Genomic DNA, 497,473 nt, shown 5'->3' on the forward strand with positions numbered 1-497,473 from the left:
TATCATTAGGGTTAGCAGAATGCTAAATGAGAGAGAAAATGAGAAAATGGTTTGGGAGTTGCAGTCAGCAGAGGTTGTCTGGAAGTGAGATTTCAATTTTCAGTTTTAATATCTGTAAACAGTAGTATGCTAGCTAACATTTGCCTGAACCACTAGACTGTTTACAACACCATCAGCTGTTCCTGGTCGAACTGGTTCCTGGTTAGTTCGAAAGTGATATTCGCTGTGTCCCATTTCAGGGGCCACATCCCTCGGAGGACGTGGTCTAGCCATCGTAGACCGTGAAAACCGAACCAAAGTGAGACAGTCTGGCCTACAGAGGATTTCTGCTTTGTGTCACCAACTGTGCCCGCCTGTTCCAAGAAAAAGTGCCAAGGAAAGGAAAACCACTTTCCTCAGCTGCATTTGAAGGAGCCTTCAAAATTGGACAAGGATTTTAACTTCTAAATAATATGTTTGGTATTTATCAGGCCGGTCTAGGTGAGTCCATAGGACATAGGCTTTCCCAGACCAAATGTCTTCCCTGATCTTCACGAAGGGTGAACCAGGGCTAAACTGGCCCAAAACTTCTGGAGTCTGGGTCCGTCTTCAAGTATCCCGGTGCAGTTGACTTGCCCAGTTTTGATCAGACTCTTTCAGACATGGTTTAGCTGTGGATCTAAGACTGACATTGACCTCTACAGAGCAACACCACTTGCATGGCTAAAAGTGAGACATTAATACGTGTGCAAAGGTTTAGCCCTCAGGTCTGTCACAGTCGAGCAGAAAGAAATAAGCACTAACTAGACTGGCATCTGTATTGTACAGCCTGTCTAGCAGAACTTAAGACTATGATTATTTGTATAGTTTAATGACAGCAACAAGTTTTATTTTATTCATAGTAATTTATAGATATTGTTTAGCAGTTTTTATGAAACCCTGTGAGGACAGGTGAAAGGCGATAGAGCAGTAGAATAAAACCTCCTCTACATCAGCACTAGATGTTCAACTTTCTGAGCGCATAGTCTTCAGCCCACAGTGCACCGTCTGCTGATTTGGCTTTCTGTGGTAGCATAGCAACAGCTGCTGATCATGTGGTTCTCAGGACGGGTGTGCCAGCTCATCAAACACGCACACACAAATATACACAGCTGTCTTCCTAGGTTCCCCTATGGTGGCTGCCACAAACAGCATCATACACAGTAGCTGTGGGGCTAGGGTTATGGTTTTCACTGCATCACAGGTCCTCCATACAGTGGCAATATGTGAAAACAGCTGAATCCCTTGTTTGTATGAGTGTCACAAACTGGCTCAGTGAATGTGACAAAAAGGGAGTCCATGCAAAGTTAAACTAAAAGCAAACAAATTACTTGTTTGTGTTGTTTTTTAGTTACAATAATGGGGTGTGGAAATTAGTAAGTATATGCATGAAAGCAGTGCATGAATGAGTGGTATATGTGCTGGGAAGGGGTTGTATGTGCAAAAGCAAAGCCTAATGCCAAAACAAAGGATGTCAGCAGTTGGAAGGCAGGGAACAGGTAAGTACATGGGCCAGCTTTTATAGTCAAGAAGGCTTCAGGTGAGCTGCATCAGCTGACGACCCTCCCATGTCAACCAGTGGCCGACTAAGGTTGGACAGGACAACCTCCAAGGCAGTGGGAGCGGCGTCACAATGAGGAGGCCAGCAGTGCAGTGTGACTAAGTTATATTGATATTTTAATCACATGGTAACGATAATAACGGTGAGGGCTCCAGAGTCCAGAAGACGGTTTTACATCTTTGTTATCGAATAGCACCAAGTGGATGCTTGAGGGAATGTCACTGCTGACTTTGACTGTTTCTGCATGATTATTGAAGGTGGTTTTGAAGTGCAGCAGCTAAGAGTTGAATTTCATTTCTCTTTCACCACTTGATACTCACCACCATTACTGTTAAACATGAAGTTAAACTTTTAGGACAGTACAGAGGCTTCTCTTTGAAAGTTCCCAGCAGACATGCAGCCTTTGATCTCTGACAGTCATGCTCCAGCTGTTCTCCTCTTCCCATCCATATTGTCTGCCATATGTATGTTGAGTGCTATATCTTGCAAGTGTGTGATGTTTTCGTCCATCTCCTCATATAACCTCTCACCTAAACCCATAGTTTTTATTTTCTCATGTGTTTTATGAATCCTTACTCCTTTAACAAAAGTCACCCTGTAGCACTTTCCCTTTTCTCCTCCCTTGGTTAAACTACTGTGAATAAACATGGCTTTTATTCTCAGCATGTTTTGCTGAGTGTGCTTAATGTTGGTCATAGAGGGCAGTGCACCCTGCTGCAAAGAACAGCTCTCAAAGCTCACTTACTCCTGGCCTTTTCTCCGAGTCCTGCTCATGTGTTTTTATATTTGTTATTTCCCTCCCTCTTTCCTATCTTGATTTTTCCCCCCTACATGCTTTCTAACACCATGGCATCACTGCATCTTTCCCCTTCTCTTGCAGAGGTCTAGTAGTTGTGGAGTTTTGTGTGGCCTCCTTCCAAGCTTCATGTTTCCTATTGGTCCTAGATAGTTAACCTCGTCATTCTCGGCCCGACCTGTCACAATAACTGTATTTTCTTTTATTTTATTTTTCCTCTCCCTGTCTTCCCTCTCGCGGTGTCACATCAGCGATGTGGGTCAGTGGAAAGGAGGACAGACACATTAGCACTGTGAATTGGGTTAACCCAGATGATCCATCATGATTGGCTGAACTGAAACTCATCATCTAGACGCAGACCCTGAAATGTCCTCAGGTGCAGTCAAAGGAATCAAAGAACAATAAATCCTAGTAGCTCTGACATAAATTTGATTCAACAGTCAAATGCCATTAGAAAAACCCACTAAATTCTACTGAAGCTACCCACTTCTAGTGTCTCATCATAACAAAACAAATGCTAAATCACATTTTAACAGAAAAGCATTATTTTAGAGTGTTGTGTTCCTTCTCCAACTGGTTCTCTTATCCCATCTTTCCTGACACCAAACTCCCTGACACATTACTACATGTTTGATATCGTAGCCTTTTAATGAAATATTAGTAGACAGGACTGCTAATAATGCAGTAATTAGTCAGGGCCTTCTTCTGAAACTGCATGCAGGTGCAAATCCAAGCACACACTGATGTGGCTAACTAATTTTTGTGAGGTTGGAGGAACAGAGTGGAAGCAGTTGGGAGCCTGGGTGGGCTTCAGAAAGAGACAAGATCAAATGAGCTTCACTTGTCCCCATTAAGAGCAGCAGATATTTTCCAAATGGGTCAGGAACAGAGTCCAGGCCGACTTCTCCTCAGAGAAAACTGTTGTCTGGGAGGTAGGCTCCCAAAATATGTTCACAAGAGCAGATGACTTCACATTTTATTTATTTAATTAAGTGTAATTCTTGTGTCAGAAGAGGTAAAATATGATTTCCATGTGTAAAATATACCTTAAAAGTTACTTCAAAGGTCCCACTTTCCCTGTGTTTTATTTGAAGCGTTGATATCCATGAGAACAAATAACATCTCAATGTAGTTTTACATCTCCTCTCTCAGGCTTTTCTCTGGAGCTCTAGTAACAACAGATCAGTGAGCCAATCAGAAGAGAGCATCTCCTCTGATTGGCTGACTGTTTTTTGAGTGATCAAACAAGAACATAGCAAATTTCAGTTAAAAAAAACTTTCAGAGAAACCAAATCCTGCAAGATTGGATTGTGGGTCCAGGTGGGCTGGCCTTAGGGCATGGCTGAGGATGGTGACAGCTTTGTTGTGACATCACAAAGTTGCAGAAGTCCTGACAGCTCATTTTAAGGCTCAGTTTCTGAATACAGGCTGTGTGCATTTCTCTGTGGACTGACACTTTGATTGACTTTCACAGTATTAATATAGAACCTAGACCTGATTTATAATCAAAAAAGACATGGACATATCACTCCTACCTGCAGACAGGAAATGTATCTTATCTTACAACACTTCAATAAATGTGTTTATATTGTCCATGTTATTATTTATGAATATTTAGTTACTCTGTGCCTTCAGAAAAAACTCAACAAAGGATGTAAATTTTGACTGTGGACAATATGGCAACAGTTTGTTCTTGTGCTGTTTGAGATTGGGATTATAAGGACATTCACATTTTGCGACAGCAAGGCCCCTTTCATTGGCTGCTGGGCCATGAGCAGTATGTTAGTTCTAATTATATTTCCATATTCATGTATGTTCACTTCCAGTTTTTTAAGAACATTGACTCTATATGTTTATTTATGTTTCAATCTATCCATTTGTCATCATAGTTGTTTTTTTTCTTACCGCTGTTTCTGAAAGACATGACCTTGTTAGTCTGTCAGCGTAGGATGAGGGCCACCCACGAGCCACCTCACCTCCCTCCTTCTCCTCTCAGTCCTCAGACAGTCCTTCAGGTCAGGCCGCTGTAATTGGCCCATTGATTGGTGACAAGTCTGATGCAAACCGGCGCTCCACGGGCAGACAGGGAAGTGACAGGCGGTCGAGATGATGCATACTTACATCAACCTCTGGTTATAACAGCATAAACAGACACAGAGGGTGCTGGGTACAAGCACGACAGACATGGTGAGGGAAAGGAGGTGGGAAGGCAACAGAGAGGGGACAGACAGACGGGAACACGCTCACAAAAATGACAGTGACAAATGAAAAAGTTTAGACCTCAGGAGGAATACTTGTTCCTTTGGTTGGGTCATATTCAAAATACCAATGAACAAAAAAACAGAGCAAGTGTAAAATATTCAGTATAATGTTTTTTGTAATATACTTTACTGTTAAACCAAGGGCGTAGGTTTGGCGTCAACAATGGTAGGAACACAGCAACCCCTCAAATACAAAGAGGACTTTTTAATGCCGTCAACCAAATGGTTTATTTGAATATGATCTGTATTTACATTTAAATAAAAACTATATACAGTTACAGCTCAAAGATTAAAACAAAGTGAGGTTTAGGAAATTACTTATTAATGGAAAACAGAGAAAAAAACAAACAATATTTTTGCGTCCAAGTCGACATTTTTATATTCAGTTGTCCTACCAGTGTTTCATTTCCCCCTTAACTTCACAGTCAAAGATGGCTCCTCCTTGACCAGCAATAACAGTAAAATGCTGCTAATCCAGTGATGCATTAGTATGAACTATCTAATAATGTAAGACTGGTGATGTTGGGTAGCTAGCAGGAATTCATTTTAAATCACTGTGGCTGCTGGCTGGTTAGTTACCGCCTATTTTACTACCTACTACTAAAGTTTTGCTCATGCTTGAGGTCTGGATTGACATTGATAACTGAAGGTTGCCGGCACATTGATCCACTCTCTCTGTTGATTTATGGGCTTTTGGTTTGAGATTGATCAGACTTCTGAGCTGAGAGAATTCAAATGGGAATTCTCCCACTGTGTGTGTGAATCTAAAAAAAAAAAAAGAAAAGAACAAAAAAAACAAGACAACTAAAGGGATGGCTGGACAGCATCTTCAACTTTGGAAACTATTACCATTTCCCTAATTTTCCTCATTCTATGGCAAAGTTAGGCAAAACCATCAAAATCCCTAAATAGTACCAACTTATGTTGGTTATTATAGGTATTATACTATATGGTTATTACACAGTCTATGTCAATATTTAACAAAATATGACGATAACAATAAAATTCATGTTAATCTTAATTACTCTGTCGCCAGCTAAAGCGGCCTATTTCTAATATTTATTGATGAGTATATTGTTGGTTGCCATCAAATTTTGTGACAACATGCATATTAGCATGCAACCTGGTAATACTGCCATCAGCAGGCTCAGCAGGGCCTCTGCTCTACAAATAGTGCTCATGTTTGCAAGGCATTTGAAAAGTATCTATGGAAACTCTTTGAGAGTTTAGAGATCTTGCTTCTTCCCTTCTATTTTTTGATGCATCTGACATAACACAAAAAATACACAAAAGTTGAGACTTGAATTTGATGCTCATTTATGAGCTAATCACGTTTTCTTTTGGATCTTACTGTTATCTCAAGATTTCATTATTTCAGACAAAAAAGATCAGTGCGGGGAGAGAAACTGAAGTTTATGTGTAGATCTTGCTCTCAATATTTCTTTATTTTGATAAGTGAGACAAATCAAATTATTTCTGAGCCAATCCAGTTTTCTTTTGGTTCTTATTGTTGTTTCAAGACATGATTATTTAAGACAAAAAGAGGCAAGTGCAGTGAAAGAGAAAAAAGGAGCATTTTAAGATCTGAAACAGGATTTATAGGAGAAATCGACTGGACAAAAAATAAATCTTATTTGGAATTTTCCTTTGTCATACCATTTGAGTGACTTCTCACTCACACTTGGGGGGGGTGGGCTGACAATGTTTGGACAAAGCTTGTCACCAGATATCACTGTGGTGCTTCCATATTGAAGTGCACGCAGCATGTAGATTTGATAGAAGTCAAGAGACGTGCAAATCAGTGTGCAATCATCTTTAATCTCCCTCCTTTTTTTCCCCTCTATGACAGAGTAATGAAGTGAATTTCTGACAGCTGGAAACATAGTCACCTGCAGCTGATGAAGGAAGACCTGAGTACAAAAGGAATGTAAAGTTCAATGAAAGCACTTATAGCAGGTTTCCACGATCTGAGATGCATTTAGCAGACATTTATTACTCTTAAAGGGCGAGGTGCAGTGTTATAAATCACTCCGAGTATGACATTCAGCGTGAAGTGAAATATTTCTATCTTGGAGGAAGCGGTCTGTAGTAGAAATGAAAACGCTCCTGCATACACGTCACTTATTTTTCTAATGAGCATCAAAACAAAAGTAACAAACCATGTCTGCAGACTTATTTCTTAGGCACCAGAATCAGTGTCAGTTCACATTTGGGGGAGATTTAGAAGAACAACCAGTGATTGGATTTCTCTCAGGGGGGTACCTCAAAACCGTCAGGACAAATGTATTTAGTGTCTGAACACCTTTTATTTTCAAATGTATCTGCAATAAGTAATGAAATCTGAGAGGTAAAATAGGGTAGAAACCACACATGTTGTTTCATTAATCATCATTTATCACCTCATATATAGAGGTAAGAATTAAACACTGTGCTATCAGACTGTCTCATTTATTGTGCAGGAGTCCCAGAATTGTTCATCTTCTGTTATATCACTTTTGAAAGCTCTTCTTTTTTTTTTTTTATCAGTTAGACTGTAAATATATGAATAAGTTGCATTTATGTTTAAGCTTGACACCATGTTTTATTTTACATGCTGCACAGCTGTTCTCTAACTGTTGCTGTGTCCCAATTCGGGGGCCGCATCCTTCGGGGGAGACGGTTTAAGAAGACTTGTCCGCTTGTTGCTGTCGAAGACTGTGAAGACCGAAGTGAAATGAGGCAGTCCAGCCCACTGAGGATTCTCATTTCGTGTCACCAGCTGTGCCTGTCCTTACAAAAAAATAAAGTTCAGCAACAGTTCAACTCACGCTACGTAAAAAACGACAGCTCCAGTCACATAGCAACGTTGACAACACCATAACTTTTTTTTTTTTTTTACAAAAAACTCATTTATAAGGTCCCTTGGTTCTAACAGCCACTTGGTGTAATCCTCGGGCTTTCTGTCGGTGTTGTTTGTTGCCATATTATTTTTACCTTCACACAATGAATCTTGGGATAGGTTAAGCCTCCAATGATCCCCTCTTTGGAGCCTTCGTTAGGAAAAGAAGGTCACACTGCAAGGGGCCTTTGAAATGGGACAGCCTAGTAGCAAATGGTCTTCAAATGCAGCCTCTGACGGATGTGGCCCCTGAACTTTGACCCAGCTCGTGCCTGTCTGTAGGTAGTGGACAGTGGTGCTTTAGTTTTCTTTTCTTCAAACAGCTGCTGCTGCTGGAAACCAGGGAGGGAGATTTAGAGAAGATCCAGTGATAGGAATTCTCATGGAGGGTACCTGAAAGCCTTAAGGACATACTGTATTTAAAATCTGGACACCTTTTGTTTTCAAATGTACCTGTAATAAGTGGTGAAATCTGAAAGGTAAAATAGGTTAGGTAATTCTCTGTGGGATCGTTCCTACTACCGACACCTTTCACTTTGCATAGCCATATATGGATATGAAAATATATGTAGTAGAACAAGAATTCTCCACATTTCTTCTCAATATGATAGTGTGAAGTTTCTGACAGTGTTCAAAGGCGTTTAGAAAGAGAAGTCACGACACAAATCCACATTTTGGTGCTATCCATAAGAACCCTATGAACCACTAGTCATTCAGGTCGCTGCATCTAAGTGGGTTGTAAGTTTCCATGACACTAAACCATGTGAGTGTGAGTGTTTTATTAAAAGTCATGTGGGGTTAGACACTGAGGCTGGCAGCAAAGATGAAGACTTGACAGCGGGGGGACAGCAGGTGTGTGAGTCAGCCGATACATCTAAACCAAGATAATGCCACAAAGTCACGAAGTCGGGGGAGGAGGCAGGAGGACCACCTGAGCTAGAGACGGAGCCCACACAATAACAATGGGTAAGATAGTAAGAACTGTCATCTGGATATTTTGGACAACTGTCTTTGACAAACATTTGGAATAAAAGTTTCATCAACTTACTTTTGACATTTTCGAAGAGCAAATAGCCTAAAATCAGGGCTTAAACAAATTTTATCAGTGAATGTCGAAGAAAAAGAACAAACACTTTTACTGCACTTAATTTAACACTGACTGTATTTAAAGCAGTTACAGGTCCCATATTGTAGAAAGTGAGACTGCCTATACTGTGAAAACAGACAGCCAATCAGAAGGTTGATGGACGGAAAAAAATGAAAACCACAAATATATCTTCTATCAAAACTTAACATAAAACATAAGAAAAGTGTTAGATATGGACCTTTAACTTACCTGAACACAGCTGCAATGAACATGTATATTTCAGTAGCAATGTGGAAGATTTTCATTTCAATATGTCACATTTAAGTCACTATCTATCACTGAATGCGGTTAACACAATTATACTGAGCCTGTGGCCTGCTGAGGAAAGTTTGCAATATCTATATATTTACAGTATGATGACCTGGGTCTCTGTGGTGACATATTAACTTGTTGCTAATATAAACCAAACATTTCCGTACTACTGCAGCTTCATATTAAAAGCTTTTAAGTGGAAAAACAAGAGCTGCTTTTTATTATGATGTAGTCACAGGGAATGCAATGTGCTTGTCCATGTCCATTTTAGTTACTCAAAGATGCATCTACAAAACAAGACAACCGTCATTTCCTGACAGCGGATCAGTTTGTAATATTGCAGGGAGTAATGGAAGGAGAAGGAGCTGCCACAGTGAGCTGTTAGATGAAGATCTGCAGGTGACAGGCTGCATTCCCTTAGCTTTTCAGCCAGGTAACCAGCTCCTTTCTCTGTATCCTCCTGTTTGCAGTATGGCATGTAATTAGTCTCAATACTCACGCCCATAAAAGCCTTTTGTGTTCATGTGACACAAGCACACAGAACAGATCCATTAGCTGAAAATAAGTGGGAACCCACAGTGATGAAACCCATTGGTTTGTGAGCTGCTGTTTTGAAGCCTTGAGTTGGTAATTTGGCTGTCGCCATCATGGTTTTTTGAAAACCAGAAGGAACCGTATTTGGACGAGAATGTGGAGCTGAGGAGGAGTGAGGGGTGGATCTGACCTGCTCTGTACTCTATCCTGATTGTCAGGCAGGTCGCCGTGTGTGGTACAGTCTGTCAATCACATGGTAGCCCCACCCTAATGCATACCCTGCTTTATCGTCTATTTCCTTCTAAATAGGACCAGAATTAAACAAATGAATATCATGTTGTATTGAAGAAGACTTGTAACAAGTGATTGAGACCATAAACTCATTAGGAAAATGTTCACTGAGTGGGATGTATAGTAAAGTTTTTTGTGCCTATCACTTCATGGTCAGTATGGGCAGCTGGAACAATATTACACTGACCAATAACATTTTCAAAGTACAAATGTGTGTCTGTCCTTTAGTGGAGAACAGCTGAGCCTTTCTCTGTGCACTCTGTAACCTCTGCCCCTCTCTGCTCCGTCTGCTCTGCTGTGTCACTTGCTTTTCTTTTTCACACCTTTGTATTCGTGTCTCTCTCTCTCACAGAAACAGACAATTCTCAGCACATTGTCTCCTATAATTATAACTGAATTATCATCACAATCAAAGGCTCCATTATCACAGTTTCGACTTTGGCCTCTTAATTTATCCCCTTCTCTCTCTCTCTCTCTCTCTCTCTCTCTCTTTCTCCCTGTCGCCTTCCCTCTCTCACTCCCACTCTCTTCCAGCTATTATCAGCTGAGTGATGCTCAGTGGTGGGAAAGATGGATGGATAAAAAGACAGAAGAGGAGAGAGAGAAAGAGAGATCCCCCCTCCGCCCATGTCCTTGCCTGACAGATTGTGGCAGTAATGAATGTATGTGATTCCACAGCACTCGCCACTCCTGGCATTTTAATTGAATTTTTTATTTCTGCACTTCAAGAGGGCTGGGAGGGACAGGGACAAGGATGAGTCAGTGTGTGTGTGTGTGTGTGTGTGTGTGTGTGTGTGTGTGTGTGTGTGTCTTGGTGTGTGTGTTTGTGTTAGTGTGTTTGTGCGTGTGTGTGTGTGTGTGTGTGTGCATGTGTTTGCTTCTGTTAAATATAGCAAGTCTGAAATTTGTACAGAAGGAGTGGCAGATGAGTCAGTGTCCGTTTGTACTGTACACGAATCCCCTTCTGTGTTTTGTCCAATGAAGTCAACCTTTTCTAAATCCCTCCCCCAAACTCTGACTGTCCAGTCATAGCTCGCAACTGTAACTATGTCCTAACTAAGCCCTGGCAGATTTGTGCGGTGTTTGGATTTGTCCAGATGTTGAAGCTCTAATAAGAGCTAACACTAGCATGCCCTGCTAACTAACCTCCACACCGACCAGGTGTTACTTCTAAACCAGGAGCACATCATTGAGTAGTGTTAACTATATACATTTTAGAAAAAGAAAATGACATCCCCTGTGTTGAAGCCGATCCTTGAAGTTGTTAGAGTTTAGGCTTATGTTAGCAGCTGAAGCCAATGTTACCTGAGACAAATTCACATTTGCCAAACATGTTGTTTAGTTGTCATCTTAAAAGCCTTTAAAAGTTGAACTTCAATATTAGTAGACAAACTAAACAGGGTTAAAGTGAAGTAACAGTCTGATCTCACTTTTTTTCTTTATTTTCATGGTTTCTACAGGGATCAGAAGATGGTGATGACACTTCCATCCAACCTTAAAATTACATCTATAGACAACTAAACTGCACCAGCTGGATCATGTTTTAAGAGATATGATTATTAACAGCAAGCTATGACCAAGACTAACGTTTTAAACGAAGATGGTTTGATGTCTTTCAGTAATCTTAAATTCTGATCTCAGTGAAACCCCACTATTTGTTGTGTGCAGGGTCCATGTGCAGGCATACACAGGTATAGGTGTGTGTGTGTGTGTGTGTGTGTGTGTGTGTGTGTATTTGTTTTTTTCTGCATGTGTGTTTATGAAAAACAGGAACGTTAATAAAGCAATAAGACTGCAGCTGCTTGTGAAGCTTGAGGTTAATCTCTGACCAGTGGAGTAATTCCCACCTTTAATTTTCCACATCCCTGTCTTTGTTTATTAATGTTGGGAGAGTGGCTGCCCGGCCCCTCACTAATTTAATTGTATGTGTATGTGTATTGTTTGTGTGTGTGTTCAGATTCTTTACATATGGAAGGTGATAAACAATACTGTTTTTTTCTATGTTTCCTCCCAGCGTGCGCTGTAGGGGGTAAAAAAGTGGGACGTTTGCAGATGTTTGTTCCTTTTCACTGCTGTTTCTACCTTCATGTTCCTGTGTGTGCCGGCATGTGACTCAGCATTTCTGTATCACTTCATACATGCAGAATTACAAATGCATCTGTGATTGTGGTGTGTGAAGCTCTGAGAGTTTGACCATGTATACTGGTATCCCTTAGTGATGGAGGTGAAAATAAACATGCGTGTTGTGAACAGTGTGTTATTTGTTGTATATGCGAGATAGGGATTCCAGTCCCGCAAGGTGATAAATACAGTTAGAGACCCTGTCTGAGCAGCCTGGTGTTTATTGCTTATTTCCTGTAATACAAATAGCAGGGAGGAAGAGAAAAATGGTATGAGAGATGAATAATGAGAGAGCTAAAACCTAGAGAGACAGACAATGGAGGAAACAATGGAAAGATGGAGGGGAGCATAAGTATACAGGAAGGAGGTTCAGGTGGACAGATGATGAGTTATTTTTAGATAATGTGAGAAAAGCACAGTCAGCCTTCCCACCATTTTTCCCCTGCAACCAAGACAATGTTTTCCCAATAGATGTATCTGTTAAATTGTTCACAGCACACAATTATCGCTTTTGAAGTATCTTTCAAAACTTTTAAGCTGCTTTCATCGATATTTGACCAGGGACAAAATGTGAAAGGCAGCACTGTGGAGTTACGGTCCAAAACTTCAGCCTCAGTGCTCGTATCAGGCTCGTTTTCAATCAGCAGGCAGCTGGTTTTAGAGAAACAGCTGTAAAAAATCACTGTCCTCTACCTCCTCACCTGTCTGCAAAAAGCAGAAAGACACAGTTAGAGAGCACCAGCTAAAGAGCCAGATATTTCCCTCAGAAGCTGGTACAGACCAAAAACAGAGCTAAAAGAGAGGGAATACTGGAAAATGTTGTTCTGTAACAGCTGGATGATGTTTTCTGATGAATGTGGCATAACAGCTTATAATGCACAGCGAGAAAATGCATTGTGTTTTTTTGTGTTGCCCCTAAATAATCAAAAGCACAGTTTATGAAATAGAGAGAGAGCAGATTCGCCACAGTGTAATTTTTCACTAGATGATGTGGAGGGATGCAGAAGGGGGAGGGGGCAATGGAAAGTTGAAGGTTCTGGATGAGAAGTAAAAAGAGGAGAGGAATAAGAAAAGAAACAGCCTCAAACAACCTCAGAGGAGACTACGAGTGAGACATTAGTGTTTGCATGATTTTAAGTTTCCTGCCTATTTGGGGGTTCAGTGGATCAAAACTGCACCCTGGTGAAATTTCAATGGGTTGATTTGCAAACCCTGAAGCCTCTTGAATATTAAGCTAAATATTGCCAGAATATTAAATTGAACTGCATCTCCAAATGACCCCAGCTGGAAAATCAAACAACCTCAAACTACTGTGTTAAAAGTGTGTCGAGACCTATCATGCTCCCGCTGTGTGCACAGTGGAGGGTGTGTGTGTGTGTGTGTGTGTGTGTGTGTGTGTGTGAGTGAATGATTGTGCATGCTTATATACATGTTCATCACCTGCATCTGGGGAAGTGTTTGGGTGTGTGTTCATATGTCTGTCTGAGGATGCCCCACTGCCACTAAATACAATACAATACAAGACATACAATTATTATTCTTATTCTTATTATTATTATTTGCAGTCTCCATTTCACATTAGAAATGCCGCAGTCTGTTCCTAAGCATGATATGTATGTAGTATGGAGGCTGATTCTGCATTATCTTAATGCATCGCTACTGTGAATACAAATAACATGTGGAACAGGCCGACATGTGTTAATCACTAAATATCTTTACTTTTTTTGCAATACACCTGGGTAAGAATCTTTGTATGCCTGATAAAATCCTGGCATCTTCTGCATCACATCAGCCGAGCAAACATGTTTATTTTCTCTCTGTGAACAACGAGTTCACTAAAAGAGAGAATAAGTGAACAGAAAAGTTCCATCAGGGGAAATGATACAGACTGGGTAGTTGCAGTACATTTACATGATTTTAAACATGCCATCTCTTCATTTAGGTTCCAGTGTATTGATAAGGTGACTTAACTGGAGAGAGGTGGTAACATTGACGAAATTCTCAATAGAAGAGATATATACTGGATATTCAATTTGCATACACTATCCCCTAAAAGTCTGAATGATGAGGTCCCATGGCATTTTATGCTCTAAGAAATCTAGAAACCAATAGTTCATGAGTGACTTATGAAAGCTGCAAAGCCGAAGTTTTCATTCAATAGATTGTAATTTTTGTAAATAATCTTGTAAATAGCTGTGACTATTGAGATGTCTCACTTGTTTTTGGTATTTTAAAATATATATATATATATATGACAGAATATACAGAAATCACTTTCAGTGACTGAAAGACACTCTCACAGGAAGTTCATTGTCACACCTGGGCACACAAAAGAGGGTTGGAGCATCTATTTAAGATCATGGCTAAAAGAACTGTTTAACTTAATTCTGATGAAGGCTAGAGAGACAAAAATGTTATGATGACTAATAAATCTGAGCCAGAGCAGTGTGCACGATCTTCTTTCTTTCAAGACGATATTCTCCCATACACCTGCATCAGATCTCCGGATGTGCCAGTATCCTCACTGAGATAATTCTCTCTGTGAACTTAACCAGGGTGCGAATTATGGGGGGAACTAGATTAAGACTTGGACCTCCCAAAGGAAACAACAGTTCGGGAGTTGAAACATTTATTTATCTTACTTACCTGTAATTTTAGATATTACCATATATTTTCCAATTTAATGTAATACAACGACAAACACCCCTAAAGTGGACCATACCTTTACTTAACCTTGACATTAGCTGAACGTCCTGTCTGCCTGCCTCGCCTCCGTCAGTGGCTCGCCTCCTCAAGTCTCTGGTCACTGTGCACAAGCAAATTGAGACACTGTCAGTAAATGTGTGTAGCAGCTGCTAACTATCTAGCTTGTTTAATACACTTTACATTCTTACCTGAGTTTCTGAATGAGACTGTGTCAAGTATCTACAGATGGACGCTAATGGTAGCTACTTTCTAACTTAGAGTTTAGATCACTAATGTTAGCTAGCTCATAGTTCACCCTTTCATTTCCATTTTGTTGGCTTGTCATTTCATTGCCAATATAAAATGTCATATATTATCTAAACACTGATACTCAGACATGAGCAGTGAGACAGTTGAGGATTAGTTGCTGACTATATGCCGACCATATGAGCACATATGTGTGTTTAAATCTTTGCATGTGGTTATATGTGTAGTTGTAAGTGTGTGTGGATAAGAAACCAACTGCAGGAATAAAAGTCTAAACAGAGGCAAAACTCTAGCGCTGCACTCGACTGTAGCCATAGCAACATGGGTTAAGGTGAATCTCATTGTTGCGGCTGTAATGATTTGAATAGCTCAGAGGGTCCTGCCTGTGCTGTATGCATCAGGGAATTTGGGACATATTGATGTTTACACACAGTAATAGATCTCAGATTTCTATGTTGGCAGCAGGGGACCAGCAGGCTAAAGTGTTAAAGCAGGAATTTTAATGGAAAAGTTTGGCCCTCCACTGTAAAATCAATCTGTTTTTCAGCATGTGTTGAATCTGCTTACAAATGATGAAGCCTAAGAGACACTTTTATAATGTTTGGAGCTTGGCAGAAATGAAGCACTCGCTGTCCACAAAAAACTGTCAAGAAGCCAGCAATAATATAGTGGATTAAAATGAATGAATAATAATAATAATGAAACAATTAAAACCACAGCACACGTACACACACACACATACATGTGCACAGTGGTTTATAAATCAATGAGGTGGGATTTTACAGTTCTGGAAAATTATCAAGGTGACATCCTCACAGAGTGATTTTGATTGGCCACTGCCATTTGTGCTACAACAGTTCAGCCAGAGAAGACATTTAATGCCACAGCCCGCTGCATTTGTTCCCCCACTGTGGCAACATGCAGCCCTAGGTATGAAGCTGATCAATGTTTCATGGTTATATTCCTCAATTAAGATTTCTGGCCCTGGTTGATTGGTGACGCGAATGGCTACCATAGTAACAGTAAGGCGCAGTTCAATACCACAGCAAGCTACTTAATTGGAAATCCAGCATTACAGCAGCAGGTGTAAATGTTTCCAGTGCAGCCAAACAAAGTCAGGTTGTTTTCATAAAGAAGTGAGTGAATCTATAATAATCATAGCCTGTATCTGATATCATGCTGCACACAGAGTCATTTGTCAACCGTTTTGACTGAAAAATATCCATATTTTAGAGATAGACTGGTGTGAACTCGGGATGCCAGGAGAACCGATGCTTTGCTGGCGTTAGATGTTGAAGGTACTGGAGATGTGATTCTTCTGGGACTGACGAGGGCAGTATAATAACCCTACAAGCGTTATAATCTGACATTAAACACAAAGAGAAGAAGGAGAAAGGTACAGCTTATGGGATGGCGGCAGCAGGTATGGGTGCAGCACAGGTCCAGCAGGAGTTAAAGTTATAGACACTGAAAAGCCAGTATGCAAACGGTGCCACAGAGCATTTCAAATTAAGTGCGGAAAGGAGGAAACTTACCTAAGCAGCTCTGAGTGAGTTTTAGTTGTTAACATTATATTAACATGTCATAAACATGTTCATGTCCTGAAACGTTGCCGTTATTGTTTGCGAATTGGGACATCTGGCGCCTGTTGTAGCAAAGCTCCACGCACAACGGTCACAAAGGCTAACGTTAGCTTGTTGCTAACATAGCGACAGCTTCTAACGTGAGCTGGGTGCTCACATTAGCAGGCTACAGTCATCACTGTTCAGTCTGTCAGAGTGTAACACTGAGTCAGTTTAAAGAGGTGTGTGTGTGTGTGTGTTAGTACAGTGTGTGCAGCAACCCATGTTCTGTTTTTTTGCTATCGATTTTGTATCGAGAATCATGAAATTTCAATGGTACTAACATCCCTTGTGTGAACTGATGTTCACCTGGATTTGACATCACCAACCATTAAAAAAAAAAAGTATTTTCTGCTGCAAGTAAATACTGTTGGCTTAGAGTAAACAGTATCTTCTTGTGGTGAGGGCAGCTCAAATATACATCAAGTAACAGAGGTGAGTGAGAAATGTAAAGAAATAAACAAACAAGCTGCTGGTAACGTTTGCAGATCAGCCAGAGATGATCCAGCCTTCAACATAATTTCAGTGGCTTGTTTACTTTAAGAGCACACGAGCACATGTAACAACAGAGAGCAATCAAGAGCTGGATCATGAAAGAGAGGGGAGGAAAAAGAAAAGGGGAAGGGTAGGATCGAGAGTGACTTGGTATGAATCGATGATGGACACACCGCATCTCAGGCCCTCATCTTTTATTTAACCTGAGCTGCTGCCGAGAAAGACAGAACACAAAAAAGAGATAGTGGAGAGGGGAGAAGAGAATAGAGGAAAATGAGACAGAGCAAAAGAGAGGGAAGGAGGTATAAAGATTTTAAAAAGAGAGAAAGAAGGAAATGGGAGAGAAAGACAACAAAACAAGAGGTGGAGAGAGCAGAGGAGGAAGAGAAATGGGGACAGGAGAAGAGAAGAGAGAGCTATTGATGTGAGGCTCTGTGGCTGGAGTCATGCTATAAAACTGTCACTGCAGCCGTTTGATGAGCTCCCATATTTCACTTTTCTGCGGCTGCCATTCATCTGTTACACATCCCCCATCCTGTCTGTGTCCCTCCTGCCTCTCGAGAGTCTCTTCCAGGAATACGACAACTTGAATGCAAAGGTAATCACATTAAAATGCATTATACTGAATAAATTACATAAGAAGTAGTACATTAAAGGGCATACAAATGATAGAACCAAAAGAATTAGTGAAACGACAGTTCTGACACTCGGGGCCCTGTTTCCATGGCGGCGCACCAACGAGCACAAGCAGCGATCAGGCAGTTTGGTACTTTCCTGACCTTCAAATTCTCTTTGACCGTCTGTGTGATATCTTGATGCCAAGCACAGAGCGCTCGGTGCACAGGTGGGAGGTTCATTTAAATGTGGCAGCTTAAAGCGAGTTATTGATATTTTGTTGGACATCAGGTCTCATGCTTTAATAACATTACAGCAGAAAAGCATAAGTCCAGTGCTGCATGTTGTGGACTGAAGCGTTCACCACCCCACATCTCCCAGTGGTACCTCTACAACACAACGCCTCCTTAGCTGCAATGCCAATGTTGCTAGCAGTTAAATTGTTTCATTTCAGAGGCTCAAAGCTGGAAGCTGCATCTGCTCGCTGATATTTTGCCAAGTGAATATCTGTTTTTGTCAGGTCTGATATGAGATCAGTTCTGGAAGCAGTGGTCTCAGGGCTACTCCGTGCCCAAAAAGGTCAGCACAGCGCCGGTCAAAGTTCAACTCATTTGAACTTTTGGCACAGACTGCACAGAGCCGCTGCAGCACATCACACATGCAACAGTGGAGGAGGCGTGATAATTTGAATACACCAGCAGACTGAGAACAGGCCTCACAGTAACACATCTGTCTCTGAAGCAAAGCTACTCTGCAGCCGATTTACTGACTTTTATCAACAGGAGTAAACAAAATACTTGCAGACACAAACCGAGCAACATTTAAAATGAGAGTATTGTTGAGAATGGTCATCTGCACTCACCACAATGGGTTTTTTTTATGTAGAAAATCACAGCCTTGATAATATGAAAAATTTTGATCATGCCTAATGTTATTGTCATAGTTTTTAGGATGCAGGTGTTTGGAACACAAACCTTTTGCTAAAACATTGTAATGTGATAATCGGTCATGTGACCCATGTATGTTAAAAACTAGATGTTATCACACCTGTGAATACTCTTGTAATTCTACTGAGCAAAGCTGAAGAAGCCACTGGCAAAATGCATTGCTCACTATTGATAAAAGTCACAGTTGAGTCATCTCAGTGTGCGATCGTTAATTGTGATTTACCTGTGAAGAAACTATTTTAATTGAACAGTTTATGTCTAAATAAATAATAAAGTCATAATTGTTAACAGTTGCTGTGAAAATAAATAAAGTTATAATTGTGAACAAAGTTTGTACTTTAAAAATGTCCTTATTAAAAGTACCTTACAGTATGTTGTGAACATTTAAACATTAAATGTTTGTACACTGCTTCAATACTGTTGAAATTACTGCTTTTTTCAGCAGGTAGTTGCATTTTTATTCCTACAATGCATTAAGGTGCAAACGCTGCTGTGTCAAATCAATATCAATATCATGTGACCATTCATGACATGAGATACAGTAGAATTATGAATGAAATAGCATAGAATCACCACTGTGTCACTGTGCACCGGAGGTAGTTGTGCTTGTGCGATTAAAATAGGGCCTTAGGTCATTTAGCATCTTTAGCCAATCTTACCTGTAACCTTCTCACAAGATCTATGGCGGAAGGATAAGCTTCTTATCTGTTCTTTTCCCATTTGGCTTGTTGTTGTCCTCTGCACTCACCTCAATGGATTTTTGTTTTTGTGTAGAAAGTAGTTTTTTCTTCAGTATCTCGAACCTATCTACTCAATCAATATGGAGACAAAGCAAGCTGACGTTAAGAGAGACAAACACTGTGACAAATCATTCACCAGCCAGTGTTTTTGTGGTGTTAGATGTACACGCACCACATATTTTCATATGCGCTGCTGAAAATGACAGATAGTTGGTTGTTGGGTGTGTGTGGGAGGGAGGTGTAATAAGAGATCAGCAGTCTTTTTGTGTGTGAGGTCTGTAATTTCATCAATTAAAAATGCTGCCTGGGACATGGCATGCAAAACTAGAAATGGTCAAAAAAAGTTTCCCATCAACATGTCTTTTCTTACTGTTTTGGGAGAACTGTTGTTGTCTAACAGAGTACGACAAAGCAGTACCTATTGTGCCACGCAGACGATATGTGCAGTGAGTTTGAGCATGCGATTTAATATGTCAACGCCAGACGTTCTCCATTCTCACATGGAGGTGAGAGTGGAAAATCACATGCTGAAGAACAGAGTAGAATTTAAATGTGCTCACATATGATTTCTCACATCTACATCTTGTACCAGGCTATACACATTTTTATTTCTGCTATAAATTTGGACATTTTAACATGAGAGTCTATGGAAATTGATTCACTTTTTTATAGCAGGACTGTGCTTCAATTTTGAGCCGCAGAGGTTTCTCACTGGGTTAAAACTGAAGAAGCCTTTGAAATTAGATCTTGTATGAATCCACCTTCAACAACAAGACTTTGAAACTATTTAACACTTTAGTATCCACACATGTAATTTCTATATTTTTTTTTAAGTTTGATGAAGGTAAGGCGTCTTACAGTTATAGTTTTATCCCTGTTTTGGTCTCCACCAATGCCTGAGGGAAATATCTGCCCATTAAGAAACTAAATGCCCTGTGATGTTCAAAGTCTCTAACTTTGTCTGCCTGTTTGGTAGTGGGCAGGGAGTGGGCAGGGAATACATAGGGGATTTTTATAATTGCCTACTAATGAGAGTGAACGAAAGCAGCACACATTCTGTGGGCTGGAAAACCACAACGATGAGCTGAATATGCTAAAATGTTGTGTACAGCTGAGAAGAGCAGTCTGTGGGTTCATCACTATCAATGCCATCTGTCAGTCATTTCATCCATGGTTGAGATAAAAAATATGGATTAGAGCAGCTTTGAACTACAATAACATCCACCCTGTTTAAATATGTTTTCTGTACTCACTCTGTATAGGAAAGGAAAAATGAAAGGATGTTCTGCCTCAAAAAAACTGACAAAACCTTTCAGCACAGGAACCAAAGATGAACAAACTGACATTCTGCAGAAATTAAGAAGAGATATCACTTAAAAAATATCAAGGTGGAGGTCTGGTAAAAAAAATAAAAAATAAATAAAAATGGGGTAGCTCAAATGATCATTGTGGTTTCCACATTAGGGTCAATACAGTGAAAATAGAAAGGTAGATTTAAATATTTAGTACTTCTATTTTCTTATTATAAATGAAATAGGTTGAATAAATCATTCAAATATAATGCTCAATATTACATTCAATAGTCAATAGTCAAAAAAAAATTCCTTTCAAAAATTTGTTACTGTTTGTAAAAAATTTACTTTGTATTTGACATCTATCCAAATTGTGCATGGTTAGGCTTTGTTAGGCTTTGGGTAAAGTGCACTGGATTTCCCATCAGCAGCAGCAGAGAGCTGGTTTCCTCAAAATAGACCCTCTACAGTAAACCCTCTGCTCATTTACTTTCAAAGAGCCAGGCAGTGTAATGAGGCAGGGTAAGCTGGCATTATTGAAGTTCTTTCAATAGGGCTGGACTGCTGAACTGGAGAGAGAAAGTTCAACCTGCTCTAAAAAAAAGACACTCCCAAGGGAGAACTGCAAGCGTGGTTTACCTTCTTAATGATCTTTTTCTTTTTTTTTTTTAGGAGTGATGTGTTTTTTAGAGGCAGGGACTGCTAAGATAGTTTCTCTGGGTTCAGCCAAATGTGTTCTGACTAAGTCTTTAGCTGACAGCATGTTCTACAGCAGTGTTTACAAACCAGGGACTCTCATAATCAGGGCATATCGAGACAGTACATTAGCTCAACTAACTTGACAAAATAGAAATTATATGATTTCACTAAAACATGCATACATCCACATATTGAGTCAGCTGCAACAAATGAAAACTTGAGTGTGTGAAAACTGGACCACAAGAAAGCAGACAGATCTAAACAGTTGGCTTAAAGTAATGAATAAATGGTTGAACATTTTTTTAAAATGATAATAATTACAGTTCAACCTTTCAATATGTACATGTAATGGATAAATAGCTGTATGTATGAAATGTATGAAATCACTCCCTATCCACAGCATAGTGCACTACATTACTGTTATCCCTGTTTTATTTGACTGCATAAATGTATCCATTATATAGTGACCTCAAATTTCTACAATGGAACAAAAAAGTCGACATGTATGCTGCTCTCTGCTAACAATCCCACAATGCAATGCTCTGCATTTTATGAATGCAAAAATTTCTTTTGTGCATCTCTCAGTGCTAACGCGTAATGTTGATGATTGGTGAGCATCCAAACTCTTTAGTCACTGTTCACTTTTGAGTGTCCAGTACATCGGCAGTAATAAATTAGGGAATGGGTTTGACTGAGTTAAAAATAATTGATAAACAGTAGCCAAAAGTAATCAATGGATAGTTGAAATAGTTTGTTTAAATTAATGGAGAAACAGAAAACTAAACGTAAAAAAAGACTGATCTGATCTGAAATAATGAGATATGGTTAAAATACGAAGCTGATTGATTTCTAAAATGTCTAGCTTCTGTCACTGCAAATTGCAATATTATGAAATTGAACCAGGCGGCAAACTCCAAGGCCTAAAAATGAAGCCAACATGGAAGTGTCAAAAACTCCAGTTCCTCAAATGGTCACTTGAGGATGGCTTTAAAAGTGAGTCAATCACCATAGACTCCCATGTTAAAAAGCCCAACTTTACAGCAGAAATAAACAGCCAGTGTATGGTACCAGTGTATGCTTGCCACAAACCTGCATGCACCAAAGTCTCAGCTCCACACACGCCTCACCAGGCACTGCCGAGATGGCGACTTTGGAGCCCTCTCTGAGCTTCAGAGCTGTTTCTCGGAAACCTATAGGTGACATCAAAGATCATTTATTGTATGAAAATGGAACAAAAAAAGTACACTTTTATATTATTAATAATGGTAAACCATATCCTGTCTAAAGTCAATTTGATTTGAGTGAACACATTTGGACCATTAAAGCTTGGGTCGATGGAGGGCTACATTAGTTTACCTTAGGACTATGAGTCACTGATGTAAAACCATGCGACTGCGAGTGTAAAACAGGAATATGAGCATTAAAACATGTCTCTCATCCTCCTGTCAACCTTCAATTTTTTTTTTTTACACTTTGTGTTGGATTTGTTTCACTAAATGATGTATGAAGGCACTTCTTGGCAGCATATTCCCGCACATGAACAACATGTGATATAAAAACACTTTGTGTCCCATTTTGCTGCTTTAGCAGACAGGCTCCAAAATCATGAGCGGTAAGCAAGAGACTTGCCAGATATTTTTAACAATAGACTTGAGTTGAGAGCCAGCCTCCTAAAATAGGTCTTACACACCCCCCCACCCCTAACTCCTACCCTATCCCATTTGCTTCAAAGAGCCAGACAGCGTAATGAGGGTACTGAAATTTTTTCAATAGAGCTGGAGTGGTTGTCCTGTGAGAGAGAGTTCCACATGATGAAACAAATCCACCAAAATAAAAGGAGGCAGCAAACCTTAAGGGAAGACTACAACCATGGTTTTCCTCTCAGAGCATAGTGATCATTCTTATGGTTGATGCATTTGGATGTAATGAATATAAAAAACAGGAATTAGAGTCTTTGTGTTGGGATTTAATCAGACTATTAAAGTGTTGAATTGTCTCGCAGAGTGAAAAGTTGCCTACTGATTTTTGTAAAGGTAACAAATGGAAAAGAAGAGCCTGGCGAAATATTTTACAACAGTAACATACTTACATATATGTATATTAGACCCTTTCATTAGATGAGAGGTATGTCATTAAATGAAAATTAGGTTGATGTCAAAACTCAACATTGGCAAGTTGACATTGTGATGTGATTGGGTTTTGCTCACGACTTATATTAGTAGCAGTTGATAGTGTTGTCTTCAGACATTTGGAGATGTTGGATTTTGGTTACTTAACAAAACTTCAAACCAAGAAACGTCAGCTGTCATTAGTATTATACATCAAATTAACGTTGGCCTTAGACGTTGTCCTGACATTGACGTCACAACAACAAAATCTCAACACCTAAGGACGTTGGTGGCCGGCTGTAGGGCAAGGGATAATACTCGTCAAGTTATATGGTACGTAACTGTGATAAGTAATAAGTGGCTTAATTGTGCTCTCCTTGAGTATTTCCATTTTCTGTCGCTTTATACTTCTACTCCACTACCTTTGTTTGACAGCTTTAGTTATTAGTTACTCTGCAGATGAGGAATTTACACAATGGATAATATAACAAACTTTTTAAATATAACATATGGTTAAAGATAAACAAGTGGTTTCCAACCTTTTTGGTTTCTGACATCTTACAAAAAGCCATGTGTAGCCCAGGTCACATTTCAGATATATATGAGTTGTTAACAGCTCCATCAAATAGTGATAATCCCTCTAAACCTTTCACATGGCTCTTTTTCAAACCATCTGAAAAGAGATTTTCTTCTTTCCTCTCCCATTAATCTACGTTCAGATTTATCCGGTGTTCCTATATATAAAATTGGATATAAAGTAGTTCAAACTAGCTCCACCTGTCAGGATTGCTGAACAACAACACAGGTAAGGTGGGCCCAGATGCAGACACTCTGGCAGGCTGGTGCGGTGAAGGATATTTTAATGAAGAACACCAGGCTTACAGGAAGACAGGTTGAAAAAGTGTTATTCAGGCAAACACATAAATAAACAATTTAAATCCACAGGTTCATGAAGTTGTGCCTTTGACAGATGTCTTGATGTACCCTGTTTCTGAGAGCAAGCAGACTGCATAGACTCAACATAAGACGCACAAAGCATAAGAAACACGCTCTTTCCCTCATTCGTTCTCACATGCAAATAACAGGATGCCAACTTGAGAGGTGTTACATAAGAGGGGTACACTGAATTGTAATAGCTCACAAGGTAGAATAAGCTAATTAAAATTACGACTGAGATATTTGCATGAATGTGAGTTAAATTGGGTGTGAGAAACTGGATTAGAATAGCGAGCAATTTAACGAACAAGGCCCTGAAAACATTTATTCCCCTCATTTAAACTGATAAGCAGAGAAGTTCTTTAAAGTGAAAAACACATGAAAGGTTGAGCTACATGAAATGGAAATTCTGCCAAGGCACTCATCTTGAATTAGCATTTTGCTAGCTTTTATTATTCATCATAAAAACTGCACCAGAGTGGTTTCAGCCATGTCAGTACGGAGGAGCTCAGATTAAATGCAACAAATGATGAAATGTCACCTCTGCTATCAAAGGTAGCTATTCGGCTGTTAAAATGTATTTTATTCAGAGGAATCTTCCCCACCTCAGTGATTGCATTTGTATTTTACACTTCAAGCATCTATCTGACAGTTTAATTCAGAACAACTGGGTGCCCAGGCAATGAAATGTGATACAATATATGTGGATGGCTGGTTAAAATCTATAACATATTATATTTTGTTTGTTTAATCCATATAACGATCAAATCAAGGAGTTGGGTGATCAGGTGGGTTACCTTAAAGGTGCCAGTGACTAAACTGGATGAACTGTGACGGATAAAACAAACAACATAAACTATTTTCAAATAAAAATCAACACCGCTCTCCATTGTCATATTCCTTTGTTTTGTTGACTCGTCCATCCAACCTCCTTCTAATTTGCACTTTGTGGCTCTATATACATATATGAAGGCAGACCTTTTCCTTTGCTCATGTCATAATTTCTACGGCTGCTAGATGTCACCTAACAACAAAATGTAACTATGGGTCATAGTAACCCACTGCATAGTCGACCTATGGGCTTGTTTTTTATAGGAGGACAGTCTCGCCGTAATACTTCCTCAGAGGTGCAGGTTGGATCGTTGACATGCTTTGGAAAACCTCTTGCCTGACATCTTTTTGACATCTTAGTTGGGAGAACTGCGTCCAAAAAGTCCTCTACCTCTCTGGAACGGGCAGTCTAAGGCTAACACCCACGTCAATAAGTAATTGATCAGTTGTGAGAAAGTGAGAAGTGTCATTCTTTATTATGTCTATATTCACAATGTGTGAAAATATGCCCCGTTATTCACAAATGTAAATGATGGACATGTTTCACCCCTCTCTGTGACTGGCTGACATTTACTCTGTCCTCGAGTGTGGCCCCTCAGAACAAATATTAACACTTTCACTTTTAGACTTGGTTGCATGAAGTCCTCGTAAAGCAGCTGGCAGTACTTTCATTGGGCTGCGTATGCATCCATTGTGTTTTTACCTTTTCTTCTTCATCATCTTCTTCTAACTCTGCCATGGTAGTCTATTGCAGCCCCTAGAACTATATGGTCTAAAGTTTTAACATTTTGGCACACTGATTGGGAACACTCCCTGTGATGTTTTTCACCAAGTTTCATATCTGTGCCTCAAGCACTCTAGCATCACCAACAGGTATAGAGTTGTAGGTGCGTTGACATAGGTACCCTTGGATTCCTTGGCTCAAGGGATCAGTGCACCCTATGACATTTCCACTAAATTGGATTTAAAATTAAAGTCTTTTTTCACTACTCTTCAGACAAACTTTGTCCAATCTTCACTAAAATTGGCAGAGATGATCTTCAGACCAAGGTCCACAAAAGTTATTTCATGGGTTTTTGATTTGTGAAAGCATGCAACCATAACAGCCAGTTGAAATTGGCGGCAAAGGTGCTAAACAAGAGATCAAGTCATATCTTAGCCAGTTTTTCATCAACTAACCCGAAACTTGCTGTGAGTGCTTACAACCATGCCCTTGAGATAACGACATAATGCTTCCATAGCCGCTCAGGGCTGCTGGGCTGGGTGGCCCCCACATTGCTGCTTGCAGGTATAACGTGTGGACCTGAGGCACATGAGTATCAGAATGATTCAGACAACACATATGTAATTATGGACTGTATGACCGTCTGATTATTATTGCAGCACTGACTAAAATATCAGGTTTCAGTAATATAATCACTGAAACATTCATTCCCTGATTACTAACTGAGACTTCTGATGGAGGTGGAGACTGACAGATTGAGGCAGTATCAATCACCCCCCCACCCCCCCACCCCCGCTCCCACCCCACCCCCACCCTCTTCTATCACAAGCTGTAGCCGTGGTGGGATTTGATGTTTCTCACTTGCATTTCTCCCTCAAGTGTTCCAGAGCTGCAACTCACAAAGCGTGAAGGCTTTAATTAAAGATAGTAGATGTGACACTAACAAGTTGGCACTTTTACTGCTTTACTGTCTGACATCTGGAAACTCAGACGTGATGTCTGTATGTCTCAAACGTGCTGTGCCACTGCAGTTATCCATATTTGTATTAATTGCTTAAATGAACTAAATAGAGCAATAGTGGTAGTTAGTTTGGTCTAACAAAGCAGCGCCAATATTTCCAATATATTTCCATATTCGGCTGGAATAAAGGAGGACTTGTGCAGCCGGCTCATTAACAGTCACAGCTCATTAGGGCTGGTTTAATCAAGATTCAGAAACCACACTGGGCTCCTGACAAATGACCAATATTGCAGCAGCATAATGACAGCAAAAACAACGTGTCAGGTTTCCTTTAATGTGAAGCTGTAGTCCTGTTTATGAAGCTATGCTGTAGAACGCCATTGTATTGAGACCCCCCCCCCCCCCCCCCCCCCCCACCACCACCACCACCACCCAGCCTGTCAGCAGGTCAACATTTAAACATCATCCTGATAATGTGTCAGTGTTGAAGCCTGAAGCTGAGCAAACCACACGCGCTGGGGAAAAAGCACAGTGGGCGCAGCCGATGTTCCAGTTTTTAAATTAGCAGTAGAAGAATTCTTTTATTTATTCTTTTTCTCTCTCTCACGGCTCTCTGGAAGCGTACAGTAATTGTTGCTCTGTGTGACTTCCCTTCAGCACACAGCAAATACTTCCTACTGCAGAACACACTGAACAACACTGAAAGGATACAGGATTTCAGTTGGTGTGTTCCCCAGAGTGTACACACACAGGCCATAGGTATACATTTCCCATTAATTAGTTATTTACAGGCTTAGCACAATTAAAGCTGGGTTTGTAGTACTGCATTAAAGGGTTGCATTATCCCTATAGCAGCTTTGTATATAGGCCTAAACCTGAGCAGAGCCCAGGCGTCTGTTTGTGCTCAGTTCAGACCTGGATTCCTGCCTTTAGCTGTGCAAACTGGACGCTTCATTCAGTCCCCAAGGACAGAGGGTGTCTCCTGTGTAATTTGGATGAGGTTGAGAATAAAATGCAGTCTATATTTTACCCTCCTTTTTTTTTTTTTTTTTTTAAATCATCATCTTCCAATTAAGCCTTTGCAGAAAATGTTTACTGGGCATCTTCTCAGTATGGCAGATTCATTCAGCATTCATTCATTCATACACTGTAGCTGACGTGCGCCTCCTCGTCAAAAATGTCAATTCGTCAAATATTGTCCTACAAGTTTCTGATGGTGGTCACAATTATTGATAGTGAAGACAACATGAAGAAAGACTTCTCCTTTTCACGAACGTGTCTTTCCGAAAATCACCCTGCTAACATGGGAGACAGTTGAGAAAGGAGACGGAATCATTTCCTTTATCAGTGTCACATGGGTATTGCTACCTCCCCATCCCTTTAGGAGACTAGCAGCAGATCTGAGTCTGTTCACTCAAATGGGAGAAGTGAAGGTGATCACAGATTATCAACCCCATAGTCACCAAGTCATGAGAAAATTAACATTGTTCGGGACCTGTCTCTGTCTCAGCAGATCTGGTAACACCAGATAAAGAGAAGTTTACAGGGATTTATCTGTGATTTAATGTTAAGATCTAAATGTTTCTTTGCTTACTAATACTATTATTGTTATTATTATTTAAGTGTTTTTGCTGGGGAAAAAAGAGAATATTATTAGACTGGTAAAATCTTGTCAGATATTACACTAACATAAAAACAAGCAGTGCAAATTGGTACTGTATCTATGTTTTGAACAAGCAATCACAACCATGGCCACTTAGGAGACAGGAAGTGTAGGCCATTTTGTACTATTGGCACTGCTTGTAATGCGTCATCTTTGTTATAGAGCAGCTTTGCTCACACGCTCACAATGACCATGCTAACACACTGATGTTACTGTGTTTACTGTTTGAGTTTAGTGTGTTAGCATGCTAACATTTGCTCATTAGAACGTAAAGACAAAGAACAGCTGAGGCTGATGGGAATGTCATTAGCATGTAGAGATATTTCACAGGATAAGTGAAAACTTTGACCTGTTGGTGGCACTGGAGAAAATGTCAGGGGATCACCAAAGTCAGAGGGATTTAGTCTCTTGAGGACATGACCGTACAAGATGTCATGGCAATTTATCCAATAGCCGTTGAGATATTTCAGTCCAGAAAGTGGTGGACTCACTTACCAGTGCCAACTAAATGGCTGTGCTGCTAGCATAGCTAAAAAAAAAGTTGCCTTCATAGTCTAACCAAGATAGTAATGAGCATAGTAGCTGGTGGTTAGCAGGATTGTTACGAAAAACATCAATAAAAATGCAACTGGATAGTCCTAAGCTTGATTGCTGTGATGAAAACCACACTCTCCCTTCAGCAGTACAGCTTTGAGCTCAGGTGGATAACTTAAAGATCGCTGTAGACCTACTGTGCTTTCAGTAGGTTATGTCCTGACTGAAAGCAAAAGCATTTTCACTGAAATTAACTCGATGATCTGAAGCCAGTGAGAGCTGCAGGAGCAGGGAGCTAAAAATCTACAGAAAAAAACCTCCTGGCTCAGGGTGGTCTGTGTTAAACTGAGGCCAGTAATATTCATAGATGGTTCAGGGAACTGCAAAGCCAAATACAATACCACCAGGCTCAGCCTAACAAGGTCACACATACAGAGGCTGTAGCAAATACAAGCAAACATAAATCCCAGCAGGCAAAAAGAAAGGTCATCCTTGTTTTGAGAGAAAACAGGGAGTTTTCTGAATTTACAGTCAGCCACAAAAATCAAAAGGCCATGTCACGTTGCTATAGTTACAGAGCAAAGATCCCAAAGCTCCTGAGATGCGGAGGGCAGATTCTTCTCCTGGAGTTGGAACTTGAAGTTTTCTCTCTGTTTTATTGCGCACACTCAGCCCTGTGGGAGAACCACAGCTACCTTGGGATGGCAGTAGAGTCTCTGCTTCTTGGCGACAAAAGGCTCAGTGGTACAGCCTGGCTATTATATTATGTAAATTTCAGATGTGTCTGTCGGACCGCTGGTGATGATTAATTGCCGTCTAACCGCGAGTCACAGAGATGCACAGGTATGATGGGACAGGGACCTTTTTCTTTCTTTCTTTCACACATGAAGTGACGTTGATAAACAAATAGTACACACTTACACTACATATACACTCCTTATACACAAAAGTCACCTTGCTTCAAATGGTCCATAGCATTAACAAAAAACACTAATGATAATGCTTTGATCAGAATGAATTTGGGGTTTAAATATGTTCCATATAAACAAAAAATAAATTAATGTGAAATTAATGTTCTGTTCAGAGTCAAATTTATAGCCCTGGTTTTTGCCAATAATTAAAAGGGTAATTAATGATCAGAAACCATCCATCCATTAGCTAACCACTTATTATTTGAGGGTTGAAATATGTTATTAATAAGAATAAATATTATCGACAAATAGCTGCTATTTGTAACTCCACACATGTAAAAAGCCCCCCTCCACCCCTGGAAGCAAGAACACAAGACTGAAAGGGGCACAAAACATAACTTGTGGTCACCCACCCCCCCACTTATTAGCATCTGTCACATTACAGCTCTGCTCTGATGACACATTCTTGACAGCTGTGTTTATATTTTCTAATAGTTACAAGACCCGACACAGCTGAATTTGTTCTGATGTAATCTTCTGATCTCTCCCTGCAGGTTTGAGGCTCATCGTTGTGAAAATCTTACTCACAAGTGACACTTTTGTGAATGAAACTTGTCACAAACAGAGCAGAGCAGGAAGCCTTATGCATGTTTTACAGCTGTTGATTATGCGAACAAGTTGAAATGTACTTATTTATTTAAGTTCGTGCAGTTAGAGTTTGCTGAAAGCCAGTCTTCACCAGTGTTGCCAGCATTTGTTACAGAATTTGGCAACTTTTAAGACCTCTTTCAAAAAAGCACTGACAAATCTAACAGCTTTCTGGGGAGATGTTTACTCTTCTCTCTCTTGTTCAATCAAGTATTTATTATATAAAGAACAAAACACAAAATTAGACATGTCTGAAGAAACAAAACATATGCAAACCAGTGCATGATGATGGTATATCTTGTTTGTCTTATCCTGTTTGACGGAAGGTGCAAAAAGCAAAAGGTTAAAGTTCAAGGAAAACATTTAGGCCTCTAAATGTTGCTATATTAGAGACATACACATATACATGTCTCTACACCACAGGGAATGTTGTAATACACTCATCCATTTCTGAACTATTTCTAGATACTATCTTCTACTAGTTGCTTCTACTATCTAGAAGATACTAAGTATCTTCTAGATACTTTCAAGATAAAAAAAATAAAAAAAATTAAATGTGGCAACAATCAAAAAAATTCCAGTAATTAATTAAGTTTTGAGGAATTGTCTGGTTTTTTATTTTCTAGTAAGTGATATTTTGGGGTCTTGATGCTTTTATCTTTAACAGGAGTCCTCTGGTTAGACAGTCTTTCTGTATTACACTAGCCATTCATAGGGGATGTGGAGTCAGCAGAAAACTGAATGAGCCCTGAATGTGCTTCCAACAACCAATCACTGATCCCCATTGTTAGTCCGGGCAACTCCTTCTCCTGTGTTTTTATTTCAAATCTTTTGACTAAGTAAGATTAATTTTCATTCTAAATACACAGAGTTTAATAGAGAGTGTTGAGTTCAGTGTCTGGATCCTTTCTATTCATGACACTTCAGCTGAACAGACAATACTCAATGCACAAATTATATCTTGATACAAGACAATAGATTGATAACATTTTGATACATTACATTTGAGGCAGATTTAGATTCATATTGTTGAGATGGTTGCAGCTTGAAAAATAAAAATGAGTTAGAGTCAGTACAGTCCGGCTTCTTTTTTAAAGTAACTAATTTAATGTAATCATGCAACATCTAAGCATTTCTCAGACAGGCACATGGAAGAGAGGTTTAGAATAAGAATATGAAAATGTTCTTGCATGAAGCCCATGGTGTTGGTACATCAGTGAAGTGATTCATCATATTTCTAAACACGTCTGTAATCCGATGCTGCTGTTTACACTCAGATGTATCAATAGCAGCACAGAACTCCAGCCACTTCCCTCTGTGAGCAATATATATGTGTGTGTGTGTGTGTGTGTGTGTGTGTGTGTGTGTGTGTGTGTGTGTGTGTGTGTGTGAGATCCACGGTACAAGGCTCTGCCTGTGTTCCATGAGAGTAGAGCAACGTCTGCAGCTTTGTCTGAGAAATGACAAGAGGACAGATGCAGGCATATGTCATGTAGGCTGGGAGGCGACTCTCAGATGGAAACCCGGCAAGGTGCCCTGAGCAGTGGTTGGCTGCTCTCTGTGCACGTGTCTGCTGCACACAAACATGCACTCATACTCATTCAAATGTATGCATGTATACAAAAGTACACAGAAGCCAAAATTTCATGCTCACACACACTTGTAAGTGAGTCATCGGTTAAATTAAACATACAATAAATATGTATCAACACTTTATTGGAGACTTTGCGGATAACATTACCATAAAGATCAAGAAGTCTTTTATGTGTCCTTCTTCATCTCACAGTCTGTTCCTGGCCTTCTCATCATGTCCTGTTGTGGTTTTAAAAAACATGGATTTGAGCCACAGTGGATTTCAGTCACACTCGTGTTGTGTCTGTAGGAACAGCAATATGGTACAGATTGAAATATCTCAACAAACAGCTGATTGATTATGATATAATTTTGCACAGCTATTCATAGTTCCTAGAAGATGAATCCTACTAACTTTGGTGAACCACAATCATACAGTCAGAAGCTAATAACAGTCCCATCAGCCTCAGCTGTGCTTTGTGTTTTGTGCTAATTAGCAAATGTTAGCATGCTACCATGCTAAAGTAAGACGGTGGTCATGGTATGCATTACACCTGCTGAATATCACTCTCATTGTGTGCATGTTAGCATGCTGATATTAGCATTCAGATCAAAGCTGCTGTTGCGGCTGTATAGGTTTATCCACGGTGTCTACACAGAGTGAAAGCAGCATGTTAGTAGAGCAGCAGCAGCTTCAGTCCCCTGTCAGTGCCCGTCTTGCCTGTTCAGAAGCTGCGTCTCTTACTGGTGCTTGGGTCTGGTCTCCCGTGACTCCAGAGAAAATAAAATCTGGCTCCAGGCCCCTTTACTTTTTGCACTTGATTTAATTTTTTTGCCCATCAATCTTTGCCTAGAAACCCACAAGATAAAGTGGAACCCTTTTTTTTGCAAATTTATCTCAAAAGATTTCTGACATGTTTTAACTTTGTCACGTCAGTAAATGTAAACATAAAAACCAAAACAAAAAGAAGCTAAAAACCTCTGTAGAGCTGCAGAGTTGGCCATTAATTGTCTGTGGTTTCATGACTATGGATGACCGCCTTTTCACATTTAATGTAGTTATTCAATTCAGTGTTCGTGTAAAAACAATATTATGCCAGTTGTGTTGATAGTTCATACACATTCTCTAAATTTCTCTTTCCCTTTGTTTGGCAGATTTGTTCTCACCGATGGGAACAACTGAATGCACTTTCTCGCCAAGTTTAAATGATTGCTTACTTCCTTGGCAAATTATCCGTGTGCATTCAAGTGTGTGGCTTCCAAATTACTGACTGATGTTCACAGCCAACAAGCCCTGGTGTCATGGCTTGAATACAGACTGCCAACCAAAGGAGGGATTCACTCTGCACCGAATGTAAATGGAGGGCAATCACCTGCCTAATAGCCCTGCCGGTGCCCATCTCTGTTGTAATCTCATCTCTGTCTTAACACAGACATTCAGACAGGGGATTGAAGATAGAATATGACTGTAGTCGGTTTTTCAGCAGGTGTTTCCGAGGCATTGGCAGAGTTGTAGGAACAGTTGAAATAGCACAAACCTTTCAGTAAAACAGTAAATCCTACCAACCCGCCTCTAAGCCCATAGATAAGACAGCAACAAAAGGAACCAATCGTGTCAGCAGCAAAGAGGATTGATACAGTCAATATTAGGACTTTGGCTGCACCCGGCTGCTCTGCTGATACTTGTTTCAGTATGATAGAGCAGCTCTTAAGGGGGAAAAAAATCAAAACAAAGATATTTTGACTTTTTTTAAGAAACCTTGTAAGTGATGCATGTGGGTATGAGGCAGCACAATTAAATCTTGGACCAGAAATCAGTAGCCCATCCTAATATGGAGGGCAAAGCTGCATTCAGGTGTATCAGGATTTTATTCACAAGTGAGGTTAATAAGAAAATTGCTTTATGTATGGTAATTTATTTTGGTAGAATGCCATCGTAGAGGTAGGGAAGTGATAATCCTTCTGAGCTGTTACTTACGAGAGCTTGGGAACTTTCAATGAAGTGACATTAACACATAATGTGTGTACAGCTAAAAAAAAAGAAGGTGCCTGCTAAGCTGTTTAACTACATAATCAGCTCTTGTAGGGGCCAAGATTTGCAGTGAACTGTCTGAACCAGCAGCAATTGGACTGTACTTATATTGCACTTTTCTTGTTTTAAAGACCACTCAAAGCATATAACACCCATGCACACACATCACTAATGGAACAGCCATCAGGAGCAGCTTGAGGTTCAGTATCTTGCCCAAGGACACTTCAACAGGCAGGCTCGAGGAGCCGGGGGATGAATCCCCAACCCTCTGGTTAGTGGGCAAACCGAGGACTGTCAGAATCGAGACTGTCCTCCTGTAAGAGCGTAATTTGTAACCCATAGTTACATTTTGTTATCAAGTGACATCTAATGGTCTAATCTAATTAATTATGACAGAGGCAAGGGGAAAACTGCGGTGACGTAGTTTATAGTGCGAAGGATGGATGGGTCAACAAAACACAGGAATATGACACAGGAGAGCAGTGTTCGATTCCCAGGTGAAAGTTGCAATTTATGTTGTTTCTTTCATCCCTGACCGTTCGAGAAAGTTAACCATTTTGTTATTATTGTAACCCAACACTAGAGACTGTCTAATAATGAGGAAGAACTTACTTTAACCCAAATCACAATCAAACCACATGCCACAGTAGGGGTGCTATTTCAGACCTACAACCTATATGTTGTGACCTATATGCCCTCTGTAGGTTGGGGAACTTGTTTTCAGAATCAGCGCTGTCACTTACAACAGACAGTGAACGTGTCACCTTTCATAGTGAAGAAAGTGAGCAAACACAGTCAGTGACCACAAATCTTTTAACTGAACTGAACGAATGAATTTGAATAAAATGATTTTGATAACTTCCACCTCTAGTTGTTCCCATGAGGTCTTAAAACTGAACTGTTGCCTAAATCTCAGTGCATTTTTACATCCACTCTTCAGAGCTCTGAATATCATTCACAACAGCCTCTATACGCAGACATGAATAACTCTCAGTTGCAGGCCTTACCCATCACTGATCAATGTTCGGTTTTGGCTTATTGTGGATGTATCAGTATATCCCCTCTGCTTTGGCTCCAGTGGTAGAACAGGCTTCTGACTAAGAGCCCACCTGTTCAGGCTAGATCTAAGCCCTCTGTAGCATTTACTGTACTACTTGCACTGTAGTACTGAACATGCTTTTAATCATTTGTTCAAAAGGGATATGCTCCCACTTTTGGATGTCTAACTCTTCATGAATGTTATGTAATAGGACCAGTGTATGTGTGGGCAGATAACTAACTAAATCTGAGGTAATATGGAAACTGTGTCATTATTATGTAGTTCTTCTACCAGAGGTTAGTTTATGATGTTGGTCACAATTTAATAAGATAGTACCAAATAAATCTAAGGAATCAATTTTTGTATTATGTGTTTAAGTTGTTTTTCAAACTCCAGATATCAATATAGGTATTGGCCTCAGTCAGGCTGTACTGATCACACACACATATTCACGTGCAGATGGTTGATTTCTTCAGATAAGGCTAAAAAGACAATATTCGCCCTGATCTTTAAGACCAGAGGTCGTCCTGACCGCAAAGTGTCCAGACCACTGCGAGGACTCATACTGTCTTTCTTTCACTATCCTCCATGAAGGAGAGAAAGGTTCAGGTGCAACACAGCTCTGGATGCTCTGGCTGGCTTACTATACATATGGAGGCAAGTTCACAACTGCATTCACATTAAGATGGTCGATATGTATTTCCCACATTGACCAACGAAAAGAAATCACATTTCACATTGTTTCATATTCAGATCCAGTGCTGCAGAAAAAAACATCATCTTGGGTTTATTTCATTCCCGTGTAGACTGATCTAATGGAGTTATATTTGATTTATTGCTGCAGTCATTACGGTTTCATTTGTCTGAAGGCTCAGATTTATGCTTCTGTAGATCTTTGAACACATTTGCACTTAGGATAACTTCTTTTGGAATCCTGCTAATGTGTTATACTAAACAGCATTAGCTCTGCAATGAAAAACGGAATGGAGTCCAATATCTAACATATGCCACTAATAACAATAAGATGAGCATATCACAAGTCCTCCAACCTGGACAACCATATAGGTTGTTTGTTCCAACCTTCTGATACGACCCATAGGAGTGTCTGAGTTAGTGCCACCACAGTGACAGAGATATCATAGCTGTGTCCCAGTTCAGCGGCCGCATCCTTGTGCGTCACAGCGGCACGACTAGGCTGGACCCATTTCGAAGGCTCTTTCAAATGCCACTGAGAAATGCATCTGTCTTGCACCAGGCAGTGAAGGCTCCAACAGGGGGATCCTTCGTGGCCCAACTTGTTTTAAGATTCACTGCGCCAGTAGTAAAATTATATTACACTTTTTAAAATTCAAGTATTGGATTTCATCTCAATTTAACAGGTAACAGTTCAACTGTTAAAACCAAGGGCCTTGAAACCTCAAGTTTTTGTTAAAAAAAAAAAAAAAGAAAGTTATGTTGTCATGTTTGGTAGGTGACAGGAGCTGTGCTTTGAAACAAAACTGTAAGGACAGCCACAGCTAGCAAGTCCTGTGTAGGCCAGACTGTCTCATTTTGGTTTAGTCTTTGCAGCACAGACGGCTACCATGTCCTCCAAAGTTGTATTTTTTTGCATCTGAGCTGCACTCGTCATAGAGCTGTCAAGTGACATCACTGATGGCACAGTTCTGAGCCAGTATCTTTGACTATTTCCACATCAGCCCCACAGTAACAGCAATAGGAAATGATTGTATGCTCAGCAGCCATCTGCTTCCTGCTTTAGAGGGACCCTCTGCAACCCTGATGGACCTCAGCAGAATGTTAATTAGGAAGGAAGCAAATTGTTGCCCATGAAATGGCCACAGATGGGAGCTGCACAATCAAGTGGAAGTCCAGCTGATATAATTGATTGGAATAATTACTGTTTCTTTTTCCCTTAGATTGAGTGCTGTTTTGGATTGAAATGAAAATTTGTTGTATTTATAACCACCCTTCTTTGTTGTTGATCACATTCCACCTTTTTATTCCACGATAGAGGTGTTTCTAAAACAGTCATTTAGGGAACTGGACATGTGCTGTTTATTTATCCACAGTGTAGGGTAATTTTATGCAACATGCTTTATACTAACATATGCAAACCAGTGGCATAAAAACTGGCATAGTATTTCCCTGAGCAGACTCTTATAAACAAAATATTATATTTCTATTTCACTGCAATAGCACTTTTGAATGGAATTCAGGGAAGAATTGATGAATTTGTGCATTTAGATGTTGTGAAAGGCTGCTGCACCTGTTGCATCATGATTTCATAGAAGATTTCTTGCTTTCCTTTTTGACTGAAAAGTTTGTTAGTTTGAAGCTTCTTATTGAGACTTTGAAATAAAAACAAATGTTAAGCAAGGGCATGTGAAAGATGATGTTAAATAAGAACAGCACGTAAAACAATAAATGTTAAATGAGAGCAACGCGTTTTTCCTCATTCTTGAATGTAAACAGACTACGACAGTCAACACTGTCAATTTCATCTTGACAGCACCGTATGACATTATCTCAGCCAAACAATATGACAATTTTAAGTTAAGAAGAAACGTTATTTCATATTTCGGTAAACTGGCAGCACAGAGTGAGTGAATGCTGCCACTCCAGAAAACATTAAAGGAAAACATCATGCACAGCTCACGATAATCTGAAAAATACATATTGCTGTTGACAGGCACCGGGGGGTGGGATGTAATGCGACAGAGGAAAACCATTACAAACATACCTCAGCCACCTGGAGGTGGGAGTGCTGCTGCAGCGCCTGACGTGTCTCAGTGCAGAATCTCACTATGCAAAGCCCAACAACGACCCACAGCAAAATAAAGTTTAGAGAGGCAGAGCTTTACTATTTCAGCTTTAATTCTCAGCTTTGTGGAAATGCCTCAGTGCTGTGGTTGAAAACTGTAAAGAATCACAAGTAGCTGGATTGAATCTTCTGACTGTCAGGGAGATGCGGAGCTTCGGTCACGGACACAGCAGAGTGCTGCAGGGAAGCTGGCTGCTTTGGTTGAAGGCTGTTCTCTCACTGATCTGTTGACCAGTTTTTGTGCATTTGTCAGTGTGTTTCCAAAACAATACCGTGGAAAACAACCCAGAAACAAGATATCACAGAAACACTATCACCCAGCAAAAAAACAGCTTAGTCACGACTACAACTCTGCCTTGTTCTGACTAGATAAGACTGTAAGGTAAAAAAAAAATATTGCGTGTCACAGAATGATATGAATGATAGAGTGGATATAATAAAAAGAAGTGGATTGAATTGTACTCGCTGCATCATAAATAGAGATATGAAACAAAATAATAAACAACATGCCAAGAGCTGCCTGAACAGATATGAGGTAGCAGACTCAACTTCAAACTCAATTTTTTTCCCCAGACTTCCTCTCATCAGATATAATAAATCAAAATTGATTTTTGTGTGTAGGCTGATGGAACCTAATAATGTTTGGTGAAGCTGATGGTAAATTCATGGGCAGGTATATAAAGTAGAATTGGGGCCATTGGGAGGCAACATCTTGAAGCTAAAAGTGGCTCCTTTTTTGTTTGCCCACCCGCCTCCTTCTCCCCATTAGTGTTTTTTGTTCTTAATGTCTTGCTTGGTAAAATAAAGGTTAAATGAATAAATAAAAGAATTCAACTGATGATCGATTGATCACAACATTATGACCCATCTAGTGTTCAATAGGGTTTAATTGGTGGTAATTTGTAAGATGAGAGGAACAAGATACAGTGACTGTTACTGAGTTGGTCACATGGCACTCACGTGTCACTGTCTATGCAGCCAGTGGAGTTTCGCCTACAGGCAGGGACACACAGGAGGGCCGTACCTCTGATGATGATTCAGATTTGGTTGTGACAACAGATGGGATCGAGTTGGGTCAGTTGGTGTTCATAAAACACATAAGGGAGGTGTGGAGAAACTCTAGTTAAAAAAAAGTCAGGCCCTTCAGGCAGATGTTACCAAACGTGCAAAACTTACTGATGTGTTTGCTGTAGGACCTTTGTTAGGTTCCCGTGGCTGCGGGGGCGAGTGACGGGGGAGTAGCACTTACTGTATGCTAAACAGAAGCTAACAATGGGCTGGCTGCCGGGCTAAACGATATGTAATGAGACATGATGATGATTAGCATTTTGCTATGTTACTCTGGAGTCCAGTAACCCATTAAGATGCCCTGGCAGAATTTAGCAAACAGTGTTTCTAGGGAGTGGCACAGTTGGTATACATATTCAGGAGAGTATTAAGATGTGTAGTGTGATCGATTGCTGTGGGCCTGTCTGGGCCAAAATACCAATGCCATTTGTCCCAGTGCAACCCTGACATCACCTGGTTGTCGCTGAGGGAGACACACCTGTAAATAAACAGCTTTACCTTTAGTTTGTTTCATTTTTCAGCTCCAGGTCCCTCTGAAGGTTCTGCCAACATGTGATGGTCAGCGTTCTTGTGGATATTCTAGGTCGTCTACCTCCAGAACTTCAGTCGTTACGAAGCAGTGGCTCAGTGCGAATGTCTGGTGGATTTACTCGGTTTAAAGTTTATGTTCCTTCCTGACTAGTCAGGTTACAGCTCGTCTGCAGGTCTGTGCAAAGACTGAGCAGGTACAATGCGGATGTAAGGCCGAGCATCAGCTCTTTGTTTGGGTGAGAGTAGAATTCAAGGAATTTAAAGGTTTTACGGTTGGTGCTACAGTATTATGTCACCTTTCAGAGCCGGATATGACTGCAGGGTCTAAACATCCTAAATACAGACATTGCTACTTTAGATATGGTGACTCACAGATTAAGTAGTCATATAGTATACTTGATTCCACATCAAGCAGTTGAACAGACTGGGCTAAATATAACATGACCCTGATTATGAGGCGTACAAGTGAAATATGGTAAATCACACATGTGTGTGTGTATGTCGTCTATCACTCGCATAATGGCTCACTCTCCTGACAAGTTCCTTGAAGTGATAAAATTCTTTTCTCTGTGGGCTGGAATTTTCCAGCCTTTGCCTTTGTCTTCTGGGCTCCTCATGTGTGACAGCTGTAAAGCTCTACTCTCTGACAGATGATTAGTTCTTGTTCTGCAGGCGACATTGGGAGATGTTGTTGACTTGTTTTGACAAAACACTCTAAAGGGCTGACTACCTTTAAAAGACACACTGTTGTATAAATGGACTTGAGGAAACTTGCTAGCATAGCAACAAGCAACCAATAATCCAACACTGACCCTGCCCACTTAAAGAATATCTGATGTTGTGAAGGTATCTGTGAATTTACAGAAACTAGTCCTACACACAAATACATGATCTTATTATTTCAATACCACCAGTGCACTTTGGGGTTCAGTGTCTGGCTAAGACCTGCTGTGAGGGTTTGTGTGGGCTATATAGATGTAACATCAGCTGATCTCTCCTCACTTGGGGCTCACCCTCCTCATGGCACTGGCAGCCAACCCATCAACCTCTCAACCATCTCCAACCGGGCTGATTCTTGTGTCAGAACAGGCTACTAATTCAAATTACTCCACACTCTGCAGAAGCAGTAACATTGCTCAAAGCAGCAATCATAATGTAATCTTTGATTTAATGCAACTGTTCTTCCAGCAAAAGGACTTGTGACTCAGGCTGTTTGGCAAATATTGTCAGTGGTAAAAATTAACTCTGCCTTTTTGTACAGGCACTTTGGGCAAAATATATGGTAGATTAAGTAAGAAAATATTTGTTGCGTGAATGGAAATAATAAATCATAAACCATTGCATCAGTCCTTTCTGACATCAGTGAAAGCGATCCACACGCTAAGCAAGATGTGGCCCGGAGCCCTTCAATTAACTGAAATGGGCTGTGTGCATTTAATAATGTATTTAAACAGCCTCTTTTCCACCCTCAGCTACTGAGTGCAGGTCTTACTTCACGCTGATTTCTAATGTCACACTAACGCACTTACCCTGTGGGGAAAGCAAGATATTGTAAGAACATCTGTGAAGAGAGCAAGTGTTGATTTGCATGAGTCAGTGTCTGAGAAGAATGAGTAATAATGATGGTGCTAAAGATGATTAAAAGCAGCAGCAGTGGGAGAAAAGAGAAGGTAACAGTCTGTTGGTGATTCAGCTTGGACTCATTCAGACTTATCAGTCACAGTGGAGTAGAGATTCAGGGTTGTGGTATTTTTCATGCCTCCGCCCTCGGTGACAGCAAGGTCCAAGGGCATTACGTTTTCAGGTTGTTGCTCTGGAAGGACGTCCCATTTGTGTGAATGTGATATCCTGACCTCTTAAAACACAGTATTCGCCTCCTGAATGTGGTATCTCAAGACCACCTTGAGGGAATTTGTTTAGTTTTGGCACAAACATCCGGCTTCGATTTGGCTGCAACTCACAAATTCATACTTATGACACAACTTAACACAAATGCCAAAACAGGATAAAATGATGAAGGGAAGACATTTTATATCCAAATGGTCAAAGGTCAACTTCACAGTGATATCATAATGTTCTGCAAAAACACTTCTGGCCATTATTCAATGCTGTAACTCAGGCCAAGGTGATTGTGACCATTTTTCCTGCAACTTGGCTGGTTGGTGGAGGCACACAACCACAAGGTGGTTTTGAAGTGATTGTACAAAATGTTGTTGGTCCTGGAGATGCCAGTGACAAGAATGATGCCTATATTCATTTTATTTGTAATTATATTTGATGCTTCTTGTAAATCTACTTTTTATTTTTTTATTATGGTTTCTCTGATGTACCTCCTCTACCAGCTGCAGTATTTTTTGCAGCAAAATGTCGTTACCATTTGAAGTCACTTGATAAATGTGTCTCATTGTCGGTGAATAACTTTTACTTTTATATTCTAAGAATATTTTCTCAGGTGTGAGACTTGTGTGTTCCAGTCTGTGTGTGCCTGTACAGTAGATGTGTAGCAGCTCAGGATTAGAAAGCAGAAAATCTGCTGTTTTCTCCATGGTGTTTGTGCACCTCAGCACATGCTGAGTCATAATCATGTTGTATTTCATTCAAGATATCTAAGCACCATTTCAAAAGCAACAAAATCACCATCACTATATGTATCAGTGAGATTATCAGACAAGATATGTAGGTCTTTGTGTATGTGAGTGTATCTAGTCTGTAGGAATATGAACTTAATTATCATACTCTGGAACCAGCAATAAGGTACCGATGTGTGTGGGTTTGTTTGTGTGGTGACAGGTCTGACTATCTTTGTCCTGTAGGTGATTATTCTCTCTCTCTCTCTCTCTCTCTCTCTCTGTGTGTGTGTGTGTGTGTGTGTGTGTGTGTGTGTGTGTGTCAGCTACACTGTGTATGTGTGTGTGTGTGTGTGTGTTTGTGTCAGCTAGAGAACACTGAGGATCCAATCACCACTTCTAACAGTTGGCTTGTACAGCCTTGTATGTATCCTGTTGGCTTGTACCCTGCTTTAGGATCTGTTTCCTGTCATTGCACCCCACCTACTTGCAAAATACATCAGCAATACAATTCATTAATACAGCTGAGAGAGATCCAAGGTCTGATCGCTAATTTTATTGATTGTAACCGTCATTGATTTATTTGACTCATTGTAAGTTCCTACATTTTGATCTTTAACATTGTTAATTTTACCCTGTTTTAATTGATATAAGAGCACATCTTCTTCTTTTAATGGTATTTGATTTTAATTGTGTCTTTACCACAGCACCATTGAAAATGAGTGTTCTCCCTAAGCATCAACCTCCAGGACTGAAAAATGATGCCAATACAGAAAAAACTGTAGTTCCTTGAATGCCACTTGAGGCTGGCTCCAAAAGTGAGTCAACCCCCCACAGACTCCAATGTTAAAATCCCCAATTTTACAACAGAAATAAACATGTTTACAGCCTGCTACAAAAAGCACTTTTAGTCTCTATAGCGAATGTCTTCCTTCATGACAACTGTACGGGGGTGAATCTTTATATAACTCACCCGTTTAAGTATTACCAAGGCTTAAAGTTGCATGCATAATGGAGGGAGTAGCCACTTTAAGTGACGGGTAGGTGCTGTCACAGTTGGCTAGCGGCACAGTGTCTAGCCGCCAGCTGTCGGCTACGTGTCGCCTTCACTAATTTGAGTCACTGAATGTGCCGTGTCTGTGGTGTTGGTGCCTTTTGTAAGATTTGCGAATATCAGAAAAATAATTTGACTTGTTGTGTGGTTGATTGACTGTGAGGAAGTCTATGCTTCTGTATTTTTGAGGTGAATGAAATTCTTGTATTATTATAATTTATATGTTAGTACTTCTAGCTGGTATCAGTGTCTGTGGTCACCATACCTGGCTAGTTAGCATAACTCATTAACTGGCTAATTAGCCAGCAAGTGAATTATTTTTGAGCTAGATGCCCAGCTGTGCTAACGATGCTAACAGGAGCGTACGCTCGGCACAGCTGTTAAACAGGGCATGCACTGAAGCCTTGGCTCCACACATGCCCCACCTCTTTGCCCGTTTTTAGATTAGCTGGGAGTTAGGGGGAGTCACACACTGCCAAGATGGCGACAGTGGAGCAGCACACACTGAGTTTCAAAACCGCTCTTCAGAAACCTCTGTGTGATGTAACAGAGGCTACGTCCATCTTTATATACAGTCAATGGTTCTCCCTCAGTTTCAGAGGTTTTGAAAGAATGAATAGACGAATGAATGACAGGATTGAAATACTTCATCCAGCTCTAAGGATAAGGAGTAATGTTTTGGCGAACTGACTTCAGCCTCACTCTCATTACACACAAAAAGTCCAAATGTTGCAACTGTTTTTTTGGTTTTGTTTTCTTTCCCATTCTGCTTTTCTTTTTTTCTGAAACTGATTGGTAGCCATCAACAGGTGGTGTTTGTGTGTGTGTGTGTGTGTGTGTGTGTGTGTGTGTGTGTGTGTGTGTGTGTGTGTGTGGCAGCGAGCATTGTAGGAAGCCACAAATGAGATGCCTCTTCCGTGTGGAGAATATCAGTGTAGCCAGAACCGGTGAGAGAGTAAAGTGATAATCAATCACTGCGGCCCCCAGCTGGGCCCACCGGTGCTTCTGACAGGGAGCGTTAGCAGAGTGTAGGTGCACTGGATCACCTCCATAATCAGGGTGCAATGCATGTGATACATGAACAAGCATGTGTGTGTTTGTGTGTCTGTGTCTTAGAGGAAGCAAGTCACAAAGAAACACAATGGGAGTTTGTTTTGTGTTCTTATTCTTAAAATTCTCAATGAAATCACAAAGACGTGTGTGTGTGTGTGTGTGTGTGTGTGTGTGTGTGTGTGTGTGTGCGTGTATCTGTTTTGATGTGTGTGGGTGTGTGTGTGTGGGCAGGTGCCCAACAAACATGCGACAGCTGCCAGTGTGCAGAAGAGTCTGGTTTATTCAAAGCTGCCTCTCTGGAGTCGGACTGAATGTATTTGTGAGTCCTGGCTGAGCAGAGATGCTGATGCTCATGACCATGAATCATCCACAAAGCAGTTTTTATGGCTGTGTAATGAAAACTGTCGTCGTGTTCTATAACAACACCAATTTGGAATCCCGGCCAAAGTCTGAACACACTGTCAGGAGTTGTGCGTCCCCATGGGGCCTTGTCTGTTTGCATCAGCGCAAAATAAATGACACATTAAAAATGTTAAAGGTTGAAACAGCATTTTCTGTCTGTGTGTAATCATAGAGGTGGAACTTAAAGCTTCCATTTCTGTTTGGTATGTCATAAAAATGTAGTATTCTTTCAGACACAACCTCTTCATATACATTTAACCAAAACCACCATCTTTCACTAACCTTAACCAAATTGTTTTTTAAACCACAGACGGGACTCTGGATGTGAACTGCATCTGTAGCGTGACAGTTGTGCACTTTGTGCATCCTAAATTCACCCAAACAACCTCCTGGTGACTCCATGAATAAATGCAGTGCTTCATCCATTTAGAAAACATGTTGCCTCTGAACACAATGCAGCCAGAGATTACACTGCCACCAAAACGTAACTGAACTGAACATGAACGGAATTTCATGGTTGTCCTGTAATACATATTTTCACAAGTTTAGCAGCAACAACAAACAAAACTATATATATATATATATATATATATATATATATATATATAAATACTGTACATGTTTTTTGTTTTTGTTTTTGTTTTTAACCATGTACAGTATCTGGGGGGTTATTCCAGATAGCAGCTTTAGTGAAAACCTCATCAAGGTTTAATGAAAAGTTTCTTAACCCTGAGATGAAGGAAACTCTGGGTTTTCCATTCAAGAAACTTGTTTTGTTCAACAAATCCTATGTTCCTCGTGCACAACCAGAGCAAGATTTTGATGTATTTCCTTTGTCTCACACAAATAAATAAGATCTTATTTGGAGATCACTGAATTCTGACCTGTTTCTCCTAAACCCCTCCTCAGGAGAAATAAGGAGCAAAAGAAGAGATCAAGACCTGAGATACAATCCTGTCCAATTTGAGAATAACAGGAGAAACACAAGAAAAGCAGGAGATTGTATGCTGTGCTTACAGGCCTTCATTTGATAAGAATCATAATTTCAGATGTTGTGCAGGCTCATTTATGAGACAATCTTTAAGCTCTTACTGTTGTCTTAAGAGCTGATTATTTCAGACAAGTAAAGATCAGAGCAGTGAGAGAAAAACAAGACAATCTTAAGATCTTAGGAGTTGAGATAAAGAAATACAAAAAAATGGTCAAAATCTTATATTGATCTTAAATAGAGCTCAATTGTTAAATAGACAAGCGGAGAAGAGATCTTATCTTTGTATTTTCCTTTCCCCTGGGCATGTTTAACTCAGAGTGAACATACTCAGAACTGATTAAGCTAACTCAGATCAGCTGCTCTGGAACCCAGAGTTTAGGGTTCGAGTCTTCAGAGTAGTTTGTTAATAGACGCCTGAGTAAATCAAATAATCAAGGAGTTTTTCAGTCTCTTGTAACTGTTAGTATCATGATGGAAACAAATCATAGAAAGTTAGAATTGCATTGGGCCATATTATGCCATTTAAAAACTGGAGGTGGTATGTACAATGGGAGGAAGCCCAACTGAGTGTCTATGATTAAAAAGACTGCTGTTGACAAAAAACAAGCCACAACAGCTCACTAGAGTATATTTCATATTTTTTTAAAAAGCAGGTTGTGCATTTAGCATGAGGAGGTCCAGACGAAAATAAAATCTGTTTCAAGTATTTATGAAACAAATTTTTAGCAGTCCTTAACTTCAGCTCCTCAGATCCTGTCTATATTTCTGCAAAGTTGTCAACACCTGTTTAATATTCAGCTTTATTCTGCATTGAAGAACAGATCAGGTCAAAAACTCTCCAGTTACTGAGGATGAACATCGCTGGATGTCTGACTATTAAACCTAAACTAGTATCTGTTAAGATCCATCATGTCTGCACACTTGAGTCTACACTGCTGCACAAATTCTACCTTAACATGATCTTAGTTTTGGGCGAATTACCTCTAGTGTTTGTAAACCACAGAAATACCGATCCACTCCATTTATTCACTTATTTACTGCATGTGTAGAGAAGTGCAGCTACATCCGAGGTCAGTGGACAAAAATACAGACTCAAGCTGCTCAGTGACATTTACATTAAAGGGTTTAAGGTTAGAGAACCCCTGTAGTTCTGTGACCACAGTTGTAGTCCTCTAATATTCTCTACAGGCTTGAAACTCACTTGTCTGTGAATATGAATGCTCTAAAATTTCTTGACTTTTCTTTAACCTGCAAAGTCAGCAACTTGTGCAGCAGCAGGGGTGAGATTTGTGGGCCCCAACTGTGATCCTACTTTGCATCTGTAGTTGTATTTCACAGGGGATGGGATATGTTCCGTTTATTTGGACAAAAAAAAAAAAAAAAAAAAAAAAAAAAAAAGATCTATTGTTGTCCTTTAGTTCTGGTCCATGTCATCTTCACTCTAACCTTTCATAACCAAAGAGCTGTGAACATAAATTCATGTGGACTGACAGGTAACTTATTGATTGGTTTGGTGATGTCTGCCTGTATCATCATCATCATCATCATCATCATCATCATCATCAGCGCAACATGGAGCCATGAGGGAAAATTAAACTGTGGTGACTGACAGGAGGTCAGACTGCACTTTACTGAACCTGATGAGTTTATTGATCTTCTGTGGAGTCACCGTGTAACAGGTTAAAAATCCCATCGCTCACATGCTGACATACATATGTGTTACTATAGTTACCAAATAATCACTTTCTTGACAGCTGATAATCAGCAGTTTTTAATTCCTGATAATATCACATGAACTGTCTTGTGGTTGCTCAGCTTTGTCCACCTGAAAAGGAGCAACTCGGTCCAGCTGTTGATTCTGCACCGGAGGTTGACTGAGTGTCTTGTAGGTGTAATGGATGTTGATATGAACAATAAAAGCCATCAAAGCAATCATATCTGAGTGCTGTTCACCTGTTACAGTGCATATGCATCATTATGTGTCAGGCTGACTGGAATTGTCATGTGTGGGAGTGAAATTAAACAACAACTAGGAACGATTCTAAATGCAGACAGGCTCAGTCAAAGGGACATAAAACTGAACAGAGACAACAACGACATCAACAATATTATTAATGAATAACAGGAGAGCTGAGACAAATTCATGGGTGTGGACTTAAATGTATGATGTGTTGAAACTTAATGGCATACAATGAGCATAAAAATATAGAATCTACTCATTTGCATACAGAGTACTGTTTCTGGGCCATCTGTTGCTGTGAGTTTTGACAGGCTGTTTATTTACCATCAGCATGGGTGCGTGATTTGGAAATGGCATGAAGTTACCTGGCTTGAAACCAGAGCAGGTTTGGTTGCATATTAAACACAAAGAGTTGGATCCATGTAGGAAAAAAAAATTCACAAATCCATTATCCATGACATTTTCCTATGATCGTACTTTTTTACTCTACTCTGATTGCAAATGTTGCGTAACACTATGTAAAGAAACACAACGTAATGTTAAATTACAGTGGGACAAAACAACCGACAGCTTTTTCTTGTTGTTATAGACAATAATATATTTGCAATGCACCGCACCGCAACACATCACATTGCAACACATCACATTGCAACGCATCACATCACAACACAATGCATCACAACACAATGTAATGTATTGCAATGTAACGCAACATAACATAATATTAATTGGTGAAGCAAGACAAAGAAAGAAACAACACAATGTAATGTAACGCAATGTAACATGACAGTGAAGTGGGAAAAAAAAAACATCAAACAGCTTTTTCTTTTTGTTATAGACAATAATACATACACTCAGAGGGGAGAGAGAAATAGAGAGAGGGAAAAAAACTGCCTACTGAGGATGAGGAAGAAATATGGGTTCTGGGAGCAGCTCTGGTTGGGAGACAGGGTCTTGTCCCCTGCTGGTGAGCCTCCTCGTAAGAGTCTGGAGCATGACCACTTTAAGGGGCAGTCCTGTGTTACTGTACGATAATACAAAACCGACAAAATTAAACACGTCACATCTCCCCACTGCTGTGCACCTGTGTCACTCAATTACACCAAATCAGACAAACCACTTCCTCCATGCCGCTGTTTTGAGTATTTTAGGAGTCTAATGGCCACAATAACATAAGCCGCACAATGACTAACACTGTCCAGTGGGAGTCAGTCAGTTTGTTTGTTGACTGTGTCTTAATATAAAAATGATTCATGCTACATAATTAATATTTATTTCTTTAATCAATTTTAAGTGGAAACTTGATTTACTGACCTGAAGAGACTGTTTGTCTTCAGAGGCCTGACGCTCACAGACTCTGACATTAAAAAAAAACTCACTCTAAGATTGAGGTTTGACAATCATCATCATCATCATCATCATCATCATCATCATCATTTCAGTCAAACTGTAAACATTTCACTTCAGTTTCTCTCTGGACTCATACCCACTCACCCCTTCATACGCATATACACACACACACACACACACACACACACAAGTAGAGGATTGTATTGTAATGAAGATAATAACATGAAAAAATGGATGCATTATAAGAGAAAGCTTTTAAGTTTTGTTTTTTGGAATATATTTTCTCATAAGTACAGAAATGTTCTGGGGGAATTCAGCATAAATCTGTCCACTTTCCTACTGGGAGGGCCCAATTACTTGACTTCACTGAGCGATGACTCCGATCTGAGAGTCATCTCAACCGGTTGACCTTCAGATCGTGCCTTGAGTCTGCTTTTCAAAGAGTTCTACATTCCCCGGGGGCCCACTTTATATCAATATATTGACTCACATGAACCTTGGGAAGTCCCATTTGGTGCTCAAACAGAGCAGCTGGTCAGATGATTTGCAAGGAGTCAATAGACTAAGACCAATGCTGGTTGTGAAGAGCAGGATGGGTTTATGGAAAAAAATAGTATGACAGTGTAATGCAGTCACATATTCAGTGTGGTTCACAGCGGACAACCTTGTCTCCTGTGACCTTGTCCTAGTCAAAATGATCACCAAGTGGACAGGCTAGAGGTCAGGTGTCAACTAAGAAAAAGCTTCACTGTCAGTCTTGGTAAATTCCAAAATAGAAATAAAAAGTTTTCAAATAGAAAAGTTGAACTTGTTATTGCCTCAGACAGATAGAATGAAGCTGAAATTATTGCCATAGTGAAAACAATAAACAATATCAAACAATATCGATATTAGCCTGTCTAAGTAAAAGTATGAAAACATTTTACTTTGTTTGTGACTTGCCTGATGTTAACCAGTGCTATTATTTCCAATCTTGTGTGTTATCAAAATTATGGATATTCATCACCAGAAAAATTCAATGTTTTCCCCTACAAAATTGTTTTTGACTGACGTGCTGCAGCATGATCAAACTTTTAAACTGCTCTCTCCAGTTTTGGTCAAAATTTAATGGAAAACTTAAAATACATAGTTATCAACCCTGTCTTCTACATTTCTATACAACTAATCTGCAGACTGTGGATGTGACCCAGGGGCCATTTTGTAGAAACATCCTAACTTGCTATCTGAATTGTTTGGTAACCATGGTAATTAGGGTTAGGGCCTGATTCAGTTGGTTCCCAACTTGTGGGCCATGAAGGTTCTTTTAATGCTTTAAATGAAATGATCTTTAAAGACATAAAAAATGTTGAAAAACTTTGTTTTTTTCATATTAAAGCCTATCACTGTGATAAGTTAATGATAGCAAGTTTTATGTTGTTTCCGGCTGGACCACATTGTATTCTTGTTTGCTATCTCAGTTTAATTGCACTAAAAGATAACATCAATGGCTAAAACTGACAGGTAGGGGGTTAGCAACAGGGAGGATTAAAAGGAAAAAGAGTCAAGAGACAGATGGTGATTTCTCCCTCATCAAAAAAAAAGGAAATTTGGATAACAAAATGGATTGCTGGTTAGCAACAGGAAGAATTAGTTCGATGTTTTATCATCATTATTAAAATAAAAAGTGCTCTGAGAAAGTATTATTTGGCCTCCGTATTGGGGTTGGATTTGGGCAGCCAAGACGGGAGAAATGTACTACCCCAGCTTCCTAACTTCAAAAATCACAGATAAACTCTCCTAAACTTTTCCACCACATTAAATCCATCTCGCTGCTCTTTTATTACTTTTACACAACCAACAAAATGTCAACAGGCTGAACTTATTCATTGAGAGGCTCATTGCAGACCCTAACGACGTGTTGCGGTGCATGACATTGTTCATTATTTTGCAAATGGAGATTTTCCATTTGCAAAATAATGAAATGGAGTAAAGTGGCCACTTGTGGATTTCAATGATAAATCTAAAGGATTGCAAAAACACTACAGTGAGATAATATGAGAAAAGTCGTGTTGTTTTTTTTTTTTAGCTAACAAACATAAAGGTTGATAACTGATTTGTTGCTGTTGTACCAATTTAGGTGGAATCCTATCTAATACTCTTCCTGTCTCAACTTACCACCTAAGATACAGTGGTATGAAAAAGTTTAGGCACCCCTTTGAAGCTGCATAATAATTTACTATGTCTTCACAGAAAATGATCACATTGGCATGCCCTTCATTTTCTAATAAAAGCTGAGTACTGGGGTATTTTCCAGACTAAGATTTTTAGTGTAGCAATATTAAGTTGTATGAAATTAAATCAGATGTGAAAAATAGGCTGTGCAAAAATTTGGGCACCCTTGTCATTGTATTGATTTGAACACCTGTAACTACTTAGAACTGATTGGTTTGGTGAGATCATTAAGCCTTGAACTTCATAGCCAGGTGCATCAAATCATGAGAAAAGGTATTTAAGGTGGCCAATTGCAAGTTGTTCTTCTCTTTGACTCTCCTCTAAAGAGTGACAACATGGGGGCCTCAAAACAACTCTCAAATGACCTGAAAACAAAGATTGTTCAACATTATGGTTTAGGGGATGGCTGCAAAAAGCTATCTCAGAGATTTCAGCTGTCAGTTTCCACTGTGAGGAACATAGTGAGGAAATGGAAGACCACAGGCACGGTTCTTGTTAAGGCCAGAAGTGGCAGGCCAAGAAAAATATCGGAGAGGCAAAGGCGAAGGATGGTGAGAATGGTCAAAGACAACCCACAGACCACCTCCAAAGACCTACAACATCATCTTGCTGCAGATGGTGTCACCGTGCATCGTTCAACAATTCAGCGCACTTTGCACAGGGAGAAGCTGTATGGGAGAGTGATGCGGAAGAAGCCTTTTCTGCACACATGCCACATTCAGAGTCGCTTGAGGTATGCAAAGGCGCATTTGGACAAGCCAGCTTTATTTTGCAATAAGGTCCTGTGGACTGATGAAACAAAGATTGAGTTAGTTGGTCATAACCAGGGGTGTTATGCATGGCGGCGAAAGAACACAGCATTCCAAGAAAAACACTTGCTACCCACAGTAAAATTTGATGGAAGTTGCATCATGCTGTGGGGCTGTGTGGCCAGTGCCAGTACTGGGAATCTTGTTAAAGTTGAGGGTCACATGGATTCCACTCAATGTCAGCAGATTCTTGAGAATAATGTTCAAGAGTCAGTCACAAAGCTGACATTACGCCGGGGCTGGATATTTCAACAAGACAACGACCCAAAACACTACTCAAAATCTACTCAGGCATTCATGCAGAGGAACAAGTACAATGTTCTGGAATGGCCATCCCAGTCCCCAGACCTGAATATCATTGAAAATCTGTGGGACGATTTGAAGCGCGCTGTCCATGCTCGGCAACCATCAAACCTAAGTGAACTGGAGATGTTTTGTAAGGAGGAATGGTCCAAAATACCTTCATCCAGAATTAGAGGCTATAGGAAGCGTCTAGAGGCTGTTATTTTTGCAAAAGGAGGCTCGACTAAATATTGATGTGATTTTTCTGTTGGAGTGCCCAAATTTATACACCTGTCTAATTTTTGTTTTGATGCATATTGAACATTTTCTGTTAATCCAATAAACCTCATTTCACTTCATCCATACAACCTATGTTGGTTTAGTTGTATAGGGTTGTAATTGTATGTGCTCATACTTCTCGATCATGTCAGATATTAAGTGGCTAACTGTTGAGGGATCAGAGCAGTCAGACATGGCACATACAGGAACAACATATTTTGTCTTCTGTGAAAATAGAATAATGTTTTTGTCTCTTGACTAGTCTATATATCTACACACTACCACACGGCGGCTGCTGTGTAATTCCAGCTGTGATGCGGAGTGAGGGACACCTGTTTTCTGACCACTGAGAGTCCAAGTCACCAACATGTTTTGCAATAAAGCAGAAAGCTCATCTCAATATCCTGCAGCCTCCCATCTGTTCACTGTTCAGCAAAACATTTACTCTCTGTGTGTGTGTGTGTGTGTGTGTGTGTGTGTGTGTGGGTTAGGGTTAGGGTTTGTCCTGTAGCCAATCATGTAGTGTTATGGGTTATATCCTAAGTAAGAGAGGGAGGGAGAGAGAGGTTTGCTAAGTCAAAACAAACATGGAAGTCAGAAATGACCTGATCTTTTATTCATTTGAACAACTTGAAATATTTTTTTTTTTTTTTTTTTTTTTTTTTTTTTTTTTTTTTTTTTTTTTTTTGTATATTACAAAACACACAAGGAGATATTGTCATTAACTCTAATGTTTTTTTAATAATCAGTGGTTCAGGTTCTTGTAAAACTCTTTTCACCTTAAATGAATCAGAGTTTCTCAGATTCCATTACTGACAAGCTCAGAAACAGTTATTGAAATGATATTATGTTAAGTCTGATACAACTATATGCAAACCATTTAACTGTCACAACTTTGATTGATTTTATGTGGTAAGGTGAGAGATAAGGGTGTGGGTGCAGTGTATCTGACTTTCATGCAGGACGCTTGAGTTCTGTGTCCACTCATAGACCTGCAATTAACATTTGTATTTTCATAACTATGACCACAATCTTTCCCCAAATGCAACCATGCAACATACATGCAGATGTTTTGGAATGGCAGAAGTTGGAAAATGATGTAATAGGATGTTTTGAGAGAGACAGACAGACAGACCTGATCTTGGACCCAGAAGAATCTATCCTCTGCACCCCACCTGCCAACACCATGGCCACTGCCAGTTTAATCACATACATGCCAAACACCTGTGGACACAGGCTCAACAAGATCTGATTCCTCCCAGCAAAAAGAGGAGGTGCTCAAGGAACTACTTGGTGCCAGACCCCCCCCGGCCTGTTTGATGGCCATGTCTGGCCCATGTATTTGAAACACAAAACTTCCCTGGGCCAGCCAGGCCCAGGGAAGTTCAATCTTCAACACAGGGAACATTTAACAAATACAAAAATAAACATGTTTAACATTTTTTTTCAGAACTCTCTTTTTGGTCACGAAAAAGAGAAAAAAATTAAAAACAACAGTTTTTAGGAGTCACTGTTGTCTGAACCGGAGTCACTGGAGCTGCTTGTGGCAGAATCTGAAGAGCTGCTGCTGCCGATGTTTTGAGATGCAGCCTGACTGCTTTTTCTTTTGAAATATTTGTAATTTTTAATAGCTACTTCTTGCTCACATCTCACTTCAAATGTTGCCAGTGTTGTAGCTTATGTTTACATAGTTAATAACATTATTGTTCATTTGCCACTGTACCAGATTTTGGTTTCTGTTTGTTCCCAACTTTGACAGCAGTATTGCGTGTCATCACCGCAAAATGTGGAACTGTGACACCTTCTGTAGCAGGAACTACCAAAGAGGCAGTTTTGAGTATTTTGGCAGCTGTATGTCTGTGGACAGATGTTGTCTTTTGGATGGCATCACAACCTACATACAGCCACAAACAAAAGTCTGGGTAATCATGTAATAATGTGGTATTAACTAGTGAATGCTCATGGGTTGGAACGTGTTTTTTTTTTTTTTACTGCAGCTTTTCACATCCCTGCAGGGCTGAGATAGCTCCATTGTATTTCATGCTTTCAAAGAATATCCATTTTATATAAAACCGTTTATACCAAAAGAGATACTTCAGTCAAATGGTTCCATTAGCAATTTATAGAGCTGATGGATATTATTTTTTTTTCAGCAATTATTACTATTTTACCTGTTCAGCAATCCATATAGATTGCATTTATTTGCAAATTTCCATCTGGGAGGTTGCCATTTGTACCAGATATGTATCTTGTATGTGTTAAAAACACGAGGGACCTTCAGCAAAACTTTGAGTTTAATGTTCACAATATGACTTTACGTTTTGCGCAACTTCAAACGCAAACAAGGGACTTGCTTTGGTTTCAAAGGATGCCTCTTCGCAAAGACATCGCTGGTAAAACATTGTCTGCTTGGAAAAGCCTTTTTTTTTTTTTTTTTTTTTTTTTTTTTTTTTTTTGTCATCTTTTCATGTGGTTCTCAGTCATTGTGTGCCTGTTCAAAGTCTCAGAGAGATGTCTCCCTGTGGTAATGATTTTTCTGCAACAGAGGAAGGATTTACTGGATCATCTATCCAATGAAAACAGCCATCAAAAAGCAGCAGGCTGATCTCTTCTTGCTGTGCCATTAAAGTCCAACCTGCATGCCCGGCCCTCTGTCATTCATTCTCTTCCTGTCTCTCTTTTTGTTCCCTTTTTAAAGGCTCTTTGTTGTCTTCTTTTCACCTTTATTTTCCATCATTCTTCATCTCTATGGATCTGTATGTGTCTGTTTTTGTCTGTACACCCACAGTGTTACTCCTTCACACCATATCTGTCTCTTTTTATACCTTTTAACATTCAGTTTGCAATGTCTTACTGAAAAAAATGGAGAAAGCCATTGTCCTCCAAAAGTTGTCATCAAATTTTATACTACTTTGACTTTATATTGTTTGAAACTTCTTTTTTTTTTTTTTTTTTTTTGTTAAGACAAACGTGACAAAAGGAAGACAGTATATTGTCACTATAGGATATATATTTTAGTACATTATTCACAACTGATTTAAAGGAATGAATTAACAATCTCCTTTCACTAATCACTGAACAAGACAGGGAGAAATTTAATTACAATTTGTGTAATTGGAGAAAGACTAACTCCAGCCTGCAGCCTGTCTCCTGTTCAAACCACTGAGATTCTCCCATAAACAGCTAATTGGTTTTGGCATTAAACAGCTCTGTAAACGAAAGAAAGTCCCTCACTCCTTAAACAGGAAAACAATGTTGTAGTAGCTGAGTTGATGGGATGAAACAGGCTGTCACTTTATTTTACCAGGCCCTTTCCATACACGGGCATTTAAATGTGAGTTTAGGCAAGGAGTATGTTATTAGGTACACCTTTACAGTTTAATGCAACTCAATACACCTTTTCTACTGTAAGGCCTACTTTTATGGTGCCTATAATGTCACACAGGTGTTGATCCTACTCTGTTTTAGCACTGGGCTCATAGTGAGTGATGGTGTTGTACTGGACTACAGAAAAGTTTCATGAAGTCCCCCCTTGATGTAGTGTGTGTGTGTGTGTGTGTGTGTGTGTGTATATGTATAAAATAGCTGTGCCATAGATTGAAAAGTGAATGTTACATTTTTGGTAACATTGTCAGAAGTGTGTAAATTTGGTTACTGAGGTCACAGTTAAAGGTGGTGTTGTACCGGACTGTGTTCTATTGACAGTAGTTTCACTTCATTTCACATTCATGAGGGGGACTTCATGAAACTTTTCTGTAGTCCAGTACAACACCATCACTCACAACTTTTTATGTTGTCACCGGCCGGACCGCTGGATGATTTGCATTGTATACTTCTCAATCTAAATGCACACTAAAAGATTACATTCATGGCAAAAACTACCAAAATGGATAGCTGGTTAGCAACAGTAAGAATTCAAAGTCGATAGACAGATGATGAAAGTGACCTTCCCTAATCCAAAAAAAAAAAAAAGGTAAAAACTTAGCTTCCTGTGCTTTCAGTTCAGTCCTTAATGTTTATTATCATTAAAATAAAAACTACTCTGAGAATGAATTATATGGCCTTCGTATTGTCAAGGGGTCAAATATGGGCCACCAACATTTTTTGAGATTTTCGAGTGGGCCATGACTTAGAAAAGTTTGGGAGCCACTGCTGTAGAGGCGAACATAATAAAGTGGACACATCCCCATAGAGGAGAGGAATAAAAAGCGAGAGAGAAAAACATAAGTATTTCTAATATAATCATGACTGTATTCAGTCTTTTGAACCTGCGAGAGAAACTGCCAGTAGCTTTAGACTATTTTAATGTGCCACAGTCTAAACTGAAGGGAGCCATCATTAATACTGATAGTTACACCTGTGCTTTTCTTGTCATTCTGCTGTGAAATGCCTGAAGTGAACAAGTGAGCGACTGGAACATTAATCCAGAGTTTTTAGTGAGTACATTGTGTTTTCGATTGACAGGTACAAAGTACAGTTTACATTTCTCTGAAGCAACACTTCAGACAATGTGAAGTTTTGATTTGTCAAAGTGATTCTTTCTTTCTGCCTGAATTGCTGGTACCAGTTTAGATAATCTATTGTTGACACGTGAAACAAAAGGCAGCTTCAGTTCAAGGAAAACAGTGTTAGCATCAGTGGTTGCGTCAGCATTAGCATCAGTGTTAGCACCAGTTTTAGCCTCAGCTATCGAAAAAGCATTTCATCCACAGAAGGGCACTCACTGACGCAGTTTCCTGTCTGTAGGATTTATGAGATCCCTGTCACTTCCACTGCCCTCGCTCTTTCTGTGGACCTGTTGTTCACTCGCTCACTAATGCGTTCTGTTGCTCTCACTCTTCCTGTCTCAGGGATTTATGAGATTACCATCACTCTGCTTTCACTCTATTTCACCCACTTCTCTCTCACTTTTCTCATCGCGTTGCAGCCCAAAGATCAAATATTTTATCAGACACAGGACTGGTGGGAAACCTTGTAGGTCCGCAGCTGACAGTGGTGAATGGGGAAAATAATACGTGTGAACCATTGTTTTCCCCAGCCCCTCCCTGAGTCTCCCTCATCCTCCTATACTTCCCTGTTGCTTGGCCTCCTTCTCATTTTTCTCCTTCTCCATCTGTCTGCCTCCCACTCCTCTCACCACTCCTGACCTCGCCTGCTCTCAGGTAGGATCGGGTCCCTCAGGGACAAAGCCAAGTAGTCTCTTCCATTACAAGTCCAGGGCCTGACATGCTGAATATCATCACTTTGCCCTGCTTCTTTGTAACCTTCATCTCTCCCTGAGATGACTGTCTGTCTTTCCCCTCGCCTTCCCCCCAGGACTGGAAACATGTCTCTGATGAATGACACCATATTCATTTCTTCTTGTCCTTCTTTTTTTCTCATACAACAGTTAATCATTTTTCCCCTTCATCTACACAGTTTTGGGCTTTTTTTTTTTTCTTTTTTATTTGATTTTCTTGTTTTTTTTTTTCAGGTCATTTTTTAATTAGCAATTTAAAAAAAATAAATGGACAACTGATTTTGACTTTGATAGGTCTTCATCATGATTCAAATGATGTGGGATGAGATGAGAAAACACCTGAGTCTGACCCTTTTATCCCCATCCTCTAATAAATGATTTGATTACAAACCCTCAGTTTTTAATTAACTTCCATTACTGTTGTGCCTTATTAAAATGCTTTGCCACAGGACCGTCCACGTTCTGCTCTGTTATTGCACATTTGTGTTCAGAGAGTTTATCCTTTAGATGTCTTATTTTAAAAAATAAATAAATAAAATAAAATAAAATTTAAAAAAAATAAATAAATAAATAAAATAAAAACAAAGACGACAATCCACAGTGGTGTAAGTCAATTTTCAGAATAGCCTGACTGAAATGAATGTGTTCTGTATCATGTTATAAAAAGTACTTTTGAGGAAATGTGTCATATTTTTTTAAGTCTTAAAGGGATGGATCTGGTCATTGAAATGGGGTTGTGTTAGGTACTTATACGTAATCAGTGTATTACCTGCAGTTGATTCGATTGGAGCACTGACAGTTTGGACAGGCGTGCCAGCACAGAAGCTGAGCGATGGACAGCGCCATCGGCAAAAACATGAGGTGAATACATTTTATCTATAAGCGCTTTTTAAGATAGGAAACTTTACAAAGTACGCGAGCATCGAAGGAGCCTCAAGTGGGTTTATAGGGAAGGAGAAGATTGGATAGGTAAGGAGGCACCGTCAAACAGCCCTCTCCTCCATGAACCGTTGAACTACCACATTCCTACACATTAGCATACCTACACCACGCACTGTATTACACTGCATATCAAATAATACATACTCCTGCTCCTCTGTGTAAGCACCATAAGTTTGCTGTCTTCCATATTTGAGGAGTTAATCCCTCTTTCCTCCTGTTTGCTGACTGCAGGTTGAGATGTGCCCATTGAGCGCCACTGTCTTCTCTTCTACCTTTTTGTCCTTTTTTGCCATTTATCAAACTTACATTTGGAGCCAGTTGGCTGTGATAGAGAAGATCACCGAGGTTTTGACAGCGGTGAATGTGAAATCAGTCTGCCTCATCCGCATTTGCATCGTCTGTTTTAGTGACTCTGGAGCTTATTCCTCTCTCTTCCCCTCACTTCTGCCCTGCCAGAGGAGTAAGGGCAGCGATCTGGCAGGCACCTCGTTAGATACATATCCCTGACTCCACTCTGAAAATCTACAATACACAGACACAGAATCCCAGTTGGAGAAGTCATTGCAATTCATTGAGGCCTGAAATTAATTTCATATGTCTTTACAAGAGAATCCAGCGAGGCATAGAGAGAGAGAGAAGAAGGGGGTGAAGCTGAGAGAAACAAGAGGCAAGGAATTTACTGACATACACGCATTGGTAAGTGAGCATATTCATAATCATGATGATGATACTGCACTGTACTGTGTGTTAAAACAATATCCTCTTGATATAATAAACATGCCAGACCAGAACTGTGTAGAGGCAATAGAGTGACCTCTAGAGAGAGCAACACATATGCTATTTGGCTCCATCACATGAGTTGAACAGAACATAGAGCCCATGGGGACAACAGTGGGCTCTATAAGGGTTTAAGACACTGATCATGTAATTACAGTATCCCTGACCTTATGTGGTATGTCATCTCACATGTCTCTCTCTTCTTTCCTTTAAACTTTATACTGGCAAATAAAAATGGGGAAAAAATCCTTACTAAAGTTATCAAATAATGTCCATAATGACCAAGGTCAGGAGTTTACAGAGAACAGCCCTGTGAGGCTGTAGTTACTTAGGGTAAGTCAGCCAACTCTGAATGTAGCAGAATGGAAATGAGATGCCAGTAAGTCAGAAGACTGAGACCAGAGGCGACAGACGTGTCCTCCAACTGTGGAAAGTTTTCACAGCAGCAGCTAATTTATGTTGTCCTTCGTTGTCGAGGTGAACAGCAGAAATATAGAGTTCGTGGTACAAAGTGATCCACCTGGAATGTGTGTTTGCAGGCATTTGATTTGTCAATGCTGCAGCCCTGCCACATGATGTTGGGTCGAACGCTCACTCCATTCAACTGAATGTGGGGGCAATGTTTGAAGTCAGTGTGAACACAGCCTTCGGGTCTGTCCTCTGGGCAGTATATCAGGATGGATATCTTTCCGAAATGTACGAAAATTTCATGGCAATCCATCAAATAGTTCCTGAGACATTTGAGTCTGGACCAACCGACTGACAGACCAGCATTCCCATTCCCAGAGCTGAGGGAAACAGTAGAACTAGAGCCAAAACATGAGGAGGATCCTTACAAAGCCCAAAGAGCCTGCAATTAAGATAGTGGTTTTACATTATTACCATTAAACAAACTTTTATTGACTGAATTAATAGTTTGACTATATCTTGTATCTAAAAAAAAAAAAAAAAAAAAAAAACTCTTTTTTTCAGGGGCTTACAAGATGTCAATAGGTACATTAACAAATGTAAATCATTCCTGACACCAAACTTCACCTCAACATTCTTGGACAGGCGGACTAAATCTCTACAATACCACTGCACATGACAGCCTGTTATTCACTGTACAGCAGATATTCAGATTCTGGCACTGTATACTGTGTTTGCCTTCTGGCAAAAAACACAGCTGAAACTTTTGGAATTGGAAATGCAGCTGCTCTCCAGGACTGTGGATCACACATCCCTTCACTTCAAACTATCAGATTTACTGGTTGTGTGACAGTGTTTCCCTCTGAGCACTAATCAGTTGTGTAATTAAGTAACAAGACAGTAAATTATCAGCCAATCGAAAGAGTTAGGAGGTACTTCATGGGGACGGGGTTAAATGGGGAATAATGAGGAGAGAAGGAAAAATGATGAATGCACTTAAGACTTTTAATTTGTGTGGAAATTTAGTTTCCATTTTCAGCACTGATTTTACTCTTCATTATGAAGAGTTTGGTACAGTAATATCAGAGCACCTGTTTTCTAGCAAAAATCAGATAAGTTGTAGCAAGTGTATGTTCTGCCTCGATTAGTTTCAGTCGATTCTCAATTATCTTTGTTTTTTCCACTTACTCTTGTAGCGAGACAGATTGTAAACTCCTTTTTTCCTTGTTATTCTGCAGCATTTGCACTTTGATATGATATACAGCAGTGGTTCCCAACCAGCACGGATTTATTGAAAGTGGACAAATCATTCGCAAAAGAATGTTTTAAAATGTTTTGAACTGAAATGATCTTTTCAAACATTACAAATGTTTAAAAACTGCTTTCATTGTTTTTTTTCATATTAAGGCCTTTCACTGTGATAAGTCAATGATAGGAACTTTTATGTTTTTTTTATTTATAGGACAGTGGTGAGTTACAGAAAACAGGATAGAGAGTAGGGGAATGACATGCAACAAGGAGTCCGGGCAGTTGGGAGTCGAACGGGGGAACTTGGCTGCTCAGAGAATTTGCGCCCACATGGCCATCCAGCTCTCAGGTCCCACCCAGAAATGTACTATTTTTGCCACCTCAGTCTGATTGTGCACTACAAGACTACATCCAAGATGAGTATGAGAATGGATAGCTGGTTAGTAATTCTCTTACCTCCCCTGTCAAACAAAAACTGAGCTACTGATTTAAAGAAACAAACGTTAATGTATTTAAACATCTCAAGTGTCTCTACCTCATCCTTTTGTTAAAACTTAAACTGCTGAAATCAGCTGACTTACTCCAGCGTAGTTTTTCACTGAGAGCGGTCCTGTTTTTTCCCTGTTTCCTTTCTTTCCATCCAAACTTGTGAGACCAAATCTTCCTTTTTGAAATGTTTGTTCTTGGCAATCGCTGAATAGATCAGACAAAAAAAAGGAGAAATAAAAAAATTTGAGGGACAAAGTAGCCTTCAGCTGTTCGGACAGGAACCTGCGTATAAACACAAAAGAAAAGATTGAAAAGACGGCTGAATGACGAACACTGACACAGATCAGTGAAAGAACAGACAGAGAGAAGAGACAGAAATGTAAGAATGAGATTAGAGTGAAAGACACAAAGGTCAAGTACAGATTCTGCCAGTGGATTTAATGAATGATCATTGTAGTTTGAATGTCATTGATCCAGTGACTTTGATTTTGTGCAAATTTGTTAACTATTTGCCCACAGACACTGCTGTATACAATATTAATTAGCAACATTACATGCAGTCTAACAGATGGTATTTTCCCTCATACAGTGCTGAAATTACATTATGGAAACACATTTGCTGAAGTTTGAGTTTATTATTCCCAATCCCACAGGCTGTACAGTTCTCCTTTGAACTAAATCTCATCATGCTAGCACACGGATGTTTAGCAGGTTTAATGTTCACCATTGCACTTCAGCATATTATGATGCAAACATTTTCTAATTAGCAGTTAGCTCACAGCTGAGGGTGATGAGAATTTCAGCCCTGCAGGCATTTGACAAATTCATTTGGACACATTTAAATGTTGACCCGATGATGGAGCTATAGATTAAAATTCTGAGGGTCAACACAGTTCATTACGGTTCTTCCTGAGGGAGAACATTAACGTCTGAAGTACATTTCATCACAGTCTGTTCAATATCTGAACCTCATGGTGGCGTCAGAGGTAAAGTTAGAGGATCATCAGGGTCAGGAGGAGTCACTGTAAATGGCCAGAATGTCACAGCAGTCCATCCAATAGTTTTTGAGACATTTGTCTGGACCAAAGCTGCGGATTGATAGACTTATATGTCTATAAAGTCTATAAGTCTATAAGTTATATAAATATGTCTCTAAAATGACCTGGCCAGAGCCAAGAGTGTCCAGGTAAAATGTCCTCACTTCTGCTCGCCCTGGCTAAATTGAATGTAGCCGAATGGAAATGAAATGCCAGTAAGTCAGAAGACTGAGACCAGAGGTGCCAGAGGTGTCCTCCAACTGTGGAAAGTTTTCACAGCAGCAGCTAATTTCTGATGTCTTTCCTTGTCAAGGTGAACAGTAGAAATACAGAGTTCGTGGTACAAAGTGATCCACCTGGAATGTGTGTTTACAGGTATGTAATTTATCAATGCTGCAGCCCTGCCAGATGACTTCTGTTTGCCCTGGCTAAATTTGTTCTTTGAAGAAGTGAGACTAAAACAAGAGGAGAGAGACAAGAGGTCATAGAGTAAAAATCATTTGCTGCCCATGTGCCCACGTTCGCAGAAAGCTGAAGACAAATCATGACAGATGTTCTATTATTGACAGCAGCAGTTGTCTACAACTTGGACCTATTCTCCTTTAGTCACGTCAAAAACATTTGATAAATCATGATAAAGTCTTTGTTTCAAGTTTTGCTTTGCAAGAAACGTGAGTTCATCACCAAACGTCATTCCTTTAATCACTAACAGCTGTCTCCAGCAGTGGAAAGCAACACCAATGTTAACTCTTGTCTCCATCTCGTGTTTTCTTCCACTGAAGCCATCTTGTCACTTTCCGATAGCAACTCAATGTCGCCTCCAATCTGCCCCAAAGACGTAGCACTGCTGAGAGGGTGTATTATAACCTCTTGTCAACCTTTGACCTTCGCCCACCTTCTTTAATAAAGGCGTCGGTTTTCCACACAGCAGCATAAGAAGCTGGTTGTGTTGCTAGTAAATAAAAATAATTCACCATTGAAATTATGCTAAATAAAAAATGGCCGTTACCCTTTTTTGAAGAAGGATTTGTTTTGATTGATTAAGGTCAGCTGGAACCGCTGTGACAAACATTAGGCTATGTTTCCTGTGACTGCTTAACAATAAAAGCCTCCCTGTGTTTGTCCGGTTGAAGTGTGTTAAATGCTGTGCAGCAGTAGTGGGAAGTGTTGTGTTAGCATTAGCAGCAACTTAATCCAGCACTGATCCAGCTGTAAGAGAGTGAACGGGAAATATCACACAGGATCACAGGCTGCATCATTCCCTGCTAATCCCTCATATGTGTGACAGCAACTTGAAACCTGGAACAACAATGGCGGACCCACTAGTAATAAATATACTACTATATAGCCTATATATATATATATATATATATATATATATATATATATATATATATATATATATATATATATATATATATATATATATATATATATATATATATATATATATATATATATAATAATCAATTGAATAAGGCTGGTTGAAAAATAAATAAAAAATTTAAACCTTAATTAAGAAAAAAAAAGTCAAACAAGATGTATTTGCTTTGCAGATCTTCTGTTTAGAGAGCAGCTTGTCCCTGTGTTCATGCTGCAATTACAAAGCCATACATCAGATGTATAATCTAATCTGACAGTGGGATCTCACGTATATAATAACCATAATAATGATAATATTAATGCATTGTGCTCTTATTGAAAAGCTATGAAGCCTTAGTTAAAACTCTGCTCGGGGTCATACTGCCATTTGAGATATTGACTGAAACGCAGGATTAATCATCATTAACCTGATTGCATCAAAATGCAAACATGCTACAATATTCTCTCTCAGAACAAGTGCATGGTTTGTGTGTGTGTGTGTGTGTGTGTGTGTGTGTGTGTGTGTGTGTGTGTGTGTGAATTCCTTCATGTGTGTAAATTCACAGTATGAGCCCAGTTGCATGTTCGTGTTTGCTCCTGGATTCGCTGATGTCTTGTGTTCATATTGAGCTACTTTTTCATGCACGTTACATTTCCGACTGAATGGATGCATGTCTGCCTCTGACTTTGTGTACCTGTGTTCGTGCACTGTGCGGTACACTTGTGTCTGTGTGCATTTGTTCATGTGTGGGAAATATATACCTGAAGGTAAACAACAACAACAACAACAGTACATTAACCCACTGCATAAAAAGGTCCTCTGTTCCCTGGAGCTCAATCTGACGGACGTCATTTAAAACGACCCGCAGTCACACACCATTACTCCCCTCTTCCTCTCTCGCTCTCACAGCAGCCCTCACAGATGCAGAATGTCATTTGTTAAAATAACCACTGTACGTATTATAAAACCGTCGGTCAGTGTCACCAGGTGCAGCCTACCTCTGCCCGCCCCACACAAAGCAGCACAACCAAACATTCAGCCGCCGCGACTTTGTGACAGCTACATAAACCCTTCACTTACAGATCTCCTGACATCGCAGCATGGCTTTGCCTCGGCCGTCGACCTGGAGTTGGGAATCATATCAAGTGCAGCCATTTTCACTGTCCTGCTTTTTACAACATGTTCTGCTCAGTGCTGTGATTTACTGCTGCTCTCTTCTTTCTTCTGAATGTTGTGGACGACTAAAATCCTAAACTTCTGAGCAATTGCAGCATGAATTCTTTAGAGACAGTTTTAGAAAGAATAAGCTTCACTTGTCACCAGTGTGTTTATGAAAGATATGCATAGGTGTATCAGAAGAAAACAGTCTGGGCCTGAAGATGAGGACATTCTTAGATGTTCTCTCAATCTGTGGAACATTTTGTTCCAGAGCAATAGGGCTGGGCAATTAACTGAAAAAGTATCAAAACCCACATTTACAACCCCTCACTGACTCAGTCATGCTCATATCAGTTATCGCTTAAGACTTTCCGTAATGCATGCGTTCATGAACTGTTCCTTTTTTAAAAAATAAAATGAAAAATACTACCTTGCGTTCAGTCACGTGGCTCCACCCCATCCAACTCATGTTAGTTCCTGAGCCTCAGGCTACATCCTGGGAACACGCTAGTTGCGTGGCAGCTTTGGAACATCTTGGTTTTCATTTCAGTGCCTGTGTTAACAGGTTAGAGCGTAAACACTGCCTGTGTGACACACTTGATATATGGATTTAGCGTCTTGTCTATTTTTCCCGTGATGCGTGCGGCTCCCAGGAAGAATAGACAGAGAGAAGACTTGTTGACAGTTATATGAACATCATACCAGCAACATTACATAAAACTGACACCTTTCACTGTAGTTGTCAGTGCCTAGGCTGAATCTGAATAAGTCACAGATATGAAAAAAAAATAATAATAATAACAATTTAAGCAGCTGCATGTGGAGCATTGTAGTGACATTTTCTGTCAAAAATAAATTAGAAATCAATTCATAATTACAAGAAATCCAACATTTGAATGTCCTGCACTCCCTATGTAGAGAGGTAGGGTTGGCAGTAGCAGAGACACAGCAGACATGCACCTGCTGTGGACATATACATACATACATACATACATACATACATACATACATACATACATACACAGACACACACACACACACACACACACACAGACGTGAGAGTCACAGCAGTTCGGCGACACAGGCAGTGTGTTCCTGGTGTAATATGTTTCACTTTTAAAATGCATCACTTCTGCTATGTTTATGCGTGGTGTCCACACTGCTCCTGAGCTTTCCAGCCTCTCAGTTTAAGACTTTTGGAAACACTGCTGGCTCTGTTTTAGTTTGAGAACTCCACAGTTGCGTTTTTGTCTGTACAGGCGGAAACAGAGACTTTTGAAAATGATGACACACACATCTGCCTCGCCTCCTGATCGGGTCTTAACAGTCAGGACTATCAAACAGTGGTAAATGCAACCGGGGTAGTGACAAAGGCCGACACCAATAATTTGTTCTATCACTTGGAAAACAATCACACTGCTGAATATGAAGAGTACATGGCTCAAAAACTGAGACAGCCAGATATTGATCTGGAGTCACATCACCCAGCCAACAATGTCAACTCCTCCAGGTGCGTGCTGGAAGAATCGGTATCGGGGCTGATCTTTTTATGGATTGTGTCAATTAAAATCAACCCGATCGCGTGCTGAGCTTTCTCCACTCTGCTGCGTCTGGTCCACCTCAGCCCTGCTCGTTGCTCTACTACAGCTGGCTCTACAGTGCAGCACGTCACAGCACGTGGGAGTGAAAATTAGAGTGTGTGAATGTGAAACATGATTTGGGCACGGTGGTGACTGACTCCGAGTTCACTCAGCTTCTGTGTTTCTCTCTCTCTCTCTCTCTCTCTCTCTCTCTCTCTCTCTCTCTCTCTCTCTCTCTCTCTCTCTCTCTCTCTCTCTCTCTCTCTCTCTCTCTCTCTCTCTCTCTCTCTCTCTCTCTCTCTCTCTCTCTCTCTCTCTCTCTCTCTCTCTCTCTGATTTATTTACTTTTTTTATATCAAGATCCGAACTTTATGTCCTGAGAAACTGAGGCTCCGCTCTGTAACACCTCTGTTTCTGTCATTCAGCAGCTCCAACAGTGTGAGATGTCCTCTCTCTCTCTAGAACAACCATTAGCTGATCTCCTGTCAGTTTCAAGAGTCACATCATCCCTGTTACATACAGTATATCTGATCAATTCAATTCAATTCAATTTTATTTGTATAGCGCCAAATCATAATATACATTATCTCAAGGCACTTTACAGGGTAAGGTCAAGACCTTACTTTGTTACAGAGAAAAACCCAACAGTTCCCACAACGAGCAAGCGCTTGGCGACAGGGGGGAGGAAAAACTCCCTTTTAACAGGAAGAAACCTCCAACAGAACCGGGCTCAGGGTGGGCGGCCGTCTGCCTCGACCGGTTGGGTTTAGGAGAAGATAGAAAGAGGGGGAGGGGGAGGAGAGGGGAGAGAAGAGAGAGAGAGAGAGACCAGGAACAGCTGTGTAGGTAATGGTGTTATCAATAATAATGACAGGTAACAGTGGTTAATAGTAAAGATGAGTAGTGGTGGATCTGGATCCTGCTGCTCCCGAGGCAGAGATACCTGCAGAATGAGGACAGAGAGAGGGAGAGAGAGGAGAAGCACAAACTACGGGAGAGAAAAGGAAACAAAGTTAATGGCATGAAGTCATCGAGAGAGAGAGGGGGAGAGAGACAGAAATAGGGAGAGAGCGCCCAGTGAATCATGGGAATCCCCCAGCAGTCTAGCTCTATAGCAGCATAACTAAGGGATGGGTCAGGACATACCCGAGCCAGCCCTAACTATAAGCTTTACTAAACAAGACAGTTTTAAGCCTGATCTTAAAGGTAGAGAGGGTGTCTGCCTCCCGAACCCACACTGGGAGCTGGTTCCACAGGAGAGGAGCCTGATAGCTGAAAGCTCTGCCCCCCATTCTACTCTTACAAACTCTGGGAACCACAAGTTGACCTGCATTTAGAGAGCGAAGTGTCCTATTGGGAAAATAGGGAACTATAAGCTCTCCAAGGTACGATGGTGCCTGACCATTAATGGCTTTGTAGGTGAGGAGGAGGATTTTAAATTTGATTCTGGATTTTACAGGGAGCCAATGCAGAGAGGCTAACACAGGAGAGATGTGATCTCGTTTCCTAGTTCCTGTCAGTACTCGTGCTGCCGCATTCTGGATGAATTGGAGGCTTTTTACTGAATTTTTGGGACATCCTGACAATAAAGAGTTACAGTAGTCCAGTCTTGAGGTAACAAATGCATGAACTAGTTTTTCAGCATCCTTTAGACATAGAATGGGTCTGATTTTAGCAATATTGCGCAGGTGGAAGAAGGCTGTCCTAGAGACTTGCTTTATATGTGAAGTAAAGGACAAGTCCTGGTCAAAAATGACACCAAGGTTTCTGACTGTAGTACTGGAGGCCAAGGTGATGTCATCCAGAGTCAGTATATTATCACATAGTGTATCTCTGAGGTGTTTTGGGCCAATTACAATAACTTCAGTTTTGTCTGAATTTAAGAGTAAGGAATTACTGGTCATCCAGGTTTTTATGTCCTTAAGACAGACCTGAAGCTTGGCTACCTGGTTAGTTTCACCTGGCTTCATGGATAAGTACAGCTGGGTGTCATCTGCGTAACAATGAAAATTCATCTGGTGCCTCAGTAATTTATATAAATCAGCCACATGGTTTGGACTACAGCTTCTGTGTCAGACACATCTAATCAACATGCTTTATCTTCAGCTGCTATGTGGATAATTATTTTTACTATTTTTACTATTTCTACTATTTTCACTGTTTTTACTGTGAGCATCTTGGCTTCAAATCAGACTCATCCACGGATACTCTTTGTTAAAAACAAAAAAAAAAAAAAAAACCAACTCAGGATGGGGGCCAAAAAATTGTTGAGTTTTCAATGACCTCCTGACCTTTCTTCTCATGTAACATCAGGCCTTAATTTCCATTCGAATACAAGATTAATCTAATGCTGCGATTGTCGTGACATCTACTGAACTATGTTATGATGGCTGTGTTGAAGCAGCTGCACACATTAATCATGGCAGGAGGAGAGGTTTATCATAAATGACATGTTAAAGAGCTAAGGATGGACGCGTCATGATTTTAAAAGCTAATTAACCCATGACCCGTGAGATGCATGTGACGAGTGCGTCTCAGTGCATCGCGGTGTCACCGTGACAACATGATCTGGTGGGAGTGAAGGCATGATTAGGCCACAGGTTCAGGTTATTATGGGTATTAGTGTAAAACCACAGGTGACATTTGAACACTGATCTGGGGTCAGCTCTTTAAATCCCTCCTACATCGACAGGATTAAAGCCATTTAAACAGAATAAATGTGTTGTCTGCACCCAAGGGCATCTTCATGACTGATGCATGCATGATGCATGATGCACGCACACACACACACACACAGACACACACAGACACACGTGTTAGGTACACCTGTAAAATCCAGTCCAATCCAGTATAGTACATCTATTGTATATACAGCTCATGTGAAATGCAACGTGATTCAGTGTCACTAACCACGACCACTTCTCACAAAAATAAGATACTTCTAGTTCCTCTTCCCCTTGTTAAAGATTGTTTGCACAGCAATATTTAAGATGTGGCGCAAAGCTCCAGCACCAGGTAAAATCTATCTTCATGGAGGGCGTGGTCTTATTCATGTTACATCTTTAAATCAAGTAAACCTCGACTTGATAGTTGTTGATATGTTCCCTTGAATTCACCTTATACATAATTCTTATTGCTCTTTTCAACTGTATAAAGTGGATTTAAATTAGTTTCATGTGTGTTATCCTACATCTTCACACAACAACATTTTAAGTACCTTATAATCCAACATATACTTTGATTTGTGCAGAATTGCAATGTGTTGGACACTTAGGCCTCATATCAGATACATGAGGGTTCAAAGAGAGATTATAATATGAGTTTTGGTGAAAATTTGAAACCATATCTTAAATCTAATCATTTTAATTTCAGGGGGCGCCTCAATGGCTGACCTGGTTGAACACGTATCATAAGCCTTATTCCTAGTCATTCCTTCTGTCACTCCCTGACTTTCCTGTCTCTCTCTTACTGTCGCTTTTGCAATACAGGTAAAAAATGCCCTAAAATAATATGAATAATAATACTAAGATTTTTTTTTTTTTCCCTGAAGAATTCTTATGTGTGAATCGGTTTGATTCGTCAGCTTGAAGCAGTTATTCCTCCCATATGTGGCCACAGCGTTAAGTGCTCCCACGGCCTGTGGCTAAAGCTTCATATTATCAGTCTTACTTAGGACTTGAGAAAATATCTTCTACCTCAATTGATCATTCTTTGTGAACCCTTCAGTACCCCCCTGAGCTCTGAGTGAGTCAGCAATCATTAACCAAGGCGGCTAATCAGACCAAGAGAGCTGGAGTGCCTTAATAAATATGAGGCCTTGAAAACTTGAGTTACAGACAGGGGATGTCTGGTCTGGAGGAAGGTAAACAACACTGAAAGAAAGTCACAGGATCTGACTGTAACCTCTAAACTTTCTTATTCTCTATGCTGAACAGCCATATACGTTCACATAAAATTTACAATTTACAACATATGACAGCTTCCATCATTTATTCTGATTGGGGAATATGAAATATTAAAAGTGCAGTGTTGATTAAACTATAGATCACTTAAATTTAATCTATGATACTAAACTGGGAGGAATATTAAACATTGTTAGCCATCTAAAAACAAACACAAAAGGCTTGACACACACACACACACACACACACACACACACACACACACACACACACACACACACACACACACACACACACACACACACACACAAACGCGCCAAAGCAGCTTCTCCACATGAACTGCTACAGAAACTCACTGTATACCTATTCCTTATCTCAGCAAACCAAGAGTCACACAAACACTCCGTGACGCACCTGTCAGGTGATTATTAAGACTGACAGAAACCAGTGAATGTTCTTTTCAGAGAACCTTGTGCCTTTTCCACAAACACCAAGACATCCAGGAAATGAGGAGACACCAGTCGGCACATGATGCTGCCTTGTGTTAAATCTAGTCTTAACACAAGGCCCAGATGCAGAGCTCAGAGACAGGGAAGGCAAGTTTGAACCAAAGGGACTTTATTAAGCACTCGGTCGTGATGGGGGGCAGAGCAGGATGACGGTCAGCTGGTAGCCCAACCTCCTGCTCACCTGTCTCCACTCCTACATTTAAGCACATACCAGACAGGGACAAAGAGAGAGAGGGACAGGGTGGGGGAGAGTGGGCTGATGAGGGCATTAGTTCAGCAGGTCTAGAGTGTGTGATGATGTTTCATGTCCCCAACAACCTCTGTGTATGTATCATTTAGCAACTTGTTAGCAACCAGCCTTTTTTAAGACACGTAAAAGCTTACAGTTCATCCTGAGGGGAACATGAACCACATTTCATCACAATACATCCAAAGGTTGTTGAGATATTTCAGTAATAACTTAGATATATAGGATAGGTGTGGTATGCTGTATGGATGTAGTACACACTGTAAGTGTTTGATGTCAACAGCTCCCCTCCTGTTTCCCCTCATTGTCCCTCCGCCAACCTCTCCCCCATCTCTTGTCTGACACAGTGGAGTTGTAATTTAATGTCTTTGTGTCGGCATCTTCAGTAAACTGCTTAGTGGCGTCTAATTACCTCTGCGTGTTTGCCAACTGTGTCGGGGATTTTATTTTATTTATTTTTTTGTTTAATTCAAATAAGCCTTTACAAGTGAACCACTGGGATGTGACATGTAGTCTGGTCCATAATCCTGAAAGAATTGTTTACCTCAGAGAATAAGGGAAGTGATTGTCTTGCTAGAGCAGTAGAGCTCATTATTGGTGTGGTATTAAGAAGGAAGGGGGAGATGGTTGCTGAAAAGAGAAACCAAGGGAACATGAACCATCAGCTTGCCAATGAAAGCAATGAGGTTTCCATTGTGAGACGGAGAAGATAGGGAGGTTTGGTGAGAGAGAAGCTAAGGGAATAGAAAAGAAAGGAAGACATATTTTTGAAAGAAAAACACTGTGTAATTCAAGTCACTGTCAGGCCCTGCAATTAGGGCCAGCAGCTGAATGCTCCAAAAAATGTAGATAAAAAAGAGGAGAGAGAAAACAAACAAGAAATCCTTCCTGCCTGGGGTGTTCTTCATGCTAATTGGTCTTCACTACAGAAATCGATACAGAAACCACATTCACACTGGAAGAGTGACCTAAAACCTAAAAGACCCAAAGATCACAGCATCACTACACTATGAAATATGTTATATGTAATATAATGTACACTACATATAATTTGTATATTACTGTATTCTTATTATTTATCTATCTTAAATATCTGTTATTGCAGTTTCTTTGCAGCTTTCTTTTCTCTGCACTGCCACTTTGCTGCTGTAACACTGTGAATTTCCCCACTGTGGGACTCTTATCTTATCACTAAGATAAGAGTTTACAACCATGGTCATGACTCTTTGAGGCTGTTCTGTGATATTTATGTATAATTGCTGCTATCTTAGCCAAGTAGTAATGAACACAAGTTCACTTGAGGCTTATTGGTACATTTTTGATTTTACCTGTATTCAGCCATAAATTTGGTTCATATTAAAAGACAGTGAAAAAAGTTTGGCCTGACAATGGGGCTAGGTGAAAAGTCGGAGGATCACCAGAATCGCTAGGATTCATCCTCAGGGAAACGTGAATGAACCAACTTTCACTGCAATAGTTGTCGAGACATTTCAGTCTGGAACAATGAGGTGGATTTGACCAACAGATCCACAACCACAGAGATGTGTCTTAGGCCAGTGGTGCTTTCAACTGCATCCAATGGTGGATGGAAGTTAGGTCATGTGATAACAAGTTGTATATTTGGGTGGAGAGAGCGAGATAGATAGTTACCTTCTTTCTTGTTTATTATCATGTTGTAATAAACCTGTTCTAATCTGAGTTCCATTGTAATTATGTCCAGTGTGTGACAGCTGATACTGATACATTGACTTGTTAGGAAGCAGATCTGATACGAGGGATTGCAGGTTTGAATGGTGCCTGGATCTTTAAACGTCTCCTTTTGCATAAAATTTATTTCTGAAAAATTGAAAAAAAGCTGTGTGTGTGTGTGTGTGTGTGTGTGTGTGTGTGTGTGTGGGTCTGAGGGGTATAGAGAGCAACCACAGTTAGTAGGCTACCAATAAACTAGCATGTATCCTAGGGGTCAATTTTAGAAACACAATTACAATAAATTAAAGTTTCCTAATCTGCCAATTGCTGCTGTCAGTGTAATCTATCTCACCTACTCAGATAACACATAATGAAAGCTGTGAATGGTGATTAGCTTCCACTTCTTTCTCTTTCACTTACAATCACATTTCTTTCACTGTTAATTTGTTTCTGCAAGTTTTTTGAGTCACAAATTCATTTGACTTGTCAGCCTAAATCACAACATGGGTCTTATTTTCATTGTCTCTCTTTGTTCAGATAAATTCTGCTGATGATTGATGCACTGGCTGGAACTCTTTTTCCCTGTGTGAAGGAGATGAAAAAAATTATGTTTCTGATTCATTACCAAGGTAAAATTCTGTATATTTATAAGTCATACATTCTCTTAAGTAAAACTTAAGTTTACGTACCTGAATGATGCACAATAACTGTACCACTTGTCCTTATTGAGGAGCCAACACACGTAAGGTCTATCTCATACAGACATACATGTTAGCAGGGTGTGAATTATACAATACAGAGAGGTTAAGGTCAAGGTTAACTTTTGCTCCAGGGTAAAAGCAAACCCACTACAGTGCAGGTTCATTCTTCAGTGAAATAAAGTGTTACAGCCCTTACAGTTTCTTGCTTGTTATCTCCACTACATTCCCTGTAAAATGTAGTGGAAGTATAAAGTCACTTAAAATGGAAATACTCAAGTAAATGACAAGTTCCTCAAAATTTTACTTAAGTACACTACAGAGAAGAGTAAATGTAGGTTATTATGTTCCACCACTGCTGATACTATTACTATTACATGTGTGTCGTCAGCATGTGTTTTAATATTGTTCAGTTACCCGAGCAGGTCAAATTTCTGAGTGAAAACAAAGGAGGTGGCTATTATAAAAGCACAATCATAAAATAAATCACCATAGACAAATAAAAGACTGTTAAAATGGAATAAAACTATATAGTGATGTCAATACACATCTCTACAACCATTATTTCACTGCTGAGCACCAATGTTAAAATCTGACAATACATGACATTTTTTATTGGTTATGAAATGCCAACCCAAAACTGGCAAAGAAAGGGTGTGCTATGAGCTAGCAAACTTTAGTTGCCTAAACTGTAACTGAAGGCAAAAGCTGGAAACTAGCTAACATTAGCTAAAGTGTAACTTAAGGCCAAAGTTAGAAACTAGCCAACATTAGTTTTCACATCCATAGATATTTGACACAATCAAATTTCAATGGTAACAAAGTGAAGTTTATTTAACAAGCTAGATAGAGACTTGAAGACGTGAGCCAGGTGTGGGTGAGAGGTACGAGATGAAATGGTATGGTCCACTTTATGGGTGCCTGAAATCGTATTACAAGATTCCTCCACACATAAACATGTGAAATATATTGTAATATTTCGGTAAGAAGGATATATAAACGTCTCAACTCCCCTGAACTATTGATTTTATCTTATTATTATATTATATATATATATATGTCCTCAGACTCTCATGTGTAGGGTGGAGGAATATTAATGTGATCCTTAATTGATCCCCACAGGGCAAAGTTCTTGCCCAGCAGCAAACAGATCAGAGCACAAGGTCAGTCTCTGCACCCAGCAGTTGGCAGGGCTTTAGAGACACGTCCAAGGTCTTTACAGCAGAGCAGATGCTTGCTGGCACTGGGAAATGAACTTACTACCCCCCCCAGTTTAAAAGCAGACTCTGAATCCAACAGGCTTTTCCTTCCTTAGAGGACTGAGTTGTTCGAAAAGCTAATACAATACAGCACTGATGCACTGGGACAATTAGATAAGTTCTCATTGTTCTGTCATTTTACTAAAAACAAGATGATAGTTGTTACATGGAACCTCAGCATAAATGACACTGTTAAAAATATAATAAAAATGAATAAAAAATATCCATTATATCTTTAATAAAATCCAATCCTCAGTCCACATTGTGTCCTGACATGTATGTAAGTTGCTTGGTGGGTCATATGCAGGCAATTGCAAATTAGCCTATTTCACGTCATGCAGGCTCCCTGGGCCAACGTGCAGCCTTTCCACTTCACTTCCAGCCAGTCTGTGCGTGGCGTTGCCATGGCATCGGTCTGTAGGATGAAGGAATTCACCCACCCTTGGTGGTAGTCTGCCTGGAGGCTCCTCAGGATTCTCTCATGCGTCACTCCGAGCAAGCTGTGACTCTCCTCTCCTCTCTCCTCTGATTTCCTTTCTCACTCTCATTCACACATAGACATCTCAGACTTTGCAGGTTAGCATAAAATCGTCCGGTCCCCGTCAGCATTCTTTTCTCACATATCACAGCTTCTCTCCTTCCATTTATTCTTCCGCCACTGTTCATTCCCTCACCAAAGCTCTCACTTTCCCGCTGGCTTTTCCAGCTGTCCATCCTTCCATTCATCTCTTTCCAAATTTGATATCGCCTCCCTCTCCTCACAGCTCACACCTTGCATCAATCCGTTCAACCTTCCACCACCTGCCCCTTGTTCTTATTCCCCCTCAATCACACTTCTTCTCTGACCTGTTTTCTTTTTTCCTCTCTCTTTCTTTCTCTCTGCCCCTACACCTTATTCCATTATACCATTCGTGCTTCCACCTCTCCATCCTTTCTCCCAACCTACTCTTTCTCCCCCTCACTCACTATCTAAGCTCCCGCCTCCGGCCTCCTCTCATCACGGCTAACACACTGCTGAGGGTAGGAAGGGACTGTCACGCAGCCAAGAGCAAAGTAACAAGCTGCAGGAACACAGTAGTCTTACGGGGAGTAAGAAGGGCGTCATGGGAAAAGCAGTGTGAAAAGCACAGGCCATTCTCCACCTTCTCTCTAACTCCTTTTGGGCTTCACTCTTTTCTATTTCTTTCATGTTTTTCTTCATTTTTCTTAGTTAACCTCATCTTTTTGTGGGAGTCTCTTTAGCAGCAGTGTGTGCTGTTATCTCAACATGTTGCCATCCCACACACACACACACACACACAGACACAAACTCTTCGTCTAATGAAATCATGAAATTTTCATTCCTACAGTATACACTGCCTGGAGAGAAATAACAGTGTTGTTGAGTGTTTGTCATGCAGAAGAGGCTTTTGCAGTTGAGGTTCTTCTTCTTGAAGAAAGATGGTTGAATCGTTTACTCTGACAATGTTCCACAGAGCTTGTGGTCATGTCACAGGTCTTCAAACGACCTCATAAATGATCAGTGGGGCTGAGGTCAGGTGACTGTGAGGGGAAGTCCATGACAATAAGGACTCCTTTGTCTTCTCTTGCTATTGCAAAGCTTTGAGGTGTGTTTGGGTCATTATCCTGTTGCAGTGTGAATCCTCCTCCACAAAAATGGAAATAAGATAAAAACATGTTCATTACAATCATGATAATAAACAAGAAAGGTAACTGCCTCTCTCCACCAGCTCTACCCAAGATGTACAACAACCAGTTATCACTTGTCCTAATTTCAATCCACCATAAGATGCAGTTAACGGGTAGTGACATGGCTCCGTGGTTGTCGGTGCACCATGTTGTTCCAGACTTAAACTTAACTGTGTTGCCAGTTATTGCACCCCCACTTCAATATTCCTCTCCACCAAGTTTCACTAAGGGCCTGATACAACACGGTATCGTTCTCTCTCCTGCTCGTCTCCTGACATTCACCTTTCTGGTTCTGCCATAGATCTAAAACTTGAATTCATTAGTAAATATGACTTTTTTTCCCCAGTGATCCACTATGAAATGTTGGTATTTCTGAGCCCACCCCAAGTGTTCAGGCTTGTTTCCCCTCCTGAGTAGTAGGTTCAGAAACTGCTACTCTTCCTCTGAGACCCCTACAGGACAGCCTTCTTTTAGTAGTACGTTTGTTGATTTGAGACTTGTCTTTTTTATATAGTTAATTCTTTATCTGTGATGAAGTTGCTTTTCTATCCCCCAAGGGAACTAAGCCTGATGTATTGATCTTCTGAGGCTGTGGTCACTTTTGCTGTGTCTGATCGTGCTTTGGATACAACTGATCCAGTTTCTGCAAAGTGCTTTAGAGTTCTATGCACTGCCCCCTCAGAAACCTTTAGTCAAATATAATCTGATGCTGAGAAAGCCCCTAATCTGACACCTCCACTTAGTTCTGATGCCATTTTCCCACAATCACAATGCTGTTTATTAGTCAGTGACCTGCTGGAACTTGTTCGATTGGATGGAGAAAATGAAATTGTGGCCCAAGATATATACAAACCCAAGTGTGCAGAGACAAACAGAACTAATCCTACAGAAAACCTTTGTTTAGGTTTAGATGTCTGATAGACTGCAAGTCCATCTGCACATTGGTGGAGAATGAGGGGGTAATGTTTGTAACTTTTTCACAATTCAGAGACATCTTATAGTACAGGAGCAGTCAGCATTTAAATCATGTAAAATAAGTTAACTAGCAGCTTATCATACCAGAGATAAGGCTCATCATGTCAACCAAGATTTTTTAACTGGATTATGTTTGTGTCTGGTCTTTCTCTAAGTATCTGGTTACATTCCTAGAGTCTGAACATCTACAATTTTAGTCTGCTGGCCGTGACAGACCTTAACTTTGAATTGACTGTGATGACGCACAGGCACTGGGTTTGTGTGACAGATGCAGAAAATGGCCATCATGTAATACTGTACTGACAGCATAAACACCAGCGCTCCGATAAGGAATTATGTATTTTGGTATTGAAAGGCGTTCATGTCAAAGCTAAATATTTTCTTTCAAAGCTGATTTTTCTGGCCTTTATCATATAGTTGACAGAGGTTGACAGGAGATGATTTAGGGGTGGGGTCGGGTGGTGGGGTGGGGTGGAGGTGGTGTGCAAGAAACATAATCGGGCAGAATCAACCAGGGGGTGTTACACATGTTGTGCATGTTAGACGACTGGTTCGCCTGAACATGTGTACAGCTGCAGGCAGTAGAAACTGATCTGATGAAAATAAATAATGAAGTCAAGTAAAGTATTGAAGTGCCAGTTACAAAAAAGATAGCAGTAATAAGTAATAGTATCTGGAATCAAGCAGAAAAAACTTCAACAACCATATAGGTTGTATGTCCATACCCCCGGATATGACCACAGAAGCATTTCCTAAAAGGTTTATCTGACCCTCATCATGGTTACAATGATAAACAAGTAGAATGTACAGGCGGTGATGTACTGTATCTACAATAATAAACATGCGGTTAAGGTTGTAAGATGGTCATAGTTCAAATAAACAATAATCAATTTCACTCAGGAAACAAACGGCGGTCTCCTGTCTGTGACAGTCCTCTGTTTCATTGTCTTGATCACTGCAACCTTATGTTCAGCAAGCATTTTCAGCAAATTAGCAAATTAAACTAAATGCTGCCTTAACTTTACCAGCGTATTAAACCAGACCTGATACAGTTGTAGGAGAGTGAACAGAAAATAATGAGGCTGATATCACACTGAATTACAGGCTGCATCATTTCCTGTCAGTCCCCAGTGGGTGTGAAGGCAACTTGAATCCGGCATTGGAATGGTGGAGCCTGCAGCTAATAAAAGCTGCTAATATGGGAGCTAATTAGAGGATGTAAATACATTGAATGACTGGTGCTAAAAAGGTACCATACAACTCATAAATACTATCCAGAATGGGACTGATCATGAAATTCTGAAGGATGATCCTTTACATCTAACTCCTGGGCCACCAATGGGCCCATTTATTACATTAAACAAGAGGATATTGAGGATTTTGAACAATCAGGGTGCGCTTATCTTAAATAATTGCTTTTATCAGATTATGATCCAAATGTGGCCTTATTTCTTCTGTCAGATTCCACAGTAAAATGGCTACTGATCAGTTGCCTGCTGGTTAGAAAAGATTGGACCGTTTGCTTAAAGGTTAAAGTTTCAAACACCACCACAGTTGTAAGATAAATTGCCCTTGTCCTCGACTCAGATGCTAAACCCTACCTGCTCACTCATTGTCACTTACAGTCGCCCTGCTGAGGAGTGTCAGCTAAATGTCATGAATTAAATGTTCACACCTAACCCAATACCACCATGCTGGACCACCCTGTAGGTGTCTGGATATCTGACAGCGCACCATCAAGGATGTAAAGGTCATCACCTCACACACTTTAGCACCTCTCTGCTATTTTATTGTTTTCACCTTGTGAGTCTGTGTGTGTGCGTGTGTGTTACTATATTCATTGGGTCAAAGAACTGGGAGCCTAATATATTTATAGGGTCTATGGGTTGAGGGTTAAGACTTGGTTCGATTAGGCATTTAGTTGTGAATGTTAAGGTTATAGTAAGGGGCTAGCAAATTGTGGGGACCCAAAATACGTCAATGTTGGGTCCCCACAAAGAAAGCTGTACGAACATGTGTGTCTAAACAGGGTAAAATGTCAACTACCACAGAGGCAGTTTGGCTACTTTTGAGTGCCAGGTCTGTCTGTCTGAACCGATTTTAGAACCGTGATACCATCACAACCCGAAGGATACAGTCATGAAACTTGACTGGTGTGTAGTTGAGATTACAATGAAGGCAGAGTTTGAATATGGACCGAGCAATCATAAGTTGAACGGCAACATGTTGACAAGCATCACAGTTGGTGTGATCGCTTTGCTAGATGGTCTCTAGTTGCAGCTTTATGATAAATGATGACTGATGTATAAACATGGTAACAGTTTTTAGTGAGGTTCATGGAAGCTGTCAGTCATAATGCAGATTTGATACATGGTGCAGCACAGTTCCAGCTTTGGATGATAAAAACATTAGATTTTATTGTCTGAATAGTGAGTCTCTGGTGTTACCAGTGGTTGAGTCTAATTTGTTTCACTGTGAATAACAAGATGCTTTTACCTTCAGTCCTGGAGTGACACACATCTACGGTATGATTGAAACTTTGTCAACAGTACAGTCAAATCTCTGCAGTATATTGTTTTATCCAAAACATCAGAAATCCCATGATGCTGCAGGTGTTGGCTTACTGAGATTGTACTGCAGTGTGAGTCATGACAGCAAAGTTTGTTATGTGAATATCAGATGTAGAGATTGGTTTAGCAAGTAAGCGACATTGAAAGAATGTTGTGGATTGTGGATCATAATGTAGTAGCAGGTACAGTCGACTCCCAAAACGTAAATGAATAATTAATCAATCAATGCCAGAATGTCATCGGATGACAGTGTTGAAAGAAAAGAAATATTGTTTTATGTTGCCAAAAAATGTGATGTGACATTTTCTACCTACAGTTCGTCCAAATTAACGGCACAAAGATCACAACGTGACACATTTCCATTTAACTACGAGAGAATATGTGCCACAACATCTTGATGTCAGGGTCACTGGTCAGGAGTGAGAATAACGACTCAGTCTGAGCTGATGAGCAAAGTGGCATTCACTGTTCAGGACCCTTAAAAATATTCAGTTTCCCAAACAAGAAACAACAGAAACAATTATTTACTGTGACCATGGTATAAACTACAAGAACATCTTGTTGTGTTTATTTATTGGTTTATTTAACGGGGACCATGCACATTAATAAACATGGCTGTAAACCACTTTTCCTGTGTGGGCCCTGGACAGATGAAGTCACACTAAAAAGGATATGAGACCAAAATAAAAGAAAAAAACATATTTGAACAGTTTGTAATCACACGGAGAAATAATAAAAAGAGAAGAGAATACTGATGTAATTAAAAAAATAATTATACAGGACATAATTATAGATGCAACACAAATTCATGATATGTTCATGCAAAGCAATGAAATGGATTAATGAAACATGCGAAGGAGACTGAGATGGTACAAAGACAAAAGCTGCAGATGTAGTTCATAAAATACATGACATGTTGTTCATATTAGTGTAAGAATATGCTGTCAATTCTAAAGGAACCCTGTTTACATGTTGTCATTATGAATTCAGTATATCCATTTCACCCATATGAGTCATGTCAGTGTTTCATTCTGCCTTTTTCCCAAAATAATAGGGTTTTGCTGAATAAATCCTACAATCAGGAAATGAGTTAGCATTTTAGCACTTCTGGTTCTCTTGTCCTGAAGTCTATGGGTTTTTTCAATGGGTTTTTTGGTTAGATGCCTGAAATAAGGTCTGTGGTTAACACAAGCTCAAGATATTTTCACGTTTTATTCTACAACATAAAATATGTCAGTAAATAGCCCAGTAGGGATTTCTGGAAGCTTTTACGTCTCTTAAAAAAAGGCTGGTTGCTTAAAAGTGGCTAAATGAGACTACAGAGGACGTCGGGAATGTCATGACGCCGCACACAAAACCTGACCTACTCACCAGTCCACCTCACAGCCTCGTTGTGTTTATACTCACGTTCTTACAAAGCATTCCTAACTTTGTAAGCGGAAAAGCTTTTGTTGAAAAATGACTGTATAAGTTGGAAGTTTAGTGGTGGTGACGATAAAGTCATGCGACCGCAGAGTACTTTATTTATAGCCTAACATGAGCTTTTTACTCCTGGAGATTGTATTTAGACTTTAAATATCACAAAAGCGTTGATCATTTGTGAAGATTATCCTGCTGAAAAAAAATGTGTAAGTATCAAACCTTTGTTTGTCACAGAGTTAATTTTCTGCCGTAATCCAAATTCCAGGTTGGCCCATGAAAATACATCATCCCTTCTTTGCTTCATTACAAATTACAAAACACTGCACAACTCAGAGCCCACTTCTGACATGTAATAAATCCTAAATCACTGCGTTCATGGTTAGACTGGGCTCTCCACTTAAAGGTACATTCCCCCAGTTTCATGCAGACTGGTCCTCGGGCTGCGTCTCATGGGCTGTCCCTCTGCTCGCCTCTAATTTACTGCTTATCTGGTCTCAGTGCACCCTCAGATGCCTGTGAGCTGTCCCATGTCTGTTAGCTGGCTAACAGGTGCTACACGAGCAGTGGAGATAAGATGCATAGTGCCCTGGGGAGAGTCCTAATCAGCATGGCTGGCCTTGTGTATTTGTGTTCGTGTGTGTGTGTGTGTGTGTGTGTGTGTGTGTGTGTGTGTGTAACCCTCATTTGACCAACTGGCTGTAGGGTGTTTGTGTCTTCTGCTGGTGTCATTATAGTTGTATTTCTATGTGCTGTTGTGTGTGAATGTGTTCCCTGAACATGGCAGTGTAAGCAGGGTGTATCAGAGTGTCTGCCCAGCATTAGATGTATTTGGCTTCGGGTCAAAGCACCAGCTGAACTCAGTGGTTTCACTCGGTTTGTGTCGTTTACAGAGACGCAGTGTGGACAGTTGTCAGTAACATTGATTTATTACCCATAGTGCAGGCTGCCTGCTACACTGCATCCCTTTAACGGGATATCAGTTCATTGTTCCTCTTCTCTATTGGATTTCATGGCATTTCATTGTCACTACGTTCATTGGATCCACACATAAGAAATCAATAGAAGAACAAGAGTTGTTCACACTCACTCATTCTCAGCTATGCTGCTTTATTTTGGAAGCAGACTAAGTCTAGGAAGGATGATAGGACAATTAATGCTTACAACTTGTAGTACTGACAATTTACCAATTAATGAAAGCAATGCTGACATTTTTAAATTTGTTTTTCCTGCCTTCCAAGGTTTCATTGGCTTCAGTTAATTTCAGCACACTATTAAGATCAATTCACTGGGACTAGAAACTTGCTCAAGGTAGCTAATGCATCATAATGAAACCTACGTGTGCGCAGTTGTTTCATGGAAGTTAATGAATTGTAGAGTTTTGATGGTGTTAAAATGCCGACCTGGTTTGGGAATCCTTCCTGGTGGTGCATTCATGTGCTGAAGTTAAGGCCTGACAACAAACCTTCAACATTCAGATATCACTTTTTTTTTTTTTTTTTTGGTAATCAGTTGTATCGAATGGTCTGAAAATCATTTTTTCTGACTTCAGAGTGGAGAACAATTTCAGCACCATGACAGCACATAAACGCACCTTTACATGTGATGTGCTCCACCATTGGATGTGCTCTCTCATGAAGAGCCACATACTACTGAGTAAACCAGAAGTAGTGACTCTGCAAAATGGTGATGCTTTTGAGTTTTGTCAGACAGCGAATATCATGAGGAGGAAACGATTACACTTTCTGCTTTGGGAACGGGACATTTTGAAGCCTCTGCTGGCGGAGAGGGCAGTGATGCAGTGGCTGAACAACATGTCTGACAATTTCAGCGCTCTTGTGCAGGTCCACAGTACAGCTGATCAAGTTGTTCGTTCATCATAGATGAACTGTTCTGGTCAGAAACGTGATGTGCTTCACAGAGCACAGTCTGTCCAATCAGAAATACTCACAGGCAGGAATGTATACGTGACTGGATGAACCTCCTGCCCCCTCGTACAATACCTTTATGATGGAATAATGCAAGACAACCTTTCCCAAGATCTTTTGTCACAGAAAACAATTTATGAAATTTGATTAAACACATAACCACAAGACAAGGGCAGAATAGAAAAGAAATTCTCTTACAGCTAGTTCTGGACACAGAGTCTCAGGATGGAGGATTGAGAACACAACATAGTTTCTTCTTTAGTGGAGTAAATTTCGAACAAATGAGCCATAAATAAAACTATGTAGACCCAAAGAACATGGAGTGAACCCGCTTTGGCTGATAGGTAATCCAGCCATGATTGTAAACTGTACCTCCACCAGGGAAATGAGACACAGATCAAATACTTTTTACAAACTAAATCATAATTACTGTGAGTTATAAATGCAGACTTGTGTTATAATGGGTGACAGACTGAATTGCGGTGAGTGTATCGTCTGAACATTTTATTTTGAAAATTTAAACAATTCAGCAAAATGTTACCCAATTTGGTCTGCATATTTTTGGCACTATCTAGTTACGTGTATCTGGTTGATACCATTGTATATAAAGTTAATGAAAGATGTTATGAAGCGGAAAATTAGCTATGAACACCAAAACCTTTTTTTGTACCAGGCTGCAAACATGTTTATTTCTGCTGTAAAATTTGACATTTTAACAAGGGAGTCTCTGGGGATTGACTCATGTTTGGAGGCAGTCTCTAGTGGTCATTCAAGGGACTGCAGTTTTTGGCACTTCGGTGTTGGCTTCATTTCTCAGTCCCAACAGTTGCTGCTTGGTTGATAGATCCTTGAAACCATCCTTTAAAAAATGATCAGTGTGCAATGCAGGGCTGTTAAGCTGCATAAATAAAGACAGTAATACTTCAAAGGTTGTTTCAGCCTGTACGGTGGAAAAGTGACAGCAAAGAGAAGAACATATTAAATCCAACAGAGGCTGTGCATCACCAAACGCCGCTGCAAATGCAGTTTGAGGCAGTTTTGCCTCCCGGGCTCCTCAGCACCTAAATGTTCCCCTCAGGTTACAACAATAGTGCACTGATTAACTCTTGTGATCCTGCCGAAGACTATTTAAACTTTTTAAGTAAACAATTGGACGAAGTGCCAGATTTAAAGCCTGAAATAATGAGATAGAAAAATGTAACTTTGTCTTTATAAAACTTTATTCTAGGAGAGTATCACCCAAGGGTTCAATATGCAGAGCCAGTCGAGCTGGTACAAAGGCAACCCTGGTTGTTTGGGATAATTAGATATGCCATATTACCCCATTCTTCTTCAAAGAGATCATTTCATGAAAATTAAAAATGAAAACTCATTTATATGTGTCTATGTTTTCCAATGAAAGTTCCTCATCCTGTAGTTCCACCATAAGCACAAGACTCAAGCAGTGATTGCTGATTAGTGCTGTTGTTCTAAAATCCAGTGGTTTGTGCTTGTATACTGTATATGTGACAAATAAATCCCTGCAAAAAAAACTAAACAAAAAAAAACACTCCAAAGTGATACCAGTGGTCAAAATGTCCACAGGGTACCCTTAAAAAAAGAATCTGAACTCTTCCTTCACCGGTGATCAGTGCACATCCTCGTCGTGCCGCAGCTCCCAGTGGACCATAGTTAACTAATGTAACGTCTGTCTCATCGTCTCCTTCTGGAGAGAACTCTCATTCTAGCATGAAACTGTCATCATTGTCAGATTGTTTCTTCTTATTGACTCTTTGCTGCCTGTTCCTAGTTGTGTGCCTGATTAGCTTTGAAGGGAAGGGAAGGGAGGAGTTTGCCCCCTGGAGAAGCTCTTCTCTCCAGCTTCAGTACTGTTTAACTGAGACACCACCTTTAAAGCAGTGTCTTGAACAGTAAAAAAATCACAGAATAAATTAACTGTCGTGACTGACTGTAGTTCTCCTCTGCAAGGTGTGCACTGATACATACTGAATCTGTGGATATTTTTAGATAGATATGCAGTGAACCCCTCTGTCCAGAGGTGCACTACACACCTGTACACATCTGCATGTATGTCAAAGCAAATGTGTGTTTACTACCATGGACCTTTTGTGTTTGAGTGTGTTTTTGTGTTTACTGCCTCCAGGTAAACATCAAAACACACTTTAATGAGATTCTCCGAGCCCAAGCAGCTACAAGTCATCTGTGTTGCCGTACTGGAGCCTCCCTCTGGGAGACAGAAACCTGGGAGACCAGGATGGAGGAATCTCTGTGACAGCTTTGTACCACCAGCAAGTTTTCTCCCACTAGAGCCTGAGGGACGCAGCAGTAGGTTGGATGTAAGGTAACAGTGGTCAGGATTGGGAAGGCCACCAGCCTCCTGTCACTGCATTTATCCACACACACACACACACACACACACACACACACAACACTGCAGGAGGAAACCTCCCTCCTGCTGCGCTCTTCCTGAGCAGCAGGAGCATCACAAGAAGTCCAGGAATGCAAGTGGAGCAGTGTTCTCTGTGTCGAAATGGATAAAAACCAACAAACATCAGGCCTTCTAGAAATGAACGGGTGATGTTACAGGGACAACGTTCACATTTATAGTATAACCAGCCAAACTTGTGTCAAATCGGTGTGGTCAGATGAACACTTTTGTCTGAAAATGTGAAGAACAGCTTGGCTTTAACCAAGATCTCTGAGTGTGAATGTAAAGGTTATGTAGGTTCAGGATGTCATCACAAGACAAGCAACAGCATTTGTCATATTTTTCCAAATGCTTAAAATGACCCATTTTATGAGGACTCTGGTCTGTCAGGAACAAAGCAGGTAAAAGTATGGTGACATTGTTATTACTGCCATAAAACATTGTAGGGAGATAGGGATGGATTCATGGGTCAATAAAGTCGGTGAATTTAACACAGGAGCCAGCTGTTCATTTCAGTCAGTGCTGGATCTTTTCCCAAACACGTCCAGACAGGTTTTTATCAGCGCGGCTGTGTGGGTAATAATGTCATTTTGTTGGTCTGGTCTGCCACTTTGTCCTACACAGAAATATCTCAACAGCCACTCACCTGGGTGCACACATTCATGTTCCCCAGATGATGAATCCCACTGCCTGGTGATCCTCTGACTTTTCTTTTTCTCCCACCATGAGGTTCACATTTGTGGTTTTGAATGAAACATCTCAGTAACTATTGGCTGGACTGTGATGAAATACGGTTCAGATTCTCATGTTAATCCAGTCGCAGTTATCTATTCGCTGTTCCAAACTAGCTGCATATGAATATGAATTTCTAGGACACATGGTTGGTTTTTGAGCCATGCTATATATCGCTCATAGACCCATGACGTTTTGTACATTCATGGTCTCCAGATGATGAATCCACCTGACTCATAACCTTAGAGTTGAACTGAACTGATTCTCAGACTTTTCCTCTTGTGCCATTCTAGTGAAATATCTCAGCAACCGAAGATGAAATGTGGTTCAGACAGTCTTGTCTCCCTCAGGATGAATCGTAACTACTTTGGTGATGCTTGCTAATGAGGGCGATGACAATCTATTTTGTTCAGTTTGGAGAACTTGTTGAGTTTCAGCCTGATCCTGACAGACCTGCTAATTGCAAACAGTCCACCATGTACTGATTATCTGTAGCAGAAAGTGTTGGCTTGAAATCTCCAGTGACGACACTTGACCGAAACATTCCCTTTAAAACCCAGATCCAGTCGACTGCACGTTGCTGGCGTTTACCTTGCAGAGCACAGATGCTGTCAAAGCTAAATGTTAACAATGTGAGAGCCGTGCTCTAAACCTGTACCGAGCACAGTAGATAATATAAGCACTTTACCTCTGTCTGACGCAGAGCGCAGCCTTAGATTGAACTGTCAGTCCCAGAAATGAAATCACAAATCACTGGGTTAATTACATCACCTCTACAAGAGCTTTTCAAGTCAGTGTGCATTTAGTTGTGATCATTACCATCCTGAAAACTCATTACAAAGACTAATTTGGAGACATGAGTAAAATCTATACACAGACTTCTACAGGTTTTCCATTTTAACCATCCGTGCTCTTCAATACTTTTGTCAAGATATTTGTCCAGGGGTTGTCTATTACAGCCGATCATCAGAAGGATCACGTGGTCACAAATTTCCCATCTCTCTAGGTCTCTGAAGCGTTTCATACACAGAGTTCCAATGACATTTTTTATTAAACTGTAAAACAGAATGTTTCTTTTTTAGGTCTGGCCAAGGTTTTTTTTTTTTTGATGAGCACCATCTCCAGTGAAACACAGACGGATTGAGAATTAGAATGACTCGGCCCTGCTTTTGATTGCTGAGGTACAACACATGACGAGACTCAGACCATGTAATTACAGACCTGACCTTGGCATTTCTGATAGCCCGTAATATATTTCACAAGTATCATTCCACACCTGGATATTATTCACCCTGTGTGACTGCTATCGATGTGTGACGTTTAAAAAGCCTGTAAAGACGAGTGGCATCAGTGATTATAATTTCTTAAGTATTTCTAAGCTGAGAGGTTCCATGCTGGACCCTGGGAATATGCATCAGTGATTATAATCCATTTGCCTTTTACCTGTAACCTACAGCCTTCCCCAGTGAGTGGTGTTCAGTCAGGACTCCTCACATGACCTGAGTACAGGACCTGACAATTTGTCATCCTCGAACAGAGACGGCGGCTTTGATCTTCCCCTCATACTGTGCTGTACTGTACATGGCCTCCTGTTCCATGGGATGACACTTCACCGGCTAAAGAGGGCTGGAAGTGACACAGCTAAAAGTGAAATAGACAAATGGATTTGAAGAACTTTTTTTTATTTTTATTTTTTACCCTTAAGGAGTATTGAAATTAAAACACGTTGCACAACTCATAAATGTTAAGGATGGAGGTGAAATAATTAAGCTGAAAAAATGCAGAATTAATTTCCCTGAACTGAGAAATGGATTTTGAACTGTCTGACTCAGTGATGGGTTAAAATGACAGAGACTGGAAGTTATTACTATTTGGTACATATTGTAGTATTTTTGAAGAAAAGGATGATTGTAATGATATGTATGTGTTGTATCCATGGGGATGATATTGGTCACATGACAGATGTATGTCCTGATGAAGGCAAAGTAGTGCCCCCACAGCGGCAGGTCTACTTGGTTGTCATGGTTATAATAATAAATGCATGGACTGTACCAACAGTGGCATAATAACAAACGATTGTGGCCTGGTCAGGTTTAGGCACAAAAACTACTTGGTTAAGGTTGGGAAAAGATCATGGTCTAGGTTTAAATAAGTACTTCCTCAACATTAAGTAATTTCTGTCAATGTTTCATAACAATGTTATTAACTTTGTCGAGCGGTCATAGATAATAGAAACAATATAAACTGCTACTTTCTCATGGGAGTTGAACACAGCGCTCCTGTGTCATATTCCTGTGTTTTTGTTGATCAGGATGTTGACCCATCCATCCACCAATGTGGATGGATGGGTCAACATCCTGATGTGGACTTTGTCGCTCTGTAAACTACGTCACCGCACTTTTCCCTTTGCTCCTGTCATAATTACTATGACCACTAGATGTCACCTAACAATAAAATATAACTATGGGTCATTTAAACCTGCTGCACAGACGACCTGTGGCTCATTTTTTTACAGGTCAGTCTCATACAAACACACTATATCTTATTTAAGCATATATTTAGATGAAAACCAATCAGTATTAGTGTACTTTATAGATAGACAACTGTCACTATCAACAGAAAAACACCATTTCAAAAATAAAACTTCTCACTTTAGGTTCAAATTTTAATTTAGGTTTATTTAAGTTGACAGGTTACAAAAAGTACTTAGTTAAGGTTAAGGACCTTCCTCATCATGGTTACAATAATAACCAGCACTTTTTTACTTAAACATAGCTCAGTTTGGTTTCAGAAACATTTGCTGAGGGTGCATTTATTATTTGCTTTATTTTAAGTGCACATCAGTTTTCTGCACAATTTGCAAGTTTCTGAAAAATTTGCAAGTTAAAAAAAATACTCAGTACCCACTCAATACCCCATAATGACAGAGGAAAAACAGAAATTGACACATAATTCAGACACTTTGCATTTCTCTTGATCATCTTTGAGATATGTCTACACCTTGGTTGGACTCCACCTGTTGCAAGTTCAATTGATTGGACATTATTTGCAAAGGCACACAACTGTCTACAGTACATAAGGTCTCACAGCTAACAATGCGTATGAGAGCAAAAACCAAACCACGAGCTGGAAGCAACTGCCTACAGAGCTCAGGGACAGGACTGTGCTGAGGCTCAGATGAGGGGAAGGCTACAAAAATATACAGGAGGCTAAAAGAGCACAGTGGCCTCCATTATTCTAAAATGGAAAAAGTTTGGAACAACCAGGACTCCTCCTAAAGGACTCTGTGACTGATGAAACCAAGATTGAACTGTTTGGCCTTCTTAGCATGGTGGTGGCAGCATCAGGCAGTGGGGCTCTTTTTTAGTGGCAGGGACAGGATGAATGGTCAGGGTTGAGGGAAAGCTTAAAAGAGCATAGTACAGAGAAATCCCTTAATGAAAACCTCACCCAGAGCACTCAGGACCTCGGACTGGGCTGAAGGCTTAGTGACAACTCTGTGAATGTCCTAGAGTGACCCAGCCAGAGCCCTGACTTGGTCTCAATGGAATCTCTGGAGAGACTTGAAAATGACTGTCAACCGACGGTCCCACTCCAGCCTGACCTGAAAATCCCCAAATCCAGATGTGCAAAGCTTGTAGCGTCATACCCAAGCAGACTTAGAGCTGCAATCACTGCCAAAGGTCTGAATATTTAAATACATTTGTAAAAATGTCTCAAATTAAGTTTTGGCTTTGTCATTATTGGATATTAAGTTTAGACTGATGAGAGGGAAGTAAATTCAATTGATTTTAGTATGAGGCTGCAACATAACAAAATATGAAAAAAGGTGAAGGGGTCTGAACACTTTCTGAAAGCACTGTACTTTGATGTCATGTGAGTCTGACACCTAACCAGCAAATCCACTCTCTGATGTGTCTTTTACTGGTAACATGTTTGCACTTCACTCTGTTTCAGCCTTTTAGCACCTTGGTGCCTTGAGTCCACCTCACTGAGTCAAGTTCAATACTCGATGCTAATGTAAAAGTTGCCGTGGTTACAATACACAGCACGCACACACACACGCGCACACACACGCACCTTAAGATCAGTGTTTTTCCAGGATTTCCGGGAACATTATACAGTGTTTGATAAGAATTAAAGAAATAAAGAAGAAAAAAAAAACAACTCCCCCTCTCTGTTTCTCAGCTCACGTCTCCTCTCTCTCTTTACTTCTCACTTTGCACCTCCTCCTCCCCCAGCTTCACTGTCTCGGTGAGAATTGATACATAATGGCAGTGGTGGGACTGTGAAGTCAAAGCCTGCAAATAACAACACGTATATCGGCGGGGTTGCCATGGCGACGGACTCAGAGCCTACAAGGTGCGATGGGAGCTGCTGTAACAGTGCGGGTGTAATGTCAGTCGTCTTCCTCTGCATCTTTCCTCCGCTGAACATGCACACGAGTCCTTCCCTCCAAGAGGAGGTGGGAGTTTAATGACTGTGTTTTTTGAGGAAAGTAAACACAAATTTTTTTATTTATTTATTTTTTTTAATCACCATCCATGCTAAAGATTGCATTGCATTAATCATGTTATCTTGTTCAAAATATATCAAACAATAGATATATCAATATTGTCAGAGAGTGCATCTCATAATCAGGACTCTAGTGGTCAATAAAAAGCTGGACGAACCTTTCCTTCCCTCGGCCCCCGAAGATGGACCTTTTAGTCTGTGTCAGAAACAAATCTCGGCTCAGACACACACTCTCTATAGTCTTTGGAACGTTTGAGTTGTAGATGAAAAATAATTATTTCATTTCATAATGGCTGAAACTATCTGTCATTTTAACAACCTATGTTAGTCCCCTGTACCAAAAGCTCTGTCAGTCCCTTTGAAGGAGGTTTCCACAAACTACAGATGGGACCCTGGATGTGAACGTGATGTGACAGTGTACGTCCTCCATCCACACCAGCCATTAATAAATGTGCAGCTGTATTTATTTAAAAAAAGAAAAGAAAAAAGAAAAAAGAAACTTACAGTAAATTCGTTAGTTCAGACAGAGTTGTGAATCCGTCTCTTCTGTTCTCTTTCTTCATGTGCAGAGGGATCTGAGCTCAGCCTGAGCTTGCTAACAGGTGTGAAGTGTGGGTAAACAATGAGGAGGCACTGTGTACATGGTATTTCAGAATCCGATGGCTGGGTAAACAATGTTTGCATGCATTTAACCTCCATGTCCGCCACGCTCATATTTCAAGAAATGAGTAAAGGCCTCCTCAGCTGAAGTGGTGCTCAGAGACGGCCACACAAAGCACCTCACCTCTTCACCTTTCCCTGATGCAATAAGTCAAATAAACCACAGAGTCGCTGAACTTATCTTGTTCATTATTGCAGTGAAAATAAAAGCATGTCCACAATGATTTCATCCTTACTGAGTGATTATAGGAGGAGGATAGGATAGTTTTTTTCCTCAGCACTACCCAGCAGTTATGGCTTTGTCAGGAACTGATTAATGCTTCAAAACAGGCCATTTAAGGTGTGTAATTCAGCGAGGTCCAACTGGGCTCACTGGGTGATGTGATCATTAATTTGTATTACAGAGATTCTCAAATGCTGATAATTCCCGCAGTATTGTTTTTTGACAGTGAACTTGGAGGCCATCATAAATCACACTTTTCTCATACGAGGCAGAAACAAGATGTCCCGTCTAAAAGCAATTCATCATCTTAATAAATGTGTCACTGCTGTGCTTCTTTATATCCTCACTTTTCTTCTTCTCGCTGAACCCAAAGACGGAAGAGTTAATCTGGAGACGTGAGATTTAAAGCACGCAGATCGAAATGAACAAGTCAAATGAAAGCACTAAAAAAGTAACTTTCACACCGACTTTGTTCCTCAGGGAGAACACCAGGAACCATTTTATACTGGGAATATGAGCAGATTCTTAGAGGAACAGAGGAACTTTACACTATATCTACTTTTTTGAGTTAACGTGACAGTACATCTAATTTACTATTGATCGATTCTGGCCCCAGGAACAATCTTCATAGTAAGTTTTTTGTTTTTTTTCTGAGAAAATCCAGTTATTCTGTCCTCTAAAATATTTGACATGACCACCCCAAATAACGAGGCAACCACATGCCAACCTCTCCCAGATTATACAGAGATTAACTGTCAGGTGTAGATGAGGCAATTTCACAAAGGTAGTTTCGCCTGGTCTGCAGTATTAGGCCAGTCTTCATTTTACCATTAGATTCCAAGCAGTGGCTAGGAGGCAAGAAAAGTAGCACTTGCCCAGTTAAAGTGAAAAACAGACATCAGGTACAACGATACTGAAGTGGAAACAATATTTCTCCTTACATCTGATCTCTGAAAAGCTTTAGTACAAGATTATATAAAGGATCTGTTGCCTGTTTGCATTCACATGTGGTGGCAGCAGGGTATTGTCTCTGAAAGACAGCTTGACTTCAAGCCGTTGTTTCTCTTGTTCATCTCATTTTTGAGGGTGTGCCCGTTCCCCGTTGACAAAGACTGGAGCAAGTGAAGCTTAATTTGGAGGTTTGCAGATGTACATTGAGGGTAATTCTGGGATCATTCGCTTGTGATTAGCTACAGCCGAAGCGTGCTAGGCAAGCTGTCCTTGGCTCAGCTTTTATTGTTCTGAGATCAATAATGATATTGCAACCATCATTAACATGTGTAATTACCAAGGATACATCATCTAAATGAAAAAGCTACTTTCTGTGATGAGAGGGGAGCCGAACTATGGACGGGAACAAGTGAGCGAGGGAAATTATCAGTGATGATGTAGTCATACCTTTAACCAAAGACTAAATAACACTGTGAAAAATATATGGATTGACAAATAAAATTAGAAAACATTGTTAAATAAGTAATACGATGTTACAGCCCTAGTGCCTTGGTGTTGCTTCTCTCTCTCTCTCTCTCTACCCTGCTCCAGATGTCACCTCTCCTCAAGTGGCGTAGGTTAACTCCTTATCACCTTGAGCAGGAGGTGTAGGGGTTAAGATTGAAGATTGAGGCAGATTGTGTCTGTACTTTCCAAAATAATAAATGGATTAACAAATAAAATCAAGAATCTGTGTTATGTAGCCAAGACTCAACCAATTTTGGCCTAAATATTAAAGTAGAGGACAGACAGAAACCTGATTAACGACGGGCCTGAGGTTTAGAAGGAATAAATGACAGTAAGGCCACACCCACTCAGGTCAACGTGTCTCTGTGGCGCAATCGGTCAGCGCGTTCGGCTGTTAACCGAAAGGTTGGTGGTTCAAGCCCACCCAGGGATGTTTTACACTAAGCTTAACAAAGATACGTAATTCTGAGGAAAAACCTACTTTGTGTGATAAGATGGGAAAGGTTGAAGAAACTCAGAGCAACACTATGGATGAAAAAGCATGACTAGGAGACATTATCAGTGATGATGGAGTCAAGAGTAAATAGTCATACCTGTGAGTATAAGTGTAAACAAGACTTTTTTTTTTTTTTTTTTAATAAATAAAAAAAGGAAATGAATTAACGAATAATTCAGGAAGCAGCTTTATAGATCTAACATGCTAACACTCAACCAAGTTTGGTTTAAATATTAAAGTCGACAACATGCCTGAAGTTCAGAGGGAATAAATGACAGTAGAAGTAAGAAATGGGGATTGGTGGAGATTGAAGATCCAGGTCACACAAATTGTTGTGTCTCTGTGGCGCAATCGGTCAGCGCGTTCGGCTGTTAACCGAAAGGTTGGTGGTTCGAGCCCACCCAGGGATGTTTTACACTTAGCTCAACAAAGACACATGATCCACATGAAAATCCTAGTGTGCGTGGTCAGATGTGAAGGGTTGAAGAAACTCAGAGCAGGAGGAGATATTATCAGTGATGGTGTACTCACAAGTACAAAGTCATACAGTAAAAAAAATGTCTGTGCTTTCCAACAAATAAATGCATTAACAAATAAAATTAAAAAAACAGTCTTATGAGGCTAATACTCAGCTAATTTTGGTTTACATATTAAAGTAGAGGACAGGCAGAAACCTGACTAACAACACGCCTGAGGTTCAGTAGGAACTAATGACAGTCAAAGCAAGAAATGGGTGAGGGTGGAGATTGAAGATCCAGGCCACACCCCCTGAAATTAACATGTCTCTGTGGCGCAATTGGTCAGCGCATTCGGCTGTTAACTGAAAGGTTGGTGGTTCGAGCCCACCCAGGGACGTTTTACACTTAGCTCAACAAAGATACATAATCCACATGAAAATCTTACTTTGTGTGATCAGATGGAAGAACTGAACAGACAGAGCCTAAAACTATGGACCAAAAAGCATGACTAGAAGGCATTATCAGTGATAATGTAATCAAAAGGAAATAGTCATACCTTTGACAGGTTTAAATAAGACTGTTTTTTTTTTTTTGTTTTTGTTTTTTACAAGTAACAAAAAAATGAATTAACAAATAATTAAGGAAGCAGCTTTATATACCTAACATGCTAACACTCAACTAATTTTGGTTTAAATATTAGAGGACAGACAAAAACCTGAGTAACGACACGCCTGAGGTTCAGAAGAAATAAGTGACAGTAGAGAGTAAGAAATAGGGGTGGGTGGAGATTGAAGATCCAGGCCACACCCCTAAACGCAACATGTCTCTGTGGCGCAATCGGTCAGCGCGTTCGGCTGTTAACTGAAAGGTTGGTGGTTCAAGCCCACCCAGGGACGTTTTACACTTAGCTCAACAAAGATACATGATCCACATGAAACTCCTAGTGTGTGTGGTCAGATGTGAAGGGTTGAAGAAACTCAGAGGAGATATTATCAGTGATGGTGTACTCACAAGTACAAAGTCATACAGTCAACAACTCTAAAAAACACATTTTCTGTGCTTTCCAAAAAATAAATGGATTAACAAATAAAAAGAAAATCTGTCTAATGTAGCGAACACTCAGCTGATTTTGGTTTACATATTAGAGGCAGAAACCTGAGTAACGACACGCCTGTTGCTCAGAAGGAATAAATGACAGCAGAAGCAAGAAATGGGGGTGGGTGGAGATTGAAGATCCAGGCCACACCCCTTCAAATCAGCACGTCTCTGTGGCGCAATTGGTCAGCGCGTTCGGCTGTTAACCGAAAGGTTGGTGGTTCGAGCCCACCCAGGGACGTTTTAAGCTTCACAAAGATATGTAATCGTAAGGATGAAAAGCCAGCTTTGTGTCATCAGATGGAAGAATTGAAGAATCTGAGCACGAAACTATGGACAGAAAAGCATGACTAGATGATATTATCAGTGATGATTTAATCAAAAGCAAATAGCCATACCTTTGACAAGTTTCACTAAGACTGTTTTTTTTCTTTTTTCTTTTTACAAGTAACAAAACAAATTCATTAAATAATTCAGGAAGCAGCTTTATATACCTAACATACTAATACTCAACTAATTCTAGTTTAAATATTAGAGGACAGACAAAAACCTGATTAACAACATGCCTGCGGTTCAGAGGGAATAAATGACAGTAGAAGTAAGAAATGGGGGTGGGTGGAGATTGAAGATCCAGGCCACACCCCCTAAAATCAACATGTCTCTGTGGCGCAATCGGTCAGCGCGTTCGGCTGTTAACTGAAAGGTTGGTGGTTCGAGCCCACCCAGGGACGTTTTACACTTAGCTCAACAAAGATACATGATCCACATGAAACTCCTAGTGTGTGTGGTCAGATGTGAAGGGTTGAAGAAACTCAGAGCAGGAGGTGATATTATCAGTGATGGTGTACTCACAAGTACAAAGTCATACAGTAAACAAATCTAAAAAACACATTTTCACACTTACACTTTACACTTAGCTCAACAAAGATACATAACTCTGAGGAAAAACCTTCCTTGTGTGATGGGAGGGGAGCCAAACTACCGATGAGAACAAGCAAGCAAGGGAAATTATCAGTGATGATGTAGTCATACCTATAACCAAAGACTAAATAACACTGTTTCTGTGCTTTACGAAAAATATATGGATTGACAAATAACGTAATATAAGTAACACGATAAGTGTTACGGCCCTAGTTCCTTGGTGTTGATTCTCTCTCTCTCTCTCTCTCTCTCTCTCTCTCTACCCTGCTCCAGGTGTCGCCTCTCCTCAAGTCGAGATGGTTTCTGCACGCAGCTGCTCCCTATCACCTTGAGCAGGAGGTGTAGGGGTTAAGATTGAAGATTGAAGCAGATTGTGTCTGTACTTTCCAAAATAATAAATGGATTAACAAATAAAATCAAGAATCCTCAACCAATTTTGGCCTAAATATTAAAGTAGAGGACAGACAGAAACCTGATTAACGACGCGCCTGAGGTTTAGAAGGAATAAATGACAGTAAGGCCACACCAACTCAGGTCAACGTGTCTCTGTGGCGCAATCGGTCAGCGCGTTCGGCTGTTAACCGAAAGGTTGGTGGTTCAAGCCCACCCAGGGACGTTTTACACTAAGCTTAACAAAGATACATAATTCTGAGGAAAAACCTACTTTGTGTGATAAAATGGGTTGGGTTGAAGAAGCTCAGAGCAACACTATGGATGAAAAAGCATGACTAGGAGACATTATCAGTGATGATGGAGTCAAGTATAGTCATATTACATAAGTAATAGTCATACCTTTGACAAGCTTAAATAATGCTGTTTTTATTTTATTTTTTTAATAGATAAAAACAAAAATGAATTAACAAATAATTCAGGAAGCAGCTTTATTTACCTAACATGCTAACACTCAACTAGACGTAGACGTAAGTAATGGGGGTGGGTAGAGATTGAACATTGAGGCCACACCCCCTCAAAACCACATGTCTCCTGGGTGCAATCAGTCAGCGTGTTTGGCTGTTAACTGAAAGGTTGGTGGTTCAATCCCACCCAGGGACGTAGCTAAGACTCGGTTAGCCGAACCAATTTCGCTTTACATATTAAAGTAGAGGACAGGTGTAAACCCAATTAATGACAAGACTGAGGTGTAGAAGTTATATCTTATCTATCTATCTATCTATATATATATATATATATATATATATATATATATATATATATATATATATATATATATATATGTATGTATGTATATTATATTATATTATATTTTATCTGATGATGTGAGTGTTAGATTTAAGCCATTGTCACAGTTTACTTCCACTACTCTTACCAATACACTACTACTATTACTATTACAACCACTACTAATTACTAGTGTGAAGACCCTCTCTAGGCAGGCCTCTCCCTGCAGGAGCTTGAAGGGTGGAGTTTGGTCATCAGCAGGATTCAGCTCACCTGGTCTGCTGCACTATAAAAGGCAGTCAGTCAGTCTCTCTCTCTCCCCCATGGTTTTCACGCTGTTTGGTTTTGTTGTATTTTGGGTATCTTTAGGTTAGTTTACTTTTTAGTTGTGTACAATAAACTTATTTTTAGTTATAACTCATGTTTGGTTTTCCCTCCTATGTCCAACCTTGGTTGTGACAAATAAGCTACTAATTTACAGTATCATCCTTCTCGTGTTTGTGTCAAAATTCACACCGTCCCTACCACTCATTCACACCCCCTATATCCATATGTCCATGGATATAGGGAGGGTATGTCCAGTAGTTATGATACAGCCGTCAACTTGAGAGTGTGGTATGTTCATGGTAAAATAGGTTGTTAAGTTGCTTATTGAAGTTGTTCCAGTCTGAACACGATCACTGATTTGTTGATGTAACTCCTTAGTTCTAGGCCATACACTGTTTTTAGCAAACAGCCCTAACCCACACCCACTGAAAACTACTGTCCTCTGTTGTATTTTAATCTGTCTTGGGCCTCCGCCCAAACCCACTGTAACAGACTGGAGGTTAAGTGACTTCCTGAAGGTCAGCAAAAACCACTTGTTCAATTTCCTCTCCCAGACTCCTCCGGTCAGTCTCCAGATTCAGACCAGTATCTGTATAGTCACAAGTGCACCACCTTGAATCTGACAGCTGTCATTTCTTTTCATTGTAGCTTATCACCTGATTACTGACTATAACATGTTACGTGACAGGACTGCTGTCTTTAACAGGCTGACTCTCTCCCATTCACAACCAGGAAGAGGAGAATCACCTGGAGGTGTAACATTGAGAAGAATGGCATCTTCAAGAAAAGTTGTAGCTGACTTCTTCTTTACATAGTTTAATAGATTAAATTACCCAACAAGAATTAACATACCATATCGGTCCAGCTACAAGATTTTTTTTTTTTTTTTCTGGAAATTACATTTGCAGCAGTGGGGGTCATATTGTAACTGATAGGCATTTACATATTCACCACATCAGAGTACTGACACCTGCAGAGAAAGAGTGTTAGTCAGCTTTAAACATATTTGGATAGAACAATTCGACCTGCCGGAGTTTCTGTAAGATCATGTAACAAAGGAAGAATTCATTAGTGTCTCATTCATCAGCTGTTTCGCTGCCAGCTGACTAGGTCTTTCATAATCCTCCAGGTTTTACTGACACACTATTCGATGTGTAAATCCTGAATGGATGAAGGCTCACAACAATTGGACTGTCTGCACAACCCTCTGCAGCACTTTGTGGTTGAGGGCAGAGCAGTTCCCGTGACATGCAGTGATGCGTGCAGTAAGGATGATCTCCGTTGAGCCTCTTTAGAAGGCCCATGAGGTCTTGAGCCCCGTGCCAAGCATTTTTCACCGCTGCGCACATCCCAGGTGAGGTCCTATGTAGTGTGGACGCTGAGGAACATGTAGTTGCTGACTCTCTCTCTACTGTAGACCCACTTGGGAGAGAGATTCTTCTTCTGGCACCACTGTGTTAGGTTGTTGACCTCTCTCCTGTGGGACATCTTGTTGTGGTCGGGAATCAGGTGTATCGATGTCATGTCTTCCACAAACTTAATCACCAAGTTAGAGCTGTGCACAGCCATTTATTTGTGAGTATACAGGAAGTAGAGGACATAGCCCTTGGGGGACACCTGTGAAAAAGGGTTGAGAGGCTGAGGTGTTAGAGCCCATCTCACCACCTGGGTTCGCTCCAACAGGAAGTCCAGGAGAATTTTTGTTTTTTTACTACTATAGTACCCCCTAGAGGCAAAATTGCATGATACTCTACACTCTTTTTTTGAGTATGTAAACAACTGAAGTAAAGAGAAGCTGGTCACAAACTTTCAGACTTGCAGCTCTAATACTTTTTGAGAGATTCATCACGATTCACCATGTGTTGCTCATTCCCAATAGAAAACTATTTAAAACTGTTTAAAACAACTGTTACAGGTATCTGCACCAAACCTAATAGCACCTATCTCCTAAACCTACTCATCAGAGCACCAAAATACACACTCATTAAAATGGAATATAAGAGCAAAGACAAGTATAGTCCACAATTAGTATGTGCTAAGTAATAATTTTTGTCATCATTTCACAGGCCCTGACATTTCTAATATAGCCTACTATCATTATTATACTATTAGCAGATTTGTCGTGGGTTGTTTTGTCGTCAGTGTCACAAGTCTTGTAAGACCATAATGGTCTCTTTCCTATTCACATACCTGCAAGCCAAACAGTAATTTCTTGGTGCAGTGCAGAGACATTAAGGGAAATCACTCTGAAGGAAATAACAGTGACCTGTCCTGTTCTTTCTGCTGCTGCTTTTCTTCTCCCATGTACCAAACACTGCCAAATCTGCAACAGAAGCTATAATCAGCAGCGGCAGCCGTGGTATTCTAACTAGATGATTATCACTCTGTCATTCTAATATTGTATTTTAATGTTGGAACGAGTGCCCTGCAATTAAAGCCAAACCATGTAGGATTAATCCGAGTAAGTCAAATGAATTGTGTGAATAGCCGTGACATACCAACTCCTCTGATTGCTTCTTTCTAAGGGCTTATTTAATTTCTCATAACCTTGGCTTTCATATTTAACAGGGATTTGAAGCAGGAGAGAAGCACTGGATTACCAAATAAAAGGACAAAAGCACATCATGCAGGCATTTTTTTTTTCTATGATTTTTTTCAGAGTATCAGAATGGACCAAGGTGGTCTCTTATCACTGCAATTTCTAAAATTGACGATCCAAAGTTATTATTATTTATATTAATAACTAAAAAATAATTAATATTTATATTATTGAAATGATGAGCATTAAAGGAATAAACTGTAAGCACTGTGCAATATGAATGTTTCTCCACTGCACTTTCTGCACTCAGCCTGAACTTCTCCACTTTCTGCACTCCTTCTTGCCTGATTAAGTATCAGGATTATACAATAGTAGCAGCAAATCTCTCTTAAATTTGGGGCCTGTCCTGTCTAATGTTTTGTGTTGCTTTATCTCTCCTGTGGTGAAAGTTTCTCCCCTGCATCTTGCTGCACTCTGCCTGGACATCATCAGTTTCTGCACTCCTTCCTGCCTGATGAAGTATTTGGATTATTCTTTGAACTGACACTAAACATATCAAGTGTGCAGGAGAGGGAGAATATCTAAAAAACATCCATCTATGTAACATCAACTGACAATGACACAATCCAGTGACAATGCAGATTCCTGTATTATCCAGTTTTCCACATTTCTCAAACTTCCTGCAGATTTTGTGTGGGTTCTTTGTAAAAGAGCAAATTACATCTACAGAACAAATGGAATATTTTTTTTTTCTTTTTTCATTACCATCATTTAAAATTACATTTTAAAGAATAATGGCCCCACCCTGCTGACTACATGGAGGACTGCTCTTGCAACGTATTATTTGTTTGCTTTTGGTGTCTCCGTGGGTTAAAGTGGGCCGGAATGATCTGGAACCTTTGATTAGTGAGTAAATAAATCTGAGTGACTAGACAGAGAGTGAGACAGATGAGCAGATGAACACACACACACATACACACACACACACACAAACACACACACACACACACACACACACACACACACACACACACACACACACACACACACATACTTGTACTTCTGTCTTTGTGAGGACACTCACTGACATAATGCATTCCCTAGCCCCTTACCCTAACCTTAACCATCACAACTGAGTGCCTAACCCTAACCCTGACCCAAACCTTAACCTAAACCTAATTCTAACCATAACTCTAAAACCAAGTCTTAACCCTCAAAATGTGATTTTAAGGTGTCTCAAAAAGTGAGGAGCGGCCAAAATGTCCTCACTTTCCCAAAATGTCCTCACTCTGTTAGTAAAATACTTTTTTTGGTCCTTACTATGTAGCAAGTACGAGTACACACACACACACACACACACACACACAGGCAGGAAAGAAGCAGATCATTACACAAGGTGATGGTCCTTTTATGCCAATGTCATATTATTGGTCCACGTGGTACATTTTTTTGGGTGTACATGAGGTTGTGGTGTGGACATCTATGCACCCCCAAATAAGTCTGTGCAGTTACTATGCTACAAGGGTATCAACTGCACATGTGGTTGAAAACAAATATGAATGCTGAGTTTGAAGTGAGGCTGTGCGAGGAGGTCCACCGCCACCCTCACCTCTACGATTCATCTTTGAAAGAATAAGGAGAGCCACAGTACAGAGGAGCTGAGAGGATGCCTTTCTTTTCCAGGCTGCAGATATTGACATGCTCACAGAATCAGTTACTGCTCATATTTCCTTCTGTGTGAATTTAATCATACGTCAGAAAACTGCCAAGAGATATTAAAATAATGAACTTTTTCACAAAAGAAATCAAGGGATGTATTAATAGGAAAAAATGGCTTATGAATCAGGAGAAACTGCGGGTCTGAAGGCTGCACAAAAAGGACCTCAATCAGTAGTTGAGGACAGCATGGATACAGCATGAGGAGTGGAACAAGATTTGTTCAAATCTGACACAAAGAAATGTTGGGTCTCAATTCAAGCGACGTTTAATACAGACCACAAAAGGAAGCCCATCATGGCCCTCAATTAGACTGCAAGAACAAATGAACTGGATAAATTTTGTGTACAATTTGAAACTGATCATTTTGAGGATTTCTGCAAAGTTTTAGAGAAAGAAATATGTAATGGCTAGGATGACAGAATGGTAATAGATCCTTTTTTTCTGAGAACATTTGCCTGGCATCAACTCTTTCAGCTCTCTAAAGAAAAGAACACAATGCCAGAGCTTTGGGGGAAAAAATTCCATCATAATTCCAGTTCCAAAAAAGTCTTGTCCTCAGGAAAGTAATAGGACGGAGGCTTTAACAGGCAACATTGCGAAATCACTGGAGAGGATCATAACAGAGGAGCTACGCCGAGAGGTGGAGCCATCCTTAGATCAATACCAATTTGCCTAATAGAAGAAATTGCAGTACAAATGACAGCATCTCCACATTACTGCACCTTGTTGTGAAGCACTTAGAAAGTCCTGTTACATATGTGAGATTGCTCTTTATTGATTTCACTTCTGCCATTAATTCTATTCATATACACACCCTGCTCAGAAAATTAGTCCAGCTGAAGGCTAATCCTTTTTTGATTGAGTGTTTTTATAATTATTTTCTATCAAATAAGCTACAACAAGTGAAATCCCCCCCCCAGGCATGTGTTAGTTCACCATTCTTTTTTACTCTATAAACAAATAACTGTGCCCATTCCCAAACTAATCAATTCATAGTGAAATTCTCTGAAGACAATATTATCCTCAGTTGAGGTCCACAGTCCAGAACTGCGTGTGGTTATTTGTCCGATGAATTCCAAATATACTTTCATCAGATCTGATCCTGTTTTGTTTACAAAAAGGAAGCGAAGGGAGGAAATAAAAATGTAAAATCAGAATGCAAATGCAAGAAACATATGTTTGCATTGCGAAAGGAAGGTGATATGTCACAAAGTGCTGTCCCATTCCTGTTGGTACCATTTTGAGCCCTTGCAGCCTCTCGTACTCAATCACTTCCCAGGTGGCGTCAATTAAGTCAGAGGATTTAGGACTTTGGCTTTAGGGACTGGGCCTAAGATAACTGCAGGTTTTATCAGTTGCGTGTGTGCCTGTATATCTGTAAAGTGAGAGATGTGTTACTGTCAGGGTAATGTTCTGCCTATCTAATGTGTATTTAATGTGTTTTTGCTGTCATGTTTGTAATATCTGTTTAATGCAGCAGTTCCCTTAATCCAAGACAATTTAACTTACTGTGTAAACAAAACCACAAAATATGTGTCAAATAGTGTGTCAGGCAGATGTGAGGAAACTTTCATATTATTTCATTTTATTCATATTATGTCTCTGATAATTTTTCATTTCACTGGCTTTTTCAGCTCGTTTCTTGCTCTTTTTTCGACCAGCATTGATGCAGAGAGTGAGAGAGAGGGACAGGAAGTGATGTGTTTTCAGGTGTGTGATGATGTCCCATTAGTCAGTAAGCAGCGGCAGCAGCTCAGCACAGAGCTTCAGAGACCAGCACCATCTGGCTGCATGTCAGTGCCACACAATGGATGATGGAGCTCTGCTGCGCTGCTCACCTGCCTGCTTCCCGAACCCTCACAGCAAATACAGGACAGTGTCTTCACAGACGGTCACAGTCATGGATTTTACATGTGTGCAGACCATGTTGTTGGCATGGCCCAAGTAAAAATTAGATGCTTGATCTCTGCTGGGAATTCCCATTTTCTCACCTTTAAATTCCCTGCCACCTCTCTCTCTCTCTCTACACACACACACACACACACACACACACACACACACACACACACACACACACACTTACTGGAAAGAGGAAATGGTTGCTTGATACCATATCTGTAATTTCCGCCATGACTGCAGGGAGCCCTTGAGCAAGTGCAGTGAAGACTTTGTCTGATTAAACCATTTGCTCCACTGCAAAAGGCACATTCAACACTTTCGAATAAAATCAACCTGCACTGCCTACAAGAATCTCAAATTAATTTTTGATTTGTGCACCGGTTTCTTACTTGCACTGACTGCTTAAAGCCACTGATCAAACAAGATTTCACTCTGTGTTCTGCCCTTGAGCAAGGCAGTCCCCCTGCAGCCTGTTTCAGAGGTGCAATGCTGCGTTTCATTGCCCTCAACCAGTCCATGTTATGCATGCTGATCTCGCCGAAACCTTCCCAGATGAGCCGTTAAACCTTGAATACAGTTTAGCAGCAGTGCTCTGCTAATGCATTCTGTGTCATTATGAGAAAATGGAAGTCAGTAACAAAACCTTTCATATTTTTAATTATGCATTTGAAGTGTTTGTGCAGTGCACTCATACCCATGTGGATTCCATATTCTCTCCATCCTTTTAATGTTCTACAGAGATGATGTAATTTTTTTTCCTCTTCACATGTCATTGGTGCTTCATCTGTTTGGAGGAAGGCTGGCAGAGAGAAAATATGTTGTGTTACTGTGAATCCCTATTTATATGGCACAGTCGGCTACAAAGTGATATCACTTAATTAAAATCAAACTTATCTTCAATTTGATCTTCTTGTCTGAAAGGCATTTGGCAAACATTGATATAAATGCACCAGGATGCTCATCCCTTTGATATTTTGGTGCACAAAGTGTACACAACAACTCCATGGAACAAGAAGCAATAGTTGAGGTAAATGAGATAACACAAAGTAACACAAGTATTTTCCTAATAAGACTAAGAGTCTGCAGCCATGCCTTCTTAGTTCAGTGTGTTAGCAGCCTACATTGCCATCGTTAGAGCCAAGTTATAACTAGTGTTGGGGCAGTGCTGGTCTTTGTCTGCACACTGGAAGAAGTTGAACTACAGCAAAGCTATCATAAGGTTAAATCTAGTCAAGTTAAATAAAGCTGCTTAGAAAAAGTAGTTTTCAAACTACTTTGTAAAAAAAAAAAGACTTGTAAAAAAAAATCCCTTGACCTGGCTGCCCTCACAGCAGTTGGGATGAAAGGAAAAGGTGGTGAAGCTGGTCAAAGACAAAATTTTAAAAAATCATTCCTTTCCTTGTATGGCCCAAAAATGTCTGTAGTTTCAGTAGTTCAATTCAATTTTTATTTGTATAGCGCCAAATCATAAAATACATTATCTCAAGGTAACTACACAACAGGTGGCAAAAAGTAATTTAACAGTTTGAATCAATATGTACATATAAAATGTAGTTAAAGTCAAGATGTTACTGCAAAATGTAGTTAAACTATTAGTTTACTTGCATGATGTTCACTACCCCCCAATACTAGTTATGGCAATTTATTGTACACTACACACCTCTGGTCAGTTATAGCTCAGCATTCTGTCTCTCTCTCTCTCGCTCTACATTTGTTGATTCATTGTCTTCGTGGGAAGCAGTGATTGGCACAGTCATGAAAACATATGTGGCAGTGATGTGACTGGCTAAAAGGATAATCACCACTCACTCCCATTCCACCTGACCGCTATGGATGTAATGCACAGCCAATATGAATGAAAATAGTGGGTGCGATTGAATAGGCTGTCACGACCGTTGTGCTGGTCTTCAGATTTGTGTCAGCAGACAAAGTCAATTTACTGAATATAGGACTCTCTCGAACAGCCTCATCACATGAGCCACAGAAGATTTGCAAGAGCTTATATTTCCCCACAGAATCTCAGCATGAGAATGATATTGAAGCATTTCCCACTTCCAGTCAATATTTTAAGACGCATAACTCCCTCACCTTCTCTTCTGTTTCAGGGTATTACAGTAGAACTCACAATTTAACGCTCGTGAAATTAAGCATTTCTGTAGAAGAAATCAGTAGCTGGCATTTTGTTAAGCTGCATCAATATCTGATACACGAGATGGCCCAAATAACTGAAGGTTAACAATACAGGCTGCAGAGTTCATGCTGGAGTGATTTTTTTATTTTAAATCCTCTTTTAATCTTAGATGTGATGAATTTCTATCAAGTGAGTTTAGTGTTTCATAAATTTATCTGAGAAATGTGTTGCAGATTATTCACAGCCTTTTTTTTTTTTTTTTTTTTTTCTTTTAGCAACACTCTGAACTGACACAGTTACCCAGACTCTCCTACCACTGGCAACTAAACTTCTCAAGCAGGAAGTCAAATGTAAAAAAGTCATTCACATCATATACATATACATATACATATACATATACATATATAGGAAATGCAGTTTTTGGCACCTCCTTCATTCTTCAGCCCTGGAGGTTGCTGACTTGCTTGGAATGGATGCTCTACAGAGTCAGTATTTCAGATTTGTGAAAAACAGATTACAACAAGAAGGGTCAAACTAAAAAAGACTGACTTCAGCGTGGAGCAGGACTAACCCAAAAACAAATCCTGGCCCACATGTTCAGTTTGTCCATAAAATGACTACCGTCCAGACCTCGCTGCAACCACGAGTGAGTGATGCCTCCACATTTAAACTGATTTAATTCTGATGGTTATTTTGAGAGTTATCAAAATGAATATTATCGATTCAGAGTATTTGGTTAATAGTAATCACAATGTGCAATGCTACCTAAATATTTTTTTGCAAGAGCTATCAAAATGATAGAGTATGATGAAAACCACTTGAAAGCCCTCATCAGCTCACAGAATCTAATGAGTTACAGAAGTTACAGAAGTTTAATTTGTCCTTTACGCTTCAGTCTTTTCTGTTCCTGACTTTGCATCTGTACATTTCTTCCTCTAAAAATCTTCTCCCTCTCTACTCTGTGGCACAAACCATTTAAATACCCACTCATGTAACTCTAATGTGTGTAGACTTATTTCACGTTGTTAACCAATATTTTCTTCTTTAATTACTTTCATAAGTTAAGATAAGTGTTGGCTAAGTTCTTACACTGTTATTCTTAATAAAAATAACTCTACATAATAATTTAATGGCGATTTGACTTCATGTTCCAGCTGCACGGAAAATTGATTGCACTGAAAAAAAATATTTGGCATATCTGCAGCCCGATGGGACGCTAGATCAACAATCATGTGGGTCATTTATAGAAGGTGGTGACTAATGGCATATGTTGTTGGAGGACTTGATGATATAAAGAGGTTAGAGAAGAAAACAATCCAGCACCTGCATTCTTCTTTCATTTACAAGTGAACACATTAAATTGTGAGGGAGACCACGGTACGACTGACATTGTGTGAGGAAGGCAAAGCAGAAAAAAATACATGCGACCACCTTTACAGAAAATGCATTTCTATCTTTTATTCATATCAACACTTATCTTGGACATGCAGTCTTAATATGTGCCACAGAAGACAGCACCACGCCCAAATGTGCAGATTAATAAATGAGGTGTAACTACTCATCTCATCTAATAAAAAATAAACACCACTTACAAGAAGCTGGCTGCAGTGGATATCTGTGGAATTAAAACCCCCTGAGGAGCATGTATTGCTAATTACTGCAGAGGCTTAGGGATTTCACATGGACATGTAACATAAACTCCTTAGTATTGTACACATGACTTGACATCTCAAATCAGCCCCTCGTCATTAAAAACTGTGGATTATGAGGGATTATACACAGTCTAGGCATTTCACGCACAAGGTGTTGTACCTTATCAGGGTCTCAGAATGCCACAGTTTGCTCCACACAGATCTAAGCACCGCGGAGGAGCATGCAGACTAGAACCTTAAAGTGTGACTGAGCTGCTGCATAAGAAACTTACAACCCAGTAAGAACTGGTCCCTAAATCCCAGTAGAATTCATGCATTGCCAATTAACCTATTTCAACTTCTTACTTATAGGTCACCCAAAAATAGTAAAGTCTGTCATGGATCTGTTTAATGATAACAACACAATCATATCTTAACTCTTTTACATTTTCTGTCACAAGTAACAGCTGAACAGCTAAACTATGAACCGATCTGTCTGTTCCATGGCTTAAGCTTTTCTTTATCATTTTCAGTTACGTGAGCCCTGTGGCGAGGGTTGGTCCATCATCTGACATTTTGTCTAGCAGCACCACAAGGCTGATATTTGTGGTTTTGAGGGAAATACCCCAACAACTATTGGATAAGTTAACAAAAACATTTATGTCCACCTCAGGAGGAATTTTGTTTTCCTTTCAAGGTTTAAACAGGCTCTTTGGGCCTTATGACAGATTTTCTTTGTATTGTTGTTGTTGTTGGTTTGTTTTATTTTTGTTTGTTTGCTTTGTTTTGTTTTTTGTCTGTGCTCATCTCGTTGGGTTAACGTGGGCGGAGCTTAATTGGAAAAAGGTCATGTCAGGATTTCAAAACACAACACAATCAATCAAAACTGGTCAAACCACAACAAATCAGTCCAGATGGCACAGAGGAGAGTTTTTGAGTTTTTTTCCAAATGTTATCTTTGGTTTCTGCTAATAGAATAAGTTCATCTAGGTCATCAGGTCAAAGGGCAGAACCTGAAGAACTAATGATGTTCCCATCAGCCTCAGCTGTACCTTACGTTTACTCCGAATTAGCAAATGCTAGCTTGATAGATTAGCATATTGTTTGGATAAATATCATGCCTGCTTAACATCAGCATGTTATAGCATTTAGCTTGAAGCACCATTGTTTCAAAGTAGGGCCTGGCAGCAGACTCTTAGTCTGGACTAACGACTGAGGCTGCACTCCGTCCAAATAATAAGCTTCATCAGATTACTTTTGATGTTAGTAGAATTAAAAGAGGAAAATGACTTTTACTGAGACCAAAGACCAAACCTGCGAAAAACCTAAAGCACAACAGCATTTCTGAATTGTATCTGAATAATTTGTTGTTTTTTCAGCTTTTAGTCTCCTCCTAATGGGGGGAATTAATATTTACCTTATTTTATCATAGTAGTAATAATAATTTTATAATTATTCTTACCACTGGCCACCATTTGTCAGCAATCAACAAAGACAGAGTGTGACGCAATCCCATTTAAACGCTCCTGTCTCCTGTCATGTCACGCGCTGTGGGAGGGATATCGATGTTTTTATGCCCTTTCTGTATTCTAACCAGGCTAAATCAATGTCCCTGCCTTGACTTTGATCTCTGTGTTTACTTGTCCCTATCAATACTCCTTCTTACTTTATCTCGGCCTTCATCACCCCTCTCTCGCTCTCTTACTCTCTCTCACCTCAGTGGGTGGAAAATTAATCCTGTTCCTCCTGTTCCTTTTAATCAAAGGACCTTCACACATTGTGCCAGGTCGTCATTAAAGGTCGACACAGTCGGAAGGTGGGAAGCAGCAGATTTACACATAAATAATCCAGTTTGCCATAACAATTTACTCATTACAACTCTTTTGAAAAAATATAGAAAGTCAATAGTAATGATGTTTTCCTGCTGAGGAAATGTTTTCATGGAGTTAAAATGCTGGGACTTTCAACCTAGTATGAGCATGTATGTATATAATGTGATGTTAGTTGTTTTGTATACAGTCTCAGTCAAAAGTCTGTTGTTTTGCTGACATTTTTCTGGCTGTATTTTAACAATCCAAAGCGCATGGTCTGAAGAGCAAATGAATTTAGGGCGTGTCCATATCACTTTTTTTACCACTGCTTTTTTAATGGCAGAAAAACTTTTTCTGCACCAGGTGCAAGTTTCAAAAGGGTTGTTTTTGGTCTCTTATGTAATCATGCAAGTGCTTACAGCAAATCAGTGCACTGCACACAGCTCTACTGAGAAGCAACGCCACAAATGACAACATTAGACATCTTTTATGTTATGTTATGAGAGGTGTGATAAAATTTTCGGTTCATTATGAAATAAAATGAGAAACACTGTGGCACACTCACCTTGTGCGTAACAGGCAGAGTGTGTGCACCTGCCTATTTTGGCACATATTACTATCTTGATAATGCGGCCTTAAAATAGCAGTGAAATACTGTCCCACTGACTTAGGAGACACTTCTTCAATCACTTTCTGCTGCCTCAAGATACGCGACAAGAATGTGCCTGACCACACCTCATTTTGTGACCAAGGCGCTCAGATGGGCACAAGTGTATTTGCTACTTAAACAACATGGGCGCTGGACAGGGAAATGACATCTGTGTCAGTCTGAAACTAGCAATGATACTTGCAGCGGCAGGCGTAAGATAGGGCCCATGGAGTTATTAACTCAGTGTCTTGTATAATGTATGTAGGGTAACTTACGTCCATGCTTGTCCCACTACAAAACAGCCAGGGACTGTGTGGCACTGTAACTGTTTTTAAATGTCATGAACCTGTATTTATGTTGATTTTGTCACTGTTTTATGTGTGTTATTTTTGAGCTGCAGTTATATCACTTTCACTCTGGTTCTGTTGTCTGACAGCAGAAATATATGAAAAATATGCAAATGACAACAAACAAATCACTAACGTGCCTGCATGAAAACACAGTGATGGCGATCACAGAGAGCAGGGGGAGACTGAACGGAGGTTCGACCAGCTGAGACTCAGTGTGTCTCACTCCTCACCAGATGTTGGCTGTTGCTGTTTTGTTGTTTTCCAGCTTAGAAGAGGACAAACACACAGAGATGTAACACCAGGAAAACACATTAAAGGTCCCATATTTTACACTTTTCCTGTGCTTTATTCGAAGTGTTGATATCCATAAGAAGATATATTTGTGGTTTAAAGTACCAAAAACCATCTCAATGTAGTTTTACATCTTAGGCTTCTCTCTGGAGCTCTAGTATCAACAAGTTGGTGAGTCTCTCTGGGAAGAGAGCCTCTCTTCTGATTGGCCGATTGTTTTCTGAGTGATCGAATGAAATATAGCAGATTTCAGATTCAACATTTAACACTTCTGTCCACCGTTCATCCTGCAAGGTTGAACGGTGGGTCCAGGTGTGCTGAGCTTGGGGCACGGCTGAGAGTTTTGACAACTTTGTTGTGACATCACAAAGTTATAGAAGTCCTGATATTTTAAGGCTCAGTTTCTGAATATGGGATGTGTGTGTTTCGCTATGGTCTGAGCGCTGTGATACTTTCACAGTACTGACATAGAACCTAGCCCTGTTTTATAACAAAAAGACATGAAAATCTCACTTTATACAATGTGGGACTTTTAAAAGTATAAACATTATTCAGCATCTCTCATCAGAACCATCTTGTCCAGCACATAGCAGCTGAAGCCAAAGCAGAAATTTACTGGATGAAAACAGCTCAGCAGGAAGAAATCAGCAAATGTTTTTATGTATGGATTCATAGATCTCAGTGACCTCCACTGCCTTTCACATTACAGGTGGGAGGAGAGTGAAACTAGAAAGCTCACAGTGACGCCGGAGCCCAGTCAATCAATACATATTCCAATAATGTATGATTTAAACAGCTGGAGATTAAGCTAAGTGCAGCAGAGGGAAAAAATAGACTGTAAGGATAAAAAAACAAAAAAGAAATATAGAAGGCCCCGGGTGGTAAGTGAATTCACACATTTGCTAAACTGGTGAGTGACAGTAATAATAAGACGGTGGGTGATGGACGTCAAAAATGCATCAAAAAACACTTTCTGGCCTTTACAGTTTCTCTTTGGCAGCTGCCATGCAGCCCTACCTGTTGTGCATTGGCCTTAGTTAAACCTGTTATTTAACAATCTTTTACAACGTCAGTATCAGCCATAGATTGGAGTACAAAACCAGGGCAGTATTACAGACACAAAATGAGAAGGGGCTAACAATGCTTTCATAACTGAGATCAAAAAGACACATTTTCATCAGTCTACCGGCTGATGCTGAAGGTAAAAGGACAAAAAGGATTTTTTTTTTTAAATCTGGAGATCTTCACCCAAGGTCTTTTCAATCAGCACACAACAAAAGCTTCTTCACTTTCCTGAGAATCTGAGTCTGGGTCTGAATGGCCAGACAGCTTCTAACTCCCTCTTTGTTGACTTCTTTTTTTTTTCTTTTTTTTTAAGAGCCGCTGTAATCAACAGCTCTGCTGAGAGATCTCACAGAGGAGGTGAAAGTGAGGCCTTGTTATTATGTGATTATTTTTCAAATTGCATCCTCAGCGTCAAATAATGAAGGTGACATTTAGTGTCATTCATGACAACTCCCTTCAATCGCATTACAAACTGAACAGTATTAATGGAAATGTAGTATTTTCATTTGCTGTTTATTGATTGAAATCAACATTTCTACTCATCAAGCATTCATGATGTATTAACTCTTGGTCACTTGGAATCATTGATTTATTCTTTTTTGGGCAATATTTTCAGTGTTTTTTGAGCTTTTCCTGTGTTTTCTATGTTTCCATGTTTGAATAGCCACACACATCATATTGATTTTTTTTCCTTAGTTAAAAGGTGGAAGCTTCAGGGTGGTTGTCAAAATTTGACATTTAAACCAACTAACCTTAAACAGAGTTTCCTACAAGGGATTAAAATACCAGTTTCTCTGAGGCTTCATCTCCAGCTAGATCCCAAGACAAAACTCAAACCAAACATGTCTGTGCAGGAGAAACATATACTGTACATAAAGATGGACTTAGCCTCTGCATAGTCACCAACAGGCTTTGAAGCTCAGGGTGGGCTGCTCCACCGTCGCCATCTTTGCACTGCCCGACTTCACCTAATTCCCGGAGAAGCCCTGGAGAGGTTGCTGCTTGGAGGAAACACATCAATATCAAGGTTGTATTATCTGAAAATGGACTGTTTTTGAGCTGTTGCATCACAAATCTGAAACCAATCTGCCAGAAATTTGTGGCTGTCTCAAAAATATGCAAAGATAATGACTCAACTGATGCTCTGCGATCAGGAAGTCTGTCCCCACTGTTGTCCAGTGGTGGACCTTCTCGCAAACCTTACAGGATTTTGATCACAACATGTTCTCATTGTGTGGTGTCATAAAGACTTGGGTTGAATGCAAAGTCAGAATGAGCCCTCAGTGGATGGAGACCACTGCTGTTGTGACCGAGGGCATGTGCTGCAGCGCCTCTGTTCTCACTGGAAATTACAAATACTCTTGACCAGCTGATATGACTGACATTTGCCTTTATGATGCTAAAAAGTTAGACATTCTGGCATGAAACCATTTGCAGGGTGAAAAAAAATTATTAATTTATTGCATGGCAGACTGAAATCCTCACATGAGACAAGCACAAGAGCCAACAACAACGTGATATTGCATCCAGCTGCAGTGCTATTAGCAGTTCAGTCACAGACAGCAGGTTCAGTGACAAAGGAAACACAATAAAACCTGCGTTTGCTTTTCAAGGCTGTTCATTATTTCATGGCCAGTGCTGCTGGCTGAGGATACTGAAGCCATACTCACATGAATCCTCCTGTGTCTGTTGTTGTGTTGTGAAACTTAATTATTTGAAGACACCAACAAATCAATAGATAGTTCTTAACGAATTCCTCCAAGAAGACAGAAAATTACAAACTACATACCTGCTTGTCAATGAATTTAACTTTTTCAAATAATGATTTTTCTTTTTAGCTTAAATTTCTACTCATAGCACGTAATAATTGACAGGTACACCCCAAGTGTGCCAAGTATTTTCAAACGAGCTCAGTGGAGGCGTTTAGATGTTACATTACATTTAATGTTATTTTCTGCTCCACTAACATATCTCTGGCCATATCATTTTCAAATACAGGATGATCCCATATTATACGGGATGGCTGGTAACCCTGGTTGAGGCTGAGAGGCTGAGAGTGCACTATCCGGGTAAAGTGCTCTGCATGTTGGTATAATTGTCAATGTGAACGCACTTATGTACTCAAAATAGCAAGTGTGAGTATGGAAGTATGCGATTTGAGACACAGCACTTGTGTTCCCCTGTTTGTCTCTGCCTTCCTGGTGTGTGTGTGTGTGTGTGTGTGTGCGAGAGAGAGCGGCACAGAGGGGTCGAGCAAATCAATGCACTGCTCACAGCTCTACAGTGAAATAAGGTCTACCTGGCAGAGGCGTAGGTAGAGTAGGTAGACCTGGCCAGGACGGATTCAGGTTCACACTGCTAAAAGAATGTGGCCACATGTGGCCCAGACCACCGCCCAATGTGTTCTGAGTGATCGGATCACAAGTGGACAGCTCTAAGTACAAGTGTGAACGCACCCAAGATGCATTTGAGATCCGATCACCCAGGACGGATGTTGATCCCAGGTCTGAGCAGAGCCTAAGTGTTAGAAGGCATGGCTACCTCTGCTCAGCTCTGGCATTTCTCCACACATGTTTGCAATCTGCTCATCACTCACAGTTCAGGTACTCCAGTCAGATTGTTCAGCCAGTCAGTGGGTCTGTTTACTTGAGCTATTCCTTGTGTGCATCATTAATCTTCCTTCTCATGTGTCCCATGCAGGACTCTAGTGCCAGATCTAACTCCATTTACCTCAAGCTGCTGCCTGCCAACCACCTCCTCCACGCTGTTCACCTCCAGCCATCACCAGTCTCCACCATCTCCAACCATTGCACCATGCTCACCATCATTCCCCAGTTCCCCGGTCTTCAGCAATACCTCACCCCTCCAGCCTGCCTGTCCCCTGCCAAAAAACCCTTACTTCTCCATTCTGCCCTCTCCTACCTCAGCCCCATCCTCTCCATTCATCTCCCCACAACCCTTTCTTTATTAAAATACCTTTAATACCGATTCTGAGTTTCTGTGTCTGCTTCTGGGTTCAGTTATATAAATATGAATGCTATAGGTTATTTAAAAGCGCAACACAATATATTACAATGTGCTTCACTCTGGCCATCAGGGTAGCCTCCACAGCCCCCCCACCCCCGCAGTAATGGCATTGCAGTGTAGGAGTGCTAATAAATTTGACATAAGGTCTGCTCCCAGCATCTTCAGTACGAGTCCTCTGTCGTTCTACAAGTCCACGATCCTGCTGACCTGCAGACTCTGCCTGAGGGAATATCCCACAAGTCAAAGGGCAGGAATGTTAAGATCAGGGTTGACATGGCAGAGGCTTCCTTCAAATGAATAAATAAACAGATAAATACATAAAACATGGAAGCAGGAATACGTTTACATATAGGCGCTGTAGCTCAGTAGCATTCACCATGGGTGCCGGTATATGTGTCTGCCATGATAACATTGCAGTACATGACAATGTTACTGTTTTTCTTGTGAACTGGGAGTGGGAAGAATACACTTCGATTAAATTTAACTACATATGAAATATGAGCCTCACTTTACTGGCCACATGCTGTAAAAGCCTCGGTCTCAGGTAACATTATTGATGTCACAAAGTGCTGCCCCATCCCTTAGAGAGGGTTTTGAACCTTTACACTGTCTCCCTCCCTCCCTTACTCCTGGTGACATCACCTTCAGCACAGTATAACGTTGGTTTTCTACTTTGCTTCAGACTGAAATATCTGTTGGACGGATTGTGATGAAATGTGGTTCAGACATTCTGACTTTTCTCCTCTGACTTTTCATCTAGCGCCACCATCAGGTCAACATTTGGATTTGTCCAGTTCTTTGATTTATGACCAGATACCTGCAACACTGATGACGTTCCCATCAGCCTCAGCTGGAGTCCATGTTTATGAACATAGTAAATATTACACCTGCTAAACATCAGCATGTTACCTTTGTCATTGTTGTAATTTCAGATCATTGTTTAGCTGCTCTGGTTCACTCTCACCACTATCATGGCGCCGTCTTCGGCCGTAGCAGGCAGATGTTTTCAGAGAAACAGCTGTAAGAAGTCACTGTTCACTACCTGCTCAGCAGCAAACAGCAGACAGACACAGTTAAAGAGCAGCTGGGGAACATAGTGGAGCATTTAGCAGCTAAAGAGCCAGATATTTCCCTCAGGAGTTGGTGGAGACCAAAAGCAGAGGTAAAAGCAATGGCTTAACTGTTGATGGTGTAGTAGATGCATCACACAGGGACCAAGTAGGTGTCAGGGGCCCATCACACTCACGGTTTTAAATCATAGTCTCTTATAATTTTATTTCCCTTCCTGAAATTGTCCAAACTCCATGTTTTATGTCAAATAAATATAATTTCTACCCACCACATATTTAATTTGGTAAGTAATGCTTTCTGGGAAATCCTAATTTTGTCCACTGAGCTCGCTCCCTGTCATTTGTGATAACCTGCGTGAGTGGATGTCAGTTTTTTCTCAACCATTTAGTAAGAAGCGAGGTCTTCAGTAAATGGATGATTCAGTTAGCAGTATAATCTTTTACAAGCCCAAACAAAAAAGTGGTGCTTCAGCTACTGCTGGATTATTTATCAAATGCTAGCAATGGTGACGTGCAGCTCGAGGCTAACGTTAGCTGGATTGGCTATACTCTCAATAGAGAACAGCAGATCAGGGATTTGGACTTGAGCAGTGTTGTTAATGACTTTAGTGAGTGTGAGTCCCAGCTGATGAACTTCTAATTGGTGAGAACAGGTTTCTCTTCATGGAGCAGGATCAGGGATTTAAATCTTTAGCTGCATAATTGTTACCTCTCATATTTTGGAAAATGCGTAGCTACATTGTGTGTGTGATAGCCTGTGGCCCCTGTGTCACTGATGATGAATGATGAATTTTTAATGCAAGTGATTGTGTGATCGGGTGCCGTCAACCATTCGTTCATACTGTGTAGACCTATAATGAGTTGTTTTCTTGATGGCTGTTTGCTCTGGGCTTACTGACACACAGTGTAAGACAGCAGCCAATCACAGTTATGTTACGCTACTGGCTTCAAGAGAGGGAATACTGGGCTTAGATTCACCAGATGGACACAAACACCACTTAACATGAATCATCATGTTGCTCTGTAACTAATTAGTGAGTGTGGAATGTTTTGATCATTAGTTCAACGCATCAACTTAAAGGTGATGACTTTGCCACCACACTACTTACATGGTGTTAAATGTCAGTGTTGTATTTCTAACCAAAACAGTTGTTGCGGCTTTAAGACTTTGTGAACGTGCAGCGGTGGAACCTCATGTGTTTTCCTGAGGCGCTGGTTACTGTACATGACAGCTTCATCCCTTTGAAGACAGCACAGGAAAACACAACCAATGATGCAGAAAACATTTGTATGCATGTGTGTAAGTGTATGTCAGACTACAGGAAGTTCTACCAGCTGTGTATATCCTACAGATGATGCATTTTTTCAGATGTAGGCACATGAAGCAGGAAATGTGTCTTCGAGATGGGGCAGTGATAACAAATTAAATGTGCTGTTTTCAACAAGAATCTCTTTTATATGACCTGACATCAGGACGCACTAACCTGACAGACTTTTATCTCAAAATGATGAACACGTAGTAGCTTTTAACATATTTGTAAGCATCGTAAAATGATGGTAGCGAATGTAAACACAACACAGACATTAAAATATATGACAGGTTTTGCCTCCCTCAATAATTCTCCAATATTTACCAAAATGGCAAACTTTTTTTTTTCTTTATTTCTTTTTTTTTTTTTTTTTTTTATATTAAATTCATCACAAAGCCTGTCCTTAGACTGCAGACAGCAGATTGTGCAACAGCGGTGTAAAGTGAATTGGGTATGAATATTTAAGAGCTATATCAAAGGGAAAAAAGGACTGAAACTGCCTTACATCACAGTCACACTTGTAAATACGTTTTGTTGAAGTTATTCCACGCTGAAAGATTTTCAGAGGTATAGAGTGGTGTTTAGTAACCCAGCAAACACTCAGCTCCATTCATCTTCTCTCCTGCTGCTCACACACATTTTGTTGATATTTTTCAAAATCACACAGTAGGTGGAGAAAGACTCAAACTGACAACAAAATTACTTTTACTGAAGAGTACTGCGTGGGAAGAAACTGCCAGAAAATTAAAGTATCTCAGTTATATTGTTTTTATGGCTCTTTTCTCTTAATGGGTCAAACCCAATGGAGAGTAACAGGAGAGATGGGAGACCGGATGCAACATGATTTTTTTTTTTTGTTTGCTTGTTTGTTTTAGCTGTTCAACAAATGACACATGGCATAAAGAATTATGTCACCACCAGCCTTTTGATTGTTGATTGACTCAGATTGGAATTTGTATTCATGCCAAGACAAACATATGGGGCCTTTTTTTCCATCTTTTTGAATAGTAGGCCTAGTTTTTATCCCAATTACAGCCCTCATCTATGGAAGCTGAAGCAATCAATCGACAACTCCTGATCATTTTTGGAGATGCAGATTGTATTCACATTTAAAAGAGTATGCCACGGATGTATCATTGCCCTCTAAGAAGAGTTCTGAACTCACAATGGACAGATTTAAAAGAGAAAAAAGACCCAACCCACGCTGACTCAGGTGACATCACCACAGGACATTTATGTTCACACAGCCCACCACATGTAAAGACACTAAAGGCTTCATACTTCTGTTTTCACACAGGCAGTAGAACTCACCAACACACAATGATGCGTTTAAACCTTTAAATTGGTTTTACATCAAATGTTAAGTCTGGCTTGATTGATGTTGATGATCAGGTGTCTTAGCTGACGCCAGCAGTACTCCAACAATGCTTAAGAAATATTTGACGAATCTGACTGCGCACTTCGATTGAATAAATAAAACAAACTTCTACTCCACTTTATAAGCACCAAATTGAACACTGGTGCATTTTTGTTTTTCCAATTTGTGTGCATTCGCCACAAACAGCTAACTGCCCAGTAATAACTGTAGGTTGATAGCAGCATAGTGTTTGTGTGCTGGCTCGAAACATACCAGGGACTCAGCTTTTTTCTGTTATTTCACCTTTCTTTTTTCCTCTTGTCCCTCTTAACGTCAATGAAGGATGGTCATACAGTTTCATAATAAACATGACTTTCAGTTGACTTTTGAGGGTTCCATCTTCCAGTATCACGATAATTCATGCACTGCTACTTTGCCTTGCTGAACTTATCCAAATTAGCACTGTAAACTCAGAACCTATATGTTGGATAAAATATACTCATTTAGTCTTATTATAGCATATTATGTTCCAACATGTTAGCTCAGTAAAATAATTGTGTGTACCACCCGTGCTCCGCTCACCTTTAGTCCTCACTGTTCAGTTCAGCTTGTTCTTTGTAAACAATGCTTTCTTTTTCCCCCTTTTTTTCACTGAAATAAACTTAATAATACCACGGCTCCAACCACCCACACAAACAACATTTCCCTCTCCCACGGGAAGATGACTTAGAGCCTGATATGAGTTTTCATTCAGACTCAGGAGGTTGAATAATCTGTGTATAATTATGTGCAAAAAGACAGGGAACAGCAGTAATTGGCACCTGATATTCCTCCCTCCCCTCCTCTAACAGAGCTGAATTTGAATAATCTCGACAGCAGGGCACACACACCCAGAGATAAGTGCTTCTCAAGGAAAAGAGCTTGAGGTATGGAGATACTGCAGAAAATGACACACTTTCACTGTCAAACACATATTCAGACCCTGAAGGACACATAATCCTTTCCAAAGTTCTCTGTGGCTTTTAGGTTTATGCGTCTGCTACTATTTTCCTAAACCTTTCCCTCTTTTATTTGCTCTGAGAGTCATAAGAAATCAGTGTTAAATCTGTAAATCATGAATAAAAATGCATCAGAGTTCACAGAGGAACATGGATGCAAATTAGGATTTTGCAACAAAACAATGATATCTGTCTTTTACATATATAATTTATTTGCAGTTGTTTGCATCCCTAATGGGAATAGGTATAAATGCCAAATATATATATATATATATATATATATATATATATATATATATATACACATGCCAAAGTGTCTACCACGAGGCTGTGGGGGACTGCTTTTGAGCTACATGCTAAAATGCTCAAAATGACAATGCTAACGTGCCAATGTTTAGCAGGCACAATGTTTACTATGTTCACCATCTTAGTTTAGGTTGTTGCTAACATTTGCTACTTAGCACTAAACTCAGAGTGTGCCTGAGGCTGATGGGAACATCATAAGTTCTTCAGGTATTTGGTCATAAAGCAAAGTACTGGACAAACTGAAATGTTGACCTGATGATGGCACAGATAGATGAATCAGTGTTGTTAGACTGAGGGCTCACAAAACATCATAAAAGACTTTATTTTATTCTATTTAATTAAATAATTTACTTACTTCATACTAATTGATATATTTATTTATTTATTTATTTATTTATGTATTTATTTATCTTTTGATTTAATCTCTTACAAAGTGTAATCTATCTATTTATCTATTATAACTATTATATCTGTTATAACCAGTAACTTTAGATGTTAAATATATGTTCTCCACTAATTTAATCTTAATCAGCAGACTATACTTATAACCTGATTGTGTAAATCTTAATCTGAATAGTAACTCCAGGTGTCACTGTAGTGACATAAAAAATACAACATGCCCCTCTGAAATGTAGCAGAGAAGTATAAAGTAACAACAAATGGAAACAAGAACCTCGACTGTACGCACTCAGTTACTTTCCGCCACTGACATTATTGCTCTTTGTTGCCTGAGTGCTGCACATTTGTAAGATTGTTAAAAAAAGAAAAGGTTTAGGGTTTGTGTGAACAGTCTGATAAACATGATCAGCAACAGAGAAAATAAATTCTGGCCTCTAGGGAGAAATTATTCTGAAGTGATTGGTCTCTGATGAGAGAAATTTGAAGCCCAATGGTTAAAAATGTCAAATTATGTTTTGCATTAACTTGTTTTGGCTCAGAAGAATACAAATATGATTAATAGAGATTCCCTTTGTTGCATGATGATTTTTATGATCTCCCATAAGGAACTAAATATATTGTTCTTGTTTCCAAATTAGCGGAATTTCCCTTGAGTACATTAGCACGCTATTAAAACGTGATGATTGCAGCGAGTCGCGTTTAGAGGTGGAGCAGTTGTTGTTGTACAAATTCACATTCATACACATTCAGACACACCAGCACAATCTAATGAAATCCGACTGCTCTGCCATAAAGTGTTATAATCACAATCATAATGTGGCGACTGATTGTATGTGTGTAATTATTTAGTATGTTCTGTGACCACAAAACTAGATTTTGGTTTCCTATAATCTGTTCTCACCCACATTTTCCAACAGGAAATCATTCTGGTTTGAAAAGCCATTGATCTCCCACTCAGACACAGTGATGTTCTCACTCTCTATCATCATGAAAGCCATCAGAATTAGTCTCCACTGGCAACATCAGCGCCCTGATTCGTCTCGTGTGCAGTAGACACAAGAGGCTTTGCCGTCCTACAACAGGGTCATTACTGCTCATACACCGTTGGCGGTTGAGGCAAACAATGGTTACGTTCATCTTTGCTCCCCAACAAGGACCTTGTGTGTTGCGGTGATTGATCAGCTGCATCGTTCAATACAGCACCATGCAACAGAGCGCTATCTGCGTGTGCCTTCTGCAGTCCTCTCATGAATAAGTAATATTTTTAATAGTGGGAGGCTGTTATTGTTTCCCTCTCTACTCTGGCCTTACCATTAACATGTTTTACACACACACACACAGACACAGACAGACACACACACACACACACATATCAGCATGTAGGTATATACAGACCTCAACATTGCCTTTGACCATTCAAGTTTCATGGCTTTTCAAACTGCTGGCCTGCATTATTCAGGATGTTGTTCATATGCTACTTTGCTTCAAACATTGACAGGCCGCACCAACTTTAAATATTCATCAGCACTATAAAATAACAATCAGTACAGAAAAATGTGAGAATACATAAGTGGAGAGGAGTTTCCCAGTAGACCCGGACAGTATCCTTAGCTACAACTGTGCATGTTTATTATTACGTAAACTGCACCTGTTAGATTATGATTCTGAGACGCAAGATTCGCAATATTTTTTATTTATGTGATTTTATGCTTAACCATTGCATACAGTGTATTTGCAATTTCGCAAATAAAACCACAGCATTACAGTTAGGTGTACAGCTTTTCTAATTTTGGGCACAAGACATTCATGATGCCCTTTCAGCATAGAAAATCCCATCTTGACACCTTGACACATCCTGACAGTGTAAAAACACTGACAACACTGAGGAGTCATGCAGGACTAAACCACACTTTTTTCCCATGCAGCTGTTGGATGAAACCCTGATTTGAACTTTATTTTGTTCATGCAGGAGAGGTAGGATGCTGCAAAAAATATCATACGAAACCATCTGGAAAGCTGACGCTGCTTTCAATAAACAAAACAAAGGGATGCTCTTGTTCCAAATGCCATCATTATATTAATATGGTTTTTAACATATTCAACATATTAATATATAAATGTGGATATTGTTTTGTTTATTATATGTTATTTTTTGTATAGGTTATAGTGGTTATAGGAGCTATTTGTAAGTTTTGCTATCCAGCATTAGCATTAGCAGCCGTTGACTTACCAGTCTACAGCAAATATTGTGAGTTCAGCATCAAACTTCATTCCTTTAATCGCCAAGAGGTGTCTGCAGCAGCGGAAAAGCTTGCTGTTTTGCTTCTATTTCTATACTTCTTTTATACTTAAGTTACAATACTTAACAATACTTAAGTTAGCATGCTAACCAGCTGCCCCTGACCCAGTCGGCCTGTCACGTCACTTTCCAATACCGAGTCGCTGTAGCATCCAGTCTGTCCTCAAGTTGTAGCTACTGATGGCGTATTGTAACCTCTTGTATAATAAACACAATGATGGTTGAAGCTCTTGGCCAGACTGGTAAATACAAAGCTGTTAATACTAAAATTTATTTACCAATTGCAAAACTTACAAATGTGTCCTTTAAAGAACTGGCAATACTTCTTTTCTTTTCTTTTCTTTTTTTTTTTTTTTTTTTTTGCTATTACAAGTCCCTGCTCTGAGGTTTTAAGGCACTCTCAAGCACAGCGTGTGTTGTTAAGTGTGCCCTATGGAGTTTCTGTTTTCATTGTGTTTCTTGGCATAAATGTGTGTGTCCTGGAGTTCTGAAAAACATGTTGATCACATTTCTTTCCTTTTTATAAAACATTTTAGCACTGAAACCTGCCTTGTTTGCGTCCACGTTTCTTTGTTAGCAGTCTTCTCCTTCACTGTCTTCGTTGACAACTTGCTGCCTTTCTTGATGTGTCACCACCACCAGTAGGTCAATAGAATAGTGTGAAACCACTGATGTAGTGCGTCACCACAGGTTATGTTGGACTCTGAAGGTCTTGTTGGACCCACAGGTAAAACATGTGGATCCAGCAAAACCCTCAGAGTCCATCATAACCTGTGGAGTTTTTGACTTGAATGTGACTCCAGTTGCTTGCAGGTGCATCCTGTGCCGCCAGTTAGAGCTTGTAGTTCATTCGTTATTGTGACGTTAAGTTTACTAAATATAAGTATGTTAGTATTTGCTTTCGTCAAATCATAATTTCCACCATCTTCCCAAGTCCTCTGCAAAACGTGACCCCTGGGTAGGTAGCAATAATCATGTTCTATCTATCCATTTATCTATCTATCTTTCTCTCTCGCTCTATGTGTGTGTGTGTGTGTGTGTGTGTGTGTGTGTGTGTCTTTGGGCTTATGTGCATATTACCTGCCCACACACTCCTCCGCCACCTGCTTAACCTTTGAACAGATGACCAGACAGCACTGTAAGTCTGTAGATCAATACAGTCCACGGTACAATTCAGCAGTGACAAGCAAGACACTGATTTCCTCCACTGATGTAATATTTCAGTGAACGATAGTGTGACATTAAAGGTGCATGTATGACAGTGTGAACATCCTAATGTAGGTTTGTCAGGTATGCTGGGTAATGTTGTTGCCCTAAGGCAGATGTAACCTTTACCAATAGTCATGTCACATTATTTTAAATGACTCCCGATCTGACCCGACACAGCAAGCAGCTGTTAAACTAGTAGGCACAGTTGGCAGGTGTCAGCCAACTGACTGTGTTAAACTGTGGAGTCAGCCTGTGAGAGCAATCTGACTGGAAGTTCAGCCTCACAAGTCAGTGATTTCACCCATTTAGTGGACTTTCTCTTTACCTTTTTCCCCCTAAACTACATTTACTAAAGGTCCTTACTTTAGTGAGATAAGATATGGTATACAGTACGGTACTACATTTTTCACTTTGGGAAACTTTTCTCAGGCTCAGCATCACAATCATACCTACAGGGCAAACTGTATTACACCACAGATCAGCTGTTTGAGTCAGGAGGAGCTAAGCGTAAGTGCGCTTGTACGTAGAAATACATTAGTTCAACAACTGAGAAAATGTTGTTCCAAAGAAAAGGGCTGTTTGATGGCCTTGTCTGATTCTTGTAAAGTGTGATGCGGGTTGTATGTCATGGTGAGTCTATAGACGGGTTTTGGTGGGTCAGTCTGGGTCCTGAGCCAATATTTATTCCTATTCCACTTCTGTATTGCATCACATTTATTTGAAAGCTGGAGTTACAAGTTTCATAAAAACACATACGATAATTTAAAACATAAGAAACAAAAGTAAATTAGATCAGACAGAGCTTTCCAACCCATATATAAAATGAATGTCTCTCAAATGATCAAATTCTTAATGTTAACTCCCTCAGTCCACATGAATATTGAAACTTATTTTTAAAAACTCTTTAAACACTCAAAAGGAAAAATAAAGAAAGTCTGGACCAGAGGTAACAGCAAAACAGAAACTTAAGAGAACAGTGTGATTGAGCAACCCTGTTAATTTGTTACAGATGTTTCCAGGCTTCAACCAGAGCTGCTGTGGCAGCTGAAGCAGCAAGACAGAGTCAGGAAGGGATAGCAGCTAATGAAGAGCGAGACGTGGGAGAGGAGGAGGAGGACAGTGTGGGAGAGGCAGCTAGGGCAGAAGCAACAGATGAGACTCACAGCAAACACAGAGATAGAGCTGTGTATATCATCTATTTGTCACAAAGTGCTTTGCAATTAAAATGTTTGCAGTAGAGCACATTATATACGATGTTATTTAATAATCAACTGCAGCAGCGGTGGTCTGTTGGTATTGTTGTTGATTCCACCCCCTTGTTGCCCTCTAATCGTGGGTTTGGCTGCTGGTGTCGTGTCAGCGCGCCTGCTGAGTTTCTGTCTTTGTAACAATAAAAGCGCATTTTAAAAAGAAGTGTTTTTTCTAAGATCAGTTTAAAATCAAAAGGTTGTCAACCTACATGTCCGTCTGTTCCAACCTTCCATCTCCATAAATTCCCCCTTGGGCCTGTCTTGCATCTCCATACAGCTTGTAATAGGATGCATAAGGGGTCAGGTCCTTGCCCCCTCTGCAATAGCGGAGTGGCTGCCCCACAGATTTATCTCATGACCCTTTGTAGGGGTCCGACCCCTAGGTTGGGAACCACTTGACTAAACTAAGTGTATAAAGTTAAAAGCAGGTGTTGTTGTAGCTGTAAAATGCAGCTGACGCTTCGATGACTCAGGATTAATGATCAGATAATGTCAGACAGACCTGGAGATCAGTCACAGGAGACAGTTTACTACACAATGAAGCACTTTTACTTTTGATTTGTTGATGATGCTTTTGTTATTTTTACTTGCCAGCGCAGGCAAAAGCAAAGCTTCCAGTGCCGGTAGCTTATCAGCTGTTAGCCAGACATATTGAGTTTGTATTCAGAGCATCCAACGAGCAGCACAACATATTCACGGTGGTGTGTGAAAATGATAGGCCAGTTTGTCCTTTTGAATTTTCTCTTTTGTATGACAAACACAGAATACTGACTAAATGTCCACTCACACAGCCTCACTACAGAGTCTGCTGTCAGATGTTGTCTTTGTGATGTGTTCAAGTGCAACTTTTAACTGAAGACATGAGGCGAGGCAAAGTGTTTGATCAGTCACCCTCCATCTGCACTGCTTCTTTGAGGTCTGCTTGGCGTGTCAGGGCCCTGACAATGTCTGTCAAAAGGTGGAACAGTAAATATAACATGCATACCCCAGGTAGCAGAATATGTCTACATCCATGGGCAGGATGGTGCACAGAAGACAATTCCAGCAACTCGTGTGTAAGACAAGTAAATAATTATGATACATGATAAAAACACACCGATCTTGGCTTGTTCGGGAGAATTTATAAAGAAGCAAGCTTTGCTGATGAGTACAAAGTTGTTGGCTCGAGGACAGAATAGAATAAAATACAAATTTAATGTTCACCAGTGTGGAGTATTGTCTTTAGCTCAGCTCAACAACACATAACATAGAAACCACCAGTAGGATTAAAAAAACAAAAAAAAACGCAAGTATAAAGCAAACCAGAAACAAAATGTAAATAAAATTCTTGAAACAAAGTGTAAAACATATATACAAACAGTGAAATACTGTGGAGCGAGATTGATCACTCAGATCTCAACAAGTATGGTCCCCAGAGGATGAATCCTACAAACCTGTTGATCCTCTGACTTTTCCTCTGGCGCCATCATCAGTTCAACATTTGAATCTGTCCAGTACTCTGGTTTATCACCAAATACCTGCAAAACTAATCACACTCCTGCCACCCTCGTGGCATATTCACGTTCCTTGTACAGAAAATCCCACCAACGAGGAACAGCAAAGACAGTTGTAGCGATAAAATGCAGAATTTAACACAACAACAGCTGCCAGCAAAGACAACATGGTCAGTAACACTTGTATTCCATTATCCATGTTGTTTGTCTGCAATGCAACCCAGGAGTTTTCAAACTAAAACTGGTCCAACAGCGTTTCCAACAGTCTTGATTTTAGGGGCTCGAAAACTCCAGAGTAGTGCAGACAGCAGGCGTAAACATAGCAAAAGTGATTTACTAGTGTGTTGGATAGAGTTGGACTGGCAATACAACTCTTAATACCACCTTTGAGGTTTGTTATAAAACCTCTAGCAAAATTTGCATTATACAGTGCGTTAAGCACAGCCTCAGCAAGAGCTCTGAAGTGGTAAACACTGCACCGACTTTCCAAAAATACTTGGCAGGTGGTTGGATGAACCGTCTGCCTATCATATGATGGAGTAAAGGAGCGCAAAAGAGGAAAAACAATACAAAACCAAGCTGCTGAGGAGCTTTGAAAGCTAGTTACCATGTTGATAGATGATTCAAATTGTACAAATACCAAAACAGTTGTGTTTCCATAGCTGCCAGTAGCTCCTCCCTCACAGGCTGCTGATAACTTGGATGGATTCTCACTTGAGAGAAATGAAGCTGCCTTTGCAGATACTTCAACTACATGAATCTGAGAATATGTTTACTTAAGCAGGATTCTGAATGCAGGACTTTTACTTGTAAAGGATCTGAATACTTCTTCCGCCGCTTCATTTGGCTCCCATCTGTTTAAACATATGGCCAAAAGCACAAACAGACACACTTGAGTTGCTGTTATTATAGTAAGATTTACTTCACTTTCCTCTCCCCTCTTTGGGGACTCCATGTAAAGAATCTCGACAGGCTGCGAGTTGTTTATGAACAAAAACAAGCCATAAACATAGAGCTGTGATATAGTACAGCATGTTTGATAACTATTGGGAGCATTTGCCCCAGGAAGATAAGATAAGACCTCCAGCAGCTTTAGAGCTGGTGGCTTGGCTCCAACACGCTCCTGCCGCTCCTCGTGCCATCTGATTATAGCCGAGGTCTGCCAAAAGAGCTGCTGTGTCTACCTTGAGACGTGTGTTGGTGATTAATTATGGTTATTTTTCATTTTACACTCAGAAATGTCAGCCAACTGATCATGTAACAGCTATCTAATTACATTTTGAGGGCTCTTTATTCAGACTTAAGTTATGCATTAAATTAGTGTACTCAGTGAGACACCACTGGCTCTCTAAGCCTCTGTGACCTTTCATTGATAAAAAAATTTCCAGTGTGTAGTGATTTAATGCAGGAGTACGGGCACGCTGAATGGTGCCCCACAGTTAGCCGAAGTTATATATAATTATCTTTATTTTGTGTGGGTGGCAAAATCATGAAGAATGACTCCAACAGGGAGTTAAAGACTAAGTACTGAGGAATTAAAAGCCACAGAGAAAATATGCAGAAATATTATACTGTTATTTATTATGTTTTCGATTTGGGGATTAAAGGCGATATACAAAAAGTAATCTGGTTTAGAGCCACAGAATTGTCTCTTTAGTGATGCTATTTAGTAATATTGAGTATTTATACACAAAACACAAGTTACAAAGTCCGTTATAGGAAGAGCAGTAAGACAATTCAAATAATGCCAGCTTCTCTCAAACATCTTGATGTTCGGCAGGATTAATGTTCACCATGTTCACCATCGTAGTTTAGCCTGTTAGCATGCTAACATTTACTAATTAGCTGTGCAGCCCTATGTAAAAGTTAGGGATTAAAACATGTCAGTTCCTTAGATGACAATAACTCTGAGAAGCGATTAAACTGAGACTAATTTAGTTTATTAAAATGAAAAATTGTCAACGGAGAGGTTATGATAAAGTATTCATAAGTAAGATATGATGTAAATAGTTTAACAAGTAGTTAAAATAACAGTTCTAAGCTAAATGGCCAGCAGCCTTTGGTATATTAAAACGGATAAAAATGAAAAAAACACACACACACTGTGCCTTTAGTTTCGGTTATTCTGATTGGTTTTCACAGGTATCAATCTGTGTCACCTGTGGTAATGAGTCAGAGGTATGGCAGGGGGCGGGATGAGAAAAAAAGGCAGAAGCAGAGGTAGCAGAGGGGGGGCCTGACTGACCACAGGTCGGGTAAAAAGAACCCGGTGGAGCTGTCGCAGTTGACGGCCACGTTGGTTAGAATGAACCGCTACAGGGGTGAAGGTGCTAACCTGGAGGCAGCCTGCTGCCAGACCAGAGGAGGCCACTGCTGATCCAGAACTGTGAGGTGGTTGTGCCAAAACACCACAAAGACAGAGGGCGTCGGTGCCGACTGGAAAAGTGTGCGTCCTGAGGACTCCGCCTCCGCTGCTGCCACCAGGCTTCTCTCGCCGGATTTGGAGCTGTTTCTCAAGGACTGTCGCCAAAACTGTGAGTTGAACTTTCTGTGTTTTGTCCTGCTGAGGATAAGGATCACACAGGTCTGCAACGTGTGTGTGTGTGTGTGTGTGTGTGTGTGTGTGTGTGGGCCCACTGTAAAGTTTTATTAAGTATTTGATAATGAAAAAGGGGTGAAGTCTAAATATTTTGACACAGAAATAAGGATATTTAAGATTATGTTCAGATATCTTGATATTTAAGTCAATTTTGTTTTTATCTTTTTTTGAGGTAATTTGTTGATTCGCTCATTTTTCTTAAAGGTATTTTTGTTTAGCTTTATTTCCAGAGTATTTATTAATTTGCTAATTTTGGTAAAAGTAATTTGATTTAATATTATTATTATTATTATTATTATTATTATTATTATTATTATTATTATTGGTGTTAATTTGGGTTTTGATTTATTTCAACTGTATGGGTTAATATTGTTTATATACTCTATACTCTAAATATATTTATGGGACCATTTTAAAAAAAATATATACTAATTTGAGTGTATGTACTGTAATAATTTGTGGAGTATTAATCAGTTCACTCAAACCAGCTAAACCTTTATGCTAGCTACCTTAGGAAACCAAACCCAAACAAATAACCCCAGGATGATGATGAGTGTTTGGGTGGTACAGCGGTAAGCACAGTGTGCAGCTGAGGTGGATGGGACCCTCATTAGTTATGCAGGTATCAGATCACAAACTAAAGTACTGGACAAAATCAATTGTTGACCTGATGATGCCACAAGATGAAAAGTCAGAGGGTCAGCCAAGTTATTAGAATTCATCCTGAGGGGAACATGAATGTCTGAACCACATTTCATAACAATCCATCCAGTAGTTGTAGAGATATTTCATTCAAAAGCACAAGCATGAACCCTAATGATGGCGCTAGAGGAAAAGACAGGGCATCACCAAAGTCTGTAGGATTCATCCTCTGGTCACTATGAATGGGTAGAATGGGTACTGAGTAGACTGTGAGATATTTCAGAGGAGAAGTAAAAATGGATCTGCTGATAACACTAGAGGAAAAATCACAATCAGTTTGACCAAGTTATTTAGTTTAGTTGTAGAATGTCAAGGTCGGTCAGTTTTCTCTGACCCCTCTGGCATTTACTTTTCTACTTTTTTTTTTTTTTTTTTGGCTTCAGAAAAGATTCTGCATGTGGTGTGTTCTCTGTACTTGAACATGAGAGAAAATCACTATTGAAACTAGCGAAAGTGTTTTGGCTTTCTGCATCATCTGCTGGTTTGGCAATGCCACTGAGGCACAGAACAAGTCTGTCAGAAAAACAGTAACAGCGGCCAGTAAACTGCTAGGGATCATGATACCAGCTATGAAATGCATTTACAGAAACAGCCCTGATGAAAGCAGCGGATAACATTGTGCCTTTTCATTTCATCCATCTGGGCAACAATGCCCCCCTCTATTCACAGAAAACAGATGCATGTTTTTATCTGTTCCACATTAAGATTTTTTTTTAACAAGTACTGCACGTAACAGTTAAGTGCCTGACCGCCTTCTTTGGTGCGAGGTGCAATACCTGGGTATGAGCATGTTGGTATGTCTGTTGCTGCCTGTGTGTGATGTTGTGATGAAATGCCTTGTGATGATGCTGCAAAACAGTTCAGCCACAGGGACAAATAAAGTATCTATTTCTCTGGTTTTAACTTTTGACGAGATGACCAGATAGCAAAATAAATTTGGCCCATACTTGGGTACGCCCACATCCATGCGTCCCACAGCCTGAGTCGGGCTCATGTGCAGCAAGATTGTCAGGTGGTGCTTCCACATCTGGACCAGTTCTGGCACACTCAGAGAAAATCTTCAGGCTGTCAGCGACTACTGGTTGATCACAACCATAATCTGCCTAGATGTGGGAGTATATGATGATATAGAAAGGACCTAATCTGCTCTGGGATTTATAGGTGTTTAGCGATATTTTAAAATATGTTCTAAAATCCAAAGTGTGCTCATCTAAGGATGCTTAAATAAGTTCAATATATTCAATTTTCCATGTTGCAGCTTCAAGTTCTGAAGCATTTTGAGAGAAGTGTGACAACGAGGGGTTTAGGATTGGATGATGTAAGGAAAACAAATGTGAAAATGTTAGGAGAGAGCGTTCTGTATTTGTCCCAGCTGATGAACGAAGGTTGAACTTTATGCTTGACCTTTCTACTGGAAGTAAACTTGACCTTCAAAACTTTGATGAGGGTCAAGAGTTACTTCTTAAACTCGCAGAAAACTAAATCCTGTAAATGAAGCCAATTGAAATGCATCAATTGACCAATTGAATTCAATCCAATTGACGCTGCTGCTGATTCTGCTGCACTCTCCTGTTACGTCGTCATGTAAATCTTGAATGATCGGCCGATGCTGTGTATAGCTCACTACATTGTCACGGTTACATTTCACAGTGTTTCATTGTGCAGCTGCAAACAATTCCTCCATCTGGACGGAAAAGGTGAGAGGTGCAGTTAGCGTGCAGGGAGGCGAAATCCTCATAGATGCTCGTGGACAATCACTGACAGGTTGTGAGAAATTTGTTGCAAACAGCGGTTGTTGGCATCAAACATGTGACCTGTCGCTTCTGTAACTGTTCCCCCGTACTCGCCACAGCAGCTCACAAAGCTGCGTTCTCTGTGCTGCTGTGAGCATTTGGCAGCAGTGACTGTTGAAGTGAGGGGTTCATTATATTCCTTCTGAAAGCTGAGTGCAGCCTCTGAGTGAAATTCGATACCGCAATTCAATTACCAAGCAAGGTGTTTACAAATTTGCACTTAAAGCATTTTCCTATGGAATCAAACCAGACACATTTCGTCCGAGTTGTGACAGAAACAATCGGCAAAAACGTATCATTCATCAAATGTGTTTCGGCTCAGCAAGTGTCCTTGAGCGCTGGTATTGCTCACACTGCACAAGTCACTCTGGGCGAGTTCATAAGCCGAATTCCTAAAAACCATAAATGAAAGAATGGGCTGTCTTGTTTTTGTAATGTTATGGAGGCTATTTTTTTTTCGTTTCCTCAGAGGTCAGCGAGACTTTTGTGTCTCGCTGTGTGAGAGCTCAAGGTGAAATTTGACAGGAAGGAGGTGAGACACAGTGATGTGCAATGATTAGTGGCCACATTTCACCTCACTGTTGTGTGTCTCTGCACACTGAGACCGTACGACATATTATTTTTATTTTCACTGAGCAACAAACCCCTTGTGCATGAACCTTTAAAGGTGGGCTCCCTGTCGCAGAGCGTTTAAGCTCAGGTTGTAAAATCATTTTTTTCAGCACCATAATCTTTAGCTTCAGCTCGCTGTTAGGTGTCGTTTTAAGGTCTGCGATTGGCTGGTTGTAAGTAAATGCACCTTGGGAGTTGTAGTTGACCTCTCTGCTTCAGCCTTCATGTCTGCAGGCAAAGAAGCAGATATTTTCTAACACAGCTGTACATTTTTTTGTACTGATGGTTTAATCAGAGGAGTCTCATGCTGATGCAAGCTGAACTTGGGACTTTTTACTTCCTCACAGCGAAACACACAACTCTTCTGCCACTGTGGATAACATCTCCCCAACACATCCTGGCAAACTAGATTACAAGCTGAATGTCCCTGGGCAAGTAATTTAACGCTACCAGACGCAGATACCAGTACCTGCTCGCTAACTAACCAGTTGGGGTTAGCTATCAGCTATCAGGTGACAAAACCATACTGACCTATTGACCTATAACAAAGCTGGTTCGCTGGTGTTCCTATGTGTAGGAGAGGTGGGAGAGCAACCTCTGCATCCGTCTTCATACCTTTCAAAACTCAGAGGTCTTGCCATCATAGTCGGACTGGCCTTTGCGACCGCTGGGATAAATCCCTGTTTTAATTTTGCAAGTTGACATCAAAACAAAGACATCAACAAATAATGTACTTGTGCTGCGACAGCATGTCAGAACTGTGCATCCAGAATGGGAGTAATGGATGGGATATTCACAGCATTTCAATTTGGGACCCAAAAGGCAGAAAACAGACACGGAAACCAAGCTGTTGGCTGATGTAAGTCGGAGATGGCTGAGCCCACGTTGTTGGCAGGGCGGGACAGGCGGGGTGAAGCAACTATGGTGAAGGAGAAGCTGCGTGAGGCAGGAAAACAAGAGAGAAACACCAGAGGGCAAAAACTAGGATCTTGGGTAAACTGAAAGATCTGGCGAAGACTGGGGGGATGAGCCAGGGTTTAAATACTGCAGCTGCCTGTAGAGGCTGATAAGATGATGTGTTGCAGGTGAACTGGCAGAAGGGACCGGATAGCCACGCCCAGCCAGACACACACACACGGGCAGGAAGACAAACAAACCACACAAGGGAGGGTGAAGGGTGGAAGGCACCGCGTAACCATGACAATTACAATAGCCAGAGTTTGTCCTCCCCAGGTTGTCCAAACAGACAGATGGCATATCTCAGCTCCACTGCAGCTGAGTGACAACAAGGATGGCCGGTGAGGATGGATGTGAGAATCTGAGCAGGTGCAGTCATCTGGCATTCACACCACACCCCGTGATCGATTAAGTGTAGACATTTTTTACACTATTGTAGAAGGTAACATTAAATAGCTTTGCCTGACTCGCACGTCCCTGCACGTCTCACACGTTCCATGTGAGTTTGGTGCTGAATGAGGTGCTGTTCTCCATCTCTCTCGGGAACACCGAATCTTTTCTGTGACTCATTAATCATAACGGTCATTCAGACTTTGACCGGACGTGATTTCATTTTCATGAGCGGAATATGAAATAGCACAGCCTCACAGGACCACGGCTGCATTCCAATACTGTAAAGACACACCCTTCAGTTATTTAAAGGTCCTATATTTTACACTTTTCTGAGGTTTCATTTGAAGTGTTGATGTCCATACGAAGGTGTATTTGTGGTTTTAGGAACCAAAAACCATCTCAGTGTACCTGTACATCTACTTGTACATCTCCTCTCAGGCTTCTCCCTGGAGCTCTTGCAACAACAGGTTGGTAAACCAGTTGGACCAGAGGCTTATTGCCTGGTTGTTTTCTGAGTGATGAAATAAAAACATAGCAGATTTCAGGTAAACACTCAGAGAAACCAAATCCTGCAAGATGGGACGGTGGGTCCAGGTGGGCTGTACTGGGGGCATAGCTGAGGGTGGTGACTGTTTTCTTTTGACAAGCTTTGGAAGGACTCCTTTTAAGACACGGTTTTTGAATATGGGCTGTGTGCATTTTGTCCATGGATTGCACACTTTGATACTTTCACAATATTAATATACAGTAGCACCTGCTTTTGAATAAAAAAAAAAACATGGACATGTGACTTTCTACAATATGTAAACTTTAATCCCCCCCCAACATTCCTCCCACTCCATTCTCTCCTTTTGACATTTCCTACTTCTTTTGTAGCCCTCCATATGTACTTGTGCATCTTTGAAAAGTCTTGATTAAACACTGGTGTTACAACTGTGACTCGGGGGAAGCAACATAAAGGATGAAACACTGTTTGGTCCAACAGGTTTAAGTATGTTGGAGAGCAGGAAGTGCTGGCTGAGAGAGAGAGAGACAGAGGAGGTGGAGGAGGGGCCTTTTGTATGTTGATCTGGTGCCACTGATTAGACAGGAGGAGTTAATTAATCTGGGCCTCTTGAAATAAATTCAAAGAATAAAATAAAAAGATAAAAGATGTTCAGTGGGGGGGCCTGACTTCCTGTTAAATTTCTGTTGATTTTCCACATATACATATATAATTATAATAATTCTATAATTCTTTGTTTCAAATTTTACTTTATTCAGCTTCTGTGGGAACATTTTTTACATCAAGTGTTATTTATCATTTGTTGAGCGTTCATGTTTTATTTACTTATTTTATCAATAATGATTATGTGTAACCCTTTACTTCCAGTTTGATTAAAAGTTTAATCATTAGAAGAAGGCCAACACATGATGGTGCATGCAGCCAGGTGGCACAGTTCAGGTTGCAATTGAACATCGAACTGAGGGGTTCACGGGAAGCAGTGATATCCATAACTTAATTAAAAAGTGAGGAGCATCGAGCAACCAAAACACGAGATGATGGCGGACTGGTACAGGGTCAGGTGAAAGGGCGGAATGATAGAAGGGCCTCTAGGGCTGAGCCCACAACAGGAGGGGTAGGAGATGATATAAGAATGAGTGGTACAACTGAGGCAATTTATTGGCTCCCGGGATCGGACCAGGCTGTGTTGCTGTTTTTTTGATGATATCTGCAGTAAAGCCTTCACCACATTGAACCCAGAAGACTGCTAATGTTTTAATTGAGTCTACAAATTGTGCGGTGGAGGATCTGAACTCATCTGGCCCAGGTTGAGACTTCTTTTCTGTGTCATCATCATGTTATGGATATGATATAAACGTTCCCTGATTGTTCATATCTCTTGTAGGACTCTAACATCGTCAGGTTCATCTGTGGCTTTGCTGCCGCCACATCACACACAGTCTCTGTCATCCTTGTCCTGAGGAGCAGCTGTTATGAGGAGACTTTCAGTCATGTGCAGACCATGTTAATTTGCATCATTGTTTTTCCTTAATTATGGGTGTCAGAGTGGATCTTGTAGCAGGAAGGTCTGGACAGGATTTTAGACGGACCCTCATTAACCTCAGCTTGAACCGGTCAGGCAGACCAACAGCGGCGGCGCACAGGTGTGTTCACCGCAACAGCTGCGCCACGAAGCTCAGGCGCCGCAGTTACATAAGTGCAACTGAAACTCGACGCTGGGTTTTAGAGAGAAAATGAAAAACAAAAAACAGGCTGATATCAAACCGCCTGCACAAATTATCTGCATCTTATATAATTTATCTCAGATTTATAGTGTTTCTATGGAACATAAGGAACCTGATAACTGATGTGAGGAAAAAAAAAGGCAGGCTATGTGAGAGTCAGTCCGCAGTCTCCCGGCCCCGGCTGGTCAGTGCAGTGTGAGCGGTGTTTTTGACGCTGGAAGCGGCGCACTGGACGCCACTGACCCGGAGCGGGTAGTTCTTCCTCCTCTGTGGCGCCGCTCCAGCTGGTGGCGCCTGCAGCCGCGGGAGTAACTAACTAGTCTTCTTTCTCCAGTGGATTCCTGAAACGGGTCATAATCAGGTTAATAAGCGTAAAATTGAGATATGAAGGTGATAAAACAATGGTCAGTCTCCGTCTCCAGGACTCCGAACAGGATTCTTGTCTCTTCTTGCCGGCTCTGTTCTTATGAATGCAGTCATTCATAAGAACAGGAGGTGTCAATAATTCAAAAAACAAACATTTTTTCTTTCTTTTTTCCCCCAGTGTTTGTCCATATTGTTTTGGCAGTGGGCTCCGTGGACTGATAATTAACAGGCGTGGGTGGATTGCGCGCTGGTGATTGCGTGTGTGTATGAGAGAGCTGGTGGGAGAGAGAGAGAGGAGGAGAGAGAGAGGTTTGCTCCTCCAGCTCTGTGGGGAGACTGAGGATCTCGCCGTGGCTCCTGTTATTCGGACACTTCCAGCGCAGGAGCGGTGAGCACCGCAGAACAACAAGCTGCACTTTTCAGGGTTTTCTTCTTCCTACGCGCAGCATCTGATCCCAGACAGGTGACCGTGGACTCGGGCCGTGGGAGGGGAGGGGAGAGGGACGAGCAGCCTGTCACAGACAGCTCGGCTCTAAAGCGGAGCGCAGTTATTTCACCAGTGCGTGCCGCGCCGCGCCGCGCCGCGCCGCGCCGCTTTAGCGCCTTCTCCTTCTCGCCTTCACATCTTGTTTTCAGGCTTGAGGAAACTATTAAACCCCGTCTGCCATTTGTCTGCAAGTGTGGCCACATTTTTTCTATTTATTTTTTATTTTTGAAGTATGACATCAGGGCCGACCGTGGGCTGGGTTATTCACATCTCCAAAGACGGAATACCGGGATAGCCTATAGGAGTTGACGGAGTGCTTCTTTCACTACCTCGCTGCCCTTTGTGAGCAACGACTGACGTTGTGTTTCTTTCTTTTCTGTCCTTTGCCCCAAAATCCTGGAATGGGTGCTCATGCAACAAGCGACCGTGGCTGCGTGCAGCAGCAGCAGCAGCTCTGCGCACACTTCCGAGGGATAACGCATCGGTGAATCAGCCGCTGAGGTCGGTTTGTATGTTTGTGTGTGCATCGCGGCTCTACCTGCGGGATTACAGCCTGACACCTGCTTCTGTTGTCGGGTAAACGGGTGGTTTTCTGTGCTGGATCGAGGACAGGAATGAACTCTGCTGTTGGATTTGTAAAAGTCTCCTAAAGTGCCTTGCGGTGGTTCTACATTTTTTTAAATTTTTATTTTATTTTATTTTTTTTAGTCCGTGGCGGAGCTGCTTTGATTCAACTGCTCGTTGGGAGGGAGACAGATCGGATCATGGGGAGGCACTCTCATAACCTCCCTCCACTCAAACCCTGCTTTACGTTCCGGGTGTTGTGGATGGTTCAAGCCTTCCTGGACCTGTCCGGCTCCCAGGAGATTTACGCGCCGCACTCGATCCGGGTGGAAGGCGACGTGACGCTGGGGGGGCTCTTCCCGGTCCACGCCAGGGGGGTCCCGGGGATGCCGTGCGGGGACATAAAAAAGGAGAACGGCATCCACCGTCTGGAGGCGATGATGTACGCCCTGGATCAGATTAACGGCGACGAAGAGCTGCTGCCCAACGTCACCCTGGGCGCCCGGATCCTGGACACCTGCTCCCGGGACACATACGCGCTGGAGCAGTCGCTGACTTTCGTGCAGGCGCTCATCCAGAAGGACACGTCGGACGTGAGGTGCACCAACGGGGAGCCGCCGGTGTTTGTCAAGCCCGAGAAAGTTGTCGGGGTCGTGGGAGCGTCGGCCAGCTCGGTGTCCATCATGGTGGCCAACATCCTGCGCCTCTTTCAGGTACGAGCCGAGAGTTGGGGAGTGTTTCCTTCTCTGTCCTCCTCCCTGTCCCTCTACGCCTCTGATCATTCCTCTGATCTTTATGGTCAGACACAAGCTTCAGCTTCTTATGTAACTCCACATTTCTCATGCAGGGGGTTCAGTGGAGCCGGGCTCAGCCGCACAGCATCAGATGCTGCTGGTCTGTTCCCTCTCACAGTCTCCACTGTACTTACTAACCACAATACCTAGATCCGATTTGCAAAGGATTCCTCCAGACCCCCCCACCCCCCACCCCCTGTTGCACTGCCTGCAGTGTGAGTCTATGAGCGGGTCTTGTGGAGCACCCTCTCCTCTCACAGTCATGCGTGTTGTGACTGTGAGGCAGGGTCAAGTTGGCACAGCAGGCGTGATGACTGTAATGAGTCTTCCACAAGTGCTCTACAATAGTAACGACTGCAAATCACATGTTTCTGCTGAAATGATCCCAGCAGTGGTCAGAGCTGTGATTTGGCTTGTTTGTGTGTGTGTGTGTGTGTGCCTGTTTTACTGTCCCTGTGAGGACAAGGACTCACCTCTCGATTTTGTCTCTCGATGATTGAGAGACAAAAGAGCCAGTAATTTATTTCTCATCCTCTTCATACTGATGTGAAGCCGAACTGGTTACACATGCTGTTGAGTGTCGTTGGGTTAACATCATCACTATCAGTGATTATGAAAAGGCTGCTGCTGTTTGACTCTGGCTTTGTTCGAACCAGGGGCAGAGTTCAGTGTGAAGTTCACCTCCCTGGTTGACGTTTTTCGTGGCAGGAAAGTGCATTGAGCGATGCTGAAGTTGCTCCACACAGTGATTCATATTTAACTCTTGAATGAATGTGAAACTTGCCATGAGTTGTGTAACAGTTTTGGTGCTTATGTTTTTGTGATTATTTATTGGCTGTATTTTGATCCTGTTAATTTGTGTATCTATGTAGTTTTTACTCATTGATGGACTCAGTGCACTAGTTACAATATAGCATTACAATATAGTATAGATTTTTTTTTTTTTTTACATTTCATTGTAGATATTCTTTTCCTAAAATATTCTAAACTGAATATTTTGCACATTCTTTTGTAGAGAATGATATATCTCAGTTGTCTTAGTCTGGTTTTATTGCCTAAATTCAGGGTTGGAAAAGTGTTTTTATGCTGCCCTCTCTTCAAAAAATTAGATTTTAATCTCAACAAGACTTTTTACTTGGTTGAGTAAATACAAATGAAGTAAGGCAGGGACACGACTGTGGGTCGTTTTGGCCGATCTAGACGTCCTTGAGGGAGACTTTTTGTGATGCGGTCTTGATGATGAACCTTGGAACAGATCGGACTGACACTGAGGACGGAGTGAGACGGAGAGAGGCATCGGAGACGATAGAAATGTCTGGCGAAATGTGTGCGAGAGACATGACGTCAGAAACACATGCACACAGTTGGTGAAGTGACATAAAGTGAAGATTGGGGAGGGAGGGAGGGAGGAGTGGTAACTCCTCGACTCTGTCTGCATGTATGTGACTCTGCTGTCGTTCCTCCCTAGTTTTTGCTGTCTCTTGTTGAGCAAATCATCCTTTTCTGCTTCATCCTGCTAATGCCCTCTCAAGTCTTTACCAAGTCTGAATATGCTTCATAATGAGAGGGAATTACTGTGCGTTAAAGACCTCAAATAGTCCTGTCCCACTCCACATAGCTCCTACTGTTTTGTTTTTTTTAAAAATCCTTTTCCTATTATGTTTTAGGTCTCTAATGATATTCAAGAGCAACTTTTTGAGCTAGTAATTTACGTTAAGTGACTTTACCACACTGTTGAATGATCCTGGACACATTTTATAGTCTTTATTGCAGAGAAACTCCAGGAATTCTGGCCTCAAAAAATCTGTGAGAAATTCTGGCCTCTGCCCCCAAATTACTAGACGATGTCCCTCCCCACCCCCACCCCTCATACACCCCAGATGAGGTGTGGATTTACTTAATTCTTCAAAATCTTGTATGAAGTCCGGTGCCCTGATGCCCTGACATGTGCACAGACCTTTCAAGTGTTTGTTTCATTGAGGACGTTGGTTATTTGGTCCATTTTAACTTGGCCTCTGTAAAACCATGACCTTCAGTGAAATTCAGACAGTGTCTCCTCATCTTATGGACTGCTGAAGATATATATATTTTTTTATTTCTGATACACAGCTTAATAACTTTTGTAAGCTTTGCAGAGCTTTGGCTTTCAGGCCGGCCTAACTCTCACCAGTGGAAAGCTGATTTTGAAAAGAATTTAATGTCCAGGAAGCTCCAGAATTTAATGGCGGCTAAGCTCTGGCTGTTTTTAATAACAGGCACTGAAAGGCTACTTCACAGTGGGGGCTGAAAGTGTGTCTTCTGTCCCAAATATTTCAGGGCACACAGCACGACAATGCTGAATTTTCTGGGTAAACTGTGACCTCGAGTCATATGAAGATAAACAGAAATGAATTTTCTTTTCAGAGGAGTATGCATGATTGCCTCTTGTGATATTTAGCTCTGAAGAGTTCACAAGGAAATGAATTAAATGTCTCAATTGTCCTTGAAACCCATTTGAGCTTCAACAAGTCCTCCAACTAATAACTTTATATAAGTCGGTTGTACGAACCTTCTGATACGACCCATAAAAGTGCTCAAGTGGTGTACTGGATATTCATCGTCACGGCAACAATAGTAAATGTGCTTACGGCTGGGAATGGTCACAGTTTGGTTACATTTAGAAAAAAACTACTTGGTTAGGTTTAGGAAAAGATGGGGGTTACTTCCTTATGGTTTGAGGACCTTTGATGTCATGGTTACGAGAATGAACACGCAGGTAAGGATGTGCACTGAAAACAGCAAGTATGAGTATGGAAGCACGCGATGGATGGGGCGACCGCTGTGTGAAACTGATCCCACAAGTGTGTTCACATTGACAAGTACGGCAACGTGCAGGAAACTACAAGTACCCGGATGGTTGCACGCAAAACAGTCAAAAAGCTGAGTGTAAAACAATCGACACTACACCCTCAGCAGCAGCAGAAGGGGAGGGACCACAACAAGCCCAGTCAAGTGAGCGAAGCAGCCGGAAGACGGGCAACAATCATGATCACGTGTTGCAATCGGAATTTTTCTAGTGAGCGCACAACGGCAGCGTTTGATTTTGGACGACACGACTTTGCGCGCTATGCCAGTGAGTATACGGTGCACTCATTCTGAACCATTCATGGAAATATTATCAAAATCGCAACATGGACAAGAGCAAGATTCAAATCGCTTCAAGGAGCTTCAGTTTTTTTGAAAAAGGTAAAATGTGTCATAACAGACACACACTGTGACATAAATGAAGCATTGTGGTGCTACAGATATGCCCCCGTAGCATCATATTCTCCAGATGGAAGACAACATGTTTGTTTGGTACAAGTCCCAACAGAAATCACATCATCATCTGATTTTTAAAATTTGTTCTGTGAAGCAAAAATGACCATTCCAACTGAAATCACAACTCGTACCGCAAACGTACTATCTGCCAAAGTAATCGCAACATTATATATATGGTATATCTGAAAACAGCAAGTATGAGTATGGAAGCACGCGATGGATGGGGCGACCGCTGTGTGAAACTGATCCCACAAGTGTGTTCACATTGACAAGTACGGCAACGTGCAGGAAACTACAAGTACCCGGATGGTTGCACGCAAAACAGTCAAAAAGCTGAGTGTAAAACAATCGACACTACACCCTCAGCAGCAGCAGAAGGGGAGGGACCACAACAAGCCCAGTCAAGTGAGCGAAGCAGCCGGAAGACGGGCAACAATCATGATCACGTGTTGCAATCGGAATTTTTCTAGTGAGCGCACAACGGCAGCGTTTGATTTTGGACGACACGACTTTGCGCGCTATGCCAGTGAGTATACGGTGCACTCATTCTGAACCATTCATGGAAATATTATCAAAATCGCAACATGGACAAGAGCAAGATTCAAATCGCTTCAAGGAGCTTCAGTTTTTTTGAAAAAGGTAAAATGTGTCATAACAGACACACACTGTGACATAAATGAAGCATTGTGGTGCTACAGATATGCCCCCGTAGCATCATATTCTCCAGATGGAAGACAACATGTTTGTTTGGTACAAGTCCCAACAGAAATCACATCATCATCTGATTTTTAAAATTTGTTCTGTGAAGCAAAAATGACCATTCCAACTGAAATCACAACTCGTACCGCAAACGTACTATCTGCCAAAGTAATCGCAATATTATATATATGGTATATCTCCAGAAAAAGTCCGGCAATAGCCAAATAATTCAGCAGGGATCAGACTAATTTGAATTTCACAAAAACGCGCAGAAGAGACTTCTGCCAGATTAGCTGAGGGTAAATGGGTCAGATGTTGGAGACAAAGGGAGTAGAGGCCATCAGAGAGCCAGGGAGCCAACGCTGGTTTCTGTGTCCCTGCAATGCAACACTGAGTGGAATGAAATGAGAGGGCTAATTATTTTCCCGTGATAGAAAAGTCATCTGTTCCACAGCTGTTTTCACTTCATTACACCCCTGATGTTCATAAATGGCCTAGTTGGCATCAGAGTCGCACCACAAACACATTAAAGCTTCTCTCCCTGGACTGCCCCCCCCCCCATGGATCTTGGTCCAGGTCAGAGCCAGAAAAAGGTTTTTACAGTACATGTAGGGCAGTCGTGCAGCAGTAAACAGGGGTGTGTAGAAATACGACTGATGAGCAGGGAATCCTTTTTTCCAGCCTCTGTTTACTTCTCATTGACAGAGACGTGGCTGTAGCACATTTTCATGCTATGATTTCTGTGGCCAAAAATACCACAGTTAAAAGTCTGAGCAGGGTATTAATGAAACTAATGAAGTATTCATAATAGAGCTGAAATTGGCAGTGACAGGAACAAGATCACCACAAACCACATTGCTTTCAAATTTGATCTGTTATTTGAGAATCTTGTTTCAAATTTAACACCAGAGTTGTTATAAGTTTATTGGGTGTGTGACTGATAATCGATTGACCAAGCGTTTGTAAAAATGCTCAGATTATTCCAGTGACACTCTGTGGAACAGTTACAAGCTGGTTCCCACATGTATGTCTGAATTACTCCACTTTCCATTGAGTAGCATACAGTAGAGAAAACAAGCAGAGGTTTGTGTGTTTGATGAGCAGAGTGGAGCGGCAGGTGGGTGGGGCTAATATGCATATTCATGTAACTGTGAATACTTTGTGGCAAAGGTTTGTAGTTCCATCAGTTTTAATGGAAAAATGTCTAAATATACAATGTTGAGGAACAGAGGTGAGGTTTTAGGAAAAGCTAAGTTTTGTAAGAAGCTTCCAGTCGATGTCTTCCTAAGGCCTCAGATCAGAGGAAGCTGGGAATCATTGCAAAAATAAACTGCAATTATAATGGGTTTTTTTTTTTTTTTTTTAATAGACTTAACAATTAATCGAGAAAATAATCAGCAGATTACCTGATAATGACAATATGTGTCAGCTGCATCCCTGAAGCCAGCACACCTCCACTCATTACCTGCGTCACCTCCTCAGTTTGTCTCACATCTCCCCAAGTCTCTTGCTTCTCGTTTTTCTTTGTCTCGTTTACCTCTCTGTTTGCCTTTCCCTTCCTTCCCCTCCCTCTCTCCCTGGGCGTGCTTCATTAGGCCATAACACGGGGCAACTCAGCACAGGTGCACACTGAGGAGAAGCTGCAGGGTCATTAAACTCCCCCTGTCACCACACATAATGGAGCGTACCCCCTGTGTTAGCCATAAATTTTAGCGAGCATGAGGGCAAAATGAAAATAGAACTGCTCCCCATCCCTCTCCTGTAAAAATAAAAAACAAAACACGGTCACAGCAGCTTTTAATGAGAAGGGGTTCTTACTTTTTAATCAAGCGGGTTGGTATTGCTACTGCCCCCCCCCCCCCCCCCCCCCCCCCCCCCCCCCCACACTCTACACGAGCCAGATCATTAGAGTGGTGGGTGGGTTTGGGTGCTTTCAAAAGATAAATCATGATTGGATATGTTTTGTGGAGGTGGTAATGGGAGTTAATGGGCGGGATGTAAGCTACACCTCATTAGGTACATACAGTGTATTATGACTCCACCATATGTGACAATATTAATGTTGGTGCTGGTATTAGAGAAAACACATGCAGGATCAGGATTTCTTTTCCCCCACTCAGTTCACAAGGAACCAGACTTGGTTAGTTAGTTGCTTCTTGCACATTACAAGACAATTACACATTTAATTATATGGTGATTGCATTAAAAGTGCAAAGCAAAACCCAGCAGGGTTTTTCTCTTAGTGGCGACAGAATAAATGACAGCAGAATACAAGTAAATCTGAGGAAACACTGGTAGTTGGTAGAAACACTGGCACGATCACAAATCTGTCTGATGGTTAATAGCAGTTGTGTGAGTGGGGAGATTTACTAATCACTGTAAGGGGCCGCAGAATTTTAGAGTAACTTTATTTAATGGGGTATTTAATTAGTTCATTTGATTTACATGAAGTGCAGATGAATAGGATCTGATGGCAGCCTGTTTTGACACTTTTGCACGTCTTAAGAGCAGCGGAGTGTAAAATGAAGTGCTGTATGCTGCTGAACTGGGCGAAGTCAAGCTGAAACGATAAATTAATCTGTCTATTTTGATAATTGATTTGTTATTTCAGTAGTAAAGACAGCAGACATTTGCTTGCTTTGCTAAAATGGAAACTTCCTCTGTTTGATATTATAAACTGAGTCTCTTTGGGTTTCGGACTGTTGTTTGTTTTTTTGTTTGTTTGTTTTTCATTCAGTCATGAGCAATACCATATATTATACAAAATTTTCCGCGACCCAGGGAGGCTTGAGCCAATCCCAGCTGACGTTATGGACTTTAAGCAGCGACGGTTGAAGAGACGGCTACAGCACGACGTGTATGTCGTAGATTCCATCCTGACTCTTCCTATCGTTGCAGCCCAACTGGCTACTACTTGAAAACAACTGGTTTGCTGTTGTAGACACTTCGGCTGCAACAGCTGGAAGTGTTGAGATAGAATCTACACCATACACGTCACGCCGCTGCCGTCCCTTCAACCGTCGCTGCTTAAAGTGCCTGTTGGGCGAGGGCAGGGTCACATTGTCACATTGCTGACATATAGTGACAAACATCCATTCACGTTCACATTCACACCTGAGGACAATTTAAAGTTTAATGTTTTTTGTTATTTTATTATTTATTGACAAAACAACTCGTCAATTTTTTGAGAGCACCACTGGCAGATAAATCAATAACGAAAAGAATTGATACTTTTGGAACGGGAAGTGTGCGTTCATCCCTTTCGAGTAACTGAGAGGAAATATCAGTTGATGTCATCAGCTACAAGGAAAAAAAAAAAAAAGATCAGAGTGAATGAGTCATGAAAAGTCAGAGACGGAGACTGTAACTGAAACGTCTTCTCTCCTGCTCCTCGGATGAAAACAGGCTTATGTAACTTAATGAGTATTAGTGGCTGCTTCAGTCAGATCTCACTGGATAAGCAGGAGGAGGCCGCTCAGTGAAATCAGGAAAAATAACAGGTTGTTCCTCTCCTCTTTTGTCTTGTGTTGCTCAGCGTTGAGCTCTGGTAAAGTTAGTTTATAATTTGTTTCTCTCTCTCTCTTTCCATCTGTGTCTCTGCTGTGGTCTCTCTCCCTCTGTGTGGGTCTATTAAAACAGTGCTGCAGATCTTCCACCTGCTTCTCTCAGGTGTTTAGTTTTCTGCTGTGGTGGTAACTCTGCGATGATAAATCAAATCCAGTATTTTTATAATTTTCTCCTCCCTCCTTCTATATTTTATGCCTCTGAGCAAGGACGCCTTAAAATACGTAGTGCATGAGTCCGAACACACAGGTTCCAGCTGTGCCACTTCTCCTCCTTATTCTTCGGTGTGGTCCTTAAGTGCAGTGGTTCTCGAACGTTTACACATCAAGGACCCCTAAGTGGACCCAAATTTAACCGTGAACCCTAATGTGATAAGATTTTTGCTTTTAGATTTACAGAAAGTGTTTGAAACCCATGACAAATTCAGTCATAGATTCTATCATTGTGTTACTGATGCATGGATGGAATTATAATGAAAATAAATTTTTGGTGGGAACCTCCAGGAACCCCCTTGAAGACCCCTGGGGGTCCCCACTTTGAGAAGCAGTGCCCTATTGAGTAAGGACAAACATTATTTGACTGTTTAGCACCTGAAAGGGCCACAAATGTTCAGTAAATATCCCCCTGCCAAAAGGAGGCTACGCATGTCCGCCATGTTATCTGCTAATTAAACATGTAAGTCCATGCAGCTCAGATCCAGCGTCTGTGACCCAGATGCTGACGCTTATTAAATTATGACAGAGCATTTCTATTTCAACTGGTTCAGTTTTTCTGGCTTTCGAGCTTTTCAAGTACATCACCGGTCACATGACGTATTCAACCCATAACTGCAACAGAGAGTGAGATACACACACGGCAGAGAGACGAAACTAGAGAGAATGTCAGAGAAATAAGTGGGGAAGAAATAGAAAAAGAGGTATTGAAGCTGTTCAATTGTGAAGATGTGTTGAGATTGTTTATTATAAAAAAAAGGTTGAGACTGTTATGATGTGAAATGCCGTTAACAAAAAGAAGAGAAAGAGAAAATCAAGCTGCACTTTTTTTTTTGGGCCTATTTCATTGTTGTAAATTTAAGCACTTTATCTTATGAGTCACATTTTACAAACGCTCTCAGTTATGTACTTATTGCAGCCCGTAATTTTCTGGAAATGAGATCCCTCCATCAACCCCACCCCCTATTCCTCCCCACCCTTTGCTTGTGGAAATTATGTCAAACTGGATGTGAAGAGTTTTTAGATAATGGACTGCTGCTGGAAGTTAAAGATACCGCTTTACCTTGGCTAAGTCTGACGTCGCAGTTTTAGAAAATGAGACTGACGGGAAAATAACCAGCATTTTTTCGAGTTTTTCATCCCGGTAGGTTGAACAGGCATCAGAAGGAGTATGTAAACTGCATGACAAGAAGATTCTCCATTCAAACCGAAACTAATCCTGTTAGCCGGCGTGGCTGCTCCTGCCGGCTCCTGCCGGCTCCTGCAGGCAGGACAACCACCCCGTCCGTTCAGTGCGGAGTGGAAACACTTCCTCGGCTCAGAAAAACAAGCGATGATGCTGTTTTAAGTTCCAAATGTCAGACTTGGGTCAAACATTGTTTACATAATGCAGTGAGAAATATCCAACTGGTGGGTGTATTAACATAAATATTGAGAACCAAAGAGTTTAACATATAAAAAAGTCTGAGGTGATTGAGACTTTCCTGACCATTGGTGCATAATGGCTCATTTTAAATCACCTCTCAGGAGAAAGGTCCCTGCAGGGTGAATCCCTTTGTGTCTGGAGTTGGTGCAGGTGTCCTCTCAGTGCTCCAGGTCTATGTGTATGTCAGGTGCATCAGACACTAAGGGAGCCTTTAGACTGTGTGACGAAAAGGATCGTGTACGTTTATGTCACACTGCGTGAAATTGTGTGAAGAATGAAATAAAAAAAGAGAATATGAGAGCGAAGCGACGTCACCGGCTCGTGTCATCCATCTGCAACGCTCTGAATGTTCTCGAAATGCAGCAAAGTAATAAACAAGCTTCGGCCACGGTGCTGACACTTCTCTGCATCAAGAAACCTCAAAAGAGGAGGAGAAGGCAAGTGTAGACTGAAAGAGAGGGCAAAGTGTTTTTGTCCTTTAAACATTACCATTACTGAAAAATTGTGTTGTTTGGTTTGCATTCCTAATAATATGGGACCTAAATCCTAATTCTCTGACTTAGGACTCTTTCTTCTTTAAAGCTTCAAATCTCTCCCACTGATAACCTGTCTCCTATAAATGTATACTTTACTAAACTATTTTTCCCAATTGGTGGTGACCAACCTAATCGCTGCCTGGATTATGTTCAGACAAACCTTTCTTTAAATGCATGAAGCGTTACATTTATTTATCACACTGGGGTCGCAGTTGCAAATATTTCAGTTATTTCTGTATTAAACCAGAGCATGGTCATTCCCAGACCTTAACCATGTGCTAAACAGAAGCATTAAACAGTTTAACAATAATGATGGAGTCAGGACAAATGGATATTGTTCTGCAAGATCAGATATTATGGTAGAAATCAAACACGTCTGTGGGCATTTTCCTGATTTGATCAATTTCAACAATTTGGCCTCTTGCTGAAGACAATAATTAACAACATTTCCTCATTATATTTGATTATTAGCTTTTATCACAGAGAGTCCAAAATCACACAGTGTAAAAGGACCTTAAAGGTCCCATATTTTACCCTTTTCCAGTGTTTTATTTGAAGTGTTGATATCCATAAGATATATTTGTGGTTTTAGAACCCGAAAACCATCTCAGTGAAGTTTTACATCTGCTCGCTCAGGATTTTCTCTGGAGCTCTTTTAACAACAGTCAGCCAATCAGAAGAGAGGAGCCTCTCTTCCAATTTGCTGACTGTCTTCTGATTAGTCGAATATAAATATATCAGATTCCAGGTAAACCTGTAAATCCTGCAATGTTGGGATGGAGGGTCCATCTGACTCCTCCCACCCTGGACACAAACTCTTTGAGACACTCCCCTCTGGCAGGAGGCTGCGGTCCTTCAGGACCAAAACCTCTCGCCACAAAAATAGCTTCTTCCCATCTGCTATTAGCCTCATCAACAAGGCTAGAGAGCCCCACTGTTGCTGATCAATTGCACCAATCACCAGAAAAAATTCCTTGTATGTGAAAACATACTTGGCAATAAAACTGATTCTGATTCTGATTCTGATTCTGATGTGGGCTGGGCTTGGGGTGTGGCTGAGAGCAGTGGCTGCTTTGTTGTGACATCACAAAGTGACAGAGAAATGCACACAGCCTGTATTCAGAAACTGAGCCTGAAAACGAGCCATCAGGACCTCTGTGGACTGATTGATACTTTCACAGTATTGATATAGAACCTAGACCTGCTTTATAATCAAAAACACTTGGACATTTACCTTTATACAATATGGGACCTTTAATTTGTCGGTCAGTCTCCTGTCTGTCAGTATTTTTTTTTTTCCTACCATTTAACGGATTCTTGACTTGTCCAGGTTGTTTCTTTGCCTCCTGTGCAGTGCATACTGGGATACTGTGTGCTGTAGGGCCCTTTGGATCTGAGCAGGGAGAGGCAGCTATAAATGACTGAATCGATGGAGCAATTTGAACTGGATTTATCTGACACTCTGAAACTCCTTGATGTGGACACTCCCTCCAGACAAATCTGCTAATTCTATTTCACGCAGTGTCCAACCACACCACTGACTGTGAGGAGAGGCTTTGCCACTTTCGGGGACTGTATTCTATATTTTTGGGCGCCACACAGACTCATAACTCTCAGACACATTTTTTTGTTGACCTATATTTATTGAAGTGCCACAACAAGAGTGCTGATTCAATAAAACTGCAGTCGTGTTAGCTGTAGATGCCCCCACCTTGCATCACTACTTTTCCCAAACACTTCCAGGTGGGAGTGGAGCAACGCTGCAAATGCTGTGCTGAAAAAAGATCAAACCAGAATCAGTAGAGAAGCAATCAGTTACATTTTTGAGGTCATGATGCATGTCAGAACAATTTCAGAAGCTGTGTTTGGCAAAAAAAAAAAAAAAAAAAAAAAAAACGCAAACACCAAAGAGACAGTTTGAAAGGAGTCTTATCTTAGGGAACTTTGTTGCCTGTTACAGGGAGAACTGTCCCTTTTTATCTTAGTAAAAAAAAAAAAAAAAACCACAACAAAAAACTGCTGTTAATGAATATGAATGATTTATCTTCAAAAAAGCTACAAACTCTCTCCTCTAAATGAGACAGCATTGTGTTTTAAAAGCAGTATCCAATATAACAATTCCACACCTCAGAGTGTTTTGTTAAGTCGCTGCAGAACTGGAATGAATCATATATTATCCAATATCACAGCCCAACTCCTCCTTCATTATAACTGGCAAAGTGGCTATTTTTGCAAGTTTAGAAATGAATAATAAGAAGAACAGGGAATATGCAGGTGTTGGAAAGTCTAAAAAATATTGAATTTACTGTAGTGTCCTCAAAAAAAAAGTGGCTGCCTTAGGTATTAATATTAGTCATGAAATGTTTCTGTATATGATTGCGTCTGTCAGGAGACGTTCTCCACCGCTACGCCAACAGTGGGATTGTTGTGACAGTGGATTGAGGTGCAGGAGGCTGAGTTTCAGTCAGAATCATCAGACCTGCAGCAAACACTGTTATTACAGCTGCTACAGTAGAGAGGAAGGTCATCAGTTCGCAATGGACAAATATGAACAAAAACGTAAAGCAGCTATAATCAATTTATTGCCAATGAATGAGCAGGTTAGAGACCAGCTGGTGACCACAGAAGGTGGATACAAACAGCTGAGGTCCACCACTGGATTTTTGAGGCGGACACTGAAAAATTTATAATTTTGTTTTAACATGAACACGTAACAATAAACAACAATCTAGATAATGGATGCCATATATACAATGTATAGTTATTATCCATCAAGTTAATCCACCCATGTGTTATATCATTAGGAATTATTTTTACATATTGCTGGGAAGTGTTCAAAAATATGATGTGATAATATCACATTTTCATACTTATGACAGTGTATTGCACAGGGTCTACATGGTACTAAAAAGGTCGTAAAACTTTAAAATTTCACACATTCGGAGGAAGCAGCAACAAAGAGACTCCTCCCTCTCAGGTTTTTCTCTCCTTGCTCCCTCTAACCTCCCTCCTCATTACGACCCTCAATTCTCTCGCCGCCGCCTTACAAAGCTGCAGCCCTCGCATTCTATTAATCCAGCACCCAGGAGAGACTGCTTCCACTCTCAGTTGCTATTCTCCTTGTTTTGGGGCATCTCTGATTTGCTTCTCAGCCTGTCACAGCTGCTTGGGAAGCCTCTTTCTCCTCACTGTCCTTGCTAAGTATAAAAGAATTGCTGTGGTAGACTTAGTCAGCCCTCTGAGACGCAAGCAGCCACACAGCCGCCCATCTATTAGCAGCCGAAAAGCTCCTGTGGGTGCGGACACTACTCAGACTCTGTTTCTCTTGGTAGTTGGTGCTATTTTAGATTAAAAAGCCTTGATTCAGCTTGTTGATACTGATTTTACATTAGTGCAGGTTTGGGTTGAGATATATTTGACTCAGTGGGTCTGAGTGGTTTTTCATCCTTGGGCTTAAATTGAGCAAATTAACTGTCACCACTTGACAAACGACTCTAAACATAGATTTAAGCTCAATACTTGTTCCTGTCTTGTATGACTGGCCAAGACTCCGGAGGATGAATTCCTCAATGACAAAAATTGATGAGCAAAAACATGTTTCGCCTTGAGCTGGTCCTCAACAGATGTAGTCCAGAAAGACCCTGGTAGGAATATATGACAGTAAACATACAATAATTATTGAGCAAATTAGCCATGAGTGGGGATCCTAGACTTTGGGGGGCCCCAGGCAAGGAAGCCCATAACTGTGTCCTCTGATAAAAGCTCTACAATGTGCAACAGTAAAGGAAGAGCTCATCTGAAATAAAGAACATTTAACTAAAACTTGTTGCATTTAAATCATCATATAATCAGCAAAAAAAGAAACATAAAATGGATTTCATATTTATTACCACCTAATTCCCATAACAGACCCTCAGAACTGCCTGTGTCTCCAGCTAATGAAAGTGCTAATGTTCAGTCCTGCTCCATCAGGCTCTGCCCTCTTTTCACGAGACTATGTTTGTAATTACGGTTTGTACCAGACAACAGCAGACAATCTTTCCTCATATCATTTTGCACTGAGCATCATAGATATTATTTATATTTGTGCACAGCCGCTGCTGCAGAAACTCAGATGTCAGAATTACGAAGGGATACATTTCACACACAAATATTACAAACAAAAGGAACAAAAAGCTTGGCTGGGGTAATCAGCAAAATCAAAATAACCCATTTTCCGGCAAAATAATGATGTCAAAGTGTGTTAGGGTGCTGTAATTGTAACTGCATTTAAAATTTTGCTAATCTTCAAAGTTTCACAAGCTAAAGTTTTTTTTTTTAATTTAAATAAGTGATGTAATTCTAGTTAGTCCTATACAGTAGCCTGTATTAGAACCAGTGTACACAGACGAGCACAGGAAAAAGGAGCCAACACAGCAGGCTTCATGCAAGAAACAGATTCTAAAGAGGCACATACCAGTGATTCGAGAGGACCAGCGTCCACATATTTCTAAATCCCAACTCGTCACATACGGACCCTTTAACATTCATTAACAGCAGTAGAGTTGCAAGGAGTCACATCCAGAGTTCTGTCCTTTGCAGTTTGGTGTAGATTAGGGGATCCTGGCATCCAGGGAATCCTGAGCAGGAGTGATGATCACACCTCATAAGCACACACCCCTACATGTCCAGGTGGCAGCCATCAAGTTGAAATGACAAAGTTTGTGAAGTTCGGAGAGTTTGGTGGGTCAGAATCGGAACGTAGTGTACGGAAGACCAAACATCACAAACAAAGAGGTTCTGGAGGAGGATATAAAACTGCTCTTGCATGAAGGCTAATGTGCCTTTAGGTTTGTTTGTGATTGGGAGGAAAGTGGCTGACATGAGACAGCAGCTGCTGTAGATGGACCAGCTGGGTCAACTACCTTTCACTTCCTTCCACCAATTCATGTGCAAAGTAAAACTGTCATAAAAAGTAACTAGAACTGCATTAGTGCCTTTATATGGACCTTTCTATTGCATTTTGACAAGCCATTATATTATCTTTTTATCTCATTAGCTGACACTGCTGCAGGAAGACCTGCCTTGAGTTTGTACTTCAAGACTATTTAAATGTGATCCTTGAAACTCTAGGCCTCTGATCTTTGTTAAATGCTCTCCTGGCTTCAGACACTGATCAGTGAGAAAACAAAGCTCTTTCTGCTGTTCTCAAAAGTCACTTTTGATAAGAGGAAAAAAAAAAAGTCAGCCTGAGTGTAAATGTAAATTCTTGAAGCTTTTTTCTTTTCCAATGAGGAATTACCCCAGTGACATGATTTTTGCATGTTGTTTCAGCTCCTGTTTATTTTAACATATTTAGAGCTGCTGGTAGGTAGCCTACAGGCCTGCATTTAATTTTGGGTGAACCCCCACAGTTTCAGAAACAAGGTGTTGAGTATTCAGAGAAAACCTACTGTGCCAGACCCCGGCAGCCCCTCGCAGCACAGAGAGTCACACAGGTTCATCTGTAACGGGCAGAAAAGCCTGTCGGTGTCGACGTTATTCATCTAAGACCCCACCTCTGCGTTTGGATAATAACCTCAGATAGATGTGAGGATCAGGTTGAAAAACGAGCAGACTTGGCCTCAGCTTTGGTTGTAGCTTTTAGAGATAGACAGTGCAGAGCCATATTGGATTTACATAGTAAATAATAGAGTTTAACTAAGAGTGAGCAGCAAGGTTCCTACTTCTCTATGTAAACCTACATTTCTGTATTGTTTTTTATCTTGTGTCTTTGTGTATTTGCCAATTTTTACAGTGTCACATTACAAATGTGCTGTCAGGGGCCAAACACAAACAGGGTCTGGATGCACCACGGTAAATATAAGCTTAATAACTTCGACATATAACTTTTAGAAACTTTCTGCTTGTAAAATTTGTCAAACCTGCTCACTGAGCCACATCATGTTGTGATGGTTCTAGCTAAATAAACCTGTTTTACTAACTTACTGGTGTAAATTCACCACCGAAACTACAACTGCCGTCTTGTGGGAGGAATGAAGCCTCTGATGAGTTTGGACAAATCAGGCGTCATTTCGGATCTACCTGTGTCACATGTTCATCTGCTGTGTAGAGGCGGGGCTTGCATCCCTGCTACCCGCTCTGTGTTTGTGTGAATTAAAGCTGCAGTTGTTTTCCTGCATTTTACATTTACAGTAATGCAAAGGTGATCAAGCATCTACTGTTGAGTTTGTGAAGCTTTTACAGCTCACTGTTGTGGGTGTGCTGTGAAAATGCCATCAACATACCAACTAATGTGAACGCTAAAATGTTATTTACTGTAGTGATCAACATCGACGGCACCGGCGCAACCTGCCAAAGCCAATCAGCATCTCTCAGAGGCCGAATGTACAGTACAAATAGTCCAACATTAATCTGAGCAATGACCGCTTTGAGCTGCTACTGCTGGAGATTTGTGGAAGCCTTTTCACAAGCTCGTTCTTTGGCACAGTGAGGAAAATACAGCGACGAGGCTCCTGCCAATTTGCAGCAGTAAAAAGTCGCGATGGTATTTATGGTACATTATGTTTTCAAATGATTCTCAGTCACAGATATAAAACGGTATAGACAGGTCACAAGTGCTCTGCTCCGGTGTTCATAGTTTCCCACTTAACCAGATGATGCTTGTTGCTGTGGATACCGCTCAAAGGCACTGGATGTACTGTCAGTTAATTAAGGTTCAGTGTATGTTGATGAAGTCGCATCTACCCTGACATTCCTACACATCGACTGGACGGTGACAAGAGTGAGCATGCAGTAATATATACTCATGTTTTAGGTAATGCCAGACAATGCTAGGAGAAGTAGTGTAAGCACCAATACAGCGTAAAATACTGCATTGCATGTATGTATTGCAAGTCCTACAATTAAAAGTATTACATATAAAAAATGTTAACTAAAAATATTTCTCTTTCTCACTTCTTTGTGTGTTTCCAATCAGTCAGTCAGTCAGTCAATTTTATTTAAAGTGCAGAATCAGTATGCAACGATACACTTTACAATTAAAGAGAATACATGACACTAAATTGTTTCCAGGCAACAGTCTCTGGTTAAGCCTCTTATTTTGACAGTGTCGGTTCCATCAAGTTTCCTCTTAGTGGCACAGATTCCAGGACACATGGAGCAGGGTCAGTCAGATCTCCCTCAGACTTCTGGGTAAAGAAGTTTTTTTTTCCCGGAGAGGAAGCAGGATTGATGTTTTGCCAGTTCAGTCAGCAATTCAAGGACGGTTCAGAGTGACTGCAGCCAGAGGAGAAGTGCAGCTTGTCACTGCACGCTCTGCACATCTGGCCAGCTGCTCCGCTTGTAGGACCTGGCTGGAAAACTCACCTTTCTTCGTTTTTTTTTTTTCAGCGGTGAAACAGCTGACTGTCGAACATCTGCTTTGAGTTTTTCACTCTGAATATGACTCCTCCCTGTTTTCTGTCTCCGCTGAGGAAACAGCAGTTAAAACAGAAATACAGTCACCTTTAATGCATGAATTTCCTAAACAAGCTAATCAAGCTTAAGAAACACATCTGCATCTTTTCATCCCACACAACAGCATTTGATCATCTGCATGTACCAATATCTGTGTGTCTGTGATACCACCACCACCACCACCACCACACAAGATGATTTCCAGTCAATAAAACAATTCCATCTGACCTCTTTGAAGCAAGACATGTGTTTTTCCAAAGCACTTAAACACGACGGTGATTTCCCCAACACGTATGAGCAATGACGCTCTGTTCTTTGCTTCTATTTTAACTCGTGGGAGTGCTTCCACCTCCTCCCACTCTCAATCTGCCTGCTACCTCGCCTTAGCCGTCACTGTTGTCACCACTTCCAAACACTGCATACACACCACAGCCTGCATACAGATGTTACATGATCACACTCTGCTTCATGCCCCCCCTCCCCACCCCCCCCTAAAAATTAAAAAAAAAATTAAAAACAAACAGCGAGAGCTGTGACTAAGCCGTGAACAGGAGTGTGTGCGTTTAGTGCCAACAGGTGGTGAGAGGCTCTCACACAGATGATACGATGAGGAAAAAAAAAAAAATTTGATGACAAACTGAGCCCAGCATTACAGTAGGCAGACAAAGCAGCCATGTAATTATTGTGGGTGCATATTGATATAGTTGTTCCTGGCGTGATTGCATTTGAGGAGACAATGAACAGTTTTCAGGCTGAAATTAACCTGTGTCAACATGGTTTTATTATAGTCTTCAAATCCTGGTTTATTTTGTAGTTCTCTTACAGCAAAGTGATACATCTGCTCAGCTGCTTCCCTCCTCTCGGTAACCATCATACAACAAGAGTCGACAGCCATGCTGGCAGCTCGGAAGGAGCTGAATGTTGCTTGTAATGACTGAGGAGCGAAACAGTAGATATTAGTAATGCAGTGTGTTGTATTTTATCATCATTAAATCATTATGATAGAGAGTTCATCAAAGTATTAGATTGAGAAAGCAAAACTGAAGTAGAAAAGATTGATGTGTTCCTCATACTGATTAAAGGAATTCATTTGAACTGTTAAGTAATGCCCACCCTCCAGTAATTGAAGGAGGCATTGAAATGTAGTTGTTTGTTTTAATCACTTTTGGTTGAGTTGGATGGGAGCACAATAAACACCATGTTTTAATGGATGAGCATTGAACCTTGAGACAAGCATTGTATTTTCAGGGGAATGTAAAATGCACCTCACAATATTTCCTGCCTGACGGCATCATCTATATCTGAAACATGAAACAAATCAACTATTATTTAAAAAATTGCGATAATATCGTGTATCTTAATATAAATTGTTCAGATATCACCTGAGTCTGTAGCATATTAAACATTTTCTAAAAGCAAACCACAACAGCGACTGCAAGGGTTACAATAACTAGTCCTCTGACCGAAGTATAATCATGCATGAAAAAACCAGGGTGGCGCTGTGCATAGGGTAACCTCTCTGGGGTGTCAACAAACATCATCTACCAGACTGCAGCCTGACTGTGACCTGATCTCCACAATGACCAAACTTTAGTGAATCAGTAGCTTGGCTGTAATTAGGCATCACCTGGGGACCATGAGTATCTGGACAAAATGTCATCGTAATCCATCCAATTCCAATTCTCCACCTCTTTGGTCCAGACTGAAAGTAACATTGCCATTCACGGAACCATGCTGCTGCAATGGCTAAAAAATAAATAGCTGTAAAGGCAGCACAATGAAGACAGGATGGGAAGAATAAAGGGGTGAAATCATAATAACATCACTGCTTAATGAGAGAACAAGGCAAAAGAGAAACATGGGCTTCAAACACAAATGTAACTGACTCATAAAAATAATGAAATCGTTAATTAGAGCACGTAGCCAGGGCTCCGTCCCAGATGATTACTCTGCATATCTGTTGGGATTTCAACAATGGCTTCTGTGGTGCCCTTTTATGCTTTGTTCTTTGTCTTACATGCAGATTCAGCCAGTGTAGCGTTCCCACCATTCTTACTGGGTGCCCACTGAATCACTGCTGCACTGCTGCAGGAGTTTGCAGTGATTCAGAGACAGTTGCTCTCCCCCCAGCCCTTCAGAAGGCAGAGGAAACCTACTGTCCACTGCTGGATGGACGCTCTCAAGTACCAGGTCTACCTTCCTTAGGCTGAAGGTGATCCTGCAATGACTCAGTGAGTCAATGTGATCCTGTATTGACCAGATGACCCTGCAAGAGACAGTGATTCTGCTGTCGTGTGAAGAGTTCATGGGGTTTCGTGGGGTTCATCTAAGAGGAAGTCAACATACCATAAAGAAGCCAAAAGTAGAGCAAGTGTGTACCTTGGGCAAAAGAGCTTCAGTGAATCAGTCAAGCAGTCTGAGCAGCACTGACAGTGTGAGAGCTGAAATGTTGCCTGCTGTTATTCTTCCATTTGTGAACCCACTTTTTATCCATGTTAGCAGCACAGCTACAGGGACGGCCGTGTCCATCTTGGGCCATTTGTTGGTCATTTGGCTCCAGACTGAAACGTCTCAACAGCTATTGGGTAAATTGTCATGAAATTTTCTTCACATGTTCATGTTCTAACACGGGATCACCTGTAATAACTTTGGTGATCCTCTTTTCATCCAGCGCCATCCCTATCCATCCATCACTAGAATGGCATTCCCATCAGCCTCAGCTGTACTGTACTGTGTTAGTGCTAATGAGCTAACGTTTGTTAGCGCTGAGCTCACAGCACCACTGTACCTGCTAGCATGGCTGCTTGTCATAGTTAACTGTTGATATACAAAATAAAAGCCCAACATACCTCACTGCCACTCATAACTAACAGGAAATGAAACGGTACAGTCAAAGGCCAACAAACGTCACAGCTGATTTAACTCCACAAGTCAAAAGCAGCATTTCTTATTGATTACTTATTACTTATTGATACTGATTACTTGTTTTTATATTCTAAGATCTTTCTGGAGCTGTTTCAGCACAGTCAACAATTTATTTACATTTCTTTCTCCTCAATCACTTTAATAACATAAAATTAGAATATAAACCGTAAATAAAAATAGAGATTTTTTTCTATTTTTTTTTTATTTTTATTATTTTTAACCAGAAAATAAAGTTGCCAGTACCCGTTTTTTGCCCTGAGGTTGTATGTAGTTTTAGTTTGGAAAAGTTTCCATAGCACTCACTGCCCCACTTTAAGGTCATTGATGCGAGTGCACAGTTCTAACGTTCATCAGCTCAGATCTTCTTGTATTGCGATTGTGGCGGCTGGACAGTCAGAGATCAGAGAAAGAGAAAACCAACCGGACACAACACTTATCAACTTCACTTTGTCTCGTTTCTAGTGTGAACACACCATGTACTAAAACCTTACAATGAGTATGCTGTCAATCAGTCACTCCATTTTATTAAAAGTGTAGGATCACTTTTCAACATGGTCCCGATAGACTTTACAATTAAAGAGAAGCCATGGAAGCAAGCAAATAAGAAGTCCAGGTCTGGGCTCTGCTGTTAGTCTTGATTTAAGGGGCTTCAGGATGTTGTCCATGCTAAGAAGAATTTAATGATTATTTCAAGTTGTTTTATTTTTTATTTTTTGTCACCCGCACACACACACACTGACAGAGAGAGATAATAACACAACATCTGAATTTCTCTGGTCTTTTTCTTCCTTTTATCTCCCACACAAACACACATCATCAACCTCTGCCTCTCTCCTCCCTTTTTCTCAAAGAAATCCAAACTTCATATAACCTCTCTCTGTCTAGTCTCTCTTCTTCCGCTCATTAATGTCATAAACCCGGGGAGCTGGGACTGCTTGTCAGCCTGTCATCGCCTTTGTCTTCCTCGTTGGTGCCGTCACAAGGATCCCTCCGCAGAGGGAAGCTGCCAGAAATCGTTCCAGCCTTCTGATCACTCGGCTCAGTTCTCCAAGTATTAGCTGATGACGCATAATGACAGTAATGAATGAGGCATCTCGCTGGCTCCCCGCACTTTCTGCCTCAAACATATGCAAGCATAAACACGCTTGCACGTTCCCACTCAGACTGCGATCAATAGCATCACCTCGTCCCCACAGACCGACTCCATTCTCACTCTGACACTCATCAAGCTCAAGTCGAAACCATTAATTTGTTCGAGCATTAATTCAGAAAGAGAGAAAATCACATGGCTAAGTGATGCAGCCAACAGAGTGAATGCCACGTGTCACAGCAGGCTGACAGCACAATTCAGGGAAGATTATTACTTACATCTATTTTTTTCCTGCTTTTGTCAAAAGGTCATTTCTTCCACAGCTTCGTTTCATAATGAGATTTTCTGTCTCAGTATAATAATCTTGCTTGTGGCAGTTAGAAGTGACGTACTCTGTCTTAATTGACACAATTGTAGCACCACTTATAAACAAATTAAATATGTGGACCTTATGGAAATCATAACGGAAATCCGACATTTCTGTTTGTTTCATGGATTAATGTGAGGAATGTGGTTGGCAATGCACTCCCTGACCTCCCTTTCTGGCCCCATTTTCCTTATTTTTTTGCTGAAGAATCTCCAGATTCTGTCCCAGAAGTACAAAATTAAAAAAAAAATACAGTTCTGTTGTAATAAAACAATATTCTCTTGTAATAAATCAAATAACTAAAACTCCAGCATTACAAAATAATCTTACTCAACAGTATGTTGTGTGGTTCACTCCATGTCTCTAATAACAGCCGGACAGTCAAGCATCTGTGGTTAGTTCACTGTCTGTACTAATAGTGGGACAGTTGAGAGTCTGTGGTTAGTTCATGTGGTGCCACACTTGTAGCTTTTCATGGCAGCTGTAGTTTTTCTGTGTTGCTCAGCAGTCAACGCTGTTGTGCAGATGATTCGTCTGAGAAGATGGAAAGTGAACTTAAGCGCTGAAAGAACTGTGATGGAGATTACAGAAGCTGCTGGAACAAAAGCTAGACAGGAAGTGACTTCTGGCTCTCGATACGACATGATTGCTAGTTACATATTTTATAAACCATTTTGCAAAAGGCATTTCATGGACAGGGATTTAGTCTGAACTGAAATAAATGAATCACACCATAATGTGCTTTGGATTCGGGCTGTCAGTAATCTGTGAGGAGCCCTGTGGTGCAACTAACTTGGTGGAGAATGACATTAAAGGATAATACCAGTGTTTTGGTCAGAAGCAGCCTTCCAGGTTTCTCCTTTTCCCATAAACTGCTGGAACGCAACTCATTTACAGGTGATCACCGTAAAACTGATGATAGGTAGCATGTATTAATATGGATCTACACTGACTACATATAAATGTTGCTTTACTATTAATGAATCATTAATAATATTCTAATAATATACATATGTAATAGATATAACACATGTGTTGCCATTGATAAATGTCCACAACGACTTATAAACTCCCATTATTCATAGTTTCTTTATCATCATGTTCGTTGGCCTCTGCATTGCTTGTTTTCTCAGACTTGCCTCTAACAACCTGACACTGTTTCTGTCAACACTCCTGCCCCTTATTCCTTTTTTAGCTCCAGTGCATTTTGGGTGTTTTCCTTTCTGGTAATTCCTTTTCCTCTTTTCCTCACTCCTCTATCCTCCAGCCCGTGGCCAAAGACTTGATCAAGGTCCTCCATCATCAAGCGTGTTCTAATTACTTCAGTGTGTCTCAGAGGAGATGAGGAGAGAGGAACTACAGGACGTTTTTTTTTTTTTTTTTTTTTTTTACCGAGCAGCAACCACCATGAGTCTGTTTACTGAGCTGATCTGAAGTGACAGTAAAAGCAGCGGTCAGACGTTTCACTGTAATGTATATTACATGAGTGTAATACTGTAGATTAGACAAACTACCTGTGGAACCAGGAATGACAGCACATACGACAGCTCTGCAGTTATTAATGTTTATTCATGAAATGAACAGTATTACGTCTGGAGAACCTGAATCATAAATCAGTCTTGTAACTTTATTTAATTTATCTTCATACGCCTGAGCCTGACTAGGACGTCAGACTGACTCTACCTTTCTGTCACAAACCAAAAATGCTTTACATTTTCTCTACAAGCTTTATTTCTGTTTTTGTTCCTCTCTCTCAGGACAGTTATGTTCTTTGAGTGATAAACTTTATTTTAATCATCGGTTTGTTTTCTCTCTCTGTCACATCGTGTGACGCCTTGATGCTGCGTATATTTGTAACGTTTTCCTTCTAAACTGTGACTGTTATTTGTTTCTTCATGTATGACAGTTTGCATGCTTTGTATTATGAGTAGCTGCCATCTCCTCAAAATGACACTAAGGTGAGGGACGATGTAAGACGCATGTTAGGGAAACGAGGACCCACATTATACACGTACCAGCCATTTGTCTGCTTCTCACTCAGTCTTACTTCATATTGTCACATGGGGGCAATATCTTAGGCCATGACAAAAGAAGGCAAATGAACACAATTCAATTTTAAATAAAGAACAAATGACAATTCAATAGCATAAAAGAAAGTCAAATACCACAACTGGATGTAATGTATCCATGTGATGCAAGGGGCAGATCCAAAACCATAGACTGTAAATAAAGATGGACGAAGCCTCCGTGATGTCACCCATAGATTTCTGAAGAGCACTTCTGAAGCTCAGAGTGAGCTGCTCCACCGTTGCCATCTTGGCAGTGCCTGACTCCACCTAACTCACAGCTAATCCAAAAATGGTCAAAGAATTTGTGGAACTTCCTTGTTGGCATCATTTTTCAGCCCTGGAGGTTGCCGCTTGGTCAAAACACAAACAGCAGCCAAGGACAAGGCGACCCTAGAGGCCATATCAGAGCCAGAGGGCCGTCCCATCATGAATCAGATTGCATTGTAGTTGCAGCCTCTAATGCAGTTGTGTCTTGTCTGTTGTGTAGATCTCATCTTGTGTGTGTCTGTTTGCGTAGCCATTAAACATTAATCTAAACATAAACAATTAGATTAATTATACCTGAATTCACAAACCTACTGCGATCACTTTCAGATAATAACATGGGCAAGATTTCAGAAACTCAGCTTTGCCTGCAGTCTGGATATAAAAGCTTTCCAAAGCAGACGCGTGCAGCTTTTGCTTTTGCCCAAACCTTCCAAAATATCCTGGATTATCTTCAGGCAAAGTGTAGACTGAATAACACAAAACAATATCCCGAGTCTTTTTCCACGAGTGCAGGCCTTCAGCTACTAGACTTGGCTCAAATTGAATTAACCTGGAGGAAAATGGGTTGACTGTAAACTCATTAAATCAGAATTTAATGAAGTAAGTGTAATCAATTTGTTTGACATTGATTTTCCCTCCATCTGAGCGCGGTCTTGGCGAGGCCCACCTGAGCTCTGAACTCCCCGACATGTTGATTGACAAACAATAAGTGTGACTCTCTAATTAACAGGCCAAAACGCCACTGTGCATTAATGTCTGCTAAATGAATGGTGGGGAACAATGCGTTCCTAATTGGACATCAAAGACTCAGACCATGTCCTAAATTTCCCTGGTATGTTGATGCAAAGTCAAGGTTCATTTGCTCCTGCTTAACACCAGCGATGTAACGCGGTGTCAGCGTATGTGTGTGTGTGTTTGAACTTGTCTGTGCGTGACTGTGTGTGTTCTTGTATATCTGACTGCAAGTTTCCACTTGTGCACACACAAACACACAAAGGCACTTAGGGAAATGAGGAGGGGTGAGAAGCACTGAGGCGAGAGAAAGTGACTGTATAAACATGAGACAAGCGAGAGAGAGAGAGGAAGAGAGAGGAAGACGAGGGACTGGAGTTTTCTTCTCAACACACAGGCACACAGTCTTTAGTAATACCAGTGGTTATTAATACCACAATGTCTCAATTGCAAAAAATGCTCATTTAGTATGGAAAAGCTGCTTTTTACTACCACTGGAGGAAAAGTAGGAAAAAAGCATAAAAGAAATGTTTTTTTTTTGTGTGTGTGTAGCTTTTGAATTTTTACTAAAATCACATGTCTGCTGTGACCAAATCAAATTCTACGGTTGGTCCGTTTGCTTTCAGACCACAGTGAAACTACTCTGAAGCGGACTGACAGCCTCCTCTTTCCAGGCGGTCTCGGGATGGATGTTTGATCCACACCAGAGTTTGATTGACAGTTTTCACACCAGCCCAAACAAACCAAACTAAACAAGCAAACACACCTGAGTTTGTTCGGTGTAAAATAATCTATTCAACAGCAAGAGAACAGAAAAGAAAAAAAAACAATTGCATTCCCTTTACTTTCTATCTAAATATGAACTTATTTCTGCAGCTGTTGAGACATTACCGTGTTTGTTCCAATATGAAGACCAGCTGTGGCTTTCTGTGTGAAATGAATATAATACAATAGTCTGCCATGATGTAAACTTGAGGCCATAAACAGAGAAAATGTCTTCTCTGTGCTAACAGCTGAGCTCCTGGCTCCACAATTCAGTTTTACGGTCAATTCAGGCTTCAGCAGAGCACACCTGACTAAATCCTATCAGTGACTAAGGCTGGGCTGGTCCTGATACATGGCTGAGGGGTCTCTGGATACGGTTGAAACATTTGTGTGAGATAAACAGTTATATGTCCAATTTTTCATAATGGAAAGCCGGATTAGTGCTGAGAGCAGGGCAGAGCAGCAGCTGCACACAAAATGTTCAGCGTGGTGACATGTTTTCTGTCTTTAAGTCTTAAATCTTTGATTGGTTTTGTCCTGTGGAGAAGCTGCAAGGCTTTACAACCCTAAACTGAGGAGTAGCTTTAAAGGAAAATCCAGCTCCCTTGCAGTTTGGGTCTTTTTTTGTAGTTTTTGCTTTAATTATAATGATGGTAACAATACGATTGTGCTCACAACATAGACTGTATATAAAGATGGACATAGCCTCCGTGACGTCACCCATAGGTTCTGAAGAGCAGTTTCAAAGCTCAGAGTAAGCTGCTTCGCTGACTCCTGGCTAATCCAAAAATGGAGCCGAAACTTTGATGCATTGTGATTTGTGGAACCATATGCTCAACCACCTGTCACTCAAAGTGGACACGACCTGAGTTATTAACTGTAAGTCTTAATAAAATTAAAATGGGTGAGTTATATAACAATTCACTCCCAGTACAGTTCTCATGAAGGAGGAAATTAGCTATGGAGACCAAAACAAATTATAACATGAGAGTTTGTGGGGATTGACTCACTTTTGGAGCCAGCCTCAAGTGGTCATTCAGAGCCCTTCTGTGTTGGCTTCATTTTTTAGCGCCTGACGTTGCCAATTGACTCACAAAAGTCATTTGTGGGATTTAGGTACATTAAATAAACACACACAGTCAGATTGGTTTGTACCACTGAGTATTAGGACTTGGTAGAAAAAGTGAAAAAGTGAAGTCAGGGTTAAGAGAAAAAAGAAATTTAAGAAAAAAGAAGTCAAAAGATGATCAGGAAAAAAAATAAATATTAGTCTGTCAGCTTTTAAGTTTTGAACGAGAGATATGGATCACCTGAGGGGACAGATTTCACCAATAAGCACCTTATTACTAAAGATTTGAGTGAATAACTGGCTCTGTTCTGAAGCAGCAGCTGGAGCACATCACGGATTTGGTTTCCTCCAGACCGCTAAACCAAAGAGCACAGTCGTGGTATCGGAGAGTGTGAGTTTAATACCAGCTGTATGTTTGAAAATAGCTGCTCTTGACAGGCAGGTCCACCCTCCACCTCTGCAGGCTCTTTTCTTGTTGCGTAAATAATTAAAACCAGAACATCATCTATCATCTCCTTCATCCATTAGTTACTACAAACACTGTTAAATATTTACAACTCCCCTTTGTTAATACACAAGCCATTTGAAATTATGAACAATATGTATGAATGTAGATTTTCTACTGTTACCTCAATCAATCAGTCATTAGAAATATAATGTTATGAATCCTATTTAATAGTATTATTGGTGTGTATTCTTTATTATGACAAGAGTCTTAAAAACCCTACAGGCCTGTGTAAATGAAACTTACTTTTTTTTTTTTGGTGTTGGAAAGAAATGAATCTTTCTTTCAGAAGACTTTATATGCAATACAAGAGAACAAAGTTCAAAATCTCTTAATATATTAAGCACCCAGTCTAGAGGAGTGCTTCTCTGGACCAAGGACATCGAATAAATGACCTGCAGAAATCAATTCTTTTGTATTGTCACTCTGAACAGGTGTGACATTTTGAAGGAGTGGGTGTTTCATTTTGTAACAAAAGGTTATTTGGGTGGAATAAGACAAGCCCACAGGGACCAGGGGCTCATCAGCACTGTGTGGAGTTTAACTTAGTCAGAAATGAATGATCACAGAGAAAAATCAAGTTACTGAAGAGACACTAGTTTAATCCACTCAGCAGCATTCATGTCCATCTGCAGCCATGTGTCCAGCCAGTGCTAAACCATGATATCTGAGCACTGGAAATTGGAAAGCTAAAACTTCCTTAGGTTTCCTCTCTTGTGGTATCAACTTATATGACATTGTTTTTGCCACATCCGCTACCAAGTAAAACATTTATCAAAATCACTCGCACTTAAAAGTGGAGCAAGCGATTCTAAACCAATACACTTTTTTGTCAAATTCAGTGAATATCTTCCTGCTAGCTGTCTGTCCTGGGCATGTGCTGAAGGGGGCATTCGTGCTCATGCACAGGATAAGGGAAAGAAGAAAAGAAGGAGGAGAGAAGAGAAGATTTTGCTGTCTTGTTGTTTGCTCTATATCCTTGTGTTTGTCCATACAACATTCATAGGGTTTTATGGCCGCAAAGAATTGGATGGATTGAGATGAAATGTGGTTCAGACATTCATGTTAATCCAGTCGCAGTTTTGTTTCCTCCAGAATGTATTTGCTGTTAGAGGTTAGTTGAATATAAACATAATTTTTAGCAGACTGGGTTAATTTGTAATGTTTTCATATTAACCCCTCCTGTGGCAGATAACCAGCAAATATTCATACTTAAGAAGTTGAAACCAGTGAATGTTTAACATTTGTGCTGTTAAGATACGATGAACAGGATTAATTGATCATCAAAATTGCATGTGTGTGTCTGTATGCAGTATATTCTGCTGTGTGGCTCACAGTGGATTATGTCTGACACAGTGTAAAGATGAGGCCTTGCCTGATGCCAACGGGGGTGTGAACCGAAGCCATGAGGGATTATGTGACATTTCCCTAATTTCACACAAGAAAAGACAATTGTTTCATGACATAGAGGCATTTCACACCCCTCCCAGAACTTCAGAGGGTCGGTCAGTTGGCATTTGGATTTTTTAGCCTCAGTGATACCGCAGTACAGACTCATGGAGAGGAAATTATGAGATGGTTTCATTCCACAAAGCCTGGGGGGGCTCAGATGGTTGAGCATGTTACACAACAGAGGCAGAACATTTGTGTTACAAACATCGAAACAAATGTCAATGAGACATTCTGAGTCTTAGTCACGTAAAAATCGTGTTGATAGCGCAGCACTTATTGTGACAAATACTATTATCCTCCCATGATTATTCTGTCTTACTTGAGGGATAATCATGCTCTAAGCTTTAGAGCTACATTTCCCGTAACATTTTTGTGGCTATAAACAGGAATTCTAATATGTTTCTTGTGTTTTAATAATTTAAAATATGTTTTTTAGCCTATATTTGTTTACATGTAGTCAAACTGTCCCATTAAAAGCAGCTGAATCAGCTGAGATGAGCTCTGGTTTGCAGTGCACTCATCAGTGGATCACTGTGATACTGAAGGAAACTTAAAAACATGCAGATTCTGCATGATGCTCTGCAGCCGTAATGAGTATATTTTTATCTCTGTTTTTCTAAGCAGATTTATTGATGTTTATTTGCAGAGATAATGATATCCTTCAGTCATCAGTTATGACTCTTAAAAGTAGTGTGTTTTTATTTTTTTTTTACAAAGCCAACAAAAAAATTCTCCCATTTAAAGTTTAACATTCATCAATAATGCGATTGGCTACTTCGAATAATCAAACCTTATCACAGTAAGTTTTGTTTAACATCTCAGAACAGGTTTCCTTGACCCTGAGGAGATATGGATACTGGATTTAATGGAGCGCTGTTCAGTCCACAATGTTTTCATATTAAATGCTAATGTTCCCACAGCTTGCATGTGTATTGCAGTCTACTCTTGGTGTATGCCCCACTGTTTACAGTTCTGCTACTGTGTGAATTTCCCTTTAGGGACAATTAAGTTTGAACTTGAACTTATCTTGCTATCTTGTGTTTTCATTAAGTCTGTTGGCTCAGCACCAGGTGGCCTTGTTAAAGAGCACATACTAACGCTGTGATGTGAGATTCAACATGAGGTCTGTGTCTCTCTCAGATTAAATCAGCCAAAAAGCCGAGCGAGCAGATTCAGAGCGGATTTAAGTGGCTGTGGACAAGCTTGCCTTAATTTTTTCACATTTTAAGGTGTGCATCATTAGAGACATTTTATTCAATCTTCTAGATTTATGTAGCTCCCCTGTGTCTGCCTGCTGCAGTGAGTCACTGCTTCATATTTAGAGGTGAGTTGGTCTTAAATCTCCATTTTGGATTAAAATGTGAATCATCCTGTCACTAGTCATTTTTGTAGCGTCCGAATCAGGGGAAACAATGAGTTCATTCAGGCGTGCAATGTAGTCCACCGGTGCTTCCATGCATATTGAACAAAACCCTGCACCCCATCTGCCCTTAGGTGCTGTCATTGAACAACTTTCTGTCAACAGCATGTAAAGATTTCTTCCATAGAGCACCAGCTGCAGAAAAAAGCAGAAGTCATTTCATCACTTCCTGTCCAGTCTCTGTTCCACTAGCTTCTTTAACTCAGTGCAATCTCTTATTAAGCATTAAAAAAAAGTTTATTTTCCATATTCCTAGACAGATCAGCTCCACTACATGATTTACTATTAGTTCTACAGCTCGCATGAAAGTTCACTTTACTTTATCCATTCCCAAACACTGTCTTCTAAAGTCATGTCCTCAGCTCAGTCTCCTCTCTCCTGCTGTTTGTCCTGACACTGAACTTGTCCATAGACTGTGTTGACATGGCATTCAACTCAACACTAAGTCTAGGGATTATGGGAAATGGATATTTGTTAAAGGCAGCAAAAAACAGACATATTGAGCAAACGTCTACATCAGATTAGATTCACCTTCTTTATTATTTGCCTGCAAGATTAAATTTACAAACAAAAGACAAATAGGCTAGAGGCTACCACAGACATTTAACTACTGCAGGTGAAGAGTAAATGTCCTGAACAGGGCAAAAGTTTTCAATGCCTTGCCCTGGTTTTGGTGAGTGGACATAGGTTCTGAGATTGGCTGAGATTAAAAAAAACAAAACAAAAAAAAAAACGCGAGTTTCCACTGAATGTAGTGCAGGATAAGTCTAAGATCATTTAGAATAGAAATATTGGGATGAAAAATGGTCCGTAAAATACCAGTACCTCACCTTTTTCCTTATGTGTAGCAAATGTACTCCGGCACTTTCCACCATTGCATTGAGTTTAGTCAGTCAGTCAGATAATCAGTCCTTCAGTCAGTCAGTAAGTGCTGTCCTCTCTCATTGTCCGTGTGGTTCCTCTGCTCGCTGTGTTTTCTCAGTTGACTCAGAGTGAATCTCATCAGTTGACTGGTCTGCCACTGCACATTAGCCCTGCCGACCCCCCCTCAGGGAGGAGCCGCACATGGGTGAACAGCACCCACACACTTAAACACACACACACACACACACACAGACTCCTTCATGTCTGAACCCACAAACACTCACTGTAAATACAAACTGTGGTTGACAGAAAGGCAAACAATAATGCATACACACACACACACACACACACACACACACACACACACACACACACACACACACACACACCATCACACCATCACAATGTCAGTGTTGAACAGATATCCTCACAGCCCACAGATGCATTTATTTTGAATGGTCCTTATCTTGGTTGTTGAACCAGCAGTGTTATCATTTCAACCCCTAAAATTGTCAGTAATCACTCTGTTTATAGGCAAATCTCTCTCTCTCCCTTTCTTGCGCTCGCTCTCTCTCTCTCTCTCTCTCTCTCTCTCTCTCTCTCTCTCTCTCTCTCTCTCTCTCTCTCTCTCTCTCTCTCTCTCTCTCTCTCTCTCTCTCTCTCTCTCTCTCTCTCTCTCTCTCTGTTAGTGTGTTTGTGTGTGTGTGTTTGTCATTCCTGCTTAGTCATACACTTAGCACAGCTGACAATGACTTATCCTGTCATCAGGAAACACACACTCACACACACACACACACACACACACACACACCACCATCCACTGCAGTATCTAAGCTCAGTAATATTCATACCAGCATCGCTCAGTTTATTTGACTTGATGTGATAATGAATGTAAAAATAAGTGCACGTATGGGATCATCAGAGAAATGGCACTAAGCAGGAAAAACACTCTCAACCCTTATGATGTGTTGGGGGCCCCAGAGACCCCGGAGCCTATTTAACAGCTGGGAAAAAAACATACTTAACATTGTTTTTATACTTAATGACTTGTTCTAATTTCGTGAGAGGCTCCAGCTGTGAAACTGGGTACTAGGTTGGATTTATATCTTCTCTATACCTGTGATAGGTGTTTACTGTACCTTTTTACACAGCAAGAACCCCTCTAATCACAAACAAGTCGGTTTGGTTTTAGTTACTGGTGTGATTTTTTTTCTAACCGGGAGTTTGATCTCATCATGGTCTAATTGAGCCCATACAGCATATGAAACATGACATAATTCAGACAGAGGGAGATTCATACATAATTAGGAAAAATAGTGTCTAACTATTATTATTAGATTCAGTGTGACTTAACACTTTTCAAAGATATCATCACCTCTGATGTCCAAAGAAATTTCCATATATTTGCTTTGAAACCAGAGAAAAAAGACACCACTTCCAACTGCAAAACTTCATTCAGAATCCTCATGTTTTTAAGTTTTCTTCAGTATCACAGTAATCCAGTGAGAGTTGTCTGTACATCCATGGGTGCACTGCAAACAGGAGCGGATCACAGCTAATTCAGCATACTTCAATGGGGACGGTTTTCCAAAATGAAAGCAAATACAGACTGTGGGCTCAAGTTGTAGCCCACAGCTATCCAAGTAACAGTGGGGGGTGGTTTGGTGAAAGTTTCGCCAACTTTCTCTCAGAACACTGGAAAAAAGCAAGACGGTCTTATTACTCAGTCTGTTTTTGTTTTTTGTTGTTTTGTTTTGAAGAACTTCTGATTTGTGTGAAAGTAGGGAGTAGGGGTATAGTCTAAAGCAATCAAATGATTATGAAGCTTGCTTTTAACTTTCTGCCAATTGATTAATCAATTTATTGTTGCAGCTCTACTGATTACAGCCCCTCTTTGTTTACTCAGCTACATGTAAATCAGGGCCGGTCCTCCGTCAGTCCAGGAGGAGGTGGTGATGTACCCAAAATAGCAGAATAAGAATATCTTTCACACTCTGACAGTTTAGTTCCAACATTTAAAAGTCCCATACTTTTACAGTTTTCTGTTGTTTTATTTGAAGTGTTGATATCCACAAGAAGAAACTGTATTTGTGGTTCTAAGAAAGAAAAACCATCTCGATGTAGTTGTGCATCTCCTCTCTCAGGCTTTTCTCTGGAGCTCTAGTAACAACAGGTTGGTGATCTGACTGTTTTCTGAGTGATCAAATAAAATATGGCAGATTTCAGGTGAACACTGAAAACAAACCATGGCTGAGGGTGGTGACTGCTTTGTTATGACATCACAAAGTCACAGAGGTACTGACGACTCGTTTTAAAGCACAGTTTCTGAATACAGGCTGTGTGCATTTCTCTGTGGACTGAGCACCTTGATACTTCCACAGTATTAATAAAGAACCTAGCTTTATAATCAAAAAAGACATGCAAATCTACCTTTGGCAGATGAAGTGACTCAGTGTATATGTCGTCTTCAGCTTTATATGACACAGACTAGGGAGAACTTCCCCATGTTGTTCCCCTGGCACATCCCAGCAGCCTCTTCTTCAAAGTACTCTCTCCTCTTTGTTGCTGAGGTTCAGGGAGGTCAGAGGGTCCTGGTGTAATCTCACACACGAACCTTTGATTGAATCTTCTCCTACAGCAGCAATACATGACAGCTGCCAGTCAGGTCCTGCTGTCTCCTCTCACTGTGGGCTCGACAGCTTTTGCGTAATGAATCTTAATGATTGATGAAGCTGACGGTAGCTGCAGGACATTCAGGAACCGATGGGGGTGGATATCATCATCCCACGAGTATCTCTTCTGACTGTAAAGGCCTTGATTAAGCATAAACCCTGGTTTCAGACAGGGAAATGATGTATTTTCTGCTGCTTTGCTGTTTCCTCTGACAATGTCTGCTGTATTAATCAGGCAGCAAAAACCTAATGTTTAGCTTGTTAGGTTGCAAATGTGATCCAAATAACTGTGCATCAGCTTAAATTCAGCACAGCTACACTAAACCCCACGTCGACAAATCTGATTTGTGATTGTCAGAGTCGATCAAACACACAGTGACTGTGTCCTGCTCCTGCACTGGCCGGCTGAAGTGTCCCTCTTTGTTACTAACAGAGGCCTAATCACGACTGCCCTCTTCATTTGGATGAGAGATGAGGAGTTTCTCATGACATTAAGCAACACCTCCAACCGTGCAACGCCTCTGATAATGAGTGGAAAAACACCAGGGAGGGCAGGTGTTTTAGCTGAGGCATGCGATACAGAGGTGGCAGGAGGATTCAGAGGATTAGGTGAGAAGCTAATTGAATGAGGCTTTCTCCAAACTCAGCACCCCCCCCCCCCCCCCCCCCCCCCCCCCCCCCCCCCAAAATCAAAGACTGCGGGTCCTCCTCACAAAGATTTAAAGAGTTCATTTGATTTGAGTGCTGTCGGCTCCTTGTGATGCATGCTGCTGACCACTGGCAGGCACCCAACAATGTCATAACAACGCCTGTAGATGGATTATTCGTCATCCTGCTCAGCGCTGTCGAAGAATCCATGTATGGTATGAGAGACGGGGGATGGTTGGAAGATTTCTGACATCTCTGCCCGTATCTTGGAGCTCTTTTAAGGCAGTGTGTTCAAAATGTTACACAAACTAGTTACATGTGTCTGCTATTAAATGCTGCAGGTGTTATCCCTGTATCACAGACAGAAAGTGCACAAGGAGTGAAATGTTACAATTCATACTAGACAAGACAGACTAGACAACTAGCATGAAAGATATCTACATAGACACACAATAAACATGATTTAACTGCAAAGCACGCAATGCTATAAAAATAAATAGTAAAAAAATAAGAATTTTTTTTTTTCTTTTCCTTCTAAAATTGCTATTTTCTCCCACAGGGTGCTACTTAGGACTACGGACTAAATTCAGCATGGATAGTATGAATTGTGTTACAACCATCCCCGGTCTCCCCTGCATGTATCGGGATTGTACTTGGAAACATAAATCTGCAGGATAGCAAGTACATGTATTTATCACCACTGTGTCATAAAGAAAACAAATGAAGCCTTCAGCAAGTTAATTATAGGCCTTGTTTATTCTTTTATAATGTGCATATTATATTGTTTTATATAAATATTGTCCAATATTTGAAGAGAAATATTTAAAAAAAAAAATATCTCATCAAAGTCAAAATTAAAGTATGTGCATGTCAATCAAAAGTTTTCCCATGAGAGTAAATATCAGAATTTTACTGGATAAAAGTAATTTTTCATTAGGCAGCGTGAGGATTATACAAGAAGAGAACAGCAATGTTTTTCATTGATTTGATTTCACACCCATCATAGTGAGCAGGGGAACACGTCCACGCTCACAATGACATGATGTCATTACAGATACCTATTAAGAAGTTCACAACATATAAACAGCAGGATGTTTGTGTGATTGAAACAGCTGTCTGTGGAGATTATGCTTCACTAAGCATGTTGGAGGGGAAGAAAAAAAAGACACGTGGGCGGTACCGATATGATGGTGGTGTGTGTGTCTTGGAGTCAGTGTGGATGAACACATTTAGTGAAGTGGAGGTGGATGTGTTCAGTGAGGAGGGCGGCTGAGTGGCTGCTGGTCTTCCTCTGGTCATTGAGGTCGGTCGGGAGGAAAACGGACCATGTGACCTGTGTGATGTGGGTCAAGTGGAAAGTGGTTTGCAATTTCTTTTGTAATGCCAAAATTATGATTTAAGTTAATAAGTTAATTTCCCATCAACAAAACCCTTAATAAATATTCTGATAATAATCAAAAACTGGAATGTTTGTGTGATTATCATACAGTAAATGTGTTATGTGCGTGGTGGCTTCAGCGTGGAGGAATATCTCCTACCTGGAATAACTTTGGTGTAATTGGCTCATTAGTCAAATAACACTGTCTATTTTGTTTATTCAGCTTTGTGAGTCTGTTGTGCATTTGAGAGATAAGGCTATAAAATCTTTTGATATACAGAGAGTAACGCACCTGTCCATCCAGGAGGACGTTTTTATCTCCTTATCTTTTCTATGTACATGAATTGACTTCTGAGTATGTTTTTCCCATAACAAATTAACAAACTAATAGGAGCTCATCAATAAATAGTGAAACATCCGTGTGTTTCTGTTCATGATATGCAGCTAAACATTTACAGCAAATTGACAACATGAGTAGAAAACATGTTTTTGGCACAGCGAGGGGTCTGTGTCCTGCAGAGAAACGAATTAAACGATACATGAAAATATGCTGAAAAGGCTTGTTATTTAAATTCACTTTGAAATGCAATACCTCGTATTATTGTGCAAAGAAAAAAAAACCAAAAAAAAAAAAAAAAAACAGCCCCATTCTGCTCACATGTACAGTACAGTAAGCCAATTATATGAGCCAACAATTATTCATGCCCTGGCTCAGCCATGCTGTTAGTACAAATGAAGAGTTGTCTGATTAAAAGTTACAGTGCTGTCTGCTGTGATGAGTGTATGCAACTGGGTCGGAGAGGCTGCGAGAGAATTAAAAAAAAAAAAAAAGAAAGAGGAAAAAAACAAAAACAGGAGGAGGCAGAGGCGGAGGGAAAGCCGTGGCAATGATTGGCACGCATCGGTTTGCTACGTGCTTGGATCAGATACAGCTCCATTCTAGCATCCTGTCTTGAAGAGCTGGATTTCGCTGATTTAACTTGTGTCTATTTCCCGGTGTGTTAATGCTGCAACTGTGTGTGTGTGTGTGTCTGTGTGTTTGTGAATTCAGCATCTGTTGTTTTTAGACTGCTAGCCTTAGGACACGGGCCTGCATACTAATAATACTGCTAATAATGATGGCAAGCAAGCAAACAGAGATAGGAGAGGAGAGCAGGGCGGGCAAAGAAGAGCAGAGTGGATAAGGAAAGAAGGCAGGACAGGAAGGAACAACGAGGGGAAGAGAGAGGAGGAGTGAAGCAAAGAAAGAAATTAGGAGGTTAGACAGAATAAGGGAAAGAAAGAGAAGACACTTTGCGCCGTTGAGGAAACTAATGATGACGAAAACAAAAACCGGCGCTGATGTTGTGTTCTCCTCTACACTGTGTCTCACATGAATCCAGATCCCCCTCAGTAATCTTTGCAGCTACAAACACAGCACAGTGTGGACTGAGGGAGCTGCAGAGTGACCTCTCTTTTCAATTAGCGAGAACAGGTAGAGAGCGCCAAGCTGTGAATCAAAAGGAAGCTATTATAAAGCCGGACGCTTTGTCAGGTGGGACTCGGCACCTCCATCATGCAGAAACTGTAAACACATCCCAGCTTTGCAAACAGTTTTGGCTGACAGCTTACTTTTAGGGTAATGACTGTTATCATCTGCATAATTTAGATGGTGGTGAGTATGTGTTTAGCCTCATTCAACAGAGAGGAAAGGAGGAAGACGAGGAACAAGAGGAGGGGGGGCAAAGAAACAGGAAGAGGAGGGGCAGTTTGGAAGAGGGGAAAAAAAGATGGAGACTGTGTGATGCAAATGCAAATGTTCCTCAGATCAAGCTTCTCTGAAGACAGGAGGTATATTGATTACTGATTAAATTGTGTGTTTCCAGGTGTTAGGGAGCACCATGACATAACTGAACACGTGGTTGGGGGTTGTGGAGTTAGGAAGACATGAGCTTACTAGAGTCTTACTCATTAGCCTGCTCCTTATTAGCTGCTACTAGCATAATACACCCTAATCTGACTGTCAAAGGTCTAGGTGCACTGTGGGTAATTGAGGTGGCAGGTTTTAATGAGGAAGTAAAGACATTATCTCCGGTGCTTACAAACTGATTTTCATCTGTCCGTAGATGTGATACCACAGATGGGACGCCATGTGTGATACAGTCTGTCAATCATACGGTAGCCACGCCCTATCGCGTACCCTGCTTTATGGTCTATTTTCATCTAAATGGGATCATAATTTGAAAATTCGTAACTAGCGATTGAGACCATAAACTCACTCATAAACTCACTTGCATTTGTGTTAGCACACTGTGGGCAGCAGCCTCTGTTGTTTTCAGGTTTTTATCTTTGCAGTGGTATCGAATTTGGTTTCAAGAATCGTGGAATTTCAGTGGTCTTGGTACCAACTACCAAAACTCTGGTATTGTGACGTCCCTAATCTGGGGAGGACTGTTCGCTGCTACAAGACAAACAACTCACTCCTCCACCTGTGGTTAATATCCAGACACGGCCAACAATGAAAAGAAAAATCTTTCTGATGAATGATGGCAGTTTTTTAATTTTTCCAATCATTTTAACTAGATGAGGAATCAATTTGTTTTGTTTGTCCTAATTTTAGTGATGTAATATGACATCAGCCCGATCAGGTGCTGCATCCAATCACCAACAGGCTCCCAATAAACGGTCGTGTTGTTCCGATGAAGGCCGGTCTCTCATATCCTCGCTCAAGCGTCCTCACTCCTCGATCCTCAAGCCAAACTTGTGCTCTGAAAGACAGTTTTCAGCCTTAAACCTCAGTGGGCCGAGCATCCAGCAGGATTATTTCAGCTCTGCCTTATAGAGATAAACTCTCAGCTCGTCAGAAAAGGAAGGAGAGGAAGGGGAGGGTAACGAGTGCAGAGGATGGGGAGAAAAAAGAGTGAAAACAACCCTGAGTCAAGAGAAAAAAAAAGTCATCTGAATGTATTTAAACTCATCGTCGACTGAGATGCTTGCAAAATTACCCACTCATGGAATTCAGCCTCACTGATTTTATTATACCATCAATTTTGTGTGTCAATGCTTCCACACCCCACTTCCTGTCTCGCTCATCCCTGTTCGCTCTTCTCCTCCCTCATCTCTCTCTGCCCCATCTGCACCCTCCTCCTATACGCAATATTATCTTATTCTCTCTTTTCTTTTATTTATATATTTTCCCCCCAGTATTAAAGTGATTTATCTTCTGTGTTACATTTCTACAGTTGCAAATTAATTATAGATCACAGCCATCATCACATGGCTGTGCACCATGGAGACGGTGGTGTGTGTGTGTGTGTGTGTGTGTGTGTGTGTGTGTGTGTGTGTGTGTGTGTGTGTGTCTGTGTCTGTGTTTTCTATCATTGTCACTTAGTTCCCTGCAGTGGAATCATCCAGAAAATCAGGTGCACCAAAAACAAGTATATCATGTCAGAGAGGCAGCAGACCCCGCTGCAGACTGAGTCAAATATAGCTCTGAATTTACAGAGAATTCAATGCAGATCTGGTCTTTTCGTGGCTAAATTGTGAGAGATGAACAAGAGTCCAATACTGTGACACTCATGTTGTAAATAAAGCTGCTGTTGACGTCAGTGGTTCAGAAGTAGCTCTCACATTTGGGTTGGTTTCAGGTCATGGAAACATTACATAGATTGATTAAAAATGTAATAAAAAATGATTCATTAAAGATAAAAAAAAATGTTTCATGACTTGCACTGTGATTCCTGTAAGTTCTTCACAATAAAAGCCACAATATCTTTGTCCAGATGAGGTGTTTTAATGTGTTAGCTTTAGCAGTAGGTTAATCCAGCTCTGGGAGTGAACAGTAAAGAGTGAGGCTGATGTATTACAGGCTGCTGTATTACAAGCCGCATCGTTTCCTGTCGGACCCTCATGTGGAAGGGCAATTTGAGGCTACGTCCACACTTTGTTTGGTGTTTTAAAATGAACGTTTAGCTCCGTATTAGAAATAGTCTCCATTCCTTTCTATCACACCTGAGAACACATATCACATGACCATTCAGGTAACCTGGGCTTGAGTGAGCCGGGGTCAACAGGAATGTGTCTACTCTACAGTTGGTTATTTGCAAAAAGCAGAATGTAGTGTAAAATTGCAGAATTTAACTGCACAACAACTGCTAGCAAAGACAACAAGGTCAGCAGCGCTTGTAGTTTGTTATCCATTCACTACTGGTAATCAAGGCTGATGGTGTCTGCATCATTGTTTCCTAAGGTCTCCGTTTCAGCCTGTCTAGACTGACACACAGCCCCTGGGTGTTTAAACTAAAACAGGCCAGCAGCAAAGTCTCCATTTTAGGGGCTCAAAAATGCTGATGCTAAATGGCGGGCCCTGCAATTATCAATAAAAGCTGCTATGTAGAGAGGTCATGTAGGTACTTTGAAAATGAGCATGAAGAGCACTAAACATAGATTTTAGAGGAGCTATTTATGAGTTTTGCTATTGCTACATAGTAATAACAGCTGTTTACTTACCAGTCTAGAAGAAACATTGAGAATTCAGCATCAAACTTCATTCCTTTATTTGCCAAGAGCGTTCTCCAGCTGTGGAAAGCAACCCTCTTGTTTTGCTTCCGTTTCTGTCATTTCTTGTCTTTTACTGAAGTTAGCATGCTAACCAGCTAGCCCTGGCCTAGCTGAACCATCTCATCACTTATACTGATTGACTGCTCAGAGGACGTATTCTAACCTCTCGTACTGTAAACGCAACAATGACTGAAGCTCTCAGTAAGTAAACAGCTGTTAGTGCTAATGTTGGCTACATAGCAGTAGCAAAACATACAAATAGGTCCTTTAAGTTCATGAAAATTTCTAAGGATTTTAAATATTTCCTTCATGTATCAAACAAAAAGCTTTCGCAGTGGCACAGTCTTGATAAATAAATAAGTAAATAGCTCACTGGGACGGTCATGTTCACAGCTCTATAGATTTAGAGTATGGTCACAAACAGAGGTCAGTGTTGGGATGACATATTAGGGCCCTGCGTCTCTACAGACAAATGGTTCTTTTCTCTAATGTGGCAGGAAGTGGCGAGCAGAGTGGTGCTTACCCAGCCTAGCATAAAGAAGGTAATTATACTGACATCTCATTGCCTCTGAATTTATGCTTCTGTAATGGCTTAGACACACTGAACCACTGCTACAGAGACCGGACCCCTCTTCACTCCAAAACACAATGACTAAAAATGATACTTGCACCATTGTATCTGCTACTTTATTGTTATTTCAGCTGTTAGTTTTCATAGAGAGGATTTGGTCCAAACTGTAATGATATGCGTTTGGCTCACCTGTGCTTGATGAATGTGCTCTTTGTAAGTCTGTGTGAGTGCACACTAAATGACTAAAATGTAAATGTGATTGCACTCACACATGCAGAGAGAACAATTGGCCCCATGGTTTGCATAAAATGCCTTCATTTGTGGAAGCGAACAACACCCTTGGTGTTAGCAATTGCAGGAATAAATGTTCAGAGGCAATTTCACATGTCAGTCAGTTGACTATCCAGTTTCTCTCTAACTCCAGACTGTGCAGCTCTGCAAGGAAATAGAGGCCCAGAGAAAAATTATAAAATGTCACAGGATTGATCCTCACATCAGCTTATGTGTGCGGAGACATTGAAATCAGATCATTCAGAATTATTTTCATGTAAAACTGATAATTAACTTTGATACATGACACTAAAGGTTTTTCCTCTCAGGCTACATACAGTTGTATAGCTTTATTGCTGTTTATCTTATACTGCTATAACACTGTCTGTAGTTGACATTCTGCTTGTCAAAGAATAGAAATAAAATTTTTAAAAAACAAAAAAAAACAAAAACAATTTGAGGTGGTCTGGGACAGGTCTGCATACTGTCCCCAGGGTCAAAACTAAAGATGGATATTCAGTCTTTATTCTTCACTGATCTGAACAAACAGAAAACGGTTCTTTTAAATCAGGGCTGAAGACTATATTTTTATTTTCTATTTTATTTCACTCAAATTCTAGTTTAACGTGTACTCTTTCTTGTTGCCTTGAGTTTCTTCTCATAATTCCTTTTACTATGTCTTTTGCAAACCACTTAAAATGACCTTGTTGTTGGAAGTAAACTCGCCTGCAGACACAACTTGGCAGCAAATGCATTGTTTCTTATGCTGGAAGACATTTGATACAGATCTTTAAAACTTACAGTCATGTTACATAAACAACTGAGCCAGTTTTAGTACAGAAGACAAAACTGGGCTAAAACTGGTTCAAAGTTTCACTTTGTATTAGCTCTTATCTCTCCACTGGAAATGCTGGTACATAATGTTGATGGTTATAAGGTGTTATTACAAGTTCAGCCCAGTTTCAACCAAGACATCAAGATGTCTTTTAGATCAGCAGTTCAACAGAAACATGCTGGGAAATGAAATACAACGTGTATTCATAGAGATTTGTCGCGTTTGCAGATAATGGCAGTTGTATTCATTGCATATACATCGCTAGTGAGCAGCTACTGTATAAAAGTAATGATGAGAATATTAAAACTGGATGATTTCTTGTATGTTTTTTGGTTGACAGCCTGAACAATGAAGAATCAGAGACTATAGAAGTTTGTCGAATGAGTTTAAAAAGCACTTTGGACACATGTAATATTCGCTCCTCACAGCAGACTTTCCTTTCTCCTTCAAAACTTGAAACGCTGTCTGAGAGAAATTACATGCATAAACATTTTTGTTTTGTCAGGCCCTTCACTTGAACCTCTCAGTGTGTTGGGACACATAATTGTGCTGTAGACAAGTTTGGCTGAAAATGCATGTTGGCACTCAGTATCAGGAGCTCAGTTATTCATCGCTGCGACTGAAACTGAAAGGATTTTGTCATTCTGTCAGCCTGAGTTTGACATCACCGCCTACATCTGCATGGACCTGTTAGAAGTACTTACAAACCTAAAAGGAAAGTAATTTGCACAGGGAATTGATGGTAACATGAAGCTGTCTCTGTTGTTTTTGTTCGTCTTTTGATGACAGGAATAAATATTGTTTTTGATGTAATAAATCTACTTAATCAGAGACTCTGGGGATTTAACTTCTGTCTTTTACTTTGAGTAGCTCTGCAGCACCTGTTAGGGTTTTCCTAAACGTCATTCTTTCTCAGTATCCACACACACACACACACACACACACACACACACACACACACACACACACACACACACAGATGCATATTTCCAAATTTGAAAAGATGTGTGTTTGTTGACAGTGGGGAAGCTGCAGCAGAGCCCTTATTTCCCCAACACGCCTAACTTTTTTTTTTTAGGCAGATGACAATTAAGTAATGGGGTGTCGACAGTCTAACGTGCTATTAGTGTGTTTTTCCTGTCATAGTTGTCCAGCTGGAGACAGGGACACAGTGAAAGGGAGAGGAGGAGAAAATTAAGGGGTTGTGTAGAAGAGGAGAGAGTGAGCTAGAGGAAGAGACGATGACAGTGAGGGTAGGGAGGAGAAAAATAATATGTTAGATGTGTGTTTCATTTGTATAGAAGTCGTAGGAACTTCAATTACAATCAAAAGCATATGTTAGAATATCAGCATGCTAACATGCTAACAATGACAATGCTAACTTGCTGATATTTAGCAGGGATAATGTTTACCACATTAGCAGTGTTGGGGAGTAGGGAACTACCATAAAAAGGAAAGGAATCATTTTTTATTTTTATTTTATCATTGCTTCTTTACTGTAATTGAACCCCCTTGCATCTCCCCCCCCTCACCAGCCCTGCATCCCTTTTCATTTCATCCTGACCACTGAGAAAACGTTTGTCAGGCAGTCCACACCACACACTTGACCTTTGTGTAGTGCATGTGCAAAAGCCAAGTGTGGGCGTTGATCAGTGCTCACACAGCAATAACGTTTTAGGAAGCCTGATGAAGACTCATCATGGCCATACTTACTGTTTATATAAAAACCTGACATTCCAGCACTTCCCATCAATAGTTGGGTATATTAATTTTTTTGGTTTATGTTATGACCTGTGAACAAGTCGGCACCTTCTGCGTTAAACTCAGTTCAGAGGCACTTTTTTGCTAGCATGTGACTTATTTATTATATGTACTTTTTACAATTTCATATCACATATACATTGTCAGTCATTTTTGGCAGGCAACAGTGGGATCAGGCCTTTAACTTGGAATGTTCCTGACTGACTGAGTGATCATCTTTCCACCACTGGGCAGCCGAGCGCCTCATCACTGAGTTGGAGTTTCTGGTGCAAACAGGTTCTATTAGAGGGTGCTTACAGTCTGCAGTGTTGCTAACTTAGCACATTGTTGCTAGATTTAGAGACTTTAGAGAAAAAAAAAAAAAAAAGAAGGTATAAACCTGTTACATGAGTGGACCGTGTATGGATGCCGACTGAGGCCTAAGGGCTACGCGGTTTGTCAAGGGCAGTCTACCGAACTGCTCTGATTTCCTGGCTGCTCAGGAACTGCAGGGAATTGCCTCCATTACAGCAAATAAAGTATTTTTATTACATGTATCATTATTATTAAAGGAGGCAGAGGAATAACTAAACATCTGACACACCGAGCAGAGAGCAGGGGAGAGAGGAGTCATTGGTAACAAGGCTTCGTACTAACCACTTTGACCAATTGCACATGTAAAACAGAGAGAGTTCAACACCTGCCTCTAATAAGTCTCTGATGTTCTGGAGTTGGAAGTAAATAAAGGCTAAACTATTGTTAGTTAGGCTGTGTCCTGTGTGAGAGACAAGTCAAGAAAGACAGCCTGTCTGTGACAATTCTGCGGTGCCTTGGGTCTGCGTCCATTTTCTGCATGTCATCCTCTCTCTCCAATTTTCCATCTTTCTCACTACAACTGTAACAAAGGCAAAAGCCTAAAAAAAAAAATCTTAAAGTGTATATGCACTATAGTATATACTACAAGACTAGGTCAAAACCTATATACTAACTTTTGATTTAGTCTTGTATTTACAAAGTATGTTGAACTTTTTCGAAGCTGCTTTTGTAAAACCAAACTAGATTTCTCTGGAGGGTAGCTTTGCTGTAGTTCACCTTCTTCCAATATAAAGTTATCAGTAGCTTGCAAAGCTCTGCTTTCAAAGTAGCTTCCCCAAAACAGCATAATAGCATGCTAACATATGCTAATTAGCACTGAACAGTCCATCCAATAGTATCAGTCTGGATATCGATGTATACTACATGTGCATGAGATACACATGCAATTACGTAGGTCTAGGTAATCACCTTCATATATCCAATAAATACATACATAAATAAATGAAGATTAAGGATGTAAATCTGTGCAACAATGAACATAGATAGATGAATACCTATAAATGCATATTCACTCAGTGAATGTTCATAACAATGCAGTATGTAGAACAGTATATTCAGTATATGCACGCATAAAGAATCCCAGGGTTAACCCAGTTCACCCAGTGCAGGGGGGTGTGTCAGTAATAGGTTAACTTGACCCACTATCTGTGAGTATAAAACCACCACAGACAGGGGGATGTTTTGATCCATTAAACCAACAGCAGGAGAGAAATTCACAGTAACAGCAGGTCAAAATAAAGTGGGTAAAGTTAACCCAGTGTTGTGTCTATGCTATTTGGACACCCACAGAGTAACCCAGTGATTTTTAGCACAAGCCTTTCCTGCTGTGAAGCAGATAACATTCTCCATTGTTGTTGATAAGATAGAGAAAGATTACTACCATGAAGAACTGGACAGGAAGGGAGATTAAACTTCAATAAAGACCTAAAAATATCAATAACTGCAATTACCACCTCATGCTCATATGCATCATTCATGAACTATGGCCAAAAACATATTTTATGAGGTGACCAGTGACCTTTGACCTTTGACCACCAAATTGTAATCAGTTTATCCTTTAGTTGAAGTATGAGATGTAATGAAATTCCCTGAAGGCATAACTGAGATATTGCCTTCAGGAAATTAGGACGGATGGACAACCCAAAAACATCATGCCTCTGGCCATGGCATAAAAAGAAAATTAACAAGAAAGAAAGAAAGAAAGAGGGGGGAGCAAAGATAAATGGGGGGAAGACTGAGAGCAAAGTAGGAAACATGCAGAGAGGCGAGAAGGGAAGGGTGAGGAAGAAGCGCAGACGTTTTGGCTGGTTATTAGTGCTCGGGGTGTTTGTGTCAGAGCCGCTCTGGATTAGACATCCTCTGACACATCATATTTCTTCACCTTTTAATTGGCCTGTCACGCCTCGGACCACCGCGCCTCAGGCGTGTAGGCCACGATTTGGCCCTGCTAGATGGGGGCCCGGATCTCACACCATTTTCATACTTTGTTGTAGGAGAGAAAGAAAATTATCACAAGGAAATATGGAAGCATCCTGTTTCAGAAGCTGCAAATGCTGAAAAATCCACCAGATCTAGTCCAGCTGTGTCTGATACTCATGACTTGTGAGGTGATCAGGTGGTCAGACAGTTTCACTTGATTCCAGCAACATTTGGTTTTTACAGCTTCATTTTTTAATTTTTTTTCCTTTAAAGTTCCTCTCCAGACATGTTTTAAACTGTGTCAAATATTCTGCTATGATTAATATTTAATATTTTGTTTAACATGGTTTTCCCACATAAAAAGTTAAAAAAAAAGGAAAACTGGGGCTGGAAGCACATCTACTCTTACTTCCTCATTGAGAAATTCAGGATCCACCACTGGTGCTTGTGCTAGATTGACGGGTGAAAGAGCAGAGAGTATCAAGATGGTTACAGGGGGAAACATCAGAGAGACTCAGAGACATGTTTGAGCCTCAGTCAGACCCAGGCTCAGAGTTTGTTGTATCGTATACCCTCATGTCAGCATCGCTGCATCATTTAGTATCATTTCTTGGTGCAACAATGGTCAGGTATGGATTCATACGACTGTGGATTTTGCCCAAAGGGACGCTCGGTCCCAGTGTGAGACGGTCTGTGTACATCCTCAGAGTAAGCATCAACGTTTCCCATAATTCTGTGCAGATGCTGAATTATACAAGGGGACCTCTCTCTGAGACAGGGTCATTTGTTCTGCATTTCTTTCTTGTGATTGTGGGTAATTTTCACTCCCATCATTCACATAGGCACATGCTTATACATACTCTTACATCTTATAATTTGAGGATGTGTGTGTGACAGAGCCGAGTGGAGAGTGTTTCTGTGTGTGTGTGTGTGTGTGTGTGTGTGTGTGTGAATGCATGGATCTTCTGACTTAAAAAGGTTTGCTTGTGTCGTCCATCTCTTTTAGCAGACCACTCCTCTTTTGTGAAACATAACAAAAAGCTGGGGAACGTTTTTGTATTCCGCTCATTTGTTTCCAGAGTCTCCCTCTCTCTCTCTCTCTGTTTACCAGTGACTCTCAGTGAAAAGCTTCTTGTTTTGATGATTAGGAAATGCATGGCAGCAGAATTTATCCTCGAGGAGTGGAGAGAACGAGGTAATGATATCTAGCTCAGTGCAGCGCTGTGTGGGTAATTTACCAAGAGAATGAGGCCAGCGCTCGCTTTTCCACCAAGCGGCTTCATCTGCTGTTTGTCTTTAAGAGTGTTCACTGGACCTCAGTCGACCTGCTGCGATGCGCACTCAACTAAAAAACGAAACATTATGTCCCGCGATCACAGAATAATTTGCCCATCATCGACTTATAACAACTCATCGAAACGCGTTGACTGTCAGGATGACAACTTGATGCAGCAGATGTCGTTGGAAGACGGAAGATACGAATTGACTTGTATCTGTTAATGGGTGTCTTTAGGTTTTGGCTAAAGACAAACTCAGACTCTAAAGTTACAATTTAAAAGCACAAGTCTCAGTTGTCCGGGTTATCTGTGCTTTTAGAAGAGATTTATACCAGTGTTCCTTCAGATATTAAAAGGAGACGCTTTTGTCATGACGATCTTTTATCTAAAGATAGATAACCACCTCATGAACTGCTTATTAAAACCGCCTCTCCAGCTATGTTTAATTAAATCTGATCCTGTCAGGGATATGTGAAGGAAACACTGGTGTGGAGTTAATATAATCCATCCCCCTCTCTGTTATGTTCTGTATTTAATAGATGTACCTTTTGTCATAGTTGTGCACGACTGTGTCTGAGCAGATCCATGTTAATCACATCTGATGGGATGCACCGGCCCTTTAAATACAGTGGTGTGTCATGTTTAATATTTGCTTGTCTGTCAGGGGCACGGTACCATGCAGAGGCATTTTAGGATTTGAAAAGACACATTATTCATTTTTGACATTAATACATTTTATGTATTGTTCGTTTTCTTTAACCTGCCATTATCTGACCTTCTCACGCTCAACTCCCCAAACGCCTGCATGGTCTGTGTCTCATTCCACTCTCTGTAACCAGCAGTCTGCCTCTGTGGTCGCAGCAGCAGAAACACGAGAGCCTCACTGATCTTGGCAAAGCAGATGTTGTCCTGTTTAAACTGGAAACACTGGAGGCAACAGAAGCAACCACTCACTGTCTGAGAGTAACTTTTACCGCCCGTGTTATTTTTCTTTGGCTTTATCAATCCCCCTAACTCCAACATGCCAATAAAGTTCCTCTGTGCCGCAATAAAACGTCATTTTTTTGACGACCAAACAGTATTCAGGTATTGGGTCCTGAATGATCAGCCCTAACAGCCACTGGTGCCATGCTCCTTCTCATAAATATATTATTTATGTGGCTTTGAGCATGCTCTGGGTAAATCTTTTTATTTGATTTTATTAGTTTTTATTATTCACAATTTAAAAAACCAACTAAATTCAAGGATTTTGGTTTTATTTTTTATTTAATTTTATTTTAAATGTGCACTAACTAATGTCTTTATCCATCTGTTAGTAAAAACAAACAGTAAACAGAACATTAACATATCATCACCTTTTAAATCGATATGTTGAACCTGATGTGTCCCCCTGCTGAATCTCAGTCCAGTGTTCCCTCTCTTTTAGCTCTGTTTTTGATCTCCACCAGCTCCTGAGGGAAATATCTGGCTCTTTAGCTGCTAAATGCTTTACTTTGCTAACCAGCTGCTGTCTAACTGTGTGTGTCTGCTGTTTGCTGCTGAGCAGGAAATGGATGGTGGCTGTTTCTCTGAGAGCCTTTACATACTGCGGCCGAAAATGACGCTATGAGAGCGGTGAGATTGAACCACAGCCGTACAGGTGTGGTCCAGATAAACAATGAGCTGAAGCTCACTATAAAGCTCCATAAAGCTGAGGTGAGCTGCAGATTCAGCTGATAATTATCCAAAGACAGCTTTTGCATTGTCACACTGTGTCATTGTCACACAACCATTGATAGATTCCTGGATTTTTTTGTTTTATTCAGGTTCTTTTTTCATGAGCGTCCCTCAACTCATCATTCACTACTTTAACAACACACTTCTCATTGATCTGTCTTCAGGTAATTTAGACCTGGGTTTCTTTTAGTGTCAAATATCAAAATCCAGCATTTTCTGATCTAAAGACTTATTAAACTAAATTACCCCAAAATGTTTGTTCGCATGTTTCTCATAATCCTATTTTTAGGCATTTTAAAAGGATCTTCGTTACCATGGACACTAATGAGTGGTTTACTGTACAGTAATGAGAGCTATAAAAATCCACACTGTACTTTCAGCTTGAGAGAAATTCAAACAAGACAGGATTTGTGCAAAACAACCTCAGCTCTTGTCTCTCTTGAGCTGTCTGTGAAAGTGAAACTGTAAAAACACACTTGTGCTTATAATTTCCATTAAACAGCTGTTCACACACACACACACGCACACACTGTGCTCCTCATCATCGCTGCTCTGACCTCGTGTTTATTTAACAAAGTTAAATAAAAGCTTAATTGAACATTCGTGGCACCTGCTACAGATTTGATGTGTAGGAGTGTTCATTAATGTATTGCTGCATTGCTGAAATTAATTTAGTGATGAAATATTCTACACTACCATCTGGCAGGCTGATAAGTCATGCATCAAACACAGCAGGGGGGAGTAACTGATTAAAAAACGCTGCTATAAGGAAACTAATGTATAAAATCATTTGACTGTGACATTTATGTCAGTGAACATCCAACCGATGGCTCGCTTGAAGTGTCCTTTTGCTTTTATGTTGTGCTGTAAAGTGTGACAACTGAGTGAGTAAATATACAGGAAGCTCACAGTGCACAAAATGGCCAGGCGTCCTGTATGTGTATGTGATTGGCAGAGAGCAACCTTATATAAACTGTATTTTTTGAGGGAAATATAACAGCATTTGTGTCCATGGAGGATTTTCAGAACAGCCTCACCAGCCACAGGAGGTGGTGCATGTCACAACCACGAAGAGTTTCAGTGTCGACACAGGGACTCCGAGTCCAACAACTGAAACAGTAACAGATTATTCAAAATGCAAAAAAAAAGGAATATGGGTCATGGGAAGGTACGAAATTTTAATGGAGTAAATCTTTTGGTTAGTCATAGATGAATTATAAAAATCATCGTTACTGTAATAAACAAAGCATTTTGACAAAAAGACAAAATATATGTTTCGTCCAAATCCTCAAATAGCTTCTTGAATACATTAACAATCACAGTTTTGTTGAATAAAAGGGGGGATTAGCTGTATTTTGTTGTCAGTAAGCATTTGGTGTGTTCCTTAAATATTATCATTTTTATTATTGGTTGTACAATGTAACAACTAACCCCGTTATTATAGATTTAGTAGAGAAAAGACTTCATGCTCCCTGACACTGGGACTTATTTTCTCATCACACTTGGACCTTTTCTTTAAATATGGTTTAGATAATTACGGCTAACATGCTGTTATCAGTGTCAATATGTGGGGCCATTGGGGGCCACTTTTCCCCTTGGGGCCACTAAGCATTTGCATGGTTTGCCTTTCCTGACAATGCACTTCTGTATCTGACTGAAATACAGTACAGTTGGTCATGTAGGTCTGTGGGACAGCACTTATCCACAGGTAAACTTAAATGTCTATTAAAGAGAAGTGCAGCCTCCAGGCCTGTGAGGACTAAGCACTGAGAAGTTTTTAAAGGCTGAAATCTCACTTTGTTTACTTGTCAGTTCTGGTATTCTTTATGCCACCATTATATGAGAAACTTTGTTTTGCTGTTACATAAACTGAAGGTTACTTAGGTCCCCATTTCTCCACTCTGTGCAGTACACTGCTGTACACTGAGTGACAGAGGACAGATGAGCTGCAAACAGTTTTATTAATTGTACCGAGCTGATAATAAATGGAAATAGCATTTCGTGTACTATGTTAGTTCAAAGGTGAATTTAATCTGTAGTCACTCGGAAAGTCACAATTAAAACACAGGCACAGTGACAGAACGAACCTAAACAAACAGCACACAGAGCACCAAGTTACACATAGCAGTACATCACACACACACACACACACACACACACACACACACACACACACACACACACATTCTTGTCTTCGTAAGGTGTGAGGACACTTGTTGACATAATTTATTCCCTACCCCCTTACCCTAACTTTAACCTAGTTCTGACCTGAACCCTTAAACCAAGTCTTAACTCTCAAACAGACCTTTAAACTTGTGGTGTCCAGCATTTTGGTCCCCACAAAGCTCCACAGACCCCACTAATACAGTAAAATAGGCGCACACACACACACATACACACACAGACATGTACATACAGCGCAACATTTCAATTTGGCTTTAAAGCTACTGATCAAACTATATTTTATAAAATTTAGCTGCTGCCACTCAAAACACTGAATCTTCCAGTCACATACTCCAGAGAAAATTGAAATATTCACTGTCGGGTTTTCTTTCATTCGTCCCTGTGTGTGTTAGAGGCCCTTTGACTCACATGCTGTCGCTACGTTATTTTGCAAGTCCATATAAACATGTTTCACCTCTTTACCTCATCAGAAGTTACAAGGTGGGGGGAGTTACAAGCTTGTGAAGAAAGTTCTAGTGTTAGAGTCTATAAAGTGAAGACCATCTGCAGTTTTATCAGTGGGAAAGCTGCAGGAATATAAATGAACTGGTGAGGGTTGTCGGCAGGTGTTGCCTCTACACCTGTCTCACTGCTGCTGGTTAATTCCATCGTTGACATTTCTTTTACGCTGTGTCCCCTTCTACTTCATTTCCTTTGGTCTCTGGCTGCTGTTGTTGCTGCGTGGGCTGTTTGCCACCGCGCTCAGTGGCCAAGCCTTTCACTGCCAATAATCTCCACACTGACTGCAGCAATGAAAGGCAGGCAGCAGTCAGAAGGTGAATGAATAATTTAGCTGTGGTAGGCTGTGTGGCCAGGATAGACACCGCTAACCCATATAGCAAAGCCCTGGTGAGCTGTCAGAAGTGTGGGCTTGGTTGGACTGAGGTAGGCCAGCCAGATTAGCTCCAACATCCAGTAAACAATTAGAGCTAGTGTCCTTTTGTAGGAAATGGTCAGAAACACAGTCAGAGCTCTCCTGTGACACGCTGTATCACTGTGCTATGGATCCGATTTTCTCTGTGTCAGGATGAAAAAAGTACAGTAGACGTGACCTCAGCTGCAGCTCTGAGTGCTTGAGGTTTGGACAGAAAACTGGAGCATCAAGAATCACATAAATTAAAGGAGAAAAATTAGAGCAATTGACGACAGAGTTGATAAAAGTGATCAGAGGCGCACCATCAGGATAGGCAAACCAGGCAAATGCTTGGGGCCCCTCGGGGGAAAGGGGGCCCCCAATGGCTCCTCATATTGGCACATTTTACAATGACAAATATAAAGTCCCTTATACCTCCCATAGAGGCACTAAACCTGATGATGTATGCTGTAGCTGATGAGCTGTATAATTGTAGCGACTGCCGGTTACATGTGAGGCGTTTAGGGGACATGCTCGATGGGCTTCTTTGCCTGAGGTCCCGCAGACTCTAGGATGGCCACAGAAAATAAGCAGGGATGGAAGAAGTATTTGGATACCTCAGTATCTATGAAGTAATGGCCTGCATTCACAATCTGGAGTCAAAGTACACTGGCAGAGTTTACTCCGAGAGCTGAAGTCAGTTTGCTGTGAGGCTGCAGATTTTAGGTGTTTGCTTTTTTCTGTTGTTGTTGAATTTTGTTGAATTTCCCAGAATTAATTTGTAAATAAAAGCCACTGACCTGTTACTTCAATAAATCCTTTACAGTTCCCGGCGATGTACAACATCCTCTGGCCTTTACACAAGGCAGTGGAACTACATGTCCGGAAAAAGAAAGAACAAGGCACTGTCGCTGCACTAGAATAATGAAGAAGTTGATTTACAGTCACATTTCCAAACATCCTCACTGCTCTAACAAACAAAACAAACAAACTTTAAAGCCACTATTTCAGATTAAAATCACATCATAAGAGTGAGATTCAAGATGTAAAATAACTAGTAACTTCACGTCAGATAAAAACAGTGGTGTAAAAGTACGTGGTTACGTTGCACTGTGTGCAGTGCAGAATTAGCTCCCTGGTTCCAGCCTACAGCCTTTACAAAGTTAGAAAGTGCTTAACCTTTTTGTGTCAGTTGTTTTGTTTCTTTCAGTTCTGCTGTCAGACGGAGGTTTGGAAAAGCACTCGATAAACAGAGTTTGAAGTTCTCATTATTGCTGTCCCCAGTGGGCCCCTCCAGTTGATCCTCAGGAGCCTCTAACCGGGGATTCTTTACTGTGCATCGTGGGCGAGAAAAATGGAGAGGGTTTTAATCTTAAAGCGGCCAAGCATGCAGCCTGAAGCAACAACAAAAAAATAGGCTGGCACCATCCAGGCTGCAGCAGGAGGAATGATGACCCCACATGAACCAGTGTCTCTTAAACAAATTTAAACAAACAACAGAGTGAGAGACAGAATGTGAAGGAAGTTAAACATGAGCTCCTGTATGAATAACATTATACAAGAAGTCTGGGGTTAAGAGTGTCCATCGGGAGCACCTGGAGAGGAGCTACTGATGCTAGAAGAGCTCCACTCATCCACTTTGTCAAAAAGATAACAAGTCGAAGTGTCCTCCACCTGAACAGAGAGCCAGATGCTTCAGACAGGGCAACGCCTCCACATGAAGTGGAGGATATGTGTCCTGTCTGAGGCGTCCTGTCTGGTCCAACACGCCTCTCGAAAAGAGAGACAAATAGCTGGTGTAGCTGGTGAACAATGGTTCACAGGGTTTAAACGTGAAGGATATGTGAGGACGACTCCACCCTTTGCTGATGGACATCCCAGCTGATGGACTGCTGATTTCTCAGTGGATGTTTTCCAGACTAGTATCTCACAGGGTAATATGAAGCCTGCAAGATGAAACTTGTCCATGCAAGGCTGCTGCAGAGAGTGTAACAGGGTACATTATTGTGGTGATATGATCACATATAAAGGTTTTTCTTTACCTTTGAAACCAGTGGTCACCACCTTTACCATCAGAGTATCACTGTACCACCAGTGTGTTACAGAACTGTCAGTTTGCTACAACACTGGAGCTGTGGAATATGTGGGAACACTAGTTGTGGTTCAGGAAATGGAAAACATGAAGTGGACATTACTTGTGGGTCACATGGTGAGTGCATGCAACTGTGCGGTGAGTGACAGTTATGATCCACTTAAAGCCATGTCAAAAGTGAGAATTGATTTTCCTGCACTGAGCACGGGCGGTCGGTGACGCCCTCTTGAGCCTTGGCATTTAGTGTTGGTTGAGGTGTGTGTGTGTGTGTGTGTTTAGAAAATTTATCAATATCCCACTCTGTGTTTCAGAGATTGTAAATGTTAAAGGGGCGCACTGATGTGAGAGCTGGTGAATCGGTCTTGTTCTGTGGTGAGTTCAAATCTGCTCAGAGGAAGTGGATGTGTACTGCTGTGTATTGGAGTCACTCACGGGACCAGGTGTATAAAGCTGTGTGCGCACAGGGACAGAAATATACAGACACATTCTTTTCAACGCCTTCACAAAGCCGTGTGGACTGTTTGTGATCCTGCTTTGTAAATCTCAAGCACTGTGGAACAGGGCGCTTTGTGTCCCAGCCTGCCACTCAGCCACAGTTACAGTAGAGACACGAACAGATGTAGACATGACCCTGATCAACAGTGTGCACGTCAATACTTATGTCTTCTCCACCTTCGACCTGTCAGCGAAAGCAACAGCAGAAAAGTAGCAGCGTCATTGATTGTGTCACATCGGTGACATTCTGCCACGGTAGCTGTCATTGCACACGGCTATTTATAGAGCCTGTATCATTCGTTCATCACAGGTACCCATAAACCATTGTTAGTAGTGTTGTGACTAAATTTAATAAAGGTGATCAGTGATTTAGTTTGTGTTTGTGCTGTTATCGAAGCAGAAGAAGATGCTCACTGAGGATTTGCAGCTGACACATTCAGATTGCAGTTGTCTTGATTTCCTTCTGGATTGCGCTGACGTTTCATGGTGTTAAACTGGAGGAAAAGCAGCACCACTGAAATTGTGCGTTCGGTCTGATGTGATGTGTATTTTAAGGCGTGCCTGTTTAGGGGAGCAAAATATGACAGAAGGGAAATGAATAAGGACCACTGCAGCTGGAAGGTGAAAGAACATCTGAGAAAAGGTGTAAATTCAGCTTTATTAAACAAACTCTGAGGGTGAGAGATGATAGAAGAGAGAAATGGACAGAGAGAGAAAAAGCCTTATAAAGTTACTGGAGCTGAGCAACACAACACGATGGCAGAGCGACAACCTGTTATTTTTCTCACATCTTTACCTCCTCCTCCTCCTCCTCCTTATTTTTCCTGATCTTCTTTGTTTGAATTTAACATTTCCTCACATATAAACTTCCTCTTCCTGGACAAATAGTTGATAGTGATTCAAAGTGTCTCCTGTTCAACAAATATTCCAGTTTAAAGTTCAGCAGCAGGAACTACTTTCTTTTGTGCTTAATTATTCTATATTAGCTGCACTGTGTGCAAACCACATAAACTGCAGCTCATTTACATCTGCAGTCTCACTAAATACCCAACGGAAGATTTGCAGACACAGTGTATGGTAATTTGCGACAGGCTTACTTGTGTTTTTGTTCCCAATAAAAACACAAGGGAATAAAAAGAAGCATCCGATGTAAATAAAAATTAAACATTGATCAAGCAAAAGCGAGCAATCAAAAGTAGGTTCTTAAATGCACCTTTGATTGGAATTTCACAGTTCAACAACAACAACAACATCACCCTCCAGAATATTGGTTCCCAACCTTTCCCACATCCGTCCCCATAATGATATGGAGGCCAAATAATACTTTCTCAGAGCACGTTTTATTTTAATGATGACAATTGAACGTTTAGGACCGAACTGGAAGCAGGGGAATCATGAAGGAAGTTCAGTTGTTCTATCTTTCTTGTTCTTTTGCTAACTAGCTGTCCATTTTGATACTCAGATATACAGTTTTTGCCATGGGTGTAATCTTGTAACCCACAATCAGACTGAGAGAGCAAACGAGAATATAATGTGGTCCAGTGGCAACAACCTAAAAGCTCCATCTTCTGCTCATGGTACAGTGAAAGGCCTTTATACAAGAAAGAAAATGAAACTATACAAAGCATTTTCAAATATTTTTAAGATCATTTTTGTTTTAAAAGTTTCTATTTGCATATTTCTTTTTAACAATTACATCTTTTCACCAAAATTGTACTGTTTTACAAATAATTTGTTGAGCCACAGTGGGCCGCGGCCCACAGGTTGGGAACCATTGCTCTAGAAAACCATCTGTACGCTGATCTGAAGTCTTTGTGAGGTGTGGAAATTGTCACCGTACATTCTGACTCTACAAACAGCAATGTTTTTTCATCATTCCTACATCTGGCACCAGATGTGTGTTAAACACTGAAAACCTTGTTGATGTGACAATAACTGAAAATGACTTATCTCAGGGACAGACTAGGGGACGGATGCATATCTGCTTTCTCAGATTTGTATGGCTGTTGTAGATGCTGACGGTAGATGATTAGCCACAGATATGATATTACACAGCTGACAAACGCTGCTGGCTCCTGATTGGGCAGTGAAGGTGGACATCCAGACTCGGCTCGCTCTGGCTCATTTCAGCATCGACTGCGTTTTCATGGTCTGTGTGTCAGACGTCAGGTCATAAATATTAAACATGTGAGATAGCATCGGGCCGGCGCGGATCAGTCTGTTAAGATTGAATCTGTAAACCTCTCACATTCCCAGGTGGTTTATTCTGACCAGCTACTCTCTGAGCAGCATTCCCGCTCTGACGGCCAGGGCTGAAGATTCTGCCATCTGTAGAATCAGGATTTCTACATCCAGCAGCCTTAAACAGCACCTTATTCTACACAAGGGGAGATATCAAGCTAGCAGTTACCCGTTTTCTCTCCCTCTCCTCCACACACACACACACACACACACACACACACACACACACACACACACACACACACTCACAAACGTGAAATGAGCCTGCCAGCTACTGTTAATGACTCCTGCTGCACCCCAATCCTCCAGACCCCACTGTCAATTATGCTCACTGGTTCAGAGAGAGAGGGGAAGGAAGAAAGACAGGGATAGAGAGGTGGTGGAGGGAGAAAAAGACAGACAGAGAGGGGAAAAGAGAGAAATGGCAAAAGAGAACTAGATACTGCAGGGAGAAAGAGATGGACAATTGGCAGGCTGATGGCTCCAGCTTGAAACGTGTGTGTGTGTGTGTGTGTGTGTGTGTGGTTAGTTAGTTTTGTATCTGTAATCTTAGTGTAAGCTTGCACATGAGTGATTGAACAACCTTAGTTGTCGTGGCTCCAAGGTAACTTATGATTGGTCAGAAGTTGAATGTCCAGCTCTCTCCATCTAATGGCTCATTTGAATCTTTTAATCACATAGAAAACCGGTCAAAACACACACACACACACACACACACACACACACCTGTGCAGGCCTTTTTGCCTCACAGCTTGTCAAAGTAAGTTTGCACACCTGAAACACTGTGCAGGCGGAAACCTGAATGTAAATGCCCACAAAATGAAGTTCACAGACACAAACTTTGTTTTCCAGCCTTCCTTTTTGAATTTATATATATAACAGTGATATTATATTGTTGATGTTGTGGAAAATACACATATTACATTAAAGGGGGACCGATTTTCCACTGCAGCATGTGTTTCCAGGTGTTTCCAAGTGTTTGGGAATACAACTGCATATGTGAAAACAGCACAGAACAGTTTCCACCAAAATACCTGATCAGTACAATATCTGCCATAGCAACTTATTAAACTTTTTTTTTTTATGGTCACAGCACTAAGGTTAAATGAGCTATTTGTAACTTTTGCAATTGCTACATAGCCAGTGTTAGCATTAGCCACTGCTTACTTACCAGTTTTGTCAAGGGCTTCAGCCATTGTTGCATTTATAGGACAAGAAATTATTATAGGTCATCTGAGCAGCGGTACCTCTTGAGGGCAGACTGGATGCTACAGTGACTCGGTATTGGAGAGTGACCAGGCAGTCCGAACGGGTTGGTTAGCTGGTTAGCTTGCTTCAGTAGAAGAAAAGAAGTGATAGAAATAGAAGCAAAAACGAGGGCTGCTTACCATCTCCGGAGACAGCTCTTGGCGAGCAATTGAATGAAGTTTGATGCTGAATTCACAACATTTCACGCTAACGTTGGCTATGTAGCAACAAACAGCTCCTTTAAAGTTAGAGAAAGAAGGAACTTGATTACTACTGACTTGAGTATGAAGTGAAAAAGAAAAGAAAAACCAACAAACAGCTCCACAGCCTCAAGGTGCATCAGCACCATGTGGTACAGCAGCATTAACTATTAAAGCAGGAAGTAGTGTCCAAATAAAAGACAGGTAGACCAGAGTGGAGGCAACTAGCCCTCGAGGCAACACCAGCCACAGCCAGGCAGATGATCCCGAAACAGCAGATTTGTGGGGAAATTCCCTGAGTAGAATAAGAAGGTGATTGTGGAAAGTAGCATCCAGCCCAGGGCAACATGCTGCAGCAAAGACTGTTGCTAATGTGCACATCTACTTTCATTGGGTTGCACCCAAAGGAAGATCTGAGGAGGGAGGAGAGATGTGACTGAGCCCAGAGCAGCATGCTAACTGATCCGAGGGGCATTATTCCTCACAGCGCCTTACTCGCCGCAGCTGTCCATCACCCCAACCCCTCCCCCCACACACACACACACACACACACACACACACACACACACACACACACACACACACACAGCTCCTTCCTCTCTCTCTCTCCCCCTCTTTCTCTCATTTTTATTTTCTAACAGTCTCAAGCAGCACAGGAGCAGTTAAATGGCACTTTTACAACACATCTTTGTTTCTTTATTTATATCTATCTGTCTATCTGTCTATCTATCTATCTATCTCAGTCCATTTAGGTCACTTTAATCTTTGATTTTTTTTGCCCCATTCCGTCATTCATTCATCATTCCTTGTTTCTCTTTTTTGTCTCTTGCCATTTCTCTCTCTCTCTCTCTCTCTCTCTCTCTCTCTCTCTCTCTCTCTCTCTCTCTAGCTCGCTCTGTCTCTCGCTCTGTTTGTCTCCACTTTGAAAGCGTTTGTATTCTGATCAGCTCCCTTAGAAGCAGCCCACCAGGATTTCCATTTCCAGCCTGATATAAAATTTATTGCTTGTTGGCCACTGAGATCAAATGCATGTTGCATGCTTGGCCTGTTCTTTGGTGGGCACAGAGTATTTCAGACACACTCATCTATGCACACACACAGAGCACATAATGTAGCACAGTGCACACACACACAAAGACACACACACACAAACTTGTACCTCTATCTTTGTGGGAACACTCGTTGACATAATGCATTCCCTAGCCCCTCACGCTAACCTAAAACATCACAACCAAATGCCTAACTGTAACCTAAGCCTGATTCTAACCTGGACCCTAAAATCAATTCTTAACCGATGACTGTATATAAAGATGGATGTCATTTGTAGCCATGATTGGCTGGTGGAGCTGCAGTATTGAGGACATACACCACCATAATAAGAAATGCCTACAATCATAGAAACCATCTTTAGGAATAATTTATGTGACCTATACTTTTTATTTTTTTAGTTTGGCCCATGTCCCATCCATTAACATGGAGGGTCGGGATCCTATACTGCAGGCATCCAACAAGGGGCGATCAAGATGTTTTGCCTTCAGTTTTGGGGGAGCTGTCATGTCATACACCTTCATATAGAGTCATTAGTCTTTACCTTCAAACTGCCCTATAACTTTGTGTATTCATTTTCCCAAACTGTCCTCACTCTGTAGACTCTATAACAATGGTCCTCACAAAGAAGTACAAAGAACACATATATATACACACACACACACACACACACACACACACACCAATCACGTGTGTTTCATAGAAACACACACGATGTAGTGGTATAAATAGAGGCGGGATCAAAGCTATTTCATGCCTCTTCCCTTCAACTGTGTGTTTTATGTGTGTGTGTGTCCCTGTAATCGTGAGGAGTGAGAGAGAGTGTGATAATGTCAGTTTGTGCATGTCTTCACATATGTGTATGTTCCTGTGAGTATTTGTGTGTGTGTCTGCGTCTGTGCAGCTGTATTGTTTTTCTACTGGGTCAGTGGGACGTTGTGTCCTTTTCCTCCAACAAGAGGCATCATTAGATAATGTCAAAGGATCAACACACAATCAGAGTGTCTTGACAGCAGCACAGCATCGTACAGTTGATGTTCTCACACTGGGACTGATCTTGGTTTTGATACTCAGACATCAGTGCAGTGAAAACAACAGAAAGAAAGCCAGACTGAAAGCCTAGAGCCATGCAGCAGCTCTGTGAGGCTGTGCTCTGACACAGTGGTTCAGCTGGTAAAGTACACTATCTTTACCATCTTAGTTTAGCATTTTAGCTAATTAGCGGTAAACACAAACTATAGCTGATGCTGATGGGAATGTTAGTTCTGCAGGTATTTGGTCACAGAGGTCAGGAGATGCAAATATTTGGTGCCTACCAGGGAAAAATGGGGCCCCCAGTTGGCACATTTTCCATTGACACCTATACACCCCCTTAAACCCCCTATAAAGACATTATACAGTGCAGTACTGCTGCCCCAATGTGAAGCGTTAAGGGGACATTTGTAAATTTTAGCGTCCATAAATTGCAGTGTTTGCCAATAGTCTGCACATGAGGCGTTTAGGGGACATCTGTAAATTGCATGGGCTTTGATTGGCTTCTTTGCCTGGGGCCCCTTAGGGTCTAGGGTCACCACTGTTTGGTCATAAAGCAAGATACTGGACAAATCACCCCATGGCTGCCATCATGTTTTTTTCCATAGTGAATTTGGTAAAATAGAACTAAGATATGAAAGTAACCAAGGCCGTTAGTCAAAGACACCTCATACTAGACTAGAGTAAATATTCCATCTGTCATGAGGTTTATTTAAAAGTACATCCATCCCTCTCTCTTCCCATGTCAGGCCTTTGTTCACACAACAAACTATGAGGTTGTAAAGTAAATGTAGAGGAGAGAAATTAATATACTGCAGTGCTGAGCAGTCTTAAACTTTTTCAGCTCAGGATCTAATTATGATAATTTATTCCCACCCAGAGACCGGGTCTCATTAAAACATACAGGTAGCCTTGTCAAGTCAGGGCCCATCACAAATAAGCCTGTGGCCCATTTTGGAGCCCGACTCAATGCTTAATAAATTCTGCCTCACAGTAAGGGATTACATTATTTTGCTCCATCCACCAATCTTGTGGTGGTGTGACTTGTTAGAACAGTCACCTCAGTATGCTGTATGTCTCTAGCTCTGCTTTACAAACCCATAGTCAGTTATGAAGAGTGATTCATGCTGAATGTATGAAATCTTGGGAACACCTGTTCTTCCCAGTGACAATTATAGACTTGTTGTAGAGTTTTATTTAAACATATATCTGTCTTATCGACCTCAATGACAAAGTCAGGCTGCAACAAAGACAAAGGCTCCATGTCCTCTTCGTGAAACTCTGGATTTTAGCAAATTAATTTCAGGAGTCAAATGTGCTCTCGAGCAGAAAAGAGTGAAATGCTAAAACATAAAACCTACACAGCTGTGAGCGGTTTGTCCAGAGGAAGCAGGTTTCATCAAAGTTTCAGTAAATTCTACTAAAATATGGAAGATTGTTTCATTGCAACTCCCACAACAAAGGTATTCTTAAATTGTTAGTTACAGCTAATTGAGCTAATTTGATGTGGAGGCAGAAGAAGGGTTTGTCTTAATGTTGCATATTGTAACAGGCACTTAACAACAATATACAACAATACACCTTATTTTTTATTGTTATATTACATGCTATATTAGGTACTTATATTTCTATTATAATGTATAATGTAAATAAGTTTACATTTACTCATGCACCATACTTAATTCTAAATTTACTACAGTATTTCAATTTAATTGCTCAAGTAACATTTTCATTGCAAGACTTTTACATCTAATAGTGCATTTTTGCTATGTGGTATTGCCTCTTTTACCATAGTAAATTATCTGAATACTTCCTTAACCAGTGATTATTGATGTATACTGTGTGTATATTGCATGTACTGCATTTTAATACTTAAAATAGCCTATTTTAATATATTGCCATGTTTATTAAACTGTACCTATCAGTCATACATTTACCTGTATACTTAAAATACTGGCTGCTAGAGTTGCACTACATGGTTTCTTTTGCACAAATATTTGCACAATAATGTAATTTCTTAATGTCACCTTTTTATTTCATTTTAATATTTATTTTTCCTGTATCTGTTTCCTTACCTGTCAGCCTGCCACTGTGCTGCTGTAAAGTCTGCTCTAATGGTAGGAGAGGAACCTGAGGAGGGTTTCACACCCTTATGACATAAACTGAACAGAGGAGCAGCTCATCATAGACACTCATGATGTTTTTAGACTAATTGTGCTCTGAAAACAGAAGTTAGATTTGACAGGATGAGGAGCAGTTCTACAAAGCTACATATCAACGCATCTGTCAGATTTCTATGTTTTTTTTTTTTTATCCAGTGACTCGTAAGAACCTCTATGCATTTCCTCACAGACACCTTCTTGCAAACTTCATTAGTCAAATGAGATATACTAACTATATTTCACAAATGAATGCAGAGAAATATCAAAGGCAGAGTGGCACTGTTCTGAACCTGATTAAAATGCAGTCTGAGTTACATCATAAGCACAAACTAGAGTTTAGGATGCTACTGGATTCAGTAGATTCTGGCTTCATTAGCTGAATTTGTGTGAAAATCTCATGTATTCAATAAACTGCTGACTAAAGATGGCACTAAACCATGAGAATTTTAGCTGGCGTGAAATTGTCAGTGTTGTTTGACATGAAGTAAACCTACATACACGGAGAGCGTGACATTAACCTTTCTACTTCCCTTTCATACCTGCATCATAAAATACTCCCAGAACACAGTAGAATAAGTATGCAAACACTTGTGTTGTGAGCGGGATCTTTGTCTAATTAGAAAACAGACACAGTGAGGATTATTTTACCAAAACTTCAAATTAAAAGGGACAATGACAAATGAACTACTACAATATTTCAATGCTAAGGATAATCAGGCCATAATTATACATAAAAAAAGGGTATTGAAATGAAAGGATATTGTGAAAAATGCAATTTAAAAATGAAAAATGAAGTTTAAAATCCCCAAATGGAAAATAGAAGAGATGAAATGTAAATGCTTAAATTGAAGTGTTCAATTTAGTAGGAAAATTAAAACATATACACTGTAAAAGTGTGTCCAAACATTTGACTGATACTGTGCAAGAAAATTGAAACAATTAATTATCAACATAAAAGGGGGTTGGGGGGGGGCACAGTTATGCACTGTACACTATCTTCATGGGAGGTTTAAGGGTGTTTATAGTTGTCATTGCAAAATGTGCCACCATGAGGGGCCGTTCAGGGCCCCAAGCATTTGACAGGTTTTTCTGTCTTCACTGTGCGCCTCTGCATCTGACTTTCCAGAAGCCAGGACTCAAAACTTTGTGTGAAGGTGAGCTGAGTGCTACAGGATTTTTTCTTATTTGAGTCATGTTCCACAGTTGAGAAGCTCTCTCAGAAAAGCAGGATTTGTTTGGACGAGCTGGTTCTGTCAGGGATTATACTGTGTCCTGTAAGAGCCAGACCCAGTCACCTTGTTGTTTGAGCTGTTCTGCTCTAATTAAAGTTCATTTTAATTCTGGCTAAAATTATCCTCCAGAAAATGAGTCATGCTGGAATCACCTTTCAAACGTGGAGTTACGTCAGCGGCGGCTTCTCTAGTGCATGGAGAAAGCAGGTGGTCCTAATATTTTCATGCAGGAACAAACCCTCATTATCAGCTGGGGTACAAGTGTCCTTGTTAGCGCCGTCCAGGCCCTGTGTGTGTCCCACTCTGCTGCTGGCATGGTTTATGAGCAGACTGAGTCAGGTACAGATGGTGGTCTCACCCCGTGGGTCACCCTCTGTTCCTTTTGGCTCGCCGGAGGGACTCAACAGCACAGCTAATATAGAGCACAGCAGAACTGGCACTGACAGCAAAGTGCACACCCGAGCCTCCGTTCATTGTGAAGTCAACTGTGTGCGGCCAGGATGTGCAAGGGGGAGTTTAGGGGGCAGGTAGAGTGGTATCTCAACATCTAAATAGAAAGACACACACTGTCATGATGCAGCTGCAGGGGGTTAATTCACTGAGGTCTGTTGATTAATGACACCATCATCACTTGGCCAGAGACTCTGCACCTTTAACTCATTGAACCGATGAAAATGGACCAAGGAAATCATCGCTTCAAGTGTCTCTCAGCAAACTAAGGACGATGCTGTTGAACCACTGACACATCCTCACCCACGTGTGTAAACACAGATTTTTGACCAAATGCATTTCAGCTCCAGCTCGGTTACTTTGTCTTTGAACCTCTTGTCTACACAGGAAGTGAGAGATTGTGTTGTGTAGATTGACATCTGCTGCTTGAGATCAACTTTACCTGCATTTTATCTAACATCTGTTCGGTTTTATGACTTAGTATAACGACTGACGAACTGACAAACAACCACCGGTTGTTAGGTCATTTCTCCTGCACTGCTCTGGGATCAGCTGATTGTGTTACTGATATCACAGTCATGCAATCCTGTATTTTTGACGTGATCAAGGGGTAATCGAGGAAGGTACAAGCACTTTTATATATTATACTTGACATACAATGTAATGTACAACACTGGTGAGACGTTTGTTTTTTTTTTTTTTACCTGTGAGATGAAGCATTTCAGCGACTGCCACAGTCTCATATACACATCCATGCATACAGATAAATGAGGCCCAGGGCCACGTTCACAGCAACTGTATATACTCATCTGAGACTCTCCACTGTAATTGATACTAACCACATATCTCCTCCACTCCTGGGCGTGTTGATTGATGCCTCCACCTTCTCTGCTATGCTTTTATAAATAGATCACTTGGAGTGGAGTAGTGCTCCCCGATGCCTGAGCTTCCACTGGGGACATTCCTCATTTAACAGAGAGAAATTAGCATATTAGTGCCATTTTAGAGCCAATCCCAAAAAACGGATCCTGCCAAGCTTTCGTATTCCACAGGAGTTGCGCCAATGCAGCTAGCCAAGGAAGATGCAGAGAGAGAGAGAGAGAGAGATGAAATAGAAAGAGAAAGAATACAGGATGAGAGAGAGAGAGAAAAAAAGAGATCAGACTTTCACTTCTTTGCATCTTCACCCAACTCACACACACCCCCACAATGCACCTCTTTTAGCATTTGCATCTTTCCTCCTCAGTTAGTGCACTGCTTTCCACATTACAGTAATGAGCTTAGCAAAGAAATGGCTGGAATTCCCTCTGTTAGTGAAAAAATAAGGCGACAGTAAGTTGCAGCAGCATTGTTGATTTAGCTTCAGACTACAGGCTCGTCCTTCCCGCGCCTGATGGGCTTATAAAAAAAAAGAAATATCATTAGTCTTATTGGTTGACTTGTTCATCTACCAGCAAGAGCTTGGATGTGCGGTAATGCAATAATGTGTAATTATTTTTTCTCTGTTGTTGCAGGAAAGCAATTCATAATTCATATGGATTGAGAACAACTCGACAAAGTAGTGGAATGAGTTTCAGTCGGGAGCAAACAAGAGGAACATGTCAGGGTTATCCTGGGCTCTTGTTCATGGCACGTCACTCTGGAAACAAAGTCTAACATTCATAGCATAGATAATTCTGCCTAGCTCATGATTTATCAGCAGATATGACTGATATAGCCCAGTTATTCAGTATCCAACGTAATGAGTGAGTTTGAACTTTGTAATAACTTTGGAAGTGTATGTATTGACCTGTTACACTCCCATCAAGTTTATGGTTAAGTGTCTTGTAAGTTCATATGGGCTGGACACCAGAAAGATGAAGGACACTTTATTATTATTATCTGGCTTATAAAATGTCAGAAGAGAGGGCATTACTATTTCCACAGGGAAGTGTTCACATCTTCTTATGTCCGACCAACAATTCAAAACTTATGAGCACATAAGACAAAGACAAAATGCAAATCACATTAAAATGTATAGAAAGAAATGTATAACATTTGTAGGGGCATAAATACATACATACAAAGACATTGTACATACATGCAAACATACATGCGCACACACACACACACACACACACACACACACACACACAAATAAATACATAAATCAATATATATCAACGGAAAAAAGACAATGGACATTTACATCAATTAAAATTTAGATTTTAATTTGCAGAGTAGACAAGGGTGAGGTGACAGTCAAATGAAAAGTGGAGACACAAAGAAATTAAATTAATTACAGAGCTCCAAAAGGGCAGACTGTAATAATAAGCTGACTAACTGATTCATCAGCTAATGATTACAGCTCAAGTTTTTACTAATATAGTAATTCAAAATAATTGTGAAATGATTAGCAATAAAGGACATTTGCTAATGTATTATCATAAATGTTGTTGCAAGATGACAATATTAGATGCTAATTCGTAAAGCGGGTACTGGATTTTCTAGTTTTGTTGTTGTTTTTTTTTATTGTTTGTTTTTTAGCTTTTTTTGTTTTCTTGAGGCTGTAAAAATTATAATCCTCCTCTTATAATCAGTGTCTAGTGTTCCTTGCCCACAATCAACCATCAGACTGTTTTCCCACCTTTTAATATGTCGGTGTGATCATTTCTGGGTCATTACCGTGCAAATCAAATGCTCAGTGATATCACTGTAAACCAATGCAAGAACAGATTCGTATGAGTGATCGTGGCTCGTCAGTTGGAGGTTCGACCACAATTTTAGATTTTAGGCATATACTGGTAGTAGTTAGGGAAATTTACACATGGCAGTGCAACATCACCTGGTGTATAATAATCTCTCCCACTGCCTTCTGTCTGGGGCATTGACCACTTTTGCTTTGGGGAGATGTTTTTAGCCATGTTAGCGACAAGGCTCTGTGGATGTCAGCGTCCGTCTTTGGTCCAAAAGAACTGTTGGATGAACTGTGCTAAAATGTGGTTCCGACACTCATGCTCCCGTCAGGATGACCTGAAAGAACTTTAATGATCCTCTGACTTTTCCTCTAGTGGCGACATCAGGTCAACATTTCCATTTGTCCAGTGCTTTGGTTTATGATGAGATACCTGCAGAACAAACTGGGAACTTTTTTTGTTTTTTTTTTTGTTTTCTCTTTGGTTATATTTTTCTGAATGAATCATGCACATAACTAGAGTTGAACTGACACCTAAATGTTAGGGTTATCTAATGATAATGCTATTCATCAAATCTCACAAACATCATAAACAGGTGTTAGTCGTCAAGTTTGAACCAAACGGCAACCTCCAGGGTTGAAATACAAAGCCAGCACCGAAGTGCCGAAGGCTGTAGTTCCACAACTGACCACTTGAGGCTGGCACCAAAAGTTAGTCAATCCCAGATTCCAGTGTTAAAATGCCCAACTATACAGCACCAATGAACAGTTTACCAGATTACAGCTTGATACAAATAATGGTTTTAGTAGTTTTTTCTCACCTGTTAAGATTTAATTAAAGCTTAAAGTTATGCCAAACTGGGGGTGTGGTCACTGGCCACAAAACCAGTGTTTTTGGACTGACTGGGCGTTGGGTGGTGTCAGGCGCTACCAAGATGGCGACGGCAGAGCAGCCCACACTTCAAAAGCGCTCTTCAGAAACCTATAGGTGACGTCACAGAGGCTGCGTCTATCTTTATGTCCAGTCTATGGTTTAAACAAACCATTTCCTTCAAGTTTGTCCGGTAGTGAAGCTGACAGACAAACCTCAGACAAGAGTGAAAGGAGTGAGAATATTAAATTATTCTTGTATGAGGTTCATTGTCTGTTTACAGTTATGTTACATTATAACTTCTCTGCATAACCAGCTGCCTCCTATTTGCTGCATCTTAAGTGTATTTTGTAATCCAGTTAAATACCACCTGATGAATGTATCCATTTGGACTCTGTTGGACATCTGGTCAGGGACCTCTGCGTCTTAGTTAAATCAGTTTAGAGCTCTTTTCACTGAATTCATTGCCAAATGTTCTACAGGTATAAAAGAACAGATGCATGCGTTACTGTCTCTTCCTCACAGGCACAGAAGGTTTCAGGGCTTTAATCTGGGTGGCGAGTAAAAGAACAGGTCGTATCTCTGATTTCGCAAGCGGCTGTCTGCGGCCTCATGTCCAAACAAGCCACCGATATAAAGTGAGCTTGTTAGAGAAAAAGGCCACCTCTGAACGACGTCTTCATTAGCCGAGCATCAAGATGAGTTTCAGTCTATCTCTGTTTGCATCTGTCTCCCGCTGCTCGTCTGTCTCTCGGTTATATTTGTCTCCTGCTCAGGGCCTCTGGTGCTGCCTCCCCCGCAGACACTCAGTGGATGATTGGCCATTTAATATTTATTCTGTCTGACTCAAACTTTGGCAGAGCTGCCACCGTTGTTTCTATCCGCAGTGTGGGCCCTCTGCCACGGCCTTCGCTGGAAACGAGAGCATAAAGAAGGACAATGACATAAAGAGAGTCCGTACTGTTATTATTCACTCTATAGCTCAGTAGAATATGCCATAATAAAATGACTTTTGCACCTCATTTATAGAGATAGCATAACAAGAAGAAGGCCTTTATTTCTTACTTGTGGTGAGTCAGGAGTCTTATGCAGCACAAAACTAACTAAAATCCTAGACACTCTTTTTTTTTTTTTTCGTTATTATAGGTCGACCTTCAGACATTTTTTCAACATTTTCTTCCTTAGAAGTTTTACAGTTGCCAATAAAGTTGGAATATAGTGATGTTTTCATGCCTTTTTAGTCATTACTGTTCAATTTTCATGAGGCAGATAAATCAAGGACTTTGTAGTCGTTCACGTATTTAACTGGGTGATTTTCTCTGAAAATTAAACCTTGAAGAAACCTAAAGAGAAATTACCACGGCTGCTGATTTGCAGGTTGGAGAATTTAAAAACTGATTTGTTTTCACATATGACTTTTCATTTTTGGAAAATTACTTTTACCGGTGGTTTTAATTTTGGGACAAATATAAAACATATTTGATTAAAGCTTGATTGAAAAAAAAAAAAATTCCTGTGCTGCAGTCAGAGGCAGTGTGTGCTGCTGTTACAGTACCTTGGGATGGTCCAGTATAAACTGGTCAATGAGAGGAAAAAGCTAAAATATACAGACCTGGAGCTCAAGAGCGGAGGTCAGCTGTAGGGGTTTTGTTGGTGAAAGAAGTTGTCTCCATGGTAACTGAGCTAGGTATAAGAGGGTGGAGCCTAAAGCACGTAGTGAAAAACATGGCTGCCATAGCAGCTAGTTCTAGTTCAGGCTGTGGGTGAATGGTGAATGACTGGAGCAAGGAATGGTAAGTGCTGAGTCTGAAGCTGAGCATCACTCTTAAGATGTTGTGTTGCTCGGATGGTTTGTTTGGTGGCTTGGGCAGTATTTTGGTTAGCCTAGCGTGTGTGTGTGTGTGTGTGTGTGTGTGTTTGGGTGTGTGTGTGTGTGTGTGTGTGTGTGTGTGTGTGTGTGTGTGTGTGTGTGTGTGGATAAAGAGGGGGTTTTGCATCCTAACCCTCAATATTGAAAATATAAAATGTGTTGTCTGCTCATTACACCCACCTGCTTCCTCCTGCTTAGGCCTTGAGAGCCCTGAGACACAGCAGCGTGCAGCAGGTGTTCGGCGTATTGAACGCAGAGCAAAGTGAAACAGAATGGAATGCGGCTGGATCAGGGAAGGAAGCCAGCAGGGTGTGTGAAAAATGGTCAGCGTGCAATTATGTGAACGGTTAAAAGCTTCACTTGGCCGTGCCTGGTTTGTGGTTTGCACAGCGTGCAACCTTTTACATTACTTTTACACTTCATGAAACTGGAAAATGGCTGTGATACAAGAGTTTGATGGAGCTCAAAACCTACAAACTGAAATTAACACCTGCCAAGCGCCAAATGCAGGTTGATTTTCCGTTTGGCAAGTAAACCTCAGAAGTCTGTCTTCCACAGCAGCGCTACAGGTAACTCACTTCCTGCTGCTGGTCTGCTGGTAGCTGCGTTGGGCCAAATAAAAGCCATGTGCTGATATTTACAAGGAGTGAAAAAAGGACAAAGTAAGCTCTGTGATGTGAGAAAGCTGTGATGCTGTGGCACCAGGACTCCGTCAGGAGGACTTCATGTACCGAGCAAAGAAGAGGGTGATTGTGGTGGATACTGAGGAGGAGCTGATGATGATCAAAATGATTCATCCCACAGGTTTACAAAACCTCAGTTTGCTTCTGTTTGTCTCTGACATCTGATAGCGAATGTGTCCAGTATAATTTTGAGATCAAGACTTCTTGAGTTGTATTCTAGCTTTTAAATTTTAATTCAGACTTGAATTTATACTGAACAATATATTGCAATAATTTGGTTCAAATTTAGCGCTGACCTCTTTAACCCTGTGGTTCCTTTTAAAAATCTAACACTGAGGTCTTTAGAGGACAGAAATGTCCACATCAAAAAACTACATTAAAGGTATTATGTATCAATAAAATGTTCCATTTTCAATTAATTAATTTTTGTAATCAGCATCAGTCCTGGTCCATAACTACCAAATACTATTATATCATTTTCAGAATTTTAAGACTTTAAATGTCAGTTTGTTTACGTAAAGCCCCTGTTGTTTTTTTTATTAAAAGTCATTACTTGACCCAGTTCTACAAAAAGTCGGTGTTTCATTAGACATCTAAAACCTTGGAATTGGCTCCATGTTTGTGAGACTGCAGTAGTAATGATGTTTTCATTAGGTTCTCATAAAGTTGATAAACCTCTCAGAGAGCCACAGGAGAATACATGTTTTTTACTAGACATCTATAAATCAGAGTTTATAGTAGCTCTGCTGTAAACAGCACTGATGGCTCAGTCTGATGGACAAATACAGAACATATGGTTCAGGATATCGCTCGTAATCACATTTACTTATCTGCTGTCATGTAGCTCACTGTGTGTGTATGTGTGTGTCTGTATCCATGAGTATTAAGATGTTCTCAGAATGTGTGAGGTTGTGCGTAGGTGCAGAACATATGACACATGATGCATGCTGGTCAGAAATGTAATGTGACTTTCAGGGGAGCTGCAGAACGTCATGATGTTCTCATGTTTTAACGTCATGTTTTTGTCACGTCATGATGTTCTCATGAAGTTCTCGTGACAAAACCATGACGTTAAAACCTTGTGGGAGCAAGGCGGCTGCACTTTGTCCTGATTGGCTGAAGGCTTCAGTGACACACACGAGTGTTCTGCAGTTCTGCATTCTTATTCTAAGACCTTCAGATGTGTTCTCTCCTGTTTATTTGATCTCCTCCTTTTTTTTTTTACAAATGTGCACACTTTAGTTTTCATTTCTGCAGTAAAACAGTTTAATTCAGGGGTTTGTGAGAATTATACTTTGTGACAGAAGTACCACCCTTATTAATTATTAATGTCTGAAATACTGATTATGTTTGCACTGCAGCGAACAGTATGTTATACAACTTTAAGTTGTATTTTTCTTTTGTTTGACAATCACATTCTGTGTGTGTTTCTGTATAAATTTTAATAATTTGTGAGGAGACCTTCTCAGCAGAAGCCTGCACAAACCAGAAAGAGCGTCTGCCCCGACCCACACGGTGACATGACATTGACATGATGTGAAGATGAGTGAGAGAAAACAGATCTCCTAAATGTAACTTCTTTTTCTGTCCTGGGCGGCTGCCTATGTCGGGCATATCTAGATATGCCATTGAGCAATGTACGTGCAGTGAACAAGGAGGGAGGCGGGTCTACACTACACGGCACACAGTGCTTCTCACAGGCGCAGGCACCAGACTATTAACCACAGGTGATCGGTGATTAAAAGCATTCATTCCGATCTACCAATCATATATTTTTAATGAAAATCAATTGGGGCATCAACAGTTACTAGTGATAATGAATCACGTTACATTTGCTAATTGACCTGCATTACAGGGCAGGCTGCTCCTCCCAAAGACATGTAGGTCAGGACTACACCTCTTTTCCATCCCTATTAGAGCCAATAAACACATCTGCTTTTGCCAGGAGAGTGAGAAGAGGTAGAATCACATAGTGTCTCTTTTAATATTATAATACAGTGATCTAATCCTGTCACTATTAAAAAACCACTCAAGCTGCCCATCGCCTCCTCTTCTCATAATATATTAAACGTGTGGGTTTACTCTAATGAGGTAATTACTTTGGCGAATGAATGCTTTAATTAGAGAAACGTTTCTTTGCAACTGAGAAGGTGAACCTCGTGGTGGGCTTAATATTAACTTTCTTAACTTTTTCTGAAACATTAAGGAGAAGCCCAATCACAGCACCTGATAGATCCATGTTAGTCAGTTCCTGAACTCTGTACTCTGACACTCTGCATCTATGCAGCAGACCGGTGAGAAAGCCTGCGATTCCCTGTAGGGCAAAATTAAGTCCTCATTGTGTTGTCACAGAGTTGTTGTGTTCACATGAATGCAACAACACACACACACACGCACACACACACACACACACACTCTCTCATACCACGGTGACGAGACATCAGAACCAGAGACAATCACAGATTATTTCGTCCACTCATTTCCCATTTAGACCTTTTATCTGGCAATTCCAATATCAGCAATTTAACACCCTCCACTCCCCAGCACTGGGACGATCACTGAACTGTCCCAAACAAAGCGCCTCAGCCTCCCAGGCTATCTCTTCTCTTTCTGTGAACCATCGACGGTCTGGGAGTGTAATCTGTCTCCGCTTTAACACGCACAGCAGGCAGGAGGCCGAGCTGAGTCTGGCCTGTGATAGCTAGCGAGCTAGCTGTGCCGAGGATGAACCGGCATCACTAGAGCAAATCACTGAGGGGAGACTCATTGTCGATGCTGTTGTGTGAAGCAACTATCTCTCTGAAACATGCCCGGCGCCGAGCTGAACGACATTTAAAAAGCCCACAGAGAACTGGATGGTGTGGAGAGGAGTGTGTGTGTGTGTGTATGTGTGTGTGTGTATTTATGCGAGAGAGCGATACTGAGCCTGGAGCATATCCACTCAACAGTCAAGTGTTTCATTGCTGCTTTTAGCAGAATGCTGCTGCTCTTAGCAGCACTTTGCGAATGAATGCAGTGTATTCACACCATGTAACCAATGGATCAATATGTGAGTGTGTGCGTGTGTGTGTGTGTGTGTGTGTGTGTGTGTGTGTGTGTGTTTGAAAGAGGCATCAAAAACAAAATGAATAAATGAGCTGCCATTTTGTTGATGATTGCTTAAAGGGTTCAGAGACAGTTTAGTACATGGCTTTGTCAAAAGAGAGAGAGAGAGAAGCAGAAGAGATTGAAAAAGTCAGAGGGCAAGAGAGACGCTGATGGAGAGAAAGACTGGAAAAGGCAAACAAATGGAGCCAGAAGAGACATTTCAGTTCCATCACAGTAGAGCTGATATAAAACAGTGAGAACAAACAGATGGTTTAAATCACATCTCACTGTCAGCTGGACTCACAACTTCTAAAAAAACAAAAACAAACAAAAAAAAAAAAGAACTGTTATGGCCATCATACCTCACCTGTCCATACAGCTGAATATGTTACCCAGCAGTTATACAATATTGTCCACCATAGCTGGACATGTCACCCATAGAATTCTGAAAAGTGGTTTTGAGGCGGGCTGCTCCGCCTACACCGTCTTGGCAGTACCTGCCTCACCTAAACTCTAGCTAATCCAAAAATGGGCTAAGAGGTGGGGCGTGTGTGGATTCGGGACTTGGGTACCTGCTGGTTTGTGGCAAACACATGTTCACTCACCTGTCACTCAAAACAGCCACACCCTCAATTATGCTTTAAACCTGAACACAAATGTCCAAACACCTGAGAAGCAGGACGTTTATTGCTGCGCTTCAACAAGTTTCTCACACCACAGATTCACAGAAGAATTACAGGTCCAGTGTGGATGGTTCCAGAGGAGCGCTGAGCTTCATCCAACCCCGGACGCTCAGGTCTCCACCCATCCATCATCTCTTTCCACTCCTCCTCTCGCCCGGTTCAACCAGTCCTCAGAGCGTGTCATCATACCCCTCCGTCTCTCCCACATCCTCCACAGATTCTGCAGTAAATCATTCAGCCTGTCAGATGAAGCGCAGGCTTTCGCTGCAGATGAAGAATTGTGAGAAGAGGTCAGAGGCGTGACCAGACAGCTTCATTTGGCCCAGTCCTGATGCCGTATGTTGTAGAAAACTATTCAGCAAAGAAGAAGCATGGACATGTTATGACCCAACAGGCCCCTGGACAAGAACATATAAAAGGTTCTCCCGCTACCACTCATACAGCCAGACTCTTTGTGGTCGTTTTGCTTATTCTTGGGCCGTTCTGTATCTCTCTGTGGTCGTTTTGCGTCACTCTGTGGTCGTCTTGAGTCTCTTTAGTTGGCATTTTGCAGTGGATGCCCTGTGCCTTCCACCTATGTCAACAGCACTGAGCTGTGAGGAGAAACTAGGGCCTGTCTGATTCAGGCAGAGTAAACCTTGAGCACCTCTGAGCCAAAATGTAGAATCTCTGAAGAGTTATTCAAACGATTTCGAAGCAAAATAACTGCAGCCAGCTTCCCCGAATGGGCTAAATTAAAATGTTCATTTTAACTGGAACTGTGCCATTCAATTAAGTGAGGTCATTCAAAATTTAATTGGCAGCCAGGTCATTACTTAAACATTGGAGTGCGTTGGGGCCCTTCACCTCATCTCTCCTCTTCAATATTCCTCTTCTAATGACCTCCTCTCCTTTATCCTCAAATGCTGTCTTCATCTTCCTCTGTTCACCTCATCGTTGTCTCTTTTATCGTTCCCTCCTTTCCTCCCCTTCTTCCTCACCTGTCTTACACCCCCCCCCCCCGCTCGTCTCTGTTTCAGGCGACAGCGAGGTGAGAATCGAGGGCAATGTAGGACAAATGAATTAACAGCATCAGATTAAATAGGATTACTCCACTCAGTGACAGAGAAGGGCTTGGTGCTCCTAATGAATTATGTAAGCACAAAGCGTCCTGACCAGATTTAATGGCATGCTACTGAGCTGCTGGGACGTGTGTGTGTGTGTGTGTGTGTGTGTGTGTGTGTAGTGTCAAATATTGTAGGGCAGGAATCGGCTGTTAATGTGATGGTGTACAGAAATGCAAGTGAGGCCATCTGTGTGCGTGTTTCTGTATCTTATTTGTATGAATCAGTCAACAGTGTCTTATCTAATACCCTTTTGCTGCACCCACTTGAGTCAACAATCAAGTGGGTGAATCAAGGTATTATTAGTCTTTATGCAAGGATGGAAGTATAGGCCATAAATATAACCATACACTGACATGCAGGAACTGTCACGCAGTTAGCAAACATTGACTCTTTATGTGTCGTAATCGTCTCTTTGTGGTCATTTTTTTGTTGTCTCTTTGTGAACAGTTTCTTTGAAACTGTCCTCCTGTAAAGATCGAGCCCACAGGTTGTCTGTGCTGCAGGTTATCATCACCCATAGTTACGTTTTGTTGTCGGGTGACATCTAGTGTTCGTAAAGTTAAGGAGGTATATCACGATCTTTCCAAAACAAAACCAAGTAGGTTTTGTACCTAAACTTGACTTACCCATGACTGGTTATTTCTGTAACCATGGCAACAAAGGTCTATTTCAGGAGACAATCCTATGGGTCATATCAGAAGGTTGGGACAAACAGCCTTTGTGGTCTGTACCAAGCCTGGCAGGTGTTCGAAATACTTTTCAGATCATGGTTGAGATTCAGCCTTTTGGTGGATGACTCAGTCTTATTTTTGCCCGAGCCTGGTCCTGTTGAAATAAATGAGGATAGTTCTTTCTAATGTCTAATGATGGAGACGTACAGGAAGACATTCTCCATCACATGTTGGCAGATACAAACCCATTTATAACATGTGACACGTGTGCAGTGGTTAGACCTCACTGGCCTGTTGACTCCGGTCTCACCCACTGCTCCACCTTCATCTGCATTTTATGTTGCATCACGAGTTGCTCACTGATCAAGAGGCCGACTTAAAAAAAAAAAAAAACCGAGACAGATGAGGAAGATTAGAGGAGAGATAGAGGAGTGGTACAGGGTACAGGAGACATGAGTGGAGGAGGAAGACGTGAGGAGGAAGAGGAGGATAAAAGGATAAAGAAAGTGAGTCAGTCAGCAAACTGACTTTCTCTTGCGTGGATCACAGTCTAGCTGAGCACTGATCCACTGTTTTACAAATATAGGGATAAAAACAATGTAAATGCACAATGACACAGTCGGTGACACACAACAAACACACACACTTGTCCAGTGAGTCAGAGAGTGTATAACTATGCAGTTGCTTGTTGCTTTCTGCTTCATTTACCCATCCGTCGCCAGGCTGGGAAGATCACAGCATGTTGATGAAGGCATGCGCCCACATGCATGTATTTCTATGAGTGTGTTTTTGTGCCAAAATTTGAATGTGTGTATGTGTGTTAGGCCTGAGTGAAAGAAAGAGAGAGAGAGAGAGAGAGGTTTGGCAGGCTCATTAGGACATTGCATTGATTTCCATTCATTGTGGACAGGATTCATTGTGGACATTGTGGACAGGATCAATTCATGCCGAACCGTAACCCGGCTCTCAGAAATGACCAGGCTCTGGTCCCCATGAGGACTACCGGAAAAAATATCCCAAAGTGGTAACAAAAATGTGCGCGAACACACACACAAAAAACAAAACAAAACAAAACACTCTATGAGCAATGGCCCAATCAAAGCCTCAATCACACCCAGTTGTTAAAGTCGTGAACAAAGAAGTAGACTTCTACAGCAAACATTAAGTGTGATGTTGCCATGGATTCACTGAGCTACTCATCACTGAATTACTTTTGAATGAAAATTTCTCTGTGCCTCCCTTGCAGTTTCAACCTCTGGATTATAGGCAAAGGTAAACAACACCGTTTTATGGTAATGTTTTATCTCACCAAACTCTTGAGTTTTTTTTTACTCCTTTTTTGGCCTTTTCAGCACAATTGTCTCTGCGTAGAAGCAGGAGTAGCTGCTGGTTGTTTTTTGCAAGAAAATGTGACGGTCAGCGCTGTCAGTGGATTTTCTGCCTCCAGAAGTGGCACGGTGTGATCTGTTGGATTTACTCAGATGTAATGTTGATGCTCCTTGCTGACTGTCAATCACTAAAAGATTGGTGTTGATGGAATCGGTCTTGGCGTATGGTTTGCTCAGTTTTTGTAGCTTTCAGCTTGTCTGCGGGTTTATCCAAAGCTAAAGTGAAAATGCATTCAAAAAACACTCAAGACAAAAGTGATTGTTCAAATCACCTCTAGAGGAGCTTTGAGATGAATTTTAGTCAGATGCTGAAAAGGTAGAAATGCATCTTTAGGATTCAGACGTAATCTTTCCTCATCACATAATGTAAGCGCTCATTGAAAAGAACCACTCACTGGGTTTTCCCCTGTGGTAATAGCAGCTAAAGTTACATTTACATGCAGTTGATATAGAAGGAGAAGCAGCTGTAGTGATTTTATCTCCTCCTGGATAGGAGGAGGACTGAACCCTGGTTTACAGGTAGCTGAGAAAAGGAAGAGGGACTGTAATCAGATTTATGATCTGACCAACAGAGACTGGGTAGATCTGTGACTGAGTAGAAATGGAAGTCTTACATCTTGTCTGGATCTTATCAGGACACTTGAAATTGGGTTTGCATGAATCCTCCCCGCCCCATACTCAAACACATATACACACTCATTTATGCAAACGTTGACGTAGGGGCGATGTTTTTAAATGAAGCAGAAATCTGCAGGTCGAAATCGGAAGTCTTCAAAAACGCTGCACAAACTGACTTGTGAATTTTTTTATTTTTGAGGAAGATTTGAGGCTTTTCTCTAACGTGGTTTCTTGCCGGGAGAAGGTGGTGGGGAAAACTGTATGTAATGATGGGAAGTACAAATAAACTTGACTAATCGTAGGTGGCAGCTGACAAGGTTGTTGGCAGCAAGTAACAACTTAATATTCATGAACCATCTCAGCCAGTTAGCACTTATTAGATGCAATTCTAGTGTACACATGTCAAAACATTAGATGGCTGGAAAATAAAAAATAATATTTTCCAAACACCAGCTTTGGAGAACAGTTGGAGGGAGCTGTCACTGCAGTGGCTGCAAGTACAAAAAAAATACACCTTATGACTGCAGAACTTCATTCAAAATCATTATATTTTTAAGTTTTCCTCAGTATCACAGTAATCCAGTGATAGCTGTCTGTACATGGCTGCACTGCTAACAGGAGCTAGTCACAGCTGATTCAGTTGCTTTTAATGGGACAGTTTGACTGAATGGAAACAAATACAGGCTAAATAAACAGTTGTAGCCCACACTGTTACTCACTGAATCTGTGGGAAAATAAACTTCCTGTTCACGTCCCCTAAAGCATTATCGGCATTTTAGTTCCAAAACATAAAGCATCCAAGTAGCCAAATATAAGTAGACAATGAATAATAACAGGAGTGATAAAATCCATTAAAGGTCATATATTGTATAAAGGTCTAGGTTTTATTTTATCACTGTGAAAGTATCAAAGTGCTCAGTGCACAGAAAAACGCACACAGCACATATTTGTGAACTAAACCTTCAAACAACTTGTTAGGTCTTCTGTAACCTTGTGATGTCACAACAAAGTAGTCACTGCTCTCAGCCATACTCCAAGCCCAGCCCACCCGGACCCAGCATCCAACCTTGCAGGATTTGGTTTCTCTGGCTCAGGCTTCTGATTGGCTCACCGACCTGTTGTTAGCTCCAGAGGGAAGGTTGAGAGAGGAGATGTAGAACTACATTGAGAAAATATGGGACGTTTAATAGAAACGTGAACAAATGTGAACAAATATAGGCAAAAAAATAAAAAAATAAGTTAGATAACAGATTCAAGCACACTCACCACACATGTCAATTCTGAACACACACACACAGACACGTACACCTATTACTACTGAGTGGCGTCCAGTCAGTGCATCAGCCTTAGTGCTGTGTACCATATGTGCTGCGTTGGCCCTGTCAACTCCATTTGGTTCAGTTTGGCTGTTCACACTGTCTAACACTGTCCCAGATGTGGCCTGCTGGCTAATTAGTAGAGAATAGAGAGATCTGTCAGGGATACAGACGTACAGTGATGCGAGAGAAACCAGGGCTGGGACTAATGACGTAACACACACGTACACACACATGTACACACACCCGTGCATTCATACACAGTGTCTAATCTGTCTAATTAATGTTCAGTGCTGCCCTGTTGGAGAGCGGCTGTGGTAATTAGAAAAAGCTCCTACAGTATTTTGATAATCCTTTAGCTTGGCCCGTGGTTTTTTTTCTTTCTATTTTTCAGCTCTTTGTTTGCCATACAATTATAATGGACTCCTGCCAGCCAATAGAAATGAAGTGTTTCCATGGTCCAGTAACTAACCCTTCCATCCCTCCACCTGTCTCGTATCCATGCCAACACTCTGACCTCAGGCCATGGGCTCTGACCCCTCTGACAGAAAGTTCAGCCCATCCTTTGAAGCCAAAAGGCCGCAGGACACGAGCGCTAGCCACCGTCACAACTCATCCTGCTCCTCCAGGACAAACACACTCATTTAATAGACATCAGCGTTCAGCAGAAGGTCAATAACTTCAAGTCCTCTGCCGTCGGAGACTCGCACAAATGTCAGATGGAAATGTCAATAACCGTGTACGGTGTATCCCGGTGGTCACAAGGACTGTCTTTTTCTCACTCTCTGTTTCTTTCTGAATGACTTTGACTACTTTCTTATTCCACTCAGCTTCTGGGCCTTTGAATCAATTTTGGCTCTCTCCCGGTCGCATTGTCATTCTCGCTCTTCTTCCTCCTCCTCGTTCTCCCTCCCCCCATCCCAGTGTTTCTTCTTTCATTGTCACTCCCTCTGCCTCCAGTGTCTATCACCCCCCCCCCACCACCCCCACCACCCCCATTGCCACCTGTCTTAGATCAATGCAGCTTTAGCCACTGTCACCTTCCAGCTCAGGTCATGTTTGCCTCCCTCCGTCTCTCTCTCGGCCTCTGTGTCGCGGATCAATGCAGGGTTTAGCCATTGTCACATTGTAGTGCAGGTTGTGTTTTATTGAAGCTGTCAAGGCGCTGACCTTTCCATGTCCAGGGGAAGAAAGAAGGATGCCAGTAGCTATGACAGAGCGAGAGAGGGATGACCAAGCCACTTATGAGTCTAATCTATCACGGGGGGGCAGAGAGGGGAGGGTTTGGTTTCCTGCCAAACTTTGGGCTTCAAACACTCACCTACGTTATTTTTTATTTATTTCATTTATCCCTCACATCACTCACCTGTGTTTCTATTCATTTGTTTCCCCTCCCTTTTATTCAAGATTCAGTATCGAGGAATATTCTTCTCTGTCAGAGGTAGTTCTGGTTCCTGTTTAAGTACAAGAAAGAAAGGACACATCTTGTTTATTATAATTTAGCAGCTGAGGACGACAAAGACCAGTGTGAGCAGATACATGGTTTCTTGTTCAGTCCATCTTCCTGTCAACACGCTGAACGTTTACAGATTTTGGTGCCTGCTGCTTTCATGAGGGCTAACTGCCTAATTTACTGGGCTAATTAAAAGTGTTTGGCATGTATCTCCAGTTTAAAAATGAAGTGCAATTCATCAAAATATTTTAGTGCATAACAGCTGAGTGGTGGATCTGGCATTTTTCAGTAAAACATATAACACATCATGTAAATCAGCAGATTACCACAGTGCTCTATCAGCAGGTGTCTGCAAGCTGTGAGTGCACATCATCTCCTCCTCCAGGCATAACAACAAACTGTACAGTTAAAACATGTTGTGGAATACCGTTTCCCATCACAGCCATGGCTCATTTAAAGCTGGAGAAGTTGAAATACTCAACCAGGGGATCAACCCAGACATTTTGGAGAGTCTGTACACTGGTGCACAGGAGTGGGGCTGCACAATTAACTTTTTTGGAAAAAGGCAAAATGTTTGTTTGGTACAAGCAAATGTTTTTTTCTGGAAAAAAATCATCTTCGCAGTGCAAAGTTTGTTAAAACCTAAGATAGATAACAACCATTCATGTAACGCTAATTAACAGTTAATACAACATGTGACAACAGTGACTCAAAATCGCAAAGTAGTATTACCAGATGGGACAGCCCGGGGCTAGCAGATTAGCATGCTAACTTCAGTGGAGGGAAACAAGTGATAGATAATAAAAGCAAAACAAGAGAATTGGTGAGTGCAGGTCTGAAGTTTGATGCTGAACTGACAACGTTTCATCTAGTCTGGTAAGTAAACAGCTGTGAATGCTCATGTTGGCTATGCAGCGATAGCAAAAATTCACATAGAGCACCTTTAATTATTAATAAAAAATAATAATTGTTGCAGTTTCATGCACTGGAGCTTGCAAATGTAGCATGAGGTAACAGTTTGGAAACTGTTCAATAACAGTCGCCCATGTTGGTCTGTGATGATTTTATATCAAAGGATATCAACTCGATGAAATAGGCAAAAAAGGTAATACTGGTGTATTCCCTTTGGATCAATGTGTATTGCCTGACAAAATGAAGGAGCATCACTTCATCTCTCTCACAGTGGAGTGATGTCCTCCTACAGCCTTTACTGGCTCATATTTTTCCACCTCGTCTTTCCCTTTCTCTCCTGTCAGGCCTGTCATTAGCCTCACCTCCCACCTGTAACTTGAGCTTATTTAGAGGATTTCTCTGTGAGCAGGTGCCACATATCCTTTATGTCACACAGTGGGACAGACTAATGGACACGGGGGGTAATGGGGATTCATCCTCCACATTAATGATTCCTTTCACATTCAGTCCTTCCTTCCTTCCTTCCTTCCTTCCTTTCAGTGTTACATATTACAGATTCATACTGAGAGACAGAACAAAGGCGTTACCTCCAGTAACTGCTGCACTCAGTGTCCATCACTTTTCATCAGTGCCATATTGTGTGTGTGTCACAACAATAACACAAATCCAGACACACGGGTTCATCTGTGTGACTGCAACAGTATGTGCCCACACTTGTTGGTAAAAGAGGAAAAGCTGCTCGGCCGCTGAGCCAATCTTGTGACCTCAGTCACGACAAGCAGCTGTGTCCGCTGGAGGCCGAGGACGTGGATGGCCGGACGCCATTCTCTGCATTACTTCTGAAAGCGGGGCCAGATCTGAAGGCCACCCGGACGCCCGCTGTGGCACCACCAATACGGCTGTTTGAGGAGCCGCCAGTCCTCAGCAGCCTTATCAGGATGAAGAGTGTAACATCTGCCAGCTGCTGATCCAGCCCACGGGAGGCTACATCAACTTGTTTAAGAGCTCTTGAAGAGAGTTGTAACATCAGGTCCTCAGATTTGCTGCACAGGTTGCTGTGGAGGTCTGAGCTTTCCTGATAACAGCTTAGAGCCGGTGCTTTCAAACTCCGACTGCGCTGCTTGCATGACTTCAAATATTGAAAAAGAAAAGTTGATATTAATGCATTTTATGACTCTTGTTAATATTTGTTGTCTTACTACTATCTGATAGTCATGCTCTAGGTTTTAATGCTTTAGGGGAAGTGAACAGGAAGTTTAATGCCCCCATAGATTCTGTGAGTAACACTGTGGGCTACAACTTGATCCCTGCTTATTTAGCCTGTATTTGTTTCCATTCTGTCAAACTGTCCCTTTAAAAGCAGCTGAACCTGTTTGCAGTGCAGCCATGGATGTACAGACAGCTATCACTGGATGCTGTGATACTGAGCAAAACTTAAAAACATGATAATTCTGAATGAAGTTCTGCAGCATGTCATGTTAAGACGTGTGTGAGTGAATTCAGGATGGGTTTCTGTATGAGTCCTCTGGGGGGGTCACATGGGTAACAAAAGAATAACATATATGGAAGGATGATAGATATATAAATTCATTCTGTTGCTGTTTTTAAAGTACATTCCTATTTGGAGAAAGTTATCAGTTGCTTGTTGTGAAACTAGTAGCTGTTGGTAAATGACCAGTCATCCTTTCTGTCTGTCTCTGTGACCCTGATGTCCTCTGTCTCTCACTGGGAGATGGGATGATGTCCACAGGAAGTGTCAGTGCTTCTGATGAAGCACGAACAACAGGTTGAAGGTATCTCTGGTTCCCTGAGGTTTCACTGTGTTTTCATGCTGTAGGTCTCCACCCATGGTTCAGCCAAGACCCACCCCACACTGTGTGTGTGTGTGTGTGTGTGTGTGTGTGTGTGTGTGTGTGTGTGTGTGTGTGTGTGTGTGTGTGTGAGTGAGTGAGTGTCTATTCATGGGTTTCTCTGTGTTTTGGTTTGTGCAACAGTACATTCACTCAATATACCTTTTGTGTTTTTCATTTTGCTTTTATATGCATTTGTGGCAGTGTGTGTGTGTGTGTGTGTGTGTGTGTGTGTGTGTGTATGAGATGCAGCATCTATCCCCACAGGCCAGATGAGGTGGCCTTTGTGGCATCTTGAGTCAGAAACTATAAAACTTTAAACACATTTCAGCTACATCTCAAGGACACAGCCACTAAAGCGCCACAGTCTGGTAAAGACCTCGGGCTCTGACGCTTTGCTTCGCTGCTGTGGCTGCATCACTGTATTCAGCCCGACACTGACAGGCCACTGTGAGCGTAGAAAACCTGATACTTCATAATTTTCCTTTGCTTTCTATCATGGCAGACAGGCCTTATAGCATTACTGTCTTGTAGCAGTAAAATATAAAGGTGAATGAAACGGTGACAATTTTCACCTAACTACTGATCCGACTTGTCTTTTTTCAACCTGATTGTCTGTGTTTCTTACAAACTCACATTTTAAGTTTAATTTCAATGACATGATGCAGTGTCACTAGACTTTTCCTGGCCTTCGAGGGGGTATCAGGAGTGCTGGGTTATATTTATCGAGCTGTTTTTCCGCACAAGCTGACAAAGGGCCTGGGATGAGCAACGTAATAAAAAAAACAAGTAATAGAAATATTTTATGACAGTCTCAGAAATATGCTCAGAATTGTGTGTGTGTGTGTTTGTATGTTACAGGGACCTTTGACTGGGTGAGGACCAAAAATCATGTTTCATGGTGTGACGTTAATTTTCTCCCTAAAATCTGTCTGAACAACCTTCTCTGATTAAAAATGTTGACAGACTCATCAGAGCCGCTTTCAATTATTACCAAGCGCTCACAGCAAAGAGCGGTGAAGCTGACTCACAGATTTTTTTATTTCACCTGTCAGCAGTAGCATGGCCAGAAATATTAATTTAGTTGGGCCTGTGGGGAGGCGTGCAAGAACCACACCAAAAAAAAAAGGATCTGGATTTTTTACTCTCATTAAAACATCATTCAGAGTACTTGCCTACGAACAGTTTTTAGTATACATTTTTATATACAATGCATTGTATTGACAGCAGGCAACATGCAATAGTTTCAAGAAATCATTTTTTTTCATTTAACACACAGTGATTTTCCCCAGTTACAGTATAACTTAACTGTTGCATGAAGGCAATGTGAAACCTGGAGTAATGCACATATACACTGAACATGCATCTGCATCACACCAGATTTTCTAATAGCAACAGTAACAACAAACAACGAGATTTTTAAGGTTACATCTCCTCTGTTTGCACAAGGCTTCACAGTCTAGACAAAAAAACTTAGCCGCTGCTTTTGCCATGAGCGGGAATGAGAATGAATTTTGGCTGAAATGGAGGTTTGTTCACATTAGAGCAGCATCTGTGTGTCCTGCGGCCGCGGCTGTTGGTGATGCTGAGTTAGAGGGGCCCGAACATGGTCCCGGGGACGAGGCTGGAGCAGTCGTTTTGGGTTGGCGGAGCTGGAAGGTGGAGGAGCTTTCCTTACATTACTGTTTTCTGACTGCCGTTATCTGTTGCTGTGTCTCAGGAGGCAGAGCGGGGTCGTCCTCTGGTCACTGTGGTGCTGGTACAGTCCCATGCTCCCGCCCCTGGACACATGTTGATGTGACCTTGGGTGAGACACTGAACCATGAATGGCTCCCAGTGGGCAGACAAGCAGCTGGTGGGACAGCTCACTGCCATTGTGTGTGTGTGTGTGTGTGTGTGTGTGTGTGTGTGTGTGTGTGTCAAACTTTAAAATTTCCACCAGGAGGATGCGTGGGTGGTAACACAAACTTCTGTTACCGCTGATCTTCTGATGTGTACTGAAAAACACCAGATTTTTTTTTTTTTAAAGGACTTGATTGATATAAATACTTTAAGTACTTCAAATTTGATGTTCCTGCTTGTGCTCCTAAAATCAGTTGACACTGATTACCACAGTTTAAAGTTAATGGGGTCTCAGAAAATGTCTCTGGTAATAGAAACTGAAGAGAAATAAAGTAGAAAGTGTGAATGAGCTTCTGATTAAGTCAAAACGTTTGTTTGTGGGTCTTTGTCATTTCTTTAAGTTTCTTTTTTTCCCTGAAACATCAAACCAAAAATAATGAGCCCTGTGTAACAGACTGTAGGTGAGCGTTTAACCTTGTGCAAAGACAGAGCTGCACAACATCACTGTGCATCAAACTTTTAACCCATACATAATGTGAGCGAGTGAGTGCACCTCTTCTCCCGGCAGATCAAAGGGTAATTGGAAGAAATATCTAGTGCAGGGATTCGCAACTTTTCTCAGAGATTTTCCTCCGGGATGGATGGATTTCATTTTTACAGACCATTAGGGAAGACCTTGATGGACAGGGATCAAATAATCCCTGACCTCACACGGATTTTGTGTAATTACCATCATCACTCAACACCTTTAACTCATTACTGTGTCAAACTCCTTTTTTTTCTTCAGTAAACAGAGAATCTTCTATCTTCTATAATTTATGCTTTACTTCAGCCGTGATTTAAGAAGTGAACTTGCATAGATTAGCGCTGGCTCTGAGAGAAAGTCACTCTTTGTTTTAGCCAAATTCAATTTCCAGTTTAATCATTTCAGCTGCTGCTCCATATTTTAAAGACCTATCTGTTGATCAGCTTCATTAAAATAAAGTTCTAGTCTCCACAGGTTTTAGTCATATGGACATAGTTAAAATAAAGTTTTTTTTAATCAAATTTCTATTGCGTGTCATAATGATTGTATGCAGCAATCATGGAAACTTGCAGCGCTCCTGTGCACGGTGTGAACAGGGGGTGAAGGTTCTTTGAGTTCCAAACGTGGTTCTCTGTAGCAACATATTTCTTTCCCAATTCTCCACAGGATCTAACTGAGCATCCTTCCACCGTCCTAACTCCTCGTTTCCTCCCTTCTTCTTCTTCTCTCTCTCCCTCCAGATCCCTCAGATCAGCTATGCGTCCACGGCCCCAGAGCTGAGCGACGACCGGCGGTACGACTTCTTCTCTCGGGTGGTCCCTCCAGACAGTTTTCAGGCTCAGGCGATGGTGGACATCGTCAAGGCCATGGGCTGGAACTACGTCTCCACCGTGGCCTCGGAGGGCAGCTACGGGGAGAAGGGGGTGGATGCCTTCATGCAGCTCTCCAGAGAAGCAGGTAAGACCAGCGGCTCTGCGTGCAGCACACGGTTCATGAGGCATTAATAGGTTAATGGATGAGTGTTTTGTAACATTTTAACTAACTCAGGTTTATGTCCTGGTGTCCTGCCACAAAACAATGTAAGACAATTACTTCAATTAATTCAAAATCAAGGAGTTTATTTTTCTTTTGGAGGCACTGTTAAAATCCCCCACTTTACTGATTCACACCCTGAAAACATGGTTGGAAGTAGAGTTGTTCCAATTCCAATACTAGTATTGGAAATGCCTCTTACGCTGCTTAAAATACTGGATCAGGAATCGAGTCTATGCCCAGATCTGGTACCACATAATGTTTTGACAAACTTCATAGTTTCACACCCCGATAAAACAAGAGTTTTCCTGGAAATGATTTCTTCTTCACTGCTCTAAAACAGTAGCCTGCACAGGAGGTTGTACCCAGCAGCCGTTGGCGAGTCCAGACCTAGATGCTGTCTTGCCCTTATCTGGACCTAAAACCTATAAATTATTAACACTTTTTATTTTGACTGTTTTACCGGCCCAGCAATTCTAGCCTTTACGGCACTGGTCACATGATTCTACTCAGCCAATCATTGCGACTTGACTCAGTGAGTGAGATACACCAAGTGTCAACCCACCACGAAGTCACCCATTGGTTTTTGAATTGCCGTTTTGAAGCCTTGAGTTTAATTTGGCCGTCGCCATCTAGTTTTTCTGCACTTCTACCTTTGATGTCAATCATGAACTAATGTCCATAAATCTGCTTATAGATCATGAAAAAGAAGATGCTCATTATAACTGCAGAACCTGAGAATCATCATGTTTTTAGGTTTTCTTCACTATCACAGTAATACAGTGATAATTGTTTGTACATCCATGGCTACACTGCAAACAGAAGCTGGTGTTGAATGCCAAAATGTCAGCACATTGGTGGGTCAGTTATGGTAAATAGCACTTTTCTAGTCTTATTGACATTGTCATACAGCGCTTACATCTACGCATGGAGCACTTCTACCATTCACACACACTCTTACAATGATGGAGCAGCCATCAGAGGTGATCAGTGGGTTCAGTGACTTGCCCAAGAACACTTCGACATGCGGAAGGAGGTCTGAACACTTCCAAGATTCAAAGACATGTCTGGCACTTTCCTATTTCTTGGTGTAAAAGTAAAAGAATCTGTTTGCCAACCTGTGAACATGAAACAGATCTGATATAAACTGGTGACTCACAGAAGCTTGAAAAGAATTAATTAGAGTACACAGCGATGTTGATTGCTCTCTGAATAATCTCACTGACATTTAGAACAATCTGATGACTCTTCACAACTCACCAGTTGGGATGTGTCCTGACATTTATGTTCCGGAGTTTTTCGAGGATTATTAAAGGACACGGCACTGCCAGGGAGCGCGGAGGAAGAGCAGAAATCTCTTAACAAGAAACAGTCGCCCAGTATTTCCACAAAAGCATAGGGCCTCACTCATTGATCTGCGGTGGTGTTTCATAAAAATGAATTGCACAGCGGTCCATCTCAGGGTTACCCCAAGCGGTGTCCAGCCTCTTTATCTTTGCAACAGGTTGTCTTTGAAAGCGCACACAGGAAAAATCTTGGGCCTTAATCCCCGGCTTGCCTCTCATTTTTAATGAGAATGAGCAGATAAAACCAGTGGCCAGACTCGAGTAAGAATTTATTGTGAAGCGACACAAAGACAGCATTAAAAAAAATAGGGTAGCTGCCTAGAGTTTGAAGTTTCCTGGATCATCTCAGACCTGATTCACTTTGCAGTGTCAGTTCGGTCACCAAGACCAGCACAAACCAGGTGTAAAAATGACAAGTGAGTTTGTTTAGGATTTAATGGCTAAGTGATGTGGCCATATATGTTTACTATGAGGGGATATATAATTTTCACATATATAAATCCTGTGTATTTGTGAAGATATAAGTTTATAACATATATGAAATACCCATAATAAAAATGTTATATGTACATATATTTAAAATATCTATATAGTATAACATGTTGACAATATTTAATTTATATATCCAAGTTTATTTAAAAAAATAAACAATCACAATTCTATGTATATGTTTTTCTCATTGGTTTCTTATTAATTTGACCAACTGTATATAATATCAACATATACTGACCAGCTTTGGGATGGATATATATTTATGTAACACATGTCTACAGTACAAGCATACATATATTAACATGCATATTGTATGAGATAGACGTTTATATAAATATATGAAATTGTTCAAATAGGTTTCATATATAATCATATGTATATTTATATACATACATTCCATATATGGAAATTCAATACATACACATATATTCAATTTGTGTATGGGGTCTGCAGCGTTTCATGAATCCTCCAGAACCAGCTTTGTTTATTATTTTTATCGCAGTTGGTGAATATTTAATTTGCACTTAATGAACTGTCAAACAAATCTGAAGTGTTAATTCTTGATTTAATGAATAATACTGGCAGATGGCTGCATGTATTTTTCCACAGTCATAGTTGTGGAGAGTCGTTCAAATCATTATCTCTTCTGTTACTGGATAGTTTCAATTTGTCAGCGAGCTGATTAGATGCTAATTAACCCAACCACCATCAAAACATGCTTTTAAAGTTCGATATTGTATCTTTTTTGCAAAGTGCCGACATAACAAGGATCATTCCCTGCAGCGGCTGACCAACTGTGAGCAGGTCTCAGTGACTTATGAGTTCTCTGGGCCAAAAACCTTCTCTCAGACTGAGGAGTTGCTTTATGAATCACTCTCAGAAGTCCTTGGAGTCCTAAAGTCAGGACTGATATGACTCTTAATTTTAGCAGTTCCTCTCCCAGGTCAATCAGTTACTTTTAGCCTTGGGGGGTTTAGTGAACATGGCTCTTGATTCTTTAATAAGTGCGAATAATGGGATGGTCAAAGAAGATGCACAACAGCTACATGCATAAAAACACAGTTTAACCACAGTAAATTAACCATGTCTCTAAAGGATGGCGTAAAGGGGCAGTAGATTGAACATCCAGTCGCTGTCCTGCGTCCCTGTGACATGTGGTGTGGTCACAGCTCTGCGGTGGACATAATAAGAACGCTGTGCAGCATCCAGAGGTGCAGGCCCATGAAACAGTAAAGAAGGGGCTGAGATTCAGAAACAAATGATAAATCCAGAGCGACTGAGTCTTAAACAGAGTCTGGTCATTGTGCAGATGTGATAATTGCACCCAAATGCTCTCATTTCTGATGCTATCAATCCAAGAACACCACTACGCCTTCTTAGCCGGCTGTTCAGCTGGTAAATATTTGATAAAAGAGCTCTGTTTCCGTGTGTGTGTGTGTGTGTGTGTGTGTGTGTGTGTGTGTGAGAGAGAGAGAGAGAGAGAGAGAGAGAAGTGTGCAGGTCTTTCTAGGTTATCTGCAGATTTGTGAGTAATCCACCATGTATTGATTACGGGAGGTTCCCTCTATCAGTTGACAGACACACATCCACAACTCTTGCACGCACGCACACACACTCACTAATACAAGACCCGGGAATATAATTAGACAGTGTTCTTTTCTAGCGGGGCATTGCAGATAGGAGCTTACACACACACACACACAGGCGGTAATGCAGGGCAGACACCTCCAGAGTGATTAGTCAGGTGGTTGGAGACTGATTAGCAGGAAGTTTCTTCTCACAACTTCTCTCTCAGTAGTTCTCCAGCGTCTGATAAGCTAACTGGCTCCTCGCTGCGGCAGAGGCTGCCACACGACTGTGGTTACGACACACCCACCCACCGTGAAAACACACAGGAACTTCACATGCAGGCTGCCAGATATTTGCGTTTTTTGAATCTGGGGTTTTCCTCCTAGGGATGATGTGACTCATGACTCTTCTCATTCGTTCTCGGTGTGTTGTGGCAGGAGAGCAAATGAGAAGACGTGAAGAGACTGTCAAAGACTGACGCCCACGTCTGCTGCTGCCACGTATATGAAGTAAACAAGCCTCCAGCACTGTGCCAGGGCCTAAATCGTAAACCTGTGCACAACACTGTGATGTACTGAATGTGACAGGTTTCAGATCATGTTACATGTTAAAAATATTGTGCAGTTATCAAATGTCTTTAAAATAAAGGTTATCATCTAAGGCCTGATGGTGAGCCACCACCCTGCTGGCCGCTGTGAGCCCCCCAGTCAGAGAAACTCTGAACTCTCCTGTTTATGTCCTGCCCACCAGTTTGCATTCTTTAAACTTATTATTTGAACTCTTAAGAAATCACTTTTGCAGACAGCCGTAAATACTTTAATACTCATGAGCCTCAGTCACTGGTGCTTTGGAGAAGAAGCCAGTGTGTGAGGCGTGGAGCAGAGCAGATTCTTAAATGTTTCATTGTCGCAGCTGAGAACAAAACACGTCGTCATGGTTACTGAATTCAAGTTGAGTCCAAAAGTGACGTGACGGAAGTCGCTGATTGTAAAATTATTTTGAGCTTTCACCAAACATAACACTTTACAGCATTTCAAGCTCTTTGATTAGATTGTCCTCGCTGAAATGCACCTTGGGAGTCGTCGTTTCCCACCTCTCCTTCAGGCTTTATGTCCACAAGCTTTTTGTAGCAGATATTTTCAAACACTGTTGTTCAGCCTTTGTCTGGATGATTCATGTCCACTCAACCTGAGAACAGCCCCAACTGTCCATCTTTGGAAGGCTTCTTTTTCTTGCCTCTATACACTAAGCGCTGGAAATATTGACAGGTTGTCATTGAGATGTCATTTTCACAGCATCATTTTCACAATGTCAATCAGTTGTGTTATGTGGAGCTCAGCAGATTGCAGACATCTTCACATTTTTCCAGCTCTGCTTTGAGATAGTTGATAAATTACTGAACAGTCAAAACTCAGCTATGCCAGGATAGAAGTGTTTGTTGAATTTTCTTGTGGTTTTAAATATTCCATATCCTTCACCACAGCTTTATTTAAAAAATAAATTAGAACATGAAAAAGCCTACTTCAGCAGAGGAACAAATTTTAACTGGACCTCATATCCAGACATCCACTTAAGTCAGGCCGAAATGAGGGAAACAAATCGTTAGTCTGAACTAATTTCATACCTCTAAACCAAATCTGTCTCTGTCAGATTTTGCATTAATGTGCAAAATAATCACAAAAACAAACTCAAAGGGCAGGGTCAGTTCGGGTTTGGACGTGAAATCAAATCTAATCTGCACATCTGAGGAAGAAAATCTGGAGTCTCAAAGGCACTTTCTAATCAGGGGATATTATTTTTTGCAGCTTCCTGAATGCAGACACACTGAAAAAGACCCTTAGGAACCTGCCCTTATTATCTCTGAATCAGCAGGATTGCAAAGGAAAATGCCATGAGATATTTGCTTTCTATTTCTTCAGAGGTGGAGAATGCTGACTGAGTAACTGGGGCCCTTAATACCATCTGAACTCAGTATTGGCAGCATACAGCAGCAGGGAATGATGTCTCCAAGCTATTTGCCATGTCGAGCATTTGAGTGAAGAGTGTTGGTAAAAATCTAACTAGTCATGAAAAACTATACCTGCAGCAACTGTTTGCCTTAAAAATATAGTATTTTCATTGTTGGGTTTCTTACATGATCAATCATAACACTCAGGTGAATGGCAGCATCATTCTTGAAGTCACACGTCTTTCATAAGGCTGCAATAACACAAATCTGAATATTAGATATTAGATATATAGATTAGAATATAGATGATTATTATTTATTTTTACTTTATTATTTATTAGCCCATATTAATTCCCAAATAGTGAAACTGTCCCACTAAAAGTTCTGCTGCCTCTTTTTCCTCTGATTTAGGGTCAGAGGTTTATTCGCACTGGACATCAGAGGTGATGTTATCCTGAGAAAGTGTTAGTTCACATGAAGCACTAGGGTTAAACCACTCTTGTCCTTTGTGTGTCACAGCCAGTGCTGCGGCTCCGAAGGTGGTCAGTCCTAATGTGTTCACTGGATGACATGTTGTACTGTCATATTCTGGCTACACAAACAACTCAGGCATTATTTGGATGTTTCCAGCGAGTCTCTTTAGGGCCTGTCAAGTGATAAAGTGATACTCTACCCAGCACTAAACACAAACCTCTCGTTGGCTTGAGAGTTAGCTGTTTTGTGTCAGTGCTTCCATCTTACATAAGAAAAACAAGTCATCGTTTACTGGGTGGTGCCTAAAAAAAAAAAATATGTTGAAAAACAAAGAAAGAACAAAACAAGATATAAGAAATAGAAAACAAGAGAAATAACAGTATTAATGTGATAACATTCTTCTGTTGAAAAATAGATTTTAAATAATAAAAAAATACTAATTTTGAATATTCCAATGGATTTTAAGGAGATCAAATGATTTCAAATTAAATAAAACAACTGAACGAATGAAAGAACATTCTGGCATTTAAAGACAGAGCCTGTAAGATAGGAGTAGATGGGAGATGGTTTGCTTTTTTAATTATCTGTGTGGAGCTTGAAAGAAAGCTCACCATCAGAAAACACCAAGTCATTTTAAAGAATCAAGTTGATAAAGAAGACCTGTTCGCAGCCAGGACTCTTATAATAAGATTAATTAATTAATTTACAGATGAGCATTTTGTTGGCATTAACCAGCTCTGCAGTGTCAAAATCATGCTGACGGTGAGTGCTGAATTTCATTAAAATGAGATTTGTATGTGTATATATATAATTGTGTCATCTGCATACAGATGAGAAAAGTGTAATTGGTCATATTCAGGCAAAAACTGTTTGTGTTTGTGAAATAGTGAGCATGTGAATGAACAACAGAAGCGTGCAAACATGAGTTTAAAAGTTGCAATAGCTGAAATGTAACGCTAGCCCTCTGGTTCAAGTGTTTGCTGTGTGGAGATCAGTGCTGTGCTGTTAAGGCTATCTGCTGGCAGTTCTTGTGCAGCGTTCCCCAGAAACAGCCCTCCTTAGGTCTTGTTTCCATGGTGGCTCCATACCTAGGCTCTGCAGCTGTTTGCCTCTTCAGTCTCCTCCATCTTCTTCTTAAACAGACATCCCCTCAGTGTGTTTATTTATAAATTCATTAGGCTGGAGAGCTATTAGAAGCAGCACACCAGCTAATGCAGCATCTAATTTGCCTATTTGATTACCTGGGAGTCCCGGATGGCATCCATCAGTCGTTTATTAGTCTCCTTTGCTTCCATAAACAGAAGAGCGACACATACTTATCACCATAGTGGGAGCTGCAGGGTGGGGGCGGGAAGGAGGATAGTATAAATGAAAAGAGAGGTGGTTTCACTTTACTTCAACAGAACATGGTGTGTTACTCTTGGAATGATAGTCAGTCAGATCCCATTCAGGGAGAGATCAGTCAGCTGAAGGAAACATATGGCGTTCGTGTTCAGTGATATAGTTCATTGCTGTGGTGGCTGGACTAATGTTTTCTCAGCCTATCACAGTGCAGCGACGCCGCCGTTCATCAAAATAACTCGTCTAAGTATTACATTTTGTAAAACAAACCCATCGCTTCAGGTTTTTTTTTTTTTCTCTGGCAGCTCAGTCACAATCAGCAAACAGTAATATCTCTCCATCAGACTGACACCGACTGATCCGTTTTCATGCTTCTCTCTTTTGTTCTATCACATTCCACAAATTCCACATCTGATGTTGAGTAATTTCAAAACAACACTTTAAAGACAAGCTTAATATTGTCCCAGAGGATCGAGTCAAAGTGACATTAATATTTCAAGGTGGAATCTTCACATGAACTGCAGTCATTGTTTAAAATTTGAAGAGGCTGCAGTCCACTGCTTTTTGATACACATCAGCCCACTATTAGGTGGGGATCAAGGACTTTGTAAAGAGAAAAGAGGAATTAAAAGAAAATAGCTTCAGGTTGTGTTGCTTATACTGGAGTTATACTGGTGTTTGGTGGTTAGCTTAGCACAATAACACCTGTAAAAAGCTATTCTCCAATCTCAAGTCTCTATTTTCTCCTCACACCTGTTGGTAAAAATGCATCTGGACTGACTAATGAATCGCATGTCGGGTGTGTTTAAGTTTGCAGTGATTATCGCTCTGTCCACTCCATTTCAACAATGAAAACATTTCTGATATTTTTTTTTTTTTTTGTCGTCTGCAACTTCCTAGCACAACTACAACTACAAACCAGACAGTGCAAACATTAGCACAGTGCACACACTAATACGAGACTGTCCTGTAAAATAATGAGCCCATAGGTTGTTTTTGCTGCAGGTTACTATGACTCCTGGTCATTATTGTAACCATGACAACAAGTATCATCTATTGTTAAGGAAGTACTTATTTTAACCCAAATCAGGATCTTTTCCTAAACCCAGCCAAGTTCTTTTAGTGCCCAAACCCAACCAAGCCATGACCGTTATCATTGTGACCGTGGCAACAAAGGTAGGTACGCCACTCTCAGTACAGACTGGCGACCTGTCCAGGGTGTATCCTGCCCTCACCCAATGTCAGCTAGGATTGACTCCAGCTCCAGTTTCGGATAAGCACTAAGGAAAATGTATGGATGGATGGGTCTTTGACCCTGTGAGGATGTGCATCATAACATGAGGGACATGCTTCCAAACACTATAACTTGGAACACACACCATCATCATGACCATCTGTAAAACAGAGAGGTTTAACTCTTTCATCGTGGACATTAAACACTTGAACCCATGGAACAAGTCATAGCCACTGTCTGGTAATGCAACCGTCTTGTCAGTGACTCCCAGTGCCACTAGCCCAGTTAATGACTACCATACAGAGGCTTCCTACAGAGCTATCAGCCCAGTTACAGGTCATGAAAAGGAAGGTGCAGTCTCTGTCAGTAATGACTCACCCAGTGACTCATCAACACAGGCACCGAGATTCGTGATTGTTCTGATTTTAGCTCCTGGTGTACATCAGCAAACAAAGACGCGGAGCGACCGAATGATGGATCTCATCTACTTTCCCAATCATGACTTCAGCTGAAGTCCTTCAAAAAGTTGTACAGTGTGTACACTATCTGTCCTATGCATGCGTCCTGCAGAGTTTTTGAGAATGAGTAACACATGAATCTCAGCGTGTATACTGTATGTTTGGTTGATGTGCCACACACTCCTGAATTCCCTCTTGACAATCTTGGAGCCAAATGGAAGGCGAAGCTCTTCCACAAATCTCTCTGCATCCGTTTTGTCTCGACGCCAAATAGGAAAGATAAGAGCCGCCTATGTGTCCTTCAGTTAAGCCAAGAAGCTTAAAATGGAAGTCAAAAGACTGGAACTGGGATAAAATAATCTAATACAGAACTTTTCATGGCAAAAGCCTTTCCTATTTAGAAAAATATATTTCAAATCTTCCTGTAAAACAGAATCAGAATCTGTGGTGAACAATTTAAGATTCATTGTAGGGGCTGCAGATCTTAGTGGTGGTTCAGTTCAAGGCCGTTGCTACCACTGAAGACACCAAGGCTATGTCCTTCAGCATGAGGAAAAATAACAGATTCGGTTCTTCCTCACCACATTTTTATTCTATGAAGAATATTTAAAGAAGCATTTACACCTTCGTGTTTGCTAAACACACAAATTGATTTGTTGACAAAATAAAATCAGAAAAATTATTTTCTTTTTTGGTGAATTAGCAACACTTGGACTTCAATGACCTCAGTTTTCTCAATCCCTTTTTCTATAGAAAAAATATTAGTGTCAAAAAAATATAAAGGTTTTCTTCATCTGTGTGCATTAAAATTTACTGAATCCAAAAAACCCAGAGATATGCACATGCTGAGTGTAAGCTCATTTATCAGTTCATATTCCACACTGACAACGCAGTCATAACATCACATATTAGTCTATCCATCACCCTGACAAACACACAGCACCCTGTTGGGCTTGTGTGTACTGCCTCCTTCATCCAGAATGTGTTTCTGCTCTGGAGATGTTTGAGCTCATCTGATTAGACCCGAACTCAGCGAATGATTTTGTTGTTTTGTTTTTTTTTAGGAAAATGTTTCACACAACACAGACAATTGAACAAGTGGAAATCAGGTGGAAAATCATGACTGTCACTGAAAATGATGTTTAAGTGTGTAAATGGACACAGACCGTTTGAGCAGTGCTGCATCATAGATCAGCTGATACTTCACGGAGGTTTAGTCTTAGATTTAGTCTTTAGTTAGTTTAGCTCTGATGTTTCTGTCTTTACCCTTTACCCCTTGGCTTTTACAATGTATAGAGATACAGTCTCATTGAATGCTATAATATGTGCTTACCAAGCAGCAACCTGGGGCTAAAAAATGGAGTCAACAGGGAAGTGTCAAAAACTGCAGTTGACTACTGCAGTTTTTGATTGACTACTTGATGGTGGCTCCAGTGACTGGCTGTTAAAATGCCCAACATCACAGCAGAAAGAAACATGTCTTATCAGCTATTTTGCTCTAAATGGGACCATAATTTAAAAAATGAACATCATGTTGTAATGAAGACGACTTGAAACTAGAGACTGAGACCATAAACTCATTAGGAAAATGTTTACTGAGATAATAAAACAAGTGAGAAGTAGAGGCATTTTCCCATAGTCTTCAATACAATTGGAGCTTGTTTTTGCAGCCATCGGAGTCGCCCCATCAGATAGAATCCAGGTTTAGGGCACTTCAGCATTGGCTTCACTGTTCCGACTCAGAGTCTATGTCCATTTATATATATATATAGTCTATGCAAAAGACACAAAATAAGAACACAACAGCAACACAGAAACCCAGGCTGGGAGGCAGCAAGACCCGTGAGTTCTGGTGCTGGCACTATCGCTTTTAAGCGCTTGCTTCCCAGGCTAGGTGCACATCATAGAGGTCTGATCAGGAATCACAAGAGCGGAGCTACAGAGAAGACAGGAGAGGAAAACAGACTAACGCAACACCAGGAAACAAACGGCCATAACAGAAGCAAAGATTCACATTGAGAAGATGATTGCAGCTTGAAAAATAACTTTAGCTAATGAAGTAGATGAGAGATGTCAGTGTTGCTTGGCTGCAGATCTGACTACAGGTCAGCAATGACATGTTGTGCTGTTTGGTCACCTGTGGAGTACTGGTCCTGCTGTATAGGTACGAGACAACATGCACGTGCGTCTCAGATTTACCACAGGAATGAAACCCATCATAAGGTTGTGCAAAAGTACTTTGTGTTGTGCCAGATTACACAGAGAAGGATATACAATGCAGGAGGGGAAAAGTAACACAGTGACAAAGAGATTTTTTTTTTTTTTGCCCAGTGGGCATGTCAACAAACATTTAGTGATTTATTCGAAATGAACTTCAGGACAAAATGCTGTGAGCCAAATGCTATCTGACTCTGGCAGCCGGTTACTTTGTGTACACCATCAAATACAGAAGCCAAAACCGGCATAAATGAAATATATTTCAAAAAGTTGTTAAAGTGTTGATCCTTTCTCAGACTTATTAAACATTTCTAGACTCCTGACTTCACCAGAGTCTGTGTGAATATAAACATGTGTGATTTGAATCCTCACAGATCACAAATGGTTTGTGAGCTTGGCTGCTAAAGGTGTGTCTGAATGTTTGATTGACTGTATTTTAACCTTATTTATTTATGCCTGAACTTTATTTATTTATGGCTTTTTAATTGCACGACACTATGCTGATGAGAAACACTCTTTCGTGTCTTTCTGTGCATGCAAATTACCAGGTAGGCTACAGTGAATCTTGAATCTTGAATTACCAGTGAGTCCAGGTAATGGTATGAGTCTAATGACTTTAAATATGTGAAGTTATGTCATGGCTGCATAGCTGTTTTTTTCCTTCTTCTTTCATGCAGGTTCATTGTTCACTGGTTCTTTAAGGGCAGCTGTTCAGTTACATTCAGCCTCAGTTGCACCTTAATCATGACTGCAGTGTGCAGATACAGTATGTGCACTCTATTATGTTACCTTGCTGTATATTGACTGGATTTTCTGCAGTTTAAATCTCAGCTGACTCTGCTGATGGCACCGTCCGTCAATATCACAGGAAAATCAAATTTTAACTGGCATGTTAGATGAACATCGGCCTGCGAATGATTAGCTCTGAAAGTGTTCACAGCACGTTGTTCCACTTTTAGATCATGGAATTCCTCAAAATGAAGATCTCTATGCTCTGCATGTCATGCACTACATACAGTGCAGCAGATGCCTGCGGTTATTATGGGATATGTAAACAGGTGATGACCTTACAGTGTGGTAACGTAAGGGGTGCTGCAAGCATGTAATTATGTACATCAGAGAGAATAAATAAATCAACAGTGCTTCGTGGTAAGATTGAACTTTAGCATTCATTTTTTTTCATTACTCCTGAGCAATAATGGATTTCATGCTCTTCAGATCATGCAACAACAAGACTGAAATAAAAAAATATTAATTATATGTTTATATACTGTACAGTGGGATCCAAAAGCTTGAGACCCCTTTCTCACTCTATGTATTTATGTAATATGATTTTGAAAAACTCTTTGCTTTGCCATGAACAGACTCATATTAAAATACTGAGTCATCTGGTAGATATTGACACAAATACCACAGATAACCCCAACCTTAAAAGTTGTGAACTGGTTTTCAAAAACACACATTGATCCAACCTCTGTGATTATGCAGTAACAAGGATATTACGGCGCTGACACAGAGAAATAAATGGCAGCTATGTTTTTGTTGATCGATTACTCATTTAAATCATTCATCAAGCATCAAAATGCCAAAAAACTTGATGCTTAAATCATAACAAATTTAACATGTTTGAGTTGTGGACTGTAGGTCTCAATGTGGACTCACTATGGTCACTGTTTTCTGATGTTATACAGTAGATAGGTTGTTATAAACGCGTGTGATTGCGTGGCGGTGAAGTCTTCTCAGTCGTATCCGCTGCCTGTGGTGGGAGGGTTTTAGCCTCTCAGGGATGATTGCGATTGCATTATCCCCTTCCCCCTGAGGCAGGAGGCCTTGTAATGGCCTCTGCTTTGCCATATGCTTTGCACTCAATCAAACGAGAAGCACTGTTCCCCACCTCTCTTTCTGGCCCTCTCTCTCTTTGTCAATTGTAAACATGCTCTCTCTTTCTTCTGTCTTTCCCTCTTTTCCCTTTCTCTGTTAGAAGCAAATGTTTCTCTTTTCCTGCTTCTCTCTCTTACTTCCATCTCTTGCTGTCATTGTATTCATCTGTGCAGACTTGAAATCTCCCTGTTCGCTTCCTTCTTTCTTTTCTTCTCGATCTCAGCCTCTCAGTTTCTCTCCCGATCATCCTCCTGTGTTGAGTTTTTCTTTTTTTCTTTGCTCTCTGTGTGGAATCATAGAATATTATCTTTTTTACTTAATGGCCACTTATTCCATACATTTTAAATCCACTTCAGTGCCCAGGTCACAGCTGGCTCTCTCCAGTAAGCTGATTTCATGAATGCCATGTAAATGAGAAGCTTGGTTACTGTAATGGGGGTGGGGGATTAGAGACACCTGATTTGTCCTGGAGAGTGCCAGTGTCTCTGTCATGTATACATATAACCAGGTTTCTGCAGGCTGCACTTTAAAAGCTGCATTTTGGACTAATTGCAGACAAATTAGTGTTTTTTTTTTCTTTCTTTTTTTCACTGAATGCAGGATATAGAAGGTTTACCCAAACAGTTCAATGGCAGCAATCATTGTTTGAATTTTAGTGATTCCTCACAACTGATAAATAAAAAAGACTGTACTTGTTTTAAACTTACAGAGTAATGGAGAGGAAATCCTGGTGCCTGTAGATTTACAGTCATCACCCCACTGCAGTACGTGCAAGCATGTTTTCTCATTTACCTGCATAACCTGGCTTCCCTGAGCAGCCGGGTTGCTCATGGGTTCAGGTGGACACACTGATTAATGCTGCACCACTGTGAGTGGAAAATGTCCATGTTCACCCATCTGAATTTACAAAGACTCTCAGGAAACCTTGAGGAATACTTCCCACCTCAGGTCTGTCTCCATTCTCACTGCTACTGCAGCACATTGCTGCTGAGGGACTCAGGATGTCTACTCTTGTGTGTTTGTGTTCACAAAATGGCAATTTCGCTCTCTCTCTTTCTCTCTCTCTCACTCTCTCTCTTTCTCTCTCTCCACCGCTTGCTGTGCCCTGGAGAGAATAGAAAAGCTGGTTGCTGTCTCTCCCTGACTATCAGCAGCTCATCAAATGTTCATTTCTCTGGTCAATGATTGACTCTGGCCCCTTTATTAGCCTTCTGTTAGCAGAAAGATTAGAGAGGGGATCTGCTGTTGAGCATCTCCTCTTTCATTAAGAGAGATGAGGAACAGCACTGGATTGATTACAAATCCAAAGCCCATGCTTATCAGTGTATCTGTGCTGTAGATGGGCTGTTGTTGTGTCCATTCACATTCAGTGTGGCTTTAAATGATGCCGATAAATATTATTAAGAATGTCTGAAGCCGTGATGAAAGAATCTGTCATTTAATCATCATTCTCTGCCTTTTCTGTAAGAGTGTATGAAAAAGCACTGTGCTGATGATGTAGAGACATGTCTCACTGACAGATTCTTCATGCAATTATGATAAAGACGACTAAGAACGAGCCGTCATACTGGATGGGCTTGAGCACTTTTCTGCTGTCAGACAGTTTCTTCCATAACAGCTCGATATTGTAATTTTCCATCATGAGGAAGTGAGTAATGGTCATATTCCTCTGTTGGAGAGCAGGTAAAGTTGGTGCACACATAGTGTAACTATTCCCGTCACAGTTTATAGTTTTCTCTGAGACTCAGTGTAGTTGATATCATGTATGTTTTGACTGGTCATGCTGTAATAACTTGATTTTCATTATCTAAACATTTTACACATCATATAAAAACAAAAATTCTAATAAATTAAATAGATTCAATATATCCACCAGCTGTGGCGAGAGCATAACTAGAAAACAAGGGTAAACCTTAGCCAGTCTCTGAGGGCCTAAGGAAAGGATTATGAGTTTGCATTCTGGGTAGTGTAGTATTTCAACAAAGTGGGAATATTAATTTGTATGAATAAAAATCATTAATTGGGGGGAGTAGTAACAATGTAGCCATATTTGACTGCCGAAGTTTGTCTCACAAATCGCCCTCCTGCTTCTCTGATTCATAACTCAGTCACATCTGAACACACAGATGTGATACACACACTTTTAGATTTAGTGTAACTAGACTTCCCTAGAATATCACTATATCTGACATCTGTCGAGAATAAACATCCAGAGTTCTGCTTAAAAACCAGAGAAAAAAAGCCGCTCCTTCTTACTGCAGAACTTCATTCAGAAAAGTTTTGTTCCGCATCACAGTAATTCAGTGAGAGCTGTCTGTACATCCGTGGCTACACTACAAACAGGAGCTGATCACAGCTGATTCAGCTACTTTTAATGGGACATTTTGATTGAATGGGAACAAATATGGGCTAAAACAAGTTGTAGCTCACAGTGTCACTTCCTGGATCCTGTTTACATGCCCAAATTAAATAAAAAGGAAAAACTAAAATGTATTATACTGACATAACTATTCAGACCCTTTGCCATGACTCTTGAAATTTAGCTCAGGTGTGTCCCATTTCTTTTGAGATGTCTCTGCACCTTGACTGGAGTCCACCTGTGGTAAATTCCATCGATTGGCCATGATTTGGAAAGGCACGCTGCTGTCTACATAAGCTGACAGTGCATATCAAAGCATGTAAAGCATGTTTTTCTCAAATCATTCTTAATATACGTATATATGTTAAGACTTGTAGTTACTCTGCTAAAAGCCTGTAAATAAAGAGAGGAAATAAAAACAAGCATAAAGCCAAAGTTTCAAAGAGTCTTAAACCACAACTTTTAAATAATTTAGCCACTGTAATGTAAGGCCCTGAGATTTCCTCTATCTTCTATTGCTGCTTTCATAACAGCCACCTCTCCAGGGATTTTCACCACACTTTTGCATTATTGCTACTAGTGCATAAACCGCAGTATGCGCTGTAATGTATATACTGTGCTTTTCTGTGTACTATGTACTCTTCCTGTTCATCTCTGTCATCCCCGGTCCCTGTGTGTCAATACAGTCGTTACCATGAGATAGCAGAGCCCAAATGACACCGGAGCAATTTCTGTAAACCTACCAAGGCTTATGTATGACATACACCCATAATTTCACAGCCATAATTTCCCTAAGCTGTGTCTGCCACAGGCAAGATCCCAGCTACACAGCACAATATGAAGCCTTCAGCTATACAAGTGCAGCCAGGGGCCAATTTTAGCAAGAATGAAAGAGGGATGTGATTTTCACTGTGAATACACAATATTGAATTGATCCCTTCTTTCAAACAGTAGACTTAAAGTAAATGTCAGCCTCTCCCTTTATATTCTGACAAGAATATTTTAAAGCTGCGTCGTTAGCCATCAGTTACTCTGCAACAAAGAGATAAAAAACAGGTTCAGGAACATCCCAAAACTTTTCTTTTTCAGTTCTTTTCACTTATTCGCTGTCATCACATCTTTACCTATACTGTGTCACTTCTCCACTGCAATAACCCTGGATGAAAGGTTCAAGGTTCAAAGTGTCATTTGTTGTCATTCTCACTCAGTTAACAAGGGAGAAAAATCTGTGGAGTGGTGAACACAGTAAAATGAGATATGAATGAAAAACAGGTGCATAGCCGTCAGTGTGCAAGAAGTAATGAGTTGAACAAAGTAAGTAAAGGAGTGGGGGTGGGGAGACAGAGAGGAGGGAACATGACAACCATTCGAGGCACTTTGTTTGCTGTCATCAGTGATGCAGTTATTGATCAGATGACCGGATCATAACTGTTGCAGCCCAAGCTACAGTATCCTTCATAACAGCCACCACAAGGAGCATAATTCCTACTAGAGGGACCTCCTGCTTACCCAGGAAATTTGGTAGAAAACTAGTTTTAAAATGTAGCAGCATTGAGATTTAGTCAAACTGTGCATTTTTACCCAGTAACACTCTGTACGCTAACCGTGTTCAGGGCCTCCGTGTTCTCCTGCAGAACATGCTGTGCACAGAAATGAAATTTTTCTAAACCTCCAAAGGTCTTCACATTTAAAAATTAATTCAGCAATTGTGGCTTTTTAGCTGCGTGTCAGTTTTATTGAGGCAGACTAGCATTAGCGCACCAGGCTAGTGTGCTACTCACCAAGTAGCCCTGTGAGTGTACACACTATAACACCAGGCTGCTACAACCAAATATTTGCCTAAGACACATTGTTGTGGGGTTCTGTCCCAAACTCCTCCTCAGTGGGAAAAACGCAGGCGTAATCGAAGACATTATGTTGCTGTGATTCAATTTCCAGCCTCCTAAGGTGCAAACTGTGAAAACTATTTACAAGAAAATATATATACAAATGAAATAGAACAATGCAGAATAACAAACATATGTACTCTATATGCAAGAGTACAAGTATTACAAATAACTCAGAGACTCATGTTGCATCTGGGAATTCACGTTAGCTTCTCTGCAACCGAATCAAGACTGACTCCAATAGGTCAAGGCAGCCCCTTTTAAACCCGTAGCCCCTCCCACAAGGCTTAATACTGGTCGGGCTACTAAAACAGTGAAGGGAAAAGGAATAATAGTGGAGTATGCCTCTGGAGGGAGGGAAGGAGAGATGTGTGTGTTGTGTATGTATGTGTCAGTGACAGAGTCGCACTGTCGCACATGTGTATTGATTTTACTGTGCCAGTGTCCAGTGTGCTGAGCCTGTGGAGGACATCACCCTTGTACTGGGCCTAAAAAAATATGGAAAAACATAGAAACTATTGCAAAGATTTGTGGGTTTAAGTGCTTTGATAACATTTTGAGCAGATTCTAAATGCAAAGCATCCACATATCCATTTTTAAATTGTCACAGTATAAATAATCTTTAAGTTAACCCCTGAATGGAAATATATTTGGAACAATCGCTCCTCCTTCATACTCTTATGATGGCACAGGCTCGTAGAAATGTGTTGACTAATGCACTATTATTCATTATTATCAAAGCCACTGAGACAACACCGTCATTATACTTGTGTTCACTGCTCACCGTTCACCGTAGTCATAATTACCTGAAGTGCTGTGATCATTAATAAAACTGCATCAATGACAAACTGTGCCTCCTCCAACAGTGGCGCCTGTTAGCTTCTCTTTTGTCCCTCCAGTCTGAGGACAAGTCATCTGAATGCACCAGCATCGCTTCGAGAGCCACATAGAAAGAAAAGGGATGAATGAGTGGGGATTTGGGGGAGACACTACATTGTCAGGTTGTTGGCTTGTTATTGTGGCTCACAAATGTCACGGTGGTCTAAACGTGATATCAGGTTTCTGCATGCTGCACAGGTAGACTCTTTGGCTCCGGTGTAGCCAGCAGCTAACCCCCCATAGCTATTTATACAAAAGCACGAACCCCATTATCTGTGCCAGAATCTGACTGGGTGATGTTGTCGGCTGAGGGCCCAACAGACAGGCCTGCAGTTGTATAGCCACCAGCTAGTTGCCCACAGCCTTCCCTAAAGCCTCAAACTCATTCCCGATTCACCAGATAACTTCTGGCCTTATCCTGCTAGATCCACACAAACATCCCATGACACCGCAGCCCTCAGCTCTGCATGTTCATATCACTGCGTGGCCTCTAGCATATCATGCTAACCTCCCAGCAGTCAACCCATACAGCAGAGGAGTATGCACGAAGCTGTTAGCTGCTAAAACCACAACACCTCAACGCAGGGCCCGTCAGCCAGGAGCTGACAGTGACACAACCTGACTTAGCTCACCAATCACAACCTTCCACAGCGGTCCATTTAACACGACCTGTCACCGCACTCGTTCATGCTGCAAACATGCACACAGCTCCAAGCTGTGAGCCCAACCTGCAGACTGAGGACTAAAATTAGCATCACAAATGAAGATCATCTGGAGACTGCAGTGTTTGGATTACTGAAATATGCATGAAAAGAAATGAATGAAAGCACGGCTTTCCATTCTGCAGCATGCAAGTTCTTTTTTTGGGTCTTGTTTATTTTAAGACTTAATTAATATTTTTGTTCGATACTCATTCACAGAGAAATCCATTACAAAGGCAACACAGGCACATTTCTCACACGGCAGTGCTGCAGCAGAACTTGACGCAGCCTCTTTTTTGCATTTCATTTGGTTTTAATTTCATATTCAAAATGAGGGAAATATTCTTGAGCTTCTCGGGACAGATCACACAAGAGACAGACACAGGTGTCGCAACAGTGTCTCAGGTCATCCTTCCAGCCTGCTCCGCATACTCTCTCCAGTCATGGCTGTGAAGTGGGGTTGTGGCTGCTTTTCATCACCTTAAAATGTCTCCTCATTTCGCCTCACAAGGGAGCAACCGAGACACGAGGAAGCATTGCTGGGAAAAGATGCAAGAAGAGAGGAATCAAGGAAGCATGTTCTTGAGAGAGAGAAAATGAGAGAGACATCCTTTCCTCCAAACCTGTCGTTTGGAGGAAGCATTAGCTTTCTAACATGCTGATGTTTAGCAGGTGAAATGTTTCTACCATGTTCACCTTCTTGATAGAGCGTGTTAGCATGCTAACAATAGCTAAGTAGCACTGAACACAGCAGAGGCTGATGGGAATGTCATTCGTTGGACAGGTATTGGACAATTTAACATGTTGACCTGATGAGAAACAGTCTGTAGGATTAATCGTCTGGGAGATACTTCAGTCTGGACCGGTCAGCTGACTGAGAGACATCACCATCCTTGGAGCCATTCTGCTGCCATGGGCATGACATGGGCTATTTTGTGTTAAATTAACATATTTTGTTGGTTTTAGTGTCTTAAAAATGAGTCATAGTCTTTGTTTTGGTCTGGTTTATGGAGCTCAGCGAAGGCAACTCTTACTGTTTATCACACAAAATACAAAATCCCATCTGTGACTGAGCCAGGAAATCAAATATAACACCAACAAATCTAAAACACCTACAGAGCTGTTTCCTCTGATGTCAGCGATTGGTTTACCACTGACCCATTTTCTTTATTTGGCACCCCAGTGTGTTCCCATAAGACGTGAGAAAGGAACAGAACCGATGCAGATTTGCACCTCTTCTCCTGCACAGTGGTTTTCACATCCTGAAGGGACAGGACTGGGGAGAGCCGGGAGATCCGCCGCTTCACAGCCCTGAGATTGATCGGGTACACTTTCAAAGGATGAAGCCTCAGAGGGCAGCAGGAGATCTCTGAGGAACAGGCAGATCCACAAAACCACTGTGAGCACCTGTCACAGATGCTCACTTGAGAGTCACTGGATGCCTGAGCATCTGCTGCCATGGCCCAGATCTATAAGTCAATGCAGAACAAACAAAACCTGAGAGGATCATGAGCTGCAGCAAAGATATGCTCTATGTTTCACATCTCTGTTCATTCTACTCTCAATATTTTATTGTATATCATTAAGCCATTAATTCATTATTGGCTGAGGTATATAGGCCTACTGTATATCCTGTAGTAGTTGCCCTCAATTTTACAGTTTCACCTTGATTCATTCACTAAAAGAACGAAAAGACGTGTGACCCGTGCCCTCTGACTGTCCAAGCACCAACATCCAGACAGGATGGGATCAAAATTAATGACCTGAAATGTTCCTCTGAGTCTCCTTCAGTCATTAACACACACTCTCAGCATTTATACTTTACTAGCTGTAGCGAGGGAGTGGCTCACTGTCCCACATTTTCCTGTCAGGCTACATACAAGCTGCCTCAGCCCTCTCCTTTGTTGGGTTGTTAGGTTGTTGGGCCTGTACGCAGCTTGTGAGGAAAACCTGTAAACACTACTGAGGGCTTTAAAAACTCCTATTTTCTCTGCATTTTTGGGTAAAAGAAACAGTTTTCTATTTACAGACAATTCTCCTGATCATCTTTTTTCTTTTTAGTAAAGATAGGAATAAAACATTATTTATTAAGTTTAAAGGTTAATTGTTCACATTAGAAATTATAGTTTGAAACTTTTTGTCAGACATTTTTATATGACATGCTGTAATAATAATATTTATCAAAAAGTATCAGGTCTCTATCAATGAAATGATAGTTGATTATGGGGTTCATTCATTTTAATGCAGTAGTTATGTGGCTTTTTTTCATGTGCTAACGTTATTATGAAAAGCGTGAAAAGAATTTAATGAAGAATTTATATAAATGAAGAAACACACACACACACACACACTTCAACACGTCCTGAAACCAAAACGGCATCCTTTGTTTTCATGATGTGTGATGGTCAAAAACACAAACAGATAAAATCAAGATTTAAAACTGAGAGAAAATAATTAATAAAAAGCTAAAAACATTAAGTGTGAACATTTTAGTTCATGACAAAGTGATGCCTTGAATCTTAAAGTGGTTTCATTGACTCAGGACTAAAATGGGGATTAGTTTAAAAAAGGTCAAAGGTTAATTTGGATGGTTGACTTAATCCTCAAAGGAGAGATGATTTCATTTTACTCACTCTTTACATTTAATCAGTGTAACTGCTCTTCTTTGGGTGTAATAGATTTTTTATTTTTTTATTTTTTTATTTTTTATCCAACATAATTTGTATTGCATTGCACGTGTTATCACTGTGTCAAAAAGGTCACATCCGCAGAGGCAGTTTTTATTCAACAGATACATCCAGCTAACGATTTCTGCTAAAATGTGTCCGTCGCAGCAGAAGAGGAGAGAGGGCTCTGAGTACAGTTTCAATAATTCATCACAGATCTATGCTCATGTTCACAAGCCTCCGTTTTCTGAATGGACGTGGGGGTGCAAAGGGGGCTGCTATCAGACTTCGAAAAAATCGTCAGATCATCATAGACACGTTTGAACTCACAGTACATGTGGTTTTCCTCTTCTTTTCCTGGCTGGTTGTTACTACTGTTATTCTTTTTTTCAGTGATTTAAATAATTTCTTAAAAGGAATTTAGAGGAGATTTTCAAGTGTGCCACTGAATCAGAATAACTGAAGAGGACAGGCACCGATCATCCTGACTTAACTCTGATCGGCCATTTAAGATTCACAGAAGTGAGGTGCATTACTTCCACTCCTGCCAGCTACTGTAGAGACACAATAGTCCCACTTAGACTCCCCACTTATAGTTGATTTAATCTCAATATAAAAGGGCAACGGCACTGTAATGTTTGCTTAAGAGATGTTAGAAATGAAATAAAAATGTGAGAAAGCCACATGAACTGTTCAAGTATTATTGGGCAGATAAAACCTTATCTTTATTAAAGGCATTTGTAACTAACATCAGTATTTTAACAGGTGTGAAAAAGCAGTGGGATCAAACTTAATGCATGAAAATTAAAGGTCAGTGTGAGGAAGTGACTGTTGCCTTTTTTTATCCTGAGCAGGATGAATATAAAAATACTGAGAAATGTATTCTTAATGTCTATATTTGACACGTGTAGAAAGCAGTGCAAGTTTCGACACACAATTCACTGACACTAACAACACAAGAGCAGATTAGTTATAATGGTCCAGGGCTCCATCTGAGCAACATCACCTTCAAGTGATGCACCTCGTGCCTCGGGACCCCCCCCCCCCCGACTCATATGTATGCACGTATGCTCAGAATGCATCAGCACACGACAGTGATGACGCACGCGAGCTGAAGTCAGAGAACATTACTGAGCTTTATTCACACACAAACACACACAAACCCCCACTCTCCCAGAGTCTGTAAACTTTCACTTCATCAAACCTCTCTGGGTCATTACCCCTCTCTCTCTCTCTCTCTCTCTCTCTTTCTCTCTCTCTCCCCCTCCCTCCCTCCCTCTCTCTCTCTCTCTCGGACACCGGCTGTAAAAGACAAATAGCTCCAGGATTGATTAGTCTGTCGTGCAGTTTCTGTAAAGATGGATCTGTGTGGTGGTAATGTGTCTGAACATGGTGTGTGTGAGTGTGCGTGTGTGTGTGTTGCTACAGATGTGTTTAAATGTATTTAAACTCACAGGTGGTGTGTGTGTGTGTGTGTGTGTGTGTGTGTGTGTGACTGCAAAGCATTCGTCCCTGTGGCAGTTATTGTAGCAAATTCAGTGTCAATTGATGAGCTCCCCAGGGTGAATGGATCAGCGGGGCGGGTGGAGAGGTGGGGATGGTGGGGTGGGGGTTGGCTGCACTCGTGGACCCCAGAGCTGTTTATTTCTCCCCACTTATCACCAGAAGCACTGAGAGAAAGTAATGAAGAGAAAGAGGGAGGAGGAGGAGAAGGAGGCAGAACAAAGGAAAGGAAATAGTAGAGGTGATGAGGAGGAAGAGAAGAAGGAAGGTGGGAGGATTTTTAATTTGTTCAGTTGAGATTCATATTTTCACCTCATTTGAAAGAAACTACTCAAAGCAGCAAACTGCAGTTTGGACAGCATGAATACCCACATAAAGGTACAACAACAACATAGAAAGAAAGGGATGTGATGTTCTGAGTATTTTTTGTGGAACATTTTATTGATAGTTGCTGTTGTTCATAATGATGTGGGTTTAGATCCACTCAGAGAAGAGTCAACCTGTGAACACAGCCACAGAGAAGAGAAGAGGTCTGGAGGGATTGGAAAGGAGAATTTGTGAAACAGGAAGAGGAAAGAAATCATGAAAATATCATTTTGAAAATAATGGATTGATGATCGTCAGCCGCTCACATGCCGTCTAATATACTTCCTGCGACGTCCAAGCTCAGACCCACTCTGTTGTTCAGCTTTGATCCAGCTGACCAGATCTGTTAGTGTCAGTTATCATTTCAGCCGACACAAATCTACAGTTGCTGTTTTTATGAGACGCAGCTTTTGTCTCCCTCGGCCTGAAATTAAGGAGTTGTTGTTTCAAACATTCATATCAATTCATATGAGAGCCTGACGTGGAGCAAACTGAGGGGAGCAGCAGAAGAGATGCAGCCTTTTTTCTTCAGTTTTGATGTTTTAGCGTGGACATTTAAAACGCAGCGTGCAAATCTAAAAAATTCCTCTTTTCCATATACACATACATTTTCAGTTATGATCTGCAGTAATGCAGGCATTTCCTCAATATGTATATGTGTGGCAGTGAGAGGAGGAGGGGATGGGGGGGTATGAGGGGTGCATTGAGCTGCAGTGGTGTAACTGGTCATTTGCATCCCAGTGCTCGGTGCTTCTACCCATTCGTCATCTCTAATGAGGCGAACCCTCTCTGAGACCTGGCAGGCAGAAGACCCCTCCCTCAGCTCAGACAGGCTTTGCCCTCATAGCGTCCTCCACCCTTCATGGATATCTCCATGGCCTTATGCCATCCTTGTGCTGACAGTATTTGTGCAGAAATAGTTTGTTATTCATTGGATATGGACGGCGCCGGCATAGTTTTCTACTGAAGACCAATCATAATCAGATTATGATTATTTTTATTATTATTAGTATTATTATTATGACCTTTGTTTCATCTTGTAAAGTCACAGAGATCACAAACCTCATCCAAAACAATCACACACATCTCGACACAGTTAAGATTGACGCCGTGGGCACAGCTAACGATTAATCAGCAAATTATTTCCTAAATAACTGATTAATCATTCGGTTTGTAAAACGTCAGGGAATAGTGAAAAATAAGGTGAAGATTTTCTCTATGGTTTTGACTGAGTCCAAAACCTGCACACACACACATATATTACATTTTATAAAAATTCTGCAGAAAATTCTCACAGTTGAGAAAAGAAAATCACCATATTTTTGACATTTTGTGTTTGATGAATGATTTAAACAGTTATTCAATTATCAACATAATTACATTTTTTAAAAAAAAGATTAATTTATTGCTGCAGCTCTAGATGAGACCTTCAAGTTTCTAATTCATTGCATTCATATGGAAAAGGGTGCAAAGTGACAGCAGCTAAAAGGCACAGACACTTTCTAAAGAGCTGGTGGAGCTCAGCAGGGAGCGAAAAGCACAGGAATATATATGGCCTACTATAACAGCGATGTGTTTGTCAGCTTGTTGAGGTGATTTCCTGCCCCCCAGTTGTCTGTGAAACTGTTGGGAGAAGCACTCGGATTCTTTACTACAGTAAAAGTACCAACACCACAATGTAAAAATAATCCACCGCAAGTAACAGCCCTGTATTCACAATATACTTAAACATACTTCAAGTATCGAAGTACTCCTTATGCAGTGAAATGGCTCCTGTGAGTGTAATAATATTATATATGATATTATAGGGTTTTTATTACTGCTGTTTTAATCTGCTGCAGCTCCTCGAGGTGGAACTGATTATTAAATACTTTACGCACTGTTGGCAGCTTCATCTGTTACGCATCATATTCTACAAGCATCATATGTTTTGAATGTACCTACCTAAAGTTATAAAAATAAATACAGTACATATAGTCCCTCAGGAATGTAGTGGATTTGAGCTATAATTGAATATGAAAAAGAAATAAAGTACTAATACCTCCGAACTTTGGCCAGGTACAGTGAGTATTGGCAATATGAACAGCATGGTTAGGAAAATATGGACTATGTGTAGGGGACTGTAAAAAAAGAACAGCTGTTACTTCTTGTTTCTGCTGACGGCCGAGAAACAAGCGAAATGTGAATTTTCATGTGGAAATATTCCTCACGGGGCAGCAGCAGCGGTGCAGCAGCAGTTCACGGCTGTGTTTGGAGAGACGTGGGGTTTCCAGCGTGGCTAACATCTCTGGTTGTTTGACATCCCATGTGAGAGAACTGGGTTTGAATCTCTTTGATCGCACTGTGGAACTGAAAATAGCAGCATGGTCTCCGGTGCTAACCGCTAACATGCAGCATCCAGAAAACTGCTGTCTCTCCAGCAGCTTGCAGTATTGTGATCTGTGGAAGCATGTTACACAAAAACATACCATGTGTATATTTTGCCCTATAGTTAATTCATTTACAGGAACAATAACCTGATTTCAAAACTGAACCCCTCATCCTGCATTTATTATTAACATGGAACGTCATGTCATTAACAAATTCTTCTGCAACACCAGGCTGCAGAGAAATGTGATCATGTGAGATAGAGATAAAAAATAGAAAATAAAAAAATGTGTGAAGGGTGAAGAGAGGGCAGAGAGTGAGGTGAAAAAGAACCAGAGAGGAGAAGAAGATGGTAAGAGAAGGATGCAAATAAGGAGAGGGGGCCAATGAGATGAGAGTAGACAGAGAAGAGTGGAGGATTAAAACATTAAAGTGTGAGAGGACGGTTTGTTGAGGTGAAGGTGATGAGAGGAGAACTCCACAGAGGAAGGGAAGGACGGTAACACAGGAAGAAGAAGAAGAGGAGAGAGGTAGGAGAAAGAGGAAGCAGGAGAATTCGACAGAACTGAGAGAGGGTGATATTTTCATGGGGTAGAGCTGGTAGAAAACTGAATTTACTGGAGGGAGACTGCAAAGAGCAGTAGCATAGTCATAGAGTAAATATATGACTCTGCCCCAGAATTCATTACTCTGCTGCAAAACACGGAACCCAAGAACCACAGTATTTTAGGGCACAAGTCAGCGAACAGCGGGTTCTGTATTCAGCCAGTCGAGTCAGTGTGAAGGAAGCACGTCACTTGTGCCTTGATTTCATTCTCGCCGCAGTGTTTTTTTTGTGATCTTGGAAGGTCAGAGGAACACGTATTTAATTTAAACTTCTCTCTGCAGTTTTCTTGTAAACAAACACTCGGTGTGTGCGTCTCCTTGAGGACTGACCAGTGTGCTCAACACATCTCCTCTCACATAAAAGTCACATTGTTTACATCCACTTTTACCTGCTACCAATCATATTCTGTCACTGTAGCATATCTCAGCACCTTACTGCCCCCTGTGGAGCAGTGTGTGCTCACTGAATGTAAATTGCTACCTGGTTCTGCTGAAAACAAGTGGACAGAAAGCTAATTACAACAGGTTTAAAGAGTAACTCTATGCTAGACTTATGAAGAAGGAAAAACAGCCCTACTGCATTGAAAAGTTATAGGTCTCTTGACACCTATAACACCAGCACAGCTGGGTGTGGTCAGGTGTGACATGTTTTCCTGTGACATAACGTGGTGCTATAGAGCTGCAAAATGTAAAGAACCACTGGCTCCAGATGTGTTGTTCCTCATTCTCTATTCTCATCTCAAATCTTTCTTTCTCCTCGATGTTACTGAGCATGGAAAATCTCCGAGGTGATGGAACAATCATATGGGTTTATAGTCTAAGCTCCAGTTTGAATTATTTTTTCTTTGTTTCCTCTAGTTTAGGAGACAGTTATAAATACTACAATACCCATGAGCCCTGGCTGCTGTTGCAGCGGTGGAGATGACAGTCAGAGGCATGAATCAGAGTTAGATTGGGTGCAGTTACTCTTTACTACATCTCGTCACCACAGGTTAGCAGAGTGAGTGGGAATATTAGACTGGGTGCAGTTACTCTTTAAGCTACGTAAGGTGGTAAGTTTTTTCAGTCTGCAGCAAGAGAGTGAGGCGTTGTGGCTTTGGTTGCCTCCCCTCTCATCTCCTCGTCTTTCATTGATGTTTTAACTCCGGTGCAGCTCTGCTCTGGGGAAACGTCAGTAAAACCAAAACTCCAATCTGCAAAGGTGAGCAGGGACAGAAGCACACGGAGGAGAGACTGCACCGGACAGCTGGACGGAGAAGAGGATGAGGAGACTAATGGCCTGATGGGCACAGAGAGGGGAGATAATGAAAGTCACATTGAGCCGCTCCCTCCCTGCTCTCTCTCAGCAGGAGACGAGGAGAGGTCTTGATCTTGACCGTCAGCTGTCTGATAGGTTTCCAGCAAACCAGGGATGATTGGACACACACACACACACACACACACACAAATATACTCTGCATACACACTCACGGCTATACTGACATGTCCACTAACACAGAAGCATTTTCAACTTAAACCATGGTCTCTGCACACATGAGCCCTGCAGAATGTCCACGTACATTAACCCATAAACACGTTATTTAGCACGATGTGAGTGCCATTGTTTAACTGGGAGGCATTTCCATGAACAGAAGGTAGGATAGTGTAACAAGAGGAGATATAGTAATGAGGAAAAATACAATTTAAAGGCCAATTTTTCAGTAACTGAAATAGAGCTGATAAAATATAAAACAGAAGAGAACAAAATAGATGTCCTGTAAAAAAATGAGGCCATAAATCGTCGATGCAGCAGGTTAATATGACCCATAGTTACGTTTTGTTTTTAGCCGAGCCGTAGTAATTATGACAGTGTTTGTTCTTTTTTCAATTCATAACTACTAATTAACTGCATTGAGGTTGACAGCTAAGCTAAAAGGCCTTTTGCCAGAATAATTTTGAAAGTTTGGTGATTTGCAAAGCAGAAAATCCTCAACATGGAGTGAGGAAAGCATTACAGCACCGAACCCACGTAGCGGTACAACCCAGCAACTCGGCAGCTACACGGAGCTTTTTGGCTCATTGTTTTGGTTGTACAGCAGTGATGTGTACTGTGTGGGTCGACCTTACCAAATTCATTTGTTGTGTGGCTTTGGATACATCTGCTACATGAATACAGTCCATTTACCATCATCTTTTCCAGCAACATCCCACTGTCTCCAAAAGGCAGACTGACAAAGTTAGCAGCAAGCTAGCTAAACTAAACAAATTGCAAATTTAAGGCCTCATGTATTGTTCTAAAAGACTAGAGAATATTGCTTTTACATTTGTCAGGTGACAGCCATCACAACTTTATGATTTGATTCATGAGTGTGTGTCTGTCAGCTTGTCTTCAAGCTTTTTTGCCCCCTACTGGTCAAAAATGAATTAATAGCTTCATGAATTAGTGGTTAGGAGTGGGAGTTTTTTTTTTTTTTCCCAGTTGTCCGTTGGGCTTGACACTGAAAGACAGGAATGAGAGGCGTTTGAACTGGGTGAAGAAAATGAAGACGCAGTGCATACATAAAAGACATGTGCACGACTCTGACCCCTGTTTCACCCACCCACACCCTGTCACTTTTCATTAAAGCTCACAGAGGTGTGTATGAACACTGTGATGCATCATGACTGCCATAAGCTACAGTTTCAAATTAGAGAAAAGACAGTTTGACTGACAGTTCACTAGACGACTGCAAGCTGAGGGAACTACAGGGTGAAAGTGAAGAAAGGACACACAGCAAAAATAAGATACAGAGGAAGAAGATATACATGGAGACAGTTTGCAGTCCTCCATGTCCACTACTTCCCTCTCAACTGAGATGTCTGATGAACCGTCATGAAATTTTCTTCATACGTTCATGTTCCCTTCAGGATGAACTGTAATAACTTTGATGATGTTTCATCCAGCACCATGGCAACACAAGATGATGAACATTGGAAAACATTATACTCTCTCAGTATGAGCTGCAAGCATGTCTTATTGTAGAATGTCTTAATGAAGATTATAAATCAGGCTGTTTCTCTACCCTTAAACCTTGTTTTTGCCAAAGTTGATTCATCATAGCTGTGCTTAATGTCTTTTTTCCTAAGCACCGGCTCAGTGTGCTGGAATGTGCGTGCAGCATAAATTTGAAGAAATGAAAAGGAAAGAAAAGATGAAAGACGGGAGGAAAACTGAGGAGGAAGCAGCACAGAAATACTGTGTGCAGAGTGAGAGGAACAAAAGCATGAAAAGATACAGCGCACATGTTTTAATCATTTCAACTTATCCCAGGGAAATTTCACTCGCATGAGAAATGTTATTATTTCTTTTTTTGGCGCCTGACCATTAATATTTCACAGTTCAATCTCACGGATGTTTGTTGTGGCACAGCAGCGGGGGCTGACGCTCACACAGAGTGTTTGAGTCTGCCAGCATGACAGTCTAATAAGTCTAAACATTAAAACTTACCATCATCGACAAACTCAACAAAGACTATCACAGCATTTTCAAGATGTTTCTTTACCTATGAAATAATTAGGGTGTTCGGTAGTTTTTGCTTTAGCTGTGCATCTTCCCGCAATGGCCACGTAGTTCTGTGCTGGCAGAATTCAACATCTCCATTTTAGCAAACTGATTCACTCATCCCTTTTTGTCCATGAAAAAGAAAAAACCTTGTATTTCAGTTTTAATTTTTGTATTTTAAAATAAAAATTAAATAACCATTAATTCCTGAAAGGAAAATATTAACCGTAAGGGCTTGACCATGAGATGCACCATGGAGCAATTGAAAAAAAAAATTGGCTTTTGCAAATGTTTTATGAGAAAGTGAGTGAATTCAATATGCTCTCATCAGACTGCTGAAGAGTTCATTACTGCACCTATTAAACACTTTTAGTCCAACCATGAGTTCCAGGGTCAGTTTCCACCAGCTGTGGAGCCCGACCCTGAGTTGCTAAATTGGGTTTCAACAGTCAAACATAAGTCACTTACTGAGACACATCTGTGGCAGCGTCCAGTCAGAAAGCATTTAACCCTTTAACACCTGAGCCTCAAAATGTCCGCCGTCTGTCCGCAGCCCGCAGAGAAACACCAGCCCGCGACAGTTACGGTAATCCAAAGTGCGCCTGCGCAAATGTGTCGTCGACGACACACTCGGTTTTAAAGGGTTAAAAAGTCAACCACACTGGCTCCAAGGGGCCACATGTAGCGTTTTTGTCCTTGTAGCAGGCAGTTGTTTGGTTACATCAAGTAGTTAGTGGGTGAAAATATTCAGTAACAACTATTCTCTATGTTAAAAGAGGTTTTATGGTGAAATCTGCTTTACATTAGTGATGTGCCAACTTTGACTTGAACTGGAACTAACCTTTAAAGGAGCTATTTGTAAGTTTCGCTATTGCTACATAGCCAGCGTTAGCAGCTGTTACTTACTATTCTAGGAGAAAAGCTGCAAGTCAAGCTTTACTCACCAAAACAACCCTTTTGTTTTGCTTCTATGTCTTTTCTTCTACTGAAGTTAGCATGCTAACCAGCTAGCCCCAGACCGGTCCGCCCCTCTCGTCATTTTCCGATACCCATCACTGTAGCATCCAGTCTACATGAGTTGCTGCTCAGAGGGTTTATGATAACCTCCTGCCTTGTAAACACAACAATGGCTGACGTTTGTTGCAAGAATGGTGAGTCAACAACTGTCAGTGCTAACGCTGGCTATGTAGCGATAGAAAAACTAGCATATAGCTCCTTTAAACTCTTTCAGCATCCTGCCACTTTTCTAACCTTTCCAGGAGGTGATAAGTGACCGTATCAGATGCAGCACAAAGTCCCAAAAATAGATGATAAGGCAGTTTGTCACGAGGTAGAAAACAGCTGCTCCAAACTCCAGCTGATGATACAAACAGCCCTTTAAACAACACCTTCAATGTGAAGCTTTTGCTGTATGTCACCTTTCACTGTGCTGGAAATGTTCTCTATCCACTCCCTGTATTTTAGATTTTCTCACTTTCCTCTCTGACTTCTAACCTCTTTTTTCATCCCCCATCTTTCTTTCTTTCCAATCCGGTGATTTCCTTTGTGTCTCTGAGCTCATCACAGCCCCTGTCTTGTGTCTGTCTTTCTGTCTCATGGGGTTTTGTTACACCCTCAGTTGTATTTAGACACTCTGACCCACTTAAGCCAGTATCTTTGATTTACTGGCTCCCCAGCATGTGATTTATTTTCCAATCACCCAGATTCTCTCTTTGGCTTTATTGCATGTTGTTTCATCTTCGCACCTTCTTCTTCTCTTCTGTCACCACACCAGCTCAGCCTAATGTGTCGAGGTAAATTAGGTTCACTAAAACTTTCTTTTTGTCCAACTAGCTTTTTATACTTTTTTTTCAAGATGGTAGAATGAATTTATTCCAGTTTGGAAAAGGAGAGTTCAGTTGGAGAAGAAAATGAGAGTCCCAAGATTTTTTTACTGACAAGTAAATGGCCATTATTACATGTTCAGACCACCCTCACCCACAGTGCTGTTATTTCTGCTGAGTAATTTAAGCTGGCTGATTCCTGAATAGAACACCAGTGATATTTCGGAGGTAGCCACGACAAATGGTAATGGGAGATCGGAACTTTTGATGGGAGATGATGTATCAGACTTAAAAAGAGTTTTTCAAGCCAACAAATGTGGCAATGCAGCCAACTTTTCTACAGTTCTCGAAGGATAATGGTGCAACGACAGCTTTGCTATTGGTCGTGCTAGCAGGGTGGCACGTGGCAGTGTCGGCCCTCCACTGTGGTCCAGACTGAAATATCTCAACATCTTTTGGATGGACACTTGGATTGAACGTTAAAAATCAAAATACTGAGCTATAGCGCTTCATAAATAAACAGCGCTGTCCAAACAAATTCTTCATATGAACTTGTTGGGCCTTTGAGTTAAAGTGACAGGCTTTGTGTCATGTGATCACGAGTTCAACTAAATCTGTGGTTACAGTGTGATCCAGACTGTGGATGGTGATCCTGCCTAAAAAGATTGCCATATGATCTTTTGGCCAGATCGTCCACCACTATTTCAGTCATTCATGTTCCCCTCAGGATGAATTAACTGGTGACCCTCTGACTTTCTTAACAAAGACAGGAGGTCGTTCACAAATACAAAAAACCCTTAGGCATTGTATTGAAACTGCATTTAAAATTCAGTATGAAACAAGACTTACTAATAACAGGTCCTTCAGTAATACCATTGACCACAGAGCTGATGATGATGCACTCAGGATGTCAACACTGGACTCTGGAGTTTATTTAGTACATAAATGTTCATTTACTTACTGTAAGTTTGTTGCCTCTGAACTCAATTCAGCCTTTTTGTCACCACAAGATAATTGGGAAACAATTTAGTAATATGTAAACACAACCTGTAGATAGGTTTGCCTGTGCTGTACAGATTTATGATTCTGGGTTATACATATAAAACTGACTTGTCTTTATAAGATGTTTCCGTAAACTTTAAAAAACATGAATTATTACATTCCCTGATCCTGTAAATACGCAGCTGTAACCCGATGAGAATTATATACTGCGATGAAACATTTCTCACTCTGTCACTTTCTTTTTCTTTTTGAGGAGAGAAGAAAAGGCAGCACCGATACTAATATATTAAACTGAAAAAGCTTTGGCTGAGGCATATGTTTGGCCAAGCACATATCATCTGCATTGGAAACAGTAATATGTGTAAAATATTGAAGGCGTCTCTCTGTTTATGTCTTAAAGCCTAAAAACCCATCACAAACTATTCTGCATCTGTTTATCAGCAAAGCTCCTGAACAGGGATTCATTTAGATTAAATAAAATCAACGGGGGGGGGGGCTGATGGCGGAGTGGTTAGGGTGCGTACTACATGAGCGGATGCTCTCGGCAGGCGAGCGCCGGCTCAACTCCTGACCGGCCCGACCCCCTCCTGCATGCCATTCCCCCACTCTCTCTGCCCCTTTCCTGTCACTCTCTACTGTCCTGTCAATAAAGGCAAAAATTCCCCCAAAAAATTTTAATAAAAAAAAAAAAAAAAAAAAAAAATCAACAGGGCTTTTAACTGTAAGCAGTGTCTGTAACATTTGTGTGAAACCTTCATGTTGCACGCCGTCTTCGCAGAAACAGCTGAAACACAGCATCTGTGTTTACAGCTGAGATCAGTCAGTGTCCCTTTCTACTCAAGTCCATTGTACGAGAATGATAGGAACTATCACAGCCACCGCTTTCTTTCAGGGCTCTAAAAATCAGTGTTTTGACATTTTGTAAATTGTCACCACATGCTGTGAAGTGCTGTATGCAAATGTGTGTGACCTGGAGTTGACCACTGCCATTGCCGGCGTATCACTAACAAGCACAGTCAGCCTGTTATGAATTCTCTCTCGCTGTGTGAATACAAATGCAGCGCTTTGATATTCTGCTGATGGCCTGAGTGTAAAATGGCTCTGATGATGAAAGCTCTCCCTCTCTTTCTGATTCATCCACTCTCAAAGCAAACCATTTATAACTTATTTGATCAAACCCTGTAAAATATGCATGATGTTTCTACATATTTCTACATTTTTAAGGGAGAAACGCTACAGACTTCTTAAATTACATGGTTTCAGGGATAATGTCTGTGTGCTGGACTGAATTCTATCTCGGTTTAATCCAATCAGCTCCATCAAATACAATTTAAACATGACCCCGACGCAAATCTGCATGTTTTGTTGGGTTAGAGTGGTGTAATAGTAATCTCATCTGAAATCATTTCTCAGCTGAATTGAATCTGGGGGATTCTTTTTCAAAGGGGAGTTTGTCATGACTGAAAGCTTCTGAAAACTTGGTTTCAAAGCTAAAATATTTCACAGTAACAGGGGTTTTCAAACTGGAGGGTGGGCGATGTGGTTAGGTGAAAAGGACAGGTGCCCTTCACTTTATATTACTTCTTTGTCATTCTTCTTCCTCTCATCTCTGTGAGTCACAGTCCACAGATTCGCCACATCGAAGTCTCTGCTCACCAAACCTCATCTGTGTTCCTGTGCATTTGTACAGTTTGCTTTGTTTGCATACAATTTTCTTATACTGTAACCCACACTGTTTTTTTTTCAAAGTAAGAGCCCTTCTTCTGTCAGTCTGATATGAAACACTTCTTAATGTTTTCCAGCAGAAAACTTTACTAGTTACATTCCCTGAAACACAGAAAGTACATCAGAGGGAAAGTTTTAAGAGCTTTCCGAGTCCAGACCGAAAGGCAGTGTCATAGATAAGTATCTGTCTATAGTGTGTGTGTGTGTGTGTGAGTGTGTGTGTGTTGGGTTGAGGCACAGCTCCCATGGTACAACAGGCACAGACAGAGAGAATGACAGAAACACAGAGTGACATATTCACTTTGTCTGCTCAGGATTTGGTTGAAGTCGTCTCTCTTGTTTTCACCACACTAAGAAAGTTCCACTTCCTTTTGGCTCACAAAAGAAAAAAAAGAAAAAAAATGAGGCTTGAGACTTAAGGTCAGAGTATTGTTCCTTTGAAACACGCTCCTTTGGGACTAGAGCAGCCGTAACTGTGAGATCCAGTTTGAGTCTCAGTCTGCAACGCATTGAAGTCCATGCTGGTATTCAGAGTTCCCTCCTCAACCTGCACTATAAAGACTTAAATGGCTGCTCTCTGTCCTACCTCTGGTTTTGAAGTCTGTGAATGCTGTCTTCTAACTTACTGCCTTAAAAAAAATCACCTTTTTTTGTGAATTTTTTTTACGTATCTTGGGTTCATCACTATGTAAAAATGTATAAAACTGATTCTGATTCTGATTCTGATTCTGATTCTGATGTATTTCAACATACAAAAAAAAATAAAATTTGTAGGCAAAAATTCTGTGCTAGAGACACAATATCAACATTTCTTTAATTTCACAAATGGAAGCATTTTAGTGACAAAAATAAATAAATAAAAAAACCACACCATGACTCATTAAAACATTTTTGTTAAGCATTTATTGAAAGTCGTCTTTCATTGCTAAAGTATTGTGTAAACACCCCAAAAAAAAATGGAGTGTATGGAGTCCCAGCCGTGGAGGTGTTTAAACAGCCCTTTCATTTAGTCACATGACCCCTGCAAGCACAACAAATTCACCCTCTGCCCAGCTGTTAATTTCCCTGTCTTTGTCCTGGACATGTGTCCTTGTAAAAGCAGATTAGAAACCTGCTGAGTACATGTGAAAGAAATATGTGTTTTCCAGCAGAAATCATGCTGAGAAATCTTTGGCCACAATAATGGAAACCAGGTTTTTGGTATTTAAGCATACTAGAGAAAGTGGACTGTGACCAGGCAGTAAATGCTGCAGTCCTGTCACATTGGAGTTATCAAAATGATGCGTTTTCTACCAGTGGCAGAAAGGGGGGGGGGTTCGGCCAGGGCATCACACAAGCTTAAACCGCCACTGTTTCCTAGTTGTAAATAGTGTTCATGTCAAAATCCAAGTCTGATATAGAGGTGACAGCAGTTCATTATTAAAAGTAATGATGTAATAGATACAGTGAGAAAATGTCTGTCGGAAAAAAATAATTACACTCCTTAAAATTACACTCCTGTACACTGGCCAATAATAATGTTTTGTAGCAAACAGTTTTCTTGCTAAGTCGTGTGACAAAGAAATGTATGTAGCCCATGTTTGTGTCTTTCTGTTTTGTGTTGTGAGGGTTTATTGATGAAGACAACTGCAACCTCCAGTAATGAGGGACACGAAGACGTACAGCTGCCGTCTTGAGCTGTGCAATTATGTCCAATCTTGCGAGTCAGAGACGTAAATCTCACCCATCATTACTTTCCCTCCCACATGACACGAGCACGGCATTAGTTCATGAAAGTCTCACAAAGTCCTTTAAGGTTTCGAGCAAGGGTCATTAATCTACAGAGAATGCCGTCTTAATTGACCTTCTCAGTCTTTCATGTCTGTCATTAAATAGCAGCTGACTGCTGCTACTGTACTCTGCACTCCAGAGAATCCCAGCTAGACAGCGCTCACAAAGACCGACAGATTACTCTGCAGCCCCTGCCCCCACTAACGACACTTCCACTCTGATCCAACCTTTGGATTTATCTGCATTGCTCATGACTAAATATTGATCCAGGTAATCATTCTTTGCTTAAAGTATGTCCATATCGTTGTGTGAGCATGGTTAGGGGTGTGTGTGTGTGTGTAGTAGTAAGGCTGTGCAGCAGACTGAATTATGGCCTCATTCCGCTCCAACCACTGAGTGTTCGTAGTTATGGCTGTGAGTGTCAAAACTTGCAAGGTCGAAGTGTGAGGCACTGCCAGGATGTCGTCAAGGCTGAGTGGTCAGAATGAGTGCTGGAAGCCAGCACGGTGTCGGGATCCAGAGGAGCTTATCACAACCCCATAAGTCTCTCTCTGTACAGTACGACACGGGACCAAGTGGGCCACAGGTCTTTTTCTGCTCAGGATGCATTAACTCTTTAATACAATCTCAAACCCGCCTCTGTGTTTACCTGCTGTCTTTATAAATTCAGTTGAATTCATCAGTACAACCACGGTTATTTCTCTTCTCTAACAGAAATACAGTTTGCATTCACAAATTAACTTCAGTCCTTTCATTTTTCTATTATTTTTTTTCCCCCATCAATGTTTAGCTACCGTGACTACAACTCAACACATCCAGCCAATGTCTCACATTTGTAGTTTTTTAGTGTGAAGTTTTATCAATACAACTGAGACATTTAACCATCATCTGGTCTTCCCTTTCGTTTCATCTTCCTGTTCCCGTCTTGACTGTTGCATGATTTTCTTTATTCTGCAACATACAGTGTTTGCAGAAAGTGCTCAAACCTCTTTTCTTTTTTTCACATTTTGTTATTTTGCAACCTTATGCTAAAAATCATTTTTCCCTCATCAATCTGAACTCAGAACCCAATGATAAAAACCAAAATTTTCGACTTTTATTTGCAAATTTCTGTAAAAGGAAAAACTGAAATATCACGACATGAGTATTCAGACGCTTTACTCAGTACTTAGTTGAAGCTCCTTTGGCGTTGAGTACAGCCTCGAGTCTTCTTGGGTGTGACGCAACAAGCCTTGAACACCTGGAATTTCAGCCATTCTCTCAAACTCTGTTGATGAATCTGGACCTTTAGCATTTTCAGGTCTTCAGAGATGTTCAGTTGGGTTCAAGTCAGAGCTCTGGCTGGGCCACATTCACAGAGTTGTCACAAACCCACTGCCCTCATTGTCTTGGATGCTTAGGGTCATTGTCCTGTTGGAAGCTGAACCTTCAGCTCAGTCTGCAGTCCTGAGCGCTCTGGACCAGGTTTTCATTAGGGAAATGTCTTGTTGGGATCCATAAAAACAAACTTGACAGGAGAATATGTTCACCTGTATGGAAACTCTGACCCGTGCGTACGAACAGATGGACACGCAGGCGGTGATGTGTCGAAGTGAAGCCAGACAGCAGAAATTAAATGTGAGGCATTTTTATACGTATAATTGCATTTCACTTCATATAGATCCACTTTATCATAAACATTCACAGCCAGAACTGCTACTTTCAAAATGATAGAAGATTGAAAAAGATTGAGGCCAACTCAAATCTCAACTCAAGTTGTGCTGTCTCAGCAGAACAGAGCGTCAATAGTTTTTAATGATATCTTCTGGTACTGTGCATCTATCAGCAAGTACAATTTTAGTTTTCATGAAGTGTTTGTGTGGAAAATCACTGCAGTGAAAACCACTGAGCTGTTAGGCCTCACAAACACTCTGCCTTCTCCACCCACCTCACCTGACACCATTTGCATTCATCATCATCCGTGACAGTGAGAGAAACACCTTTATGTTGGATTTTGTGCTTATTTAGTTAGTGTGTGATTTCATCAGCTACGTGTCTATAGCCCATAGATGCTCAGCAAATACTTGAAACATGCATTTGCAGTAACATCTGGACCCTAACGTGGCTGAATGAGTACAAAGTATATTTCAGGAATAAGCTTAAAGTACTTTTTAAGCTAATGCAGCACTGGGGCATGATGGGAGCACCTCTGAAGACCACACTTGTTATTATTGGCGTAGGCTGGTGGGTTTTTACATCTGCGACAACAGACATTGTCCCCGCTGGGTACTTGAGCAAAGCACTCAGATCCGTATATGATAAATCTGTAAAAGCATTCTGTGCTTTTATTTATGCTTCAGCTGCTCAACAGGACAGCAGAACCATCTCCTGCTCACCAAGGCCTCTATGTGTTAAATTGTGTCTGCAGCGAAAGTTAAGTTAAAAAATACATAAAGTAAATAGCCTCCTTCAACACCAACTGCAGCCGGTCCTGGTCGGTCTCACAAGACTAATCAACCACAGATACCAAAGTGTGCGTGTTTGAGTGCTCAGTTCTCTGATGTAATTTAAGAACTCAGGATGAAAACCTCCCTGTTTGCTTCCCTTAACTTCAGCCTCACTCAGCCAGCACGTGGATCTATTCCAGCTGAGCTGCTTAGGAGCAAACACTGTTTCTATACGGTCCAGCAGCTTTTTTAATTAATTCACTGCACAGAGCAGAAACATCTTGTTAAAAAACAGTCTGCTCTTACATTGTTTCCCTTCAAATGAGGCAACAATGTTCAAAGCTCCTCCATTATACCACCTTTGCCACAGCAGTCCTGTCATGAAGCGTGCATCATTCGCTCGGCTGGTGACATGAAAGTTGCCTAATGTGGTGTAGACGATGTTATGCACATAAAATTTACACATTAGTGGCAAAGAGGATTTTGGTTTTTTCACCAGTTCAACAGAAAACAGCCCCAGTTGTAAGTGACTCCTGACGAACAATCACTAGAAGCCACAAAGAATGATCGTCATTATTTGACACGTTGTATGACAACTTCAGTGTGTAGTTAAAAACTACATTGCCACACTCCAACGTTATAACTGAATAGAATAGAATATTAAATATATATGTAAAAAAAAAGAAATAAGATAGAAAATTTGGGTTAAAAAGGAGTCTAATCAAGGAAAAAGATTTTTTTTTAAAAGATGAGCATGAATGAGGTAATAAGAGACACAGTGGCGATGCTGGACTCAGGTGGTCCCCGGTTAAAGAATCCCATCGAAGCCCATCGAGGAATCCACACACCCCTTACGAATGTAGACTATTGGCATGAAAATTCACAGATGTCCTCTAAACCCTTCACATTCACACTATCGATAGACACTACAATTTAAAGATGTTCCCTGAATGCCTCACATGCAGGCAGCGGCTAGCTACAGCACATATCATCAGGGGCACCACCTAAGGGGTTTTGAGGCAGCAGTAGTGCACTGCATGGGAGGTTTAAGGGGGTTCGTACTTATCATTGCAAAAATTGCCAATATGAGGGGCCATTGGGGGCCCCTTTTCTCCTTAGGGGACCAAAACATTTGCCTGGTTTGCCGCTACTTAAGATGCACCTCTGAACAGACATGAAATTTGAAGACAAGTGAACATGGAAGTCAGTTTAATAATGTGGCAGAATCATGATCCTGTTGTACCTCAGAAAAATTAGGTTGGATTGTTGGATTTGGTGAGGAAAGGGTTTTACTTCAACGAGAGACATCAGTTCACTTCCCATCTTCTAAAAGTCAGTATCTTAATTATGGAGAGAACAGGTTTGAAAACACTCACAATTCATTTTGTAGGGCACTGACTGTTCTGCCTGTAAGCTATGAGGAGTTGTGCTTGTAAGTGTGTTTGTGGGTGTTTGTGTGCCTCTGTGGAGAGAGATGACAGGACGGGAGTGGAGGGGTAGATGGGGAATGACCTTCAGCAGAGCTTTCTGAATGGAACCAGGGATGCTGCTCTTCATGGTCAGTGCTTTACACCCCTTTTCCAACAGGGTGTCCCTCCTGTTGCTCTGGAAAGACCATTTAGTTTTTCTGGTATTTTTTTTCAAAACTTTCCAGGGGTGTGAAGTTAGAAAGACATGAACTCCCCCAACCTATGTAGCTTCATCTCTGCTGCAGGCTCCAGGCTCCAGGATACATTAACAGCTACTAGCATAACACACCCTAATCAACCCACCCACTAGCAGAGGTTCAGGTGCATCATGGGTAATGTAGGCAGCAGCTTTCAACAAGGAAGAAGAATGTGTGGAATAAAAAAGACGATGTCTTTGGTTCTGGTTCTCAAACTTCGATGCTTTTTCAATGTCATTAATAGCAGCACAAAATTTAATAGTATTTTTTTTCTTTGTTACTTTAGTAGTAAGAGCATTGTTTTGTTGTGTGTCAATGACCCATAACCCTGACTCTGGAGAACAAAATTTTCTGACTGGACTCATAGACAATTTTCAGATTGGTGGACTGGACATAGAACCACCACCATTAGTTTTTAATTCTGTAATCCTTTTTTTAATTCAGTCTACCATGAAACATGTTCATATTGTCAGGAGGTGTGAAGGTAATTTAGTCCTGAAGCAGCGAGATGTAAATTTATAGTTTCAGTGTAGGTATGAGATCCGGGGGCATTACTGCAGTGTTGACCACTGCATACCCAATGCCAAATGTTTTATTCATTTGTTGAATAAAATGTGGGGCCTATACCAAGTACCCTTTCATCATACATATATTTGATCTAGCACACTGCAGTTCTGCAGGTGAATTTGAGATGAGGATTCATGGCAGTACATTATGGAGTTTCTGATCAGATGAGATGGATATCCGATCATCTTTGTCCTTGGCCTTCATGAAACCAGATGAATTATTTGAAGACACACATGCATATTACTGATAGTATTAACAATGAAAACTGATCTGGCATGTAATGAGCTCGGCTTATAAAAGACTGGATTTATAATTTTCCAATCCGAAACCTCAGAACTCATTAATCTGCCCGATCATGTACGTTAAGCAGAACTTCAGGGGTGTCTCACAAACTTGCAGAGGTGGAAGAAGTGCTCAGTATTCCTATGCCAATATAACACTGTAAAAATACTCTATTACAAGTAAGAATATATCTATGCTCGACCCCAATGCATGATATTTTTAAGAGGCATACAGTCTTTGACTTCATCGGGCTCAGTTGAAAAACCAGTGGCAGTGACGTCCCGCCTCCTTTTTCTCGCTGCTGTTAGCAGCTTCCTGTTGCCTGGATTGATTTTCACGTGTACACCATGATGCACGTTGCTCTGAATCTAATGTACCTCAGCTTTCGATGTAGAAACACTCTATTTGTGAGGAGAGGACATATATCAGCCGGTAATGATGAGAAGTATCCGGCATCACAAACATTTATTTTCAGGGGAGCACTCTGATCGCTCTCAAAGCACCTTCATAAGGTGATTCATCACCAGCCACTGAAGAACCTAATTAAGGACGGTTGTCTATCAACTTAATGTTTGTCTCTCACTTGATCGTGAGCTACTCAAGGGCTGTAAATTTCTGTGTCTTTCCTGTATTAACAGATAAGGTCTGTTTAGTACTGCACAGTGGTGTGTGGTGGATCCAATCAGACAATACGAAGCCTGATGTACAATAAGCTTCTTATCAGTGGCAGTCATCAGCAAACACAGGTAGTTTTTGACAATGGATGACAATTAATTGTCAGCTATAGGGGAGACTGGGGACGGTTGCAACAAGTCTTATTCCTCCAATCAGAAACATGCTAGAGTGATGACACTCACACTGCACATACTCAGTTAGACTCTCCCCTCACCAGGTAGACAGAAGACACATTCAACATATACTAGGGCTTATTTTGTTGTATTTTTGTCAAACTGTCCTGACCTTTTGTATGAATTGATCACAATTTATTTAGTTTGACTTTTTTTTTTAGCATTTTTAGTTTAAAATAGACAAAATATGCAGCTAATTTTATCCCATAGCACAACAGATAGAACAATGTTTATTGAAAGCAATGAAATAGCTATATTGTGTCTGTTTTGACCCACGTTCTAAGCAAAACAAACTCAATAACTGCTCTTTTATAAGTATTATTAAATAAATAAGTGATATTATATTATCATTGTATACAATACTATACTTTTATTGTAAAACAGTGCATATGTTCAGAATACTATGCTTATTTAGACAAAAGCAAAAGTTAATTAGTGTAATTGAATGTAATCTTAATATATTTTTAATACGGTGCAACCATCCCTGAGCCGTGTTGCAACTCAGTCTGTCCACCATCATGGTCCAAACTGAAATAGCTCAACCACTGTTGAATTACTTGCTATGTCATTTTATGCAGATATTAATGTTTCACTCGGGATGAATCCTACTCACTTTGATGTTCCTCTGACTTTTTCTCCAGCGCCACCACGAGGCTCACATTTGTGAAATGACTGACTGAAAAAACTCAGTAACATTGTCATGAAATTCAGTTCAGACATTCACGGTCCCTCCTCTTCATTCGTTCCTGATTGGCTGGCACCAGGAGGCCTCGAATCAGCTGACTAATTGTGGTTAATATGTCAAATAAAGCCCATAAGGTTAACACAAAATTAAAACATGGCTGGCAGAGACCCGAGGATCACATTGCAATCATTCCCTCACAGAAGAACGTTCACTTATTTGTGACGTTTGTTGTGAGTGAATCAGATTGAGTAGTTTAACAAGAAGGTCACATTTGATCTCCACATCCTCATTATATGCTTATCAACATCCATTTATCTAAAGCACCACACTGAACTCCTACTTACCCTTTCATATATAAATGTAAATTAGATTACATTATATTAGATGTAATGATGCCAATGAGGGAAGTGGACCATTGTGGCTGCTCCTTCTTGTCTCATTACTGGCTGCTATATTTCAGATTGATCCACTGACAAAAAAAACAAAAAACGACTGAAATGGCTGTTGTCTGGTTTTGTAGATGCATTTTTAAAGAACTGCACATCTTCACTGACCTCTGTGACAAATAACAATGTGTTTCCTTGTTAGCAGCAAATGTTAGCGGCAGCTTAGCTCCCAGCCCCTCCCACACATTCTGTGTCCACCAAACAGCGTCAGAGAAACAGTGATTTTTAACATGAAACACCGGAGGAGACATCTGTGGATAATTCAGCTCCTGGTAAAAAAAAAACCTCCTCAACAACTGACACTGAAGGACTCTTAACTGGGAGGAGCTAACAGCAAAGGTGATTAAGACAACAACTCCCATGATCCCAGGCTGCTTTACAATGTCACCAAACGCCATCTTTTGTTATTGCTTTGATTAATAGACCTGTTGTAGCAGAAATTTCAGAGTGTGTCGCAGTGTTTGTGTACCTACAGCTTGGTCAAATGCAAATGTATAATCTGCCTTCATGTCTACTCACCTGTTGTTTCTGAGGCTGAAGCTGCTCCACAGCCGGAGCAGGAGGTAAAGAGCCTGGTTCTGGGAAAACTCAATTACAGTCTTTGAGCAACAGGAGATGATGAGCTGCTCTAACAGACCCTGACTCAGCCTCAGAAGGCTGTTTATGTTCTGACTTAACTCAATACAGACAGACTACGTTCAGTCGTTACAACAAATAAGCATATTGATCAGTGTATTTATTCCTCAGGCATCAGATAGACATCTGGATATCTCTGCTCCTCCCTGTATGGACAGCCTGTCAGATTAACACCATCATCAAAACCCTGTACTGACAGGCCAGTAAAAATACCTCCTGTAGCCCATGTACTGCACCAGAATACCAATTCAGCTTTTAATAAACAAACATCCAAGCAAGGAAATGTTCTTTCCTCTTATTGCCCTCCAGAAAATAAGAGAGGCTTCCCATTTCTCAGCTCAGTTTATCTGCAGCGATGAAAGAAAAGACTTCATGTAGCATCAGAGGCTGAACTGGGCTGCAACACAGAGATGTAACTGTCAACACTTTGAATTACTGTATTAATCAGAGAAGCGTTAAACACTAGTAAATGTAATCAGTAATGGTAAAACAGTGATGCAAAAATTATTCAATTCATGGGAAACAACGGAGGCTAGAAAAAGACTTAATGTGAAACAAGGACAGAATGAACCATTAAGGAAGGAAGGAAGAACATGAAAGATGGAAGGAAAGGGAGGAAGCATCTAACATGAAGGACAGGAAGGAAGGAAAGAAGGATGTCACATGAAAGAAGTAAAGAAAGAAAGACCAGATAGATGGGACAGAAAAACAGAAGAAGTAAAAGGAGATAAAACAAACCCTGAGTCGTGTTGTGTTTGTTTCACATCACTGACTTTAGTGATAAACTCAGTGATTTAGTGTGATAAAAACATGGGCCTCCAGTGAAGACTGTATTAACCTCCGCACACTGGAATTGAGTTCCCAGCTGGAGGCTCAATGCCATCTACTGGGTCGTACAGCACAGTCCACCTTACTGATAGAGCACAGATGGTGGAGCTGGGGTGAAAAGGTTAGTGAAGTAAATATTTTCTGCTCCTCTGAAAGAACTACAATGTTGAATTTCTCAAAGCTTTGAGAGCTTGATTTGTCACGTGGACATCTACCATGATATTACAGCCTGGGCTGGGCAAGGGATTTAAAGGTCCCATATTGTAGAAAGTGGAGAAAGTTTTTTATTATAAAGCAGGTCTAGGTTCTATATTAATACTGTGAAAGTACCAAAATGCTCAGTCACACAGCCTGTATTCAGAAACCGAGCCTTAAAACGAGCCATCAGGACTTCTGTAACTTTGTGATGTCACAACAAAGCAGTCACTGCCCTCAGCCATGGCCCAAGCCCCGCCCATCTGGACCCACCATCCAACTTTGCAGGATTTAGTTTCTCTGAGTGTTTACCTGAAATCTGCTATATTTTAATTCAATCACTCAGAAAAGAGTCAGCCAATCAGAAGAGAGGCTCAGAGTCACCGACCTAGAGCTCCAGGGAGAAGTTAGAGAGAGATGTGAAACTACACTGAGGTGGTTTTTCATTCTTAAAACCATAATGAAACCACATATATCTTTGTATAGATATGAAAGCTGCAAATAAAACACAGAGAAGTGTAAAATATTGCTTTTAAAAGTGGGGGTTCACTGTTTTATTCATGGGGCTGTGGAATTTGTAGATGTGAACAAGGCTATGTGTGGATGTGCAGCCTTTGAAAGTCACTTCTCATGATTCAAAGGATCTACATACTATTGCTTGCCGTTTTTCAAGGTTAAAAAATATTCAGCTCTCTGAGGCGACTGGATGAGAGAGCACCGGTGCAGACAGAAGAGAGTCAAGTGCATGTAAAGGCAGAATAGAAAATAGAAACAACCCATACAGCATCTTTAATGACGAAATATTCCCGCCAAGAGTCCTGCTCAGACCAGCTCTGAATGAAACTCTGGGAGTGACTGTGGAGTTTTTGCAGAGGAATGGCTTCATGACTGGGTGCTGGGGTCCCTGATTTTGTCTGCACTGAAACAGGCCCTGATCTCAACCTCTAACCAAGTCCCTAAACATATTCATAAAAACTTTAAACAATGTACAACAGATGCTAGAGACCTTAAATTGTCCTTGGGATTCAAATGTTTTATTTAGTATTTAGGTCGTGGGTCCAGTCCTGTAGGTCCAGTTTCATTAATGCTGCATTTGACAGCCTGAGCTGAGAAAACGTTTTCATTGGATTCATTAAGAGATGGAAGACAATCAAGCTGTGGTGCAGAAGAGCCCCTGAAAACGAGAGTCGTGTGTGAGCAGATGACCTCAGCTTATCCCCAGTCACTCCCACCAGCTGCAGACTTCAGTGTCGGATCCGCCCCGTCCTGAAGAGCCTTTTGCAAGTGGCATAATATCTGATCTAATTTGTGATGTTAGAAAGACTGAAGAACTTCTGCTCGCTTGTCTCACTGTAAAGACAGCAGACACTCTTAAAGGCCAAACTCTTTTCATACGATCTTGCGTGGAAGTTGGTGTTGGAAAGAGTTTGTGAACGGGTCAGAAGGTTCATTTGCATAACTGCTCTTACAAATCTGTGTGAAGTAATTATTGGATTTAAATGTGTACAACCCGGACCTCCTCTTATTGACCCGGGTGCCAAATTAGCACGAGCATTGGAAATGTTTTTAGTCACAGTAGCGGTAGGGCTCTGTGTCTGACAGTCCAGACTCTGGACTCAACTATTGCGTGGATTGTCATGAGATTTTGAACCTGGACGTGTTGGAGGCATTAAACCAGCTCTGCATTACTTGCTAGCTTATGACTTGAATTGTAATCATCATTTAATGAAACAATTCAGTGAAAAGTGGATTGTGTGTCAGAAAACATCAAGAGATCAGCAGGGTGGTGACTCACCATTGGACCCCATGTAGGCAGACCGCTTTGTTGGCAGGCCACCTGTTGTGCCACTGAAGGTTTTAATGGAAATTTAGGAATTCATGAAACAGAGAATTGTGGGTTTCAGTCTCTACTTTTTACAAAGGAACAGCATGGAGTAAGAAAAGACATCTTTTAGAAGTTGGGCTAAATTTAGCTGTAAAGGTTTTTAGATTATAACCTTTCATTTCAATGGCCTCTAATGATGATATTAGATTCAAAAGTGAAATCATTTCCATTCATCACAGTGTTATACACAGGTTCACTGCAGTGATGGAGGCTGGTTTAATTCCACCTACAACAATATTCATGGTGCATGTAATGCCAGAAACAATGAATTCCTCCTTGGGATCAAAGTTTAAATTTATAGGTTGTGAATCAGTAAAGGAAAATGGCTATGCACCCAACTGAGTGCTGGCAAATGGTGCATGTTGAGCAAAGAAAAGTTAAAAAAGAAAAGAAAAAAAAAACTCCTGCACACTTTTTTGTGCAGTTGAGTGACATTTATTGAAACCAGCAACGTCTCAGCCTGGAACTCTCACAGTCATTTTCCTCGTACTTTCAAGATGAATGAGAGCAGAAATGTAGGTGGTTTCATGAAATGTCAGGCGAGAGAGAGAGAGAGAGAGAGAGAGAGAGAGAGAGAGAGAGAGACAGAGAGAGAGAGAAGCAGAGCTCTCTTGCAGCGCTCCATTAAAGCCTGTTACATTTTTCCCTCTTTTAGGTTCTTCAATGGCCATAACTTTTACTGCAACTTATTACTTTTTTGACAGACTCTTGGAAAAAAAACATTTTTAAGGATGTTTCTCAATGGTTAAAGTCATTGACAGTAAAATCAATAAATAAACATTTTTCCCTCAGAATCTGATTTTAACAGCAAACAGCAAGCTCAGGAGGTGAGATGTTCTGTGAATTCCACTATATAAATTCATGTTGCTGTGTGGTCTGTGTCTTCTCAGGTGGAATCTGTATCGCTCAGTCACTGAAGATCCCTCATGACCACAAACCCTCTGACTTTGATAAAATCATCCGCCTGCTGCTGGACACTCGGTACGCCAGGGCTGTCATCCTGTTTGCGTCTGATGAGGACATCAGGTAAGTAAACATGCTTTCCCCAAACACTATTAACTTCAATGTTCTGGTCACATGTAAGGAAAGATATACAGGTCAACAAAACGTTAAATATTGTGGGGGGGTTTTTTCACCCTATACATGACAAGGAGGCCAAAACTGATCCAGTTTGGGTCAGTCCTGGATTAGCTTTACTCAGGACTCACATAAAACCAATGGTTTGTTTTGTTAGCGTCGTGTTTTATAGGCTGCTACTGCCATTTGAAAGGTAATATCTTCAAGTTTCTGAAAATGTGCTAGTAATGCATGTGACATGTGCATGTGTTTTTTTTTTTTTTGTTTGTTTGTTTTTCTTTGTCCTCGTCTGAAAAAAAGTGATATTTAACCTCTGTGCCTATTATCAGTGGGATTTTTAGTTATTTTTTCTCACAGGTGCCTGTAAACCTCTCTAAAAGGAAAACCGTGGGAAAACGTATTTGAACTCTTTAAAAAGAAACAGTAGAAAACATACTGAAGCATTTTGATCCCAAAAAACCTTTAGAAATCATTCAAAACACACTCTAATCAATCTAACGAGAGATAACATGCCTGTAGTGAAAAAGTTTAATAATTTACTCATTCAGATCCCATGTAAAACAGGTCAGAACCGTCAGAATGGGCCCATCCACGGGCCAGTGGGGCGTCAGAGGATATCTGATAGTTGTGAAACATGTCACTACTTATTCAAACAGACTTTTTTGTTTGCCTGCTCCAGCTCCATATCTGCTCTGTAAATCTCATGTCTCCTTCGGGAACAAATCAGGAACTAAAAAGGAGAAACTTATATTTAATATTATAAAATCTCATGTCTCCTTCGAGAACAAATCAGGAACTAAAAAGGAGAAACTTATATTTAATATTTGTTGGTTTCATGAGGACGCCCCCTGGTTCTGCATTCATTCTAGTCAGTAATTTATCTGTCGAACGCCTTTTTTTTTTCTCTTGAAAGTAGCTATTCATAAGTTTCGCTATTGCTACAAAACTAGCATTAGCAGGAACAGCTTTTGACGTAACAGTCTAGAAGAAACTTTGCAGGTTCAGCATTAAACTTTACTCGCCAAGAGCTGTCTGTAAGGATGAAAAGCAACGCCAACGTTAACTTGAGAGGACGTATTATCACATCTTGTGTTATAAAGATGAGTTTTTTTACACAACTGAAACATTTGTGTCCATTTTAAGGTAAAATCTGAGCTGTTGTATCCACCACTGAATCAAAAATAATTATATTTGTCATTTATCATCATTGGTACCGGGTAAAGCTAAGCCCGTATTATGTTTGTGCTGTGTTGTAATTTTTAACTCAGTGATATTCAGTGATGACAATATATTTTATTTATTTATTTATTTGTGTTTTGATAGGGACAATGCATGTTTATGAACATCAGTCCAAAATGCACGATGTAAACATCTCACACTGTGCCTGTAATTCCTGTGCAGGTAACATGTAACAAAAAACATGACAAGTCACAATACACAACTACAAATACTAAATACACAAATATAAAAACAAATACATTTTTCTGCACACTGAGTTGAAAGTGATCACAGATCTGGTTTGACTTACGCCAGTCTTTGAGATATGTCCTAAAGGTGCCATATGTACTGTAGGACTTACTTCCCGTTACTGAAGTTCAAATGAGGTGTGCCTATATTAGCATGTTCAGCTCCACACCATGAATATAGCTACTGTCATATACAGATACACATACACACAGCATGTGACTGATCTCTTTGAATGCAGGGGGATCCTGAATGCCAGTAAGCGAGCTGATCAGGTCGGTCATTTCCTGTGGATTGGCTCCGACAGCTGGGGGGCCAAAAACAGTCCCATCCACCAGTTGGAGGATGCTGCTGTAGGAGCCGTCACTATACTGCCAAAGAGAGCCACCATCAGCGGTAAGTCCCTTTACAAAACCTTTATTTAGGGATGCTCGGTGTATGAATATGTGTGAGTTTGCCTTTTTTTTGGTAACTTGCATATTATCTCTGGATCTGACAGCTTTCACATCATCTTCTCTCCTGATTGAGCAGAAAAAAGTCAATCATGAGTGAGAACATTTATTCTTTTTCAATTTCTCACTTTCCTGTGATAAAAAATCTCACAGGATCCTTTTGATGATGATTATTTATGATCGTCATTCTGCCAGAGATCCAGCATCAGCCCTATTGTATCTGCTGGGCTTCAAATCTCAGTCAGTCCCAAAGATTTTATCAGACCTTCCATAATCAAGCATGAAGAGTAAATCCCTCTATCCCTCTTCTGTGTCGATGATCGGTCTGATTAAGTCTGACCAGGATCTTTTCTGCATGTTATGTTGGGAGTCAGTTATGTTGATCTTTAATCAACTAAAGTAAGTACAGTATCTCTACAAACAGCTGAGAAAGACAGACTGCATATGGGGGGGTCGGAAAGAAGATGTGGTTTTTGTCTTTTAAAGTTTTCTCTTTATTCATGCTTACTCTCATTTCAGTCAAAAATAAAAAGGTTGTCAATGAATAATTTTCATCATAGTTTTTGATGTGTTGAAATTAATGGATATCAGGAGGTAGAGCAGGTTGTCCACTAATTGTAGGGTTGCTGGTTCGATCCCCGGCTCCTCCAGTCCACATGTTGAAGTGACATTGGGTTAGATGCTAAACCCCAAATTGCCTGTGATGTATCATCGGCATGTGACTGTGTGTGTGTGTGTGTGTGTGTGTGTGTGTGTGTGTGATAGAAAAGTGCTGGTATAGAGAAAAAAAAGCACTGTATGAATGTGTGAGCGAACATGTGACTGTGACTTATAGTGTAAAGCACTTGCAGTTATTGAAAAGACTAGAAAAGTGGTCTCTAAGTGAAGTCCATTTACTAAGCAAGAGTCACGGACTGTAGGAACCGCGGCTCTGGTCTTTGTGTCTTTATGCTGTTGAACTGTATCTCATCCGGAGCCATGTGCATTCGTAAGATTCAAGATTAAAATGGACATATGTAAATGCCATGATGTCATGAACACCTGATTTGACAGAGCCAGGCTGGCTGTTTGTGTTGTTTCCCGTATTAATGCTAAGCTAAGCTAACCAGCTGCTTTCTGCTCTTGTAAAATTTATCTGTTAAATGCTGACAGATATAAGAACTGTTCCTTTAACTGTTCGAGTGATCCACATTACAGTATGAATACTGAGCCACTGCAGTTTTGATTTGTTTTGACACATCCACCTCCAGAAATTCGAACCTCACAGAAAGGCAGCACACACAAAGCTGCCACCCTGTCTGAATTTTTGTTTTCAAGCCACAATTCACAAACTGCAGACGTGTGAATTCTGAACAAACCAAATCTGAAACGCAGCAAAATAAACTTTTCATTCACACTTCAAAAATGTGTGTTGCATTGCCCACGTGCACAATGCATCACTTCAGATTGCATCAGTGAGCAGGGTCACTCCTCTGATTGAAGTGTAAAAACCTCAAGTTGCAGGGTGGGATTTTCTTCCTGATGTCATCGCCACGAGGTCGTCAGTCAAGCCCATTCAAAAAAGTGATGTATCATTTTTGCACTAATGTCAGTAATCAGTGAGCCTTACAGGAGCTGGTGGGTGGATTTAGTTTTCTTTTGGACAGAGACAGGCTTCCCATTCTTTATGCTAAGCTAAGATAACCAGCTGCTTGTCCTATTGATCTTTTTCTCAATGTTGAAAAAAGCAGATTATTAAGTTTGAGGGAGTACTCTCTCTCTCTCTCTCTCTCTCTCTCTCTCTCTCTCTCTCTCTCTCTGTCTCTCTCTCTCTCTCTGGCAGTTGTGTGAGACAACAACAAAAAGACGCACAAAATACTGATCAGCGGAAACATAAGTTACAGTGAGGGGGGGCTGACGGCACCGACTGCCTTCTTCGTGCTGATGACAGCCGTTACATCAAGATGCATTGGTATTCAGTAACTCCAGACAAGTCGCAGCACGACAAAGACGTTGACAAGGGTATAAAGCTGCGTTTTTTGTGCCAGTTTAAAGATTTTTTACTTCAAATAAAACATAAAACCTTTGTTCTTTTTTATTTTTCTTGATAACAGAAATACTGCAGTGAGAAGCTTAATGGGAAGTGGCCAAATCTGATTTTCTTTTCAGAAATCTAAATCCTTCTGCACACATATAAAAGCCTCTGTAATCCTGTTGCTAGTTTTTTAGCTGCAACATCAATTTCTGACCTCTTGTTCACCACGTAAACATTTCAACTTCCAACACACAAGCCCTGTCAGTAGATGCAAACTAGGGGAGGAGATGAATGTGTAACCTTGGGTGGTGCTCCAATAAATATTGTCCCCTTCGATGTGCTCTTTTGTCCCCTCTTCCTTGACAAATGATGTATTGAAATGGAGGTTTTCTGGGCATAAAGACAGTAGGAGAATACCGCGGCGTGACGGGCAGTCTGGGTAACTCAGCAGACACATTACATCAGAGTGTGTACTGTAGCGGTGGGAGGGAGAGTCATGGTCAGATTAACCTGCTGCAGGGCCCTCATTAACTGCTCATTCCTCCCACACTCGGAGCATTGTGTAGTTTTTTTTTTTTTTAAGCAAGAATATTACACCTATCCCTGTCAAATAAACACATAAATACCCTGTGCTAATTTGATTAAATACAAACTAGGTTCATGAATATGCAGCATGTCAGCACAAGACTGATAATGATGATATTATAACTAATATTCTCAGTTTAACCTAACTATTGATTTTCACAGTTGATTCATCTACAGATTATATCCTCCATGACAATAGTGACTGGAGTCAGTTTAGTTTATTCCGTTCATTCACACTGTTGAAAAAAAGAGCACATACAACAAAACCACTAAAAGGTAGTGAAGCAGAACACACCTGAAGGCCGTCCTTTTTGTACTGGCATTTTAATCAAGCCTTAGGGCTCTCTGTCTAGTTTTCTTGTAAACCAAGACCAAAGTTTACTTTTAGTGTTTCACGCCAAAACTGATCGTGTGTGTCCTAGCAAAACATGTTGAATTGGTTTACATCCTCATAAAATATTTGATTATTCTTCGTTACTAGGTCATAATTTTTAGTCTTCTCTGCCTTTGTTGGCACATTGTTGCATTTCTTGTGATGGTGATCACAAGAAATGATTAAGAAAAGGTCAGACCATAAATCAGCAGCTGCAAAGGTCCTCCACCTAATTCAAACTCACAGCCTATACGCATAAAACACATACCCACTTTGGCTTCTCTTATCTTTTAAAAAGTAAATCTCTCCCTGTACTAAACACTTATTCATGTAGGTTGAGAAGTGGCGATGTTTTGAGGCTGGGATGGATGGGTAGGAGGAGGTTCTACTTAAAAAGGCGGTGAACTGAACTTTGAGCTAGCACAACACTGATTAAAATCACTTTAAAGTCTGATCTGGTCCGGACAGGGAGCCAATGAAGGGAAGCTAAAGTTGGCGTAATATGGGACTTTTAATATGAGAAGAAGCTCATATCACCTCTTGTCTTGTAAATGCAACAACAGCAGAAGCTCATGTTGCGTTGCTGGTAAGCAAACGCTGTTAATGTTAGCTATGTAGCAATAGCAAAACTGACAAAGAGCTCCTTGAAAGGCTGACATGACAGCTTTCATGACACTAGATTGATTTTGTGGGTTAAGACATTAACACTGTCGGGCTGTAAAAATGATGGAGATGTGAAGGGTTCAGTGCCTTCAGCAGGTGGGAAGAATGGAAACAATTCTGCGTTTTTCTTGGCTTCACTTGTCACAGTGTTATATCACAAATATGTTCAAGAAAAGGGGGAAAAACTGCACTGTGTCTGGTTGTAAATAAATTAAGGACTCATTTCAAATCTCCTGTGAGGATTGTTCGATACAAACTGATATAAGGTCAAATTTCTTTTTATTGTCTTCTCAGACCCAAGAAATTATATCCAGCCCCAGTGTTTGTCATGTAAATGTAAATCTGAGCTGCTTGTCTGAGCACAGCACTGGTACAGTAGCTGTTAATTACTGAAACCGAACCCGAGAGAGAGGGAGGGCGAGAGGAAGGAGCTGGAGAGTGAAAAACATGGGGAGAACAGAAGAGAGATAAAAAAGATGATAGAGCAAAGACACAGACAGAGAGCGAGAGACAGAGAGAGAGACACAGAGAGAGAGGTGGAGAAGGAGCTGAAAACGAGGCAGAATGATGGGGCTGTGGGCTGAGGTTTCCCTCCTGCAGCAGAGGACGCCTGCTGAGTCTGAGGCCTCCAGCTGAGGTGGATCCTCTTCCCAGAGTCAATTTCACCCTCTAATCCACAAATCTCAGGCATTTGATGTCAGATCTCTGAGAAACTGTTAAATCAATGGACTGTATACAACCAGCAAAAAGAGTTAACACCTTATTATACAACAGTGTTTTGTTTGTTTTTTTAAACTTTACAAAGCACAAGTTACATAAACATTCAACGTTAGTCCTATTGTTACTAAACTATAAAACTGGATTTATATTTCAGATATATGACAGATGATGGCTCTTCAAAGGGGACCGGGGATGGTTTTAACACAGGTCAGTTACTTATTCCACATGAAGTGAGGAAGTCGCACCCTGTGGCAGAAACAGTAGATTTTAGAAGGAAAAAATACAAATTTTGAGCAAAGAAAGTTATTTATTTTTTTTATTTTTTACTTCATTTATTTTTGTGATAGCATTGCCGGCTTTGTAGTTAAAATCTTAGAACTAACATCATGTGTATTGTGTGTCTATGTCGATATCTTTCATGCTAAATTTCAGTGCTAATGTTTTAGCTGTTTAAACTGGTTCATGGCTACAAGTGTCTAGATTAGTTGTAACAACAATACACACAAGCGCGCGCGCGCACACACACACACACACACACACACACACACACATTCACTTGTTGAAGTGGGTGCACATTTTGTTCAGTTTGATTATGTTCAAATGTCTTAGAACTATTATGACAGTTACTAACATACTTGGTTCGCAGTCACTCACACACACACACACACACACACACACACACACACACACACATACACACAAAGATGAATTATGTTAAAAAGTCATTAAAGTTTTGAATAAAAAGCTTGAATATCAAGTTTTTGTCATGATCCTTCTATCACAATGTTACATTTCACTCCAGGAGATGTTAGGAACTAACCCAGACTATAGGGTGAATTGTAACATTTCACTCCTTGTGTTTGAGACTAAACCATTAATTTTCTATTTGTGTTGCAGAAATAACACCTGCACCATTTAGCAGCAGACACATGTAACTAGTTTGTATTACATTTTGAACGCACTGCCTTAAAAGAGCTCCAAGATACAGACAGAGATGTCAGAAATCTTACGACCATCCCCGGTCTCCCCTACTGTTCAACTAACCCACACTACAGTATAAATGTTAAGGGTCAGTAACAAAGTGTCTGTTTAGCTACATCCAGGAGGTTGGAATGATTTGCTCTGACCTCTCAGGGTGGCAGCATCTAGACCCATGACCCCGTGTGACTTTTTGTTTTTTTTCAAGCCTCGCTTCACAAAGTCATGTCAGTTTGAACAAAAACTACGCTCGTCAAAAACGCAGCAAAGCAAAGATACTTTCCCTCTCCAGCTCAGTCCAGAGGAAAATATGACTGTGGGTCTTATTTATTTATTTAATTTTTTTAAGGCAATGACGGAGAAGGAGATGAGGAGAGAAGCCTGCCTACACTTCACCCCCACCCTCCCCTCCTCCCACCCAATCCTCTCCATCCTCTTTTGTTTGGAACACAGAGCTGGTGGGTTCAGTGTCCCTGTGTGTGCGCAGCTGATAGGAGAATGTGGATTTTAATCTGCCTCTATGTTTAAAACATGATCAGTATCCGCCAAGATGGATGTCCTCCTGCGCACATCAGCCTGAGAAGGCAGGAAATGACTGGGAGCTCACAGAGAACAGACACATTCTTTATATTACGTATGAAAGATAGGAAGCTTTTCACGGCTGCAGACTTCAGATGCACTTATGAACAGAGAAATATGTATTTGACTCAGAACAGAGCCTATATATTCCAACCTATATTATATTTTTATATTGCTCTTTTTAAAATCCACTCTCTGTGCACTGTGCAGTCACCAAGGTGTCTCAGTGAGCAGTTTATTTTTGGATATAAAAGGACAAATGACAAAATTATATAGAGTCATCTTATACAAATTTCCCCCAGGAGATGCAGTGGGAACCAAACCATTTTACCGAGAAAATATATACAGAAAATGATACACAATTATGTGATAGTGATGTTTCCCAGTTTGATATTCCTCCAAACAGTGATCACCACAGTGTGACAAGGCTACACGTTATAAATGATGCTCTATAATTACAGCTTATTTATCACACACTGCTGCCTCTGCAGTCATCATCTCTTTCTGGTATTTATCTGTTTCAGCTGAACGTAGCTTGATGCTGTTGTTACAATCCTGTAATGTGGCATTAGCAAGTGAATTAGAGAGGCTGGTGCATCCAGGGCAGCCAGTGTAGGATTCATACTTGGTACATTTCTGATCTATATCTGCACTGTGATGTAGCTAAAAGAAAAAAAAAAACTGAAAACCGCCTTTTACACATCTACAGCTATATTTGCGTTGTGCAAAATGTATAACTGTCCTCTGCCAATGCTGCCTCAGTACAATGCTTCTCTTCTCACCTGTAAATCCACTCCTGCCCAGTGCTCAAACTACAGGGGGAACCAGGGACGACTTGATTCCCCCGAAACAGAGCTGAGCTTCCTCAGAAGCAACAAACTTTCGAGTATGGGCAGTAGACAGTCTAAAAAAAACAGATTAATAAGCATTAACATTTCTAAAGCTTCAATGAAGAAAATTACAAAGACTAATTAAGATCTATTTGTCATTAGAATACCCCCAACCTACATAACCCCACCACGGGGTCATTAGAACCTCAGTGTGATGTGTCCAGAGTAGCGATCTACTGAAAATGGTCTGAAACCATAGACAAAGAGGTGTGGCGCATATGGGGCCGAGACTTCGGTGCATGCCATGCCATGCTTCGGTGTGTGGCAAGCAAATGCCGACCCACCTGTCACTCAAAGAGGCCTCGCCCTCAATTATATATAACTTTAAGCCTTTCATAAAATTTGAACAGGTGAGTTATATAAAAATTCACGCCCCATACAGTTGTCATGAAGGAGGAAATTAGTTATAGAGACTAAACCCTGACTCACTTCTGGAGCCAACCTCAAGTGGCATTCAAGGAACTGCAGTTTTGAGGATGTCCGTGTTCATTTTCTGCTTCATTTTTCAGCCCCGGAGGTTGCTGCTTCTCCGAAACAAAGCAAAGCTGGCCTTTGTTCATAAGTGATTGGCTTATGAACAACTGATTGGCACTGCAGATCAATACAAAGTTGTTCTGAGTGATCAGTGAGAGTTGGCTGTGCCCCCATCCACAGGAACACGAGCACTCGCTGAATGGTTTGATGACTACGAAAACGACATGAATCACATGCTACGGCCTTCACAGTCACCACATCTCAACCCAGCTGAACACCTATGGGAGGTTTTGGAGCGACATGTTAGACAGGGCTCTCTACCACCATCATCACAACACCAAATGAGGGAATATCTGGTGGAAGAATGGTGTTCGTCCCTGCTGTGGAGTTTAATCAATGTCAAAGAGCTTTGAAGCTGTTCTGGCAGCACGTGGTGGCCAAACACCTTACTAAGGGGCCTCCTGTTGGTTTTTCCTTTGTCACCATCTGTATGTTGAAGACCGTTTAAAAAAAGGTTCTTTCATCAGAGCACCACTTTTCAACAATAAGTGATGCCCTTGACGATAGATAATAGTGAAAATTGCCCTTCAAGGTAAGGTAATGTATGATCATGGACCTTGGCTATTCATCACTTGTGGGCCTGTGAGTAGCCCTGAGTTGCAGCAGTGTGTGGATGCATACATGCCCCTTTCCTGAAGTACTTAGGTAATTCAGTGGGAATGCTCTCCAGCAGCCTGTCACAATGGATTCTTTAGACCGTGATGTGAGACTGAACACTGATCTGACTAACAGCAAAGAGATGGGAGGAGGAGACACTCATCCTCTGACGCTGATCATGCTAAGCATCCTTTCTCCTACTTCACACCAAAGTATTTGTCTGCTTTTCCACTCTGCTTGTCTTTTTCTTTCTTTACTTATTTCCTTCTTTGTCACTTGTTGGGTGCACTCTCCCTGTTACTCTATCTCCCTCTGTGCTGAAAATGTCCCCCACATCTCCTCCTTCCCCTACAGTCACCTCTGGGTAGTTTGAGAAAGGGATGACCTTTCCGCGCTTCCATCTGCTGATACGACTAAAAGCGTCCCTAATAGTGACAGCTACAGTATGCAGTGATGTGTAGATGTACAGCAACATAAAACATATAAAACATAATGATGAAATCATATATAGATATGTTTACTTTCTAGTAACTCACAAATGCCTACAGAGGGACACAAGGTGACACACACACAGGGTGACACACCACTATAAAGAGGCACCATATGAACAGAAAATGACAACAAAGGTACGCAAAATTACCACAGAGAGACTCGAACTGATTGTCCATGACAGTTGGTTATTGGAGTTACACAGAGAAGCTATTAATTGGTGTTATTTCATAGCAGTGTAACTGTTAATAATGTGCAGTTTATTATTGCCAAGATCCAAGTTTTTAAAATTGAGTGTTAACACATTTTCAACTCATTTTACAACAGTGAGTAAAATCATATTCTGTTAGTACCTAAATCTGTCAAATGTAGAGGAGTAAAAATCCAGCTCCTCCAGCCTGAACAATCATACAAGTTGTTTTTTCATTCCTGTGATGTGACAATAGGAGTGTCTCCTGAATGGTGCCAGGAGTACCGAACCTTGGTTGTCATGGTTACAATAGTAAACATGCGGACTGTACCTACCTTCATTGCCATGGTTACTATAATAACAGTCAAAGTTTGGTTAAGTTTAGACACAAAAACTACTTGGTTAGGTTTAGGTAACCAAGTAGTTATATTTACAGTAAATATTTTACCTGAGAAAAAGTACTAAATTATTTGCTGATGCAGCGAGGTTCTTGTCAGGGATGTAAAGAAAAACCAAGGTAAATATGATTCTTAAAAAAAAAAAAAAAAAATTAGTAACCTTGGATACGAGAAAGGCTTGAATTTTGTTAAAGGGGCCGGAATTATAAATCCACTCTTATCAAGGGTGTGATGGCACTATCTGTGTGTATTACAAACATGTCTTGTGGATTGTTTGCTCACAGGGCATGAAAATATGAATTTCACACCTTATTTTGGACGATGATGGTGCATCCCCTCCGTCATGTTCATTGAGATAAGCCTCGGGTGAAGCTTATTATTTTCATTTCTGTCCAAGAAATCTTTTATCACTTGTTTTCTTGTGCCTCGACATGTCTGAGTCTCCTCTTCCAGCCCCGCGTGAAACCACCTTCACCTCACAAGCCTCTGCTTTCTTTTCAAACAAGGGATTAGTCTTATCTTAAATAAGGGCATTAACTGACTTTTTCCAATTGTTTTCCCCACTCAAGGCACAGCTAAATAAGGGCTGCTAATTGACTTTTTTTTTTTTTCTTGTTTACTGGCTCTGGCCCCAGCAGCAGTGTTGGCTGTTACTTGAGCCCTTGGCAGTTAGTTTTAATTTTGGCCATTAGAGTCCGAGCTTGGCTCCAATTTTAGCTATGACCCTTAGTGGCTTCTGCTTGTTTGGCTACTAGTTTCTGGATAATTTTGTCCAGCAGAGAAAAAAACGTGTCCTACCAGGAAACATTGTATTCCATGTGAGATTTCAAAATATGGATTGTCGAAATGACTGCAAGAACTCATTTGTGAGAAGACGTCCATGTTACCGCATGAAGTGCAGGTTTATCAGTCCCACAAGAGTATATTCTTGAGGTAGCGTTTCTAAAGGTAGCATTAATATGCACTTTCTAAGGTGTAGCACAAAACCCACTCTCTGTATCTGATCAGCCTTCCTTGCAAGCATTTTTGACAGTTGTGATTTTTAGTTAGTTTATATTACAAATTAGTAACCAAATTGTTATTGGTAAAATAATGTTTTAAAACATTGTTTTAGCTCAATTTCAGTAACTATCATAACCAGAACTCACTGTTTGGAGCTGGAGCAGGATGTGCTGCCTCTGCCAGCTGCTTCATACAGTTCACAAACCAAAGGGTGATGTCATGTTGGGTTGTGACTGGGACCTAGTGAGTCTTCTATGGAGTAAAAGCCTATATATAGTGGGTGAATGAGTGGGCAATCCGACACAGCCTCTGTCGGTGATTTAATTCATTTTCCTGGTTAAGTTCAAGATAAAAAAGAAATATCTGCAAGGGGGAGACCAAGACCTAAGTTTGAAAGGTTCAAGCAGCCAAGGGCTTTGTGAGGCACTTTATGGAGGCTAACTATAACCACTATAGTTGGATAACAGCAGGTCCCAGAAAAACAGACTATTGTGTTCTTCAAGACAGACAGTGGTCCATGGAATACTTCTGGTTTTGGCAGAGTGAACACCTTAGCCAAGGCAGCCAAAAAACACCAGGGCTGTGGAAGAATCAGGAGATATTGAAGGGTCTTATCGACAGATAGAGAACACAATGAATGCATTGATTCATTAAATCAAATCAATGAAATTGACCTATGTTATCACTTGGCACCAGCTACTGTTTTTCACATCCAGTACAATTCAAAGGGATCTCACCAGATGGACTGAATGAATAACTTTAGCTGAAGAAAGAACTGACTGCACGAGGAAGTGATGGATTGTTTCATCAGAAAGGAATGAAGGATGGATATTGTTTTAAAGTGACTGTTGAATCCTGCTGAGTTAATAATCTACAGAGTTGATTAAGATTGTTGATGTCAATGTTCAAATCTGCAGCTGTGAGATATATGGCCTATTTCTATCTTTCAGAAAAGCATTTTTTGCGAATTGTTGAGCAACAGAAGCAAACAGCTGGGTTGGCAGTTCTGCTAATATTTTTGTCTTAGTGGGAGAAATAACTTTTTTAGGTTTACATAGTTTCCTATACACAAATGTAAGTATGTATATTGAATTAATAATGGGATAAAGCCTAAGCATAAACGTATATGCAAAATTACATTTGGACCCTGTCAGATATTGTAACAATTTCATATATTTACATATATATCTAGCTCATACAAATATATGTTTGTTTATATATATATATATATATATATATATATATATATATATATATATATGTGTGTGTGTGTGTGTGTGTGTATATATATATATGTGTATATATGTGTGTGTGTATATATATATATATATGTATATATATATATATATATATATATATATATATATATATATGTATGTATGTGTGTGTGTGTGTGTGTGTATGTATATGTATGTATATGTATGTATATGTATGCTTATATTGTAGACATTATACATAAATATATATCCATCCCCTCCTGTTATACCATATAAAAATTTATGATATTGATATTTTAATACTGTATGGACTTATACAAATTTTACTATGGGTATTTCATATATGTTATGAGCTATATATATATATATATATATATATATATATATATATATATATATATATATATGTGTGTGTGTGTGTGTGTGTGTGTGTGTGTGTGTGTGTGTGTGTGTGTGTGTGTGTGTGTATATATTGTATATATATATGTGATGATAATAAAATCCCCTTATAGGTGACATATATGACAACATCCCTCTTGATGTAGGGACATATATGTTGTATATTACATTTCTGTTTATTTCCTGCTTGCATAAATACTCATTTTACATACATATATACACAAACATATATTTGTATGAGATATATATATATATATATATATATACACATACACACAGTATCTATTAATAATTGCACACACAAAATGCCAAAATAACATAATATGTGAGCCATGTACCAGAAATAATCAAATCTCCTTCGTTTTTGAACCCGTCCCCTCTAAAAGTGAAAAAGAAAGTCTAAACTGAGTGTAAATGAAAGCTGTGTGACTGTTGGAAGAAGCACGGCCCTGTTTCTTTAGAAACAATGTGAGGAGGCCCAGAGGAATGAGCGGAAAAAATATGACACATATTGACAAGAATCAGGCCAGAATAATTAATTAGGCCTTCTTACATTTCCTTTTTAAAACTGACTGCATGTAATGGGAGGAGGTGTGTAGGATTATGAAATAAGATGATAATTTTTGAATTTAGAGATTCTGACACCACTTTAAAGTCTGCATTGAACTGATGAATAAGAATAATTTGGATTCTGTTTATAGCTCTTTATATCCCAGTAATGTGTTCATTTGATGCACAGAGGTGGATACACCCTGTGATGAGACCATGGTCAGGGCAAGAAACAGGCAGAGGAGTTTTTTGCTGAAAATTCTCCCACTTCTCTCTCAGGCACAGTCCTGAAACTATTAAATAAACCCTGCTATAAAACTCACATAGCGCAGGGTCACATAGATCCTGTAACCTTTAACTGCCCCGGAGCAAGCACCACATTCAACAGCATGTACATGGAGCGGTGCAAGCGTGACACGTATGATACGTGTTTGCAAAGCACATATTAGCCTAGCCTGAAGAGAGAGGGTTCCCCTGGGAGGAGAAAGTAGCAGGTCTTCATCCAAAGCTTTTCATTTCAATTGGCTGTGGGTGGAAATGTTTCCACAGGATCTTTCATTAGCACCCTGCTAGGAAAAGAAAACTCCCAGGTGTCATAGATCATGCCGTTCCCTCAAGGCTCCCATATTCAGAGACAGTGTTTATGTTAAAAATAAAATGAGGGAAGATGGTAATGTGCCTCTAAGTGAGGTGTATTTCCATTTTAAAGACATCGCCACAGCCTCTTAAAACATTTGTGTAACACTTTGTGCATCGGAGCGACATTTTCGCAGCTACATGGCTTGTGGAGGCAAGTGCTGTGATACCTACACCTTTGTGCACGTCTGTGTGTATTCCCCCACCACTTCACAAGTGCGCTGTATCTAGTAACAAATGCAGCACATACCCTGAGAGATAAATCGCATACCCTGCAGCACCGAACACTGTGTGAACAAAAATATGCACCTAGTTGTAGACACCCCCCCCCCCCCCCCCAAACACTTCACAAAACCTCTGTGCAACATTTGGATCTTTGCACAACTCTTATCTTTCCACTTTGTCTTTGATACTGAACTGTGAACCTCACATATGCTGAGCAAGTGTGTATCAGGTATAAATATATCAGCGTTTACGGATCAGTGTTTATCTGGTAAAATGCAGGAGAGGCAGCCTTGAGATACATAAAAAAAGACCTATGCACTTCACCCTTCTAAAATTAAAGCAGTGTTTAAGTACAATCTTAATTTCTGAGTGTCATATCAAGTCAGTTCGGTTTTATTTATATCGCGCTGAATCACGACAACAAAGTTATCTGAGGGCACTCTATCATATTTACAGAGACCAACATTCCCCCATGAGCAGCACCTGGTGACAGTGGCAAGAAAAAACTTCCTTTAACAGGTAGAAACATCAAGCAGACTCAGGCTCATGGTGGGTGGCCATCTGCCTCGACCAGTTGGGTTGAGAGAGAGAGAAAGAGGGAGAGAGGTGTTGGTTGGGAGGGAGCAGGAGGAAAAGGAACATAGCACAATGCACGTTCAACATAGAGATGTTTAATTGTAATAATAATAATAATTATAGCAGTGAGTATTGAGCGGGATCATGGGGGCAGTAGGTGGTCTGCAGTTACAGCTCCAGACTCCATGGTCCAGAGGCAGAAAAACCTGCAGAGAGTGATGGAAGGAGAGAGATTAGAAAGCACAAAACCACAGGAGAGAGAAGAAGCCAAGTTAGAAAACAAAGATGTGAATGTGTGCAGAAAGAGAGGAGGAGGTGGAGAGAGAAGTTCAGTGCATTATGGGAAGTCCCCTGGCAGCCAATGCCTGTAAAACAGCCAGAAACATCCCTTAGCTTAGCTAAGGCAAGCCTGAGCCAGCCTTAACTATAAGCTTTATCAAAAAGGAAAGTTATTGGCTACTCTTACATGTGGAGAGGGAGTCTGCCTCCCGGACCCAAACTGGGAGCTGGTTCTGTAAGACATCACCCTCCTATTCTACTCTTGGAAACTCTAGGTGCCACAAGTAATCCTGCGTTCTGGGAGCACAGTGTTCTAGTGAGGTAATAAGGTTCTATGAGCTCTGTAAGATATGATGGAGTCTGGCCATTAAAGGTTTTGTAGCTGAAGAGCATTTTAAATTCTGCTCTGGATTTTACAGGGAGCCAACGCAGTGACACTAACAAGGGAGAGATATGATCTCTTTTTCTTAGTTCCTGTCAGTACTCACACTGCAGCATTTTGGATTGACTGGATGAGTTATTGGAACATCCTCAAAATAAGGAATTTCAACAAACCTACCTACAAGTAACAAATGCATGGTCAAGTTTTTATTTTTTAAGTCATTTTGGGTCCGGATGTGTCTGAGTTTTGCAATGTTACGTCGATTAAAAAAAACAACCTGTCTTGTGTGGGAGTTAAAGGACATATCAAATATAATAACTTCAGTTTTGCCTGAATTTGATAGCAAAAAAAATGTCCTTGATGTATGCTTGAAGATTAGCCAACTGAATGGTTTCATCTGGCTTCGCTGATAGATATAACTGGGTATCATCTGCATAACAGTGAACGTCTTTCCAAATAATATTGCCTAAAGAAAGCATATATCAGGTGATTAGAGCTGGTCCAAGCACAGAACCTTGTGGAAATCGATAAGTCCTTTGCCATTTGTAACTCTCTTCAGTGCTGTCTCTGTGCTCTGGTGCATCTAAATCCTGACTGAAAATCCTCACATAGACAATTGTTGTGAGGAAAGTCACACAACTGATTAGCAGCTGCTTTCTTAATGAGCTTAGACAGAAATGGAAGGTTAGATACAAGTCAATAGTTGGCTGGATCAAGAATAGGCTTTTTAAGTAGTTTAATTACAGCTGCTTTTAAGAACTGTGGTACATAGCCTCTTAATAAAGACAGATTGATCATACCTGGTAAAGAAGAGCTAACTAAGGACAAAACTACCTTAAGCAGCCAATGAGATCGGGCCTAGGAGCCATATTGAAACACTATAAACATGGTTATAAACAAGTTTCACAGATGTTTCTGTGTTTGAGGATAACTTGGTGCCGGTTGGGGGCAGGAGGTAGTGAGTTTTGTTTCTAATAGTTAAAATTTTGTCATTAAAGAAGCTTATGAAGTCATTACTGCTGAGAGCTACAGAAATAAATGGATCAATAGAGCCCCACAGTGCTGACATGAAACCTGGGTTTTTTTATTTTCCTCTTATCAATGATGAGTAATTCTCTTCTCTAGCATTAAGCAGGGCCTATATATTTTAAGACTATCTTGCCAGACTGAGCGAGATTGTTCCAGTTTAATGGAATGCCATATCCTTCCACGTTTTCAATGTTTGCTTTCATTTGCGAGTTGGGTGGTTGAGAGTGAAACCATGGAGCTAACCTCCTTTGTCTCATCATCTTCTTTTTTAGAGGGGCAGTAGAGTCGTGGGTTCTTTGCACTGAGCCTGCAGCACTATCAACAAGATGGTCGATTTGGGAGGGAAAAAAGCATAGGAGTCGTCTGTTATATCGACACATTGAATTAAATTAAATGCTGATGCAGTCACTTCCTTCAGTTTTGCTACAGCACAATCAATAGGCACCTTCCAAAAACATGTTTTTGTCTAATGGCTTGAATTCAGAAGTAATTGATTAAATAAAATGGTTTGATATAAGATAACCCTGTGGGAAGAACATTAAATGTTAAACGTTATCGACATCCACATGAATATTAAAATCACCTACTATAATTAGTTTAGTTGTACTAGAGGATTGAACTTACTAAAAACTTTAAAGATTCAGACAGGAATTCATGTTCTTTCAATAAAAGAAAGGAACAGGATGAAGATATAAAGTAGAATGAAGAAACAATGTATCCAAGTCAACCTTTTTTTAAACCAGCTTTGGTAATTCTATTTATCACCTTTCTGTTGCCTTTTTCTTCTTCTCAATCCAAGGACAACTTGGAGTAGACACCTCCAGGAGAGCGTGTTATCTTTGCTGTGCAGAGAACCACCAAAAGAAAGGAATGAGGGAATTTTAAAAATATTAAAAACAGTTTTGGTACTGTAGTTCACTTCCAGAGGATCCATTTAATTAAAAAAATCATTCGTTTTTAGAGTTGTTTTTCCTGATAACAATCAGTTGTCACAGTTAAGAGAGAATTTCTTTCAATGCTCGGTCCTTTTTCTTCCTTTTTTTTCCTCTTACATTTTTTTCTAAAGCAGAACTTAAGAGCAAGTGCACACTAGAAGATGATGCTAAATACACTTTAAAGGCATGTAACTTTGCATATATACTGTAACTGTCTGTAAGCTGCTGTAAGTGTGGGTGTTTTGTTTAAGACAGAAATAAATAACTGGAAAGTGGAGCTGGTCAGTATGGAAATGAAGGCTTTATACTTCATGTTCCTGACTGGAACTCTGGAGGCAGAAATTCCTCTAAAACTCACACTGAACCTAAAATGAAGCAGCAACAGTAAGACCGTCATGTAACGTAAGTGTCATGTTGTCATCACTTCTGTATCACACCCGCTTTGTTAGAATGTGTGGCAATACATTCACAGCATGAATTAAAAAAAAAAGATAAGATGTGGAACCTGATAATATCCAATCGGGAAAGGTTCAGCCCGAACAGATGAAGACATCAAATGAAAAGAGGAGGATGATGATAATCACAGAAACTAGTAGCTCAGTTATTAAATTCATTTGTGTGCACTAGTTTAGTTCTATTTTTTGTTTCCGAAATTAAACATTATAGAGAAATCGTCAGTGTTTATGATAAAGAATGAACAAAAGGAATGAAAACGTCCACAACCTTTAGGGATTTTACACTTGATGCTTTTGGGAAACAACACCCTGGTCATTCTCATCCTTTACTGATATTTGTTTGTTGTAGTCATCATTTCTTATTTACCAAGTTCACTTTGTGTTTCTCTCGTAAGGTTCATGCAGACCCAGACAGTCACCTGGTCCCTGTTTGTAATCCTTTAGTATCTGTGAACACTCCACCTAGACACACACACAACATCGCCTCCTTAAAAACAACAGTGAATCAACACACACACACACACACACACACACACACACACACACACACACACACACTGCACTCTCAACAAACTGAAGTACCGCACATTAGCAGAGCTACCTGACACTAACTGCTCCCACTGTGTAATATTTTGCTTTCATGAAATAAAGCTTTGAAGGCTTAAAGACACACTCAATAGAGACCACTCTCACACACACACACACACACACACACACACACACACACACACACACACACACACACACATATCGTAGCCTCTCATCCACACTCATGCTCAGACCAGGAGTACAGGGGCACACTGGTGCTTACCGATGATTGCAGCCTCGGTAATGGGCCCTTTGCAAAGATTTCCTCAGATTCACGATGATGTTCACATTCTTCGCATCCCAAAGCAGCATGCTAAACACGTCTGCACATAAATTAGTATTAGAAACTTTTGTCCTACGTGGTGTAATACAGTCCTCAGCGTTGATAGCTGAGTGACTGAGTAATGTGTGTTGTTAGATGATGAAAGGTTCAGTGATTCAATCAGAAACTGGGCGACCTGTTTAATTACCGTAAACAGATATTTTAGCTATGCAAACAGCGTTATCTCCATGGTTGATGTTGCTAGTCGCCGATAAAGCTCCTTTGTTCACTATTTTGCCTAAAAAAACACAAAAAGTTGCTAAACTTTTTAAGTAAAGATGATCACCCAACCTTACCTTGGCTGTTTTATCCTCCTTACGGCGCCGTGCTACACAGGAGTGCAGCATGCACATGAGCAAACCCAAAATGTCCGCTCCCATTTAAAACACCTGGGCTTAAATTTCCTTCTGTCAAGCAAGAAAAAAAGTCTTAAAATCGTGTACCGGGACAAGATTCAATAGATTTAATTTTCGTGACCATGAGCACGAAAAGTGGTGATGCTGGGTTGAGTCATTGTTATATGAAGAGATGCATATGTTCCAGAAAGCAGGTTTAACAAACCCTGAACTCCGAGTTGTTTAAACCTGAGATGAGGATTTCAGTCCACACTGAGGACGTTCACTCTGAAAAAAGGACATCGGTGAAGCTGCAAAACTACAATTCACCATGGCAACAAGCACCATCATCCAGCGCAGCTAGAAATATTGATGTGTGACATTAATGCATGTATGTGTAAGAACATGGATCCAGATTGTGGCTTTGTGTTGTAGACCCTGAATGTGTGTCCACTCTTAATAACCCCTCCACACATGCTCAGAGGTCATCATCAGATAGAAAACAACCCTGCTTAGAGATATTATGGTTTAAATCCTGGCATTACGTGAACCCTCTGTTACAGTACAGCATCACGTTAGTTTTGGTTTGCGGAGCGTGAAGTTGGACAGACAGAATGGAAACAGGTTGGCTTCAAACACCTACCTCCGAGCAGCAGATGGCTGCTCATGAAGCTAGCCACAGCATGTAGTGATCATGTTGTGGCAGGGATGTGATGTGACACACACATGCAGTACATTACACATTAACGCACTGTGGTTAGGTTGACACGGAAACGGCCTAACGCTGCCCCGTGGACCTGAGGTGAGAGGGCTAACACAGCGGGTTGCTGCACACCAGCGATAACAACGCACACGTCACAACCTATTCCAGGATTCCCGCCTCACACTCACTGCTGCACTGCTGCCCAGGAGTGTCCTCAGCTCACAAGGTCTTCTCATCTGTATGAATCCACACTCTGCCTCTTCAGGTTTGAGGCTTTGTGGAATTCAATTCACTTCATTCAAGACAAGAGGAGGCAGGGCAGGAGGAAGGAAAATATGTTACAAGGTCACAGTAAGTCATCTGAAATACTGAAGGTGTGCTGGGATTACGCCCACACATGAAATATATGTTTAGATTCAGTGTGACTTTCTGGGGATATAGTCATCTCTGGTGCTCACTATAAATAAATGTCTATAAATATGCTTAGAAATTGCAGGAAAAAACTTCATCATGTTTTAGGTCTTCTTCAGCACCAAAGTAAGCTAGTGAGAGTTACATCCATGGGTGGTTCAGATGGAAAGGTTTTTGGGTCAGAACTCATGGAAAATAAAGCCATGAAAGTCCAATCCCCTTACCAATGGGTTATTTTCAAATCTTGGAGTGATCAAAAAGTAAGAACACACATGGGCTGCTGATTCTGAAAGGAAACAAACAGAGATTCAAGATGAAACTGAACACAATAAATCAAATTAGTCTCACGTGTCCTTCCCAAAGAAACAAGGATGAATAACACTCTCAGGCTAACATGGACAAAAACTCCTCTTACCTGAATTGCCGCCCCATGCAAAGGTGAAAAAGACGACCGTGGGGTGACCAGGTGAACTTCATGAGGTAAATGGGGGTGGTGAGGGTGAAAACAACAAACGTGAGGTTGGTGAAACTCTTAAGGGTTGTTGGTTTGGAACAACACACTTCACGCGAGCTCTCGACAATGGGTAGGGGGAGGGTGTGGGGCTTGATTGGAATTAGGCCGTTAACAATGTTAACAGGAACTGATCAAGGCTCATACTTTTAACTTCTGTTGGGGACAATTTGACAACATGTCAACAATTATAGGCTAAAAGGACAGTTGTCGCCCACAGCCAGCTAACTGACTTCATGCCATCTTTACTTCCTCCTTACATCCCCCATGGCGTGAAAAGTAAAGCTGACTTCACAAACTTCTTTGGTTGTCTGTCTTGTTTGTTTTGCTTTGTTTCCTTCAGGCTTGATCTCACCTGTCTCTCGGATAAATTGTCAACAGAAGGGGGCGTTAATATGCTGAAAATACATCACTATGCAGAAATGCAGTTCAGTGTCAAGACAACAATTTGTTATCAAGGATCAGAGCTTTAAAGTCATTTTGTGTTGCTGTGTGTGTGTCCCAATTAGGAGGATGAAAATCCCTCTTGCCAGAAGAGAGGACGAGAGAGAGAGAGAGATGGGAAGGTGGCAGTAAGAGTGAAAGAGAGGGAGAGCTATGAAAGACAAGCCAAAGGGGGAGAGGGAGAAGGCAGATTAATGACGTCACCAAAAGGCAGGCGGTGGGTTTCACGGGAAGATGCATCGGGGCGGTCTCAACTCCTAACTCGTCACATACAGACGCTTGGTCAGGACGCCTTCATGTTACTTTTTAAGGCACTGGGCGCCACTTCAGGGTCATTTTTCAACATGCAGGATAGTCTGATAGACTTCATCAAGTACTGTGAGAGTCCATACAGAACCGAGCCTGCACAATGAAAAATGACGCTAAAGGGTTAACCAGTGCATGAAAAAGTGACGCCAGGAGGTGTAGGATGTGTGCGTGTGTGAGAGAGAGAGAGAGAGACGAGCAGGTGGAGTGAGATTTCAGTTTGTGTTTTAGATCAGTAGCTGAGTGGCAGAGAGACTAGAGGAATTTCCTCCTGGTTCTCTTCAAAGCCTTCTTCATTATGCATGTGCAGCAATTACCTGATGTCTGTGAGGAAACGAACCGCGCCAAATGACTCTCTGATTAGTTAAAGCAATCACAGGGTCAGAGTGACAGCTCCACTCAGCACTGCTGTCTGCAGACACACATCTGATTTAATAACTGGTGGTGATCCTCACTTGTTATCTGCTAATGTATAGTCCTGTATGTAACTGCTGTTATCACTGTCCTCTCTTTTCCTCTTAAGCACTGTAAAAACAGAGAGCGTTAGATTTACTGCAGCTTTTTCTGCTGCAGGTTTGATGCATTTCTTCCCCGGACACTTGTGCTGTATTTAGCAAACAGACCCACTGGGCTGGAGTCACAGCTTGCATTAAATTTAGCGTCATCTTGCAGAATTGCATCTCTCTTTTTATTGCATATGCATTTAAGTATGGTGGCCCTGAGAGGTCAATGCACTGTAACTTAAGAAAACACATGCAAGTAGACAAAACAAAAACAGAAAAAATCTTCATCAATTTGACGACACATGTGATGCACCACCATATTTAAGGGAGGATTGCACACAATCATATTTCATTGGCTTCACTAAGGTCTCAGTGATGATCAGTTTTGGTGGTAAAATTCTCAACCCGTGAAGACCAAGTATAAACACAGCACAGATGAGTTTTACTTGAGTCATAAAGAAGGATGGCCTGGGACAGAGGTTGGTGAACTGCTGCTGTTGGTGAGCTAACCGCTAACTGTCCAGCATGGCCCGCCCACCTAACACTGGTCAGTCACAACAGCTGCTACTAAATCTTTTCTTTATTTTTTTCCGCCCTACAGTCCGTCACACCCACCCCCACTCCCACTCCAACCCCCCCCTGTCATCCTGGGAAATAAAAACCTATGGAAGAGGGAAAATAAAGCTCCAGTATTTCTTAAAGTTGAACTCAAACCATGATCTCCTCTGAAAACTGACCAAACCGTGACCGCTCCATAAACTGGCCGCTGCGTGTTTATTATTGTTACCATGACGATGATACACTCCACTCACATTTTTCATATTTAAGCTATAAATCAATTGTTTACATAAAGATTTGAATTAAGTGAAGAAGTAAGGGAAGTAAATAAACTCTTACTGGTTAGTTTCCTCTCTCAGCATAAACACCACTCACTCAAATGTAAGAAGTATAAAGTATTGAGTTTGTGGTGAGAGCGTCGGGTTTGTGCGAGGGAACCAACACGAGCAGTTCAGAGGATCTGTCAGTGTTTTAATGAGTGCTTTTATAGCTTTCTCACATCAGTTTCTGATTGTTTGCCAGTAGTTTACTCCCAATTTGGTGCTGATGTAACTGATGATATTGTTGTCTAACAAAGTTTGTCGAGCAAATCAAGAAGACACAGCACTGCTGTCACGTTAATGGCACCAAAAGCAGCTCAGACAGAATATCTGACTCAGTAAGTCTCAGAGATTTGGCAGCACAGAGGTTGGTGCAGAGGCAGAGATAATTCACCGGGATAAAGGAATCCGGTGGCATCACAGCAACCAGAGGAACGCAGAGCCATCAGTCAGAGCCAGTGTCTAATAATAGCTGAATATGTGTTCAATACAGGGCTATTTTTGTACAGTGTTGGATAGATGTTTATATTGTAAATACTTTTCTATAAATCTCAAACTCAGCATTATGACTGTTGTTTTTCAACCACACAGCTGCTATTGTATCATTATTCTACATGTCAGGTCTCAAGGTCTACGTGCACGTGTTTGTGTCTTTGTTCATTGCAGGTGATGTGAAAAGATAAATAGGGAGTAGTTCAGTGATAAAATACTCTCTCCTGATTGGCTGCTGTCAGCTGAGTCAGTCAAAGTGGATTTTTTTCTACTTTAAAGAAAGATGCTTCAGCTTTGTCTGATAAAAGGAAGTGTACAAGAAAACAGCATCATTCGACAGCCATTAATTATTACGAATTTAGAAAATAGTTTTTTTTGTTATTTTTGTTTGATATTTTCAAGTCTTCCTAAGGGTCTTTGTTCAAATCAGGGGCTGGTTGAATTTTTATTCTTCTGTGTCAGCTGGAAATAAATTACTATTTGCCCTCACGCTGGCATGGCTTCAAAAATAAAACAATATATACTCCAAAATTGAGTACACTTTAAAGTAAAATGAAAAAAACAAACCAAAAGAACACAACATTGTTGTCTGGAACAGTGACAGACTCTGCTTCACAAATCCACATCACAGTACCTGACCCTGAAGATCTCAGACTCTGGTCTCTGCTGCGGTTGACTGCGTGGCAGCAGTAATTCACTGAGATAATATGTCACAATAGTCTGACGCTCTTCACATTTCACTGTCTGTGGAACCCTTGACCCAGAAAATGTTAGACGTTTGTCAGTGAGCAAGAAATCCAAGACTGAAGCCCAGAGAGTAGAAGCCACTAACCTTTGTTTCCCACTGTGTGGATTTCCTCATTATTCCTGTCACAAGTTTTCTCTCACGACAACATTTACAGTGTCTCTCTTTTGATCTGCGCTGGCAGCTGTGATAAATTCTCCTACATAACTACTTACAACTAGATGCTTTGGGAGGAGTGGGGGGTGTAATGTTGTGGGCTACAAATTTTATTGTCTGTTTGCATTTTTCCAAATTGTTCTCATTAAAAATAACTGAATCAGCTGAAATCAGCTCCTGTTTGCAGTGTGGCCCATGGATGTTGTGTTATTGTATTTCTAAGTATAAATGATGCTGCCACTAAAGAGCAGTTCAAAGTTTTATTTCTCAAAGGCAAATGAAAGTAAAGTAGTGAAATAAGGGTCGGACTTGGCAGCAGGGCAGATAAAAGTGTAAAACTGGAGTAAGCCTGTGAATATTCTCATTTGTCCAGGTCATAGTATCTCAAAAGGAGTTTTAAATCGAAAGCAACTGGACTTGGTTATTTGTCTAGGAAGATGTTCCACCTCTCATCCAAGAGGCTTCATTAGTTATTTCTCGCACCTGATCAGGCGGACCAGTCCCAGTCCCTTTTGATGTAAAACTGGAGGTTTATTCACCATGGACTTCAGAGATAATCCTGTCACACCCAATATAAAAATATCAGTTTTCCAACCAGTCCTCCAACCTGAACAACCATTTTTCTCAACCCTCTGATACGACTCATAGGAGTGTCTCCTGAAATAGCGCCCCTACGGCGGCAGGCCACCTGGACCTTGGTTGTTGGCTAACCAAACAGACTGTACCAAGAGCGAAGTACCCACCTTTGTCTCCATGGTTGTTTGGGCTAAAATTAGTACTTCCTCAACATTAGATGTTGTCATGGTTACAATAAGAACATCGTGGTTAACTTTCTCGAACAGTCATGGATAGTAAAAACACCATAAACTGCTACTTTCACATGGGAATCGAACACCACTCTCCTGTGTCATAGTCCTGTGTCCTGTTGACCATCCACCCCGACCTCCTCCTTTGTCGCTCTGTAAACGACATCACCGCACTTTTCCCTTCGTTGCCATCAGATGTGGCCTAACAAAATGAAACTACGGGTCATAATAACCTGCTGCACAGACGACCTGTGGGCTCGTTTTTTACAGGACAGACTCAAGTTTTCATGTCTGTGTGTTCGGATCTGAATGAGTTACAGAGCCTGATTTTTGACACAAATTGTAGGAATTGGGAGGTAAAGTGTTGAGCACAAGTCCCTGAATCACAGTAGCTCCGATGCTCACCACGTTGGTGAGCGATCCAATCAGAACCCTTCATGCACCTGTCCCTTCCACCTGACACAGTATCTTTGCCCCATGTCTGAGGTGCGTAACTCCTTGATATGGTATAAAAGGTTAAGTTCCAAATTTCCCACTTGCACCGCATTTTGAAACAAACAGTATCATACCGTAAACCAGGCCTGGTGTCAAAACATTGCTCTTTTTCTGTAGTGGACCTACTTACAGTAGCTTTTCTATTATCTTCGTTTGGATAAAACAAGAACAGCATTTTGGAGACGCACATGGCTGGAATAATGATGGATGGGTTGGTGCCGTGTTGCTGATTAGGAAATTGTTACAGCTGAGGGCAGTTACAGTTGTTTTTAACAACACACTGCACTGGGCTGATGCAAAGGTGAGGGCATGGGGCTCACATTGTCAAGCTACTAAATTAGTTTTCACCAAGCAAGACCGATAGAAACAAATACATGCTGGTTGAGTTTCTAGGTAATTAATGTTCAGTCATGCTTTTGGCCAACTGCCCTTTACAATGTTGTGTTTCAGCCCTTAGCAGAGCATGTGAAGGATCCTGCGCACAGTGAAAGACAACACGTCCTCCAAATTGTAATGACAAAATACATTGTCATTTGAAACTGCAGGACAAAATAATTCGTTAGTGCCCTCCAAACTTTTACATGTCCAAGTAAAGTGTCCGCACAAGTTTTAACTGGACTTCCAGAAAATGGTCCAAAAGAAAAACAGGAGTTGAAGTCTTGCTTCTCTCCAGTGCTGCTGTGTGAATATGAGTTGACTGTTTGATGGAGTTAAACAGCTGGTGGAGCTGATTCTCCAGTTGCTGCAACTAAACCACTGTCATTAAAAGAGCTCCAGTAAAAGTCGAACTTGATAGAAATCTGATATGAATCATTTCATTTCATGTATTCATGTGAGAAAGATTCAAGTCTCTTCATCACTTGACACAGATCTTTCAGATTTACACTTTTTAATTTATGCATGAGTTGGAAATGAAGGTTTGGTTTCAGGCAAATATCATGGTTTAAGGTTAAATGACTACCTGTTTACAGTTAGGGAATAATAGTTGTCATGGTTACACCAACGTTGACTGTCTTTTGGAAACAGGAAGTGAGCCCTGTCTGTTAGAAATAATGTTTCCAATCAATGAAATTGCAACAGCAAATTGATTTTGATGGGAAAGTAATTGAGATCAGATTATGTTATAATGATGATATCTTGTTAATTTACATATTTGACAAATATGTTGATAGTAAACGTACCAGTAAAATGTTGACAGGCACCGTGTTTGTTTTCAGCCGAAATATACCCACTATAGTGACTCCAGCATTATTAAACTGTTTTATGGTTCTGGTTTCTGGTGTGACAGCTGTGCAGTTTGTATTGTTGCATTATGGGATGGGAGCCATGTGAAGTTAGACACAATGATAACGTGCTGCAACTGTTGGTTCATCAACATGCCTTAAAATAAACTCACTAAACAATACTTGGAATTGACTCTGTATATTTGCTTTACAGTACAAATGTAGTTTATATTGTTCTTGTTAAAACTTTTCACCAGCATATTACAGCAGCATAAGTTTTTATCTGATATAATGTGTTTGACACATATGCAGTACTTGCTCTCTTATTGTTCGCTCTTGCCTCTGAAGGTTATATAATATAGTGTCTTGTAAGCCCATGTGGGCTGGGAACTTTTAGGTCTATGACACACGAATGAGGAAATATTCCTTTATTTATTCATAATAAGTGCTGTACGCCCGGCAGGAACACACAAGTATGAGTCAGTGTTCGTGCGCTGACAGATATGAAGCCATTCTGATACAGACAACAGGGAAATCTGAATAACTACACAAGAGCAGGAAAACCTGAGTCGTGCTGCAGATTAATATAACAGTCTGTTCTTTGTGTTTATCAAACAATGGTGGGGGTGGTTGTTTTATGTTCAGTGGCACTGCAGCTTCTCATGACCTGAAGACAAACTCAGATCTGACATTATATGCTCCATAAAGTAGGCTAAGTCCCATCAGGGATTCATATAAATTAAGATCAAACACTCTGTTCGCCCTTGAGGTTACATCCAGCTGCAATTATTGTTGAATCCCCACTTTTTTCAAATGTATGCCCTGCATACTGTTGCACTAATGCTTCTTTCCAAAGAGTAATTACAAGGACATTTCTAATTTAGTTTTCTTTCAAGCTGCAGGGAGATGCCGCAGGAATAATCTGCCCTTCACTCAGACACAATTTAATGTCTATTCTTTGGTCTGTGTAGATTTGTGGAACGAATAAGCTCCTTCCAGGACTGATGGAAGGCATATAGACTACTTAAACTGTTAAAGTATTATTATGTATAGTCTTATAGCATTTATTGTATATTTAAATCACTTGTAAGCTTTTATGGCATGCAGAATATGTCAGTATCTGCGTGCCATTTGTTTTTATTCATCACACTTCATCTCAAAAAAAGAGAACTCTTTAAATAGATGGTAGCAGCACAGCTGTCCCTCTGCAGCCCATAGAGACTGGGCCTGAAAATCTGCTTGTCAGTCATGGCTTCGCCCTAGTTTTAGCATCCACACTGCTTTTCTGTTGCACCAAGGCTCCACTCACAGAAGGAATATACAGTAGGAGAAAATCCTGCATCAGCGATGCAGCAGACGATTTGTTTTGACTGATGAATAACAGATGCAAAGCCAGTGGAGAACTACAGCACTGCAAGCACAATGAAGAAAATAATCAAATTATAAAATGAAAACCGTTTTACTAAATCGGGCAGAAAACTAATTACACTTAAATTGCTTGTTGTGTCTTCCATAGTAATGGTGGCATAACAAAGACGAGAAATGTTGGTTAATCCTCTGTGTTGTGACTTTAAATTGTTGTTAGTTTCATTTATAAATACCTGATGCATTTTTACCACAGAGAGCTCTGAGCTGAGAGGTGGGTGATCAGGCCAAAAGATCCTATCACAATCTGTTTAGATAGAGTCACAATCCTCGATATGAGAGTTGTGCATATGGTTGCCTTGACGCAAAACCTGTCATTTAAACTCAAGGCCAAAAGGCCCAACTCATAAATCTTTGCATCATCTTTCCACTATGATTTTATTAAGTTCTGACTGGAAGTTGTTCGTATCTCTCTGCAGCTTTGACACTTCTCTTGGATGTCTGTTCACTGCTACTCTTCACACACAATGCTGTCCCCTGTTTGCAAATTATCTCACAACCAGTCACGCTTTTTGCTGAGTTCATATGGAGTATTCACTTCAACGGCGGTGTTATTTATTTGCAAGGCGCTATATGTAGGCTAAGGGTTTTAATTTGAAAGTTCAGTTGCCGCTAATCAGCTAGACAGCTCGTCCAGCTCTGCCTTTCCCACCTGCAGGCAGGCCTCTTGTTCCGCAGATGGACTGTTACTTCTTTGACTGCAGCTGGAGACAGTGGTTCTTGTTCTTTGGAGTTGGAGAAGTGTCACTCGTGGCACTACACCAAGGTCGCTGAGGCTGCTGAGCAGAACAAGCTGCTGTCTCCAGCTGCAGTTAGCAGGCTAACCATTACCAGTGGGCTGCGACTGAACTTTTCAAATTAAATATCTAAATATACCACTTTTTAATGACACAATCTGTAAAATTCATCTGAAAAGTCGATCACATGCCAAAGTAAGATCGTCTGTGGGATTTTTTATTTATTGTATTTTTTTTTTTTTTTTTACAACAATATTCACAGTAAAATTATGTTAGCCAGTAAAACAACATTGAAGTGCACAGCATGTAAAATTAGAGAAATGAGAAAACAGGCACACATGAAGTAGCTTAGCAGGATAAAAAGCTCAGTGTAAGACAGCATCATACAAAGTAGGACAATGCAGGCAGTTATTAATACAGAACAATGTTACGCAGCTAATCAGTGCAGGCAGTTAAACCATTACAACATAGAATCACATGACATTACAGAAGTCAGAGGTAAAATCCAAGGGAGCACAGTCTGACAAGCACAGACAAAAAGGCCAGTTAAGGAGAGCATTTGGTTACATGCAAAGGAGCAGAGGTAGTCACAGTAGGGTGTATTTAATGTTCCAGCAGCGTCAGCAGAATTCATTTCAGGCTGCACAGAGCTGCAACAACCTCAAGCAATAAGGTACAGCAGTCTGTGTGTAGCCTAACAGGGAAAACCCAGGGCAAAAGAAAAGTCCACAAAGCACTTGTCGCATGACTTGCTCCTATTCGTTAAGCTCACTGCTTTGAGTGCAAAGAGATAACTGAAGGTGGCTCAGACATGTGTCAACGTTTTTATCAACTCGGCTGGATAGTCATTGGAGTCATTGTCAGAGACTGTAGAAGGAAAAATCAGCCTGAAACTGTTAAAGTGAGGATGGTTTAAGTAACTTTATTTATACCCATAGGTAGATTTTACAAAGAACGCACATTTTACAAATAACACACATGATAGATAAAACACATTAAAACACAATAAAAGTACGTATTGTTCCAATCATCACGTCACTAAAATAAACATTGCTTCTATAGCATCTGTGCAGTGTTGGTAAAACTGGTTCATCTGAGTGATGGCTGCTGGAACAAAGCCTTTTTTTTTTGTACCGCTTTGTTCTGCACTTTGGGACTACGAACCAGAAGGAAGAGGCTGAAATTCACTGTGCAAAGGGTGGGAGTGGTCATTTAAAATCGAGCCAGCTATCTGCTGTAACTGTCTGCTGTACAGGGAGCTGGGTTAAGCTGTGACTCACCAATCAGCCTACTAGACCATTTTACAGTTTGATTCAGAGAGTTTCTGCTCTTTAAAGATAGGTTTCCAAGCCCCTAAGAAAAACGAATCGATTCAATAAAAGCTCAACAGAATAAGGTCGTCAGGATGTTGTCAGTGTGGCAACTGGACAGTTTCCTCAAACATGGCCTCACAATTTACTTCAAAGCACAGTTTTGAGTCAATAACTTTAATGATTGTACACACTCAACTCTCTGACCCTTAATGGATATGACCTCATGTGTGGGGGCGTATCCTCTATAATCAATTCTTTTATCTTAGATATGTTTAATTCAAGATGGGACTCCTCACACTACTTGACAGAGTCGTCGATGACCAGGCCATAGCTGGTCTCAATATCCAGGAACTGACTAACAATAATAGAGTCAACTGAATACTTTAAGATGGTTCTGTTTTCACTCCTGCTCTGACACATTTTTGTGTAGATGATAAATAATAGGGGCAAAAGCACCGAGCCTTGTGGGGAGCCAGTTGAGGAGCAAGCTGGGTCAGACAGAGTTTGATTTATCTCTCTCTTTGTGTCTTATTAGTTAGAAAGAATCCCACAAGACAGTTACCCAAGTCAAATTGTTCTGGAAGACTCCTGATTAAAATATGGGGTTGAACTTTGTTGAAAGCAGAGGATAAATCAACAAATAGAATTCTAGCATGAGACCCTCCAATTGTTGAACAAGTAACTTAAGCAAAGTGCAAAGCATCCTCTAATCCTCTGTGTGGCCCTACATAAGAAAACTGCATGCTCAGTTTTGTAACGTCTCATTTTTGAGGGTTAAAATCATCCAATATGTAGTTTGGTGCATCAGGTGAAAACGACTGCAGTTTTTGAAACTACTGGGAGCAGGTAGAAAGAACGGAGTGATACCAATGAAAGTCAGACATCTGACGTTCAAGTGCCTTCTCTGACAGTCACAGAGCTTCAGTATTGTTTGTTAAGATATAAACATACCTTTAGTTTTCCTCATCGCTCCAGCTTTTTTGACCCAGACGAACTGGTGAAAGACATCAGTGAATGGGTGGATGTCCTGGTCACACTCGGTGAGCCATGTCTCAGTGAAGACCATGGTACTGGGGTTTGTCTACATTGTTCCTCAGGGACTTTACGGATCCAGGTGAGCCACAGTTTCCTTGGGCATTGTCTGATGCCTCCTCATTTATCCCCCCATGGATATTATGTCTGTGGCTTAAAGTAATAGATAAAGAGGTCAAATAGTTAGCTAAATGTCATTGATAAATGGTCATCTAAGACAATATTGTAAAACTCCATGTTTTATAGTTAGCTGTGATAAAATCCATGGTAGTAGTTATTTACTGTCCAACTGATAACCACTATGGTGGGTAAGCAAAAATGTTTGACTCTCCACATCCAAAATAATCAAAGGTCAACAGAAATATGTTTACCAAAAGATAAAGCACAGTTTATTACAAATGATGAATGAGTTCTTGAGTAACTTCAGCTCGTCTGACAGGGCTGTGGGGGTAAATCTGACAAAGAGAGGTTGTGAAACAGTGATGTACACTAAAAGAGGCACCATTCTTTGTACCACACCCTGTTTGATATGCACAGGAAACTCAAAGCAGGCCATGAGAGCTGTGCAGAGTGACACTCTCTCAGATGAAATATCTGCCCCTGGCAGGCAGAGGCCGTCAGCTTCAGGCTCCAGCAGCTCAGTATCTTCCCTCCCGGAGTCACTCTGTGCAAAAGGCCATCAGCCCGTCTCACAGCGAGATCACATCACCGAGTGAATTATGAATTAGATCTCTTACTGTAATGGACTCCTGGACTCAAGTTTCATTCTCTTGTCGTCAATTCTATTTTTCTCCAGCTCTTTTATGTCTGCCTTTAATCCCCATCCCCACCACCTCCCTCACAAACTAACTCCATGCAAAGAAACTTAGAGGTCAAGATCCTAATATCAGCCTGTCAGAAATTATTAAAATGTATGCATCATTGACATCATCACAGGGTGTCAAGGACATCTCACCGGTATCAGTGACTTGACTGCCTGTCATTCTGAAGACAATACTTATAGGGAGAGTAGGGAGATGATTAAGTGCATTCTCCTCTCCTTATAACTCAATTTCCTGTACTGTCTGTTGAGAGGATCTGAGTGATAGAGGGGAATAGACAAAGCTGTCAACAAAGAAATAAATGAATTTAAGGAATAAAGCCCAAAAAATTTAATTAAAAAGAAAGAGATTAAAAAGATCAAAACAATGGTGAAAACACATAAATGAAGTTTATAGGTGTCTGCATTCAGATTTTTGCCTTTGATTTCGGCAGACAAGCTGTATTGTCATGTTCAGATTATTCCATAATCCAGTTGTGAATATCTGATATTTAACATATAATCTGTGATAATGACATATCTGGCTCAACTTTAGGTGCATTTTAAAATGAAAAGGTCGTATTGTGGACAGCCTAAGATAGAAAGTACCAGTCTGAAGTGTAAAATCTCTCTGCACCTTACAAAATACCAATCGTCATCTTTTCATGATGAACGAAATAACATTTTGAAGACTGGTAAAGACTTTCACGGATCATCAGAGCCAAACCTCAGATTTGCTCTATTTGCTAATTTTTTTTATTTTGCTCTATTTAGATATAAATCTTTATATGTGACACTTACTTTCTTCTTACTTTGGGGAAGTAATTGATTGTGGCCCTCTCAGTCTAGTTGGCTACACTGACCAATGTTTCTGACACAGTAGCTGGTCTGAACATTAACGGAGATTGGCAAGGTACAACTAGTCCATGAGCATTATACTATATACAGAAAACAACCTAGTTCCAAATGCAAATGATTAAAATGTCCACTTCTATGCTGATGATCCTGTGACTTACTTCTCTTCTGAAAAACTTCAGTGTGCTGTGCACATCAGTCTCTATATGACTGGTTTGTTCTGATTGCTGAACACTGAGTTGTCACAAATAGTAAAGACTTCACATGTCATTGTACTTTGCATGTGTGGGTTGGATGGTCCTCTGAAAGCTCCTGTAGCTTAACCCAATGGCATACTCTTATTCATGAAGCCATTCTTGGACCTTTTTTTTTTTTTTTTTTACAGTATGTGACATACACGTGACTAGTTATGCCCAAGGATTCCAGGGCTTTTGTTTGTTTATGTCCCTGTGCATGGAATATTCTGCAAAAAGCTATTAAACTCAGTGGGGTCCATGAGACCCTGTGTCCTCTCAAAAAATATACTTAACATTATACTGTATGTTATTCTAGCTCAATACTTCCTGACTTTTCTTAAGTTTATAAAATGAACATGATTTTGAACAAAATCCTCTACATATTACTTCTGTTTGGGTTTGTTTTAGACCCCAGCTGTAAAACATGTTTAAATACTTGGATGGATTTCATCTGCTCAGTGTCTGTAATTGCTATTTACAGGCTTCGAATGCAGCACTACCTCTCACAAATCATAAAATATTTATTTGGATTTCTCTTGTTGGAGTATAGGAAGGTAGTTTGACCTCCCTGACCTCCCTCTACCTGATGGTAGTATTATTAGTTACATCACTATGTAGGATAGCATACTGTAGATTATTGGTCTGTCATGACTGGAGTATACTTTCTGTTTGTCCATGTATGTACAGCCTAAATAGCATTTATTTCCTTATAGCCACTTATATGACATGCATGAAAGCCCAGTTTGTGACTTCAAGACGTTTCTATGAGTTGCGTTTCCATAAGGACAAAATAAAAGCAAAAAACAGCAAGGGATTAAACTGATGTCAACAAAACACAAGTGGTAAGATGATATAAATCACTGTAGAGTCTGCGTTCATCTGGCTGCCAACTGGCTTTACTAACATATTGTATAATGTTTTTTTTTCTTTCAATGATGATCTTGGTTTGTTTTCACATGTTTTTATAACTTGTATTTGTCTTAGGTTTTTTTTTTCCTTTTCCCTTTGACCCGTTTCCTGTTTTGAAGTCTGTTTATCCTCACAATTAATGGTAATCTCTTAATGTGATTAGAAACCTACTCACCACCTTCCACATCTCTGAGCCCTTTGTGATTTATGCATAGGTTATATGTTTAGAGCTGTTTCTGGTTCTCGGAGGCACAGTTTCTATTCAACCCTGTGGAGTTTCCTTTCCTTGCCAAGAATTTTATTGCCATATGCGAGGGTTTGTTTTTGTCTTGGCATATGTTTGGGCAGTTATGCACAAGGCAACGATGTTGAACTGGATTAACTGGTAGGATTGCCCAAGGTTCTGCCTGAACAGATTTTTTTTAGCAGTTTTGGATGTTTTACAATCTACTGTACATGACCCCCAAACTCATCTTTGTCATTTGTCTGCTGATGTTTACATGCTATTTTCCTCTTAAGCAACATTGGCAGATAGAAATCATTTCCGAAGAACATGTCTCAGGGAGCACTTTCGATGTATTTGCATAAAAGCAATGATTTAAGTGCAGACCAGACAAGCAGATAAACAGTCATACATTAGGGAACACATCTTATTTGTTAGGATTCTTCACACATGAGTGCTGCTGTCACTTTCAGTGCTTGCATGATCTGCTCTGTGATTGTTACAACCTAATGAGCTAACCTTCTTTGTTTTGTTGACCCTTTCAGGGTTCGATGCGTACTTCACATCACGGACTCTGGAGAACAACAGGAGGAACGTGTGGTTTGCTGAGTACTGGGAGGAGAACTTCAACTGCAAACTGATGAGCTCCTCCAAGAAGGACGAGAGCAGCAGAAAGTGCACAGGTGAGTTTGTGTTAGTGTGTGTGTGTGTGTGTGTGTGTGTGTGTGTGTGAGAGTGTGAATGCAGGTGTGTATTCTTGAAAATACCTTAATGCTTCTTTGTACGTCAAAAATACTGAGTATGTGCAGTGGTACAATGAAGGTGGGTAAACCCTTCTTTACCTCATTCCTACTTTGTGAAGGTTGTGTACATGAAAGTATAGTGATGATCTGCCCATGAAATGACTCTGTGTGGTCTTTGTATTTATGATTTCCTGTTTTATTTTGAAATTATTTTTCTTTTATCCAATTAGCCTTACCTCCTTTATGTATTTAATGCCAGCCTTACACCAAACGACTTACATTCTTGCTCCTCCCTGGAGTCACCTCCATGCTAACCATCAACTCAGTTTGCTGCTTCCTTTCTGGTGCTGGAGAAGTTGACAGTGTTCATATTGTTGAATGTCACTTTTTGCACGAACCAAGACAAAAAACCTACGATAATATTAAACATTTATCTGAACGTGAAGATGAAAAAAAGTTAAAGACCCCCCTCCAATGAAAATCAAGTTTTTAACCTTGTTAACATGTTTTTTTATATAATACAAGGCATATCATGAATGAAATAAGAAGTCAACCCCGTGACTGTGTATTTCCACCTGAACCAATGAACCAATTCATTGCTTCAGACAACAAGGGATTCATACATCATATAACATAAGGAACCAATCCCATCAACTTGTGGGGACAGAGGGTGAGGCAAAAACACTGTGTCAGCCTCTACCAGTTACAAGCTTACAAATGAGGATGCTAACTATGCTAACTGCTGCCAGTCACAGTTTGTAGTCACGACAGACTCCTCAACTGAGTCTGGATCTGAGCGAGGCTCAAACATGTGGCTAAGTCTCTCTGACGTTTCCTCCCCTAACCATCTTGATTCTCTCTGCTGTTTCACCTGTCAACCAAGCACAAGCACAGGTGGTGGGCAGGGCACAAGCCCTGATCCAGAAGTAAGTGTAGATGTGTTTCCAGCCCCTGTTTTCCTTTTTTGTTTCAGTTTTTATGTGGGAAATCCACAATCAATAAAATATTATTATATTATTTTTATTATAGTTATAAACTATGAGGAACTCAAAGACAACCTGGACGATCACCTTAAACCAAACAATTGAGATAATGGGCCTATAGCAAAACGATTTTATTACGACATCTGAAATTTGTCTGTGACAGTAAAATCAATTGAAAACACCGTAGGTATAAGGCTGGCATTAGTCTGATTCTAGTTCGTTTTCACCAATGCAACAACTTGTCTGCCTGCTTGCTTCAGCACAATGGTCCATGTTAACAGACCACAGTGGTGCTGACGTGAAGATACTATGTTCCAGAACAAAACGAGCAGCAGAAGCTGTGAGAGGGAGGCCAGCCTGAGTTCACCAATGGTAGAAATTATTCATAAATGCTACTTCAGAATTTTAAATTCACTGCAGACAGACAGAGACAGAAGAAAAGCCCAGAGAAAGAGGAGATTCCAGTGCCAATATCCCACTTCTAATGAACACTATCATTGCATATTGACTTTTTGCAAACACTTGGTCTTTTCTTGTGGAGGTTGTTGGGAAAGTATAGATGCATTTGCAATTATAAACAGAAACTCATAAGTCCGTCTGGTCTACAATCAATAATGCATAGCAATTACTGGCCCAATATGATAGTGTGAACAGACCTTGAACACTAATGAACCTGTTCTATTCAGACTATTGATTGAAGCCACGAAATAACTTATTATCTTGTCTCATTTATCTTTCTTTAGATTTCTCTCATTGCATTTCTGTTACCTTTCATCCTCTGATGCTCTGATTATTGAGACTTATCTGATTGATATTTGATTTTCAAACAGTCATGTACCTTTCTTAATCCTTTTGCCTAATTATCGCCACAGTTTCCATTCCCTCTAAGTCTTTGTTCTCCTGTCTCTGATGTGACCCCCATACTCACTCATAACAAATAATTATTTCTGGTCATTTAGCGTCTCTTTTTCGTTCTTCTTGTATTTAATTAGCATCTCTGTAGATGTTTTGTGTCTCTTTGTTGTTGTTGTTGTTGTTGTTGTGTGTCTCTTTGCATCTCTCTTTGCATTTGTTTAGTGTCTCTTTGTAGTTGCTTGAATCTCTGTGTCGTCATTTTGTGTTCCTTTGTAGCAATTGTGCATCTTTTTCTCTCTCTTTCTATGAACTTCAGTGTTTACTGAACAGACAGAGGGGCCAAAGGGGGCAGGGGGCCCTCTCTAGTGTGCAATAATCCATCCATAATTTTGTGGGCTGCATGTTTCTGAGAATAAAAGTCCAAAGACAGGCCACAGGAGATGGTCAAAAAGGAAAATGATATTTTTAGTATTATGATGTGTTATGACATCACATCTTCACTAATGACCTGTCAGATATTTGCTGTAATTATGTGGGTTGCATGTAGCTACTTTGCTGTAAGCCAAAAATGAACTTTCATGTGTGTGACTGGTGCTCATTATGTTTGGGCATCTCTCAGTCTCCGCTGAAAGACATGAATAAAACACCAGAGCTCTGTGAAGCTCAGTGTGTCAGTGGTAAGCACTGTCGCCTCCCAGCAAGAGGGTTCAAATCTGCGCCTGTATCATAGCTGTGTGGGAATGATAATGAATCGACACGCTTGGCTCCAGTCTGGCCGGTGAATCCTCAGAAACAAATAAACAGAAATCATCCCGTTCACTGCCTACAGTTACAAACAGCACGCTGAGAGAGGGGGGCATCTGCCCTGACTGCCTGAAGATTACCACATTATTTAAATGGAGTGGTGTCACGTAGTGATGATTTGTGGATGTATCTGTGTGAGTTTGCGTGGCTTTCCTCTCCAGCTTTCTCCACAGGCACACCATCAGGAGAGGCAAACCAGGCAAATGTTTGGGGCCACCTCCAAGAGCAAAGTGGCCCATGATGGCCCCACATATTGGCACATTTTGTTGTGACAACTATAAACCCCCTTAAACTTAAAATGGAGACACTATACAGGGCACTGCTGCTTCCCCAAGACCCCCCAAGTGGGGCCTGAATTATGTCTGCTGTAGCGTCTACCTGTTGCCTGCATTTGAGGCATTCAAGCAACATCTGTAAATTATAGTGTCTAATGAAAGGCTGCATGTGAGGTGTTTAGGGCACATCTGTAAATTGTAGTGTCTACTGATAGTCTGCATGTGTCGTGTTTAGGGACCATTGTTAAATTATAGCGTCTGTTGGTAGTCTGCATGTGGGGGCAGTTTTCGGTGGAATTCTTTGCCTGGTGCCCCCCAGAGTCTAGGATCACCACTGGTTTCCTCCTGTCATACCAGGCCAACGGGGAAATGAAATGCAACAGAACTGTTTAAGAAAAATGAACATAGTAGGTTGAATAAAGTATTATATGGTATTAATTCCAACATTTGTGAAAGATACAAATGTCCTGATTGGTTTGTCTCCTCTTGCATTTCAACAACATGTATGCTGGGAAAAGCTACAGACGCCCCAGTCCCATTAGTCTGAATAGGAAAAAGTGGATGTATGGATAGAGAGCTGATGATTGCATCTCTACTAAAACATCAAGGTGAAATTACACTGAGAGGTTGTCACATGCCACCAACACACAGTTTACAGTACTGCAGGATTTCTGATGTCCAGTGAGAAATTTCCATAAATCAGTTGAGAAGTCACGGAAAAAAAATATTCTACTAATAACTTCAGGTTGGCTCATAATCACCAGCATCAGATATTTTCCTCCACTTTCACAGTGGTCTAGGTGGCTTGTCTGGACAGTGTTATCAGGAACTGCTCACAGCCGAAGCAGCAGGACTTTTCGCAAGGCAATTTAAACAAAATCTTTTTCTCTCTTCGGTTCTTTTTTCTTTTCACCAGATTAGCTGAGCAGTGCGGGGTATAGTTTGGCTGATGTGAGAGAGGTCTAGAGAGGACTTTTCCATCAACACTTCAGATAAAACTTTTTATCACCTGCACCTACTGCCACTGCACGTGCAACATCCTCTTTAAATTATGCAACATGGCCCTTATGTCATGTCTCTTTAATCAGATGCTTAAAATTCATCGAAGCCTCCTCCCATCATAAACACAACTTTCAGTTTCCCTCCAGTTTCTAAAGATAAGTCATGCAATATGTCCCAGTGCAGTTCTGACTCCACCAGGACTATTAATGGAAACACAACTTTTATTTAGACTCTGTTTTGATTTACATGTCATGCTTTAGTTTATTATTTAGGTACATGTTTCAATTACAGATGCTGTTTTGTATATTTGTGTGCAGAAACATTACGCATATGAAAACAACTGGGCACAGAAAACAAACAACGTCCTGGTTAAATCCAAATGCAGATATTTTTGCAAACTAAACAGATACAGATTCAAATACTTGTAGAAATAAAATTCCTTGTTTAGATATTATTGTCTCTGACCCTTGTGTGGAGTTTTTGTGTTGGTTTCCTCCCACAGTACAGAGCCATGCTTTTTAGGTGAATCTGTGAGTCCAGACTGAACTGTAGGTGTGAATCTGACCCTGTGTCAGACCCGTCCACGGAGTAACCCTTCCTCCCTCCCGGTGCATGCTGGGATATTGCTCCAGCCCTCTGTGACCCTGAGCAGGATGAATGGATGGATCTGTCCCACCTTGAAAATACTCCACATGGTTTTACAAGCGCTGTAGAACACAAACCTGACATCCTCAACGGTGTTGTTTTATGTGTCGTCGTGATGATGCTGAGTGTGTGGCTGCACACATCTCCATCATGCGCGTAATCTCAGTCAGGAACAGTCTATCAGCTGTTATTGCTGTAATAAAGCTGCCACATGCTGCAGCATTAGACTGGCTTTTGGTTTGTTTAGAAGAGGTTTACTCAGTGGCTACTTTACAATCAACCATTTGTCACACTGAGTGGTTTTATGTTGCTTGATTGCACTGGTGTTACATCCATTTGAAAAGATGGAAGTGATTATATTTTCCAATGTGATGATATTTTATATTTTATAATTGTGTTTATGGCCTCAACTGTCAGGGATTAAGAACTCAAATTATAATTAATTAAACAGCATGTGATTTCTGTCATTCAGGATGCAGTCAGGACTGTTTGGCTTGTAAAATATGTGATAGAGGACAAAGACTGCACCAGTCTGCTACTTTCAATCCTGGAAGTCTGCTTTAATCACAAGAAAACAACAGTGAAAGCCAAGAAACCAATGGATCCAACCACAGTCCTGAATGGCCTGTGCAGTGGTGCTGGTTAGTCATGACGGATCCTCTTCATTCATGCTGATACATTTCAACAACTCCTTCAACCCGAACAACCATACAGTTGTTTTTTTTCAACCCTTTTGATAAACGACAATTAGGAGTGTGTCCTGAAATAGCGCCCCTACAGTGGTAGGCGTACCAGGCCTAGGTTGTCATGGTTACAATAACAAACATGTGGGCTGTACCAAGAGCGTCATACCCACCTTCGTCGCCATGGTTACTACCATAACACTCATGGCTTGGTTAGTTTTAGGGAAAGATTGTGATTTTGGTTAAAATAAGCTCTTCCTCAACATTAGAAGATCTTTGTTGTCATGGATACAATAGTAATGACGTGGTTAACTTTGTCAAACGGTCATGGATAACAGAAACAATAGAAACTGCTACTTTCACATGGGAATTGAACACTAGGGCCTAACAATCACCTAACAACAACATATAACTATGGGTCATAATAACCTGCTACACAGACGACCTATGACCTCGTTTTTTTGTTTTTTTCCGAGGACAGACTCATACATATTAATGCACAAGGACATAAAATGAGATAAACTGACAAACATTACTGAAACATTAGTTTTTGCTGTAGCTGTCATCACAACAGTCGTCCTAATGAAAGGACAAAACTAATTACTGCTCCATGTCTCCAAGAGAGACACATATAAACATTTTCACGGTTACAGTAATAAACACCTCTTTGTTAAAAGTCTTGATTAAGAGAAAACAGCGCTGACTTTTGTAGAAAACAGGAAACAGTCAGCTTCTCCTGTTCAACATCTGTTTGACCTTTGCTCCTGACAAACAAGAGTCATGATTACTGTGGCTGCCGGAGGCGCTATCACTGGAACATATACAGATGTCACTCCTTAGAGGAGTCACTGTGATCGATGTTCAACCCACACAATCACATTGTTTTGATAGTAAATAATTAAACCAAAATCATATTCATTCCTAACTGATCCAGACAGACTGTGAAGCTGACACACGCATGGATGTGTACACAGACCTAGTGATGATTATCAGAGATTTGGAAAATTATAAGAACATAAACATTGTTTCCACTGGAATAAAAATGATTCTCTGACAAACCACTGAAAAAACACAAACAGCAGTGATATTTAAAGAAATTAGAAGAGAACAAACACCCTTCAGCCTTTCTGCCGAAGCAGCTTCCTCATCTTCAGCACCGACAGGCCAGTTACAGTATGTCTGAAAGTGAAAAGTGATCTTTGCCGACCTCTGACATAAAGTTTTACCAGACAGATATTCAGTGAAGTTATATTTACTGTCACTTTAATAACGTTTGGTTTATCTGTCCCCTAACTGCCCTGTCTGTGAAAGTTAAAGATGATCACTGTTAATGTCTGATTTCAGCATACAGGCCATTTCCTCTCCCTGCTCTGAAAGCATGTCAGAAATGGAGAAGGGGAATGATGCACAGCAGGGTTACAGCCTAACTGGCAATGTCATGCAGCAAAATTTTCTTTAGGGTGACCTGTTTCTTTAACTAATGCCCCAAACATAATTTCACTACGACAACTAGGGCAACTATTTGTGTTATTAACCCATTTAGCAGAACTGTGGAGAGGGTTATGGAGAACTAAAATTAATGTGACATCTGGTTGAAGTAATTTCACTCTCCAGCCACTGACGTCTTCTAGATTTGATCGTATTGTGCTTTTTTTCTATGATTACGTGCCTGGTTTCACTAATGATCTAGTCAAATTAACCCAGTAAACATGAATGAGTCGAATTATTCTTTCAGATTACTTAATAATGTACTGTATGCTCATATAATTCAGTGAATACAGATGAGTATTTATGGGCTTTTCTGGACTGATAGTAAAAAATTCAGATGTGATCGTCAAGCGGCTGCTCTATTACTCTCCGTTCGCTCAATCTTGTTCTCTGATTTGTTAGATGTGCTCATTTTCACAGTAATTTAAACTCTCGAAACAGCTGGTTTCAATTTAGCCTCTAATACAAATGATAATTTGCTGAAATTAGTTGTACATCACTTGGCAGCAGATCAGCAAAAGGCACAGTCTCAACTGAGAGAGTCTCTGTGGTGTTTTGGGGCTGGAGCCGTTTAGCTCATTTCCATTACAGGGACTCAATGACCTGTAACCTGGAGCTTCACACAGCACGAGCCTGAAAGAACCTGCGAAGTCTTGGTTTTAGGTCCTACCATGCTCTTTTGTTTTACAAACCAGAGCATCAAAAACACAAACACTAGTGTCATCATTATCATTTCCATGTTTGGTTAGAGACTAAAGTTCAGCTGTGAGATTTGTGGCACTAGTATAGATTCAGTTTGTGTTGACTTTCAAATGTCAGCATCATTAAATGAACAAAAGAACGTAAAAAAAGAAAGTAAAACAATATGTGGTTTGTACCTTCAGCCACATCTAGAAGCTTTTTCTCTCAACATTATTTGTCTGTGTCTTCAAAATTGATACAAATCACTGCTGGACAATAAATTCATTTTTTGATGCGGCAACACTGCAGCTGGGCTTTTGTCGTCGGAAACAGGAAACAGGAATCAGCTGTCCTCCATGTTAATTTCCATACAGAAATGTAATATATGACATATATGTCCCTATAACAAGAGTGATGTTGACATATATGTTAACTATAAGGGCATATATATTATGTTGCAACCATATATGTTAACAATATACTGTATAGTTAATTTATATGTTCAAGTTTATTAAAACAACATACATTTTCGATATGCTTATATATGCTTATATGCCATATATGCAGAGCAAAGCCAGAACTTAGGTTCAGGAAGTTGCCCTCAAAGTGGGAGAGAACAGGGGAAACAAAATCAGATCCAGAGACAACAGATACACCTAAAGTTCCAGTTGGTTATTCCTGGAGTGCTAACAGCCTGTGGTGAGTGAGTGAGGGCAGGAGCCAGGGGCGGTGACAAGCAGCGTCTCTGCTGTCAGGAAAACGTTATGCTCACGATGCCCTTGGGGTGCCAAAGGGGCGCGATGGTGGTCCTGTTTAGTGTGTATTTGTGCATGTTAGAGAGAGAACGAGAGATATGAGCAGGTCATAGAGAGGAGGGGGGCACTGAGGGACTGCTGTTTATGAGATAACATTAAGATCTGGGTCCCTCTGCCACTGGCAAGGAAATAGAGAGGGTTGAGAGACTAAACTCTGCAGGCTTTCTGAAAAGAGATATGAAGACTCCCATCACGTCCGCTCGGAGCTGCACCCGCGTGGCAGCAGATACCCCGGGGTAATACCTGGTGCTGTCAGTGCAGGGAGCCTGGTGATAACCGAGCTGAGAACAGCCTGCTTCCTTCACAGTGCTAAAACAGCATCTAACAATGGCACTCGCAGGTCAGGAGCCATTTTTTCACATGCCATGGCTGTTGTTAAGGACAGCACTTAGTGCCGAGAGCAGAGGGAGCCGGAGCTGGTCAACAACATCTGTTTCTGGTCTTACACGCAGACTGGACTTTCAGTTAGTTACTCGTGTTGTGTTTCGATTTTTTCAGTTGCCAATAAGAGTTTTCTTTTATTTATATTCACCACCGACATCATGACATTTTGTTATTCAGAGTGGAATTGTTGAATAACAAGGAAGTATTCAATTTACATTTATGCTGCAGGGCTGAAGACTCATCTTTACATTCACATACAGCACAGTAACAAGAACCAGAGATTATTTCAAGCAACTGCAGTTTCCCATATGGGACAGTGGTCTCCTGTATATAGTGGATCATACCACACTGGGTTACCATTGTTATTTGCATCTTGGTTGCAGTTGCATATTTTGGTGTCAAAAAGGCTTCACCTCCAGGTCGTGACTTCAAAACAGGTCTTACTCACCGTCAGGTCATTTCTTAAAAAGAAGCCTAAGAAGATTTTGGCAGCTAATTATAGAACAATAGGAGGAAACGTCTGAGATTATTTTGTAGGAGGAGTGATGGAAAAATGTGTTGCAAAATAAATGAATAAATAATTACATTAGGCAGAAATGGCTTCAGTGTCTTTTATTCACTGATATGTGATGAAGTAAGAAATCCAGGAGCAAATTTCATCACAGTTTGCTAACGCTGCTCACAGCGTGTTTCAGTCCAAACTGATTGTCAAAAATTTGCAAGGGCTCTCGAGTGCTGGCCCATGTGTGATAAGTCAGTGATTCTTTTGATAAGTTAAACATGTTCAAACGAATGTGACAGGAAGTGATGTCATGTTACAAACCACTCGAACGCTGTGAGGTAGATGATAAGCATAGATACTGCGTGGTGAAACGTGAGTGTGAAATACAGCAGAATGATAATATTCAGTATTGAAATGGGTGTGTGTACGTTGGAGCTCCCTGTTGGAGCCGTGATTTGTGGCGTTAACAGGCTCCTGTTGTCCATGTTGTGCTATTAGCCGCCTGGCTAGCTCGGCTGCTCCTCTGCCCATAAAGAGACTGTTTGGGAGTTGTATTGATAGCATGAGTCCGTCTCTGTTTCACTCATCCTCAGCCAAACTTCCTCCTCCATTTTATTTCCTCATTATTTATTATGAGACTGCACACCCAAGACAAATAAAGAGCATAACAAACTGTGGCACACAACTTCACCATTTCACTTTCTTTTTTCTTTTTTTAAAAAACTTATTTTGTTATCATTTTGTTTGTTTCTCTTCCTGTGTGCCCTGTGAGGCCGTTTTCATTCAACTTGTCTGATGGAGGGTGAAAGTTGTGAGTGAAGTTGAACTGAATGTAAATGCAGGTTGTTTTTTCTGCTGTATCTGTTCCAGTCCCCTTTGACCATTCCAGCCTCCTTCAATATAAACTAAATAATGCACACAGCAGCAGTAATCGAGTGTTCTTCACGATGAATAAAATAAGTCTTGATGGTTTCTGGCGGGTTTTCTTTTTCATGTTTTTCTTCCAGACTTCCTCTGTCCATTACTCTGCGTTCACTATGTGTTTGAAAATGTTTTATTATGATGTGTTATATTTTATGCATAAAGTAATTTCTACCGACTACCGCGGCTCCAACAGTTGAAGATAAACTTGGGAACTTGGGGGGTTTTTTATTTATTTTTTTGAAGTATAAAAACTTGATATTCTACCTCCTGCCATTTCCAGAAAATGCTGAAATTTTTGTTTTGTAGTTTTAGTTAACGAAAACATTTTACTTTCATCTTGATCACACATTTTCATTTTTATGTCTTCAAATCTGTTCAGATTACAGCTGTAACCATCTCTACTGTGTCCAGTTACTATGGTTGCAGCTATCACTATCTCTGCTACATACAGTGACCATGGTTACAGCTGTCACCATTTCTGCTGTGTATATTTACCTTGGTTACAGCTGTCACCATCGCTGGTATACAGTTACCAGCTCAACTGTGCTATGTACAGTTACCATGGTTACAGCTCTCACCATCTCTCCTGTGTTACCTTGGTTCCATCTGTCACATCTCTGCTGGGCACAGTTACCATGGTTATGGCTGTCACCAACTCTGCTGTGTAAAGTTACCATGGTTACTATGGAGCGACAGTCTGCGATTCAGCATTAAAACAGTCATTATGTTATTTGTCCACTTGTCTTTCACGTTGCTGCTTAGTTTTTATTTGTTGGTGAAAAAATGTTTCGTCATAGTTCTGTTTTTCAAAGCTTTCTATTCTAGTTTTAGACCTGCTTTTGTCAAGGAAAATGGGACGCCATCACGTTATTTATCATAGCTTTTGATGATGAAATCAACAGTGGAGTGCAGCTGGTGGACATGGTGTTTATACAGCTAATTTTTCAGTAAAATAGTGCAGTGAATGCAGTCTCGTTCAGTTAATAAGTGTCTGACCAAAAGACAGTAAAGTGCTGTTGCAGCCTGTAGGGATTTTACCCTACAGTTATATTGCTATTGCTCCATTGTTTGAAGGGGATTTATACATATAATAAAAGTAACGTCACAGATCAAGCTCAGATTTTGCAGCGTACGCAGCAAGATGCTGGGGATCTTCTAGTCTGTGGTAGTGAGTGCCGTCTACATCTGTCTGTGCTGAGGTCTGCTGGGGGAGCAGCATCTGTGCCAGAGATGCCATTAGGATCAATAAACTCATTCACAAGGTCAGAACCATCATTGGTCAGAACCTGCAGATATTTGAGTCAGTGAGGAACAGGAGGTCACTGGACAAACTGCTCCATCATGGACAATCCATCCCATCTCATCCCCTCCATGACACACAGAGACAGCAGAAAGAACATTACAGGAAATCATTCTTACTCTTCACTCTGTCTGTCTGTGTCTGTGTCTGTGTCTGTGTCTGTGTCTGTCTGTCTGTCTGTCTGTCTGTCTGTCTGTCTGTCTGTCTGTCTGTCTGTGTCTGTCTGTGTCTGTCTGTGTCTGTGTCTGTGTCTGTGTCTGTCTGTGTCTGTGTCTGTGTCTGTGTCTGTGTCTGTCTGTCTGTGTCTGTCTGTCTGTCTGTCTGTCTGTCTGTGTCTGTGTCTGTGTCTGTGTCTGTGTCTGTGTCTGTGTCTGTGTCTGTGTCTGTGTCTGTGTCTGTCTGTGTGTCTGTGTGTCTGTGTCTGTGTCTGTGTCTGTGTCTGTCTGTCTGTCTGTCTCTTACAAGGTGAAACTTTGTTTTCACCTGTTTTCATATGCAAACATTTTCTAGCAAAGCTGTCTGTCACAAATTGCTTGATCTTTGTAAATTCAGCTAAATGAACACTCAGCCTCTGTTAACGTGTCCCCTCCTGTTAGTGGTGAGATCCTCCCTTCAGTGCTTATGCAATAAGGAGAAATGCACACCTTGCCCACTGCATTCGTCTGACAAATCTGCTGCATGTGTCTCAGGCAGCCTGCGTCACATCTGCACCTGAACAACGCTTCTGCTGCAGGAAATCTCAGTCTGTGTATTCCTGCTCTGTGTTCACACGTTTGACCTGATTCCATTTATACCAGTCTATCCACACAGTGTTCCCCAGCTCTCTCGCACAATGCTGCTGTTGTTACAAGCTTTAACGTGTGTTCCCCGTATGCTCCCACATTCCTAAGATGATGCTTCATTTTAGAACAAATCCTGGAGAGCACCTGGTGACAGTGCTGGTCAGAGAGACGCAGAGAACGACATGCACGCCATGCAGGTCGAGTACCTGTCCTGAATCAATGATCTTAAAGAAACACAACATGCACATCAGTCTGCTGAAACAGCACAGAGGCAGATGAAGCAGAAAATCCCTCTTCAAACTTCCCTGAGAACAAAAGGAAACACTGGGTTGTTTGCAGTTTGTTGCTTTGCTAAGGCAGGTTACATAATGATTGATGGAAGCGTGTCCTCATGGGATTTTTGTGCTGTACAGTTTACAAGGAATGTTGATCTCAGCAGGGAAAGACTGAAATAAACATATCCTGGGAGCGCTCTGTGTGGGTAATCAGCTTTTTTGTCCTTTGTTTCGTATTCTGGTTGCTTGAGTAATAGTGTAAAATCTTTGTTTTTCTTCATGAAGAAACATACGCAGATCACGCTGTGGTGAAAACAAGTCATCTAAAAATACACTGTCGAAGAAAACTTCCTTCCTTCCTCACAGACTGCAGGAATAAATAGTGTCTGTAAACCAGAATTAATCCTGTATAATTGGAGCTTTCTGCGACCTTAGATTCCTGCATGGAAAATCTCACTTGATTGCCAGAACGGCAGTCGCTCTGAATAACAAACGTCTGTGTGGAAAGTTGGCATGGGAGGTTTTTGTGTTGTTAAGTGCAAGTGAATTACATGCAACCTCTATTCACATGATCTGTACATATAATGTTGTAATGTAAGATAAGGCACTTTACTGGGGCTTTATTTTCCTACAAATGGCTGGCGTTTCCTACAAAATGTATTGGCTGTTGCACTTCTGTTGTATAGAAATAGTTTATAATAGTGTATTTAGGAGAGTTGAGCTGTAGACGTCACCCATAGGTTTCTGAAGAGCAGCCATCTTGGCAGTGCCTGACTCTGTCTAACTCCAAAAATGGGCAAAGAGGTGGGGCTTGTGTAGAGCTGAGACTTCGGTGCATGTCGGTTAGTGGCAAGCATATGTTGACCCACCTGTCACTCAAAGAGACATGCCCTCAATTATGCAGAACCTTTAAGAGAAATTAGCTAGAGAGACTAAAGTTGTCCATTTAACATGGGAGTCTATGGAGATTGACTCCCTTTTGGAGACAGCTCTAGGGGTCAGTCAAGGAACTGCAGTTTTTGTGTCATTTTTTAGCCCCAGAGGTTGCTGCTTGAGTTGAGCAGTCTGTAAAAGTCTGTGCAGCACCTACACAGCGCATTGTGCTGCCCGACTGCTGTTACACCGAGACGCAAACACACAAAGTGCAGCAACGTCCCAACAAAGGCAGTAAAAAAACTGCAAGATAACAAACATAGTGGGAAACAATGAAGTGTCTGTTGATCAGGGTGGAGAGCTGCGGGGATAAATAAAGTTGTGGAACTCAACTGAACTGAAATGAATTTGTCTCTCAGCTTCCTGGTGATCTTCACCTCATCATCTCATCACACCACAGGTGTGTGGCTGGCCTCAGAAAACTGCTCCGAAGTCTGGGTGAGGTGACACATACTCACCGCTTGCAGTTTACGTGTGGGGAAAGTGGCTACATCTGATCTCTGGAGTCTCCTTATGACCATGTGAGGAAGTGAGGGGTTGTCCATGACAGGAAAACGTTTGTTCCTTTGGGAGGGAAGGATGGCGGTTGTAGCAGAAAATATAAGACAGAAGAAGAGATTTGCAGAGCCTCAGCCCTGGGTAATACTTAACCTCAGAGGGTTGAGGAGGAGACTGTGGCTCCTTCTGTGTGTTTGTGAGACGAGCAGAGTTTAAGGTGGGATTTGTTTGTTTGTAGGAGGGAGGGCAGAGGGGGCGTTACAAACATAATCAGGTCATACGTGATTATTGAAGAAATATCCGTAGTTTATGTATTAATAGAGTTACCTGCACAGGTGATGGTGTCAGTTAATGAGATCCCAGGGGAGGATGAACTCTGTACAAACATCACATGATTGTCTGCATACTTAGAGTTAAGCACACAATGATGTAATCATCAGTTTTTTTCACATGTTTTGTTTGGGTTAACAGGTTAACTGAAGTTTAAGTAGCATCCCTAGTTTGTCCCAAATGTCCTCTCAGTCGACTTGAGTCCAGATCAGGGGAGATGTGGTCCATCTCTTTGGTGCCAGTAAGTCCAGCAGCACTGGTGGAGGTTGGAGGTTACAGACAGGAAGTATCTGTCTATATAATAATGATAATAATAATATTTTTGTTGTTATTATTAATTAAACTACAAATTATTATTACAGTAGATATGTGTTGATGTGCACATTAATGCATCATTAATTATAATATAATATATTGTATATTAGTTTTAAATGGGACATTCTGTAATTTTATTTTGTTGTGATGCAACAAAACTGCCAGCTGCCTGCTGAGGCTGACAGCAACACTATGAAAGGGAACCAGAACAGTAAAGCTGTTCTGGACAGATAAACAATGAACTGAAACTCTCTGTAAAGCTCCATAAAGCTGACGGGAGCTGTAGATTCAGCTGATAATTCTCTGGAGGTGAATCACTACCTCAGATACCTTCCACTTTAACATTTAACATTTAACTTTAACATTTTTACATGTTAGTGACTATAGCAGACAGGTAATATGTCCTTTCAGTGATAGAAAGAAATTTGAAAAAAAAAAAGTAAGATAAGTAAATAAAATAAGTAGCATTGTAGATGAGAGAATGTCTTCAGGGTTAAAGAGAGAGAAAGTGGGGGAAGACAAGGGCAGAATGAAAAGAGGTTGCATGAAAGAGAGAAAGAGAGAAAAAGATGGAGAGAGAGAGCGACTGGTGCATAAAGAGCAGGAACGATGAAGAGATACTGTTGCATGAAGGCAAATTAAAACTGGAAAGAAGGCAGAGATGTACAAGAAAGTTAATGGGGTGAATCAAAACTCCCAGCAGCCTCTGCTGCTCTTTGCCTTTCACATGATCATAATGAACACATATTGTGTATTTGCTCTGCCACCAAACACCAGAGATCATTTAGCCCGACACAGAAACATGCATGTGCTGCTGTGCCGCTCATTTCTTTTTCATTCTGTCCCTGTGTTACATGAACGCTGCCTGCTAATTAACCCTGAAAGGCCTGCTGGGTATTCAGATGATCAAAGGGAGGGGGTGGCACACTGAAATGGAGATCTGAATGGGGTCTGTGCATTCCTTGGCTTCTATTTTTGAGGGAAGATTTACAGCACGCTCTTTTAATGCATTATTGCACTTGGGACTTGTTGATATGTCTCAACGATTCTTCTTCTTTAGTAGTTTCATATTTAAGTGATTAGCCAAGATGCCCGTGCTGCTCACATCTACAGTTTCTGCAGCTGAGGAAATTGAAACTGTTGGCACTGTGGAGCAACAGGTATTCATACCTAAATGATAAAGAAATGACTGGGGAGTGTTTTCTGATCTGTCCTCTGGTTAAGGTTAGAAAACTAAAACTACCCAATTAAGGTTTAGGAAAGATCGTCATGATGACAGAAAGCAGCACTACAGACATTAAGTCTTGGGACAAGTTTGTAAAAATGAAGGATCCACTCATTGGAGTCTTTACTCCCCAAAAAAAAGAAGGACAAATCTCTGCGGCATTTGAGGGAGTGGTGGAAATGGGAGAGCCTAGTGGCACTGCGATGATGCAGTCTGTCTTTAAATGCAGCCTCCAAAGGACGCGATCCCTGAATTGGGACAAATTCCAGTTCTAGAGAGCTGCAGGGACGATGTAGGATGAAGTGAGCGTCACCCTGTTTCGGCAACAAAAAGCCAGTGGGATTTTTCCATTCCTTTCTTCTTCTACACAAGAAGTTAGCGCTTAAGGTGGACTGATGAGTAGTTGTGGTGACCATATTTTTTAAGACATGTAAAAGCTTAAATCACCATGACTGGGGTATTTACTGGCACATTTTATGTTGTAGAATGAATCATGAACATATCTGGAGCTTGTGGTAACCACAGACCTCATTTCAGCCATCAAACCAAAAAAACCCACAGATGAAGGGAACCAGAAATGCAAAAATGCAAACTAATTTCCAGGTTTAAGCACTCTATTAATTGGGTGACACCCATGGTTGTCACGGTAACAGCAGTTGTGGTTTAATACTATAGCAAACAATGGTTTAGAGAAATCCAGCGTTAGCACAGCTGATGTATCTGTAGTTTCTGTGCAGCCAAACAAACTCAGGCAGTTTCAATAAAGAAGTGAGCGAGTCAGTAAAAATCACAACCTCCATTTAATATCATGCTGCACACGGTGCACAGCCCGTCCAGGCCTCAGCACTGGATTACAGGCTGCATTGTCTCCTGTCAATCCCTGACACTGAAAACTACCATACAGAGAGGGAACTAGTGAATATAAATACCTTGAATGGCTATAGCTGAAAAAAACAGCAACCATAGACAATTGTAATGACAATGTCATGCAACTATTGCTTTTGACAGAACAGACTATTTTATGTGACTGCAAGAGCTGTCAGGAAGTTACCAGTGCTGTTCTCCTGTGGACGACAAGCCAAATTTTCTCCAGTTTGTGGAGTTATATTCATGGCTTAATGATTGTTGATGAATGCATGTCATCAGTTCAGTTTCTGTTGTGTATGAATTGCGCTTTTGGCCATCGTTGTTTGAAAGAAGCTAGATATGCAAAACAAAAAACCTATTGCTCTTAAACTGCTCAGATAAACCTGAGTCAGACTTCTCACTTTGGAAATGACAAAATGAAATGAACTGAAAGAGCATTTTGCAGAAGCAGGAAAAATCAGTTTGAAGCACACTGTAATGTAAGAGATTCAGATCTATTGAAGCATCTCGGAGCACAGCGAGGCCACAGAAGGAACTGTCCTGTTTTAAAGTGTGAAATATCAAAGTCTGTGGAGTCTTTTTTCTTTTTAAGGAGCCAAACAGTCTGTGTAAGCCGTGTCCCTGCAGCTGCTGCCGTTTAAACTGCTTTGGTTATTTAGCATTTTGCTGCATAATGTTTCCTCCAGACTCATGAAACACCATGAGAACAATTCAAAGTCACCGTGCATCACAGTGATATGTGCTGCTGTTTCACTAAGCTAGAATCTGCCCTGCTGTCTTTGTGATTGTCTGAATGTATTTGCATCTTTTCCTCTCATTGTCATCAAGCATATTTAACTTCATCATCACAGTAGCTTCTCTGTATGCTTCTTTTTGATTGCATAAAGTTTGGTTCGTTTTGAAGGTTTGAACTATAATGGGCTCTGTCTGGATTTTGCACAAGTTCAAAAGTTGTTGTGTAATGTCCAGCTTCGTCAAACACTCATCTGCCATGACCTCAGGTCTCGGATCGTAGACCACTAACAGGTGCTCCGCCCACGTGTCCCAAACATCTCTTATGGGTCAAAAATCATAATAGCATAAAAGTATACAAAGTGACAGATCAAAGGGAAGTGTCTTGAGTGTGTGTGTGTGTGTGTGTGTGTGTGTGTTTGTACTGTGCCAGGTGTGGGGTGAGATGTGAGAAACAAAAATAGATGGAAAAAATGTACTTTATTGATCTGAAATTAAGAAATTGCTTCTGCCTATATACTGCAATACAGCTGGGGCATGTGGTGTGTATGTATCTACAGTATGTGTGTGTGTGTGTGTGTGTGTGTGGAGGGGGTGTGAGTGAAAGTGACAGTAGAGGGTATATGTGAGATCATAGTTGCTGCGTGCAACTGTACAATCAAATTCAAATCAATATGCTTTCTTGGCAACATAATAATATAGAATATTATTACACAATATTCTTAGACCATTATTATAGGATTTTATTAGTCATTTTTATTTTGCCGTAATTCCTGTTATTCATGATGATTTGATGGATGTATTTCTCTGCATAAACAATCTACATCCCCATGCTACCGGATCAAATTTTACCCATAACACCACAGGTGTACTTTTTCTTTTTAAATATGGATTTGAAAAAAAGAGAACAATTATCAAAATATAAGGGAGACTGGGGAGGATTGTAATAAGTCTTAATCCTCTAATTAGAAATATGCTAGAGTGAAGACACTCACACTGAACATGCTCAGTTAGAACCTCCGCCCACGAAGACGACAGAATAATTCCCAAAATTACTTTTTGTTTGTGTTTCCTTATACAATAAAATGAGCATAAATTGTCACATCTGTTGTGCTATGGAACAGAATTAGCTGCATATATTGCCTATTTGACCTAAAAATGTTAAAATATACTGTTGTGACATAAAAAATATGCTCATTTTGAAAGCTTGAAAGTCTTCATTTAACTTTGTTTATTTTTTATATTCAATTTCTACAGCCCCACTCATAAATGATTACGCCCCAACTAGCTCCAGCAAGAAATACATTCAGAGTCAAGTCTTTAACATAGTTAACTTAGTGAATATTATCTTTCAACATTAAACTCCAGCCGTCCCTTCATGTTGTAGAAAAATGAAACTTTCCTCTTAGCAGGTGTGACCTCTACGTTCACTGGAGGGTGACTGACATTAACTACTGATCTGTTTCATTTTAACAAAACATGCTTATTATTCAGCATTTTCAACAGTCAGTTTCTCAGCTGTAGTCCGAGAGGCTCCTCCACCATATCAGCACGGACCACATGTCCAGCCACCAGCAGCGTTTAATAAAAAGGCCAGTATCCTCCCATGTTATTGGCAGACTGATCCAGCAGTCGCTATAATCCCATTATCGTCCCCTAATGAATGCAAACTGCTGCTGTTTTGGGAGCACATAACTTTGGACACGCTCGTCTTTTTCTGCTGAGAGAGGCTCAGGTTTCACTCCCTCAGGCTTTGCCACCAACTGGGAGAACACTACTCAGATAAAAGAGCTTTAATGGGAGCCGGGACCGGTCAATGCCCCACAGGACTGCACAGCTGTCTTTCTCCATGGTCCACCTCACGCCCGTGCACCCCACAGACAGTATTGCTAAATGTTTCACTTTTACATAGTGTGGCTTTGTGCTAACATAAAGGAAGGAGAATATACTGATGTCAGTAATCTGAGGAAAGATATCAGCAGGTTTTAGTTTCAGTTATTGATCTGTAAGTAAGTAATTATGTGCATTTACTCATCACTGGACTTCAGTACAGTTGTAGGGTCCATGTACTTTAAAGGTACCATATTGTATAAAGTGAGATTTTCACGTCTTTTTTTGATTATAAAGGAGGTTCAATATTTTTACTGTGAAGAGAAATACAGCCTGTATTCAGAAACTGAGGCTTAGCATTAGCGTACCTTAACTTTGTGATGTCACAACAAAGCAGTCATGCCCCAAGCTCCGCCCAGCCCACCCAGACCCACCATCCAACCTTGCAGAATTAGGTTTTTCTGAGTGTTTACATGAAATCTGCTATTTTTTAATTCAGTCACTCAGAAAAAAAGAAAGAGAGGCTCTGAGCCTCTTTTCTTATTGGCTCACTGAACTGTTGTTGCTAAAGTATCAGAGAGAAGCCTAAGAGAGGAGATGTAAAATTACATTGAGATGAGGTTCTTAAAACCACAAATATATCTTCTGATGGATATCAACACTTCAAATAGAACACCAAAAAATGTAACATATGGGACCTTTAATATTTCCATTTTCTACTACTCTGCTACATTTTAGAGGGAAATAAGACGTCTTAGTCTTTTTTCAAAAGACAAAAACAACATTCTACACAAAGAGAAAAGAAGGAAAATCCAAAACTCTTATACTCTGAGAGTATCAGGGCTGTGATACTCTGCGTATCAGAGCCATGACACTGAGTCTGGTTCATCCCAGTCACTGTCCTCTCTCCCTGTCCATCTCTCTCAGGTCAGGAGCGGATCGGCATCGATTCCAAGTACGAACAGGAGGGAAAGGTTCAGTTTGTGATTGATGCTGTGTACGCGATGGCCCACGCCCTCCACAACATGCAGAGAGACCTGTGCCCAGAGAACTCTGGCATCTGCCCGGAGATGGACCTGGCTGGAGGGAAGAAACTGCTCAAGTACATCCGCAGTGTCAGCTTCAATGGTGAGTGGACTGATGGTGCCGTCCTTGTGCAGATGATAAAATGTACTGTTACAATATGTGCTGTGCTTTGTGCTTCAAGGCCAAAACACATGAGCGAATGTCTGAGACAAAAGCAGCTTCAGATGGGAGGGAATCGAAACCAACCTGAGCAGCAAACTAACCATGATCATAAAAACACCCCTGGTCATGAAAGTGCATAAAATAGTTTAGATTGCTTCATAAAATTGCCTCCGTGTCATGGTTGTAAGGTTTTTTATCTTCCATCATAACCTTGCTTTTCATCATGCTTTGTATAGAAGCTGTTTTATAAAGGTTTTCATCCATCCTCTCTGCTATGATATAATTACATCAAAACATCAAAACACCTTAATGGAGATGAAGGTGCAGACTGTACAGGTCAGGGCTTGAGATCTATTTCGGGCTCTAGTACAGAGTGAAAGAAAAACAAGGCCGTATATGGCTGTGTCTGTGTTTTTGAACCACATATTGTTGTTTACTTTCACAGTGCTGCTACTGAGTTATGTAACACTAAAAATCATCATTGGTTTTAAGAGAAATAGATGGAGGATTTTACAAACAACAAGCAAAGAGAATGCACAGAGTCCTGATGAGACATGACAAGACAAGAGTAAATTTAAAGATGGTCCCAATTAGAAATACATGAAAAAAAAAAAGAGAATTACCACCTTGTGGTTGTAAACCTCCACAACTCAGACTAGTTTCAGATTGCATCCCTGTTTATCCAGAGTCATATAAAAATGTTGCTGTCCAAAGTCTTGAGTAATGGCTAAAAAGTATTATGTGAAGTCACACTTGACCTTTGACCTTTGACCACCAAAATCAGTTTGTTCTTTAATCCAAGTAGACATCTGTGCCAAATTAGAAGAAATTCCCTCAAGGCGTTACGGAGACAGAACATTAGCAAGACCAAAGCCACATTTTGTGAGGTCCCCAAGTCCAAGTGAACATTTGTGCCAAGTTTGAAGAGATTCCCTGGAGGAGTTCTCGAGATATTGTTTTCACAAGACCAAAATCATGTTTTAGGAGGTTGCTTTGACCTTTGACCCCCAAAATCTAATCACTTCATCCTTGAATCCAGGTGGGCATTTGTGCCAAATTTGAAGAAATTCCATCAAGGCGTTACTGAGATATCGTGTCCACGCGAGTGGGATGGGCAAGGTGGACGGACTGAAAACAAAAAAACAATATGCCTCTGGTCCTGGATGCCACTGGCGTAGAAGCATTAAATAAAGGTCAAACTCAATACCTCTGCTCTCCTTGTATTTCTTTGTCTTTAGTCCTTTGGCCTGAAGTTCATACTATGGCCCACAGAGATAGATGCAATACAGGGACATGATCTACTGCTCAGATGTGGACTGGCTGAGGTCTGGAGCAGTTCTGTTCTCTGAGATCTGAGACTGACTGAAAGAGGTCACAGCCTTATTGAACAGAACAAATCTGAGTGGTTGGCAGAGCTTGTGTTTTCACTGGCACCTGAACACACTGAACAAAAGCCTGCCAAGCAAAGATGAGCTTGGGTCTGCCCACGTGAAATCATTTGTTGTGAAGTTTCAGCTTTTTGTGACGACGTCTCCAGTTTCCCAAACTCTCCCAAACATTTCTGTGAGAATGGAGAAACCGGCACTTTCAAGATCTGGCTGCTTTTGAGCAGGACACAAACCTGTTCTCAAAGCCTGTCTCTGCTGATGTGGAGAGAGGACAAGAGGGCGAGCAGCTGCTGAAATGCGATGATTCTCTCTCAAGTCTCCAGCAGCAGCTCCACAGGGCTTTGGAAAAGTCCACATTTCCACAGATGAGGCTCCATGACAAAATAATGCTCAGTGTGTTTGGCTCTGCATTCGTGTGTGAGCACCGGTGACAGGCATAGCCAGAGGCAATATGTTTTCAGCTAAAAACATCCACTTGGACTCAAGGATGAACTGAGTAGAATTCTGTGATCAAAGCTCAAAGGTCAAGGTCACAGTGACCTCACAAAACATGTTTTAGGCCATAACTTAAGAATTTATTAGAAGATACACTTAATAGCTTTTCTTACATTTCTTCAAAGTCTTCCCTACATACTGTTTATCATGTGAGTCTGGACAGATGTGGATGTACTGCACCCTGACTGGTTGTTGGAGGTGTACTACAACCACAAGCAACATGATCTGCCTCCATAGTGACTTTGTTTGGACTGTTTATTATTTCCTCCGCTAAAATGACTTCAGATGGACTTTATGCTTGGACTTTGTGTTCATGATATCCTGATTTATTTTGAAATTACTTTTTTTTCTGTTTGTTATTTTACTTCCTGTCTTTGTCTAGTTTCCCACTTCTGTGATTGGCTGCCACCCCCCTAATGTGATTCACCTGTGTTTTCCCCTCTGTCTTTGTTAGTTGGTCTGTTTTGCTTCAGTTCGGTTTGCCTGGTGTTTCTGGATGTTCCTGTTCTTGTTCCTGTTCTGTCACTAGATTGAATGATATTAGTTTGGATATTCATAGTTTGGAGTTCCTGCCTGATCTTCAGTCTTTACCATCTTCCTGTAAGTTTTGGACTCATTTGTGGTTGTTTGCATTTGGGTCCAGTAAACCTTTAAATTATAACCGCAGGGCACTGATCCTAGTTTCTCCATGTGGCCCCAGGCATGAAAAATTTGGACACTCCTGTCCTAAAGCATCAAATCAGAATGGTCAACTTTACCAATCTGCTAAATTTAGTTTCTGGCTATTAATGTTTTTAATACAGTATCTGGTGGTTCCAAATAGTGCAGCTGCTTTTTGTTTTCTCAAAAAAAAAAAAAAAAAAAAGTATAAAATGAATTTGGGTCACAATTAAACTTGAAGCAATGGGCCTGTATGCGACTGAACTAATTTAAATCTTGTGACTGCACTTACATTTGGAGAGTATGATGTAGTGGACTGTAGAAAAATAAAAAAATCATGAACATAGTGATATCACACACTATAAACGCATCATTCATTTATTCACCCTGTGAAATGGACAAAACAAATTGGTCAGATAGCAAAATGCAAAGCCTGCAGTACCTGTAAACCGCATAATAACTGTTGGAGCACAAGAGCTTCAATAATACCAAGTGTCTAATGGTGCACTGATCTAATTTGTAACAGTATAACTATTTGTATTGTATAAATGCATAAAACTAACAAGAAAATAAATACAAAAGATAACAATCTAACAAGATCAAATTATACCAAATGAAAAGCCATACTAAAAAGGTAAGTGATTTAACAAGAGTATTTGTTGTTTTAAGATCCTGAGGGAGGAGGATCCATAAAAACAGGAAGCAGCCTCAGCAGATTCCTTCTGGGAAGCAATAAAAACTTGTTTTAAAAAAAAGAGAAAAGAGAGTTGCGAGGCAAACACAGAAAATGACATAATGTACAAAAACTTCCACTTCTTGTACCACTGGTCACATCGAGGTAGCTTCAGTTAGTGGCACTGTACAGCTCCAGGTATCCAGCAACCGCCACCCCCCCATTTAGGTATCCCCCCCTAAAGGGGGGATAAAGGGGGGATACCTAAATGGCATCAGGCATCAGGCACTTTTCTTCTCTGAAGTGTTTTCAGTGTGAGGCGTTCAGTGTACTCACTGCCTATCGAGGACAACTGGAAATTTACACCTCTCACAGCAAAAACTGCATCCTGTCCTGTTTTACAAACAAGTAAATGGACTTTAAAATCAATTCTTCACGATAGGGGTAGTTGCCACAGGGTCACAGGAGTGGGCTAATGTGATCTCCTTCTATTTAATTCAGTCCTGTATTGAATTATACCCTTTTACACCAAAATTAACATATATAAGCAGGTTTTTCAAACGGGTACACCCACTAAAATAAGTTATCGACTGCTTTTGCACAGCTGTGCTGACTGCTGCCGTGCAGAATGGTAAAATGGATCCGTCGCGTCTCATCCTCAGGTTGGAGCTCCTGCAAGTGTTGGGGCCACTGTGTGAGACACTTAAATCAGCAATTGTGTGCTTCTGAAACTTTATTTCGGAGCTGTGCTCGCTCTTTCGTCCCTGAGCACAGTGTTAGCAGCTGTGTTTCTGGCTTAACAGCACTGTGCTGGACAGGTGACAGGTCCATTTACTGTGTGTGTGTGTGTGTGTGTGTGTGTGTGTGTGTGTGTGTGTGTGTGTGTGTGTGTGTATGTATGTGTGTATGTGCGCGTGCGCGTGCGTGCATGCATGCACTCTGGAAGATGTTGCAGCACAGAAAATGGGTGAAATGTTTCTTGTTTGCCCTGGTGTTGCGTTCACGTCACTGCAGGCCGGAGCCCAGTGACCACAGCAGAGTCATTTGACCGGGGTGTGAATGCTAATTGCACTTTCCCTTAGGTTATTGAGTATTATTTATTTATTTATATATTTTTTTTTACCAGTATAAAAGCAGCTTAGGTGACTTGTAATAAAAGCTTGTATCACCATTTCTTTATCATTCTGAGTTAAAGACAGTCTAATTTTGGGAAAGTTCTTAATGGAAAAAAAAGATGTTTTTGTGACCTTATCAAAGTGACAGTTACAGTTTCCACTTCTAGATGTGTAACATGAGTCGTAATCCATGAGGATGTTCTGCTGACTGGAGTAAGATGCACAGAATCAGCTGAGACATTTTCCAGTGCACAAAGCGAACAGGTGTTTTAAGGCGAGGTGATATATGGTCCTGGTCTTAAAGGGGCAATAATTAAGACTTTTATTGCCCCATAACACAAAATGACTGCACTCATTGAGTCAGGGGCTGACTGTGCCAGGTGGTAAGATTTCTGGCTTTTCAAAATTTACTTTCCATCCAGTTTGCTGTTTAGGAACATAAACTGCCTGAGGAATTTCATCATCCAACTTCACTTTTCAAACGCCCCAATAATGGAAGACGGAGCGACTTTATGAGTGAAGTTGGCCTCGGAAGACATTTCATTCTCCTGCCAAAATGCAAATGAAATGCATTGTTATTATAATGGTATTCTGCAGCGTGATATTATTGTCTTTACTCTGGCAGCCTCGAGCTGGGGGGGGGGGCTGAAGGGGTGAGGTGTGTGTGTGTGGGTGTGTGTGTGTGTGTGTGTGTGTGTGTGTGTGTGTGTGTGTGCGTGTGTGCTCCTGCTAGTCACCACTACAGGCTGATGAAGGGCGCAGATTACTCACTTTCTCTTGAATGGAGTGAAACTTCACTGTTCTGGTTCACTGTCACTGCTCTGACAGTCACTGTCCACTACCTGCTCAGCTGCAAACAGCAGACAGACACAGTTAGAAAGCAGCTGGTGAACTCAGTGGAGAAATTAGCAGCTAAAGAGCCAGATATTTCCCTCTGCATGAGGGAGCTTCAGTGAAATGTCTCCACGATGTGATTTGGAAAAATGTTGTAATATATGAACGGAATTCTGGGTGACAGGATGACTTTTCCCCACCTCCAACCCCTGACCCAGACTAACCCGTCCCAGACTGGTCTGTACATTGAACAGAGACCAAACTGATAGTAGCTCTCCATCGAAGTCCCACTGAGGCAGAGAACTAACCGAACCCCAAAATGTAATAATGGAGGGTTAATGTAATTACTGAATTTCATATTGTAATCCCTTACACTACTTGTTGCTTAATAAAGTCATCTCATTAGGCGGCTTTGGCTCAGGAGGTAGAGCAGGTCACCTACTATCCCTGGTTTGATCTCCAGTTCCTCCAGTCCACATGTTGAAGTGTCCTTGGGCAAGATACTGAACCCCAAATTGCCCCTGAAGACTGTTCCATCAGTGTTTCATTGTGTGTATGGGTGTGATGTGAGTGAGTAGTCAGTAAAACTAGAAAAGTATTATATAAGTTGAGTCCATTAACATTACTGTGTTACTAAATACAGTTACTGCCCAACACTGGCATTAGATTGCCACACCTATGTTAATAATACATATTGCTCCTTTTAAAATCAGTAATTGCAAACACACATTAGCAACTTCAATTGAATTATCTTCACCTGAGTGTGTGACTTAAATATGAAACATGCAATGTGTTTAACAGTCATTAGAGTGGCTATTTAGCTACTTAAATAAACTTAAATATTACATTATTCATTTTCATAATGAGCCATTTGCATTTTTTACATGTGGTATCCGTGATATTATTTGCATAGTTTCATAGCTTTAATGCACGAGACAGAGCGTGCATGAGAAACTGGCCCTCCAGAGAGATCTTTTATCAGGTAATGAGCAAAGCCTGCAATGTGCTAGTTTAAAATGAATGTGGCAGTTGAACTGTTCACTTATCGTATATTAGAGTCTTAATAATGCCAATAAAAAAAATAGGGGGAGAAAGAGAGAGAGAGAGGGGGAGAGAGGGAGAGGTGAAAGGAATCAACCCCCAGCAATTCTGCGCTTTTAGCAGAGTTAGAGGTGGTCCATTTAAATCCTGAATATTTCATGCCTGCTTCTCTTACGAAATAGATAATATAATATTTCTGATATAAAAACATATTTCAGTCTGATTAAACACATTACTCACACACACACTCTTCATTTTCTTTAGGAGACAGACAATTTCTTTCCATTGTTTTTTCCGGCTTCCCTATTGAAACAAACATGAGCCAAATATCGACTGAGAAACAAAATCCATTTTATATCAAGAGGTTTGGTCTGTGTTGCCTTTGGTATCTATTAACCCGAGTATTGATTTGAAGCAGTTGTCTGGTCACGGGAGGAATGACTAATTGAGCCGCTCGACTCTAAACAGAGATCAGATAGACTGTCAGCGGCTTTTAGTGCTTTAAAATCAGTGCTGCTGAAAACATCGTTCAAACTGAGAATCTATTTGTGATCCCGATTGTCAGGCCTGAAACTAAGACCACTGACCACTAACCACTAACAGCAGTCAAGTTTTGTTTTTTTTTTGAAAGCATAATAAACTAAACCAACACAAAGATATGAGTCTCTGATTCTTTATAAATATATTAAAGTGTCTCATTGTCATGATGCTTTTTACCCAGAAATTTTCTTTCAGTGAATATTAAGGATTCAGTTCTGACCTAAAATAAGACCAAAAAAAAAGAACTTCACTTTTTTCTTTTCCAACCTACAGTCAAAGTCATTTTTTCAAAGGTTTACTGAAATTATCTGGACAGCCCAGACCAGAGGAGAACCAGTGCGTTGCTTAAAAGCTTTATGAAAGCCAATATTTTTCTGCTTTTTTATTTTTTTTTTAACTTCACATTTTGAAGATGTGTGCTACTGTTACCTGCATGTACAGGACCCACCCATGTTCCATTATTGCTTTTCACCTTAGTTGCCACCAAGTCTGCCGGATACATTCACTCTGCCGTTCCAAAAAGCGCTTCGACTCTACATACAGACCATCATCTTCATCTTCCTCCTCCTCTGCAGCACCAGCAGCAGCATCACAGGCTGTCACAGCATCTGGAATAGAGACGTGTGAGCTTACATGGGCCAGTTTGCTTTTTTTTTTTTTTTTTAGATTCATACCTTTTAATCCAGATAAGTGCTTTAACTTCCTGGAAGATAATTGCTTCCAATTTTCCAGTCCTGGATCAGATTTGAGGATTTGAATATTAGCTGTGCTTTGCCTCGGAGGACTGGATGAAGCCATTCAGTTTAGTTTCTTTACATCCTGCTTGCTGCTCTGCTGCTTCACCTTTGAGAGAAACTGTTCAGTAATTTGACTTTTTTTTTTTTTTTTTTTAAAGAAGATGAGAATTAAGTATCTTTTTGGGATCAGGTTGCTGCATCTACGACCTTTTTTTGGCTTTCTGCTAAATCAGTTCTTAGTTTTCACGTGTCAGGTGGCTAAACTACGGTGGCCCTGAGAGCTCAACACACTGCAGTTTAAGAAAACACATGCAAATAGACAAAACCCAAGTAAAATCTTCATCTGTTTGACTATACATGTGTTGCAAATACAACACAACATGCCCAGACAGAAAAAGGCCCAATAAAACATGAACCCGGCTTGGATGCACTTGTTGTTCAGTGTGTTTTCACGTCCCGGGTGGGTTCATCACTTTTTTGTGTCCCCTATGAATTCTTCCGTTGTCATCTGCGTTACTTGCAGTGCGTTTCCATATTTGCAGCACGCTCAATGCTGCTCACAGCCTCAATATTTCTTTTATTTCTTAAAGATATGTCTCAAAATAAAGTCTAAAAAAATAACTGGCTTTTTTATGATAATTTACATTATTCTGTCATTGAGCTTTTCCTTGCTGATGTTGTCTGTTGTTAGACAAAGATTATTGCAAAAAATGTTTTTACACTTGGATGAGGTGGAACAAAATAACATAAAATGAAAATATAAAGTGCGATGGAAACGTGTGAAGATAGTTAACTGGCTGAACAGGATCAGGCTAAACTCTGCACACAGGCGCACACACACACACACAGACACACACACACACAGACTGCAGTCCTGTGTTATGTGAGGCGACATTAATGCAGAGCCTTCTCATTCAGCTGAGGGTAACGCAGTCATCCCACCAAACACGCAAGCACAGAGCCACAGACGTGCTCACGCTACTACATGCACGCATGCTCTGATACACTTAGCTGTTGCTTAGATGAATAATACCTCACACACACACACACACACACACACACACAACATCCATTTATGGCTGCTTCTTAGCATGTATCATTATACAGATATGCTGGGTGGCTCTGTGTTACATTAAAATGTTATAAATAAAGATGTGCATTAGAGGAAGGAATACGCTTTGAACAACACAAATGTGATGTGTTTTAGTGGTAAATGAAAACACGGCAAAATATTATGAATGAGAGAAAAACTGCAAGAAAGCAGTTGCAGTCTGTAGCTACTGAAGAGGTTTTAAACTTCAAGAGAAAACAGGAAAAAAATAATAAAGAAGCTGCAATAACCAGTCGAGTTTTCTAACCTGAGGATATCTGTGCATCCTTTTCTCTTTGTAGTTTATATTGAGGAGAGGAATGCCAACACAATCTGTCCCCTGTCCTCCGTCTGTCAGGCCCTCTCTGCTCCTCTCTCTTCAACACATTTCTGTTTTTCTGTCTATCTGTCTCCCTCCATTTCACTCTAAATTGAATACAGACTTGAAAGGGACTCCTGGCCCCCGCCAAAGCTAGATGAGCCAAAGTAAATAAACACAGTGTCTTTGAGGGGGGGCCTCCCAGCATCACGGAGGAAAAGTGAGGAACAGAGGGATAATAAGAGGAGAGAGCGCAGGGAGGTCGGCGAGAGAGAGAGGATGCTGTTCAACAGTCTCAGAGAAAGTGTCAAACTCACACATTTGTACATTTGTCATTTTTTGTTTTTGTCCACAGTCCCACAGTTTTAGGTGACAGTTCTCCCTCTGCTGCTTCAGTCAACAGTAAAAAAGATGACAGACTGTCCTCCTGTAAAAAAAAAAATGAGCCCATTGGTCGTCTGTGCAGCAGGTTATTATCACCCATAGTTACATTTTGTTTCTAGGCGAGATCTAGTGGTTGTAGTAATTATGACAGGAGCAAAGGGAAAAATGTGCTGACGTAGTTTATGGAGCGACAAAGTCCACAACAGGAGGAGGTTGAGGTGGATGGACGGGTCAACAAAACACAGGAATATGGCATAGGAGAGCCGTGTTCGATTCCCATGTGAAAGTGTCAATTTATGTTGTTTCTATAATCCATTATCGTTACGTTAACCACATTGTTGTTGTTGTTGTTGTTGTTGTAGCCATGACCACAAAGATCATCTAATTTTAAGGGAGTGCTTATATAACCTAAATCACCATCTTTTCACAAATGACCGTTATTTTAGTAACCATGGCGACGAAGGTAGGTACACTGCTCTGGGTACAGTCTGCGTGTTTATTATTGTAACCATGACAACCGAGGTGTGGTACAACTGCTGCTGTAGGGGCGCAATTTCAGGAAACACTCCTCTGAGTTAACATAAAAAAAACCGACCTGTATAGTTGTTCAGGTTGGAGGTATGGGTCGAAAGATGAGCAACTGTCAGAAAATATCAGCTATTTTGATAAAATAGTTTAAAAAAATACAGCACACTTGTGGATGTAAAAACTGAAGGAGAGAAATCAATTACAACTCTCAAGGTGCATTTCAGATGGAAGTAGCCAATCGCAGAGCTTCACATTCTGTATTGCTATTGACTAATGGTTCTGGGGTTGAGGAAATAGATTTCAAAAACAGATTCTGAATGAATTTGGCAACTTTAGCTGCAAGTTTTTTGAATTTTGCTAAAACTCTGAAACTTCTGGGTAATATTTAGACTTTACTTTCATATTTTTATGCGCATTTACAGTTTTTGCATTAACAAAAATGAGTGTAAAAAAAGTGTAAAAAAAAAAAAAAAGGAGTATGAGGAGAGGAAAACATCAGATGTGTGTGAAGTGATGATGAGGAGACTGGAACCTTCCTCACATTGACACACAAAACAAACAGAAATGTCAGACTTCCATTATGTTTTCCACATGGTTTTCCATCCTTTTGCCTTTGAGTAGAGCTCTTTTAATGACCTTATCTTCTTCTGCAGGGGTTTAATGGCAGTGTCTGGACAATCAGCTCCACCAGCTGTTTGCCTCCAGTCAACTCATATTCACACAGCAGCAGTGAAGAGAAACAAGGCTCCACTTGTCTTTTATTTTCTCAAAATATGGTTAAAATCTGCTTTAAATTTGGAGGGAAACTTGAACCCCGACCTGCTGCTCATGGTCAGACCAGCAGCTTGAGTAGCTCACTGCCATGTGTGTGTGTGAATGGGTTAATGAGAAGCAGGCTATAAAAATGCAGACCAGTTAATGTGGTTAGCATTAAAATGTAGTTTGCGTGATTGATGTATTGACTGACCGGTTGACTGGTTTATTGACCAAGTGATGAATTGACTTACTGACTGGCTCTTTCCTCCACAGGAAGTGCCGGTACCTCAGTGACGTTCAACCGTAACGGCGACGCTCCTGGACGCTACGATCTGTTTCAGTACCAGTGGAACAACATCAGCGGACCAGGCTACCGGGTGATCGGACAGTGGACAGAGAACCTGCAGCTCAATGTGAGTGAAACGTGCAACAGCACTGTCTGGGTTGGCTGGTATGAACTGTACATGAACTGTGCGCACAAAACATGAGGGCATGAGGATGAGGAGGGGAGCTGGAGAATTATCTCAGACTTGGCCTGCTCACAAACAACTACACAGAATATTTCTCAGTGTATGTTTCAAGGACCCATGAAAATCACACAGCAGATTTATAACTATGTAAACCTTCAGTTAGAAGGTAACCAAGCTGCAGCATCACATGACAGCACTGACATCCATGAGAAGAATGTAAACAAAAGGATGCGTTGTTTGACCAGGTAATGAACCTGATTAGTGTCTGCATTGGACTCATATTCATGTAACGATTTGGATCAAATGCAGCTGCAGAGGAGAACACCACAAACATTTCTCTCACCTCATCTTTCTCGAGCATGAATACGATTTCAAGAATTAGCATCCAGCTGTATTAATAAATCCCAATGAAATTTTGGCCACTCTGGTTATATTTACTCTGCCCAGAAATGTGTTTGTATGAGACAGGCTTGGATACACTGGAGGATTTTCAAGCCAATTTACACCAGATTTGTCCATCCTCACAATCTGACGAGGGATTCCTAATTGGAGTCTTGTTCAGGCCTGATAGTCAGGGAAGATTATCTGATGGTGTGAGAGGTTCTCAAATTTATTAGGCCGTTTGAACCGTGCTGGCACAGTGGAGCCAAACGGACCACACTAAAGGAATGTGTTCAACAACAGAGCACAAAACAAAGGGAGTGAAGGCGTAAAACTGATTTACATTGTAACTGCTGAGAGGGTATTTAGCCATGCAGCCAGTCAGTCTCTGATGGACCACCACGTTGGTCCTGACAGAAGTATCTCAACGGCTATTGGATGTATTTCCATAAAATTTTCTGGGTTCATGTTGCCTATGATGAAATCTAGCACCATCAGCACCATCAGCAGTAAAACGGGCATAGTACCGGTGAAGAGGGAGCTGAGTTGGAAGGCGAATCTCTCGATTTACCAGTGGATCTTTGTTTCAATTTTTGTATAGATGTCCATGGTCCCCAGACTTGAATTCTTGTGAACTTAATAATGAGTGAACACGTTGAAACATCTCATTATGGAGGAAGCACGACTGTTAAGAGACAACGAATCTCGGCTGACATGAAGGTGAACTCTATATTATGAAGAATTGTCATTTCCTCATCCGTGGAGGAATTTATCTTAATCTCCCATAGACTCTCACAAGCTGATGTCCTGAGATCCCTTTTAGTTTCCGCAGAGACTTAATGCTGAAGAGCAAAGTGATGTTGAATTATTAAGCAGAGTTATAACATGCGCTGCGTTCTGGAAAGTTGGGCCGAGTCACAGTGTTGCTAAAACTATTGCTCCTGAGAAGTAAATCTCTCAAGCATCATTCGTGACTCCAGCTGAGCACACTGGGGGATCTAACAGGTTTGGATATGAGTGTGTTTCTGATCCTAGCAAGAGTCAGAAGGGATTATTTGACATGTGCTGCTGCACCTTCAAGCCCCAAGTATGTTTTGAGTTCCTGTTGGTAAAGGTCTTCCACAGCACATTTTACCATGTGAACTGACAAATGTTCATCTAATGTACAAGAGTGACAAATGCGTAAAAAAAATCATTTACTGATATAAATATTAATTACTCTCCCTTTTTTCTCTTGCTAAAAGAATACACTCTTTAAAATTTGGATGTCTGATGTCCATCAAATATAAACATCAATAAATTAATTTAGAATTAACAATTTTAAAAAATGCTTATAACTTAAGATCTTGGCTTATAATCACAAGATTCTGACTTTTTTCCTTCAGTATTAAAAATAATTTATCTGATTATTGCCTTTGAGAAAAAGAAAGGACTTTCAAGATTTTCAATGATGCAGAGAAACAAATATGTTTGTTGTAAAGTTATTTAGTTGATTATTTAGTTAGTTATTAAAAGCTGCTCCACCATACGCCCTAACTCCTGATCATCACCCATTGACCGAGGTGAACAACTTATACTGATTTCAGATGATAAATCACAGTGTCATTTGCGTGCTTACTTCTTGCTGCTGCTTCAGTGTGTTGTTTGACCAGCTCCAGCCTTTGTCACACGTCCATTACAATGAGAAAAACTGTAGATCCAACGGCTGGTAGTCAAGCTAGCTTCCAGAGACAATACCTGGCTGCCACCACAAGAGGGCAGTAATTTACAAGTTGAATGCATATGGGCAACAGATCCTTTATGGGACAGAATTAAGTGTCAACCCACCATGATGTCACCCACTGGTTTGTGAGCTGCCATTCTGAAGCCTTAAGTTTGTAATTTGGCTGTCGAAAGCTTGGTTTCTCTGAAACCAGAAAAAAACATATTTGGAGGAGAAGGTGGAGCTGAGGAGAAGTGAGGGGTGGATCTGACCTGCTCTGTACTCTATCCTGATTGTCAGACAGGTCGCTGTGTGTAGTACAGTCTGTCAATCACATGGTAGCCCCACCCTAATGCATTATCATCTATTTTCCTCTCAATGGGATCATAATTTTAAAAATTAAAAGAATTGAAAACTAGAGACTGAGACCATGAACTCATCAGGAAACCATTTACTGAGGTAATAAATCAGTTGAGAAGTAGAGACATTTTCCCATAGACTTCAATACAATCAGACTTTTTGCAACTAGTGGAGTCGCCCTCTTCAGCTGTAAGGAGAGATATCACTTCCACTTCAGTTTGTTGTCAGTGATGTCCATTTCTCTCTTGCTTGTCCTGACAGCATAAATTAATTTAACACTGAGATTCCAGATACAGAATTTTACATTACAGTCCTACGAAGAGATACCTGCAACTGTCGATCTTTGCTTGAACAGTAAAATGTTGATTTCAGTTCCTTCTTTTCCTCCTCTGTTTTTCACAAAATTATACTGTTACATATGGTTCTTAAATGGTTCTCATAAAATCCCTCCTTTTCCCTCTTCTGTCCTCAGCGGTTAGATATCATGTTTTCCAACACTGTAGCTGTGGTTTGATCTGCAGCAGTCCCCTGCTTCTGCATTCAAGGCCATGTCTCTGCTTCTTCACAACACTAAATTATTCACCTCAATAGCCCCTGGTAAGCCAGATGTGGCAGAGCTGTTGCTATTAGGCCTCCCATTATTGCTTCTTTCCCTCTATCCTCATAATTCCTTTGTGTGTATTTTGTGGTGTGTGTCACTCTCCACACTACTAAGAGGAGCTATTACTGAAAGTATACATTCAAGCGTGACAGTCAAACCTAATATGATTTAACCAAGGTGCATGTACACTGATTTACTCAATTCAGAGATCAAGGCGCACAAGAGTAATAAGCATATTTAGAAGATTAGTAACCTATGTTTGAACTTGCTGCTGTAAACAGAGAAGAAGAAAAATCCTGGCCCCGGGGGCAGCGTCTGCCATGTTATGTATGTATCAGTTATCCTAATATGCCACACTGACATACCTGATCTGCCCTACCTGTCCCCGTACATCACAGATGTGGTGTGTGAATGAAGGGAGGAGAGGAACAAATATATTTAAATGACATTATGAGCTTATAATCCTAGAAAACCACAGGTAGGTGTTTTAGTAAACACAGAAAAATGAAATCAACACTATTTTATTTCTCTGCCATTTTCTTCTTCTTCTTCTTTTCTCCGCCTTTAAGTTCCCAGCTGGCACCGGGCTTCGCTGTGGCTTACAGGTGCTGCCACAGGATGAATGAAAACTTTATTGTGGAGAAATGTGACTCAGGCTTTAGGGCATAGATGCTGTGAGTCAGATTTACTGCAGCTTTTGCAGCTGTTCTTCAGGTGCTGAAGTAACAACCTCTGCCCCCGAACGCCTGCAGTTTATATCTGGAACAGTCTCAGCAGGCTGGAACAACAGTTGGCGTGTCATTTGTGCTGTTAGTGTTACTAAGGTGCATCTCTATGCTCATTGAACATACATACAGTTAAGGGTAGATCGCACAAATAACAGGTGGGGTATCAGAGGTTTTCTGTAGGATTTACTGAGGTCTAGCTGTCAACAACGCCTCCACCTGCTCTCTACTGCTCCATCCTTCTCTCTCTTTGTCCTGCAGTTGTGGTAGCTTGTATTATTTTGTGCATCTTTGATTTGTTTTATGATGTCACTCCACATTCTTTTTGTCTTCCATGAACATATGTAATTCCTAGATATAGACATTATAATGATAGATACTGAGAGAATCAGAAACATGACAGAGTGATGACTCTCATACTGCATATGCTCACTTAGACAGGAAGACAGAGGACACATTCAACATCTGCTGTTGCTGCATTTATTGAAAAAAGTTGTTTTATAGATCTGAAAATATTTCTTTACAAAAGCTGTATTTTTGTCAAGCTGTTCTGACCTTTTGCATGAATTAAAAACTTAGTTTGAATCATTGTTTTGTTGACCTCAGAGTGACATGGCTCGTGTGTGTCAGTGTGTTTAGCTAGGACATGCTGTTCTGTCATGGCAGATAGGATGGGAACAGCTGGAACAAGTTATTGTAACTGTCCCCAAGCTAAGCATCCAAATCAAAACAGACCGTACAGCAGTATTTTTTTTTTTTTTTTTTACATTTTTTTGTTCAAAATAGGCAAAAACGCTGCTTTTTGTTCCAAAGTAGAACAGATGCAACAATAATTATTCAAAAAACTTATTAGGGATTATTTTGTGAGCCTCTCATGATCTTATAATGTATTTGCATGTTCGGTTTATCATTAGTCAATAAAATAAATTGTGCCTATTTTGACTCAAGGTAGAGTATGTTCTATGTGAAACAAGATCAACGCTCTTTGATGAATAATATCACAGAAATAAATAATACTATAATATTATTTTATAAATAAATAACATCATAATACTGTCCAAAGGGTTGGGGTCACTTGCACCGTCTGGATTCTTCCATTCAAATAAATATTGTGAATGATATGTAATCATCTTTTAATTATATGGGTAATTAGCAGACAGATTTACGTTTATTATATAAAGGATTAGTTTAGTTTAGTTTAGTTTAATTACTGAGAGAAATGCAAAAAGTGTTGCAACCGTCCCTAGTCGGCCCTAATAATAAGGTATTTTTCTTTGGTGAAATTTGAACTGCGGTCAAAGTAACTAAAGATCACAACATTAACACTAATTATTATTGAGGATGATGATCTCACAGAAATCCTCCACTTCCCTCTCAGAAAGAGTCTCAGTTTCCGTCGCAGGTTCAGCCCAGGAGCTGTCTAATGAGCTGTAAATCAGGAGCTAAATATCAGCAGATTGCAGACACATATTTGATGAAATGTGCACATCTGCACCACTTTCTTGTAAATCCTGTATGAAAGCTGTTATTTATTAGCAGCAGGTGCCACTAGATCCCTGATGGCAATGTCACTTACTCCCACTGTCGTTCTGTTTCTGACGTTTATTAGTTTTCTAAAACTGTAAAACTTTTCTTTCTAAAACAGCAAACTCCCCGTGTTGTTGGACGAGGTCCCCTTGAGGCAAATTTGTGATTTTGATATTGGGCTGTGTGAGTAAAATAGATTTGACTCAGTTTGTTTTGGCATATGTCAGTAAAAAAGCTACTTTTGATTGACGCAACAGAAAACCTGCAGTCCCAGATCACCGGGACGCCCTGCACAATGCCGGAGATTAAATTGTGTTGACAGACGGGCCTCCAGCGGTCAAGTGAAGACTGCATAGGTGGAGGCAGATCTGTTTGTCGGTTGGAGATTATACACTCTCCACTGTGCTCCTGTGGGTGGACATGGGCAAAAGGATCTGCTCTGTGTCTTCATCCCCGTCCATCTGAGCCTACTGTTGTTGGACAGAGTTTTAGAGGAGATGCTGGTGGTCACCATGGGAACCCAGTGCAATGTGGAGATGACTGTTCCTGGCACCATGCAGCCCAGTTCCTCTGTACTAGAAGTCTTTGTTTCAGCAATGGCTGCCAGTGTGTTTGCTCTGTCATGTGGGGCCATCGTTTCATCTTATACAGTAATATGTTTATCTTGCTGGCATGTTGTGTGGAGGTCTTGTAGAGATTTGTGGAGGTGATGCTTCAGCCATTTTTCAGACTCGACCTACAGGAAGTGTCTGCATCCAAACCACCTGAGAGGGATATGACATGAGCTGCTGGTGAGGTCTTTATCCCTCTATAGCTGAACAGTCTGCAAGTTTCGGCCGGTTGTTGTGAGTCTGGGCAGCAGAGGAGTGTAAAAGAGCTCTGTATCAAGAGTGACGTGGCCATATATGTCACCTATAAGGGGATATATTATTATCACATATATATATCCTGTATATATATATAAAGACATGAGTTGATAACGTATATGAAAAACTCATAGTAAAAATTTGTATATATACATTTATCTAAAATATCTATATGATGAATTTTTATACGGCATAACATGTTGCTAGCATATATGTTAAGAATATATATATTTAATTAAAATGCATATTTATTAAAACAACATAAATAATAAAAATTGCATACATTAATAAACATTTTAAACATGTTTAAAAGACTTTTGAACCCACTGTATATAATATTAACATATACTCTTTAGTCAGTATATGACAAAAAAGGATTTACATAACAAATGTCTACAACATAAGCATACATACATAGAGATACATATTTGTATGGGTTAGGCATATGTGTCAACATATGAAATCATTCCAATTTCTAATAGTTTTATATATAATTATATATATATATATATATATATATATATATATATATATATATATATATATATATGCATCGTTTGGAAAGTGTATAAATACTTATTCTGCACTCAAAAAAATCAGTGCAGTTTAACAAACAGGCAGCAGCTACAGTTTGGAGGGATTTCTTATCCAGCAGCAGCTAGCTTAGAATTAGCCTCATTGACGGGTACACAGCTCAGCTGCACCCCTCCCCACCAGCTCTTAACCAGAGGTGACTCCTGAATGTATGCATACCTGTGGCTGACGTTTACCACATTAGTGAACAACACCCAGCATTTAATGAACACAACTTTGGAATTACCTGGAGTTACAGCTCTCCTCATTTGATACCTGACACCTCAACACTGATCCTGGACCAGTCTGCCCACCGAGACCAAACACATTGAAGGACATACAGTATGTTAGAGTTTGGAGTTGTGGGGTCACACATATACACAAAACACAAAAACAACTCAGGGAAATGTTGGATTATGTTTTCAAAGCTGCTTCACAATGTGATCCCCCTGTTCAATTCCTATGGGTGGATTAACTTGTTCATATCCATGATATGGGATTACCGGCTTCATTTAGAAAATGGCACTTTCTGGTGATGACTCTGCAAACTGCTATGACACAACAAAATATCTGCAAAGCTGTGTTTAATATCCACAGACTCAGGCTTGGGACTGCACAAAATTTGCTTACCCATCAATCATAATGCGTTTCTGTCAATTTATAACTCTTTCTTGATATCATAACTTGGTCTTCTCTCAGGAGAGGATGCTGTTTTTTAGCATTAAAAGGCAAGGACACCACAGGACACAGACAATATTTTTCCCTCCTTCGTTTCCTCCCGTCTCCCCCCTCCTCTCACTTGACATCTGCTGCTAATCCTCTCCAGGCTTGAGACCCTGTTTCATCCCATTCCCAGCCTCGATTGAGATTAATTCAATTTATCACTTGTAATTTATTTTTTCCCTTTAGTAAACGCCTTGTATATTAGCCTGGCAGTTGGTCTCTTCAGAGGGCCAAATTGATTCTGCATGCTACGTGATATTTTATGCCTTTGGGGCGTACGCATGTTGTGTGAACCGGAGAGGGCGGTGAGGTGGGAGGAAGTCCTTCACACGGCTGATGTTTTGTGCGTCTCTGTGGATGAGTCACAGATGACTCTCTGAGAGTGTTGGCTCCTGGTCATTGTAGTTCTGAATCTCATGTGATTTTGCTTGGGTGCATGCAGATTACTGTATGGTACTTAAAGTGGCTATAATGTATAGTTTTATAATAACAATGTGCCAGTGACGGTGTGAAAGGCGTCTCTGGTAGTGCTGACCCGACAGAGAGTTGTTACCCCTCCCCTACTGCTTTAAGGAGCTGTAGTGAGTTTCAGTTCAGATCTGTCTGGACTATAACTTCACTGTTCTGGTTCACTCTCATAGTGTCGTTTTCACCTGCAGCAGGCAGATGTTTTCAGAGAAACAGCTGTAATAAGCCACTGTCCACTACCTGTTCAGCAGCAGAGAGCAGACAGACGCAGTCAGAGAGCAGCTGGTGAACACAGTGCAGCATTTAGCAGCTAAAGAGCCAGATATTTCCCTCAGGAGCAGGTGGGGACCAAACACAGAGCTAAAAGAGACGGAATACTTTAGACTGTGGGGGATGTCAGTCAGGGAGGCGGACCTTCAATGTGGCCAGGACACATTTGCATTCACACTGCTAAAAGAATGTGGTCTGAGTGATCGGATGCATCCTGAATGCATCCTGGGTGTGTTCACACCTGTTCTTAGAACTGACATCTAGTGATCAGATCACTCAGGACGGATGTTAATACTGAGCTGAACAGGGCCTTAGATTCATCAGGTGGACACAAACACCACTACACATAAAGCATCATGTTGCTCTGTAACTACTGGATGGGGAAATAGAAAAAATGGCACAAGGTCAACCTGTCATCTTAAAGCCGATGATATAGTGTTGTGTTTGCTACTTGGAAAAAAAAATAGTTTGTGTAGGTTAAAATACAGTTAATCTAACATAAAATGAAATAGCTCAACTACACGTCTATTGCACTACATTTATTTATTTGGCCAGTTCCTGGCTACCTTACTGATTAACATTTGACATAAAAAACACATAGGCCTGTGATAAGTTAATAGAATATAACACATTGTTTAGATTAAACCAGTGTTTCACAACCTTCATGTGTTTGTTGTGGGTATAAAAGCCAAAGTCAAACAGCCTTTCAGTGAATAAACACTGACATACATGAAGCATGAAGAGAGGGAAACATCATATGTGCATGGAGCGATGATGAGGAGGGTGGAGCCTTCCTCACATTAAGACATTCAACAAAGAGAAATGTTAGATTTCCATCATGCTTTCCATCGGTTGAGCTGGAGCTCTTTTAATTATCTTCTTCTGTGGTGGTTTGAAGGCAGTGACTGGAGAATCAACTCCACTAGCTCCAGCAACCAGTCCACTCATATTCACATATTCAAACAGGAGCATAGGAGAGAAACAAGAATTCACTCATTTTTTTATTCTTCACCATTTTGTGCAAACATTTCCTCTCTAAACTTGTCTCATGGTTTCAGTTCAGTGTAAACTGTAAAAATAAAATAAAATAAACAGTTTAAAGCCCAAAGATTGTAGAGTAGTGCAGAGTAGAGTTAGACTGTGTCCAAGAGAAAAGTAAACACTGACACTGAGATCAGACACATACAGAGGGAAACATGTTTGGATCTTGTCCTTTCTTACCCTGTGTCTGCCCTCTGTCTGTAATGTAGCTGGAGGAGACGGACGCTGTCACGATGGCACATCAGTGTCATTTCAAGAAAGGAAGGTCACTGAAAGCAAATGCCACCAAACAGACAGAGAGAAAGAACTGGAGAAACAGACAGAAGAGGAAGAGAAATACGATGAACTCGTCTCCCAACAAGTGCAGGGCTGGAAATGGAAAATGAAAGCGATGAAATAGTCACTGAAAGTATCAAACAGGGGGACACAGAGTGGAAATCTTGTCTTTTTATGACCCTAAAAGCCTGCTTGGAGACACAAATTATCCTCTATCCCTGTGTGCATTATTTAATGATAAAGAAGGAGGCGCTGCCAAATTCAAAGCAAAATGAGAGTTTTCTCATTTTTTGTGTGAGTGGATATAAACTGTAATGATACCACAGCTGCACATTTCTCCATTTTTCACATTTGTGGAAACAGAACCTGCTTCTTTCTTCTTTCTTTCATTCACAGGCTCATTCTGCTGCTTAAATATGTGAGCTTTCCTGTACATGTTTCAGGACAGATTTTTTTTATTTTTACGAAGAACAAAAAGAATTTTAAGCTGTTAAAATTACATGAATTTTTTTTTTTATTACTTTGTCCACTTGTCGTCAACAAAGGTCAAATATCTGTATATGAATGTATAGAGGAGAGTGTCGGTAAGACATGAGGGATGAGACACTGAGATAATAAAAGAAATAAAAAACTGCCCTGACATGTTCACATTGGATTTTACCACTCATTTTATTATTCTGTTAGGATAATCTTGTGTTAAGTTTTGGAACTACAGGCCCCATAATACTGTTAGAGACGTGAACAGGAAGTGTTATGTTGCCATGGACTGAGTTAGTCACTGAATGCTGTGGGCGACAACTTGAGTCCCGTATTTTTAGCTTATATGTGTTTTCATTTATCTCTGCCCAGTTGTCCCCATTTAAAGTTAAAGTAGCTGAATCAGCTGTGATCAGCTCCTGTTCGCTGTGTAGCCGCGGATATAAGGACAGCTCTCACTGGATTACTGGATTATTTCAGCGTCTTTATGCCTCCACAGCAGCCAGCCACAGCCAGAGGCGTTATGTTTTCAGGTTGTACCCATTCTTGTCAACAAGATATCTCAGTAACGCCTTGATGGAAATTAGTCAGATTTGGCGCAAACATTCACTAGGAGTCAAGAATGATCTGATTAGATTTTGGGGGTCAAAGGTGAAGGTCGCAGTGATCTCACATTCTTGTGAATGCAATGTCAGAAACGCCCAGAAACGTTCATTGTCTTTCTTTAATTGTGCATGTGTCTCTGTAATGTCAGTAAACAAATAGAGAAATACACATTTCTCTGGATGTCACTTGGAGAACAAAGAGATGACAAAAGTGACAAAAGAGATGAGGCGAGAAATCAGGGACGCAGATGTTTTTTAATCACAACCTTCTGACTGAATGTTTTTCTGTAAATTATATTGAAGGCAACTGAACACCTCACTGTGAATATGAGACTCTATATGAGTGTCTGAGACAAATTTAGGGCTGCAGCTGGGGGACAAAGACAAAACCTAGAGACAAGTCATGTTTGCTACAGCCATGTGGAAAGCAAGTTCCACACATGGACAGCATTCAGATTGTTACTAGAAGGTATGAAGTTAATTTTTAATCTGAATACCTTTAACCCTCTCCAGGCTTTTGGTGCACGGTGCATAATTTTATGTATGACTCACACAGCGGGCGCCTTCATGAAGCGTTTAAATATTCAGACACAATTGGGTCTAATGTTTAACTGACTGCCTGCGCTTGTGCACTCGAGATAATATCATTAAGGACACAAGATCATGTCTTTTACACAGATTCAAGTTAATACAGACTGACAGTGACAGAGGAAAACGAGAATGAAGAGACGAACTGGGGTTAAATGCTGCTGCAGGCGGTGGAGGTGATTGGCAGATGAAGAGCAGGAGTGCATGTGAGAACTGGTGGGAGCTGGAACCAGGAGGCCACGCCCACCTAGACAGACACACACACACACACACAAATAGACAGACACAGAGAACAGACCGAGGACAAACATAACACATCAGGGAGGGGAACGCAATGGAGAGGCCTAATCCTAATAGTCATAGTGAATTCTTTTGGCCACGATAATCATGTAGTGAAAACCTAATGTTGTGACATTAATACCAAAATATGTGCAGGGAGCCCATTTGAGTGGGTGTATCGACAAGGCCAGTTTATCAGTCAGGCTCTAGCTGTCAGAGAAGTTGCGAGAGAAATTCAGATGACTTGAAATGATGGAAGTTCAACGTCGCCTTCCCTTGAAAGCATATTTTTGATGCTTTAAATGACATTTAGTATAATATTCTCAATATGAGCAGAGAGCTGTATATTCAAAGTATTTTATATTGTCAGGTCTTAGAGAGGGCACTGGTTAGAGAACAACAGGATGTTGTTGCTTCATGAAGCTACACATTTCTGAGCGAGTGGACGTATAAGACAGCACATGTTTTGATCCCAGTGTTGTTGAGAGCTTCCAGTCGCCTGTGTCTCCATAACATGGCTGTGCAGGGCCGGGGATGGTAGCACATGCTCCGCTCTTCAAAAATACATGAAACAGCTCAGTGATCTGACAAGATGATTATAGCATCTGTCAAAGAGGAGCACTCGAGCCCAGCAGGGTGAGACAAGATAATAGACAAGCTCACAGGCATATACATATGTATACATGCACATAGGTGTGCATATACAAATACACACAACCCTAGCTGTGAAAATACACAAGCGCACACAGATTTACAAAGATGACAACATTCGGGCAGTGACACTAGAGTTTTCATGGTTTGATTGAGGGAAGGGAGGCCGTTTCATTTAGGCACTAATGCTGCACATTTCATCTCCAAGCCGAGCAGGAACACATTATATTACACAAAATCTCATTTGCTTGAAATCACAATTTTCAAGGGTTCAGGGCTTTTTTTTTTTTTTTTTTTAAAGACACAAGATCTCGCTTATATTGCTGCAGAAAACCTGAAAACCTCTACCTCTTCACTGTCACCAGGTTCTGTTTTTTTGACGTGAAAAATATCAAGAACAGTTCTCAAAGGGGGGGAAAAAAGTCTCCAGTGGAATGTTCTTGAAAATTAAAGGTGAATCTGACCCAGCAGCAGTGAGGGAGAAGATAGCGTCTCTTTTCTCCCACAGTCTTATCTGTAATGACTCAGAAACCTCTCCGCTCGACTCAGAAATCTGCTGCTGCTTGTCTTTCATGTCTGAGAGCCAGAGAGAGGGAGATGGAGGAGAGAGATTCTGATGGGTGCTAGGCCTCATTAGGAGTAATGAAATTTGACCTTGATCTCTGTGAGAGCAATCCCTCGCAGCCCCTTCTAGCTGTATTATGAGTCAGATGTAGAGATATGGATTGGACAGCGACAGCCCTTTTGCAGGCTGAAGCAGCTCTCGAGCACCAAGGGTTAACAAAACCAGTCTGAGAGCTGCATGGTGCTGGTTCAACCCTTTAGACCCTTCCCTCATTAATGTATCAGCACAGTGTGCATGAAGTCAGTCACATTTATAAATGCATCTTTTTCTCTCTGTTTCTCTCATCTCTGTCTCCATTCAGACAAAAATGCAGTTTTTCTCTCCCCAAAACTGAGCTTTTACAAAACTGTCTCCAGACTATATGAAATTTCAAACTCCAGTTTGGTGTTCTAGTGTGTACGGGGGAACCTGAGCTTTTACGGCATGATAATGTAAAATGCACAGCGAGGGTCAAGGGCTGTGTGATGGTTAGAGTATCCAGTTCTTACAATAAATCCATGAGCTGAACACACAGGGCAGCTGCTCTCATGAGACTGCATTTATGCTGAGGTCGTCAGATGGCGTTAGCATTGTGAAATAATGATTTTATCAGCAGCAGCCACAGCTTTGGAATGACTGCCGGTGAATATGTATGAATTGTTTCATCCTAGTTCAGTTGTTTATCATTGTAGACATGGACTCTGTGATATCACAATTGTGTTTTGAAGTTCAGAGCGGGCTGCTCCGCTGTCGCCATCTTGGCACTGCCTGACTCTGCCTAACTCCCACCTAATCCAAAAATGTGGGGCCAAGACTTCGGTGCATGCTGGTTTGTGGCAAGCATATGCTTATTTGCCCACCTGTCACTCAGAGTGGCCACACCCTCAATTATGCATAACTTTAAGCCTTAATAAAATTTGTCTCTGTGAGGAAACGCAATTCATCGTCACAAAAAAGCGACAGGCAGTTTATTGTACACGCAGTCTCAGCGTGCCTGTTGAAGTCAGCGCTGGAGTTTTCCTGGAACAGCAGCATTGTATAGTTCTTTGGCATGCATTTGAGTTCAGTGAACCACTGAGAGAAGCAGCTCAAGGGAGCTATATTGAGCACTGAGGCTGTTGCGCTCCACATACCATTGACTCCCATTGTCTGAAAATGAAGTCTGATATATCTCTAAAACTTGTTCTGGTGGTTGCCTTTTGCCCAGTTGGTTAACAAAGCAGTAGATTCCCTGTGTTTCCTCATACATACTATATGAACAACAAGGGAACCATTTGTTTCAAAGATGAATTGAGCGGGAATTGTTTACTCTTGCCAGTGTCTGTTTTCAGCATCGTATACTATCTCAGATGTATAATAGTGTGCTGCTCTTACTGGAGTTTGTCTTGCTCTGCTGTGTCTCGGGAATGCAGCTGAAATGGATGTAATTATTCAAATTTCCTTGTCCCCCCTCGCCAACTGTAACTTTTCTTTGAAGAAGGGTTAGAAGTGTGTTTTATTCAGATTTATTCACAGAACAAAGCCAGTCACTTCCTCACCTGTGGTGGGAAAACACTGCTCTCCCGCCCAGTTAATGTACACAATGTTTTCATTATTTCCTTTTAAATAATCCTGAGTCACAGCAGGTCACGAAAGACTGCAACGTTCAAGATTTCAAATAATGGTGAAATTTTGAAAAATCCGCGGTGAAGTATACCCCACGTGTTGCCCCTGGGATTATGATAAAGGCTTAACTGAACTGAAGATACTTTGCTCTCAGCTTTAAATCAGCTTTAATCCCTGCCTCTGCACAGAAAGTCCCATCATGGTGAAGAAGAGTGTGTTTTGTTATCTCTTGTTTAAGCATAACAAAAAGTTGTAGCAAGTTTTCAACTCTTTGTACATCCAACCTGCAAAGAAACTTTGCTTTTGGTGCTGGAGCCTTTTAGAATCAGTTGTCCCTCACAACGTAGATGATCAATGAATTTTTCCCCATGCGATCACCAAACTTATTTAGTTTCACCCTCTGGGGAACATGGATGTTTGTACAGTTGTTGAAGTATTTCAGTGCAGTTCTCACTGCCATGTGGCTAATGTGGCTTTGAACGTATGTCCAGGGGGTACATCGGGATCTTTGAGGAGGGGGAGCCTTTGTCCAGTGAGATTGGGGAATAATTTTGTGGGCTTGCAGGATTTTCTTACTGTATTTTTGTATCTCAAATTGAAATGGCCAGATGTCACAAGGCAGGGGCAAGAACATGTCTAGTTCACCAAGGTTACACATCTTAGTAAGCACACATAAAATGTTAGAACTTACCACAGACCAAAACACTCACACACACACACACTCGTTTTTAAAGGGTTAAGGAGCTCCCGCTGCTGGAGCACAAGGTTAACTACTTCAAACGTCTGCTGAGCTTATGGACTGAAAATTTTGACTAAGACATTAAAGTTCAAATTTATGGCCTCATTTCTTCCCGTGTTCGAATGAAAGGTCAAATTTCAAAAACAAAACACCACAATTCCCCCACCAATGGCTGCTACATCATACAGTGACAGCCCGTAAATATTGGATTCTCAGAAACAATCTTGACTTTTTCTCCTGTGGGAAAAAAAATGTTCTCCAGCTTCTTGTATACTGTCACTCTCACTATGACTGTCAGGGCTGATTCTCTACTATACCTATGAACAACAAACAGTAAGTAGAAGTTGAAGTGAAAGGAACAGCCAGAGGAAATTGACAGAACACACACACACACACAGGCACACACACACACAAACCAAGATTAATAAAATAAAATCCTCTAGAATCGCTGAACATTACAAATTTGATGAGAGTGGAAATGCCTTTTAAAAATTACAGTGAGTCATAATCAATGTACTTGGATGATTTTTAATGATTTTAGTCTGGTACTGCTCCTGTCTTGTTTTCTTCCATCATAAATTCAGCCAGGCAGAATGTCTTCCTGGTCATCCAACAGTCTCACACTCTTTAATGATCTTACTGAATGCTTTCACAGTTCATCAAAATGTGGCGTCTGCTTGGATGAAAGCTGGTTTTGCACCGTGTGTTTGTCACATGAATGCAGTCGCACTGTATTAAAACGTATTGCTGGAGTCACTGACGATGCAGTCTCCACTGTCATGCTGACGACAGTGGCCTGATTAGTTGGATTTTGCTTCTGTTTCTCAATTTGCTCCTGACGCTCAGGCCTGTTGTCCATCTGCTAATCTGCTCACTGTGTACATTCAGCTGCACGCGGCCTTCCAGGAATCCAGAGGACTTTTTTCCTTTTCCATTCAATTAATCAATTTAATCATCAGTTAATGACTGTGGCACACGTTAATGTGAAGGAGACCAGACTCTGTGTGTGTGTGTGTGTGTGTGTGTGTGTGTGGGGGGGGGGGGGGGGGGGGTCTGTGTGGTGAGAACTCAGTTGACTCAGCTGAGAGATGCTTGAGTTTTGAAGGCTTTTAATTAACAGAGATAGTTAGTCACAAGTGATGGGAGCTATTCGGCACAGTGGATGACTGCTACACTGAACATGAAGGTGTGAGTGTGCCCCCACCGCCCAACACTCCTGCACCTGTGCAGAGACACCAGCAGGACGTGGTTTTGTTTTGGATTCTTTTTTTTTTCAATACTTAGACATTTTTCACAGTTGCAGATTTTTCAGCTATTTGGGGAACATTTGGAAATTGAGCTTTTTTGTGGATGTTTGTTAAGTTTTGGAGTTTACTGATGGACTTAAAGGGGCCCTGTGGTGTTTTCTTCTAAACAAACAAAACTTCTGTTTACATCCAGTGTTTCTCAACAGTGTCTATATTCTTCATGACATTGTGTTTACATCCAGATTTACTAGTTTGCAGTCTTCCTCTTCGCTCCTTTTCTTGGCGCATTGCAGCATGTCGTGGTGTGTTACTGCCACCTATAGGTCAGTGAAATAGCATGTCACCCACGCACGTGCTTCCTCATGCAAGTTCATGAGCTAGAAAAAACTGTAACCATAGAAAAACAGCTTCAGTGCTGCAGGGAAACTTGTACTACAGCTGCAATAACTGGTCAATTAATCATTTATCTGATTTCTGAAAAAACTGAAAGTAAATTGGCAACTATTTTGATCGTCAAGAAACTGAAACCTAAATCTTTGGGTTTTGTCTCCTTGCAAACAAAACAAGACATCTGAAGTCACTTCCTTGACTTTTGGCAGATTGTGATGGGCATTTTTCACTCATTCTGTAAACCAAGGCACTAATTGATTGATTAAGAAAATAATCAACTTATTAATCAATAATGAGAATGATTGGTAGTTGCAGCCCTAGATTGATCGTTGAAGTTTTGGAGAGTGGAAAGGCCTTTTGTCATCTGTTGTTGGGCCCATGGATTTCTGTTACGTCTGGGTGAAAATGAAGAATGGTACCAATGAATGCAGGTGAAAAGAGAGCAGAGGGAGAAATAAATATCTATGATCAAAAAAAGAGAAGAAATGGCACTACAGCATGTGCGGACAAAGGAAGGCTAGAAAGGCAGGAAAAAAAGAAACCGAAGAGTCAGAGCGGGCAGAGGCGACATTTTTAAAAGCAGTTTGCTGCAGTTGCAACATAATGAACGGACAGCATCAGGATTGAAACAGAGAGGAAGAAGGCAGAGGGAGAGGTGTGGGGTAGTGAAGACTCAAGGCCAAAAAAAAAAAAAAACTGAGATGGATCCTGCATTATAACCATGGCAACAGCACAGAGATCCCATAATTTCCTGCCTTTAGGGGACCGGGGCCCCCTAAAGGCTGGAATAAGCATCGGGCGGCCGCAATTAAACTGCTGTGGGAAGGACGGAGGAGGAGGGGGGAGCTAATGAGCGCATGGATTAACTGCTCCCAGCTAACAGTCAGTGGATGGAAAGCACCCGCCCACATGCACCAAACATAACCCCTGTTTGATTAAATTTAATCCCAGGGACCCTTATGGGTAGATTTCTGTTATTGTTGGCTAATTATTGAATTTTATAGGCAAACAAATGTGGGATCCCTGGATAATGCTTTCAAAAAAAGGGGAGCGTGAGCACATGAAAAGAGAAGACACAGGCAGGAAAATGTGTGACATGACATTGTTGAACGTCACACAAATGCATTGAAAGAGCTGCTGCAAGAGGAGCCGGACCTCCTCCTGTATCTGCAGAGGCAGCACTGATTTCCCTTTCTGTTTCCTCGCAGGTGGTGTGTTTGTTTTGGACGGTTTACAGGGTATTTATGCAGACCGCAGCTAATGTCAGGCCATTTAAAGTGCTCACCTGACCCGCAGCTTACAATGACATCAAAGTGGGCAGACGGTTTATCGACAGAGGAGTCTGACAGCAGAGCAGAGGGAGGCAGAGGAGCAAAGGTCTGCCTGGGACTGATAAGAAAACCACAGGAACGGAGGTAGAGAGAGGCAGACAGAAATAGACAAAGACAGTGAGAGAGATGAGGAGGCGGTTGTGTACATAGAGAAATCTCGCCCCCTCTTCTTTCTTTCTCCTCATCCTCTGCAGAATGCAGCTGAAAGAAATAAATAATCTGCTCCTGTTGTCTTGCTGTTTCTTGTTTTTTTTTTTTTTTTGAGTTCTGGTTTGTACCGTCTTGATTTCCTAATCAGTTACTCCCCTGCACTCTCCCCTTTCCAATCCCTTTTGTTTTCATATCTGAAGTGAAATGGCGTCAACCACCCAACAATAATCAGGAGGCTGCCCTCCTGAGGAAGATTTGGCTGGTCATTTGGCTTCATTTGGCTTTTTTGTAAACCATGACCACCATGAATCACTTACCTCAACCTCCTGGTTATTATTTTTGTAACCAAGGTGACGAAAGTCATTTGAAACCAAACTGTGATCTTTCTCTGAACCTAACTAAAGTATTTTTGTGCCTAAACCTAACCAACATCAAAAAACAGATGTATTGTCCAACAGTGATATGCACAACTGTCAGACTGAGGAAGGAAATTTGCAGCCAATCAAATGACCACAAAGCAGTGAACATGCAGTGAACCTGGAGCTTTGTGTGGGTCCGGGGCCCCAGGGTATTGCTTCACTTTCTGCAACTTGGACCCTTGATCATAACCTTTCCTGAATATGTTGATAGAAAACATAATCTAGGTGTCATCACATTTCCTGTTGCAAAGGAGCTGACTTTGCCTGAACCAGCTCTCGGTTACTGGAATGGAAAGGAGTCATTACGACCTCTGATACAGCATTCGAACCAAACAAAGCAGCTTTTGTGCTCCTTGTACGTTCCTCCTGTAACCTTTTCCACGAAGTCTGTGCTGCTAAAGACAGTTCTCCTCATTTTATTTCATCTTTTGACATTAACTGTTAGAGTGTAGGCTGAGTTCAGGACCCCGGGAGTTAATCACTTGCAACGGCTGATCCTCAGGTGGATGGAAGGAGGAACATGTGGACTTGTGTAGGGGCACATAGTCAGAGATTTAAGACCGGGAAGACCTCTTGTGCAGATCTCTCTACCAGCTGTGACACCTCTTCAAAGCCCTGACTGAATTATTGAACACGCCGCGGTGGCTGGCAGCCCTCCTGACCAGTGCGGAGGCAAGAAGACAGATGGCGTTTTTTATTAAACGATTGACCCGACGTTGCTCCCGGCATTTTGAATCCCATTTGAATCTCCAGTCTGAAATCCTTTTGGATTTGTGAAGCCATGAGTCATTCTACAACCAGGCGCTACTCTGCCACTCAATTCTGTATAGAAAAGCTTGTTTCTTACATTACAAGTCAGATTTTAATACATTTCACATGCTGAATGGGGGAACATATTCACCTGCCTATGAGCTATTACTGAGGAGGAGCAGCAGGGATTTGTGTCAGCCGGTCATGTAAATTTGATGGTCCATGTGTCACTTTGTTGTGCTCAGCATGCAATAAAAACCCTCATGTGAAGTGGATAAAAATGTGGGAGTGATGGATTGATGTGTGTAAGCAGAGGCTGATGAATATGATCAGAAAACCATTATAGCAAAGAAATGAAGTACGAGAAAGAGTGTGACATATGCAGGAGATCTGTGGGAGGGAAGAAACGCTTTTCTTTTCCCTTTCCTCAGAATTGGCCTGCTGCCTTTGGGAGGGAGGAAGATTAGAGGGCTGTTTGGAGTTTGGCTTTTTGTTGTGGTTCTGAATTCTCACCGTGGCCAAATACAAGCCTTCGGCTGACTCAGGCTGTTAGCTTGATGCAGTCTTTTATCCCCAGCTATCCCAGGTTAACAACTTGGCTTTTTGGTAGCATGCAGGGAACCCGGGGAGAGTCTGGTTGATGGTGGGTGGTGATAACATCCAGTATCTTTTTTTTTTTTTTTTTTTTTTTTTTTTTACTTTTTTTACTTTTTTCTCAAGCGTATCCTCTGGCATCTGGAACCAAAGACAGATTAAGATTGGTCTTTGCAGATAATGTGTTTTAGGTTGTCTTTAGCACTGTGTAATTGATCTGCCTTGGGTCACAGTAGCAATTGAAATGCCTCCAGGTCCTTTCAAATCCTTTAAACACAAACCAGCTATCTGCCAAAAAAGTCAACATCAATACATAATAACAGGGTTCTTGGCCTCCGTCAGTCTCCAGAAGTCCAGGGTCCAGGTGGAGTTTCACGACGGGCCTTTTCACAGTTTAGCTCATGCCCAAATTCATATAATAGCATAATGAAAATTAAATATTCAGGATACTTACTACTACTTGACTAATCCAATCTGTTCCCCTTCAAAATGGAATATTAAAATAATGTAGTAATTTCTGTAAATACTTTTTTTTTTTATTCTGCTTCTAGAGATGTAGTGGTGTGTATACACGGGTACACACTCAGCAGGAGAACAACCTACCTACAAATATCCACACATATGTATCAATGTGCATGTTGCACCACAGGCCATCATGTTGCAGTCTGTCATGTCATCTGTGGTGGTAACTGTGTAGCTAGAGAGTTTTGTTCCTTGAATTTAGCCTTTGAGGCAGCACCTTCTCCCAGGCAACATAACTGGACTTAAAGATGGCACCAACTGCACAACCAAAACAAAGCAAATATAAAACCTTCATTTAGTAAAATTCAAGGAGTAATCAACCTTGTTTGCAGTTTGCGGTGTCTCGTCAACAGTTTTACTGGTCTACAGGGAAAATGATTTCTGTGTTGCAGGGGATTCTTTTTTTTTCAGCATCAGGAATAACAGTGGCAGCACTGTATCAGTCCTTTTAATACATTCATGAGATACCTGATAAAATGGCACTAAGCCAGGAGAGGAGCTTGCACTGCCAGACTAGCACAGAAAAGTTCCTTTTCCTGCTGGCTTCAAAGCTAATTGAGCACATAAAACTACAAACATGAAGCCAACGCACCAAGGCTTCATGTTTAAGACTGTGTCAACAGGGGAAAAAAAACAGTCTGACAACAATGACAGGGAGGTAGACGCATCTCCAGAGGGAGACAATGAGATGACATAATGTCAGATATGAAGTTACACTGTCAGCTGAGAGGCACAGCAGGGGTGTGTGTTGATCAGTGACAGCAGCCATACTGCAACGCTCCATGCTCACTTACATGTAAAACTGCATTGAAAATGTATCAGAGGTGATTTGTTCAGAAAAATGGTTCCATTATTATAAAGTACATCACTGATATGGGTTATTTAAATAGTATCTTGAGTAAACTAATTACAAGTACCTCAAATTTGTATTTACATACAGTACTTGCATCTACAGTATACCCACCTACCAAGACACCACTGTCTGCTTCCTCATTAAAGTTAGATTGGCTACACGCAGGAACCCCTAAACCCAGTTATAGTTCAACTGGGAGGGGGTTAAAAACCCACCCCTGCAGAGTACTTCTCCTGCTCATTATACTATATATACATATATATTGCAGATAACTAAGATGTCCGTTCAGAGCAGAGCTATGATCCAGGTGGAATTCATCCATATTGATGTTCCACTAATAGAGTATTCATTACTCATTAGCAGCAGTCAAGCTGTCAAATCAATGAGACCTTTGCTTTAGTAACAAGCCAGAGCCAAAGCAAACCCCTTATTTAGCATCAGCAATACAAACTAGAAGATCAAATCGTGGCTATGAATCTGAGACCGAGCCGCCGTGACCTCCATTAAAATGGATTTCACTGCATGGTAAAGTTGGAAGTTCCACAGTGTCTGGGACACACTCACGCACAGAGAAAAGATTCCCCTTCATTTAGGGTTAAACATAACGAAAATGATGATTAATAATCCAAAGTAACATAAAAGAAGAAGTCGGGAGTCTCTGATGATGGGTTATAGTTTTGAAGTCAAAAACCTTGGGTGCAGTCCAAAGCCAGAAATGTCAGATTCCAATGACTTTTTGATTAATGGTTATATACGGGGCAGTTTGTCTTTTGTTAATCACTGACTAGAGTCAATAGTTTGCCAACCTTTATATTACCTGTTAAGCCATTGAATCTTGTTGTCTCCTTTGTTCTCTCTCCAGATCGAGGACATGCAGTGGCCTCGGGGGGAGCAGGAGATTCCCAGCTCTGTCTGCAGCCTTCCCTGTAAAACCGGCGAGAGGAAGAAGGTGGTCAAAGGCATGCCGTGCTGCTGGCACTGTGAGCCCTGCGACGGCTACCAGTACCAGTACAACGAGTTCACCTGCAAACTCTGCTTCTACAACATGAGGCCCAATGCCAACCGCACATCCTGCCAGCCTATACCCATCATAAAACTGGAATGGCACTCACCCTGGGCTGTGATTCCGGTTTTCCTGGCAATGCTCGGCATCATCGCTACAATATTCGTTATGGCTACGTTCATACGGTACAACGACACGCCAATTGTCCGAGCATCGGGCAGGGAGCTGAGTTATGTTCTCTTGACTGGGATATTTCTGTGTTATATCATCACATTCCTCATGATCGCCAAGCCAGATGTTGGTGTTTGCTCCTTCAGAAGGATTTTCCTGGGTCTTGGGATGTGCATCAGCTACGCCGCCCTCCTCACCAAAACCAACCGCATCTACCGAATCTTCGAACAGGGGAAGAAGTCAGTTACGGCGCCGAGGCTGATCAGCCCCACCTCACAGCTAGCAATCACCTCCAGCCTCATCTCAATCCAGCTGCTGGGGGTGTTAATCTGGTTCGGGGTGGATCCACCCAACACCATCATAGACTATGATGAGCAGAAGACCATCAACCCAGATCTGGCACGAGGGGTGTTGAAGTGTGACATCACAGATCTTCAGATTATCTGCTCGTTGGGTTACAGTATCTTACTGATGGTAACGTGTACTGTTTACGCCATTAAGACCCGCGGGGTCCCGGAGAATTTTAACGAGGCCAAGCCCATCGGGTTCACCATGTACACCACCTGCATCGTTTGGCTGGCGTTTATACCCATCTTTTTTGGCACCGCCCAGTCTGCAGAGAAGGTAAGAAGCAATGGATGAAATGGTGGATAAACTTTAGGCAGAGATGAAGGGATAAACGATATTGAGTGGGTTAATTGCAGGAATGATGAATGTTCGGAGGAAGGATTAAACTGTGTGCTTGCATAAAAATAGTATAGTTACTTAATTACCCACAATACAGTTGTTATTTTTTTTACTTTTTATTTTGAAATATTATTAGAAACAAAGTGCAGTTTTGAGAACAGGTGACACAAAAACCAGACCTGTTTTTTAATTTGCAAAACAGCAAATTTATGCTCCAGAAGGTGTTACTTTATTCTAAGGAAATAACCTACAACTAAATTATAGCTACATCTGTTTTTCTGAAAGAAAACAGAAAAGAAAAAGACAGAACTGAGGAAATGTCAGACAGTGGAATGAACATTACTCTCACAATTTTTCTTTCCGAGGGTCCGGCCAGCTCGCACCTCAGTGGTATAACCTCATGTTATGGTTCAGTGGACTGAACCATAACATGAGGTGAATGAACTGAGCTGAATCACTTCCTGAAACGATCTCTTCATTTCTCAGTTCAGTTGAGCTCTCGGTCAGTTTCGAGTAAACATACAATGGCAATGACAAGATAAAATGAACTCACATTTAATTCAAACATATGCAGGCTCATATTTTGTGCAAATACTCTGAGGTTCATTTCCGCTGTATTTAGATAACATATAGAGTATCAGCTGAAATATACACGTTTTTCATATAGGCTGGGCACGCGAAGTTAGGAGAAGGGCTGAAAAACAACTACTTTGAGTGCACCTAAGAGCGCAATTTGAGTGTAAGATTGAACCCTGACATTTTAAGTGGACCCACAGGCTACATCCAGCCCTGAAAACTGTTAGTCACATTTATGGCGCTTCATCCACTATATCTTGTTGCACAGCTATTTCCACAGAATTTATAAGCAGAAAAAAAAGTTCAAAGACAAGTTTTTAAAAAAAAGCACACTTTCTGTTACACTGCAATTACAAATCGCCAACAAATCACTATATAGCAAAAATCCATGTAAGCAGAGCATTACTGCACCATTCATAATGGGTGACTATCACTGTTGTGTCCCGCTTTATCAGCCTAAAGGCTTCCAGACGAGCCTGATCTGAAACTGGAAAATAATCTCAGTCCCATTCGTGCAGAGACATGAAGAGGCTTTCATATGAAACTCAATGAACCATATTTTGCAATGAAATGAAAAAAAAAAAAAAGATAGGACGATAACACAGATATAAATCAGACAGTTAAGATGTTCTTGTTTTATTTTACTAGTGCAGGAATCCAGATGAAATTTTACACAGTAATTTTGCTGGTAAAATATTGTATTAAGAGAGTGACATATTTTTTGTTATCGGTTTGTGACGACCTCAGGTGTTGTTTGTTCTCTTCAGCCCCTTCCCTCCTGATGAAGCAGTTACACTGTGGAAATTTAAAGGTCCTATAGTGTATAAATTGAGATTTCCTATTTCTATTTTGATTATAAAGATCTAGGTTCTATATTAATACTGTGGAAGTATCAAAGTGCTGAGTCCACAGAGGAATACATACGAAATACACAAAACGAGCCGTCAGGACTTTCGTGACATTGTGATGTCACCACTCTCAGCCATGCCCCAAGCCCAGCCCAGCCCACCTGGACCCACCATCCAAACTTGCAGAATTTTGTTTCTCTGAGTGTTTACCTGAAAATCTGCTGTATTTTTATTCAGTCACTCTGACTACAGTCAACAATCAGAAGATGGTTCTTTGCTCTTAAAACCACAAATATATTTTCTTATGGATATCAGCACTCCAAATAAAACACCAGGACCTGTAGTAGAGGTCAACAGATGCATTCCCCAGGTGTTAAGTTGTGTTTGAAAAGGTGGTTATGCTCCTCAGAAACTCAGTGTTACAGCTGTTGTTTTTGGGTCTCAACAGGTTTTAAAAGCTCATTTTCATGAAAGACCTCAAGCTGAAACTGTTTTTTTTTTTGTGTGTGTGTTATAGGAAACTTAGAAAAGGTTCTTACAATAATTGGTTGACCTTTACATCCTATCACAACTTTATGAAAACTAGTGTGAAACAAAATGAGTCTCTACATTCAGGCCTCAGTGAAATGTGGCAAGCAGTCTGCTGAGTGGTGTTAATAAGCTTTGGTCAAACTCCATCCATACACGAATCCATGCAGGAATAAATGATTATTAAGGGAGCTCTGTTACAACTGGTGTGTGTCCCCACGGATGTATTCAGCTTCTGCTTGTTATGTTCGGACACTTATGAGCTGTCATGATACTACTCAGTTCATTATTTACTAGAAGGAAACCACAAATACTCTCTCAAAAATATAGTTTATTTCCATTGGAGAAAGAACGTCACGAGTGTGTTTGGCGGCTGGATGAGTCAAGAACTTAGATTAGATTTAATCCAACCATTTTGTAATATTATTTATTTATTTGTTCTGGGCTTTAATTTCAGAAACAATGAGACCTTACTTTTTAAATATCAGTGATCACTGGAAATATGGAGGTGCTCTTTTCAATAGTAATATACCTCTTGAAAATGAATGTGATTTTCTTTTTCCTTTTTTTGTTTTGGTTTTTGTATTTTGTTTATTAGACACATTTCTCTTCATACAGTTCTTTTTACCAACATGCAGCTCAGCAACAACATCAGTTTCACATCCAAAACCCAGTAATATGCTCACATCTTTCCTGGGGCTGTGAGACTCTTGAACTGTTTACCTAAATGAACTCCAGTATATTTGCTGCCATCTAGTATGTCTTTTATGTCTTTTATCTGTTGGCATGCTGCTAGCGGTATGTGCAATCACTTGTCTTGCACTTCACTTATATTTATTCATTTAAATTAAATTATTAATTGTAGAGTTTTATAGTTTTTTTTTTATAGAGTTTTATAGTTTTTCATCATTGGTACTGCCTTATTACTGGGACCTGAGAAACTATTTGCGTTCCTCTTGTGTACCATGTACTTGTACAGAATGACAATAAAGTTCCCTGAATATCTTGAATACAACAACAAGACACTAAAAACCAGCAGCATTAAAAAAGGGTGAGGTTGTGCATAACCCCCCCCCCCCCCCCCCCCCCCCCCTTCAACCAAGACGCTTGGTTGAAGGTTCCTTTCAAATAAAATACTCAGTGTTTATTTGAGTTCGTCTCGTCAGCAGTGAAAGCAAATGAATCAGCCCACTAGCATTAAACATTCTGTTTAATGCTGATTTATCCATGGTCGGCCTACCGGGCGTCGAAAAGCTCAATAAATCGCGTGCCGGCAGGTATCACACATCGACGGTTGTGACGCATATTTTGAGCGACAAAATTAAACATGTTTTATTTTAATGTTACAAGATCACCATAATCTTCAAATTTAGAATAACATTTAAAATACTAATGAACTAAAATAAAATAAATTTTAATTAAATACTCATTATTTATTTTCCAAAGCCACAGGGAGCCACAGCAGAGGGATGAAAGAGCCACATGCGGCTCCGGAGCCGCGGGTTGCCGACCCCTGGTCTAGACACTGGTGATAGGGGTGGTGAAGAGGTGGATGTGATGAGGAGTGGACACTGATGAGCTCAACCTGGCCCTGGATATGGAGACTGGGGGTGGATGGTGTGGAGGAGGGTCGCAGCAGTACGCACGTTAATGACAGCAGACAGCAGAAGAGGGGAGAACAGGTTTTAAAGTTTGGCAGCGACAACATGATTGGCTGGTTGAGATCATGGCGAAATCTCACTGTTTTTTCAGTAACAACCTGAAGTCAGCTGTTCTCAAGAAATGGAGGGAGAGAGAATTGTGAATGAAAAAGGCATAATGATAGTATTCCTGACTGAACCTCGCTTAGCTTCATTATGTTACAGAAATGAGGCTTCACTAGTCCCCCTCATGTCCTTCTGCCCTTCCTTGCCTCCTTTCCTCATCTGACACATCTTTCATAGAAACTCATGCAGGATTGAAATGAGCAGCTGTAGCTGGCAGTTGATATATCTTTGTTATTCTTATTTTTTAGATGTAACCGTAGCAGAGTGTGGAAACTGCAGCCTCAGTTGCAGTGATACTCAGTGATTGCATGTAAATGTGTAAAATGGAGAGTGAATGCACAGATGTTTGGTGAGGACTTAGAACCATTCAGGAAAGTTGACAGATGTTGTTATTCTGACTATTTGACTTTGTGGAGAGTTTTGAAAAAGTAAACTCAGCGTAGAGAAATGTGTGTGACAAACTGTAAACATCTGTTAGAAAAAAAAGTAACTCTATCAAGGCGGACTTGCAGCTTTTCTTGATGTGATGGACTTCTTCCGCGTTACCAGCAGAGTGCATTTAAATTGCATTTTGATTAAGTACAAATATCCTTCTAATACCCAAGTTGCCAGTGATTGCAGTTTTGGTATAGAGCTCTAAACCGGGCAAGAGGCAGAGATTAAGAGGGTTCTGCTGTTCCCTACATCCCAGAGGAGGAGGAGGATATGTGTGTGTTATCAGCAGCCTAGGTGAGAGTCCGGCCTGACACTGTGGTCCCTGGGGTTTGATCTTTGGCAGAGTCATTGGAAAGACTAAGCCTCTCTGCTCGGCACTCGGCATTAAAGAGATGGACTGGGGTAAACCCCTGTGATGGACTTGTGTCCTGTGCACAGGGATACACTTGTCCAGTGAAAATGCTTCAGGCCACAGAGGCAGCTGATAAGCTCCTGCACCCTGAGCTGCTTAACGGTGTCAGGCACAGTGAGGGGAATCCTGTCGCCTGTGGCAAAACAACACCACGCAGTTAATCAAGAAAGACTTTAACATCTATTACTAACTTTTGTATGATGTAAGTGCTAAGATCACCAGGTTTTCCTCGATACGAAGGTGTTCATGGCAGCCTTTCAAATGTGGTGCTCTGAGGGTGTTTACAAAGCTGCAGTCTGTTTGCTCTGCTCTGAATCAGTGGGTGAGTTTCCTTTGGTTTGGTTCAATGTCACCGAAAAAAATCAGGAGAATCAAAATTTATTAAACAATGTGGCTTTGAAAATGGCCTCGGGCTTCGTCTGAGTGGACTCTGTTGCACTGTGTTTGCAGTATGAAAACAAGCCAGACCGACCACAGCGCTGTTTTAATCTAAAGTACTATTAAACCCAGCAGCTAACTGTGAGCTGTTCAGAATTTAATCTACTGATCTGTTTCAGAGATGTAGAGTCTCATATGTATACAAGATCATTTCTGTAACCATGGCAACCTGTAGGTGCATCACGGCGAGAGTGCAGGATTTTTTCTTATCAATCAGAAAGTGAAAAGAAGTTGTGTTTGGGCTCCTTAGTGGTTCCTCAATAAAAAGTGAGAGTGAAGAGAAGAGAGAGGAAAAGTAAGAAACTATCGTGAATGTGAACAACCTCAACTACCCTCTCATACAACCTGTGTCTCCTCAAATAGTGCCCCTACTGGACTGGGCAGGCCTTGGTTGTCATCGTTACAATAGTAAACATGCAAACTGTACTGTGTGTGCCATACCTACCTCCATCGCCACGGTTACTATAATAATGGTCATGGCTTGATTAGGTTTAGGCACAAAAATTACCTGGTTAGCTCATCTCAGATTATTACAAGCGCACGCTCTGGGCCAGATGGAGCACGGACACCCCCCAAAATAAAAAACAAATCATTGAATCTACTCAAATCACTTAGCTGAAAACAAACAGGTGATAAAATATAATTAGAATCGTGAGGAACAAAAAGAAGGAGGATATTGAGGCAGATGCAGAAAAAAGTTTTAAATGACAACACACAGTTCAGTTTCATACATGGAAGATTACATTAACGCTGAGTCCCTTCTAGCATCCTTCAAAGCAATGATACAATAACATTTTAAAAAAGAAATAATCATGTAACAATTACATAATTAACCAAAATCCTCACTAAACTGCAGCTGCATCAAGGAGGAGAATAAACACTCAGCATTAGTGATGATATTCTGCTTCAGGTGTCTGGGTTTTTTCAAAAATAAGATTTACTTTATGTTAAGGAGGAGTTGGATCGGAAATGGAGAGGGATCATAAAAGACTTTACAGTAGTTCAACAAGAGGGAGATGAGAGATCTGTGGGGAAGTGAGAGAGAAAGCAGGAAAGCACAGAGTGATCTGCAGCCGAGCAAATTGGGAGACTGGGGAGAAAAAGAAGGCAAAGCAGCAAAGCACAGTGTGAGCTGTGGTCGGGGGGGAAAAAAGAGAAGGGGGGAGTGGGGGTGGAGAAGAAGAGGATGACAGGGAAACGAAGAGAAGCAGAGAAGACAACACAGGAGAGACAGAGATTGAAAGAGGAGAGATATATGTGGAAATGTCAGAAAGGCGTTCAGATGGCCCCGAGGCTTTTTTCCCCTCAGCCCCGCGGAGCTGCAGGCTGAGAGTGATGTCGAATTCAAGGTGGAGGCAGGGAGGCTGCATCGTTAAGGAGGTCTGATCTGAAGAGAGAGAGATGAGAACAGAAAGAGAGGGGGACGGGGTTGGGATGTTTCAAACATTCTTTATTTGCTTTTATTACATCAGCAGCCGACAAAAACAAAAACCACCCTGACCTCCTCCCTCCCCCTCCTCCGTATAAAAGAGGACGGACTGCGGCTGCTGGAGGGCGCTGTGTCTTCAACATATTTGCTGGTGGTGTTGTTTTTCTCAGTCTCAGTTCAGACGGACCAGAGTTCCCTGTGTCACCGTCGGCTCAGCAGGAAAACACAAAAAGGGGATTTCTTGTTAAAAAAATGACTCGGATATGTAGCTGAACAGTCTGAAGAGCAAGGAGAAAAAAACCTGTTTACATGTTCATATGAACAACACAACAGGCACATAACAGAGATTTTCAATCTGTGAGGCGGCTCTCTTGGGGGGGGGGGGGGGGAGAATGTGACTTGTAGTATAAAGCTCTTTGAGTGGTGGTTAAAACTAGAAAAGACTAGTGTGTAAGTGGAGTCCATTCAATTTGATAGCTGCAGTTTGTGTCTAAAATTGCACTTCTTCTTCTCACAGTCAGACACACGTATTTTTACATCTTCAGGATATCGTTAATAAACATCCATAAATTCACTCAGACATCACAGAAATGAGAGGCTTCCTGTTTAGATCATCATCAGATGATTATCTGCGGAACAGAAGTAAGACAAAGAAATCGCAGCTACACAATCCATCAGTTTCACCCTTTTTTTGTCTGTGTTGCACAATATTACAAAGCAATTTTGACTTTGCTGATGTTCACCAACATGGTTCTTAGTGTATCTCTGTCACACTGACACTGTGAGGACACACTGACCAACGACACCAAAGACTCATGCATCGGTGTGTGGGTCTGCAGAGGACATGTGGGTTGTAGTGTGTGTGTGTGTGTGTGTGTGTGTGTTGACGTCAGCAGTCAGCCAGCAGCAGAGTGGAGCAGTGACTTCCTGGCCTTTGCTGCTTGTGATTACCTACCTGACCAAATCGGGAAAGAGGAAGAAGCTGCTCTGCCTGTGCGTGTGTACACACACACACACACACACACACACACACACATACATGCATAGACACAGTGAAGCACATAAGTTACACATGCAAACATGAACACTGGCAGGCGGCGAGGCAGGGAGCAGCGCAGGCCCAGAGGATGGGAAGAAGAGCAAGAGCGAGCCAGACAACATGGAAGGAAGAGGTGGAGTGATGCAATGAAGGAACAGGGGACGGAGGGAGGGAGGGTGAGGAGACGAGAGGAGAGGAGACGAGAGGAGGATGTGAAGGAGGCTGTTGCTATGTTCAAGAGGCCAGTTTGAAGGACATGACGAACAAAACACAAATATAAACAGGGGGAAGGAAAGAGAGGCACAAAAATCCTCCCACGCAACACAAGGCCAACACTTAGAAGTGACTGACACTAATGAATGAGCACATGGAGGGAGAGCTCACACAAAACATATATTCATACACAGGAACCTCCACCCATGTACACACACACACACACACACACAAAAGCATGCACATTCATACATAAAAAGGGGAAGAATAGCTTGAAGATGTAAAAAACAGCCATGAGTCATAATAAAGGTGATTTAAGGAGCGGGCTCAGGGTGAGCAATACAGTGAACACAGCAGCAACAGCAGCTTTTTGGAGACAAAAAGATCAACAACAGGGTGTAGTTATTGTCTATCTGCTGAAACCTGCTGCTGTGATTTTTCTTTAATATCAGAACAGCAGAGCTGAAACAAAGCATAAAAATATGAGATAAACTCTAATTAGATTTACATGATTGGTGGTGAGACTGCAGAGATAGTGACACACCGCAGGTCTATTGATCGCAGAGCATCACAGTGTAACCGATCCTGATGGCAGCGGTCGAAGTCGTAAGAGCTGTTAAAAGTACGTGGATTATTTCGGGATGAAATGTGCAAGTTCTACGCCTGTCAAGAGAAAAGCCTCTCTTTTTTGTCTGTGTGTGAATCTTTGTATCAATCAGAACAAACTAACTGTTTGGTTTTTTTTAACTTCCACTTTCACCGCTACAGTTGTTGACATTTTATATCATGTATAATGTTAGAAGACCTAGAATGGTCCTTCAAAACCCAAACACATGTTTTCATTCATTCTGATTAGACCTCTGTCTGGGTTGACCTTGGGCTGATCTATTACATGAGACGAATGTACCGGTTATCCTGTGGCTCCTCCACCCATCCAGTAAGTCTCGGCCAGATTTGTAGTAACATACAGCTGAACTTCATCCCCACCTTCTCTCACTTGCTCATCCACATTCAGTGTGTCTGCACAGAGAGACTGTGCATCATTGTAGTCTCTACCCTGTTCATCATCGTTGAGGTTCTTTTTTCAGAACTAGCTCATAACGTTTGAACGAAGTTTATGAAGTTTATATTATTTATTTCATCCGCTACAGACTGCCAGCTCACTAGGCTGCTAAAACAAATTGGGTATGCAATGTCTTTTCTCGTTTTCCACGAGGCGTTACACATCTCACAACACATGACTCGCACCGACGGAGATGATTGGCCAACAAGTCCTTCAACCTGAACAACTGAACAACACCCATAGGAGTGTCTCCTGAAATAGTGTCCCATACGGTGGCAAGCGTACCGGACCTTGGTTGTCATGGTTACGTTAATAAACATGTAGACTGTACGAACAGCAGCGTACCAGACCTTCATCACCACGGTTCCAATGATAAACAGTCGAGGCTTGGTTAAGCTTAGGAAAAGATTAATTTGGGTTAAGTATTTACTTAACAACATGCATTCTTTGTTGTCATGGTTACAATTAATTCTATAAGAAGGTGGCTAACTTTGTCTATAGATTCATCATCGTCACAGGTTAAAGAAGCAACGTAAACTGCCACTTTGACATGGGAATCGAACACCGGTCTCCTGTGTACCAATGCAGTCCCACTTAGCTAACATGGCAACAGCAGTCCACCAAGTCGTAATCATGCAGCTTCTTATCAGACGTTTTACTGTGATTAGCCAGTTTTTCTTCTTATCTGCAGCTTGCTTCATTTCACCTTCAAGAAAATATATACAAACAGTATTTATTTACTGAATGAGAAATCAGAATACTGAACTTATTCTTGTTCTCCTCAGTCAGATGCTGAGCTTTAGTTAAATGTCTAAAATGCCAAATGTTAGTGTAGCTGCCATATTTTTCTCTCACAAACATGAGGAGACTGTGAGTCACTGGTTTCTTCCTCTAAGCCTGGGTGTCTATTTTCAGGTGGGTTAGAGGTGATGTGTCATTTTATTTACCGCTACACACATCTGACGTATCTCTCCTGTGTTAGAGGATCTGAAAGGGTAAAGTGCCCCGGCTGTGATGGTAACAGGAGGTGAGTTATTGAATATTTGAATCACACACACAGGCGGCAGTAATGGTTAAATTTTAATCAAAAGATATAGAGCTTGTGAGCCCACATTCGACTGTTTCATCTTCGATAAGTGGCTCATACATTTTTTATGTCACTAGCTTCCTAAGCCTCAAACAAACTTTTGCACCTTATTTTTTAAAAGTCTTTAAAAGTTTATCCCTGTGGGAAACACAGAAACGTTTGCACCCTCACACAGACACATGTATATAACCACATCTGTGTGCAATAGAGCAGGTTTTGTAATATCAAATAATGCAGAGGGATTAGCCTCTGTGTGCTTAACAGCATCCCATTCTCGTATTGATAAAAGCTGTTTGCTGTATCCTGACAAAAGGATTTGCAGTATCTAAATGTAACAGAGGTATATTGTGTGTATTCTTTGATATGAATGCAATGGCAGACCCATTCAGGATTTGGTGCAGAGAGAATTAGCTTTAAGTCCGGGGCCCCCAGGTGACTTGGGAGCATGTACAATGGATAGGTGAGAAGTGTTTGAGTGTGAGGATAAAATCCACCTTCCACAGTCCTCCGATCAACATATTTTCAGTATTTTAAAGTTCATACATATTTGGATTCATACATGTAAGTTTGGGGTCATATTCTAGAAAAAGTCCCATTTTTCATAGCATTACTTTGAGTTGGTATTTTTTACCAAATAACAACAAAGCTGCAGTGACGGAATCTTATTAAAATTTTCATACAGAGTTGCACAAACAACTATAATTTTGTACATCAAAATAAGTTGTTATGATTGAGAATAGGGTAAACTAATGTTTGGATCGTGGAGATAAAATATCACCCTGGTTTAGTCTTCATTGTCTGCGGTCAGAAAAAAAAACTTTTCTGTACAAATATCAAATTGGACCAAATATAAAAAAAGATACAGCGCACTTTCAGATGAGTCCTATTGGATACGTTTACAGACATATTATTTCCCCGATGACAAGAAAGTCCTCATCTGTAAAGGTGAAATATGAAAAGAGCTATTTGTAAGTTGTGCCATTGCTACATGCTAGCATGTTAGCACTGACAGCCGTTCCTTACTTGCATCATAGTGAAGATGCTGAAGCAATATATTGTGCAGCCCTAGTGGTGAGCTTTGGTGAGGTTAGGCACACAAACATCTTGGTTAGGTTCAGGGAAAGATCAGACAAAGATGGTTAAAACAAGTGGGCTACAAGGCTAATGTGAAGTGAGCTTCATCGTCATGGTTACAGTAATAACCGTATTTTTAATTTTACTGCACGCCATGCATGATGTTGGTCACGGTTAAAAGAAATCAGTATTGACTGTCGGATGGAAACAGGGAGTAAACAGGCTCCCCCACCCTCCTGTCTCACTCCCTCTGTGGACATTACGTCTCTGTAGTGACCACATCTGTCGTGCTCCATTGACCTTGACTAACATGAGTCATAAGTCATACAAACACTAGACTGCACTGCCGGTTGAACATAAACTGATGTCATCTGGGGGTCTTCACTAAAACACTGCTGTTTTCTCAGGGACAGTGTCTAAATCGCACATGTGTCCACATACTTTTGTCCATTGGTTCCCATGTTCCATGAACCTGCCCTGTCTGCTGAAGTAACTATTTTCCTACATTTCAACATATTGTGAGTGCAGACAAATAAAGAACTATGTGAATACTGAGACGGCCTGTGATACAGCGGTCTGTCTGCTTCCTGTTGATATTTTAGGTAGCTGAAAAATGGCTGCTGTCAAACTCCGCCGTAGCTGCTGTGAAAATACCATCTACACACATCATTTATGAAAACAGAAATGAGAAGTGTTTTATCATCACGGGTTTGCCCTTTAAGAATCTGGCCAGCAGTGTCAGAGTTTCATTAGGGTGGGCTTTTAATGGAGACTTCTTGTATACCGCGATGTCCTAAATGCCGTTTCAGTGTCGGCCTCATGCTTTTGTCTCATGCATAGAGATGTAAGGACTAAATCTACCATGACATGTTAGCACTTCATGAATAAATCAGTCGAGGAAAAGTGTTTTCTTCAACCCACAGCACAGCTCTTTTCCCAGGGGAGTCATACATCTCCTTATGCAAAATGCCAAGGTCAAACAGCAGAGAGTTGTTCTTGTCATTAGGGCTTAAACAGCCACCGTCCACCTTGATTTAACCGTGTGTTTTCCAGGCAGAGCCACTCGTGTACGGAGACAGGACGGAGGGCAGAGAGACGTGAGTGTACAGGGTGGAGAACAAGAAGGGGGGGGGGGGCGATATTTGCAATTCTAATATCACTTCTTCATGCAGCATGCATTTTATGTCATCCAGTAATGTTTGTGTTTTCCACCTGTCTCATCCTCCTCCTCCTCCTCCTCCTTCCTCACTTTTCATCACCTCTTATTTTTTTTGGTCCTCACCTCTCTCATGTGTGGTGGCTCCTTTTACCCCTCCCCTCCCTCCCCTCCTTCTCCTCCCACTCCTACTGGTCTTCCACAGTGTGCAGTCAGGAAAAGTCCCCGGTGGGTGCTGCTGTGTTGCTCTGAAGTGGCTGGGGGGGGGGGGGGGGGGGCATTGACATTATACATTGTCAACTGAGCACAGCAACATGTTATGAAGACATGATTTTGTCTTAGATTAGAGATTTTGTTAATAATGTTAGAATAACTAGTTTCCTTTGTGGACACCTGACACTTTATAATAAATGATGAGATAATGTTGTATTTCCATCTTTGCTTCAAAGGCCACAGTGCAACAAAAATTTAATTGGTTTTTTCTGCACATGTATCTGCTGTGTAAATCACATTTAATCCAAAAGGGACATTTTTATTTATTTTCAAATGTTTTTGGTTTATTGGTACAGCTCTATCTTTGCATTAATTTAACATGTAGAGGAACAACCAGCAGCACTTTACTTAAAATCCCCATAGTTACCAATTATAATCAGTGTATGAATATTTAATACATGGTTTATAAAACACTATAAAACATATAACTCTAACTCCTCCTGTACACACATGAAAGGAGACTTCTGTACAAACAGATGATACGATACTAAAACTGAACCACAGAGCAGAATTTGTCCACATCTGGTTGATTAGACCTGATGAAGCTGCGCCGACTCTGTGCATTTCCTATGACTAAGTTCTTCATGTGATCATGAGCAGCAGGGAAAATTTACTGAACACAACTCTGATGCAGCTGAAACTGAGCAGTAAACAGCTAAATGAGGCTGATATGTCCAGAAACAGGAGTGAAGCTGAACCACAGAGATCCAGAGACTTTCACTGTCTCTGAACACATTTGTGTTTTTCTTTGTGTCGTGTATTTTGTTTGTTTTCTGAAGCTGCAGTGTGATGAGCTCTCGGGGCCACCGCTGGGTACTGAAGAGCACTGACACACACACACACACACACACACTCTCTCTCTCTCTCTCACTGTAAGGGGTGCAGCTGCTGCCTGTGGTCTGAGGTTGTATTTAATATTATCGCAGAGGTAAGGAACATGACCTCTTGGTCAGGGCCCAGCTGTGCAGCAGTTCTTCATCTCTGAAGACACAGTCAGGAGTCCGCTGCCGTGCATGTGCTCGACCGTCGTGTCTCGGGGTTTTCTCTGTTGTCGGGGGTGTCGAGCAGCTTCTCAGTTTTAGAGACAGCAGAGATGGAGACGAGCGGGAGAACACAACGTAGGAACGTGGTGAACAGTGACGTTGCTCAGTGAACTAGTTTATGTGAAACTCCTGGGAGGAGACATCACAGTAAAGGAAACACCAGCTGCACAATGAAGCTTCCAGATGATGATCACCCAACACTGTGGAAGAGACTAAGTGCTATTTAGTATTTTCTTTTTTATTTGTAATTTACTGTTAGTTTTCAATACATTCTGTAAGATCTATTCATATATTAATATTCATACAGGTTGTATACCCTTTATATAACTAAAAGTGACCTGACTATTTTGCTTACAAAAATAGACCAGTTCTTACAATATATTGGACACCCTGCTGTGCACAGGAGCAGATTAGATTTTTTTAGCTTAAGAGGGATATTTAAAATAAAATCACAAGAGGAAGATGTGGTCGGCCAAGTGCCTTGAGAGCAGATGCAGTGATTGTGGCTCTCGGGGCGACACGGGACGGAGATTATTTCTGATGTAACAGAGATGATAACATGGAGACTTGGTGAGGTCTCAGGAAAGTCGGGGATGGAAAGAAAAGCAGACAGAGGAGACACTGAAGAGACAGAGTGATGGCCTTTTTTTGCTCTGAGGTGTCAGTATGCTGCAGCTGCAGTCGTTCCAAAGTCAACTTCTAACACTGTCAGTCACAGTGCACACAGAGAGACGCTGACTCCAGAACAGTCTGGTTTACCCCGACACCAAATCCAGAGGGTAAACTGTCTGCACCGTCTTCTATAATTTATGTAGCAGTAGCTTTTTATTTGTTCACTTTCAATTATAAAAGTTAAGCAACCCATGAAATGTGCTGAAGCCTAGTTCAGAATCATTACAGAGCAGCTGCGTGTATGTTAGTGAGAGTTTTTATTTCCCCTTCCTCTCTACAAAATGTGATTGTGTGACGAGTTTGTGATTCAGTGATGTGTGCATGACCCCGGGTCAGAGAACACAACTCTGTCAGCCTCGTGAGCGAACTGAGAGATGAGTCTTCAGCTGTTTGTCCAACTTTAATGGGAAAAAAACAGGGCCACTGGCCACTGGGAGGTCCCTGGAGTCTCTAAATCCCTGTGGGCTGCAGGCGACCGTCTGAAACTGAAATGCCTCGTTTTCTTTTTTCTTATGTTAGATTCAACACATGTCAGATGTGCATGAGCAGTCTCTGTAGTTATGGATGTGAAATGGAGGAAAAATCAGCTCAGGTATTAGTGAAGTTTCATGAATTGGTCTTTATTCCACAATTTAAGCTACAATAATAATTATAACAACAATTATGTTTCAAATACAAATATAAGAGAGTTGCATCAGATGTTTCGAGATAACAAAGGCGATGGCGGCCCCCTGAGCCCCCATCAGATGACCTCCTGCTGTAGCACACAAATCAACACAAGCTATCGACCTGCTATCCAACACATGTAATCCGGTGAAACGCAGCCCATCAACATCATCCCCCGACTTTCTCTAACTACAGTCTATTGATTATATGCCATGGTGTGTGTGTGTGTGTGTGTGTGTGTGTGTGCGTGTGTGTGTGTGTGTGTGTGTGTGTGTGTGTGTGTGCATACAGTCTGTAGTGCAATTGGGATTCTGTTTCCTCTGAGGTTTCTGCTCCAGCACTTAACACAGATAATAAGCTCAGTTCAAGACAATACACACACACACACGTACTAATGTAGAGACTCGTGGTCTTGAACACAGACACAGTCAAGCAAGCAAACACACACATATAACACACACCGAATCACACACACACACACCCGCAGCTTCTTTAAGCTCCAGTTTGAAAAATACACACTTTGCACTGCAGCAAAAGATTATTTTCATTATCAATTAATCTGCTGATCATTTAATTTACAGTGACAGCTCATTTTGTCTGATTACACACAGAAATTTCAGTTTACAATGATAAACATCATCATCAGGAACTGGAGACGTTTTTGCACTATTGTTTGCAAAATGACTGAAACCATCAATGATCAGAATTTCTGTCAGTTTCAGGTCCACACACACCTGGAGTTATCAATTAAAATGCTAATCCACATCCACACACATAAACACAAAGACATTTACTGAAGTACTTTACTTTTTCTATTTTATCTGACTTTACTGTTGTTCTACTACTTCTCCTTTCAGAATAAGAGTTTGCTTTAAAAAACTATAATAATATATATTTTATATATATAAAGATATAATCATAGCAATATAATACAATTCAACAGAAAGAACCTTTATGTAAACACATTCGTGTGTGTGTGTGTGTGTGTGTGTGTGTTGTTAGGAAACTCCAACAGAGACAGGTGAGGGTGGGGCAGGGAGTGGAGGTGTTGGAAGGAAACTAGGAGGAGATTTAAAGACTCAACCTGCAATTTAAACACTCAAACTGGCTTCTGCAGGAAATCATACACATCTCTTATTTTCCTATTTGTCCAGACTCCGCTGATGCAGGCCCATTCAGAAAACCGTAGGTGGTGGCATAGCTGCTACATCCAGGTTTTCCTGCAGCTGAAGCTTCCAGTCGTTCACCAGAACCTGTTACCTGCTGGACTGAAAGCAAAGAAACACCTGCGCTCCAGCTTAGTCTCAGCCCAGTTGTGGATTTAATGTCCGCTGTCAGCAGCAGAGCGCACATGATTAGAGGAAGATACACTCGGACATGCCTGAAATCTGTGCTCCCTTAATGAAAGCAAACTCCTTCTCCGATGGAGCCTTTATTGCATTTTCAATGGATTCGATTACACAAATGGTTTTGTACAGACAAACAGTGATGGGCTGTAACCGGCCTTCTGTTGCCGGGCTGTTCACCCACAGGGATGTGAAAAACAACCGATCAAAAAGTCCCTGTGATGTGGAAGCTGTGTACTGCTCCACACACTCAACCTCAGGTAATAGCAAGAGTTTAATGTAAATATTGTTTTATAAATTATCTGTTTTCTCAAAGTGAAAAGGGCGTATTCACCTTGCAGACACCACAGATGGTATATTCAGTCCTCTAACATCAATCTGTGACTACAGACAGAAAATCAACATGAATCCCAATCAATCAAAGAAACGTTTATTTATCCTTTTGAGGCCGTGGCAGATCATCAGCTCCCCCTGTTACACTTTTAAAACACAGGTGGCTTGTGCCTTGTTTCTGGTTTCTCTGGTTGGCAGGTTAGGTGAAGTGGAAGTTACTGTGGGTGTGAGTTTGAATGTTTTTCGTCGTCCAAATTAAACCACATAATTCGTCATTTGCTGCTTGTGTTTTCTGATCTGATGCCCACTCAGCAGGACGACAATGATTATTATTGTAACCATGACGACAAAGGTCCCCTAACCTTAGCGGAGTACTTGTTTTAACCCAGAGCCTGATCTCTCGTACCAAACCTTTATCATACAGGTGATGTATTTTCCGGCAGTGACGTGTAACTGTGGTGACGTCACCCACAGACGACGTGGTCAGTATCTTCTGATCTCTCTGTCACGCTCAGACTCCTCGTTACTCGCACGTGTAGAAGCTGATGGGCTTCATCTCTTTTCCACTTAGCTCTGAATCTATCATCGTCCTCTCTCTCTCTCTCTCTGCCCACTTCTGCTGTCCATTACTTTCCTCTGCGTTAAACACGGTCCTCGCCTTGCTCCAGCATTCCTCCACAGAACCGTCACTCCCCTCTCGTTCTCCCTCTCACCTCCTCCTCCGCTCCTCTCATCTGTCTCTCTCGACTTTCTCCGTTTCTCTCAAACTTTTTTTTTTTTATCATCATAACCACACTCTGGGACTTCACCATCAATCTTCTGCTGCTGTCTGAAGCCTCTTAAAACTTTCCAACCTCTCTCCTCTCTCTCCTTTTCTTTCACTCCTCACCTATTCTCTCTTTCATTCATCATTTACAGCTCTCTCACCATACCTGTCTTTGCACTCACCATTCTCCGGCTGTCTCATCCCACTTAACCTTTTCTCACCACTCTCCCGCTCCTCTCTCCTCCTTCCTCTGGATCTTTCGCTCAGCTCCACCAACCTTTCTCTCCCTATCTCAGCCCTGTCATCCCTTCACCTCTCTCTTTCTTATTCGCCTTTCTCTTGCCATCACTCTCCTCGCACCTGTCTTTCTTTCTCAGTGATCTCTCAGTCACAACTTTCTATCTTTTGCCATTTTTATTAACCCTCTCCTGCTTTCAGGCTGTGTTAAATCCACTGCTCCCTCCAACAACTCTCCCATTAAAACCCAGGGTTCACAACTCTACACTAATTCATTCTGCTGCACATGTGATGCTAACGTGGCAATAACACAACTTTTATCAAGCTCTGGTGACCAGTAGAAATCTGGTTATGGTTCAGGTTAAGTGTCAGCAGAACATCCTAGAAATTACATCTCTGTCTCACTAAAGTGATTTCCCAATTACATTTTGCTGCCAAATGTAATCACTGCTTGGATTATGTTCACAGGCAACATTTCTTTTGAACAGATGCTACATTTACTGTACATAGTGCACAAAGCACAGGACTTTAACAACAAAGACCAGGGGCCAGATGCATAAAACTCTGTCCATTCTTGTCTTAAACTATGTGTACACAAAGAAAAAACAACAGAAATATGCATAAGCATTCTTTTTGTCAGAATTATCAAGGAGAGCTTACGCATGACTCAGTTTTATAAATCTCAAACAGAGAAATTTGGCGCACAAACACCAGCCTCTCAGTCGGATCATAAACAAGAGCTCATCAGTAAACTTTAGTCCAATAACTCCAACTGTAAAACTCCAACTGTAAAGTCCTGCTTTAGTCTGGACTTCATTTGTTGGGACTAAGGCTCCAGACAGGCGTCCAAATTTGTGATTAGTAAATATTATTATAGTATGCACACAGTTTAGAAAATGACTCGCAATAAATAATGAGGATATAATATTGAAAACTGAGCAAACAAACACAATAGTATTTACAATTTACAATAATAATTGTAAAAACTTCTAATGATAATAATGAATGAAGTTGGCCATTTTGTTTTCTGTTAAATTCTGTGTCTCCCCTTTATTTTACATTTTCACTTCGCTGTGTCTAGGTTGGCTCGCTCTATTATAAATATGTTTAAAAAACAAAAAAAAAATGTATGTGAAGTCCGAACAGTCTCATCGCACATTCTGTGTTCATAAATACAAATTCATGTGCGGGAAATAGCGTACGCATGGTTTTTGTGTGTTCACATCATTTATTCATCTGGCCCCTGGTCCACATCCAGAGGTCATCCTCTGTGGTTCAGCTCTTTGGTTAACTTCATGAAAGAGTCACCAGAGCAGGACATTTCCCTCACCTCAAACAAAGAGCTGAGAGACTCTGAACAGAAACAGTTTAATACAGGAGTTGATATCAGTGGATATTGTGTTGCAGGGTCAATTATTTCAGCAGAAACTTTGGATTGATTTGAATTTGTGCCTCATTATCCAGTGGAGTGAGACATGAGTGTTAAAGTAACAAGGGGGAAAAAGCACAACACAAGCTTTTTGAACGTGAATATAGACTGAGTAAATCACATTACGTTTAATGCTAAAATGAATCTTGAGTTGTGCTGTATATATATATCAGGTTTAGGGCGGCACTGTTTGTACACATGCTGGTGCCATACTTCTCAGGCCATTATTTAAAACATGTCTCATCCAGTTATCCAGTCGTCTCCTTCATCAGTAATGTGGGATCGTAGGAGGCCCCACAAAAAGTATAGCCCACCACCACCACCAACATCCGACACTGTAAACAGTAAGATCCATCCCCGTCTCACAGGCCTGTAACCCACGGAAACATGCTCCCTCTTTAACTGAATTCATATTACAAACACAGGTAGCTACAGTACAAAACAACATGATCAAAACTAAATTATTAAATTATATTGTTTATTACTAAGAAAATACGTTTCTCTAAGTCGTGTTGTGGAGCTTCTGTGGTCGACTCTGTGTTGCACTGGGGTCGATTGTTGTTGTTGCTGCTGCTTCCAAACCTGCAGTCGTCTTATCTCTGAACTCTTTAAAGCTCTTAAAACATCAAGTGAGTCTGACACAGAGTAACAACAACAAGCTGACACACAGTTTATCATAAACAAGTCTTTTATTTCTGCCTCTTGTTCTCATATAGATACTGTCAGCGACTGGGAAGCTTTCAGCTGGATCTGAAAGCTCTTTCACAGGCTGCCGTCTCTGCCCCTGAGTTTATATATCGTCTTTATATTTAATGCCAGAAGAGTAAAAGAGGGTAACAATATAAAGGTGGAGCTATTAGACGCAGATATTCACTGTGAAGTATCCTAAATGGCTGCAATAATTTTAAAAACGATCATTAACCGACCAGGGGCCACAATGAGGGACCAAGCAGGCACAGCCATTATATGTCACTGAGAGCCTACACGGACACCCTGTGTGGACCTCAGGGACAGAAACCCTGACCTGTGGCACAGCAGAGACAGTCACTTACCCTCAGCTGAGACCAGGGACAGCATCGTCATCCCACTTGTTACTCATCAGGGGCAGAGCCCAGTTAAGACCCCCAGGCAGGCAGGATGGGAAGTCATCATGTCGCCCTCTAGTGTTCATGTTTAAATCATGTGGAAATATACTCCTTAATTTAAAGCACAGATTCAAGTAGAAATCCTTTAAAAAACCTTATAGTTTTATCACAGGATTTTTAACAGTGATGTGTGGATGTGCAAGTGACATTTAAAGTTTGTAGTTTGTCAAAGTGGAGCTAATTTGAATAACTTTATATATATCACTGGGTAGTTAAATCCACAGCAATACATCATCATATACTTATAAATGACACAGTTTTACATTAACAATATACTTTAATGTCAAATCTGAATTTGAAAAGTAGCTGAAGCTGTGGAACAAATGTAGCGCAGTAAAAAAGTACAATATCTACCGTGTGGTGAAGTACAAAATTAATACTCAAGCACAAGTGCACGATTGGGTAAATGTGTTTAATTGTATTCCACCACTGCAAAACACATGAATAATAAAAAGCTGAACCGTACAGTGGGATGAAAAGTCAATATGTATTAAATTTTATGTGCATTTACATTCATTCTTTTTCATCCACAAATTGGATTAAATTCACTGCTTTCATCCTTTGTCCATTTCTCTCGCCATAATTTGCATTTACTGCACACTGTGTTTTTTGAATCTGAATAATAATAATAATGTTGTACATGGTCCTTGACCCACGCGTGGCCTACACATGCATATGTACGCAGGAACATAACATTAGTCATCTGCTGCTGGAGCAGGACTCTGTGTATTTAGGTCAGTGAACACAGGTTCCTTTATGTAAATTCAGTCCAACATCCATAAAGCATGCAAAGCTCGTCATGTTGATAGACAGTCAGAGCTCTGACCTGCAGCAGAATTCACTCAAGTATAAAAAAAAAGAAAAAAAAAAAAAAACATGCACGGATTCATGCAAAGCCTCCACTACAGCTCCGGGATTCTGATGCTGTCTCAAGGCTTTACTTGACATCCAGAAAGAGGCTGGTACACTCAGAGCAGCGTGGATTCCCCATGAGATGAACAAATAGATGAGATAATCCTCATTATCCTTTAAAACAGTGTATTAGACACAATGGTTACAGTTTGCACATGGCAATTTCGTACTTTCACAGCCCCAAAACTGCTGAGAGACATAAGTGTATAAAATATATGACTTTCATTATGACTGTCAGTATCTGCAAACTGCACACAGCAGGTTCTGTATGTGTTGACAGAAAATAAACTGTATTGTAAACCACAGCTTTCAGAAAGCTACAAGTCATCATAATACTGATATGATAATATATCTTCATCATAATAATTCCTAGTTTGCGGCTCTAAATGTCGTCTTCTGGATTCATCCTCCTGTATGGACGCCAGTGTTGATTTAATAAATCACTCTCATGTAGGAATGTTCAGAGACACTCTGATGGTCTGGGAGAGAAATCCTGACATATCCTGTAGGAGAGGAGACAGTTCTTCGTGATAATGAGCTTATTAAAGCGGCTATTTGCAAGTTTTCTCTGCAGCTGAACGTGGTTTTGTGCCAGGAGCGGGTGGCAACTGTCACTTGACAAGGGCTTCGGCCGTTTTTGACTTAGAATATAGAAGACAAGAGGTTATAAGACGGCCTCCGACCAGCGCTACGTTTTCAAGACACGACAGTGAGTCACTACTGGAAAGTGACGAGACAGGATGGGGCTAGCTGGTTAGCATGCTAACTTCATTAGGTTGAGATAAGAGATAACAATGGTGTTATTTTCCACCACTGGATTGATTCAGTTTGATGCTGAACTTGCACTGTTTCATTTAGACTGTTAAGAAATCAGCTGTTAATGCTGACATCAGCTGTGTAGCAACAGCAAAACTTACAAACAGCTTCTTTAAAATATTGTTTTTGCAGAATCGTATGGCTCACAGCCACAGGGAAAATGCAGCTCTCGTACTGTAACAGTGAAGATTTGATTCTGTCACCATCCATCATTTTGATCATTCTTACAGTTCCTCGTATGATTAACAGATTCGTTCTTTTCCCAATGTTGTGTGAAGTTAAGAAAAAATAAGCTCAACACTGTGAAGACTGGTGAAGTCGACACGAACACTGCGTGGGATTATCTGGCCTCTGTGAATCCCCTCATTGCAGAAATTCCTTTCAGAAGAATAACATTTCATGAATGTTGATATGACCGGGCCTGGGAGCAAACATCCCCCGTGCATTGTTCTCTCTTTGTCCTCATTTCTTTCTCTCTGTTGTCTGGATGTTCCTGTTTCTCTCTGTCACATATGAAATCAGGCTGTCGTTCTGCCACAGCTGTCTCCCTGTTGCACATCTGGCCCTGTTTCCACCCGAGCAGAAAAGTATTCTCCTTCTGAGCAGATATTTCAGGATCTGTTTTAACTTCTGCTCAGTAGTAGAAGAGAAGATGTGTTCACATCCTTTAACAAAGTAAAAAATACCACACTGTAAAGTGACAAGGATTACAAGTAAAAGTCCTGCATTTATCGTGAAAATGATCACTGGTGCATTAATGTATCGCTGTTGTAGCCGATTTGTGGACTAATTTTCAAATCTCTTATGTAAGTCTGCAACTAATGATTTTTATTATTGATAAAGGAGCTATCTGTAAGTTTTGCTATTGCTACATAGCCAGCATTAGCATTGACAGCTGTTTACTTACCAGTGTAGTAGTAGGGTTGCGAGTTCAGCATCAGACTTCACTCCTTTACTCGCCATGAGCTGTGTCCAGAGGTGGAAAGTAACATCAGTGTGTAACATCTTCTCTTCTACTGACATTAGCATGCTAACCAGCTAGCCTGGCCCACCTTGTCACTTTCTGATAGTGAGCATGTATTATATTCTCTTGTATTATAAAGACGATGATGGCCGATTGTCAAGCTACAATCAGCACCACCCATTTCTGACAAGAAACCACGTTCAGCAGCAGAGAAAACTTACAAGCAGCCCCTTTGATCACCGGTTTTCTATATTAACTGACTGTTTGTTTCAGAAAATCTCACCCTCCTTTTCTGATATGTATTTAATTTTCTATGTACAGTACTTCACCCTTCTTTTATCTCTTGTCTTTCCTCTCTTCCTTTCTTAAATCCTATATTCCTTTCTCAGCAGTTTGCTTTGTGCTTCACATCTTGTCCTGTCTCACATGTTATTTATCTCCATCCATGCCGTTGTCATTAGGGGCTGTTTTCCTTGAAGCCAAATCAAAAGACACCCGCAGTCGATGAGCTATTTTGTCTTTTCTTTTCCACGTATACTGTCCTTATGTTTCTGACATCCAGCTGAGCACACACGTCATTACACTCCCCACAGCACTGTTATTGTTCTGTTATATAATTATTGTTACTGTAGTGTGTTTGCCTCCATATGGGGCCAAATGCTCTGTTACTCCTGCTGCTTTCATACAACGGCATACTGTCCTCCTGCGAGGAGATTCAGCCGATATGAACGCAACGAAAACAGAAGCTGCTTTACTGAGCAGAAGTTTGTTTGCTCTAAAATAAAATAAAAACTGTGTCCTCAGTGTGCAACTGTTACTAAACATAAACTACAACTTTGGCGCTCTTTCCCAGCATGCAGCAGACCAACTGCGTGGCGGCAATTTCTCCTCCCACAATGACTCATATCTGTCACTGCTACCCCCCAGATTTAGAGAGTATAATTAATGGACTTTATTTACACCCAGGCCCCGGCTCCCCGCTGAGACCATTTGATACACAAACTCTGTAAACACAGATGATGAGAAAAGATATGAAGGCCTTTGATGATGCGAGGTCTGAACAAACTCCGCCTTTATCAACAGTTCACAGATGAAACTGTGTTCAGCTGGAGATGTCTGCAGGGTCACCGACGTTTCCCTCAGGTGTCACACTGGCTCATACACGTCATTGTTCTGTTTGTCTGTGTTTTAATGAAGGAATGATTAAAAAAAAAAAAAAAACATGATTTTTTTTTTTTTAGACTACATCTGCACTGAACTCTAATTGTAGCGTGAAAATGTGTGACAGAGCCACAGTTTTACGCACTCTGGATTGAATTTTGAAACTTCATCCAGTTTCAGTCTGGATGGAGGAAACTGAGAGAAGGACGTGTGTGTGGAGTTTAGTCAGCAGTATCCTTATCACTTTATTGCAATATGGGAAGATGTAAGTAGATTTTTAATTATTGTCAGACTGTCTCGCAGCCCAAAGAAACTTAAAAATTGAGTTGTCTCTTTCAGGTCACCCACCCATACCTGCAGTCACCTGTTCATATCAAACCTGATGAATATTAAGTCACAGGTACACAGAACTTGTGGATTGAATTGATGGATTGACTGAGGGAAAAGAACTGCGCTCCACATTTGAGTCCTCCGCTGTTGTCATAGTGGAGATCCGTATCCAACAGATCCATATTTTACATTGAATGATACATTTCTGTACATCTTATGTCCGTCTGAAATCTTTTTCTAAATTTGTTATCAGTGAGTAAATTAAATGTATTCATCAGTGTCTCTGTATGGAAAGTGAGGAGGAGCTTTACATGATGATGTTAATGTCGATGATGCAACAAAGTCCTTGAAATGATTGAAAAAAAATTCAACCTTAGGTCTAACAAGACAAAGCATTATAAACCATCATATGTAGTAAAATGAGTAAATGTACTTCGTTATGTTCCACCAGTAGGTATGTTTTTATTCGGTTAAATGAACTCACTTGCTTCATAGAAAGAGCCACTGTAGCTAAGAACTGCAGACCTCTAGTCCTGCAGTGTTTTTTTCTACATGAGGGATCTGAGTAGCTCTTCGGGAAACTACTTTTCAACTTTAGAAGATAAATTATCCTCTTAACCTCACCTGTGGTCCACCTCCCAGTTTAATCTACTATCTCACATCATCTTTATTGTCCAGTAACAAAAAGAAAAGAAAAAAAAAAAAAGATCAGGTCTGTGTCTCCTTTCAGATCATCAGTCACGCTGCCTCTGACCTCCTCCTCCTCCAAGTCTGGTTAGAGTCTCTGTCTTCCACATGATTCTTTCATGATTCTCTCTTAAATGTGGCCTCGCTGAAACCTTTAAACATACACGTCTTACAACATGCAAACACATACAAATCCACTGCAGAGACACTCAGCCGGGGGCAGACTCACAGTACAAGTGAAAGGACAATCAGATGTGATCAGATTAATCTCCAGTAACAGTCCTCTGGATACGTCTGCTGCTTCTATCGGACATGTCATCTTATCAGAGAGCTGCTCTCGTATCCAATGCTTATCTCACTGCTTTATATCGCAGTCAGAGTGTGTGTGTGTATGTGTGTGTGTGTCTGTGTTTCTACATAATAATCAGACTGAGTTATCGTTTTGTTTCTTGAATCCGCCAGAAATCTTGTTCATCTTCACTGTTGTTTCCTGTTTGGCAGGGGGCGGGGCTTTGCCATAACCAATCAGCAGTTACAGTGAAGTTGCATTTTTTCATGGTTGAACTGTTATTTCTTTACCACGAGAGCAACACTGTCCTCCCTGTTTAGCATTCATAATTAGTATACAAACATTTAATTGGTTCTGATTACAAATGCAAATACTAATACCCCTCATATGGTAGACTGTACTGAACTTTATACTATTCCAGCTGTGTTTTACTATATTGTCCTTAATTACCTGTTTATACAGCTTCCACTGATGTGTGTCCCCAGGAGGCGTTTGAGTTGTTAACAAATACATGAAATACAAACACAGACACAGACTTCGGAGCAATGGAATGAAGAGGGTTTATTGTCAGGACAGCGGGGAATGGAGGTGGAGGGGAGTGGGGAGGTAGCTGGACAGAGGGCAGAGGGTCTGTGAGGAGAGGCTGGACCGGCTGGGCGCGGTGGATGAATGAGGGGGGATGGCGAGGCAGGCTGGAGGCAGCAGGTGGATGAGGACTGGAGAGTCAGCACACAAGCGGGCAGATGACTAATGATCCTGGAAAGAGAGATTACGATGAACTATAACATCAGGAACTAGATCAGGTGTGCTCTGTCTGTGCTCTCACTGCAGCATCAGTCCCCTCGGACACAGACACACAACAAAATAAGAGTCCGTCAAATAAAAAGCCAGGCTTCCAAATAAGGTCGGGAAATCTGCGCATCTACATTAACCAGGATACTACAGTGCGTGTAAACGTCCCCATCCCCACAGAGATCAAACAGACACTTTGAACTAATGACTGACAAAACTAAAGAACACAATGTGATATCGGTGCCTTGTTAAATACTTGAGACATTACAAATCTTACCAGATGGTGGGATGTTTAACTTTCCCATCTGGCCTCCTCTTTTCTTTCTGTCCAGTGTAAGAAAATGTTGAACACTTGTGAAATATAGGTGTGTATTTAGTGTGTATTTTGTTAGCCCTGCTGTTGTAGCTTTCTTTGTTTTTTTGGTTTTTTTTGGTTTTTTTCTTTGAACGGGGACAGAAGATCACTGTTTCCTCTAAATTTAACACCGTTTCCTCTTAATTTAACACATTAAACCAAACGTGTACAGACATTAGGAGGGCAGACATCAGATCATTTCTGCTGATTTATTCCAGTGTAAACACACTTCTGCTGCTTTCCTATTTCCCACATCCCCCTTTCTTATTTCCTCCCTGTCTCTCTCCGAACCCATCCCTCCCTCCCTCCTCCCCCCTCAGCCTCCTGTGACTCAGCCTGTGACTTCTCTCTGTAAATGGTATACATCAGATTGCAACAGCAGGACCATAACACATAAAGACAGTGGGGCTGAACTCTGTGAAAGCCACTCTGGGAAGCCCATTACAGCGCGGCCGGGCCTCTTTATGCATTCATTCCGGCCCGATATTAGCCCTCTATTGGGTTCAGAGGGCGGCGGCTCTGGACGCAAGTGCATTATACACAGCGCATAAAACATTTATGCTGTGGCCCAGCTGTCTGCCGCTGCTCTCTTCTGTAGGTGAGGGTCGAGAACACACTGGATAATAAAAAACAATCCTTCACCAGCTCATGAAATGTGTCAAGAGTTTGGTTCTCTAACAAATCTCTGCCTGGGCTTATTACAGGCCATGTTTCCTCAGCCAGTTGGGCATTTTTATTCAGTTGGACATGACCAACAAATGGACCGAGTTCATTAAAATCATACTTACAAGACAAAAGTCAGTTTCTCTTATGTTTTACACTTCGAAAAATCCCAACATGTGGTTCAATATCGACTTCTATTGATCCATTTTTAGGACACTGCTTTTGGTGGTAATAATTAATTAATTTGGATCAAGATTTCTTGTCAAGGCAGACCTATTATAGATGAATAATGTACAGTGCACGCCCCCTCTGGCAGCTGAAGATCTCACCTTTTCATACAACACACTTGTGATAGAACACAGTGATACCCAGGGTCAAAAGACTTTACATCTGCATATATACATTATCACCATAATCAAATAAACAGACAGATGGTACATTGAACAACAGTCAAGCAGCTGGACAGAAATCCTGAATGTTGTAGCCTCAACAATCCAGTTTGAGAACCTGAAGGGTTTGGAATACAGTTGTATTCATATGTGTGGTTCAATCATGTGGCTTAGATATGTCAACTAACTTACTCAAGTAAGCACTTGTAAATGCTGGGCCACCTGAATCTTTAGCCATGAAACGACTGTACAGGTCCTGCTATGAATCCATCTCTAGGCAGCATTAGTGTCAAAAATCAAATTCATAATTAAAAAATAAAGGTTATTGCAGACCATGAAGTCCTGGTGACAGGTGCATAGGATCAAAAACTCTTTACAGAAAAAGAAAACCGAAGAGTCCTGCACAATGTCCATCCCTTGAAATCACTTAACACAGCGTTTCAGTCCTCAGGCCTTCATCAGGCAAAATTCATACAAACCAGATGAAGGTCTGAGGACTGAAAGGGCTGCATTAATAACTATTCATCCATTAATGCACCGTTTATTTGACCTGTTCCCCGATAAAAACTGAGTGAACCACAACGACCGCGCAGTTACTATCCTGTAATATTAAACTGTGTTTCCTGTTTGTCACTATATATGAGACGAGGTCCAGTCGTAGTCTCGACTAATAATGATCAGAATCAATTTTCCATGAGCTCTTTGTGAGTCCAGAGCTCAGTGAACTCATCAGGTTCAGTAAAGTGCAGAATGACCTGCTGTCAGTCTCCGCTGTTTCATTTCCCCCCATGGCTCCATGTAGCGCTGATGATGCAGGATGACATCACCAACACTGTCCGCTCAATTAGTTACCTGTCAGTCATGTGACGTCATGTTTACCCCTCTTAGTTGCTTTGTACAAAGTTAGTGTGAGCGTGAACCAGACCAGAACTAAAAACACAACAAAGAGAAAAAGAAGACAAACATCATAACTCTGCCTTTTCCTCTTTCTCCCCTTTATTCGCCCTCCAGCTGTACATCCAGACGACCACGCTGACCATCTCCATGAACCTGAGCGCGTCCGTGGCCCTCGGGATGCTCTACATGCCCAAAGTCTACGTCATCATCTTCCACCCGGAGCTCAACGTGCAGAAGAGGAAACGTTCCTTCAAAGCCGTCGTCACAGCCGCCACCATGTCGTCCCGACTCTCCCACAAGGCCAGCGACCGGCCCAACGGAGAGGCCAAGACGGAGCTGTGTGAGAACGTGGACCCCAACAGTAAGTACTCAGTGTGGATTAACTCCTCACTATTCCTGCTGTAACTGATAGTCTGTATTAAATGAAGTGTAAAACTGGACCTAAAATCAATTGAAATGTAATAAAGCATGTTATTATTTTACCCATCCAACCACACATTTATTTCACCTCCTGAACTGACTGGATTTAATGTCACTGACTGAAGGATGAGAGATCATTCACTGCCAGTTTACTCCACTGAGACAAAGAAAACACCTTTGAAATATAATTAATATTAATGGACTATTATAGATTATTATAATAAATAGGATACTTCTCTGTCTTGGTGGTGGAAGGTGGATATTTCTTTTACACACTATGTTGTTTCTTTAAAGGAACAGTTCCACATTCAGAGGAATCCTCTTCCTCTTCTTCTCTCAGAGTCAGTTGTTCAAAGTGATTGTGTCTGTAAAGTAAAGAAAAAGTCCTTCACATAATCAACTACTAAGCAGAAAACTGACACATTTACTCTCATGTTTTTTGATAGTGACATTAACTGATTTTGCTTCTTGTGGACAGAGGCAGGCTAGCTGTTTTCCCCCGTTTCCAGTCTTTATGCTAAGCTAAGCTAACCAGCTGCTGACTGTAGCTTCATTTACTGTACAGCCATGGAAGTGGTGTTAATCTGAACATCTGACTCTGAAAGAAAGAGAAAATCATATCACTAAAAGTCAAACTATTCCTCTAAAATAACTACTTTCCATGTTTACTTTATTCATGCATGACCACGGCTTCTTTTCATATGTATTTAAAGAAGTTGCTTTTAAAATTCTTACAACCCTGTCTGTGTAAATGATGTTTATATCCGAATCTGCAACAGCAAACATATTGTGCTGGAGATGTAATGCTGCCTGGACGATTCAGAATCTTGGTTAAATAACATATTGGCTAAGTGATACTGAATTTATTTATATTCGTTTTACCATGGGATAGAAATTTACTTCCGTCCAAATTCCATTTACTCTTTGTCTCCATAAACCCCATATTTTGCTCCCTGATCCTCAGCCCATTTTTAGTGCTGAGCATTCTTCTGACTTTGGCCATGGTGAATATCCATGACGAACACCCTGCATTTCAGCAACCGCATAATGAGCATGCAGACACGTCATTTTCTTGCGTTCCTGCTCCACAGGAAACCAGAACTGTGATGTGTAAAGAAAAGTAGAGCTTCAACCAGAATGTTCCCTGAAATAAAAAGTGCACAAATTGAAATTACATGGCAATGTAATCAAACTACTGCCCACACCTCGCTGTGGTTTTTCTCTTTGGGGCTCTCAGGGACAACTCACCAAATCATGTTTTTCTCCCCCTGACAGGCTAATTTCATAATTTATCAGAGGTAAGAGCAAATTAATCTTCTCCTGCTTTGCTGTCCTGACCTTGATCCATTTTCTTGTGGAGGCCTGAGGAGAGGGGGGGGGAGAGAGAGAGAGAGAGAGAGAGAGAGAGAGAGAGAGAGAGAGGAATGCATTCGAGTGGGAGAGAGGAGGGAGTGTGTGGGGGGAATGTTAAGTATACTTCTACAGCTCTTTATCGCCATCTTTCAATTGACTCATAACTTTTACATGAGGAGGGAGAGGAGAGCATAATACGACGATTTGAGTGGCAGATTTACAGTCTTTCTGTGGTGCTGTGTGCATGCTATGCTGTGTGGCACTTCAACAGTACGTTTGTGAGTGATATCATGAGGGGGGGAAGGAGGGGGGACAAACCTGAAAAGATATTCCTCTGTGGATCTTTGATCGGGGTTACACCCAGAGATTAGTTTAATCTAAGAGATTAGATTTCTCCCATTCTCCTCAGTCAGCCTCCTGAGCCCTGGTTTCACCTGAGTTCACGCTGCTCACGTCACATGGGCGTCTTTACTTAAATAAATAAGCCGTTATTCGGTTTGCTTTGTGTTAAAGCTGCATCGCATAATCATCAAGAGGAACCAGAAATGCTAATGAGTATGGCGCAGTATGGGTGGGAGATCTGTCCAAATGATCATATGACAATCTTTTTGAGTAGAATGGATCTGCATCCTGTTTGCACTCTGGTTTTATTGTGAAAGTCCCAACTGGAAGTTGTGATTTGTATCTTTCCACCATTCTGGCGCTTCTTTCTTCTTCGCCTACAGTTCTGATTACAAATTTTGTCGCAGCCAGTCACACTTTTTGTTCATTTGGAGAATTTGTTTGGACACCACTGTTATTTCACCGTCTTGGACTGCAGCTGGTGGCAGTAGTTCTTGCTACATGTGCTGCTATGCCAAGCTCGCGATGCTGCAGAGCAGAACAAGGACTGCAGTCACCAGCTGCAGTTAGCGGGCTAGCTGTTTAACAGTTGAAAATGTGCCAGTTCACAGTGAATTTAAATAAAGCACCTACAGCGGTTCATCTGAAAAGTAGATCATATGCCAAAGTAAAATCGTCCATGATATAAGCTTGTTAGATCACCCGTCCCTATGATACAATGGTTAGCCTGCTGTTAGCAAGGCCTTGATAATGTACCTCAGAGCTGGTCTGTGAAGGACTCCTGGCTGAAGATTAAAGGCGCAGCTCTTTGGAGGCAGTTTCCCAGTCAGTGTAGTTATTTCACCAAGTTTCCAAACTCTTGTCTCTTTCTGAATCTGCCTGACTTCTTTCTTATGCTTTTATGTGCACTTTTAATTTGTGCTTAAAAACCCTGAGTTCTTTATGGTGTTGTGTTCACTCACATTTTACATTGATGATTTTCTGGACCATTTGTTAAATTTGTACTAAATTCAGATGAAAACTTGGCTTCAGACTCCTTAATAAACAACTGATTGTCAATGTGTCGTCCTTCTGAGTCATCAGAGGTTTTTACTGGACTTATGATACTTGACATTGACATTCAAATGCCAAAAATCTGCACCCGTCCTTGTTCATCTATTTAAATTCAGGAGCCCCACACAGCCCCTGCAGGACAGGGTCTCTGCAGCCTCTAGGATCTTGATAGTCACAGCTCATAAATCAGTCCTGTTTGTTCATACGCATTGGGGGAGTGTTTCTGGTGTGTTATCAACAGTGCAGGGACTCTGGACCCCACCCTGTTTTACTATTCAGAGTGAGTTCATGGTAGAGAAGACACAGCAGTAGTGGAGCAGTGCAGGAAGACTGCAGTTCAGTCAGGACTCCCTGAAGACCAGCGGAGCCATCTGTTGGCCCAGGATGATCCATTTGCTCGACTCCCCCCTAATTTCTCACTCCATTTCTCTCTTTCTCCCCCGTCTGCTCTCTCAGCTTCAGGTTTACTGGTTCTCCTCTCACTCGATTTTAAAATCCTCTCTCTTTTCAATCTTGCTCTCTCGCCGCCTCCTCACCTGCTGCCACCCCCCCCACCCCTCTTTCATGACACTGTAATAGCCCTCAGTCACTTAAGATGGCTTCATCTCTTCTCCGCACTTATGACGCTCTCTCCTTCTCCATCCTCTCTGCTCCTACAGCTGATTCTCAGACAACAAAGACTTCTATCTCTCGCTGTTCCTCTGGTTTCAGCTGCTTTTCAAAGGCCAAATCGACTTTTATAGACCTCCTTTCTGAAAAGCCTGATTCCTTATACAACAATGGCTTCTATATATGTCTTAAAACTCTCAAAAAGAATCCTTACAAGCAGTACTTTCCTTTTCTTAGCTTTGCCCTGGGTGCTTGCAGAAGTGAAACCCTCGTACTACGTTCATTTCTCTGGGGATTAGCCTTTCTAACACTCCTGCATATGTAACCCACCCTTGAAATCTTGCTTTGAGAATTAATGTGGAAATTCACCAGTGAAATGAAGACGTCAATGAATGAATTTACCTGAAACTATTTTTTTAAAGCTCTATACCATCTTTGTTTTTTAAGGTTATTTGACCAATATTGTTATAGAATAAATCTGGATAAAAGGTCCCAAAAGGCGTTTGTCTGAAGTATTAAAATATTCCACATTTAGAGGAAGGTGCCTTAAGAACATTGATCCTCATGTTAGAACATTTTCATGTTCTTACCCTGATCTCCTGTAATGTTAGCTCATGTTTCAAGTCTGATTATTAAATTCTCTTAACCGTACTTGTTAAATTTGTGAGGATCTGTTCAGATCATTATCATCATGTCTGGCAATGTACAAAGAGATTTGTGTGATAGAATTATATTACTGTATTTTATGGTTCAGGTATAAGCGATGCTGCTGCTAAACAGCAGTTCAAAGTTTGTCACTCTCGCCAAGACAAGTGAAAAGCAGTGAAATGCGGATCAGAGCCGGCAGCATGGCAGACTGTGCAACAATGCAAAACTGGGAGGAAAAAAAAAGATTCTCAATATTATGAAAAGTATTGCATGGATATTGCTGGAAATATCACAATATTTCATAGCATTACATATTGGCCCAATCCCATCATGCATAAACCAGCACAATTTTCAAGGTCAGGTGTTACAAAGAAAGAAGCTAAATGAGTCATTTTGATTTAGGTTTCTACAGATTATTACTTTATCAAGAATTTCTCTTTGACACAAAATCATTGTATATTTCACTCTAACAACTGAAAGGTTCCTCGAATGAGTCTCATTGGATTATTAAAATGTTTTGCTATATCTGTCTTTGTCAAAACACAAAAAACTAACAAGAAAAATGTTGATGTAGTTATAAAATCTAAATAAAAATAAATAAAGACCAACTAAATGATGGATGGCACTTTCCTCTTTTCATCCCAAGAGAAAATACATGTTTGATTGAACATCTACTCATATCTAACCCTGAGGCTGCTCTTCATCTCCCTGGATACACTGTATGTAAATGTGTATCGTACAACTGTGACCGATAAATTCCAAGCATGTTGCTTAAAAAAAAGAAAAACCTTGGTAATACACTGCATTTAGATGTATAATGCAGTCTTGATTGAGGACCAGAACAGACGACTTTCTATATGAATAAGACACATTATGACAAAGTCAGGGAGGTTCAGTGACACGTTCAGGCCTTAATATGCGAACTCTGCCATTTTCTCTTTTATCTCTCTGGCATGATTGATGATGGGCTTTTGGCTTGAAGCAATTTGTCATTCGATGAACACCGAAGGCCAAGTGGTCGCCAAAAGAGGGGAGGTGGGAGGCAGAGCTGCAGGGGGGAGATAGGGAGGTGGTCATAACTAAAGGGACAGATGACGCCTCTTCTACATTCTCAATTAATGTCTGAGGACCAAATTTTCACAAGACCACCACAAGCCTTGACTGTGAGAGGTTTGTTCAAATGAGGCAGCTGGGTCTCGCTGGGAGTCCACACGTTAGCACTACTGAATTGTCCAATCCACTATGACCTCCGATGGCTCTGTCAAAGTGATATCGGACTCCAACAGGACAAAAGTGTTCGTAATGATAGTAAGTGGGCTGCATGAGTTTAGAGGAGGTAAACAGCATTGTTTTTATTGACTAATTCATTTATTTTTCCCACTTACTTAATCTGCCCTATAAGAAAACTCAGTGATATTTAAGCAGCTGTGAAGATTATACATTTGATAAATACGAGTTTATCTGTTCCAACAGGCAAGTGACAGACGTCATACATGCTTAAAGGTAAAAACTCTGTGGATTTGCATTTGGAGTTCATGCTGAGAGAAGACGTTTTAGAATCACGTCTGTTTCTGGTTCACCATCAATCTGCTGCCACTTCAGCGACAAGAGCAGCAATGACACAATATTTTATTCACGCTCTTCAACCATTTGAGGCGTTCAAGTCAGTATCAAGTATGAAGTTTTAATGTGGTTAAAGCAGAAACCCTGTAAAAAGTTCCACATCAGACAGACTGTAGTGCCATTACACTGTTTTCACCTTCATTACATCACCTGAACACAACAGCAAGGGGGCCACACAACAGCCCCACACTTCAAAACATTAAAGTTTTTCTATCACCTTTGTACTAATTGACTTTTAAAAGACCACATGGTGCTGCATGTTCACTTCAGTGTGATTTGTGTTGAGTCATTGTCGTCGGGCCTCACTGTGATTGGCTCAGAGTATTTACTAGTCACCGCACCCTGTTGTTTATATTCACCTCCTCCCAGCCCTTTAACTCTCTGTGCTGCTGCTCCGACATGAACGAGAACATCAGTCTGTGAGACAGAAAACTGCTGCTTTGTGCTGGTTGTTGTGTTTGCGTGATTAAAATAGGGTCTGTAACAAGAGAGAATTTAAGTTGACTTTAATTTTAGGTTGTGATTTTGAAAATATAAATAAGACATTCAAATGTCTTAGATTCAGGGGCTTTTGCATAGTGTCATTTCATTCTTGGAAGAAAAAGGATATCCCGCACACTGCTCTTGCTCAGCATCACAATTTATTGATCACCCTTATGTGTCGGTCTCTCTAAAGAGTTCTTACAACTACGATCCAAACTCATTCAGACCTCAGGGAGGCCCTCTAATAAGTGCTCTAAAACTCTCTATTACTCAGCCTCTGAAGCAGGTACAAACATGAAATGAAAGCCCTTTGAGACCTAAACCTTTGGTCTTTTATTTTAAATCACTGGCTTTGCCTTTGAAACTTTACATGGCTGGAAAAACAAGCACCGTTTTTTTTTTAAACTGTTGATGAACATTATGGTAAAGGCAATAATTTACAATATAAGCAAAAGGTTTAAAGTCTCAGATGATTTTCATTTCATGTGTCTATCTGCTTCAGAGGCTGAGAAATAAAGGTTTTACTGACTGCATTGCATCAGATGAAGCTTTACCACCTAGTGAGGTCGTTAGCCATTCTCTGAACCGTGACTTTAAAAACTTTTTTTGGGACTAAAACTGCCAAAAAAACAAAATATATTTCCCATGATGGCACAAATGTCAGCAAATCACAATGTGTTTCACTGGTCACATGTCTCAAAAACAACATAATCATATATTACATGTACGTCTCATCCAGTTTTAAAGGGAGAAGCATGTAGACGTCGAACCTGGTCTTACAGGGAGAACAACATGTACATTGCAACTGGGTTAAAGTGATACTTGGGGTTATTTGACGTGCAGTTGTGTGAGGTATGAATCTATAGTCAGTGTATTTCCTGCAGTAGATTCAGTTCAGCGCTCTCCCAGTTTAGAGAAGCAGCCGATACGTCTCGCCATTCGCCAAAATATATTTTAGCCACTTCAAAAAAAAAATGCCCACAGAAAAAATCTAATATCAGTTGAAGTGTAAACTATATTTTGAATATTTTCACTGCTGTATTTCCTTTGGAACTACATTTAATTCAGCTGTTGAACCACAGTATTTCTGTGCCTAAAACTACAAAACTACACTTAGCTCTGCCTGACTCAAACAGAGTAATACATTGCAGTCACCCCATGTCAAATAACCTGAACTATCACTTTAAAGAGATAAAGCTCCACCCATCTTGTGTGCCCAGGTGTGGGACACTTAACTCTGCCATGGGAGAATGCACCACTGTGAAAGTGTCTTTAAATCATTGGCATTGAGGGTACTCTGTAATATTATACTCTGCATATAAGATATATATATATATATATATATATATGTGTGTTAATTATTCGGTGTGCGGGATATTTTTCTCTAAAGACTGAGGTTCTTCTTTTGCAGAAGCTGATGTCTCTGTTATATATCTTAGGATTTCCTTTGTGTTATGGATGCTTTCACCTCTGAGTTATGACCTCTCAACACCTACAAATCTTACTATCCCAGTTCTAAAAGAAGAGGCATTTCTCTTCAAAGTCAGTCTTTACTGTCAGTCAACTCAGGCAATGCAGTGAGAGTTCATAACTCAAGCCTCTCCAAACTTTGGGATAATTTCATTTACCTGTCATTTCACCATCACCCGTCATCTAAAGTAACAGCCTCAAGTCTGAAGTTGATCTCTTCTGTTCATTTTCTCCTCCTTTTTTAGGTCCAGCAGCAAAGAAGGATTACGTGAGCTACAACGACCTTGTGATGTAAAGGCAATCCTCCATCAGAACGACAGACTAGAAAGGAAAAAGAGGAGAGAGAGAGATGATGGTAGATGTCTGGTCTCCTGCCCTGCTGAGTTAAAACAAAAAACAGGAGGGAAAAAAAAGAAGAAAGGGATGTTTTAAGTTTTTTTTTTTCTTTTTCTTTTTTGGTCTCATGTGCTTTACCGCCCACCACAGACTTTCAGACACTGAAGCAAAGCCTTGTGGGACTTTCCTTTCAGCAAAGAATTCGGGCACGTAGATATTCACTCGGTCAGTGAGAAAGTAGCAAGAAAGAAAAGAGGCTGGGGTATGGAAGGGTTTAAAAAAAAAAAAAAAAAAAAAAGACAGCTGCAATGTTGGGAAATTGTTCCGAAAATAAAAAAAATAAAACCCAGACTCCTTCGTTTGTTTGTGATGATCATACTGAGAATGAACACGGGATGCATCAGCGGACATCTCTGGGTTGTCGTGAACAGTCGGCGTTGCTCACGGGGCTCCATGTCGCGTCCCTCTGCCGTTGATGTCAAGCGAAGCAGCCATCATGACCCTGGTATGACCTTTCTACAGAGCCTGCCTCCTCCTGTCTCTTAAATGTCTTTATGAACTGCAAGTTTTCTGACTTTCCTGTCGACCTGTGTGTAGTTCTTTATGGCTTATATGTTGGCTTATTTTGGTTGTTCGTTTTACTTTGATTTTGATTTTCAAGACGATGATTATGAAGGTGATTTCTCTCTTTAGCTCTTGCTTCTTGGATGCACATTGTTTTTTTGTTTTTTTCTTTGTTTTGTTAAAGCCATATTCTTCGCTTTGAGATTTCAAGGGCTTTGCTCATGCTGCCACCTGGAATCTGATTTTTGTCACTTTAATGTCTCATGGTAAAAAAAAAACAAAAAAACCTGAAAACTCCTCCCAATTGCTTCTTACTCTGAGTGATGACATCCATGGAGAAATTATTACTGGTATCAGATTATTTTACAGCCCTGAATTACACTGTGATTATTTTGTAGAGGGGTTTTCAAAGACTGGCACTATGAACTCCCCCCACAGATGGAATTGAGACAACTGCCATATCTGTGTGGTCAGATCTGACTCAGTTATAATCATTGTGATTCAGATTGTGGCAACTGGGCTCTAAATGTACTTTAATCTCCTCCATGAGCCACATCAGCCGCTGCTGTCACTGCGATCACATCTACAACAGGAAACTGCCAATAGCACTTAACTGTGTTGTAGAGAGATACTTGAGATCTGAAGTTTCCAATGTCTTTAACTAACATTAGGAATGTGATCATAAGACCAGGTTGTCTCTTCCCTACGTGACGGGGAATAAGCTCTGAAGTCACCTTGTTTTATCAGAAACTTGTAGAAACATGAAGGCTGTGAGCGTTTCATGGCCGTCCACAAAGGATGACAGTGAGAGCATCAGAGATTTGCGTTGGTGTTCATAGGTGTCGTTGTGTGTGAGTCCAAAAATCTTCACTTCAGTCACCTGACATGGTAAAAAAAAAACAGATTCCTCAGCTGGCCGTGAACATGAAGCTTAAAAAAAAATGTGGTGTTTTAAAAGCACTTTTTGTTTTGAACTGTTTGAAATGTTTGTGGTCCCACGATGAAAGCATTCCCATCCCATCATGTGTGTTCCTTCTCCACACACACACATACATTATGACTTCTGCAGTGTTTCGGTGTGTGATGATGATGATGATGATGATGATGATGATGATGATGAGCCTTAACTGTGTTGTAGCCAACTTTAAGAGAACCTGCTTCAGTCCAGGGACGTCTCTGGATTTGTGCCGGTGATTTCACGGATTTGCTGATACAACAAAAAGGCGTTGATGTCGAGGTTGTCAATGCATGCCTGATATGTTCGATGTTGAAACAGAATCAGAAAAAATAACGTTTAAGATAATGAAATTCTCACTGCACAGCTGAGTCCACTTGTCTGCTCTGAATTGTACTGTTTTTTATTTACTTTCCGTTTCTTTGCCGTTAACTTCCTGATACTTTCTCACACAGCAGAATATGGCTTTGATTGGTTTCTTATTTTCCTGGAAACTATGGGAAATGGAGAAAAAAGATGAATATATATTTAAAAAAAACAAAATACTTAAAAAAAAAAAAAAGGAAGCATGTATGTTTTTTACTGTTTGTACTAGGTATATTCATGTTGCCCTTGCTGCTTATGTGCCAATGTTGTGGGAGAAATTTACATTTGGCCACTCATGCAACTATTCTGTGGTGTTGTCCAAGAATGTATCAACATGAAATAAAAAAAAAAAAACTTTTTTTTTTTTTTTTTTTTTTAATATATTCCCTGAGGAAAAGAAGTTTCGTATTCGTGTCTTACTCATACAAAGCTTTTGTACGTTGAGAGTTCATTTATTTCACATGGACCTCCATGGGAACAATGAAATCTGTGCTCTATTGGATTTGTAGAATATCATAATTTGCCTGAAAAAGAAAAAGAGTCTTGTCTCCATCTTCTTTCTCCCTTTTCTTTGCACTAATTGAGATTAACATGGTTCCTTTTGTGGAGAAAATGGGCAGTGAAAAAAATGTAGGAATAAAAAAAGAGAAAATATCTGTAGTGCATGGGTGACTTCAGAAAATGAACCGCTCTATCTCAATTCCCCAGCAGCTTTTTTTTTATTGAGGATTTCATTGAATATCATCAATAAAACTAAATCTACAGATCCTGAATGCACAGTACAGATAACTCTGCAGTGTTTGCCACACTCACCTGCCTCTTGTACTATTACAAAAATCGTTATCTCCTACATTGAGATAAGTTGCTGGTTCATGAGTGGAATAAATACATAAGGGGAAGAGGAGGTCCGTGACATGAGTGTGTCTGTTCTCCCTTCCTGGTGCCCTCACACTGGCCATATGCCAAACATGGAGGTTTAGAGGCAGCCACAGCAAGAAGAAGATAATTATTCCCAATGGTCAGGGACAAAGAGTAAAAGTTGTAAAAGGACTGCTACTACCACATTTGTGTTCTGTCAATCAAACACAGTTTTTCTTCTCTTTAATTTACAGAACTACTCACAGTGCATTACAAACACATTAACACCATCTTGGACTGAATTTTCACACTCATGAGTAAAACTCTGTATGCCTTACACAACTCGCTCATTTAATGTTTACAGGTTGAAATCCTCGTGTTGCACCTTTAACACCTTTTACTGGTTGTCCTGCTCACCTCTGCTGGCTGCGTTATACAATAAGCCCAGCTCTGCAACCTTTCTGCCAGTTCCCTGCAAACTGACAGGTTTAGCTCTGCTCGACATCTTCTTCTTTCACACATTCCAGATACACAAAACACTATTTATGGATCACTAAGAGCTACAGTGCATTAGACCTCTGTCAGCCATTTATCTGTTATTTATTTGTGTGTTCATGCCACACCACCGGCTTCACCGTCTAACAGCTTGTATTGCAACAGTCACTGCTAAACCAAATTAAAGAGACTGTCCTCCTATAAAAAACAAGCCCATAGGTCGTTTGTGCAGCAGGTTTTTGACCCATACTTGCGTTTTGGTGTTAGGCGACATCTAGTGGCTGTACTAATTATGAGGGAAGCAAAGGGAAAAGTGTGGTGATGTAGTTAATAGGCCGACAATGGAGGAGGTTGGGGTGGATGGATGGGTCAAAAAAACACAGGAATATGACAGGAGAGTGGTGTTCGATTCCCATGAGAAAGTAGTCATTCATGTTGTTTCTATTAAATTATAACTGTTTGACAATTTTAACCACCTTCTTATTATTGTAACCAAACAGTAAAGATCATCTAATGTCGAGAAAGTACTTATTTTAACCCAAATCGAGATCTTTTCCTAAACCTAACCAAGCCATGGCAGTTATTATGGTAACCACGGCGACGAAGGTAGCTACGCCAATCTCGGTACAGTGCGTGTGTTTATTATTGTAACCATGACAACCAAGGTCTGGTACACCTGCCACTGTAGGGGCATTATTTCAGGAGACACTCCTATGGGTTATATCAGAGGGTTGGAAAAAAACACCTGAAAGCAAAATATCACAAAAAGTATAAACTCTTCTTCTGAGCCTGTTCAGTGGAAACCCGACCCTGCAAGCCCTTATATGACACTGGCAGCATCAACATTTGTGCAGTGTCTCATCCCAGTGAGGTTCGTAAAAGTAAAATTACTTACAGACATGTCACAATAACGAGAGTAAATGTAATTCATCATTTTCACCTCTGCCAATGGGACACTCAGTGAGAAGGATGCCCTGTGTAAACTGAAATTACTCTCATAGTTTCACCTTGTTGTTGACACAGTGCTCGTCCTCCTGATCTGCTGATGGCTTGCCAAAACTTCAACGATGCACTGGGAAGTGTGCTGCATAATTAATCACATTCAAGAGACCTGGAGGCATTTGTCAAAAGTTACTATGTGGAAAAAATTAATCATGGAGGAGGGTTCGGTGTCAGCTGTAGAGTCAATGTCCTGTCGCAGCAAAAAGACTCTTTCGAGTTTCAGGTTTCAACCTCTTAGAATAAAGGGCTTTGCTGTAAACTCATGAATGAGTGAATTAAAGGTCAAAGTATCAAAAACATACTGAAATGTACAAAGTTAATACTGCAAGTACAAATTCTTCACATCAAGATACTAAAATGACCCTCCACTATAGTCTGAACGATGACAAAATCACCACAAAGAGACCGAACACAAACACAAGGAGATGCAGAATGATCACAAAGAGCCTGAAAACAACGACAAGGAAGTGCAAAACAAACTGCAAAGCGACACTAAACCACCGCAAAAAGCTTCAGTGTGATGCAAAATTATGTCAAAAAGGGGTAAAATTACAGACACAAAACAATCACAAAGGAAAACAAAATGACTTCAGTGTCACTAAGAACTGATACAAAGAGACACAAACCCTGCATCGTAGTCATTTTGTGTGGTGGGGCCTTGTTTAAAAATACACCCATGAGTTGAGGAGGGGCCACAAAATTCACGTTATGACCTTTCAGCTCTACAGACGCACACAAGCTTGAGCGACTTTTTTTTTTGTGCACTGTTGAAAAAAATTCACCTGCCTCAACACAGATTAGCAACAAGAATCAATGTGATAAAGAGGAAAGCGCAGCACAAAAAAACTAAACAGATGCAGAGGAGGAATTTATCCGGGGGGATTAATAAGACTGTGTGTTTATGAAAGCTGCTGTAAACAAACTTTCACATTCCTGTCTGTCTCATGAGCGTCTCTCCCCGTTGCTGTACAACTACTCTCCCTGCTCCTCACTCATCCTCACCCCCCTCACCCTCTGTCCCTCTCTCCCCTCGAAATAATGATACAGCAGGATTGTTGTCCTCCGTCTCCTCCTCTTCCTCAGTCTCTGAGCCTCTGTCTGAGCAATAGATAAGAGCCATTTTGGGGAGGGCCGTCTCTGTGTGGATTCACATAACTAACCTTCAGTGTCCAATTAGATTAGTTTCCACCGAACCAATTAGTGTGTCTGGGAGAAAGGATGAGATGCCAGTAGTCGTATTAGGACTCTGATATCTTAGAAGCAGGAAAACATGCTGACAAAGCTCTTCAAAGCTCTTCAGCCACTGCAGTGGAAAATGCAGTCTCTTTTTGCTCACATAACAATAGAAAAAAAAAGTTCTGAACCTGGAACAAAAATACTGCATAGACATTATTTGGGTGGAGCTGTAAACTTTGACATTAATTAATTAGAGGTTCTTTAAAAAAATCTTGGATGCATTTTCTGTCCTGTGAAAACAACAGTTATAAGGAAAAGCTGGGTGGAAACACATCAGGTGCATCAGGTTAAAATATTACAGAACGTTTCAAGTCTGTTTATTTGCACCATACTCCATTGTTTAAAATAGCCAGTCTGACAAAGGGATCTACTTGTTTGGAGTGTCCACTTATTTCCAACTATTTTCAGGGTTATTTTTGTTACCCTAAATGTTGCCTTTGCCACTGCAGCATCTCCCAGCATCGGCATCTCTCAAACACAGCACATACACATGAAAAATCACTGTGCTTGGGTCAATATAGCACAGATGTACCACAGAGTTAACCTTACCCAGCACCAGTGGGTTGTTAGAGGTTGTGTTGGTTTTTATTATACACCTGAAAGACATTTATTTATCTACAGCTATTCACTTACTCTAAGCATTGATACAGTGAGGAACAGTTGTCACTTGGTGAGAGAAAGTAAACCTGGGTGTCGTCTGCATAGCTATGATAAGCAATGTTACTTTTATGTATGATTTGGTCTAGAGGAAGCGTGTAAAGGTTGAATAATAGTCCCCACTTTCAAGGGTAGAAGCTTTGAATGTAGTGAAAGAAAGCAGCAGCTATGATGTGTGGGTATCTACAAGACTCTAGAGTGTATTCAGCACAAATTACTGACCTCCGCTTTCTAACTGCTGCAGGACTGGCCGTCCCCATCTGTAATCTGTGAGAGAGATTTTTCAGCCAAAAACAGGGTAAGGGAATTTTATCCTTCTTTCAGCACTAAATGTATTTTGCATAAAATTTCAAAAGAATACTCACTTTCCTTTTAACTCTTCCTGTTGCTAACCAGCTATCTATTTTGATATTCCAGTTTTTGCCTTGAATGTAGTTTTTCGTGCGCAATTAGACTGAGATAGCAAACACATATATGATGTGGTCTGGCCGACAACAACATATAAGTTCCTATCATTGGTTTATCACGGTGATAGGCCTTAATACGAGAATAAAAACAAGAATCATTTCGTTTTAAAACATTTAAATACATTGTTTATATTTCCTTATTTTCCTTTTTTTTTTTTAAATAATAATATATTTTCGCTAAAACTGTATCATTTGGCAAATGATTAGTTGGACCACTTGTAATAAATTTGCAGCACACCATTGGGCCCGGACCCACAGGTTGGGAAACACTGCCATAAAGTTTATGTGATTTGACAAACACTGCCTTCTTTGTACATACAAAAGTTTGTTTTATTCTTTTTTTTTTTTTTTACTTTGTCTTTAAATCAAATTAAAAGAAATATTCAATAAACTGTGTTAAAGGTTTTTTTGTTGTTCGTCACATGTAGTGTTATTGTTTTTTTACAACCACGAGTATATTTCAGACCTGTGGGTAACACTGTGCAGATATAGATGTATTCACTGGATCATTGTTAGGAGCTGGTCATCAAAACCAGTGAGTCACTGATTATTTATTTAAGTGTTGACTGAATTTCAAAACTAAGAAAAGTGAGAAAAAAGAGACAGACTGCACACAAGAAGAATGACCCTGAGACAGAATAAAAGCCATGTTCTGAATTATTCTCTGGACTCGTTGCTGTTATTGAGCCACATGTCATTTGTTTCTATGTCTCTTTTCTTTCATGCTACAGTCAGTGAACAATGGGAGGTTTCACAGACAAACCCATTTACTCTCTGATTCTCTGTCTACACAATGTGAGCTGCCACAGACTGATCGGAGAGAATCTTTCCTCAAAAATCCCTCAATCCTCATGCAACCTGGAAACTGTACCTGTCAGCTGTCTGCATTATTTCTGCTCTAACAATCCACAATACACAAGAACAGCCTTGACAAAAGTTTTAACAAACCAACTCACTCCATTATTGCTAATCTACTAAAGTGACTGGATGCTGCAGGTGATTGGCCTATGTCTGTTAACTTAAGGAACCATAAAACATCATAAACTGCCCTTCAGACAGATTTTCTATTCATAATCTGTGATTTCCATTTTTAACCTGCAATATGCATGATATTATAGTGAGAGAGACAAGTCTGTCTGTTGTCTCTCAGCTATAAATGTATAATATAGTTAGGATAATTAATCATACTCTATATATATATGGACATGTGCAACTGAAAATCCCAGTGTTTTTGGTTGGAACTATATTTAAATCTAGGATACTGTATATCTACATCATTTGTACTTCCACTAAAACATGTAGAGCACTAAATATAGTCCTAGAATTATAAGACATTCTAATCATATAATGGATACCAATAAATGCGAATGCAGATGGTAAGAATTTATGTATGATATATAAATGCACATTGTTGTCTGTAGAAACTGAATCAGAAAGGGACGTTGCGTCAGACGACTGTTCAGAGAAAAAGACGTCCCTCAAGTGTTTTCTTTCTCCTCACATCTCATTATGTCTTTAGGGGGAGAACACAGTAGATACAAGATACAAGTGAGGGTAACGTGGACACACTTAAGGGAACTGAGATGTTCCCTATACAGTGTGTACTCTGCAAAGCATCTGCAGTTACAGTAAACATCATATATTGGCATTACAACTCTAAAAGCAACAAAGCCGTGTGGCATAAGTTGGTTATTGTGCGACACACAAAAAATATTGCATAGGTAGTGTAAAGGAAACAGAGGAATCCTACAGTCATGAATTCTAAGTTTGATTAAGAGTAACTTCAAACAACCAGAAATAAAAAGTAAAAACCAACAGGAAACCAAATGGAAAGTTGTTTGCTCTCATCTATTGCACAGAACTCCTACAGCCACAGTACTGAACACTTTACAACTTAGAACTGTTAAATCTCAAGTTTTGGTTGAAATTCATTCACAAATCTTTTACTTCTGTGTCATGTGGAATAAACTCTGTTTCAGCTGCACTTCACAGATGTCAGGTTGTCACCTTCTGTCAGCACTAATTAGACCAATGAATGGTTATCACTGTGTCACCCTGACAACTACTGCAGAGTAAATACTAATTAAATAATCCATCTTTCTTTCTTTTTCCAGGCTTTCAAGACAAATCTAGCAAACCTAAACTCATCCAAATCAAACAGTCATTTAAATTTTTGATTATCGGTAACATCAGAACATTTCAGGGGTTTGTCCAGTTCCTGGAAAGTAAACTCTGTTAAATCATTATAATTTATTCATCACAGCAGAAAATGGGACTGACTGTCAATCACACATTAAAGAGGACGTCCAGGTGAGAATTAACACTGACAAACTGGTTTAACGAGGATTTCACAGTACAGGAGCAATTAACAGTAAATCTTGGCATGTCTGAGAACATACATAATTAACACATATTAAACTATGAATTGACAATGTGGAGTTTTCGGTATGTTTAACTTTTTCTCGTGTTTTTTTTTTTCTTCCTCTCCCTTGTTCTCAGCAGACACCCATCATTTCTATTGCAGCACTGGATTATCTTCCTTTTCTGACAAAAAAAAAAAAAAAAAGTAGCCTGGTAATGACAAATATTTCAATATTTGAACGTCTAATTTGAGATAAGCCCAACCTCATGGCAAGGCAATTAAAAAGCATGAATGGAAATGAATGGTTTATCTTAACAAGGCATCAAGGGTGGCTGAAAAGTGACAGAGCCACAGAGCTGAAAGGCGACATCATCACCGGACGAGGAACAAAACTCAGGAGCTTGACACGGCGACAATAAAAGCTGCGTGTATGTGGAATGGACGTTCCTGCTCTATAGTGGGTTATTTGGCTCCCCACCATCAGCGTCTTTATACTTAATGAGGTCCTCTCTGCTATCTGCTGAGAGATAGCAGGTGTCAATGCAAACCAATTTAAAGCCTCCAGAGCAAAGCAAGTTATTAACCCGCCTGACAAAGAATTACCCCCCCCCCCCCCCCCAACACACACACACACACACACACACACACACCCTCCACCCCACTTTCTTTCTTTCTCTCTCCTCTATATTTTGGTTAGAGTAACGTGAAAGAGGGAGAGAGAGGAAGAGCAGAGGAAGACTGAGGAGCTTAAACAGCAGTTTAAGAAGTAGATTAGCCATTTGACATTTTGCCTTTGTAAATGTTCGAGTTAAAGACCGAAAAACCGAAAGCTTCCTAGAGGAGGAGATGCAGCAGCAGGGAAGAAGAGTGTAGGATGTACAGAGGATGGAGGAGGAGGATACACTTGTGTCCTTCAAATGGCATTGCCAGGTCTATATGATTGACATGACAGATCTCTGTCCATGCAACACCCAAAAAATACATCAACTTATGTAACAACCATATCAGGAGGGATAGAAGCAAAACGATATGTGTCATTATTCCCATTGGCTCCATAAAGCTGATCCATTATGAAATCTTTAAGTGTTTTACTGATATTATGCGCCTCGATACCAAAACTATTATTAACTCCAACAGGGAACATCAACCAAGTTGCAGCAGCAAGTTGAACAGTGGGAATAACATCAACAAGCTAACAGGCTGACACGAGATGAACTGCCTGACTCTGGTAGGGGAACAAATCTGTCGGGCCCAGAGTTCACAGTCTCCAGAGTATTCTTTGGCATCTGGGCTGCAGGTTTATGGATGTTCATCAGCGGTGGATAATGATATCCAATCCTATGCTATCAGGCACTAAGGGTTTTGATTTAGCCCCACCTCGATTGCCACTGCTGCTACTGCAGCTGTTGATTGTGTTGATAAGCAGTCGAACTACCTTAACCTTAAAGTTCCCATATCATACACTTTTCATGTGTTTTATTTGAAGTTTTCATGTCCATGGGAAGATATATTTCTTGTTTTAAGCACTAAAAACTATCTAAGTGTAGTTTTATATCTCCTCTCCTGGGCTTCTCTCTCGAGCTCTAGTAATGACAGCTCCGACATTTTTATTCAATCACCCAAAAAATCAGAAGAGAGGCTTAGAGCCTCTCCTCTCTATATTTAATCAAAATATAGGAGCAAAAATGTAGCGAATTTCAGGACAAGAAAGAAAGAAAGAAGAAACTCAATCCTAAAAAGCTGGATGGTGGCTCTGGGTGGGCGGGGCTTGGGGCTTGGTTGAGGGCGGTGACTGCTTTGTTGTGACATCACAAAATTCCAGTAGTCCTGAAAGCTCATTTTAAGGCTCAGCTTCCGAACTGAGCATCTTTGTGTGTGCAGTGGAGAGCTTTGTCACTGTCAGATGGGCCTTGGTATCAGCAGACACCAAGTAATACAGGACTCACATCTGAATCAGGACACCCCTAAATATATATTGTTTTCTTTATTTCATGTCAAAGTCAAGTGGAGGGTATACAGCATAATATGACGGCCGAATATTAATTTTCCATGTTGAACTTATTAGCGATAATGTCATACAGGTGCATTGTGTGCATATGAAATGTCAGACAACCTGCTGCTCAGCTGATGCTCTTGTGCCATATTGTCTCAATACAACGCAATTAATATCTGTCAGAGACGCAGTGAGAGGGGACAAAAGCTGGCCAAAGGCCCGAAAACATCAGACTAATTATTACCTTTAGGACACTGAAGGGCTGAAGGAATATTTATCTGTTCATTATGTCTGACATGTAGTGAGAATGTTTCTTTGTAGTTTGATTCATATAGTCTGAACAAGAAAAAAAGAGAAACTGATCCATTGTTTTGCTCCGAAGCATTTTCAGATTAGAGAGTTTATTTAGAGCCAAACCAAGAATATTTAAACCTCAATCAATCTTTCCACTTTAAATGTAAAACCTGAAACAGCCGTAATTCTCCCATCAGCCCCGGCTGTCACTGCTGCCACTTTCAATGTCTCACAACATCCCGAAAAAACCTTGAAAACCTCAAATGAAACCCACATCACATTAAGTGTTACACATTCAATCCACACACTCCACTCTTTTTGGTATCGACATTAATATTGACAGATTTTCCCACTGTGCAACATCAAGCAAACCAACGCCCCACAATCCCCATAAAAGCCTTTAAATCTCCCAACAAAAACAACAACAGCATCAGCCAACCCCATTTCATCCCAAACACTCCACTTTTTGCTGTTGTTATTAACATGACTATGGACAGTTTCTCCCGGCGCGGTGCACCCAGCTCGCCACCAGCCGTGGCCCCCTCATCCATTCTCCTATCCTCCCACTGCACACATCATCTGTTTTGGGCTCCTGGGCGATACATCACTGTGGCGGGGCAGAGAAAAGCTCTTTAAGTTGCATAAACACAATGCCGCCCGGGCACCCACCGACTGCCGGTGATGGATGGGGACCGCACACAGAAGAGAGTGGGATTCTTCCAGGAGCAGCAGCAACTGACTGTCATTAGTCTCCACTTTTAACTGGAGAGGCCGCGCTGGTCACTGCTTATGTATACCAATACTGGCATGAAGAGGCCTGGGCTGAGCAGTAGAGACGTTTCATATGACCAGGGGTGGAAGGTAACTGAGTACATTTACTCAAGTACTTTTACACAAGTACTTTCATTTAATCCTAGGCTACACACGTTTATTCACTGGCCTTTTTAGCTCACTAACCCTCTAGTCTATTGTCATACCCATATTGTGTATTTACTCCTTGTTTTTTTTTGTTAGTATGTTTATATGTCTCTTCATACAGTATATTTACCTGCTTTCCTTCTGTTTATGTACTTCATACATTTGTTTTACTTGCTTTTTTTCATTTTAGTTTTCCTTTAATGTCACTTTTAATAGAGTTGACTTGACTTGACTTGACTGCACTTCTACTCCAGTACATTTCAGAGGGAAATATTGCCGTTTCTACTCTACCGTATTATCCGACAGTTACAGTTGCCACTCACTTATCATGTTAAGGTTTTACACATATACACTCCAGCTCAGTGTGGCCAAGGGAGTTTTGTCAGCATCACCTATCTAGTAGCCTGTCTGGAAGACCCATCTTCTGTTATTTCAAACACTCCCAGCATGCCTGCTCCCAACTTCAAAGAATTCAGAAACAACTGGGCCACCTATCAACAGGCTACAGCAAGATGTTCCCAGCAGGTGAAACACTACTTACACTCCACTGGAACAGAGATGTGCCCTGTGTGCTCATGGAGTTGACTGTGACTGACCTTGCATGATCACCACTGGCTGTGATCAGAGAAATCAGAGCTTCAGCTCGTGTTCTTGAGAAAACAACAGAGACTGACCATGGTGTGACAAGATAAGATCAAAACCCAGTATCTGGCTGGACCACGTCATAGGCTATTTGCATTGTGCCTAGTTTCAGCCTGTTTCAGCCCTTTATCTGTTTGCTTCTCTCCTCCTCTCTGTGCTCAGACATGCAGTATTTTAATGCCTTGATCTGAGGTGAGACCCCATGTGTGTGTGTGTGTCTGTGTGTTTCACTGTCAGAGCAATTTAAATGGAAGAAAAGATTGACAATGTTTCAACAAAAGGAGCTGCTTCTGATTTCTGAAAATAAATGAATTAATGTTTTGTTTTTCTTGTTGATGAAAATAAATTTCCCCTCAGCTTCCCAGAACAAAAAGCAGGTACTTCAAGCTTTAACACTGACTCATGATGCAAAAGTCGTTGTGACAGAGCGACATGATTAAATACAAGTGCAAAGAAACCTTGCAAAGAGTCTTTCTTCTAACAAAGTTAAAGATAAGGACAGGTACAGACCCAGAGGTACAAGTTTGTGTTTTTGTTGCTTGTTTCTGGCTGTGCACTTGAACACCTGCAAAGAAGACTTGAGGGCTGACTTGAAATTCTATTAGACTGCATGTTGTCGGTGATGGGCAGATATTGCTTCCAGGAATCAGAAATCCTGATCTGAACACCTTTAACACTGATACACTTTTACCTAAGTTGGACCTTTGTCATGAAGTGGAATACTTTACACTGTCGTACTGGTATTTTTCCATCAGTGTTACGATTAGGTCCTTCATGGCCCTATTTTCCTTGTGTTCTCCACTGTTTGCTCTCTGTATCTGTTTGTGTGTGTCTGTGTAGCTGGGCGTGGCTTCCGGTGCTGCTGTTTCCTGCCAGTCTGCCTCCACACCTGTTTGCAATCCAGTCATCAACTCCACCACCTGCCACAGTAGGAGTAAGACCAGTTCAGCTCTCCACACATCGCCAGATCATTCGGTCAAGTTTGGTGGTATCACGCTCGGCCAAGACCTTCTTTGATATGCTTGTGTTTTGTTTTTTTGGGGACTTTTCGGTGACCGGTCTCCTTTGTGTGCTTTAGGTTTTGCTCTTTGTTTGCCTGCTCTCCGTGCCTCCTCCCATCACCACTAGTAAGACCTCCACACTTCAGCTTCCCTTCTTGGACATCCACCCAACGCTCTGCCTATAATTCTACCTGACCTGCCACCGCTCCAATCCCCTCATCCGTCAGCGAGCAGCCTGTCTTCGTACTACTTCCCATTCACCAACCCGTCTACCCCCATCTACAAAATTGTAAATAAGAAACTTTCCTTTTTGTCATCTCAGTATCTATTTTCTGTTTTGTGGGTCCATGCCAAAGTGCACTAAATGCAGCTTTATTCACTCAGACAAATATTTCCTCTGAACATAATCCAAGCAGCGTTACATTTAGCAACACAATATAATTGGGGAAAACAAATGAACCTATATTTACACAAACAAAAAAAAAAAAAAAATTATTTGTGACAGAAGCCGAGTGACAATTGCAAGTGTCGCTCATGCTCAAGATACTCAGTAATGAATGCTTTAACAGGGAAATACGTTTTTAAAATCCACCAGTGTTGCAGCCTGACAGAGAACAGAAAACTCGTCTTCTTTCTTATGATTAAACTTTTCAGCTGGCCACTGTTTCCAGCAGCGATACGCTTCCTCTCGCACAGCGGCTGCCACGTATCGTGCAAACACGTGGCTTTTTCTATTAACATCCTGTCATGTCTGAATGAAGCACTGACATAAAAGTTTCCTCTGTCTGAATGACAAAAAGCATCACTTTGACAGACAGATGAAGCAGCATTGTTGTGAGTGTCTGAGAAAGGCCTCTGAATAAAAATGCATTTTCTCAGGGTCCAGGAAACAGGCTCTACTCATGAAAACATCATAGAATCTGCTCAACTACTCCCTTACTCCCAAGGTCTCTTATACCAACCTGTAAGCAGCACAAGGTCAATTCTCTGAGCAACAAATCCCATGAAGAACACTTCACCATAAGCTGATCTACAATCTCCACAACTAGACAGTCCAGCGTCACAGCACGTTCCCGCGCATCCTGGAAAACCAGCTTTCCAGTCATGGGAAACAGTAAAATGGGAAATATTGTGTTGTGTTATGTTCAGGATCATGTTGAGGTTCAATGGCAGGCTAGTTAATGGACGACAGTATTTTGAATATTCTGCTCTCATTTTTGTTTGGCAGTGCTGTGAACGCACCCTGAAGTCCCATCACATGCTGCACGTTGGATGACTTACAACTTTAGTGGCCAAAACTCTGAAGTAAGTTATATTATCCTTTAAATGTACGTAAGTCACTGTTGGCTGCTGATTGTGGTACTTTTTATTAGGTTCATAGATTAACATATTCTTCCCAACTTGTTTTAAACTGTTGAATAATGTGTTAGCATGTTTGGTTCAGTTGCTTGCTAGCTTGTTTTGCCTGTAGCTAAATATCTAAGGTTTGTGAGTCAGCTGGCTGAGAAAAGGTTTTAAATGTGTGTCGGGAATTTCTGAGAGTTGGGTAATAATAAATGGGAAGATGGGGTCGAAACAATGAATGGGAGCTTGACTGTATGTTAGTCAGCAGCTAACTTTTTACTTTGCTAGCATCTTTGTTAGCGCCACTTCAAACCCAATCCTACATTGTTCAGAGTGGGTGTGATTCGCCCCCGTTAAACTGATAAGTGAAATCAGAAATGAAATGAAATATTGTAGAGTACTATTTGTATTAGTGTTCAGGCATCAATGTTTAATATAATTCATAAGAAAAAAAAGTGAATCAGGTTATAAATTAATAATTGTGATCTATTTTTCATAATTTCATGTAATTGATGGTTCCATAAATAAGTATAGCTCAGTGGCTGCACTTATTTTAAATTAGACTTCCAGTGATAGGAACATATTGTTGTATTGCACAATTCCATATGAGCTACATCATTACTGTAAATGTCCTGGAAAATGATTTCTAGAAAAGAGTAGCAACCCTGCAAAAGGTTTTATCAATTTATGTCTGATTACAAAAGCCAGTTTAATAGATTCAGCAATTATTCATATACATTTCAGTTAATTCTACCACAAGAAGATAGACATATTTCAGGAGTTAATTTAGGTGGCTCTGTATGTTATCACACATACTCACAGCACTCCCTAGGTAGGGTGGAGAAACCCTGAAGACAATGATTTCAGAGTCAAATACCCATTCAGTGCACATATTCATGTAAACATTAATAGGTCTGCAGGTATGGCCCCCATTTATCTTCAATGTGCAGAGAATACAACTATCTGAAAGAGTTACTGTGACAACGCATGCCAGAGTCGTGTATAATGTGTATGTACAACAAAAATATAGTGTTTGGGTTGATATGGGGTCTGATGATGCTACTGTTGTTGTTTTTTTTTTTTTTTGTTGGATGGCTTAAAAGCTTTAAAGTGATAGTTTGGGTTATTTGATGTGGGGTTTGAGGTACTTATCTACAGCCAGTGTGTTGCCTGCAGTAGCTTCAGATCAGTGCCCTGCCAGTTTAGAGAAGCGCCTGGGAGCACCTGTACAAAAGCTGAGCGGTGTCAGGTAAAGCTAAGCTTAAGTGTTCTTGTGTGTAGTAATACAGTGGTTAAACGGTTGAGAAAATGTGGTTCGGAAGGAAAGGGCTGTTTGACGGCAGGATGAAGCAGTGAAAATATTTAAAATAAAGTGTACACTTAAACTGATATTGGCATATTTATTCATTAATTCTTATTTCATATTGCACGTGTACAGAATTGCCCACATTGCATTGTATATAGTTATTGTATACAGTATTTTTATTATCTTATTAATTTTAGATTTTTTATTTTTTTATTTATTTATTTTTTCTTATTCAGTTTTCCCCTTGTGCTGCTACTCTTTCGTGCTGGTATTTCAAATATGAATTTCCTCTACATGGATCAATAAAGGTACATCTTATCTCTTTTCAGTGGGCTTTTTTTTTCTTTTTTTTTTTTTTTAAAGTGGTTAAAACACATGTTTTCTGCTGACCCCATGAACAGCAGTACATCACTCAGCTTCTATGCTGGTGCTCCTGGCTGCTTCTCTAAACTGGTAGACCAATCTGAATCTACTGCAGGTCATACACTGACTACAGATAAGTACCCCACACAACCCCACATCCAATAACCCAAACTATCACTTTAACAGCTGGGCTGACGGTTACAGTTTTTACAGCTGGCATTTCTGTACTGGAAAATCATAATCATATATCCTGCAAATGCTGATGCAAGGCTGTTTTTTCCAGCTTTTTCACCAAGCACACATAACGTTGGTGATCAGTCGCTTTACAACATTCAACATTTCAGTGCTGTGAAGTGGAAGCTATAGTCAAACTGGATTTATACCCTGAACCTACAGCAGCTATGTGCGTGGGCTGTGAACTTATGTTGTGCCTGGCATGACTGTAAGTGCAGGCTGAGACTACAGCAGCACAGATATCACTTGGAGAAAACAAGAACTGTGTAAATGAACTGAATGAGCGTCACATCTCACAGCAGCAGGTAGTCCGGTCACCTCCCCACAACCTGTGTCACCCTGCTCAAATGGCAGATGGGAAATAAGTGAAAGTGTCAGAAGTCAAATTGTTGTTCTAAGCAAAGAGGGAGTTTCTCAGCATCAGATCATGTTTGACTAAGGGTTTCTGAGGGGGCAGTGCATAGAACTCAAAAACACTTTGCAGAAACTGGATCAGTTGTATCCAAAGCACTATCAGACAGAGCAAAAGTGACCACAGCCTCAGAAGATCAATGCATCAGGCTTAGTTCCCTGGGGGATAGAAAAGCAACTTCATCACAGACTAAGAATTCACTAAATAAGACAAGTCTCAAATCAGTAAAAGTACTATTAAAAGAAGGCTGTCCTGTAGGGGTCTCAGAGGAAGAGTAGCAGTTTCTGAACCTACTACTCAGGAGGGGAAACAAGGCCAAATGCTTGGGGTGGGCTCAGAAATGCCAGCATTTCACAGTAGATGACTGGAAAAAAATGTCCTATTTACAGATGAATTCAAGCTTGAGATGTATGGCAGTAACAGAAGGGTGTATGTAAGGAGACGAACAGGAGAGAGAATGATACCAAAGTGTTTCAAACCCACAGTGATGGGGGAAATGTTCAGGTGTGGGGGGTGTTTTGATCGCTCTGGAGTTGGACACCTACACCAAAATGACTACACCCTGACCAAGTGAGGTCATGGTGGGACAACATGGATCGTGTCAGGTTATGTGGAGTCCATGTAGCTCGAGTGCACGCTGTCATTAAAGCAAAAAGGGGCGGACAGAGGAAATTCTAAAGAATTCTAATAATAATGTACATTTTCAAAGATTCAAATTTTCACTCAATTTTTATATATCATTTGTAATGATAAAAAATAGTATCTCATTCAAAACAAAAATGGAAGTAGACTAGTGGTCGCAGACATGTACTGCATACTACAGTATGCATAGTATATCTACATATTTAAATCTATTACTACTGTGGTCCAAAAATCTGAGACCACTAGTGAAGATGCTTCTGTTTTTGGTTTGAATGTGATGCTTATTTTTTCATTACAACTGAAACTTTCCTTTGTCTTACATTAAAGTAAATCAACTATATTCTAGGTTTTAATCATAATCAAGACATTCAGCTTTTTGTTGTTTTTCTGTATCAAAACATTAACTGAGAAAATAATCAGTCCTTCTGTGAACTTTCTTCTGTTTTGATGTGATTGTGGTGCACGATCTGTGGCACGCGGACTTTGGTTCTGGTAACTCAAACCAAATCCTATAACTACTGCACACTTATTCTAGGTTGACTAAATATTTGTTTCTTTTATGTCTTTGTTCATTTTGACTCTGATAAAGACACAGTCGTGTTGAAACCTTTGTTTGAATTATTTAATGCTTTATATTAATTAATCCCTTTTTTTACACATGGACAGTTTTATCCTCTTTTAAAAGTGAAAGAATCTGCACAATAGCTGTGTTATCATTATAGTTTATTTTTCAAACACAAAAGATGAGGAGAAATTGCAGTATGATTCTAATGCAATATTTCAGTGCTATTTACTTATTTATTGTCTTTGAAAAGTGAATCCATGTGATTCTGAAGGCACAAATATAAAGTTCCTGTAGAATAAAGTTTTTACTATTTTATTTTGATATAAGCGTGGATGGTTACATAAGTGAGGACTCTGGGCTGCGGTTGTTTCAGGCTTCTCGCCGTCTGCTGCCAACAGGCTTAGAGACTCTGATGTTTTCCCTCATACAGGCTCAAGGGGTATTACGAGGAGTATTACTAACTGATTGGTAAATACTTTGAATTCAGCTGATGTTAGTGCAGCATGAGAAGTGGCACAACTCATCTCGTACTAAGAGACAGTCAGGAAGGGACTGAAGTGTTCAGAAGAAAGTTCACATCCTCAGGGTGTCTGTCCTCATGTGGCACCAAGGGACATGAGAAGTGCTGGCTGACTGATACTCGTGCCACTAAATGAAAGAAGAAAATTAAGGGGGACAGTTTTTTTTAAGAAGCAGCATTAATCCATCTGTTTTTAATCATTAAATATTCAACATAAATTATAGAGTTTTAGAGTAGAGTATAGAGACACAGGGGCAATCTGACTCAACTAGAAGATTACCGATGAATTTTGAAACATATGATGTTAGTGGGACTTACACATCCCTTTTCAAACTGTCTAGTAATTCTTTTAGACTTGTGAAATTAAGGTTGAGGTTTTAGCAGTTTATCCATTCTGAATCCACCATCAAGACCACTTACTTATGCTGAATCCTTTTTCCTTGTTCAAAGTTTCTAAAACTATAAATGACTAAAACTCTGACAGTGTAGAGAACAGTCACAGTTTTGAGTGGCAGCCTAATTAATGTTCACAACCTCCAGCTACAAGCTGAAAATGAGATCAGATAAAACTTAATCCATTCTCAAAGGTATTTTGTGCCCAGGATGGTCAGTATACATAATAAAAGTAAATAGGTGCACAGCAGTAGAAGACATCAAATGTTGATTAAATATGTGTTAGCACAGTGAAATACTGAATGTCCTGATCCACCGCTATGAAAAAAAACGTTAACTGGGGCTGTCTCCATCCTGAAATTGTGAGATCAGCTCATGGTTTTATTGGATAGTATGTCTCACTTTATTGGAGTTGTACCACAGAAATGCTTACACTGCTGCTGGGATTTGAACAGGATTTGTTTTGGTGGTCATTCCTGACTATTCTCATTCTAATGGCATAACTGAGGATGGGGTTCATTGACCTGAGGTCGGGCGGGTCAATGAAGCGTTTTAACCACCATGTTGCTGGTGAGTTTTCCATGGTTTCCATTTAACCTTCCCCAAGTTCCCTGTAATTATACCCAGGGGCTCACTGGGCCTCGATTGGGCTGTTAAAAATGTTTTGCACTATTTTCTGAATAATGAATTAATTAATTAATTTATGAAACGGTGAAACCGACAAAAAATAACTGTGCACATCTAAATGTGTGAATGTGTCAACAACAGCTAAATGTTTATCATGAATTGGGGGGAGATTAGCGTACTGCTAGCTGTTTCCCCCTTTTTCCAGTCTTCCTGCTAAACTAAGTTAACCAGCTATTGGCTTTGGATTTATATTTTAATGGTACAGACATGAGAGTTGGATCAATCTGAACATCTGACTCTAAGCAATACATGATTTATCATTGCACTTTTCTGATGCCTGTGGTTTGTGTTTCAAATGTTTGAAACCTAAAAAATGTTTTTCTTAGGACAAAATGTGTTTCTAATCTGATTCCGGCATTGTAAGCCTAAATTTCCATGTTTGTAGTCCACAGACTACAACATCCTTGTAATGCCATGTTCACGTCATATATAGAGAACAGAAAAATGTTCATGTTAATGAACTGACGAGACAGCTGAGACGGTTTGTGTTGGTCATCTGATGGTTAAAGGTTTATAACACACTATAACATCATATCCATTAAATTCTGGTGTCATCAACTGAAATTACATTAACCTGTATATGTGTGTCTCCACAGTTGGCGTGTGTATCAGCATGTGTATTATGGTCTGGCACACAACATAGTGTAGGCTTTCCCCCGCTGGGTGATCAAGTGTGTCTCCAACTCCCGCACGAAACTTGACGCTGTTAAAGATAGCATACCAATTGGTTTCGTCCTGATTTCCCCCTTACAGCCACTCTGTTTCTTTACTTTGTTGCCCCTAAAAAAAAAAAAAACTTTGGCTGAACTCACTTCAAAAACATGCAGGCTCCACACTCAATTTTTCTGCCAACCTTCGCTCTGATATTTAACACTGATAAGGGCAAATAGGAAAAAACGCTCCAACATTCCTGAAAGGGAAAAGGTTTTGAGGTAAAGGTATTTCGGTGAATCAGAGCAACATTACTCAGGCAAGAAAACAGCAAGTTCTACTTTCCCAGCCAACCACTGGAAAATGAAAATCATGGATACATTTGACTGTATATAACACCACTGCCTGCGTTGGAAGGTCCAAGTAGGACAGTTGTTTAACAGGCGGATATCGTGGTTTGTTTCAGCTGGAAGGAAGGATCAACCGGATCATCTTACAGGCCACATGATCAAATAGACCACACACTAGAAAACACCAGCATGTCCACAAACAGAGGTGTGTGTATTTGTATCTAATAAGAAACAGAACAGGTTATTTTACTGAAATATCAAATATCTAAAATTGATTGAATTGATGTTTTTACATTTTAGATTAGTGAGAAGGACTGCAGTAGATACAAAGGAGCTATTTGCATCTTACTCATCTTTTATTATTGATGTTTACTGTATTTTTTCTCTTTTTTCTTCTTTCCACCTATTATTATTGTTATTGTGTTGTATCTAATTCTGTTCTGTTGCTTTGAGACCATGAGAGGTCTTTGTTTAAGCTTTATGTTTCTTTACTTTGGATTCATGTGTGTGTTATAATAATTGTACTTTCATAATTACAACACACCACAAATTTAAAAAAAAAAGAAGGGTATTTTATCATCTTGAGAGCCTTCACGAGACTGTCTTGTCGTCAGGTCGTCAGCGGCAGCTCGTTTTTTTGACCCACAGTTATATTTTATTGTAAGACAACCTCTAGTGGTCACAGCAAGTATGACAGGAGCAAAGGAGGGGGTCATGTGATGTCGAGTTTACGGTGGATGGGCCGAGAAAACACACAGGAGTCTGAAGTTTCTTTCCTGTGTGAATTGGTTCCACAACCTTAACTGTGCATTTATTATTGTAACTATGACAACACATGTCTTTACAGGGTAGTTATTTTAACCCAAACCCCTTTTTTTTCAGAAACCTAACCAAGTAGTTTTTGTGCCTAAACCAACCCATGACAGTGAAGGTCTGTTGCCATCAAGGTGCTTTCTCAGGAGACACTCATATGGGTCGTATTAGAGTACGGACAAAAAAAATAAAAATAAAAAACCTGAAGGGAGTTGGTCTGCGTTGTCTATTTGTGCGAGTGTGTTTGTGTGTGTTAGAAATCGTTTCTGTGTTGACAGACTTGCAGCGTTCCCTCTGGGAGAAACAACTCTGTTCCAGTCGATGTTCAAGTGACAGAGCGCCGCCACTGACTTCAGCAAGAACTCGTCGCCTGATGACGCCCTGTACCTGTGGGAAAACAGCGGTCACCCCACGTCAGTCCACCCCGTGCGAACACTGCTGATGGCCCACAAAACATGACATGATGCAGCAGCATGGAGGAAAGAGCAGCACCGGTTGAAGTGAATATATTTGAGCTGGGACTCAACAAGGGATAAAGACAGAATTTACTTTACTTCAGAATTTACTTTTACTTCTACTGCTGCAGTGGTAGTCCAGTATTTCAGGTACATTTGAAAGAGAAAAACAGCATTACAGACAGTGAGAGGACTGATGGAAGTAATAATTACTGCTTTCTCTTTTATCTTATGTGCGTTTCACAGTACATCTTACCCAGAGTACTAGTGAATGTCCTGTTACACTCTCACTCATCGTGTGTGTCCAAATGTTAATGTTAAACTATCTGTTTATTTGGATGAAAATGCATTCATGAAATTGAGACTAATGGTCCTCTGCACTCATTTTATTTCATTTTCTAATTTTTAATTCTTTAATTCTTTCAGACTTATACAAATGTTTGTTGTAATTCTCTGTGTGATGAAATTGTAAGATCTATTTTGAAAAGTGACACCTTTTGTATATCTGTGTTTGTTTTTGCTTGAGGTGTTTCAGTCGCCGATTCAATATGAGATTTTAATCCCAGTATGACCCGGATTGTGTAAAACAAACACTTCCTCTGCCTCTGCTGTACTTGTCATTGAGGGCAAAGTGATTCTACTAATGTATTAAAGTATCTATTATCTGTCAGTTTATTGTGATTTATTATTTTTGTCCCTGTCAGGATCCTGTAGAAGTTGATGACTTCCATGTTTCCACTGAACTGACTGAAGAATTTTTTTTTTTCTCCATATTTTCCATACACAAGTATAAATTTAATAAGTAGGCTCCTCCTGCTTGCTTTTACTGAAGAGGTTTTACTCAGCTATGTTTTCAAGTTATTAAGGCTCTGAAAACTGCTTTTATTTACAACTTTTCTTACAGATTTATTTGATTTATGTTGATCCTCTGTTTATTCCATATATTTTGTTGTATTCCTGTCTGTGCTTCCTGCTTGAACTGTACATATTTTAGTAAAATGTACATTACTTAACACAAAAGAAATCTGCAGCATGGGTTACCATGGTGATATACTGTTACCATGATCACCTAACCCTGTTAAAAGTGAGCCACATTCATCTCAGCAGAATGTGACTCTGACTTGGGAGTGTTGACACTGTCATGACCTGCCCCTCCCTGTGAACTTCCTGCTGGACTCTGTGTAGTGTTTCCTGTTTTTATTTTGAAATTGCTTTCCGTACATGTCTGTCATGGTTTTTCTTCCTGTTTTTATGTCCCACCTGTGTCTCATTAGTTAATTAGTTACCTGCGTATTCACAGTCTTGTGTTTGCAAGAACATTATATTATGTTAACTGTGTTCTTTGTGTCCTGGTTCTTTGTATTTTGCCCCTATTTTAACCCCTTTAACCTGCTCTCTGGAATTTGGACTCTTGCCTCTGGATTTCTGGATTTGTTGGCCTTTTTCAGACTGCCTTTGCTGTATTGGACCCCAGACTGCCTCACCACCTTGTAAGCCTTTGTTTTCTTTGTTTAATGAATCAGTGACCTGCATTTATTCCGCTTAGCATTTGGGTACTTCCCTTGCTTTGTAACATCATTTGCACCAGCTGTGACAGACACATTACTCCAAGCTGGTTAGGTCTGGTGCTAACCTTGTAGTCACAGCACATAAACAGCCCATAAAGATCTTGTTGTGCTGTGTTAGGTATTTGTAGCAGTTTGTTACCACCTGAAACCAGAGTCAAATAAATTGTGTGCAGCTGCTATAAAATGAGCCTAATGGATTGTATCGGTGTTAATGTTGGATTTTAGGCAAAAGTATTGTTTGAGGTGAAGGTGACAGATGCAGGCAGCTGTTCTAAACAGATTTTTGTAGTATATCAATTTATCAACACCAGCAACAGCTGCAGCAGCTACTTGAAAACACATCGTGCTGTAATTAGTGTCAAAAACCTGAGCAGTGACTCAGTCAGATCTGATCACACAAATATGATATGAGAACTGGAACAAGCAGGAATGAGAGGGGTCAGACGCACATATAGAGTGAGGCATGGTCTTTGTGCCTGTTTTTGAAGTTCTTTCATGGAAAAACACTGAAAACATCAGATCACTGATGTGGTGCACTCATATATCATAAATGATGCTCTTGATATAATTGGCCCCAGTGTTATAGTCATCATCAATTCTTGCTTAGCCTCTGGCAGTGTCCTCGCACACAGTTGTCCATCGTCATCCATGCTCAAAAATCTTTGATGTTAAATATTTCAACCATTATCAATCCATCTCTAAATTGCCATTTATCTCAGAAATAATGGAATAATTGTCCTACAAAACTGCAAAGGTTTCTGAATCCCAACAATATCCTAGATTCATTCCAGTCGGGGCTCAGAGTTCTCCACAGTACTGCTCTGTAACAGATGACTCACTATCAGCTGCTTCGGGGGAAAATGCCATGCTAGTTTCATTAGAAACTAGGGATCCCCTTAAACCTGTCCTGGACCCTTCCATGGACATTAGGGGCTGGATGGCAAAATGTTTCCTTCAATTAAACAGCAACAAAACTGAAGTACCTAGACCCCCTCAACCCATATGTGAAGTCAGTTTAAGTCAAGTTATCCTTGATTCTGAGCTCTGCCTTAATAAAGACATAACTTCTGTTGTTAAAAATGTTAATATTAGTTAAAAACCATTTCCAAATATAAGCCAATTCTGTCCCTCCCAGTCTTCATTATCTGGCCTGCAGTTTGTCTAGGGTGCGTCTGCAAGGACACTGACTGGCACGAAAAAGCGTGAGCCCATTATCAGTCTTAGCCTGTCTTCATTTGCCTGCTATTGACATTAGAATTCACTTTAAGACTTTGCTGATTACTTTTAAGGCTCTTAATGGCCAGCCTCCACCCCACATCCCAGTCTTTATCCACTGGCACTCAGCTCCTAGGTCTCTTAGATCTGAAAGCTCATCTCTTTTGTATGTTTCACAGTTACAGCAAAAACAAAAAGTTGACAGAGCCTTTGCAGTTGCTGCTCCAAAATTATGGAACCAGTTGCAATTAGATATTATTATATTATTCTCCCTGTCAATTAGACTTCAAGCTTTAGATGTAAGGAAGACCACAATGTGATAGTGATGGATGAATGGATGGAGACACTGATGGATGGATTGACAACTGTTGAAAGGAAGATTTGAATATGACCTGTTTTTACATTAGTATTTAAAAGACCAATCCTTTGTCACAGTCATGTATTGTTGGATGAGGAGCACTGATGGCTGCATTGTTGACAGACAGACCCTTTTCATCGTGTGCCATTTTAAAATGCCATCAGATTTCTCATTGAATATATATGAGGTGCTGGGGAGTTGAGCACTGTTTATCTGTGCGACAAACAAGAAAGAAACATGACATAAGCCATTAAGCTTTCTCAAGGTTTCCTGCAGTCCAAGGTCAGGTGCATTACCCCTCGGAGAGAACGGTTGACATCATTGTCAGTTGAGTTGTCCCACTGAATGGAAAACAGAAATGGTGCAGAAATGGGTCACAGTGTCCAAACAGGCTGCTGATCGGGAGAAATGCTCGCCAGAGGAAAGGAAGAATTTCAATTAAATATCCTTTCCCATTTTTCTTTTGCTGGTGCTGTGCAATGAAAGTTAGTAGTGAAAAGTTTAGCTAGTGTGTGCAGCTTGGTGTCACTGTCTTCTTGATCTGTGTTGTCAGTTCAACACAGATACCTAAATATACAGTTTTACATCCACATGGTAATGACTCAACTCACTTCTGTTCACTTTCAGTACCAGGTACTTCTTGTTCCAGTGCAGATCATAACCCCTCAATGGGGCATCATTACTATAGCAACAGCACACAAAGCTATCATGACGTCATCTGCAATGCAACGCACACACACATGAACAATGGAGGATATAGAAAGGAGACCAAACAAAGAAACATCTGCACCTCCTCACTTGACCATGTTGTGGTTTTTCAGGTTGTATAGTACAATAACTAACAGAAATGTAACAGGCTACAGTGAGCAGTGGAGAGTGGCTTGGTTGTTTGAAAACAGCAGGTTTGTTCAGAACATCCCGTCTCACACAGTGATGAAAAGTAGCAGGTACCAGGTACTATCCACAGCTTTTTGCACGATAGAATCAAGTCGAGTTGGCAGGCAGTGGAAAGGCTATAAATTAGTTTGCTTTTCCTCCTTCATAACAATTTTTGTCAAAACTGTTTGACAGATGTTCAACTTTAGAATAATTTTAGAAGATGTGCTGCTTGTCGTCCATGTTTGTTATCATGAGGGTAGATTAAAGGTCCCATATTGTGTAAGGTAATATTTCCATTTCTTTTTTTTTTTTGTTATATAAAGCAGGTCTAGGATCTATATTAATACTGTGAAAGTTTTAAAGCGCTCATTCCACAGAGGAATGCACACAGCACATATTCAGAAACTTTGACTTAAAAAAAAGGAGCGGTCAGGACTTCTGTGACTTTGTGATGTCACAAAAAAGCAGTCACCACTGTCAGCTATGCCCCAAGCCTAGCCCACCTGGACCCACCATCCAGCCTTGCTGGTTTTTCTGAGTGTTTACCTGAAATCTGCTATATTTTTAGTCAAGTCACGCAGAGAACAGTCAGCCAAGCAGAGCCTCTCTTGTGATTGGTTTACAGACCTGTTGTCCGTGCTCCAGAGAGAAGCCTGAGAGAGGAGATGTAAAACTACATTGAGATGCTTTTTTTGTACTTAAAACCAACACTTAAAATTTAACACTGTAAATGTGTAGAATATGGGACCTTTAAATATTAGAAACATCTCTCATCATAGCAACACTGTCAGCACTGTCAACTTTTTCTACACACTCTGCACTTTTGAGACAGCCCTTAACTTCTGTTCCTCAGTTTCTTTCCACAGTGTTTCTAACTAAGCTTTTTTAATTTTGGAATATGTAAGGTAAAAAATAACACATATCATCATAAACTTGACAGCCACTGACTGCATCTGAATAGTGTATTTGTTATAGATTTTAACTTGACCGTATAAAAATTCAGGTGAATCTTGCAATATATTCTGCCAGATGAAGATCAACTTGCAAAAATATATGTCCCTAACTTATGTTGAGGGGGAAAAAAAAACAAAAAAGGAACCTGAAACAATCAACCAAATCTAGCAGGAAGTGATTCTACACTGTAAACTGTCTCCACTTGTGTTTGTGGTAGACTGTTGATGTGTCTCTTTGTTGTGCGTGGATGTGTGAGCCTCTGTCTGTGGTTCTTCGATCGGCTTGTTTTGCCTGGGGCGCTGCAGAGTCTAGGATTGCCACTGACCCTGATCTGCCCAAGACACATGAAGTGACTCAGTGTAAGAGTCTGTGGTGGAAAACCTAAGGTGATTGTACTTATACAATCTTGTGAACTGTAGTTAACCTCATGTATGTTAATTCATGTCCCACACCATATTCATGTGACCCTTTTGAAACGTAAAGCTTGATCACTGTTGTCAAATGTTAAAGCATGGTGTGTGGAATTTATGGTCTGATGTAAAAAGCTCCAGCCTTATGACCTTGTAGCCTCTGGGAGGTGGATAACAGATCAGCAAACCATAAACAGCAGTTACACTGTGAGTCTGAGAATGGGAAAGAAGGAGATGTACAAGAAGACGATATATGACTGAGGAATTATGGTTAAGATGCTGGTTAAAATAGCAGGCTGAAGGTATGTGCGTCTGATGATGTACGTTGAACAATGATTGTTCTACAGTTTTATGCCACATGATCTTTCTGGTCAAGTGTAGCCGAGGTATTTATATAATTTAAACAAATTAATTGAACCGTCTGCTGAACACCGTGCTGAAGTTCCCATCAAAACAAGAGGAGGATGAGAGAGCAGCGCTTTGTGATGTTACTGGCTTCCCAAAGGTGATACCACAAGTGCTAATGGAAGCATATCAACGGTCTCCATGGAAACTGTAAAATCTTTCAATGCTGCAAATGCCTTAATTTTTTTTCCTTAAATTTTAAGAGATTCTGTGCAACATCCTAAGTAACTCCTTTAGCTAAGGAGAAATTAAACCTTAAGTAGAAGACTTGTGTAACCGGCCCCTGGAACTTGAAGCTCTGTTGTTCTGTTGATGCTTGATGTTACGTGGCCAAGCTTCTTCCAAAATATACAACTAACTGAGGTGCTTTTTTTTTTTTTTTTTTTAAATGTCAAGTTGATCTGTCACTATTACTCAAATTTAAAAACATCTACCTGCATCTTTGTATAAGACTATTAGACTGACCTACAGTCAGACTACAAGCCTTTTCATCCATGTAGATTCCCTCTGTTCATGTCTGGTGGTTGTTACATTTCCACCGTACAGAAACCTCCATATAAGTTTTGTATTGGACCTCTGAGCTGCTGCCGCTGAATGTTCCTGATGAAGCTGCCAAACATCTACAGATAACTGCTGCTGTATTTTCCTTTACAACTCAGGCTGCAGTTCACAAGGAGGAACCCACTTTTCCCTGCTCGGCCCAGATAAGGCGCCAAACTGACGGGGTGGAGAGAGAGGCAGGAGCCGATGTGTTCAGGTCCAGGCTTTGATCTCCTGAATCCACATGTTCTGACTATAAAACAGGGTCCCGACAAGGCAGCCACATCCTCCCAGCTGGGTGAGTGCTTACAGGGAAACGCAGGAGAAAGAGGGGCTTGTTTGAGGTTACATTCAGTTTGTGACCTCAGTTTGAAATATATTTAAGTAGGTGGTGGTTTGGTATATTTGTACTTATGTAAGAAATAATTATGGTTATTAATGTCTGAGCACATTTTCTATACATAAATATACATGTGTAAAAATCTATTCTACATGAGCTTCACAGAAACATAAATTACATTTGTGTAGAGTACATTCATGATGGATGTTTCATTAAGGATTTTAATTAGGCTACATTATCTCTTGGTACTTTTTCTGCTGCTAATGTGTGCACTGTTGTTTTGGAGATAATTTGTTTGAAGAGACATAATTTGCTCTAACACTAAATGCAAAAATTTACTTTCATTGCTGCAAATGAATAAATATTTTCCAGTTAACCATGGCGGTTACTTAGACCTGCTTTGTTAAGTGGGATTCAGTAGCCATGGCAGATCGTTGCCTGAAAGGTTTCCTGCCCTCAGTCTTCAATTCAGCTCCCCCAGATACAATTTCATGCTTGAGAAAGTGTTGCATTTTAATTCCACATGGGTTTTGTTTTGAAACTACCATCGCCTCCAGTGAATATAACTTGTTTATACATCACAAAAGGTTTTTGATGATACAAAAAACCAGTAAAAAAACAAAAAAAACAAAAACAACCAAAGTGGAGAGAAGATGGAGATCATAAAGCACAAAATCAAACAGTGCATAACAAAGTGAAGATGAAATGATGCGGATAAAGAAAAAAAAAAAACACTTCTGATTTAACACGCTGAAATAAAGGTCAGTGCAGAGTGGGTTTTTTTTTTTTTTTTTTTTAAATGCTGCAGTCTACAGATTCTGCTAACTCAGATCTTTCATGGTTATTCTACAAAGCAAATGTATATACATGGAGTCCCTGAACTCAGACAGAAATCATTTTCCTTCTAAAGTGCAGTTTGCTGTGAGGTTACACAGGTTTACAGTGTTGCAGTAAAAGCGAGAAAGAGGGGCCAGGGCCACTTAAAAGATTTCCTTTTATTATCTATTGATAAGAGTGATCTGTCACAAACTAGGTTACACAAAAAAAATAAAGACCTTTCCTCCTCAACAATAACCGTCACAGTGATCTCTAGAAACTGCTGCACTCTAACACCAGATGTTGTTTTTCTTTGAGGATATAGAAGAGGCATCGAGTGTTAACTTTCTTTTTTTCAGGCTTGTTTACTGTCTAACAGCTCTGGGAAACACTCTGCAGGAGGTTTAGGCGAGATACAGGAAACTTCTCAAATAAGAGGAGGATGTGCAGGGACTGTGTGTAGAGTGCAGTGTGTAACAAACATGATGTGTGTTCAGCTCAGAGATGATGAATTGGTTACAACTATTGATTATTTCCATTGTGAATCAATCAGCAGATAACTATTTCAGACAAAATCATTAATTGTTTTGGAAATAAAATGGTAAAAGATGGTGGAAGTGGCCCATCACAATTTCCCAAAGCCCAAGGTGGCATCATCAGACAGCTCATTTGTCCAACTAAGAGAGAGAAGTCTTCTAGGCATAACTTGAGAAAACAAAAAGACCTTCATGTCCTGAAGTAAAGCATAGCAGGAGAAAACAAGTCCAAACAAAATGGCAGCTAATCTCTACAGCTTCAGCGCTGTTTACAAAGCTTAAATGACTAGATTACTAAATTAATTAATTGGGCGCCTGGCCAAACAGGATCACACAACCTGCACTTAGCAAATCCACACAAAACAAAAGGTTTTAGGAGGAGCTGAATGATTGGACAATTAACCGGAAAGTCACACTGCAATTCCTCATGAAACGGGTGAAGAACAGGAAGCCTTTTATGGAAATTCAGGAGTGTTGATTAATCTCACTAATGTCCACCTCCTCATCGACAGGTGGTGTTCATCTGTCTGACACAAACCTCACAGGAAAAAGTATAAGAGGTTCAGGATTGAGCAGGATTTTAACAAAAAACAATGTAGAATAACTGACAGTAGAAATATTAGTGGCACAAACAACAAGTGTAAGACTTGTCACTTGAAATGGGAAAAGTTTAGACTTTTAGAAAAGTTTAGGCAAAAGAGAATTCATAAAACAATAATAAAGATGAGGGGGGGAAAGAGATAAAAGAGATAAAGATGTTCTCACATGAGGTCTGTTGTGTTTTGGTGGACGAATGTGTGAATGTAATTGAGTGTCATTGTTGATCATAATGCGAGTGCGATCAGCGCTGTGTCAGTACATTTGAGGGTCAGTTCCTGGTGTAGACAGAGGAGAGGGGGAAGCTCTGTCGTACTGTGAGTCTGTTCGGCCTTGCTCAGTCTCACATGCTGTTTCCTGTCTGTCAGAGAGCCTATGATCCACAGACAGATCAGGCCAGACACAATCAGCTGGGAGGACTCGGTTTGTAGGAGCTCTGGTTCGTGTTATGGGCAGAGCTGAAGCGAGAACAGGAACTGTATCTCTGGACAGATTGTGAAGGTGCAGAGGGATCAGGCACAGATTGAATCGTGTGTTGAACCTGGAGGGAAATTGACGGGATAAAATCTACTCTTTCATATCTCCATCTTAACCCAGAGTGTGTTACGGTCTGCCATTATTAGAGAATGAATTCACTTTTTTGAGCTGGTAGATTATGTGTAGAGTAACTATTAGCTGATCAAAGTCAGATAATGTTCATTGGAAGTTATTTTCCTTTTTCCAATGAAAATGATGTAACCTAGCATATCATGGCCTCGAACTACAATACAATATTATTTACCTCCCTCAAAGCCCAGCAGTTGTTATAGATATAAATCAAGTTTTTAACCTTGTTTACATGTCCATATATTTTTTTATATAATACAAGACATATCATGAGTGAAATAAGCAGTCAATGCTATGGCTGTGCTTTTCCACATTGGAACTGCAGTGAACCAATGACATGACATCATATAATCTAAGGAACCAATCTCGTCAACTTTCGGAGACGAGGGGAGGGGAAAATAAACCCGAAACCTTGTCAGTACAGAGAGCGAGAGTTTGCATTAGCACAACCACTAACACTGTGTCAGCCACTGCCAGTTGCGAGCTAACAAACAGCAAAAAGATAGTTAACTGTGCTAACTATTGTGATATGTCGTAGTTGCCCATTTTAGTGCACAATAAACTCCTCAAAAACTCCTGAGTCTGGGTCTGACTGATGTTCAAACATGTGGCTGAGTCTCTAATGTTTCCTCTGATAATCGTCTTGATATGCTCTGCTGTTTCACCTGTCAACCCAGAGCAAGCAGCAGCATATATATATATATATATATATATATATATATATATATATATATATATATATATATATATATATATATATATATATATATATATATATATATATATATATATATATATATATATATATATATATATATATATATATTTATTTATTTATTTATTTATTTATTTTTTTATTTTTTTTCCTTTTTATGGGGAAAAACCACCTTAAACAATATTTATCATAGCAGAGTATTTGTACATAGTTTAAAACATGTCTGGAAAGGAACTTTGAAACCACAATTCAACCTCAATGGTGGCACTAGTGAAAAACAGGCAGAGGATTAGTAAAGTCAGGAGGAGTCTTCTTCTGTGGATCAGTACTTTTATGGCAATAAATGACAGTTGTTAAGGGATACCAGTCTGGGCCAAAGTGGTGGACTGACCAGCTCTACCATCTGCAGAACCATACTGGCGAGGCCCAAAACCAGCAGCAACATCAGTCACTGAAATCTCTCACTGTTTGGCCAGAACATCATCATCTGAACAAATCCAAGCTCCAGGGCAAGTTTTCATAAAATACATATTTCCTCAGTTCGGCCTTCCTTGCATCTTTTCTTTGTATTGCTTTCTCAGTTCTATAGTGGGATGAACTGAAGGCTGCAAAATAACTAGTTTGTCTGATAATATGTCAAATACGTTTATAGTTTGAAAGCAGGAGAGAAAAAGAGCCTCCCATCATAGGGAGGGAAGGAGACATGATGAGATAGTTATCGTAACTACAAGTTTCCTATTTTGTAAGTTGCATCCAAACTCATCTGTTTACATCTGGTTTGAATTAGATGTAAAACCAATGGAAGTGGTTGCTTCACAAATTTCAAAATTGATTCAGAGGCAGAAGACTCTGTCTTTGATATTATTACAAACTCAAACACTTCACCAGCATCAGGATTAAACTGCGAGCTGTGACTCTTGGTTGCATATAGAAAGAGGGACCTTAATTACACCCCCCCCCCCCCCCCCCCCACCACACACACACACACACACACACATACACATATATGAAAACGCACATCTGTTAGACAGTGAAGCAGTGAGGTGCACTCCACCTTGTCGTTTCCTTCATTTCTCTGTAGCACCTTATCTCTGTTTCACTCTTTCCATCACTCTATCTGACTTTTGTGTTAAACCTTTACAATTACATATGAAGAGCTGGGTGCTGAGTGTGTCATGTTATCTGTGAAAGCCTGCAGCGTGAGGGGGGAGATGGATTCATACACTTCCACAGGATAAAGAACAAAGAGGTTGTCACACTTCATGAAGAGGTATGAGAGGTGGATTATTGTAGCTGGAGGTCTGCAGATCTGAAACTGATCTGGATTACTCTAAGTATACTTCTGTTTGGACTGAGGACATCTGAGTCAAATATGATCAGAGGGTAAAGAGGCTTTGGAAAGCACAGAGGTGGTACTTTGAGCTGGGCATTCAATAATAGAGCTGAGGTTATTCCCTGTTTTACTCAAGTGACTGTGGTCTATTCCAGCATATCCTAGACAAACAGCAGCGAAACACCAGGACAATATTCACAAAGGATCTTTTCTCTTTAACTGTACCATGCAGTGCACCTGTGTGGAAGCATCTGCATTTGTTATGTTTCTCCACTCATTTATTCAGGTTTCTTTTCAGAATTTGACACCTGTCTGTACATGTCGGTAGAAGAGAACAAAATATAGTTTGTTGGGGTTAGGAGATGAAGTGATTTTGATACTGATTTCGTGACAGAGAGACTGACTGGCCAGGATGACTTAAGAATTCAGTTTTAGAGAGATTTAGTTTAAAGATTTCTTCATCCATCTGGATATGTGATAGAGCCAAGCCAAGATTCGTACGGACCTTGGAGTGGTCTGGTGGCAATGACATATAAAATTGTGTGTCATTGGCATAGCAGTGATATGAGAAGCCATGTGAGTGGATAATTGGAACCAAGGAAATTGTGTAAAATGCAAAGAGAAAGGGTCCAATTACTGATTATTGGAGCACCCCTGTGGGGATGGGATGAGGACATTTGTCCAATGTTGTGATGAGATGAGATGAGAGGAAGTCTGTGACCTGCTTTAAAACCACTCCTTCAATACACTTACATAGGTATGGAAGTAAAGAGGCTGGTTGATAGTTCTCTATCCACACACCTATCTACTACCTCTCCTAGTGGGAACTCCAGAAAAAAAATCTCCTGCCCCTCTTTGTGATGTGTTTGTACACTATTAGTATATTTTCACCTGATCAGTTTTGGTGGTTTTCTCTACATGGCTGGATCTGAGGCTTAAAATATGCATACACTGCAACAAGAAAGAAACACCCCTAATTGCATCGGTTTTCGTGTTGCTTTGATTTGAGCATTGCTGCGCATCCCTATATTTTTTACTGTTGGAAAACTTGCCAAATGACCAAAAAAGGTTTTTCCTTACACCTGAAGCTTCTGAAACACTTCCAATCAAAGTTCCGTCACGCTAATCTTCATAGACGGTATAAAATGAAATAAAACCTGTTTTCAGTTTTATAGGTGTTGGTAGGTGTACTTTTAAACTAGATAAGTAAATCTCAGTGAAGTTAGTAGAGAGGGAGCGGAGCCTTCTCTCTGCGGTGTTTTCAGCTTCTCTCAGAGACTAAATGGCTTCCAGATCAGAGGAGGATTTCTGCTGTCCCGTCTGTTATGAGGTCTTTAGAAATCCTGTTGTTCTGTCATGCAGCCACAGCTTCTGTAAAGACTGTCTGCAGAGCTGGTGGAGAGAGAGACAAACACATGAGTGTCCAGTTTGTAAGAGAATATCTTCAAAGGATGAACCACCTTTAAACCGTGCATTAAAGAACCTGTGTGAGACCTTTTTACAGGAGAGACTTCAGAGATCTTCAGAGTCTCTCTGCAGTCTGCACTCTGAGAAACTCAAACTCTTCTGTCTGGACCATCAGCAGCCAGTGTGTGTCGTCTGCAGAGATTCAGAAAAACACACCAACCACAGATTCAGACCCATCGACGAAGCTGCTCGACAGCACAAGACGGAGCTTCAGGAAACTCTGGAGCCCTTAAAGGAGAAGTTAAAGGGTTTTGAACAAGTTAAAGTGAAGTGTTTGTGTTGGACCTGGACCTTGATGTGTTCTGCTGTTTGATCAGAGAGGCAGATTAAGGAGCAGTTTAAGAAGCTTCATTGGTTTTTAGAGGAGGAAGAGGAGGCCAGGATCACTGCTCTGAGGGAGGAAGAGGAGCAGAAGAGTCAGATGATGAAGGAGAAGATTGAGGCTCTGAGCAGAGAGATAGCAGCTCTTTCACACACAGTCAGATCCACAGAGGAGGAGCTGAGAGCTGGAGACGTCTCATTCCTGCAGAACTACAAGGCTGCAGCAGAAAGAGTCCAGCAGCGCCTCCTGCTGGATGATCCACAGCTGGTCTCAGGAGCTCTGATAGATGTGGCCAAACATCTGGGCAACCTGACCTTCAACATCTGGAAGAAGATGAAGGACATGTTCTCCTACAGTCCTGTGGTTCTGGACCCAAACACTGCTCATCCAGAACTCATCCTGTCTGAAGATCTGACCAGTGTGAGACTTGGAGAGAGACAGAAGCTTCCTGACAATCCAGAGAGGATTGATAGATACCATATTGTCCAGGGCTCTGAGTGGTTTAACACAGGGACTCACAGCTGGGTTGTCGAGGTTGGAGACAATACGTACTGGGAACTGGGTGTGTTGACAGGATTTGTCCAAAGGAAGGGAGAGATACAGTCTGAATTCTGGGGAATAAGGTGTTGTGAAGGTAAATACTCAGCATGTTCACCACCAGATTCAGTCACTGATCTCCAAGTGCAGAAGAAGTTCCAGAGAATCAGAGTGCATCTGGACTGGAATAGAGGAAAGCTGTTCTCTGATCCTGATACTAACACACACATACACCTCTTCACACACACTTTCAGTAGGAAGTTGTTTCCATACATTGAACCTTGGGATAAACACCCAATTAAGCTCTTACAACAGAAGGTCCCTGTGGAATGGTCTGTGAACACAAGATTATGCCAAAGGCGTTCCCGGGTGACATTTCCAAGATGGGAGGGTCGCCCATCGAGGCTTTCCAGGGTTTCCAATCGATCAGAGAGCCTATATACAATCAATCAGATTGTCAGTCTGGAACCAAGCAGAAGAAAATATGTACTTTAAGTACTGACATAGGGGGTTCAAACATCTGCATGTGACATAATCACTGTTTAATGTTTTTCTACTTGTAAAGCTCATGAAACAGGTTCATTTTATATTCCTGTTTGTGTCACTTTTTTGTCCCTTCTGAAACCCAGAGTTATGTCTGTGCCAACACATTATAGGACTCAAACAGACAAACCAGAAAAAGACATTTAAAAACATTAAACAACCTGTAATGTAACTCTAAGACTAGGACCTGGTGTCACACTTGTACTGCCTCCATTTATAACAATTATCTGAAACACTGTTTTGGCCTCGTTAATTCAGCATTTGGTACAAACATTCACTTCAATCAACCAGTACTGCATCAGAATAAAAACAACAATGAGGTGACATTTCCATTCATGACAGACTGTATGCTTGACATCTGACCATGATTCTCAGTTTAACACAGTCCAAGCCTTTAAAATGCAACTGCTTCACTCCTGTCAGCGCCCAGTTAACCGAAATGCTGATCTCAAGTAAACCTATTAAGTTATTATGAGGTGAGATGAGTGAGCAGGATTTCATCAGTGATGCTGCTGAGTCAGCACCCCTCCCTCCTCACATCGTTTCCCAGCACAGATTCATGAAACTTGGACCTTAGTGTGTAAAACATCAGAGTACGAGTGCTGGATCTGTCAGTTTTGACAGTTTTGTGGGAATTCAAACTTGGGATGGCTGCTTACGTCAGCTAATCACTTACACTATTTTGCATTGTACAGTTCATAAATTAACATCAGATCAGCACTTTTAATAAACATTTTATTCATAATTGCAAAGCTAAAATTATCACCAACACAGCAGCAGCAGATGTATGGGATGGATCATGGTCATAATGATTTGAATTGTAAAACCAACTGAATACATGATTATGAAATATAATCACAACTGTAGCGCTGAAGCATTTTACTTTGAAAATCATCTGTTTGCCCTGCTAGACATGTAATTTACTGATGTTGCCTGAATGCCTCAAATGCATCTACGTCAGTAGACGCTAACTATGGCATACATCATTAGGGGCCCCATTTTATGGGGTTTTGGGCTGTAGCAGTGAACTGCATAGTGCCTTAGTTAGAGGTTTAAGTGGGTTTATAGTTATCACTGCGAAATGTGCCAATGAGGGGCCATTTGGAGCCCCTTTTCCCTCGTAGGCCCCAAACATTTGCATGGTTTGCCTCCTTGACTTGTCCTGTATATTTGAATCCTATGAACATGTATAACAGAAATCTATTTTCCTTTTCAGTTGATCAGACAGTTTTTAAATGACAAACCTCTGCCAGACGGTTGAAAACAAAAAAAAGCCCATTTACAGTGAAAGCACGCTCTAACAGCCTGCATGTATTTTCCTCAGGCTGCAGTGCAGCCTGGGGATTATTTCAGGCTTAGCACCCCTCTCAAGATGTTGAATTAGGTTGAGTTAAGTACAATTCATTTGATATCACAAATCAAAATGTGCTCTACCCCCCCCCCCCCCCAACCCCCCAGCCCACTCCTCATACCACCACATGTAAATGTTTATTATTTTAACTGTGAAAATGATCATGTCACATGTAAAATCTCAGTTTGTATAAACTATACTTCCCTGTGATTGTCCTGACACACTGGCAGACAGTTTGCCATTACTTCATGTTAAAGCCTGTGTCCTCGCTCCCTCCCAGCTCTGCAGTAACACTGTTTGACCCACATCGCTGTGATTTTCATTTTTCCCATATGGACAACGTGCAGGTGTTGGAAACAGCAGGACCTCAGCTCGGCCTTGTGGCTGAGACGGCGCAAAAATCATTAAAAAGTGATTATGAGAGAGCTCACACAATGAACAGCATCAACTAAAAGCCACTGAGGAGTGAAATAGTCTGCATCTGCTGCTCGCTGCTTTGTTAGGTAGGTAAGTAAGCCTGAAAACTGAACCTTTAACAAAGCAGCTATAACCATTTGTATATGATGCAGCACAGTTCCTGTTTGAATGATAAAATACCTGCTCTGCACGCTGATTTAAATGTATTTGTGTATGTGATTGACTCGCAGGTCAGATTTCAGCTGGATGTGAAAAGTTCAGTGTTACCTCTAAAGGAAACTCCGTCAGAGTTCAGGAAGGCAACAGGGGTGATCCTATCAGGGATTCCTCTGAGCTGCTGCTGCCTTTTGCCTCAGCTCAGGCTCAGAGAGGTTGGCTCATCACTTCATGTTTTTCCAGACGTAATAAATCTTTCATAGGTTTCTCATCCCAGAGTACCCTGAAAATGGCCACATAAGATGAATGTCTGATTTAAGAAAAGATGGTTCCCTCAAATTGAGCAAAGTCCTGCAGCTGTTGTTTTTGTGAATCAATAAACAATATAAATAAATGAAATTCATCATGTGTGGAGATATAAATCAAAATGAAGAGAATGAAGAGAAAACAGGAGACTTTTTGTTGTTGTTGTTACCCACATTTATATGATTCTTCTTTGAAGCAATTAAAAAAATGGCGCTGAACTCACAGCCCTGTTCCCCTATTGTCCTTAAGTGGTCACAGACAGGCACAGGAAATGTGCATACATGCACCCAGAGAGAAGTCTGCAGCTGTCAGTAGCTGTCTGCGCACACGGACACTGGAAGTATGTCCATGATTTTACCAAGCAGCTCTGCAGAGAGATATTGTAGGTTACTTGCTGGAGTTTGGCTGGGGGACCCCGGCGGACTCTACTCAGTGTTTCTGGTTAAAACAAGTGTAGCATCCTGCTACATTTTGGCCTGTCTAACCAGGCCTCTCTGCACCTAAGTCAGAGTCGCATGCCAAATTTGTTACAGTACACACACATCCTTATTTTACACTTTAGTAGACCCTCACCAACTCACCTCTCATGCAATAGTATTATCAGATGTAAAGGGATCGTGCCATGACAACTCTGTAACAAAATTAGAATGGAGGCATCTATGCTCTGAGGAGGCAAGTCCCCACTTCGTCTCCCAGCTGGCCAGAATCTTTGCTGCGTGCCTCTCTGTCCCCTCATTTTCTGTCTCTTTATACTGTCCTGTCCAATGAAAGTGCCTTCTATCACTTTTTCTGTCACTGCACCAGTCCAAAAAGGTTGCACTTCTTAATACTAATACTTTATCTCTTTATCAATCATAGGAGTGTTTTGAGCATAATATGTAATAACCTGTGCCACCTCCCAATCCCTTTAAAAGCCAGGCGCACTTGCACAGTGAGCCCAATCCCAACACGCACATGCAGCAACTCTTTGCAGCCTGAGGGACAAGGAAGGGTTCTCTACAAAGAAGCAACACCACAAATCACATCTTCTGTGTTTGCCCACATTATGAAAAGTGTAAATAGATTTTCTGTTCATTATGAAACTGTGGTGGACAAATTTTGTCAAGGTGATGAATGGGAAACACTGCAGCAGACTCGGCTTGTGCAGCTTGAGCGTGTACACTCTGCATGTGCTCTCTACACCTGCCAATGCAGGCACGTATTCTTCTTTTGTCAATGCTTCCTTAGAATAACAGTGAATAACTGCACCGCTGACCTGAGACCAGGTTTTTGTTGGTCATTTGCGCAGTCGCTTACTGCTGCCTGAAGACAGCATTGCGCCAACAATTCACCTGACATCTCCTCATTTTAAGACCAACACGCCCATGGGTGCTCAGACGGGTACAAGTGTTTGCTATTTAAATAATGTGAGTGCTGGACGTGAAAATGTCAACTGCATCAGTCTGAAACTAGCAAAGACACTTGCGTTGTGCTTTGCGTTGGGGGTAAGCTAGGGTGCTGAATCTATATTTCATTCCTAAAGGTATTTTTCAAATCACTGTACAATGAGCTATTTGTCAGACTAAAAGCTCTAAGTGCTGCTGGGTTGTGGTGGATAACAGAAGTTACCTGCAGGAACTGGATAAAACACTTTCTGACTTTTCATCACTGTGGGTGATTTTTTATTACACTCTGTGTCATCCTTTTCAGCAGTCACCAGTCCTCAAGGTCAGTCAGTCAGCGGTCTGATGACGACATGCCATCACCCCAGTTTTTAATGTCAGGAGAGAGAGAGAGAATATCGACATGAGAAACATTAATGGGCCTTAATGGAGGAAGAGAAGTGACATTTTCTGAAAACCTTTCTCTGGCTCAGTGTGTCACTCTCTCACAGCACTTTGTGGTTTCAAGCAGCACAGTGCTGCTTTTTTGACAGATGTCATTCAAGGAGAAAACATCTGGATTTAAAGCCAATACCTGGTGATGAAAAAAAGCACCGTAGGGTGAACTTATGCATGAATGGATAGAGGAGGATAAAAGAGCCATGTCAACACAACAGTGCAGCAATAGTTTCCCTCATAATCCATACAATTTTACCTTCAAAGCTTGACTCACGATGCATCTATAAAACCTATACAACCACAGCATCCTGTGTTACATGCGTGTAAGCTCCTGTGTAGATCTGTGCTCTCATCCACACACACAGTTATTTTGCTTCCCCTCATCTGTGATCTGTTACTTTACTATAAAGCCAACTCTTTGACACACTGTTGATTAAATAATGTGTGGTTGCCTTTGGCTGTTGAATCTTAAAGTAACAATTTTTCCATTTGAATGGAGCAGCAGAGAGCGTGTCAGAGCAGTGTGGAGGATGTGAAGTGAAAACATGCAAATGGTCAAAGTGGAAGCTGCCAATATGTATTTATGTGTTTAACGTGTGTGTGTGTGTATACGCATTGTACACAAAAATACAAACTACAGTGCTGTACATAAGACTGTATATGTTGACATTTGTTTAGGAAAAAAAATAATTCCAACCCATTTCTGTTTTGTTTTTTGTTTTTTTTTTCTTTTTTCGGCAATCAACTTTCTATTGATTTTGATATCATTTATCAAAATCAGCAATGCCATGGCAAAAGCTCATATCATAAAAGGGAAAGGAAAGAAGAAAATGAAAAGAAATAATAATGAAGGCAAATTAAAACCTGTTGTGGTTTTCTTCCTTCCCATCTTCTCCCAAACACTCACACCCAAGATTTTTCCCAAAGTAACTAAAAGCTCTTACCTGAAGTAGTGTTCAGAGTAAACACGTCTTTGTCTGCCCACTGGTGGGCTGCAAAGGTATTGCAAGTGGTCTGACAAATTTGCAATACAGTACAGTTTTGATGAAAAAATGTAATTATTTAAAAGAAAAAATACAAATATGGATAATATTTTTAAATGTTTAAAAAGAAATTATCTTTTAAAAACATTAAACAGATGATTAAGACCTAAAAATGACACGGCACCTTAAATAAAAGCCAGCCTTAAAGATATGTTTATAGGTTTTTTTGTCTCTCAGATCCTCAGGCAGTATTATCCAGAGACATAGGGTCAAAGTGGCTAAAGACAGACTCCCCATGCACAGATTTATTTAGGACATCGCAGAAGTCCATGAGCTTGTTATCATGGTTAACAGGACAATAAGCACTGAAACACTGATTCTATAATGGCTTAATAAAGTCAGCATCATGTGGCACATTTCTGTTTGCCGCCTCTCGGTTTGACTAGTGCTGGACAATACACCTGCCCACTGTCTTCAAAGCTTTTCACACTTTTGTCGAACACCATCACTCAGCAGCTGATTTGACAAAAGGCTGCTTAACAGAGCATTGACTCGGAGCTACCCCCAACAGGGTCTATCTGTGTCTCCGTCCTTCAACCAACCAGCAGCACATCCATCTCAATCATCCTCACTCTCCACTGGCTCACGGAGAACATCCCCACAGGACAGGTGGGAGGCAGTGGGAGGCAGGAGGGGTTAGCAGGCAGAGAGAGCAACAGAGACAGGAAAAAGTTTTGGAAATATGTGAGGGACAAAGAATAAGAATTAAACATAAAGTGCGCAGAGGGAGAGGATGAGCACGTGTGTGTGGCAGGTGATGGGACATCAGTCTCTGCCGGAACAGAAAGCTCAGTTTTAAACCCTGTAATTCTCTGTTATTCTCTGTCTTTTACTTTATTTTCATCCCTTTCACTTCAACCACAACACAACCAATCAGTCCTAATACCTAAAGGACACCAGAGGTTGTTTGTCAGTGCCTTGTTGAATGAGCTTAAAGCAGCTATATCTGAGTTTTGTAAGCAACAGAAACACTCAGCTGGTGGGGTGTTTGTATCCACCTGATGAATCTAACTCCAATACTCCCTCTGTGTTAGCTCTGTTTTTGGTCTCCACCAGCTCCTGAGAGAAATATCTGGCTCTTGAGCTACTAAATTCTCCACTATGCTCTCTAGCTGCTCTTTAACTGTGTCCGTCCTGAGCAGGTAGTGGACAGTGGCTTTTTACAGCTGTTTCTCAGCTGGAAAATGCTGAATTTTGAATACTGAATACTGAAGCACAATATTCTGGTTCAATCACATCTCTTAGTCACACCAATGATGCATCTACCCCAGTATATAGTAACAAATGATTTTAAATATATAAAGCAAAATCCCCTTTTAAGTGCATAAAAAACAGGTAATTCCTGTATTGGATCAACCAGGGACAACCCAGAGATAGATTTTTAAGATATTTTTATTTATTTGACAGTACAGTAGAGAGTGACAGGAAAGGGGCAGAGAGAGGGGGAATGACACGCAGGAAAGAGTCGGGCCGGTCGGGAGTCAAACTGGCACTCGCCTGCTAAGAGCATCAGCTCATGTGGTACGCGCCCTAACCACTCCACCATCGGGCTGCCCAGCCCAGAGATAGATTTTGAGGGATTTTCTTTGTCTCACAGAAAGAAATAAGATCTTATTTGGAGATCACTGAATTCTGACCTGCTTCTCCTAAACCCCTTGTTTGGAGAAATAAGGAGCAAAAGAAGAGATCAAGATCTGAGAATTCAATCCTGTCCAGTTTGAGAATAACAGGAGAAAGACAAGAAAAGCAGGAGATCGTATGCTGTGCTTACAAGCCTTCATTTGATCACAATCACAATTTCAGATGTTGTACAGGCTCATTTATGAGACAATCTTTAAGCTCTTACTGTTGTCTTAAGAGCTGATTATTTCAGACAAGTAAAGATCAGAGCAGTGAGAGAAAAACAAGACAATCTTAAGATCTTAGGAGTTGAGATAAAGAAATACAAAAAATGGTCAAAATCTTATATTGATCTTTAATTGAGCTCAATTGTGTCTCGGAGAAATAGATTAGACAAAGAAGAGATCTTATCTTTGTATTTTCCTTTCCTCTGGGTGGCCATGGTGGCAGCAGGCCAAGCAAAACAGTCCACACATCCCTCTGCCTAGCATCGTTTCCCAGCTCCTCCTTGGGGGATCCCGTTTCCAGGCCAGATGACCCATAAAATCTCTCTAGCCTATTCTGGGTCTACCCCAGGATCTCATACCAGTTGGACGTTCCCAGAGGACACTCAGTGGAGAGGCCTAGGAGGCATGCTAATCAGATGTCTGAACCACCTCAACTGACTCCTTTCAACACAAAGGAGCAGCAGCTCTACTCCAAGCTCCATCCAGATATCAAAAAGACATCCATTAGATCCATTAGAGAGACGGAGATCCACTGACAGAAGGGCTCTGTTTTTGTGAAGATCTGTTTTTGTCATTCATTAAATAACAAAGAGACATACAATTAAACAGTGACCTGATGCGTTAGGTAAAATAAGCGTATCAGGTATCGTGTTGCTTAGCTATGGGAGATATGTGCTACGGTTCTTCCAAAAAGTTTTACTCCTGCACAGTTGTTTCAGACCTGTTGTTGTGTAGCAATTCAGGTGAAAAAGAAGAGACAAGGACACAGTTCTGGCAGCAGACTGTCCTGAGTTCTTTAGGTGAACCACTTTCTGCTGACTCTGGGTTTGAGAAGAGTTTTAAGAAGTGCAGCAGTGAGGGCAGGGAGACCTCTCTATGAAATATTTACTGCAAATGAGGGAGAGCGGAGGAGGAAACACGTCTCAAGGTAAAAAAAAAAAGACTTATTAACTGTAAATGCCAATATTTAGAGTACAGAATGGTGAAGTGAGGTGATGGAAACATCTCCGGAGGAAAAGAGATAAATATTTGCTGATAAAACCTTTGCTGAGGATTTTGCAGTATTTGTGATGTTAGCTGTTTATTGCTCAGGGCATTCTTACATTTTGCTTCATCATACGCCAACTTGCCTGAAGAAACACCATAAAAAACAAACAGAGCAGAAGCATCTCGTCTCTGCTGCAGACCGTGCATTTTCTCGTTGTCTCTACTCCAGGGGCCGTGTGTGTAGACAGTAAGCACACACAAACACCGTCCACACACCGTTTCCCACACATTACCTGGCAATTATAAAACAAGAGTGTGGATGTGAGCACATCGCACAGATCTCAGACCAGCGTGGAAACACTTTTCTAATGTTGGCTGCTGGTGAAATGATGAGATGAAATATGGAGTGAGAGATGTAACCTTAAATATTAAAAGGCTGTATGTTTAGTTGTTCGTTAACTTCTCTGTTTGAGGTTCAGAGCCTCGCTTCTGATTGGCTCAACGACCTGTTGTTGCTAGAGCTCGAGAGAGAGCAGCGATGTAAAACTACGCTGAGATGGTTTTTCTTCTTATGGATATCAACTTGTTTTTATCAGGGTGTTTGGCTGCTGGTTGACACCACACTGCCCTTTGTGTTTCATATTCCTTGGATCAGTTAAAGCTACTAACAGCTGCCACAGAGCAGGTTCTCGTTCCGTTAACAAACACGCAGTGATTCGCATCTCGGTGCTGACTGTTTTACTGACATTGGCGTGTTGGTCAAACTCTGCATTTGTCCCAGTTGTTCATTCCTGCAGGACATTTTCTTTCAGTTTTAGAGGCAACAGCAAAACTTGAAGATGAAATCTGCCCCCGAAACTCAAACTTCCTCTCAGACTGCTGAGGAGGCTGTTTCCCTCCATCGTCTTCTTCCTCTCTCTTCTCTTTTGCTCTTTTTTTGGTTTCCATGCTTTTCCTCTAAAGTGGCTGACTTTGTGATGTTCATATGTGTGTGTGTGTGTGTGTGGGGGTGGGTGGAAGAGATGAGTTGTTTGTGCCATGCTCCTTTAAATCAAAGGCGAGAGGAAGGCTGTGCTTTAATCATATTTCACGCCGACCTCACTTATCTTCCTCGCCTGTTGTTTAAGGCCTGTCACTGCAGATATATCAGCCCCCGTTTGACTGCTACAGTATGTGGAGTTCGGAGGCTACGCACACACACACACGCAAGTATAGAAATACACACAGCCCAGAGTGCAGGAATATTTTGTATTCATGTCCTCATACACACAGTGAAGAAAATTATGTAAAATTTTTTTTTTTTTAAATAAAAACATAAGTCCAAGTGTAAAAGAGCTGACAAGACGACAGCCTGGTAAGATCTGCTACCACGGGACCACCGGATGTAAATAAGAGTTTCTGTGACAGTGCACAGTTAAAAAAAAAAAAAAAAAAGCAGCAGGCTGAAGGTTACAGTGACAGGCCTCTAACCTGAAGGCTGCTGATTCAAATCCCACAGTACATCCTTGAGTGGAAAGGTGGCAGGAGGGAACACCAAAAAAGACACAGAAAAGTGCAGTGACGTAGTTTATAGAGCGACAAAGTCCACGTTAGGACGAGGTTGGGGTTCATGGATGGGTCAACAGGAATATTACACAGGAGAGCTGTGTTCAATTCCCTTGTGGAAGCAGCAGTTTATGTTGTTTCTGTTATCCATGACCATTCAACAAAGTTATTATTATTGTAACCATGACAACAAAGCACAACTGATGTTGACAAAGCATTTATTTGAACCCAAACCACGACCTTTTCCTGAACCTGACTGCTTTCATGGTTAAACCTAACCAAGCCAACCATAGCGACGAAGGTCTGGTACACGTGCCACCATAGGGCCACAATTTCAGGAGACAGACCTACGGGTCATATCAGAGAGTTAGAGGACTGGTTGGGTTCATACATTGGAACACTGACAATGTCCTTGTTTATGTTTATTATGCAATAATTTATTATGTTTATTATGTAATAAAAACCTGTGGACATGAAGACTTAAAAGTGTATGTGTGTGTTTGCGCATTACAGATTCCCTCTGCCATCTTCCATTAAGTCCATACCTGACCTTACTCCCCTGTCGTAGGCATCATATGGAAATGCTGCACATACATATGGAACAGCATTTGTGCAAATAAAGTCCAAGAGAAAGCGGCGGCGTCACGTACTGAGCCTTCATTTTATTTCAGACCACAGCAGAGAGATCTGCGCTGCCTCAGCTTCAGGAACGCTCAGGAAAATGCAGCTTGTGTGGACGACGCTGCGCTCCAGGATCAATAAAAGAGCTTCGCTACTGACAAGATATCTGATTCAGAAAAGAGCGACATTACCACCACGCTGCTGAGAGGAGTAATTTAAACGAGTTACCCTGCTACACTGGTGCAGAATATATTCATCATGTTTCATATGGTGCAGTATCTGTAGCCAGTGTCTGTCTGTGTGTGTGTGTCTGTGTGTGTGTGTTCAGCTCTATTCGTTCAGTCCCAAGAAGATGATCCATCAGACACCAAGCATGTTCTGCCCTGGTCACATGACAGAAGCTGAAATGACCAGAATGAACACGCACACACCACAAAGAGAGAAAAAAACATCTTACCCCAAAAAGGTGAATTACTGTGAGAGCACAGCGAGGACGTAAACACAGCCATCAATTTAACAGAAGAGAGAAAGCAACAGGAAGCTTTACAGTGCTGACATCAACAGAGCTGTGAGAGGAGGAACATCATCGCTCTGTGTCCGACAGGCTGCAGAACACTGGTTTTATTTCAGGGAACAACATGCATCACCCACAGAACATTTCAAACTGTGTCATTCCACAGAGAAAACATGTATAATTGTATTTATTTATAGCTTGATGCTGTTTTTACTGCAACTGTTAACTCAGCTTAATGAGATAAAATCCATACCACTTTTAACAGTATCCACTGATTCGGTTCAGCTGTGCCTCTGTTCTGTAAAAGTCCAACTTCTTGTGATTATTTTTGCACCAGTCTTGTACTGAGAACAGTGTGACACAGATCTCTCAGACTGGGAGCCTGTAAGTTAACAAACACGGGACACGAGATGTAAGAACATTTTTCTGGGAGGTTTGTTTGTGTTCTGTGTTTCAGGTCAGATTCATCAAGTCTCTTTACTGCAGCAACTTGTAAATGACCTGTTTCACCCTGACGAATGCCACATGTTGATGAGGAGATGTGTGTTAATGAGATTTCATCATTAACCTTTTCTCATTTTGGACCAAAACTGTGGACTAGTCTGCAGACAAACTTCAGACATTCAACATTTCCTTCACTCTTTTAAAGGGATAGTTCAGGTTATTGAATGTTGAGGTAGTCATGCATAGTCAGTGTGTTACCTGCAGTATACTCTGATCAGCGTGCTGTCAGTTTAGAGAAGCAGCAGGGAGCTCCGGCACAGAAGGTGAGCCGGTGCTGTGGACGGGGTCAGCAGAAGACGTGTTTTAGATCTACTGAAACAATCCAATATCCATTTAAATGTTTGCTTCATTCAGAATATTTTCAGCGCTCTATCTTCCTGTCAAAACAAAGTGAAGTTTAGCTCTTTCTGATTCACTCAGCTGACCTGCAGCTGTGGCGTTATACAGTGAGCCCTGTATGTGCGTTTGTGCGTAGGAATACGGTAGTTCATCGGTTGACAAAAATGTAGTTCCAAAGGAAAGTAGTGTTTTGAAGGAAGATAAAGTGCTGAAAATATAGCATAAATGGCATAAATGTTCACTTGGGCTCAAGGATGAACTGATTAAAATTTGGTGGTCAAAGGTCAAAAGGTCACTCTGACCTCACAAAACACATTTTTGGCCATAACTCCCAAATTCATACACTCATTATGACACAATTTAACTCAAATGTGTATTAGGATAAAATGTGATAAAAAATGATGGCATTTTATATCCAAAAGGTCAAAGGTCAACTTCACTGTGACATCATAATGTTCTGCAAAAATACCTCTGCCCATTGTTCAGTGACCATATTGCCTGCAACTTGGCTGGTTGGTGGAGGACAAACAACTGCGAGGCAGTGATTCTAGTTTATTGTTTTGTTTTATTTTTTTAGATAGTTTTTTCTTATTTATTTATTTTTGTTGCAATTTTATGTGAAGTACTTTGAGCTGCATCTTATGAATAGAGGGTGATGCACAAGTGAAGTTGTTTATGTATATTATATAAAGTTTTTACTATATTATGTTTATACAAAAAACATTTGGATAATTGACATCACCAAGTAAGGCTGCCTGAAGTTATGTGTGGACACGCTTCATTTCCAAAAATGTAACTAGAGAGGGAAAAAAAGAACAGCTGAGCTTCAGGTCTGTCTTCAGGTCTGACAGAAGCAGCAAATTCAGTGTCAGTGGTCGTGTTAGAGAACCTGAATAAATATTAATAAGCTGCCAAGACGTGTCACCAAATGTGTGTTAGTGTGAGAATGAAAGTGGGAATGGTTTGACATTTAGTTTGATACTGAAAAAAAAACACTATATAAAGCAAAGTGGTTTATGTGTGTGTGTGTGTGTGTGTGTGTGTGTGTGTGTGTGTGTGTGTGTACTTCTCTACTTGAGTGTTTCCAATTTTTGTCACTTTATTTCACTTGATCACATTTCAGCTGCTGTCACTCATTACTTCAAAGATTTTACAAATAAAGTATATTTAAAAAAACATCTATAAAATGTGATACTTCCAGATTAAACAGCCCATTAGACCTCATTACAGCTGAAACAATATATTGATTAATTGACAGGACTTTAAGTATTTTGATAACTGAGTTTCAGTTGTTTTATTTATATATTTTTCTTTCCTTATAAAATGAAATATTAAACTTTGGTCCCCTCGTCTCTCTATGAATTTCTTCTCAAAAACAAATCCTTTGCTAACTGTAACTGATCACCTGTGAGTGCAAGGAGAAAAAATACAATATCTCAGATTTTTAACATCTATGGCTGAATATTGAACCAGGAAGAAATACAGCTCATAAATATTGATTATAGTGTTTGTTAAAGTCATGTCCTGTTGTGGATGAAAACATATTAATGGAGATAAATGGAATCACCACAGAGGAAACTCTCAGCGGAGCCAGATCAGGACCAGGAGCTTTGGCGAGACTAAAACTTAAAACACTGAATTTCTTTCCCCTAATATATACAATGGAGTTTTGACACCCAGACTAAACACACTTCCACTAATGACAGCAAATGATAAAATAATGATAAAATAATAAGAAATAAACTTCACTGCTTTTTTAGTGCTAATATTGAAATAAATGTGAGACCAAAGTGAAATGGTAAAAAACTAAAGACTGAAAAAGAAGAAAAATCAACATTCAGAAATATTTATGTATCATGAATAAACAATTGTTGAAGTTGAAGTACAATCTATACTTTTTACTGTACACACAACCCTTCAGCTGGCCTCATGTATAGTATTATGTGCACATATTTATTCTTTAACAGAAATCCCATGATGTAAACAGAATATTAGCAAAAGCATTTATGTGGCAGAAAATATTATCATACTTAACAGCGTATTAATTAACATGAAATAATAACTAGGTCCTTACAGTATATGTCAGGACAAACACCTCTTTATTATCCTCAGTGTCTGCACGAGAAAAAAACAAATATGTTACAAGCTGCCCCTCATCACCTATAAAACTCTTAGCACCATCCCACCTGGCAGAACCTCTCAGTCCCTGAAACCCGCACACACACCCAGTTCACCAGATGCAGGGTATCAGCTCTGCTTCCCCCTTTTACCTGTGTTTTCCCAGTGGTTCCCCTTCCTGGTGGTCCATGTTTGTCCCAAGAGAGAGTGTGTGTGTGTGTGTGTACCTCTGCAGAATAAATTCCTGTCTCATCCATCCAGCCTGTGCCAGATTGTTCAGTCACCAGTGCGGTTCAGACGCCATGGCCAATGTCTTTGTTTGCTGCCAGTTCTTCCTTGTGTTCGCCTGAATCCTGCTGACCCTGTGTTCTGCCTGTGCCTCAGCTTCATTAGTCCTGCTCACCTGTGCTCTGGCCTCGTCCAGCTCTGTCATGCCTGCTGCTGCTGATTCACTGTCTGCCTTGCTCTGCCATCAGCCCCCTCAGCCTTCCTCACTCCATCGCCTTGCTCAACCACCTGTTCTATTCCACCATTCCCAGTCACTCTCCGAGGCCACTCCAGCCCCATCAGCAGATCCCTCCTCCGTTCACATTTACAATAAACTGCCATTTAAATGTTCTTTCCCTCCAGGTCCAAATCTGAATTATTACAACTCATCCCAGAGATTAACAAGCTGTCTATTGGCAGCAGAGCATTTTCATACTGAGTTCTCAATCAGGGGGGCAGACCCCCCCCCCAAAACCTTTAAATACTTAAAACCAGCTATTTTCAGTCACCTACAGTTAAATAATTAAACCCTGTTTGCATAAACGAGTACAGATTGCCTGCCTGAATTTCACTTTCATATAGTTTTATAATATGTGTAATGATCTGTTTATCTTTAACATAAACTGAATTAATATAAGGTGCACTGAGATTTGTATGACTTTACACTTTAAATAAACTCACACCGGTTAGGATGGTACATATTTTATAGTGGATGCCGATCTGTTCTGAGTCAGACCAGAAAAACCCAAATCCTAAAGCACTGACCTGCAGTTACACACTCCCTGAGTCATCACACACATTTAAACTACAGTCCTCCTGTCCAGAGTCCATCTGAGGCTGATGGGAAGGTCATTGGTTCTGCAGGTATTTGATCATAAACCAAAGCACTGGACAAGTGAAGCTGTTGACCTAATGATGTCCCGTGAAGATTCAGAGGATCAACAAAGTCATTACAATTCATCCTGATGGGGAACAATGACTGAACCACATTTCATCACAATCCATCTGATAGTTGTTGAGATATTTCACTCAAAACCACAAATGTAAAGCTCATGGTGTCAGTCTGTACCATAGTCTATATATAAAGACAGATGCAGGCTCTGTGATGCCACCCATACGGTTTCTGATGAGCAGTTTTGAAGCTCAGAGTGGGCTGCTCCTCTGTCGCCATCTTGGCAGTGCCTGACTCCACCTAACTCCTGATTAATCCAAAAATGGGGCAAAGAGGTGAGGCATTTATGGAGCCAAGACTTCGGCACATGCTGGTTTGTGGCAAATATACACTCACCAATATACACCTGGTGATCAGTCGGTTTCAGGCTGACTACGATGGAGTCTCGAATGCTTGTTGTAATGTTCATGTTATGTTATTTGTTTCATAGGTGCTGAGGAATGTGTGAGCCTGTGAGGCACATCTTATTAACCTCTACAGTTTCTTCTACACATTTATTCTTATTTAATCTTTTTTTTAGTCAGGTCGTTTCACTGAGACTCTCAAGGGTGATATGAGAAGGCGAAAACATTTGGACAAACTCACAATCAGTGAACAGAAATAACACAACTAAGCCACAACTAATAAAACCAGTTACTTACAGGAGTCACAAAAACGTGATGATAAAGTTTAAAATCTCAAAGGGGAAAGAAAGACTTGGACAGTTTGCAGTTTGTTCATAACTTTTAAAAGGAACATAGACCCTGAAAACAGTTGTGCTGAGATCTGTATGTACATGAGGGATATCACAAGCATCAGTACACTTGTATCTGAACACACGTCTGCAGATTGTTAAACACATTCTCAAAGTTCACACATACAGACCGGCAAATTATATTGTTACAGTACTACTGTTATGTAGTGTGTGTGTGTGTGTACTGTATGCAGGACTCCCAGCTGTCAGGTCCTGAGAAACAGATGGGTCCGGTCAGAGACAATCCCTCACGCACGCACACACACACACACACACACACACACACACACACACACACACACACACACTCACACAGTTAACAAGCTGGTTTGCAACCAGACGAGCACAACCCGACAGGAGCAGCAGGTCCACAGACCTGATGTGACCTCCAGCTGTAGAGTCAGAAAAGAAAATGACTCTAGAGTTCAAGTTGTGACAGACACATTTTTACGGAGTCACAGAGAAAAGCAGAGTTTTCAGTGTTTTCATCCAGAGACTGACATCCACCAGCTGCCTGCAGTTGTTCTGATAACAAATGCTTTAAATGCGCTTCACAGGCTGTAGAAAAGCCGACAATGATATTTCTCAAATTTGTCAGTTCAACCACAGAGAATAAATTCAATACAGAGAGAGTGATTTTGTCACAGTTGGATGCAGCTCTCAGATGTCACTGTAAACTTTGAGATTCATGGTAGCAAGTGTTACTGTTGAAAACTATTGTACTGAACTTGAATATGAATTTACATAATCTCAAATGCATTGTACAGTATCCCAAATCTGCTTTCAAGGTCAAATGACCTGAATTCACTTTTCAGAGGAAAACGACTCCTCCTGCGTCACTGCATGGATTGTTTTTTAGGTGGCTGGTCTGACGCTGTTGATTTGTAAAAGAGTCTCTCTAAAAATGTTCAGTTTTGTATCCTCTGTGGCATCTTGTAACGTTACCTTCTGTTCTACAAACACAAATGAGTCCTGATGTGTTTGCGGTCCATCACAGCACTGCTCCTGAAACACTCCGCCATCTTTTCTTTATGACTTATTGAACAGGCTGCTCAGCTGTATTTCCTTTGTTGCTCGTAATGGCAGGGAAAGCCATTTGTCACAACAAGTTCACCTTAGCTGGAGGAAAAACGAGGGGAAAAAGGGATGTCAAGAAATAAGTGATTGCCACCTTGATCCCAGCCGGCTACCAATCTTACCCCCACCACTTTTTGAAAAGCTGTGGCACAGACAGGCCACTGAAATCCATACATTTCAAATGAAACAGTCATTGTTCCTCCAGATTAATACGTCTTGCTGGTAGTAATACAGGAAAGCTTGATGTACCTGTCAGAAAAATAAACGACAGAAAAAAGAAACACAAGTTTGAAATTATCTTTGAGTGCAGCAAGTGCACAAGCTTTGTTCAGCTGCCTGTGGGCCTGATCTCTGCAACAGTGGAGGAAAATTAATCCCCAGTCTGTGTTTACAGCTCCGCTGTTCACAAGCTACGGTGAAGAGCACTTACAATGGATTTTAACCTTTTTCCACAAGAAATTTGAACAGTATTTTTTGTGATAAAGACACCAACAGTCTGACAGTGGAAGCAGTAAATACTATCATCATATGCCGCAGGTTGTTGACGGACTGTAGTCACAGGTAAAACCAGCGATAACTGCCTGAAAAGTTGGAAAAATGAACAGTACTCAGCTGTGGTCCTCCCTGGATTCAGTATGATCCTCACAAACCTAAAGGCAGTGTACGTAACACTGCGCAAGATGGTTTGCAATCTGTGGATGTGTTTCCATCCACCTGTTTTCATGCAGATTTCCAATTTGTGCATTAAAAAAAAGTTGTAACACGAGAAAAAAAAAAAAACGGTGTAAAGTGTTTGGTTGTGTGTTCAGTTTCACAGTCGTGTGGATGAAAGCCAAAGTGAAACAGCCTGAGTGAATAAACACTGACGTACAAGAAGCATGGAGAAAGGAAAACAACAGATGTGCGTGGAGCGATGATGAGGAGACTGGAACCTTCCTCACATTACCACATGAAATAAAGAGAAATGTTTTTTTCTCATGGTTTCTGTCGTTTGAACTTTGACTGGAGCTCTTTTGATGATCTCATCTTCTTCTGCAGTGGTTTAATGGCAGCGACTGGAGAAACAGGACTTCACTTGTGTCTTATTTTGAAGGTTTTCTATAGATTTCATGCTACATTTGGGTGAAAACTGTGCTGCAGTCCCAACCATGCAGGAAAGCAGTGTCAGGTACACATCACTTTAACAAACCAAGCTCTGCTGTATTGTAGAACTGGGACATGCAGCAGATTGTAGGGAGACCAGCAGTATACTGATTCAGGGTTGTTTGAAAAACAGACTAATAGACAACCTCTATATATGAGCCAGCAAAGGTATTATTGTTTAAAGACACCTTTTTTCACTTCAGTTAAACTCTAAAGCCAGGCTCAGACCACAGGAATTTTGGGCCAATTAATCCCTCATTCATTCTTCTTAACAATCAAGGGAGAAATCTGGTGTGGGGCCTTGGTCTGTGCCCATGTTCAGCCCAGTTTATCTGGTAATGTGAGGGGTTCAGTCTTAAAACCTGAACAGCTCACAGACTCACAGTCTCGCTGAAGAATGAAACAGTGTTAATTGCATCTCCCAAACCATTTTCCCATAAGTTCACCTGAGGCGGTACATTGCCCCTGCATTGCTCCCTCTGGCACGATAAATATTCTGTAGCTAATGTGTGCATGTTTGAGACTAGGGAGAAGATCATCTGTGAAGTTCCCCCTATGTGTGTGATGCAACCTGATTTTAAAACTCCTGTAGTCGCAGCCGGGCTCAACTTGACTGAAATGCTGACTGAATGTGTTTCAGTGAAATGTGTAGCTGGTTCAAAGCGCTCAAAGGGGACTGTCAGGTGTGAAAACAGCTCCAAGTCTTGGCTTCTGCTGTGGCTTTGTGTGCTTTGCCATAGGGAGACGTGTATGCCAGCATGATAAATAATGAGTCTGGTCAAGATCATCCGTCTCAACTCTTGTTACGTTCCATTCCTTTGTGTGTGACAGATGCTGGGCATTCTTTGTATTAAAAAAAAATAATAATATGAACCTTTCTCCATGTTAGTTCTGGGGATAATTCACCTTTCTTTCCTACTCCTTTAGACAGTCTCATTAACTTCCCAAGTGTTAATTAAATAATCACAGATCGGATCCTTTTAATAGCGCATAGTTCAGTGCTTAAGTGACGGTGACACTGCAGCCCCCTCTTTGTTTGGTAGTTTCACAAGATCCCTTTTTTTTACATTCTGTCTCTCAGTGTGATGGTGGAAAAGTGGTGCAATAGGCCAATAACTTTATTAATCTTTTGTCCTGATGATTGAATCAGGAGAGTTTCATGTCCATCCAAGCTGTAAAAGACCTGTGAGTCACTGACATTGTCTATGAGAAAACTGATAATGACTTTGACTGCAGGAACTAGTCTCTTCTCTTCACACTTCGCAACTTCATGAAGAAATCAGAATTGAACTTGAAGGGAAACTCCACCTGAAGACGCTCTAAAGTTTGTAGATAAAATTATTTTTCAATTGTGAAGATCCATTGCATCAGGAAATCATCCAAAGGGGTTTGCATTCAGCCAATTAAACACAAAATGAAGCAGGACTCCAGATGTGAACCAAGACTCTGGTGTTACAGTTGTGTGGTTTATATTCCTTCTATCCACCCCAACCTTCTCTTTGTGACCCAGCTGCTGTCAATAAATGTGACTTCATTCATTCAAAAAAATCTGCTGCCTCTGAACATGATCCAGCCAGAATTTTTTTTTTTTTGCACGGTGGCTTAACTGAAAGAGAACTGAGATGCCTGGACAGAACAGGACAGTAGTTTGTCTCCAGGTTTTCTCTGCACTTGACCTATTTTTAAACAGATCCAGATCCAGATCCCCATGATGTACTTCTTTCTCTCTTAAACAAGAGAGAAAGAAGTTAAACTCACTTCACACCTCGTTTGCATGCATTTAAATGCAGTTGACTTTAAAAATAAAAATAAATAAATAAATAAAAGATAGGACAGAATGTGTATACAAGGCTAAAATTCTGTAGTTTACACAGTTTACAGATGTTCATTGAATGCATCACCTGCAAACTGGCGGAGCATTCTCCACCCGCCCTGTCACTGCGGAGCACACACCTCCGACAGGTGAACGACACACACTCAGTTGGGTCCGGAGAGGAGTGGAGTGACTTGGGGAAGATGTGTGAGAGCTGAAGTGGAACTGACGGAAGCTGCAGTATCACCGGAGGGGGACACTCGGTGAGTGAGCTACCCCCCCCCTGTGTTGATCCTGGGTCCAAAATGTTCTTGAGAAACTCAGGATGGGTGGCATGTATTTCCTGCGGATAGATTTCCCTTTTCTTGGGTTGCAGCTTTTGACAGGAACAAGGAGCATCTGAAATAACTTTGCTGAAGCCACCTGCTGGTGCATTAAACAAACCTGTGACAGATAAATCCAAAAATCCCTCTGTCATCTCAAATTTGAATCTTCAGCTCAATCTATTTTTATAATAAAATATGAAGATGTTCAGAAAACTATAAAGAAATACAACAAGTCCTTTTCAGATTCAAAACATTTATCTATGCGTCTTCAGTGTGCGTGGTATATTTTTCTTTGTGTGTGGTGTATTTAAGTGTGTATGTAGGACCATGAATTTGCACGATTCCTCGCAGCATCTTTCTGTCAAAATAACCCTTCCTTATCTTTGTCTGTTTCTCAGTGTGGAAGCTGATCTAAATAGATTTGTTGTGCCCGTCCCAGCAGAACGTAATTGACCATCAGATGCTGGAAAAGTCTCAGACTGAAACATCTGAGTCAGGAGCTGCCAACCGAAGGCAGCTCTCCAGATCAGTCACTCCATCCTCTGCTGGAGATAAGGAGGGACAACAAATCAATTTTCAGTAGAATACTGCTGAATTAGCTCCTGCTGCCAGCCAAATTATGATGCTATCTTTAAACATCTGCGATCAAAGACTTGGAAAGATACATTTCTCATTGTCATGAAGCAAAGAACCCTGTTAGTGGATTGCTGTGAACAGCTGAATGTAAAGTGTTTCAAAATCTGAACAACAATAACAACAACAAGAAGTGCATGAAAAGAAAACCAATTAACTGCAGTGAAGCCACACACTGTTGTTGTAGATATTGTAACATGTTGTACACAATCCAGTAACAATATAGTCCACAGGTTTTCAGACTGTGCGGTGCCTCCCCAGTGGGGTGCAGGAGAGATACAGAGCGCTGTGGAGGGAGAGATGTGAGACAGAGCTGCTGTGTGAAGTGGAAGGGACAGGTGCGTGCAGGTGTAAAATATGAGAATCAAACTCCTCGGTCATAACTCAAATGTGAACACAGAGGTAAAACACGTACTTGTAGATTCAGTGTGACTTGAACTTATCTCTGATGTCCATCCAGAATACACATCAAGAAATCCACTATAAGAAAGCAGAACTTCACTCAGAATCATCATGTTTTTAGTTTTCTTCAGTATCACAGTGATCTAGAGATAGTTGTTAGTTCATCCATGACTTCACAAGGGGAGCTGATCACAGCTGATTCAGCAGCTTTAATTGCTGCCATCTACTGATCAAATGTCCTTATAACCTCCAACTAAACCAGTGAAATCTCTGTGCCAAACCAGATAAGACTGTATTATTAATAACCATCTCTGAAAACCTGTTGCCTGGCAACTCGTCCCACAGGACTTTAGCGTTTGTGACAATATATATTTAGCTAAGTCACGTAATAAAATGAGGGCTCAGAAAAATCCCTTCAATGCAAATCACATTTGTGTGGCATAATGGAACCTGCAGTTTTCTCCGAGACACTGAGCCTCATTTACAAACAGTGTGTACAAACAACTCTGTGCAAACCATGCATATCAACATTTTACACACAATTTTGGTATTAATCAATATTTTCTTACCTGAATTTGTTTGTACTGTAGGCTGCCTCAGATCATGCCTACGCACACATGAGCAATGCCAAGCTGTCTTAAAAAAATGTAAACACAGCTCTTTCAGCTAAATACATAGCCTATTAAAACTGCATTCATTAAAAAATGCTTTAACAGACAACAATATTTAAAAACATGAATTTACAATTTACATTGATTGTCCTAGTCCTGGCTTACAATGAAGTATCATACCACACTGACTGACACTTCTCTGACGCTAATGAAGCACACAACACTTCAGAACATGCACTTATTTACTAGTGAGGACGTCCAATAATTGTTTCATTGTTTCAGTAATGTCTTTTCTGCCTGTCACGCTGTCCTTCACAGCATCCAGGAGAGCCAGCTGGTTGTGGACAGCCTCACTGGTCAGGATGTGGACATGCCGACGAGATTCCTGGGACGCGCATTTGGGAAGTTGTCTGTGTGACTCCTGGCTGAGAGAGTGAGATCGACGGCACATCGTGGAGAACCTGACGCTAGTTAGGAGCGACTGTGTAAGCTTTGATTTACAGTGGATGATGTTAAATTATATTTATCATCCTCAAAAAAAGACGGCAATATAGATAAGCAGTCAAAGATGAAGCAGTAGGAGACATGCTCTTCATACAAGAGCTGATATTTGGTTTACAAGGAAAATAGGCTGTTTTAAGTGATCATCAGTCTTTTAGTAGAGTTCAACCATTAATAATATTGACAAAAGAGGTTGTGCTACTGTTATTATGCAAAGCACAAGACCAGTTTTATTAGTTTGTCTTTTGCAAAGTTGATGTCCCTTGGGTCAATGTGTGGCAGCGTCCGGAGTTAATCTTGTTTTTAGTGCCCAATATAATCCAATTATCCAGTTAGCAGCTGTAGTAATTGGAAACTTCACCTCCACCTGCATTTTAAATGTGCTACAACAGCACCATTTAAGCTTAAATTCTTTTAAGTCGCATGTTGAAGCGATGATCACAACTGAGTGTTCGGCTCCAATGTTTCCTTTATTAAAATAGAAGCCTTTTTATTCCAGGCATGAACCTCTGTGGGTAATATGCACATAACTAAAAAAAGAAATGGATTTCATGGTGTATAATGAGGCTCGAACACCGACATCAGGAAAGAGAAGTCACTGACTTGGATTCCTGTGGAGGAGTTACTTTCACATACAGTGTATAACTGATTCAAGCACATAGACATTATATTTTTGAACTTTGTGATTTGAGCTGCTGATGATTCCTCTGTGAGTAAAAAGTACTGTCCTGCTTCAGCAACACTGAAATTCTGTCAGAGAAAATGCTGGGACTCTACATGTTTCTAAGGTTTTAGTGACAAGTTAAAAGGCAGTCAGTCAGAGTCTGTTTTGACTTTAAAAACACCACATTCACAGTCAGTGCTGATGGTAAAGTCTTCACGTTTGTGCTCAATAATTAACAAGAGTGTGTAAAAGTAATAGTGTTTTGCTTAAAACCAGGAAAAGAAATGTATATTTACATAAAAGTGTAAAAGTAAATTGACTACTTCTTCTTATTCGTTTAATTGTTTATCGTTACTATTGAAGTGGTGACTATTGTAGCTTGTTAGCTCATCAGTCACTAACAGGACAATAAGTCTCACAGTGTATTAGCTGCACATCAGTCTGATGTCCTCCCGTCAGTTCCACCGGATTGAACCGAAATCCAATCAGACCTTTAATCTTCTAGCCTGAGATGGATTTGCTCTCCACCTCCATACCTGGTGAAATTACGGTCATGAATTACCTTTGTTGAAATTGTTGTTTCAGCCAGAGTCAACACTGTTGCACAGCTGCATGTCCTTGTTGCAAAATGATAAATGTACAACAGACGTCAGTTTCTTCGGATATTCTACAGACGTTTTCTACAGCGGCCACACAAGCCCTGTTCAGACCTGGCTTTAACATGTGTCTTCAGCGTTCACACCCTGAGATGATCACTTGTGGTCAGATCACCTGAGGCGTTAATGCCAGGTCTGAACAGGGCTAAAATATGTCAAAATGATGTAAACAAACTCACTGTCATCTCGTCTTCACAAAGCATCTCTTATCCGGATTGGATAGTTTTTGTCAGACCTCCGTCCACTGCAGCTGTTCACAGGTTAAAACTCCTCTGCAGCTCAAATAACAGACAGGAGTCATTTCACAGGGCAGCAAAGTTGCTAACAATTATTTAGCTCCTGACAGCAGAACCAAACGTGCCACTCTGAGAAGTTATGGCCAATTGGGATTGATTTCCTTCTCTCTGGTAGTTTCCAGACCCTGTTACACCTCATCTAGTTTCCCGTCTCAGATCACCTGACTCGCTCACCTGTGCAGAGCTGTACCTCATTTCCTCATCAACCTCCCTTTATAAAGAGAGCCAGGTTTATTCAGTAGCAGTCTGCCTGATTCACTGTGTGTGCTTTTATGTTTAAGTCTCTTCTTTGTGTCTGAAACCTGTACCAGCCGCCCTCCTGCCATTTCATACCTCTGCTCCCCACAGCCCCTCGGATTTGTTTGCCCTCTAACTGCCTGTTAACATCCCTAAACCCTGCTGAGTCTCTGGATGCTCAGACCTGTGACAGCTTCAGTCGCAGGTCTTTGTTAGTCTGATGATAATGTAAGCAGAGATGAGATGAAATCACCTCCTCCAGCACGCTGCCAAACGCTGCTCAAGGTTGATTGGGTCACGGTATTTACCACGCTGCCTCCTGAGGTGTGAAACTAGCATTTTCAGAGCGACACCAAACTGTGCTGCTGACATTCAGAAAATACAGCCTGAAGCGCTGATGACGAACCACTCTGTCATTTCAGCTGGAAGAAGGACATCACAACCACAACATGCAGACTGTTTGTTTTTTTAGGCTAGTTTGCATGAAATACTGTCTCTTTATGTTTTGTTTTTTCATTTTGAATATACAAGATGTGTGAATATACAGTGAGTGTTTAATGTGCTGATAAGCAGCCAATTCATGAAGTACAAAAAAAATGGCTGTATGTCTTGTCAGCATTATTTATGTTTTCAGTTATTATTGCTGCATGGATTGAGCTGAGCATGAGCAAAGTGCATGATGTACTTTTAGCTTCATAGATGAAAATGTCCGTCATCCCTACGCGGTGTTTAAAGCGAAATATCTCAACAAGTGTTGGATAAACTGTTTTTGTGGTGCCTGATGGACTTTTTATCTGGCGCCATCGTCAGGTCAAAGTTTCAATTTGTCCAATACTTTGGTTTACAACAAGATGTTGGCAGCAAGTACCTCAAAGCACCAGAGTCACTGACCTAACTGTAGTGTCTTGGTGGCTGTTCATACCGAAATCAGTCCGTCAGTGTTAAAACAATGCAGGTGTTTGTGTGTGTGTGTGTGTGTTGTTTCAGGTACAGGCAGAGAATAAATCTGAGCCAGGAAAATGAGTTTGAGTGACAGATCCTTGCTTTTAAAGGTCAATCAGATGCCTTTCATTCAGTTGAATGAGAGGGCATCATTTTCTAGCTGAAGTTGGTCTGAATACAACCTTAAGTCTTGTTTGAGCATGTTAAACAAGCAGTGAGTGCTTGGGATTACCAGAGATTCTTTTTCTTTTTTTTTGTTTGTTTGGAAGAAATTACTTCCAAAGACTTTCAATGACTGTCTTTAAATCTCTTGTCTGAAACAGAAGAGTGAGTCATGCTCCAGGAATCTGTCCACATTGCCACAGTTAGACTAAACTAACTCTCAAAGCAACTGAACAAAGACTTTATCAGTTTAGAAAATCCCTATTCTCTCAGTGAGCATCTTAAACTCTGCTGTCATATCGACAAGGTGTCACTCTGTGTCAAGACCAAGGAGTGGCCTGAATAAGGGAATAATACAGGTGTACTTGTTATAAATGCACTGATGGTTCAGATACTGAGACTACTGATATATTCTCCTCATACTGATCAAAGTGTGATTGATTTGTCATTTTCCAGTTAAAGGACAGGTTCACTTTCTTAAAGCAATGTTCCCATCTGTGCTGTACACTGAAGGAGATAGTGGATGCTGCTGTCATTCTTTCTCTCCATATCTGACATAAATATATATTCCTTCCAAATGCTATTACAATGTAAGAGTGATAAAGTCTGATTCAACCATAATGTGATGACTTATTTTCTGACATGCATCTGTCAGAGTGTATGTAAGTGTTGTATTTATAGTGCAATATTTTTCCCTCTGATGCCTCGTGTTTTTCTTTTTTAAATCAGACACTGAGCCTTTTCTGCTGAGTCAAACTGTAAAAGATGGGCTCCAGGGCAGACTGCCCACTCTGTCAAAATAAAACAGCACAGTGACAAAAAGCAGGTGGTGAGCCCTCCTGTTTCTCCTGCAACAAGTGTACTCTGCTGACAACTGTGTCTGCTTCACTCTTCTTCTTACGCCGAACAATTTTTAATGCAAATATTGAGCATCCCTCTGCCAACACTTCCTCCTTTTTTTTCCCTAGAAAGTAGAAGGGGAGCATAAACACTCAGCTCCAGCAGGCGTTTTCTGGCCCATTTTTCATGCATACTCCTCAGTTGTTGTTTAAGACAGCACAGTTTCTTGAAGAATTAGCATTGTCGAGACTGGCCGCCGCTGGCAAACAGACAGTTATTAAGGCAGAATTAACCTGTGGATTACCCAGAAGTATTTTCCTTTGGCTGTTGAGTTGATTTGAATTTTAAAAGCTGGGTTTAAATCACAGGATGTTTTTTTTTAATTTTTTTATTTAAGTCAACATGTCCTTCAACTTTATCAATCCCCCATCCTTTCTCTCCCTCCATCTCCTGTCCCAGTATCTTTTTTTATCATTCAGTCCTTCTTGTCTCTGTCTTCCCTCCCCCCTCTGTCCTCCAACTCCTCTGTCCTCTCAGTGTGATGCCCAGACACAGTAATGGGACAGTCTCATTGGATCAATGACTTGGAGGAGAGAATCAGAGAGGAGGCAGACAGAGACACAGGAGGTTTTCAGGAAAGACTCTTAATCTAAACTAGAGGCCAAGGGCAGCCTGCAGGAGAGGAAAGAGATGGAGCAACGGAAAGGTGAAGGAGAGATGGATGGGAGTCGGAAGGTGAAATAAATGAATAGAAAGGGTTTGTGGCAGTTGTGTGCATGTCTGCCACTAATCAGTTTTGTTTTTTCCCTACATTTTAATGTCTGACCTACTGTAGCTCTGTCTGTTAGAAATTATGTTTATATACTAATTTCTGATATTTAAATGGGAAACACAATCGCTGCCTGGACCTGTTTGAGGTACAAAGCTCTGTGATTCCTTATGATGACATCAGCAAGAGCATGAAAGAAGGAAGCGTTTGACTGCCACTCCTTTAGCTCCTGGAGTCCATGATGAGAATTCAGGATGAATAGAACTCAGATTGATACTCATCTGTGCTTCTTTTTAACCAAAAATTATTGACGGTAACTGTAACAAAACACAATGCTAAGCAAAACTGATGAGTGTTATCACTGCTAAAACATTTGCCAAAACATTTGGGCAATTACGTATTTTCTTCAAGTGATAAGACATGCTACTCATAACTTAAATAATGAATTTATAAACAGAATATCAATATCAAATTCTGTCGTACTGTTGGAAGAAAGACTAAAAACACTGCTTTGCTGCAGAGGTTACTGTGCAGCTTTATTATTATTTGCACCAGAGCATATAAATGCAAATACTAATGTCAGACCAACAGAAGTCGCCACAGAGCTGTAAAGTCAGCTGATCTTCATCTTCATGTGCTGTCTTCATCAGAAACTAGCAACGCTTCAGATAACGGGTCAGAGGAGAGGACATCATTTCTCCAAAAACATGTTTCCTTGATTCCTCTGCCCTTGTGTCTTCACTGGGACAGACTAAGATACAAGGAAAAGACACATTAAGGGACAGCTGTGACAGCTAAAGGCAGTGTAGTTTTCCTCATGATGATATCTATTTTTTTTTTTTTTAACTTTATTTTGCCAGTTAACACAAAAATTCAAATCTTGTCAAGTTAGTAATTAACAGCAGAAAGAACAGGGGAAGCTGCAAATAGGAAGTGATGAGGAGGAGAAGTCAGTGTAGATACAGATACAGTGTGTGGGGAGGATGGAGATCCAAAGAAAGAAGGAATACACACATGGAGAGAGAGAGAGAGAGAGAGAGAGACTTAAAAATCGTCTGTTGTGCTGAGACAAAATCACTTTCATGCTCCAGATAGATGTTTGGGTCGATGAGGTCTGCAGTGCCTCACAGCGGTTCCTGAACAAGAATCCTCCATAATAGGCACCAAAGGGAGAAGCACCAGCACCAGCAAACTCACACACACACTCACACACACAGATACACTCACCCATGCTGGCACCAATCACCCAGCACCCAGAGACAGATAGTTATCAGGTCCTCCTCGTATTGATTCCTCTTACAGAGGTATTTACGGTGAGAAAAGAAATACAGTTATTGTCCACGGGGCAGCGAGCGTATTTATCTCCTTTAACTGGCCTGCGGTTCTCTCTTAACTGCTTCAGTGCCAGGGCGGCTCATCACAGATGTCAGGGAGGTGACAGTGGAGTCCAGGGAGAGCTCAGTTTCATGGAGAGAGCTAATGATCCGTCCACTGATGGGCCAGGGGGGCTGCACTAAGAGACCAGTCAGCATGAAGAAAGTGCCGCCCCAACCCAGAGGTGCAGCTGAGGCTCAGCAGTCTTACCATCAGGAATGTTTGCACTGTGGGGAGAGAGTGTTGGCAAATGGAGGGTGTCAGTGCACATGTGTAAATGGCTGTCTTGCATTTTGGTTAGTTTTTAACACTGTAGGATGGATCCACAGAATTATGGGTGACTTTTGAGGCTGATATTAACATTTGAACAATCTTGAATCAGGTCACGTAAATGTGTTGTTTCTTAAAGAATTGTGACCCAGTTACACGGTGTGACATTTTACAGTGTAAAAATCATCTTGTCATTGCTCTCTGTTTCTAAATGACCTTCAGCCCCGTTTGGCATTTCTGTGCTGACTTTTACTGTTAATGATCAGCCGACATGTACACTGATATTTATATACAGCATCTGCAATGAGCTGATATCAGCCATTGTATTTGGGCCAAGGTTACATTTGTCTCCTACAGGGGAAAAATAACCTAAGATTAAAGAGAAATTCTGCATAAGAACCGAACATCCCAGTAAAACACATTAAAGCTGTTAAAAAGCTGAACTGGTCGAGGGACAGATGAATGTTTCATTAGCACAAACTCTGAGGTCGTGAGAAGGGTTTGATAAAAGAGAGCGCTCTGGCTCCATATGCATTTTTCTCTTAATAAGACAATGACTCCACAACTCTTGCATTACTTTCCCGTTATATAAGGGTCTGATAAAACCTTGTTGGACTGCTGAATGAGTTGGTGGGGCGGCATTCGCATCAATTTGGTCCTAATCCATTCAATTATTACTTTTTATGAATCATTATAATGAATCAACATAATACTGACAGTAGATGTGTTTCCATTAAGCTGCTTAATTTGGAATTTGAGTTTACAAACTTGAAAACGAGCGATAGAAACGTGTGAATTTTGAAAAAACTAACATTTTTTCAAAAAGATTCATATGCTCACATGAGGTGGTTTAAGACTATTTGACAAAGCAATATTTAGCTGGCATGGAAACACTTTTTTTCACATTCAGGTGGTGGTGTCTGTCGTATCAGGCCCCAGGGAGCCAGTTCCAACTGAGAGGCAAACTGCTGGAAATCCATCGTCACGTTTAATGGGAACGATATCGCAAAAGGAGCAAACCCAGCTTCATCTTTATAACATAACTCAATGGAAACTTTTCTATTCTATGTCTCTATTTTGCACAAAGCTGCAAACTTCATGGATCATGTTTCATGTCTCACAGGTACCTGAAACAACACAACTGATTACTGAGACAACTGATGAGATTACAGTTTGAATTGCAATTATTACATTACATTTTCTAGTCATTTATTATATTACCTGCCTCCATAATCCCTGCTGCGTCACACCTGTCACTCCTTCAGCTTTCAGCATTCCAATCACAATCTGCCCCGCTAACCTGCACTACAGCCAACCAACAGCTTCACAGTTTTTTATTTATTCATTTTATTTGGTTCTTCATGCAGCTCCGCATCACAAATAACAACTTTACCCTCTGTCCTTAAACCCTCAACTTGGATAAAGACGGTGGTTTTATTTGGGGCCAAAAGGTCTGGAACAGACTTTTTGTTTCTGTGAAATTGGGCTGCTTTTTGACAGCTTATACATGCTTTTAAACTAAATTCATTATGATGTGAAGATGGAGGTGAAATATGTATAGAAATAGCCAGATGTGCACCGTAAAATATGCAGATGGAGGGGATGAAAATGGATTGTAAATGTACTACACATTGTAGAACATCGACACAGGGACTGAAATATGCATAGCATGCGTGCAGAAAGCACATACACACACACACGTACATGCATGAATAGTGAACAGAGCTACAAAGATATGTGTGAGAATAAGCAGGTTTGGAGGTCTGTGCAGCAGATGTCTAAAGCAGCTCACAGCAGGGGAGCACAGAGGAACAGATTATAGAGACAGTGTTGTGACCAGACATCACTGCCCTCCTTCCTGTCTGACACTGTTGTGTCAGGAAACATTGTGCAGCCAGATGGCAATGACATAACCTACCTTTCGTTATTATTACTATCATCTGCAGAGGCTGAAGACACGTCCCGCCTCCGTGTTTCCTCCACAGCACAAAACAGTCAAATCAGGAAGAGTAGAAACTACTGCGCACCTTTCATAACTTGTATCTCCTTGGGACACAACCTCCATTTGATCTTGATGTTGTTTGTCTTTGTTTCCACATGCATGGACTACCCTACAACTACTCTACAATCTTTTCTGAAAATCTGAAACCTGCGTCTTTGCATCAGGTGGCAGCAGCAGCAGCAGTGTTGTGTCGGCCAAGCTCCAAACAGTGAACCTGATGAACTAAATAGTTTGGGTTTCAGCTGAAGGAGCCTGTAATGGGTTTGCAGTCTCCTTCGTGTCAGATAACGGACAGCGAGGTAAAGAAACAGAAATAAAAGGATCGGCTCTGCTGCTCTTTCCCTGCAGTGGATCAATGAGCTGCTTCAGAGGTGATCCAAGAAACAGATACCATCTACCATCACTTATCTGCACCGTCAGACCTTTCTCTATCTCACAACACACACCCACACACTTTTACACAAGCTTAGACACACACTTGGAACACACACACATCACTTTACCTGGATGATTGGGTCTGATTGGGTTCAGACGCTGCTTTATGTTTAAGTTTACTTTTTCGTCCTCTAGCCACGTGTCTGTGTGTGTGTGTGTGTATGTGTGTCCACATATTACTCATGTTGTGGGGACATAAATCTGTTTACACAGTCACATTACGGGGACTTGTCTTCCTTATGGGGACAGGGAGCAAGTAAATGATTACATTTTAGGTTTTCAGATTCATGTAAAGGGTAAGAGCTTTGTCGACCTGATTTTGAGAGCAGTGATTAACACTATTGTTTGAGAACTTCTTGTAATTCAGTTGTCTTGAGGGTGTATTCTTTACTAATGGTGATGGGCTAAGATTGTACAGTTGTGCTTGGGCTTAAGTGCCGCAGTGCTTAACCAGACACACACAGTAGAGTCAGTCAGTTGCTTTTCTCTTCTTGTGCGCAGGTGTAGAATAATGTTTCTGTTTACATTTTGTAATTTTGAAGTGTTGTCCCTCTCCGAGATGGAATCTGTGTTTGGTTGTGTGCAGCTTTGTTGAAAATGATGTTGTAAACTGAGTGAATTGCTTGTCTCTTCTTGTGTGCAGTTTTAGAGGATGTGTGCTGAGGTTTGCAGTTGGTCTCCAGTATGTGGCTGGGTCAGTGTCCGGAGAGCTGTACGGTACAAAGCAGCAGCCGGTCAGTGGAGCCACCAGAATAGATGCAGTGAACCACCCGGCCATGAATCAGTGACCGGCAACAGCACAGCAGTCCTTGGTGTGATAGTTTTTAGAATGCAGTAAAGAGAAGATGAGTAAACCCAGCCACAGACGTCTTCTCTCCTTTTAATTAAGGTTATCTAATAAAACTTTAAAACTGTACAGTCTTTGGTGTGTTGTCTTTTTCCTGTCTTCCTTTCACACTAGTTGCTCAAGTTTGAAGTGGGGATTTTATATTAGGATAAGGTTAGGTACAGTTAAGGTCAGGGTACGGGTTGGTCAAGCGATAGTTATGGTTAAGGTCAGAGTAAGTCAATGAAATGTCCTCTGGAGTCATGAAGACATGACAGCCTCATTTTCATTAATCATTTACCCAGAATAATATATATTAACAGCTCAGCTCTGCTCACTACTGTCCTCCCCCATATTTATTGATCATTTTAAATGTTCCCACATTTGAATAAAAGTGACCGCCCTAATAAGTGCCCTCTGGGAACTGAGTTGGGTTTCTGAGAGCAGTGATTCTCACTTTTCTGTGACAAGGGCTGTACGCTATACGGCCCATGAACCATGAGCATCCAGTTAGCCTATTAACACACAGCTGATCACTTAACTTATGAGCTAAGAACATGTCTTAGGTCTGTTTTATAGAAAATGAGTCCACATTGTATTTTGAAGTGGAATTAAGTGTTAAATTTCTTTGCTACAACATTCATATCTCCTCTGTCGTCCTCCATACAGGAAATGAAACGTAGGCCTCCACATTCTGGTGCTTTGAGGTGAAAGAAGAACATGTACTTTGATTTGAGAAAAACTGCACTCATTATCTCAAATTGAATCATTCAGCATCTCCAGGGGTAAATCATGCAAGGCAGATTTCAATAATGAAACTGTACAACTTAGAGCAAGAGGGATTTGTTTGTGGGGAAATTGATCTGCATGAGTCTGAAGCTCGCTTTTCATTTTTTGTGAATAATTACCCTTGTGATTGTCCCATCCTTGATGCTTCGCTGTTAAATAATATAACAGCATCGAAATAACCTCTACAGTGAGAGCAGACGCCTTTATATCAGATGATGAACAACCGAGTTTGGGCTGTAAAGGATCTGAACTTGTGCGATGTCTGTCCACCTCTTGTGGTCAGAAATCAACGCTGAGGAGCTCATTTACAGCATCACTCAGTTTAAGAGGAAAATACAGTTGTGTATCTTCAGCATAGACATGCAAATCAATGTAGTTTGACTGAGACTGGGTTGGCGTGGCCCTACATGTCAGTCAGCCTGCGCTTTGGTTCAGACTGAAACATTTCATCATCTATCGGATGGATTGTGATGAAATGTGGTTCAGACGTATAAGTTCCTTTCAGGATGACACTTTTTTTTTAACACACCAGACCTGGCTCAGTCCACAGGTAGCAAGAACTAGAGAACCAGTTATAGTTTACATGAGACACGGTGGTGAGCTGCTCACAGTCGTGCCAGATGGCAGCTCTACAGGTGTGTAGCTGTGCTGCAGGTGTAATTGGTGTCCAGGATTGGAGAGTAGGACTGGGCGCTCCTTATGGTCACAGCCTGGGAGGTGGTTGGGCAGCATGTCAGCAGGAGAGGAGGCGAAGAGCCACACTCAATCACAGCATGCTGATATTTATCATAAAGTGGTTCTTGTGCAGCCTGTCTCAGACTGTGACTCCATCATCTGTCACTCTCAGATACATCTGAGACTGAGTGTGTGTGGTGAGAAGCTGAACCGCTGCCAGGCACAGCACCGCAACAATCAATACACAGTCATTTAGAGCTATAACCCCAAGAACAAGCACAGGAGGTAACCAACTCCTTCTTAAGTGTTTGACTGACAATCAATTGAATGTTCAGGGCTCAGCAGTCAAGAGGACTAATGCTTCAACCCTTTGCTCAGAGAGAAAAGGTCCCTGACAGCTTGTCTTTATTACTAACACCAATCGCACATTTTCATTTCATAATTTTTTCACTCACTTCTTTGTACACTTTAAACACGAGCTTCAATCTGTAGCATGCACATGCCTGATTAAATACCACACTACAACATTACCATATGTCACTTTTGTTAAATATTACAAAGGCCATGATTCAGTTCCACTCAACACAGCTCTACACTTAATGTGCATCTTATTAGCTACACCTGTACAGGTTAAAGTGTTCTGACTATAATGTGGAGTTTGTGTTGTTCATCACATTATACTCAGAAGTGTCTCTATATTCTGACACCCCCACATATGGAACTCGGGAGGACAAAAATAATAGAAACACCTCTTGATATAATTGAGGACAACAACACCTTTATCTAAAAATAAAATCCAAATTTCACAATTCAAACAACATCAAACATTGATTTGCATTAGATTGTACAGGTGTACCTAATAAAAAGACCACTGTGTATGCATTGTGGTTGAGTGTGTGGTAATTCATTTTTTATCCTGCTGAGGGCAGTAGGACACCGAGAAGACACTAAAAAAACAGAAGAAGAAGACATGCACTGGAAAAAAAGTGAGGGTTAGTTGATGAGTGACTTCATGTAACTGTGAAACTGTGCAGAAAAAAGGAGGAGCTTCTTCACAACAGTGTAACCAGAGAAAGTTAAAAACAACAGTAAGATTTACAGTGTGAAAGTGTTTTTTGTTTTTTTTTTTTGTTTTTTTTTGTCAGACCATGGAGCTGCCCTCATGGAGGCTGGATATCTTCCTTAAAATGACTGATGACAGAAACTGAGCTAGTGAAGGACAGGGGACGTCACACACTGTGGGTGAGTTAAACACACCTTCCTCTCTCTGCTGCCTGCTGTGTTGGTAGTTGTGTTGAAATGTCATGAATGTGTGTGTGTGTGTTTGTGTTGTGCTCACTGAGGTTTGTCAGCAGCAGGGACTGGGCCTGCTGGGGCTAATTTGACATTGATCATGTTAGTCACCTGTTCAGCTGTGTGTGATTTGTGCAGGTCTGGTGGTTCGTGGGTGGAAGTTTGTCATCCTTGCTTTGGTTTTTGATTAGAGCTGAAACAATGGATCAATTATTTGAAATAATCTACTGTTATGTTTTTTAAAGCATTTTTAAAGAAAAGAATATAAAACCTTGTCTGGTTCAGCTTTGTGAATAAGTAACTGTAGTTGTATTTGTGACTGTGTATCGCTGCCTTGGACTCTGGGATGTTTATGTTCACTGTTAATTTATAAGCATAACTAGCAGATAAATCAATATTGAAAATAACTGTGAAGATTCTTAGTCATACAGGTGACGATTATCCAAGAAAAGTTGGTAAGGGCCACTGGACTGGGTTGAACCAACACAAACTTTCATTAACACAAAAACATTCATTGCAACCAAGTCCAGCTGCCCTTGATTCAACTTTTCTTGGATAATATTGAAGATAATTGTCAGTGGCAGCCCTAGCTTTAAGTTGAGTTATACAATGAGTAATTAGCTCTAACAGGTCCTTTGATGAGGTCGACTGTGCTGGTTTGTGTGTATTGATCAGAGCAGAATTGTCTGGGGGAAGCATTGAGAAAGTTAAGAGTTTTTATACTTTAGTAAGTGTAGGTATTGACAGTGCAGTCGGTCACAATCAGAGGAGAGCGGACAGTCGAACATCAATACAAGAAGCTCCAAGCTCCTCAAAGCGTGCGTGCGTGTGTGTGTTTGTGTGAAAGAGTCACAACAGTCATGCACACTTCCTGTCTCTAAGCATGAACAGAGGAGGGAGGTCTTTTTTTTTTTTTTTCCTTTTAAAGCTGTGGTGACAACTCAGCCAGGTGTTCTGCAGGTACTGAGCTGCTTTGGGTCAAACTGCAGGGCTGCTTCCATGTCTGGGTCTTTACATGTCTTTACATTATAGCAGTAGAGTGTGTGTGTGTGTGTGGAGAATGTCCTGCAAAAAAAAACAAGCTCGTAGGTCATTTGTGCAGCAGGTTATTATGACCCATAATGACGTTATTACAGGAGCCAGGGGAGAAGTGTGGTGACGTAGTGTGTAGAGCAACAAAGTTAACCAAGCTGTTATTATTGTAACCATGACAACAAAGATCATCTAACGTTAAGGAAGCACTTATTTTAACCCAAATCGCGCCCCTCTCAGTACAGTCTCTGTAACCATGACAACCAAGGTCCAGTACGCCTGCCGCTGTAGGGGCGCTATTTCAGGAGACGCCCCTATGGGTCGTATCTGAGGGTTGATTTTAAAAAAACAAAAAAACAAAAAACACTTGTTGGAGGAGTTGTGTTGGGTTGTGTTGGGATGGTCCACGTGTGTGTTTCCACATATATACAGTCTATGGTTTCCACCAACTAACCCACAAAAACAGTCCGAGTGACTCCAAGGTCACAAAGCTCCAGTTAGAAATAAAGCTGCTGCTGTGCTCAGGTTGGAAGGAGGAGTTTTTATTCAGGCAGAGCAGAACAGAGAGAGCTCTAGTTGTCGGTTTTAGAGGAAATACAAGTAGGGACGTGTTTCTTAACTGAATGAAACAGGATGGTGCAATTACCCTTACCTTTACATCAAAGTTAAGGTCAGCATTAAAGATGAATCACAAGATCCTGTCAGCAGCCTGGACTTATGCTGACAGAAGCTGAACAGGACTTTTGGTACTGAGGGAACATCTGATTTTCATCTGTTCAGTTTTTCTTTAACTTCTCGTCGTGTGAATTTCCTGATGTCATGTTTAATGTGGTCAACAGAGAGAGAAGAGTAAAGAGGTGTGACCTACAATGAAACCTTCAGGAAGCTCGTTACAGGTAATGTCAGCTGAGGGGGAGGAAACAGGCTCCCAGAGACTAAGACGCAGTAACCTCAGTGTAGTTTAATGAGCTCAGAACCAGATATTTGAAAAGTCCTTTGTAATGCTGCTGCCTGCAGTGTGAAAGGCTGCAGTCTGACCAAGGACTTCAGATAAACCTCCACCAACATTAGTCACCAGATGAATATGATTTTTATGGTCCAAACCACAATATCTCAGCAAATACTGGATAGATTGGCATCAAATTAGTAATGAATATTGAAGCCCCCTCGAGGTTGAATCCTACTGTGTTTGCTGATCTTTTGATTTTTTTTCTCTAGCGCCACCACAAGGTTCATATTTGTGGATTATTCCCCTCAGGATGAACTATAATAACTCAGGTGATCCTCCGACTTTTCCATTAGCACTATGATCAAGTTTAGTTTGGTTTGATTTGACTGCTTTATTGAATGAAATCAGTTTATTTGACTTTTGATTTTCTCAGCATCTGTTAAATGTTTTCATTGTGAAAACAGAGTTTTTTTAAAGGTGCACAAAAAGGTTCCCTTCAGATGATAGATGATAAAAGCTGCAACATGATGGTCCTGTGAACTGTGACGTGATTAGTTCATCTGTATGTGTATTTTTTTAAGTTCTTACATCATCCCAAATGTTTCCATCAATTTTCAAACCAGCGAAATAGTGATTTTAATCATGGTAATGCTCCGTTTCATTTGGTCGCCTGTCAATGACGTCATGTCCTCATGTGGTTGCCTGCCAGAAGCTCAAAATTGATCCAGTGTTTTAAGACACACTTTTTAAACTGGTCATTTTCAACTATATATTTTAACTGGATGAAGGATTTTAGTGATCAGATGTCTGTGTCTTAAAACATCAGAGAAGAAAGCAAATGTTAGGTAGCTCAGCTTCCATCCACTCCAAGACATCCTGTGTCTGCCATAGAGCATCAGTGAATCACTGATTTTTAGAGTGAAACTATACTTTATTTATTGTTTCTACCAGTTTTCATCCCCTGGTCTGTTTGTGGAGAGGAGCAGATAATACTGCTGCCAGTAAAAACCTCCCAAACGTCTGTTTTATAAGTTATCAGAGAAACAATCTAAACAAAGGTTAGTCGCAATCTCACCTCTGCTTTACTCGGTGCTTTTAACAGTTATAACCCCCTGGTCTGTTTGTTTCGGAGAGGAGGAGACCTCTGTGGATAATTCAGGTCCCAGTAAAAACCTCCTGGACCACTGACACTGAAGGAATCCAAACCAAGAGAAGCTTAGGGCAATGATGGTGAAGACAACAACTCCCATGATCCCACGCTATGTCACAGCGTCACCTAATGCTGTCTTTTGTTATTGTCGTGATTGAGAGTGTCCTAGCAGCAGAAGTTACAAACCGTGAAAGACTCTCGACACTGATCCGAGCTCTGTCTGTGTTTGTTAATGATGATTTCTCTCTGTTTACAAGAGCTCAGTCCGCTGATCAGAGTTCAGATTTAGCTTTGTTCAGTGTCTCTACCTGCTGGGTAGTTAACATTAGAGATCAGCTGTCAGCAAACACAAGCAGCTGGAGGTTCATCGCTCTGCAGACTTGATTTCTTCTGAAACTGATCATAAATGGTAGATGTTGACAAAAATAACGACATTCCCTTTTTAAGTTGTTACAAAAATGTGTTCTGCACATTTCTGTTTCCAGTCCTCCATGTCCATCATCTGTATCTGTGTCCAGTGTTTCATCACAGAGAGTGAGACAAAGTGTTTCTGCTGAAACTACCAGCACCTCTGCGACCATCCATCACACACCTCAGCCTTGGACATGGCAGCATCATGATTGCATCCTGTTTGTCTGCGTGTATACGTGTGTGTTTGTGTGTGTCGATGTTTGCAGGTATTTGAGCCTGTGTGTGTTTGTTGTGACTGTAGCAGCCACCTGCAGGCTGTGATTAACCTCTCACTCTGATGAAGGAGCACTCCTTCACTCTGTGTGTGTGTGTGTGTGTGTGTGTGTGTGTGTGTGTGTGTGTGTGTGTGTGTGTGTGTGTGTGTGTGTGTGTGTGTGTGTGTGTGTGTGTGTGTGTTCTGCAGAGGAAGTAAAAAAGACTGAGAGTGCTACAGCCTTTATGTGTTGGGGAGGGAGATAGAAGAGGGGGAGAGGAGCATTATGGGTCACCATTTGGTCAGGGTCAGTGCCCGGTCAGCAGAAAGTGAAAACAGCTTCGAAGTGAAACAAAACCAGAGCAGAGTCAGAGCCTTTGGTGGAGCAGGAGGAGACGGAGCCCAAAGATGTGATGGTGTGTTTCATTTAAAGCTGATGTTAAAGCCTGTGACTTTTTTGTTAGCCGTGGAAATCACTGTCATTTAATCACATCATTGTTTTTCACATAGGCTGTGGATGACTTCAAATACTCTCTCCCATGGTGATTATGATGAGCACTGCTTCATTAGCTGTGACATTTCTCAGCAGGGCTGAGGTGGGCCTGTGGCCCCAACAAGCCTGGACCCCCTAAAATACATTGTTCACTACCAATTTTCTCCTCTTCCTCTTGTTTGATTTCACGTTGTACTGTATAATGAGCAATGAGCCAGAGTAATAAGAAAGGCCTTGTGTCGACCTGTGTGTTATACTGTGTCACTCACAGTACATATACATATGATACAAGTATTTTAAGTACTTTCACATGTGAATGTAAATGTTTAGATCTGTGAAGGTTTCAGTGTATTTTTACTGTTGACTAGTGACTAGTGTCTGTACATATATGTGAGTGATACTTTATTTGTTTCTGTTTTACAAGAAAATACAGAGGAAACATATAAGTCATGTATCTATGATATGTGCATTGTTACTTCTGACTAGATATAAATCTTGTCTGAGTTTACTGATGGGAGGTTTGTTCTTGATGGACATCAGAGAGGATGAAAACCTCAGGAAGTGGAACACAAACCGAATCACATCAACATGTTTTTCATGTTTGTGTGTGTAGAGTTCAGTGTAATCTTTGATGCAAGTTGCGGCAAATCTGTACAGAACAAACAAATTAAAGGAAAAACCAACATAAAGTGTCTCAGTAAAGTGTCGGGTCGACCATGTTCTGCCAGAACAGCTCTAATGCACCTTGGCATTGATTCTACGAGTCTCTGAACTCTACTGGAGGGATTGACATCACTCTTCCAAAAGATATTCCCTCATTTGTTTCGATGATGATGGTGGTCAGTCCAAAATCATCAATAGGTTTTCAACTGGGTTGAGATCTGGTGACTGTCAAGACGTGATTCACATCATTGTCTTACTCATCAAACCATTCAGTGACCCATCTTTTGTCCTGTGGATGGGGGCACTGTGATCCTGACTGCACTCTATGGGTTAAACGGGGAACTGCCACTGGGTTTTTAGACATGGCTGGCTGGAAAGATTGTCTACAAAGTCACATTATTTTCAGATACACACATATTTTTGTTTCTACTTCTGTTGAACAGACAGCTAAATAAATCTGTCCCTCTGTGATGTTTAACTGATGTTTTCATGTCGAGAAGATGACGTTGTTGGATGGCAGTAATGGCAAATCAAGCTTCCAGCTGAAAGACAACACAGCCGCAGCAGATTGTATACACACACACACACACACACACACACACACACACACATTACTCATGTCAATAAGAAAATAAGTGCAGTTATTGAGTGTTCCCAGGAGGTCCACTCAATCTTCACTGCAATCAACTTTCTCTGCGTTGTTTTCAGATCACACTGAATAACTAATATGTTTTTCCACCATTCTTCGTATTGAAGGGACACGGGTAATTATGGGAGATTTGAAAATGCCATGCATTGTGGTCTGACTCATACTTGACTGCTTTCTGAGGATGGTTCAGTTCATTATCTTCAATGATTTGACTGGTGCAGAATCCACTTTGATGTTCCAATGATATTCTCTTTCAGTCAGTGAAAGAACAAAGTCTAGAGCTTGCTTGTGATGGTGTTACAACGATAAGATAGTCTCTTCTTCAGAGGAGATTCAAATTGTGTTTTTTACAAGGCAATGGCTCATTAAATGTAATGCAGCAGTGTTGATCTGTGCTTTCAGGAGGTGTACTAATGGCAGAGAAGTGAGGTAAAAACTGCATTAAAGGTGAAACATATAATGCAGCATATAATTGTTTTTCATGTAGACTTCAGGGACAGGTTCAACGGTAAATTTGTTGACGCATTAAAGGACAGAGAGGGAAAAACAGATAAACAGAGGCAATAATGGAGAAGAGGATGGTTGTGCTAAAGTTTTTTTTTCAAAGGGCAGATACTGGAACAAGTGGCAAAAAGCAAAATAACCTTTTTCTTCTTGAGTACACTGAAACAGAAAACAACTACAAAAGATCAAGGAGAGGGGATGAAGAAAAAAAAAAAGAAAAAAAGCAGCATTTCAGGTTTGACGACTGCACTGTGTGTGTGTTTGTTCTCACAGAGGATTGGTTGGGTTTAGGGCTGGGGTATAAACATGTAGACCAAAAAAAGTTGAGTCTCCAACACAACACAGCAATGACTTATAGCATATGCAGTTGTTTCTGTGCATGAACCACAAAAAGTATTTGGTAGAAAATGTTCAAGAAGAAATCCTCCAGTTAGCTCATAAACCTGTTCAATGCACTGTTGAAATTGTGAACTTAAATAACTTATGGAAACATGAATTAAAAAAAACCTCAAATGCCTGAAAAAAAAGTATATGCTTGCATGAGGTGGTTTTTGACAAAGCAATTTTTCGCTAAATTTAAATGGAAACACTTTTTTTGCGTTCAAGTTGTGGCACCTGCCATATACTATCCTAAGGAGCCAGTTCCAACAGAGAGGCAGACTGCTGGAAATCCTTCATGTTGAATTGGAATGATACCTTGAGAAGAGAAAGCCCAGCTTCGTTTGCATACCATCATTATTTGCAGTTGTGTTTTGTCATCTTTTCTTAAAAATCGCTTCTAGTTTGTACAAAACTGCAAAGGAAACCAGGTTACTGTGTTTTTATGGCTGTTTAATGAACATTAGCCGTGTTCTGGGATAAATACTGTGGGGATCAGTTTCAATGTGGGACTCGCTCACAGCTCATCTGATCTGCCACAATTTGCATGTAAATCTCTCAGTCTTCACTCGTTTAAATCTGAACGCACAGACACGAGACATATTTTTAGATTCAGTGTGAGTTACACTTTCCAAGGATATGATTGTCTGTGATGTCTAACATAAATAAACTTCCAGAAATCCATTTTAAATTAATTAAAAAAATTTTTTTAAGTTTTATTCAGTGTCACCGTAATCCAGTGATGCTGTCTGTACATTTATGGCTGCACTGCAAACAAGAGCTGATCACAGCTGCTATTTTTAATGGGACAGCTTGACAACATGGACACTAACACAGGCTACAAAAAAAGCTCTAGCCCACAGTGTGACTCACTGAATCTATGGCCACTTGGATTCATTCGGGGGGAGGAAGAGGTAATTGCTGCGTCGGAAGAAAACAGAAAACACATTTTCTGCAGAAGATTTTATAACCAAACATAAAAATAGAAACACTATATCTCATAAAACAGATAATAGATTTTCTTCAGTAGAATATATGCTGGTTTATATGTTTTGATGCAGATCATGCCCTCAGGGTAGAAACATCGTAAACTCCAGAGGCAGACACACAAATATCCTGTGTGTATGTGCACATACAAAACACACAAACAAATTGAGACCTAAAGGTTTTTTTAATGGGCTTCCACGTACCTTTCAGAGGAATGATTGATTTCAGATATGATACTGTGGCTGTTACTGTGAAGCCCTCTGTTCCACCTTTAAATCACTGATGCCAATCTCAGCATTTTCTCTGAAGAACAAAGAGCCCAGAGACTTAATTTTCATCTCATTTTACAGAACAGCAGAGCCCCAAGCGGGGGCATTGTATTGACTGGTAGCCAGGTGGTCAGTTTGTCAATCAACCTGATTGATTTGAACTGCAAGGTTGATGAATAAAGACTTATACTGATTTACCCCTGAGGTATGAGCTTCTTTGCATGTTACAGACTGAAACTGTCACGGAGGCAGAAACAACCCTGTTTATACGTTAACTAAATTGTTTTTCTAATTAAGTTGAGGTGGCAACACAGGCAACGTTTCCGTAGTGTACAGAGAACCACGTGTATGTACTACAGAACCAGGTTCAACAAGGTGGTCGGAGAGGGTGGAGAACATACAAAGTCAGGACTTTGAGATCAGGTTTTTAGTCCTGAGTGCTCTGTATGTTTACTTAGAGATGCTGTTCAGTATTCTTACATGTGCTGCCTGGAAAAATGTTTTCTTCAAATGATTTATGACACACCACCTACAGCTGTGTGCATGAGGTGATTTTGAGCTGGTATTTGTAGGATATCATACATAAAAATCAAAAAATGTAAATGCAAAGTGGATGATTTTTGTAAGACTTGGACATCCGTCTTTAAATGTGCACTATAATAGTGAACAAAACACTCAGATTTTAAGTAGATATAACAGCTGCTTATCTCCACACCCAGCAGTTACAGAACAACCAGATGAATCTCAGTACAGTGTTCCCTCTCTTTTAGCTCTGTGTTTGTTCTCCACCAGCTCCTGAGGGAAATATCTGTCTCTTAAGCTGCTAAATGCTGCACTGTGTTCACCAGCTGCTCTCTGACTGTGTCTGTCTGCTGTTGCCTGCTGAGCAACTGTTTCGGAGGAACACGCTGGAGTCGAAAACGACACTATGAGAGCAGCGAGAGTCAACCAATCAATAAAATAGTTGTGGTCCAGACAGATAACGAGCTGAAACTCACTTGCAGAAACTCCTATGTCCAACAAGTCCTCCAAATTTAAGGTAATTCGTCCTGAGCCTCTAAGACATTTACGACATTTGTATTGTTCTGTCTTTATGTGTTTGTGTTTAAACAGAAAAACATAAAATGTTTTATGAATAGTGAAAGATGGTGGTTACATGTTTATGTGCTCAAATCTGTGCAGACTTTCTCTGTATTAAACCAGACCATGATCTGTTACAGTGAGAGTCCAAGTCAGGTCAACATTATTGTACTGCTGTACAAAGGACAATTAAAATAAACAACAGCAAGTACAACAGAACCTCATTAACAGTGTAATAAGACTTTACTCCTCATGAGGGAACATTGTACTGAAACACCAGGTTTTGGTGGAAAACAAATGAAATACATTTACTGATACATTTAGTATCAGCATATTGCTTCTTACCAGATACATTAGTACATTAATTAGCAATATTTCTTCCAAAATGTATCTACTGTTGCAATTTAGTAATAGCCTATATAAACAGAATTTCTGAGAGACAGGGTTGAATGAAATGTCCACGTTAGAGCTGACACAATTAATGAATTAATGAATTAATCTATTGACAGGGAATTGATCGATAACATTGGTTCTAGCTTTCAGCTATTAATCTATAATGAGAATTCCAAAATGGCTCCGCTGGCGTCTCCAGGCGTCCTCTCAGTGTAAGACACTAGATGAAGCCCTCTACCACACTGTACTCATTATAGTGAGGCCTTTTGATTGTCCCACTAGGAAGCTGTGCCGATAACTGGAGCACAAGCTGAAGCATGCGGGAAATCAATGAGGCTTTGTCTGTCTGCACGTTCAGTCGATGATTGACGTGGATGTTAGCACTTCAACTGTGAGCAGCAGAGACACAACAAACAGAGGAAAACATGCCAAAGTTTAGCGTTACAGGAGAGCAGTCGGTTTATAATCACAGGCTAGACACTTTAGACTGGCACAAATACTAACATTTACCGCACAAAAGTCCCATTCATTGCCCACACAGACAATTTAGAGTGACTGGCATCGTCAAGAAGGGTTTAGATCTCAGAGCTCCTGGCACCTAAAGGGACTGATATCAGAACTGAATAATAAGACACAGAGTTCTATTTGAATGATTATGCTGCAAACTAATAATGTTTTTATAGAAACAATATAAAGAAATGATTTTAATCATATAAAATAAGTATCCATCCACTGTTTCATACCTTATGTCTCTTGCCAGCCTCTCAAAAGTTTTCAGCACACTAACCATCTTCACTGGTTTCTTTGTGCTGCCCTCAGTTCTGGAAAATATGTTCTGGTGTATTCATCACTGAGACCAAGGTTACATCAACATCGCTATCTAAATCCTCTTCTACTTTATCCTTGAAGTCTTCCTCCATTTTATCATCCATAATCTCGTCAGGGACAGCTATATCTTGAAGGAGCAAGGTTTCTTTGGCATTTTTAGGTGTTGGTGGACTAGATTCAGCAAAATTCTGATTCCTAGGATTGCCCCCCACTGGACTACTATTACGATCTGATCCTTGGGTGGCTTGGCTACATTCCTGTAGGTCTATCTTCCCTCTATTCTCTTTCTTTGGACCTCCTTCGATCTCTGCCTCACTCCTCATCTGGGAAAGAGCTCTTCGCCTTCGTTCTGCATTTTACTCTGGGGCAGCAACTACACAAACTCCTTGATACATTCCCAACCACATGATATCCCCATATTCATCCTCACAGCCCCTAGTGCCACCTTCCCAGCTTCTTCCCAAGGCAGATTGTTAGATCTCAACCCATCAGTACAAATGACCACTCTCCTGATTCCCATTTCTACTGAACAAGCAATGCCTTTCTCCACTGCTCTCCTCTCAATATTAAATAAGCTCTGTGGTGTCCTTATACTCTTTAATTGGTGTATGCAGCACTGCATAATAGGGGAGATCAGCTCTACTTGTGGCTCTTACTTTACCCACTTCATTATTCCTCCTTTCAACTTGCTCTCTAACTCATACTCTTTACCTGCCCTTTGGGTTAGGATTTTTTTGAACTTCTCATTATGAATCCTCATATTGTCACTGGTGAAAACCATCAGTCCATCCCCAGCAATGTCCCAGGGGCTTCCTATGAAGTGATATGCTTTTACTCTGGATAGATGGGTTACTTTATGTATCTCACTTGGCAGGGGACCCAGTGGAGGTGCTATTTCTTCCACAGACAGTGGTTCATGGTTCTCTTTGTCACTCTCTTCATCTGTTACCTTTGTCTCCTGTTTTGCATGCCTCTGAGCTTTCTTCTTCATTCTGGCGTCTGTCATCTGACCTTCAGTCCCCCTTCTAAGCTCTCTTGCTCGTTCCATACGCTCCTCTTCACCAATTTTTCCTTCATAAAAGACCCATATGGTATAATTCTGAATGGGACTCTGTGATTCACAGCTGGGTGCTTAAGTTGTAGGTCTTCCTCATCTTCTGTATGATGACCAGCCTCACCTCCTGGTCCTACCGATTGCTTTGGCATGGATGTTTGTTGTGCCTCTGTCATCTTTGTCTTCTCGAGTCATCCACCTCTCAAAGCCTCTTGTAGCACCTTGAGTCAGGGATGAGTTGTGGACTGATGAAGGCTACTCAACACCATTGACTGGAGTTGGTCTGTTCTCCCGACGGATGCTCCTTCCTCCCGTGTACGAGTTAAAGTCAGTACGGGACTGGCAACCTCACGTCCCTCAATGGTTGCCCCTCTCTCTGACGCTCGGGCAGATGTCCTCTTTACTGCATGTCTCTGTTGATGATGCAGTTGAATTCCTGCTGCTCTACTGGGTCGTCACACACAAACAGCTGTTGACTCTCCACTGGGGTTCTTTTCTGGCCCAACGATTACTTCTTCGTTGGACACCACATGTTAGATCGCCGGGAACCCCCTGTGCAGGTGGTCTGGTCCAGCTGTCCGTCTTAAGCGTCCAAGCTTTCAGCTATGCAGCATTATAATCCTATCAATAGATTCTGAGGTTTTTAAAAATATGACAAAGACACTCGCCTAGCTGCTAACTGCCTACCTCCGGACTACCTCTGACACTGCACCTAGCCGAGTAGCCCTATTGGACTAGATACAGATATCAGCCACGCCCATTAATGGCAGCTATCCTCTAAATGATCTGTGTACTTGTTATGGTGCTGGGAAATAATTCAGTGACTTTGTAAGTTCCAAGGACCTGTTATATCTAATTGGTTGAAGCAACCTTTAAGAACCACTTTATATGAATTATACACTCAATTTACGCATTACTTCCTAGGAAGGATCATCATACCCAAATTAATACAAAATTTTGTATATTTGCTATGAGCTTATTCAAAGAATATTTTAACAAGGGCATAGCATACAGCTGTTATTCATTTTCAAATCACTTGTTAATCAGAATAATAATCCTTAAGGGCACCTCGGTGGCTCACCTGGTAGAGCACGTACCATTAAGGCTTAGTCCTAACCACATCAGCCCAGGGTTCGGAGAATGCAGAGTACTGTAAAGAAGCACGGCAGAGTGCAGGAAAGAAGCACTGCAGAGTGCTGTAAGGAAAGAAGTATGGTATAGTGTAAAGATGAGAGGGAATTATTCAATTCTCAGTGTTTAAACTACTGTCTAGAGATTCCCTTTCTTCTTGTTGGTACGTACAGTGGCTTCAGAAAGAATTCACACCCCTTTTTTCATTTTGTCATGATGGATTACTAACTGATGACTGATGAGCATGAAGGGCTGTTTTCCATTTACAAATAAATCTACAACATAACAGATAGTGAAAAAAGTTAAGGAGTCTAAACACTTCCTGAAGCCACTGCAAAGCTACCAAAGTGACCTCTGATTTATTCAAACCACAGGAGTGAATCTTGCTTAATGACAAGTCTCTCTAGACTCTGTTAATCACAATGTTCCACAAATTACCAATTAATTAAAGGTTATTCAGCAGCAGGTTGTGATGGCAGAAATAAAAAGGACAGTGGCTCATTCTTGATTTAAGATTGAAGACCTTCAGCTCCACTGCAGGTTTAAATAGATGTCTCAACTTTAATTGAATGTTTCAAACCTTTATATTTTAACCACTTTGTGAACTCTGCTGTTGGAGGGCTATGTACACATTAGGCTAAACTCATCATACTTGCTTAAACTTTCCTCAAATTGTGACTCTGTCAAGGTTAGTTAAACACAGAGTCCTAATTACAGTGCATGTTCAATGAAATGACTGAGATGTTTAGATGATTAGACCTAAAAAATTTTGTTTAAGTAAGATTAATGAAGCCCGGGGCAGTTAGAGGGGAAATGGCACAAACATTAGTTTTCACCTCATCCAGAAATGACAGCATCTGTTCTCCTTGTTCAGTGGAAGCACTGGAGGGGGGGGGGGGCAAGCTCAACGCTGCCCAATGTGTCACTGTATGTTCGACTCAAAAGAAGAACGCAGAGCAGTTGAGGTGAAGCAGACGCGCTCGCTTTCTCCCACCAACCAACAAAAATGATGACACTAATGTGATGCTGTTAACATACACACTGCTGACAGCTCTGTCCAGGCTGCAACACTGCTCCTCTCAGTGTAACGACATTAAAGCCCATCTCTGATATTAATTCTAAGAACTATTTGTATAGCTTAGTTTTTTTTAAAAAAAATGTTTCTAAGTGCTTTACAGTAAAACGAGCACTAAAAGCAAAAAAAAATCCAAACTTATAAGATAAAATTATTTTAAATTATTCTGTAAATTCTGTTAATGAGAGAATTCCATGACATAAAAATGAGTTTTCTGGATGAGAACAACAGGTGGTGACAGGATAACAAAGAGAATAATCAAACACTGTATCAGTCAAAACAGTGTGATTTTATTCTCCAGAGGAAGCTCAGATAACCCCTGAATGCATGCATTACCTCCCTCCTCTGGTCATGCTTAGAGACAGGAAGTGTGCATGACTGTTGTGACTCTCTTTCACACACACACACACACACACACACACACACACAGACCACCTCCATGATTGGTTGGCTTTTTGAGCTCTGATTTGCTGCAGAGTTTAACACACCAAGGTCACGCCTGCAGCCAATCCCGTGTGTGTGTGTGTGTGTGTGTGTGTGTGTGTGTGTGTGTGTGTGTGTGTGTGTGTGTGTGTGTGTGTGTGTGTGTGTGTGTGTGTGTGCGTCTACCTCATTACATCAGTGGCCTTGGAGAACGTAATCAGGATTCAGAGCTGAAAATGAATCACAAACACAAACACAGTCTTTCTCTCACACACAAACACACACACACACAAACACACACACACACACACACACACAAGCAGATACACTTAATCCTGTCACACAGTGTGTGTCCTCTTCAAAACAGAATGAAATGAGCTGTCAATATGTCATTTTAAGGTGCTCAGCAGAGGAAGGAATGCAAAAACGAAAAGACATCAAACTTAGTGACAACACACACACACACACACACACACACACAGAGCAGACAGCACGGATATGTACAATGAGTCTCCACCTGATGAGATCACCAGACGACAGACGTGTTGATTGGGCTGCTCTCCCCCCTCCCTCTCTCTTTAGACACAAACACACACATGAAAACATGCAACAATCCAAGCATCTTTCATCGCACATGTACATGTGGATGTACACAGAGACACACACACACACACACACACACACGGAGGTGAGGGAGGTACACACAAACACAAACACCAACAGTGATGCTGATGAATTGTTCAGAATCAAGTGAAGCACAACAGCCCCAGCTTGTGTCAGGGCAGAGAACTGCAGCAGCACAGGAGGGAAAATGAGAAGAGCCTTTACCAACAGAGGCTTTTCTCTCTTTCTTTCTTTCTTTCTTTCTTTTCTTTTTTTTTTTTTTTTTTATCTTTGAGAGTAGTTTTTATTTTTCTAATGTTTTTAATGTCCATCAGTCAGAGACATTTAACACAGTCAATATCAATCCAATGTCAGGTAGCTTTTGTGTAGTTCATCCTGTAACTCCAGTTAATTTACAGTGTAAACAGAAGGTCAAAATTTGTTTGTTCTTGATTTACAAACTGAGATATTTAAATACTGATTCAGTTTGTGTACTCAAGTGAGTTTGAGATTTTCTCTGTTGCACCGTTTTAAATCCAAGAAATGACAAACTCATAACAATGGAAATAGTTGAAGCCTTCTTGATGACCTCTACCTACATGTAAAACCGGCAACACTAGATTACAGCGTTAAGATTTTGAGCACAGAGTGCAGGGATGTGTATACTGGGTATTGACTGACAGGTACAAGAAGTAAGATGGTTCCAAATCTGTACTTATGGTGGTGGTTTTAGGAACAGAGCAGTCTCTCTGTAGGTTTGTGCTCTGACACCAGTGTGAATTATTTCAGCTTTGTCTCTTAGAAAGCATATTTTGATGTCATTTTGGTGGGCAGGTCTAAATACTGCAGCACCCATGATCCTCAGCTGCTGTTGCCATGGAGAAGAAGCCAGTCAGAGGTGGGAATCAGAGCGGTGGTGAATTCAAAACTCTTTGTTGTTGCAGTTGTTCACAAACGTGGCAGATTCTGTTTTCACTTTTCTCAGAGCAAAATCTATTTTCCACTGTAAACCTCATGTGATAGGATTAAGTAGCTAAATGCACCCTGGGAGTTGTAGTTAACTCTTCCCCCAAATGTTTTATTAAGTTTTTAGCTTCAATGTTTTATCAAAGAAGCCGATATTTTCTTTTGTCCTGACCACTGAGTGAGTGCCATGTTGTTGCCATGTTGTTGCCATGTTGATCCAACTGTGAGTCACTAACTATGTCTGTGGGAAAATGAACCAGGGTCGTCTGAAATAGCTCCTCCCACTTAACAACTGTATTATCAGGGACAAATCACATGAACTCAACAATGATGGTTGCTTTACTTTCCCACTCACATATCCCTAAAGAAAATGCAGTGAAAAGTGGACCTACTTCTGAACATGAACTTTCCCGTGTTGTCCTGACGTCGTGTCGTCCTGAGTTGTGATACTAAAACTAAAACTCAACAGCCATTATCTCATCTTGAAGGACTAATGCTTTAATGCTTTCCAACAAAAACAAATTAGGAAAAAAAAAACCAAAACGAGTCAGAGCTGATGCAGCAGAGGATGAGATCCCCTGACCCCAGACTCTGCTCCAGGCTCTCAGTTAAAACTTCTTAGTCTCCTGTCTCAGATATTCAAGTAGCTCCAACGATTAGTCGATCAACCAACTAATCCATTAACAGAAAATTAATCTGAATTATAAGAGATTAATGTGTGCACAGAAACTGGATCACAGCAGGAACCAAACCTCTCAGACTGCGTTATGCACCGAGTCCAGGTTACTGCTCCAACTCTCTGTCTGAAGTTTTTTTCCTTTTATAATGTGCTCCAGTGCGGAAATGACCAGTCAGGTAATTGACTGATTAAGTTATTAGTCAAAAAGAAACTAATGATTGATAATAAATACTTTTTTTTTTTAAATTAAAAGACATTTATCAAGTAATAATTCACAGTTTATTTCCAGACTCCAGATTTACTGCATTTTTCTCTAATTTAAACCAAATATTTAATGTTTGAATAATTCTTTTTTAACTTGGTAAGTTTTTTTTTTTTTTTTTTATTGTTTTTTTTCAAGTTTAGAAATATTTTATTGACGCCAGTATAAAAATGTTTGATCAGAAAGTTGGACTAGCTTTAGTGTGACAGGATCCGGGTTCTGTCAGATTTTTCTTAATGCCAATTTTTGGAGGGAAAAAATAAAATAGAAAAAAAAGGTCGGCACAATAAACTGGGGCTTCATTATGCTGTGTTATTGACATTTCGAATTTGGACATGTGACCTTGGACTGTTGGAATATGACTTTCCCTAATTTTGAGATTTTAAGGACTAAAAAGACTAGAATAATTTTAAAAACAGTTAAAAATGGGCTCACTGATCAGGTCCCAACCAGGACGAGACAGTTTCATTGTTAATGTTAGTAGAAAATTCAATGTCTCGGCTGTCACTTATAATCATTGAGTTACAGCAGGCTGCGTCTGTGTTTCCAGGTTCACATCAAAGCCTCAGATGGAAATGTGTGGATAGGTGGTTGAGGATACAAAAAAGAGCCGAACACCTGCTGTGTTCACTGCTGGCGGCCGAAATGAGCATCAGCATGAAGGAGGTGAACCTGAACATAGATCCTCCAGGTGAATCACGGTCTTTGTGTTTTCACTGTTTACTGATGCAGAAATGCTTGAACAAAGATCTGGACAGACTGGAAGGTGGAGGGGAGGAAGGGTTTTACAAATGATAGCAGCTTGTCAACAGCCTGGCTGAGATATCTCCTAAACCTGGAAAACACAATTCAGTCAGGGGAAGAAAACATAAAACTGGACATACAGGACATGACGGGGCCGAGCCTGCAGGAAAATACTGGTGTGTAATGAGGTTTCAGTGTCAGACCTGCCTGTAACATGATCAATCTGACACGGTGCTGTAAGTGCAGTTTCTAAAGGGATGTAATATATATATATATATATATATATATATATATATATAATATAAAGTGGCAGTGTAGTAAAACCCCGAGGCTGCTCCACCTGTGACAATAGATGATAGAAGGGAAGTGATGGAGATCAGAGGTGAAGGGAGGGAAGAGAGGAACATTTCAGAGCAGTTAGGGTTAATATGTGACGCATCATACACACAACTGTCAGAGGGAAACATATAGAGATGAACTACAGCAGCCGAAAGAGAAGAAAGAGGAGACTAAGTCTGACTGTGTTGGATCAAAGTGCAGAAACAAGATAAATCTGTTATTTTAAACACAGATTTAACAGTTTTATTATGCACAACAGTCGGTGTCCTGTACTTTCTACTCAAGCTTTTTCCCAGTCAACAGTGAACAACAACATGGATAATAGATGACATTTTTCATGTTTCTCAAATTTGAGAATTTGCCACATTTATCTCATGTTTTACATGATGGATGTACAGATGATGACCTCCTTACAGTAAGAACAAGGGCTCCTTTCTTTATAGTATTGCGCTGAGAAGTTTGACTTTATCTTTACCGTACATGAAATTCAATAGTTTGAGTCATTTTTCAGGCAAACACTAACATTTGCAGATTTCAGCCTCTAAATTGTTGTTTTTCTTTGCTCTTGTTTTTGTTTGTTTGTTTTTTGTGGTTGTTTTTTTTATTATAGTAATACAATCATTTTTTGATCTCTGAGAGTTTTTCCAACAAAAAGATTAATTGAGATAATAATGAAAATAATCATTAGTGGCAGTCTGACTTCACAGGAAAGAGGTTCTCAGTCATCATACGGACTCACAGCTTGATCATTAGGAAGAGTATGAAAATGTGGGGCCTCAACTGTGTGTGTTCAAGTGTAAAAAAAAAAACAAGATAACACAATCATAGAACACATAACATTCAGCGATATCAGTAAGTGCTTCAAATAACAGCTCGCAAACAAAGTCAAGGAGAAGAATGACCAAAGACAAATGGCAACTAATAATTACATCAGTACATTTAAGAACTCATAAAACTCATGAAAACCTGTCATTTAACCACCTGAGTCCTCCAGCTGAACAAGAATCAGTTGCACCTAAAGTAGTAAATAGTAAATAAGTTTATTGATCTTTTTAATAGTAAAAAGTACTGAACAGTCCTCATCATTCTCGGTGAATAAGATGAAATGTTACTGGTTTTCATTCAGCTTGTTAATAAACATTTTCTACAGTCTTTATTTTGTCTACTATACTACTATATTTCAAGATGCTGACAAACCAAAGAGCACATGTTCACAGCAGTGAGCCGTGTTAAAATCATCCACTTCATTAGTAAAGTGTTGATAACAAAATCTACTCAAAGTATCAAAAAGTCAGAGCACTCATTATGCAACAGAATGGTTCCTTTCCTTTTGTTATATTATGGTACTGGATTATTATTTATATTTCATGACACTGCATGATGAGGAGATCATTTCCACCACACAGTATAGTGATAGTTTAATATACAGGAATGCATCATACACGTCTTAATTTGAAAATCAGCGAAGCAGCCGGTCAGATACATGTGGTGCAGTAACAACTGTCTCCCCTGTGTGAATGAGAATCTTATCAACAGATACAGACGCAGACAATCAGGAATTATCTGAACTCTGTAAATCTGGGATTTGCTCATTTGTGAATCAGTTTCTATTAAATTTTCTCCAAAAGCAATGTCACATTATCAGTGGCCCATTTTAGAATTATGTTTTTTCCCTGTAATCCTCAATTGTGTAATCTGATTTGCTAATCTGAGGATTACATGATGTGCACTCCAGCAGGGCTCAGGGTCTGTCGTGCAGCCCAGTCGTTGTGTGTATCTGCATAGTCCTGTAGGGGGCAGCAGCACTCTGTCAGAGGCTGGTTGTAACACTGGAGACAACACACAGGAGATCAGATGCTTCAGAACTAAAGCTGTGTGTACACAGACACATGGTTTTCCTCAGCTTTATAAAGATGAACGCTCACCTGCTTCTGTCTCAGATATCTGAGTCTTTCTGGAGCTGGACACATGAGTATGAGCCTCATTTCACCTCCCTCAGTCAGAAATGGTCGTAAACCTGCCCTTAATCACTTGTTTGCATATCAGTACCTCCATCCTCTCCACCACTTGTTAAATCTGTCACTAAAAAGACCAGCAGGGAAGAAGTGCAGGTTTACTGACTGTGCCGCGTCAGTTCAGGCTCACTTAAATAAAACGTCATCCCGCAGAGCAGAGAGGAAAATAAAATCTGATCATCGCAAAACTAAAAATGATCATCAGCAGTGATCACTAAAAAAAATTAACAAACAGACGAATCAGTGATTTAGGCTGTAGCTCTGAAACAGACTTTACAAAGTGTGTTTAACACAGTCAAATTGACTGTTTACAGCCATAAGAAGATATATTTGTGGTTTTAAGTACCAAAAACTGTCTAAATGTAGTTTTACTTCTCCTCTCTCAGGCTTCTCTCTGGAGCTCTAGTAACAACAGGTCAGTGAGCCAATCAGAAGAGAGTATCTGAGCCTCTCTTCTGATTGGCTGGCTGTTTACTGAGTGATCAAATAAAAATATACAAGATTTCAGGTAAACATTTGGAGAAACCAAATGCTGCAAGGTGGGATGATGAGTACAAGGGAGATGGGCTTGAGCCATGGCTAAGGTGTGGTGACTGGTTTGTTGTGACATCACAAAGTTACAGGATTCCTGATGGCTCATTTTAAGGCTCAGTTTCTGAATACAGGCTGTGTGCATTTCTCTGTAGATTGAGGCATTGTTACTTTCACAGTATTAATATAGAACCTAGACTGGTTTTATAATTTAAAAAGTCATGGAAATCTCCCTTTATACAATATGGGACCTTTAAACATTGAGTTCTGACTTGTTCCTTAGGTAGGGAAAAAAACATAGTACAGTTTCTCTCTTTTATAGACCCTCAGTTGACCCTCGGACCCATGACACAATTACACATCACTTTCAGTCAAATAAAATACTATCAGTAAATGCATTAATAATAATAATGATAATATTAATGTATACATCTTTAAAATAATGAAATTAAAAGATTTGATCTATATGCGAGTTTGTTATTTTGCTTAATTTAGCATCCAGAGAATCATGTGAGTCCAACTGTTCCTGATGGTGTGTGAGCAGGTTCAGGCCACTAGGTGGAGACACACTCCCCTTAGATTACCATGATAGAAACCATCATTCACTGTGTACACACACACACACACGCACACACACACACACACACACACACACACACACACACACACACACACACACACACACACACACACTTGTACTTCTATCTTTGTGGGGACACTCATTGACATAATGCCTAGCCCCTTACCCTAACCTTAACCATCACAACTGAGTGTCTAACCCTAAGCCTGACCCTGACTTTAACCTAAACCTAATTCTAACCATAACTCTAAAACCAAGTCTTAACCCTCAAAATGTGATTTGAAGGTGTCTCAAAAAGTGAGGACCGGCCACAATGTCCTCACTTTCCCAAAATGTCCTCACTCTGTTAGTAAAATACTTTTTTTGGTCCTTACTATGTCCTTACACACACACACACACACACACACACACACACTGTGTTCATGTGGTGCAGCTAATATCATTCTTCTGTTTTTGTCAGATCTTTATTCAGTTTTTTCTGCAGAACTTACAGAGAGGCTTGAGACTCCAGATGTGACATATTTAAACTTTTATAAATAATATAGTGTTTCATAAAACAGGACATAACTCATCACTCCTTCAGTTTTCTTTCTTAAACCAAAAAGTAAAGTATCCTGATATTTTGCATTCACAGGAACATGAGGTCACAGTGATCTTGAACTTTGACCTTCATCCACCAAAATCTGATCCTAATCATAAAGATTCCTAATGAATGTTTATGCCCAATTTGAAGAAGTTACATCAAGCCATTACTGAGATATCGTGTTCATGAGAATGGGACGCACGGACGGACGTAGGGATAAACAGACTAACTGAAAGCATAATGCCTGCAGCTCTGGCTGTCGCTGGTGTGGAGGTATAAAAATATTTTAATAAACTATGCAAAGAGTGAAACTGGACAACACAATGGAGGATGTAAATGATAAAAACCCCAATAAGGGCATGCTTGAGGTTTAATTTATTTGAATGAGTTCCTTCGGAGGCTCACAAGACATCACAAAACTATGCTGTGTATTTTTACAACTTTTAAAATGATAATTCTGTGTATTTCCTCCCCTAACCCTACAGAAGCTATGGTATTGACACTCAAGGCAAATGTATTCCTGGAAATCCAATCAATTCAGGCTCAACTGAAAAGAAATGAATAGTTTCATCAAACTAAGAAGCATTTAAATAAATTCTAGCTTTAAAAACATGAGGGAACTCTTCAGCTGCACCTTAAACGGGTCTCTTTCTAATCTAATCAGACTTGAGAACTGAGGCAACAAATGATCAAATTAGATCAAATTAACAGATGGATATGAAGCTGCTTGTGAAACCCTTAACAGTGTCTGAGCAGTGGGAGTTTATTCCAAGGAAGCGCCACTGATGGAGCAATAAAACTGGAGATGTTTCAAGAAGCTGGTCTCTTTAATGCTTTGTTAGTCAGGAGGAGGCTTTTGAAATCAGCTCTGGATTGTATCGGTAGTAAGGTCTTCACAGGTTCAAAATGTTGGACCTGACCTGAAGTGGACCCACAGTAAACCACCTGACATGCACAAGTTTATTTTTATAAAAGAGAAATCTGATCCAAATAAAGTAATTAGACCTGAGTCTAGTTGATGAGATTAGTTTCTTAGGTTATATGATGTATTCAAAGGTGGAAATACACAGTTATGCATTGACTGCTTATTTTGCTCATGATATGTCTTGATAGGCATGTCATGATGGGTTAAAAACTTGATTTTCATCGGAGAGGGTCTTTAAAAATGTCATCCTGTGGCCAACTACAGCTAGCAAGAAAATCGAATGTCTGTCAGCCAGTGTTGTAGTGAAGTCACCTAACCTCAAGTCCCAACCGAGTCTCGACTCCCCAGTGTTCGAGTCACTGTTTGAGTCCGAGCCAGAACTTTACTGAGTCTAATCTCCATCATCAGACCCCGAGTCATCACAAGTCGCTGATTTTATAGAATATTTTGATTTGCAGTGATTATGACGTACATGGGGTCTCTTCCTGTTTTAGCCTCCAGAGTGCGGTCAGGAGGCTCTGAACCAAAGCTGCTGGGGTTTACCCTGCAGTTAGAAAAACAGCTGGACTGTAGCATTTATTCACTGACAAACTGTAGCTTAAACTTTACACTGACAGTTTTACTGCTTCGTGTCTCTGTGTATGGCCACAGTTCAGTCTTCTGGGTACTCAGATAGAGGGAGGTAGAAGGGCTGCTGTTACAGGAAGATAGATTTGTGTGTTGTCTGCATAGTGATGATATTTCATGTTGTATTTTTTAAGTATGTGAGTGAATGGGAGCATGCACAGAGAACACACATGTCAAAAGTACTGACCCCTGTGGAAAACAGTGTTTGAACAGGGAAAAAAAGATCCTGAAGAGAAATGGTTGTCCACCAATCACAGGGTTGCTCCTGATGACATTAGCTTGTTTGGCAGCTCTCTGCCATTAGTTTGTGTGAGTGAGAGGAAAGTGGTAGAGTGTTTTATGTATAAGAGTTTTTTTTTTTTTTTAAATCACTACATTACTACTGATACATTTTCAGCTATAACACATGGTCTGGATGTGTTGGTTGCAGGTTGAAGCTTCTGTGGACAACTGCAATTTTCTCTCCTTGCTCTGTCTTCCTCATTGACCCATTTATTGTTTTATACACACACACACACACACACACACACACACACACACACACACACACACACACACACACACACACACACACACACACAGAGCAGGCTGGACAGGTCATGTGCTGTTCTGCTTCTCCATCGATCAGAGGAAAAAAGACGGCTCCTGTTCCTCTATAAATACACTCAGTGTGACCAGTGCCCTTGTGCTGTTGTCCTCCATCTTTACCTCCTCTTCCTCCTCCTCGTCATCTTTCTGTCCCTCTCTGCTTTCTCCAGTTATTCCTGTCTCAATCTATAAACTCTGTCCACTCAGCCTGGTGTCAGGTTGCTGGACCTACCAACAGGTGACACAAAAATGAAGCAGTTGCATATATTTATTTTTCAGCTGCTTTTATACCTGCTGAAGTGGACATCTAAAATTATCGGATCTATTCAAGGTTTTCGCCTTGTTTTTGTTACAAAACTCCCTGGAATGCAGCTGAAGTTTACGCATTCATTGAACTTGTACACAGGGGCCTGCACCTCGGGGCCTGCACCTCGGGTCCTGCTTGTTGTGGTAGACCCCTGCCTCTACGGATGTGGTGTTTATGGCCTGTTCTTGTGCTGCCGTCCCCAGAGCCTCTGTTTCATCTTGGATCATGCTTATAACACTCACTAATCACCTCTTTTCATTGCTCATAGAAAACACGAACCTAACCAATTATAAACAAAATCAAAGTACTATAACTAACCTCCCTAACTAATATGAACAGGAGAAAAGGGGATCAAAAGAAATGACAGTCCATCCAAATCCACTCAGAATAAAGTAGCACAGCAAAAGCTGGAGGGAAACAATGGTGTGGCCAGTTGGGACAGGATGGAGATGGATCACCAGAATCTTTTATTTCTCAGTTGCCTCTCTGGTCTTCCTTAGTATATTTTTTTGTATAAACTATTTCAGAGAGGTGATGAATCAGCTTTATTATCATTATTTTAGGTCATGTGGTCTGTGCTGGTGGTGAACGGTACTGCTTTATACTAAAAGGTGTTTTTATTATTTTGTCCAAGCTAATCATTTCACTGAGGCTTCGCTAAATTACAGCAACACCTCTATGTGTAATGCAACAGAGTTCAACAACAGCACAAATTACATCCTCCAAATGATCACACAGCGGAACGTCCATCTCACTATTTGAGCTATATATATATATATATATAATCTCTGACCTCATATTTAATTCGCTCCTCATCAGATCTGCTGTGGTTATCTGCAGTAAACTGTGTGTACACTGGTCTGAAGTCTGTGTGAGGTGACACATTCATCCCAGTTGATGTGGGGAAAGTTGTATGTGTGGTTTTAGTGTGTGCAGCTGGTGCTGTAATTGTCTGTGTAAAGAATGAGTTTGTTCTTTTCTTCTTCACACCTAAATCATGTTTAACCAGTTTCTAATGGGGCAGTGGTCTCTGATGTGAAGTGAGAGCTTGTGTTTTTCAATGTGCAGCATTGGTTGTTACATTTTAGCTGCACTCCTTGGTCCCTTCATAGGATGTTGTTGTTGTTGTTGTTGTTGTTGTTGTTAGCTTTAGCAGGTTAGCTTAGCTTTTGTTTTATAGCCACAGGCTACTGAACTCAATAAAGTCTCTGTCTTTGTTCTGGACAAAGAAAAGAGGAGTCCTCTTCTCTGTTCACAGCAGTTTTCTACCTTATGTTGTGTTATTGTTGTTAGCTTCTTTGTGTGTTTCGGCTGCCACTCTCCCTCTGTTATCTTCTGTAGGTTTTCTTCTTTCAAGATTTGATGGTTTCACTATTGGACCAAATATATTTTCTCTGTCAAAGAATCTTTATTGGCATGAAAACTGAGTCTCAAATACGTTCTACTCAATACTATATTTTATCAAGAAAACTAAATAAAAAAACAGACAGAAAAACACTAACACAGAATGATAAATAAACATCTTTCTTTCATTTGTTTCCACATCCCTCCAATGCAAAACAGCACACAAAGCAGATTTGTTGTTTTAGGATAAATAATTTAATGCAGTTACATTATCAATACATGTGCACTCTCACTCACAAAGTAGAAATGGAAAGCAATAAGTTCGTCCACCCCCAGCGTCATCTGTTCCCTCCCTCATTCCCTAAACAAGGTAAATGTGTAAACAGAATCAACAAATGAACAGTGGCTGTAATATTGCTCAGTGCAGCCTTTAGAACCCCCTCAGCAGCAGCTCTCTGTAAACCTGCATCAGAAACACTCTGTTCACTCAGATACATGCTTTAAATACTGTATGAGTACCGCGACCACTTCACATAGTGAGAAAACCAAACACACAAACATCAGTGAAACGCTGCCACTGAAAACATACTATTGATTACATGTCTGTCAACATTCGGTTCAAACAGCCCTTTAGATTCAGACCGTCCAACAAAACCTCTGAGGTTACATTATTAACTCTTCTCCGTAGATTTTGAGTATTTGCTGTTTCATTCATTTGTCAGCATAAAGTCAGATAAACAGAATGATTTCACTGCAAATTCACTGCTGGGCTTTGAGAGGCCAAATTCAATATTGTTATGATTACTTTTTTGGACAACAGCGTGTACAGAACTGTGAACGAAACTGTAGTTCATTTTCAAAGATAAAAATTGAAAAACAATCTGTGAAATCTTCCATAAAGATGAAATTTCATACTGTATAGCCCACATGTGCATATATGTGTGTTAAGAAATCGCTCCAACAGGAGATATTCAACATTTCATATACATTTGCTCTAATTATACCTACAAATAAAATCTTACTTTAGTACTCAGGATAATCAGGCCATGATTAAATAATTACAAAGACAGAGGAAACTGAAAAGATAAACTGGATTATGAATTTACAAACTTGCCATGAAAAGCTGAATGTAAAATGTTAAATGTAACAAAACAGAAAAGTGCAAAGATGGGACAGGAAAATGAAAAAAACAAACAAAAAAACAACACATAATTTCAAGAATTAATTTTCTTGCTCAATTATTCTTCTTCTTAGATTATTCCACCTGTTAGAGGTTTTTTTTCTAGTCATTGTCACCAGGTGCTGCTCATAGGGGAATGCTGGGTCTCTGTAAATAATATTATAAAGAGCACGGTCTAGACCTGCTCTACATGAAAAGTGCCCTGAGATAAATTGGTGCTATATAAATAAAACTGAACTGACTTCATATACAGTATGTTTTCAATTTTCTTTTCAATTACACATTTCAGTTTTACATTTAAATAGTTTCCTTGGGTAATGTCTTTGTTTGGCCTTCAAATTGCTTACAATTGACGAACATAATTACCACAATCAGAAACTTTTTAAACTGGATTATTACAGGGAAAAAAATGAATCCATCTCATGATTTGAAAATTTGTCGTCCGACATAACATATCAGAAACTCACCCTTTGGTGGGTTTAATTATTTTTGGGTTTTGGGTTGAAATAAAGCTGAATTAAAGATACACATTCCTTTAGATCACAATCAATTCAAAACAACAACCAGGTTTCACCAAGATCCTGTGATAATAACAGTCACGTGATTTCTTTCAGAGTGAATTATCCCTTTAGTTAGTACAAAATCAGCTACTTCCACACCAATACAGTATCTGACTAAAATAAAAACAACAGGGCGATGTCAAGAAACAAAACACGGTTAACTAGAAAGCATTGTCACATGTTTCTATATGTTCAATTACCCATTTTTAGTTTGAGGTTTGGATGAGTGAAGTTATGCCACAGTTACACAACAGTACATGTTATTTTGTTGTAACAGCACCAGAAGTTGGATTGAGGTTTATTTGGACACGGTGGTTAGAGGAACAGTAGAGCTTCTGTCCTTTTGTAATTCCCAGGTTCAAGATTCATTGACTTAAAGGAATAGTTTGACATTTTGGGAAATCCCCCTCTTCTTTGTCTGTTTCCAAAAATATCAAACT

At 40.7% G+C, this 497,473-nt stretch overlaps 1 protein-coding gene, 5 long non-coding RNA genes, 7 other non-coding genes and 1 pseudogene across 23 annotated transcripts; 13 read left to right on the forward strand and 1 right to left on the reverse strand.

The window, feature by feature from the left end:
- Positions 1 to 5,957: 5,957 nt before the first annotated feature.
- LOC139631328 (uncharacterized) lies at positions 5,958 to 16,470 on the reverse strand. 3 transcript variants are annotated; one of them, XR_011693356.1, is made up of 4 exons: positions 16,347 to 16,470; positions 14,582 to 14,665; positions 7,610 to 7,790; positions 5,958 to 7,400 (listed from the first exon to the last, which is right to left on the reverse strand). It is a non-coding gene; the product is annotated as an uncharacterized lncRNA (long non-coding RNA). The 3 variants fall into 3 exon arrangements; XR_011693358.1 differs by having other exon boundaries at positions 5,958 to 7,405; XR_011693357.1 differs by lacking the exons at positions 5,958 to 7,400; positions 7,610 to 7,790 and adding an exon at positions 12,445 to 12,564.
- On the forward strand, positions 8,098 to 11,319 carry LOC139631327 (uncharacterized). The gene is made up of 4 exons (XR_011693355.1): positions 8,098 to 8,480; positions 9,185 to 9,346; positions 10,273 to 10,400; positions 11,199 to 11,319. It is a non-coding gene; the product is annotated as an uncharacterized lncRNA (long non-coding RNA).
- Positions 16,471 to 94,059: 77,589 nt separating the features above from the next.
- trnan-guu (transfer RNA asparagine (anticodon GUU)) lies at positions 94,060 to 94,133 on the forward strand. The gene has a single exon. It is a non-coding gene; the product is annotated as a tRNA-Asn (tRNA).
- Positions 94,134 to 94,532: 399 nt separating this feature from the next.
- Positions 94,533 to 94,606, forward strand: trnan-guu (transfer RNA asparagine (anticodon GUU)). The gene has a single exon. It is a non-coding gene; the product is annotated as a tRNA-Asn (tRNA).
- A 371-nt stretch (positions 94,607 to 94,977) lies between these two features.
- trnan-guu (transfer RNA asparagine (anticodon GUU)) lies at positions 94,978 to 95,051 on the forward strand. Its single transcript has one exon. It is a non-coding gene; the product is annotated as a tRNA-Asn (tRNA).
- A 425-nt stretch (positions 95,052 to 95,476) lies between these two features.
- trnan-guu (transfer RNA asparagine (anticodon GUU)) lies at positions 95,477 to 95,550 on the forward strand. The gene has a single exon. It is a non-coding gene; the product is annotated as a tRNA-Asn (tRNA).
- A 366-nt stretch (positions 95,551 to 95,916) lies between these two features.
- Positions 95,917 to 95,990, forward strand: trnan-guu (transfer RNA asparagine (anticodon GUU)). Its single transcript has one exon. It is a non-coding gene; the product is annotated as a tRNA-Asn (tRNA).
- A 416-nt stretch (positions 95,991 to 96,406) lies between these two features.
- On the forward strand, positions 96,407 to 96,480 carry trnan-guu (transfer RNA asparagine (anticodon GUU)). Its single transcript has one exon. It is a non-coding gene; the product is annotated as a tRNA-Asn (tRNA).
- A 732-nt stretch (positions 96,481 to 97,212) lies between these two features.
- Positions 97,213 to 97,286, forward strand: trnan-guu (transfer RNA asparagine (anticodon GUU)). Its single transcript has one exon. It is a non-coding gene; the product is annotated as a tRNA-Asn (tRNA).
- Positions 97,287 to 129,167: 31,881 nt separating this feature from the next.
- On the forward strand, positions 129,168 to 401,817 carry grm7 (glutamate metabotropic receptor 7). Of its 7 annotated transcripts, XM_071493700.1 has the most exons (11): positions 136,265 to 138,394; positions 224,681 to 224,897; positions 272,460 to 272,595; positions 274,352 to 274,506; positions 308,249 to 308,386; positions 328,502 to 328,702; positions 339,596 to 339,735; positions 361,972 to 362,907; positions 391,314 to 391,560; positions 392,895 to 392,917; positions 399,446 to 401,817. In XM_071493700.1, the coding sequence occupies exons 1-10, from the start codon at positions 137,882 to 137,884 to the stop codon at positions 392,897 to 392,899; spliced, it is 2,688 nt and encodes an 895-aa protein (XP_071349801.1). In that variant the 5' UTR covers positions 136,265 to 137,881; the 3' UTR covers positions 392,900 to 392,917; positions 399,446 to 401,817. The 7 variants fall into 7 exon arrangements, with proteins under 7 accessions (XP_071349804.1, XP_071349806.1, XP_071349805.1 ...); XM_071493703.1 differs by lacking the exons at positions 136,265 to 138,394; positions 392,895 to 392,917 and adding an exon at positions 129,168 to 129,513; XM_071493699.1 differs by lacking the exon at positions 392,895 to 392,917 and having other exon boundaries at positions 136,267 to 138,394.
- An 11,468-nt stretch (positions 401,818 to 413,285) lies between these two features.
- On the forward strand, positions 413,286 to 422,751 carry LOC139631074 (uncharacterized). The gene is made up of 3 exons (XR_011693280.1): positions 413,286 to 413,635; positions 414,575 to 414,651; positions 421,905 to 422,751. It is a non-coding gene; the product is annotated as an uncharacterized lncRNA (long non-coding RNA).
- A 5,777-nt stretch (positions 422,752 to 428,528) lies between these two features.
- Positions 428,529 to 438,665, forward strand: LOC139631075 (uncharacterized). 2 transcript variants are annotated; one of them, XR_011693281.1, is made up of 3 exons: positions 428,529 to 428,708; positions 437,921 to 438,080; positions 438,221 to 438,665. It is a non-coding gene; the product is annotated as an uncharacterized lncRNA (long non-coding RNA). The 2 variants fall into 2 exon arrangements; XR_011693282.1 differs by having other exon boundaries at positions 437,921 to 438,076.
- Positions 434,158 to 437,537, forward strand: LOC139631073 (E3 ubiquitin-protein ligase TRIM39-like; annotated as a pseudogene).
- A 17,206-nt stretch (positions 438,666 to 455,871) lies between the features above and the next one.
- Positions 455,872 to 462,218, forward strand: LOC139631299 (uncharacterized). Of its 2 annotated transcripts, none has more exons than XR_011693346.1 (3): positions 455,872 to 456,038; positions 456,961 to 457,072; positions 458,066 to 462,218. It is a non-coding gene; the product is annotated as an uncharacterized lncRNA (long non-coding RNA). The 2 variants fall into 2 exon arrangements; XR_011693345.1 differs by having other exon boundaries at positions 456,968 to 457,072.
- Positions 462,219 to 497,473: the final 35,255 nt, after the last annotated feature.

The sequence above is a fragment of the Trachinotus anak genome, unplaced genomic scaffold (assembly GCF_046630095.1).
Source record: "Trachinotus anak isolate AG129_WGS33_773 ecotype Australia unplaced genomic scaffold, CSIRO_AGI_Tana_v1 ptg000013l, whole genome shotgun sequence".
Lineage (NCBI taxonomy): Eukaryota > Metazoa > Chordata > Actinopteri > Carangiformes > Carangidae > Trachinotus > Trachinotus anak.

Coding starts and splice junctions, on each gene's coding strand:
- grm7 (XM_071493699.1), top strand. CDS start 137,882: ATGGGGAGGCACTCTCATAACCTCCCTCCACTCAAACCCTGCTTTACG. Junction 138,395..224,680: donor ACATCCTGCGCCTCTTTCAG/GTACGAGCCGAG, acceptor CTCTCCCTCCAG/ATCCCTCAGATCAGCTATGC. Junction 328,703..339,595: donor CCGCAGTGTCAGCTTCAATG/GTGAGTGGACTG, acceptor TTTCCTCCACAG/GAAGTGCCGGTACCTCAGTG.